The sequence below is a fragment of the Carcharodon carcharias genome, chromosome 8, assembly GCF_017639515.1.
Source record: "Carcharodon carcharias isolate sCarCar2 chromosome 8, sCarCar2.pri, whole genome shotgun sequence".
Lineage (NCBI taxonomy): Eukaryota > Metazoa > Chordata > Chondrichthyes > Lamniformes > Lamnidae > Carcharodon > Carcharodon carcharias.
In genome coordinates this window covers 155,005,265-155,510,485 of record NC_054474.1, presented here as the reverse complement: position 1 = coordinate 155,510,485, position 505,221 = coordinate 155,005,265, and the positions used below count along the sequence as shown (strand labels likewise).

General features: G+C 43.9%; 1 protein-coding gene across 1 annotated transcript; it reads left to right on the top strand.

Annotated features, from left to right (window-relative positions):
• Positions 1–58,289: 58,289 nt before the first annotated feature.
• Positions 58,290–446,440, top strand: kcnt1b (potassium sodium-activated channel subfamily T member 1b). The gene is made up of 29 exons (XM_041193666.1): positions 58,290–58,399; positions 267,912–267,991; positions 271,508–271,607; positions 284,612–284,668; positions 289,469–289,517; positions 292,026–292,085; positions 295,436–295,510; positions 303,753–303,836; positions 305,350–305,444; positions 338,542–338,722; positions 342,523–342,687; positions 349,171–349,307; positions 354,607–354,670; positions 358,189–358,297; positions 358,863–358,971; positions 361,812–361,961; positions 365,558–365,796; positions 391,004–391,220; positions 407,151–407,256; positions 410,907–411,079; positions 414,301–414,372; positions 416,913–417,047; positions 421,416–421,527; positions 422,803–422,904; positions 423,701–423,784; positions 427,799–427,926; positions 428,781–429,094; positions 443,467–443,551; positions 446,323–446,440. Exons 1-29 carry the CDS (start codon positions 58,305–58,307, stop codon positions 446,438–446,440), a joined length of 3,495 nt encoding a protein of 1,164 aa, XP_041049600.1. The 5' UTR covers positions 58,290–58,304.
• The last annotated feature ends 58,781 nt before the right edge of the window (positions 446,441–505,221 follow it).

The window sequence follows — 505,221 nt, the reverse complement described above, 5'->3', positions numbered from 1 at the left end:
GGTCACTAGCAGCCATCAATACAAGATGGTCATTAACTAGCGGCCATCAATACAAGATGGTCACTAACTAGTGGCCATCAATACAAGATGGTCACCAACTAGCGGCCATCAATACAAGATGGTCACTAACTAGTGACCATCAATATAGGATGGTCACAAACTAGTGGCCATCAATATAAGATGGTCACTAATGGTCACTAACTTCTGGTCATCAATACAAGATGGTCCCTAATGATCACTAATTATTCATCAATACAAGATGATCACTAATGGTCACTAACTAGTGGTCATCAATATAAGATGGTCGCTAATAATTCAATACGGAGACGCAATGGCGTGGTGGTATTGTTGCTGGGCTAATAATCCAAAGACCCAGGGTAACATTCTGGGGACCTGGGTTCAAATCCTACCACAGCAGATGGTGGAATTTGAGTTCAACAAAAATCTGGAATTAAAAGTCTAATGATGACCAAGAAACCATTGTGAATGTTGTAAAAACCCATCTGGTTCACTAATGCCCCTTAGGGAAGGCAGCCTGTGGTCCTGCCTACATTTGACTCCAGATCCACAGCAATGTGGTTGACTCTTAAATGGCCTCAGTTATAATAAACCGCTACAAAGACACAAAAAAGGAACGAAACTGGATGGACCACCGGCATCGACCTAGGCACTAGAAACAAAACGACAACGGCAATCGCAGCCCTGTCAACCCTGTGAAGTCCTCCTTACTAACATCCGGGGGCTAGTGCCAAAATTTGGAGAAGTGTCTCACAGACTAGTCAAGCAACAGCCTGACATAGTCATCCTCATGAAATCATACCTTACAGACTCCAGTATGGCCTGTCCCACTGGCAGAGGTGGAGGCACAGTGGTATACAGTCGGGAGGGAGTTGCCCTGGGAGTTCTCAACATTGACTCCAGACCCCATGAAGTCACATGGCATCAGGTCACACATGGGCAAAGAAACCTCCCGCTGATTACCATGTGCTGGCCTCAGCCGATGAATCCTCCATGTTGAACATCACTTGGAGGAAGCACTGTGGGTGGCAGGGGTGCAGAAAGTACTCTGGGTGGGGGTCTTCAATGTCCATCACCAAGAGTGGCTCGGTAGCACCACTGCTGGGTGAGTCCTAAATGACAATGCTACTAGACTGGGTCTGCAGCAGATAGTGAGGGAACCAACAAGAGGGAAGAACATACTTGACCTCATCCTCACCAAACTGCTTGCCGCAGATGCTTCTGTCCATGACAGCATCGGTGAGAGTGACCACCGCACAGTCATTGTGGAGATGAAATCCCGCTTCACGTTGAGGATACCCTCCATCATGTTGTGTGGCACTACCACCATGCTAAATGGGATAGATTTTGAACAGATCTAGCAACTCAAGACTAGGCAACTATGAAATGCTGTGGACCATCAGCAGCAGCAGAATTGTACTCAAACACAATCATGGCCTGGCATATTCCCCACTCTACTATTAGCGCCAAGCCAGGGAATCAACCCTGATTCAATGAAAAATGCAGGAGGGCATGCCAGGAGCAGCACCAGGCATACCTAAAAATCAGGTGTCAACCTGGTGAAAATATAACACAGGACTACGTGCGTGCTAAACAGCATAAGCAGCAAGTGATAGACAGCGCTAAGCGATCCCAACGGATCAGATCTAAGCTCTGCAGTCCTGCCACATCCAGTTGTGAATGGTGGTGGACAATTAAACAACTCACTGAAGGAGGAGGCTTCACAAATATCCCCATCCTCAATGATGGAGGAGCGCAGCACATCAGTGCCAAAGATAAGGCTGAAGGACTGGCAACGATCTTCAGCCAGAACCACCGAGTGGATGATCCATCTCGGCCTCTTCAGGAGGTCCCCAGCATCACAGATGCCAGTGTTCAGCCAATTCGATTCATTCCACGTGGTATCAAGAAACAGCTGAAGGCACTGGAGACTTCAAAGGCTATGGTCCCTGTCAATATTCCAGCAATAGTACTGAGGCTTGTGCTCCGGAACTTGCCGCACCCCTGACCAAGCTGTTCTAGTACAGCTACAACACTGGCATCTACCCGGCTATGTGGAGAATTGCCCAGATATGTCCTGTACACAAAAAGCAGGACAAATCCAACCTGGCCAATTACCGCCCTATCACTCTACTCTCCATCATCAGTAAAGTAATGGAAGGAGCCATCAACAGTGCTATCAAGCGGCTCTTGCTTAGCAATAACCTGCTCATTGATGCCCAGTTTGGGTTCCGCCAGGGCTTCTCAGCTCCTGACGTCATTACAGCCTTGGTTCAAACATGGACAAAAGAGCTGAATTCCCGAGGTGAGGTGAGAGTTGACATCAAGGCTGCATTTGACCGAGTGTGGCATCAAGGAGCCCTCGCAAAACTGAAGTCAATGGAAATCAGGGGGTAAAGTCTGGCTGGTTGGAGTCATACCTAGCACAAATGAAAATGGTTGTGATTGTTAGAGATCAGTCATCTCAGCTCCAGGAAATCACTGCAGGAGTTCCTCAGGGTAGTGTCCTCGGCCCAACCAACTTCAGCTGCTTCATCAATGACCTTGCCTAAATCATAAGGTCAGAAGTGGGGATGTTCACCGATGATAGCACAATGTCCAGCACCATTCGCGACTCCTCAGATACTGAAGCAGTCCATGTCCAAATGCAGCAAGACCTGGACAATATCCAGGCTTGGGCTGACAAGTGAGAAATAACATTTGCACCAGACAAGTGTCAGACAATGACCATCTCCAACAAGAGAGAAACCAACCATCGCCCCTTGATGTTCAGTGACATTACCATCACTGAATCCCCCACTGTCAACATCCTGGGGGTTACCATTGACCAGAAACTGAACTGGACTAGCCATATAAATACTGTGGCTACAAGAGCAGGTCAGAGGCAAGGAATCCTGTGACGAGTAACTCGCCTCCTGACTCCCCAAAGCCTGTCCACTATCTAAAAGGCACAAGTCACGAGTGTGATGCAATACTCCCCACTTGCCTGGATGAGTGCAACCCCCACAACACTCAAGAAGCTCAACACCATCCAGGACAAAGCAGCCCACTTGATTGGCATCCCATCCACAAACATTCACTCCCTCCACCACCGAGGCACAGTGGCAGCAGTGTGTACCATCTACAAGATGCACTGCAGGAATTCACCAAGGCTCCTTTGACAGCACCTTCCAAGCCAACGACCACTACCACCTAGAAGGACAAGGGCAGCAGATAGATGAGAACACCACCACCTGGAAGTTCCCCTCCAAGTCACTCACCATCCTGACTTGGAAATATTTTGCCGTTCCTTCACTGTCGCTGGGTCAAAATTCTGGAACACCCTCCCTAACAGCACTGTGGGTGTACCTACACCACATGGACTGCAGCGGTTCAAGAAGACAGCTCACCACCACCTTCTCAAGGGAAAATAGGGATGGGCAATAAATGCTGGCCCAGCCAGCGAAGCCCACATCCCATGAATGAATAAAAAAACAGGAAATTCATTAGCCAGAAAGTAACTAGAATGTGGAACCTGTTAGCACAATGAATCATGGAGGCAAATGTCATAGTGAAATTTAAAGGGCAGGTCGATAAGCATGTAAAGAAATAGGATGAAGGAAGGAGGCCGGGATGGAACATAAATACTAGCATGAGCTGGTTGTGTGGAATGGCCTATTTCTCTGCTGTTAATTCGATGCCGCATTTGTAACTCTAGAGCCAGGGCAGCAATCTGATTGGAGCATCAAAGCAGCAGAAAGGGCAAAGCTTCCTGCAGGCTGTTCTACTCACTTGGGCTGTGCACCAGACACAGTATAACTCTGGTCTGCTGAGAAGCCACATTGCTACCTCAAGGAAATTACACTTCTAATATCTGGAGACAGAGGAAACCTTTTGCTACAACTTCATAGTTTTCTTTAAAAAAAGTCACTTGGAAGCGCAGCTAGCGGTGTAACTTAGATCTGTCCACTGTCCACCATCTGAGGTGGCTACTTGTTCCTCTAGGATCGGCCTTTAATAGCACTCTGAGTCAAATGTCATTGGTTCACACTGAGATGTAAGCACGTCATCTTGACCAACGCTTCTGTACAGTACTGAGTGAGTGCCTCATGGTCAGAGATGCCCTTTTCCTCAGGGGTCTGCCTGTTCTACACATGGCACAATTCCTAGAGGGAGTGGTGGGTTTTCCTGGTACCTTGGGCAACATTCGCTCCCAGCCAATACCATCAAAACAGATTAATTGGTCATTTAATAAGAACAAAATGCCGGAAATACTCAGCAGGTCTGGCAGCATCTGTGGAGAGAGAAACAGAGTTAAAGGTTCGAGTTGAGTGTGAGCCTTCTTCAGAACTTAACTCTGCTTTTATTTAATTGGTCATTTGCCTGATTTGCCGTGTTTGGGATCATACTGTGTGCAAGTTGTGCTGTGTTTTTCGGTGTAAGTGTTATTTCAAAAAGCAAGTCCTAAAAGCATTATATCTCTGCAGGGTAAGCTTCAATGCTAACTCACAATATTTATTTCTGCATTACCGTTTTTGGACCAGCAGATGGTGGTGATGTGTAGAGCAAAACACAATTGTGCAGGGCGACCCTTCCATCTGCTGTTGGACATGGGTATTACGGAAACAAAGCAGCAAATATTGGAGGTGAAGATCAGTGCTCGCGACACCAGAAGAAAAATGAAGAGGGTTGGGCACATCATTGAGGGTTGTTGGAATGCCCGATCACCAACAGAAGTGGGAGCAACATCCATAATCATTTTGAAAAGGGCAATGGGTGGGGAAATAAGAAAGAAACAATTAAAAGGGTTTGGGGACCAGGGTGACATGGATAGCAGGAACAGATGTGATGGGCCGAATGACCTCTTTTCCTGTGCTGTAAAATTCTAGGCCTGATCAGAGACATCACGGAGGAAGGATTGGGGGAGGCCGTCTGAGGGGTCAGTGCGAAGGTTTAGGGTTTTGATTTGTTAAGAACAATTCTGAGAGTTCACTGGTGGGTAGAGAATGTTCTTATCTTTATGATTTCTGCTCTATATTATAATTGCCTTCACTACGTTTACTGCCTGACAGCTTGCTGAATGTTTCTGACAGCCTTGATGGATCCTCCTCTGTTAAGTGATTTTGTTAACTTCCGTAACATCTCCTCCTTCACTTCACACTGTGCATTTACTAATCTATCTGAGTTACAGATTTCATGGTACAAAAAGCCATTTTTCAGGGGGCTATAATTTTGAAATTCCTAAACAGATAGTCATTTATCTTTGTAAAACTGAATCTCAGAGGTTTTCATTCAGAGTGAAAACTGGAATATATTCCAGAGTTTGCCTTGAGGAGTTCTTCCATTTTGAGTCATTGGCTAATCTCTTGCTCATTACAAGACCTATCACTTTTAATCTTTCTCTGTTTAACTTTACAGGGATATCTTACAAGGCCCCGCACCAACTTACCCTCTAGCAGGGAAGGAGGGGTGATGAGGGAGGAAGAGGTGAGGCAGGAAGGGAGAGGGAGCAAGGCAGGAGGGGTAGCGAAGGAGAGGGAGGAGAGAGGAAAGTGACAGAAAAAGGATGGGAGAAGGAAAGGGAGAACAGAGGGAGAGAAGGGGAGAGGGAGATGATGAAGAGAGAGGAAGGGAGGGGCAGAGGAGAGGAGAGGGGGAGAGAGGAGAAGGAGAAAGACGATGGGGGAGGGGAGAGGGAGGGAGGGAAGAGGGGAGAACAGGGGAGGGCGAGATGGGAGGGAGAACAAGGAGAGAGACGATGGGGAGGGGAGAGGGAGGGAGAGAGGAGGGGAGAGCAGGGGAGGGCAAGTTGGGAAGGGAGGACAGGAGAGGAGGGAGGGAAAGGTGGGAGGGGAAGAAAGAGGAGGGGCAGGGTGGGTAATGGAGAGTATGAAGGAGTAGGAGGAGAGCATGGTGAAGAAGGGTAGGCAAGAAAGGAGAGAGGGAGAGAGAGATAGAGGAGGTGGTTGTAGGGGAGAGAAGAGTGAGGAGCAGGGGTGAGGGTGGAGAGGAAGAGAGTAGGGTTGAGGGGATGAACATAAAGGGAGGGAAAGAGGCTGGGGAGAGAAGGAAGGAAGGGCTAAGTTCTCAGGATATGAATGATGTTGGCAGAGCCTCACTTTTAGTCCATTGTTGTGATTCCTGTGGGGAAACCGAAACTAAAATAACCAAATTTACCAAACAAACCCCTTCCCCACCCCTAAAATGAAGAGGTTATCACCAAAATTTAATTTTTTTCTTTCCTTTAACACGAGTCGATGTAAGTTAAACATGGGGAGAATTTTCCCCCTGTTGGGGGGTGAGGTGTGTGGGGGCAGGCAGGGATGGACCTGATTGGGTCTGTGCTGCCATTTTATGTGGGCGGGCCAATTGAGGCCCACCCAGCGTGATGCTCGCCTGGAAGCGCTGAGTGTTCCCTGTGCAGCGTGGGGGGGGGGAGGAGATTGGTGAGTCGGGGCCTGCGCTCTCTCACGTGCACAGAAATCCCCTGAGGCACAGAGCTACCTCAGGGAGACTAGTTTAAGGTCCAAAAATGTTAATAAAGAAAGGAAAAAATTTTAAGACATGTCCCCTCATGTGCCAGTGTCTCGTGAGCTGGGACATATCCATGAACATTAATGAAAAAACTTATTGAATTAATAAACCCTTCATGAAAACTCACCCCGCCCGTGGATGAGGTTCCATGAAAAATGCAAAGGCCGCTTGGGCTCTTCACCTGCCCCCCGCCAACCTTAAGGCTGGACGGGCAGCTCAGTTTAGGGCAAAAAATAAAAAATATAAAGTACCTGGAAAATCTCAGCAGGTCTGGCAGCATTGGCGGAGAAGAGCACAGTTGACGTTTCGAGTCCTCATGACCCTTCAACAGAACTAAGTAGAAATAGGAAAGGGGTGAAATATAAGCTGGTTTAAGGGGGTGGGGGTGGGGGACTGGAAAGAAGGGAGGCGTGGTTGTAGGGACAAGCAAGCAGTGATAGGTGGAGGTAAACAAAAGATGTCACAGACAAAAGAACAAAGAGGTGTTGAAGATGGTGATATTATCTAAAAGAATGTGCTAATTAAGAATGGATAGCAGGACACACAAGGTACAGATAGCTCTAGTGGGGGTGGGGTGAAATAAGACTAAAAAGGCATAAGAGGTATAGATAAATGATCAGTGGAATACATTAAAAATAATGGATATAGGTGGGAAAAGAAAAATCTTTATAAATTATTGGAACAAACAAAAGGAAGGGGGAAGAAACGGAAAGAGGGTGGGGATGGAGGAGGGAGTTCAAGATCTAAAATTGTTGAACTCAATATTCAGTCCGAAGGCTGTAAAGTGCCTAGTCGGAAGATGAGGTGCTGTTCCTCCAGTTTGTGTTGAGCTTCACTGGAACAATGCAACAGGTCAAGGACAGACATGTGGGCATGAGAGCAGGGTGGTGTGTTAAACTGGCAAGCGACAGGGAGGTCTGGGTGATGCTTGTGGAAAGACCGAAGGTGTTCTGCAAAGCGGTCACCCAGTTTACGTTTGGTCTTTCCAATGTAGAGGAAACCGCATTGGGAGCAACGAACGCAGTAGACTAAGTTGGAGGAAATGCAAGTGAAATGCTGCTTCACTTGAAAGGAATATTTGGGCCCTTGGATGGTGAGGAGAGGGGAAGTGAAGGGGCAGGTGTTGCATATTTTGCATTTGCATGGGGAGGTGCCGTAGGAGGGGGTTGAGGTGTAGTGGGTGATGGAGGAGTGGACCAGGGTGTCCCGGAGGGAACAATCCCTACGGAATGCCGCCGGGGGCGTGAAGGGAAGATGTGTTTGGTGGTGGCATCATGCTGGAGTTGGCGGAAATGGCGGAGGATGATCCTTTGAATGCGGAGGCTGGTGGGGTGATAAGTGAGGACAAGGGGGACCCTATCATGTTTCTGGGAGGGAGGAGAAGGCGTGAGGGCGGAGGCGCAGGAGATGGGCTGGACACGGTTGAGGGCCCTGTCAACAACCGTGGGTGGAAAACCTCGGTTAAGGAAGAAGGAAGACATTTCAGAGGGACTGTTTTTGAAAGTTGTATCATCAGAACAGGTGTGATGGAGGTGAAGGAACTGAGAGAATGGGATGGAGTCCTTACAGGAAGCGGGGTGTGAGGAGCTGTAGTCAAGGTAGCTGTGGGAGTTGGTAGGCTTGTAATGGATATTGGTGGACAGTCTATCACCAGAAATTGAGACCGAGATCAAGGAAGGGAAGTGTCAGAGATGGACCACGTGAAAATGATGGAGGGGTGGAAATTGGAAGCAAAATTAATAAATTTTTCCAAGTCCAGACGAGAGCATGAAGCAGCACCGAAGTAATCATCGATGTACCAGAGAAAGAGTTGTAGGAGGGGGCCGGAGTAGGACTGGAACAAGGAATGTTCCACATACCCCATAAAGAGACAGGCATAGCTGGGGCCCATGTGGGTACCCATAGCCACACCTTTTATTTGGAGGAATTGAGAGGAGTTAAAGGAGAAATTGTTCAGTGTGAGAACAAGTTCAGCCAGACAGAGGAGAGTAGTGGTGGATGGGGATTGTTCAGGCCTCTGTTCGAGGAAGAAGCTGAGAGACCTCTGACCATCCCGGTGGGGGATGGAGGTGTAGAGGGATTGGACGTCCATGGTGAAGAGGAGGTGGTTGGGACCAGGGAACTGGAAATTGTTGATGTGACGTAAGGTGTCAGATGAATTACGGATGTGGGTGAGAAGGGACTGGACAAGGGGAGAGAGAATGGAGTCAAGATAGCGAGAAATGAGTTCCGTGGGGCAGGAACAGGCTGACACGATTGGTCTGCTGGGAGAGTCCTGTTGTGGATTTTGGGTAGGAGGTAGAAGCGGGTCATCTGAGGTTGGGAGACTATGAAGTTGGAAGCTGTGGAGGGAAGATCTCCAGAGGAGATGAGGTCAGTGACAGTCCTGAAAACAATGGCTTGATGTTCAGTGGTGGGGTCATGGTCCAGGGAGAGGTAGGAGGAAGTGTCTGCGAGTTGATGCTCGGTCTCCGCGAGGTAGAGGTCAGTGCACAAGACAACAACAGCACCACCCTTGTCAGCGGGTTCGATGACAATGTTAGGGTTGGACCTGAGAGTGAATGGAGTTCAGTAAGTTCAGAGAGAGAGAGATTAGAATGGATGAGAGGAGCAGAGAAATTGAGACAACTAATGTCGCGCCGACAGTTCTCAATGAAAAGATCAAGAGAAGGTAAGAATCCAGAGGGAGGGGTCCAGATGGAGGGAGAATATTGGAGACGGGTAAAAGGATCCGTTGAACGGGGAGAGAGGACCCCTGTCCAAAGAAGTGAGCCCGGAGACGAAGATGGCGGAAGAAGAGTTCAGCACTGTGCCGAGCCCGAAATTCATTGAGATGAGGGCGTAAGGGTATGAATCTAAGTCCTTTGCTGAGCACTGAACGTTCAGCATCGGAGAGGGGAAGGTCAGGGGGTATAGTGAATACACGGCTGGGGTTGGGATTGGAAGATGGGGTGGGGATGGAGGGACAGGCAGGGGTGGTGGGCCCTAGATGGGTGTTGGTGTCGATGAGTTGTTGGAGCTTGCGTTCCTTAGCACTTGAGATCTTAAACTCACTCCTCCATTCCCACCCCCTTTCCATTTCTTCCCCCTCCCTTTTGTTTTTTTTCAATAATTTATATAGATTTTTCTTTTCCCACCTATTTCCATTATTTTTAATGTATTCCACTGATCATTTATCTATACCTCTTATGCCCTTTTAGTCTTATTTCACCCCATCCCCACTAGAGCTATCTGTACCTTGCTTGTCCTGCTATCCATTCTTAATTAGCACATTCTTTTAGATAATATCACCACCTACAACACCTCTTTGTTCTTTTGTCTGTGACATCTTTTGGTTATCTCCACCTATCACTGCTTGCTTGTCCCTACAACCCACCCCCACCTCTCTCTCCCCCCGTTAAACCAGCTTATATTTCACCCCTCTCCTATTTTTACTTAGTTCTGTTGAAGGGTCATTCGGACTCGAAACATTAACTGTGTTCCTCTCTGCAGATGCTGCCAGACCTGCTGAGTTTTTCCAGGTATTTTTTATTTTTTGTTTTGGATTTCCAGCATCCGCAGTTTCTTGTTTTTTGCTCAGTTTAGGGGTTTAATTGCTATTTAAATGGCCTTAACAGGCCTTTGAAAGTTGGGTGGGTGCGCAGCTGACTTGGCTGTGTACCCGCCGAACTGAAAATCTAAATGTCACGCGGTGATGTTGGGACTCCTGCCTGGTGTCACTGTGCATCGAGCTGAAGATTCAGGTCATGAATTAACAGGCAAATTATGGTCAGTACAAATGATAAATTACACATGGAATAGCAGAAGAAACAGATACTATCACGTGAGGTTACAAGCATTCGCATTGTTCCCCACATAGATGTGGCTTCATGTGCCATCTCACTGTCTTCCAACCTTGACCTCTGCAGTTGTTTGGGGGTGGGTGGGGGTGCACATTGGCATGGGGGGGGGGTGGGGGGGGGGGCATGGGGAGGACCTTTTGAACTTACCTTTTGAAAAGGCTCCCCCCACCCCCCGCCCCACCTCCATGGACCATGGCTCATAACACCCCCTGAGGGGCCGTGAGGTACGACGCTGGAAAGCTGCTCCGACTCCATGAAAATGGTGGTGGGCCAGGACATGCCCTGTCCCCAGAACAGGGCCAGCCGGGTCAGGAGAGCAGGATGTGGGCTTGTGAATCGAACCAGGCAGCACCCTTAAAAGACACGCCCCAAAATTGGAAACCCAGGGAATGTCAGGAATCCCGGAATCTGTTTTTAAATGGCTTCCCAACTCGGTGAAAATCCAGCCTAATGTTTCAGGTTGATGATCTTTAACGTTCTTATCCTCATTTTCAAATCCCTCCATGGTCTCCCTCTTCCCTATCTCTCTAACCTCCTCCAGCCCAACAACCCTTCAAGAACTCTGCGCTCCTCCAGTTGTGGCCTCTTGCACACCCCTGGTTTTTACTTGCTCCACCATTGGTGGCCATGTCTTCGGCTGCCATTGCCCCCAAGCTATGGAATTCCTTCTCTAACCTCCTTCTCTCATCTCCCTCCTTTAAGACGCTCCCTAAAACCTACCTGTTGGACCAAGCTTTTGCCTGCCTGCCTTAATATCTGCCTGTGTGGCTCGGTGTCAAATTTTGTTTGACAATGCTGTAATGAAGCACCTTAGGACATTTTACTATTGTTGAAGGCGCTATATAAATGCAAGTTGTTGCTGTTGAGAGGCTTCGGACCTCACTTGATGCTTTGTGGGTGATACGGGCATAACAGCAACATAACAATGGACAGAGGAGAATTGGGAGAATAAAAGTGTTTGAGACAAAGATCTGTAAGTGGCTTAGTGAGCGAAGGATCTGAAAAGATCTCCCATTGCAGCAACTGCTATTTGTTGCTATTTGTGACTGAATATTAATTGTTTGTTATGAGTAGACACAGCTGACTAGAAACAGAAAGAAGCAGTTCTCTCAATTCAATAGATAATTGCTGATGGATTGGTTACTTTTTTGAGAGGGCAGTGAATAAAGCGCAACAGCTTACCTCGTACCATAAACACAGCAGAATTTCATTTACACACAGGTGTTGCAGGTGTCCCACAGAGAGTAAAAACGATGAGTGTAAAATGCCAAGCGGAAACGTTAAAAATCTGAAAGCCTCCTGTTTACACACCAGTCCGTGCGAGAGAGGGACAGAGAGAAGTAGGGCGAGAAAGAGGGAGACCAGGACAGAGAGAGGGACAGAGAGAGGGACAGGGACACACAGAAAGGGAGAGGGCCAGCACGCTCAAATTGGAATATTGCAACGTACGTGAAACACACGATAACTAATAGGAGGTAACCAGATTTTGCTAGTCCTACAGTTTTCAGTGCATGGAGACCAGTAAAGGAGAGCTACTAACTGTTTGATAAGGTAAGTTGATCTCAACTGTCAGTAACAATTGTGCGTCTTTACCATTCAGCGAAATATCAGAATAATTTGATTGATTCAGAACTTTTCCGAGATATTTTATTGTCCATTTTGATGTGTGAGGAGTTATGCCAGGAGAACAGTAGGAGAAGCTGTTTTGAACATGGCATTGTTTGATACAGATCATGCACATTCTGGAGTCTGCTCATCCTTATTGAGGTTCTTGCAGCTTTCTCCTATCAAATTATGGTCCTGATCTTTCTCCCTCCTGCTGAGGGATATGGTCGCTTGGGTACCTGGTCCCCTCCTCCGAGTGATCTATGTAAACTTAAGTTGGAGTGTCAGTGGGTTCTGCGGTGGCCTTGCCACACTTGCATGTTCCCCAAAGAGAGCGATTGGAGGGGACTATCGAAAAGCGGGATCCTTGGCAATTGTCTTTCTCCTCCCCACTCCCCAAACTTTGGACATTAAAGTCAATGGTAGAGACCCAATTACTAAACCAATCTAGACCAGTTAACTCAGCACAGATCAAGAATCAAACCCCGCTGTGGTCAAAAGCGAAACATCGGCGGGTGCTGAAATTAAAGGGAACAAAAATGCTGGAAAAACTCAGCAGGTCTGGCAGCCTCTGTGGAGAGAGAAACTGCCTTAGTGTGGGCAGAATGGCCGAGTGCCTCACTCAGCAGCCAGAGGAGCTAGAAGTCCCTTAACAAAAATGAATGGAATACCTGCTTCGTTGCCAGCAAGTTATTTCCATAAACGCTGGGAATGTTAGAAGTACCCGCCATTATTTTGTTACAGCACAGTGGTGGAATATTGTATCTGGAGTGAGCGGGTAGCTGCTGGTGATGGTGCCTATGATGGCCTATTGGAGTGAATGACAGACCTTGAGATGTGGCAAGCACCGACCACAGTTTTCAAATATAAGTATTCCTCTGGTGGGTGGGTTGGGGTTTAGGGTTAGGGTTGGCGGTGGGGGGGGGGGGGGGGGGGGGGGGGGGGGTAGTGGGTGGTGGTGGGGGAGAAAGCTTGTGAATTTAGGATTGAAGTTAAATCACTCCTCCCTCTCCTCCTCTCTTCCAGTGGGGAAGAGGTGGCATTAAACCACAGCGAAACATATTGAGAAAGGTGAGATGGGTGGGGAGCCTAGAACACATGGTCACTGCTCAGAATAAGGGCTCACTTAGGATTGGGCTGAGACATTTCTTCACTCTGAAGCTGGTGAATCTTTGGAATTCTCAACCGCAGGGAGCTGTGGGTGCTCAGTTGTTCAGTGTATTCAAAACAGAGATTGCTAGATTTTTGGGTACTAAGGTAATTAACAGACACAGGGATAGTGTAGAATTGAGGTAAAAGATCAGCCATGATCTTGTTGAATGGGGGAGGAAGCTCAAAAGGCCAAATGGTCTAGTCCTGCTCCTCTTCCTTATCTTAGGAGGTCACTCGGGCTTTGAGTGGTGATGTAATGTCGGCAATATCAGAGTAGCCGTCTGTAATACACCCTGACTGATTCTCATGACAAATCAATATCAACCATTTGACAACTAGCCAAAGCCCCACCGGTGAGGAGGAGGCGTATGGACTAAATGGGATTATACTGAAGGATTGCGCCAAGCTTTGTGGGGCTGATGTTACACACATACCAGGCAACCCACCAGCTTCTGTTTAAACTGGTTTATTTTTGTAGCCGGTGGCCTGATCTCAAACCAATAAACCTTTATTCATAACAGGTTGTTGACGGACAGCTGTGTTTGTTGGGATTTTGTACAGATTGGGTGAGTTTCTCGTTGGCTTCCCATCCTTGTATTTATTCGTCCAGCCTTCAGTTCCTTCCCTTTCGGAGCGGAGTGGGTTGGACTTGGTTCTGGATCCAACTTGTTCAAGGAGTACAGGTTTGTTTTATAGCAGTGCTACACCCTGGAACGTCAGAACTGAAAATAATTTTAATGTTAAGACAAACACAATTCCTAAGCTCCAACAGCACAAATTTAGGTGAAGATGAAAGCTTTGAGATGAATCCTGACCCCCTCCTTGCCCCCTGGGGCAATATAACATTTGGCATTGGATATGATGCAAAATTAAAGGGGAAAAAATTACAGGGCAGTGGGATTAATAAGGTAGCTCTGCCAAAGAGCCAGCACAGAGCCAATGGGCCAAATGGTCTCCCTCTGTGCCCTATTATCCTAAGGTGCTGCTTTCCAAAATTAAATTTACTTGTTTGAATGTTCTTACAGACACAATCCACCACTTTTATTACATCTTTGAGTCCAAAGTGCTTCATCCTCACCTGTTGAAGTGCTGTCATTGTTGTTCTGTAGGTAAATGTACACAGTAAGACTGAATAACTCCTTACAGAGGCTTTAATGTACAAAAGCCTCCCAGGATATTTCACAGAGGTGCAAGGGGAAAATGAACAGTGAGCCATACAGAAGGATATAGGAGTGGTGACTAACAGTTTGGCCAAAAATTGGGGATAATAAATGAGATGGAGGGGTTGATCAGCAGAATTCCAGAGTGTGGGGCCTACTCTGGAATTCTGTCCATGAATTTGCGTTTAGATTCAAACATGAGGGATATGCAGTTGTGAATTGGACAGGATGAGAAAAATACAGGGAGTCAGGAGCTGATAGAGAAAACTCTTAGGGGAAAACCACAGGAAATCTGCAGAATAATCAATAGGCCCCTATGGGCTTGTGTCACTTGACTGGAAGGAGCACGATGTAACTATGGTGACCAACATAGTCTGTGCAACGCAGTGTTACACAACGGGAGAGCGTGTTACCCAGCAGGTTCCTCTCAAACAAAGTAGGAGGGTTCACTCTGATAATAAAGCTCCATTATGCCCCATCATCAACATCCTGGGGGTTAGCGTTTTCCAGAAAATGAATTGGACCATCCATATAAATACTGTGGCTACAAGAGCGGGCCAGAGGCTAGGAATCCTGTGGCAAGTAACTCATCTGCCAACCCAAAGCCTGTCCACCATCTACAAAGCACAAGTCAGGAGTGTGTTGGAATACTTACCACTTGCCTGGATGGGTGCATCTCCAACAACACTCAAGAAGCTTGACACCATTCAGGACAAAGCAGCCCACTTGATTGGCACCACATCCACAAACATTCACTCCCTCCACCATCAATGCACAGTAGCAGCAGTGTGTACCATCTACAAGATGCACTGCAGCAACTCACCAAGGCTCGTTAGATGGCACCTTCCAAAGCCATAACTTCTACCATTGAGAAAGACAAGGGCAGCAAATGCATGGGAACACCAGCACCAAATCCCTCCCTAGCACTACTGAGGGTGGACTGTAGCAGTTCATGTAGGCGGCTCACCACCACCTTCTCAAGGGCCATTAAGGATGGGCAATAAATTCTGGCCTAGCTAGTGACACTCATCTTGTGAATGAATTTATAAAAAACCTAATCTCTCCTTATAAGACAGCCCTCTTAACCCATAAAGCTATAGGAGCACAGACACGAAGCAAGTTTTACACAGGAGATCCAAGCAAGATGGTTGCACTGGTTTAAGCACAATTCTCAAATGAAAAGAGCTGGAATACCTTCCATAGTTGGGCACACAGGGAGCAAGAGGCTGAGGAAGAGCAAGGATTTGCTATGTAGACATTGTCCAGAGTGACTTGTTGCAGAGTTATACAAACATATGAATTAGGAACAGGAGTAGGCCATTTGGCCCTTCGAGCCTGCTCTGCTGTCCAATAAGATCATGGATGATCTGATTGGAGCCTCAAATCCACATTCCTGCCTACCCACCGATAACTTTTGACTTTCTTGTTGGTCATGAATCCATCTACCTCTGTCTTAAAAATATTCACTGACGTTGCCTCTACTGCTTTCTGGGGAAGAGAGTTCCAAAGATTCACGACCCTCAGAGAGAAAAAAATTCTCCTCATCTCCGACTTAAATGGGAGGCCCCTTATTTTTAAATTGTGTCGCTTAGTTCTGGGGAAACACCCTTTCAGCATCTGCCCTGTCAAGTCCCCTCAGGATCTTATATGTTTCAATAGAATCATCTCCCATTCTTCTAAACTCAAATTAATAAGGACCAACCTCTTTAACCTTTCCCCATAAGATAAACCCCGCCCCCTTCCCCCACCATCCCAGGTAGCAGTTTAGGGAACCTTCTCCAAATTGCTTCTAACACATTTATATCCATTCTTAAATAAGGAGACCAAAACTGTACATAGTACTCTAGATCTGGTCTTACCAATGCCCTGTATAACTGTAGTAAAACATCCCTAATTTTATATTCCATTCCCCTTGCAATAAAGGATAACTTTCCATTTGCCTTCTTAATCGCTTGCTATACCTTTTCCTGATTCATGGACTAGGACTCCCAGATTCCTCTGTACCTCAGAGTTCCATTTAATTAACATGCTGCTTTTCTATTCTTCCTGCCAAAGTGGGCAAATCTGTATTTTCCCACAATATACTCCCACATTCTATTAGGCGATTGACAGATTGCAGCCTCTGCAGACTGGCAAGATGGAGTAATTCACTCGGGCCTGTAATTGCTGCTGAGCTGAGGGATGGGGCTTTACTGGTAGTCATACGTGTGCAATGTTAATAGTCTAGAGATGGTGCCTGTCGGGTGTTGATGGACTAACATGCTGTGTCAAAGATTGGCAGCACAACCCCTGCCTGAGGGGGGTTTGTCGAGTGGGAATCAGATGGTTTTTCCTGAGTGGATAAGTGAAGGTTGGCGGCTGAGTGTTCTTGTGCTGTCAAATTCTTCATGTAGCAAGTTCAATAGGTCAACTTCTGCAGCAGGTTATCCCCAGTCACAGTATTGTTATTAATAAGGGGAGAAAAATAAGCAATAACAGGGTTGACTGTTGTGTTTTCCAGAAGTCATGTTATTACAGACATTAATACAGTGTCACGAGAGGGACAAATATAAATAATACTTTTAAAAATTGTATTAATGACTTGAATGATGATCAAATCTGCATCATTTCATGATCACCATGAGGTGGCGCCAAATCATTACACTGGGTGTTTATAAAATTCCTTTATCTTTAAATTTTAATAAATTTGTATGTGCACATGAGAGAAGAAAATTGTAAATGGCACATGAAAGCATAAAGGTTATGTATTGTTAATGTTGTTAACATTGTTGTGTCAATGATGCTGAAACTGAAAGTGGCATCAATAGAATAAAGGGTGGACCAATGGAAAATCAGATTTTTTTTATTTACTCAATCACGGGATGTGGGCATCACTGGCCAGGCCGGCACTTATAGTCCATCCCTAATTACCTATGCGAAGGTGGTGGTGAGCTACCTTTTTGAACCACTGCAGTCCATGTGGTGTAGGTACAACCAAAGTGTTGTTAGGGAGCAAGTTGCAGGATTTTGATCCAGCGACAGTGAAGGAACGGCTATATATTTCCAAGTCAGGATGGTGAGTGACTTGGAGAGGAACTTCCAGGCAGTGGTGTTCCCATGTGTCTGCTGCTCTTGTCCTTCTAGATGGTAGTGATCATGGGTTTGGAAGGTGCTGTCAAAGGAGATAAAAACAAAAAAACTGCGGATGCTGGAAATCCAAAACAAAAACAGAATTACCTGGAAAAACTCAGCAGGTCTGGCAGCATCGGCGGAGAAGAAAAGAGTTGACGTTTCAAGTCCTCATGACCCTTCGACAGAACTTGAGTTCGAGTCCAAGAAAGAGTTGAAATATAAGCTGGTTTAAGGTGTGTGTGTGGGGGGCGGAGAGATAGAGAGAGAGAAAGGTGGAGGGGGGGGTGTGGTTGTAGGGACAAACAAGCAGTGATAGAAGCAGATCATCAAAAGATGTCAACGACAATAGTACAATAGAACACATAGGTGTTAAAGTTAAAGTTGGTGATATTATCTAAACGAATGTGCTAATTAAGAATGGATGGTAGGGCACTCAAGGTATAGCTCTAGTGGGGTTTTTTTTTTAATTTTTTTTTTTAAATAATGGAAATAGGTGGGAAAAGGAAAATCTTTATAATTTATTGGAAAAAAAGGAAGGGGGAAACAGAAAGGGGGTGGGGATGGGGGAGGGAGCCCACGACCTAAAGTTGTTGAATTCAATATTCAGTCCGGAAGGCTGTAAAGTGCCTAGTCGGAAGATGAGGTGCTGTTCCTCCAGTTTGCGTTGGGCTTCACTGGAACAATGCAGCAAGCCAAGGACAGACATGTGGGCAAGAGAGCAGGGTGGAGTGTTGAAATGACAAGCGACAGGGAGGTTTGGGTCATTCTTGCGGACAGACCGCAGGTGTTCTGCAAAGCGGTCGCCCAGTTTACGTTTGGTCTCTCCAATGTAGAGGAGACCACATTGGGAGCAACGAATGCAGTAGACTAAGTTGGGGGAAATGCAAGTTGACAGGGCCCTCAACCGTGTCCGGCCCATCTCCCGCGCATCCGCCCTCACGCCTTCTCCTCCCTCCCAGAAACATGATAGGGTCCCCCTTGTCCTCACTTATCACCCCACCAGCCTCCGCATTCAAAGGATCATCGTCCGCCATTTCCGCCAACTCCAGCATGATGCCACCACCAAACACATCTTCCCTTCACCCCCCTTATTGGCATTCCGTAGGGATCGCTCCCTCCGGGACACCCTGGTCCACTCCTCCATCATCCCCTACTCCTCAACCCCCTCCTATGGCACCACCCCATGCCCACGCAAAAGATGCAACACCTGCCCCTTCACTTCCTCTCTCCTCACCGTCCAAGGACCCAAACACTCCTTTCAAGTGAAGCAGCATTTCACTTGCATTTCCCCCAACTTAGTCTACTGCATTCGTTGCTCCCAATGTGGTCTCCTCTACATTGGAGAGACCAAACGTAAACTGGGCGACCGCTTTGCAGAACACCTGCGGTCTGTCCGCAAGAATGACCCAAACCTCCCTGTCGCTTGCCATTTCAACACTCCACCCTGCTCTCTTGCCCACTTGTCTGTCCTTGGCTTGCTGCATTGTTCCAGTGAAGCCCAACGCAAACTGGAGGAACAGCACCTCATCTTCCGACTAGGCACTTTACAGCCTTCCGGACTGAATATTGAATTCAACAACTTTAGGTCTTGAGCTCCCTCCCCCATCCCCACCCCCTTTCTGTTTCCCCCTTCCTTTTTTTTCCAATAAATTATAAAGATTTTCCTTTTCCCACCTATTTCCATTATTTAAAAAAAAATTAAAAAAAAAACCCCACTAGAGCTATACCTTGAGTGCCCTACCATCCATTCTTAATTAGCACATTCGTTTAGATAATATCACCAACTTTAACTTTAACACCTATGTGTTCTATTGTACTATTGTCATTGACATCTTTTGATGATCTGCTTCTATCACTGCTTGTTTGTCCCTACAACCACACCCCCCCCCACCTCTCTCTCTCTCTATCTCTCCGCCCCCCACACACACACCTTAAACCAACTTATATTTCAACTCTTTCTTGGACTCGAACTCAAGTTCTGTCGAAGGGTCATGAGGACTTGAAACGTCAACTCTTTTCTTCTCCGCCGATGCTGCCAGACCTGCTGAGTTTTTCCAGGTAATTCTGTTTTTGCTTTCAAAGGAGACTTGGTGAGTTGCTGCAGTGCACCTTGTAGATGGTACACACTGCTGCTACTCTGCGTCAGTGGTGGAGGGAGTGAATGTTTGTGGATGGGGTGCCAATCAAACAGGTTGCTTTGTCCTGGACAGTGTCCAGCTTCTTGAGCGTTGTGGGAGCTGCATCCAAGCAAGTGGAGACTCCTGACTTGTGCCTTGTAGATGGTGGACAGGCTTTGGGGAGTCAGGAGGTGAGTTACTCTCCACAAAATTCCCAGCCTCTGACCTGCTCTTGTAGCCACAGTATTTATATGCCTAGTCCAGTTCAGTTTCTGGTCAATGGAAACCCCCATGATGTTGATAGTGGGGGATTCAGTGATGGTAATGCCATCGAATGTCAAGGGGTGATGGTTCGATTCTCTCTTGTTGGAAATGGTCATTGCCTGGCACTTAGGTGACACGAATGTTACTTGAGCAATTTATCACAAAAGGTTGCGGCTGAGTTACAGCCTACAAATACAATCTGTACGGCCTTAAAGCTTTATAATGATGCTTCCGTGTGCAGTTTACAATATCCTTCTGTTCTGTGGAGCTGTAAAGTCATTAAAGTTTAAAATTGCACAAGGACTGATAAACACTTTGCATTGTTTAATTCTAAACTTTGACCTTTCCAACCAGGGGTCAGATTGTTTTGGCAATACACTGAAACATTGTCCTCACAGTTTGACGGTATCCAATTGTCTCAGTAGTTCTATTCTACTCATTTCCTTCACCACACAGACACTAGTAGGTATGTTTTGAAAGGTTTTTTGTGTCCAAAAATATTTAAGTTACTGCAAACCAGGCTAGTGTACACCAATGAAGCCATTAAATAGTTCAGTTCAGTTAGTATTTTGTATTAAGTGTCATTTTCATTCATTTTAAATCTGGTCACTGGTTACTTTATTAAAAATCCTTCGATAAGCCTATTTTCAGCTGCATTAATAAAACTCGGCCAGCTCACCGCTCTCACGTACCCTGAGAAATACCTCCCTAGAAATAGGGGACACAGTTTAAAAATAAGTGACGGGACTTCCTGCACCCGCCTCTTCTGGTCCCACTGCAATTCAATGGACTCCTGGCTGGGCGGCGCCACCTCGCTCTCGGTGGGTCCCACCCGCCACTGGGCTGGAAAATCCCGGCCAAGGGGCCTCCCATCTAAGACGGAGATGAGGAGAAATATTTTTTCTTTTGGGAGGTTGTGAATCTGTGGATCTCTCTTCCCCAGAGAGCAGTGGAGGTGGGGTTAACCAATATTTTTTAAGGCAGAGGTAGATAGATTCTTGACTAACAAGGGGGTCAAAGTGGGAGGCAGGGAAGTGGAGCTGAGGCCACATTCAGATCAGCCATGATCTTATTGAATGGCAGAGCAGGCTCGAGGGGCCGAATGGCCCACTCTAGCTCCTAATTCGTATGTTCATATGTATATCTGCTCATATGTTGTGTTTTATTGGAACCCACATCCCTCCACCGATTCCATTCTATGAAGCTGCCTGATCACACTGACTCATGGAAACCATTCAGATGGTTTGTGATTATGCAAATTATATTTTTATCAGTAGCTTGGCCTGTAACCTATTCAGTGGATTTTTGAGTGCATGTTGGGTGCAATTGCACTGAGTGGGGTAATTCAATCCTCTGACCAGCTCAGTCTGATTCCATTTCCCTTTACCAAGTCCTCTTTCACCTGGCAGAGCTGAACGCCTGCACTGGCTGGGACGCCAGTTTTCAAATTCTGATTGGTAAAGTCCAGCGACCAGGATAACTCATCTCGATCTGCACACTGCGTGACAAAATATGACTCAGCAATAATAAAGATTGGAGAAGATGCCTGAGGCTGGACACCCTGCTGTCACCTTCCACTGAGATGCACAACCCTTCAGCAGGAGTCACTGGACAGCACAGCAGTGGGTTCCTTAGCTGATTTACAGGCAAGGACTAAGGATCGTTATAAATCTCCTACCACAGTCCTCTCTAAAATCAACTAATTCAGCACAAACTCAGGATTGGACTTGGGGACTGATGTACACGACTCAGATAGTCATTGAACAAACTTGCTGAGCCTCCAGCACAGCTGCAAATAGCAAGCTTAACCCTATTAACATCGGGACGAGGGTGTAACACCGGGATAAAGGCAAAATACTTCAGATGCTGGAAATCTGCAACACAAACAAAAACATGCTGGAAAAACTCAGCAGGTCTGACAGCATCTGTGGAAAGAAAGACAGAGTTAATGTTTCGAGTCTGTATGACTTTTCTTCAGAGCTAAAGGGAAGTAGAAATGTGGTGAAATATATACTGTTTAAGGTGCGGGGTGGGGGGGGTAGGGGTGGAACAGGTGAAGCTGCAGAGAAGGCCAGCGATAGGTGGAGGCAAAGGAGAGATTGCCAAAGACGTCATAAACAAAAGGTCAAAAGGTTGTTAATAGTGTTGGTGCTGGCTAAAGGAGGTGCTAATGGTAACATTAAGAGTGGAAAGCAAGATGTGATCAAATATATAACACTGGGACAAGTATATAACACTAGGACAGGTATATAACACTGGGACAAGTATATAACACTGGGACAGGTATATAACACTGGGACAGGTATATAACACCGGGACACGTATATAACACTGGGAAAAGTATATGACACTGGGACAGGTATATAACACTGGGACACGTATATAACACTGGGACAATTATATAACACTGGGACAGGTATATAACACTGGGACAGGTATATAACACTGGGACAGGTATATAACACTGGGACAAGTATATAACACTGGGACAAGTAACCTCCTTACAAAAACGTCATTAGAACTGTACTGGGGACATGCAACACATAGTATAAATGTTGTCATGAACACTTTAATCACAGAAAAAGATTCACCTTCAAAGACTAAGAACATTCTGGAAGAACATGTTTTTTAAAAGACACTGCCCCTTAAAGTGTTAATGCAGGACACAGATTGTTATCTTTCAGAGTGGCAGGGGGTGACTGTTGGGGTACTGCAGGGATCAGAGCTTGGGCTCCAGTTATTCACAATATATATCAATGATTTGGATGAGGGAACCAAATGTAATATTTCCAAGTTTTCTGACGACATGAAACTCAGTGGGAATGTGGGCAGTGAGGAGAATGTTAAGAGGCTTCAAGGTGATTTACATTGGTTGAGTGAGTGGGCAAATACATGACAGGTGTAGGATAACATGGAAAAGTGTGAAGTTATCCACTTCAGTAGAAAATACAGAATGACAGAGTATTATTTAAATGGTGATAGATTGGGAAATGTTGATGTACAAAGGGGCCTGGGTGTCCTTGTACAGCAACCACTGAAAGCAAGCATGCAGGCGCAGCAAGCAGTTAAGAAGGCAAATGGTAAACTGGCCTTCATTGTGAGAGGACTTGAGTACAGGAGCAAGGACGTCTTACTGCAGCTGCACAGGGCCTTGGTGAGACCAAACCTGGAATATTGGGCTGAATTTTCCCCCTCCCGTTGGGGGGGAAGTTGATGGGTGGGCGCGTATGAGCGCGCTTCCGATTAGCACCTCCGATCGGAGGCGCGGCGCCATTTTACATGGGCGGGCCAATTAAAGCCCCCCCAGTGTGACATCCACAGGAAAGCGCTATGCGCTCCCTGTGCGGGTGGGGAGGGGAGTCCCAAAATCGAGAGTGCGCTCTTTCACGCATGCGTACGAGAGAGCACACTCATTTCCCTGAGGCTAAGTGCAGCCTCAGGGAGATCGCCTCTACTTTCAAAAATATTAAGAATAGAAAAAAAAAATTCCCTTACGTGTCCCACATGAGTTGGGACATGTCCATAATTTTTACAAAGTCTTTAATAAAATTTTGAAAACCTACACGAAACTTCATCCTGCCCGTGGATGTGGTTTCATGTTTTTTCTAGTTCCCGCCAGGGCTCCCGGCCTGCCCGCTAACCTTAAGATTGGACGGGCAGGTCCTTCAATTACTTAATTGACCCTGTCAATGGCTTCAATTGGCCATTGACAAGTCAGCGGAGCTGAGTTTGCTGTGCTCCCCCCTTCCTGAAAATTTAAATCGGGCGTGGTGATGTCCTTTTACGCGTCGGCGAGCGCGCCCTGCCCCCGCTTGCCAACTCATAAAATTCTGTCCATTGTGTGCAGTTTTGGCCTCCTTACCTAAGAAAGGACATACTTGCCATAGAGGGAGTGAAGTGAAGGTTCACCAGACTGATTCCTGGGATGGCAGGATTGTTGTATGATGAGTGACTGGGCCGACTAGGCCTGTATTCACTGGAGTTTAGAAGAATGAGAGGGGATCTCATTGAAACGTATAAAATTCTGACAGGGCTGGACAGACTGGATGCAGGGACGATGTTTCCTCTGACTGGTTTAGAACAAGGGGTCACAGTCTCAGGATACAGGGTAGGCCAGTTAGAACTGAGATGAGGAGAAACCTATTCACTCAGAAGGTAGTGAACCTGTGGAATTCTCTACCACAGAAGGCTGTGGAGGCCAAGTCACTGAATATATTTAACAAGGAAATAGATAGACTTCCAGACTCTAATTGCATCAAGGGGTATGTGGAGAGAGTGGGAGTATGGGAGATAGAGGATCAGCCATGATCCCATTGAATGGCGGAGCAGGCTCGAAGGGATGAATGACCTACTTCTGCTTTTATTTTTTCTATGTTTCTATGGAAAAAAAATCCTTTTACAAGAAAAGGTAATTAACCAATTTTAAGGAAGCTACAAACCTCTTGACCCTGGTGGGCTGTGTACAAAAGGGACCACATGGTAGTTTATGGCTCTGAAAAAAAACAGGCCTGGAAAAATTTTTAAAAGTTGTTTTGGGCTTTGTTTTGAGAAGAGAAAGAACCAATTGTCTGTGACAGGAAGACAGCAGCCTTTTTGCTGCCCAGAGCCAGTCCACAGCCAGAAGTGAATATAAGCTGCTCCTAAGTTGCTACGTGCTGAAATAGAGTACCTGCAAGTGTTCCCCAAGTTTGTCTCGAAGGAGTCTTTAACTGCTCTGCAGATCAGTGCTGAGAGACCAACCTATAACCTGGACACCATTTCAAGGACTCCACCATCTTTCCTGTTCCCTTGACCATTGACTTTTAACCTTTGGCAGAGTTCCTCTATTTTTATTTAATATTTTTACTGTTTTGTGTGTGTGTGTTTGTGACTTAGGGTATCTCGAAAGAATAATTAGTATACCTTCATATTTCATACTGTATGTTAATAAGTTTTGCCTTTCTATTTGACATGACTGGTTTTATGATAAACTAATAAGTTTGTTGTTTATTAAGAGAAACCTGGCTAAAGTCTCTTTTATTCTGGGTAACAATAGTGAAGGTAAACAAATGGCCATTTTGGAGAGCGAATCAAACATTTAGACTAATATGTGACCTGTGGAGCAGTGGGCCAAGTCAAACTGCGCACTCCTCCCACCCCAGTGGTAACATGTGAACCATAGTCCGCAGTGATCCCACGGCATTGTTTGGAGAGTCTGCATATTAATCTCTGCTGAAGTCAACACACCTCTGTCTTTCCACATACCAAGGTATTAGGAAACGAAATGACAAATTTAATAATGAAATCTCCAGTCAAGTCCTGTGATTGTAACTTCAATCGTTGGAATGCTTAAAATGCAAGTGATTGAATCTTGCATGGGGTGGAGTCTGTTCCATTTACTCATGACTGAATATTTTTAAACCCGTTAAGAAGATCATTGGCAAAGAGGCTGAAGGGAAGCAGAGGAACATGTTTTTTTGTGCAGCGAGTTGTTGTGATCTGGAAGCACTGCAGAAGGGGCAATGGAGGCAGATTCAATAGGGAATTGGATAAATACCTGAAGAGGAAAGAATGTTGCAGGGCTATGGGGGCTGGGGCGTGGGGTGGGCGCGGAGGAGTGGGACTAATTGCATTGCCCTTTCAAAGAGCTGGCACAAGCACGATGGGCTGAAAAATGCTGTTTGATTGTATGATTCTAAATTCAGAAAAATCCTGGTACCTCATCAGTGGGTACATGGGCTTGATACTAGATACTTTGTTCCGAGGGTCTGGCTCTGAAGCCTTTACTTGAAGGATCTCCTTATCCAGAGCTAAGAAGCTCATGGTAGATCACAGGATGAATCTGGAATGGAGGGAGGTACAATGCCACAATTTGGAGGTGCTAGGATAGAATGAGTTAAAAATAGATGGCATAGCAAGCTTCAGTTCCAACACACTTAGGATGTATTAAATATAATCTGTCTTTAGCAATAATACAATGCTGGGCATGAGAGAGAGAAAGTAATTGATGGTCACAGTTGTTCCTGAACCCAGGTTCCAGAAAAGAAAGGACAGTGTCCAAACACAAATCTGCTTCCTACATTCTGAATGTACCAGCGACCTTGCTTGATTGATTTGATCTTTCCCGTTCTTACAACAGACGAGTCAGGCTGATTGTATGACTGCAAACACCATTCAGAAGTTATGGAAGGATTGACACAACAGACTTAGTGTGCAAAGACATGCCCTATTTAACCAAAATTGCACACAAACACCAGCTGTGCTATATCCCAGTAATGTGGTTTTCCCACTTTCACCTCCAAAGCTGGGACCGTTATGACTTTGTTTGCAGGCCTGCCAATTTCACTTGGTTTGAAAAGTGACTCACTTTAATCGCTCATACCGTTTAACAAGGCTCCATGTGTTTAAACGGGTTTGCAATGTGTGTCACTCTCTCAGATCCCAAAGGCCACTCCTCCAGTTTCCCCAATGTTAACAGTTTCTTAGCTGTGAGAAATGACCAATTGTATCATCATACCTCGAGTAACACACAATTACCCCTTCTGACATCAGTAAACAGCAGTAACAAATGATGAACAGCAGGTGGTAAGCACTCCATAAATGCTGAAATGGTGCCTGGACCAATCACAATCATCCTTTGAGTGACAGGTTATGAAGTTGGGCCCATTTGCAAATATCACACAGAGTGGGCACTGTCAAGAGATCGATGTCTCACCATTAGAACGTGCACAATGATGATCAGTGAATGCTGATGTCATTAAAAGGACATAGTTGACCTTGTTAGGGATTAGTGTGCTTAGAGGAGGTGACACTCTTCTAGAAGTGCAAAATTCTCACAGGGCTCGACAGGGTAGATGCAGGAAGGATGTTTTCCCTGGTTTGGGGTGGGGGTGGCAGGGGTGCGGTCTAGAACCTGGAGACACAGTATGCAGAGGGCTGCGAAGGCTCTGACATTGAGCATTTTCAAGACAGAGGCTGATAGATTTCTAGATAGCAAAGGCATCAAGGGGTATGGGGACAATATGGGAAGATGGCACTGAGGGAGAAGATCGGTCATGATCTAGTTAAATGGTAGAATAGGCTCAAAGGGCTGAATGGCCTACTCATGATCCTATGTTCCTAAAACATTGAGAAATTGCAGATTGGTTAAGGAGAACACTTCAGCCAATGGACCAAGAGCTGTTGCTGAGTTTAAATGATTAGCTTCTAAATTCCTAAGAGAGGAACAATGTTAATCATGGGCAGAATCTTCAGCTTGGTGAGTGGGGGTGGGGCCCACTCGCTGAGGTGTAAACTGACGCAGGGTGACATTGGGCGTGGGTCCCGACATCCCCGTGCGTCATTTAGACTTTCCGTTCGGTGGGGGTGCAGCCGACTTGGCTGTGCACCCACCGAACTGTCAAAGGCCTGTTTAAAAAGCAGTTGAGGCAATCAGCTGAGCTGCCCGTCCAACCTTCAGGCTGGTGGGCAGGCGAAGACCCCAGGCGGCCTTCGCATTTTTCATGGAACCTCATCCACGGGAGGGATGAGGTTTCATGAATAATGTAAAATTTTCGGAAAATTTTAAATTAAAATTAATACACATGTGACAGTTTCACATGAGGGGGTGTGTCATAAAATTTTTTTTTCAAAACTTCATTAAACTGTTTGAACTTAAAACTAATCTCGCTGAGGCACCACTGTGCCTCAGGGAGATTTCTGCGCTCATTCACGCACATGCGTGAAAGAACGCACTTCCGACTCAGGCAGCCATCCCCACCCCCACCTCCACCCCCAGCCGCACAGGGAGCGCACAGTGCTTCTGGGCGTATGTCATGCTGGGCGGGCCTTAATTAGCCCGCCCACATAAAATGGCGGCACCCGGCCGACAGGGGGCGCTGATTGGCTGTGTGCCCGCCCGCGCACACCACCGCCCAACCCCCCCCTAACGGGGAGAAAATTCTCCCCCATGTGTTATGACACAGCAGTTGGTAAAGACTGAGTTGTTTAAATCCCAGAGGGAAACTTGAACAACTATCATAACCTATATTTTCAATTGGTTTATTTGAGATGCAGCTTTGAATTCAGGAATCAAACCACCAAACCTCGAGATTTCTTTACATAACCCTAAATTAAACATTTATTAATTTAATAATTTAATAATAAATTAAATCACATCCACATGTCTACAAATTACTACCATAATAACATTTAACCAAATCCCCAAATTAATCGCTCCCGGGTAAATCTCCACCAAGGCAACAATAACCCATAGACTTTAAACAGACATCAGGCAAAGCATATTTGACATATGAATTCAAAATGAGGTTCCTCTGCTGACACACTCCAAGGCTTGAAGGCGGTCTAGATCTTAAATGCCTCTGACTCACACACACAAACTCCTTTCTGTTTATACCGAGCTTTCTGTTTGAATGTAAATTTTCCATTGTATTACTGTGTTTTTAAAAATTTTCCTCCCCTAACAATAATCCTTTTATTCCACCAATTTTATTAGTAATATAAACACATTACTTGGTGTCTCCCAGCTAGGTGCAAGATTTTATCCATTCTTTTGAATGGTTTATTCAACAAATGTAAATTGCACTTTACCTTTTACTCCTTACGTTTATCTAATTAACATCTCAAACTACTATAGATCAAAGCACCCAGACTAGCTGGTTTTAATCCAATTAAGCCACACACAGACACACACACAGACACAGACCCTCCAACAATTCCAATTTAAAAATAATTTCCAATAACGTTCTAGACATTAATCTCTTCATGACATCATGGTATCCAGAGACGAAGCTTCCGCAATTTTAAAAATTATTTCATGGGATGTGGGCATCGCTGGCAAGGCCAACATTTATTGACCATCCCTAATTGTCCTTGAGAAGGTGGTGGTGAGCTGCCTTCTTGCACCAATCCATGTACCAAAAAGATATGAGTTTATTGTTTATCCATCTACAACCCACAATGCTGCATCTCTATCATTTACTTCTGCTGACCAGAACAGTTCATACTAATGTTAAAAATTGAACTAGCCTGAAAGAAATTGTCATCATTTTGACCAGTGATTTGCTGAGGTGCGAACAGACTGAGTCTCCAGGCTTCTGATATGTGTTCTGATTTACAGGCTACGAGCTACAGGGGTGAAGGCAAAGAAAAATGAGATCAGTTGCATTTATACGATGATCTTTGATAGGAGACTCTCTTGTCAGCTCTGGAGGATTAAACAATGCATCAGTGTTTGGGGAATGTGGTCGGGAATCTCAGTTTCAATCAACTGGGGAGAGGATGGGGTTTGAACTCCAGATTTGAGCTATTGGGCAGGAGGTGGGGGGTGGGGGGGTGGGGGGTGGGGGGGGGGGGGGGGGGGGGTGGGGGCGGTGGGGGTGGGGGTAGGGTGGTGTGGTGGAGGGGGTGGGGGGGTGGGGGTGGTGTGGTGTGGTTGGGGGGGTGGAGTGGTGGGGGGGTGGGGTGGGGTGGAGGGGGTGGGGGGGTGGGGTGGGGTGGTGGTGGTGTGGTTGGGGTGGTGGTGGTGGTGTGGTGGGGGGAGGGTGGTGTGGTAGTGGGGGTGGGTTGTGGTGTGGTGGTGGAGGGTGTGGGGGGAGGTGTGGGGGGTGGTGTGTGAGGGGTGTGTGGGGGGGGCGGTGCTGAGTGGGAAATGCCAGCACACCTGGTGCACCTGCCAAGGTGGGGACTATGAGAGTAAAGCTGAGACCAATGACTAGCGACAGAGCTTATCCTTGGTCACAATGTCAAAATGTAAGACTGAAAGTGCCACCATATGGGCAGTGAAAAGAATTGCCTATGTAACATGGTTCTTGTGGCCAGTGGGTGGGACCGTGTCCGGTAGCGATCCATTCTCTACCTTACCTGGAACAGACACTGAGCAAGATCTACAGGAGAGCATGAAGTATATCATTGCCTTGGATTCCGGCACCAGAAACCCAATGAAATGATTATTTCATTTTTGGTGAGATTTGACAGTAAGTTTGGTGCAGGGAGCTGTGTTTACTGCTAGTGACATCTGGTGGCTGAACATCAGAACTTTAATTGTAATGACAAGTTGTCCAATTTGCCTTTGGGCCTTTTTCTGATTTGTAACCAGAATCTGTCTCTCCATTGTGGAGACAATGTCCCACCTTCACATTGAGGATACCCTTCATCGTGTTGTGTGACACTAACCACTGTGCTAAATGGGATAGATTTTGAACAGATCTAGCAACTCAAAATGGGTATCCATGAGGCGCTTTGGGCCATCAGCAGCAGCAGAATTGTACTCAAACACAATGTGTAACCTCATGGCCCAGCATTTCCCCCCACTCTACCATTACCATCAAGCCAAGGGATCAATTCTGGTTCAATGAAGAGTGCAGGAGGGCATGCCAGGAGCAGCAACAGGCATACCTAAAAATGAGGTGTCAACCTGGTGAAGCTATAACACAGGACTACTTGTGTGCCAAACAGCATAAGCAGCAGGTGATGGACAGAGCTAAGCGATCCCACAACCAATGGATCAGATTTAAGCTCTGCAGTCCTGCCACATCCAGTTGTGAATGGTGGTGGACAATTAAACAACTCACTGGAGGAGGAGGCTCCACAAATATCCCCATCCTCAATGATGGAGGAGCCCAGCACAGCAGTGCAAAAGATAAGGCTGAAGCATTCGCAACAATCTTCAGCCAGGAGTGCTGAGTGGATGATCCATCTTGGCCTCCTCCGGAGGTCCCCAGCATCACAGATGCCAGTCTTCAGCCAATTTGATTCACTCCATGTGATATCAAGAAATGGCTGAAGGCACCGGATACTGCAAAGGCTTTGGGGCCTGACAACATTACGGCAATAGTACTGAAAACTTGTGCTCCAGAACTTGCCACGCCCCTATCCAAGCCATTCCAGTACAGCTACAACAGTGGCATCTCCTCGGCTATGTGGAAAATTGCCCAGGTATATCCTGTACTCAAAAAGCAGTACAAATACAACCCAGCCAATTACTGCTCCATCAGTCTACTCTTGATCATCAGTAAAGTAATGGAAGAGGTCATCAACAGTGCTATCAAGCAGCACTTGCTTAGCAATAACCTGTTCACTGATGCCCAGTTTGTGTTCTGCCAGGGCCACTCAGCTCCTGACCTCGTTACAGTCTTGGTTCAAACATGGACAAAAGAGCTGAACTCCTGAGATGAGGTGAAAGTGACTGCCCTTGACATCAAGGCAGCATTTGACCAAGTGTGGAATCAAGGAGCCCTAGCAAAACTGGAGTCAATGGGGATCAGGGTAAAGCTCTCCATTGGTTGGAATCATACCTAGCACATATTTGGAGGTCAGTCATCTCAGCTCCAGAACATCACTTCAAGAGTTCCTCAGTGTAGTGTCCTCGGCCCAACTATCTTCAGCTGCTTCATCAATGACTTTCCTGCCATCATAAGGTCAGAAGTGGGGATGTTCACTGATGATTGCACAATGTTCAGCACCATTTGTGACTCCTCAGATACTGAAGCAGTCCATGTCCAAATATAGCAAGACCTAGACAATATCCAGGCTTGGGCTGACAAGTGGGAAGTAACATTCACACCACACAAGTGCCAGGCAATGACCATCTCCAACAAGAGAGAATCTACACATTGCCCCTTGATGTTCAATGGCATTACCATCACTGAATCCCCCACTATCAATATCCTGGGGTTACCATTGACCAGAAACTGAACTGTACTAGCCATACAAATACTGTGGCTACAAGAGCAGGTCAGAGGCTAGGAATCCTGTGACGAGTGTCTCCTGACTCCCCAAAGCCTGTCCTCTATCTACAAGGCACAAGTCAGGATGTGATGGAATACTTCCCACTTCCCTTGGTAAGGGCAGCTCCCACTACACTCAATAAGCTTGACACCATCCAGGACAAAGCAGTCTGCTTGATTGGCACCACATCCACAAACATTCACTCCCTCCATCACTGCACAGTAGCAGCAGTGTGCACCATCTACAAGTTGCACTGCAGGAATTCACCAAGGCTCCTTCCAAATCCACGACCACTACCACCTAGAAGGACAAGGGCAGGAGATAGGTGGGAACACCACCGCCTGGAAGTTCCCCTCCAAGCCACTCACCATCCTGACTTGGAAATATATCGCTGTTCCTTCACTGTCGCTGGGTCAAAATCCTGGAACTCTCTCCCTAACAGCACTGCGGGTGTACCTACACCACATGGACTGCAGCGGTTCAAGAAGGCAGCTCACCACCACCTTCTCAAGGGCATTTAGGGATGGGCAATAAATGCTGGACTAGCCAGAGAAGCCCACATCCCGTGAATGAATAAAACGAATATTTAGACTACATCAGATGATGTTGATGAGTCAGCCAGATAGATGTATGGATAGACAGACACAGAGAAGATAGACAAGGTAGGTAGGTAGGTAGATGGATAGGCAGACAGATAGAGTGACTGACTGACAGGTGGAAGGATCGATAGACGGATAAGTGGAAAGATGGATGGACGGATAGGTGGAAGGATGGATAGGTGGAAAGATAGGTAGGTGCAATGCGGACTGCGCGGGCCAGACTGTTGGGAATCAATGCATGTTAGTGAATGCTTGTCACCGAGACTTGGTGACAGGCAACCTGCACTGCATCAACACAGCAGGGGACACCCCCCCACCCCCACCACTCCTACCCGTTCACTGTCGCCGGGCATTCCCTCTTGACAGTTTCACCTGTGACTCCCACCCCCCCCCCCTCCCCACCCCCACAACAGGTGAGATACGTGGGGTAATCCCAGAGGCAGTTCTGAATCAACCCGAGCGGTGAGGGATATGAGCAGAGGGATTGACACTGCAGCCCTGGGAAAGAAGAACAGACTCTCGCTCCTTCAGTGACAGGATCACACTGTCACAGAAGCTGGATGTTAATTTGAAACGTGACTGTGGTTTGGGGTGGGGGCGGGGTGGGGGGAGGTGTGGGTGTTGGTGGCGGGAGTGGGAGTGGGAGGGTGAGGGTCAGGATCAGGTGAGACCAAGGGCAGGACAGTGAGTCTTCAATGGGAACAGATGCGGTTGTTCCAGCCCGGGGAATTGGTGAGATACCCGAGAGCGGGACTTTAGCATCGCCCAGGGCGATATCTTCTCTCTCGCCTCCGATGCAGATTTGATGGGGCGATGAGAGCAGAACCCGGGCCGGGGAAGGCACTCGCTCGGCCGGCAGACGGGGCTGTCTGCCTTGGCCACTCTCTGCCCATCTCGGTCCTTCGAGGCGTCGCTCGGTTCCGGCTCCTGTGCCCCGTCACCCAGGCCGGTATCACGGGGACTCTCCAGAAAGGAAGCGGCTCGCTCGCCTCCAAGGTAGCGAGTGCCGAGATGTACAGCGAGTGTTACACCAACAAGTCCTTTGTCTTCGATGAAAGTTCAGCGGATACATACACGTCCAGGTACACCTTCCTTGCTTGTTGTTTTGGCTGGGAGGGTATTTAAGAGAAAGCCCCCCCCCCCCACCCCTTTTTTTTAAAAGAAAAAAACAAATTAAGTTCGGATGTAGAAATTGCCTTTTCCCCGTCCGGCTGCGAGTGGATAAGGCGATGGATTTGAGGTCTGGAGTGGGGGGTGGGGGACCTGATAGAGGGAGACAAAATGATGAGAGGCGTAGACAGGGTAGATAGGAAGAAACTTTTTCCCCTTAGCCGTGGTGTCAGTAACCAGAGGGCATCGGTTTTAAAGGAAGGGACAGGAGGTTTAGAGGGGATTTGAGAGAATTTCTTTTCACCCAGAGGGTGGTGGGAATCTGGAACTCACTGCCTGAGGGGGGGAGTGGGGGGGGGGGGTGGTCGAGGGCGGAACCCTCGCAACATTTAAGAAGTATTTAGACGAGCACTTGAAACACCACAGCATGCAGGGCTATGGGCCAGGTGCTGGAAAATGGGACTAGAATAGATAGGTGCTTGATGGTTGGCACGGACACGATGGGCCGAAGGGCCTCTTTCTGTGCTGTATAACTCGATGACTTTCAGGTGATCTGAGCTTTCAGTCAATGGGGATCCCGATTCGCTTCTGCAACTTCTCATTTGAAACTGACACATTCATTCATTGAGTTGACAAATATATTTTTGAGGGCCTGATGTATCCATCCACCCCCACCCACCACCCCCCCCACCCCCCAGTGTAAAAGGGTAGATTTTGGGAATAATATTCCCCCAAATTACTACAACCCAATAACAACACCTGGCACGGTAGCTCCTGGCCGGAGACGCTTTATTTAACAGTGGGTTCCGCCTGTCCCTTTGTGTCTGCCCCCCTCTCTCTCTCTCTCTGGCTTTAACCTCAGTGAGCAACACCTTGAGGTAGAGTCAGCTCGCTCTCCGTTATAGGCGGGCAGTGGCTCGTGGGGTATTGTATCAGTGCGTTAAATTTTCATTGTTCAAGGGGATTTAAGCCCCCGGTTTTGTTCTGATCTTGCAGCGGTGCAATGTTTGTCGAGGCTAGTTCAGCAGAAGGGGTGTCATGGGGTTGTGACAGGATCCCTGAAAGAGAGAGAGAGAGAGACATGGAGCAGGTTGCGATAATTTGCAGCTAATAGCACAGGGAGCCAGTGCGCAATCGGTACCAAACTCCTGAAAACTGTTACAATGACAGGCCGGCGATTTGTGCGTTTGGTGTTCAGCGGGGCTAACTCGTCTCCTTATGTCCTGATGGGTTTATAGCCCCCGTCATAACACCGCACGGATGGAAACTCTTTAAAAGGCTTCACTTTCGATATATCCGGAGTGAGGGAATTTACTGATAGAAGCCGGTTTTAAAGGACCTTGTTGTAAATGAGTAGCTGTCGGCTTTATTGAAGAGAGATTTCTGGCCATTCTGGTTGGAGGATGTCATCTGCAACCTTCACCTATTTTTTTTTTCTTTTGCATGCTCTCCTGGTCCTCGGCTCCACTTTTTAAAGAAATAATATTTCAGCAGGATTGATAATCCTCTCAGGTTTTTGTTTATAGCTGAGCGAGTCGGATTTGGACAATCTTAACTCGCACGGACATGGCCAGTCGGCACTGGCCAATGATCGATCACAAATTTATATATATATATATATATATATATATACACAAGATTTTTAAAATAAAAGCTGCAATGCTCCAGAAGACTGGGGCTCTAATTCATTGTGCAAACGAGCGCTGAATTTTGGCTCTGCTTCTGTACTCTTCCCTCTCCCCACCCCCTTTCCTCTCTCTTCAGACACACATGCAGGAATACAGGAATAAACTGCCTCAGCTGTAATGGAGCTGCCTCTGAGGAACTGGCAGCATCATTACTGTGAGATTCTAAACTTGAAAAGAGCAGGAACGGGAAGACAAACTCCCACCTAGAAATAAATGCATACCTGACACCAAATTCGCGAAAGCAATAGGAGAAACACTGCGGATTCGGGGGTCTCTGGGTTTAAAGAAATACACTCAGCAGGTCTGGCAGCAGCGACGAAAGGTCACAGATGTGAAATTTTAACTCTGCCCCAGATGCTGCCAGGCTTCTTGAGTATGTGCAGCATTTTCTGTTCTTATATCAGTTTCATTGACCCGTAGGCAGAATGGAGTGGGGGAAGAAGATTCTGGGGTCTTTGGAAATAAGTGTAATGAGTTCTGATTGTAGGGTCATGAGGGCTCAAAGTTGGAGGGTATATATGGATGGCAGAGAGTCCAGAGTCCAGGAGAGACCAAGGGAGAGTTCAGTCAGAGGAATGCTCATTGCAATGGTGATAAAATGAAAAGTCGTGCAGAGGAAATAAAATTCCCTTTGGAGAAAAACGGGATTGGGGTCATGTGAAGGGAGAAGCAATTGTTAGAGTTTACCTGGAAGATTTTCTCGTGATCATTAGCATAACACTGACCAGTGACCAGGAAGAGATTCTCTGGCCAGAGTGCAAGAGGGTGTTGTGCCAGGGAGAGAACATGTAACATTTCCCGTTGGCATCTTCCTAAAAAATCCACATCAATAGTTTATTGTAAAGCAGGGAGCTCATTATTACATTGTGGTTTTCATTGGAGCGGTGTTTCCGGGAAGGGAGACACCCTATTCTGGGAGCAGAGCCCTCTTGGTGTGAAAAAAAGACTTCATTTATCAAACACAGGAAAATGGATTTGAGGAATTATGTTAAAACCTGTGAGATTGTTGATTAATTGTTGGATTGGTGTTGCTGGAGTGGCAGGGTGGAAGGGAGAGACTTCATTGCTACAGCATAATTTATTTGGGAAAATTACAATTTAATGCAGTCAGGTTCTCACAACACAGAGCAGGGAAATTATAATTGCCAAATTTTGCATTGAGAATAACAAATGAGTGGAAATCTCTGATTGTAAATTTCCCCAGTGAGATGCAAAATTATTAATATCACACAAACAACTTTTCAATCTAGAAAAACATGATTACAAATTCTCTTATAGAAATCATAGTTCTTACTTCATGAGATCTGGTCATCTATAATCTTTTAGAAACCAGATTGGAACAATAAACTGTGTTAGACTGTGTGATCCAGGAGAAATCACATATAGCATAGAATATATAGCAAACAAACAATCAGTTAACTGATCTTTGCCAGTGCTTATGTTTCATACAAGCATCTTTGCACCCTTTAATGCATAGGTCACAGATGTGAAATTTTAACACTGTCTCAAATGCTGCTAGGCTTCTTGAGTATTTGCAGTATTTTCTGTTTTTATCATTCACCTCAATGACTCCATGTGGTAGTGTTCCGTATTTTAGTCACTCTCTGGTTTAACAAGTTCCTCCTGAATTTTCTAATGGATTTGTTGATAACTATCTTATACAGATAGTTATGGATGTGCCTCACAAGTGCAAACATCTTCTCTACCTCTACCCTATTAAACTCCTTCATAACTTTAAAGAGCTCCAACGGGTCACCTCCTTAGCCTGCTTCTTTCTAGGGAAAAGAGCCCCGGCCTGTTTGGTCTTTCCTGACAATTTTAACATTTTTATGTTGATGAATGAAGTGCCAGAAACTAAAACAAAAACAGAATTACCTGGAAAAAATCAGCAGGTCTGGCAGCATTGGTGGAGAAGAAAAGAGTTGACGTTTCGAGTCCTCACGACCCTTCAACAGAAGTGGGTGAATCCAAGGAAGGGGTGAAATATAAGCTGGTTTAAGGTGTGTGTGTGGGGGGAAGGGAGTGGGGGGGGGGCGGTGTTGGGTGGGGGTAGAGAAGTGGAGGGGGGTGGTGTGGTTGTAGGGACAAACAAGCAGTGATAGAAGCAAAAAAAAAACAAAAATAAAAACAAAAAAACTGCGGATGCTGGAAATCCAAAACAAAAACAGAATTACCTGGAAAAACTCAGCAGGTCTGGCAGCATCGGCGGAGAAGAAAAGAGTTGACGTTTCGAGTCCTCATGACCCTTCGACAGAACTTGCGTTCGAGTCCAAGAAAGAGTTGAAATATATATTTCAACTCTTTCTTGGACTCGAACGCAAGTTCTGTCGAAGGGTCATGAGGACTCGAAACGTCAACTCTTTTCTTCTCCGCCGATGCTGCCAGACCTGCTGAGTTTTTCCAGGTAATTCTGTTTTTGTGTCAGTGATTGAAGCAGATCATCAAAAGATGTCACAGACAAAAGAACAAAAGAACACATAGGTGTTGAAGTTGGTGATATTATCTAAATGAATGTGCTAATTAAGAATGGATGGTAGGGCACTCAAGGTATAGCTCTAGTGGGGGTGGGGGGAGCATAAAAGATTTAAAAATATTTAAAAATAATGGAAATGGGTGGGAAAAGAAAAATCTATATAATTTATTGGAAAAAACAAAAGGAAGGGGGAAGAAACAGAAAGGGGGTGGGGATGGAGGAGGGAGCTCAAGACCTAAAGTTGTTGAATTCAATATTCAGTCCAGAAGGCTGTAAAGTGCCTAGTCGGAAGATGAGGTATTGTTCCTTCAGTTTGCGTTGGGCTTCACTGGAACAATGCAGCAAGCCAAGGACAGACATGTGGGCGAGAGCACAGGGTGGAGTGTTAAAATGGCAAGCGACAGGGAGGTTTGGGTCATTCTTGCGGACAGACCGCAGGTGTTCTGCAAAGCGGTCGCCCAGTTTACGTTTGGTCTCTCCAATGTAGAGGAGACCGCATTGGGAGCAACGAATGCAGTAGACTAAGTTGGGGGAAATGCAAGTGAAATGCTGCTTCACTTGAAAGGAGTGTTTGGGCTCTTGGACGGTGAGGAGAGAGGAAGTGAAGGGGCAGGTGTTACATCTTTTGCGTGGGCATGGGGAGTTGTCATAGATTGGGGTTGAGGATAAGGGATTGATGGAGGAGTGGACCAGGGTGTCCCGGAGGGAACGATCCCTACAGAATGCCGACGGGGGGGGGTGAAGGGAAGATGTGTTTGGTGGTGGCATCATGCTGGAGTTGGCGGAAATGGCGGAGGATGATCCTTTGAATGCGGAGGCTGGTGGGGTGATAAGTGAGGACAGAAACTAACCTTCCAAAACCACACAAGGGGCAAGATTACCACTTCAATTACATCTACCTACCTAACAATTTTATATGTATAGGGATAGGATAGATTAAGCAGTGAATAAAAAAAAGAGGCAAATAATATAAATCTGGGATAATAATGAAAATGCCGGGGACACACCGCAAACGATTACCATCTGACAGAGAGAGAGAAAGAATGCCTGACTAATGTTTCAGCCATGACCCATTATTAAAGGAAAATTTTAACAAACATTTTAATTATCTCTCATAGATGATTGTGACCACTTGGCTATGCATGACATCTGATTATAATAAATAATCTAGAAGTAGGACGGAGAAATATAAAAGATTTCCATGTGAGAAAAGATACATCTAGTCTACCTCCCTGCTGTCCTAGCAGCTGCAATCAGTGATACATTTTTTGGGGATGGAATTCCAGAGATTAGGGCTCAGGCAGCTGAGGACACAGCCATCAGAGGTGGAATGACAACGATTGGGAATGCACAAGAGGCCAGGATTGGGGGAGTGTAGTAACTGTGGAGTGTTGAATCGTTGTTGCAATTTTCAGAGATTTGGGTAGGGGGTGAAGCCATGCAGGGATTTGAAAATAAGGACAGGGGTCTTAAGAACGAGGCATTGCTGGACTGGGAACTTGAGGCCCAGATAACTGAAGGCACAGTTACCAATAGTGAAATGAATAAAATAATTCAAGTGTATGCCATCAGGCATCCTAAATATTTGGGAAAGAGGTCACTTCTACTGCAGCTTGCATCCCCGTCCAACTGTGCCTTTTTTTTTTAATGATTTTTAAAACAAATTGTGGTCATTTAAGTTGAGCATGTTAACACTGATGAAAAGAGCTGGGAATTAGCTGCAGTGCAGGTAGATGGGCGTGGGAGAGCTTTGGGTGATCAGGTTATTGGTGGACAATTGGTTGGTATTTTTCTACTTTTTGAATGTAAGAATGTGCAGCACTATGAATGGGTGATTTACTCAGAAGGGAAAAATGGCAAAAATATCCACCTGTTTTCAAAGTATGTTGTATAGAAAGGCGTATCCTCTCTTACCCTGATTTTTTTTTAGATTAGATGAGTACCATCTTTCTAAGCATAAGTTCAATGTAATTATGAGGCAACACTGGAACTCACCAAACTATGCACATTGAAAATCTTTATTTGGGGGAAAAAATCTAGCAACAAGCAAGTTATTACACCAAAGGAGTTGACTCTTCTGTCATTACCTCAATCCCTTCATTTTCCAAAAGCACCTATGATTTTCCCAATTCCGATCTCATTGTCTTTTCCTTATTTCTAAAAAGCTTTCTATAATTCTATAAGGCTTTGTGAGAATGAGTCTGACCTGCATTCCCTGCCTCAGTCTTGCAATATCAGTAACCCGTTAATAGCTTATCAAATTCCATTTGGTATTTAACTTGTTTAAAAGGGTTAATGTCATCTCAGATCATGCACAGATAAACTGTATACAAATGCTTTAGTATCAGTTATTGATGTGGCATAGGATGATTTCAATTCACTGCTCCTAGTGCTTCATTCGTGTTGTGAAGTAAAGAAATCTAAGCCTTTTCGTATTTGGTTCAAAGACTGAACTGCATCTGTTCCATGAAAACATGCTGTTAACTACTTGTTAATGGTATGTTAATCATCTCATTAGGATACAGAGGTGAAGGGCATTGTTTAATTAAGTACTTTGAGCACATATAAATAGGGGCCAGCTGGGACACTGGGTGTGTAAGGGAGAGCTGTGAAATTGAACAAAATTAATAAACCCTCTCAGTAAAGAAAAGTTCTGTGTCTAGCTTTTGACTTCACCAACTGTCTAGGATTCTGTTAACACTGCTTTGCATATAACTGACTAAGGAGCATTTCTGATTGGAATTAGGGTCAATAAAGAAAGTAATATCTATGTAGGGAGAAAAAAGCTATAAACTGGAATAAAGTTATGTCAAACAATATTCTTGACACAAAGAAAAAATATAATTTGTACAAAAAACCTGATAATGAATGTTGTTTTTGGGAAAGGCTCCAACAGAAGTGTCGATCCTTTTACGTTTTGCAGTTGTTGGATCTGTTGTGCATTTCCAGCTCTCATTTTTATTTTGGATTTTGCCATATTTACTGTTTTATTTCCTAGAAATTAGATGCTTTATTAGTCAATAGGCCCTTGATAAATTTTCCTTTGAGTAAGATTTTTCTTAATTTTACTTTTTTTTAATAAGTACTCCTTTTTTAACATTGTGGTAGACAATAATCCCTTTCCATATTTTACCATACAGTGGCAGTGTTGTGAAATAATTCAAAGTCTGACAGTATTGATGTAAGCAGGGAGCTTGGAATTTTTATAGGAGTTAATGGTAATCCACTCAAGTGGAATGAAAAAGGGACTGCACGCTTCCTGTTTGTATTCCATGTAGCAATGCTTGTCAAATGGTGTGGAGCTTTTGGTCATGATAACAATGAGACTGTCGGCACTCACTGTCATTATTATGTAAAACTGACAGCAACATTTGGTGCCTGCACATGTGCAATTAAACATGGGCATCTAAAATTTCCTGTCAGTGCTATGCTGCTCCTCCACAGGGTGCATTGTTGCAGTCTTTACAGATGGAATCAATTAGAAGTCACTGATTTATTGTGAACTTCAATTATTTGCATGCTATAAGTGCTGTTAAAATAATGAAAAAGTTAACAGAAAAGCAAAATACTGTGGATGCTGGAAATCTGAAATAAGAACAGAAAGTGCTAGAAATACCCAGCAGGTCTTGCAGTATCTGTGGAGAGAGAAACAAAATTAACATTTCGGGTCAACAAGCTTTCTCTAGATTGAACAAAGCTTAATCTTTTCAATTCATGAGTAACTGAGTGCTTAATAGCACACTAAGGCATGAATACTATTGAACTAACTCTCTGACCATGAAAAAGCTTGTAGGTGTAGAGTTGCATTCCTTCTAAAGAACATTTAAAAAGGCATATTTAAAAAATAAAGTTTGTGTTCTGATATTTATACTTCTCCCTTTAATCCCTTGTGTACAGCCCAATCTCTATTTCACTTGCTGTACAATTATTTAAATATGATTTTACCTTACTTGCTTTCTACTTCCCACTTGTCCATCTGTAAAAATTCTGCAGTCTGGTTATTTGAATAGTCTCCCTGCTACCTGCACTGATGCTAGATGCCACAGATCCCTTACAGATGGCACCAAATCTAAAGTGATGCCCAAATAGGGAAAATCTAGACTCCACTAAAGCTTGGTGAGCAGCTTTTCTTGAGGTTTCTCGCCGTTCTGTCGCCACTGACTGCAAAATCTGTACTATATAGTATGTATGTGTTTTGGTGAGCATTGCTACATAGAATGCCCTGTGAGAAGCTGTGCAATTCCACTTGAGCATTTCACATGCACAAAAAAATCATCCTGTATATCAAATGTAAGCATTATTGCAAATGCAGTTGGTGTTTCAGCAAAATATTGCTTCACATCAGTTCCTCTCCATGACCACGTTGCTGATAGAGAACCAGGTACAAAATGGATCAGTGGGGTGATGGGTGAGACTACCTGGGCTGATTTTGCACCAATATGAGTTGCCCACTTACCTTCCATCACCTTATTTGGCAGTGGTGGTGGGTGCCAAATTCATGATCCTGCACTTGGGGGGATTTAAAACCAATTAATTGTGCGAGTGGGAACTAGGCAAGAAAAATCTGCTTAAAAGTCCAAAGATCTTTACTTGAGGCTGCTGCCACACACTTGTGCTGCCAGGGATTTTCAGGAACTCCGTGCAATGCTAGAAAGGGCATGGAATCCACAGACGTTTTCCTTTTTATAGGTGTGAAAGCCATCTTCCTCACATTTTTGCTGGATCTTAAAATGTCACATCAGCATCTAGGATGAGAGTAATTCCCATTGTTTGAACTAAACTTGTGGAGGAATGAATAAAGCAGCCTTATGTCTCACAGTACAAGTCAATGCACAAATCGAGCTCTTTCATAGTTCATCATGTCAATGGGGTTGCAGGTGGATGGTTTCTGCTGCTATCTTCTGTTATAATTAGTTGATCAGTAAAACTAAGCTGGCAGCTCTTACAAAATGGAAACAACTTTTTAAAACATCCTTTCATGGGATGTGAGCATTGCTGGCAAAGGCCAGCATTTATTGTAATAAAAACAGAAAATGCTCGAAAACCTCAGAAGGTCCCGCAGCATCTGTAAGAGAGAGAAACAGAGTCAACGTTTCGAGTCCGAGTGACCCTTCTTCACAGCTCTGAAGAAGGGTCCTACGGACTCGAAACGTTAAGTCTGTTTCTCTCTCTACAGATGCTGTCAGCCCGTCTGAGTTTTTCCAGCATTTTCTGTTTTTGTTTCAGATTTCCAGCACCCGCAGTATTTTGCTTTCATGCCAGCATTTATTGCCCATCCCTAATTGCCCACGAGAAGGTGGTGGTGAGCCGCCGCCTTGAACCGCTGGTGTAGGTGCACCCACAGGGTTGTCAGGAAGTTGGGCATCTGATGTTTCTCTACCTTACTTGTCATTAGCATGATTGTGTTTTAAGTTGGACATTAATTATTTGCTGGTGACAATGACTTGGGAATGAGAGCTCAAGTTTTGCTGTGGGACAGCAGACTGCATCATGTGTAATGCACAATGAGATGCATTCTTAAAAGGTAGGAAACTGTGGGAGCAGGCTTCAGTTCATGTTGTTCCAGCTTCCCCCACCTCCCTGTAAACTCACTAGCTCTCCTGCTTACCTGCTAGAATTTGCATTGTTTCTCCTCCTGTCTGAGTGCTGTGTGTCTAGAGCTTATCGCACTTACAATGCTGCTGTGTGAGCCCCAGCCACTGCTCAGGAGCTTGTGGTTGGATTGCTTTCCTGCTGAAGAGCTTTGGCATTATTGTGTTGAGTCACAAAAGCAAAATCTAGTTTGAATGGTTGTCAAAATTGATCTGGACGTTGCTTTGGATTCCGCCTTTGAGATTTTTTGGGAAGGTAGGAACATAGGAGCAGGAGCCGGCCATTCGGCCCCTCGAGCCTGCTCCACCATTCAACTGGATCATGGCTGATCTACGATTTTTCTGCAGTATCCCATATACCTTGATGTCTTTACTATCTAGAAATCTATTTATCTGTCCTGAACACAATAGGCAGAAGCATCCCAGATTTGCACAGTGCGGGAGCAGGTGGAAAAAAAAATCTTTTTTACCATTCCCATGTGTTTTCACGCCAAAGTGTCCCAATCCTGCCTCATTAATCATGCATTCTTGGGAAACAAGCCATTTTGATGGGTGGACAGACTGTCATTTGCTCACCACGTCATCACCTCACTGCTTCCTCATGCCGGACACCGTATTTAAAGTGTAGCTGCATGCACACGTCTCAGTGCTTCCAGCCCAGGACTGCTGAACAGAAGACATGGCCCCGAAAGGCTAGAAGGCAGCAGCCCCCTGGTTTAATGACGCATCCCTCAAGCGCCTTTTGGATGCAGTGGAGGCCTGCTGTGATGTCATCTACACCCACTCTGGCTGCAGGCTGGGATAGAGAACTCCAAAGATTTACCACCTTCTGAGCGGAAACTTCCTTCTCACCTCAGTCCTGAATGGCCTACCCCTTATTCTAAGACTCTGTCCCCTGGTTGTAGACCCCCCAACCAGGGGAAATATCCTGCATCTACTCTGTCAAGCCCTGTACGAATTTTGTATGTTTTAATGAGATTGCCTCTCATTCTTCCAAACTCTAGAGAATACAGGCCCAGCCTCTTCATAGGACAATCCCACCATCCCAGGGATTAGTCTGGTGAATCTTTATTGCCCCCCTTCTGTGGCCAATGTAACTTTCCACAGGGAAGGAGACCAGAACTGGGCACAATACTCCAGGTGCGGTCTCACCAAGGCTCTACACAATTGCAGCAAGACTTTTTTACTCCTGTACTCAAATCCTCTTGCAATAAAGTCTAACATACAATTTGCCCTCCTAATTACTTGCTGCACCTGCATGCTGTCTTTCAGTGACTCATGAATAAAGATACCCACGTCCCTTTGGACATCAACGCTTCCCAACCTCTTACCATTTAAAAAATGCCCCGCATTCTGTTTTTCCTACCAAAGTGGATAACTTCACATTCTTTTTCACATTATATTCCAGCTTCCATATTCTTGCCACTCACTTAGCCTGTCTAAACTCCCTTGAAGCCTCTTTGCATCCTCTTCATAATTCACGTTCCCACCTAGTTCTATGTCATCAGCAAACTTGGAAATGTTACTCTTTGGTCCACACATCCAAATCATTGATATGGATTTTGAATGGCTGGGGCCCAAGCACTGATCTTTGCAGTACCCCACTAGTAACAGCCTGCCAACCTGAGAATGACCCGTTTATTCCTACTCCCTGTTTGCTGTCCATTAGCCAATTCTCAATCCATACTATTATACATATCCATTCGTATGTTACTACTGATGCCGTTCAATCTAATTTTGTTTATTAACCTCCTGTGTGGGAGCTTATCAAAAGCCTTCTGAAAATTCAAATACACCACATCTACTGGTTCTCCCTTATCTATTCTGCCAGTCACATCCTCAAAACACTCCAACAGGTTTGTTAAACATGATTACTCTTTCATAAATGTTGTCTCCGCCCAATCCTACCGTTATTTCCTAAGTGTTCAGTCATCACGTACTTTATAATAGGCTCTAGCATTTTCCCTACTGATGTCAGGCTAACTGATCTCTAGTTCCCTGTTTTCACTCTCCCTCCTTTCTTAAATAGTGAGGTTACATTTGCTACTTTCTAATCTGCAGGAACCATTCCAGAATCTATAGAATTTTGGAAAATGACCACCAGTGCATCCACTATCTCCACAGCCACCTCCTTTCAACACTCTGGGATGTAGATCATCAGGTCCAGGGGATTTATCAACTTTCAGTCCCATTAATCTCACCAGTTCTACATTTTTAATAATACTAATTTCTTTCGGTTCCTCATTCCTGCTAATCAATTGGTTCTCTAATATTTCTGGGAGGATTTTTGTACTTTCCTCTGTGAAGACAAACAGAAGGAATTTGTTTAGTTTCTCTGCCATTTCCTTTTTCCTCATTATAAAGTCTCCCTGTAATGGGCCCACATTTGTCTTTGCTAACCTTTTCCTTTAACGTACCTATAGAAGCTTTTACTATCTATTTCTATGTTTCTCGCTAATATACACTCATATTCTATTTTCTCTTTCTCCTTTTCTGAATTCTGAAATGCTCCCAATCCTTAGGCTTACTACTTTTTTTGCTAACTTTATGGGCAGGGTTTTATGTGTCGGCGAATATAAAATGACACGCAGTGACATCGGGCGGAACTCCCGACGTCCCCATGCCCCATTTAAATTTTCAGGTAAGCGGGGGCGCAGCGAAATCAGCTGCGTGCCCGCCGGCCTGTCAATGGCGAATTGAGGCCATTGACGGAGTCAATTAAATAATGAAAGGACCTACCCGTCCAACCTTAAGGTTGGTGGGCAGGCCAGGAGCTCCGGTGCGAATTAGAAAAAACATGAAGCCTCATCTACGGGCAGGATGAGATTTCATTTAGGTTTTAAAAAATTTGAATAAAGTTTTTGTAAAAATTATGGACATGCCCCAACTCATGTGACATTGTCACATGAGGGGGCATTTTAGGGAAATTTTATTTTTCTATTTTTAGGTTTTTAACATTTAGAGCCGATCTCCCTGAAGCTACACTTAGCCTCAGGGAGATAAATGTGCGTTTTCATGCGCATGTACGAAAGAGCGCACCCTTGATTTTGGAACTCCTCCCCCCCACCCCCCCCCCCCACCCACCCCCAGCTCGCATAGGGAGCACATAGTGCTTCTGGGCGGAGGTTACACTGGGCGGGCTGTAATTGGCCCACCCACGTAAAACTGCGCCACGTTCCTGATCGGGAGGCGCCGATCTGAAACGTGCCTATGCTTCAACTCCATCGGGATAATTCAGTCCTATATGTTCTTCTTTTGATCTAATACACTCTTTAACTTTTCTTGTTAGTCACATTTGGATCACTTTTCCTGTTGAGTTTTTGTGTGCAGAAGAATGCATATTTGTTGTAAACCATACAATAATTCCTTAAATGCTATCCACTGCCTGTCTATCATCATACCTTTTAATGTAATTTTCCGGTATTGCCCCTGATAGCTTCATAGTTTCCTTTAAGACCAGTTTTGGATTGGACTACATAATATAATTGAATTTTGCATTCATTTTGAGGGAGAAATGAGTGTCCAAGACTAGTATTTTAAACTTAAATAAGGGCAGTAATGAGGGCATGAAAGCAGAGTGAACTGGCAAATGAGGTTAGGGATATATGAAAACAAGTTCAGTGGCAGACATTTAAATGGGTATTTCAGAATACACAGAATATATACATTCCAATGAGAAAGAAAAATTCCAAGGGGAGGGCCCACCATCCATGGTTAACTAAAAAGTTAAAGACAGTATCAAGCTTAAAGAAAAAACATATAATTACGCAAAGATGGGTAGCAGGTCAGGGAATGGAAAGAATATAAAGAACAGAAAAGGATGACAAAAATATTAATAAGGAGGGAAATTTAGAGTTTGAGAGAAAGCTAGCTAGTAATATAAAGGTAATATAAATAGATATTTAAATAAGAAAAGAGTTAACAAAGTGAACATTGGTCCTATAGAGACTGCATCTGGGGAATTGATAATGCAAAGTAGAGAGACGGCGGACAAATTAACCAGGTATTTTGCTTCAGTCTTCACTATAGAGGACACAAGTAACATCCAGAAAATAACTGCAAATCAGGAAATGGAGGGGAGGGGGGAACTCAGGGAAAATTACAATCACCAGGGAAGTGGTATTGAGCAAATTTTTGGATCTGTGGGCTGACAAATCCCCAGGTCCGAATGGACTTCACCCTAAGGTGTTGAAAGAAGTGACAAGTGAGATAGCTGATACACTGGTTTTAACTTTCAAAATGTTCTAGATTCGGGGAAGGTTCCATTAGACTGGAAAATAGCAAATATAACTCCTTTATTCAAAAAGGGAGGGAGACAGAAAACAGAAAACTATAGGCCAGTTAGCCTAACATCTGTTATAGAAGCTATTATTAAAGTGTTTTTGCAGGACACTTAGAAAAATTCTAGGTAATAAGACAGAGTTAACATGGTTTTGTAAAAGGGAAATCATGTTTAACCAATTTATTGGAGCTCTTTGAAGGAGTCATATGTGCTGTGGATAAAGGGGAACTGGTGGATGTACTGTACCTAAATTTCCAGAAGGCATTTGATAAAGTGCCACATCAAAGTTATTGCAGAAAATAAAAGCTCATGGTGTAGTGGGTACACTTTCCAATGGATAAAAGATTGGCTAGCTAACAGGAAGCAGTGAGTTGGCATAAATGGGTCTTTTTCTGGTTGGCAGGATGTGAAGAGTGGTGTGCCACAGGGATCAGTGCTGGGGCCTCAGCTTTTTACAATTTATGTAAATAACTTGGATGAAGGGACACAAGAAATGGTTGATAAATTTGCTGACGACACAAAGATAGGTAGAAAAGTAAATTGTGAAGAAGATGTAAGGAGGTTACAAAGTAATATAGATAGGTAAGTGAGTGAGTGGACAAAGATCTGGCAAATTGAGTATAATGTAGGCAAATGTGAAATTGTTCACTTTGGGGAGGAAGAATAAAAAAGCTTATTCTCTAAATGGTGAGAGATTGCAGAGTTCTGAGATTTAGAGAGACCTGGGTGACCAAGTACATGAATCACAAAAGGTTAGTACGCAGGTACAGTAGGTAATTAGTAAAACTAATAGATGGTTATCATTTATTGTGAAGGGAATTGAATACAAAAGTAGGGAGCTTATGCTTCAGTTGTATAGGGCATTGGTGAGACCACGTCTGGAGTATTGTGTACAGTACTGGTCTCCTTACTTAAAGAAAGGTGTAAATGCGTTAGGAGCAGTTCAGAGAAGGTTTATTAGACTAATTCCAGGAATGGGCGGGTTGTCTTATGAGGAAAGACTGGACAGATTAGGCTTGTATCCATTGGAATTTAGAAGAGTAAGAGGTGACAATTGAAATGTTTAAGATCCTGAGGGATCTTGACAGGGTGGATGTGGAGAGGATGTTTCCTCTTGTGGGAGAATCTAGAACTAGAGATCACTGTCTAAAATAAGGGGTCGCTCATTTAAGGCAGATGTGAGGAGAAATTTTTTCTCTCAGGGGCTTGTGAGTCTTTGGAATTCTCATCCTCAAAAGGCAGTGGAAGCAGAGTCTTTGAATATTTTTGAGACAGAGCTAGATAGATTCTTGATTAACAAGGGGCTGAAAGGTTATTGAGGGTGGGCACTAATGTGGGGTTGAGGTTACATTCAGATCAGCCATGATCTTATTGAATGGCGGAGCAGGCTTGAGCAGCAGAGTGGCCTACTCCTGCTCCTAATTCATATGTTCGTATGTATTTTAATTTTCAAACTTAATGTAAAATTCCATCCTATTATGGTCACTCTTCCTTAAAGACTCCTTTACAATGAGATTATTAATTATCCCTTTCTCAAAGCACAATACTAGATCTAAAATAGCCCATTCCCTAGTTGGCTCCTCAACAAACTGTGCTAGAAAACCATCTTGTTTATATTCCAGGAATTTGTCCTCCAGGAATTTGTCCTCAACAGGATTAGTTTTTGTTGCAAATTAGAATTAAGAGTTGCAATGAGATGATGTTCAAAAGAAATAGAAAGTCAATTATATACACACACGCTTTAAATTGTAAATATTCAATGCAGTGCTGTGCAAATGTGAGTAATCCTCATTTAAAAATGGATTTGCACCAGTCATTTATCAGTCCACTCATGTATCTACATACATACCCTTCTATTCCCAACACTGGGGCCCCAGCACTGATTATTGGGACACCCCACTCAGTGCATCTCTCCAGACCGATGTCTCTCTCTGTTAGCATCTGCTACTTCCTCTCCTTCAGCCAATTCCTATTGACCACCAGCTTTTACCAAGGACACCCAGCATCTTAAGCTACAAGTCGAGGGTTGGAAATGATCATTTTCTGGTGCCAGCTGACAATTGACCACATTTATTATAACTCATGTTCGCAATGTATCATGGGGCCATTTGAACTTGCGATCTCTGTATTTCTAGTCCAATACCAGAGGATAAAAAACAAATCAAAGGCAAATGGAGGGTAAATGTCATGAGGCAATTCACACAAGTGGTGAATTGAATGACTGGAACAGTCTCTAGAGAGGCTACTGGAATCACTGAAAAAGCAGTTGGATCCTGTTATTATTTCAAGTGTAGTGATCAGAATTGGACACATTACTATATGTGGTGAGAGTAATACAAGTTATTTAGAGTTGTAGTCACGGTTTAATCACTTTTCCTGTTGGGTTTTAGTGCCTCAAAGCAATATATATATTTGTTGTAAACTATGTACTAATTCTTTTAATGCTAGCCAATGTCTGTCTGCCTTCATTCCTTTTAATGTAGTTCCCCAATCTACCACAGCCAGCTTGCCCCTCATAGCTTCATAGTTTCCTTTGTTTAGATTTAAGGCCCTAGTTTTGGATTGAACTACGTCACTTTCAAACTTAATGTAAAATTCCATCCTATTATGGTCACTCTTCCTTAAAGACTCCTTAACAATGAGATTATTAATTAGCCCTTTCTCATTGCACAATACTAGATCTAAAATAATCCGCCCCCTAGTTGGTTCCTCAACAAACTGCTGTAGTTTTAGAGAGTTACTTAAACATCTGGTAATTTATTTATCCTTACAATTGCTTCCAAAATATAAAATACTCAATAGGATAACTAGTGTAGCAAATTAAAATAGGTGATTAATTGTAGGACATGGGCCTGAATTTTCAGCTTGGCGGGTGGGTGCGATTGGCAGGCCTGGGAGCAGTCAGGAAACGGACCGCCAACCGCGATCGGCCCCTGACTGCGATTTCATACTGGCTGGCCAATTAACGGACAGCCAGGGTGAAGCGCGCGCTGAAAAGCTCAGCACTGCTGGGGTGGGGGTGGGAAGAGGGCGGCCGATGACGTCAACGTGGGCACGGGCGAGCGCTGACGGAAAGCTGCCTGAAGGCAGAGAGCTGAAGATCCGAAGCCCAGGAAATTAAGCTTTTAAAAGCAGGTGAATGTCGTGAAGCAATTCACACAAATGGTGAATTGAATGACTGGAACAGTCTCTAGAGAGGCTACTGGAATCACCGAAAAAGCAGTTGGATCCTGTTATTATTTCAAGTGTAGTGATCAGAATTGGACACATTACTATATGTGGTGAGAGTAATACAAGTTATTTAGAGTTGTAGTCACGGTTTAATCACTTTTCCTGTTGGGTTTTAGTGCCTCAAAGCACCTGAACATAGAGATTATAAAAATGCTGTCCACAGATTTCTGGTTTTATTTTATTTAATAACAGAAACCTCATCCTGCCTGTGGATGAGGTTTGATGAAAAATGTAAAGGCCGCCTGGCAGATTCGCCCATCAGCCAACTGTAAGGTTGCATGGGCTACATAAAACGACAGACAATGGCGCTGTTAATGGGCTTAGTTTCCCTCTTAATTGTCGATGGACGCACTTCTGACTTTTGCGCGCACCTGCTGACCTAAATAGCACACGAGCGCAGGATAATGTCGGGCCGCCCGCCCGATCAACGTAAAATTCAGCCCATGGCTACAAGCATTTGAAACACTTGAGCTATTTTTGAGTATTTGAATGAGTAGCCCTTTGCTTCTCAATTCACTACAAAAAATTCTTACATTTTCAATGAATGTAGCTGTTAATTTTATATAGTATCTTTGTTAAAGGGACTTTCAAAAATTGCAGGTTCATGAGTGACATATGATGTGGGAATGACTTCATACAACTTTAAATCAAAATCATTCCATCCAGCACATTGAAGATTAAATGTGTGCGTCACAGACCTACGACAAAATGTCCATACTCCCGTGGAAATCATGCAAAGAACTTTACACCATTCCTCCATCTGTGTGACTTTGTAAAGGTTCCTCTTTGTCATTGACTGTAAAGGTCCTGGGGAAATGAATGTAGACGCATCCAAAAAGCCGGGGGGGTGGGGGGAGGGGGGGGGGGCTGAGTGCCCACCTGACCTGCCCTCCCACCTGGCGTCTCCAGCCGCATTCAACTCCACAACTTGAATATTCAGAATGCAGGCAGCCAGGACAGCCTAACTTCCCTGTGCCGTGTTTAAACTGTCGGCTGGGTTGCTATAGGACCCAGCAGCCGACAGGCACCCACCCCTGCCCGTCCCTCCTGACGATTGGGCAGCGGCGTTTCACTCTTTGTGGGCCTTAATTGAGCATGAAATCGCAGTCCTGGGCCGATCCTGAGCTCATCGATTGTGCCCGCCCGCTGAACTAGAAATTCTGCCCATACACACAGAGAAACTATCCAAACCCAACAGTGAGCTGTTCATGGTAATTAGTCAGATTGGTTATGGGAGACCAATTATAGTTAACACTGCTTTGTTTTATTAAAAGAATGGGAGGGAGATGATCATGTTTATAAAGGAGATTCCAAGAGTGTGTGTGTGCATGTGTTAGTGTCGGGGGAGGGGGGGGGGAATGCTTGAGTGAGACTTGAGGATGCAGACCTGATGCATCCTGAAAAAGGAACAGCACAGCAAATGATTCAGCATCTATCAGGGAAAAATGAATGATTATTTTGGCACTGACTTCTGAAATTTGATGAAGGAGGCCCACCTAACACTTCCCTCTCCTCTTTCAGAAGTTAACTGGCCTCCTATGCATTTGTAGCTTTCCCTGTGTTTATTTCAGTTGTCTAATATTCACTCCTCATTCTACAATGCATCCGGTGTGTTCCTTTCAGCTGAGTTATGACTCACTTTATTGCCTTTTTATGCTCATGAAGAGATTATTTGGACCATTTGTTTCTGATAGACTCTCAAGACAGTGTAATGTCTTTCATTGTTATTGGCTTAATAGTGTGTAGGAGTGTTGTGGGGGGGGGGGGTGATAATGGTGGGAGGAGGAATGATCCTACTTGATATCTTCCCAAATTTTAATTTAAGACTGATAGACTCAAATGTGAATAGCGCAGACACTCAGTGTTATTATTTTAATATTTTGGGGACAGGTAAACGAGGAGTCTGGCAATGAGTTGACGCAATCACTTAGTGGTTTGGTCAAATATCCTTTTGTCTTGATTTTTTTCTGTTCCGAGGATCACTGATGTGGGTTTTTGTGTGGACAGCTTTGTCTGTTGTGACTGTTATGCAGGCAGCAAACAATATAACTGTGGGGCAATAAGATTTCAAAAGTGAAATAATACCACTCATGTTCCAGGCATCTCTAATTCTTCTGAATTTACACAGGAAAACAAAAAAGTTAATAAAATAAGATTGCTGTTTGTTAAATAAAGAGCCATTGAAAGCACTTTTCTGAGTCACATATAGTCTTACAATTCATCACAACCAATGGCTTAAATCTTTACTTAGATTTTCCTCAGTTTTGTAAACATGTGAAAATATTGAGGAATTGGTTTCCACTCACATGCTTACTTCATTCTAACCAAGACAGTTTATTTGAAGATAACATTTATTTCATGGTTTCAATTTGAGAGTTCTGATTTCTTTGGGAACTGCTCAGCTGGTTTCTAGTTAGTAATTGTATCCATTCTGGAGAAGCTTCCTTTCCCTTCCCCATTTGAGCGGCCATATTTATACCATTAAATCGCCATCACAGATATAGGGCAGAATTTCACGCCGGTGAGATTTTACAGTCCCGCCAAAGTCAATGGACTTTTGAACATCTTGCTGCATTTTATAGCCCTGTCCACCCATAGATTGCAACTCCAGCCTCCTGTGACATTAGTTTTTGGCTGACATCAATTTGTTTATCGCTTCCATTTCTTTTCTGCATTTCCAACAATATTTTTGCTCCACTCCACTCAGCTTCATTTCACAGATGAGTACGATAAGCTGAAGTGTGGAGCAGTCCCTGGCTGATGCCAGTTCCACCCTCATCAACCAGCAGTTGCATGTATAGTATAGGCAGTTTTACAATGCCCGTTGTCTCCTCCCAGTAGCCCTCTTCTGAGAATGTACATTTACATTAAGGATCTCCATCTAGTAACCAGCCTAAGTTGGTGGAACTTATTTGTAACCAGCAGGAGCTCTGATCTCAACTGATGGGTAACCCGTAAAATTTGACCAGCACTGTCTTGGTGAGAAGGAAGAACTCCAATGTCCTTACCTTAAAACCTGGTTTAAGTTCTGTGTTAATCCAATTTTGTTCCCTTTGTGTAAAGGATTTCATTGTACGTGTAAGAATCCACACTTTTATAGTAAACGTTGACAGACTATTTAGCCAAGGTAGCATCACATTTAAGTTTGAACATTTTGTCTTCCTATGTCCCCATATGTATATTTCCAGCAGGGGTTGCTGGATATGGAACCCTGGTTGAGTTTTTCTCTTCCAGCCTCAAGTTGGCCTCTCTGAGTTTAGTCACAATAGTCTTACCATTTCTCTGTTTAAATCTGTCTCTGAGGCCAATTATGGGGCCCCAACTGCTAATAGCCAGAAAGTCAGTCAGTGAAGGATAGAACTGGAGCCGAACTTTACACACTTTTATAGGTGTTGATTTACAGAGTTACACATTGCAAGCATGCACCTCCTAACCCAATACCCACAGTTTCAGCCTGCGTCTATTTATAGAGGCTCAAGTGAATCCCAGTTAATGCCTACCATGTGCATACAACTGAACATAATCAACATACAATTAACACATAATGCCATCATGCTTAAGACAATTTCAAGAGCTGACATACATGATGGACCAAACAGCTGCCTTCTGTGCTGTATGATCTTATGGGCAGAAATTTTCACTTGGCGGGCATGTGCCCAACCTGCTCGAGTGTGCAATGAAGCGCATTGACGTCAACCAAGTGTGCCAACGTCAATGCAGTTGCACGATAGTTCAGTCAGTGGGCACGCAATGGAGTTGACAGTGCGCCCGCCGACAAGTAAAAGACCTGTTAAGGCCATTAAGTAATCAATTGACGTAAATTTTTCACTGCCCGTCCAACCTAATGGTTGGTGGGCAGGCGAAAAGGCTAAGCAGCCTTTGCATTTTTTTTGGAAACCTCATCCACGGGTGGGATGAGATTTCCAAAAGCAAATAAAAATAAAATAAAAACTTTAATTTTTCATTAACAACATGTCCCTGCTCATGTGACAGAGGGGACATGTTTTATTACATTTTTATTTTCTTTATTTTTAAAAAATATCTCTTCATCTCCCTGAGGCAGCTCCATGCGTCAGGGAGATTATGCAGTGCTCACTTGCACGCATGTGGGAAGTTCGCACTCGCCCTCCTCCCCCCACTCGCACAGGCAGTGCCCAGTGCTGCTACTTGCGTTTCACGCTGGGGGGGCGGGGCGGCCTTAATTGGCCTGCCAGCATGAAGTCACAGTGCAGTGCTGATCATGGGCAGCAATCTGATCTGAAGAATGATAAATTTACAAAGAATATTGGTCCTGAATCTACCTTAAAAAAAAACAACAGCATGTGAACAACACATATTGCTATTGATGTGCAAATCGACCAGCAACCTGCGACAAGCAAGAGATAAACCCGGAATACAAATCACCACAAGTTGCTGGACAATTTGTGCTGCTCTACCATCAACTTTGTGAAAATAGCACCTTGTCCTTAGCCTCTCCGTGAGCTTCATGAAATTGATGCATTTGCACATTAATTATCCATTTAAATTACTAAGCCTAGTAAATAATTATTTAAGTACCTTTTAACATTATTTAAGTACCTTTTAAGTATTGTTAATGACTGCCAATCAATTCTCTGGCCCAGAAAGTGAACAATTAGATGTGGATTAATTTAGTCAGTGAATTTTTGAACTATTTAATGCTTTCATTATTTTTCCCTTTTCTGTTTCATTTTTTTTGTTTCAATCCAATTTCCCCCTCTTTCTCTTCCTGTATCTAATTTGACATTGAATATACCCTCCTCCTCACCCCTTCCCCTGTTTAATTATCAATATATTAATCTCATTGGTCAATGAGATACATTGTTAATCCTATGGTCACCAAGATCCCAGATGCCCTGTTGCCCTCACTGTATCATCATCAGTTCGCCCCTAGTGCACAAACATTTTGAGCTGATGGGTGCAGTCAAGCAAGCTATGCCTTGAGGTGCCTTGCTGCTCAAAATCTGGGCCATTAAATTAGCTGATTCTAAAATATTGCACTATTGTAGATAACACAATGAGATTACAATAGTCATTTGGAAGTACAGTACTTGAATATTGCTGAAAAAAAGAGACATTTGCTGTCAAAGCTTTTCATTTTGCACTCATCAGGACATCATTTTGTCCTGGTGAGTACAAGATGAAAAGTTTGACTGGATGTCTCTTTTCTTCAGAGATTATAATACATCTGGGTTTTAAAATATAGAAATAAAATAAAAAATAACCTTATCCTCCCAAAGCATTCCATAATCAATAAGTTACCTGCAATTGTAGTCACTGCAAGTAGGGAAAAACCACAGTTAATTTGCATACAATAAAGACCCAAAAATGGTGATGTGATAAACGATAAGATAATTTGTTGCAGTGATGGAAGAGGGATAACTGTTGGCCATGAAACTGAGGAATCCCCTGCTCTATAAATAGTACCACAAGACCTTTCATGTTCACCCATAGGGCCAATAGGGTCTCAGTTTCATATTTCACCTGAGACAGCACCTCAAACAATGCAGCACTCCCTCACATAGACTGACATTGTTCCCCATGGTAAGTGTAATATTCAATCCATCTGTCATCTATAAGGCCTTCGGAAAGTTGAACTTGTAGGGATCTTTTGTATATAATATGCAGAAATATGAATAGTATTAAAAGCCATGGGTTTATCGTAAGCTTCAAGATTAAATTGGCGCCTTCAATCATTGTACCATTGTAACAGAGAACTTATTTTTTAATTGTTGAAGTTCAGAGGTTTATTCTATTCCTAGTGTTGCTGTAATAGTTGGCTGATGTCTCTATACAAGAGCAAGTTTATTTAATGTTCATTGAAAACTCTGGAGCAAATCAAATTCTCCCCTTGCTCTTCCTCCTTCTCTGTCTCCCTCTCTACACACTCTCTCTCTCTCTTTCTCCCCCATCATCTTCACTCTCTCCCTCTTTCTCTCCTCAAACTCCCATCTCTCCTCCCTCCCTCTGTCCTCTTTCCCTCCCTCCCTTTCCACATCCTTCCCCTCCTTTTCCCCTATCCTACTCTCTCCCCTGACCTCCCTCTCCTGCCTCCTCTCTTTTTCCTCCCTTCACCTCCCCTCCCTTTCCTCCTCCGTCTCTCCTCCACATCCCTCTCTCCTGCTAACCGCCCTCACCACCCTTTCCCACTGTCTCTCATCTTCCCTCCCCACCCGCTCTCCTCCCTCTCTCTCTCCTCCTTCCACTCCCTCTCCCATTCTTCTCCTCACTTTCCACTCTCTCCTCACTTTGCTCTCTCACCCCACTCCTCCCCTCCCTCCATTCCATCTCTCCCCTCTTCCACTATCTCTCTATTGTTCTCCTCCCTCTTCCCACTTCCCTCCTGTCCCCCCAGCCCTCCCTTCTCCCTCCCCTATTTCACTCCTTCCCTCTTTCCCCTCACTCCCTCCCTTTCCACTCCTCCCACTTTTTCTTCCCCTCCACCATCTCTCAATCACCTCTCCCTCCTCTCTCTGTCGTCCCTCCCCTCCCTTCCCTTCCCTCCCTTTTACCTCTTCTCTCCGCCCTCTATCCTTCTTCTCTACTCCCTCCCCTCCATCCTTCCCTTCTCCTCACTCTCTCACCCTGCTTCCCTCTCTTCTCCCTCCCCTCCCTCCTCCTTCCCATATCTCCTTCCTTCCCACATTCCTCATTCCCTCTCTCTTCTCTCCCTCTCTTTCCTTCCTCCTTTTTTCCTTCCTGTCTCTCTCCTCCCCCCTTTACATCACCACCCTCCCTCTCCCCTCCCTGTCTACCCCCTCCTCCCTCTCCCCTTCTCCCCCTCCCTCCTCCCCACCCTTCCTCTTCCCCCTCACCACCCTCCCTCTTCCCCCTCCCCACCCTGTCCCCTCCTTATCTCCCACCTACTGTCTCTGTACCCTCCCCTCCTTCTCTCTCCTCCCTCCCTCCCTGCCTGTGCCTCCCTTCTGTCTCCTTACTTCTGTACCTCTCACCCCTCCACACACTCTCTATCCTCCCTCCCTTCCTCGATCTCCCTCCATCCTTCCCCTCCCTTCTCCCTCTCCTCCCATCCCTCTCTCTCCACCCACCCACCCTCCCTCTCCACTCTCCACCTCCTCCCTTCCCTCTCTCTCCTCCCTTCCCTCTCTCTCCACTCTCCCTCTCCTCCCTTCCCTCTCTCTCCTCCCTCCCTCTCCACTCTCCATCTTCCCTCTCCTCCCTTCATCCTCCCTCTCCTCCCATCCCTCTCTCTCCACCCACCCACCCTCCCTCTCCACCCTCCACCCTCCGTCTCCTCCCTTCCCTCTCTCTCCTCCCTTCCCTCTCTCTCCACTCTCCCTCTCCTCCCTTCCCTCTCTCTCTTCCCTCCCTCTTAACCCTCCATCCTCCCTCTCCTCCCTTCCCTCCCTCTCTCCTCTTTCTTTCTCCTCCCTGTCACCCGCTCCCCTCCCTCTCTCCCCCCACCCTCCCCTTTCCCCACCCTCTCTCTCCTCCCCCTTTCTCTCTATCTCTCGCACTCTCCGCTCTTCCCCCTTGCCTGGCCCTGGTTGCAGTGCCGGGAAGGGGGGGTGGGGGGGGTGTGGAACGGGGGGGTGGTGGGGGATGGTGGGGGCGGGAGGAAGGAGGATCTACTGATCTCTGACTCCACTCGCCCAGACTCACCTGGGCTGGGCGCGCTCCCGCCGCTTTACCTGGATGGAGCAGGCGGCCGGGGGGCGCGCCTCGGGCCGGGAGCGGAGCCCGCGTTACCGGTGCCGGTCCCCGCTCTCTCAGCCACCCTCTCGCTGTGTCCACAGACTGTCCCCGGCTGGCGGCCAGAACCGGAGAAACGACGGAGTGATCCTGGACATAGCCTCCCTGAAAATGAACGAGCTGGAAACGGATGTCCCTCCACTGCCGCCCAGGTACCGGTTCCGGGATTTACTCTTGGGGGACCAATCCTTCCAGAACGACGACAGGTAAGCAACTGAACTCCTTATTTACAATAGAGAGAGAAAAAAATTGCTCCATCAATAATATTCTCCTTTCCTGCCCAGTGAAGGTGACTCTCCAGTGTAACTGCCACAGGAGCTGTCCAAGGTGCTGAATGTTGGATGGAAGCCTAATGATATTTTTTTCCAGCATAATCTTTACATTTGACATTTTTAAAAATGTGGTTGGAGATTTTCTTTAGCTGTAGAAGTATAAAAGTTTTTAAGTCAAAAAAGGATGGAATAAGAGGGCAAAAAAAAAATCTGCCTTCACTCAGCGTGCTAGCTTTTTGGAATTATCTGACGTAGAGAAGAAGCAAAGCGAAAAAAGATTTTGGGACATTCTAAGTTGGTTTTATTGGGTGAGTTAGTGTGTCAGAAGTTCAGTTAAATGGTCTTTCAATTCTAACATGCCAATGTTAATAATGAGGATCTCTTTCCTATATGGTGCTGTTCCCCACCCCTTCTTTCTGTTTTGGATTACAATGGTTATATTTTCTGCTGAATACCCACTTTTATTTATATTTTTCTTTTTGTTGTTCTGTTTGAAAATAAGTTGTATTGTTTGTGTAATTTGTAATGCTGACTGAAGTTATTAGTATGGTCTATTATTGTTAATTGTCGCTGCACTCTCCCTGGAATTACATCTCTTCCACATTTTCAGAGTCCAATGTTTGTGCGCAGAAATTAAGTACCACTACATTTCAATTTTTTTAATAGCATGGTGGTTTTGAAGTGTTCACAAAGAATGGAAACTTTGCAGCATTGCGGAATGAATGCGCAAAATGATTCAGACCAAGTGAGCGTAAAGTTAAAATTAGAACTATTTAGGAATGATTTCAGGAAACACTTTTGTACACTTTTGTACCCTACTCCCCAAAGACGTTGAATCAGGTGAAATCTTCAAGACCGAGATTGAAAGATTTGTGTACGGTATCAAGAGATATGGAATAAAAATGGTAAATTGAGTTCAGTCACCATCTAAGTGGCTCAAGGAGCTGAATGACCCACTTTTGTTTTCTATAAATAGTAAATTACTGAAACTATGTAACATTTTTGGGTCAGTGTGTATACTTTTTGTATAAAATCTTATGCAATTGTTGTGCCTGTTAGAATTGTGAGATAGTTTGAGCTTGATGACCATCTTTTTATGATCTGTAGACCAGTTTGTACACTACTGTTGGCACTTTTCTTGACACATCTCAGCTTTTTTGAAATTTTTTAAAAAAAGGACTCTTCAAAACATAGTCATTCCAGCATGGAAACATTTAACAATCCTAAACATCAAGAATTATCATATGGAAACAAACGCCTCAGATAAAATAAATGTTATACCCTTTGAAATGTTTGTAGATGTAGAATTCACCTGCTAATTTGCCAACCACTACTTGCAGTTTAAGTTTGACTATGACTTTCAATGCAAGAATAAGGTAGGTCCACCATTGAGCAACATGTTTGTTTGTTTTTAAATACATCTTTTTAATAATTTTATTATGTGTACTTTCTGAATTTGCTTTGAAAATAATTTCAGTGAATGATCTAAAACTTCCACAATATTGGGGCAATGATGGAGTTAATGGCATTGTGCTGTGTGAAGCTCCCATGACTTAATTACCTGTTGTTCGCTACCGGTTTTACAGATGGTACAAAGCAGTAACTATGTTCAGTTTCAATTTCAACAAATTGTATAGTTTAACTTCCCACTTTGTCTGGGGTTAAGAAATTCCCCTCTTGTTGAAGCTCAGATTTGACTCTGTTCTGGAAGTAAAGTGTCAGTGTCAATGGTTCGGGACTGGCTGTTCCAAGAACTGAAGTTGGTGAAGAATTTTTTTTTGAGTTTTATAGTGGACTAGAATTGTGTACAATATGAGAAAACAATGGTGGATTTAGTATGAAGAATTTTATTATCTTTTAATGCAGAATATAATTAGAAATCCTTTCAACAAATATTTGTAATTAAAATTGTTTGTCTCTCTTCAATTAAACCCATAATTCAGTTTTGCAAAATAAACCAGCTAAAGAAGAAAGCAAAATACTGCGGATGCTGGAAATGTGAAACAAAAACAGAAAATGCTGGAAAACCTCAGCAGGTTTAAAAGCATCTGTGGAGAGAAGACAGGGTTAATGTGTCGAGTCCGTATGACTCTTCTGAAGAGCCTCTATTAACTCTGTTCTTCTTTCCACAGATGCTGTTAGACCTGCTGAGTTTTTCCAGCATTTTCTGTTTTTGTTTCAGCTAAAGATGAATGCTAGTCACTTGGCATGCCAGATTTTTATTTATATATTCAAAAAATGAAGCTCGGTTGGAGGAGAGTGAATAAGCGGATCCAACGTCTGATCTACTTTTGCAAAATTCTCAAACTATGAGGCAAATAAATTAAACTTCCCTGTAGTCAAGCCTTGAATGGTGTAAAGCCTTGTATTAACCTGCTATGGCAAATTTATCTAGTTATTAAATTCTGCTCAACTCTGTTTTGAGCCTTTCAAATAGTGTAATTGGATGAATTACTTGAAAATGTTTGTAGATTTTGTTTGCAGTGGTATTAAAATACATCAGGATCAGGTGACATAGCAGGCTAAGTTCGTTATGCATTGAATCACAGCTTGGTTGGATAATTTACACCTGCATTCACCCTCATGATTTCTTGGCCTTTAGTCACAAGGACGAGGCACCAAGGCCAGTTTCTTCCCACCATGGAGGAACAATTTACAAGCTTTTGTTTACCAATTCAAATTATTTCACTGCAAAGCCATACAAGCAGTATGGGAGGGTAAGGATAATATAATAGTATAATAATTCTTTAGGAAAAGATTTATTTCCACTAAAGATAATTGTAATATTTAGTGTGCATTGGCAATTAATTTCAAAATGCACAATTTTTATTTACGATAATAGATCATGTCTATGTGAATTAACAAAGATGGAAGCATTGCATATGTTTTAGTTGAATGGTTCTGTAGGATGTCAGCAACTGATGTGTTTCACTGTTGTGAATTTTCTGAGCTTGTGCTTGCAATCACACCATGTATCTTCTGACCTTGACTATTGCCATTTTTCCAGACTATGTTGTAAATAAAACATCCTACGTTGCCTCTGAATGGCCTTTTATGGAAAACACATTTTCAGGCTTTATATCTTTGTCAATTCTGCTTGTGGCAGATGAGGGCTAAAGTCAAATTTGTGAACAATGTTACTTATTTTAATGACGCTGAGCAGCAATATTCCATTTTGACATCAATTGTAACAGAATCGCTTTGTGGTTCAGTGCCGTGCACCCTCTGGTCTGCCTTACTTAAATTGACTCTGTGCCTGCTGGCGTTGGGTGTGTTCGGTGGCATGAGTGAACAATATGGCGTGATCGGTTCCACAGCGGCGTGAAACCAGTTCACGATCATCTGCTCAGCCCGCCGATGGTGAGCCGTGTTCTCCGCCATTGGACCTTGGGGGCCTCATTGTAATACAGCAGCATATCATTATTAGGCCCGCCCACCAGAATTGTGTCCCCCCCCGCGCCCCCCCCTCCACCCCTGGATTGTCGGCCCACATCGGCGAGAAAACACGCTGGTATGGAACACTTCTTGACAAGTATGATGTGCAGAAGTTGGGACTTACTCATCAGAACTTTGCTCACATCTTGGGCATCCGAGGAGCAGAAGATGCTGGAGTCCGACAACAATGGCACACCGGAGGAACATCCATGGCACGCTGGGTGGATTCTCATGGACATGGCTCCACTATGAAGCAGCGCACGGAAGTTGGAAAGTCACCGTTAATGCTCACAACAGATGATAGTCAAGGGGGCGGGAGAGGAAGGTCTAGGATTGGCTGGGAGAGCGAGAGGTGTCTGGGGCGTGAGGTTGGGAGGGTTTAATGAAGGTGTTGCAGGGGGTAAGGTTGAGAGGAGGGAATGAAGGTGTCGATGGAGTGAGGTTGGGAGGTGGAGAGAGAGAATGGGGTGGGGGGTGGAGAAGGTAACAGGGAAGAAGATGGAAACTAGGGAGGTAGGTGGAAGTGGGGTGGAAGGTGTAAAGGAAAGAGTGCAGAGAGGGGAAGGAGTCTGGAGACGGGAGGGTGTCCAGGGGAAGGAAGGGGTGCAAAGGGGGGAAGGGGTCCTAATGGGCGAAGGGGTGTGGAGGTGGGGGATGTGCAGGTGAACGTACATGGGAGGGGCCGGATAGGCCCATGTCTGCCTCCTGGGGAGCCACATGAGGGTGGGCATGTTATAGAGGAAGGGCAAGAATGACTGAGGGCAGAGTGAGGTGGTAGAGTGGGAGGGTCAGGGTTCGACAGTAGCGGTAGAAGGAACAGCGAGGGTGGTTGGTGGGGGACCCGGAGCAGACACGGACTCTGGGGGTGAGAAGGAGGAGTTCAGGGAGGTGAATGTGGATAGGGGTGGGATTTTCAGGAAGGAAGGGAACATGTACGTTTATCTGGACATCCCTGAAGGAAAATGGAGGGGAGGTGGAAGATGATGTTGGGTGTGTCAAAGCAGTGAAACAAGACCATACTGGCTAAATTGAAAGTGAAACGAGAGTTGTGGTGGGTGAGATCAGGTGCTGCATGAGATTGTGATCATTGGGTGGGCGGAGATGCTGGTCAGCTCAGATGGACAACTGAAAGCGAACCCCAGCAGGCAGCATTCAAAATGCTCAGGACATTGAGGTGAGTGTGATACATGATACATGTTTGGGAGAGTGCTTGCACCTGGCTCTGAAAAGTCCTGCCACACACACGCCTCTCCCTCCAGAATCACTCATTGGCCAGCTGCTCCCTCTGCAGAGGATGAGGTTGAGGGGCTTACAGGCAAAGGGGACTCGGAGGAAGAGGACAGCCTCTGGGATTCCTCAGTGGATGACCCAGGGGCATCCAGCTGCCTCTCCTCCTCCCTGTGGGTGCCTGAGGGCCCAGGCCTGACTCATTTGAGGGGAAGGAGCAGCTGGAGAGACGTTGAGGTGCCCCGTTTCTCTCTCACGTTGCCAATGCAGGATCTCATCCATGGCTACCATGATGGAGTGCAGGTCTGCGTGTGTCTCTACATTCTGCTGGACCAGGGTCTCTATGGCGTCCACCATACCACTCTGTTGAGGGCCTCCAACAGCTCTGCATGATGCTCCCCTGCCTTCTGCTAACCCTTCACGATGAGTTGGAAGGCCAAACCCAAAGGTTCATCAACTGACTCAGACCTCACAGATGCCTCCTGCCCAGCAGTCCTCTGAGTGCATGGGGAGCTCAGTTGAACCTACCTCCTCCAGCTGTGGACAGGTGTCTGTATGGTGACCACCAGATTGTGAGCCTGGGCCTGCTCTAGGTCTAGGTCCCACTGAGGTCTGTGTCTCTGCCCTGGTAGAGGGTGTGGGTAAATGATGTGATGGGTCTTCCAGGCAGCTTATTTCCACCTCTTCACTGGAGGAGGTGTCCTTTTGACTGCAGATGAGGATATGGATGGAGCTGAGGGACTGAATTGCTGAGGATGTCGGTCCTTTACAGAGATTCCTGTGAACCAAAGTAGAGATCATTAGTGCATGGCAGCACAGTCAAAAGCAGGAGAGAGAGAGCGAGAGAGCACTCACATTTACCTTGAGGGAGAGATGATGTGGTGCAGGATCCTCGGGTGGGTATTTGCCACTGACCTCACCGTTGCCGCAGGCAGGGTTCACATCCTCACTAGTCAGTGCGATGGCACACTCCTCAAAGCGAGTGAGGATCCTAATGCGAGCACTCCATCCCCGGTCTGGGACTTCTCCCTGCTGATGGAAGCAGGCTTCTCCTGCATGGAAATAGATGGAGAGAGTGTGAGCAGGACACATGGCACTGTGTGGAATGTTTGTGTGGTGAGCGGAGCCATGGACAGAAATGAGGATGTAAGCTCGAGAGGATATGAGCCTGATGGAGATGTGAGGGTGTGTGTGAGAGTTAGTGGTATTGCCCCTTGAGGTGTGAGATCCCTGTGGATGTCTGATGGGTTTGTGAGTGTGTGAATTGAGTGATGAGAAGAGTGAGTTACCCTGGCGGAACGGATGAGACCAGTCATCCTGTAGTGACACTAGGTGGCTGTCCTCTTTTGTATGGCATTGGCGCTGACCACCGCTGTCACTGCATGTCATGCTGGATTGGTGATGCTGCTGCCCATCCTGCGGCCAGAGCAGGGGTAGAGGGCATCCCAGCGGGACTCCACGATGTACAAATGGCATTCCAGTGATGTGCCATTAAACCTGAGGGCTGCAGTCTTTTTGCCTTTTGTGGATATCTTCCCTGCAGTAGTCGTAGGCTAGAAGCACTGAGATGTGTGTGCATGGCTGGACTTTAAATATGGCGTCCGGCATGACGAAGCGGCAAGGTGATGGCATGGTGGGCGAAATAGAGACTGCCTGCCATGGAAATGGCATGTTTCCCGGTAACGCATATGTAATGTGGTGGGTTTGGGACGATACGGTGTGAAAACTCACCATTTTACGTCGTTTTGCCTGCCTGCTACCACACTTGGGCAGGATCATCCCAGATTTGCACTCTGAGCTTTAATCCATACCATTCAGAACACTTTCAAAGTTTTCCGAGTTGCAGGTAACTTGACTATGTAACTTGGACTGAGACTACCATTTGCCAACTATAAATGGTGTATACACAGCTCAGAAAAAAAAATGGTTGTAAGGGTCAGGGCAGTAACTGAATTGGGGTTGTATAACTGACTAAACAGGAAGAAAATGCCTAGATTCATCTGTTACCTGGAATCTCTTTGTCAGACATCTATTATGTTGTGTATGCAAATCCAATAGGAAATGACTTTTCTAGTTTTTTGGTGAATGTAAAAATGTACCCACTGTTCCATTAGGAATTAAACTATACAAATAATCAATTAGATTTAACCCAACATAGCCTGTACACTTCCCTGTAGACTTCCATCACTTACTGGAGCCTAAATTGGGTCCGGAACATACTTCCACTTAGCTTTCATGGAGATTTTCTTATTCTCACATCTTCTGGCTCGCTAGTTTTATTACAATTTTTCTTCATCAAGATGAGGGATTTTGGCACTGAGATGGAATGTCATCTTCAGTTTCGGTATTCCACATTAACGTCAAAAATTGCTAGACAGGCAATGCACAAATTGGACACAATAGTTGCTGCCTCTGCTCTGCCCTATCAATGTCACCTAATTCCAACCTCAGAATCCTATCACGGTGTGATACTTTTTCTTTACCTCCTGACTCTAGCTATGCTTGCGCCATTCTTAGTGACTTTGCAAATTCAGTGGCCTCAAAATCAGCTCTGTCTTTTGGTTTGAGGCTACCCAAATTCATTTTGCATTGCACCCTTACAGCTAGCTGAGAGACTTTCATTCTATCATTATCTGGATGCACCAGAAGTAGAAAGATGCTGTGCTAAGTGATAATGCCATTTAGTCCACTGCGTTGGGTGTAGGGTTACCACAGCTTATACCTGAGTGGTCTCCATCTGTTTTCAGCTCTGTAACAAATCGCTGAATTGAGCTTTTTTAGAAATATATCCACAGGATGCGGGCATTGCTGGCAAGGCCAGCATTTATGGCCGATCCCTAATTGTCCTTGAAAAGGTGGTTGTGAGCCACCGTCTTGAATACAGTGGTTTGCTAGGCCATATCATAAGACCATAAGACATAGGAGCAGAAATAAGGCCATTCGGCCCATTGAGTCTGCTCCGCCATTCAATCATGGCTGATAAGTTTCTCAACCCCATTCTCCCACCTTCTCCCCGTAATCTTTGATCCCCTTACCAATCAAGAACCTATCTATCTCAGTCTTAAATACACTCAATGACCTGGCCTCCACAGCCCTCTGTGGCAATGAATTCCATAGATTCACCACTCTCTAGCTAAAGAAGTTTCTCCTCATCTCTGTTCTAAAAGGTCTTCCCTTTACTCTGAGGCTGTGCCCTCGGGTCCTAGTCTCTCCTACTAATGGAAACATCTTCCCCATGTCCACTCTATCCAGGCCTTTCAGTATTCTGTAAGTTTCAATCAGATCCCTCCTCATCCTTCTAAACTCCATTGAGTATAGACCCAGAGTCCTCAAATGTTCCTCATATGTTAAGCCTTTCATTCCTGGGATCATTCTCGTGAACCTCCTCTGGACCCTCTCCAAGGCCAGCACGTCCTTCCTGAGATACGGGGCCCAAAATTGCTCACAATATTCTAAATGTGGTATGACCAGAACCTTATAAAGCCTCAGCAGCACATCCCTGCTTTTATATTCTAGTCCTCTCGAAATAAATGCCAACATTGCATTTGCCTTCCTAACTACCGACTCAACCTGCAAGTTAACCTTAAGAGAATTCTGGACTAGGACTCCCAAGTCCCTTTGCACTCCAGATTTCTGTATTATCTCCCCATTTAGAAAATAGGCTATGCCTCTATTCTTCCTACCAAAGTGCATGACCTCACACTTCCCCACATTGTATTCCATCTGCCACTTCTTTGCCCATTCTCCTAATCTGTCTAAATCCTTCTGCAGCCTCCCCGCCTCCTCAATACTACCTGTCCCTCCACCAATCTTTGTATCATCTGCAAACTTAGCCAGGATGCCCTCAGTTCCTTCACCTAGATCATTAATGTATAAATTGAAAAGTTATGGTCCCAACACTGACCCCTGCGGAACTCCACTATTCATCGGCCGCCATCCTGAGAAGGACCCCCTTATCCCCACTCTCTGCCTCCTGCCAGACAGCCAATCTTCTATCCATGCTGGTACCTTGCCTCTAACACCATGGGCTCTTATCTCACTGAGCAGCCTCCTGTGCGGCACCTTGTCTAAGGCCTTCTGGAAGTCTAAGTAGATAACATCCATTGGCTCTCCTTTGTCTAACCTACTCGTTACCTCCTCAAAGAATTCTAACAGATTTGTCAGGCATGACCTCCCCTTGGTGAAACCATGCTGACTTTGCCTGATTTTGCCATGCAATTCCAAGTATTCTGAAATCTCATTCTTAATAATAGACTCTAAAATCTTACCAATGGCTGAGGTCAGGCTAATCGGCCTGCAATTTCTCATCTTTTGCCTCTCTCCCTTCTTAAACAGGGGGGTTATATTAGTGATTTTCCAGTCCTCTGGGACCCTCCCTGACTCCAGTGATTCCTAAAAGATGCCCACTAATGCCTCCACTATCTCTTCAGCTATCTCCTTCAGAACTCTGGGGTGTAATCCATCTGGTCCAGACCTTTCAGTTTTCCTAGCATCTTCTCCTTGGCACTGCCCACCATACTCACCTCTGCCCCCTGACTCTCTTGAACTTTGGGGATGTCACTCATGTCTTCCACTGTGAAGACTGACGCAAAGTATCTATTCAGTTCCTCCGCCATTTCTTTGTTCCCCACTACCACTACTCCAGCGTCATTTTCCAGTGGCTCAATGTCCACTTTTGCCTCTCTCTTACTCTTTAGAAAATCTAAAAAAACTCTTGCAATCTTCTTTTATATTACTGGCTAGTTTACCCTCATACTTAATCTTCTCCCTCTTTATTTTTTTAGTTGTCCTCTGTTGGTCTTTGTAGGCTTCCCAATCCCCTGGTTTCCCACTGCTCTTCAATGCATTGTATGCTTTCTCTTTAGCTTTTATGCTGTCCCTGACTTCCCTTGTCAGCCATGGTTGCCTCATCCTCCCTTTAGTATGCTTCTTCTTCCTAGGGATGAATTTTTGCTGTGTCTCCCTATTTACTCCCAGAAACTCCTGCCATTGCTGTTCCACTGGCTTTCCTGCTAGGCTCATCTCCCAGTCAATTCTGGCCAGTTCCTCCCTCATGCCTCTGTAGTTGCCTTTATTCAACTGTAATACCGTTACATCTGATTCCAACTTTTTCCTCTCAAATTGCAGGGTAAATTCTATCATATTATGGTCACTTCTTCCTAAGGGTTCCTTCACCTTAAGCTCCCTTATCAAATCTGCCTCATTACACATCATTAAATCTAGAATTGCCTGTTCCCTAGTGGGCTCCACCACAAGCTGCTCCAAAAAGCCATCTCGTAGACATTCCACAAATTCCTTTTCTTGGGATCCACTACCAACCTGATTTTCCCAGTCTACCTGCATATTGAAATCCCCCATGATCACTGTAACCTTGCCTTTCTTACTCGCCTTTTCTAGCTCCTGGTGTATCTTGTGCCACACATCCTGACTACTGTTTGGAGGCCTGTACATACTCCCATTATGGTTTTTTACCTTTGCGGTTGCTCAACTCTACCCACACAGATTCTACATCATCTGACCCTACATCATTTCTTGCTATCGATTTAATTTTATTTCTTACTAACAAAGCAACCCCACCCCCTCTGCCAACCTGCCTATCTTTTCGTTAGGATATATATCCTTGGATATTTAGCTCCTAGTCCTGATCCCCTTGCAGCCATGTCTCTGTGATGCTGTTAAGATGCAACCACACTGCTGTTGGTCTGGATTCACATGTAGGCCAGACCGGGTAAGATTTTCTTCTCCAAAAGACATTTGGGACCCTGATGGGTCTTTATGACAATCCAATATCTTCACGACTATCATGGCTGAAACTTAAATCAAGATTTATTTAATTAACTGAATTTAAATTCCCCATCTGCCTTGGTGAAATTTGAACTCATGTCTGCGGATTATTAGTCCAGGCCTCTGGGTTACTGGTCCAGTAACATAACCACATTGTGTCTAAAGTGCAAAGGTGTTTATTTTGCTGATGTGCGTTGCTGGCTGGCAAGAGCAGCATTTATTGCCCATTTCTAAACTCTTGAGAAGGTGATGATGAATTGCATTCTTGTACTGCGTCTAAGTGATGTGCATAGGGCCACAGGGGTGTTAGGCAGGGAGCTCCAGGATTTTTACCAAGGGGAGGCAGTGACATAGTGGTATTGTCACTGGACTGGTATTCCAGAGACTCCGGGGTAATGCTCTGGGGGCTCAGGCTCAAATCCCACCACGGCAGATGGTGAAATTTGTATTCAATAAAAATCTGGAATTAAAAGTCTGATGATGACCATGAAACCATTACCGATTGTCATAAAAACCCATCTGGTTCACTAATGCCCTTTTAGGGAAGGAAATCTCCCTACATGTAACTCACAGCAATGTGGTTGGCTCTTAAATGCCCTCTGAACAAAGGCAATTATGGATGGGCAATAAATGCTAGTAATGCCTACATCCATGGATGAATAAATTAAAATGAAGGAATAGCAGGATTGGAGGGGAATTTACCGGTGGCTTTGTTCCTATGTGTCTGCCGCCCTTGCTCTTCTAGGGGTAGAGGTTGCAGGCCTTGGCAGGTGCTATCAGAGAAGTCTTTACATCTTGTATATAATGCATGCTGCAGTCACAATAGTGATGTAGAGAGTCAATATTGAAGGTGGTGGATGGGGTACCAATCAAGTGGGCTGTTTGTCATTGGTGCTTTCGAGCTTCTTGATTGTTGTTTGAGCTGTACTCATCTGGGAAAATGGGGTATATTCCATCATACACCTTACTTGCACCTTGTAGATGGCAGACAGGCTTTGACAAGTCAGGAGTTGAGTTACTCACCATAGAATACACAGCCTCTGGCCTGCTGTTAAGGCACAGGGCAATATTTATGTGGCTAGTCCAGTTGTTACTGATCAGTGGAACCCCCAGAAGATGTTGGTAGTGGGGGATTCAGCAATGATGATACTGCTGATTGTCAAAGGAAGGTGATTAGGAGATGGTCATCGCCAGGTGTTTATGTGACAAAAATCTACTTAGCGGCCCACATCTGATTGTTGTCTAGGTCTTGCTACACGTGGGCATGGACTGCATCATTATTGGAAGAGTTGTGAATGGAACTGAACATAGTGCAATCATCAGTGGACAAGTCCACCTCTGACCTTCCATTGGAGGGTAGATCATTGATGAAGCAGCTGAAGATTTATGACGTTGACCTGAGGAACTCCTGCAACAATGTCCTGTGGCTGAAATGATTGGTTCCCAACTACTATCACCAGCTTCCTTTGTGCTAGCTATGAGTTCAGCCAGTGGCGAGTTTCTCCAGATTCCCATTAACTTAACGGGCTCCTTAATGTCACACTCAGTCAAATTCTGCCTTCATGTCAAGGGCTGTTACTCTCACCTGACATGGGATTCAGGCCTCCAAACTATCTGCTTATGTGAAAACTGCAAGGACTCAGCTGCATTTCAATAACTCTTTCATTCTTTTCTCTCACAATCTTATGAATAAGAGCCTTCTGCAAGCAAATGTTCAACGTCCAAGACAATGCCTTATTCATTACATTACTGTTCAATCAATCAAACGCTTATCTCGCAGTCTGATTTCTAACCTATATGCTGAACTAATGTTTAACTTCCAACTGCCTGTTTACTAAGCTAATTTTGTAAACTTCCTAGCTAAATCTCTACTTATTCTATCCCATGTTCCAATAAATTCAGGTGTGAGATTTCCATAAAAATAATTTTTGTGAATCCTGCCTTTTGGGTGAGATCAAATTCAATTTCTAAAAAATAGTGACTCGTTTTAAATGCATTTTTACATTCTGTCTGGTTTGGAGCATGAAGGATGCATACCAGAAGCAAGTCATTTCAGCACATTTAGTTCTAAAATTTCAAAAAATATTGCATTTGTAAGTTTTAAAGTTTTTTCATCTGGCAATGAATTCCATTCTCTAAAATACCAAAGGTAAGTGTTAAACTTCTGAAAACCAGATTGTTAAGTAGGAAACCAGACACCATTTTTTTTTACTTAATACTAGATTTATTTATAGGACGCAACATTACAAATTGTCTACCCCTTCCCTGACCATCAACCAGTTTCCCAAAAGTCTTTTTCTATGTGCTCAAGGTACTTACCATACATTTCAGTGGATAAGTCAGCTTTTGAAGCCTCAAAGTCCCTCCAAAAACTGGGGTTGACGTATATGCTGAGTATAAATGTGAATCACAGGCGTGGGTGTGGGTGGTCACCATTTTGAAATGTCACCAGCACCTGGTGCAAAGAATGAGCATGTCTTGAACTCCTGTGCATCTTCATAACACAGCCCATATGGCCTGCTTGATCACTTGTGCCCGGTTATAAGGCACCCATAAGTATAACATGCACTTTTGGGGTAAAAATTTGAGGCTGACTACTTATGCGAGTACAGAATGTCACAGCGGAAAAGGTGGTGGGGGCGCGGGGGGCGGTCAACTTATATGTCGAGCGCATGTATAAATGTGATTTTTGAGGCTGGAAAAATGGGGTCGTATTATACTCAGTAATTTATGGGTAATCAATCAATGCCCTTCCCCTTAACATTAATAATACAACTAACGCACAATTAATAGTAAGATACACTTTCTGGAGCAACTGGGAAATGTAAGCAAAGTATTGGCTTGAATGAAACATTGGGCTGGATTTTACCAGCCCATTGGTGATGGGCTAGGAGGTGGGAGGACTCATAAAATGGCAGCAGAGGGCATCAGGAGGGATATTCCCAGAAGCAAGAATGGCAGTGGTGTGGCCACTTGCCAGCCAAGTTGGGCAGACAATTAATTCAATTAACTGGCCAACTAATGGGCATTTTACCACGACACTGGGATTTTACGCACCCAATTGTGGGGAGAGTCCCAGGTAAACTGTGGTGACCTCCCAGCAGCTTCGTGTGTGGGGTGCTCGATTCTAACTGCTCCGTGGCCCATTGAGGTATCCCAGTGGCTATGGGCACCACGTGGGCCTGTGCCATCATTGGAGTGTTCACCCCTTCAATTGCTGAGCCTACCTTCCTGGTCCTGGCACATCGAATAAATTTCCTACCCATCCTTCGAGGGTCCCTCCATACAGAGGTGCCCTCTTGCTCTCGCTGCAGCCTCAGCAGTGGCCACCTCTATCAGTGGCACTGCAAAGTTGCTGAGCTTCCAGCCCTCTGATTGGTGTAGCAGCTCTGAGAGGCAGGCTACTCTCCTCAATTAGGCAGTGGTCCTGACAGTGGACTCTTACTTGTCCGCTGCCAGGAAAATCAACCCCTGTTCTGCTGTCCACTTGCTCGGGCTCAGGACCAACTTTTGGCCCTAGCTATAGGAACTTCTTCTTGAAGGTAAAATTCAGCCCGTTATTTAACAAATCGTGGCTGAAATAAGAATTCTTGTTTTTGCAGAAAAAAATCTTTCCTTTTAGCTTACTTTCTGACTTCAAAACTACAAGAATTAGATTTATTTAATCAAGTATGGACCATTATCAAAGATAAATTGATAGATTATTGAACTGGTTACTGAGCCAGATACAGAACAACCTTCATCTGAAAAAAGCAAATGTTTGTTCATAGCATCTTCTATATTTGCTGCGTTATAACAGTGACTACATTTCATAAATCATTTCATTGGCTGTATAGCGCTTTGGGTTGCCATGAGATGTGAAAAGTGTTCAGTTTCCATTATTACTGCCCAGGGTGTTGGCCAACTGAAGAATGATGCAAAACAGTCAGAGCTATCTACAGGAGTCAAAATAAATTATGGTTACAAAAAAAAGCGGTACTTGATTAGACCAGCAATATTTTATCAAGAACCTAAACTAAATTTTCCCCACTGGTGAACCTCTCACACATTTTTAGTTGGTGTGTCTATAGAGAATCCTCTTCATCTGTTTTTTGAAAGAGAGCAAACTTGTATTTAGATAATACTTTCTTGCATTCCAAAGTGCTCAGCACCTTTAGAAATGCAGAGTTAGGTTATGTAGTTAGATATGTTATGACACAGCCGATAGTAAATGCTGAGCTGCTCAAATCCCAGAGCAAAATTTGAAACAACTGTCACAACTAATTTTCAATTTGTATAAATTTTGAAATGTGTGCCTTGAGTTCAGTAGTAATAAGACCATCAAGTCTTATACGGTTTTATAAAACTAGATTAAACATTTATCTCCCTGATAATAAAACCCTCTCATAGCACTAAGTTTTACCAGTAATCTTTGGGAAAAATAAACACACTGTTTCTAAACTTCACCTGGCTAGGTGATGCATTTCACCCCTCCTTTGAAAACAATCTAGTCTTGTTGATTTCAAAATCCAAATGTTCCCTTAACACCTATGTTTCTAAACTTCCCCATGTTTACGTAATTTACATCAAAGCCTTCAGACCATCTGCCTTTAATCCAATTAAGTCTCACGCACACGCACATGCACACGCACACACGCACACATGCACCTATAGACACATCCTACTATTACTCTATGGGGAGAATTTTCCCCATGTCAGGTGGGCTGGTCGGGAGTGGGCGTGGACCCAATCGCCGCCTGTGATTGCATCTGCGCCGCCATTGTATGTGGGTGGGCCAATTAAGGCCCGCCCAGCATACTTCATGACTCCGGTGCATAGTGGGAGTAGGTAGGCGGTGGTGGGCGCGCTCAGCCCACTGGGCCCAATGGCCACCGGGCGGCCTGTATAAAGGAAGGCCTGGCAGCCTTGGAAAGGCTGGGCAAAGGGCTCTGCAGAGGTGCAATGTTGGTGATGCAAGTCTGGAGGGTAGTCATTGGGCGGGCCAGGCCGGAGGGTAGGCCATCGGGGCAGTGTGCCGCTCGTTTTTTGGACGGTGCCTAGCTGCCCTCCTAGAGGAGGTGGCAGCACAGTGGGAGTCCCTTCATCTGAGGGACGGGAGGTGGAGTCCTCCCCACCTGACCAAATGTGCCTGGGAGGAGGTGGCTGAGAGTGTGAGCTCCCATGATGTGGTGTGGCGCACATGGCTCCAGTGCCGCAAAAGGTTTAATGATCTCCTGCGCTCGGGAAGGGTGAGTACGGTGTTGCCAGAAGTCACTTCATGCAGCTGCGGGGTGACGAAGAACTGGAGTCCTGCAATGTCCCACTCTGGCTGGGTTGGCAGGGATATGATGGGAATTTAGGTGCAGGCTGGACTAATCAATGCTCCTCTCTCCTTTTCAGGAAAGGACTGCGCACAATGCATCAAAATGAATGCAGACTGGTGGAGGGCAGGCCCAGTTGGCCATTCTTATGGCCTTCGAGCAGCAGGCCATGGACCTTGAGAGGCGCCATGTCCCCAGGTCCACCGCTGGTGGTGAGGCTGAGGTGCCATGGGGAGGTATGTTTGGCGAGTACTCCGGTCACCATGTGTGTCACAGAAGCCATGGCACTGCTGAATGATCCGTGATCAACATGGGCTTACCCTTAATTATGGAAGGGTAAGTGTTTAATGACCTGGGGGGAGCAGCATGCAAGTTGACATTGTCTGTGCTGTAACTAATCAAATGTCCTTTTTCTTCCTTTCAGCATCACCGGAGCAGGGCCGGGAGGAGGAGGCCGAGGGCCAACCTCTCACCCCTGAAGTCCCTGAGCAAATGCACTCTCCAGCGTCACATCATCTCTGCCAGGCAGGCACCAGCGCAGATACTAGCACCTCGGTGGGAATTAGATCTTCAGCTAGTGTCCCAGGGCACAGCAGTGAGGGCACTTCACACTCATTTGAGGTGTGGGCAGAGACAGAGTGCCCAGGGCGCTGGTGGTCGGAGGACTGGGACCAGGTATTTTCTCGGTCGGTGGCTGATGATGTGCCTTTGGAGTAATCCATGAACGCTGGAAGTGCAGCAGGGTATGCGGGATGATCTGGCGGAGATACATGAGACTATGCGTGGCACGGTGCCCGTGCTGGAGGAGTCCACGCAGAGCATCACTGATGCAATGAGCCTCATGGCTAAGCACCATGCTTCCTCCATGGAGAGAGTGACGACTCTTGTGGAGAGGCACCTCTAGGAGAACAATCAGGGCCTCCTGGGGTTGCGCTCGGACCTGCAAGCTCTCACAGCAGCATTGGCCACAGCTGGTCAGTGCCAGTGTGGGAGATGGCCTGGGTACCAAGTATTCCAGCTGAGTGCCCATCCATCTACGGTGAGCAGGGAGGTCCGAAGCGACCTCACGTTGGTGCAGCAGCTGCCTGTCATCTCTGCGGGCTCCTCTCAGGGTGCTCCAGATGGGGGCAGCAGCTCCTTTGCCACTCTGCCAGTGACCCTGGCATCCAATGTGGCTGCGGTGACTGGGGAGAAGCCAGCTGTGGAACTGGCCACTCCCTCCCAGGCAGGGCCATCAAATGCCCCACGGGCCAGAGGACGCCCGCCAAGGTCATCAAGGCCAACAGGACAGCACAGTGAGCAGGCTGTCTCAGGTGCCAGTGCCGGTGAGGGGACAGCACCCAGGCGTAGCACCCATAAGCGTAAATTTAAAGCACCTTAGGCACACCATGGGTTTCTCACTGGTGCTTTTTATGTTGGCCCACAGTACTTAGTTGAAGACTTGGTGTGATGCCCAACACCGTTTTTGTTTTGCTTTATAAATTTACGTTTGTTTAGTCAATAAATTTGGACATGTTGCCATGTCTCAGGGTGATTCCTTACTTCTGCATGTGTACAGGACGCCATGATGTTATGAGTGAGTTGTTTGACATTGAACTTTATTGACAAGGGCCTTAGTTAATATTATTATCCAGGCTGATTCAGCACTCAGGTATCGAATGTGGAGCTTGCAGCCCTGGTGCTTTGGAGGTCCATCTGTGGTGTGCTTGCTGAAGGTTCACTGGGTTAAAGCCTCCCAGGTGTTCCTGCCTCCCTGGAGTATGCCCAGGTCAGCGTCAGCCCCCTCAGAGTTCCCCTGTGCATGCTCATCCTCGGAATCACTGCTGGACTCATCGTGAGCAGCTGGACCAACTGTGTCCTTGTCTCCCTCATCCACTGCGTCCCCCCCTTTCCAGCGGCAGGTTGTGGAAAGCACAATATGCAACCACTATCAGTGACACACGCAGTGATCTGGGGGGTACTGGAGTTTGCCCCCTGAGCAGTCCAGGCATCAGAAGCGCATCTTGAGAAGACTGATGGTTCTCTCCACCACAGCCCTTGTGGAGGCGTGGCTCCTATCGTACCGCTGCTCAGCTTCTGTTCTTGGATGGCGGAGAGGCATCATGAGCCACCTTCTGAGGGGATAGCCCTTGTCACCCAGCAGCTATCCATCCAGCCAGGCTGGAGCATTGAAGAGCCCCATCACCTCGGAGTGCCTGAGGGTGTAGGCGTCATGGGAGCTGCCTGGGTACCTTGCACAGACTTGTAGAATCAGCATTCTGTGGTCACACACTATCTGCACGTTCATGGAGTGGAAGCCTTTCCTGTTGACGAAGGCACCGGGCTCACCAGCTGGCGCCTTGATGTCCACATGTGTACAGTCTATTGCACCCTGGACATGGGGGAAGCCAGCAATGGGCGCAAAGCCTCTGGCTTGCTCTGTCTGACTGGCATCGTCCCAGCGGTAGTGGATGAAAATCAATGCACGCCTGAACAGAGCATCTGTCATCTGCTTGACTCAAGTGTGGACAGCTGATTGGGAGACACCGCAGAGATCACCCACTGACTCCTGGAAAGAGCCGGAGGCATAGAAGTTGAGGGCAGCTGTGACCTTTAGAGCCACTGGCATGGGGTGTCCACCCACACAGTTAGCGGAGATCTCAGGGCCTATCATCTGACAGATGGAGGTGACGGACCCTTGAGAGACAGAGTCTCCTTCGGCACTGCACCTCAGACATATTGAGGTAGCTGCTTCGCCGCTTATAAAACCCAGACAGCAGGATAATGGCATCTTCTGCGGCCCCTTCTGCCTTGGACTTCCTGTTGGCCCTGCACCCCTTGTGCTTGCGCCTCTCCTCCCAAAAGTGGCTCCCCTGGAGGCTGAATGTGGACTCCTGGCCTCCTCTCCTTTTTGGACCTCCCTTCCTCCTTGGAGGAGGTGCCTCCAGTGGAGAGCACAACACCCATTCCCAGGCTAAGGGAAGACTTCCCGAAAGCCGCAGGCCCCAGAAATGACTTCTATTGTGGAGTCCTGACCAAGGCTTTTACTCCTGTCCTGGCAGCTGATTTGAGATTTTAAGTCTTCCTGCTCAATCAGGCAAGTAAAAGTTACTTTCACACTTAAATCCCTCAAATATCACATTCACGGCCCCACTCATCTCTCTTATCCCGCTCGTGGATGAGGTTTGGACAAATGTCTCCTACCTGTCTGCCTGTTGCGTCTGTTTTCCAAGACCTGAAGATCGCACAGACTGTGAAAAATCAATCAATTGCTGCCTCAAGGGCCTTAATTGGCCCGTTAATTGATGGGGGGTGCACATCCGAACTTATAGCGCCCGCCTTCCCAAATATCGCGATGTCGCGTGGTGATGTTGGGACACTTGCCCGATGTCACCGCGGGTCATTTTAGAGTGTGGGTCCTGTCCCCTCACGTCAATGGAAAAATTCTGGCCTATTTTACAATAAATTCCAGTAAGATTATGAGAATTATTATATCTTCTTGACAGATATGGCAGCCAATTTGTGCACAGCAAGATTTCACAAAGGAGCTGAGATGGATGATCAGGTAATCTGCTTTTTGGCTGTAGGAAGAATATTAACGGGGAGAATTTCCCTGGGATATTTTAAGGTGCTCCAGTTCAACACATCATCTGAAAAATTGTACCTCCAACAATGCACTGAAGTGCCAGTTTGGTTAAAGTGTTCAAACCAAAGACTGAGATTTGAAACTAGAACCTTTTGATTCTGGGGTGAAAGTGGTTCCAACTGATAGTCAAACAGAAAGTGTTACATACAATTTAAACACAAGGATGGCACAAAGGTTATAAAACAAGGTTATTTTATTCCACTGGCATCAAAGTGGTATCAAACATCAAGGGGAAGCGTAACTCCAAGAAAATAAACCATTTACAGAGACTATTCACTGCTGATGCTCCAGATCTCTGTCCTGTTCCTCAACACGGTCATTCACCAGGCTTGTTTTGCTACCCAGCTCCTGGCTGCAGTCCTGTTCTCTCACTCTCTCATTCATGAAGCTTCTCAGATTCAGGGCTGCTGCTTGTCGATTTGACTAGGTTTCCAATCCCCTTCCTAGCTTCTTCGCCACCTTTAGGGTTTTCAAGCTGCCTTAAACTCCTGCCACACTGCCACTCACAAGCCCTCGATTAGTACTTGCTGCTTTCTCTCTCACCTCATGTCACCTGGCTCCGTCCCTTCAGCTTGACAAAGACGCTGCTCCCTGCAGGGAGGGGCCTACCAAAGGCCCACCAGTTCCCCTGCTTGGTGCTGTCCCTCATCTGCAGATGGACGCCTGCTATGATAGGAATAGGAATTTGAAAGACACTGCCACCAATGGATTTTTATGCAGTGGCGATGGACTGATTGGAAAATTGTAAGTGTCTTTGGCTTCAGTTTTTCCATTCATCACAAAAAGAGACTGAAAAGAGCGGAGACTTTTAGAAAGGGAGAGAGGCAGAAGAAATGGATGGTGGAGGGGTGGAGGGCAGAGGAAAATTCACAAGCTCATATGGACACCACAGTGAAAAAGCTATGAGAAAGTGAATAAAGTTAGAAAAGAGAAGCATTAAAAAATACTAATTGGAAAAAAAAACGAGGTGAAGTGCAGGAGAGAATTTTTGCTAGTGGATTTTCTGTGTTTATTAATGCATAACTCTGTGTGTTGACAATTTGCTAGTGAGGAAAAGATTATCCAAAAAGGATGAAATTGACTGAGTACCTGAATGGATGGTTGACCAATCAGCAATTAACATAGACAAATATAAGACAATAATTGGTCCTGAGAGAATTGAGTATTGTCAAATATATCGCCATAGCGTTGGCTTTGCAAGCAGGAAATGAACCTAAGTATAATAACAAACCATACTAAATACATTAACAAGATTGATTTTATTTCACCAGGGCTGCGACCATCCATTCAACTATTTCCCCTCTCCCTTCCTCGCCAAGCCAAATATCTTCCCTCTCTTGCCCTTGCCCTGAACATGTGACTCTCTCTAGTTTCTTTCATAACTCATCTCATAGCCTCTTCCAACTTCCTACTATCTGCTATTTGTGGATGGAAGAATGGGAACAAATATTGTCTAATCTTCTGTTAATTGCAGATTGTTCACTCCAGACTGTCTGCTTCGAGAAAACCTTTCACTGAAAAGGTTTTCAGCCTTCAATGAGCTGTATTTCTCTTTTATTCCCATTAGGTTTTGCAACTTTTTAGTTCCACTTTATCACTGCAATTTATCACTGCTCATCCTGTCTTCAACAACTTACTATGTCCTAATTTTTTGCTTGACTGGGTTTTATTGTATTCACATTATCCTGCCTTATTGTACCAATTATGCAGATAAGTGCAAAAGATGCTGGGATTAATTTTACAGTTTTAACCCCGAACCACTTTGTTTGAATAAGGTGAAGATAAAATAACGTATTGCAAATCTATATTTCTATGTGGGAAAAGTGGGAGAGAAAATTAGGACTGTTTAAGAGTAGTTGCACCTGGCTGTCATTAATATGTAAATTGACCAGCATATTCAGGGTATTAAGTGAAATGCCATGATTTGCAAATCTCCAGGTCAATTTATGCTGCTTTCACAGTTGCTTCGCACAAAGGTCATTCCTTACTTATTGTGAAGAATTTGCTGAATTTTCATGTTAATTGCCCATTAAACTCCCCAGAAAGCTTTCATTTTTAAGAATGTGATCATTATTAATGTAGTGCCAGTCAAACTTTCTTACCTCAAATTTGAAGAATTTAACTGTGGAGTCTTCAGGTGGTTAACTGTTTCTCAAAGGTTCTAACTAGATCAAATTTTAAAATTTTACAGTTTTTTTGCTTTGGCCTCTTTTTTTTACTGTCTTGTTTAATGCAATTTTCTTTCCCTCCTTGAGTCTTTCTGTACCTGATTTGACTTTAATTTACCCTCTCTAATTTATCCTCATTTTAAGTCTTTTCTCTGTTTATTTTCTTAGTCCTTAAATCTCTTTGGATAAGGAGATGCATTATTGTCATAGCACTCACTGATGTCCCATTGCTCTCAACTTGCCCTGTCAGCTTGCACTCACTGCAAGTTTTGGTGTAAAAAATACTTTGAACAAAAGTGCAGGAAGAAAAAGTCTAACAGGGCATGCCACACAATGTCCTACTCCATTGTATACATGTGGGATAGCAATGCCAAAACAATCTCCATGGACATTTCTTTCTCATTTCAGCGTTCTCCTGTAGACTGCTGGAGTCCAATCGGATGGGAAAAGAGATCCGTTATTCTGTGCGTCTTCCAATTGGCTTCTAATGGACAACAGTGCTATTGTGGGAATATGTACAGGCACTTATCCTCTCTTTGCTAAATTTTAGCAAAGCATAATTTAGAGGCTGAAAGTTTTCTTCTATAATTTAATAGCAAAAAGGGTCTGTAGATCTGGAGCAAACTCTGTGTCGTGGTGCATTTTTACATCACAGCGCTAACAAGCTGATACTGTGGTTGGAACACAAGATTCATGACAATCATAGGTCTGTGTTGTTGCTGGGTCTTGGTGTATCAACCATACCTTTTAAAATGCTGTTGGGGTGTGAAAGGTCTGCATAACAGTTGATAATACAGTACTCAAGTAACGTAACATCTTTTGAAAGTTATGAATTTTTGAAATATTCACTGCTTTTGATAGCGCCAGAATGTTACATGTCAACAGCCCCTTCAGATTTCATTTGCCTCAGAGTAGTAGCACAGAGTTTGGGAACTCCAGTGAAGAAGACTCGAGGTTGACACCTACTCTGTAGTTCCATCTCTTGGTTTCCCAGATGCTCTGTGAGCTACATGTTGGTCGCCAGCTATTCTTCTCTGTGAGGCTGCAAGTTAGTTCCCTATTGAGCTGTTCTGTGGAGTTGGGTGTTGGTGCAGCCAGGATGAACATCTGTTGTTTACTGAATTTTAACTTTTCTCCCAGTCACTTTATTAATTTTCTTTCCCTTACTGCCAGAAGCACTGACTATTTTTGCAACAGCTGGCATCAACCTTAAAGAGTAGGTAGACATGGAGCTAGTAAAGAGGCCAGAACAATAATGTGGTTAAACACTTTTTAAATAATAAATGTTCAAATCAGTAGTTCAGACAAAGACAGGAAATTAAATTGACTTTGTATTGATTGTGATTAGGTGATGCAACTCCTTTTTAACCTTGCTTGGAAGGCGTAGGACATGTAGATGCTGCTAAACTGTGACCCAGGGAGGGTTTGTTTCATTTTACCACGGGTAGATTCACCATGGAATGTGTGAGCAGATTGATGTCCAGTAATTAAGAGAATGTGAGAAGGCCATTGTCTAATTACAAGGAGCTGTGCCAGAGACACTTGATTGAATCTGAGCTAAAGCCAACACAGTGTAATACTGCAGACGATTTCCATCGTAAACCAAACCAGAGGATGCTGGAATTGCTCAGCATCTGATGAAGTGTTATGCCTGAAACATCAGCAATTTTTTTCCTTTCTTTACAAATGTCACCTGATTTGTGGAATGCTTCCATTCGTCAACTCAATGGTATTCCTATCTTAATGCACGCAACCTAACCAATCCTGCATTTTGTAATAATTGGGTTCAAAAGTGATATTTGGTCAGTTTTGCCACTAATTGTGTCACTTCATGACTTTAGCAAGTGGCTGCCCTTATTTCCACAATGGCACAGGCTATACTGATATCTGGTTTGGGATAAATTATGTACTCCTGGGTTTTCATTTTCAAATTTTTCTCATATTTCTGAATTCAGCATAAAAATCTTAGTGTAGATGAATCTATTTTTAGAGTGAGGTTACCAAATTGTGTTCTGCTTGCTTCATTAGTCTGCCTTTAGTAAGGTAGCCTAAACTGCAGTGGACTGCACTGGCTCCATTATAACGAGCGTCAGCACAGTTTCCTCGAGAGTCAGAAATCACATGTCATATCATGTACTGTAAAACTAGCTTATCTGTTTCCTGGAGTGAATTTCAACCCTCTTCCTTCCTTTAGGTTGCTTTGCTTGCACAAGTGGGTAGAATTAAATTTCTACAGCCTTATGAAAAAGGCGATTTCCGCCCATTTGCACATACACAATTTCCCCAGTTTCCTGTAAATTTTACAGTTGTTATTGTTATTTCCACTTACGTAATAGTCCTTCAGGACTTCGGGGAAACCAAAAGGTCACCGACTGCAGGTAGAGAGTGAAGCAGCATTGTTCCCAGTACCCTCTTACATCAGTCAAGTGAGTGGGTAAAAACTTGGCAGGTGGAATATAATGTGGGAAAATGTGAGGTTATGCACTTTGGCAGGAAGAATAGAGGAATTAATATTATTAAAATGGAGAAAGACTAAAGAAAGCTGCAGCACAAAGGGATTTGGGGGTCCTCGTGCATGAATCCCAAAAAGCTAGCATACAAGTTCAAAAGGTAATAGGGAAGGCCTCTATTTCAAAGGGAATGCAATATAAAAATAGGAAAATTTTGCTAAAACCATACAAGGCACTAGTTAGACCACACCTAGAGTACTGTGAACAATTTTGGTCCCCTTATCTAAGGAAAGATATACTGGCATTGGAGGCAGTCCAGAGAAGGTTCACTAGGTTGATCCTGGGTATGGAGGGATTTTCTTATGAGGAGAGGTTGATTTAGGTTGGACCTGTAACTCATTTGAATTTAGAAGAACGAGAGGCAACCTTATTGAAACGTATAAGATTCTTAGGGGGCTTGACAGGGTAGATGCTGAGAATTTGTCTCCCCTTGTGGGTGAGTCTAGAACCAGAGGGCATAATCTCAGAGTAAGGGGTCACCCATTTAAAACAGAGATGAGGAGGAATTTCTTCTCTCAGAGGGTAGTTAATCTGTGGAATCCTTTACCGCAGAGGGCTGTAGAGGCTGGGTTGTTAAGTACATTCAAGGCTGAGATAGACAGATTTTTAATCAGTAAGGGAATCAAAGGTTATGGGGAAAAGGCAGGAAAGTGGAGTTGAGGATTATCAGATCATTGAATGGCGGAGCAGACTTGATGGGCTGAATGGCCTATTTCTGCTCCTACGTCTCATAGTTGCTTTAATATAATGATTGCAACAATCAATCTAGCTGTAATGTTGCAGCTACCCGATGGCCTGGAATTTAATTCTCTTAGGAACATCAGCTGAAGATGCATGTGAAGACTGTTCTATTTTTTTCCCACTGTATTTCCAAGAAATGGAGTATTACTGTTAAGTCCTGTGTTTCCACACTGTCACTTTCTCGAGGGCAATCAGGGTTTGGCTAGCTTTGACTTCACCACCCACATACCATGAACAATTTTTAAAAATTCATATACACGCACACTAAGAGACGTCATAGAAGTGGATTACAGTAGAAAATGATTCATGTGATTAAAACCAATATTTTTTTTATGAACTTGAACATTTCTGATATTAGGGTAGTTCAATTTTTGTATATCCCCATTGATATAGTCATCGACCCACTAGGAAAGTGACAGTGTGGAAATTGTTTGCTTCTATTTGAATTCCTGTTCTGATTTTTTTTTCATTTCTTTTTTCCAAATGAAAAACCATGATTAGTTGGTTCTCCCAGAAAATCCTGAAGACAATAGTATTGAATCTGCAGAGGTTTCAACACTAACGTTGCAGCTGTCTGACTGCCTGGAATGTAACTGTCTTATGAATATCAGCTGATGACGCAAGTGAAGATTGTTTTTTTTTACTGTATTTCCAAGAAATTCAATATTAATTTTAAGCCCTGTGTTTACCATCACTTTCTCAAGGGCACTTAGGGGTTGGCTGGCCTTGACTTCACCACCCACATACTATGAACATTTCTTTAAAAAAAAGTGTTTGATTATTTTGGCAAGGATTATTACATTTGATTTCTACAATGTTTGTCAAACTAATACCCCAGGCAATGTGTTTGTTAAATGTGTATTAACTCAGGACAATGAGAGCTTGATTATATTTTTCATTCTTTATTTCTTTCACCCTATGTTCCTGAGCTTAGACTATAGGTATTCTACGGCACACCTTGTTCAGTTTTATACAAAAAGCATGTTACTATGAAGGAAGAGATTGTGATTTTTTTAAACCAATATTCTCCCTTTATCCTCTCCTGATGAATTGAGTCCTCCAGCACCTAGCACAATTGACCACATGTGAGCCCCAGTGGTGAAAGTTAGCAGACTATTTGACCATGGATACACAAGTTACTTTAGATATTTAAAAAAATGAAGAAAGATTTGCATTTATATGGGCCTTTCACACCTGTAGGACATCCCAATATGGTTTATGAAATGAAATATTTGTGGCTGACACAATAGTGACTACATTACAATGTATGCACTGCAAGCTCTCACAAATAGCAATGAAATATTGACCAATCTATTTTAGTGACATTGCTTTGTCCAAATTTTAAGCAAATGGAACAACCTGTCTCCAAATCACGCCAGTGGGGTGAATGTATTAAAGATGAATGTTGTTTCCCTACTCTCTACTTACTAAAGATGCTGTTTGTTCAAGTATAGCCTGACTACTAAAATAAAAGCAAAATACTGTGGATGCTGGAGATCTGAAATAGAAACAGAAAATGCTAGTAAACCTCAGCAGGTCTGGCAGCATCTATGGAGAGAGAAAAATGGTTGTATGACTCTTCTTCGAAGATTTTTCTTTGGAGTTTCCTAAAGACACCTCATATTATATTCACGTGAATAGATGTTCCCCAGCATAATAGCTGTGAAGGTTTGGTAGGCCCATCATCTCGGAGATGAGACAATGCTTAATAATCTGGTTGTTGTGGAAGCCTTTTCAATGCCTGGCTCACCAGCACCTCAAATCCTTCCTGCAGAAGTCTTCCTCACCACCACCTTCTCAAGGGCAACTAGGGATGGGCAGTAAATGCTGACCTAGCCACCAAAGCCCACATCCATTGAATGTATATAAAAAAAGTGTCTCAATGGCTTGAGCCTGAACCCTTTTAAACCTGTATGAATTCACTTTGTTCTAAATTGCAGCACTGAAACACAACTCATTCTTAAATTCTTTCAACGGGGGGAAAAATAACCAGGTATCCTAAAATTAATTGCTCATGAAATGCTCATTTCCATTCTAGAGAACCTACATTTTTTGATAAAAAGAGCTTAAATAATGCTGGGCGGTATTTTGGTGTGAAGATATTGAAGTTTCAAAGCAGGGAGTTCAATGTCACATGACTCCATGTGACTGCCCGCTGCCCTTTCCTCGAGTTCAGGCTTTGTGTTGCCAGCAAATATGTGCACATCACAGAAGTCAGTGCTGATAGAAGTCGATGGCACAAGTCGCAAGAAGCCTTGGCCTGCTGCAATGTTTCAGTGAAGCTCAACTCAAATTGGAGGAACAGCACCTCCTCTTCCAATTAGGCACTTTACAGCCTTCCGGACTTAACATTGAGCTCGACAACTTCAGGCCATGACCTCTCTCCTCCATCTTCACCCCTTTCTTAATCCCTTTTTAAAATTTTGTTTTTATTTACTTTATTTTTATTCATTGGTTTATTCCCTTTTTCTCCAACCACCGCACCCTTGCCCCAACCCACCCCCAAAAGGGCCATCTGTTACTTGCTCCATGTTGTTCTTTCACAGAGCGTTGACCTTTGGTCTGCTATTCACACACTCTGCTTTCTTACCTTTATGCCACCATCCTTACCTTCTTTAATTTTAACACGACCATCAACACTCCCTTTGTCTTGTGTCCATGACATTTTGTCAACCTCTCCTTAGCCCCCAGCTATAGCTGACCTTCTATCCAGCTTCACCTGCTCCACCCCCTTAAATGTATAAATTTCATCACGTTTCTACTCCTCTTTAGCTCTGAAGAAGAGTCATGGGGACTCAAAACTCTGTTTCTCTCTCCACAGATGCTGCCAGATCTGCTGAGTGTATCCATCATTTCCTGTTTTTATAACCAGAAGCCTATCTTTCTGAAGTGCTCTCTGCTGCAGGGAGAAGGAGAAATGCTTTGTGCAATTTATTTCCTTAGTTTTTTTTCCTTTTTCCATGGTGGGGACAGGAATGGGTATGTTGCAACTCAAAATGTATCCTGTTTTTATGGCTTGGTGTTTGCTTGGATGAACAAATAGTGATGGAGTTGAAAATTAGCTTGTTGCAACAGCTCTGTTATTAAGGTAGCTGAAATCTTTGCTGATTGAAGGTGCCCGGGAGTTGCATTTTACTGGGATCTAATTACTCGATATTTCTAGATTCATAGAGATGAGCAGGGGTATTAACTGTGTTTTATTCCTAGAGCAACACAATAACATCACGTTGAATCAAATTACACAGCATTTACTAGAAGAATCTGACCTTTTTCTGTTGAACGTACTCATTAAGTCTGTAAACTAGGTCTTTATTTCAGAAATATCATTGCACATACTTATGTTAAAGTTCATCTTTCATTTTCATTGAACCACAAACATCTGCCCATGGGTTTGCAAATGTATTCCTATTTGTTTTGACTGTTTCAAACTGAAACTAATTTGATCTTTTTTCCTATCTAGTCACAACCTATTCAATTACTGCTTTAAAAAAGGGGTTTTTTTCAGTGTAGAAAAATGTTACATAACATTTGGGGGAGCTGGTGGCTTAGTGTTATTGTCACTGGACTAGTATTCCAGAGACCCTGGGATCAGGGTTCGAGTCCCACCACAGCAGATGGTGAAACATGAATTCAATAAAAAAAATGTAATTATAAGTCCAACGATGACCATGAAACCATTGTCGATTGCCATAAAAACCCATCTGGTTCACTAATGTGCTTTAGGGAAGGAAATCTGCCGTCCTTACCTGGTCTGGCCTACATGTGACTCCAGACCCACAGCAATATGGTTGACTCTTAAATGCCTTCTGAACAAGGGCAATTAGGGATGGGCAATAAATTCTGGCCCAGCCAGTGATGTCCACATCCCATGAACGAATGCGGGAGAAGAAAAAGCCATCAGAGCTGGTAAAGCTTTGGTATTTCAATCCTTGTGAATATAGTTAGGTAGCTGCTTAGAAGCTTTGGTGCTGGGGGGAGCAACTAACTGAGTTGTAAAGGCCTGAAACTCCGTGGTTTGATTGTCCATTTGTCTTGTGTTGCTGATCCCCAAACAGTAAGGGTGCTGCAGTTGATTCACACTGATCCGGCTGAAGTCAATGGACTTTTACAGCCCCCGCCGCCACAGGGCCATAAAATTCAGCCAAATAAGGGAGCACTGCACAGCTGGAGATGTTGCCTTTCCCCTTTACAGAGTAGTTTATTTGATTTTGGCTTACTCAAAAGAGTATAAAGAGGGAGTGCTGGGACACTGGGTTGGTTGGTAGGTGGGTGGCAGAAATACGTAATGCTGCATTCTGTGAATAAACCTATTATCAAGGAAAGGATCTGTGTCTAGTTTCATACTTCACAATCTGGCTTGGATCCTTTGAACACTGACTGCTGTTCAACCGTCTCTGTTGAAAGTGCAAATGCATGAATTTTGGATGTGCACAAGATTCTCTGCTTCCAAAGGGGCATTGGGGGCTTTGCTCCAGAATTTGCCACACCCATAGCCAAGCTATTCCATTATAGCTACAATGCTGGCATCTACCTGGCTATGCGGAAAATTTCCCAGGTATATCCTGTACACAAAAAGCAGGACAAATCCAACCCGGCCAATTATCGCCCCATCAGTCTACTCTCGACCATCAGTAAAGTAATGAAGGGGTCATCAACAGTGCTATCAAGTGGCACTTGCTTAGCAATGACTTGCTCATTGACACCCAGTTTGGGTTCCGCCAGGGCCACTCAGCTCCTGACCTCGTTACAGTCTTGGTTCAAACATGGACAAAAAAGCTGAACTCCCGAGATGAGGTGAGAATGACTGCCCTTGACATCAAGGCAGCATTTGATCAAATGTGGCATCGAGGAGCCCTAGAGAAACTGGAGCCAATGGGAATTGGGGGGGGGGGATCGGAAACCACCATCCCTCGTTTGCTGGTCCCCCAGATCAGCAGGAACAGGTAGCAAAATCAATCAGGTTGCTGGGCAGTAATAAAGTGGTAAAGGGCCATTGAGTTTACTATATGACTTGTATAATTTATTTTTAGCTGATTGCAGATATGTGATACAATGCCAAACTATTGCAAATTTGCAAACTCTATCATCAAAGAAAAATATATTTACTCCACGATCAATGTAGCATTGGATACACAGCTAATTGAAGCGGAATTTTGAACCTTGAAGCGTTTGATGTGCTTGTATAATATTCTCTCCTCTGATATTTTCTTGGATATGTTAATCAGGCCAACGCATCTGCTAAAATACTGGATACTTAATATAGGAACTTAATACTAACATGCAAACACAGTTTATTCTCAAGGCTTTGATCGTTTAATTAAAACTGACACTGGTATGTTTAACCAGCTGGTAAGAATTGTCCCTCTTTTTAATGCAAATTTTACTCCATCATGCAGAGAGAATCCCCGGAAATTGAAATACGCTGGTATTAATGTCAATTTTTACCAACAGGCAGACATTAAAATTTGTACACTGATGGATGGAATATGTTTTAATTATCATTTCCTGTACTCTCTGCCACTGCATTTCAAGGTGGCCATTGGCAGTGTTACAACAATTGTTCTGATGTGACCTCTTTCTACATTAATGAATACAAATTCCATTTTTGATTTGCCATTGAGTGTGAGTTCCTTGCCTTCATGTCCAGAGTACATGAAAAAGATATACGAGGAATTTCAAGTCACAACTTCGAAATATTGTTATGGTGGAAATTACAGTGGACTCAGGGCAGTTGCTTTTTATGTTCCTTGCTTCATTTATTTCCTTTAATAACAACAGTGCAGCTTTCGATGTTGCCTGCAGGTAATTATAAGCTGATGGGCTATTTTCTTATCGCTAATTGCCTTGCCATCGTATTTTATACAGTTGTCCTTGATGCTTGCATATGATTATAGAATCTCTAAATTAATTTAAGAACAAGATCGTGTGTAGCCTGGTCTGTGGATGCCAATATTGTGGTGGCATGGAGTCTGTGAGCTACTTTGATTTGCACATGGGGTGGGGGGACCTCTCGATTTCCAGACCGCCACCCCCTGCAAATGGACTGGACCTCCCATTTGGGCAATGGAGTGACATCTTCTGCAACTGAATTTCACTCAGTGGGGTCGGCAAAGTTGGTTTTGATTGGCTAAGAAACGATTGTAGCGACTTATGAACAATAACTATTTATTGGATGAACGTAACTGTTTATAGAGATACAAGGCTATAGGTGTTACTCAGTTTAAGCCATGAGCTTTCTGCTGCTAGACTCCGAGTCATATGACTTTCTTACATCATCATGTGGGTGGTATTATTTCTCCAGTCCCCCACATAAACCCTTTCAGCCCTGAATACCCTGATACTGCAGTGATTATCCATCCCCTAGTCTGGGTGAGTTGCTAACTTCCTTTATCCACTGCTAAACAGCCAGGAACAGGCTGGAAAAATGTGGTGATTAATGTTCCACTGCGTTCCATGTTGGACGTTCTCCTTGTGACATAAATAAATGAAATAAATTGAAGGAGCAATATTAAACAGTATAAATAAGTAAGGCTAAAGTAAATACAAGTGGAATTCTTAGTGTTGTACCCACAGCATGGATTTCAAAAGCATGGTGGAAGATTTTGAAATTGTACAAGATCTTTGAGCACAGTTGGAGTACCGTGAGCAGCTTCATATAGAAAGGATGCAAAACTAATGGATAAACTGCAGTGTAGATTATTTAGGGTGCAGTTGTGTTCAATGCTGACGCTGAAAAAAAAATTGCACATGTCGAGTATCTTTGCTTTACACTTGCCTGCAGGCAATAATAATGTCAAAGCTGTGCCTCTGTGTTTTTTAACACAATGGGCCTGTTTTAGCGTTAGACTTTGATGGGTGTCATAGCTGCCCGTGAAGTGCTGAAACCTCTAACAAATGCAAAGCTTGCCTATTATTGCTGAATTAGCATAGGCAAGTGATCTTTGAATAAGCAGTGCAAGAGGTATTTTAGCAACTGTTTATATAAGGTGCATATTACACAGGAATACATTGGACTGGGAACATAACATAAGAACATAAGAAATAGGAGCAGGAGTAGGCTATTCGGCCCTTCAAGCCTGCCCTGCCATTCAATCAGATCATGGCTAATGTGCCCCAGTCCTCAACTCCTCTTTTGTGCCAGCTCCCCATAGCCCTCAACTCCCCGATATTTCAAAAATCTATCTATCTCTTCTTTAAACACTTTCAATGATCTAGTCTCCACAACTGTCTGGGGTAGAGAATTCCATACACTCACTACCCTCTGAGAGAAGAAATTCCTTTGCATCTCAGTTTTAAATGAGTGTCCCCTTATTCTGTAATTATGTCCCCTAGTTCGAGATTTCCCCACTCGTGGAAACATCTTCTCAATATCTACCCAGTCAAAACCCCTCAGAATCTTGTACGTTTCAATAAGATCACCTCTCATTCTTCTAAACTCTAATGAATAAAGGCCTGACCTGTTTAGCCATTCTTGATAAGTCAACCCCTTCATCCCAGGAATCAGTCTAGTGAATCTCTTTTAAACTGCCTCCAAAGCCAGTATACCCTTTCTTAAATATGGGGACCAAAACTCTACACAGTACCGCAGATGCGGCCTCACCAACACCCTGTACAGTTGTAACAAGGAGATGGAGACGGCAGGGCAGGACTGGGAAGAGCCTGTGGAGGGGTGGGGGCACTGTTCACATGGGCCTGTAAAGTTCACACCCCAACTTGGGTCCCAGCTTTGCCTGGTGGGCTGGACACTTGAGAGAGGATTTTCCCCCCCATTTGGGGGCAAGTTGAAATGCAGGCATATGGAGGCACACCTCCAATTGGGGGCGGGCTGCCATTTTTCGTGGGCAGGCCAATTAAGGTCCACCCAGCGTGACGTCCACATAGAAGCGCTATGCGCTCCTTATGCGGGCGGGAGGGGATTCCTTAAACCCGAGAGCGCACTCATCTCCCTGCAGCTAAGTGCTGCCTCAGGGAGATCGTCTCTAATGTACAAATTATCAAAAATAAGAAAGAAAATCCCTGACATGTCCCCTCATGAGACATGTCCATAACTTATTAAAAAATTCTAATTAAATTTTTAAAAACCTACATGAAACCTCATCCTGTCCTTGGATGAGGCTTCATGCTTTTTCTAATGCCCGCCAGGGCTCCCGGCCTGCCCGCTAACTTTAATGGCTTCAGTTGGCCATTGACAGGTCGGCAGGCGCACAGCTGATTTTGCTGAGCCCCCGCCTACCTGAAAATTTAAACGGGGCGGGGTGATGTCGGGACTTCCGCCCAATGTCACCGCGTGTCATTTTACGCATTGACGAGCAGGCCCCGCCCCACCCCCACTCGCCGACTGGGAAAATTCTGCCCTTGGGGGCTTGGCCTCCTGCTGCCTTGGGTAAACTCCAAGTGGTGGCGGGAGGAGGCCCTTTAGTGGCCATTAATTGACCATTTAACGGCCTCAATTGACCCACAGGAAAACTGCCTGACGTCTCCACGCCGCTAGTAAAATTGCGACAGGGGCACGCTTGTGCAGGTAGATGCCAGGCATGGTGCCCAATGTAACGGCCCCATGGCCCATCTGCCAACCCAGCCCCAGAGGCTGTAAAATCCAGGCTGTTCTCCCCCACCCATCCAAATCTCAAATATACATTGTCCGGGATTTTGCTTCCAGTGGCAAAGTGAGGGCGTTTGCCGTTGACCTTTGAAGAAAGTTTCCCCGCAAAGGCCAATCAAACTTTATGCTGTGGATTCCGCCTTCCCCAGTGTTCATTTGAATCTGATGCCAAACTTGAGCAAAATTCCTGGGGCTGGATTTTCCCTCTGGGGGGCATGGGGTGGAAGATGAGTCAGGACTGTTTCCCAGTGCCTATCTTCCCAGGCTCCCACAGACGAAACAGTCACTCACTGGAATTTTCGAGGGTCTGACCCCTTAAAATGCCTGGAGGTGGGTTTCCTGGCCTTTTAAGGACGTGGGCGGGCTCTCAAAGCTGGAGACCAATCAGAGGCCTTCCAGCTTGAAAGGCCCAGCAGGCTACAGTACAGGGTAAGAAAGAGAGAGAGAGAGAGAGGGTGGGCATTTCCATATGGGGCCACTTTCTCTCCAAATTTTAAAAGCCTTTAATTAAAAGATATATTTAAGAGCCAGGCCAGCATTGTGAGTGGGTCGGGGATGGGGGGTGGCGTGGTACTCCACAGGGTGACCCGTGGCTGCTTCCTGCATTCAGTGCGGGCCTCTAGGCCTGCCTGGAGTATTGGCCACCCACACTCCACCTCCTCCCCATCAACTGTTGAGCTCCCACCTTCATGCACCTAAACTGTCACCCCCTCCCACCCCCCAAACATCCAACTGCCTGCACGAAATTTCCAGTTGGCCTCCTTTATTTGGCCTCAATTAGACTCTTACCGAGCCCACTTGGCTACCTGCTGTGTGTGGGTAGGTAGCCCTATGGGTTCCTGATCCCACCTTCACAAAAATGGCCTGCCCGTGGTACCCCAGCCTCACCGATACTGGTGGACCTGGGCGCATGGCGCCTCTCCAAATCTCGGGCCTCCTGCTCGAAGTGGCTGAGAATCGCCAACAAGTGTTACAGTGAGACCCGCATTACTGTTTCGGGGGCAACCTGGTGGACCTGCATCTAGGTGCAGTGCTGGAACTCCAGGACATGTCAAAGTCAGGGTGATGACATGCTGGGAGAGGCGCCATGTGCCCAGGTCCACCAGTATTGGTGAGGCTGGGGTACCATGGGCAGGTATGTTTGCCCAGCACTGAAGTCACCATTGTTCTCCCAACAGCCACAGTTGCTGGAGGAACTGGCAGAGACAGAGAGTGCCCATGGCGCCAGCAGTCAGAGGAGTGCAGGGGACCAGGCACATGCTCAGTTGGTGGCTGATGATGTGCCTCTGGGGTTGTCTGCGATGCAGCAAATGCAGGAGATGCGGCCAGGCGTGCAGGAGCATCTGGGGGAGATACATGAGGCTATGCTTGGCTTGGTATCTGTGGTGGAGGAATCTAAGCGGACTATCGCCAATGCAATGAGCCCCATGAGAGTGGCAACTCTCATGGAGAGGCTCCTCCAGGAGACCAATCAGGGCTTCCTGGGATGCGCTTGGACCAGCAAGCCTCCACATCAGCATTGATCTCAGCTGGTCAGCGCCAGTGTGGGAGATGGTCTGGGCACCAAGTTTCCCAGATCGGTGCCCATCCATCCACTGTGAGCAGGGAGGTCCAAAGCAATCTCACTGTGCAGCAGCTGCCTATTGTCTCTGTGGGCACCTCTCAGGGTGCTCCAGATGAGGGCAGCAGCTCCTCTGCCCCTCTGCCAGTGTCCGTTGCATCCGGTGAGGCTGCGGTGACTGGGGAAATGCCAGCTGTGGAACTGGCCGCTCCCTCCCAGGCAGGGCTAGCACAGGCTCCCGGGCCAGAGGACGACCGCCAAGGTTATCGAGGCCAACAGGACAGCAGAGTCAGCAGGCTGGCTCAGGTGCCAGTCCCAGCGATGGGGCAGCACCAAGATGTAACACCCGGAAACATAAATATAAGGCACCTTAGGCACACCACATGTTTATCACTGGTGCTTTTGTGTTGGCCCAAGATGAGGTCTTTATGAGTTGGTGTGATTTTTAACACCTTTGTCATTTTGTTTTCTTAAGTTTCTTTGCTTGTGATATTAATTTCAGACATGTCACCATGGCTGAGGGTGCCTCTTTTCTTCTGCAGGTGGATGGTTTCCAATAATGTTATGAGTGATTTGTGGGAGATTCAACTTTATTAACAAGGCCCTTAGTTAATGTTCCTATCCAGGCAGATTTTACACTTAAGTATCTAGTATGGTGCCTGCAGCCCAGGTTTGTCCTGGAGGTCCATATGTGGTGTGCTTGCTGAAGGTTCATTGGATTAAAGCCTCCCGGGTGTCCCTGCCTCCCTGGAGTATGCCTGGGTCAGTGTCTGCCCCATCAGCATTTCCCTGTGCGTGCTCATCCTCGGACTCACTGCTGGACCCATCATGTGCAGCCGCAGTCACTGCGTCTACATCTTCTTCATCCAGAGCGTTCCCCCTTTGCTGTGGCAAGTTGTGGAGAGTGCAACATGCAACCACTATCAGCGACACATGATCTCGGGGTACTGGAGTGCGTCCAGGCAATGGAAGCGCATCTTGAGAAGACCGATGGTTCTCTCCACCATAGCCCTTGTGGAGGCGTGTCTCCTACTGTACTGCTGCTCAGCTTCTGTTCTTGGATGGCAGAGAGACATCATGAGCCACCTTCTGAGGGGATAGCCCTTGTCACCCAGCAGCCAACCATCCAGCCAGGCTGGAGCACTGAAGAGCCTCGGCACCTGAGAATGTCTCAGGCGTCGTGGGAACTGCCTGGGTACCTTGCACAGACTTGTACAATCAGCATCCTGTGATCACACACTATCTGCACATTCATGGAGTGGAAGCCCTTCCTGTTGATGAAGGCACGGGGCTCACCTCCTGGTGCCTTGATGGCCACATGTGTACAGTCTATTGCACCCTGGACACAGGGGAAGCCAGCAATGGCCGCAAAGCCCCTGGTTCGCTGTGTTTAACATGCCTGGTCGCAGCAGAAGTGGATGAAGGTCAATGCACGCCTGAATAGAGTGTCTGTAGCCTGCTTGATACAAGTGTGGACAGCTGATTGGCAGACACCACAAAGATCACCCACCAAGCCCTGGAAAGAGCCAGAGGCATAGAAGTTGTGACTTTTAGAGCCACTGGCATGGGGTGCCCCCCTACAGAGTTGGCGCAGATCTCAGGGCCTATCATCTGACAGATATAGTTGACTGTCTCCCTTGAGAGACGGAGCCTCCTTTGGCACTGCACCTCAGACAAATGAAGGTAGCTGCTTTGCCACCTTTATGCTCTGGCAGCAGGATAATGGCATCTTCTGCGGCACTTCCGCCTTGGACTTCCTCTTGGTCCTGCACCCCTTATGCCTGCACCTGTCCTCCGAAAGATGACTCCCGTGGAGGCTGAATGTGAACTCCTGGCCTCCTCCCCCTTCTAGCCCTCCCTTCCTCCTCAGAGGAGCAGCCTCCAGTGGAGAGTTCAGTTCCCATTCCCAGACTAGGGGAAGGCTTCCTGAAACCTGCAGGCCCAAAAAAGATTCCTGACTGTAGAGTGCTGACTTGAAAGTTGAATCCAGACCAAGCAGCTGGTACGCGTTTTGAACTACTGCAGATCACACAGGCAAGTATCAGAAACTTTGAAAAATCAATATTTGACTGTGCACACTCGCCACCCCACTGAGCCCTCTTGTCCTGCCCGTGGATGAGGTTTATACAAATGTGTCCTACCCGCCTGCCCATTGCGCCGACCCGAAGATCGCACGGGCGCCAAAAAATCGCTGTCGTTGGCGCCTCAAGGGCCTTAAATGGCCTGTTAATTAATGGCGGGCGTGCATCGGATTTTATCACTCGCCCACCCAGTGAAATATCGCGATGGCGCGCGGTGACGTCAGGACACTCACCCGACGTCATTGTACATCATTTTACACGCGGGCGAGCAGGGCCCATCCCCACACACACCAATGGGAAAACTCTGGCCCGTGTGTGTAACAGGTGCTGATTGCCCTGTGATAGGAACAGAAGCTATGGGGATGGAAGCTGGCCGTTTTGCCATCTTGCAACAGCAAGATCCGGGCCATTGTCCCACTTCTGGCAAATGGATCTGACTCTGTCAAAACCGGAAATTATTAGTTGGGTATAAGGGAGAATTTACCACTTGAGTTATATTGCCTAGAGGAAAGCATTTGGTGCAGTTTGTCAATTCATCAGCAGACAGACTGAAAATAATACGTGTCGGGTTGTTGCTTTGGGCGATGGAATAGAAGTCTGAATGTAAGAACTGATTAGGCATTTTGGAAGATGGCTGCTTGAATTCCTTGCATGATTCATAGCCCTTAAATCACCCTTCAAGTGGAAACATGTCCATGTCAATGCCTACAACAGTCTGTGCACCATTTTAATAATACTCAAAATTAAAGTGGAAACTTTCATCATGTGCAGCTTCCCTCAGCTCGGTAATGCCAGTGGCCTGTCTCTGTTGAAGAATCAAATCAATCAATTCGGAAGAGTTGTTCATATCTCTTATACAAATTAACTGCAGTTCGGGGTAGCAGGATATTTTCTAAAACCTTCAAAAGTGGCTGAACACTATAATCCGTGAAGTGGAAGGCAGAGGGCATCTTCAAGTTTGTTTCTGTAATTCAAAAAGGAATTGGCTGTCTATTGATGGGGAGGAAATTGCAGGACTATGGGCAAACTGCAGCAATGGGGGTAATGGGCCTAATTGAATGGCTTCTTCAAAGAGCAGACACACTGACCCAAATGACCACCTCACACACTGTGAGATTCTACAATTCTACGAATAGTTTAATTTAAGTTTATAGCTTGAAAATAGAAACAAATATTTTCTTTTCTTTTTAAGACAACAGAAATATTCTCTGATTTGTTCCCCGCATCAGTTTTGTTAACATCTCCTTGTCAAAGTTATGACTCCTTGCTGGCAACAGATGTCCTCAGTTCTGAGTGTGTGGCTAAAATTACAATTTTCAGACTGTTTTCATGGGGAATGATTGGGGTCAAAGTATTCCTGAAATTTGGACCACATGACTCTCCAATCATGTGATGTCTGCAATTGTTATTGCATGTACTTTTCTTATAAAGGTTGGGTGCCCTGTGATTAAGTAACTTAGTTTACGCTTTATTAGCAACTGTTCTGTGAGAAGGTTAAATCAGGAGGCCATCCATGAACAGATAGAGAAGGAAAACAGGGCAGAGAAGAGGGGAAACCAAATTTGAGGGTGAGATTTACACAAGTAACTCACTGAAATTGCACTGATAGTAAATTGGTAACACTTTTATGTATCCCTCATAAGCAATGGTTATCCAATAGCTAAAAGCAAAAGCCTGTAAGGACTCCATCCCATTCTCCCAGTTTGCCTCTGTTGCATCTATTCTGATGATACCTTCAAAAATGATGCTTCTGACATGTCTTCCTTCATCCTTAACTGAGGGCTTCCCCCTACTGTGGTTGACAGGGCCCTCAACCATGCCTGACCCATCTCCCGCACCTCTGCCCTCACCCCTTCCCCTTCCTCCCAGAAACATGATAGGGTCCCCTTGTCCTCACTTTTCACCCCACTCGCCTTGGAATTCAAAGAATAATCCTCTGCCATTTCCGCGAACTCCAGCATGATGCTACCACCAAACACATCTTCTCCTCATCCCCCCCTTGTCAGCATTCCGTAGGGACCATTCCCTCTGGGACACCCTGGTCCACTCCTCCATCACCCCCCAATTCCTCATCCCCTTCCCACAGCACCTTCCCATGCAATTGCAGAAGGTGCAACATCTGCTCGTTTATCATCTCCCTCCTCATGTCCAAGGGCCCAAACACTCCTTTCAAGTGAAGCAGTGCAGCATGTGTGGCAACATGGAGTCCTACCAAAACTAAAGTCAATGGAAGTAGTGGGGGGTGGGGAAATCTCCTGATTGGAGTCATATCTAGCACAAGGGAAGATGGTTGTGGTTGTTGGAGGTCAATCATGTTGGTTCCGGCACATCACCGTAGGAATTATTCAGGGCAGTGTTCTAGGCCTAACCATCTTCAGCTGCTTCATCAATGACCTTCCTTCCTTCAGAAAGTCAGAAATAGGGATGTTCACTCATTGGTGACTCCTCAGATACCGAGGCAGTCTATGTCTATATGCAGCAAAACCTGGACAACATTCAGGCTTGGCTGGTAAGTAGCAAATAACATTTGTGCCACGAGTGGCAGGTGATGACCATCTCCAACAAGAGAATCTAACCATCTCCCCTTGACATTCAATGGCATTACCATAGCTGAATCCCGCACTATCAACATCCTGGGGGCACCGTTAACCAGAAACTGAACTGGACTATCCATATAAATACTGTAGCTAAAAGAGCAGGTCAAAGGCTGGAAATTCTGTAGCAAGTAACTCGTCTCCTGTCTTCCAAAAACCAGCACACCATCTACAAGGCACAAGTCAGGAGTGTGATGGAATACTCTCCACTTGCCTGGATGAGTGTAGCTCCAACAACACTCAAGGTGCTTGACACCATCCAGGACAAAGCAGCCCACTTGACTGGCACCACCTCCACAAATATTCACTCCCTCCACCGATGCACAGTGGCAGCAGTGTGTACCATCCACAAGATGCACTGCAGGAACTCACCAAGGCTTCTTAGGAAGCACCTTCCAAACTCACGATCTCTATCACTTACCTAGAAGGTCAACGGTCAAAGTCCTGGGAGTCCCTAACAGCAATGTGGGTGCACCAATACCACATGGACTGGAGCAGCTCAAGAGGGCGGCTCACCACCACCTTCTCAAGGGCAATTAGGCATGAGCAATGCCCACAACCAATGAAAGAATTAATTTTTAAAATATTTCTCACCATTGCAAACAATCTATAATCTGCTTACTCGCAATGACATCCCCCAGGTTTGACTCAATACTTTAATGCTGGCTCCTTTTCTCAGTGTTGCCCCCACTCAGCATGTTGTTGCTGCTGCTCCAAGTTCTGCCCTAAGGGCTGTGTCTCACATCTACCCCATTCCCCAGGGTCCCTCTCTCTCTTCCTGAAATTTCAATCCCCAGGCTCGCTCTCTTTCGCAGATGGAAGAGGAGGTCGGGGTGGGTGGGGGGGATGGTGGTGGTGGGGGTGTGGGGGGGGGGGGCGGTGGCAGGGGGGATGCTGTATTTAAGTGCCACCTTCCCCTGGGTTGCTGACATCAGTGCCCAGGAGATTCATGGTCTATTTTGGGTGACGTTTAGGTGATAAATGGCAATGAATAACACAAATCACTGCAGCGTGGTAGAATTCTATCTGATATAACGAGTAATCTTGGCTTTAAAAATGAAAAATTCTCGACATGCTATGGAAATGAGTCGCCTTGTAAAGACTTTGAAGGCAAGTAAGTGGTAGATTACAATTATTTGACTGAAGTTGGCGATAGCAAGCAGAAATTACTTTAGGATAATTTTTCAGTTGATGTGAGATTATGCCTACTGACTGAAGAGAGCTTGTCTGCTTGAGTGCACTTCTCAATGTTTGACTGGAGTTCTGAGACTGACTTGAAAATTGCACTGATGATTTAAAAATGATTGGAGCAAGAGTCAAAATGAGATATATGGACTATTAAAGCTTCGTAATTTCATATAGTGGTGTTATAAAACCATCTTTTATATTGAAAATGATTTTATTTATTGAGCGGTCTGAAACTCCGCGATAAGTTTAAAAAGACTGGCGACAGCAGTGACCTAAATAGCAGTTCTTAAGATGGCTGAACATTTATACAACTTCAACTTGCAAATTACAAAGCCATCGGAAAGGAGCTGGGCTGCCTGGAAGTAGCTCATCAGAGACAATCACCGAGTGTAAGTGACTCATCCCCTGAAACATTCGCGGATATCCAGACATAATCTGAAACAAAAATAAAAATAGCTGGCATAACTGTTGTTCAGGTGGGTGTGGAACAAGCCTTTAGACTTAATCACTTTGGACAATTATGGATCCCGGCTGAGAAGGGAACTCCACCCGCCATCTAATCTGATCACTTTAAACATTGGACCTGGACTGGTTCCCCAGCTTACTGTGACTGTACTTGGTAACTGGTCGGTTTATGAATGAAGGTCATGTGATAGCAATTTAACCCTTCGTGTTTGAAGAAGCTGCTTTTCCAGGGTCTGTCAAGGCAAGAAAGACCATGAGTCGGTAACAGTGAGGAGAGAACTCGCTGTCTACCCCTACCTTCCCCCCACTCTCTCTCCCTCTCCAGCTGTTCTGTATGTGTCCTGCCTGTATCTGACCAGCGTCTTCAGTGTAAACCAAGCAGCTGCTGACTTCAGAGGAAAAGACAGAGATGGTCCATCAAGTCTTTAAATCATCTCAACATAGAATCTGGTAAAACAAAAATACCTAACACGGCCTGAAACCATCCAATGCATCAATCTACAGGATCCGCATATGATTAACTTTCGATTAATTTTTTTTTTGTCACTCTTAAACTGTTGAACATACACTCCAAAACAAAAACAAAAATACCTGGAAAAACTCAGCAGGTCTGGCAGCATCAGCGGAGAGGAACACAGTTAACGTTTCGAGTCCGTATGACCCTTCAATAGAACTAAGTAAAAATAGAAAAGAGGTGAAATGTAAGCTGGTTTAATGGGGGGTGGGACAAGTAGAGCTGGATAGAGGGCCAGTGATAGGTGGAGATAACCAAAAGATGTCACAGACAAAAGGACAAAGAGGTGTTGAAGGTGGTGATATTATCTAAAGGAATGTGCTAATTAAGGGTAGAAAGCAGGATGAGCAAGGTACAGATAGCTCTAGTGGGGATTGGGTGGGGGGAAGGGATCGAAATAGGCTAAAAGGTAGAGATAAAACAATGGATGGAAATACATTTAAAAATAATGGAAATAGGTGGGAAAAGAAAAATCTATATAAATTATTGGAAAAAAGGGCGCGGGGGGAATTGGAAAGGGGGTGGGGATGGAGGAGAGAGTTCATGATCTAAAATTGTTGAACACAATATTCAGTCTGGAAGGCTGTAAAGTGCCTAGTCTGAAGATGAGGTGCTGTTCTTCCAATTTGCGTTGAGCTTCACTGGAACAATGCAGCAAGCCAAGGATGGACATGTGGGCATGAGAGCAGGGTGGAGTGTTGAAATGGCAAGTGACAGGGAGGTCTGGGTAATGCTTGCGGACAGACTGAAGGTGTTCTGCAAAGCAGTCACCCAGTCTGTGTTTGGTCTCTCCAGTGTAAAGGAAACCGCATTGGGAGCAACGAATGCAGTAGGCTAAGTTGAGGGAAGTGCATGTGAAATGCTGCTTCACTTGAAAGGTGTGTTTGGGCCCTTGGACGGTGAGGAGAGGGGAAGTGAAGGGGCAGGTGTTATGCCTTCTGTGGTTGCATGGGAAGGTGCTGTGGGAGGGGGTTGAGGTGTAGGGGGTGATGGATGAGTGGATCAGGGTGTCCCAGAGGGAACGATCCCTGTGGAATGCTGCCAGGGGCGTTAAAGGGAAGATGTGTTTGGTGGTGGCATCATGCTGGAGTTGGCGGAAATGGCGGAGGATGATCCTTTGATTGCGGAGGCTGGTGGGGTGATAAGTGAGGACAATGGGGACCCTATCATGTTTCTGGGAGGGAGAGGGAGGTGTGAGGGTGGATGCGTGGGAGATGGGCCGGACACAGTTGAGGGCCCTGTCAATGACCGTGGGTAGAAAACCTCAGTTAAGGAAGAAGGAGGACATGTCAGAGGAACTGTTTTTGAAAGTGGCATCATCAGAACAGATGCGACGGAGGCGAAGGAACTGAGAGAATGGGATGGAGTCCTTACAGGAAGTGGGTTTGAGGAGCTGTAGTCGAGGTAGCTGTGGGAGTTGGTGGAAAATGAGACAGAGAGGTCAAGGGAGGGAAGGGAAGTATCAGAGATGGACCATGTGAAAATGATGGAGGGGTGGAAATTGGAAGCAAAATTAAAAAATTAATTAATTTTTTCAGGTCCAGACGAGAGCATGAAGCAGCACCGAAGTAATCATCGATGTACCGGAGAAAGAGTTGTGGAAGGGGGCCGGAGTAGGACTGGAACAAGGAATGTTCCCCATACCCCATAAAGAGACAGGCATAGCTGGGGCCCATGCGGGTATCCATAGCCACACCTTTTATTTGGAGGAAGTGGGAGCCGTTTAAGGAGAAATTGTTCAGTGTGAGAATAAGTTCAGCCAGACGGAGGAGAGTAGTGGTGGATGGGGATTGTTTGGGCCTTTGTTTAAGGAAGAAGCGGAGAGCCATCAGACCATCCCAGTGGGGGATGGAGGTGTAGAGGGATTGGATGTCCATGATGAAGAGGAGGCAGTTGGGGCCAGGGAACTGGAAATTGTTGATATGATGTAGGGTGTCAGAGGAATCACAGATGTAGGTGGGAAGGGACTGGACAAGGGGAGAGAGAATGGAGTCAAGATAGCAAGAAATGAGTTCTGTGGGGCAGGAACAGGCTGACACGATCGGTCTGTCGGGACAGTCCTGTTTGTGGATTTTGGGTAGGAGGTAGAAGCGGGCCGTCCGAGGTTGGGAGACTATGAAGTTGGAAGCTGTGGAAGGAAGATCTCCAGAGGAGATGAGGTCAGTAACAGTCCTGGAAACAATGGCTTGATGTTCAGTGGTGGGGTCATACACTCCATTCTTGTAACTTACCTCAGAGAGCCTGTGGTGCGTGTGTATCTCTCTCTATCTCTTGGATGCATGTGTGAGTTGGAGCATTTTATTGTTATATTGGTATTAAGTACATTTCCTTTTCTTTACAACTTGCACAAAAACCTGTCTGTCTGAATCTTTTACCATTACAGCATTTAAAGCATTAAACACTCACTGAATTGGTAAGCAAATTCTTTTAAAAACACCTGTTGTAGTTAACCAAGAGGTGGAAAGAGAGTGAAGCCTTTCTACCATTCCTCACCTGGCTGTGACAGTGGCCTGTGAATAGCTATTTAAATTTTCTTGCAACCCTGCATGTTCCACTAACAGTAATATTGCTCTTATGGCAGTATTTACTACTGCTTCACCTGGAAGTTGCCACTAGTGACCTAGTGAGGATGTTCCCCTGTAGATCTGCGATTCCTGGCTGCATCTTCAAACAGAACTCATTTGTCATGCTTTAGTCTTTCTGCATCTACAGTATAATCAAGGAAACGTCTAGCAGCCAGATTTGGGGAAAGGAAAGGTCACTATGGCACTTTGTAAGTGACACCTATATCCTAGTCAGTACCAGGTTGTCTGTTTGTTGCTAAAGTTGCACAGGGAGCCCTTTTCCAACAATAAGTTATGACCTCGTCAAACATGAATTCCTTCCCTTTACTCAGATTTCAAAGCTTTCCCAACCCCAATGTAAATTGAAGTAGATGTATTAACATCTCTGGAACTTTCAATGTTCTTTGACAAATATGAACCCAGTTCCTGTTAAAAGATATCAACTGACCCAGGATTATATGGAGCAGAATTTTATGTCCCGCGGGCGGGCACATGCTCAATGCCATTGGGCATAAAATTGTGTGCAATGACATTGGGTGAGCGTCCCGATGTTATCGCGCACTTGCATGATATTTAGCTTGGGGGGCGCGAGCGGGTACTGGAGCAACGCCTGCCATTAATTAAGCGGCCACTTAAGGCAATTGAACAGTTCAATTGATGGCAAATTTCCTTGCCTGTGCGATTTTCTGCTTGCCGCATGGGCAAAACGGGTAGGCGGCCAGCTGGCATTTTCACAAACCTCATCCAAGCATGGGATACAAAGGGTCAGCAGCATCGCCAGTGTGAGTAGTGAGGGGTTTTGCAGATAGTTTGCTGCTGGTTGCTTCTAGGTACTTGGCAGCTTCATCTCTGTCTGGGGCTTCATTCTTAGCATTTCCAGGCTTCATTTCAGGACTCATTGGCGTCTGCCAGGCCCCCGGAGGATACAGACCGTGTATCTGACAGCCTTCCCTTAACCTGGTAATGGGGATTGTGGTCTCCGCTGGTGGCACCTGGTCTGAGGAGGAAGGAAAGGATAGAAGGGAGTGGAGGCCGTGTCCCAATGCAACTTCCAGGGGAGGGACCGGTGGGAGGAGAGGAGCAGGCACAAGGGGCACAGGGCCAGCAGGTAGTCCAAGTTGGAAGGGGCCGCAGAAGATGCCACTATCCTACTGCCGGGGTTTAGAGGCAGCGATGCAGCTCCCTCAATATGTCAGAGGTACAACACCGAAGGAGGCTGCGCCTCTCGAGGGACATTGTGGCCTCCATTTGTCAGATGATTGGGCCTGAGATCAGCTCTGACTGTGTGGGTGGACAACCCATGCCTGTGGCCCTAAAGATCACAGTGGCCCTCAACTTCTATGCCTCCGGCTCTTTGCAGGGCTCAGTGGGGGATCTGTGTGGAGTCTCCCAATCAGCTGTCCACAGTCGTGTCAAGCTGATGAAGAAGCTCTGTTCAGACGGGTAACGACTTTTATTCTTTACCATATGGACGAGGCCAGCCAGGCTGAGTGAGCCAGAGGCTTTGCAGCGATTACTGGATTCCCCCGCATCCAGGGCGCCATTAACTGCACATGTGGCCATCAAGGCACCAGTGAGTCAGCCGGGCGCCTTCGTCAACAGGAATGGCTTCCACTCCATGAACGTGCAGGTAATGTGTGATCACAGGATGCAGCTAATGCAATTCTGTGCAAGGTACCCTGGCAGCTCCCACGACACCTACATCCTGAGACACTCACAGGTGCCGAGGCTCTTCAGTGCTCCAGGCCGACTGGATGGATGGCTGCTGGGAAACAAGGGCTATCCGCTGAAAAGGTGGTTCATGATGCCTCTCCACCACCCAAGAAGAGAGTCAGAGAAGCATTACAATAGGAGTCATGTCTTCACAAGGGCAGTGGTAGGGAGGACCATAGGTCTTCCCAGATGTGCTCCCGATGCCTGGACCGTTCAGGGGCAGCACTACAATACCTCCCAGAGTGGCTGTCACTGTTAGTGGTTGCATGCTGCGTTCTCCACAATCTGGCACTGGCAAGTGGGGACCCACTGGTGGAAGAGGACCTTGACGCCGCTGCACAGGCCACAGATGATGAGTCCAGTAGTGAGTTCAAAGATCAGCACAGTGAGGAGAATGCTGAGGGCATGCAGCCAGACCTCGGTAACCTCCAGATTGGCAGGGGCACCGGGGATGCCTTGATCCAATGCTCCTTCAGTTAGGCTGCCAATGATCAGCTTCAACCACATGCCAAGGCTGCTGCCTCCATCCCAGAAGTCTGAAAGGACCCTTTCAGTTGAACACAAAGAACCTCAGTGCCTGTACAATAAAATTCAGAGGCACCTACTTCCAACATTACATACAGGTGTTCCCCACACCAATGAAAATAAGGGTGAAGCATACTCAGGCCATTATGACAAAAACACAATTGAACTCATTCTGACAGTTCAATAATATTGACAAAAATGTTTCTGGTATTCAACATCAGACCAGTATGCATAAAGTAAACAAAAATTAATATAAAATCACCTGTGAACTGTCCCTCTTGTGCTCATGGTACCTTTAACTTATGTTTGCGAGTGCTACGTCTTGGTGCCCACCCCTTGCTGGCACCAACATTGGAGACAGTCTGCTGACACTGGTGTCTTGTTGGCCTTGATGACCTTGGCAGTCGTCCTCTGGCCAGTGGAGCCTGTGCTGGTCCCACTTGGGAGGGAGCAGCCAATGCCATTGCTGGCATCTCCCCAGTCGCCAAAGCCTCCTCAGATGCCATGGTCAATGGCAAAGGGGCAGAGGAGCTGCTGCCATCATCTGGTGCGCCCTGAGAGGAGCCCCCAGAGATGATGGGCAGCTCGTGCGCCAACATGAGGTTGCTCTGGACCTCCCTGCTCACCATTGATGGACGGGCACCTAGCTGAGATACTGGGTGCCTCATCCATCTCTCACATTGGCTCTGACTACCTGAGGTCATTGCCAGTGTGAGGGCATGCAGGTCTGAGCGCAACCCCAGGAATCCCTTGTTCTTTCCCTGGAGCCACCTCTCCATGAGAGTCGCCACTCTCTCAATGGAGGAGGCAGTGCACTCAGCCATGATGGTCAACGCAGTGCTCACACTCCGCTTGGACTCCTCCACAACAGAGACCATGGCATGCATACCCACATGGATCTCTGCCAGGTCCTCCCACACATCCTGCTCGACATGCAGCATCTGCTGCCTAATGGACGACTCCAGAGGCTCATCATCTGCTTTCGACTCAACATCGTCCTGGCCATCAGCAGTCTTCCGACGGCTGGCATCCTGGGCACTATCTGCCTCCACCTGCACCTTAAGCGATTGTGAAGTGCCTTCACCAATATGCAGCAGCATTCTAGCCACCGATCTAATGCCCACCGAGGGGCTTGTATCTGCTCTGGTGCCTGGTTCAGAGAGCGGGTTTGACGCAGGTGCAACAGAAGCTTGGTGGCCCTTCGGGGTCTGCAGAGCGAACGCCTGCTGGCAAACCTGAAAGGAAAAAGAAGGACATGTCATTAAAGTCACCACACTGTCTCTGTGTATGCCAGGCATCCTACTGAGACAATGGACATCTGCATCATGGTGCCATCATCTTCCAATGATCAATGGGGACTCCAGGTTCATGGCTCACATCAATGACTGCACTCTTACCTTCGTCTGGCACCCCTGCCTCTCCACACCCAGTTGCATGTGGGGTGTGCTGGCTCTCAAGCTCCAGGGCATCTTCCTTGTACCTGGAGAGGATCAGTAGGCTAGCGGGAACTTCACCAGCCCGCAACATTTCTATATTGCTGTGGGCCGTCTTCTCCTGAAACAACAGAGGAGCATTGATTAGCCCATTCTGTACCCGCAGCGCCATTGCAGCCTGGCCAACCCCAGCTGTGGAGCACCTGGCAGGGCATTTCCGAGTCGTGGCCCTTGAGCCACAAGGCACTCAGTCCAAGCAGCCAGGGCTCATCCTCTTGAACAGCTCCGGCGTAATTAACAGTTGGCACTCAGACTCTAGTACGCCTGAGGTCCACAGTGAGATGACCAGACCTTAACACATCTGCACACTGACCCACGCCAACACGGTACTCACGCTTCCTGAACGCAGCAGGCCATTGAAACCCTTCCAGCATTGGACCCAGGTTTTTGCAGCACCATGTCATGGCTGCTCACCACTGCTGCCATCTCCTCCCGAGCCCTCTTTGTGAGGTGTGGTGGTGGCCTCCTCCCATCTCTGGGGACAAGGGTGTCCCTCCTGGCAGCCTCCTCCTCCAGGAGGACCGCAAGGCTCTCATCAGAAAAGCAGAGGGTGGGGGGCAAGTTCCCACCCCTCCTGCCGTGTCCAGTCACACCCGAGTCCATAGCGAATGTTCGAGGGGCGTCCTTCATGGCAGACTTCTAGGGGCTGCCTGAGCAGCTTTTAAACCGGTCCCTGGGTCACCATTGGCTGACAGGTCCCTGCCCTCACTCAGCCCTTCCCGGCCAGTGCGGAGCTGTGTTTCACGGTGGGTGGCCAGTGTGAAATCGCAATCGCGGCCTGTTCATGGGCGATGGTCCATTTTGCAGCTGCTCCCAGGCTTTGCACCCACCCAACGACCTCAAAATCCTGCCCATGGCGTTATATGCCACACATGCTAACGTTGTTAATAAGAGTGCGTCAGTGGAATTTTTCACCAGTCAAAATGTAAAGGGTGAGAGCTGGTGGTGAATGATCAGTCTGTATGACAGTTGACTGGTTCTGCATTGGCTCCTGGTCCAGCAACACCTCAAGTTTAAAATTCTCATCCTTGTTTTCAAATTCCTCAATTGAATCGGACCGTGAGGCATGGTTGTGAGAGGGTAATTGGCTGAAGGTGAGCGTTAGTGTTGGCTGGTGTTCAGGTGGGGATGTGAGAAGGGAGAGGAACATAGGACTTAGGTGCAGCGGGTGGACATTCAGCCCTTCAAGCCTGCTCTGCCATTCGATAAGGTCTTGGCTGATCTGGTTGCGTCTCAACTCCACTTTGCTGCCTGACCCCCATAACCCTTGACTCCGATGTCTATCAAAAATCTGGCTAACTCAGCCTTGAATAAATTCAATGACCCAGCCTCCACTGTTCTCTGGGCAAGAGCATTTCACAGACTAAGGACCCGCTGAGAGAAAATAAATTCTTCTCATCTCCATCTTTACAGGAGACCTCTTATTCTTAAACTGTGTCCCCCAGATCTAGTTTCCCCTACAAGTGGAAATATCCTTCCAGTATCCACCTTAGGAAGTCCCCTTAGAATCTACTATGTTTCCATAAGATCACCCCTCATTCTTCTAAACTCCAATGGGTATAAGCCCAACCTGTTCAACTTTTCTTCTTAGGTTCTTCACCCCAGGAATGAGTCAAGTTTTTTTTTTCTTTATTCTTTCCTGGGATGCGGGCTTCACCAGCAAGGCCAGCATTTGTTGCCCATCCCGAATCGCTTTGAACTGAGTGGCTTGCTATACCAGTTCAGAGGGCCATTACCAGTCAACCACATTGCTGTGGGTCTGGAGTCACGTGTAGGCCAGACCAGGTAAGGACAGCAGATTTCCTTCCCTAAAGGCCATTAGTGAACCAGATAGGTTTTTATGACAATCAGCAATGGTTTTGTGATCACCATTACTGAGACTAGCTTTTCATTCCAGATTTATTAATCGAGTTTAAATCCCACCAGCTGCTATCTCTCCAGAACATTAGCCTGGGCCTCTGGATTATTCGACCACTGAGGTTACCACTATGCCACCAACCATCCTTGTACCTTCTCTGAACTGCTTCTAATGCAATTATATTCTTTTTCAAACAAGGAGACCAAAACTGTACACAGTATTCCAGATGTGGTCTCACCAAGGCTCTGGACAGTTGCAATGGAACTTCCCTACTTTTATATTCCATTCCCCTTACAGTTCTAATTGCTTTCCCAATCACTTGCAGTACCTGCATGCTAACTTTTTGTGATTCACGTACCAGAACACCCAGATCAGTTTATGCCTCTGAGTTCTGCAATCTCTGTCCATTTCAAATATTTCTATTCTTTCTGCCAAAGTGGACAAGTTCACATTTTCCAACATTATACTTCATCTGTCAAATTTTTGCCCAGTCACTTAACCTATCGATACTCCTTTGTAGACTCTCTACCTTCTTTTGGCATGGTGCAGTAAGGTGAACTCTCCCGTCGATGGGAGGAAGAGGACAATCTCTCCAACCAAGCAGTCGTACTTTCTTACTTTCCTAACTATCTTGGTGTCATTGGCAAATTTAGCTACTGCATATTGGTCTTTACATTCAAGTCATTGATATAGATTGTAAATAGTTCAGTCCCCAGCACTGATCTCTTTGGCACCCTACTAGTTATGGCTTGCCAACTCAAAAAAAGACCCATTTATCCCTATTCTTCCTGTTACCTAAATAATCCTTTATCCATGCTAATGTGTTATCCCCTGCACCATGTACTCTTGTGCAGTAAGCTTTGGTGTGGCACTTTATCAAATGCCTTTTGGAAATCCAAGTATACCACATCTACAGGTTCCCCTTTATCCATCTTGCTTGTTACTTCTTCAAAAAACTCTAATAAATTACTTAAACACCATTTCCCTTTCACAAAACCATGTTGACTCTGTCTGATCACATTATGATTTCCAAAGTATCCTGTTATAATATCCTTAATAATGGATTTTTGCAGATGTTAGGCCACCTGGCCTATGGCTTCCTGCTTTCTGTCTCTCTCCCCTTTCTTGACTAAAGGTGTCACATTTGTTATTTTCCAAACCGCTGGGATCCTTTCAGAATGTCAAAGAAGTTTGGAAGATTATAACAATGCATCCATTATCTCTGCAGCTACTTCTTTTAAGACCCTAGGATGCAAGCCACCTGGCTGTGGACACCTGTCAGCCTGTAGGTCTAATAGTTTTTCCAGCACTTTTTCCCTGGTGATTGTGATTGTTTTAAATTCCTCCCTCCATTTTAACCTGCTGATTTTCAAGTATCTTTGGGAAATTTTCTAAGTCTTCTACAGTGTAGATAGGCACAAAGTACCTGTTCAATGCCTCTGCCTTTTCCTTGTTTTCTAGGAATGAGTGGGGCTGCAAAGTGTGTTAACCTGTGGCGTGCTGGGCTGCTCAGAGAGCAGAGCTTGGCATCCAAAAGTGCAACACCACTCACGCATAATGCCCTCCTGGATACTCTTGGTGCACTTTCTTCAAGTTGGAGGGACCACGCTCCTGCTGCTGACTTCCTCGGGCCACTCCCATCTACTACTGCTTGGTTGGAGAGGTTGTCCCGTTCCTCCCATCCATGGGAGAGTTCACCTTACTGCAGTTCCTCAGATCCCTCAGTTGGTTTCGCCCCAGCCCACCCCAGGCAAGAGTGAGAGACCCATGAGAGGCATTTGGGGCAGCCTTCCCAGGTCTCCACTCCATTCCTATGGCTACTGGAGCCTCAAAAATACAATTGCCAGTGCGTGAGTTTTTCTGGAACAAATAGGAATCCTTTGAGGGAATGGATTTGTCATCCCCCCCACCCCCATCCCCTATTGTTCGGAGAGCACAGAGGTGAGCTCGTAACTGGTTTGCTCTGGTAACGAAAAACCACAAACCCAGCACATTGAAGACCTGGGTCATAACCCCGAAAATGGTCCCGCCGTTGGACCAGGGACTAAGGCAGTAAGATTCAGCTCTATGACCCTGTAGTTCTAGACCCTCCAGCCGGGGGAAATGGCCTCTCAGTATTTATTCTGTCAAGCCTTCTATACAATTCAATGGTCATCTCTCATCCATCTAAACTGCAGAAAGTGTAAGCCCCTATTATTTCCCCCTACCCTTTCATTTGGCCGCGACAATCTTGTTAGTATATGTTTAGATTTAATTTCCTGCCTGTGTTGAATTACTTGATCTGAGCTTGGGGTAACGTTGGGTGCGCTGCAATTGGCAGGCATAACAAAAGCTGTCAAAATAATATCTTTACTTTGAAAGCACACTACAAATGTAAAATATACTTTGGCTGCCAGTACCTTTCCCTGTAAGGCTCACGCTAATCAATCATTTGACTGATTGGGTCAGAATCACTTGCGGAGATAATCTGTCATATCACGCTACCTGACAACAAAGGACAAATATACTTAGCTGTACCTGGGGTTCATCAGTGCTGAGCCAGCTCTGTTTACATTTTCACAGGGAATCGAGATGCATTTTCAGTTGAATTTGTACTTCCAGCCCATTAAAAGCTTTTCAGTGTCTATAATTTAAAAGCACTGCAAATCCCAGTTATAATTAAAGCAATTATTCCTGAGTTCTTTATAATAGAGAAATGGCTAATTGCCGCTTTGCGCATCACCTCTGAAGATCTGATTTGAGGTGCTGTATTTTAGCTAAACTGAGTGTTACACAGTATTTTTATGTTAAATAAATCACCAATGCGTATGAAACCCCTCTCATGGTTCATACATTTCAGTGTCCGTGCATGTAAAAGTACAACCAGCTCCCCAGAGGATGACTGCATGCTCCAAAGAGACCTAAAACAAGAAACCTCGTGCCTGATTCCAACATCAATTATGATTCAGGTAATTGGTTAGCACCCCTGGGCTAGGGAGAAGAAAGATCAGTCAGGGTTCCAACTCCTGTTTATTTTTCAGTGTCAAATTTTGTCTGATAATGCTCCAGTGAAACTCCTTGTGACATTTTGCTACTTTAAAGGCGCTATGTCAATGCAAGTTGTGCCAAAATGTATGCCTTGTTGTGTTACACTTCACTCAGGGAGTCTGAATTGCTGTGCTAGCACACACTTTCACATGCATGTTTTAGTCTGGAGCTAGGGATAGTGGCTCCAATTTTCTTTCCATCACATAGCTGTCTAGGGAATCTCTCCTGTTCTTACTGCCTGTGTGTGTGTGTGTTGGAAGGGTTTGCAGGTTGATATTCAACCTTTTTGGCTGCATTATGAGTGCACCTTCCTTGGCCATCAGGCCCTAGGGTGGGACTTGAACTGAGAGCTTCTGGCTCAGAGACAGGGATGCTACCCTTGTGCTACAAGGCCTCCAGTTTGTATCTTGACGCTATCAAAATGATGGGCGATATAGTTCTGCAGACGCTAAGACCTGGGCATTTTTTTCTAACCTTCCCATGCTGATTTTTCAGAAGAAATAGGACACATGATGGTGAAAAACAACTTGTGCGGGAGTGCTATTGTCTCCTGCCACCCTTCTGCTTTTCCCTGGCCAGCCTGGTGGAGGAGACTGTGCCCACCCAAATGATAAATGCGCAAAGCATTAGTCGTACACATGTCCCCACCAGGAAAGCATGAAATTTTAAGATCAACATTTTTGATTTAATCTTGCTGCTGCTTTCTCCCATTGCACATCATTGCCTCTGGACTGGAGAGACTCCCAGTGGCTGGGAAGCCCAGCTCCCTCTGCTAATGACCATAAAGGCTGGGAAATATAGTCAGGATCAGGGTGTCTCTGGGATGGGAGAAATTCCAAATTGCCTCACACTTGCTGTGCAACAGCTGAACAAAAAAAAAAATGGCTAAGCGTTTTTTAAAATTCATTCACGGGATGTGGGCTTCGCTGGCTGGGCCAGCATTTATTACCCATCCCTAATTGCCCTTGAGAAGGCGGTGATGAGCTGCCTTCTTGAACAGCTGCAGTCCATATGGTGTAGGTACACCCACTGTGCTGTTAAGGAGGGAGTTTTGACCCAGCAGCAGTGAAAGAACGACGATATATTTCCAAGTCAGGATGGTGAGTGGCTTTGAGGGAACTTCCAGGTGGTGGTGTTCCCATGTGTCTGCTGCCCTTGTCCTTCTAGATGGTAGTGGTCGTGGGTTTGGAAGAATTTGGATTTGAAGCGTATTGTTCTTTCTTAAAAAACATTCAAATGAGTTTTTTAACATTGTTTAGGAGGATGCTTTGGGATAGTTGTTAGGTATCTGTACTCAATTAATTACGGATGCTAAAAACAAAAAACTGCGGATGCTGGAAATCCAAAACAAAAAACAAATACCTGGAAAAACTCAGCAGGTCTGGCAGCATCGGCGGAGAAGAACAAAGTTGACGTTTCGAGTCCTCATGACCCTTCAACAGAAGTTCTTTTCCAGGTATTTCTAATTACGGATGCTCCTTGGCTGCCATACATAACTGAGCCTTCTCTATAATGCTGTCAGATAAACTTAAGTTTTACAAGATAGAAAGAAGCAATATCTTTAGTTCTATTCACATAATCTATCTCTATGTGGAATTCTGCGGCACCTCTGCAAGTTTCACTAAAGGGAAACTGGGCATCGTGCTGTCTCCAAATGGCTTTTGACACTGAGAATTTAACTGACGAGGTTTACCAATTTCTTGTTAGAATATATCCAATGGAAAATACTTAATCTTCACATTTCAGTATAATGTAAAATGTTAAATGGGCTCAAGTAAATAACTAGGATGGAATATTTGAACCCCAGCATTGCCGAGGGGGATAATATTATCATGATTGAAGTGTTAATCACTTTTTTGCTTTCAAATTCATTTCAGAAGCACTTAATTTGCTGTAAAGTGCTTCGGGATGTCTTCAGATTGTGAAAGGCACTATATAAATGCGAGTCTGTCTTTATTGCTGACAGGATAATAATTGCTGCCACTGAGCCTGTTCTGCCCTAACCTGCTACCCGCAAGATGCCAACCTTCCAGCAGAAGTCACTGGATAGCAGGAACAAACGCTCGAACTGATATGTTTATCCTCCAGCCTAGGGCCAGTTCACCTCAATTCCTGCACTTGCTTGAGATTAACTAACTATGCCCAAAACCTGAGGCTTTATTTTCCCCTCCAGCATATTTGAAGATGGGTGATGCTCGTAAAATGCAGCGCATGTCTTGCCCACTGCCTTCCTGCCCACCCTTGACCTATTTCTCATTTTACAGGGGCATGTGGAGGCATTGGTGACCTGCCCATCCTTGGGCCAATTGAGGCCAGTTATGCTCTTAAATGGCCACTTAAGTGCCTCATCCCACCCCTGAAGGTATTTTACCCACAACAGTGGGAGGCCCAGGCCAAGTGGGTAGACTGGCAGCTTTTATTGGGCGAGCTGGTGTTGGGCAAGAGGAGGGGGACCTCCTTTGGGGGGGCTCCCCTGTGCCTGTCAGAGGCACCCCTCCCTAAGGTTTATCACCCCCCCCCTTTTTACCACCCCCCCTCCGGCCCCTAACCCCCTCCTCCCTGGGGCTTGCCATCAAGGCCCCATCAATACCCTGGAATTATCTTCAGCCGTCCATACCCTCCTCTTCTCCTGGGACTGGCTGTAGTCCCAGCAGTGGCTACTGTTTGAAACTTGCACTGCTGGGACCACAGAGCTGCCGGCCAACTGTTCACTAAGGTGGGACTTTCTCTCTAAATGAGGGTGGAAGTCTCGCCCTGAGCCAATTAATGCCCACTAACTGTACAATGGCTGCGAGGCTACTGGCTATATCGTGGGCAGGCTCCCAACCAACCTTTTTAGTTTTGAGGGGGGGAGGGGGAGAGCCAGGAACATGGTGTCCCGTAAAATCCAATGTTTCAGGTCGATGACCCTTCATCCGGAACGACTTTCCTAGATAATAAAGATGGCGGCTCACCACCCCCATCTCAAAGGCAATTAGGAATGGGCAATAAATGCTGGCCTAGCCAGCGATACCCATATCCCATGAATTAATTTACAAAAAACCCACAGCATTTTCTCACTTAGCCATCAAGGAGCTATATTTATTCCTTCAATCAGTTGGAAGTCACCTTGACAATTTCAGTAAGAAAAGTCCAATTTGAAAAAATATCTCAATTAATTTCTTACCTTGTGGTTTATATTTTACTGTGTCTCTCGCTAACTTTTACTTTCCCTCTTGTCTCTTTCTCAGCTCTCTCCCACATCCCCCCTCTCTATGCATGCTTCCCTTCTCCATCTCCTCCCATTTATCTCTCTCTCTTTCTCCCTCCTTCACTGTCCTACTTGTACCCTTAGGGTTCACTTGTGGCCAATTATATTTTGCGTACTGCTGCATCAGAAAGAATTAGATAGGTTGGTGGAGTAGGCGGTAAAGTGGCAAATGGATTTTAACAGAGAAGTGTGAGGTCAAACATTTAGGGAGGTCAAACACTTACAGGGATTGCAAAATAAATTGGAATATACTAAGAGGGGTAGATGAGGTGAGAGATCTTGGCGTACAAGTACACCGACTCCTGAAGGCAGCAGTTCAAGTAGACAAGGTTGTAAAGAAGGCATATGGAATGATCTCCTTCATTGGCAGAGGTATAGAATATAAAAGTAAGGATATAATGTTGGAATTGTATAAAACATTGGTAAGGCCACAACTGGAGTATTGTGTGCAGTTCTGGTCACCACATTACAGGAAGGATTTAATAGCTCTGGAGAGAGTGCAGAGCAAGTTTACAAGAATGTTGCCACAGTTAGAAAAGTGTAGCTACGAGGAGAGTTTGGATAGGTTGGGGTTATTTTCCTTAGAACCAAGAAGACTGAGAAGTGATTGAGGTGTACAAAATTATGAGGGGATTAGATAGAGTGGACAGGATAAAATTGTTTTCCTTGATGGAGAATTCTAGAACCAGGGGACATAGATTCAAGATAAGTGGCAGAATGTGTAGGGGGGACATGAGGAAGAACTTTTTACGCAGAGGATAGTGGGTGTCTGGAATTTGCTGCCCAAGTTGGTGGTAGAGGCAGAAACTTTAAACTCCTTTAAAAAGTATCTGGATCTGCACCTTAACTGCTGTAAGCTGCAGGGCTATGGGCTGGGTGCAGGAAGGTGGGATTAGAAAGGGCACCTGGGTGTCCACGGGCTGGCATGGACAAGATGGACCGAATGGCCTCCTTCTGTGCTGTAACTTTTCTATGGTTCTAATTAGTAAAGATTGAACTTAATACTTGTAGCTCAGTCACAGAATCATTGAGTAGTGAACTCACCCAGTAAATTAATAGGTAGGTGCTGAAAGCTTTAATGGCATTCTTTTATATTTTACATTCACACGCTACCCCGTGTGAAAATGGCTGTTAGCTTGTGCAATGAACGGAATCAGTAGCTTCCGCTCCATTGATTTAAAAGCATCGCGCAGGGTGAAGTCAAATAATCCTTCCCAGTGACACTCCTCTCTGTAAGGAATGGTAATCACATTCATTCTTGCCGTGTGGGGTTGGGATAAGTTTGCATTCGATGGCGTAGAACACCATTTTAATTAGGGGTTCATCTCTTTACAGGATTAATTTGCAAAGTGACACATCTGATCCACATGCCGTCGCTTTGATTGTACCTGGGCTGATTTCACGTCAGTTTTTTTTTAACCTTGATGCACCGAGTGTGGAATCGGGAATAATAAATTTGAAATTAAAATTACCAATCCAAATAGAGTTGCCTGCAGCTGTATCCCATATCTAATAATAGACACTTTTCTTTGCCTTTTAACATATGACAGCATCATTTTTTTTTGGGGGGGGGGGGTGTAACTCCTTGCAATATGGCAAAATAAAGAATGGCAAAGTGGTTAGGAACGAACAATGAAACTTAATGAGGTGGTAGCTTCAATTCTAAAGGCGGAGGTCTAGTGCTTTCTGAATGTCATGAACACCTCTTTCTCTTCCCACCTGCTCCCCCCACCTCCCCTCCAACACAGTGCCATCATTCACTCGTTACCCTGTAGATGGTCCACTTCAAATAAAACAAAGGCTGCTGATTGCAGTTCAAAGTACCGCTGAACTCAGATTACATTGAATGGAGCCTTTGAGAGGTTATTGTGATTCTCAGCGCTCCGGAATAATACCGTTCCTTCTTTCATAGAGGTGCTGGGAGGGGAATTATTTTATAGCTTTAAGCAAAGAACTTGCTAGGTGAATTGCTTCTTCAGAGGGCCAGCACAGACATGACGGGTTGAATGGCCTCCTTCAGTACTGTAACATTCTATAACTTATACAGTAAAACTAGCCCCATATCCAATGAGGTTTGAAAAACTGATTACTCAACTGCAAGGTCCACAATAAGCAGTTTTTGAAGGATTCCCCAGTGCACTGTGGCAAAATGTATTTCCTATCAGCAAGCTTGTCCTGTTGATGTCTTAAAAGGCATTGAGATGTTGCGCCAGCATTTATTGCTTCCAATATCTTCCTCTCATCTTCTACCCCCGTCCATACATCTTCTGTAGTTGAACCTGGGTGGGAATAGGACACGCAAATGATGTGCTTGTAGACCTCTAGCAGCACCATCCTGGAGCTAGGTTGTGTTAAAGTGTGTGGAGGTGATCTGGTGATACACTACCCCAGGTATTTAATTCATGTGGCAGAGATGAAGAAAAGGTGAAGGAATTGTCACTTAGTGCAGCAACACAGAAGTTCTTTATTAATTTGTTATTGGGACATGAGTGACACTGACAGGGCCTTGTTTTATTTTTTATATTCATTCATGGGACTTGGGCCTCGCTGGCTAGACCAGCATTTATTACCCATCTCTAATTACCGTTGAGAAGGTGGTAATGAGCTCCCTTCTTGAACTGCTGCAGCCCATGTGTTGTAGGAGCACCTACAGTGCTGTTGGGGAGGGAGTTCCAGGATTTTGACCAAGCAACAGTGAAGGAACGATGATATATTTCCAAGTCAGGTTGGTGTTTGGCTTGGAGGGGAACTTCCAGGTGATGATGTTCCCTTGCATCTGCTGCCATTATCCTTGTAGATGGTAGAGTTCATGGGTTTGGAAGGTGCTGTTTAAGAAGCCTTGGTGAGTTGCTGCAGTGCATCTTGCAGATGTTGCACCCTGCTGTCACTGCGCGTTGGTGGTGAAGTGAATGTTGAAGGTGGTGGATGTGGTGCAAATCAAGTGGGCTGCTTTGTCCTGGATGATGTAGAGCTTCTTGGGTGTTGGTGGAGCTGTGCTCATTCAGGCAAGTGGGGAGTATTCCATCACACTCCTGACTTGTGCCTTGTAGATGGTGGACAGACTTTGGAGAATCAGGAGGTGAATTACCCACCACAGAATTCCCAGCCTCTGACCTGCTCTTGTAGCCACCGCATTTATATGGCTAGTCCAGTTCAGTTTCTGATCAATGGTAACCCCCAGGGTGTTGACGCATCCTCAGTTGTCCAGCGAAGGTGGGGAGACTTCTCGAGCTGCTCCATGATGGTGTTTAGTAGCAGGATAATGACCCAGTGATGATGAGGGAACATAAATGTTCAAGTCAGGTTGGTGTGTGACTTGGAGGGAAACCTGTTGGTTATGCTAATTGCCACTATTGTCCTTCTTGGTGGTAGATGCCAAGAAGCAGGGAGTTGCTGTCCAGATAAGTTTGATATGCTGCTGCACTGCATCCTGCAGATTGTACATACAGCTGCCACAGTGCAGTGGCAAGATGTTCACCAGGATTTTCTGGCCCTGTAGTGGGTGGGACCCGCCACAGGTGAGGCGGTGCCCCAGCCAGGAGTCCATTGACTTGCGGCAGGACTGGAAGATCCCGCCCATTGAGTCTAGAGGCAGGGGTACCAGTCAAGTGGATTGCTCTGTCCTGAATGCTGTTGAGTCTTTTGGGTGTTGTTGCAAAAAACCAGGTGAGCGGGGTTAGATTAATGGGCCTGGAAAATGCAGAGGGACGGGCACAGAAATCGCACTGATTCAGTTCATAGTGGGAGGGACACTAAAGCTGAGGCACAGTATTTGGGGAGAATGGTTTTACTTTGCATTTAATGCATGCTACACCTGCGCAGGAAATGCATGATGCTGACACTGCCTAAAAAGTAAAAAAAAATCCAATTCTTCTGCTTTAATACCTTTCACTTTGAATACAAAATTCGCTGGGAGAGAGAGTACTTGGATACACGCGTCTAACCTCCAAAGTTATGGACCAGGGCTGGGAAATGGGTGTGGGCTGGTTAGTGAAGGAATGGCGATATATTTCCAAGTCAGGATGGTGAGTGGCTTGGAGGGGAACTTGCTGGTAGTGGTGGTCCTATGCATCTGCTTGTCCTTCTAGGCAGTAGAGGTTATTTGGAAGGTGTTGCTGAAGAAGCCTTGGTGAGTTACTGCAGTGCATCTTGCAGATGTTACAAGTTGCTGCAACTGGCTGGTACAGATGCGATGGGCAAAATGACCTCGTTCTATGCTGTAAATTCCTATAATTTACCATTTTAAACCCAGATTGGGCTGGGAAAAAAGGAAAATATCTGAGTGCCTCCCCTGTAATGCAGAAATTGAGGGGAACTCCTACCTGATATCAGTCCAGCACACCTTGTCCAAATTTGGTGAACAAAGTGGATGTTCATGTAACCTCACTCTCTTTGAGGTGACTGTGCAGATTATTGAAAAATGACTCCCTTCCCTCACTTGAAAAAGACATTACTTGATAAGCTCCCTGAAAGGCATCTAATGTATCATTTTCATCACTTATCATTTGGCACGAAAGAAACTGGCTTTTGGGGCCAGCACTATCATTTATTTAAGTGGTTGGCATTGTTCGTTGTTCATTTAAGGCTGATGTTCCTAGTGGTTGCACATATTTCCAATGCAGAATCTGAAATCTGCAGGGTTAGGAATCACTCTTTTGAGTTGATATTTTAGTAGATTGCTGATTTAAAAACGACAAGAGAGTTTTTTTTTGTTTGTGAAACTGACAGAGGGCATGCCGCTGAAAATTCTAAATAAAACCTGATTACAAATGCTGATTGCGATTTTACGGTACCATTAGAGGGCCCTCAGTTGCTAATAATGTCTTCTTGATTCTTGAATGGTCCATAATATAAAAAACCAGCAAAGTTTGGTTAAAAACAAATCGCTTTCTTTAAGTTACTTTCTCAAATTGCATAAATCTACGAGCAAAATTATAAATAATCATGTTCGCACAGATTTCAAAATAGTAATCTCAACACAAGGTCATCAAACTATCAGATATCCAGTCTCGGGAATATTTTACTGCTAAACAGAACGGCAACCAATTAATTCAAAGTCATTCAAGTCAAAATTAGCCAATATTTCATTTTTTAATTTTAGTGTTAAACTTCTACTTTGTTGTTCCACAATTCTTGTATTTTTCTAAGTGGCTTAATTAAACATTGAAAAACCATGGGGCAGAATTTTTCCGTTGGTGTTCGGGGGGTAGGACCTGCATGCCGATGCGTAAAATGAAGCGCGGTGATGTCAGGCACGCATCCCGACATCACCGCGCGCCATCGCGATATTTCGCTGGGCAGGCACGCGACCATGTCCGTTGTGCGCCCGCCAATCATCACCGGGCCAATTAAGGTGGTTGAGGCTCCAATTGTCGTGGATTTTAAGGTGCCCCCGCGATATTTGATTCGTTATATGGGCACAACGGGCAGGAGGCTATCCAAAACTTTAATGATCCTCATCCACGGGCGGGAAAGAAGGATCATTGTTTCTGCGAATCCCGACATTTAACAGTTAGTGCTCAGAAGTTATTGAAAGTTGTGTGTATGAGGTGGAGAAGTCTCAAACACACAGCAGCTGCTTGGACTCCACTCATAACCTTCAGGTCAGCACTTTTCAGTGAGGATTTGTTTTGGGGCCTGTAGGTTTCAGCAAGCCTCCCTGAGCCTGGTAAAGGGAGGTGATCATTCCACTGGAGGCACCTCGTCTGAGAAGGAAGGGAGAGCTAGAAGGGCGGGGTAGGCCAGGAGTGCACATTCACCTTTGGGAGGAAAGGCGCAGGTACAAGGGGCGCAGGGCCAAGAGGTAGTCCAAGGTGGAAGGGGCCGCAGAAGATGCCACTATCCTGCTGCCAGGGTATTCAGAGCGCGAAGCAGCTACCTCAATATGTCTGAGGTACAGTGCCAAAGGAGGCTCCGTCTGTCAAGGGAGATAGTCAACACTATCTGTCAGATGATTGGTCCAAAAATCTCAGTTAACTGTGTGGGTGGACACCCCATGCCCATGTCTCTAAAGGACACAGCTGCCCTCAACCTCTATGCCTCCGGCTCTTTCCAGGGCTTGATGGGTGATCTTTGTGGTGTCTCCCAATCAGCTGTCCACACTTGTGTCAAACAGGTTACAGATGCTCTGTTCAGACGGGCATTGACCTTCATCCAATTCCGCTGGGACCAGGCCTGCCAGACACAGTGAGCCAGAGGCTTCACGGCCATTGCTGGCTTCCCCCATGTCCAGGATGCTACAGACTGTACACACATGGCCATCAAGGTGCCAGCAGGTGAGCCCGGTGCCTTTGTCAACAGGAAGGGCTTCCATTCCATGAACGTGCAGATAGTGTGTGATCATAGGATGCAGATTCTACAAGTCTGTGCAAGGTACCCAGGCAGCTCCCACGACGCCTACATCCTCAGACACTCCCAGGTGCCGGGGCTCTTCAGTGCTCCAGCCCGGCTGGATGGATGGCTGCTGGGTGACAAGGGCTATCCCCTCAGAAGGTGGCTCATGACGCCTCTCTGCCATCCAAGAACAGAAGCTGAGCAGCGGTACAATAGGAGCCAGGGCACCACAAGGGCTGTGGTGGAGAGAGACATCAGTCTTCTCAAAATTTGCTTCCAATGCTGGACCATTCCAGGGGCAAACTCCAGAACCCCCCCCAGATCGAGTGTCGCTGATAGTGGCTGCATGCTGCGCTCTACACAATCTAGCTCTGCAAAGGATGGATGCTGTGGATGAAGAAGATGTAGATGGAGTGGCTGGGGCTGAGCACAATGAGTCCAGCAGTGAGTCCGAGGATGAGTACGCACAGGGAAATACTGAGGGGGCACAGGCTGACCCGGGCATGTTCCAGGGAGGCAGGGACATCCAGGATGCTCTAATTCAAGGAACCTTTAGCTAGCACAACACATATGGACCTGCAACAGAAGCCTGGCATGCATCTTCCATTCTGGAGACCTCATCTGTCTGGATAGGAAGATTGGCGATGGGCACAGTGAATAAATCTAAAAGACACACAAATCACTCATCAAATCTCAGGTATCCAGGCACCATTCCAAAAAAAGAGGCACCCATAGCCATTTGAGACAACATAAATTTAATATTGTACCCAAAGTCCCTTCACATACCAGAAATAAAATGGTGTCGGACTTCATACAGAGCTCGAAACAATTCATGGTGGTGCGGTGGTGGGGGTGGGGGGGGGGAGGCAACAGAACCCGGGGTGTGCCTAAGGTGCCGTCATCTTTTGTTTGTGAGTGCTACGTCTTTGTGGTGCCCCCTCGCTGGCAGTGGCATCTGAGACAGCCTGCTCTCTCTGATGTCCTGTTGGCCTCGATGACCTTGGCCGACGTCCTCTGGCCTGTTGAGTCTGTGATGGACCCGCCTGGGAGGGATCTTCCAGTTCCGCAGCTGGCACCTCCCCAGTCATCGCAGCCTCATTGGGTGCCCTGGTCACTGGCAGAGGGGCAGAGGAGGAGCTGCTTCCCTCATCTGCAGCACCCTGAGGCGCCCACAGAGATGACAGGCAGCTGCTCCGCCAATGTGAGGTCCATTTGGCCTTCCCTGCTCACAGTAGATGGATGGGCACTGAGGTGGGATACCTGGTAGCCTAACCACGGTCCACACAGGCACATACCAGCTGAGATCAATGCCCCTGTGAGGGATTGCAGGTCTGAGCACAATCCCAGGAACCCCTGATCCTGTCCCTGGAGCTGTCTCTCCACGAGAGTTGCTAATCTCTCCATGGAGGAAGCTTGGTGCTCAGCCTCCAGGTTGCCCCCACCACAGTCATGTGGGTGTCAGTCCACCACATGCTGCGGGTGCAGAACCCATCTCATCACAACCCTCGCATGCTGACGAATGCATAGGCAATCTCTGGTAGCCCATCCAGCTAAGGACACATGCCGTCACTAACACATTGCACTCAGGCCACGCAGACATGGGTGGGGTACCAGTGGGGGGAGAAGGTTGCATGATGGGCTCAGTGAACGATGCCAACACGCTACTCACCCTTCCCGTGTGCAGCAGGTCATTGAAGCGCTTGCAGCACTGGGTCCATGAGCGCCGTGCCACATCGTGGGAGCTCACGACCTCCGCAACCTCCTCCCACGCATGCTTGGTCAAATGGGGTGGCCTCCTCCTCCCATCCTCGGGGACCAGCACATCCCTCTGTGCTGCCACCTCCTTGAGGAGGGCAGCAAGACCCTCATCGGAAAACCGGGGCGCACAGTGACCACCCGCCCTACCCTCCTGCATGGCTGTTTCAGGTGTGCCTTGCCCCCAATGTCTGGCCATGTGCGGCTGCAGCTTGGCCTTTAAACAGGCCACTGCGCCCGCCCACTCCCGCCGTCCCCGGGAGTCGCCAAACATGTTGGGCGGGCCTTAATTGGACCGCCCATGCAAAATGGTGGCGTGGTACCAGTCACCGACGGCGATCAGGACCACGGCTGCCAGCGCCTGCTCCAGCAGGGCGTCCGGTGTGGGGAAAATTCTCCCCCATGAAATGTTATCATATTACTGTGAATTACATTGAAATGACAACTTGGAGACTGGCCGTGCAGCCTAATCAATCCATGCATTTGTTTATCCTTCACACGAACTCCACACGTCTTAATCTCATGTGCTCGTTCTGTTTCCTATCCATTTATTCTCTATTCCTTCAACCACTTTTTCTTAAGTATTGACATGGTCTCTGCTTCAGTCAGTAACTCTGGCAGTGCATCAGCCTCACAAACCTTTATGTAAAGGAATAAGTTGTCTCCTCTTTGATCTAAAATCTATCACAATTAGTCTGACATCTATGTTCAATTGTTCTTGGCCCATCAATCACTGGAAAGTGTCTGTTTCTTCCTACACTGTCCCATCCCTTTATACTTCAAATACCCACATCGAATCACCCTATAACCACCTCTGTTCTGATGAAAGCAACCCTCATAATTCAAGTCTTTCCTCATATCTGTATTTTCATAAATCCACAGTGTACAGTCCCTTCAAAGTCCTTCCTATAATATGGAGACCAAATTGCATATGGTACTCCAACTATAGTTTAACTGACGTTTTACATAGTGTTTCAAATATGAAATTTTATAAGATTGTTATATTTTGGAACTGTCTTTAATTTAGGGAAAAATGAAGGGATCATGTGACATATTCTGAAGTCTGGTGAACAATTCTGGGTGGTGTGGGTGCTAAAGATTGAAGGCAGGTGTGGGTTATCTGGCTGGAAAGAACGTGTAAGATGTTCACACATGGAGACAATGGTAGCAGCATCCGTGTTTATATTGGTTAGGTTGCTGGTCTCCAACATCCCAGGAAGGTGTTGAGAATGTTGTGTTGAAAGCAGTTATGTTTTGTACTGTCCATTTACTTCCAAGAAAAAAGAGAGTTGGGGTCTCAAGAGTAGCTAATCAGTATTTCTGCCTGGATAGAAGGCCCATGTGATTCACATTGCCATGGAGATGGGTTTTGAGAGGGACGGGTTTCTAAGATATCCCTGAAACTCCCAGTCTGTCAGGATCAAGGAGAGAGGGAGCAGCTAGAGGCCTAATGTTTCTATGGTTCAATGCTCAGGAATGCAAGTGGGAGCTCACGTTCAGATTGAAAAGGCCAAATTCATGAGGATTTGAAATGAGGCTGGAAGAATCGCTTAACTTGTGCACGAGTGAGAATTGCCAGGAAAATCTATTACTGTGAAAGACAGTTCTCGGATTAAAAGTTACTGAGCTGAAGAAGGAAAGGAACGGAAATAAACTCTCATGAGCTAAGAATCACTTTTGGACTGGGTTTGGGAAAATTGAATGACTACTTAAGGGACAATGTGAACTATACCTGTGAAGTGGGTTTTCCTATTGTGCTAAGTTCAAGGTGAAATCCTGTTCTGTAGCTTAAATTATAAGCTGCCCACGACAATAATCTTTACTCCAACAAGAGAATCCAACCATGTCCCCATGACCTTCAATGTCATTACTGTCACTGAATCTCCCATTATCCTGAGGGTTACCATTGACCAGAGACTGAGCTGGTCCAGCCCTATAAAAACTGTGGCTACAAGAGCAGGTCAGAGACTGGAAATTCTGCAGCAAATAACTCGCCTCCTGACTCCTCAAAGCCTGTCCACCATTTACTAGGCACAAGTCAGGGAGGTGATGGAATATTCTCCGCTTGCCTGGATGAGTGCAGCTCCAACAACACTCAAGAGCTCGACACCATCCAGGACAAAGCAGCCCACCTGATTGGCAGCCCATCCACCATCTTCAACATGCACTCTTTCCACCACTGATGTACAATTGCAGCAGTGTGTACGATCTACAAGATGCAGTGAAGCAACTCACCAAGGCTCCTTAGACAGCACCTTCCAACCTGCAACCTCTACCACTAGAAGGACAAGGGTAGCAGATACATGGGAACACCACCACCTGCAAGTTCCCCCTCCAACCTACAAATCATCCTGACTTGGAAATGTATCGCCGTTCCTTCATTGCTGCTGGGTCAAATTCCTAGAACCCCCTCCCAAATTGCACTGTAGGTGTATCTACACCACATGGGCTGCAGCAGTCCTAGAAGACTGCTCATCATCACCTTCTCAAGGGTAATTAGGGATGGGCAATAAATGCTGACCTAGCCAGCGACACCCACTTAGCCAGTGATGTCCACTTCCCATAAAAGAATAAAAAAAAGGTCAACAGTGCTTTTAGTTGCTGGTAAAATAAAAATCTTGAAACATGTAACATTGTCGTGTGATCCTTTCAGCTATCAACTGGAAGTTCGAATTTCTTTTTAAAAGTTATTGAGTCCACCGATATCGTAACAATAGATTCACCTGGACTTTTTAACTCTATACCACTTGCTGTAACAGGAGACATTCAATTAGCTCTTTATTTGACATTCAATATTTGAATGTTACTTTAAAGAATATCTGAATCCCCAAATCCCTCTTCTCTTCCACTTCACTCAGTTTTCTCACATTCAACATATAGTGATGACTTTTTCTTTGACCAAGTAAGCCACCTCATACTCTCTGACATTGAATTCTAGCTGCCCATCTTACCATTTTATTATTGCTGTTCCCGAATTGTTCACTCTGTTTCTTAAATTAGTAACATCTGCAAACTTGAATGCCACACTCCCTGGTTCTATACCCAAATCATTGACGTCCATATTAAATAGAAGTGATGCTAGAACCCATCTTTATGCATCCTCAGCCTCTCCTTAACACCAGCTCTATTTTTCCTCCTTTTAAACCAGCTTTTAATCCAATTTCTTACCTTCCTAATTCCACAGCTTCTCCATGGTCTCCATGTAAGGAACTTTGGAAGACATTCTTTGAAAGTCTATTTTCTTCACTGTCCTGTGGCACCCCCACTCCTGCTCCCCCTGGACTACCCACCACCCCCCCCCCCCCCACCCCCACCCCCACCCAACCCCTAGCCCACCACATGTGTTAAGTTAAAGAGTTCTATCATGTTTTTGAAAGGAATAATCTTGCATTCCATTCTAAAATCTGTGCTGGTTGCCTTGAATAATTCTCTCATTAACTTATTGTGTTAAAGGCACAATAAATATAAATTGTTATTGTTGAGATGAGCTTCTGACCCCATTTCACACCATCATGTCTTTGTTACCTCTAGATTTGACCACTCCAACGCTCTCCCAGTTGGTCTCCCACATTCTACCCTCCATAAACATGAGTTCATCTAAAACTTTGCCTGTGCCTTAACTCGCACCAAATCCCATTCACCCGTCATTCTCGTCCAAACTGATCAACATTGGTTCCCAATCAAGCAATGCCTTGATTTTGACATTCTCACCCTTGTCTTCTGGTCCGTCGAGCATCCCTGTTTTTAATTGGTCCACCGAGTCTTCAGCTGCCTAGGCCCTAAACTTTGGAATTCCCTCCCTAAACCTCTGCAACTCTCTACCTCACTTTCCTCCTTTAAGACACTCATTAGAACCTACTTATTTGACCAAGCTTTTGGCCATTTGACCTAATATCTCCTTAAGTGGCTCAGTGTCAAACGTTGTTTTTGAAAACTCCTGCAGGCAGATCCCTCAATGGCTACCAGCTACAGAATGCAAAACCACAAACTGAATAAGGGAGGAATTTCCTGTGCCTGTTGGTGGTGGGCGTGTTTGGCAGCGTGAGCAGACAATATGGCGTGAAGGTCAAAAATCAGTTCCATGTGGTGAAACCAGTTTGCAATCGCCGCTCTCCTGTAAATGGCAGGTCACGTTTCCCACCACTGGGAACCTCACTGTGATACACCTACATATCATTGTAAGCCCAGCTCGGTGGAATCATTCCCCCCCCGCCCCGACACTGGATTGTCCAGGTGATGCCAATGTGTTTCACAAGTGAATGTGAGCGATGTGCACTCGGCGAGCTGCACTTTGCTCGGGACTTAGAGGTTTGTTTGTCTACCATGCTTCAGATAGCACTCGCGGGCATCAGTGTCAAGCTTTGCGGGTAGCACCATATCACTTTTAGGGGATTCATGGCCAGGTCTCTACTTACGAGATGAGATCAGCCATAAGGCAGGAATGGATTTTCAATGGCTGCAGGGCTAGGGCTTGCTCGGAAAAGGGGGAGAATTGACTTTAGGCAAGGGAAGAGGCTGCCATGTGATGGGATTGTGAGTGTGTGAATTTAGAGTGATGAGATGGCCACCTTACCCTGGCAGTAAGGATGAGATCATTCATCCATTTTCTCCACTGGATAACCGACCTCTTCTATGCAGCTTTGGCACTGACCACCTCTGCCACCACCTCCCAAGCTGGAGTGGTGGCACTGCTGGACCTCCTGCGGCTGAAGCAGTGGTAGAGGACATCCTGGTGGACTCCAACGGTGTCTAGAAGATGCCCCAGGGATGCATCACTGAGCTGGGGAGCTGCAGTATTCTTGCCTTTCGGGGCCATGTCTTCTGTGAAGGATTGAGAGGTGTGCGCGAGGCTGCATTTTACACATGATGCCCAGTGTGAGGAAACAGCGACATGATGATGTGGCAGGCGAATCAGAGGCCACCCACCAGCAAAATAATGTGTTTCCCAGGAATGCATCGTTAATGAGACGGGATTGGGTTGATATGACGTGAGAAACCACCATTGCAGCTGACGGGTAAAACGTCCTTTTTCCTGCCTGCTACCACACAGTGCAAATCTAGGATCATTTCACCCTAAGATGTAAAACAATAAGATTTAAGAACAGCCCAATGCCATATCTCATCCACACAATGAACAAAAGCTAATTGTTGTAATATGGGTTCTTTAGATGTCTCAATAGTGAGACCTTGAGACCTGTATATGAACTGTTCATTGTTAACCTTTAACTATTTACTCCCAGGTTACTGTCATGCATGATCTTCATGCAGGATGGTTCCAGAGTGTTCTGTGCAGACTGTTCTCTCAATCTATTACCATGTGACTCCATACATCATACGATGGGTGGTGCTATTCTCCAGTCCCACATTAACCCTTGCTCTGCCAAGCACCTTTACATTACAATGGCATGCAGGCACATACAATATCATACAACACTTATGCCTGTTAAATTTTGAACCCTGATAAGGTAAAGACCCTAATCAAATGATCAATATGTTATTCTTATCTGTTCTTCCAATCATTTTTTGTATTTTATAATTTACTTGGAATGAGTGATTTGAAAGCTTCCCTCAATTTGTCCCTTGGCCATGATGGAAAATGTTGATGTTTAAATAAATGAAATGAAATATGAAGTGCCTTGAGGTGTTTCATCACATTAAAGGCACTATGTTATTATGTTGTTGTTGATACTTAAGAGTTTCATTGATCAAAGGTCGTGAATGTAAATATAAAACTCACTCATTTTTAAACAACATTTTATAAATTCTCTCGTTATTGTTCTTTATTTACTTCTGCCTTTAGCATGGAAACATGATTATTTTTAAAAGCTCTTTTATTCAGGACTATTTTACTGGTGATCTTAGTGTAGTTTTGCCTGAGAGGAAACAGTTGATTCCTTTCGTTGTCTGACATATGCTGAGTTCCAGGAACAGTCTAAACAAAACACAATGCCAGTGGGAAATGTTTACACTGCAATAAGTTTCCATTGGTAACACTAACCTTTATGAAACAGTCTTATTTTCATTTGATGGATAGCCTTAATCCCTATACCTCTTTCAATCTCTAGTAAGACTAAATCTTGGAAAATGCGCAACAAAAAAACAATGGATTGGGCTTTAGGCAGCCCACCGTGGTGGGACCCATGGGCCCATTTAGTAGAGGAGAAGCCCAGTGGTGGGAAAACTTCTCCTGATTACGTTGGAGGGCAGAAGGGACTGATAAGACCATAAGACCATAAGACATAGGAGTAGAAATTAGGCCATTTGGCCCATCGAGTCTGTTCCACCATTCAATCATGGCTGATAAGTTTTTCAACCCCATTCTCCCGCCTTCTCCCCGTAACCTTTGATCCCCTTACCAATCAAGGACCTATCTATCTCGGTCTTAAATACATTCAATGTCCTGGCCTCCACAGCCTTCTGTGGCAATGAATTCCATAGATTCACCACTCTCTGGCCAAAGAAATTTCTCCTCATCTCTGTTCTAAATGGTCTTCTCTTTACTCTGAGGCTGTGCCCTCGGGTCCTAGTCTCCCCTACTAATGGAAACATCTTCCCCACGTCCACTCTATCCAGGCCTTTCAGTATTCTGTAAGTTTCAATCAGATCCCCCCTCATCCTTCTAAACTCCATCGAGTATAGACCCAGACTCCTCAAACATTCCTCATATGTTAAGCCTTTCATTCCTGGGATCGTTCTCGTGAACCTCCTCTGGACCCTCTCCAGGGCCAGCACATCCTTCCTGAGATACGGGGCCCAGAATTGCTCACAATATTCTAAATGTGGTCTGACCAGAGCCTTATAAAGCCTCAGCAGCACATCCCTGCTTTTAAATTCTAGTCCTCTCTAAATAAATGCCAAATGACTGATGTTGGATTCCTGGCTACTGGTGGTGGGATGTCAATTAGGCTCATTGAGGAGTTAACTGACACCCATTGTCCCTGAGTCCACCACAATTTAATGGTGGCTCAGGGATTAAATGAGCCTGCATGGGACTCCTGTGCCCTCACAAGACCGCCCAGCAAAACCTGCTGCATTTGCTAGTGGCCTCCTGGTTTGGGGTGGGGAGGGGGAGGAGTTGTCCCTAATTACCAGGCGCTCTGCACCTGATCGAGGAACCCACCATAGGGCAGGGGGGTGGCCATTGAAAGCTATCTCCCTACCCTTGCATCTGACCCTGATCCCTCTCTACCTGCGATCCCCATCCGTGCCCCGTGATCCTTGCCTTCACTCACCTGTGGCCTGGGTCCCTACCAGGTAGATGCAGCACCACCAGCAGCCACCACTGGCTCCCCACTGGCACTGATAGCAATGATGAGCTGCCAGCGCTGCCAGCCACTGATTGGCTGGCAGCTCATGGTGGGCGAGACCTCTGCCACTGGGGACCTCGATTCCAGGAAAAGGCCTGGTGGCAGTCAATTAAGTGCCTGAAAGTCACTTGATGCTGTTGGGCCACCCCATGGAACTGATGGGTGTTCTTTGCTGGCTCCCAAGCCTGTGGGCCAGACCCACCCCTCCTCCCTGTGGATCCAACAAAATCCCAGCCAATGGGAGGGGAACGCTTCAAGAAGGCTGAATAATTCCATGGGACAAATTGTTACCTATAATTTATTGCATATACCGTAACATATTAACAACTCTTTCCCAACCACCAGCACCAACTATGTGTGTTCCAGTGTCCCTGGAATGTAGACTTATATCTGAGTGGTTTTCCCACCATCAAATTCACAGACGTCATGGCTACTATATCTCCTTATGCCTTAAGAGCCCAGTCTGCTAGACAGCAACAACAATAACGTAATAAAATGTCCCATGGTGGTTCACAGGTAAGCAAAATTAGACATAAGGGCAGGATTTTTTGGATGGCGGGGATTCCACCCTGCCACCTGAAGAGTCTGTGGGGAATGCATCCTCACCAATACTGGCTGCCCTGCTGTCATTTAACACTCAGCCAAGCATTAATTGGCTAAGCGTGAGACTTCTGCCCCCATCTGGACAGGAAGTCTCACTGTTGAGTGCGACTGACCATTTGGATTGGTCTGCAGCTCTGTAGTCTCAGCAGTGCCAGGTTCAAGCGGTGGCCACTGCTGGGACTACAGGCAGTTCCCGAAGAAGAGGAGCTGATGGAGGCCAGACTTCAGGTATCGGCAGGGCCTGATTGGCAGGATCCAGCGAGAGGGGGCTGGAAGGCTGGGTTTGAGATGCTGGGGGATGAGGGTTAAAGGGGAGACATGACCATGTTAGGGTATGGAGGGGGGTGGCAGGGGGTGACTTTTGGTGGGCCAGTAGGAGATTCCCCTCCACTCTTGCCCGACACCAGCTCACCGGTGGATAACCTGGCATGGGCCTCCCACTGCCCCGGGTAAAATAGTTGCGGGGGTCAGGCGAGGCATTTAAGTGGCCATTAATTATCCATTTGAGGGCCTGAATAGGCCCAAGAGTAGGCGAGCCATCCGACGCCTCTACTGCCCCCTGTAAAATAGGAGACAGGTCGGGCAGGGTGGGTCGGTGGTGGGTAGGCCACGCATTGCATTTTATGAGTCCTCCCTCCTTCCAAACCCCCAGTGGGGAACTGGAAAATTCCAGCCAAGGAGTTAGTAGGACAGGTGACCAAAAACTTGGCCAAAAAGAGAGATTTTAAGGAGCATTTTAAAAGGAGGAAGAGAGATACAGTGAGAATTCCAGCATTTTAAGGCCAACACAGCTAAAGGCGTGGCCACCAATGATGGAGTGATTCAAATCAGGAATGCTGGAGAGGCCTGAATTCAATGAGCGCAGGTGTCTGAGGGCTGTGAGGTTGGAGGGGTGTTATGATTAGGGCTAATGTATCACCCCCCCTGAAAATTGTGATATCCAAATCTTTAATATTTTGTGCTGATTGACTCATAGAATAGTTTCTCCATTCAATTGACTACTCAAGGCTATGGGCCAAGTGCTGGTAAATGGGATTAGGTAGGTAGGTCAGGTGTTTCTCACATGTCGGTGCAGACACGATGGGCCGAAGGGCCTCTTCTGCACTGTGGTTCTGTGATTCACTCATATGGACTAATTGGCCTGTAAAATATTCATAATACCATGGCAATTTCAGACCCATTGACTTGTGCCAGTGCTACATCAGAACTGTTGATTACTAATCTCGTGACTGGTTTAGTACCCTTTTAAAAATAACTTCTTTGAGTGTGTAAATTTATCGGGTTAGTCACTAGTGGGGAATAACACAGCCAGCTAAGAAAAAATCAGAGTGTACTATTCTCACTGTAAAACTGAGCTGAAGCAGTGGGAAAGTTTGCATGGAGGACGTAAGTGATAGAAACTGTTATGACCCCAGCTAATGTTACGAATGAACAGATCAGATCCCAGGATGGAACATGGCTTGATAGATTCTAACTTTAATTTTTGTTTAGAAACGTGGAGGGTGGCTACTGAACAGTCACAGGAGTCAGCAAATGAACTTGTAGCAAAAGAATAAAATGTATTAAACAAGAGAAGATGAACTATATTACAATACCTCTTCACCCACTACTAGACAGCAGTCCATGTCCAAATGCAGCAAGATCTGGATAATATTGAGGCTTGGACTGACAAGTGGAAAGTAACATTTGTACTACACAAGTGTCAGGCAATGACCATCTCCAACAAGAGAGAACCTAACCATCACCCCTCAACATTCAACGACATTACCATCACTGAAACCCCCACTGTCAACATCTTGGGGGTTACCATTGACCAGAAACTGAATTGGACTAGCCATATAAATACTGTGCCTACAAGAGCAGGTCAGAGGCTAGGAATCCTGAGGCAATTAACTCACCTCCTCACTCCCCAAAACCTGTCCACCATCAACAAGGCGCAAGTCAGGAATGTAATGGAATACTCTCCACTTACCTGGATGAACGTAGCTCCCACAACACTCGAGAAGCTTGACACTGTCAAGGACAAAGCAGCCCGCTTGATTGGCACCTCATTCACAAACGCTCATTCCTTCACAACCGGTGAACAGTAGTAGCAGTGTGTACCCGCTCTACAAGATGCACTGCAGAAATTCACCAAGGCTCCTTAGGCAGCATGTTCCAAACTCAGAACTGCTAAGATCTAGAAGGACAAAGGCAGCAGATAGATGGGAACACCACCACCTGGAAGTTCCCCCCCAAGCCACTCACCATCCTGACTTGGAAATATATCGCCGTTCCTTCACTGTCGCTGGGTCAAAATCCTGGAACTCCCTCCCTAACAGCACTGTGGGTTTACCTACACCACATGGACTGCAGAAGCTCCAGAAGGCAGCTCATCACCACCTTCTCAAGGGCAATTAGGGATGGACAATAAATGCTGGCCCAGCCAGCGAAGCCCACATCCCGTGAATGAATTAAAAAAAAACAATAAAAGGAAGCCAGCTGGAATCTTCCAGTTGATCTACAGGTTCCCATTGGGGGAAGTGCCTGGAGGCAGCTTCCCAGCTGCAGGCCTGGGGGTTTGGTGGGTGCAGCGCTCCAAGCAGACCTAGAGGCCCACTGTGTTTGCCTAGGTGCAAAAACAGCCACAGGCCACCCTATAGAGGGATTCTGGCAACCCCTGCCCCGCCCCACCTTCCCAGTGTAGGCCTAGCTGCAAAACCCATATTTTAGATTTACAAAGGTTGAAGGAAAGAGCGCCTCCATCTTGAAGTGCCCTCTCTTTTGAGCTGGAAGGCCTCTGATTGTCCCTCCAAGCTTTGAGCGCCTGCCTGCCAACCTTAATTTATCATTGGCCACAAATAACTTGGTCCCAGTTGTTTTAAACACGTTTAGGCCCTGTGGTCCTCACCCCTCATGACCCCTTTCCACTCCCATGCCTCCTCATACCCCCATGCCTCCTCCATAGCCACTGATCCAGTAGCCACCAGGGGCCATCCTCAGGACTCATGTAGAGGTCAAAGAAAACCTTCTAACATTCTACTACAGCTCTCACTCATATATACTTGACAGCAAGGGAAAAAACTCCTATTCAAGTACCCTGTTCAAAGCTTTTAATTCTCCTTAAGCAGTTAATCTCCTACAAAAAAAACAAACTTCTGTTCAAACCCCACACCAAAGACAGCTATTCCTTTAATAGCCTCTTTAAATTGTCAATAAAACTGTGAACTCAGATTCCCCTGCTGAGATAATTGTAACTTTTAAAACTCAGCCAAGCATCCATAATGTTATTATACTAGCCCTTGGGTAAATGTTAACAAAGACCTCTATTGAAATTTCATGACTAGGTAATGTTTTTCTAACCTACACCAGATGGACTGTTGATCAAAGAGGTCTAGCAAAGGAGTATTTTTAACTCTCACAGCTTAAGCCTACTTTTTTTTCTCATGTTTAAAGAACAGGGGGCTTAAAAAAAAACTTCAGATCATGACGCTTAGACTGACCTTAATTGCCCTTCAAGAACTTGTACATCTATTCCATCAATTTGTGTGACTCCTATATACTAGGTTAAGGGCTTGCAACAGTGAAAATGGGGGTCCGTTTGAAATCAGCACCAAGCTCAAATGGCCTGGTGAGTTCAAGTTTCCCTCCTTTGAGAATCATACCCTGCCCCCCTCCCTTGCCATCCAAAATTGGATCTGCTGGAAATAGGGGTGGGTCTTCTGCATCTGGATCCCACCCGCTATTTTTAAAGGCCCATAGAGTCTTCCCAACTCCATGAAAATCTGACTTTTTGTTTCAAGGTTCTAATAATTTTGGAATTCTTTTGCTATTTTCTTTGAAGCCTGTGCCTATGGTCCATGAGCAGTTTGAAAATGAGCACATGCAGTTGGCCTGTGGCAGGTCTGTGAGATTAGCTCTTGAGCAAAAAAAAAAATCACTGGCTCTTAACTGAGTGTTAATGAGCGTCCTTGATTAACTCAAATTTAGGAATTTTCAAATTCGAGTTTAGTTTGTTTCAAACTATAGTTTTCTTTGAGAAACCTTGAGTGAATCTAGTTGGCCCAGTACAAAATCATGAGGGGTCTGGGCAGAGTAGATAGGGAGAAACTGTTCCCATTGATGGAAGGACGAAGAGCCAGAGGACACAGACTTAAGGAGATTGGTAAAGGAAGCAATGGTGACATGAGGAAAAATCTTTTTGCACAGTGAGTGATTAAGATCTGGAATGAACTGTCAGACTATGTGATGGAGGCAGATTGGATCTTGGCTTTCAAAAGGGAATTGGACCATTGCCTGAAAAGGAAAACACAAATTGCTGGGCTACAAAGAAAAGGTTCGGGAGTGACACCAGGTGAATTATTCTTGCAGAGAGCAAGCATGGACCTGACAGGCCAACTGGGCCTCCTTCCATGCTGTAACCATTCAATAATTATACAGTCCACATTTTTCGTTAATGAAGAGATTTAGGGTAATTTGGGGGATGGATTCATGCAAAGTTCACTCAAGAGTTGGAGATGTGAGAATTCTTCCCAGGATCATGACAGCAACTAGAGGAATGTGAAGTTTGAATGTTCCTTGGTGAGCTAATGAAAATATTTTAAATCTTCACTTTGAAAACTCAGTCAAAATGTGATGGGAACCCAGGATATAACCTGGAATTTAATCATTTCTTCATTCAATACAGATTTGTCTCAGATTGATATCTGAAGTATAATGTATACTGTAAACAATGGCTCAGTGGAGACCAGTTGAGCAGTAATTAATTTAATGTTTAGTGTGGCCAGATTTGTGACTGCGCAGTGAAAGAAAGCTCTGTTTTATAAGGGAGATAAATAAACCTGAAAGAGCTTTTCAAGAATAGAAAAGAATTTTAAGGCTATGTGGATTTATTGTGCAGAAAAGAATTTAAGGATAGAATTTTTTGACCAACTTTTGAAGTTCAATAGATTAATATATATCATGGACAACAACTACATGGAAACAGTCCATTGACCCAAACCAGCCCAGGTCCATGTTTATTCTCAACACAAGCCTCCTCCTCCTTCCTTATAACTGTATCAACATAACTTCTATTCCTTTCTCCCTCATACGTTTATCTAGCCTCCCCTTAAATGCCATATTCTTACCATTCTCCGGGCAAAGAGGTTTCTTCTGAATTCCCTATTGGATTTCTTGGCGACTGTCTTATATTGACGCTCATTGGTTTTGTTCTTCCGTGCAAGTGAAATATTCTCTTCTCTAGCAAACCCTGTCACCAATTTAAAAACCTCTATTAGATCACCCCTCAACCTTCCCTTTTCTGAAGGAAAGAGACCGAGCCTGTTCATCCTTCACCGATAGTATAATTTTGCATTTCTTGTACGTTCCTTGTAAATTATTTTGCACCATCGCTAGCACCTCTATGTCTTTTTATATCTTTTCTATAATATAGTGAGCAGAACGGTATACACTGTTCCAAGTATGGTCTAATTGAAATCTAACTTTTGAAGTTAGTCATTGGAAAAGGAAAGACTATACTGCATAACAGAATCCTGTTAATGCCTTTAGTGATGTCTTTGCCTTACCAGTCTTTAGCTACAGAAGATAATGTCTGCATAATAACAAAAAAGAATGATCACCATGTTTTAAGTGTCTTTAATATTGAAGAAATCCAATCAAAACCACTTCTCTGAATCAAAAGTTTGTGGGTTCAAGCCCCACTCTGGGGGTGGAATTTAATGGCACAGTAGTGGGGTGGGGGTGGGGGAGGGGCAGGGGCAGGGCGAAGGGGAGGTGGAGGGGGAGGGGGGCCATCCGCTGGCAGGAAAACTGGTGGCAACCCCACAGCAGCCATTTTCAGGAGGCCCAGTGGGCCTCAGGTCCTGATCAGGGACTTAACTTCCTATTCTTGGGATTATGAGGGAGATCTCCTGCTGGAGATCTTAGAGCTGGGCAGATAGTGTGATCTCAGCTGACAGTTGAGTGCAATACTAATGGAGGTGCGTCTTTCAGATAAAGTGTTAAGCTTAGGGCCCATCTGTCCTCTCAGGTGGACGTGAAAGATTCTATGCCACTATTTTGAAGGATAGCAAAAGGATTCCCTGGGTGTGTGTACTAGCCAACAACTATCCCTTGGTCAACACCTTTAGGGCAATTTGATTGGTGACTTATTTCTGTGCGCTTACTGTGCTCAAGTTGGTTGTTGTATTTTCCTGCATATAACAGTGACTACACTTTCAAGATAATTAGTTGGCTGTGAGGTGCTTTGTATGTCCTAAGATCATACCAAATGGCTAAGTGCCAATTCCTCCTTCATTAATGACTATATGGGTACTGTTCACGTTATGAATGTTGTTGCAAAATACAGGTTGCAGAATTTGGCAATGGTTCCTTTCATCACTGAAGGGATGGTCCATTGATGTATTTTGTCATTATAATTGCTCATCAAACTTATTAAACAGGAGGAACTTGATACATTTTAAGGTCGTCAGTTGTCAGAATATTTACTCGTTTTCTCCAGGGTAAGTGCAGGCTAAAATATATAAACCTGCTTTTTCTACAATTCGGGCAGAATATCAAATGAGTGAATAGAATCTCAGCAAGGTTCTGATCATATATATAAGTGCATAGGCTTAAGGTCAGATGAGCTTATTAAAAGAAAAAATGGGAGATTTCTGTTGCCAGGACTGAAAAATTGCAGCAATGAGGAAAGATGGGATAGGCTGGGGTTGTTCTCCTTGGAACAGAGGAGGCTGAGGGGAGGTTTGATTGAGATGTACAAGATTGAAGGGCCTGGGCTGAGTGGATGGGAAGGGCCTATTTACCTTAGCAGAGAGGTCAGTGATTAGGGGGCATCGATTTAAAGTGATTAGAAGAGAGGTTAGAGGAGAGATGAGGAATTTCTTTTTATCCAGAGGGTTGTGAAACTCACTGCCTGAAAGGCAGGAACACTCAACTCATTTAAAAGGTGTCTGGATATGAACCTGAAGTGCTGTAACCTGCAGGGCTACAGACCAAATGCTGGAAAGTGGGATTAGGCTGGGTTGCTCATTTCTCGGCTGGGGCAGACACGATGGGCCAAACATCTCTTTCTGTGCTGTAAACTTCTGTGATTCAATGATTCATCAGTAATTATCGACCCCAGGGATGAAATTGCATTTTCACAAGCTGCACATTTCAAGAGCACACATCTCCTGTGATGTTGTTTGCAGGCCATTAAGTATGGGGATGGCACTAATCCCTTTGACACCGAGGAACTTCAGCCCCAGAAACTGTTCCAGCATAAAACTAAAATATTTGCTTATTTAGTTGCTGTGAAAATTGTGTTCTCAACAAGGTAAGTAGATTTACTTGTACAGCTGAGATTCCAGTGCTGTTAGGTGCTGTTTGTTTGTAGTTATGGGGGTAACCACCACTGATGCACAGTAGCAGCAGTGTGTACCATCTACAAGATGCAGCAAGCCTCCTTAGACAGCAGCTTCCAAACCCACAACCATTGCCACCTAGAAGGACAAGGGCAGCAGATAGATGGGAACACCATCACCTGGAAGTTCCCCTCCAAGCCACTCACCATCCTAACTTGGAAATATATTGCTGTTCCTACACTGTTGCTGGGTCAAAATCCTGGAACTCCCTCCCTAACAGCACTGTGGGTGTACCTACATCGCAGGGACTGCAGCGGTTCAAGAAGGCAGCTCACCACCATCTTCTCAAGGGCAATTAGGGATGAGCAATAAATGTTGGCCCAGCTAGCACAGCCCACATCCCGTGAGTGAATAAAAAAATGTCAATGCTCACTTTGTTCCATTAGTTGTCAATTATCATTTTGAATTTTGAGTGTTTTTTAATGTTAATAGTGAAGGGCAAAGTGAACTTTTGGATCATCAGTACACCTTGCGAGACAACCTGTTATAATCAAGGAAGCCCCTAATGTATCCCCAGTAACACTACAATTGCTTTATAGGCAATCAGAAATGAAGCTGTAACAGATCTTTATCACCAGCTTGTAGGTGAGACTGGCTGAAACAGCAGAGGCCAAGAAGCAGACTCTACATTTCCCATATTTTGTGTCACACTTCCACACTTTATTTAAAAAAAAGACTAAACATTATTGGAACAATGGTTTTAGTTTCTTCCCCATTCGCATCAGTGCTTCCTCCACCAGTAATGCATGCCTCGGTTAATCAATTAAACCCAAACATTATAAAGAGGGAACTATTGACTTAGATTGCTATCTTGTGGAGCAAATAGATTAATGTCATGAAGTGACTGAATAGCAGCTGGTCAATCAACATCACTCGCCATCTTGACTTGGAAATATATCGCCGTTCCTTCACTGTCGCTGGGTCAAAATCCTGGAACTCCCTCCCTAACAGCACTGTGGGTGTACCTACACCACATGGACTGCAGCGGTTCAAGAAGGCAGCTCACCACCACCTTCTCAAGGGCAATTAGGGATGGGCAATAAATGCTGGCCCAGCCAGCGAAGCCCGCGTCACGTGAATGAATAAAAAAAAAATGAACTAATGACAATTACTATTTGTGGAGAGCAACGTGTTGGCATTTGCCCTGTCCCAAATTTGCATACAAGTGTGTTAAGGGTACAGCCCTCCATTACTCATTATTGGGGGGCCATGCCTGGAGATTTCATGCTGTCAAAGTGTCGGATTTAAATGCTTACCAGTATCCGTTGAATTGGAGAATAGAATGTATAGCTTGGAGTGACTTAAGCTGTTTTGGACCTCTGCTACCGCATTCTCACATGAGTTGGGAGAATTTTTAATTCTTTCTTGCTCATTCGCACTTTCCATGTAATCACGACCATTGGGATATCTATTATTCTCATAGTCTTTATATTTACTTATTAATTGCTCATCCTCCCTCTTACTCCCCTGATTATCACCAAAGATGGGCTATGGGAATGGAAACCATTCAGTACTGAAAGGCTTTGATTCGTAAAGAAGGGAAACTCTGATAGATTACCTGAGCCTAGTTTATATCTGTATTCTCTCCCGAGGTGCTTTGGTCAATAGTTTATGATGTGGTGGGGTTCTATTTCAGCTGCTCAAACATGAAGTCCTAGTATAGGAATTTGAACGGAGAGCTTTTAGAAGTCATTATATTACTGGATAATAGAACCACAGGAGAGTGCTGCATTGCTACATACAAGAAGCATTTCCAATCCTAATACTCCACAATCATAGGGCATTGATTGTTACTAAAATCACAACAGATTTATGGTCACTTTTTGTTTTAAAAAATAATTGCACAGTAAGAGCAAATATGCAAATATAAATAATGGGTTTTGGCAGAGAGATTCTAATAACTTAAAAGAGCATTAGTAGAACCATGTTGTGACCAGGTGAATGCACTGAGTTGTCAAACGTTTTAATGGCAGTGGAAAGAATTCAGGTTTTGGATCATTGAACTATGACACTAAACTGATTCTCAATTTCAAGATCACATGGATGCCTTGAAACTTATGCTGTGGGATTTTACCAATACACAAATGAGCTTCAATGAAATCTGTATTTTATCAGAGATATAAAAAGGGTTTTAGGGTGTGTTAATTGTATATTCATTGTGTTTAATTGTATGCAGGCAGTGGTCATTAACTGATGATTCACTTGAATCCCTATAAATGGACACAGCTTGAAAATGGTGCATGCTTGTACTGTGCAACTCTGTAAATAAACAGAAAGGTATGTCAAGATGAGCTCCAGTTCTATCCTCCACCAACTGGCTTTCTGGAATAAAACAGATGGTTGGGCTCTAATTCTGTCATCACTCTCCCCACTCCTCATTTTTCTTTTATTTTTGGACTTCCTGGGTAATCCCATCCTTCGGCCAGGGAAGCCTATCTGTCTAACTTGTTCAACAGGGGCCCCTTGCAAGTGTCAACACACTAACTGAGGGACTCTGCATGTGTCAATATACTCCCTGGATGACCGCCTGCAAGTATCAACACATTTCCTGGAGGACCCCCGGAAATTATCAATACACTCCCCAGAGGACCTCTGGTCAATGTCAACAAAACACACCCTTGGAGGACTTTCTGATTATGTCAATACGCTCCCTGGAGGACCCCCTGCCAGTGTCAATGTGCTCCCTGGAGGATCTCCTGCCAGTGTCGATGCGCTCCCCGGAGGACCCCCAGCCAGTGTCGATGTGCTCCCTGGAGGACTCCCTGCCAGAGTCGACGCACTCCCTGGAGGACCTCCTGCTAATGTCGATGTGCTCCCCAGAGGATCTCCTGCCAGTATCAACAGACAATGAAATCTGTCATACTTATCTGCTCTGGATGATATGTGACTCCAGACCACAGCAATGTGGTTGACTGAAAACTGCCCTCCAAAATGTCCTACTGGCCATTCACTTGGTTCAATGCCACTTTCTCTTGGACAGTTAGGGATGGGCAATATACACTGGGCTTGTCAGCAACGCCCACATCCCATGAATGAATGAAAAAAAATTCAAATTGATTTTCAGATGGGTAAATGATAAGTTTTATCTACATTTTGAGGGATAGTAAAGTATAGTGGATAACATTTGTAGGGCTTGTGTTGAGCCATGATTGCTATTTGTGTCTGAAAGTTTACATCAACTTAAAAATGAGCCCATTGTCTCACAATAAATAAACTCTTGGTTTAAAACTTTCAAAATTCTCAGCTGGTGGACCTTCTGGGAAATACAAACTTACCCAGCTGCCAGAGAGAAACTTTCTAATACCCTTCTTGGACTAGAGAAACTGCAGTTGTTCTGCTTAGCAGAAAAGACCTCTGATAGAGGAGTTAAAAATTGTGAGGGGTTTTGTTACAGTAGGCAGGGAGAGCTAGCAGATGGGTTAGTAGGCACATCGGACCAGGAGTAGGCCAGTTAGCCTCTTGAGTCTGTCCTGCCATTCAATGGTGGATTCATGATGTAACTCCATATACCACAGGACATAGGTTTAAGAACATCAGTAAAGAATCTGAAGGACAAGAAAATATATTTTTAATGCAGGTTCAATGGTAACTTTTAAAAGGGAATTAGCAAGATACTTGAAGGGAAAAAAATAACTTTTTGGAAAGAATGGATGAGTGGGTCTGATTGGATAACTCTTTCAATGAGCTAGACATAGACAAATGGGCCACATGGCCTCCTACTTTGTGCATTATTCTGTGAGAGGGTGGTGTAGTGGTAATGTAATTGGACTAGTAATCCAGTGGGTCAGGCTAATGCTCTGGGGATGTGGGCTTGAAACCCACCATGGCAGCAATGGAATCTAAACTCAATTAATTAGCAACATCTGGAATTGAAAGCTTATCTCAGTAATAATGACCATGAAACTGTCATCGGTTGTTGTTTAAGCCCATCTGTTTCACTAATGTCCTTTAGTGAAGGAAATCTGCCATCCTTACCTGGTCTGGCCCAAAGCATTGTGGTTGACTCTTAACGCTGCAATGGCCTAGCAAGCCACTCAGTTCAAAGGCAATAGGGATGGGCAACAAATGCTGGGTTTGTCAGCGATGCCCACATCCCATTCAAAAGAATAAAAAATGCAATTGTTGAGCTTTCAGAGCCTGAAACTTTATGGCTTTTCAGCCTCTTGGGTTTTCAGTCCTTGTTCAGCTTGCTTTTCTGAAGGATCCATACACACCAATTCTGTGCAGTGATATTATCCAGTTTCTCTTATGTACATCCATCTGTGACAAATTCACTGGTGGCCACAAAGCTTTCAATGCAAAATTTGGTCTGACTTTCAGAAGTTTGGAGATACTTTAGGAACAACTGCTAGGAGTTTATCTTTGCTGGTGCAATCTTGCATTACCAGTGTTGGTGAGTAAAGAATTCTGCAGAAACGACACCTCATTTTTCATTTAATCCATGGACTGTGAAATACACAAGAGCCAGCAGTCTGGTAAACTGGGACTATTCCAACCAATAACAGTGACATGTTGTGGATCAGCTTCAGCAGAAGTCTGAAGAGCAGATAAGAAAGCTGTGCTAATGAGTCAAGATAAATATAATTAAATGTTAATTTCCAATTGCAGTAATACTCATTCTCCTGAATTACTCCTGGTGGAAATGCATCTTTAGCCCCTACTGTTTTACTGACATTTATAAAAAAGCTTTGTACAGCACACTGACACTAACTAATTACCAAAAGTGTTTTCTAGGTCCAATCATTCATTCCCTTAACAGCAACAATGGCCCAGTAGCTATAGCAAACAGAAGTACTTTCAGAAGTATGTACCACTTAATAGAAGTATTCATATTTATTTAAGAGTTTGGTACATGAACAATCAAAAGATTCTTTCCACTGTTGGTGAATTGCTCATGAGGACATGAACTGAGGCATGGTATTGGAACCCTATGGGGGAAGTTGAAAGGACTGTTTTCAAACAAAAAGCTTATGGAAATGCCTAATCATTAAGAGTTATTGAAGTCAAACCACTTGTTGTATATAAGAAATAATGAGATATGCTCTTCAAGGTATTAAACTGGATATCAAAAGATATAAAATGGGGAAGTTGGATTAGACAGTCCTTATACAAGACTAGCCCAGATATCTGAGGCAGCTGGACTTTTGCGCTAAAATTTCTTCGATTTTATGCAAATACTATAATTTTATTGGTTAATTAACCTATACGATAGAACAATTGAATGGGAAATAGGTAGCTCTTCGGGGTGCAGGGAGGAGCTAGTACTGCAGCACTTAAAATTTTCATGATTGTTGAACATGTACTGTCGCATTGGTTTGCCTTTCTTTCCAATGGGCTTTGTGGTATGTGAGGGGTTGTTATTCAGAAGATACCATGTAGATAATCATGAATCGGAGGTTGTGTCCCATAGTCAGAGTTGCAGTAGTTATATACCAAAGGAGCTACACCACTGAGCTACTGCCGTAAAAAGGCCCGATACCAAATTGACGAAACTACCGACGATTCACAAATGGTTACTAGAAATTATTTACATCATGCCATATTTGTCTCCATTATATTAAGGCTTCTGTGGACAAGATTCTGGAGAAATAGGAAGAATATGGGTTGTCTTCAGATTTGTTTAATAAATAACGAGGTTTGCATCTAATATACCATCTGTTGAGCTAGTGGCGCTCTTGAATTGCACGGTGTGTTAGTACTACTTAACTAAAATTACATTTGGAACTTAATGGAGTGCAGTACCAGCGCATTACTGTATAACCCAGTTGGCAAGTCAATCCGCAGCTGTGATCTGTTACTGACTTAGGCTTAGTTATGAGCAGAAAATATAGCAACCCCCGGAAGAAGAAAGAAAACTGAACTGTGTATACAATGTTTTTCAATGTTCTTTATCTTCATAAATGCACAAAAGTACACAAATCTTTACATGTAGGCAGGTGATCTTAGAATTTTACGCTGTGCTCTCAACTGCCATTTCTTTTCCACAGTATTAAACCATTTTCATTGTAACCAAGAGTAAAAGCCTCAATGACAAGAATTGAAACATTAAAGTTGGTTTATATTTTTCCGTTTTTCGAGATTTTAATGTAAGAATGACAAAAGGTTGATTGACTTTCTCTTGTAATTGCAGCCTTATTTTTGGCCTTTGTCCGAGGAAGAGTTGTTTACACTTGCAGCTGTTCTCCAAGGCAGGAACAGCTGCCAAAATCTCTTCTGATAAAACACTGCTGTGCTTTTTTGTATAACTTGTCATGGATGATTGTCTTAAAAGAGAAAATACAATTGATTTACAATAATTAAAATATTTTACTTAATTTAGAATGCAACTAAAGAAATGAAATAATTATTTTGGCAACAATATAAATATATTTTGAGATATAGTTTTTTTTTAATATTTTCATGGTGACATAGGCATCATTGGCAAGGCCAGCTTTTGTTGCCCATCCCTAAGTGCCCTTGAAATGCTAGGCCATTTCAGAGTCAACCACAGTGCTGAGGCTCTTGAGTCACATGTAGGTCAGACCAGGTAAGGACAGCAGATTTCTTCCCTAAAGGGCCCTTGTTTTGACAATTATAAATGATAGTTATCATGGTCACCATTACTGAGACTAGATTTATATTCCAGTTTAATTAAATTTAAATTGTGGTGGGATTTGAACTCATGTCCCCAGGGAATTAGCTAGGATCTCTGGTTTGCTAGTCCAGTGATATTACCACTATGTTACCATCTCCCCATAAAGTTGTTTGTAAAGTTTGTCATATTGAGAGTAATGTGTTCTGTCCATATACCAAAGCATGGGTAATATTCCAATTGTGCTGGGCCAAGATGAATTGTTATGGTTTTTAAAAAGATTTTTTGAAAGGAGTTGATGAATTAGGAATATTATCGATGCATGGCATATTTTTGATGCTTTTGGGTTGTACTGTGCAAGAAGGATTTGGATGCCTGTTGGTAGAGTGACTGTTAAAATCTTAATGGAAAAGAGCAGTAACCAAATATGTCACAGCCAGGGTACTGAGATGGTCAGGTCTTAAGTGCAAGACAGTTAAAAGCTGATGGTCCGAGATACTGAAGTGGATCAAAGCCAGAAGAAGATCCTTTGGAGAAACAAATCTGAAATGTGTTCAGGAAGAGCTGATAGCTTAATTGACAATGAGCCAATGGTTACAGGGGGTGACAAGGCTGATTGCAAAGTCTGATAGTGCCAATTGCTGACCAAATTATGACTGGCTTTCAGTTGCTTTATACCAGATAGTGCCTCAAAATTAAAATATATTGAGCTAGGAGTTTTAAAAAAATACTAGTGGATGTTCCATTGTGTTGCTTGCAGGCTCTTGAGCCTGCTCAGTCACCACTCTAGCTTTTGACCTGCCTCCTTCTGCTTTGATGCTCTAGTCTCTAGCGCATCTGGGTCAGACCCAGAAGCAGAAAACAGTTCAGGCCAGTACTCTTATTTCCCAGTTTTTACTGTTTTTTCCTTCTGATAGAGGCTCCTTGAACCAGGAGCACAGCCAGCGCACTGGGAGAAAGCCACTGTGGCTGGGGCAAAGTAGCGGCTGAGGTCTGGAGTCACTTCGAGAAAACCAGGAATCAAGTGGGAGGCCGACTTGAGAGTCAGCCAGTAGCAGACTCAAGAGCACAGGTGGGCTGAATAGTAAGTTTCAGGAGGGAACTGGTTAAATATCTGAAGGGGAAAATATTTGCAAGGCGATGAGAAAAGAGCAGGGGTGTGGGGTTAATTGGATAGCTCTATTAAAGAGCTGACACAGACACAATGGGCTGAATGGCCTCCATCTGTATTGTTGCATTCTATGAACTCCAGTACCTTTGCAATTCATGCTGAACAGCTACGGCTAGTGCTTTTAAGTAAATAGCTTAACTGTTTAATTACGAGGTTTAGCTGGCATGTATGAAGTAAAAGAGCAAAGCTTAAGTGTACTTATGGATGTTCCTCTGAACTGGGTATGAAATTACAGCTCATGCTTCCTTTATACCAGCTATAATTTTTTTAATGCATATATAGAAATTATATAAAATGAGAAGTAGTGACAGTTTGGGTCCTCCATATTATCAATATTGCTTTGAACGGTTACCAAATCCTTTCCTGTAAATTACACTTCCAGATAATTCACATCGGAGTTATTTTGCACTTCTAATGCAGAGTTATAACTGAACTGCACTCTGAAGAACATTCAGCCTGCGTTTATGTAGCACCTTTGACATCTCAAATGTCTCAATAGGCCCTTAACAAGACTAATATCAAATAAAAAAAATACAATTTTGACGTTGAGCCACGGGAAAGGATCTCAAGATATTGTTTTAAATGAATCTTGAAATTTGTTTGTATTGTGACATTGGTAATATAATTAAATAACGGCTCCTGGGGTATTTGTTATATCGTTACTCCTCTTATCCTGCTGTAATGTGATGGATTAATTTGTCACACTGCTTGGGGTGGCATTATAATGATACTTGCCCAGTCTGGAATTGTGTGTTCTCCTGAAGTAGTAGATTTTTTTATCATTGTAATTTATTTAATAATAATGGTAGAAATCAAGAGATGTTGGTCTTTTTTCATGGTACTGGGCTAATGGGGATTTAATTTCCTCAGTGTGCTGTTTTCAGTAAACTGGTTAATTCCATGCATTAAATTTCTTTGCACACTAGCCCATTTATCTCAGATGTTAAAATAATGACCATGCTGCAATAGCCCAGGTGAGAAAAATAAAATGCATCAAAGTTACCTAGTTCTCCCTTCTGTGTGTCCATCGGCTGAGTGATATAAGTAATTAATTATCCTTGGACAGTTGTACTGCTAATAAATTTTATTTTGTAGTTTATCTAATTTGCTAATTTAATGGCTTGTCTTTTGTATGTTCATATACCATGAGTGTGAAGGTTGCATTAGTGTAAAATTTCAGATAGGTTTCCTATCCAATGTTTTCCTACAAAACAGAATGGGATCTGTGTGGGTCTTTTTCATTCATGGGATGTGGGCTTTGCTGGCTGGGCCAGCATATATTGCCCATTGCTAGTTGCCCTTGAGAAGGTGGTGGTGAGATGCTTTTTTGAACTGCTGCAGCCCATGTGGTGTAAGTACACTCACAGTGCTGTTAGGAAAGGAGCTCCAGGATTTTGACCCAGCGACTGCGATATATTTCCAAGTCAGAATGCTGAGCGACTTGGAGGGAAACTTCCAGGTGGTGGTGTTCCCATCAATCTGCTGCCACTGTCCTTCTAGATATTAGCGGTCATGGGTTTGGAGGGTGCTGTCTAAGGAGGCTTGGTGAATTCCTGCAGTGCATCTTGTAGATGGTACACACTGCTGCTACTGTGCGTCAGTGGTGGAGGTTGCCAGTTTACGTTCATTTGTCCTCTTATAGCCCTAAAAAAAAATTATTGTTTCAATTCCAGTGTGCTGTTGTGCCACTCCAGCCAGTTTATGACATAATGGAAGAGAGTATTGTGCATCTATGCTGCAGGTATGTCTGGATACTGTTCTCCACCCACCCAGGTCTTTAAATGTTGTGTTTGGGAAATTGTCACCCAAGTAACAATTGGGTGGCACAGCAAAGTTGCAACACCTTGAAAGAACAAAAATGACACATTTTTGGAGCAAATTATTTGGCTAGCTGCAAATTTCTACATTTAGCACATGTGGTTTGTTTTGCTACCCAAATGTTGCAACTTTCCAAATAAAGTTTGAACACCAGACAGCGTTTTGCCCTTTAGTGGCACACAGGTGGGGGCAAACATTCACAACATTTGCACTCGTCCATAGAATTTCTATGAAGGTTTGCATTGGAACTTACTGTAATTAGAAATCCATTTTGGCACAGAATACTCTATGGGGATCTAGGACCTGTGTGAACAATTAAAGCATCATTAACGAGCAATGCAGAGACAGAACCAAGAAGTGTCAGCATGTTTACTTCAATGACAGATCAGATATTGAAAACAAAATAGAGAGCGAAAGAAAGGATTAAGAGAAAGAGAGATAAGAGACAAAGAAAATGTTTAAAAACCCTTTTAAAAAATATCCAACAATAATTAAAATCTGAAGGATACCACACTTCTAAAGGTTATCTTCACTACCAGAGAGGTAGTTTGGCATTAATTAAGAATTACCATGCTTGTAATAATGTACTTGAATTGGAACCTAAACCCTAACCTTTCCTGCTGTGTTTAATGGGTAAGTACCAGAACTTCACACCTTTTGGTTTACTCTTTAATAATTGTGAATGCTGTTAGCCTCATTGTTATTCCTACAACAAAATATGGCCCAATGTGAAAAATGTTGACATTTAAACAGATCTGAACACTGTCCCTCAGAGTTGAAATTTCTCCCTTTCTCTTTCTCCTCTTTAAGTAAATGCTGGTAGATAATGTATAGCAATGACTTTCTAGAATTGTGGTTTGAAGTTTAATGCTGTTGGTCTCTTTCTTATTCCTTCAGTTCAAGCTTTGGAAAAAAGATAGCTTGCTTTCACAACCACAGAATATCCCACAATGCTATACAGTGACGTACTTTTGAAATGTAGTTATTGTTGGATTGTAGGAAACATGACAGCCAATTTGCACACAGCAAGCTCCCACAAACCACAATGTAACAATAATCTTTTTTTTAATGAAACAAAAACAGAAAATGCCAGAAAAACTCAGCAGGTCTAACAGCATCTGTGGAGAGAAAGTAGAGTTAATGTTTTGAGTCCATATGACTCTTCTTCAGAGGTTTTTAATGATATTTGATTGTGGAATGACTATTGGCCAGAATACTGGGAATAATGTCCCTGTTCTTCTTTGAAGTTTCCCCATGGGACCTCTTATAGCCACCTAAGAGGACAGATGGGGCCTCAGTTTAACATCTGATCTGAAAGACAGCACCTTTAGTGCAGTAGTGGAGTGTCAGCCTTGATTTTTGTGCTCAAGTTCTGGAGTGGGACTTGATCCCACAACCTTCTGACTCAGGGCAAAATTGCTACCCACTGAGCCACCGTGATACTCAATAGCCAGTCATTATGTGCAAAGCCTTGAAGGAATGTTGGCAGGCATGACAGCCTTGTGCTATTCTCATTGCACCCATTTCCATGTTTATATTGGCAGTAAATTTGTCATTACTCTTCCCCGACTCCCAATCCCAATTATTCCCTGGCCTCAAACCCCACTTCACCTGAAGACTACCTGTGGTCTTCACTCATCATGTGAAAGAGCAGCAATTAACTAATAAGCATTCTGCTTTCAGGAGTACCTGGATAACTATTAGATGTCTTGTTAATAGCTGATTTTCCATTTTTTTTATCTGAGGGAGGCTGAGATTAATTTTAGAGGCCCTGCCTGAACTTTGACAGCAGCTAGCTCAGTAGAGACGAGGGATTAAATCTTAAGACCCCCGCTGATCATTGCCTCAGTCTGTGCACAAACCTGCTCAGTCACTGGAAGAACTGTGCTGCTGTGATTTTGTTATGTATCCCATGCACTTGTCTCCAGGCAATACAGTTTCTGGGTGAATTGAACGGACATTCTTTTAAAAAAAATGTGAGTAATTCCATTTGACTACTGTTGAGCAATGTTAAAGGACTCTCTGCCTCGTTGTTATACTGGCCTATTGGTTTGGCATTTCTGGAACCATTTCTGGGTTCTGTTGTTTTGGTTATTTTTAGCAAAGCTCTGGCATGTTGCTGTATTTGCATAAACCATCTGTGCTGAGAGCATGTCGTGTTTCGTTTCAACTCTAGACATTTTGAGAGTCGGTGGTTACATTTGTCTTTGGGATTGTTTGCCATTTGTAGCAATATCCTCTGATCAAGCTATCGCTGCTTTTCAATTGTTCTTGTTTGGTTCTTGGTGGTTAATGACTTCAATAAAATGAAAAAAAAATGGGTTAAATAAGCACTTTATAATACAGTAACATGATAGTAGGTCTCAGCTTCTAGTGCTAAACATTACCTATTAGACCTAAAAAGAAAGAATAGTGTTTTTCATGAGCTGAGAATGTCCCAAAGTGCTTCCCGGCCAATGAAGTGCAGTCTCTGCTGTAATGTAGGCAACACAGAAGCCAATTTGCACAAAATACAGGCTCCCACAGGCAGCAATATGATAATGACCAGATAAACTTAATGAAAACGAAAGAAACATTTATGTACGGTACCACAATTGCGTTGGATGGAGAAATACTCTGAGCTCTCTATAGAGTGGATTGAATCATTCTCAAAATTTCCAGTCAGCAAATACATTGACTGTTGTGTTTTGTGGTGTTCTGATTGTTGGATTGTTAGAATGATTGAAATGGCATCAGAAAGCAATGGGAATGGTACATATGTACCACAATCGTTGTTAAGTGCTACTCTTTAAAAAAAAGTTTGCCCAGACTCATGTAGTTGATTGCCTGGTGGAATGAGAATTCTTTTGTCCGCATGTGGAACATTTGTGCCCAGCAAGAAGGGTTCTGGGAATTTCAATACCTTTTGTTTCTGATTGGTTTAGAATCTGAATGGTAGTAATCAGAACCAGTGACTGTGTGTTCACTTCCACTATTCCAGTAGGAACACAAGTGTAAGTAGGAGAAGCAGCCTGTTTCTTGTCATTCTTTTTGTCCCTTTCTTTATATCGGAAAAATACCCTCAGCATTCAGAGAGGTCTAGATAGAGTGGATCGGAAGATGCTTTCCACTTTGGTCCAGGGGGTCCATAACCTGGTGGTGGTTGGTGGGGGGGGGCGGTTGGGTGGGGGCGGGTGCCATAGATTTAGGGTAAAAGGTAAGATGTTTAAAGGGGATTCGAGGGGATTTCTTTTTTGACTCACATGGCGGTGGGATCTGGAACTCACTGTCTGAAAGGGTGGTAGAGGCAGAAAACCACATCACATTCAAGGAATACTTGGACATGCACCCCAAGTGCCCTAATTTACAAAGACTCAAACTAGGAGCCGGAAAGGGAGATTAGGCTGGATGGCACGTTATGGGCCAGCATGTCATGATGACCAAATGGTCTCCTTCTGTGCTGTAAAATTTCGATGATTCTATGATACAATATCAAAACAGAAAATGCTGCAAATACTCAGCAGGTTTGGCAGCATCTGTTAAGGGGAACTTTAAGCTGCAAAACGTAGTTGGGTTCATGTGAGAAGGTAAAAAGCTAAAAGTCTGAAACAGGAGCCCACCCCCTTCCAGCATTAATGGAGTCGGGGCAAGGAATGGATGAACATTTTGCTCATCGGAGGCAGTTTGGTCATCCCAATATTTTAATGATGCTGCATGCCTTCATTTTAACAGTGATTCTTTTTTTAACCACTGGTTGGCTGGGATTTTTATTAATATGCATTCATGAGATGCTGGTTAAACCAGCATTTATTGCCCATCCCTGATTGCCCTTGAGAATGTGCTGGTGAGCCTCCCTCTTGAACCACTGGAGCCCTTGACTTCATTAACCTCAAGAAACCTGGCAAGTGCAAAGGGCTGAATTCATAAGGTTTGAGGTTAGCCTTTACAGCACTGCTTGTGGGCCACGAAGAGCAGGAGTGTAGTTTCCTCCTGGCCCAACAACCTACCTGGTAAAACCTCTCCCATGCCCAGTGCCCATGCCCACAATCTCTACAATGCCCCCTGCCACCCCTTCATTTAGAGCTACGCTACTTGATGATGCCCTTGTGCTTCAGCATTTTCCACCTGACTGGAAACCTGCAGAAAAGAACTGGAAATTCAGGAAACCTGTACTTTCATGCTTCCCAATCCCGAAACAGTACCACCTCCCCCTCCTTGCTTCCAAAGCAATTTCCAACCTGTTAATTCCGTTTCTCCACAGATGCTGCTTGACCTGCTGAGCATTTCCAGTGTTTCCTACTTATATTTCAGGTTTCCAGCATCTGCAGCATTTCTTTCTGTTGTTGTTCAACATGTTTGTTTTCTATTACTATTACATACACCTACAAAATGGTTACTGCACTTAAGAAGGAATTAATTTTGTAAAGCTCTTGGAGCTAATCAACGATATGATAATGCACTGTGTAAATTGCTTGCTTTCCTTCAGTTAGTGGATTTCTTTGCTTCATATCTTGCTGCTAATTCTAACCGTTTACTCACTTCAGCAGCAGTGGCAAAACCCACCGAGGCACCATTGCTGAGAAGTGAAAACTCCGACTGGAAGCAGATCTTGTTTAAATGCCGAGTTTTTAAAAAATCGTTGCTGAAACTTACAGCATGTGTGCGAAGCAAATTTGTCACTTAGCAACTGTCAGCACGATTGCAGCCATGTAGACAGTTCATTTTGACACTGGGATTGAAACACCTGAAGTATTAAGGCACACAATTCACTTTTTAAAAACTGACAGCCATCCTAAAAAGCCTGTACCTACAGGTATCTGGAGATCCATTGGGTGAATTGGTGTCCATTGCTTTTGATTGAAAAAGTAATGTCGTGATGGGTGATCAATTTCCAGGCATAATCCTGCAGCCCAGTATTTCCCAGAAATGTAGAGTATGCCACTTTGGAAGGCACTGACATTCAAGGATACAGAGAGACCGGTTGTAACAGACAGTAAGCCCCTTGAACATACTTACCAACAACAACCTGCTTTTATATATCACCTTGGATGTAGTAAGGTGGTAGGTTTAAAGGAGTGCCTTAAATCAGAGACCGAACCCCTGTTAGAACAGCTTAACAAGCAGCTCCTAAAGGGCCAAGTGGAGGCCGCTGAGATAAAGATGAACTTTTGTTTTAAACTTGTGTTACTGTGGAGCCAGGAGGAACTGATTTATCCTTCCCGGTAGTACTGCAGGCTGCTAACAGCTCAGACATAGCCCACTCTGCTTCGACCCCTCCCCCCCTCCCCAATCCCTCCTCCCCAACACCCCCTGCCCCACACACGGACCCATCTGTGGTCCTGATGCACTAACCAGTGACTCAATTGGTATCTGGTTCTGTGCAGATAAGGCCTGAGACCCAATTTCCAGCTCACCTTAGGCTGATGCTTTCAGGCAAACGTTCCCTTCACAACACTCATTTCTTGTACCAGTTCAAATTCTTGTCTCCAGCCTATATTCACTTCTTCAGCATCTTCTTAATCAGCTTTAACCAATACATGAAATTACATAGAATATGCAGCACAGAAACAGGCTGTTTGACCCAACTAGTTTCCGCCAGTGTATACGCTCCACCTAAGCCTCCTTCCACCCTATATCATGTAACCCTGTCAACACATCCTTCTATTCCTTTCTCTCTTGTGTTTATCGAGCTTCCCCTTGAATGCATCTATCCTAATAACTAACCATTCCCTGGGTGAAGAAACTTCTCCTGAATTCACTATTGGATTTATTGGTGACCATCTTGTATTTAGGACCCTTAGTTTTGGTCTCCATGTGAGTGGAAATATCTTCATTTTGTCTATCTTACCAAATCCCTTCAGAACTTTAAAGACCTCTGACAAGATATTCCTCAGAGTTATATTTTCTAGAGAAAGAAGCCCCAATATTTTCAATCTTTTCTGGTAGGGATGACCTCTCAGTTATGGTATCATCCTTAAAATCTTTTTGCACCACCTTCAGTGCTTCTGTACATCCTTTTAATAATATGGGGACCAGAACTGCGCTCAATAATCCAAGTGTGGTCCAACCAATCTTCTATTCAAGTTTACTTCTTTGTGCTTTGTTTGCTTTCCTTTGTGACTTTATTAACCAATGTCACTACAGTTAGTGACTTGTGTGTCTATAACCCTAGATTCCTTTGCTCCTTCAATAAACTTAGCGAATTAATATCTATAATATTGTCTTGTTACAGTCTTCCTTACAGTTTACTTTCATTCATTTATGTGTTTTCTGCCTGAAGGCAGATCCTTGGCCCATGTTCTGCTGATGCTTCAGCCATTTTGTCGGCAGCTTTGGTCAGTGGTGATTTGCCATTAGACCATAAGATGTAGGAGCAGAAGTAGGCCATTCGGCCCATCCATTCCACTCCGCCATTCCATGAGATTATGGCAGGTCTGATCATCCTCAACTCCACTTTCCTGCCATTTCCCCATAATCCTTGATTCCCTTACTGATTAAAAATCTACTTAACTCAATGTTGAATCTATTTAATGACCCAGCATCTACAGCCCTCTGCAGTAAAGAATTCCGCAGATTGACTACCTTCTGAGAAAAGAAATTCCTCCTCAGCTCTGTTTTAAATGGGCGACCCCTTATTCTGAGATTATGCCGTCTGGTCCTAGACTCACCCACAAGGGGAAACAACCTCTCAGCATCTACCCTATTAAGCCTCCTAAGAATCTTACATGTTTCAGTAAGGTCACCTCTCATTCTTCTAAACTCCAATGAATACAAGCCCAACCTGTCAATCTCTCCCCATAAAAAAATCACTCCATACCCAGGATCAACCTAGTGAACCTTCTCTGGACTGCCTCAAATGCCAGTATATCTTTCCATAGATAAGGGAAAATTAGTGCCTTGTATAGTTTTAGCAAGACTTCCCTATCTTTATACTCCATTCCCTTTGATTTACCTTCCACTGTCGAGGACAGGACAAAGAGGTGGGTCCCTAGTCTATCTAAGCTGGACTGGGAATCGAACCTATGCTGTTCGCATAAAGCTGAAGCATAATCTGAGTTAACTGTTCCCCAGTGTTCACTGTACACCGAATTTTGTGTCATCTGCAAATTTTGCAATTGTTATTTAACGTCTGAGTCCAAATTGCGTATGTAAATGACGAATAACTGTTGTCCCAGCATTATTCCTTGTGGAGTATACTTCCCACCTTTGCCAGTCTGAATAACTACCCTTTACCCCTTCTCTCTGTTTTCTGTTTTGTAGCCAGCTTGCTATATGTTATGTTTTAACTATGGGTCGCTTTGCTCATGAATCTATTGCATGCTTATCTGTCGGCGGGTCAGTTGATTACAATATACGCCAGACGCAGAGACCAATATGAAATGAAGCACATACCATTTATTTACACAAACACCAGAGAATTAACATGATGTGGGCTTCTCCAGCCAGACCCTACTCTAGACTAATATTTATATGGTAGCCCACGCTACACAGCTATTGGATCTTACAGTCACGTGGTCAATCTCCTCACAGTCCCTTAAAGGTGTATTACACCTCAGATTGCTACACTATCCATTTTGCAACTTGTCCCCTGGCTCCATGTATTCTGACCTCAGTCATGAATCTTCTGCCTTATTGAAGGCCTTTTGAACATCCAAATATGTTACATTCTGCATTACTCTTGTCTACTCTAAGTTCAAAAAAATCAATAAATTTGATGAAGCATGACCTTCCAGATGCTTTATTGTATTTTTGGTTTCTAGATGTTTTTCTATTACAACTTTGAGTAAAAATGATATCTTTCCCACCACAAAAACTGAGTAATTGTTCCATAGTTCCCTGCACGGGTTCCACCTCCCTTTTGCATTCAGTTCTAATGTATTGTGACAAAAATGTTGTGCTAAGCTAAAACCCTGTATATGTCAATTATTCAAATATTTGTATCAGAGCCTGCTCTTTCATTTGACATATTGAAAATCATTTACAAGAAGACACGTTTGACATAGAAATGAAAACCATGCTGTCGCCTATTGGCGATGTATAGAAATAGACTGACCACATGTTAGCGTTGAGCATTCTGCACCATGAGCCGATTTGTGATCAGTTTGTCATGGGATTATGCAATGAGAGGCTGAGCGATTACAGTAAGACTCTGAGTTAACATGGAACAAGTGAGACAAGGTGAAGCTCTCGAGGGTCAGCAAGTTGCAACCTTTCAGGAGCAAGTAGTGGAACCATGGATCAGTCAATTGCTAAAGGGGGGAGGGAAAGCACGACAATCAAAGTGTATTCCCAGACAGGATTATAGAACGGGAATAAAGACCCTGGGGGAACAGAGGACGCGATGATAGTTGTTGGGAATCCTCCAGTCCACCCAGGCATTTCTGTCCAGCTAGAGATCAAAAGGGTGATGATTTTCTTTGAAATGGTCACTTCAGGGTGAAGTGCTTTTAAAATGTCAGCCTAACAATTGGAATCTTCTTTGCTGGGCATGATATAAAGGGATGGAAAAAACTCGAACTGTTTCTTGGAGAAGTCCCCATTACAGCTTAAACTCCAGGCTAGTCAGATGTATTTTTTTAATAGCTGGGGCTGAATCTTTGGCTCGGTGAGCGTGAAACCAATTTTTGGCCTTCTCACCATACTGTCCACTCACATCTGCCAGGACGCCTGTGCCCAGCATGACACCTGCTGCCAACGGAACTGGACAACTCTGACCTAAGTGTGGTGCAGTGGTATTGTCGCTGGACTGGTAATCCAGAGACCCAGGGTAATGCTCTGGGGACCTTGGTTCGAATCCTGCCACAGCAGATGGTGGAATTTAAATTCGATTAAAAAGTCTGGAATGAAAAATCTATTAAAAACCTATCAATGTCCTTTAGGGAATGAAATCTGCCATCCTGGCCTACATGTAACTCCAGACCCACAGTGATGTGGTTGACTCTTAAGATGCCCTCTGAACAGGGGGCAGTTAGGCAATAAAACTGTTGGCCTAGCCAGTGATACCCACATGAATATCAAAAAACTTACATTACTTCTTGTGAGAACAAGCTACCAGTCGTCCACAATGTGCATTTTGCATGTATCAGTACTTACAGTATTGTTTCGGTTAATGGAATAATTTCCACATAACCAGTGGGGGTTAGGAGAATACCTGCACCTGAGCTGAGAGCACAACCTGCAGTCCAGTGGCCAAAGCTGCCGCCAATTGGTCGAGTGGAGTGGAGGTGGGTGGGGTCTCAGACAGCCATGAAGCGCACTACACACTGGCCATCCAAGTGGTGGCCAGCACTCTCCGGCATGTGTGACAGGGCCTTCAGACTTAACCAAGAGAGGTTCTTAGTACACATATGTTAACCCACAAGTCTCTCTCTTTGATCCTGCTGGAGGAGAACATCTGGATCATGAAGCCTGGTGATTTTGTGGTCTGCCTCATGGCTTACACGGAGCAGAGAAGAAGAAGAGACCGGTGAAGGCATCTGGCTCTGCCAAGGGGGGAGGGGCACCTCCCTCAAGATGAAGGGGCGGCTGTGCACTTTCGCTGAAGATCCACAGAGAGCTGTCACTCGTAGATGCTTCGCTAGATCCAGGGTCTATAAACAGTGCTTGTCATTCCTGCAGAAGACTGAGAACTAGTGTCACCAAAGACTGCACATGTCTAGGGCACTGGTCGGTCACATATGCCACCTGCTGCAGGATTTGGCGCCACGGGGAGATGGAGGGCATCCACTGCCAGTGGCCGTGAAAGTGACTATGGCGCTCAATTTTTACACCAGTGGCTCCTTCCAGGGCTCCACAGGTGACCTGTGCAGGATCTTGCAAGCCTCCGCACACAAGTGCATCCAGGAGGTCACAGATGCCATCTTCACGAAGGCCCAGAAATTTTTGTGCATTCTGCCCTGGATCAGGAAAGCCAGGAAGCAGGAGTGCTGGAATTTGGGCAGATCTCAGGTTTTCCACAGGTGCAGGGTGCCATCGACTACACTCGCGTGGCACTTAGATCTCCATGGCAACAAGCAGTCAAGTGTTTCCACTCGCTGGATGTTCAGCTGGTCTGTGACCACCACAAACGATTCCCAGGGAGTGTCCATGACTCCCATATCCTTAGTAGTTTTCATCTGATATCTTCCAGGGACCACAGAGGCTGCAGGGTTGCCTCCTCGAGGACAAGGGCTACCCACAGAGAATGTGGCTGATGATGCCATGTGGTGGCCTCAGGCTGCAGCAGAGCGATGGTACAACGAGGCTCATGCCGTGACCCGGACGTTGATGGAGCAAACAATAGGCATCTTGAAAATGAGGTTCCGGTGCCTTGTCAGGTCTGGTGGGGCTCTGCAATACAGTCACCAGGGGGCGTTTTGCATCATCGTAGTTTAGTGCGCGCTCCAAAACCTGGCACTGCAACAGGGGGAGGGCCTGGCTGAGGAGGAGATGGAGGAGCTGCATATATCCTCCAGTGAGGAGGACATTGAGGAGGATGACGGTGATGAGGTCCTTGAAGGCAAGGATGCTGGCGATGAGGCCATTGCACTGGCCAGATGAGGTAAGTACGCTCGGGAGGCTCTCATAGCCGCAAGATTCATGGAGGATGATGAAGAGATGCAGTGAGGACAGTCCTGACATCCTCACCTTGCATCTGTGAACATTTGACTCCTGTGTGGCTGATGGCAGCGGACACACCCTCAGTGCTCAGGCTCATGTCATGGAGACCAGGAGGATGATGATGACATGCAGTGAGGACACCACAGATCTTCACATTACCTCTGTGAATGTCTGACTCCTGTCTGGCTGAGGGCACCTCACTTGGGCTCTGTGTTCAGGGTCATATCATGGAGACAGAGTTGTGAAACTTTAAATGCACCTGATCCTTTGTCAGCCTTCAGCACCTGACCCCTTCAGGAGCACAGTGTCACCGGTTGCAGATTCTGAAGAGATGGGGGGCCAGCCCCACCTCAAAGATGCTGAGAGCACCCAGAGAGAATGATGAAACTCTGTGACACCTGCCCACAACATTCTGGCAACAATGACCAGCACCATCGAGGTGCAGGCATCACTAATGTGTCCGGTGAATGTGAAGCTGGACCATCACTTTGGTCTGAAGATTACAAATTGCACATGGAAGAGGCCCTGGACTGAGACACCTGCCTTTATCTTGTTCAGGAACCAAGGTTTCACATCTGAGTGACACGAACACTGCTCATTATAACAAGGAGCCAGAGACAAGGAGACATTCTCGGGAGTTTATTAATAATAGTGAACATTAAGTACAACTGATTAACACCCATGCCCAGGCTGTACAGCTACATCTTCTTAACTTTCCTAAACAAAAACAGAATTACCTGGAAAAACTCAGCAGGTCTGGCAGCATTGGCGGAGAAGAAAAGAGTTGACGCTTCGAGTCCTCATGACCCTTCAGCAGAACTGAGTGAATCTTAGGAAAGGGGTGAAATATGAGCTGGTTTAAGGTGGGGGGGTGGGGAGAAGTTGGGGGGAGGGGGTGATGGGTGTGGTTGTAGAGACAAGCAAGCAGTGATAGGAGCAGATAATCAAAAGATGTCACAGACAGAAGAACAAAAGAACACAGAGGCGTTGAAGGTGGTGATATTATCTAAACGAATGTGCTAATTAAGAATGGATGGTAGGGCACTCAAGGTACAGCTCTAGTGGGGGTGGGGTGGAAAGGCTAGCAGGGCATAAAAGATTTAAAAATAATGGAAATAGGTGGGTAAAGAAAAATCTATATAAATTATTGGAAAAAACAAAAGGAAGGGGGAAGAAATGGAAAGGGGGTTTGGATGGAGGAGGAAGTTCAAGATCTAAAGTTGTTGAATTCAATATTCAGTCCGGAAGGCTGTAAAGTGCCTAGTCGGAAGATGAGGTGTTGTTCCTCCAGTTTGCGTTGGGCTTCACTGGAACAATGCAGCAAACCAAGGACAGACATGTGGGCAAGAGAGCAGGGTGGAGTGTTAAAATGGCAAGCGACAGGGAGGTTTGGGTCATTCTTGCGGACAGACCGCAGGTGTTCTGCAAAGCGGTCGCCCAGTTTACGTTTGGTCTCTCCAACGTAGAGGAGACCACATTGGGAGCAACGAATGCAGTAGACTAAGTTAGGGGAAATGCAAGTGAAATGCTGCTTCCTTGAAAGGAGTGTTTGGGCCCTTGGACGGTGAGGAGAGAGGAAGTGAAGGGGCAGGTGTTGCATCTTTTGCGTGGGCATGGGGAGGTGCCATAGGTGGGATTGAGGAGTAGGGGGTGATGGAGGAGTGGACCAGGGTGTCCTGGAGGGAACGATCGCTACGGAATGCCGCCGGTGGGTGGGGGTGGTGGGGGGGGGGGGGTGAAGGGAAGATGTGTTTGGTGGTGGCATCATGCTGGAATTGGCGGAAATGGCGGAGGATGATCCTTTGAATGCGGAGGCTGGTGGGGTGATAAGTGAGGATAAGGGGGACACTATCATGTTTCTGGGAGGGAGGAGAAGGCGTGTGGGCGGATGCGCGGGAGATGGGCCGGACATGGTTGAGGGCCCTGTCAACGACTGTGGGTGGAAAACCTCGGTTAAGGAAGAAGGAGGACATGTCAGAGGAACTGTTTTTGAAGGTAGCATCATTGGAACAGATGCGACGGAGGCGAAGGAACAGAGAGAATGGGATGGAGTCCTTACAGGAAGCGGGGTGTGAGGAGCTGTAGTCGAGGTAGCTGTGGGAGTCGGTGGGTTTGTAATGGATATTGATGGACAGTCTATCACCAGAGATTGAGACAGAGAGGTCAAGGAAGGGAAGGGAAGTGTCAGAGATGGACCATGTGAAAATGATGGAGGGGTGGAGATTGGAAGCAAAATTAATACATTTTTCCAAGTCCTGACTTTCCTAACCCTGCTGCTAAGTCTTGGTGCTCCCCCGACATCCACAGCAGAGGTGGAGGCAGCCTGCTGACTGCTATGCCCTGGCTGTGAATTCCTTGGCAGGTGCCTTCTGGAAGGCCGGGATCTGGAGGGCCTAGGCCAGCTTTTGGGGTCCTGCTGTGTGGCAGTGGCACCCTCCTGGGCCTGTGGAGCTGGAGCAGCAGGGGTGACAGGAAGAGGGGATTTAGATCAGCCGGACATTCCCAGAGTCACCTGGGTGGATGGCCCCGGGGTGTGGAGCTGCTGATCCTCCTCCCTATGGGTGCCCAACGGACCCTCCCTGACTCCAGAAGGTGTCCCAGGGATACGTCACTCTTTTTGGCTTTCAGGGCCGTGTCTTAACTGGAGCAGTCCTGGGCTGCAAGCATTGAGAACTGTGCGCACAGCTGCGGTTTAAATACGGTGCCCGCTGTGAGAAAGCGGCAAGAAAATGGCGTTGCGGGCCAATTGGAGTCCTGCCACTAGCGATCCAGCATGTTTCCTGTGACTGCATAATTTATGAGGCGGGAAGGGGACGACATGGCGCAAAAACCCGCCATTGCGGCCGGCGCGTAAAGTACCTTTTTCTCATGCCCACTACCGCACTTAGTGCAAATCTGGGATGATTTCACCCATTAAGATTTTGACTAAAGACTTTGTGAAATGCCACAAGGAATATAGGTCGATAAGTAACCGTACCTGATTGTGGAGTACTGGGGCTGCAGAAAGTGCGATGAAAAATCATAAAGGATCAAGCACGGTTTGGCAATCTACCCTTAGCATGTGGAATTGGCCCCAGTGGTTTAACTGACGTGACCTGCTTGGGAATTATCCTACCAGTATTGATCGTGAGTTAAGTCAGGAGGAAGCGCATGTGTTGGACATTCACAGTAGAACCAAATCTGAATGAGTTTGACCAAATTTGGATAAAATGTTGAAAAACTAAGGAGATATGTGCAAGAACAAGCCTTAATATTACACCATACGAACACCAGTTTATTCCAACAGAAACTGAAATTGCCTTTTTCATATTTCCACACCCATTACAGACAGAGCCAGAAAGAGCTTTAACCTAGCATTCAGAAGTCATAGCTACCCGAAGCCAGAGTGAATCACTCTGACATAAAAGCAAAATACTGTGGATGCTGGAAATTTGAAACAAAAACAGAAAATGCTGCAAAAACTCAGCAGGTCTGACAGCATCTGTGGAGAAAAAGACAGAGTTAATATTTTGTGTCAGTGAGACCCTTCCTCAGAGCTGCTCTGAAGAAGAGTTATACGGACTCTAAATGTTACCTCTGTTTCTCTCTCCACAGATGCCGCCAGACCTGCTGAGTTTTTCCAGCATTTTCTGCTCTTGTTGTTGAAGTGCTCTGAAGTTTGATCAAAAACTACTTGTACTCCTGAGGAACCCATGCAGAGCGATTCTAATAAGATCCAGGAAGATACCAATCCCTCAATATCTTCAAAAAAAAGATTCAGGTGTAGTTTCAGGAGGATAAACATTTCATAGGAATTTTGGTATTTGAATCCAGTACAATGAAGATTGGTTAAAATAGAGCTCATATATTCCCTTGACCTTTATGGCAGTGAATTTTTTGAAGTTCACTGATTACAGAATCACAGAATTGTTACAGCACAGAAGGAGGCCATTCAGCCCATCGTGTCTGCACCAGCTCTCCAAATGAGCATTTCACCTAGTGCCATTTTCCTGTCTTTTCCCCATAACCATGCAAATTGTTTCTTTTCAAATATTCATCTAATGCCCTCTTGAATACCTCGATTGAACCTGCCTGCACCACACTCTCAGACATTCAGTGCATTCCAGACCCAAACCAGTCGCTGTGTGTAAAACTTTTTTTCCCATTTTGTTTTTGCTTCTTTTAGCGATTACCTTAAATCTGTTCCCTCTGGTTCTTGATCCTTCCACCAGTGGGAACAGATTCTCCCGATCTACTCTGTCCTGCCCCCTCATGATTTTGAATACTTCTATCAAATCTCCCCTCAGCCTTCTTTTCTCCAAGGAAACAGTCATAACTGAAGTTTTTCATCCCTGGAATCATTCTTGTCAACCTCTTCTGCATTCTCTCCAATGCCTTCATATCCTTCCTAAAATGTGACACCCAGAACCTTAGGCAGTACTCCAACTGAGGTCGAACTAGTGTCTTATAGATCTTCAGCATAACCTTCTTGCTCTTGTACTCTATGCTACCATTAATAAAGCCTAGGATACCGTATGCTTTATTAACTGCTCTCTCAATCTGCCCTACCTTATCTGACATATGCACGTATACACCCAGGTCCCTCTGCTCCTGCACCCACTTTAGAGTGATAGTCTTTATTATTATTGTAATGACTTGATGTACCAGACAGGTTTCTACTTTATTACAGGGAGCTATTCAGAAGCTACATGTTTGAACCAGGTCCTCAACTAGGTAACCATGCCCCCGGATTACCCACACTTGGGGATCATTGGTCGGAGTCTCCAAGAACAATCATGTAATTCCTGATGGGCAGTAGGAAAGACTTTACCTTCAACTACTACAATTATGTAGACAAAATCATTGAGATGTTTTTATGAAGTAGTTTGAGGAAAGAATGTTGACCAGGAAAATCCCCTGGTCATTTTTACATAGTGGTGCCTTGAATGGTGGATTATTGTACTTGAACCACTAGGAGAGAGGCAGGCCTTCAATTGCCTCATCTGGAAGTTTGAAACTCCAACAATGTAGCACTCTCTCAATACTGCACTAGAATGCCAGTCTAGATTGTCAGCCCACGCTCTGGTGTTGATCTTAACCCATGACCTTATAACCTTTTACAACAAGTGGCTCAAGCTGAAAGCCTGAGTGAAAAGAAAGCACAACATGTCACAGTACCCATGCACAAATGTATTTGCCACAAAGGAATTTCTCCACCATTTCACACCTGCCCAATGTTTTCGAAGGTTCATTTCTGGATGTGAAGTCAAAACATATTGAGCATAGTTGCAGCTAAAAATGGTAATATAACATAGCCCATCAGAAACATTCCGAAGAAAACAAGATTAAGCACCACCAAAAATAAGAGGAATTCCAGCTCAGGCACCCATCCATAAATATAATCAATATAATCTGGCTCATAGATGCTGTAGATCCAAACGTTTCCCATTATAAACCAGATGAAGGAGAACAGTCTTGTACAACCTACTTAACAAACTATTTTTTGCAGTCATGTTAGCTTATTTGGCACCATTCAGACTATGATATGGGGAAAACATAGATCTTTCTTCTCATAAATTGTGATCACCTTTTGTCTGCACTGGTTACAAACTCATTACAATCGCTCCTAATATTTTATGCAGCCAACTATAATATATTTTTATCTCCAACTTTCCACTTTATCCTATGCATGGTAATGCCTATTTCCATTTAGTACTAAATTGTTGCTCTTCTACTGTAGACTTAATCTCTTGAGATTTCTTGTGTTTATAGTCTCAGTTTTCCTAGTTCTCTCTCCACATCCAGTTCACATGAGAGAAGTCCAATCACAATGTCACTATTTGAACCTTGTGGGACAATCAGTTCACCTGGTTTGTCACCTGTGGCTTAGTTGGTTGCACTCTTCACAAAGTTCTGGGTTCAAGCCCCACTCCCAGGCTTGATAATCAAGTCTGACACTCGAGTGCAGTACTGAGGGAGTGCTGCACTGCTGGAGGTGCTGTCCTTCAGATAAGATGTTAAACCAAGGACTGGTCTGCTTGCTTGGGCGGCTACAAAATAACCCATGGTGCTATTTTGAATAACAGAGGGCAGTTATCCTTGGTGACCTGGCTAATATTTATCCCTCAAACAACGGCATAAAAATAAGGTTACCTGGTCATTATTGTTTTGCTGTTTGTGGGAGTTTGTTGCGCCGTGTTTCCTACATTCAGCAGTGACTACACATCAAAAGTACTTCATGGGTTGTAAATTTTGAGAAATCCGGTGGTTGTGAAAAGTGTTATATAAATGCAAGTCTTTTTTTTATTCCAAGTTTCTCTCTTTCCACAACCAATTCCCCGTTGGCTAAGCAACACTTTCTCCCTGGGAAACCTTGAGAGCTAACCTGAAAGTAAGCCTTGCTGATAGATTTAGTGATTTCTGTGGCAAGTACTTTAACTCTATTGCAGTGATCCTGCAACTAATTTCGGTGTTTTTTACTGGGGGTTCTCAGTGGGGTGCTGTGGTGATGTCATCAAGCCGTCCAAGCAGCCAGTCACATTAAAGAATTCTCACAGACAGCCAACCAGGAAAGGAAAAACAGTAAAAAAAAATTACATTTTTTTATTTAGAACAAATTAAAAATTGGAACATGCATATAGGCTGGGAGAAACTGAAATATTTTTAAAAAACGTAAAAGTTTAGGTTAAAAAAATCTACTTACAGCACCCCATGTTTATAAAATTACTTTTTCTGCGACAGTTTTGTTCAGCAATAGTTTCTACTCAGGACAACATAAAAAACCTAGTTGCACCTGGTTGAACAAAATGTAACTTTTTATGGGCTTTTTAACAGGCATGTGAAGGTGGAAAAGGGGACATTGTCACTGGTTTCGCTGCTGACTTTTGGGCAGGGGAGTGATGCCACAATGTGCCACTGTGGTGGAGCACTGAGTAACAGAGCCTGCTTTCAAGAACAGCATGCAAATTCTGAAGCTACGATTGTTCTCAGAAGGATATTGATAAATTCGGTTTGCCTTAACAGCCCCACCACCACTGCCTGCACCCCCCCCTCCCCGAAAAACCTGAGTCATGAGGCAGGCTAGATGACCAGTTGGTCTCTTTCTTTCTGACATTCTCTCATATGTGATTCAACTCCGCTTTTCTAGTCACATTTTAAGTGTTGCATATCGTAAATTCCCTTTAAACACAGGGCAAGAACAAGCCAACAACCTCCCTTTCCTCTTTCTCCAGCCATATTGATAAATGGGGCAAAATCTCTCATTTTAATTTTGTATTTTTCAGTTCAAACTTGGCAGAGCCATTTCGGACTAGCGTTTATCAGAAAATGCATGGGAACAGTTAATTCCTTTATTTCAAAGTTTCGTTGCGTAAGCCGGAGCACTTCTGCTAAAGGGATCCGAGCAATTTATCATCCCTTGCGGTTTCTGTTCACTTTACACTAAGGTAAAAGGCTGCCAACAAAGACATGTTGTCAACCTACAGAAATCGCAGCTGCTTATTAATTGTGTGCTGCACAACAAATCCAATCCATCCCAGTGCTGAAGCGATAATTTGCCGTCTTTTCTCACTTTGATGATGTCTTAAATCTTTGACAGCACAATGCGGTGATGTGCTATCATAATTTCATTCGTGCATGTAATTGCTGGAAGCAGACCAAAGGTGCTCCGATCTATCAGTTACTTGTCAGCCATTGTTTACGATGCCAAAATAATGTTCCATTTTGTAAACAATAGCTTATCTGATTTTTTTCAGATTTGCAATTATTCGCGCATTTTACCTAAGGTATTTCGGCAGTCCAAAGTTCCACCGGATTGGAAATACAAATTCCATAGGTTAATCAAAAATTTATAATTCTGACTGAAAGCAGACGTACTGTCCTGTATTCTGCGTACAAAGGCAACAGCCAGTCACCCTGACAGATAGCAAAACAAATACTCAGAGATGGTAAAGCCTGTGTTTATTGCCTATCCCTAGTTGCCCTTGAGAAGGTGGTGATGAGCGACTGCAGTCTGTATGGTGTGGGCGCTCCCACAGTTCCATGATTTAAAACACTCTAACCAGCTCATCAGAAAGCACACAACAGCAACTTGCATTTATAAAGTGTCTTCAACGTCATATAACATCCAAAGACAGTTCATAGAGCACTTACCAAACAAGAATCATTTTTAGGTATACCTGGTTCTGCTCCTCATTGAACCAGGGTTGATCGCTCAGCTTGAAGTTGATGTCGAGTGAGGGATATGCCAGGCTATGAGGTTACAGGTTGTAGCTGAACACAGTTCTGCTGCAGTTGCTGATGGCCCACAGGCCCTCAAGGATGCTCAGTTTTCAGCAGCCAGGTCTGATCTGAATTAATCCCTTTTGGCACAGTGGTCACACAACACAATGGAGGGTATCAATCAATGTTGAGGACTCCCAGAGCCACTCTGATCTGACCGTATAGCACTGTGCTGCCACCTCTGGTGATTCAGTCCTGCTGGTGAAACAGGATATACCCAGGGATGGTGATGGTGGTGTCTGGGATATTGTCTGTAAGGTATGATTCGGTACGTATGACTATGTCAGGCTGCTGACATAAAATCCCAGATGTTAGTGAGGAGGACCTTGTAGGGTTGATTGGGCGAGATGTGCCTTTGCCGTTTCCAGTGCCCAGGTGGATGCCAGGCGGTCTGCCCAATTTAATTTTTATTCAACTTTTCTGTTGTGGTTCGATACAGCTGAGTGGCTTGCTAAGGCATCTCGGAGAGCAGCTAAGAGTGAACCACATTGCTCTGGGCCTGGAGTCACGTGTAGGCCAGATCAGGTGAGGAGGGCAGATTTCCTTCCCTAAAGGACATTAGTGAACCCGATGTTTTTTTTCCAATGATCGATGTTGCAACCATTCTATTACTCTATAATAGAATTATTATTCTATAATAGTTTCCATTACTGAGAAAAGCTTTTTAGCCCAAATTTATTAACAAATTGAATTTAAATTCCACCACTGCCATCCAGGCCCCTGGATTGCTAGTTCAGTAACATAACCACTAACATTACCACTTTGCTATCATTGCCTTATGGGGACTGCGTAAAATAAGGTGATGTTGGATCAGTTGCCCATTAAATTTCAAACAGAATAAATGTCAGGAGAGATCACAAAGGGGCAGCTGATCAGATACCGTTTCCCATAGGTTACAGTTTCCCAAAGTCACAATTGGCCTGATAATGAGCCAATGAGCATCTTCTCTTCCACTATTATTAACACAAAGCTGTGGAAATAACTTAATTCAAAGTAGCTTATCGGATAATTCAATTTATTCCTTAATACAAGGGGTGACTAGTAGCTTGCTTTAAGGGCTTTTGCTCCTAAGAATAGCATTTACATTTAAAAATGCGAGATTATCCCAAATCATCGCAATATTCAACATCTGTAGATCAAAATAAACTTTGCCAGTGAGGAAGGACCAACAGCAACTTAGTATCATAGGAATTAATAGTAGGAATTCTACATGTGGAGCAAAGTGTTTCTTGAAGAAGTGTTCATTTGTACCTTATATATTTAAATAATGTAACTGAAGGGAAATTAAACCTGCCTGATATGAGCTGTAGTATATTTCTCTGAATCTGGGGGCTGGATTTTATGGGGCACTGTATTCCCTGCTCTCCCAATCGAAAAGTGAATTGTCAGACCACCCACTCGAAACCTGGCTGCCCCATGGTGATTTTACTCTGGGGGCGTCCTTAATTGTTTCAGTGTGGGACTTCCGCCCCCATCAGGGGAGGAGGTCCTACCCAGGAGTGCTATCGGCCAACTTAATTGGCCAGCAGTTTCTATAGAAGCAGCAGTGCCATGATTGAGCGGTGGCCACTGTTAGAACTACAGGCAGTCCCCTAGAAGACTGATGGAGCCGGGACTGCAAGATAAGCCTGGGATTCTGGATGGGCTTATTGGGCAGACCCCAGTGAGGGGGGGAAGGTGGGTCCGTGTTTGAGAGGCCGGGGGTTGAGGGTTAAAGGAAGGTCTGATCTTGGGGGTGGTGCCTCCGATGGGCATGAGGGAGCCCCTAAAGGAGGTATCTCCCCGACCTTGCACAAAAGCAGCCTGTGCAGTGAAAGCTACCCGGCTACCCACTTTGCTGCCTGCTTCCTGCTGCACATGAAATAGTGGCGGAGGGGGAATGAGCATAACATGGGAGCTAGGCCGGGGCTGGGCGGAAAAGCGATGGGTTTTACAAGACCCCATCTTCAAATATGCCGGTGGGTGAAGGGTGGCTATAAAATCCAGCCCTTGGTCTCTGGTCAGAATTTTACAACCCCCATTTCCGCCCCCCCTCCGGGATCAAGATGGAAGATGGGAGTGGGGTGGGTGCATAACATCTGGTGGGATGTCAGGGGCTGCCATGCCCATTGCCCACCCACCTCTGCTGGATGTTTACCAGTGTCAAGGGAGATGTCAGACATCAACCCTTCCTCCACCCCCCAACTCATTCCCCCCCCCTCCCTACCCCACTTAATTGCTCGAACCATGTTAAATCCTGACATGGCATCCCAGGTCAGCAGATGGGGAGGGGGGTGGGGGGTGCTTTCCCTGAATTCCTAGCTAGTGGAAGGGGCCATAGCCTCCCCATTAAATCTCAGCCTCTGTCTCTATGCTCCTCCATCTATGTCAGATTGACTTAGTCTTATCTCGGAGTCAGAAGGTTATGGTTTCAAACCACACCAGCCTGTCACTTCCACATTGGGCAAAATCAGCGATCCGAGAACAAATCACACCCAAAATTGTGCTACTTTTGAGAATTTCTGTTTTTTTTTGGTTTTCCTACAAACTCTCATGTCTCCAAACGTAAAATCTGACACGGGTCAGCTTAATCAGGCAACATTTTAGAACGTAATTTGCTTCTAAAAAGTGCTCCCTGATATATTTAAGAGTGGTAACTTGTTGCGGTTTGATTCATACATCTGAAAATGGATTTCTCTCAAAAAAAAGCATTTTTAATCAGAGCGTTTCATCTACCACTTGTGAGTAATCCAATTTTAAAAAAACTATTAATGACGGAAGTGATCTGCCAAGTTTCCTGAACTCAAACTCATTAGCAGCTCAACCAATGGGGAGCCACAGTGTAACCAGATAAAATGCACTTTATCAACTGGCTAATAGAACATTAAACCTAGAATGGGCCCATCTAGATTTCTCCCCCAAACATTGATTTTTTGGGGGTGGAAGTCATTTATTGTCAGGATTACGGTGCTCTTTTATACAATTTTTTTCACAAACGTTGATAATAGATTCATTAACGCTAATTATACAAGACTGCACCAATTTACAGTTCAACACAAAAACAGAAAATGCTGGAAAAACTCAGCAGGTCTGACCTCTTCAGAGCTCTGAAGAAGGGTTATACGGACTCAAAACATTAACTCTGTCTACAGATGCTGTCAGACCTGCTGATTTTTCCTAGCATTTTCTGTTTTTGTTTCAGATTTCCAGCATCTGCAGTCTTTTGCTTTTATCTTAGTACCAAATAATGTTCAATTTGGGAATGATGAGCAAAGTTAAGGTACACCCTGATGAAAGAACACAGGCCTAACATGCCAGTTGATGAAGTGCATTTTTATCTGGTTATACTCATTGGTTGAGCTGCTAATGGGTTTGAGTTCAGGAAACTGGGCAGAGAGAACTGTTAATGGTCTCAGCCTCTCAAGAACCAGTCGTTGACTATTTTCCATGGACTAAGGAGCATTGACTTAAAAGCACTCATTTCCAGCTGAGCGTTGGCAAGAGACCAAGTTCTGCGCAGGACATTAGAGAGAAGAAAATTAGTTGTTACTGGAGGGACAATGAAATAGGAAGTCAACAAAGTTAACTTGTGGATTAATGCCAATACCTTGTCAGTTCTTTCCAGCTGTGTAGTACTGTAGACCACATGTATTATATCACATTTGTACACATGTATAAATGGCATGTATTTATACTTGTTTTGTATTTTCTTTAATGAAAGTACATTGTACTTATTTTGTGTATTGTTGTGATCCCTGTAGAAACCAAAGGCTTTCTTTAAAAAAAAAAGGAATTTCCTAGCAACTGATGAATATAGCTGAAGGACAAGATTTCCCATTTTAAGGCTTTTACTGTAACAAACAAACTAAAATTGACAAAATCAAACATTACTTAACAGGTACCTAATACAACAAACTGAAGAAAAGATACTTTCATATTAACTAACAAACCCAAACAAATATGTCTTATAACCCATTTCACTGTGCTTCTGGCAGATATATGGTGGGAATCTGGGACTCACTGCCTGAAAGGGTAGTAGAGGCAGAAACCCTCATAACATTTAAGAAGTATTTGGACGTGCACTTGCGATGCCATGGCATACAAGGCTATGGGCCTAATGATGGAAAATGGGATTAGAATAGTTAGGTACTTGTTTGACCGGCACAGACTCAATGGGCCGAAGGGCCTTTTTCTATGCTGTGGACCTCTATGACTCTGACTCAATAGGAATCAGGGGAAAAACTCTCCGCTGGTTGGAATCATACCTAATATGGTTGTGGTTGTTGGAGGTCAATCATCTCAGTTCCAAGACATCACTGCAGGAGTTCCTCAGGGTATTGTCCTAGGCCCAACCATTTTCATCTGCTTCATCAATGACCTTCCTTCCATCATAAGGTCAGAACTGGGGATGTTCGATGATGATTACACAATGTTCAACACCATTCGTGACTTTTCAGGTACGAAAGTAATCTGTGCCCAAGTGCAAAAAGACCTGGACAATATCCAAGCTTGGGCTGATGAGTGGCAGGTAACATTTGCACCATGCAAGGAAGTGATGGTGAGCTGTCTTCTTGAACTGCTGCAGTCCATGTGGAGTAGGTGATTTTAGGAAGGCAATAACCATCTTCAAAAAGAGACAATCTAACCATCTCCCCTTGATGTTCAATGGCACTACCATTGCTGAATCCCCCGCTATCAACATCCTGGGGGTTATCATTGACCAGAAACTGAACTGGATCAGCCATATAAATACTGTGGCTACAAGAACAGGTCAGAGGCTAGGAATCCTGCAGAGCGTAACTCACCTCCTGACTCCCCAAAGCCTGACCACCATCTACAAGGCACAAGTCAGGAGTGTGTTGGAATACTCCCCACTTGCCTTGATGGGTGCAGTTCCAACATCACTCAAGAAACTCGACACAATCCAAGATAAAGTAGGTGGCTTGACTTCAAGGGGAGATGGTTAGATTGTCTCTTTTTGAAGATGGTTATTGCCTTCCTAAAATCACCTACTCCACATGGACTGCAGCAGTTCAAGAAGACAGCTCACCATCACTTCCTTGCATGGTGCAAATGTTACTTGCCACTCATCAGCCCAAGACTGGATATTGTCCAGGTCTTTCTGCACTTGGGCACAAATTACTTTCGTACCTGAAAGGTCACGAATGGTGTTGAACAGTGTGTAATCATCATCGAACATCCCCAGTTCTGATAGAAGGAAGGTCATTGATGAAGCAGATTGATTGGCACCCCATCCACCACTTCCAAGGTTCACTCCCTCCAGCACCAACGTACAGTGGCAGCAGTGTATCTACATGATGGATTGCAGCAGCTCACCAACTCAGCACCATACAAACCTGTGACCTCCACCACCTAGAAGTATAAGGGCAGCAGATACATGGGAACACCACCACCTTCCAGTTGCCCTTCAAGCCGTTCAACATCCTGAGTTGGAAATATATTGTCATTCTTTCACTGTTGCTGAGTCAAAATCCTGGAACTCCCATACAGACATACACGCACACACATATACACACACACATACGCAGAAACACATAGGGATGGCAGCACAAAACAATCCTTTTCTGCTCATCGACAACAGTAGCTGCTTTGCATCTTCACATAGTAGTACCTGTTTTCTCTGTATCTCAAAAAGCAGCTGTCCCTTTCCTGTGAGGTATTGTGCGTGGGTGTGAAAAATGTCAATTGATTTTTCAATAGGTCTCTGCTTGAGTTTCCCCCCACGGCTACCTGATCACATGGACCTGTCTCTGAGTGGAGATGTTTAGTGTAACCTCAGCATCCTCCTTTTCAGAACTTTCCGTTTCACCTCAAGTTAAAGGAAACTTTTTAAAACATAGCTGTCTTGTAAAGTCCAATTTCAAAACAGCATATGTCTTACGTCTGTGCAATTTTTCTGTTTATTGAAGCAAGATATATTTTCTCATTGCAATTCCTATATTGTGGAAAAATTAACCTCTGGCGATAATTGTACTGTTACCTCTCATACGACACTCTAGCTTTATATGTCCTGTACCATTCCTATCTTAATTGTATCCCACCTATATCTCAGCACTTCCACTAGCTCAATATGCCTGCCATATAATGATCCTAATTCTTTGAATGAGCAGTTTTATATGTGGACATAAGAAAAGAATAGCGAAGAAGTAATATTAGAATTTAGCAAGAGGTTCAGTCATAAATCTTGTGAAAGAATCCATCCAGTTTTCCTCCATTAATTGAAGTGGAATGTAAGTCAAGAGATAGCAGTCAAACTGTACTGTACTGCAGTCAAACAGCACCTTGAATATTTTGCTTGCTTCTTGTTGCCAAGAAAGGAGAAATATTTGAATGCTGGAGCCATGCAGTAAGGAGGTACTGGGCTGATCTCCAGTCTGAATTCTGGGTTACAACAAAGAAAAGAAAGAAAGACTTGCATTTATATAGTGACTTTCTTAATTACCGAATGTCCCAAAGCACTTTACAGTAATGAAAACTTTTGAAGTGTAACGTAGGAAATACTGGGCCTTTCAGCCTTGAAAGCTGATGATTTGAGAGGTGATCTCATAGCTGTTTAGGTTGGAGAGGGGCTATTGCTTGGCACTTATGTGGTGCAAGGAGCAGGTCAGAGACTGGGAATTCTGCAGAGAGTAAGTCACCTCCTGACTCCCCAAAGCCTATCCACCATCTACAAGGCACAATTCAGGAATGTGCTGGAATACAATCCCCTTGCCTGGATGAGTGCAGCTTCAACAACACTCAAGAAGCTTGACATCATCCAGATCAAAGCAGCCCACTTGAATGACACCCCATTCACCATCTCCCACATCCACTGACACACAGCGGAAGCAGTGTGTACCATCTATAAGATGCACTGCAGCACCTCACCGAGGCTCCTTCAACAGCACCTTCCAAACCTGTGACCTCTACCACCTAGAGGACAAGGACAGCAACTGCATGGGAACATCACCACCTGCAAGTTCCCCTACAAGCTGTACAGCACCTTGACTTGGAAATATATCACCGTTCTTTCACTGCCGCTGGGTCAAAATCCTGGAACTCCCTCCCTAACAGCACTGTGAGTGTACCTACATCACATGGACTGCAGCAGTTCAAGAAGGCAGCTCATCACCACCTTCTCAAGGGGTAATTAGGGATGGGCAATAAATGTTGGCCTAGCCAGTAATGCCCACCCTTTGAAAGAATATTTAAAAAATGTTGGTGCCACTTTTTAATGCAAACCTTGATATTGTCCAGGTCTTGCTGCATGCAGGAATAGGCTGCTTCATTACTACCAATGGAATTGAACATTGTGTAATCATCAATAAACAGCTTAAAGTGATACAGATACACCCCCTAAACAAGGCATCATGCTACAACGCCTGCAACTGTCTGTTAGAGTTCCTGTTTAGAAGACTCTCTCAACTGCTCCTTATCATCCTCCACTCCATTAAGAGTCCCCAGGTGCATGACTCTGAGGTCAAACTTCTAAATTCACCTCTAATATAGAATGAAACTCAGCCCAGAGTTTATGCAGCAGCCTTATTTTGATAAAGGCTTCAGACGGTCTGTTAGACCTCTTAGGCATTTTATAAACCGTGTGCGACTTTTAATGTTATGAGAAAGCAGATGTTTGAAGCTTTGCTGTCCAAGTATTTCCTAATCACAGTTACACACAGAGCTGTCGCCTGATGAGCAGTGTAATTCACAACCTACAGCATAGCACAAGTCTTGTCAAATGGGCGTCACACTCCACAGCTAATGGTCCAAGACCAGTAGCGCAGTACACCTGCAGTCTAATGGTAACTCGTATGAGAAAATTATTTTGGTGAGGTGTTAATAGTCACTTATATTGGAAAGAGAAAGCAAGTCTAAATTTAATTAATTTTAAAAAGACTTGCATGACATAAAGCCTTTCATGACCATCTGGCGTATCAAAGTGCTTTACAGCCAATTAAGTACTTTTGAAGTATAGTCACTGTTGTAATGCAGGAAATACAGCAGCCAATTTTCACCCAGCAAGCTCCCACAAACAGCAATGTGACCAAATATTACGTTTTTGTTAAGTTGCTTGAGGGAATAAATATTGGCTAGGACACCAGGAATAACCCCTCTGCTCTTTTTTGAAATAGTGCCATCTTTTACATCCACCCAAACAGGCGGGTGGGGCCTCGGTTTAACGTCTCATCTGAAAGACCACATCTCCAACAGTGCAGCACCCCCTCAGTACTGCACTGAAGTGTTAGCCTTGATTTTTGTACCATGGGGCTGAATTTTCTGCCTGCCAGGTGGGCGGGCCCAACCCAACCTCCGGCGGGCGGGGAGCCGATCTGCGCCGGAGAAGCGGGCCCCGTCGCCATTTTAAGTGTTGGCCCGCCCGGCATGATGTCCACCGGGAAGCGCTATGCACTTGCTGTGCGAGCGGTGGGGGGGATTCCCCAAACGCGAGAGTGTGCTCTTTCGCGCACGCACACATCTCCCTGAGGCTAAGTGCTGCCTCAGGGAGATCACTGAAAGGTTTTCAAACTTTAAAAATAGAAAAATAAAAAAATCATTAACATGTCCTCTCCATGTGACAATGTCACACGAGATGTGACATGTTAATAAATTGCACAAAAACTTTAATAAAATTTTTTAAAACCAACATGAAACCTCATCCCGCTGGTGGATGAGGTTTCATGTTTTTTCAGAAGCCTGCCCGGGACTCCTGGCCTGCCCACCAACCTTAAGGTTGGACAGGCAGGTCCTTTAATTGTTTTAATTATCCTGTCAATGGCTTCAATTGGCCATTGACAGCTCGGCGGGCAGACAGCTTATAACGCTGTGCCCCCCCCCCACCCCCCCCGCCTTCCTGAAGATTTAAATGGGGCGGGATGACGTCGGGTGTTTCTCCCGATGTCATCCCACATCATTTTCGCCTCAATGAGTGGACCCCGCCCCCTGCTCACCGACAGAAAAATTCAGCCCGTGGAGTGGGACTTGAACCCAGAACCTTATGATTCAACCGAGCTGCAGCTGATACGAAATTTTGTCAATGAAACATCTCCATTGTGTTTTTTGCATCGTTGTGGAAAAAATCTTAATTTTGCATTTAAGCGAATCGGGAATAATTTCTAACACAATAAATACCGCCCCATAAAAACTTCCTGATAGCAGTTATTAATTTACATACAGTGTAGTCATTGCTGCTTGTCTTATAATTGTTTGTTACACAAATAGAATAGAAAAATGTAACAATTTTTCTTAATTTTCCCTGTGTTTGAATGAGGCGAAAATGCTTCTTATTCTTATATATTTATTAAAAAGTACTTTTTATGATTTCACAAAATAATTTTTGCTTCACTGATGTAACTGGACACAAACATAGTTTGAAAGCTGCTGAGGGCATGCAGAACAGGACAGATGCAACTCGGGATGTGAATCAAATGTGTGAATTCGTAAGGATAAGTTAGCTTTTTTTTTAGATATGTGATCAGGTCAAGCCATCCAACTGTAATTATTGCCTTCTTCAAAATCTTTCCCATTGTATTTTTCTGAACAGCTTGAGGCAGACATCAGTTATGCTTCACTGAATAATTTGCCATGCTTCACTGTGATGGATTTGGCAGTTTCTGAGTTTGATTCATGTTCCATAGAATGCACTTGGAACTCTGCTTGTGCTTTGCCTGTAGGCAATCATGTGCCGGGGTTAAAGAAATTAAATCTGCATGTATGTAAAGTGCCACAGTTCCTTCCTTCGGTGTTTTTTTTAAACAGTTCACAGGAAGTAAGGACAGAGTTTGTTTGCTTTTCATGTCGGCGGTTCTTGTGATTTGTTGCCATTTGTTTTGATGCACTGGTACATCTTGTTAAGCATTACTGGCACTTTGATGCATAATTTAGTACTTTCTTGATATTTAGAGGGACTGTGGCTGGAATCAACAGACTGGTTCTCACAGCAGCTTGGTCATCCCAAGCTAGTATAAATCTGTGGCCGTTGTATAACATAGACAGTAAAAGGTGATTTGGAAGTTTGGATAATAAGGTGATTATGAGTTATGTCCGAAACCTTGATCACACTTTCAGTTCTTGCCTTTTTGAAAGGTGATTTTGTGTGTGTTTATTAAAATAAAAGAATTTTAATTACTATCAGCACTTAATTTCTGTCTAAATTCAATATTAATGGTGGGGTTAAACTTTGCCACCTGACAACTGTTAAGAGTTTTACTGGAAGTTAACACTTTATTTCACTGTGTTACTGATCTTAACTCACCTCTTTCTACAAACAAATCTCCATGTGAAAGAGGGGAGTAAATTCCTTTTGTAGAGACCCAGAGTACTTTCCAGTTCAATTTATTCATTTGAAGTACAAGATGGCACATCAACAGCACAAAAACTCCTTGAATCAAACCCAAGCTGATGGATGGAGGTATCCTGTTTATACAATGGCTGTGCACATTCTCAATCCAATTCCCATATGGGCGCACAGTCTAAAACTGCCCATAAATCATCACAGACTCATGTTTAGAGAGACCGACAGGAAAATTGACGTAGGATCCGAATAAAAATAGGTTGGATTTCTATCCTGTTTTGCACTGGATAAACAGCCCTGAAGACAGGGCTTATTTCCTGATCCAACATCTTAATTGTTGAGATGTATAATGTTGTCATTTTGCTAGGTGCATCTTTACATACGTTTATGTACACCTTTGTTACATATTTTGTGCAGTGGTATGTTTGGAAATACAGACCAGTGTGTGCGAGACAGAGAAGGTGATGTATGTTTTGGGGAAAATAGCATCCTAAATCATGGAGCAAAGATGTCAGGATCAGTAAAAGATATAATATAGATTTAAATATATAGAGATCATATCAGTTGGCATATTACACTTCAAATTCATCGCTATTTTCCAATATTATTTGAGCTCTAAGATGTGATATTTATTCTTTCATGGGTAAGGCCAGCATTTGTTGCCCAACCCTAATTGCTCTTGAACTGAGTGACTTGTTAAGCCATTTCAGAGAACAGTTAAATGTCAACCACGTTGCTGTGGGTTTGAAGTTGCATGTAGGCCAACCTGGGTAATGACAGATTTCCTTCCCTAAAGGACACTTTATTTCCTCCCCCAAAACGTACATCACCTTCTCTGTCACACACAGTGGTCTGTATTTCCAACTTGGTGGGAAATCTGTTACGGGTTCAAGTGTCCTTTTAAAGCACAGCTGGTAATACTTCAAAATCTGGTGGTAGGAAGCAACTGGTTTCCCAGCAAAATTAGCACTGGTTCTACCAAGGGACACCAGTAATTATGCTTTGCAATTTGCTTTACAGGAGGGATTTGGGGGAGTTTGAGAGAAATGATGAAACATTCATTAAAGTTCCTTCTTTCATAGTGAATCAAGTGGGCTTTACAACAAAGATTTCATGGTCATGAATCAATTCCAGATTATTATTTAAATTCCACCAGCTGCTGTGGTGAGATTTGAACCCTTGTCCCCAGGACATTAGCCTGGGTCCCTGAATTGCCAGTCCAGTGACATTTCCACTATGCCAACATCTCCCCTGTGATAGATGTGATGTGATGTGTTTCATAATAAGCTGATGGATATTGCACAGCTTTGCCCATGAGAATGAAGTCAGGCTGAGTCTGTGATAGAATTCGATGTGTTAAGACGTTGGTTCGAGTTGTGGTTTTGTGTGAGATGAAACCTTGATTTGAGACGAATAAAAGATAAGAAGCAATCAGAAAATTTGAATGTGATCTTGGAGGCGTGATGATCACAAGAACACATGAAATAGGAGCAGCAGTAGCCTACAAGGCCCATTGAGCCTGCTTCACCATTTAACACCATCATGGCTGATCTTGGGCATCAACTCCATTCTCCCGCCTGATCCCCATATCCCTAGATTCCCTGAAAGGGAAGAATTTTAACCCCCCCACCCACCCCCCCCCACCGCTGACAGATTTGTAGGTGGGAGCTGGGGGGGAGGGGGTGAGTGCAAAATTCCTCGGATGGGCTTCCCGCTGGTCTCCCACCCACCCTGACCTCTTCGCGATTTCACGCCAGTGTGGGCAAGGCCCAGGCCGGCCCACCCACACTTGCCCCAACTGAAGCCCTTAAGTGGACAATTATTGACCACTTAAGGGCCGTTTCCCGCCCAGCCTCGATTTTCAGGCTGGCGGGAGGAGTTCTGAGGTTTGGGAAAATAAACCGGGTTCAGGCAGGAGGGGGTGTGCACTTCTATTGGCAACCCGTTTTTAATACCAATGCCCCTCCCCTTAAGGTCTGCCAACACCCCAATCCTCCTTTGTCCACCCTACTCCCCTCCCCCAGGCCTTCCCTTCCCTCCCTGCCCTGAAACCCCCAAAACTTAACTGTTCCTGAGGCCTGGGACTTAGGCTTTGGGTGCTGTTGCAGTCCCTGTCTTGCCCACTGCAGTTTCTGGTGCTGCAGGTTATAGAGAGCTGCTGGCTAATCAGATTGGCCGGCAGCTCTCTAAGACAGGACTTCCTCCCGCCTCCAGCACCTTCTGCTCCTCAGATATCCACGATGTTAGCAAGGCCCTAATGTTAAGTCCTGCATGTCACTCTTGTTCAGACATGTTCTGAGCCGGCGTGTTTCCCTGCCGGTGTAACAGTAAACCTGGCGGGGGGGAGAAGCTTTCAATTGGACCTTACTTTGCATCCCATTCGCGGGATGCAAAGCAGCATCACGCTGGCCTCCAGTGGGATTGGCATTCCGCCAAGGAGGATACCATCAGATGATCCCCCTGTGCTTTCAAGCCACTTGAAACCGATTTTTGGCCTTCTCGCCATATTGTATCCCCTCCCCACCTGCTCTGACATCGAACACCATCGGGGCCTGAAAACTCTGGGCTCTGGCTTTTCATCTAAGTTATTCATAGAAATTGTAAATAGTTGAGGCCCCAGTTCTGATCCTTGTGGCACTCCACTATTCACTGCCTGTCAACTTGGACAAGCCCCTTTTATGCCCACTCTGTTGTCTATCCTCTATCCATGATAATATATTACCACCAACTACATAAACCCTTATCTTACCCATTAACCTTCTGTGCAGCACCTTATCAAATGCCAGGCATAGTACATCTACTGGTCCCCTTTCACCTACCATACTAGCTGTAGCTTCATAATACTCTAATAAATTTGTCAAGCAGGATTTCCCTTTAGTAAATCCATGTTGACTTGTTCTATGTATTTCTAAGTGCATTGGTAACATTTACTTAATAATTGATTCCAGCATTTTCCCAACAACTGATGTTAGGCTAACTGGCCTATAGTTCACTGCTTTCCCTCTTCCTCCTTTCTTGGAAAGCTGTGTAATATTTACCAACTTCCAATCTAGTTGGACCATTCCCAAATCTAAGGAATTTTGGAAAATCATAGCTAGCACATACACCATCTCTGCAGCTATCTCTTTCAGAGCCCTAGGGTGTAGGCCATCTGGTCCCAGGGATTTGCCAGATTTTAGTCCCTTAAGTTTCTCAAGTACTTTATCTCTGCCGATATTAATTTCTACAATTTCTTCACTTTTTTTTGGCCCCTAGGTTATCGTGTAGTTCTGGTGTGGAACTTGTGTCTTCTACTGTGAAGACAGGCACAAAATACTTGTTCAATGCCACCCCATCTTTCCTCATTCCCCATGATAATTTCTCCTGTCCCTGCTTCTAAGGGACCAACATTTACTTTAGCTACTCTCTTCCTTTTTTATACTTATAAAAGCTCTTAAGATCTGTTTTTATATTTCTGGCTAGTTTACTCTCATATATTCTATTTTTTCCCTTTTTATCAATTTTTCGTGGCCCTCCACTGGTTTCGAAAACACTCCCTGTCCTCAGACTTGCCACTGTTTTTGGCAACATTGTGAGTCTCTTCTTTTAATCTAATATTATCCTTAACTTCCTCAGTGAGCCACAGAGGGGTCCTTTTGCTGAATTTTTGACCTTCAATAATTCCATTGTTGAACATTTTGAATTCTTTCTTTAAATGTTTCCCACTGTTCATTTCCTTCCATACCTTTTAGTCTATTTACCCAATTAGCTTCATCCTATGTGATTGGCTACGTTTAAGTTTAAGATTTTTGATTGTGTTTAGCTGAAAAAAGACATTTTCTCGAAGCTTTTCACCTTGCACTCACCTGGACAATCGCAAGAACACCAATGTCAGGGGAAGCAACAACTTTATGATGCATGAGAAGAGAGTGCTGATTGGTTGGCAGGTGGACACAGATTGGTAGAGGCGTTGCCATGGAGAATGCATCAGTTAATGGTGACTGCCAATTAACTGCCAAGGATTGTTTGAAATTTAAAGCAGGCAGCTTGACTTGATTGGTCAAGGCATTGCCCTACGGAATGAACCAGCGAATGAAAACTGGATACGGCTTGAAAATTTGCCATTGCGGCCAGTGGATAAACTGTTGTTTTACCCGCCTGCTACTGCACCCAGTGCAAATCTGGGACGATTAAGCCCACTATTTCATCTATCTCATTGCAGATGCTTTGTGCATTCAGATAAAGAACCTTACATTTTCTTTTGTTTTACTTCTATTCCCTACAATGACCTTATTCACTGTCGTACATTTTTTGTTAAACTCTCTGTCCCTTCCTGTCCCATTCTGTTTGTGTTTACCCACACCACTATACTGCGAAACCTCGACCTTTCGCTTTGGATTGCTAAGTCTCCCTTCACCTGGACCTCGCCCCTCTTCAGTTACAAAATGGATCACAAAAGTTACTTTGAACATTCAGCATTTATTAGATACACTGGATTGATGTTTACTTACTTCCATTGATGCTGCCACTATGATTGCCTAAACACCACCATTTTTGGTTTTCGGTCTCAAAAATCCACGAGCTTGACTGCGTGTGTCATGATGCACACACCCTTCCCCTCTGTTGTCACCCGCCCTGCCAAACTTTGCAGAGTCAAATGAGATTGGTGCCCCTTTGGCAAATAGGGCTGCTTTAAAACGATTTTAAAGTACAGATCGTTGGGCGGAATTGTAACAATCCGAGCCTGTATCTCCAGAAGCACTGCAGAAACTCACACAGGCTCCTTAGGCAGCATCTTCCAAACCCATGACCACTACCATGTAGAAGACAAGGGCAGCAGACACATGGGAACATTACCACCTGGAAGTTCCCTTCCAAGCCACTCACCATCTTGACTTGGAAATATATTCACTGTCGCTGGGTCAAAACCCAGGAACTCCCTCCCTAACAGCACTGTGGGTGTACCTACATCACATGGACTGCAGTGGTTCAAGAAGACAGCTCACCACCACCTTCTCAAGGGCAATTAGGGATAGACAATAAATGTTGGCCCAGCCAGCGACGCCCACATCCCGTAAATGAATAAAAAAAGACTATACAAGTATAACTATGTTGACTATATATCAGATCTCTCAAAGGAATTGAGGCACCAGGACTCCAATGTTTGGACTCCCCGCCCTTACCCTCTCCCCTCCCGACTCTGTGCTAATGTTCTTGTGCAGGATGGGTAGATGTTCTGTCTGGAATCTTTCGTAAAAGGCTGCACCGAATTTGTCTAGGCTCCAACAGAGACATGCGAGAATATTCCTGCCAGGGGGAAACCATTGGAATGGGCCAAAGATTTCTGGCTGCCTTGAAATTTTTGCTTGGAATTTATGGCTAAAGAGGTTTTTTTTTGAGTAGAGATGCTCCGCTGCTGATGCTATAATAACTTTACATTGTAAACTGCTGCTTTATGAATGTTGCTGTATATTTTTATCCTGGAAAGGGTGCAGAGAGCTAATTAAAACATTGGCAAAGCTGGACATGAGTAAATAGAAATATAGATTTGTGTTTTTGTTTCAGATTTCCAGCATTTGCAGTATTTTGCTTTTACCTTAGATTTGTAATGTTGCTTTTGTGCTGCAGTGGTGAATATTTTCATTAAGCCGTGAAACTAAATCACTAAACTACCCATTGGCATTGTTTATCATTTCTACATGTCCTCCTCATACTTCATCACAAGAAAATGTTTACCACCTGTCACTTGTCAGCTGGGAAATTTGTCAATAACCTGTTTTTACAAGTTATACTTTTGTTTCTTATGTTGCAGTGTGTTACCCAACTAACTATTGACATAAAGATGTGTGCCATTTTAGCTAGTGGTATCAGAATGATATTGCACTGAAAGAGGCCATTGGGCCCAACATGCCTCTGCCAGCTCTTTAAAAGATCTATCCAATTTGATCCACTCACTGTCCTTTCCCCCAAAACCTTGAGACTTCTTCCCCTAAGTATTTATCTGATTCCCTTTTGAAAAATTATTATTGAACCTGCTTCCACCACCCTTTCAGGCAGTGTATTCCAGATTATCAGAACTTGCTGCATACAAATGTTTCTCCTCATCTTGCCTCTGGTTCAGACTTCTAAAACATTGCTATTTCTCAAAGGATTCGAGTCTGGTGGTTTGGGGAATTAAGTCAGCTCATTTCAGATGATTATTTCCCATTGTCCCTTGGCTAACGAGATTGCTTTCCTTCATTTCTGGTGTTCAGGGTGCATGGAAAGCCTTCTAATCACGTTTCACATTCTTGTAAATGCAGTCTAGTATAAAGCATCATCCTATCTATCAACTTTGAACCTAGTGGCTTTCATTCCAATAAGACAGTCACAAGTCTTAGCATCTTTTGCTTCTGCGATTTAATCTTCTTTCTAATGTTACAGTACACGTGTCAGGCAGTGATTTGTGCACATGTAATGGAAGAAGTGACCAGAGCCTTTTAGTGTGGAACCGGAGTTATTCTAGTCCAGATATTTATGCAGATATCAAGTGAGACAACGTACATTCCTTCAATTTTTGCCATGATTATCAGGATGCGGGTAAGTGAGCTTTGCAAGGCTGCTCATCCATTGAGTATTGAGTCAGCAGATGAGGTGTTGCTTCCACTAAGTACAACCTGCTGGTCTCCACATAGAGTTCAACAATTTCAGATGGCTGACGTTGGTGGTGCCGCAATTGCAGAGGACATGCTCCCCGCACATGTAGTTGTAGTGCTTGTGACATCCCAGGCAGCTGCCTGCATCAAGGCTGGTGCAGACCAAACACAGCCGAGAAAAATAACACTTTGGGCTGGATTTTATGGTCACAAGTTAGACATGTATCCCCCACCCCGCAAACCCACCCACCCCGCGCTTATGTAAAATACAACGTGAAGATGTCAGGTCGGCAATTCGACATCATTCCAGCAGTTTCCGGTAATGCGGAAATTGAGCAGGCGCCAAAATCAGAACAAAAACAGAATTACCTGGAAAAACTCAGCAGGTCTGGCAGCATCGGCGGAGAAGAAAGAAGCCCGCCCGCCATTTTGAAACAATCAGTTAGGCTGTTGAACTTGTTACTGAGGCAATTGACCACCATTTTTTGTTGGCCCACTACATTTTTCAGTCATTGCATGGGAGAAGCATTGGGAGTGATTTATGCCAAGCATGAGGAAGTGGCACAAGGGCGGGTGAAAAGACCTGCCGTTAGCAGCAGAGTCTGCTGTTGAAGGTGGCAACATTTGGCTGTTGGTAGACTTTATTTCCTCAGTGTTTATAGGCTGATATTACAACTAAGTAGAGGGCGAGAAGGAAGGAGGCCTGGAGACAGGGCTACCCTTGAGGGTAAGGACTCCAGTAAAGGAACCAGAGATCACAGTCACCATGAGGACTGTACAGTCTGGAAGAAGGTTCAGAGCAGGCCAGCTGTCCAGATAGGCGCACCCAGCAGTCCACGCAGGTGAGGGCCCTGCTACTGCACAAGGGCCACAACAAGATGGACAACAAAAGCAGCCAGGCCATGTTGCAGAAAGCCTATAAGCAAAGGATGCCAAACTCAGCTAGAAAATAATGATACTTTGGGCTGGGTTTTGTGGCCACAAATCAGGTGGGCCTCCCCCTCAGGGTTATGTGAAATATGATGACATGTTGGCAATCTGACATCATCCCACCAGTTTCATCTTTTCAGCTCTGTGAACAACAGCATCTTTGCAGCTCTCGAGGGAGACTGTAACCTCCCTTTGTGAATTATTGGCTGGAGAGTGGGTGATTCTGCTTTTCCATTTGTACTTTATCTAGACTCTTTATTTTGTTCTTTTATGATTTCTTTTTGCTCTCACCATCATCCCTTTTTCATTTAATCTCTCCTCGCCCAATAGCTGACGTTACCATTTATCCTTCCCTCCCCTCCCCTCATTCCCCGCCTGGCTTAAACTCTTTTACCTCTCTCACTATTCCCAGTTCTGATGAAGGGTTACCCAAGCTGGTAACATTAAGGACTGGATTTTACAATTTCTGTAGGGGTGAGGGAGGCGGAAGAGAAAGCGCATGATCTACTCATCCCTACTCGCTCCTGTCCCAGCCCCGCCATTTCAGCACGGTGACTCGACACTTGGCTGGCTGATTAGTGGCCACCTGGCAGGAAGGGCAGCCAATCAGCACTGGGAATGGGAGGTGGTGACATAGTGGTATTGTCACTGGGATAGTAACCCAGAGACCCAGAGTAATGCTCTGGGGACCGGGTTTGAATCCCACCATGGCAGATGGTGAAATTTGAATCCAATAGAAATCTGGAATTAAAAGTCTAATGATGACCACGAAACCATTGCTGATTGTTGTAGAAACCCATCTGGTTCACTAATGTCCTTTAGGGACGGAAATCTGCCATCCTTACCTGGTCTGGCCTACATGTGACTTCTGACCCATAGCAATGTGGTTGACTCTTAAACACCTTCTGTACAAAGGGCAATTAGTGAGGAGCAATAAATGCTGGCCTAGCCAGCGACGCCCACACCCCATGAACGAATAAAAGAAAAATTGGGCACGTAGGGCCTGCCAGAGAGGGGTTAGGCAGTGAACTGGATCATGACCAGCAATTTAAAGGTTCCCTGCCCCCTCTCACTCTCTCCTTATTTGTGACGTCAGCCTAAAAACAGTGAAGAAATAAAGTAAACTAACAGCCAAACATTGGCACCTTCAGCAGCAGACTCGGCCTTTGCAGGCCTTTCCATCCTGCCTCCTCATACTTGGCGTAAATCACCCCCAACATATTTACTGTGCGACCACCAAAAAATGGAGTGAGCCAGCAGAATAATGCAGTCAGTTCAATCTTTAACATGCTCAATGTCCTGCTAATTGTTTTTTCAAAATAGCAGACAGGCTTCTGAATTTGGTGCCTGTTCACTTTCCATATTATTGGAGACTGGCAGGACAAAGTTGGATTGTCCAACTGACATCATCACACTGTATTTAGTGGCAGTGTGCAGGGGGTGGGGGGGGTGGTTTGTGGTTGGGGTGCATGGCAGAAATAGGGGACAATGGTGGCCTGTCCAATTTATGGCCATAAAGTCCAGCTCCAACTCTGTTCACAGTGGCTGCCTGATCTTTCCCCACCTCCCCTTTTTTTGTTCATTCACAGGATGTGGGTGTCGCTGGCAGGGCCAGCATTTATTCCCCGTCCCTAATTGCCCTTGAAACTGAGTAACTTGCTAAGCCATTCAGAGGGGTCATTTAAATGAGACTCGGAAGTTAAAATAAGGCCATGTTGAAAATTGGGCCAGTGCATGCATTTCAAAACTTTCCTCAAATTGCTGCCCTATATTCAAATCATTCCTAAGATCTTTCTTATAGAACATGGCTTTTGTTAGTATAGCATATTGCAAGATATGACTTTTGGTATCACCCTACAGTGTAGAAGCATTCAGATAGGTTTGGGCAAGATGCATCCAAACTGGGCCAAGATTGAGATAATGAACAAACCCAAATCTCTTCAGATTCTAAACTGGGATCAGAGCATAAGTAGTTGGATGATGCTGCAGTTAAAAAAATGTTATGACAAAACTGTAGATCATATTCTTGAATGATCTAGTGCTAAAATGCAAGTTCTTTCATGATCCAGTGAAGAGGAGTGTGAGGAGGCTCATGTGGATCATAAGTGCTGACATTGATCAGTTGGGTCGAATGGTCTGTTTCTGTGCTGCAGAAAGCTACAAGAGTCTTAGTATGAGTGCAGGCAAAGAGCAGCGAGATTGATCCCAAAGGAAAAGGGCATTAAGATAAAATTGGAAATGTTCAAACTCTCCAATCTAGAAAGGAGATGGTTGAGGAGTGAGGTATATAAAATATTAGCTAATATTCATGAGGTAAATCCAGAATATTACTTCAAATTATGCCAGGAGGGTCAAAGAGCTTAAATTTTGGTTAGTAAAACTTCTTATTCCAATAAATGGTAAATGTTGGGAATTATTTGCTGGTTGGGTAGGACATTTAAGGTGAACTGATGCTAGAGTGGAGAGTTTGAGAAGTGGAAGAAAGAGATGCAGGAGTGCTTCTTTCTCATCCTTGACTTTTCTTCTGTTCCTGTATCACTCACTAGTCATGCGACCCAGTAGGATACAATCAGTGTGCTGCTGTTGCACGAATTGCACATCACAAACATGTATTAAAGGCAGCTGCAACAAGTTTAATTACAGCAGTTAACTTGCAATTAGTTCAAATGGTGGTGATCCCAGGTGGACTTTGTACAGAATCAAAAAGTCTCTCAGAAAATTTGGAGAAAATACAGGCAAAAGCATTGCATTTTCTCAGCATGTGCAAAATGATTTTCAGTTTACTCACTAAGCTAATGCTTATAAAGTAACTGATGTTTCTGCCACCTCCAATCTTCGCTATTCCAATAGTCTCCTGGCCAGGTGATTCTCCTCCTCCAGCCACTGTAAACTTCAATGTATCCAAATCTTTGCTGCCCATATTCTCTGCCACACAAGGGTGGGATTTTCAGTCCTATCGTCATGGGTGGGAGGAGAAAATTTGGAGATCAGCCAAAAGTCAACTGATGTAAAAACCCATCTTGTCCACTAAGGGAAGGAAATCTGCCATCCTTACCTGATCTGGCCTACATGTGACTCCAGACCCACATCAATGTGGTTGACTCTTAAATGCCCTCTGGACAAGGGCAGTTAAGGATGGGCAATAAATGCTGGCCTAGCCAGCGATGCCCACATCTCAAGAACAGATATGAAAAAAAGGCCTGCTGACTTTTTCCAGCATTTTCTGTTTTTATTGTCTTACTATTCCCTGCATCTGTGATCTCCTCCAGGACTATGATCTCCATATGAACTCACCATTCTGAGTCCTTGCACATTCTCCCACTCCATTTGATGGCTGCATCTTCAGCCACCTAGGCCCACACTCTGGAATTTCCTCCCTAAACCACTCTACCGGTCAACCTTCCTTTTAAAAAAAAACCTTTAATACTGAGTTCACCAGACTTTTATTCATCTCTTCAAGTATTTTGCTCTTTAGCTTTCCATTCATTTTTTTTCCCTTCTTGTGCTTCTATGAAGAACCTTGAGATGATTCTTTCCCCCTCTTTAGAAGTATTACACATATGGAAGCTGTTCTTGAGAAGAATATGCAGAGCCAAAGTGCCTTATTTTATTCTATGCAAAGTGTAATTATTATAAAAATTATTTTAAAATAAATCTTTGTGAATGTGCTAAAAGACTCACCTGGGTGTTAACAATGTAAAGACCACTAAGGCCATCCAGTCAGAAAGCACCATTGCCATATATGTTTGTTTGACACCCATGACCTGCCTGATTCAATTAAATATGTAAATGAAGCTCCAATGCCATCCATAGAACATCAATTTGATGTACAAATGGGAGGAGACACATGGCTTACAATGCTAGGACCAGTCGTACCAGGCGTTGAATGGCCTAACCAGTGCTCTGTAAAGGAGCTGTTGGAGGCTGATCCAAGAGTTGGGGGGGGTGGAATATGTGTGTCCTCAGGGACCTGAGCATCATCCTCCTCCCACCCCCCCCCCATTCCCTCTCCCACACACCCCAAAAAGAGGTTTGAACTTGTGGCCTTCACTGTGCGGACGTGACCAATTTTGGCATTCCAAGCTCTGGCAGAGCAGCTGCTTTGACAGTCACAGCTTGGCACTTAAAATGATGAGCGAATCTGAAAATGGCTTGTGCCTCCCAACAGAGGCTTTGGGCAGACATCATGGACACACACAGCTGACTTTGGAATGATTGTGGGCTGAATTTAAAAGCTACCTCCGCGGTGTAATTTTATTAAACTTCAATAGATGATGAAGGAAACCCCATCCCTTTTGAGGAGACTGCGCTTCTAAAATGCAGGATAGATTTGAACAAAGGCCACTATTAGGTTTGCACTCTAAGCTGATGGCATTCTGATTAGAAATTTAAGGTTTGTATACTTTATATTCTTAAACTGGACATTTCACTATGTTAAAAGCGTGACAGAAATGTAAGCTGTTCTAATTGGAAAGAAAATATCTGAGACTAAAGGACTAAATATATTCTGCGAAGCTGTAAAGTCGCTGATGTCACTTCCCCCCACTTTCATTGCTACTGTTGCTTATTAATGATTTTTAATTGGTCCCAAGCCAAGATAAGTAGGGAGGGATAGCAGCAGGACAGGCATCTGACTGTAAAACCACAAACCAAATCTAAATGATGGTTGCTATGAATGGAAATGATACCCATGCTAGGGTGTACTCAGCAGGCCCCGAACCCTGTGAGAAGTGGGCAAAGGTTAGCATCTAGTGGACAAGGATGGTCCAAGAAGAAAGTCCAAATGAGAGGTGAAAAGATGGAAAAGAGTGATCATCCAGCAAGCAAATTGGGAGCAGTTGAAAGGAGATGACAACCTAAACCACTTCAAATTACTTTGTAAGTTTATCTCTGAATTTTCCCCACAGAGAAACATGGAGGAAAATAAAAATCCCTGACAAACTGAATATTAAAAATATACTGTAACACCAAAAGATTGGTCAGTTAACCTGTTAGACATCACAAGGATTTGACACAACATGCAAGTTACACAGAGTAAAGCTAATGTATTTGACATGTGTGGAACATTACAACAGCACAACTACAAATCTGATTATTGTCATTGTCAGTTAGAATTTGCAGCCTAGAAACAGACCATTTGACCCACAGGTCAATGCCATGTCTCCTCCTATCTTGCTTCATGTAACCCATGTTAATATATCCTTCTATTGCTTTCTACCTAATGCAGTTACCCAGCTTTGCCTTAATTGAGTCTATGCTAATTTCCCAATTATTCCACTGGTTAGAGTATCCCATGTTCTCACCACTCTATAATAGGATACAGCTTCTATCGTTAGAGTGATCTTCCACTTCCTGGGGTTGTGAGCAGTAACCCCTCTGCACATTCCTCCTCACTGGTAAATCTAGCACATTTATACTACTGCAGCACAACATGCATGATAACAAAGTCAAGTTTGAAGGGCTCCAACAAAGCATGATTAGTTTGGAGTATTGTTCTCAGTCCAGTTTCTCAGTTGGTTTGGATGTGCCTCTCATCTGTTTCCTTTAGGGTTGACAATGTCATGAAACCTCCAGGAACAGATTTAGTCACATGACTTGCTCCCACGCTCAAGGCCAACAAATCAGCCTTTGTGACACGCTGTCTTCCTACACAATTGGAAAGCAAGAAGACTTATTACCTAGTTGGATGATAATTGGCTGCCAGCCAAACAGCCTTTTATTTCCCCCATTTTCAATATTTTTATAACTATTAAAGAGAAATGTTCAAAGAAAATGACAAAAGAAACGTATATTTAGTTTCCCGATGATTTTTTTCCAGGGTTGCTTACAGCAGTACCCTTCAGATTGTTGTTCAATTCCTGGAGACTCCAAGCCAATCCTGGAGGGTTAGCACATATTCTATGTGAGGATAGCACTTAAGCACTCTAACTTTTCCAGCATCTCCTGACAGCAGCGCTTTATTTTATGCACTAATTATACTAGTGCTGTTGTGTATGCAATGCTGACCTGGCTCCTGGTCAAGCAACGTCTTGATATTAAAATTCTCAGCCTTATTGTCAAAGGCTCACTCCTCCCTATCTCAGTAATCTTCTCCAGCCCCCAACCCTCCGGGATATCTCCTCTCCTCTAATTCTGGCCTCCTGGGCATCCCCAATTTTAATAGCTGCACCATTGGTGTTGTGACTTCAGTTGCCTAGGCCCTAGGCTGAAATACCCCCTGTACACCTCTCCGCCTTGCTATCTCACTTACCTACGTTAAGATACTCCTTAATATCTACCTCTTTGACCAAGCTTTTGGTCATCTGACCTAAAATTTCTTTTTGTGACTTAGTGCCATTGTTTGTTTTATAAGAACCTTGTGAAAAGCCTTGGCCCGTTTCATGACATTACTGGCACTATATAAATATAAGTTGTTATTGTTAGTGTGTACACAGAAAATGCATGCATTGCTCTTCGTCTTGAGTTGTGATACTGTTATACTACAGCCGGTATTAATTGATGCGTAAACCAAATCCCAGAGGGAAACTTAGCTTATGGGCCATACCCTTTATTTTTGTATTCTGAAAATGAGAAGAAGATGTACAGCAAGAGGTCCAGTAACACTTTTGGGATTTAAAAAAATATAAAGTAAAAATTTTATTAGCAACAATATAAGAAAACTTGAACACACAAGATTACACTTACACAATTAAGTCTTACAAACATTTCCTCCAAAAAGACTCTCCACTTGGTCAGACCCACAAGTAAACACCTTCCAGGTAACACTCCCTTACAGATGTTTAACTATAAGAAATCCAGTAATAGTACCCAAGGCTGTAGCTTTCATAAAGGCATACCGCATGACCTATAATTTTCTTCCACTCTGCTGTGGAAACCAAACTTCAGAATAAAACTACTTGTCGCAGCCCAAGATTTTTCTGGCGTGACTGGGGGACTGGTTCAAATGGCATCTCCTCCAAGCCCAGAGCTAACAGCTCCCAATTCAGCTCCAGCTGCTACCTCAACCACTCAAAAAATAGCTCCGGCAATAGCTATCCTAAGCTCTCCACAGTAACTCTAAAATACTTTTTCCCCCTCTTCTCTGGTTCCATTGTTCTCACACCTCTTTGAAGCTTAAATCCTTCCAAATATAAAATCTTTCATATCTCTATCTGGTCTTTGCATTTGGATCAATAAAATATAATAACCCCCCCCCTCCTGTTTACCTATGGAACTCCTACAAGCATGTTTCTTGCCTCCCCTGACTCCCCTTTGATATTCAAACAAATTCTCAACTTATCTAAAAATTTGAATGTTAGATCTAACCTATTTACTTGTACCTCAAACAATACACCTCTATCCTTTTCATGTTTTAAACCTCCCAGACAATCTGTCTCCTATTAATCCCTGCCCAGCTTAATTAAATCATACACACACACGCACAGCCTCTTCCACAGAATAACACAATATTCCCCAAAAATATTTAAAAAAACACCCATTTCTCAGAATATTATTAGATTTCTAAAAATATGAAGACAGTAAAATATATCTATAAAGTGTAAGTGTTGTACCTGGTGCATGTACAACATGCAGATAATGCTTATAATTCAATTTACAGAATCATTAAAAAGCACCAGTCAGTTGTGGAATGAAAGCAAGATTTGTGTTTTTATGACCTCAGGAAATGCCAAAGCACTTTACAGCTAATTAAGTATTTTGAAGTGCAGTCACTGCTATAAATGTGGAAAACACATCAGCCAATTTGCATACAGCAAGCTCTCATAAATATCAACGTGATAATGACCAGATAATCTCTTTTAGTCCTACTGGTTGAGGGATAAACATTGGTCATGACAGCGGAGAGAACTCCTTCACTGTTTGAATAGTGCCATGGGATTTTTTTTGTATCTGGGGGGAGAGGAATAATATAGTGGTAAGGACACTGGACTAGTAATCCAGAGACCCAGGGTAATGCTCTGGAGATCTGGGTTTGAATCTAACCATTTGAATTAAGAATAAATATGGAATTAAGAGCCTAATGATGACCATGAAACCATTGTTCATTGCTGTAAAAACCCATCTGGTTCATTAGTGTCCTTTAGGGAAGGAAATCTGGTCTGGCCTACATGTGACTCCAGATCCATTGTAATGTGGTTGATTCTTAAAAATGTCCTCTGAAATGGCACCACCACCTTCTCAGGGGCATTTAGGAATGGGCAATAAATGCCCTTGAGTGATGCCCTCATCCCATGAACGAATGTAAAAAAAAGGTGGAGCCTGGGTTTAACATCTGAACAATGGCAAAGTCTCTGGAGTGGGACTTGACCCACTCAGAGGTGGCTGTGCGATGGCTGATGATGGATAACCTGTATGGCAATGAGGTGAATAAATTCAGACAATTCAATTTGTTGTCCTAAATAACCTATCTGTAAACATTATAGCGCATTGTTGGGCTTGATGCAGAGGTGAGGAAACACTCCTAATGCTTTGTGGTAAATGCAGTGTCTTGTACCAATCCCTCTTCTGCAGCTTCAGTTGTTGCACCGAGCTGAGCATTGAGTCATCGAGCCATCTGCTACTTTCAGCAACATTTTCTCCTTGCTAAGAGAATCCAATCTTATAAAGTACCCTTTTATAATTCTCTGAATAAACATCCATGATGACAGTTAGATTGACGTACTCTTATTTGATCAGATGAAAGAAATTACTGCAATTTGCAATTGTTTTTGACCTCCAAATTTCCTTTCTTCCCTCACCTCTCTAAAGGCAGCATCTTGTGCCATGGTACAGTTACATCACCATTCAGCCTTGTGGCTTCGTTCTTTGGGGGCGAGGAAGGAGAGTGGGGTTGCGGGGAGGAACTGGAGTGAGAATCTGCAAATATTAGTGTCAGCAGGCTATTCATCTCACCCGAACCTGAAGGTTTGACACAAAGGATCCTTTGGTTCAAACCAGCCTCAGGAGAGGTTTGTTGGTTCATGTGAAAACAAGCAAGTCCGTAAATTATGAGGCACTTTTGTGCTTTTCTTCTTCCTTAAAATCATTGCCACAACTATTTAGCGAGCTAGTATGTTCACCCAATTCCTCCTCCTGTCTCCCTGAAGGGAGAAAGAACTTGTTTCCCTCCTGCACTGTTCAGTTTTACTTAGGCTACATGTTTCAAGTTAAAAATAAACCTGCAAAACATCAGGCCCAGGCACTGGTCAGAGTCTGAACCCAGGCGTAGAAGGCTTATTTATCCCTTGGTATTAAATCAGAGTAATGGAACTCCAAGTAGCTGCTCAACGGCCTTCTCCAAACTCAGAAACTATCCTCCTCGTCAGTTATAAAACATCTATAACTGTGAAACAAAACTGTAAAACCAAACCCATCAACATCAAAGCAAAATGGACATTGATTGAAAAATGAAGGGCAGGACTTTCAATCTGGCACTGGGAACTCAACACCAGGATCATTTGCGGGTCCCAACCCCGCACTGATGTGATGCAATGTTTATATGCAAAGGTCCAAATTGGACCAGAGACGGGTTCTGCGCCTATAGTGGTGCCCGGCACTGCCTGAGATTGGGAACTAGCTCTGGAGGGCCATTTAAGGAAGACAGCTGGCATGGCTGACCTTGCTTGGGGAATGGAGCAGGCAGGCGAATAGAGAGCCGGCAGCCTGATGGTCCAAACCAGTGCCCAAATGCTTGCTCAGCAAATACTTAATCCGCTCTGCTCAAGTGATGGCAACAGAATGGAGTCTGTTATTAAGGAAATAGCAGCAGGACATTTAGGGAATCATAGTGCCATCAAGTAGACAGAACATGGTTTTATAAAGGAAAATTGTGTTTGACAAATCTAATAGAGTTCCTTGAGGATGTAATAAACAGGGTGGATAAAGGGGAACCGGTGGATGTAGACTATTTGGTTTTCCAAAAGGCATTTGATAAGGCGCCACATAAAAGGTAATCACACAAGATAAGAGCTCTTGGTGTTGAGGGTGATATACTAACATGGATAGAGGATTGGATAAGTAATAGGAAAGAGAGGATCAACAATTGGCCATTTTCAGGTTGGCAAAGTGTAACAAGTAGAGTGCCACAGGGATCAGTGCTGGGGCCTCAACTATTTACAATCTATATTAAGGACTTAGATGAAATGACAGAATAAATTGTGGCAAAATTTGCTGATGATACAAAGATACATGGGAAAGCAAGCTGTGAGGAGGACATAAAGGGTTGTGTTTTCAGCCTGAAGGTGGTTAGGGGGAATTGGAAAATTCCTGGCTTGGCCCACCTGCCTCAAGAGAAAATGCCAGGAAAGATGGGACTTTAATTGTGGGTGGGCGGGTGCAGACTGCAATCAGGCCAGCTGGCTTGGGAAAGAGGTCAGAGGCAACCACAGGAGCTTCTGGGTGCCAAGGTGCCAAGACAGGTTATTAAAAGGCCCATCTCAGTGTTGTGAGGCTTCATCCCAGTTATAATGAAAAAAGTAAGGCTCTCTAGCCCTCATATCCTTTCACACCTCCCCCCCACAGGCACTCTCCATGCCCCATCCATACCGCCTCATGACCCCCACCAACCCCTATGGTCCCTAATGCTCCCATGCCAAGATATGCCCCGCATCCACTCCCTAATTCCTCTCATGCCCCTGCATGCCAAGCTATGGCATATCCATGCCCATTCACCTGCTATGCATTGTATTGAACCAGTGAACCCAATAGTCTCAATAGGATGTGTAAAAAAATCTTTTAAAAAAGTCATTCATTGATAACTTTCCACTTTCTTAAAAATAAACTCCTTCTTACTATCTGTCAATAAAAGTAGCAATATCCAGACAATTTAAAGCATCAATAGCTGAAACTGCAAATACTTGAAACCTCTTTATTTTGTGTGAATAAACTTTGACTCAGATCTTCCATTCCCCACAAGGCCATTACCCGGAGGTACACTGGAAGATGCACTGAGGGACTCCTTGGAAGTTCCTATGCAAGGACTACATGGAATTGCCTGAGAAGTCACCACTCCCATTTGGCAATTACCCTGCATTTGGATTTGCCCGGAGCTCTGATTTTAATTGGGGACATTGAATGCTTCTCTTAGTGGAATGATTACCAGGAAAAGTTAGAAGGACTAAAACTACTTCTAACTCCTGGATAACAATGGTACTGACACCCCCGACTACAACGCTCCCCCACCCTGCCCCCAACTATCCCTGACCATTTGGCTACCCCCACCCCACCTACCTCCAACTACCACGCCAACCCCCTGACAATCCCCCACCCCGATTATCCCCTTGATCCCTGACAACACCCCTGACCCCATGCCCACTCCCCTATCACTCACCCCCCCCAAACCCTGCTCACATGACCCACCCCAACACCACCCCCTGACCGCCCTATCCCTGACCACCCTATCCCCTCACCCACTTACCTTTCACACTCACCTTCTTCCTTTAGGTTGTCATAGTGACTTTGGGGCATTTAAGCATGCCAAAGTATGGCAGCTAGTGCCATTAAAAAAGGGGTGTGGCTTCATTGCCCCTGATGCTCCTACACTGCACTGAAGGCCTGCAGGAGCAGCTACGTTGTACATTTCTCAGCAGGCCATGGTTGGAAGTCCGAGTGAGAAATTTTGAGCTCCAAAGATAGGAAAATAGGAGTGGAGTGGCAATCTGATGGCGATTGCTACTCCACAGAAGATCTGGCCCATTGTGAGATTGATAGAAGAGATCAGACAACCGGGGCTATCAATCAAGCAATGTTTTCCCAGCAGCTCGGCTGTTTCAACAGCCCGATAGCTTTCTGAGCTCTCAGCCAAGCCTCATTATGCATACTTTCATCTGAGAGTCCCAACTGCATTAGAGCACTAAGCCCTAGGGAAAGCATTGCTTGATTGACAGCCTATCCGATGTAAACCTGCCTTTTCGACTCAGGAGAAAACAATTCCCATCAAACCGTTCATATTCTATGACAATAAACAAGTTAGAAGACCAGACTCTTGGCAACTTTTTTTATTTATATTCCTAGGTCTGTTTTTCACATGTACTTGGCTTTATGTAGCTTTTGCCAGAGTGGGACGCTTCAATTCCATCCAAGCCTTTGGTGAAAGAATAACTAGAAATCTCGTATTTAAAGAAGTACTGTTGCAATATATTAATTTGACCACAAATGTTTCGTAAGTCTCTGCTGGTTGTAATTATTAGTGCCTTTCTGGGTGCCACACCTTAGGAAGGATTTGAAGGCATTAGAAAGGGTTAGGGTCAGGATTCAGATTCACAAGAATGGTTCCAGGGATGCGGAACTTCAGTTTCATAGGAAGATTGGAGAAGTTGGGACTGTTCACCTTGAAGAAGAGAAGATTAAGAGGAGATTTGATTGAGGTATTCAAAATCATGAAGGGTCTGGACTGAGTAGATCAGGAGAAACTGTTCCCATTGGGAGGATTGAGAACCAGCGGGCACAGACTCAAGGTAATTGGCAAAAGAAGCAATGGCAACATGAGGAGAAACTTTTTCACATAGCGAGTGGTTAGGATGTGGATCGCATTGCCTGACAGTATGGTGGAAGCAGGGTCAATCGAGAATTTCGAAAAGGAATTGGATCATTATCTGAAAAGGAAAAATGTGCAATCCTACGGGGAGAAGGCAAGAGAGTGGTACTGGATATACATTGCAGATTCTTCACTGTTGCTGGGTCAAAACCCTGGAACTCCCTCCCTAACAGCACTGCGGGTGTAGCTACACCACATGGACTGCAACAGCTCAAGAAGGCAGCTCACCACCACCACCTTCTCAAGGGCAATTAGGGATGGGCAATAAATGCTGGCCTAGCCAGTGATGCCTATATCCTGTGAAAGAATTTTTTAAAAGGTGAATTTTTCCTTCATGGGGCAGCACAGACATGATGGACCAAATGCCTCCTGTGCTGTAACCATTCTATGATCCTTTGATTCTATCTTTCATCTATGGCCATTGGTTTTGTACTCACCCAAGTGAAAATATTTCTATGTCTACCCTATCAAACACTTACATAATTTTAAAGATCTCTATCAGGCCACCTCCCAGCGTTCTTTTTATATGAAGTAAAGAAACCTGATGAGACATCAATCACAAGATTGACAAAGATTATGAAAGTCCCGTCCATACCAAAATAAAGTTACCACAGATGGATAGTCAGTGTTACGGATTCTGACAGATACTGACTGGGGTTTTCTGCTAGCTTGCAATTCTCTATTCATTAAAGTTAATGGGTAGAAATGGTGAGCTCGAGAGTGCAGAATTCAGAATTCCCAGCCACTGTGTGATAGAGGCATATTTTCAGCTTGCATAAGCTTGTTCAAGGGACATAAATGTATCATTAAAGAGACATCCAATGTTAACTTCCCCAATGGTGGAAAATGTAGTTATTTTCTTCTCATGTCAATAGATTATAATTGACCACAATGCACCCAAATTGAAGCTTTTAAGGAATTTTTTTTGGAATCATAAGACTCAACAGAAACTGTATGATCTGCTGAGTATTTCCAGGATTTTCTATTTTTATTTCTGATTTTTAGCATCTGCAGTAAATTCCTTTTCCTTTCTTGGAATCAGTTGCCCACTGCTCCCACCACCCCCCTCACCCAACCCCCAATTTTTTCTCCTCGTGTACGAATGGTAGTGTTCTTGCCTCTGAGTCAAATGGTTTTGGGTTCAAGGCCCACTTGAGAGCTAAATTCAGGCTGACTCTTCAATCCAATACTGAGGGAATGCTGCACTCTCAGAGATACCATCTTTTGGGTGAGACTTTAAACCAAGACCCCCATCCACCCGTTCAGGAGGGTGTAAATGATCTTGGGGCACTGTTTTGAAGAACAGCAAAGGACTCCCCCTGGTGTCCTGTCCATTGTTTATCTATCAACTGACATTCCTAAAGAATAAACAGGTTATTTGGTCATTATCACATTACTGTTTGTGAGACCTTGCTGTGTGCAAACTAGCTTGATGCTTTTACGACAGACTTCAAAACCACATAATTGGCTGTAAAGCACTTTGGGGCGGCCTGAAGTTGTGACAGTTGCTATATAAATGCAAGGTTCTCTTTCTTTTTAATTCATACTAGGATACGGTTCCACAAATGTCAGTCTTGCAAAATGCAAGTGCCCGTCCTGTAAGATCATCATGGATTGACTTACTTACAAATAATCATTTTACTCATTGAACTAGCATTCGTGTTATAGCCTGTATTAAAATAATAACCTGTATAATTTTAGAAATGCCCTTGTTTGAGGGACTTTTTCGTCGATCTAGACTTTTGAGCTGCAAGGCAAAGTGTTAGAGTCAAAAACTACAAGGCTCAAAATAGTAGCAACGCAGATTGCTTTTATTTATAGTGTGTCATGAGTTTAAGGAAAGTGTGAAAGGAATACTTGCAGAAGGGCACTGTAAAGCAGGAGATGGGATGATCTGATGTATCAGGTCAGCTGGAAAAGAAACAGTGGTATCAGGGAGAGTGGATATCTGCCAACATGTGTGGATTTGGCATGAGTTCCACAGCTGGGCAAATTCTAGCTGAAGCCTAACACTTGCCTCACTTTAGAAACAGGACAGGGTGTAGAAGAGAAGTGAGAAAGAGGGAATGTCATGTGCTATTCTGCCCACTACCCTTATGGTATGATCTATTTGCTATTGTAAATTGCTGCTTAAACACTGTAATCTCTGTGTTGACCTCTGCTGTGTGACAATAAAAGAGAATGAGACTGCAACTTTTAGGTTGTCAAGTCTGAATCCCTTGCACGAAATTAATCTTACAAATCTTCCTATATGAACTTAATATCAGTAGGTTGTTAAACTGCAATGGAGGGGGTGGGTCACCCAATGAACTCTGAATCATTCCTTACCTGTGCACGTGGGCTTGAGCTCAGGTAAGGAATGATTCAGAGTTCATTGGGTGACCACCCCACCCCTTCCATTGCAGTTTAACAACCTACTGATACTCACTGTGTTCATAAAATCATGGATCACTGGATAATATTTGGGAACAGGGGCCCAATTTTTTCTCCTCGTGTACGAATGGTAGCACTTTCCAGTTAGAAGAAGAGCAGAGGCTTATTTTGGTGTCATGGCCAATATTCATCCCCCAATCAACGTCATCAAAAACTGGTCTCTTGGAATTGATTGTGGGACCTTGCTGTGCACAAACAGGCTGTTGCATTTGACTGCATAACAACTATGATTGCACTGTTGGCTGTGAAGGGCTTTGAGGCATCCTGAGGATGTGTAAGTTGCTCTGTAAAGGTAACTTTGCTTTTTCTGATATCAGTCCTCTGAAAACTGATCAGAATGAACAGTTATTGTGTAAGATGGACAATATAATGTTCCTGTTCGAATGAACCCGCTAGTTACCACAAGGCAAACAGAAATGCTTTTTAAACAGTACTGTGAGCACAGAAATTAGATCACTCCCTTAAGCTTGTTTCCTGACTTACTCAGAAGAGCACTAATGGATTGCATAAAAGCTTCATTACATTCTACTTTTCTAAGTCTGACTAATATGCTGCATATTCTGTGTATTTTATATTGAATTGAAGCACAGAAGTGCCTCTTCATCATAGTCATTTCACAATCAACTCTTCCCCTGTATAAACATACATGATAGATGGACTCCTGGAATGATAATACAACAGATAAGGAGGCCATTCAGCCCATCATGCCTGTGCCGGCTCTTTGAAAGGGCTATCCAATTAATCCCACTCTCTGTTCTTCCCCATAGCCCTGCAATTTTTGTTTCCCTTTGAGTATTTATCCAATTTCCTGTTGTAAGTTATGACTGGACCTGTTTCCTTTCACTCAGTGCATTCCAGACCATAACAGCTCACTGCGTAGAAAAAAAATTCCCTCATGTCACTCTGGCTCTTTTGCCAATTGTCTTTGGTTACTGACCATCTGCCACTGGAATCATGTTTTCCTTGTTGACTGTATCAAAACTGTTCATGATATTAAACTCCTCTATCAAATCTCCTCTTAACCTTCTCCGCTGTAGGGTGAGCAGCCTCAGCAGCTCCACGTAACTGAAGTCCATCATCCCAGGTATGTTCTAGTAGATCTCTTCAGCACCCTCTCCAAGGTCTTGACATCATAAGGTTTGGTACCTAGAGCTGAACATAATCCTCTCATAGATTCTGTGTACGTATAACAAAAATTCTCCTGTATATGTTTCTGGAAATTGTTCTGATCAAAAGATCTGCTCTTGCTTGACCAGCCCCTGAACATCTACTCTTGAAATTCACAAAGAAGCCATTTGAATGTGAGCAGGAGTAACTCCTTGCTCTTGTGCCATGTGTTTGTTTAGTTTCTCACCCCTGCCCCCCTCATCCTACCACTCCCCCACCTGCAATGCCTCCACCCCTCCACCCCTGCCTCATTCCCTGAAATAGACAGCCTTGCTGTCTTGGTTGCAATAATTGAGTACTATCAGATTGCAATACAGTCCTGGTTGGCCTCCCACTTTCTGCTCCCTGCAAACTTGAGGTCAACCAAAACCCTGCTGCCCTGCGACCTAACTTGCACCAAGTCCTGTTCACCCATTACCCCTGTGCTCCTTGACCTTCAATTTGCCTCCCAGTTAAACAATGCCTTGATTTTAAAATTCCCATCCTTGTTTTCATCCCTTCCTAGCCTTATCCTTCCCTTTCTCTGAAATTTCCTCCAGCCCCGCAGCTCTCAGATATCTCCACTTCTCCAATCCTGGCCTCTTGTGCATTCCTAATTTTAATCGCTTCACCATCGATGGCTGTGCCTTCAGCTGCTTCCTCCCTAAGTTCCAAAATTTTTGATGACGTTGTTTCAGTAACTTTCTTTCCTCCTTTAAGACAGTGCCTCTTTTTGACTCAAATTACCCAAATTTTGACTGACACCGCTCCTGTGAAGTGCCTTGTCACCTTTTATTATGTTAAAGGTGCTAAATAAATGCTAGTTGCTGTTGTTGAACACATTCTGTCTATGGACCCCCAGTTTTGGAGCTAAACTAATTAAGAGAATGCAAAGTTTGAGATTTTTTGACTTTGACTGGATGACCTTAAGGTATTCCCTTCTACAATGAATAAACTACCAATTCTGTTGTTGTCAGTAGGGTTTCAATGAAGGATATAAGATGAGTATTTGAATTCTTTTTCTATAATATACCCTATTGAACCATCTACCTCTGCTATTTTGTTTTAATTGATTGGATTTTGTCTTTCCCAACTTGGGCTGCGTCTGGAGAGGAATCCTTTGAGCAGAGTTGCCAGCCACAACTCAGTTGGTAACACTCCCGCTTCTAAGTCAGAAGCTTGTGGAGTTCAAGTCCCATTCCAGAGAATTGAATGCAAAATCTAGGCTGACGCTCCAGTACAGTACTGAGGGAGTGCTGTTCTGTCAGGGGTGCCATCTTTCAGAATAAATGTCAAACCCAGGCCCCACCTGCCCTCTCAAATGGTAGCAAATGATTCCAAGGTACTTTTTTGAAGAAGAGCAGAGGAGTTTTCTTGGTCAATATTTATCCTTCAACCAACATCACTAAAGCAGGTTATCTGTTCATTATCATGTGGTTGTTTTTGGGATTTTGCTGTGCATAAGTGGGCTCCTGCATTTTCTGTTTTACAGCAGTGATTATACTTTAGAGGTAATTGCCTATAAAGTGCTTTGGGACGCCTTGAAGCTGGGAGCTGTTCTGTAGAGATATGAATCTTGCTTTAAGTGTAACATAAGTGTTGAACATTGGTGGTGAAAGTTCTGAGACTGATGGTGTTGGCGATAGTGCTTGGAACATTTTACGGTGATGAATTAGAAACAGGATGTATACTGTGAGGAGGAACAGGAAGCACATGGCTGCAGATGAGCAATACATTTCCTTCTATAGATATCTGTTTAACTCTAGTGATGAGACTAAATTCTCCACCTACACTCACAAACCAAGGCATGGTTGACAAAGGAACCCGAATCTTCAATGATAATAACTGTACATCATTTTAAGCAGCATTTCAGGTGCTGTTAGTGCATTTTGTTATGTTAACTGCACTCTTCTGTCCCTGTTGCAGAATGCTTGTGTCTATATAAATGCAGCAGTGAGATTTTGCATCTTTTTTGAAAAATTCTTTGCATCTTGAAGACCATATAAATTCTGGTGGTTAGGACCAGTCCACTTTCAAGCACAGGGAGAGATGTATGAATTTAAGAGCAGGTGGTAGCTGCCTGCAGTGTTTTATGCAGTGCAATAACTGCTGTGGGTTTCAGCAAGCAAATTAATTTGATAGAAGTCTTTGCAGCCTGAATTATGGCAGGAACGAAGCTGAAGCCGTCCTCTTCTGAGCCGGAGGCTGTGATGAAAGCAACCACACAGAACACCAAGGATGCAAATGTAAACAGTTCCCCTAAACCAGCTCGCAGGATGGGATCTTTAGGGAGTGATCATGGACCAAGGTACTGCAATTTTTGTAAAGGAACTAATACATTGCAAAGATAGGGCAGCCACTATACAAATAGTTATAATCTGTTTAGCTGATGACAGTGGTAATGTGATGCCTTCAAGCTGCTTCAGAAGGCAGGCTGCTGCATTTGCATACTCAGGTAGGAGGCAGGGAGAGCAGTGCTTAATTTTTGTGCTTGCATCCATTGAAGAAAATATCTTTAACCTTTTTGGTGGTGAGCAACAATTGATGTTTTAAGAGGCTCTCTGTTTTGTACATTGATAATATCTTTTTATAATCCATTTTTTGATTGAGTCGTGAGTTAAAAGAGAGGGTTGCTGATGCTCAAAGTGGCATATTAGCTATTGGTAGATTTGTAAAATAGGGAATGACTTGTTTTACTGGTTAATCTATACTCACGTGTGGTCACGGCAGCTCACTATTCACTTATTGATTCATTATTGCTGTAATAGTTTGGCATAACAAGAGCAAATGGTCTTTGTGTTTTGACGCTCAATTTACATGTTGTTTTTGTTAATTTAGCAGCTTATTGCAAAAATTATGTAGTTGCGGAGAGGGAGAGGGAGAGGCTCCAAAGCTCTTGGTGCTTCTCCATAATTGTTCCTGCTTTACATCATGTTCATCGATTAGTAGTTTCAGTAACTGTTTACAGGTAGGCATTGTACACAAGTTATTGACTCTTTCTGCTTCTCATCTGGAAAAATAAATGTTAGTAAATTTAATTTTCACCCTTTAACTTTTTTCCCCACTTTTCTTGGATGGAGAACACAAAATGAAGGAAGATATGGTTAGCTGAAGCTGGGTGTCACACATTGTATGTTGACTTGTTCTGTGATGTTTACAATATCTCCCTCCAGTTTAGAGTCATAAAACCATTATGGCACTTTCTTTTGAAATCATTGATCGCCTCCGCTTCCATCACCTTCGTAGGTAGTGAGTTCCAGGTTATTACTACTCACTGTGTAAAAATGTTCCTCCTCACATTCCCCCCTGCGTCGCTGGCCAAAACCTTAAACCTGTGTACCCCTAGTCCTTTGCCCATCAGCTAATGGGCTGAGTTGTTGACCACCCTGAAAGGTGAAGCTGAGATCAAGAACTCCAAGTAGGGACACTGGATCTTGTGGAACAACTTTGTCATAACTTCACTCTCTCTAGGAAGCTGAGAACAACAGATACCTGGGAAAGCTCACATTTAAAGCTTGCGGGAAGGTAGCTAACACACCCTGCACAGCCGAGATCAATGAATTGGAAAGTGGGTAATCATCAGTGTCAACTAGTGTTGTGTTTGGGAAGATCCTCAATGAAGCTTCCAGGCAAACTGCTTGAGATAGTTTACAGGACTGATTCTGGCCTATAACTTACATGCAGCATCACATGACCCCACTTCAAGACAGTTGCATTTGGGTTTTTTTTCTGCTGTTCATTAATAAATAATGTAACATATATACATGTAGAGGTTATATAATGAAGATGCAGAGGCTGCAGCATGTGACTTACAAAAGTGGACTGACTGAAATGTCACGATGAAAATGTCACAGTGGGTGCCTATTATTTTAGCCTTTTTCGATTCCTTCACCCCACCCCACCCCACCCCCACTAGGGCTATCTGTACCTTGCTTGTCCTGCTTTCTACCCTTAATTAGCACATTCCTTAGGTAATATCACCACCTTCAACACCTCTTTGTCCTTTTGTCTATGACATCTTTTGGCTATCTTCACCTATCACTGGCCCTCTATCCAACTCTACCAACCACACCCCCTTCCTTAAACCAGCTTATATTTCACCTCTTTTCTATTTTTACTTAGTTCTGACGAAGAGTCATTCGGACTCGAAATGTTAACTGTGTTCCTCTCTGCAGATGCTGCCAGACCTGCTGAGTTTTTCCAGGTATTTTTATTTTTGTTTTGGATTTCCAGCATCTGCAGTTTTTTGATTTGGTCACAGTGGGTACCCTGATGGTGATTTGAATCCCACCCCCTCTATAACCATAAATTATTTATTTTGGTGAGAAATATGGTGAAGGGCAAGAGTCAAAGTGCAAGGTACTGCCAAGATTGGAAAGAGAAAAAGAGTAAACCAGTGATGCCAAGTGGATTTGAAAGGTGGCGGTGATTGTGTTGCAGTCACTCAGGATTTCTGAGTTCTGTGACAACTTTACATGCATGTTGCAGTCTGGAGCTATGGATAGGGAAGGTGGAGCCTGCAAATCCTTCCAACACATGCCAATGGCAGGTGGTAAGGGGATTTCTGATCAATATGCGATGGAAAGAATGTTGGAGCCTTTTTTAAAAATTCTTTTACAGGGTGTGGACATTGCTGGCATTCCTCAGCTGTCAGGCCTGGGGTGGGACTTGAACAGAGAGCTCCTGACTCACAGGCATGGATGCTACCCACTGCACCATAAGACTTCCCCTTTTAAAAGACAAAGGCAGGAAAATAGGGGGCCCAGAGATCCACAGGTTTTGAGATCCCGATGAAGAATAAGGTCTGTTTGTACCATATCTTAAAAATTAAGCCAGTGAAGAACTCACTGCTGAGTAAGAAGGAATGAAAGATTAGTTTAATGAGTCGCTATATCTTTGGGTTAGTGCGAGGGAAGGTGGAGTTTGATTAAGCAATTGTGCTGTAGTGATTTATGAGTTGAATGTTCATTTTAAAAAAAGAAAAAAAGGAATTCATGCATTTATATTTCACGACCACCAGACATCTCAAAGTGCTTTGGAGTACTTTTGAAGTGTAGTACATTCAGTTTGTGCACAGCAAGCTCCCACTAACATCAATGTGATAATGATCAAATTGTCTCTTTTTGTGATGTTGATTGAGGGATAAATATTGGCCAGGACACCGGGGAGAACTCCCCTGCTCTTCTTCGAAATAGTGCTGTGGGATCTTTTACCTGCACCTGAGAGAGCAGAAGGGGCCTGTGTTTAACATCTCATCCGTGGGAGTCAGGAAATCTCTTGGCTTGGTGTGGCGCCATTTATAATAAAAGCAATAAAACAAAAAGCAGCTCTCAACCCCACCCACTCTATGGCTCCTCATACCCTCCATGCCAACCTATGCCCAACCACAAACCCCACATGGCCCCCCATACCCTATATGACAAACCATGCCCCTCTGCCCATCCCCCATGGCCCCCCATAACTCTCAGGCCAACCTATGGCCTTCCCATGCACATTCATTCAGTATACACCCTGTACAGAACCAATGAACCCTATGGAAACATAGCATGTGTGAAAAAGTTTTTTTTAAAAAATCAGTCATTCGTTCATAAAAATTGCTTTAACTAGAGCCCTTTAAAAGTGTTCAGTCATCCAGACCCTTTAAAGTATTAATAGCAGAAACAATAAGCACTTGAATCCTCTTTATATTGTGTAAATAAGCATTGAGCAATTGGCAGAATAGGTTACAGAGTAAGAGCTGTCAGTCAGTCAATGGCCAGGATTTTCTGGCCCCATCGTGGTGGGAGCTGCCGCTGGAGATTTGGAGGCCCAGCCAAAAGTCCACTGACTTTTGGCTAGATGGGATGATCCTAGATGGTGGTGGGCAGGGCCAGAAAATCCTGCCCAATGTTTGCTCAATCAAACAGTGTTTTCCTTGGGACGTAGTTGTTTTAATAGACTAATGGATGTCTGGGCTTTCAGTTAGGAATACATAATGAGGCATGGCTGAGAGCCCAGACATCCATTAGTCTGTTAAAACAGCTATGTTCCAGGGAAAACATTGTTTGATTGACATCTCTTTCTCTGTGATCCATTCTGTCAATTGCACAATGTTTATTTGCACAAGAGTTTAAAGTGCTTGCAGTTTCTGCTAGTGATGACCTAAAGAGTCTGGTGAATAACACTTTCATTGGGCTGCAGGAAAAGCAATTTTTATGAATGACAGTTTTTGAAAGTTTTTTCACACATGCTATTGTTACTGTAGGGTTCATTGATTCTGTATAGAGTGTATACTGGGTGAATAGGCATGGAAGTGCCATAGGTTGGTATGGAGGTTATGTGGGGCCATAGGGGGTGGGTAGAGGGGCATAGGTTGGCATGGAGGGCTTGGATAAGACCTTTTGAACTTACCTTTCAAAATGTTCCCTCATCCAAACTACGGTTCACGACACCTATTAGGGGCTATGAGCCAAACGTCCTTGAAAAGCTGACAGGACTCCCTGAAAATTGCAGAGGGCTAGGAGATGCCTATCCTCAATGGAGCCAGCCAGGTGAAGTGTGCAGGCTGCAGGCTCACAACCTGCACTAATCCACACCCTTATCCCACCACGCTGGTGGAAACTGGGGGCACTGGGATTGGGGCTGGGTATCCTGGAATTGGGTCCAGGCTGCCATTTTTAAAAGTCCGTGGAATCTCCCTGACTCCACAAGAATCGAGCCTGTTATGTCTTCTTTCTCTGACAAGCTAGAAGTAAGCACACTTTAGACTCAAAAATGCAGGAGCTTCATCGAGTGTATTTCTTGTATCTTTCCATGCAGCTGGTAGACTGATACATTGTTACTTGGCCCATGACTGCAGTACGGCAGTAAAATGTGGCACCCCAGATGTACAATGTCATAACAATTAGTTCCTAGCCTCTCATGAATAATATAACAACACAACAAGAACCTCATAGCTAAAGGGAAAGCACAATTGAAGGGATTTTGAGCTAGCTCTCTCTTGAAACCAATATCAAATAAAATGATTTCCTGTTAAGACTTGTGGTATAGATACCCAGCGAAAGGAATTGAATTAAATAATTGGTTGGTTGAATTGTCAACCCTGTTATGATTTCAGTTGAACACAACGGCTGGGATTTTCTGCTCCCGTTGGCATGGGGCGAGTTTGGTGGCGCAAGTGGACAATATGGTGAGGAGGCCAGAAGTCGGTTTCACGTCATTGTAAAACCAGTTTGCAATCGTCCGCTCTGAGCGTCAATAGCGGGCCGCATTTCCCACCACTGCACAGCGGGAACTAATTTCAATACTTTAGCATCTCATTATAAGCCCTGCTCGCCGGAATCAACACCCCCATGCCGGATCTCCCAGGCACTTTGGCGGGTTTCACAACTGTACATATGCGATGTGCACCTGGCGAGCTGCACTTCGCCTGGTACTTTGAGGTTTGTTTACCTACCTTGCTTCGGGCAGTACTAGTCATCAGTGCCAGGCTTCGCAGACAGTACCACATCACTTTTAGGGAGGCTCACAGCAGGTCTCTACCTACCAGACCAACCTTAAGGCGGGGGTGGCTTTTCAATGGCTGCAGGGCCGAGCTTGTTTGGGGAAGGAGGAGAAGTGGCCTCAGGCGAGAGAAGAGGCTGCAGGGCGAGAGCTGTACTGGGGAAGGGGGGGTATCCCAAGGCGTGTGTGGGGGCTCATATTGTTCTGTGCAAGTGACCTCAAGATGGTGAGGGCTGAGGAGGCAGTCTCCAGAGGAGATGAGGTCAGATGGGGATGTGGGGGTGTGTGTGTGAGAGAGTGAGTGGTGATGTCCCTTGATCTGGCAGTGAGTGAGGTGCCAGTGTATATGTGATGGGCTTGAGTGTGTCAGTTTAGAGTGATGAGATGGTTGCCTTATCCTGGTGGCACAGATAAAATCATTCACCCGCTTTCTGCACTGGATAGCCAACCTCTTCTGTGCAGCGCTGGCACTGACCACCACTGCCACCACCTCCCAAGCTGGAGTGGTGAGATTGCTGGACTTCCTGTGGACAGAGCGGGGGTGGAGGACATCACGCTGGGCCTCCAAAAGGCAATCCAGTGACGGGTCACTGAAACCTGGGCTGTAGGCATTGAGAACTGTGTGGGAGGCTGCAGTTTAGATACGGCACCCGGAGTGAGGGAACGGTCAGGTAATCATGTGGCAGGTGATTCAGAGGCCGCCCGCCAGCGATTCAGCGTATTTCATGTGACTGCATAATTAATGAGGCGGGAAGCGGACGATGTGGCGTGAAAACCCGCCATTGCGGCCAGCGGGTAAAACATCGTTTTTCACACCCACTACCGCACTTCGTGCAATTCTGGGACGATTCCACCTTATGTTGTTGACACTTATTAGCAAGCCAATCTGTTGTACAGTGATCGCTTTAAAAATTCTGTTTATATTTAGTAAACCAATTTATTCACTGACATTAAAAGAGACTGCCAAATTCAGAGATGGTCCAGGGACACAGGTGGCCTAAATACAATCTCATTAGGGTATTAACAACATAGGAAAAGGAAGCAGGAGTCAGCCATTCAGCCTTCGAGCCAGCTCCACCATTCGATAAGATCATGGCTGAAAAGGTTATGGCCTCAACTCCACTTTCCTGCCTGTCCCCCATAGCCCTTGACTCCAATGTCTATCACAAAATCTGTCTTTAACTCTGCCTTGAATAAATTCCATGACCCAGCCTCCATCGCTTTCTGGGGAAGAAAATTCCACAGACTTAACGACCCTTCGAGAAGAAAAAAAAATTCTCCTCATCTCAGTCTTAAAAGGGAGAACCCTTATTCTTAAACTCTGTTCCCTGGTTCTAGCCTCTCCCACAAGTGGAAACATCCTCCCAGTATCTACTCTATCAAGTCCCCTCAGGAGCTTATATGTTTCAATAAGATCACCTCTCATTCTTCTAAACTCCAATGGGTATTGGCCAACCTGTTCAACCTTTCTCCACAGGCTAAGCCCCTCATCCATGGAATGAGTACAGTGAACCTTCTATGTACCGTTTCTAATGCAATTGTATCTTTTTTCAAATAAGGAGACCAAAACTGTACACCGTATTCCAGCTGTTGTCTCACCAAGGCCCTGTATAGCTGCAGTAAAACTTCCCTACTTTAATATTCCATTCCCCTTGCAATAAACCCCAACATCCCATTTGCCTTCCTCATCACTTGCTGTACCCGCACACTAACTTTATGTGATTCATATACCAGGACACCCAGATCCCTTTGTCCCACCAAATTCTGCAATCTCTCTCCATTTAAATAATATACTACTTTTCTATGCTTCCTGCCAAAGTGGACAAGTTCACATTTACCCACATTATACCCCATTTGCCAAATTTTTGCCCACACATTTAACCTGACTATATCCCTTTGCAGAGTCTCTACCTCATCTTGATGTCATACTTTCCTACCTATCTTGGTGTCATCGGCAAATTTAGCTACCATATATTCATCCAAATCATTGATGTAGATTGTAAATAGTTCAGGCCCCAGCACTGATCCCTGTGACACTCCACTAGTTACAGCTTGCCAACCCCCCAAAAATACTCATTTATCCCTACTCTCTGCTTCCTGTTAGCTAACCAATCCTTTATCCATGCTAATATGTTACCCTCTGTACTGTGTTCTCTTATCTTGTGATGCTGGCCAGAACATTGGAGAGCTACTTGTTCTGAAAGAGGACAGAATGGGCTCCGGGCCCTGGAACAGAGTTGTGCTGGTGCTGTGCTTTTGGCTCCTGGGCTTGCTCACATCGGTAGCAGGAGTCCAGCAGTCAATTCTGCATGCATCCTGGCTCTTCATTTCCATGGAATTACCTCCAGCAGTGCTTCCTACACTGCCCTGCTCTTCAATTAGCTTTCATCGCTCGTCCTCCATAACTGTCTCTGATTATTACACACACATTTCTATCCTAATCTTCCATGCCTGTGTTGCCTGAATTTCCCTACGTCTAATCATGTGCATGTTTTGGCTGGCATTCTGGGCCCAAGCCTTTCACTTCAATTTCCCCTTTTTCTCTCCCCTTTTTTCTTCTTTTCTCTTTATCCCTCCTTGACCCCTCTCTTCTGTCACCAAGTCTCCTTTCTCTTCTCCCATCTTGAGCACCCTGTCCTCCCAAATTCCTACCTCCACCCTTTGGTACTCCTCAACCTTCCTTTACTTCATCTTAGATAGGCCGGCAGCTTTCCTCTGTCTCTCTTGACATCCCCTGAAATGGCAAGATGATACTTAACCAGTAAATGTAATCAGATACAATCATCTATTGAAGAATAACATAGGTCTACATCCTGTCACATGCTGCAGAGCCAGCTCTCTCTGAGGGCTGACATGGCAACTCCATGGATAGAGTTTCTGGAGCCACTGACCTTCCTTCGGATCAAGTCTATGCCCTTCAACTAACAAAACTCTTTTCCAGAAAGATAAAGCTTGTATTTATATAGCACCTTTAACATCCCTGGGATGTCACAGAATTACAATCAGTGAATCACTTGAGAATCATGAAATAATGCCACTGTAACAAGAATCCGGGGCAGGTCATTCATTGTGGTTGAGGAATCCTAAATGGCCGACCCCCTATCCTGAGATGATGACCCTATGTTCTAGATTCCTTGACCAATATACTGATGAATAGCTTTTGGAGTACTTTTGTGTTTTGTGTTGCATTTGGTAAATACAAAGCTTGCGCTCAGTTGATGAGGTTATTTAGCCATTTGTTTGTTTGATGATGGCATAAATCCCTCTATCTTCACCCCATTTCTTCTGGGTTTCCCAGAAGAGTGACTCTGTCAGTGCCATGGAGATGGACCATCACTTGAAACTCAGCAAGGCTGAAATCCATAACTGTGTGCAGTGAAAGTCTAACCAAAGCTCCCACTGCTCGGTGCAGTCATGTTATCAGTTCCATTTGTCGATGACCAAAATCCACAGTGGATAAATTGATTTGTTTATTTGGACTTAGTATCTCCCGTGTCTAGAGACACATCAGGTGCAAAGAACTCCATCCTCTCCTGTCCACAGCCAATGTTTTCTCATCACTCCAGCATTTGTTGACCAGCTGGAGATCTCTACTGACAGACTGGTTCCAGTTCATCTTGAGTCAACCTCTTTTTTCATATCCAGAAGGGGCCCACTGCATGACCTAATGGGCATGGACAAGCCATGGATGAAACTGGAGGCAGTTTTGGGGATAAAACTCCACCAGTGTATCCCAGAATTCTTTGAAGGCACCTGGTATCAAAGGCATGCACTTTCCTTTAATTGATTTCCTAAACTGATTCAACTACTTCAAAAACCTCGACCTGAATTTCTACTCCTGAGTCGTGTGCACGGAGTCAGGAAATTTCTCTATCCCCCAGGTCCAACTCGGGAAAAGCCTCCCTGAATGGCTGGATTTTCATTCCAGGAGGATGCATGCATGCTGGAATCAGGATCACCACCCTCAGGAACAGTATGGAGGCAGCCACAGGGGGCTGCTAAGCTGGGCTGTACAAAAGACCCACTTCGGTGCTCTGGGACTTTGTCCCAATTATAGTAGAGGTGGTCAGGCCCCCTAGTCCTAACCCCTTACACCCCTTCAATCCCCTTCACCCCCACACAGACCCCATGCCCCATTCATGCCAATTCATGCCACCTCATGCCCTCCATCCATACCCATGGACCTCATACTCTCCATGCCAACTTATGCTCTGCTAACTACCCCCATAGCCCCTCATACTTTCCATACCAACTTAAGCCCCTCTACCCACCTCCATAGTCCCTCATATTCTTCATGCCAATTTATGTCCCCAGCATTCCCCTTATAGCCCCTATGCCAACTTAGTGCCACCTCATGCCAACCCATGCCACCTATCTACCTCCCTTTGCCATTACACCCTCTGTGCCAACCCACTGGTCATCCATCATGGGTAGACCTTAGAAGCCATCCTGAGATGAAACAAAATAAAGTTCTAAGTATCTATTACAGGTTTCACTAAATAAAAAAAACACTCATTGATAAAAGTCCATTCAACACAGTTAAATTCCCTCAAGTACTTAATCTCTTATAAAATCAAACATTTGTATTCATAGCCCCACTTCAAAGGCAGCTAATCCCTAATAACCTCTTGGAGCAGTCAATCAATAGGTGAATTTACAGTCCCCCCTCACCCCGCCCCATTGTGATAATGATAGGTTGTGGAAGAAGTCAGGCAGTACTAACCCTATAATGATAACCCTCATGCGTATGTCAACAAACAGCTATTAGAAGTGCAAGCACGATTTTTTTTTACAGGCTGTTTTTTTCCCCCAAAATTTAAAGGGCAGGGGGTATAAATGAATTGTCAGCTTGACAGTTCCACAGATCTTATTCACCTTTTACTTACATTAACATCTACTCTTAAAAATTGCAAAAGGTACCTGACTTCTCCAAATAACTCGATAGGTTTAGACCTATTCCTCATATTTATAAATCCCATGAGTTATGTTTCACAAACATGGGTGATGAAAATTGCTTCTGAGTGAAGGCAGCTGCACTTTTAAATGTGCCATTGCTTCTGTGAACCATGCATGCACAAAATACACCCTGCCCCTGTTCCCAAACCTGGCTAAAATGGTGGGTGTCTGATATGGGACAGCACTTCTGGATTCAGGGGTCTGGTGCCATTTTGTCTAAGGTGCAGAGCCCTTCTGTCTCCGTGAAAATTTGGGCCATCATATCCAACAGCCAGGAGCGGTAGCCATTTCTCAGACCCCCACCACCATCTTAATCATAATAACCAATTGGTGAAATGACACTGATGTCTTCCTTCATGTCACTACAGCACATATATGAAGAGCAGCATCACAAGTCTACTTCAGTGTGAGCAGTCACATTTCATGGACGAAGCTGCTTGGAAAGAATGTTAGCTTAGCCTAATTTCGGCTGGCTCTCTCAGCTGAATCAACAAGGTTTGCAACTGCTAATACAGGACTGAACTGCTATAAATTAACATGCTGCAAAGGCATTCTACCTCTGAGCAAGTAATGCAACTGAAACTGAGGGCCTACAAATTTATGAGGTAGTCCTTGTAAATAAAAATAGAAAATGCTGGAAAAACTCAACAGGTCTGGCAGCATCTGTGGAGAGAGAAACAGAGTTAACGTTTCGAGTCCAAATGACTCTTCAGATGAAGAGCCATACAGACTTGAAACGTTAACTCTGTTTCTCTCTCCACAGATGCTGCCAGACCTACTGAGTTTTTCCAGCATTTTCTGTTTTTATTTCAGATTTCCAGTGTCTGCAGTATTTTGCCTTTATTTTAGTTCTTGTAAGTCATTCGCTGTTGGGATTTTCATCTTCAGGTCGAGGGATTTTTCAATGTACAAAAGTAAGGTCTAGTAGCTTACTTTTGGTTTAACAATCAAATTCAATTAGGTGCCCTTTATGTACTGTAATAACTTGCATATAATGGATGTTAATCTAAGTTAGAGGGACAGGAACAGGAAACACTTGACAGAAATCAAATTTAATTAAAAGGAGGGCAGGCCCACATCTGACCAAGTCCATTAACTGTAACTCCATTAATATGAACAAGTGTAAGGCTCCATTGTAACTGAGAATATTGAAACAAGTTGCTGGGAAATGAAATAACACTTATCTGAGCTAAGTACTTACAATTCTTTTGTAGTTCTTTCACCAAAGCTGCCTTTTAAAGAGATGCTCCGAAGTGAGGCCCTGCAAGGGCGTGATGCTCAGCTAATCAGCAACTTATTGCTCTTCTGCTTAGAGCCAACAGCTCCTACATTTTCTCCACTATTTTGTTCCATCCTCTCGAGAAGGTGTTGACTCTTGCTGTGCACAGTTTACTGCCAGTAGCTACCAACCTCATCATGTTTCTGCCACAGAAAGTAATCAGAAAGGCTCAGGTATGGAAAATAATCAAAATGGTTAAAGCAATGCTGGCCTTTATACCTAGGGGACTAGACTCATGCGTCATAGGAAAACGTGGTGGCATAGTGGGATAATATCAATCGGCTACTAAGCCAAAGGCTCAGGCTAATGCTCTGGAGAATGTGCTCAAAGCCCACAATGGCAGCTGCTGGAATTAAATTTCAATTAATAAAATCTGGAATTGAAAGCTCGTCTCAATAATGGTGACCATGGAATTATCATCAGTTGTTGTGAAAACTCAGTTGTGCCCTTTTGGGAAGGAAATCTGCCATCCTTATCCAGTCTGGCCTACATGTGACTCCAGACCCACCCACAGCAACGCGGCTGACTCTTAGCTGCCCTCTGAAATGGGTTAGCAAATCGCTCAGTTCAAGGGCAATTAGGGTTGGGTAACAAATGCTGGCCTTAAAGTGACGCCCACATCCCATGAAAGAATAAATTTTAAAAATGCTTCAGCTATACAAAGTTCCAGTCAGATCACACCTGGTCTTGGCGAGAGTTAAGCTACAATGAGAGATTAAAGAAACTAGGGTTATATTGAATTTAGAAGACTGCCGGGTAATTTGATTGAAGGCTTCAAAATATTAATGGGGAACATCTGGATAGATTGGGAGAATCTAGTTCCGCTGATTGGGAACTATAGATCTAAATTGGGTCTAAAAATGAGCGCCCTATCTTTCAGGAGTGAAATTAGGAAACAATTTTATGCACAAAGGGTGTTAGAAGTTTGGAACTCTATTCAGCAAATGGAAATTGATGCTAGGTCAATTGTTAATTTTGAGACTGATAGATTTTTGGAGGTTGATAGATTCTTGTTAGGCAGGGGGATCAAAGGTTTCAGGGAGTAGATGGGAATGTAGAACTTGAAACACGAACAGATCAGCCATGATCTTATTGAATGGTGGTGCTGCTGTAGGCGAATGGCCTACTTGTGATCTATTTCGTGTGTTTGTATGTATGTTCGCATTTTTCTTAACCAAAGGTATTGAGGCCTATGGAGCAAAGAGGGGTATATGGAGTTAAGTTGCATGTCAGCCATGATCTCATTGAAAGGCTATTCCTGTTCCTACGTATCAACCTAGACTCTGAACTCTAGGATCATCACACTAACTCCATTGATGCTCAATGATGGCAGGTTTAAGCAATGATATGATGCTCTCCTATTGAAGTCAACCATGGGGAATATGTACAATCCCGAAAATCCCTGTTCTCAACCAGCATCCACACCTGCACAGGGAATCACTGATCAACAATCCAGGCCAGGAGAAGCCTGTCTGATTATTTTTTATTTTGGTTTCCACCCCATCGCTGAGTTCAATTGAAGCATTTCAGCAGTCACCTCAGCTGAGATGGACTAATGGCAGGGGACATTCAGCTTTTCGGATCTGCAGGACTCAGGGACACGCTGGCGAAAAAGTCATTCCACAGCACACATCCGATGGCAATGACTGACATTTCTGCTGCAGACCTCTGATCTCAGCATTGTGATGACTTTGGGTTTCAGTGGTCATGTCAACCCATGACTGCTCTTGTGGTAAATTAGTTCTGAATATTTGAAGAAAAAAATGTTGCATGTTGAATATTGATCAGCAGGAAGGAGTGAGTGGGTGGAAATTCCTTGGCCCTATTGAATGTCAGGTTGGGGATACCATTTTCTAAGTATCTCTTGCCCTGAATTTTAGTGTGGAATTTGTTCAAGGCCACTGTTCTGTAATGATTGGATAAGACAAGTTCCAATCTTATTACATGGCATTCCAAGGGCAGGATCTTTAGGTCGGCGAGCGGGGTGGTGGCTCCCGCTTGCCGACATGTAAAATGATGTGGGGTGACACTGGGCAGAACTCTGCCTCGTTTCAATTTTCAGGTCAGCGGGAGCGCAGCCGAATCAGCTGTGTGCCCACCGACCTGTCAACGGCCTATTGAGGCCATTGACAAAGACATTAACCTCATTAATGGACCAGTTAAGGTCCTTAATGTTAGCGGGCAGGCCGGGAGCCCTGGCGGGCTTCAGAAAAAACATGAAACCTCATCCACGGGCGGGATGAGATTTCATGAGGGTTTTTAAAAATTTAATAAATGTTTGGTTTAAAGTGAAGGATATGTCCCAACTCACGTGAGGGGGCATGTCAGGGAAATTTTGTTTTTGTAGCTTTACCATTTTTATATTTGGAGCCGTTCTCCCTGAGGCAGCCCTTAGCCTTATACCAGCTGCTTGGGCAGGAGTCACAACCTTCAGGTCAGAACTCTACAGTGAAGATCCTTTTTGGGGCCTGCAGGTTTGAGGAAGCCTTCCCTTAGCCTGGGAATGGAAGTTGTTCTCTCCACTGGAGGAAGGGAGGGCCAGAAGGGGGAGGAGGCCAGGAGTGCACATTCAGCCTCCCGGGGGACCACCTCAGGCACAAGGGGCACTGGGCCAACGGGAAGTTCAAGGCGGAGGGGGCCGCAGAAGATGCCATTATCCTGCTGCCAGGGTTTACAGGCAGCGAAGCAGCTACCTCAATATATCAGAGGTGCAGTGCCAAAGGAGGCTCCATCTCTCAAGGGAGACAGTCACCTCCATCTGTCAGATGATAGGGCCTGAGATCTCCCCTAACTGTGTGGGTGGGCACCCCATGCCATTGGCTCTAAAAGTCACCGCTGCCCCCAATTTCTATGTCTCTGGCTCTTTCCAGGGCTCGGTGGGTGATCTTTGTGGTGTCTCCCAATCAGCTGTCCACACTTCTGTCAAGCAGGTGACAGACGCTCTGTTCAGGCGTGCATTGACTTTCAACCACTACCGCTGGGACCAGGCTTGCCAGGCACAGTCAGCCAGTGGCTTCGCGGCCATTGCTGGCTTCCACCACACCCAGGGTGCTATAGATTGTACACATGTGGCCATCAAGGCGCCAGGAGGTGAGCCCGGTGCCTTCGGCAAAAGGAAGGGCTTCCACTCCATGAACGTGCAGTGGTCTGTGATCACAGGATGCTGATTCTACAAGTCTGTGTAAGGTACCCAGGCAGCTCCCACGACGCCTACATCCTCAGACATTCCCAGGTGCTGGGGCTCTTCAGTGCTCCAGCCCGGCTGGATGGTTGGCTGCTGGGTGACAAGGGCTATCCCCTCAGAAGGTGGCTCATGATGCCTCTCCGCCATCCAAGAACAGAAGCTGAGCAGCAGTACAATAGGAGCCAGGGCACCACAAGGGCTGTGGTGGAGAGAGCCATCGGTCTTCTCAAGATGCGCTTCAAATGCCTGGATCGCTCAGGGGCACACTCCAGTACCCCCCAGATTGTGTGTTGCTGATAGTGGTTGCATGTTGCCCTCTCCACAATCTTGCACTGGAAAAGGGCGATGCTCTGGATGAAGATGATGTAGAAGCAGTGGCTGTGGCTGTGGCTGCACACGATGGGTCCAGCAGTGAGTCCGAGGATGAGCAGGGACAGGGAAATGCTGAGGGGGTAGACGCTGACCCGGGCATACTCCAGGGAGGCAGGGACACCCGGGAGGCTTTAGTCCAATGAGCCTTCATCTAGAACACCACAGATGGGCCTTACATAAATGCCTGTGCTGCAAGCTCCATACTCAACACCTGAGTGCCAAATCTGCCTGGATAGGAATGTTCCCTAAGGGCCTTGTCAATAAAGCTCAATGTGACAAAACCCACTCATAACATCATGGGTAACCATCCACCTGCAGAGGCAAAGAGTCACCCTCAGTCATGGTCACATGTCTAAAATTTAATGATATAACAAAATGAACTTAAGGGAACAAAATGACAAAGGTGTTAAACACCATACCAACTAATCATGACCTCATTGCGGGGCAACACAAAGCACCAGTGAGAAACCCGTGGTGTGCCTAAGGTGCCTTAAATTTACGCTTTCGGGTGCCAAATCAAGGTGCTGTCCCCTTGCTGGGAGTGGCATCTAAAACAGCCTGCTGACTCTGCTGTCCTGTTGGCCTTGATGACCTTGGCGGCCGTCCTCTGGCCCGTGGAGCCTGTGCTGGCCCTGCCTGGGAAGGAGCTGCCAGTTCCACAGCTGGCATCTCCCCAGTCGTTGCAGCCTCACCAGATGCAACGGACACTGGCAGAGAGGCAGAGGAGTTGCTGCCCTCATCTGGAGCACCCTGAGAAGAACCCGCAGAGACAACAGGCAGCTGCTGCGCCAAGATGAGGTCGCTTCGGACCTTCCTGCTCACCGTAGATGGATGGACCCCGAGCTGGGAAACTTGTTGCCCAGACCATCTCCCACACTGGCACTGACCAGCTGAGGTCAATGCCGACGTGAGGGCTTGCTGGTCCGAGCGCATCCCCAGGAAGCCCTGATGGGTCTCCTGGAGGAGCCTCTCCATGAGAGTCGCCAGTCTCTCCATGGAGGACGCATGGCGCTCGGACATGAGGCTCATTGCATCAGCAATGGTCCACCTGGACTCCTCCACCATGGAGACCAAGCCAAGCATAGCCTCGTGTATCTCCGCCAGATGCTCCCGCACGCTCGGCTGCATCTCCAGTGTTTGCTGCATTGCGGACAACTCCAGAGGCACATCATCAGGCATTGACTGAACATGTGCCTGGTCCCCTGCAGTCTTCCGGCTGCTGGCACTATAGGCACTCTCTGTCTCTGCCAGCTCCACCAGCGACTGTGAAGTGCCCTCATCGCTGTTCCCCAGGACACTAGCCGATGATCTAATTCCCAGCGAGTTGCTAGGATCTGCGCTGGTGCCTGCCTGGCAGAGATGGTGTGACGCTGGTAGGTCAGAGAATTCAGGGCCCTCAGATGTGAGAGGGGGCCCCTGTGCCTCCTCCTCCTGGCCCTGCTCCACTAATGCTGAAAGGAAGAACAAGGACATTTGATCAGTTAACCTGGAGGCAATGTCAATGTGCATCCCTGTCCCCCAGATCATTGTGCACTCATCCTTCCATAAGCAATGGTCAAGCCATGTTGTAAACTTCAATTACTGAACATTCAGCACTGCCATGGCTGCTGGGACACTAATGGTGACCTCAGTGCTGGGCAAACATACTTGTCTCTGGCACCCCTGCTTCACCAACACCGGTGGACCTGGGCGCTTGCCACCTCCCCAAATCCAGGGCCTCCTGCTCGAACCTGGTAATGATGGCCAACTGGGCCGGTTCTCCGCCAGTCCTCACCCACTCAGCGGCATTATGAGCATTCTTCTCCTGAAAAGGAGAGAAGGGCGTTGATTAGTGCTACTTGTATCTGGAATCTCTTCGCTGCCGTCTCACCCCAACCAGACTGGGACATTGCAGGGCTCTAGTGCCAGCTCCGCTGCTGCCAAACACTCACACAAAGATGCCAGGCCTATCCTCCCACCTTGGCCAAATGCAGCCTACATCACATTTGGCACCACCTGGTCTAACATTGCAAAGCAAGGAGGCGCAAGCACTTTGAACGCTAAAGGGAGCAGATGGATTGGTGCCCCACCACCTGGAATCTCCCCTCCCAGCGTGTCAGCACCCTGGCTTTGACAGGTTTTGCAGTTCCAGCTCTGCGCCTAGGTGCAGCTCCTCCAGTTTGCCCCAGAAACAGTCATGTGGGTCTCAGTGTACCACACGCTGCGGGTGTAGAACCCATCTCACCACCACCCTCTCAGGGTGACCTAGGCATGGGCAATATCTGCTGGCCCAGCCAGCGAAGGACAAATGCTGTCAGTGATTCAATGCAGTAACTGCACTCAGAGTTGGGGTGGGTGGGGGGGGGCGGCAGGGTGGGGGTGCGGACAGTGGGGGAAAGCCTACCTGCTGGATTAAGTGACCGATGCCAACATGGTACTCACCCTTCCCAAGTACAACTGGATCCAGGTGCGTCGCACCACTTCATGGGAGCTCACTACCTCCGCCACCTCCTCCCAGGCATGTTTAGTCATGTGGGGAGGGCCTCTTCCTCCCGTCCCTGGGGTATGAGGACCTCTCACTGTGCTGCCACCTCCTCGAGGAGGGCAGCAAGGCAATCGCCTGAGAAGCGAGGGGCACAGTGCCCCCCTGCTCTACCCTCCTGCCTGTCCCGCTCACCAGCAGCGCTCTGGGGAGCCCTTCTGCTGGCCATGTTTGACAGCCCTTGCAAGGCTACAGGAGCTCTTTTAAACAGGCCACCGGGTCGCCATTGGACCCGGCAGTCATAGCAGCCCCGCTGCTGCCCACCCACTCCCGCTGTCCTCAGGAGCTATGTTTCACTCTGGGTGGGCCTTAATTGGCCTGCCCGCATAAAATGGCAGCGTGGACCCAATCGCGGGTGGCAATCGGGTCCACATCTGCCCGCTCCCACACGACCCTCCCGACAGGCAGAATTTTCTGCCCATGGAGCTCAAAGATTTTTAATAAATAATTGTTTTAGGCTTCATGTTCCATGATTCAGAGAATTTTTCCCGAGATCTTGTGAAACGATGGGTCCAAAGCTTTGGGTTCAAGTCCCACTTCAGGACTTGATGGCCTTAGAAGGTGTGTTCATAATGTGGCCAAACAGGTTGATTATCAGCCTGTAAATCCTTCCAGTAACCACTGCAGTACTTTGCCAGGCATCATCATGGACCAATCCAATGGGAGCCCATGTTTGCCAGTGCCCTCATAGGGTTTGGGACCTGAAGGAGGCGGGGAGTATGACTTATGTTGTACTTAATTTTCCCACTCGGCAAATACAACCTGCGTTTAGTTCTGATCTGAATTGTTGAATTTCACAGGAGCGCTATCAGACAAAATTTGAGCCACTTAAACAGAAATTAGGACAGCCGTCCAAAATCTTGGTCAAAGAAGTAGGTTTTAAGGAGCGTCTCAAAGGAGTTAGAGATGTTTATGGAGGGGAGTTCAAAGCTTAGTTCCTGGGCAGCTGAAGGCATGGTTTCCAACAAACCAGAGCTGCTCGAGAAGCCAGAATAGGTGAAATACAGAGTGCTTGGAGCATTCCAGGGCTGCAAGAAGCTACTGATATTGGGAGGAAACCAAACTCAGGCAGGATTTGAAAACAAAGTGGAGAATTTTAAAACTGAGGTGTTGTGGGAATGAGTAATGATCAAATAAATAAGGTAATCAGGATTTAGGTATGAGCTTAATTTTATAACGTTGCATTGGTTTGTAAGAAGCAAGTTCACGTATGTGGAAGTGATCGTGTATACAGAGTTTCAGAGAGCATCTGAATAAAACCTAAAACTTTAGAGAGAGCATTTGTTTGTGGGACTTTACTACATGTGAAGTAACTGCCATATATGCCTGCAAAACAGCAACTCAGTGAATATACTTTCTAACGAATTCAAATCATAATACTGCAGACACTGGGAATCTGAAATTAAAACAGAAGTGCTGGAAACACTCAACAGGTCTGGAAGCATCTGTGGAGAGAGATGAATGTTTCAGCTACCTTTCAATATATCGATTACAAAGCACTTTATAATACTCTGAGGTTATGAAGCACAGTATGTGAACACAAATCTATTCTTGCTTTAAACAGGAGAATTAGAAAAGGTATAATTTCATGGGCAGGATTTTTAGGTTGGCATCCGGGCGTGATTAATGGGCCGGGAGTGAACGGGGACCGGTTAAGAGCCAGCCAGCATGAAGCACGTGCTGAAATGCTCAGCACTGCCGGGGTGGGGGGCGGGAGGAGGGCGAGCACTGGCGTAAGCGTGGGGGAGTGCCGAATGAAAGCTCCCTGAAGGCAGAGAGCTGCCTCAGGGAGCTGGAGGCTTTAAAGCCAATAAATAAAGCTTTTAAAATCCTAGAAAAAAACGTTCACACATCACAATTAGTCACCTGAACGTATGCATGCTAAAAATTCTGTCCCGTGCATTTTTAAAAAAATTTAATATCGGAAACCTCATCCTGTCCTTGGATGACGTTTTAAGAAAAATGCAAGGTCAGCCTGGCTGATTTGCCCATCCGCCAACCGTAAGGTTGGACGGACCATGAAATATCAGAGACAATGACAACTTTAATTGCGTTAATTGGCCTCTTAATTGTCAGCGGGCACGCTTCTGGCTTTTATGCATGCCCGCCGACCGAAATATCGCGAGAGCACAGGGTGACATCGGGATGCTCGCCGGATGTCATCTCGTGCAATTTCAAGTCCGATTGGAATTCTGCCCCACATGTCAAATGCCTTAACTGCCCAGTGTTAACAGGGCCAAATTGTCAACAATTTGGTCATTTATTTCATTCATGAACAGATGATTTTCCTTGGTTATTTTATTTGATTAGGTGATTTAAATTGGTATCTCTGGACAAATGCAGTTTACTCACGATCATTCCTTCATTTTAGCAGTTTAAGTAAAACCAATTATTTGAAATAACGCAAAGTGGAAAATCAGAGTTAATCCTGATGAAGATCCCATTTGGGAGTGTTGCAGCTGAAGTAAAAGCTCACAAGATTTAAGGCAAGGTTGTAACTTCACCCATATTTTACTACCAATGGCATTTAGCAATGATAAAAGTTATAATTTTTGTATTGATAATCTGGGTGAATACAGGAGACCAGTAAGGCTGAAAAGGGGAAAAGAACCAGGTCATTTAGAAATATAATTACAGGGCAACGATGACAATTGGTAATAGGAGTAATTTGCTGTCAATGAGAGGAACAATCAGGGAACTTGTTCTGTTATTCTAAGAAAAAAGCTAATCTTAAAAACTTGGGTCATGACTCCCTAAAATTATGGAGGCAATTTGCGAGAACATTATGAAAAGGTTCTTATGCTCAGTATGTGCTTTTTCTTTTGAAACACTGTTCATTACATGAAACCTATTGTAGCATAATACAGGCACTGCCTTCCTGATGTTGCCAATAGGGTTGCCAACCATCCAGAATTGGCCAGGAATTGAAGATCAATCTCCAGGACACTACTGTGTGCAACCCTGGAGAAAATTCGTATGAAGATTAAAAAAGTGAGATTTTTTTTTGTCATTTTCTTTGAACACCTTATAAAAAATTTAAAAGCGTGGGGAGTAAACAGGCTGTTTGGCTGATGGTCAAGAATCGTCCAATCGCATAATAAGTCTGTTTGCTTTCCATTTGGCGCAGGAAGACAGAACGCCACAAAGATCAGTGTGTTGGCCGACTGATGGCTGGAGTGTGGGGCAAGTCATGTAATGAAACCTTCAGGAATACATTTAACCACAGTGGGCAATGCTAGTTGCCGATGCCCATTGAATAATATCAAAGAAACATTATTGTCCTCTTCCTATCTCCCACATGCTCACTGACCAACATTGGCTCCTGGTCAAGCAATGTCTTCATTTTAACATTCTCATCCCTGTTTTCAAATCCCACCATTTTCTCACTCCTCCGTATCTCTGTAACCTCCTCCAGTCCCACGATCCCCTCAGTTATCTCTACTCCTCTAATTCTGGCCTCTTGTGCATTCCCATATATAATTGCTCCACCCAGGGGTATAGTGCTGCCTGAGAAACCGCTCTGGCACATCTTGAGCACCGACGGATGGTAAATTCTCCTTTGCTGATTGGCCATCGGTTTTGCTGCTCCACATCTGATTGTGATGCCGGCAGTGGCTGGAGGTCCGGCTAGCTCTGTCCAAGCAGTGAAGGGAGCTGGTGCTCCGGGGTCCAGAGGTGGGGGAAGCAGGTCCGTGAGGGCAGCCTGGGACCCCCAGGCTGCACTGGCTGCTGCTGCTCACTCCCCTGGAGCTGGGAGCCGGCCTCTGGCTGTTGCCGCCTGAGCTGTGTGGCCTGAGCCAGCTCGGGAGCTCGGTGCTCAGGTCAAACCAGCTGGCCGGCCTCCCTGCCGAACTGGTCCACCTGCAGGCCCTGTAGGCTCCCCGGTGTACCCGGGAATGAGCTCGGCTCCCTGCCCCACAGCCTGGGCTTCCTGGAGCAGCTCGGCAGCCTGAACGTGAGCACCAACCACCTGAGCCAGCTACCCCGCCCTGGGCCCCGGCCGCTGCCTCCACCTCAGCAACCTGAATGTGTCTGGGCACCGGCTGCAGGCCCTGCCTGGGGGCATCTTCCAGCCTAGGCCTCTCCCTCCTGATCTCCATCATCACCTCCAATAACCTGATCGAGGAGCTACTGCCTGGAGTCAGTCACCAACAGCCCTGAAGGTGGGTGTCAGCTCAATATGGATAGCCTTTAATCATCTTTGAAAGCGACACAGATTATATTTACATATTTAATAACCTTTATATCACATGGCAGCTAAAACTGTGACCTATCCTCTCAACGTGGCCCACAATGCTTCTTCAGAGTTCAATGACTTTAATAACCTTTCTATTGTTTTAGAAATATAAAATAATATATAACCATATATAATATTTAATAACCTTTCCATAATGTGACAACTAAAACCCAAACGCCTCAATGTAGCCTCACAGCGCTTTGTTAGAGTTCTTGATTCTTTTGTGGGATGTGGGCATTGCTGGCAAAGCCAACATTTATTATGAAGAAGTCACTTGGACTCGAAACGTTAATTCTGTTTCTCAGTCCGCAGATGCTGCCAGACCCGCTGAGGTTTTCCTGCACTTTCTGTTTTTACTCCAGCATTTATTGCCCTTGAGAAGGTGGTGGCGACCCGCCCTCTTGGCATCTGAGTGTCAGGGTTAGGGTGAATATCTTGCTTGCCTGGTTCCAAGGGTAGACGTTGGGAGGATGTTTCCTTTCGTGGGACAACATAAAACTAGGGGGCATAGTTTAAAGATCAGGGTTTCCCATTTAAGATGGAGAGAGGAGGAATTTCTTCTCTGAGAGTCTTTGGCGTTTGGAATTCTCTTTCACAAAGAACAGCGTAGACTGGGTCATTCAGTATATTCAAGGCTGAGTGAGACAGGTTTTTGACTGACAAGGGAGTCAAAGATTATGTGGGGTCTGGGGGGGTTGGGGGAGCAGGCAAGAAATTGGGGCTGCATGACTTGTGACGCATAGGCCATCGACATGGAGACCATGTTGAGAGTAATTTCCACCTGTATTATTATGTGGGGCACAAGGGCAAGTTTGGTCATGAGTTCCTGGAGGCTGGACAACACGAGTTGACCGGAGTGTCTGGAGCTTGCGGTGTGGCGGTGAATCTGAAGTCTGGGAAAGTTAAGAGGTGGCGGAGTGAAGGTGACATCCAGGGTCCAGGGCCTCACGTTGTTGCTGTTGAATGTCTCTGAGTCAAAGTACAGCAGCAGCAACAGCAGGAACCCTCCTGTACAGCTCCCTAACTGTAAAGAAAATGCAGACCTTACAACTCCCTGTACACAGCTTTCTCATAAGCAGGCATTTCAGGGTCCTTGAAGCTCAAGGTTCCCAGGATCTAAAGCAGCATCAGTATCCCCAAACACCCTGCTGTGTTTGCCTACTGAACAATAATTCCTTGGCTGTGATGGCCTGAGGATGTGAAATGCAATATGGTGGCAGCTTTATATGGAATTTACAGCACAGAAACAAGCCATTTAGCCCACCTCTTTCATGTTGGTGTTTATGTTCCACATAAGCCTCCTCCCACCCTTCTTGATCACACTATCAGGGTAACCTTCAGCTTCCTTCTTCCTCATGTGTTGATCAAATTCCTTGGATGTACCTATACTGGAACCATAGAATGGTTACAGCACAGAATGAAGACATTCAGCACATTGTCTCTATGTCAGTTCTCTGTAACAGCAACTCAGCTAGTCCCATTCCTTGACCTTTTCCCTGTAGCCCTGTAAAATCTTTTCTCTTCAGGTAATTATCCAGTTACATTTGAATCTGTCTCCACTACACTCTCAGGCAGTGCATTCCAGATCCAAACCACTTGTTGTACAAAGAAGTTTTTTCTCATGCCATCCCTGGTTCCTTTGTTAATCACCTTCTTAGGGTTCTTGATCTTCTGCCAATAGGAACAGTTTCTCTCCATTTATGCTATCCAGACCCCTCAAGAGTTTGAACACATCCAGCAAATCTCCTCTCAATGTTCTCTTCTCCAAGGAGAATGCTCCAGCTTTGCCAATCTAACCACATAAATGAAATCCCTCATCCTCAAAACTATTCTTGTAAATCTTTTCTGCACCCCTTCTAAAACCTTCACATCGTTCTGTTGAGGCTGAACCATGTTTTATGAAGTTTCATAACTTACTTGCTTTTGTACTCTATGCCCCTACTTATAAAACCCAGGATTCAGTATAATTTATTAACTGCTTTCTCAACCTGTGCTGCCACCTTCAATGATTGATGCAAATAAACACCCAGGTCCCTCTGCTCATGCATTTCCTTTAGAACTGTACCCTTTATTTTATGTCACCTCTTCTCGTTCTTCTGAACAAAATGTATCACTTCACACTTTTCTACATTTAATTTCATCTGCCACGTGTCTGCCCATTCCACCAGCCCGTCTATATCTTCTTGAAGTCTATCATTATCCTCCTCACAGTTCACAATACTTCCAAGTCTTGCATCATCTTCAAATTTTGAAATTTTGCCCTGTACACCCAGATCTAAGCTATTGAAATAAATCAAGAAAAACAGTTGTCCCTCCACATACCATCCCCAGTCAGAAATAAGTTAAGATTTCTGTGATTTAAGTGTTGTATAGGCTTGAATTAAATAATTAAACCGTTGCATAATGAAATTCTAGCTATGCCAGACTAATGATTCAAAATACCACATGGTTCAAAATAAAATGCCTATTGGCATTAATATTTTTCACTTGAAAAGCATAGTTTTATTGACATTTGGGCACTCAAATGATAAATACATAGGAAAACAATGTAAGGGTAGATTTAGAAATGATATGGCCAACACATTTTCTTAGAGCTCCAGCACCTCAAAATTTAGCACTATACTCCTGGTTCCACCATTGGAGGCTGTGTGTTCAGTTGCCTATCCCCTCGCTACACCTCTCTGTCTCTCTAGCTCACTGTCCTCCTTTAAGACACTTCTCAAAACCTACCTTTTTGATCAAGCTTTTGGTCATCTGACCTAATATCTCCTTATGTTGCTTGGTGTTGTACTTTGCTTTATAATGCTCCTGTGCAGGGCCTTGGGAAGGTTTCATTACATTAAAGGAGCTATACAAATATAAGTTGTTGCTGTTGTTTCCTATCACCCATTTGCTTTTTGGAATATTCTCATCACAGGAGATTGGGTGCTTTTGTGGAGGATATTTTGTTTGTTTTCCTTAATATCATCCGTTTTCCCCATTGAAAAGTAAATTGCCTGATTGGACAATATCCAATAATTCCATTAAAAGATTTACAGCATGTGGTAATTTTTTTATAAGCTTAAGAATGTCAGCAATATTAGTTTGCTGCTGTTTTTCTTGTCATGATTTATCCTTCAATTCACTTAATAGGGGAAATGATTTGCACTCGTTCGAACGCACAGTTTGCTCTTTCCCTTTCAGAACGTTGCAGAGACAAGTTGTCGTCAGTCCAGCATATCCTCACATTTGCCTTACATTAGCAGTGAAAATTCTCCACAATGCATGCATGCTGTTTTATTTGGCTCAAGCATTTAGAGAAGTACATTTAAAAAAAAAGTTTGCTTCTTTCACACCTTCCTGCACCCGTGCCCACCCATCCCTCCCCCGCTCCACCCACTACCTACAAACAGTTTGGCAAATGTTGCAAGATGAACGTCTGAGGCCCTTTTGTATCTCGTGGAGTTTTATCAACCAGACCCAAATTTATCTCTGGCTCTGTCTATCTGTCTGTTTACCTCGCTTTCCTATGCATAAACTTTTATAGATTCTTGTATGGGTTATTTTTTAGAGGAATACTTCATGTGTTGCACTTCAGCTGAACCTGTAAAAGTCTAGCCACACACATTAAAACTTAGCACACTTGCTTCCTGTGGTCACACTTTTGTCATCATGCTTCTGCTGTTGATTTGATTCAAAGGGAAACAGAAATAATTCAGAACTAAAGGAACGGCTTTGTGCAAATTAAACACAAATGTCGGAACCTTCCAGTCCCACCAGCAGCGAGAAGCATGATGAGCGGGGGGAGCTCAGGCTAAAAATTCGTTTCCCGAAGTTGGGGGTGACCTGTCAGAATTCTGATCTCAGGACTTCAGGCTTCCTGAGGAACAATGTCAAGAAGCTTTTTGCATGTATTAGCATGTCCTGCATGTTCATTAAAAGGTCATCTCGCCAGAATTAACTTCCCCCATCAACTGAGAAACCACTGAGAAATTAGAACGTTTATTTTGACGACTGTATATATGTGGCATGCACCCTGCGACCTTGACTGTTTCCATGACCTTGAGGTCAGTAGAGGCTGCTTTCACCTTCCTGGGGACCGCTCGCAGCTTGACTCATATTGGGTGCTGGTATAGCACAAGCTGCGCAAAGGCTGGAAGGAAGGGAGGGTGGCAGGGTGGAGCGGAGGTTGGACCTGGAAGGCAGACTAAAGGGGAAAATGGAGGGAGGCTGTCAAGGTGCCCTTTAAATATGGCAACCGGACCTTTGCACCCCTGAGGTAATGATGGGGAGGGTGACTTCCTGCCGACCCCCACCACAAGACCCACCGTGCTCCGCACAGACGCATAAGCAGTGAGCTGAACGACGCAGGATTGTGCGTGTTCAGCAGCTCCAGCCCCCAGCGGGAATCGCTCGCGCTTCCACTCCCGCCACCAAACTTAGATCTCAGAGTGGAAGATGCCTTCCAGGAATCTAATTGAGGACAACTGAAAACAATCAATCCCAAATAACAAAATGGAAACTGCAACAAAATGGCGAACAGAAGGGTGGGGGGAAGGAAGAGTGAATGAGTCAAATCAGTCAATGAAAGCATTGTCTTTATTTTGTTGACTATAATTCTAATGTTAAAAACATGGCTTTCAATAAGTTTGTCTCGCAACAACATGAATCAATTTGTCCATTGTTGGTTCTTTAAACATCTTCACTAGAGATTTTAAAGGGCCTCAGGCTTTGTCCAAAGACTTGGGGCAGAGTTTTCCCTGCGGGCTTTGGGACCCCACTGTCAGACTCAAATGGGGGTCAGAAACCTGCAGTATGGGGAACAGTTACTTGCCTGTGATTTTCCCCAAATTGATCAATTAATAGCGAGAGGGCCGACTCGCTATCCAATTAAGGGCAGCGGGCAGGCTCTTGACGCTGGAGGGTCAATAGGAGGCCTTTCAGTTTGGAAGCAGCAACAGAATGCCATAAACTGAGGGTGAGGGCGCCTCACAGTGGAGGCACCCCATCTCCAATGTTTTAAAATCTAAAATTTAGAATAAAAACCTTTGCAGCTGGGTGACCAGTGTGGAGGGGTGGCCTCTCCACAGTGGAACCTGCAGTTGCATCTCAACCCAGGCAGGTCGAGGGGCGGGGGTTGGGAGTCCTTTAAGCCTTCTTGCACCCCTGGCCCCCTAGTCTGCCTCCAGGGAGCTGCACTGCCCCCCGTCACTTACGGGGAACTTGAAGTGAACCGGAAACTCCCAGTCACCCTCTGGCAATTGGTCTCAGTGGGTTTTAAGGGCCTTCGATGACAATCCCCAAGCTGCCCTTGGGAAAATGGCCCAGAGTGGGTCAGAGGCAGGGAACTGGCATGCCAGTGTGGAATTCCACACTTGCCTGCCCCCATGCCTGCCCCCACTAGGGCCTTAGAATTCAGGCCTGATATTGTTGCCCAAGTCTCGGACACTATTGGATGGAGGAAACCTGAATTCTGAGCGTGCACATATCTTAAAGGTGCATCTGGAATATTGAGTGAGCCAATTTATGCTTTTTCTCCCTTCAGACTCTAACAATAACAATTTGGCTGATCGTTCAGTTGCCTGAAGAAAAGCTAGAAGACTAATTTTGAAAACTTTATTCGCCTAAAATTTAAATTGAGTGTCAAACACAACCAATATGTTTTATGAACGACTGTATGCACATATGTTTTGTGACAAGAGAGACAGGGATCCATGTTGAATAAATAAGAGAATAGGGACAGGAGGAGGCCATTTAGCTTCTTTTGCTCCTTTAGCCTCTTCCACCATTCAATGGGATCATGGTTGAGCTGAAGCCTAACTCCATGTTTGTCCCACATTCTTTAATACCCGTGGTTAAATTTATCAATCTCAGATGTAAAATTAACAATTGATGTAGTATCAACTGCCATTTGCAAAAGGGGGTTCAGAACTTTTACAATCCTTTGAGCATTGATGTGTTTCCTGATTTCATCCCTAAAAGGTCTGGCTCTAATATTTAGACTGTGCCCATGACTAGACCTAAATCCCCAACCAGTAGAACTAGTTTCTCTCTATCTACCCTAACTGTTCCCTTTAAAACCTTGAAAACTTTGATTGAAACGCCCCACATTCTTTAAATCCCAGGGAATACAACCTGAGTTTGTGTGATCGCTCCTTGTAATTTCACCCTTGAAATCTGTGAAACAATCTGGTAAAGTTACCCTGCCCTCCCTCCCAGGACAATATGTCCTTGCTAAGGTCTAGTGTCTAGAACTGCTCACAATCCTCCAGGTGTGACTGATCCAGGGCTTTGTATAACTGAAGCCAGGCTTCTATCCCTATCCTTAGTTATTGATTCTAGCAATTTCCCAACAGCTGACATCTGGCTAATTCCCTGGCTTACATCTATCATCTTTCTCAAATAGTGGAATGATATGAACAAATTTCCAATTTGTAGGAATGGTTCCTGAATCAAGAGAATTTTGGAAGATTTTAGTGGGGAATTACTCTGCCTTTGCTACATACTTATCTAATGTCTGCATTTATACAATCTACCACTTCAAAGTTGCTTCCAAGAGGGGGCCTATGCACAGCTCCCATGCCAATCTTAAGTTCATTTCTATTTCTTAATTCTACTCTTAATGTCTCCTTTCTGATTGCTTCTCATTCTAATTTCTCTTACCATTGAAGTGATTTCATCCTTAATCACCTTTCCCCTTTATCAATTCTTTTATCTTACCTTATAATGCATATTTAAGTATTGCTGAAAAAAAGTTAAGCTGTAGAAACTTTTCATCTTGCACTCATCAGGGCAGTTTGCAAGAATACCAGTTGTAAAGGGAGCAACAATTTACACTGCATGAGAAGAGTTTTGTACTACCAAATGGCTAAATATATATTTAATTATGAGTCCTGACTGTCTTGCAATCATATCTCAGCAATAGCTACCATGTCATATTCTCCAAGTTGAATCTGAATCTGTGATTCATTCAATTTGATCCTTATACTCAGTGGGCGGAATCGTTCTAGATTTGCACTAAGTGCGGTAGCTGGTGGGTAAAACGACAACCACAATGGCGGCTTTTCCGCTGTATTGTCCCAAACCAACTGCATTCCCGGGAAACAAGCCATTTGCATGGCTGATGGGCTCTTATTTGCCCGCCACGCCATCACCTCGCTGCTCCATAACACCGGGTGCCACATTTAAATTGTTGCCGCGTGCACACATCTCTGTGCTTCCAGCCCAGGACTGCCGCATGGAAGACAGGATGGCTCTAAAAGGCAGAAAGACTGCAGTCCTCTGCTTCAGTGAATGTCATTCGAGTGCCTTTTGAACGCCGTGGAGGCCAGCTGTGATGTCCTCTATCCCCGCTCTGGCTACAGGAGGGGCAGCGGCATCACCAACCCAGCATGGCAGGCGGTGGCAGCTGTGGTCAGCGCCAGTGTCCTGCAAAGCAGGACAGCCACCCAGTGCGGCTACAGGATGAATGGTCTCATTCGTTCCGCCAGGGTAAGTCACTTTTCTCATCACTCTCAACTCATACACTCACAAACCCATCACACATCCACAGGGATCTCACACCTCAAGGGACCACACCACTAACTCTCACACACACCCTCACACCTCCATCGTGTCCTCACCCTGTCCATGGCTCCGCTCACCACGCAAACGTTCCACACAGTGCCATGTGTCCTTCTCACACTCTCTCCAACTGTTTTCATGCAGGTGAAGTCTGCTCACATCAGCAGTGAGAGGTCCCAGCCGGGGGTGGAGTGGCCCATATTCGGCCCCTCACTCACTTTGAGGAGCGTGCCATTGCGCTGACTAGTGAGGACATGGACTGTGCCTCCGATGATGGTGAGGTCAGCAGTGAACATCCTCGTGAGGACCCTACACCATATCATCCTTCTCTCAATGTTAATGTGAGTGCTCTTTCCTGCTTTTGACTCTGTTGCCATGCACTACTTATCTGTACTTTGGTTCACAGGGAGCTCTGCCTAGCGACCAACACCCTCAGCCAGCCATTCCCTCAGCTCCATCCATGTTCTCACCTCCAGCCCAATGAAGAGCTGGGAATAAGCAGCCTGGAAGACCCATCACAGCGCTTAACCACACCCTGCAGCAGCGCAGAGATACACACCTCGGTGGAACCTAGACCTAGAGCAGACTCAGGTTCACAATCTGGTGGTAACCGCACAGACGCATGTCCGCAGCAGCAGGAGGCAGGTTTGTGCGAGGTCCCCAGCACTCGGAGCACTGCTGGGGATCAGGCATCTGTGAGGTCCGAGTCAGATGACAAGCCTCCAGATTTGCCTTCCAACTCATCCTGGAGAGTCAGCAGAAGGTGGGGGAACATCATGCCCTCAGCAGAGTGGCAGGCAAGTTGGAGTGCGTCCGCCTGCTCTTTGATGAAGTGGTGCCCACATGTGCATGTATGGAGGTCTCCATGGGGAGGATGGCGGGCACCATGGAGACCCTGGTCCAGCTGGACACCCGTGGGTCATCCACTCAGGAATCTCAGAGGCTGCCCTCTCCCTCCGGGTCCCCTTTGCCTGGGAGCCCCTCAGCCTCGTTCTCTATCACTGCAGAGAGAGCAGCTGGCCAACGAGTGATTGTGGAGGGAGAAGTGTGTGTGTGCGGCAGGGCCTTTCAGAGCCTCGTGCAAGCACTCTCCCACACATGGGGATTCTTCACGTTTCACACTCACCTCAATGTCCTGAGCATTTTGGATGCTGCCTGCTGGGGTTCGCTTTCAGTTGTCCATCTGAGCTGACCTGCACCTCCACCCACCCAATGATCGCACTCCCAGGCAGCACCTGATCTCGCCTAACGTGACTGTCGTTTCACTTTCAATTTAGACAGCGTGGCCTGGATTCGCTTTTTCATCAGCTCGCCCGTCTTTTCCCCTCTCCCAGGCACCCATTTCCTTTCTTCTGTCACTGTTCACCCCCCTGGCATCACCTTCCACCTCCCCTCCCGTGACCTACCAGCCATAACTCTTTTCCTTTGGGGATGTCCAGGTGAACGTGCATGTTCCCTTCCTTCCTGAAAATCCCACCCCCATCCACATTAACCTCTTCAACCACCTCCTTCCCACCCCTAGGGTCCGTGTCTGCCTCTGAGTCCCCACCAACCACCCTCACTGTTACTTCTACCACTACTGTTGAACACTTACCCTCCCACCCTACCACCTCCCTCTGCCCTCAGTTATTCTCACTATTCCCATGTTCCACGCCCACCTCCAGTTCACTCCCTGGGAGACATGGACTCAGCAGAGCCCTCCCTTGCATGTTCACCTGGACATCCCTCCCACTGGACCCCCTCCGCCCTTGAAAACCACCCCCCCACCCCCCCCGCCCGGCTGCGTCCCAGTCCTAACACACCACCAGACTCTGCCCCCGCCTAGTCCCTTTCCCTTCTTAACTCCTTCAGGCACTCTTACTTCTTCCTCCCCCCTCAGTCCTTCTCCCTTCCTGACTCCTTCCTTCACCTTCCTCCAGCCTTATTCCGGCCCCTCTCCACACTCCTTCCCCTCTCTGGACTCCTTCCTTTATGCCTTTCACCCCCCCCCCCCCGCCCCCTTACACCTACCTCCCCAGATGCCGTCTTCTCTCCTGTTACCTCCTCCTGCTCCCAGTACTCTGTGCCCCCCTCCTCCAAACCATCCCCCTGACACCTTCATTCCCGCGTCCCTCCCAACCTCACCCCATCCTGACACCCTCAATCCCCCGCTCCCAACCTCACCCCTCCCTCCCCACCGACAGCTCTTCCTCTCCCAGTCGATCCTAGACCTTCCTCTCCCACCCCCACGGCCATCATCCGTTGTGAGCAGACCCTCAACGGTGACTTTCCAACTTCCATGCGCTGCTTCACAGCAGAGCCATGACCCTGAGAATCCATCCAGCGTACCATGGACATTCCTCCAGTGTGCCGTTGGGTGTCAGGCTCCAGCATCTCCTGCTCCTCGGATGTCCGAGATGTGAGCAAGGTCCAGGTGGTAAGGCCTGACTTCTGCACTCACGCCAACGTGGAGGGTTGATCCAGCGGGGGAGGGGGTGATGAGTCCGGCGGGCTGGCCTTATAACGATGTGCAGATGTATTACACTGAGGTTCCCAAGGTCCAATGGCGGAGAATGTGTTCCACCATCGATGGGTTGAGCAGATGATCGTAAACTGGTTTCACCGATTTTTGTCCTTCTCGCCATATTGTCCGCTCACATCGACAAGCATGCCCGATGCCAGAGGGCACAGAAAATTCCGCCCAATGTATTGTTATAAAGAATGTTTATTCTGGCCACAGAATCTCACCAGGTTTTCAGCCTCAGTGGTTTACTCATTTCTCTCTCCTGATTACTTTACACCTTTTAGTTTTGGTGCCATAGCACAATTTCTGACAATTATCCAATCTCCTCTTTCAAACTGTTTTCTAATTGTTATTTACACTGCCTTTTCACCTGAACCCCGCTCACTATTTATTAGTTTAAAGCTGTGACCAGCCTTTCTTCTTCCACTCAGGCCCTGGTCCTGGCGAGGCCTATCCTAATACTGCCACCAGCATCTAATGAGATTATTAAATCCATCGGGTTGGGAGTCCGAGTTGCCGTGGCAACATGCCCTTTTTACCTGCAGGTTGTGGTCTGGAACTATGGGTAGTGATGGTAGAGGCTCCAGCATTCTTCCCATCACATGGCTGACCGCCTGCCGTAGGTGTGCGATGGAAGGATTTGCAGGTTGATACTCAACCTCTTTGGCCGCGTTACGAACACGCCTTCCTTGGCCACCAAACCCCACATGGATATCAAACCTGGAGATTCTGGCTCAGAGTCAGGGATGCAACACCACTGCACCACAAGATCTTCTCTGAATCCCCTACCACCATCAGGGATGCACTACTTCAAACTCTGCCATCTCTCTTCCCCTTGGCCTTTGAACTATTACTTGCTGCTGCTTTACACTCTTGGAGCTGGATTTTCTGCTCGGTGTGCGTGTCCCAAGGTCATTGTGCACCGGCGCAGTATTTCAGTTGGCGGGCGCTTGGGAGTCAGCAGCACGCCCGCCGACAGTTCAGAGGGCTGTTCAGCCCATTCATAAATTATTTGAAGTGTATTTTTCCCTGCCCGTCCAACCTTCCGGTCAGCGGGCGGACGCAAAGGCCAAGCGGCCTTTGGATTTTTGAGGAAACCTCGTCCACGGGCGGGATGAGGTTTCCGATGTTAATTCAAAATAAAATAAACATTTTTAAATCTCGTTTTTAACATGCCCCTGCTCATGTGACAGAGTCACACGAGGGGATATGTTTACCTTAATTTTAAACTCTTTATTTTAAATGTTAGAAATCTTCAGCTCCCTGAGGCAGCTCTGGTGCCTTCAGGGAGCTTTCACTGAGTGCACACCCGCGTGCATGCACTGACTTCCACGCTCGCCCTCCTCCTCCCCCACCCAGGCAGTGCTGAGCGTTTCAGCGTGTGATTCACGCTGGCTGGCTGTTAATCGCGGTCAGGGCCTGATCGTGGGCAGCGGTCAGTTCCACCACCGCTTCCAGGCCCACCCACCGTGCCTGCACTATGAGTTAAAAACCCTGTCCTTGGAGCCACCCTCTCTCTCTCTCTCTCTCTCTCCCTCTTTCTTGCGCTCTCTCTCTCTCTCTCTCTCCTGCTGCTGCTTCATGCTCTTGGCCACACTCTCTCGCCACTGTACACTCTCAGGACTGTGCTTTCCCCACTGTTTTACAGCTGTGTGTTGCTGTATACAACAGGCGGCAGTGATTAATACACCTGTTGTGGTGTTATTCATGCTCAAGTTATAACTGCTCCTATTCTACTCCTGTGGGGGAGAGGGAATCCAGTTCTGACTAAATGCATAATCTCAACTCACTTTGTGCTTTTGAAAGAGATTTCAATACTAACGTCACACAACAGACTCTGTGAGTTCGACAGCCTCTGAAATCCTGAGCAGGAATGCTGTGCATGATTAATCTGCGGCCCTTAATTGTGATGCAGGCAGCACGCCAACTTCATACTTTCCACCTATTTCATTGGTTTCAGGGTCTAACTGTGCTCGTAGTTGGCTCGACGCTTCAGTCGTGAGCCAATATCATGAGTAGTTAGCACAATTTAAAGGTGCATTGTTGCTGGAGCAGGTGCTTGTTGGAAGTGAATCCAACTTGAGAAACATTGAACAATGGCACGACGTGGAGGAGAGTGTCAGGGCTGATGGCTGCAACTGTGGAATGGAGTGATGGTCCATCTTCCTCATCAGGTAATGGAGGAATAGCAAGAAGACAGTGCTGATGGAGATGGACTCTCACTTGGTTTCACACATACAGCCACCAGCTCAGATATTGTCACGGCACATAATTTAGAGGATAGCAGGGAGATGGGATCTGCACATGGTGAGATACTGGGCACAAGTGCCATGAAGCTAAGGCAGGAGGCAAAGATAGAACAGGTGCCAGCTTGCTGAGGGGCAAGGCCGTACTCGGGTTTGGCTGCAGAGGACTCAGCCGAAAACTTTGATGGGGCAGTCGACAGAAGAGGCTGATGGTTATGTACACCAAAATGCTTGGTACGTTGGGAAGCCTGCCAGAATGCCTGTGTTCAATGTCAAGGGGCCTGAAGGAAGTCAACATCAACTTGGCACAGGACTTTGTGCAGAGCGTGGAGCCCATCCTTTCTAGAAGGGAAGTGGTGACCAACTCCATTCACATACCCGTGGACCCACCAGGATGCAGTGTTTGGTGGTCAATGTCCCCAAGTAGCAGCCTTGTGTTGCCTGAGTGCTGCAATGCAATGTCAGCTTGCTGCCGTGCAATCTCACTCTGCTGCCATCATGGATGGATTATAGTGTGCCAAGGAACTTGCAGAATCTCACAGCAGTGTGTCCTCCCAACAGATTACCAGGGTTGCTGATGGACCAACACTAGGGCTGTCAACCTTCCAGGATTGGCATGGAGTCAGGTTGTTTGGGTGACAGTCAACCATTATCCAACTGGGTAATGAGCCCTTCTGTTTTCCAATTGGCGTAGGAAGGCAGTACGTCACATGGATGGATGTGTGGTGACTAATGGCTGGAGTGTGCAGGCAGGTTATGTGATGGAACCTCCAGGAATACATTTAGGCACTGTTGGCAACACTAATCAAGCCGGGGGAGTGGTAGTGGCTCCACGGAGAACAAACCTGCTGTCCTGTTTCAGGATGATAGCATTTGTCCTCCCACCCCTGCCACTCCAACAGTGCCCATGTTGTTGATAGTCAGCAGCCATGCTGCCTCCCCGAACTTGATGGTGCAACCTGAAGCCTGACCTTTTAGGCCTAGAGTTGCTCCAGGCCATTCTGCAAAAGGGGACATTCTCCCCCACCGAGAGTCAGTATCTTCCACCAGCTGTGCTGCAGCCACTGGTGTAGCACTACGCAGGGCCACCAAGCAGGTAAAAACAAACAGAAGACAGGCATCAGGGAAATGCACAAGGGTGATTAGTTGACTTTTGTATGAGAAAATGGCATGATTTCATTTAGAAATTTGGTTTGGTATGTTTATTTTGTGGTGGTTTTTATTTTTGCATTGTGGCTAAGCAGACGCGGTAATGTTTAGTGACAGAGGGAAAATAGGTATGGGACTGTTGGTGAGTGGACAATTCGGGTTGCGCTCAGCATTCCCTCTAATTTCATTTCTTTATGCGTGATCTATTCAATTAAGTGTGCAGGTCTTTTAAATGTTTTTTGCACAGCCACATGTGCCTGTTAACTTGACTTGCAGGAACATCTGGGTTGTTGCACAGCTCCGAGGGACCATTGGCTGCAGTTCCTGATATCGATGAAATGACTTCTTCATTGACAGCTCAATCAGAAAGGGGCTGTCTTGGTTACCTCCTTCCTTCCCATTTCCTCCCCCTCTTGCCCCTCCTGCTTCCCATGCTCCTCACCATTTAGCTGGTGGCAAGGGCCATCTCTTCATATTGGTGAGATGAAGCAGCATGGAGCGGACCACCACAAATCTTGACACCCACCTCTGCCGAATACTGCAGGGCTCCTCGAGAGCAGTCCCCAGATGGTGGGAGTGTTTTTTTCAGCAAGTCAGTGATCTAATTTCCTGTGGCAGCGTTACTTGCATTGTATGCATGCTGTGCATATCGCGTGGGATGTGCACTGGAGTCACCAGCCATGTTGTCAGCTGATAGCCTGTATTGCCTGGTAGCCACTCTGTATTTGCCATGATGGCTCAAATACAAGTCTTTTTTTCTTTTTACACCTCTCTGCCTCACTACATCACTTTCGCCCTTTAAGGCACTGCTTAAAACCTCCCTCTTTGGCCAAGCTTTTGGTCACCTGATCTCCTTATGTGGCTCGGTGTCATATTTTGTTTAATATTGCATCTGTGAAGCACCTTGGATTTTATTATGTTGAAGGTGCTATATAAATAGAAGTTGTTGTTGATTTCCAGCATCCGCAGTTTTTTTTGTTTTTATCTCTGTGTTTAATTGACTGCCACTGCTCTTCAAGAAATGCCTACCTCCTTGAAGAAGTTCTGTTCCTCTCTGCGACAAGATTTCCGTATCTCTCTTTTGCCCTGCTCACCTTCCTTGCTTTCCATTTCCCTCCTGGTGTTTGACAAGGTGTTTACTAAAACCCGCTTTCACAGCCACATCTCCTTTCTCAGTGACTGTCTCCATCTCCGACTTACCCCACGTGGATTTCAACTGAAATTCCACCCCTCATGTTTCGAACCCACCCAGGATTACAGGTATCTCCAGGACATAAAACGTTTCTCGGACTGCTGTTCCCGTCACATTCTGAAATCCACACTCAGTGCCATGCGCCGCCATATGAACACACTCGACCTCTCCCTCCAGCAGCACCGCCGTACCCTTTTTCAAAGCTGCGCGTGCCCCCAGTTTCATTTTATCCTTCGGCTCATCCGACGCCTCAACAAGAAACTTTTTCTTTTTCTCTCAAGTGCTAAGGAACGCAAGCTCCAACAACTCATGGACACCAACGCCCATCTAGGACCCTCCACCCCTGCCTGTCCCTCCGTCCCCACCCCATCTTCCAATCCCAGCCCCGGCCGTATATTCACTATACCCCCTGACCTTCCCCTCTCTGATGCTGAACGTTCAGTGCTCAAGCTTGGACTCGACTCAAGTTCTGTCAAAGGGTCATGAGGACTTGAAACGTCAACTCTTTTCTTTTCCGCCGATGCTGCCAGACCTGCTGAGTTTTTCCAGGTAATTCTGTTTTTGTTTTTGTTGTTGATATATACCACTCAATTCACAGTTTTGAGTAAAACGAACAGAGTTGCGGTATACGATTCTGAAAGCACCAGTAACAATCTTAGAATGCTGTGTAACAGCACCTACACCACATGGACTGCAGCAGTTCAAGAAGGCAGCTCACCACCACCTTCTCAAGGGCAACAAGGGATGAACAATAAATGCTGGCCCAGTCAGTGGAGCCCTCATCCTGTGAATGAATTTTAAAAAATGGAACTTGACTTATTCAGTTGTTGTAAAACTTTGGAGCTGATGTTATGTTTTATGTGGTATTATAATTTCCCTATTGCATCAAACAGCAGGGGTTTGATTTTTAACTCCAGCCAGGGGGTAGTTTTTCTGCTATCACGAGTTCACTCCTTCGATCCACCTGAGTCTGCGGCTGAAGTTATATTAATCAGCTGACTTTAGAAAGCTGGATGTAAACACCCTGCACCCACTTCTGTCAAAATCCTGCCAATGTCCATTCTGCATAAACTTCCCCAGCATAGAATCATGCATAACAGAATAAGACCATTCTGCCCCTTGTGTCTGTGCTAGCTCTTTAAAAGAGCTGAACACTGTGTCCCATAGCCTTGAAAATTTCTCCTTTTCAAGTACATATCCCAGGTCCTTTTTGAAAGTCAATATTTCATCTGCTTCCACCACCCTTTTGTGCAATGCATTCCAGATTACAGCTGATTTTTAAAAATTTATTCATTGGGTGTCACTGGCTAGGCCAGCATTTATTACCCATCCCTCATTGCCCTTGTTCAAAGGGGCATTTAAGAGTCAACCACATTGCTGTGGGTCTGGAGTCACATGTGGGCCAGACCAGATAAGGATGGCAGATTTCCTTCCCTAAAGGACATTAATGAACCAGATGGGTTTTTATGACAATCAACAATGGTTATAATCACTGAGACTAGCTTTTTAATACCAGATTTTTTTTTATTCATTGAATTTAAATTCTACCAGCTGCCTTGGTGAGATTTGAGCCTACATCCCAGAGCATTACCCTGGGCTGCTGGATTACTTGGCTTAGTGACATTACCACTATGCCACCATCTCTCCTAAATTGGCATGAACAAAACAGCCTCACTTTTGCTCGGTACAGGAAACAACCATCATGCCAACAATCCACAGCAGAGTCCTCTAAACGTAGTTTTAAAAGAACAGAAAGTTCTTGAAAGCCAAGTACAGTAGAGCCATTGTTCCCTTGCAGCATAGGTTAGCTATCACACTGTACCATGTGTACTGAACCTTCCATGAATGTAAAACTATTGCTCATGCCTTATTCCAACTAAGTGTTGCCCACCCATAACTCTCGTTCTCACCAATCTCCATCAGCCTCCCAAGTCCTCAATGTGTAGGTATTAAAATCCTCCTCTGATTTATATGTTTTTCATGACCTTCCCCACCAAATTTATGAGATCCATGACCTTCTTTAGTATTCCATTCCATTTTGCACTATTCAGGCTCTGTTCCTCTCCCATTCGCTATCATCGACAGAGTCTTCAGCCACCACATTCCTGCACCTCAGAATTCTCTTTCTAAAGTTTCCACAAAACCTCTTCACCAACTTTCATTCGTCTCTCCAGCTCGCCACTCATTTTCTTTCTCTTTTAAAACGCACCTTGGGGTAGTTGTTCTGCCTGTAGCTGTGACAATGCGTTGCAACCACAGCAGAGCCTAAAAAAAAACACTCAATTTATTGTGTAACTTTGAAAATAATCTCATGAGGCAGCATCGGAAGGAACCATTGTCTTCATATCTTGGGTCGATGGAAACTTACAAAGGTTATTTGACTCATTACTTTGGATAAGGTTCTATTATTGGCTGTTGAACCCCTTAAGGAAGTGTATTGTCTGCTATAGGGCGCTGAATAGATTTTATTCTGATAAACTGCAACAATTTCTCACCATCTTTCTGAGCTGGCCAAAGGTAAACAAAGATTTTATTCATACATCAGGAGTATAACGTGTTGAGTAATGTGGGAAAACATTCACTAAACAATGAAAAAAATATGCAGCTAAACACAGTTAGGCGGAAGTCAATTTGACAGCAATTGCCATTTATTGAAGAACTGTTTTGAAATGACTGAGACCCAATCTGCTTTGGACAAGAGGCAGCACCAAAGCCAGGGCAAAAGTAGGTAAAATGATTAAGTGCTGTGTGGGAATGAGTGGCTGAGATGGATATTTGAAAGATCTCTCCCCTTCCTCAATCAAACAATAAAATGGGGAGGCAATGGCATAGTGGCATTGTTGCTGGGCTAGTAATCCAGAGACCCAGAGTAATGATGTGGGGATTTGAGTTCAATAAAATTCTAGAATTAAAAAAAGTCTAATGATGACCACGAAGCTATTGTCAATTGTTGTAAAAACCCATCTGGTTCAGTAATGTCCTTTAGGGGTATCTGCTGTCTTTACGTGATCTGGCCTACATGTGACTCCAGACCCTCAGCAATGTGATTGACCTCTGAAATGGCCTAGCAAGCCACTCAGGTCTTGAGCAACAAATGCTGGTCTTGTCTGCAACACCCACATCCTATCAAAAGAATAAACTGATATTAATTTAGCTAAAGTAAATCTGAATTAAGTCAGTTATTGGATAGATAATGTTTTATGTTCTTTCTTCTGTCTGAATTGACCTGGATGTAGAGCAAATGTATGAATAGGATTCCTTAAAGAATTTATCCTGCCTTGCCAAACTTTAGGTGAAGTTGCCTTGCAAAGTATCCGTGGGCAGGATTTTTCCCTTGTCAGGCGGGCGCAGAGAGCCAATTAACGGGCACCCAGCGTGAAAGGGGCGCACAGAGCCTCAACGCTGCCGATATGGGGCGGGAGGAGTGTAAGCGCTGAAGTGTGCGCATGCGCAGAGCTGCCTCGGGGAGTTGAAGATTTTTAACGTGAAGAGTAAAGAACTAAAAAATAAGGAAAACGTCCCCTTGTGTGACTATGAGTGGGGACACGCTAAAAATTAGTTTTAAAAGTTTTTTTTTAATTACTGGTCAAAACCTCATCCCGCCTGTGGGTGAGGTTTCGCAAAAAATGTGAAGGCCACTTGGCCTATCCGCCCGGTCGCCAACTGAACAGCGAAAAATTCAATTTGATTAATTGAATAAGGGCTGTAATAGGCCTCTTAATTGTCGGTGGGCGCGCTGCCGCCTCTCGTGCGTGCCCGTCGAGCGAAAAACCGCGAGAGTGTGCGATGGCGTCGGGACGCTCGCCTGACACCATTGTACACTATTTCACTCTCGTCTGAGTCAGGCGCGTGCCTGCCCAACGAGGAAAAAGTCCTGCCCCATATGTGCAATTCTGACCCTTTCTGGAGGGTATTGCTATTTCTGGACTGCCTTAACCTTTAAGTAGAATAACTGATACATTGCTCTGTGGTCACAACAGAGAATAAGAAAATGCTCTTCAATTAGCCCACAGACACACTCACGTTGTGCATCAGACAGTGAGCTTGACTTGGCACAGTTTGACAATATTAGGCAATGCATATTATATTAATGGTTATTTACAAAGGCAAGTCTCTCAAGTACTCTGCTTTTCATCTGTATGTGGCAGCAATTGGTCTTATTGCCACAGAAGGCTGTGGAGGCCAGGTCATTGAGTGTATTTAAGACCGAGATAGATAGGATCAATTGTACATAGCCCAGGACAACTTCATTCCATTCTATTTAGTATTCCCTTCCACCAAGATACAATGGATGGCCAACAACATGAACTGAGTGACCTGGCCTTGCCTCTTAAAGCTGCTTTTTCTTCCCTCTCACCTGTGTATTGCTGACTTGCTCATCCACAGCCTGGGTCCAAACAAAAACAATGCAACAGCAGCCGAAGTGGCTGTATGAGATCCTTCTATCATGGTACAGGCCCTCTGGATATATTTTGGCAAATTCCAAAGCAAAGATCATGGAGGAAACTTCTTCCTCGTTTTGCATCTGCTCTGCATAAACACTTCCCTGTCTCATACCTTGGTGATCTTGTGGTGGTTGTCTGCTAACCGGAACAGAAGTAAAAGGCAGAGAATCTCGGGCAGAGGGATGGTGAGGGAATTGAGTGTTTGTGCATCCGACTTTTAGCATTGCTTTTCCTTGGCCAGGTGGTGTGCTCTGAGGTATCAGAACAATGAAAGAAAACACGGTTTAGTAAGTCAGTCCGAAGAAGTCAGATTCACCTCACTTTAAAAAATGAAATGTTCTCTGGGAGGGATTAAAACCTCTAAAAATAGGTGTGTTTGGGTCAAGTGGGATGTTGAAAAATCTGAATCCCAACTCCAGTCAGCCATTAATAAAGATGGACTGGTGGGGGGGGTGGAGGATGGTGTCAGACAACTAACAAGCTCCCAGGAGGTGAGCTGGCAATTTCATGAGGCCACAGCCTCATTTTTAATCACCGTTTTCAGTTTACCCTCGGCCGGTCGAGTTTTCTGGGCTTGGGGAAACCTGGTGGCTAAAGGAAGGTGAGAGGGTATTTCACTTGCCTGTTGGATCCAGTTGATCTGTTTCACCCTACCCCTATGTTCAGACACCCACCAGACCTTTCTGACCTCCCTTCCACAACTTTTCCACCTGATCTCCTTCGTGAGACCTCAGCCACCACCTCCCCCACCCCCCCACCACCCACCCTGTCCCTGGCCAGTCTTCCCCCAGCTTCCAATCTCCCCTCTGTTCCAGATCCCAATCTCAGCTCCAGCCTCCGATCTGCCACCACTCCCCAGTACGGCCTTTCTGATTCCGCTCTCCGTCTCCACTCTGCCCCTCAGCTGCAGCCTGGTGCCCGTACAGCCTGCCCATCCGAAAACCAGCCTCTCAATCTGACTGGCTGTGACAGGGAGACGGGGATTAAAACATGCTGATCAGTTCCTACCTTCAAATTTGGCAGGACCTCCTTCTTCCAGATTTCTCAACCTCAACGCATTCCACCCCTGCTCCCCCTGCCGCTCCACCACCTCCAATATTTGTGTTTTCCGGGAGAGTTTCAGGGCCACAACTTCTGATGGTTCTGAATGAACAAAGGACAAAGATACAGTGGAAATGACTCTCCAATTAGCTCAGTGGGTAAATAGGCATCAACAGAGATCCAGAAACTCTCACATTTCTTCCTGTGCTGATCTCAACATTGGCAGTGACGGATAAGGAGGCAGAGAGGAAGGGAGGGAAGGAAATCAGTTTGCTCCTGATTTCTATCCAGTGGGACCAGCATGATTCTGGAGAGGACCAATCTGGCTACAGCAACGAGATGCTCAACCAGTGTTGGGCAGCCTGACAGTATTCTCCATGTAGGATAGTCATGAAGACTGAAACCTAGAGGCATATGTGAGACTGCAAAGAGTGTGTGTGCTAACCTAATGCATGAATCAATCCCTTCAGAAAGCTCACAAGGAAACTAGAAAAATCAGCAGCAAAACTACAGCAGGTTCACGGTCAAAGTGTACTAGATGATGTATTGGGGGCGTCAAAGTCACAGTCCGACCCCTAGGTAGTTAATGGAACTTCAGCTGTTAGCAGTGAGAATTTATTCACAATACTTAATGATTGTAAATTAATTGGCATAATTGCATATTTTATTCATATTGATTGTTTTTGTCATAGAATAATTATGTTTATTTGGAATTTTTGTTTTAATAATTTCATCATTTTACATCTCACAACGGAAAAACAATGAATGGAATATGTTAGTTACACTCATCAGAACTCCGTGATGTATTATTGTAAATCACCTCCTGACTCCCCAAAACCTGTCTACCATCTACAAGGCACAAGTCAGGAGTTTGATGGAATACTCTCCATTTACCTGGATGAGTTCAGCTCCAACAACACTCAAGAAGCTCAAAATTTGCAATGAGAGCACGTGGTGTTGGAAGCTCACTCAGGATCAGATAGGATGCCTAGATAGTGAACAGTCCTGCTTAACCTGAGATAGTGACTGCACCATCCAGGACAAAGCAGCTCACTTGATGGGCACCCCATCCTGCACTTTCAACATCTGCTCATTCCATCACTGGCTCACAGTAGCAGCAGTGCGTACTGTTTACAATATGCACTGCAGAAACTCACCAAGGCCCCTCAGACAGCACCTTCCAAACCCCTGCAGCATCTGCCACCTAGAAGGACAAGGGCATCACCACCACCTGAAAGTTCCCCTCCAACACTCACCATCCTGACTTGGAAATATATTGCCATTCCTTCACTGTCACTGGGTCAAAATCCTGGAAATCCCTCTCTAACAGCACTGTGGGTGTACCTACACCACATAGACTGCAGCGGTTCAAAAAGGCAGCTCACCACCACCTTTTCAAGGGCAACTAGGGCTGGGCAATAAAAATGCAAGCCTAGTCAGTAACACCCACATCCTGTGAAAGAATAAAGAAAAAAATATGTTGTGTGAATCATCCTTTAATGTTGTTTCTCTTCAGGGGTTGCTAGGAAGTAAATAGGGGGATTATTTTCCACTTCTCAATAACGTTACATGAGAAAGCAGACACAAGTATGAATGGGGAATTGTGCTATTGTCAGTGTTTTTGCTAAAATTAATGAGTGAAGAAAATTCTATCCTGAAGCTGTCACCTGACCCTTAATATTCACTGTAATCAGTTCCAAATCGGCTCTGTACTAGTTCTCATGTTCCAGTGACTGACTGCCTGTCTATGCAATACAGGTGGGGGCTTATTTGCATCCTTGTTGGCAAAACGAGTGGGATTGCGTCATCAAATTGTTTACCTAAATTTGGAAAAAGAACGATCGCATCTAAATCTGCTTCTGAAAGTGAGAGCCACACTGGGGAAAGTGTACTATCCAGGATGGTGAGGACGTGAAATAGTTTCACAGAGGGGATCATTGCCCTCTTAATGGGAGTGAGTTGCCCCCCCATTGAGGCAATGGCAGTGCCTGTATTAATCTGTGATAATTTAATGCGTTTGATGCAGCAAGTGTTTAGCAATAGGGTGGCATCATTGGGCCACTGGCCATTGTGATTAAAAATGAACCAGCATTACTTCTGGAATTTCCCCCTCCAGATAGAACAAATAGGCTGGATTTTTTGAGGAGAAACTCTTGCGGTGCCATGTGGCTTGACAGGATTGCAGGTTGACTACAGAGGTCAGTGGTCCCAGTATGGCATCTCTTCATCCACAAAGAAATATTGCTGAAAACAGAGACATGTTGATGATATTGCCTCTCATTCTTCTAAATTCTGGAGAAAATAGACCCCAATTTGCTCAGCCTCTCATCTTCGGACAACCCCTCATCCTAGGGACCAATTGAATGAACCTTCACTGTACAGCTCCAATGCTTGTATATTTTTTCTTAAATGTGGAGCCTGAAACTGCACACAGTAATCCAGATGTGGTCTCACCAAATCCCTGTACAATCTAACAAGACTTCTTTATTGCTGCACTCTAATCCCCTTGCAATAAAGGCCAACATGCCATTTGCTTTCCTAATTACTTGCTGCAACTACGTGCTAACTTTTTGCGTTCCATGCACAAGCACACCCAAGTGTCTTTGAACATCAACACTTACAAGTTTCTCACCTTTTAAAAAATATTCAGCTCTTCTATTCTTTCGACCAAAGTGAATAACTTCACACGGCCCTACATTATAATCCATCTACCATCTTGTTTCCCACTCACTTAACTTGCCCATAACTCTTTGTGGCCTCTCTGTTGCCATGGAGTGAGCAACGGAAAACTATAGACTCCCCAAGCTCCTTGGTAATTCAAAAAAGGTGTGAGTCTTGAACATATTCCTTTTGTTTGCATAGAATGAATCCCTGCATGTCATTTCTAGCATGCTTAATTGAGCTATGTTCTGAGCTCAACTGATTATCTTAAATTGGTTGTTAGTGTAGTTATTAGCGCACTCAGGATTGTTCAGCAAGTGCTTCCCAATCACGGAATCACATCAAAGAGTAGACATATTGGGTTTTGTAAGTGCGGGCTGGTTGAGTACGGTTTGCACTCTGCCTGTTATGAGCAGCAGAAGGAATACGCTGTTTGATTTGATCAGCTAATCACTGAGACATATGGCCTATATACAGGCAACACAGTGGCTCTGAAATTTATGCACAATGTTGCTCAATTGTGTGGTAGGCAAAAAGAGATATTTCAACAGGAGTGGACTATTCAGTTCTGCCACTGAAATAGATCATGGGTAATTTATCTTAACCTCATCTCTCTGCCTTGCTTCCATAACCTTTAATGTCCTTGCCCAACAAGAATCTATCAAAGAAGTGTAAAGATATATTTTGCATGGGAATTCCAGAGCATAGAGTCTGGCAGTTAGAGGCACAGCCGCAGTAGGTAGAGTGATTATATTCAGGGATGGACAAGAAGCTGAAATTGGAGCATTGCAGAGATCCTGTGCTTTTGTCTCGACTGCACTACCTACAAAATCCACTCTACCTGTTGCTCACCTATAATATGAGGAAGTCCTCTTTGGTGAAGTCCTAAATTTGCCATTTAAAGATTTGAAACTGTGCCATTTTTGCCTTGCAGCAGCAAGGAAAAAAGTACATTTACAATTCACAACACAATTAACTGAACAAGGTGGATCTGGCAGCTGCCATTGGTTGGTGAAACCTGTATGCACTTAGAACTAAACTGTGGAGCTGGGATGTCTCAGTGGGTCACCCACCATAACTTGGGCAGCAAGATCCACTGCTACCCACATACAGCAAGCCCTAGTGTTGTTTGGGTGATTCCATAATGTCTTTGGGCAGTGGAATCTCTGCCAATCTCTTACAAGGCCAGTGATGTGGAGCAGACACTGCCTAAGTTGTGAGAACCTGCTTTACGACTTTCAGTCAGAACCTGGCTTATGGTTGATGCAATTACAACCAAGTTTACATTGATCAAGAGATGGTTGTAGGCTGAGGCTGGGATCAACTTCCAAATGGCAAAAAAGAAGCAAAGTTGGACTTTTTTGGGGGTTAACCTTTTCACGTGCCATTATTACTTTTCGGGAGAGGGTGGAAGACTTCAAAGAAATGTAGACAAGTTGGTGGAATGGGCAGACAGGTGGCAAATGAAGTTCGATGCAGAGAAGTTTGAGGTGATTCATTTTAGTAGGAAGAACTTGGAGAGACAACATAAAATAAAGGGTACAACTCAAAAAGAGGTGCAGGAGCTGAGGGATCTGGGTATATATGTGCGTAAACCATTGAAGGTGGCAGGAGAGGTTGAGAGAGCAGTTAATATAGCATACTGTACCCTGGACTTTATTAATAGTGCACATGAGAAAGGAGGTTATGTTGAATTTGTATAAGTCACTAGTTCGGCTTCAGCTTTAGTATTGTGTCCAGTTCTGGGCACCACACTTTAGGAAGAATGTCAAGGCATTAGAGAGAGTGCAGGAAAGATTCACGAGAATGATTCCAGGGATGAGGAACTTTACTTATGAAGATAGATTGGAGAAGTTGGGACTGTTTTCCTTAGAGAAGAGAAGGTTGAGAGGAAATTTGATAGAGGAATTCAAAATCATGAGGTGTCTGAACAGAATAGATAGGGGGACATTGTTCCCATTGATGGAAGGATCAAGAGTGAAAGGACACAGATTTAAAGTAATTAGTAAAAGAAACAAAAGTGATATGAGGAGAAACTTTTTAACACAGCGAGTGGTTAGGGCCTGGAATGCTCTGCTTGAGTGGTGGAGACAGGATCAATTGAAGCATTCGAAAGGTAATTGGCCTGTTATCCGAAAAGGAAGAATGCAAAAGAAACAGGGTTACGGGAAGAAGGCGGGAGAAAGAAACTAGATGAGTTGTTTGTTTGGAGAGCCAGTGCAGACACAATAGGCCAAATGGCCTCCTTCTGCGCCATAACAATTCTGTGGAGAGGAGCATTATATGAAATAAATGAGTTAGCTCCGGGTTTAATTACATTTTCCTTGTATACTTATCCCTTTAACAGTTATTTGTTCTCTCTGTTTACTGAACTGAAAGTATCTCCTACCTTACAAAGGAATTTTAAAATGAACTAAGTCACATAAAACTTTGGCTGATTTACTACAAATAACAACAAATATGTGTGAGTTTAAGGTTTTAATTCAATCTTGGTGTTTTTCTGGCATTCATGAGCTGTTTAAGTTTCACATTCCTGGTTTACAACACAGTTAGAAGTGAATTGAATTATTGACCTGAAACTCATTATCAGTTTACCTAAGTTCATTGCCTGTATCTTATCATTCCTGTACCAGTTAGAGGATTAATAGCTGGGTTAAGCCAAAGTGCTCCTCATCATGGGATGAATAGCTTCACACAAATGGCTAAATATCTTGGATGCTCATGTAGTTCTTAACCATGGGCATCTGCACAGGAGGGAAGGGAATTACAGTCTGCCAAATGACCCCTGCCAAATGTGGGAGAGCATTTGACAGTTGGGTAATTCATGCAGGAAAGGGATGTTAATGTTTTTATTCTATACTGCCTCTTCTCCCTCCAAATTATATATTGTGTGTGTGTGTGTGTGTGTGTGTGTGTGTGTGTGTTCATTCTCGGGATGTGGGCTTCGCTGGCTGGGTCAGCATTTATTGCCCACCCCTAGTTGCCCTTGAGAAGGTGGTGGTGAGCTGCCTTCTTGTACCGCTGCAGTCCATGTGGTGTAGGTACACGTATGTGTGTCAATGTGTGTGTGTGTGTGTGTGTGTGTGTGTGTGTGTTGTAGTCTGGAACTATGGATAGTGATGGTAGAGTTTCCAACATTTTTCCATCACATGGCTGATTAGGAATCTCTCCCACTCTTACCACCTGCCGTTGGCATGTGTTTGAACCTGTTTGGTCGTGTTATGAATGCATCTTATAGATATTGTAAATCAAGTCAAACATTCTCCTATTTATAATATGTGCCTTCACGATTTTAGGCAGTGAATTTTAATAAAAATGTTGCTATTTTGGGTGTATAATGTCTGCCTTCATTCTAGAGAAAAGAATTGTGGGGGAAAAAATCTTATAATTGTGGTTTTATTGTTATCAAACCTGATGTTATTTTTTAATCCAAAGTTCAACAAGTTTTATCTTGTTGATAAAAAGCTGTTTCCAGTATTTGTCACGTGTGCTCCGCCTGAAGGCAGGTCTCGAAGCTCATTGTCTGCTCATGCTTCACCATGAGCCATTTTCTTGGCAGCTTTATTGTCTGTAATAGTTTGCCATCGCCTTCCACTCTCTGGGGCAGGGTGACGAGGCAGGACACAAATCTACCTCAGCCGGAATGGGCATCGATCCCCCACCATTGTCATTATTCTAAACCAACTGAGCTAACCGGCCCCTCTTTCCAAAACTTATCCTAGTGCAAAAGAAGCAAACATTGCTTTGTATATTTGAACATCCAGCGACAGAAAGTGAGACTAAAGGGAGTTAAGCATGTGTCAGGATTTAGGGCATATTTGAAACTGCTGTCTGAACGCAAAAAATCTACAGCTCGTGTCATCCGACGTTTCCACTGATGGGCCAGGATTTCATGGCCCTTCCCGCCGGGCGGGATATTACGGTCCTACTGAACTGAATGGAGATTTAAATGGCTCGCCACATCTGCCAGGGGTAAGGGGGACGCACCATGGCAGGGTCATAAAATCCTGGCCATGATGTCAATCTGTGTGGGAGAAAGGGATGCTGGAAATTTTTGTAAAAAATTATTGGAACCTAAATGTCCTGATTAAGCCATTAATCTGTCTATATTATTTTGAGACTTTGGCAGACCTGCTGTGACGCTTCTGTTATTGCCAAATTGTCAGGGACAATTTCTTCCAGAAGGTTCTACATGAAGCGCTGTGCCTGTGAAGTAGCGATGGGATAGTGGCCAACAACATCAGAATGTTGTACTTGGCTCTCTCGTGCCTCAGGGATGATAGATGGTTTGAGCCAACTGTCAAAGAGCAAGTTAAACCTCAACTGGGGCAGTGTTTGTTTATTGTTGGTAACGCTCAGTGGGATTGCCTTAACATCAGTTTGAAAACAGTATTGGAGTTGGAAACTCTTGACTTTCCCTGATTTTATTCCCTTCTCTGTAAATGACAATCAATAAAATTTATTTAGCTCCCATTTTGTAAATATATCTCCTCCTCGGCTCTTTAGCAATTTTCAATCTCTGACATAAATCTCTCTGGTGAGGACACTATACTCTTCTATTCTAAACACATAAGTATGTTATGAAGAGGCTGTAAATAACCATGAGCTTAGAATGGAACCATTCAACCCTATCAAGTACTGTTTTGGGACATGGATTTTTCAATTTTGCCTGTTTGATGTTCAATTGAACAGAGATTTTACAGGTATTAAGGTGCTCCCTAGGTTAGGGACACACTTTCTACTTTTTCCTTAAATACTCTTCTATTACTTGGCAGCAGTTGAGATGATACAATCAATCTTGGAAGCCTCGGCAAGTTTGCATGAATGGGAGAGGGATCTGGTTCACAAAAACAGGATCCAATTTGAGTCTTGTGGCTCACAGAACTGAATAGCCATGCTCACTTGCTGCCGGGTCACAAGTCTTGAAAAATGACTCATGAATTGAGGTATTGATCTTCCTGAGGTGGTATCCTGGTAAGAGTCAAACACACAGCTGAGGAGGGAGGGAAATTGGAAAGAAAAATCAGAAATCTTAATAATAATTAATTACGGAGCTTGTAGTTAGTAAATCAATTGTCAAAGCAAAGTCATTATCTATACTTAGCATTTACTTGCTGGTGCTACTTTAAGTTTCACAATCATGGCTTTTGATACTGAAGTTGATCATTTCAACCCTTAAATTGCCACATTGTCCTACTGTTGAAACAGAAGGAACATTGTATCGATAGCCATTTCTCAATCGGTTTTGTATGTCTATCTGTAAGGTAATATTGCATCAACCATGGCGTGGTAAGTACCTTTCCTGTTTCTGCATTAAAGGGCTGCTAGTTCAAGGTCCACTTGAGAGAATTGAGCAGAAGGTCCAGGGTGACACTCCAATGCAGTCCTGTGGTGTCATTTGCCATCTCAAATCAGACTAATTTTAGTTTCAGAATCTGAGATATTTAGCCCTCATTTTATTCACTTGAGAAAATACAATAATTTTATTACTTTCATCACTGCTTTGTGAGGAAAACAATCCTTTTATTTTCGAAATGTGACCCCCAGTTTAATTTTACACTGCTCCTTATGACACCCTCAAAGTTGTGCAGAATTTTGTAGCACAGAAACAGGACATTTGGCCCCACAAGTCTATGCAGGTATTTATGCACCACACAAGCCTCATCCCACCTTATTACATCTGACCATATCTACATATCCTTTTATTCAACTCCTCCCGTGTGTATTAATCTCCTCAAAGTGAAAAAAATACTTTTATTTTCCCAGCAAGTGTGTGCTTGAAGTCGTTGATTTAAATGTGTGGCCCCGCCTCCCATGACACACAGGGATGGAAATACAGGAGGGAAGAATAGGAAAAAAAATTGTTTTTTGGACAGACAGGTAGGGAACACCTGCAGAAAACAATTCGCAAACCTAATAATCTCTAAGATTGAGAAATCTGTGAAACAGTTATTCAGGGAGGCAGGGAACTCTTGGTTTGGTTTTCTCCTGTTGTTGTTGATTAAATCTCAGGCTACTTAGTTACAGGATTGCCAACTTCTAGCATAGATATGAGAATTTGCTGTGGCTGTTTTATATTCGAGATGGAAGATACTTACAGGTAAATGTTAGTGATCTAGTTTCTGCATCCTTTTATATGTGCTACTTAAATTGAATGATTTCATGCACTGCACTGTATGTGTACACTGAATCATTTTGATGTAAATGTAGGGGGAATGACCAAGAAGCTTGTTGGAGGCAGAAAAATTAGGTGTGTGGTTGATAGTGTGGAGGATTACTGTAGACTGCAGGAAAATATCACTGGGCTGGTCAGGTGGGCAGAAAAGTGACAAATGGAATTCAACCCAGACGAGTGTGAGGTGATGAATTTGGGGAGGTTAACCAGGGCAAAGGATTACACAATAAATGGAAGGCAACAGGACAGGTCGATAAAGTGGTTAAGAAGACATATGAAACCCTTTCGTTTATCAGCCGAGGCATAGAATATAAGAGCAGGGAGATTATGCTGGAACTGTGTAAAATAATGGTTAGGCCACAACTTGAGACTTGTGTTCAGTTCTGGTCACCTTGTTACATAAGAACGTAAGAAATAGGAGCGGGAGTTGGCTATTCAGCCCCTCAAGCCTGCCCCGCCATTCAATAAGATCACGGCTGATCTGCCCTAGGCCTCAACTCCTCTTTTGTGTCAGCTCCTCATAGCCCTCAACTCCCCAATATTTCAAAAATCTATCTATAAGTTCCTGTAACTGTATTAGAGAGTAAACAGAGGAGATTTAAAAGGATGTTGCCATCCTCATAAAACTGCAGCTATGAGGAAAGATGGGATAGACTGGGGTTGCTCTCCTAGGGACAGAGGAGGCTGAGGGGAGATTTGATTGAGATGTACAAGATTGTGAGGGGCCTGGATAGAGTGGATGGGAAGGGCCTATTTACTTTAGCAGAGGTCAGTAACTCGGGGACATAGATTTAAGGTGATTGGTAGAAAGATTAGAGAGGTGTTGAGGAAACCCAGAGGGTTGTGGAGGTCTGGAGCTCACTACCTGAAAGGGTAGTAGAGGCAGAAACACTCAACTCATTTAAAAGGTGTCTGGATATGCACCTGAAGTGCCCTAACCTGCAGGGCTGTGGACCAAATTCTGGAAGGTGGGATTAGGTTGGGTGGATCATTTTTCAGCCAGCACAGACACAATGGGCCAAGTGGCTGCTTTCTGTGCCATCGAATTTCTATGATACTATTTTATGATCTCCTGCTGAGCTGTAGTCCCACGTTGGGTAAACAATGGCACAATGGCCTCTTTACTGTGCGTGACTGACCAGGCTGTGAAGCATATTAAAGTCTTTATGGCCGAGGCCAATTCTGTCCTCTCTTGACAGTGCTATGACTGCTAGACTTTATAAGATGGTTATGCTTCAAACCTCAAGGTCAAATTAAGTAGTTTGGAGAGGGGGATTGCACCTCCTATGGAATCTTTCCCTAGACAAACCTCATACTGAGTCTGCCTGGTGACAAATCCCACGTGACCTGCTTATTATGAAGACAGAAACCCAAATATAAACTCCATCAAAGTAAGGTGCGAGCTTTAACACCTGGACACGAAGGAAGAAGCAGCTGGCCTGACAGCTGTCCAGGAAGGAAAGCCAAAAAGCAGGTGCTGCTATATGAACATACATACAAACATACGAATTAGGAGCAGGAGTAGGCTATTCAGCCCCTCGAGCTTGTTCCACCATTCAATAAGATCATGGCTGATCTGCCCCAGGCCCCAACACCTCTTTTGTGCCAGCTCCTCATAGCCCGATATTTCAAAAATCTATCTACCTCCTCTTTAAATAGAGTGCTGATTGGTTGGAAAGTGGACTCTGACAGTGAATGGCTGTTTCAACTAAACAAAATAAGTGACAGCCATTTTATTGCTCATTCCTCAGGACAATGCCTTGACCACTCAGGGCCAGGGTCAAGCTGCCTAGTTTAAATTTCAAACAATGCTTGGCAGTTAACTGTCAGTCACCATCACTGGTGCATTCTCCATGGCAACACATCTACCAATCAGAGTCCAGTTACCAACCAATCAGCACTATCTTCTCATGCAGTATAAATTGTTGTTTTTCCTTTATATTGTTATTCTTGTGAAGTGTCCTGATGAGTGCAAGTCAGAAAGCTTTGACATATCCCTTTTCAAAGAAATAAAAGTTTTAAAGCATAAAACCTTGTTGTGCGATCCTTTGAGTAGGTCATTGGAAAATTAATACTTTTTATGAGTTATCAGTCTATGGGGGCCATTATAGCAACCACACAAAAGCGGCAGCCCTAGCTGATTTTCTTTCCTTCTCTCCATATCCTCTGTATATGGCCCATGAACATGGAAGCCAACTGTAGGACGTGTGTCTCTGCTCCAAGTGAAATTACTAATACAGTCCAAATCTGGGTGATTTCCAGTTTGCCTAGCTTTGTGCATGTAAAAGCTACAACAGATTGAAAGAAGTAACTTGAATTTATATAGCGCCTTTCATGACTACCAGATAATCCAAGGCATTGAAGTGTTTTGAAGCCAAGAACTTTATATTCTCTGCTGTAATGTTGGAAATGCAACAGCCAATTTGCAAACAGCAAAGATGGACAAATAGAAATGTGATAATAACCAGATCACCTGTTTTTAGTCTTTGTTTTTATTCACTTGTGGGATGTGGACGTTGCTAGCAAGGCCAGTATTTTTTGCCCATCCGGAATTGCCTTTAAGAAGCTGGTGAGGAGCTGCCTTCTTGAGCAGCTGCAGTCCATGTGGTGTAGGTTCACCCAAAGTGCTGTTAGGCAGTTCTAGAATTTTGACTGGAAAAGAACTACAAAGTCAGGATGGTGAGTGACTTAGAGAGGAACTTGTAGGTATTGCCATGCATCTGCTGTTCTTGTTCTTCTCAGTGACAGAGGTCATAGGTTTGGAAGGTGCTGTTGAAGGAACCTTGGTGAGTTGCTGCAGTTCATCTTGTAGATGGTACACACAGCTGGCACCAGTAGTGAAATAAGTAAATGCTTAAGATGGTAAATGGGGTGCCAATCAAGCAGGCTTCTTTGTCCTGGATGGCATTGAGCTTCTTGAATGCTGTTGGAGCTGTGCTCATCCAGGCAAGTGGAGAGTACTCCATCACACCCCTGTCTTGTGTCTTGTAGATGGTGGACAGGCTTTGGAGAGACACCTGGTTTGTTACTCACTGCAGAATTCCCAGCTTCTGACTTGCTCTTGTAGCCACAGTATTTATGTGGCTGGTCCAGTTCAGTTTCTGGTCAATGGTGACCCCCCCAGGAAGTTGATTGTGAGGGATCTGGCGATGGTAATGCCATTGAATTCCATGGTAGAGTCGCTCTTGTTGGAGATGGTCACTGCCTGGCACTTGTGTGGCATGAATGTTACTTGCCAAGCCTGCATAATGTCCAAGTCTTGCTGCATGCAGCCACGGACGCTTCAGTATCTGAAAAGTTGCAAGTGATACTAAATACTGTAGAATCATCATCGAAGATCACTACTTCTGACCTTATGATACTGGAAAGGTCATTGATGAAGAAGCTGAAGATGGTTGGGCCTAGGATACCCTGAGGAACTCCTGGAGTAATAAATTGGGGCTGAGATAATTGGCCTCCAACAATATCAACCATCTCCCTTTGTGCTAGGTATAACTACAGTCATTGGAGAATTTTTCCCGAGAGGAGGTTTACTAGATTGATACCCGGAATGAATGGGTTGTCTTATGAGGAAAGGTTGGGCAGGTTGGGCTTCTTTCCACTGGAGTTTAGAAGCGTGAGAGGTGGCTTGATTGACGTATACAAGACCCTGAACGTTATTGACAAGGTGAACATGGAAAGGATGTTTCCTCTTTTGGGTGAGTCCAGAACTAGGGCGCACAGTTTTAACATTAGGGGTTGCCCTTTTAGGACAGAGATGAAGAGAAATGTTTCCCTCAGAGGGTTGTGTAGCTTTGGGACACTCCGCCTCAGAAAGCAGTGAAAGTGGGGGTCACTGAATATTTTTAAGACAGAGCTAGATAGATTCTTGTTAGGCAAGGGAATCAAAGGTTATCGGGGTTAGATGGGAATGTGGACTTAAAACACAAACAGATCAGCCATGTTCTTATTGAATGGAGAAGCAGGTTCGAGGGGCAGAATGGCCTACTGCTGCTCCTATTTCATCTTTTTGTATGTTTCATTGACTCCGGTTTTGCTAGGGCTCCTTGATGCCACACTTGGTCAAATGCTGCCTTGATGTCAAGAGCAATTGCTCTCACCTCACCTCAGGAATTTAGCCATTTTGTCCATATTTGGATCGAGGCTGTAATGTGGTCAGGAGTTGAGTGGCTCTGACAGAAGCTAAACTGAGTGTCAGTGAGCAGGTTATTGGTGAGTAAGTGCTATTTCATAGCACTGTTGATGACACATTCCATCAGTTTTCTGATGATTAGGAGTAGAATGTTGGGGTGATGAATGGCCAGGTTGGATTTGTCCTGCTTTTTGTGATCTGGTCATACCTGGGCAATTTGTCACATTGTTAGGTAGATGAGAGGTTTGTAGTTGTATTGGATCAGCTGGGTTAGGAAAGCAGCTAGTTCTAATGCACAAGTCTTCAACTCTACAGCCAGATGTTGTCATGGCTCATAGCCTTTGCATTATCCAGTGCCTTCAGCATTTCTTGATATCATGTGGAGTGAATTGAATTGGCTGAAGACTGACTGAAGGTGGGGATATCATGACAAGGGTGAAATCGATCATCCGATGGGCACTTCCGGCTGAAGGTGGTTACAAATGCCTTGTCTTTTGCACCGATTTTCTGAGCTCCCCTGTTATTAAGGGATGAGGATGTTTGTGGAGCCTTCTCCTCTAACTGGTTGTTTAATTATCCACCACCATTCAAAAGTGGGTGTGACAGGACTACATGGCTTTGATATGATCTGCTTAGCTCTGTCTATGTGCTTCTGCTTTTTAGCATGAAGGTAGTCTTGTGTTGTAACTTCACCTGATTTGCACTTAATTTTTAGGTACCTCTTGGCTTGATGGTTATGGTCAATTGAGGAATATGCTGGCCCATTTGTTATGGAGTACAATTCTGCTGCTGCTGATGGCCCACAGCACCTCATGGATGCTCAGTTTTGAGCTGCTGGATCTGTTCTGATTTTATTTTTTATCATTCTTTCATGGGATGTGGGTGTCATTGGCTAGGTCAACATTTTTATTGCCTATCCCTAATTGCTCTTCAGAAGGTGCTGGTGAGTTGCCTTCTTGAAAGGCAGCAGTCCATGTGGTGTAGGAATTCATCAAGGCTCCTTAGATAGCACCTTCCAAACCTACGACCGCTACCACTTGGAAGGACAAGAGCAGCAGATAGATGGGAACACCACCTCCACAGGTTCCCCTCCAAGTCATTCACCATCCTGACTTGGAAATATATCGCCATTCCTTCACTGTCGCTGGGTCAAAACCTTGGAACTCCCTTCCTAACAGCATTGTGGGTGTACCTACACCACATGGACTGCAGCGGTTCAAGAAGAAAGCTCACCACCACCTGCTCAAAGGCAACTAAGGATGAGGAATAAACGCTGGCCCAGCCAGCGAAGCCCACATCCTGTGAATGAATTAAAAAAAGGTACACCAGCTGTGCTGTTAAGAAGGGAGTTCCAGGATTTTGACCCAGCAACAGTGAACGAATGGCAATATATTTCCAAGTCAGGATGGTAAGTGACTTGGAGGGGAACTTGCAGGTTGTGGTGTTCCCATGGGTCTGCTGCCCTTGTCCTTCTATTAATCACATTTAGCACAGCGATTGTGCCATGCAAATAAACTCGGGTGACTATAAATCCATTATTGTTCAATAAATAACTGGCAAAGTAATGGAATTGACATTAAGGAACAAGCTTGAAGATTACCAATGTAAAAATAAAATGAACTACCTAACGGCAGTTAACACAGTTTTAGAAGGGGGCGATCAAACCTGATAAACCTCCAGGACTTTTTCAGGAGAATGACAATGGGCATTAGAAAGTCCCATGGTTATGGTATCTCAACCTCAAGAAGGTTCCTTATGAGAGGCAATTACACAAGCATGAGAGTTTTGCAAATAAATTTGACCCTGGGTAAAAGGATTGACTGAAAGAAGGAATGGAAGCATTGAGAGAAGTGGTTCAGAGATTAAAATTGGAGCCTTTTGTTTGACCAACCTGAGTTTGAGGATCAGACCATCCCCATGTTCGTGCTAATGCAGCAGCGGGTTCCTTACCTCCTCCTGCAGCCTCCCCTGGGCGCCTCGCCTGACAGGAAGCCAAGCTGAAGGTGTTGGCCTCGGAAACTACCCTGAGAAACTCCTGGAGTAACGCACTGTGGCTGAGATGATTGGCCTTCAATAATCACAACCATCTTCCTCCTGATTCCCATTGGCTTCAATTTTGCTAAGGCTCCTTGATGCCACACTTGGTCAAATGCTGTCTTGATGTCAAGGGTAGTCACTCACAGCTCTTTTTTTCCTGTTTGGACCAAGGCTGTCATGCTATCAGGAGTCAAGTCTCCCTGACTGAAGGGCTGGGCTGACTTCTGAGCGGGGATCCCATAGAACAGAATTCCAGGTTTCTCGACCAAAGCTCTCCCCCACCCACCCTTCTTCCTCTTTCCTCTACTCTCCTGCCCTCAGTTTACTTCTGTCAATATCAGGACCATTGTTTTCTTTGGAAGAATGAACTGAACAGTCTCCCTCATCTGTATATGTCCTTTGTGAAAAAGATTGAAATAAAGGACAGAATTAAAGTTATAAGCATCTGATTTTTTTTTTAAATTGCGGTACCCTCACTTGAATTTCCTGACGTTGCACTTTCCAAGTTACAGAATGCGCCAGAATATAGAACTAATTGAAATCAGCTGTTTTACAGCTTGATAAGGTTTCTGCAAAATTAAATATTTTTTCCTTCTACTATCAATTGCGACAAACCCACAGACTGCCCTTGCCATAAGTTTTTTCTAGACCTCTGTAGGTCCACTTGGCAGAATCATACACAGATTCAAGATTAATTTGTTTATTTTCTGTGTACATACTGCAGCAGATCAAATAACTCAGTCTCTGGGGACATCTTTATAGAGGCCCACTGCTGTATCAATCAAATTAGTCGAAATGCAGGTTGCCAGCATTTGAATACAATTAAAGTTTCCCAAGTGATTGCTGCTAAAGTGCATTGCTGTAGCGCAGAGCTGAATTGCTTTATGATTGGCTTAGCAATGCAGCAGAGGCAAATGGGGAACTGGTGTAAATTCAGGGAAAGATAATGTAGTCTGATATGTGCAGAAAGTCTGAGATAGCAATTTAATCAATTAATGCTGACAACACCATTAACTTCAATTCTCCAAGGTGTCACCTTATACTCTTGCCTGCTCACAATGATGACCATGTTATCAGCCAGACATTCTGAATCCTCAGCTTTCCTTTCAAACCCACTGGAACTGTTTCAATTTTCTTTCCCCTTGTGGGCTTTTGCCCTACCATTGGCCAAATGCCTGAATATCTTTCTTGGCATTGGCGTTGCTATTGTCATTGGTTTTCTCTCGTTGGAGTTTGACACTGTAACCTGAAGAACATTATCTGACTTCAGAGGTTGATAGGATCACAGGATGATGCAGCCAATCAGCCCATCTAGCCTTTGCTGGCTCTTCAGAGGAGCTATCCAATTAGCTCTGCCCCCCTTTCTATTTCTGTGTAGACCTGCAAATTTTATCTTCTTTGAGCTTTCATCCAACTCCTTTTTGAAAATTATCTGCTTCCACTCTCCTTTCAGACGGCGTATTCCAGTTCATAATTTGCTGTGTTTTAAAAAACAGCTTTTCTAATGTCACCACTGTTTCTTGAACAGCAGTAGGAATTTTCTGCCTGTGTAAAATGACACTCGAGCAATGCTCATTTTGGGCCTTCGCTTTAACTTTAGACCATTTACTTGCTAAATGAAAAGAAATGATTTGGAATTGTCTCCATGGCAGGTAGTTTCCTTCAGTTTACTGCTGGTGACATTAGCCCTATCTTTGTTGTCAATTCTGTTTCTGTTGCAATGACTTTGAATTGAATTTGATGAACAATCCATGACAACAATGAGACAAAAGCTCAAGAGTGTTATCAATAGCAGAAGAGCCTCAAGAAAATTACTAGTTTAAACTCTCTGCCAAATGATTATTTATAAAGGAGAAAGAATGCACAAAATTATCTCTATTGTTAGTCTTATCAGCCTGACTCATTTGCTAACACTCCTGCCTCTGAGCCACCAGATTGTGGGTTCAGGTTCCGATCTGGTCTAGCGCTGACACCTCAGTGCAGTACTATAGGAACGGATGATTGTCAGGCATGCCCTTTTTCAGGTGAACTGTTCAACTGAGGTTGTGTCTGTCTGTTTGAGTGGATGTCAATGGTCTAACGGCAGGGCTCGAGGGGGAATAGATGGTTCTTCAAATATTCTGCCAATATTGTTCCTTGCACAAACGCCAAAAGAAAAGCAGATTATTCATTCCCCATTCCTGCCTGTGGGAGCTTGATGCTGATAAGAAAATGTCTGTTGTGTTTGCCTGCATGACAATGACTACACTCATAATCATAGAATGTCATAGAATGACACTGTGCACAATCACCAGTTGGAGCCGTTTACATGAGAAGTGTTTGTCTTGTTACACTTAAGGAGCAATTATAAACCTTTCATCCACCCTCACCCCTAGGGTAACCAGGTGGGTGAGCATTTAAAACAGGACAATGACTTTACTGTAACAAAAACAGAATTACCTGGAAAAACTCAGCAGGTCTGGCAGCATCGGCGGAGAAGAAAAGAGTTGACGTTTCAAGTCCTCATGACCCTTCGACAGAACTTGAGTTCTGTCGAAGGGTCATGAGGACTCGAAACGTCAACTCTTTTCTTCTCTGCCGATGCTGCCAGACCTGCTGAGTTTTTCCAGGTAATTCTGTTTTTGTTTTGGATTTCCAGCATCCGCAGTTTTTTTGTTTTTAATGACTTTACTGTGGCATTCAGGCTTGACCCCGCCACTTTCCATTTTAACTGGATGTTCTTGGGTGGCACCTGAAACTGGTGGGTCCTTCCTTAAACCTGCAGAACTGGCCATTCTTTCCACCAGGTGGCTGACCAAGAATCTCTCCCACTCTTACCACCTGCCCTTGGATTTGCAGGTTGATAATCGACCTGTTTGGTCACATTATGGACACACTTTCCTTAGCCATCATGTCTTGGGATAGGATGTCATTGGGCCCCGACTACAGTTTTGACTTTATCCTGAGCGTGGAAGCAATTGTGACTTTCTCTCCAGGTGAGGACAGCAGGAAGAGGCCAGAAGATACCCAATCAGGAAGGTTTTTTTCCACTTTTCCAGCAGAGCCAGTAGAAGCAGGAGTGCCACACAACAAAAGTGTAGGTCTCCAATGCCCCAGGCTTTATGCCTCCTAACCCCCAACTCCTCTGTTACAGCACTCCACAACATGAGTAAAAAATTCCACTCTCCCTTGCCTGCCATCAGCTGCTCCGACATGAAGATTTAAAATTTCACTGCCAAAGTTGGGGGGGGGGGAGGGGCAGGTGCAGCAGTTTGGTGGTTGCTTTAATTCTGCCCACCCAATTACCCCGAATGATTAAAATTGGAGCTTTTACCTCATTTAATAGCCTACTAGGTGGATCTTCTCCAGGGTTACTCCTGTTAATCTGGATAATGTAATGTTACACCATAAAATGCACATTCCAAAATTCCGGTGCGAACAGGTGTTGAAGCACTGTTTTGGTGCCACATTCTCCAATCCCTAAGTGAGCAGGTCAATTAATTCAATTGTTTGGTGAGGGAACTGTGTAGTTTAGAAGACACTTGCAACTTTTAGGCTGCAGGTCAGAATCACGCCATCCCCCTGCCACCACACCACACCACCATTGAGTGAATAGTGATATGGCACGGCGGATGTTAAATACTGAGCTGCCCAAATCCCAGAGGGAAACTTGAAGCAGCTGCCAAGACAGGTTTTGCAATTTGTATAGAATGAGAAGAGGTTCTGAAATCAGAAAATGATGTCCCTGACTGCTTGTGATGATTTTATAGTAAATGTTTATTAAAAGAATAAAGCAAAAAAGACACAATTGCACTTAAACATAAGAATGACTTCACACAGTAAACAGAACTTTAAAACAGTTCCACAAAACCTTATCTTAACTACTCTCGGAGCTAACCGTCCCTTTCTCTGTTCAACTATTCTTAAAGATTTCAAAATCTATAGAATTCCAGTAATTTTTACCACACAGTGCCTTTTTCTCTTGCGGTGTTCCCTGAGGCTGACAGCAACTGGTTCTTCAGGTCTGGCCTTGTTCACACTGTCTTCTGGGAGTTCTGACCATCCATCCTGCTTCTTCTGGGAAATCTAAGCAGCTACCCCCCACATAGGCTTCAGTATTTCCTTAGACGCATTCCTTCCCTTTGATCTCCCTATTGTCTCAACCTGTCTCTCCAGAAATGCTTTCTTCTTCCTTGAATTGATTAGATGCTTCTTTACTTTAGCTCTTAGGCTTTAAAAAAAGTAAACTTACCCTATTTTTACCTTATTTACTTACATATTTTTTACAACCCGAGATAGATAGGTTCTTGATTGGTAAGGGGATCGAAGGTTACGGGGAGAAGGCGGGAGAATGGGGTTCAGAAACTTATCAGCCATGATTGAATGGCGGAGCAGACTCGATGGGCCGAATGGCCTAATTTCTGCTCCTATGTCTTATCGTCTTATAACCCCCTTTGAACTAAAACAACTCAATTCAAAATTACGCCTGTTATTGTTTTATGTAAAACTCTGATTAAAGTTCCTCTTGGTTCATTAACATATCAAAACCACTTCTTACTGTTGGTTTGAGAAACTTGCAGTCACTCTGGCTCTTACTCCAATTACCATGGGCAGAATTTTCCAGTCGGCGTGCCGATGCGTAAAATGATGCACGATGACATCGGGCATGCATCCCAACGTCATTGGGATATTTCGTTCAGCGGCTGCGTGCCAGTGTAAGCTGCGCCCCTGCCGAAATGTAAACAGCCTATTAAGGCCATTAAGAAATCAGTTGAACCACTTGAGAATGCTGCTCATCCAACCTTAAGGTTGACAGGCAGCTGGAAAGCCCAAGCGGCCTTCACGTTTTTCAGGACACCTCATCCACAAGCGGGATGAGGTTTCCTGAAGCTTTTATTAAATAAATAAATACATTTTCATAAATATAAAACCATGGTCCCCATTCATGTGATACAGTATGCATGAAAGAGCATTGGCCCCGACTCTCCCTCCTCCCTCCGCCTGCACAGGTAGCGCTGAGCTCAATCGGCCGTGCATTACACTGGGTGGGCCTTAATTGGCCCATTCACGTAAAATGGCGGCTCTGCACCTGCCCCGCCCCCGCCTACACCCACGCCCACTCCTGCCCAGCCCACCCGCCATAGGAAAAATCCTGGCCCGTATTTACAAACCCCAACAGCCTGTCTTCCAGCACATATGACATATGACAGTGATATTACTGGACAGAAAATATTACAATTTCTCGTTTTCCTTTGTTTAGCATCTGCCTGAGATATATCATTTTATAAATAAACCTGGTATCCTGGTGTGTTACAGTCCATTGAGGGAGAACGAGTTGCTGTGGCAACATGCACTTTTTACATGCATGTTGTAGTCTGGAGCTATAGATAGTGATGGCAGAGACTCCAACATTCTTTCCATCCCATGGCTGACCAGGAATCTCTCCTGCTCTTACCATGTGCCATCAACATGTGTTGGAAGGATTTGCAGGTTGATACTCAATCTGTTTGGCTGCGTCACAAACACACCTTCCGTGGCCATCAAGTCATGGGGTGGGACTTGAACCTGGAGCTTCTGACTCAGAGGCAGGGATGTTACCCATTGTGCCACACGACCTCTCAATTGTAGTAGGTCATTCTTATTAAACAAAAGCATTTTCCCTCACAACTAGCTGGTGAGGAGAGTTAATATGATAAAGGCCAGGAAGGATTCTGAAATTACACCTTGGGATAGGAACATATCAGCATCTCATACATTTACCTTCATGGCCCTCTGCCGCTCTAACTGGGTGTAAGGAACATATATTTTTATTTCTGTTGGACTGTTGTAAAGAACATATATTTTTATTTTCTGTTGGACTGTGGATTAAAATTACAATAGCTGCAGTTTGAATGACATGTCCACTGGAACAGGATGAGAGATATAAACAATGTTACAGCCCTGGAACAGAGTGTGCCACGAAAGACAGGATGGTGCCAGAAAGGAGTCCTGGACCAAGGGCGTTACCTGACAACATTTTAATTGGCTCCTGACCAGGTGACCAAGTGTGAGGGCAGTGCAGCAGAATAGCTCCTAGCCTGAAAGGAACAAGACCAAAAACTTCTTTCCCTTGTGTGGAAGATTCCAGTAATTCCACAATAATAACTAGCTGTCTTTTTCTCCTCATATCTCTATAATCTGCTCTGTCTCTGGAAACCCCTCTCAAGAGGCAATGGGGAAAATCACTGTTAGAGACATTGAAAGGCAAGTGCTCAACCAGTGAACTAAATACTGAAAGTGCTGGAAGACCATCTCGTATCATCAACAAGAACTGAAAGGAATTTGTAGGACATTGATGAGAATCGTGTACCCCGGATTGGTGCTATTGAACTGTTTTATCCCACCCTTAAAATCCATGCTTTTATGTGTCTTGTTTGTGTGTGTATAGGGATTTAAGAATGGGCAGAGTTTAAGTTATAGCGTTAAAAATTAGAAGTTCATATTTCTTTCTTCTGCCACTGGTTAATGACAGTTTGCTCAATAAACAGTTATTTACTTATTAAGTTTACAAACCTGGTGCTTGTATTCTGTTGACCTAAATTAAACAGGTAGGTAGAATTGGAGCAATCTGATGGTTTGGTCAAACTTTTCACATTTGTTGGGGCTCAGGGAACAGTGGGGTTTGATATTACAACGCGCTATCCCCAGTGAGTCGTGACAAGAGGAATTAACTTAGGGCAGAATTTTCTCCCCGTTAGGGGGGAGGTTGAAGAGCAGGCCCAGCGTGAGGTCTGCACGGACGTGCTATGTGATCCCTATGTGGGCGGGGGAATCCCTAAACCCGAAAGTGCGCTATTTTGTGAATGCGCACGGAAGAGCGCACTCATCTTCCTGAGGCTAAGTGCTGCCTCGGGGAGATCGTCTCTACTGTAAAAAAATATTAAAAATAGAAAAAAACAAATTCCCTGACATGTCCCCTCAAGTGACACTGAGGTGGGACATGCCCATCACTTTACAAGCCACTTTAGATTTTTTCAAACCTACATGAAACCTCATCCTGCCCATGGACGAGGTTTCATGCTTTTTCTAATGCTTGCCAGGGCTCCCAGCCTGCCCACTTGCCTTAAGGTTGGATGGGCAGGTCCATTAATTACTTAAATGACATTGTCTATGGCCTCAATTGGCCTTTGCCAGGTCGGCGGCCGCACAGCTGATTTTGCTGAGCCCCTGCTGACCTGAAAATTTAAATGGGGCGCGGTGATGTCGGGAGTTCCACCCAAAGTCACCGTGCGTCATTTTACTTGCTCGCCGACGGGAAAATCCTGCCCTTAGTTAAGATAAATGGGACATTGAGATGAACATGTTAAACTTTTGGTGGCTAGTAATTCATAACACCATTTCTGGGCAACAGTGAAACATTCGTTACATCTTGGGGTCTCACAGTGTATGAGAAATTACCCACCTGGTTGCACTGTAAAGCCACAGGCATAAATGGGTTATGATGCCCATAGGGGGCTTTCTTCCATAAACCATTAAGTCTGCAGTTTGTATTATTTTTAGGTCATAAACTGTTTTAAGCATTTTTCAAAGCCTTGCTGCTGTCTGGGTGCACTTACTGTTTGTGGTGATCCACGATTGATGTTTGTGTCCAGTTTCTGGCTCATTGGAGTTCTTGTGACACTCGTGAACCATACAGCACAAAACTTCTGATGGCCCCTCTAGGGAAATATGAAGAAGGAATGTAAAGCACTGACCTGGAAATCAAAGATTACCAAGTGCAGCAAGATCATAATGGGCTCCCGTTAACTAACCTGAGAATATTTTATAAAGACATTCTAAAAGAACTAGAAATATGGAGCAGAGGAAGCCCTCTGACTGCATTTACAATCGTGTTACACACAAGCAGAATGTTTCTCAGCCGTGCATCATGACGCACAATAATGTTAGTGGTGAAGTGGAATGTTTAAGTACATGCTTGTCATGTGATACTTTAGGATTGCATTGTTTTACTGATAAACATTATACAGCACACACATTACAGATGCTCACTTTCTTAATTCAACCTGTTGCATGCTTTGTGCATTTACTTCCACTGCTGGCCACATTTCCAACAAGATTGTAATAATGGATTCATGAGGCTCCCATCTGACTTGGCCGCACAGCTGTGCTGCTGAGTGAACCTCAGGGGGAAATGACTGTGCAGCACTGGCCAGTGTGTTGACTACCTCGATCTCTACCCCACTGTTTATACCAGCTGAGGGGAGTTAAAATCGTGTGTATATGTGTGTGTGTGTGTGTGTGTCTGCCAGTCTTAACTGAGCCTGGGTGGTGTTATGTATGAACACTACAAATAATAATATGAAGACTGAAAATCAGCTATCAAGACCATCATTTATGTTACAAGATTTACTTTCTGTTCCTCCAGGGTGCAGGTAGAATTCTATGTGAATGAAAACACCTTCAAGGAACGACTCAAGCTCTTCTTCATTAAAAACCAAAGATCAAGTAAGTGAAATGGCCAGGATGGTTGCAGAAATAAATCCCCAACAACACTGTTTCACACTTGTAACGAAAAACTGTATCGTAATCCACAGAGCAGTCAAACACAGAATTAATAAAACAACACTTGCATTTATGTAGTGTCTTAACACATCTCTCAGAAACATCTTGAAGGACTTGGCATGCAACTAAATATTTTGGTGGAGTGCCTGAAAAATGCCACAGCCACTTTGCGCATAGTAAAATCCCCAGACAGTAATATGAGTGGCAACGCCATGTAGCCACTATGAGCGATAACATTGTTAACTTGCATAAATTAAAATAATTTGTGAAGTCTTAAGTCATTGTGTAATTTCCTATGCATTTGCTCTGTCTGCATGCTATGCCCATTTAGATGGAAAGAAGAGGGAATATGTGTTTATATACGTCAGGCTGCATTAAACCTATTAATTTGTCAGACCAGGGAAGAATTCGGTCACATCCTTCCCAGGGAAATACAAAATAAAAATGCTGAACTTGTCAGGTAAACAGCGGCTATTCAAGCAAGAAGAAAAGGTGAGGAAAGGCAATTGAATTTGGGAGTGGGGAAGAGATACAGGTAGAAAATTCTGGGAAATGCTGATCCTTAATGAGCCATCTCAGCCCACTCACTCAATTTAGTGGCATTGTTATTAAAATGAGATACAGGTTGGACATGATGTGACACTACGTGACAGCCAAAATTAACATTGCAAAGAAGAATCACTGAAACCAGCTAAAACGAAATAAAGTGCAGCCAAGGCTTGTCGTTACAAATGACATTTCATTAGATACTTTTTGATTTATTTATTCACAGGATGTGGGTGTTGCTGGCAAGGTCAGCACTTGTTGCCCATTCCTAATTGAGGAGGCAGTGGTGAGCTGTCTTGTTGGACTGCTGCAATTTCCATATGAATTATAGTCTTTTTGGGAACAGCTTTGATGCAGCTGAGCGACTTGCTGGACCATTTCAGAGACCATTAAGAGTCAGCTGTATTGTTCTGGGTCTTGAGTCATTTGTAGCCCAAGGGGTTTTCCCGAAAAGACATTAATGCACCCAGCTGGATTTTTACCATAATGTGGTAGTTTTGTGGTCACCATATTTTTTATTCATTCATGGGATGTGGGAGTCGCTGGCTCGCCAGCATTTAGTGCCCATCCCTAATTGCCCTTGTTCAGAGGGCATTTTTAAGAGTCAACCACGTTGCTGTGGGTCTCGAGTCATAAATGGGCCAGACCAGGTAAGGATGGCAGATTTCACAGAACCGCAGAATCTCCTTCCCTAAAGGACATTAGTGAACCAAATGGGTTTTTACAACAATGGTTTCATGGTCATTATCAGATTTTTATTTGTTATTGGTTTCAAATTCTACCAACTACCGTGGTGAGGTTCAAGCCCTGGTCCCTAGAGCATTACCCTGGGCCTCTGGATTACTAGTCCAGTGACAATACCACAACACCACCGCCACCATTAGTGACACTGATAGGTTTTTATTTCAGCTTTATTTAAGTACATTCAACCTGATGGTGTTTGAACTTGCATCTCTGTACTTTTAGCCCAAGCTTCTGGATTATTAGTCCAGTAACATACCCACTATGCTACTGTACCTGTGTCACATGATGAATGGCAGTTTAAATGATGCTTTTAAGTCTTGCATATGTAACTGTTGTATTTAAAGTATAGTGTGAAGGCAGAGAAGAGGTCTCGTGGTGCAGTGGGCAGCGTCCCTACCTCTGAGCCAGAAGCTCTGGGTTTGAGTCCCACCCCAGGGCTTAGTGGCCAAGGAAGGTGTGTTCATAATGCAGCCAATCAGGTTGAGTATTGAGCTGCTGAGACCTGAAGTTCCTGAATTTCTCAGTAACAGAATGGTTAAAGCACAGAAGGAGGCCACTTGGCCTGTTCTGTCTGTGCTGACACTCTGAAGGAACAATTCACCCAGTACCACTCACCCTGCATATTCTTCCTTCTCAGATAATAGTCCGGTTCCCTCTTGGATGCCTCAATTGAACCTGTCTCCACCACAATCTCAGGCAGTGCATTCCAGATCCTAACCACTTACGAACATACAAACATGTGAATTAGGAGCAGGAGTAGGCCACTCAGCCCCTTGAGCCTGCTCCTTCCGCCACTCAATAAGATCATGGCTGATCTGAATGTAACTTCACCTTGCTGTGTGAGAAAGTTTTTCCTCATGTCATCATTGCTTCTTTTGCCCCTTGTTCTCGGTCCTTCCAAAAATGGGAACAATTTCCCCCTAAAGTATCCTATGTTCCTTTACAACACTTCTTAAGACCTACCTCTTTCATCAAGCTTTGGCAATCTAACCTAATATCTGCTTCTGTGGCTTGGTGTTAAATTTTGTCTGCAAGCACCCCTGTGTCATTTCACCATGTTAAAGGTGGTATATAAATGCAAGTCATTGCTAAACAGCTTTTAAGTGTTTTCCTGATGTTTGAAGAATACAGGTTTGCTGAGCTCAGATAGAAGCAGCTTTCTTCAATATGACTTATTTGCTCAAACAAATGTGAAAAAAAATGTCAGAGAACCACGGCTTAAGGAGACATCATCGATGGCAAAGCTCGTTGAGATTGACACACTCAGAATTAAGCTTGAAACCAGGATTCCCAGGGAAGTTTCAATTTTGCAGCATCGCAGGAAAATAATACATTTGTCAATTGGGTCAGCCTAAAAGAATAAAACCCCTCAAAGAGATGAGCTGTCGCAGTCTAATTCTTTCTGACATGTGGCATGAAATTGGTTGCTGAAGTTGGATTTGTAATTTGCACATTTCTCCCTCTAGTGGCTGACATACCTCTCAACTACACGTGTACCTGATTCGTTGTACACTGGAACCTCTCCTGTTCGAAATGCTTGGGACCAAGTAATTTGTGGATTTTGGAATTTTCTGGATTGTAGAATGAGGTTAGAATGCCTAAACACAAGTGTGAGGACCAGTAAGCACTCTAGATCCAAATATCCACCAGGAGCATAAAACAGTGATAAAACACAAGTGATAAGAATTGTTTGAGTTTTTCCAAATCCTGTGCCCTCCATGTTTCCGCTGCCAAAATAGTGTACTAAAATGATGCCAGGAGCTGCTTGACTCTGCTCAAAATATTTCTGGACAATGGGTGTTTCTGAACAATAGATTTTCAGTCAGGAGAGGTTACAGTATACCATTTTTATTCTGTCAGGGAAGCACCATTTCACCAACGCATGCCATGATTGTTTTCTTCAAATATTGTATTTATTGCATGTTTTGAACTTTTCAAAACTTTTCCAAAAGTGACTTTGTTTAACATCTCATGCAAACTTCAGCTCTCATGACCTTGCAACCATCCCTCAGTATTCCACTAAAGTCTCAGTTAAGATTGCCTACAGCTTCCCCGACTCGGTGGCAAAGGTGATATCAACTGAGCCAGACTTGACACTCCTTTAATTCATTGATTCTTTCATTTCAAATGATCCTAAATCAAGGGTGCTTTGGCTTTCTGTCATTACAGGTTTAAGAATACGACTCTTTAACTTCTCCCTGAAGGTGCTCACCTGCATTCTGTACATATTCCGGGTTTTACTGGATGATCCCACGCAAGGAATTGGATGGTAAAGCATTGTTTTTTTTTCAATTAAAGCTACTGGAATCACAATGCACATACTCCCATTATTAATCTACTCTGACAAAGCCAGCAGTGATTCATTCTGCCAATTATATCTCGGTGTGGTTCCAGATTCAATGGTGTTGACATCAGCATGTGCAATTTAACTAAGCAAATATTGTGACTGTTAAAAAAAAGAAATTCTTTTGCATTACCAGTGCCACATCCATGATTTTGATCTGTTCAATGTTGAGGGAACGGTGGCTGTTTCCTATCCTTCCTGGATTTTGACATAATTTTTTGGGGAGCTGCTTGGTACAGCTAACCTCTGTCGAAATGGTGGCTTGCTTAGGGCACCAATTGTCTGGTCCTTCAGATTTGAAAAGAATAACGTTCATGGAAATTACATATCTTTACATAGAATTTATGGGCAGGATTTCCCACACTCACCCGCCCGCTGGGATCTTCCGGTCCCACCGCAAGTCAATGGACTCCTGGCTGGGACACCGCCTCCCCCGCGGCGGGTCCCACCCACGACAGGGCTGGAAAATCCCGGCCTATAGCTTAGAAACAGGCCTTTAGGCCCAGGTTTATGCCTAAGTTTAGGCACCACACGAGCTTCCTCCCACCTTATTTCATCTCGCTCTATGAAAATATCAATATAATCTCTTCAAAAGCTTCTATCTATGTGCAGTCCCTGTCTAAAGAAGCCTCATTTATCATTGTCATTTTATTCATTATGCGTTATCTTCAAAATGGGAAATAAGTTATGTCCACACATCCTGGTTCAATTACTCATTGCTCTCTAGGGTTGCTTATTCTAAAGGCTAGACTTAGCATTGGCCCCTGGGTGCACAAGATCACAGAAAGTCAACCAGTGAGTAACTATAAAAGAAAATCTATAATTTGTATCTCTTTTAGGTAGACCAGCAGGTTATATTATGAATAGACTTCAGTGTTTACACCAGCATTTACACTAGAATGCCAGTTAGATGCAATATTTCCTTGCACTATGCGACCTTTTGTGTCTGCAGGACTCAACATGACCCACTGATCTGACAGCCAGCATTTTCCACCAATGCAGCACTCCCTCAGTAGAATGCTGAATGGCCAGCCCAGGTTCTGTGTTCAAGTCCTATAGTGGAGGGCTTGGACCCAAGATGAACAATTCAGTGAACGGTTGAAGCAAAAAGCGATTTTCCCTGTTGTGAAATGTGCTGCAAAGCAATGTGCATGGAATAATTTAACACACATTGATTCCATTTTTAAGATTTAATGTCAAGGTTATTTACAATATTTTGCATAAATTTCAATAGAGACAAAAGCAGAGATTGCTAGACCCATATGGTATGTATGTAAGAGAAGAAATAGGTTAACCTTCTGGATCAGACACTTTGTTCTGTGACTGAAAGGCCACAGTTGAAATATGAATGGGTCTCACCCTCCCAGACGCTCACTAGAGGAATATTTCATGAAACAGCTTCAGGTTTTGTTTTGCATCTCCAGGGGGATGAAGTAACTGGATGAATTGTGTATGCAGCTGAACTATCTCTAGATGAAGTCACCTTGACAGTTCAGATGGCCTCCCTTGTCCATTTTATCCCCATAGGTTCACCCTGCCGTCTGACTCCAGCACTTTGTGTTTTTATTTCTTATTTCTAACTTGCTAGAGCACCTCTTCATGACAGCTTGTGAAATTACTGAGGCAAAATGCTGCTTCTCATACACTTGTGTCAAGACATTGGACCTTGCTGAATCTGCCTTTCTCTTGGTTGAAAAACTAAGGTTCAGTAGGATCCTAGAAACTTACAGCAAGGAAGGATGACCTTCATCCCCCTGCGTCTGTGCAACTGACAAATTTCAGCTGCTAATTTTTCACTCTTGATATTGACCAGAGGTGCTTTGACTACCAAATTAGCAGCTCAGGGCATCCAAATGTGCAGGACGGCTGCCTGAAGCAGGCATTAGGAGGCATGAGTGTACACTGCAGGAATTCACCAAGGCTCCTTCGATCACAGCTTCCAAACTCACAACCACTGCCATCTAGACGGACAACGGCAGCAGACACATGGGAACACCACCACCTGGAAGTTCCCCTCCAAGCCGCTCACCATCCTGATTTGGAAATATATCACCCATTCCTTCACTGTCGCTGGGTCAAAATCCTGGAACTACCCCCCTAACAGCACTGTGGATGTACCTACACCACATGGACTGCAGCGGTTCAAGAAGGCAGCTCACCATCACCTTCTCAAGGGCAATTAGGGATGGGCAATAAATGCTGGCCTAGCCAGCGAAGCCCACGTCCCGTGAATGTATTTTAAAAAAAACAAACTGGGGCTCTAACATCAGCTTACGATCCCGATGCAAAAGTGGTAATCAGCTAAGTGGAGGTTGTGCTGTACCTGCTCCTTTCAGTTGTTCTGGCTCTTCGGCAGCCTGACTGTCAGTCTTTCTTTCAATGTGTCACTGGAGGCTGCCCACGAAAAGACGAGTAACTTTTTTTCACAGTTCCATTTCTGTGCAGCCGGAAGGAACAGGATTGCACCTCCTGGCTCCACAAGAAGGACTGGGGGCTGCTGCAGACCCAGCCTTGCCTTTCAGTGAAGTAGCCAGATTTAAACACTCACAACCAATTTAAGATAATCAGTGGCTCATTTACACTTGCTAGAGGCGACATTTTTTCATACGCAGGGACCTGTTTTCTGCAATTAAAAGGACTATGTTCAAGCCTTTCCCTTTTTTTGAATTACCCAGGAGCTTGGGGGAGCCTATAATTCCGTGCTGCTTTCTGCATAGTAATGGCTCGGCCAATCAGAGTCAACTTGTCAGCCAATCAGGACCCTTTTCTCCTGCAGTATCAATTGTTGTGATCGTTTGAAATTTGGCATTCTTGAGTTGGTCCTGATGAGTGCAAGATGAAAAACTTCAGCAACATCTCTCTCTTTTCAACAATAGGCAGATTTACTTATAAGCCCCGAAATGATGTTGTGGGATATGAATATCAGCACTTAAAGGCTGATCTTATTTTATTTCCATGTTAATGGATGGAAAATTAGGGATTCAATCTCAATGAAATTCCTCCCAACTGTACCTGTGGTGACCCAATTATTTTAAAGGGCCTCTGTAAAGACACAGAGAGAAGGGTTCCAGGGGTATGCATTGAATGTTTGTACATTATCTCCTCAAGGTAGATTTTGAGGCCCGAGTGTATGTTGAGGAGATAAAAACAAAAAACTGCGGACGCTGGAAATCCAAAACAAAAACAGAAATACCTGGAAAAACTCAGCAGGCCTGGCAGCATCGGCAGAGAAGAACAAAGTTGACGTTTCGAGTCCTCATGACCCTTCGACAGAACTGCTGAGTTTTTCCAGGTATTTCTGTTTTTGTTTTGTATGTTGAGGAGACTTTTCAAGAAAGCAAGAGTTCTGCTGAATGTGGATTACTATTAGTTCTGTGCTGCAAAATGAGAAAATGGAAAGGGTTTAACAGCCAAGACATAAATGATAGACCACAGGGAAATCAGGATGCATGGCTTGTTTTATCTAGCCCATTCATCAAGAAGACATGACTGCAGTAGACTGAATCCCATTATTACCTCTTAGATGTGTTTTTTTTTAATCATCAGTGTAGTCCATCCACTATATCTGATCCAAGCACTGAATTCTAATGTACTAAAGCACTTGATGTTCACTCCCATTATATAGAAATCTAGTGCACAGGCATTAAAGATTTTTTCTCTTTGCGGGCCATATAACAGTCTTGGGGGCCACATCTGAAGACTAACCCATGGTTCGTGTTCATTTGAATAGGTCTCAAGTGGCTGGTGCTAACTGGAGTTCTGCCTTAGTATTCATGCATAAAAAAGGAAACAACACCACATCCAGCCTCGAAGCCCATGAAATTCAAACAAAACAAACCAGTGGTCAAGAAACATAAGTTGAATTGAGATGGTATGAACTGGGCTTTAGGGGTCTGGACGGCCAAGGTTTGAGGGAGTCACATATAGCCCATCAGCCACAATAAGGAGACTGCTGTTCTAATTGCTTCTCATCCACCCCCATTGTAGATAATTCCAATGGGCCAAATCATTTCCCATTCTCACCTTTTGTACAAAACTTTAGTGGATGAACGTTCTTTACTATCCTTCACGTTAAAAGGAATTCTATTGGAGCAAATCATTCACATTCACTTTGGATTCTATATTATGACCCAGTTGATGGTAAAGGCTGAGTTGTTCAAATCCCAGGGGGAAGCTTCAAACAACTGTCATATCCATTTTTGCAATTTGTAATCTCGAGATGCAGCCTTTGAATTCAATAGGAATAAGACCACCATAGTTTTTATATAAAACTAAATTAAACATTTATTAATTTAACAACAAATTGAACAAATACACATGACTATAAATCACTACTATAATAACTTTTTAAATACCCAAATTAATCACCCCCAGGAAAATCTCCACTAAGGCAACAGTAACCCATAAACTTTAAATAGACACCAGGAAAGCACATTTGACCTTATGAATTCCAAATGAAGTTCCTTTGCAAGTTGGTTGGAGGCGTACAGGCTGGTTAGGTCTTAAATGCCTCTGCCTTACACACACAAATTCCTGTCTTTATTGACCTAGCTTTCCCTTTGAATGTAAATTTTCCATTGTATCACTAGGCAAAGAATTTTCCCCCCGTCGAGGAGGGTGTGCAGAAGTGGGTGTGGGCAGGCGCGCCTCCGATCGGCGCCCCTGATTGGGGGCGTGTCGCCATTTTATATGGGCGGGTCAATTACGGCCCACCCAGCATGACGTCCGCCAGGAAGCGCTATGCGCTCCCTGTGCAGGTGGGGGGGGGGGGATTCCCTCAGCTAAGAGTGCACTCTTTTGTGTATGCGCGTGAAATAGCACATTGATTTCCCTGAGGCTAAGTGCTGCTTCAGGGAGATCGACTCCAAATTTTAAAATGTTACAGAGACAAATACAAAATTTCCCTGACATGTCCCCTCATGTGACAGTGTCACATGAGTTGGGACATGTCCATCACTTTCAGTGAAACCTTTATTAAAAATTTAAAAACCCTCATGAAACCTCATCCTACCCATGGATGAGGTTTCATGCTTTTTCTTAAGCCCGCCAGGGCTCCCAGCCTGCCCGCCAACATTAAGGTTGGGCGGGCAGGTCCATTAATTTCGTTAAGTACTTTGTCAATGGCCTCAATTGGCCATTGACAGGTCGGCGGACACACAGCTGACTTGGCTGCGGCCCTGCTGACCTGAAAATTGAAATGATGCGGGGTGACGTCAGGAGTTCCACCCGACATCATCCTGTGTCATTTTACACGCCGGTGAGCAGGCTCCGCCCCCACTCGCCAACCTAAAGATCTTGCACTAGGTCTTTTGACCTTCAGCTCTTCTAACAATAAAACCCCTTTCATAGCACCAACTTTATTAGTAAGCTGAAAAATTAAACACATCGTTTGGCTTCTTCCAGCTAGGTGTAAGATTTTACCCACAGCCTTGAATTGTTTATTCAACAAATGCAAATGAACACATTACCTTACTGTTCTCCTTATTGTTCACCCAATTAACATCTCAAAACTACTACACATCAGAGTACCTAGACTAGCTGTCTTTAATCCAATTAAGACACACACAGACACATAGCTAGACACAGATCCCTCCCACTAGAATTCTATTTTAAAAAATAATTTCCAACAACATTGTTCACATTAATATCTCATCATGACATCTACATGACCAAATCATAGTAGTCTTAGTGGTCAGGGTCCTGAACTAACAGAGTCAGCCCAATCCCCAACATGCCATGTTGCGAAATTAAACTCAATGAATCTAATAATGGGTGAATTAACACCAGTCAAAAATCATTGAAGGAATTCCGAAGAGGAATCATTTTGGATTGGAAACGTTAAATCTGTTTCCCTCTCCAGAGATGCTGCCAGACTGGCTGAGTTTTTCCAGTACTTTCTGTTTTTTTTATTTCAGATCCCCACAGTATTTTGCTTTTATTAAAAGCTCATAAACTGTGGTTAAAAAAAAAAACTAGGTCACAAGATCACAAAGAGGACTTGGAACCTTTCCTAGGTAACGTCAGATCCACGATGTGTGCTTGATTTTTAATGCCTACTGAGGTGGTCCCTTCAACGGGGGTGATCCTAATGTAATCTGTCCATTGGGAAACCCACTTGCTGTGAGCACACTTTGGAATTAGCTGATCGCTGACCTAACACCAATGATGTCAAGTGAACGGTTGCTGCTCGCAATTGATGTTGTTTCTACAGTTGCAAGCAAATAAACATTCACAACTGATGTAGGTTCAGGTCAGTTCCTTCACTTGATTACTTTAAGATATCAAATGATAATTTAAAAATTCACTTTCGAACACAGTTTTCACAATTGAGTGCAAGTTAACACTGTTGGGCGCAGAATTTTGTCAAAGCTTTCAGGTAGGGTCCTGCCCGATATTAGTCTTTCTTCACTTCAATGAAGAGTAAAACCAGCATTGCATGCAGTGCTGTTAGTTTCCTGAAGGGTGAGTTCAGTTAAAATTGCCCCTAATGTTTCAGTGAGTGAGTGGTCAATCCATGGAATGGGTTCCCTAGGGAGATGGTGGCAATGGTTTGCATTGATTCATTCAAATGCAAATTAAATATGTAGATTTCATTCAGAAAATAATATTTTAGAATGCAGTGTATGAGTAATTAGAAACATGACATAAGGCACATGTAGGATGGCTCAGGAATGGTTCGCAAAGCTCTCAACCACTGCGGTCTTCCTCACCTCATGTCTTCTCCTGTTGTAGACTATTTTTTTATTTGTTCATGGGATGTGGCCAACATTTATTGTCCATCCGTAGCTGCCCTTGTTCAGAGGGCGTTTAAGAGTCAGCCACATTGCTGCAGGCCTGGAATCACATGTAGGCCAGACCAGGTAAGGACGGCAGATTTCCTTACCTGGAGGACATTAGTGAACCAGGTGGGTTTTTCTGACAATCAGCAATGGTTTCGTAGTCATCATCAGGCTTTTAATTCCCGAATTTTATTGAATTCAAATTTCACCATCTGTTATGATGTGATTCGAACCCAGGTCCCCAGAACATTACCCTGAGTCTCCAGAATACTAGTCCAGTGATGATAGAGATTGATTGACAGGATTAATCAACACCTCTGGGGGAAATGCAGGCGCAGTGATAATGCCACTGAGTAAGTCATCCAGAGGCCTAAGCTAATGCCCGAGGGACATGGGTTCAAGTTCCACGATGGCAGCTGATTGGGGATGCCACTGAAATCTTCCCAGCTGTGGACAGCCTTCCATTGACAAGAAAGCCAGGAATACCTCCTATACTTACCCCCCACCACCCCCCCCCCCCCCCCCCACCCCTTCTCCCCACTGGAGTCGCAGACAGCTGGGCCATAGCTGCAGCTGCCACCCATCCCATGGAGTGGTTTCGTCTTGAGATGCCCTCGTGTTCTCCTGCCTGCCGCAGCAGCGCTCGCCTTCCCAGTTGGGCTCCTGGCAGGGCACCTCTGTACCAAGCAAATCGGACGCATGTCCTGCCTGCCACCCTTAATTTGGATGGCATCACCAGAAGCTGCCTCTTGTAAAACCCCACAGGCGGGCTGCCAGGCATCGCCTGCGGTGTTGGGACCTGGTTTGGATCCCGACCTCTGAAAATCTGTAAAAGCGGTAAGATTCTTCCCTAAATGTCATCAAACCAGATTTCAAATGTTACTGAGAGATTGTGTTGCAGCTAAGATGTCTTATGTACCACCAGCTCCTGATGATAGGTCTCATATTGTCATGGTAAACTTGCGGGATTTGCTATGGGCATGGTAGATCCTATATTTACTGAATCTCCCTGACCACTGACCCTACCAATTGTCAACAAAAGAAACATAAAAATTTCATAAAATGCTTTGTTTAGATCGAATTGGAACGAGTCGTCTAGACACTTTTCAGGCAAAGCATATAAGGAAGAAGGGAACAGAGATTATGCCAATAAAGTTAACTGGGGAAGAATTGGAAGGGACTCAAGTGGAGCATAAATGCCAGCATGGACTGATTGGGCCGAATGGCCTGTTTCAGTGCTTTCTATTCTATGTGGACTTACATTGCTGAATTTTCACACTTAACTTAAAGCTGCCATTAGTGCAGCTGAAAAGAAGTAAGATTAACTGTAAAGTGCTTCCCTTTACTACCCTCGATGGTTTTTATTGATTTGTGAATGTGTTTGAGCAGGGAATTTAGCGGTTAAATTTCTGATACTGCCATGTGTGCGAGTTGAATTAATATACTTTCAAATAATATCTTTAACATTTCCCTCATGATCCACATTGCTTCAGAGGCAGACATTAAACGTTAGTTTCTGTATCATGGTGTACAGTTTGAGACGTTACTAAACTTTAAGTGCTTGAGGCAGTAATAGACTTCCAGCTGTTATCTATGATTTGCATTTATAATGACAATCTTTAGCAGCGTCTAGGTATTAAGTTTCAATTCTCTTCTGTGTGTTAAGGGGAAGAACAAAGGTTCAATAGCAGCACTTTCCATGATTCTGATTGGAGCGAGCACACCACCAACTTTAGTGGACTGATAGAGAATCCTTGATCACCATAAGCCACAGAAGTATTATGTGCTATCTCTATGGAAGTCTGAAACAGAGATATTCCACTTTTTAAAAAGATGTAAGATGAGTCTTCCATATATACCCCAATGACCTTTGGCTTTACCTCAAAGCCATTAACTTTGTCCACCACCTGCCCCACTGTCACCCACTGTCCCACTATTATCCATCAGGGGAGACAGTGGTCTAGTGGTAATATCACTGGCCTAGTAATCCAGAGGCCCAGGCTAATCCCCTGGGGGCATGGGTTCAAATCCCACCATGATAGCTGGTGAAGTTAAAAGCTAGTCGTAGTAATAGTGACCATTGACGTAAAAACCCACCTGGTTCACTGAGGAAGAAAATCTGCCATCCTAAGCCTTCATGTGACTCCAGACCCACAGCAAGCCACTCAGTTGTATCAAACAGCTACAAAGTAACTTCCTTCATAACAGCACGGTGGCTGTACCTATGTCACATGGACTGCAGCAGTTCACCTTTTCATGGGCAGTAAATGCTGGCCTAGCCAGCAATGTCCACATCCTGTGAAAGAATAAATAAAAGAAAGTCACCCACTTTCCATCCGCCAACAGTTGCCTGTTCTTCCACTGACTGTCACCATTCTCCCACTGTTGGCTTTGCTCTCATTCTGTCCCTTTATCCTTTCACGGTTCTACTGCTGTGCTGTTGCCCCAGCGTCTAACTCTCATCAGACTGTTACAGTACTGTCCCGTTGGCCAGTGTGTCACCTTCTTTCACTGCAGATTTGCCCCACTGTCACCACATCACCAAACTGTCACTGCGCTGTCTCACTGTTGTGCTATCACTGTGGTATAGTGTGGCCACCACATATTCTGCTGTCCATTGCTTACTGCACTGCTCTTCTGTCACTATATTGTCTGATCATTGTCAACGTGTTGTCTGTATGCTAGCCAGCCATCAATCTCTGGTTTAGTTACAATTTTCTTCAGTTCAACACTACCACGGTGGATACCATCCTGTTGGCCATACCCCAAAAATGTTGCACCTCATTGATTGATCCCATCTCCTTTCCCAGCTGGTTGTCTATCATTAAGTTGAGCCTCAACTGGTCTTGACTGTACAGCCCATAACACTTGCGTCAGGTAGTGGGAACTGTGCAATATGGAAACCAATGTTTAAAGTCTGCTTCTGAAGCAGTTTTAATTATAAGGATAACGTCCCTTTGCAACCTGAGGTGCGCTTCAAATTATAAAACTGATTCAGTGAAAAGATTGTTTCCTCTGGAATGTTGCAGCCACTACGCCATTCAAAGAAAAAGAACATGCATTTCGATAGCGCCTGTCATGACTTTCAGGGTGTCTCAAAGTGATTAGCAGCTAATGGAGTGCTTTTGGAGGCGTAGCCATTGTTGTAATGAAGAAAATGTGGCAGCCAATTTGCACACAACAAGGTTCCAATAAAAGCAATGTGATAATGACCAGATAATCTGTTTTAGTGATGCTGGTTTTAGGGGATAAATATTGGCCAAGACAATTGGAGAACTGACTCCCAGGAATGACAGGTAATACCTTACAGTTTTGAATTATAACAATCCTGCAATAAACAATGCTTAGATCTTGCAGGAAATTATAACAGAAAATAACCTGAGTATTGCTGAAAAGAGAGACATGCTGTCAAAGCTTTTCATCTTGCACTCATCAGGACAGACTCCAGAATGCCAAATTTCAAAGGAAGCAACAGTTTATACTGCATGAGGTAAGGGTACTGATTGCTTGGCCAGTCAGTTGGCATCACCTATCACACAGATCAGTGATGTGGTAGGTGAATGTCAGTGCTGGTACAATGCCAGGTATGTAGGCTGTACATCCCAATGACTGGCGATCGTATCAAACAGCCCATCCCTTCAGCTGTTCACAATAAGCAGGGCATTGATGGTACTCAACCAAACGGTGCTTGCAAAACTCAAAACATAATAGCCGGGATTTTCCAGCCCTGCCATGGCGGGACCCATCACGGGAGGTTTGGCAGCCCAACCAAAAGCCCATTGACTTTTGGGGGAAACCAGACTATCCAGGCGGCAGGCGGGGGACGGAAATCCCGCCCAACGTCAAACATTTGGTGTGATTCTTGATCGGGCAGCACTTGTTGAACAATCCCAAATGTGCTAAGAATTACACCGACAGCCAATTTAAGATTATCAATCAGGCTTGCAGTGTAGCTCACTTATGCTTGCTAGAAGCTACATGTGTTCATACATCCTCTGCAAGCAGAAAGAGCATGTCCAGGCATTACACCTTTTTTAATTAAACAAAAGCACGGGGAGCAATATCTCCCAGGTGCATTCCCCATGGCAACGCCTTGACCAATCAGAGCTGACTGGCCAACCGATAAGCACCCTTTTCTCATACAGTGTAATTTGTTGCTACCTTTGAAATTTAGCATTCTTGCATCTGTCCTGATGAGCGCAAGACAAAATGCTTCAACAGTATGGCTTTCTTTTCAGCAATACTCAAGTCCTGTGCTACCAAACAATTATAAAAGAATTTCATACTCTCCTTGTTGTATCAATATCACTTGGATAATTTAAAACTGACTTAACAAAGAATGTGATTAGAATTCCCTCATTGCCATTGTGAAGATCATAGACATCACCTCAAGGTCTAATTTGCCCTGTAAAGTTCTTTTTCAGCTTTCCATCCCCACCCTACAGAAACTGCCAGCTCATTCCTAGTTCTGATGAAAGTTCATCGGCCTGAAATGTGAAATCTGTTTCTCTCTCTACACCTGATACACCTGAGCTTTCCAGCACTTTCTGTTTTTATTTCATCCAGTAAGCTGTTGCTTATCTCATTCAGAGTCCTGTACACTGGTGTCCATGAACTCCCATTCCCCCAGAGCATGAACTTCAAAATCCTTTCCCTCATTTTCAAATCCCCCCTTGGCCTTATTATGCCACACTGCCTCAAATCTTCTACAAGCCTGTGCCCTACAATGCACCCTCCACCCTCCCAGATCCACCCCAATGCTGGTGACAGAGGGCAGAATCGTCCCAGATTTGCACAAAGTACAGTAGTGGGTGGGAAAATCGTCATTTTACCTGCCAGCTGCAATGGCGGGCTTTCACGCCATGTCATCCCATTGATCTCCCTGAAGCTAAGTGCTGCCTCAGGGAGATCGGCGCCAAATTCAAAAATGTTAAGCAAATGATATTAACATTTCCCTGACATGTCCCCTCATGTGACACTGTCACATAAGTTGGGACATGTCCATCACTTTTACTGAAACTTTTATTAAATATTTACAAACCATCATGAAACTTCATCCTGCCCGTGGTTGAGGTTTCATGCTTTATCATAAGCCCGCCAGGGTTCCCGGCCTGCATGTCAACCTGAAACTTGGATGGGCAGGTCTATTAATGACCTTAATTACTTTTTAAATGGCCTCAATAGGCCATTGACAGATCGGCGGGCGCCCAGCTGACTTGGCTGTGCCCCCGCTGACCTGAAAATGGAAATGACGCGGGGTGACGTCGGGAGTTCCACCCAATGTCATCCTGCTTCATTTTACGTGTCGGCAAGCAGGCCCCCCACCTAACCCCCCCCCCCCCCCCCAGCGCTCGCCGACCAGAAGATCACTTCCTTAAAACCTTTATAAGTCATCGGTTGGGCCTCAGCTGGCGTATTATGTCAATTTCTGGGCACCATACTTTTGTGAGGGTGTCAGGGCCTTGGTGAAGGTGTAGAGAGGTTTTTCCAGAATGATATGTGGAATGAGGGATTTCAGTTACGCGGAGAGACTAGAGAAGACAGGATTGTTCTCCTTTGGGCAGAAAAGGTTATGGGAAGTCTAATAAAGGTGAAAAAAATCGTCCACTCTATCAAAACCCCCTGTAAAGGGAAACTGTTTTCACTGGCCAGAGACCAGAGAGATGAGATTTTAGAAAATTGGACAAAGAACCAGAAAAAGATAACAAGAGTTTTTTATTCAACGAGTTGTTGAGGTCTGAAGCACACTGCCCGAAAGGGCGATGGAACTAAATTCAGTGGTAAATTTCAAATGGGAATTGGATATATGCTTGAAAAAGAAAAAAATGAAAGGTTAGGGGGAGAAAGGCTGGTGAGTGGATCTAATTCGGCTGTTCTTTCGAAGACAGGCACAATGGGCTGAATGGCCTCCTTCAGTGCTGTTTGATTCTCTGATAAACCTCGTCACCTTAGCATTTATCATCTCACCTTCAAAAGCTTCCTGAACATCCATCTCTCTAGCTACACATTAAGTTGTCTCCTTTTAACTTGTCTGTACTACTTGTTCCTTGTATAGTGCCTTGGGACATTTCATTGTGTGGAATGGCTTGTCCAAGTACCTTTGTGTTTTACTGATGTTACCTTTTTGTCTATTTATGGATTTTCTCTTAGCTGGGGATGTATAAAGAGGAATTATTCTAACCCATTACCCGATGATGAAATAGATTGGTAAGTGACTCTCTGGAGAGGTATGTGCTTGAGCTAGCTTTCTTTTGGGGTGTTGGGAGAGAAAATTGAATCTTAAAGTCTAATGGCATATTTCTGATTTGTAAAGGCTAGAAGGGTAAATCTTTAGTGACACATATTCACAGAAAACTGACCATTTTTTATCTTCAATTCCACATTCCTCATTTTGAGAAAACGAATGGGGTATGATTTCCTCCATTTCCTGTTTTTAAGCAACGAAAAGCCAAGAATATAGAGCAGGGGACATCATTTTATATTTAAGTTACTTTTTTCACAAAAAAAAATAGAAAACAGGAGAAACTATAACTCAGGCCGTGCAGTTCTGCGCCTACTATTACCACTATGGTTAGTGTGGTTACGTCCAGTCACTGTTGGAATTTACACTCACAACTGGAACGAAGAATGAGCTTCTTATTTGCTATGTAGCTCACTATCTTATTAGAGGAAACCAGCATTCTCTCATTGTAAAGGGGCAAATCAAAAACCAAAAACACCTTTCTATTTACAGAAGGGTAGTAAGGGGAGGAATCAGGCCTGTTTTAAATTAAACCCCCCTTATGTCTGTAATACAACCAATAACTATTACTGACTGCCTTATACTGAAATGAAAAGACTTGAGAAGAGTCATGCACACTCTAACCACAGAAAATGACTCATCTTCAAGGATTAAGGACACTCTGGAAGAATTTGTATTTTATAAAACGCTGGGCAGAATTTTGCCCTGGGCGTGCAGGATCAGTGGGGGAGGGTGCTCTGCGATTTTACGCGGGCGGGCCAGTTAAGGCCCACCCAGCGTGATACGCGAGCGGCGGTGCTGAGCGCTGGAGGAGGGCGAGCAGGCCTAGCGCAAACTTCACGCACACGCGTGAAAGAGCGGCGAATAATCTCCCTGAGGCATGGAGCTGTCTCAGGGAGGTGAAGAATATATTGGAAAAATTTTTAAACAGCACAAGAACGTAATAAAACATGTCACATGAGCAGGGACATGTTTTTAAGTAAAAATTAAAGATCTTATTTCATTTGTATTTGATCTTGGATACCTCATCCCGCCCGTGGATAGGCAGGAGGCCACTTGGCCTTTTCGCCTGCCCGTCAGCCGTTAGGTTGAACGGGCAGTGAAAAATTCAGCACAGTTGATAACTTAATGGCCTTAGTAGGTCTTTTCATTGTCGGCGGGTGCGCTGCCAACTGAACTAGCGCGCGACTGCCCATTGACATTGGCACGCTCGGCCGATGTCATCACGCATCATTTCACACTCAGTCGGCTCGGGCGCGTGCCCACCTGCCATGCTAAAAGTCCTGCCCACTGTCTCTTAAAGGGTTAATGCAGGACTCTGATTGCTATTCCTGTAAAAAGCATCCTTTTACAAGTAAAGGTAATTAAGCCGTTGAAAAAACACTGGAAACCTCTTGAATAAATAATATTTATTCTCTGAAGAAGAGCCATATGGACTCAAAACGTTAACTCTGTTTTTCTCTCTCCACAAATACTGTCAGGCCTGCTGAGTTTTTCCAGCGTTTTCTGTTTATATTTCAGATTTCCAGTATCCACAGTATTTTGCTTTTATGTTATAGAAACCTATTGACCCTGGTGAGCTGTGCACAAAGGGGCTCACGTGGTTTTTATGGCTCTGAAAAAAAGCCATGCCTGGAAGCGTTTTAAAAGCGGGTTTTGGTTTTGCTTTTGAGAAGAGAAGGACCAACTGCTTGAGAAGGAGGACAGCAGCCTTTTTGCAGCCCAGAGCCAGTCCACAGCCAGAAGTGAAAGAAGCTGCTCCTAAGTTGCTATGTGCTTGGATAGAGTACCTGCAAGAGGTCCTGGGTTCAAATTCTGGATAAGCCCCCAATCTATGTTACAACTGAAATGGGAGGAGTGCGCCATTGATTTAGCCTCACTACACCACAGGTTGTAGCATTAGTTTAAAGTTTAATTTACGCACCAAAAGAGTGTTTGCCTTCACTGCTGGTACCCAGAATAAAAGAGAGTTTAACCAGGCTTTTTTCAATAAACAACAAACCTATTGGTTTATTATAAAACCAATCTTGTCAAATAGAAGGGCAAAGCTTATCAACATATGATATGGAATATGAAATTATACTAATTACTGTTTCGAGATATCCTAAGTCACTCTCTGTCGCATACACATACACGCACCTAAACACACACACACTCACACACACTCACACATACACACACTCTCACGCACACACATTCTCTCGCACACACACTCACACACTCTGTCACACATTCACACACATACAAACACTCACACGTGCACATACTCACACACATACAATAAATTAAATAAAAATAGAAGTGGAGGAACTCTGCTAAAGGTCAAAAGTCAATGGTTCAAAGGCAAAGGATAGATGGTGGAGTCCTTGAAATGGTGTCTGGGTCATACAATTGGTCTCTCAGCACTGACCATGAAACAGTCAATGGCTCTGGCACTGCTTTTCAGATGAGCTCGAGAATTACTCACAGGTATGTCATCCCAGTCTTAACATAGATTGGGGGCTTGTCCAAGATTTGAATCTGCAACCTCTGGCAGGTACTCTACTGCATGTAGCAACTTAGCAGCAGCTTCTATTCACTTTGGCTGTAAGCCGGCTCTGGACTGCAAAAAGGGTGTTGTCTTCCTTATCAAGTAGTTGATCCTTCTCTTCTCAAAAGCAAAACCAAAACCCACTTTTAAAACGCTGGCCTGAATTTTTCCTGTGATGGGCAGGCTCGGCGGGAGAGGTCGCAGAGTCGACCACCGCCCGCGATCGGCTCCGCACCACCATTTTACGCGGGCGGACCAATTAATGCCCACCCAGCTTAATACGCGAGCGGTAGCACTGAGCGCTATCTGTGCAAGCGGGGGGAGGAGAGAGAGTCGGGTCCAGTGCTCTTTCGAGTGTGCACATGAGAGAACGCTTCAATTTCCCTGAGGCGCCGGATTAAAGTGCCTTTGAAATAAATAAACGCAATAAAAATGTAATGAAACATGACCCCCCATGTGACTGTGTCACATGAGATGGGACATGTTTTTATTTTTCAGAAAAAGCTTTTATTTAATCCATAAAAGCTTTAGGAAACCTCGCCCTGGTCTTGGATGAGGTTTCCTAAAAAACGTAAAGGCCGCTTGGCCTTCTTGCCTGCGCCGTGTAAACTTGACATTAATTACTTCGTTAATGGCCTTATTAGGCCTTTCGATTATCGGCGGGTGCACAGCCAACTCCGGCATGCGCCCGCCAAATGAAATATCGTGAGACAGTGCGATGACATTGGGACACACTCTTGACATCATCGCGCATCATTTTACATTCCGGCCTGTCGGGCCCAGTTCCCCCACATACTGAATGTAAAATACTGGCCACGGTCTACCCGGCAAGGTTTTTTCTCAGAGCCATAAAAACCGTGTGATCCCCCTTCGTACGCAGTTCACCCGGGTCAAGAAGTTTCCAGCCTTTTGTCAACTGCTTAATTACCTTTTCTTGTAAAAGGATGTTTTTTTTTTCCCCAGAGCCCTGCATTAACCCTTCAAGGGGTTTTAAAACACAAATTCTTCCACAATGTCCTTAATCCTTGAAGATGAACCATTTTCTTTTATTAGTGTTCACGACAAGAAGGAGACTGTTCTCACCCCCATTCCAGCCTTTGCCCATCAAGCGTCCAATCTTCAGCCTTGCAGCCTAACTCTAGACCCCTTTGACTCTTGAAAGCACCACCTGCCCTCGGATTTACCCACCCCATGACCCCTGCCGATGCTTATTAACTAAGGAGAATCCCATAGGTTAGTTTAGTGCATCAGTGCAACATCAAGCTGTGCACTGGTGCTGCTGCTGCAAACAAAGTTTTAGAATGCTTATGGCATAGCAGTGGCAAAGGATGCATTCTGCTAACATAAAGAATTGCTCAGTGTAGGAATGAGTAGAGATCTTAAGAAAAAAAATGATCAATTCTGTGATTTGGAAGGTCTTGTTCTGCGCAACTGAAACATGAACCTTGAGAACAATCAACATCCAAAGTCTAGAACATTGTGAATTGTGGTTCTGGAGAAGGATGGAGAGTGTCAGTTCGAGAGAACAGAGCCGTGAAGAAACTCTGAGGGTGGTGGAGCAGGAAAGATTGTTAATGAATATCAAGGAAAGGCAGCAAAGTTGGATTTGTCATATTCTAAGGCATGAGGTCTTACTGAAGGAGGTGGTTGAAGGAAGATTAGGGGGACATGGGTCAAGAGGGAAAAAGAGAATGAAGAAATTTGACAAGATGAAATTGCAAATGGGAGGCCACTACGAACAACAGAAGAGGAAAATGCAAGACTTCGAGATGTGCGGAAATAAACAGAGGACCTGTCCTTTAACAGATCACAACTACTACTTATTGGCAGAGATAGCTCAGGTGGCAACAGATTTGCAGATGGAATTATTGTCATTTTCTTTTTTCGCTGTCCATACCCTCAGAAGATGAGGCTTCAGATTTATATCTGATCATGAATGTCGTCAGTTTTGCAGTTTCTTTAGCCTCCTGGAACTCCCTCTCTATCAACACTGTGGGTGCACCTACATCACATGGACTGCAGCAGTTAAAGAAGGCAGTTCACCACCATCTTCTCAAGGGCAATTAGGGATGGGCAACAAATGCTGCCCTTGCCAGTGACGCCCATCTCCCAAGAAAAAATAAGATTTATAATGCCACTCAGAAGTGAAATGTAATGTTTCTGAATGAATGGCTGGGTAGAACGCAGATTTTGAAAGGTACATTCAACTGTGCTTTGCTTCTTTTGTTATTTACAGGGGATCTATACTTTGGGTGAACAGACCTCTGCCACTGTGGGGAATTCAGGTGGGTGATAAAATGCAATAAAAGAAAAATGAAAACTGTAATCATCAAATTGGGCAAGATTTTCTCCATTTTCTAGTTGTACTAAAATACAGATGCATTCTTTGTGTGAACATTTGCCCAAGCCTGTATGTTTAAATGTGGTTGTTTATTCTCTTCGTCTTAAATGCATCATTTTTTGGGGTAGCGTACATTGCTGGAATCAGCAACTTCCAAGTTCTGCATTCATCATCAAGAGCTTATTAACCATCACATTTGCATGTACTGGAAGCTACATATATTACTGTGCAAGGCCCTGTTTGCAGATAGAAAGAACATATACACACATTGTGCCTGTTTCAGCTAAACAAAATAAGTGACAGCCAATCACTAACTCATTCCTCAGGGCAATGCCTTGACTAATCAGGGTCAAGCTCTGTGGTTTAAGTTTCAAACAATGCTTGGCAGTTAACTGTCATTCACTATCAGTGGTGCATTATCCATGGCAACCCCATTTGCCAACTAATCAGCACTCTCTTCACCTTCAGTATAAGTTGTTATATTGATATTCTTGTGAAGTGTCCTGATGAGTGCAAGATGAAAAGCTTAGACATGTCTCAATTATTAACCATCCTTAAACTTGATCTGAGGTTATGTTTAGGACAAATGATTGGCAAGATATGATCAAGCCCATGAATTTCTGCACTTATTGTACATATACAGTTTGCTACCCAGGACTTCAGTGCTTCATCAAAAGTCTCAGAGGCATTGAATTATGCCAGTTCTCAGAGAGGTTGTTTGCAAGTAATTATGACTGAATATACTGTAAAGGAAATATCATTTTTTCTTAATATTACTGCAGGATGCTGTGAAGCAGGCTTGTGGGGGCTGTGTGTGTGTGTGTGACTAATTTAATTAAACTGAAGACAGTCAGACTGCAAGGTTTAAATCATCAAGGGGATGGGGTAGAAACAGGCATTCTGAAATGGAGATGGATGAGCTAATATGGGGTCCCAGTAGATACAATATGAATGGGAATTTGCATCAGGAGATAAGTGAGAAGTGAATTGTTAGCTGTTTGAATTTCAAAGGGGCATGACTGGATGTTTTATAACTGGCAAAATTGTAGATCAATAAGGCAAAGTTATTAACTTTATTTTTCCCATAAGTGTTAGCCATAAGGACAACATGAAAGATTTTTATATTCTGGGAAAAGTAACTTCCAAAACAAGGTTGAAACAATTAATTTACAGAACAGAAAGGAGAAAATATACTTAAGGAATGATTGAAAACTGTATGGTGTGAGTGGTCATGTGAGATCTTGAAAGGTGGGCTGTGTAAAACAGACTTGTGAAAAAGCAGCCTCTAGCCACCCCAGAGAAGTGTTCACTTGTTTTAGAAAGCAAGATTTTGTTAAAAGCCTTAGAGTTGCATCATCGAGCAAGAGGGAAAGAGAAACTATGAAATACCTCCCTTACAGAAACAGTGGGTGCCTTGCGGTAATATTACTGGATGTTTTTATATATTAAGAATCTTTTAGGACTACTGCCTGGAAAAGGGTGTTTATTTGGGAGTCTAGCTAAGTAGTAATCCTTTGGGAAATGTAAGATTAAATTTAACTGTGTAACTGTAATCTTGTGTGTTTAAGTTTTTTTTGTTAATAAATGTTTTAGTTTAATATTTAAAATCTTCAAAGGTGGTAGTGGACTCTTTACTTCTGACTTCAGTGCACATACCTTCTCGTAATAAATACAAACTGCAGAATCGCTGTGGTAGCTTGGCTAAGTTTCCCTTGGGATTTGGTCAGCCTGGCAAACACAACCTGCCATATCATAACAACGCCATTAGAAATTCACTTGTAGCTGAATGCAACAGGCCTAACTTTTTCTGGTGTGTTTAGTGGGTAACTAATGGATAAGTATCGCAACTTCACACCTTTAGATTGATTCCAGTGCCACGTTGAGGTTCTGTTGCAGCACAATCTATGGAGGAGCAGGGTCACTCAGACCACAACTTCCAGATTTCTGTGTTTAACTGCACAAGTGTCTACTCCGGAGGTTGCTGTCCAAATTTCTCAGCAACAACAGTGATTGCTGTTATGCTCACTGTTATTCATGATGTAAAATCCGAGCCATTATAAGGAAATTGTTAGCCATTCAGTATCTTTGTCACCTCTTTACCTGACAAAAGTACATGCTGTACAATCTTGTATGTTTGAACAAACCCCATTGTAATTTTTTTAATGTTCTGCCCTTGCAATGTGTGAGAAAATCTGGAGAATGCTTTCAGGAACAATGTTCACACAAAGAATGCAATTGTGTTTCCGTGTGAATAGAGAATGGGGAGAATCTGCTCCAATATTCTCGAATGCACTAGTCCTTATTTTCATGAGGGTGAAATTCCTTCTGCTAATTTTAGTGTAAAAGTTGATGTGGATGCAAAGTGGATTTTTTTCGTTTGGCTTTGTGTAATTAGGAAAAACGAAATAATTCTTAAAGATGACATTTGCATTCACATTTTATTTTTCTGTAGGTTACAGTGGCCTTAATTAGTTTCCTGGAGAGTATGCTCCTCACCTATTTAAGCTACAAGGTAAGAATCGACATTACTAATGATTATCTATGAAAGATAAACTATTCTAAGCCAAATTCTGATGTAGTAATTATGGTCTTTTTTTTTAACCTATTGATTCTTAATGGTGCATCATTAAAGGTTTGACTGCATGCTCACCTTTTTGGCAGATTTAGTAGCTCATAATGCATTTTTCTACCCTCAGGATTTAAGGTTCAGACCATCAGGACCTCTTTTATGACAAAAATAAATAAACATTTATTTCTGCTATTTGTCTGGTGTTAGATAAGCCCTCTTTATGCACTTTTTCCAGTGCGATGTTGTCCCTGTGTAATATAGTGACCAGGACTGCACCTATTCCTCCTATGAAGGCTGAGCGAGATGACTATGCAGTGTTTTCCTTGGAGCAGCTTGTGCTGCACTGAATTGAGATGATGAACTTTAATTTTATTAGCATTAAAAGAGGTGACTTTCATTTTATCTGCCCTGGCAGGATTTGAAACCACAAACCCAGGAAAATTGGCAGATATCCAATAAGTAGCACCAAAGTGCATTCTCTTATTTTATCACTTAATCTTAAATTTAGAGATGCGGAACTTTGTTTATGAGAAGTAGGAAGGACAACTTGAAGCATGTAAATGAAGGTCATGACTGAATATAGGAGAAATTGCTAATGGGATTAGATGGTGAGATGATGTACATGTGCATAAGTGAAACCAACTGAACTGTTCTCTTAGTAACGGTGAGTTTTAAGTGGCCTCACACTTGTCACATCTCCGGCTAATTGTATATTGTTCACAGAATATGTCCAATGTTTTAAAGAGTATTTTATTCAATTTGATGAGAATTGTGAGGATTAATAGTTCATTAGTACTGTACAACTGTGTTTCACCCTTACATAGGCCCTTAAAAGGGGGAGGGGGGGGTCGATGTTTGGATGCCTTGCAAAACTGTCCATTTGGCCCAACAGGGATATACAAGTGTTTATGGTCCACATGAGTCACCTTGTACCCTCCTTCACCTAACCCTGTCAAAATACCATCCTATTTCTAGGAACATCGGACTTAGGAGCAGGATTAGGCCATTCAGCCCTTCGAACCTGCTCTGCCATTCAATAAGACCATGGCTGATCTGGTTATGGTCTCAACTCACTTTCTTGTCTGCCCCTATAACTCTTGATTTCCTTGCCTGTCGAAAATTTATCTTACTCAGCTGTGAATAACTTCAATGACCCAGCCTCCCCTGCTTTTTGGGTAAGAGAATTCCACGTACCAACGACCCTCTGAGAGAAATAAATTGTCACTTCAGTCTAAGCAGTAGACCTCTTATTTTTAAACTGTGTCCCCTTGTTCTGATCTTTCTCACAAGTGGAAACATCCTTCCATTATCTACCCTATCAAGTCCCCTCGGGATCTTACATGTTTCAATTAGATCACCTCTCATTCTTTTAAATTCCAATTTTCTCCCTCATGTTCTTTATCTAGCTTCCCCTGAAATGTATCATCTTGTTGATTATCTAAAGAACAAATTGATACAAATAGCCAATTACTTAACTTGTCCTTTGTGTTATTTGATTAGAGGTACTTAGATATCAATGCACAGTTTAACTTTAAATAACTGTTAATTAGAAAAAATCTAATAAAGGGATATAAGAGATAGCAATTCAAATCTAATCTACTCTTAGAATCACAGAATTGTTATGGTGCAGAAGGAGGCCATTTGGCCCATTGTGTCTGTACCGGCTCTCCAAATAAGCATTTTGACTTAGTTGAATATTATGCTTTGAAACCACTTTGAATTGCTTTCCCAAAATCTATATTGGAAACAAGGGGAAGTAGTTTTGGCCACAATATTATCCCTCTTTATACATTTTGCAATACACTGGAGTCCGATAATTTCAACCAACCCCCCAATAAACTAATCTCAGCTCCTGTTGCATAGACAACTGTGAAAGCTCGGTATCAAGAGATGTGCAGCGTCCTGGTGGTAGAATTAAAACAGTCCAATAAATAACTGAAAAAATAAATCAATTGTATGGCACAGTTCCTGCCCTAAGGCACAGAGCAGATGGTGGTATAGTGGAAATGTCACTCTATTAGTAATTCAGAGGCCCAGGCTAAAGCTCTGGAAGTGTGGGTTCAAATTCCACCATGGTAGTTGGTAGAATTTGTAGTTAATTAATAAATCAAAAATTGAAAGCTAGTCATGGTGACCATGAAGCTATTGTTGATTGACGTAAAAACCCATCTGGTTCACTAATATCCTTTAAGGAAGGAAATCTGCCATCCTTAACCTGGTCTGGCCTACATGTGTCTCCAAACCCACAGCAATGTGATTGACTGTTAACTGCTGCCTGAATTCTCCGAGCAGTCCAAGGGCAATTAGGTGCAGGCAACAAATGCTGGCCTTGCCAGTGATGCCCACGTCCCATGAAAGAATTTTTAAAAATTAATCAACTCCATGGGCTGGGTTTTACTGTTGGTGAGCAAGGGGCAGGGCCCACTTGCTGACACATAAAATGATGCCCGGTGACATTGGGCGGAACTGCCGACGTCACCGCGCCCCATTTAAATTTTCCGGTAGGCGGGGGCGCAGCAAAATTAGCTGCGTCCCCGCCGACCTGTCAACAGCCAATTGAGGCCATTGACAGAGTCATTAAACTAATTAGTGGACCGGCCCGTCCAACCTTAAGGTTGGCCGGCAGTCCAGGAGCCCTGGTGCGAATTAGAAAAACCATGATGCCTCATCTACGGGCAGGATGAAGTTTCATGTAGGTTTTAAAAAATTTTAATAAAGTTTTTGTAAAAATTATGGACATGTCTCAACTCATGCGACAATGTCACATGAAGGGACATGTTAGGGAAATTTTATTTTTCTATTTTTAGCTTTTTGACATTTAGAGCTGACCTCCCTGAGGCTGCACTTAGCCTCAGGAAGATGAGTGCGCTCTTTCGTGTGCATGCGCGAAAGAGCACACTGTCGGCTCAGGGACTCCCCCCTCTGCCCTCACAGGGAGCGCATAGCACTTCCGTGCAGATGTCACGCTGGGCGGGCCTTAATTGGCCCGGCCACATAAAATGGCGCTGCACCACCAATCGGGGGCACCAATCGGAAGTGCGCCTCTGTGCGCCTGCCCTTCAACTTCACCCCCAACGGGGGGAAGATCCTGCCCCATGCTCCCAGGGGGAGCTGCATTTGGATGGAGAACAGGTTTGAAACCAGCATTGTGTAATCATATCAGTGAATTTACCTTTATACAGACATACAATTTAGCATTATTGGATACTGAATTTCAAAGGTTGGAAAAGCTAAACAGAAATTGCGAAATTTCATGTAAAAAATGTCAATTGATGCTATTTTGATCTTTACAGGGGAATATCTGGGAGCAAATTTTCCGAGTATCATTTATCCTTGAAATGATCAACACAGTTCCTTTCATTATCACAGTAAGTCATTGCTGTGCTTTTTACCTGTGCTTTTTTCAAAGCCGTGCACGACTTGTGACTCCGCTGCTGTAATGTTTGAGGGTGGCAGCTCTTAGGGCAACAACATAATTACGATTAATTTGGGGTTTATTCTGTATGGGGCCCTAATGTGAGATACATCTGAGCATTCTATAATCCAACCCTCGGTGAACATGGATAAACAGCACACAAAACCTCCCCAATTCAATAATAATTTGCATTAAATTGGAAGTCTCATTCAAGGCCAAAAGAATGACTGGTGTGGGAAATGGATACATGTCACTCTGTTGCAATAGGAGGCAGGTGGGGTGGAATGGTGTAGATCAATCATATGCTTGATCTGAGGTGTCATTTTAACACCGAGTACTCAAAATGGAAAATGGTTCATTGCTCAAGACGAACATCCCTTCTTAATGGCAAAAGCTGTTAAGAATGGCAGAGGGCATGGTGAGATAGAAGCGAGGGAAAAAGCTTTTCATTCGTTCGTGGGATGCGAGTGTCGCTGGTGGGCCAGTATTTATTGCCCATTCCTAATTGCCCCTTGAGGAGATGGTGGTGAGCTTCCTTCTTGAACCAGTCCAAATACAAATAATAATTAAAAAAACATGGGGCAGGATTTTATGCCCCCGGGCGGGCGGGCGCCTGACCCGATCGGGTGTAAAATCGCGGGCAAGCGTCCCAATGTTGCTCACTCGTGCGATATTTCAGTCGGCAACAATTAAGAGGCCCACTGAGGCCCTTAATCGAATAATTGAATGTTATTTGTCGCTGCCTTTCCAAACTTACAGGTGGCATGGGGGGGCTGGCGAATCGGCCAGGCGGCCTTTGGATTTTTAATGAAACCTTATCCACTGGTGGGATGAGGTTTCCAGCAGTAACTAAAGAAAAATGTTTCAACATTTTTAACAAGTCCCTCTTCATGTGACTGAGTCACATGTGGGGACATGTTTATTTCATTGGTAAAATCTTTATTGGTCAGCAGCTCTGTGCCCTCAGGGAGTTGTCAGCGCATGCTACCCTGCCCATGTGCAGACTTCCACACTCACCCTTTCCTGCCTCCACCCCAGCAGCGCTGAGCTCTTCAGTGCGCCTTTCATGCTGTACCCGACAAAGGGAAAATCCTCCCCATGTTTTACACTAATCAGACTAATTTTTCATTTGAAGTTTATTTTATGGAAAAGTGGGATCCTCGTCTTGATCTTCCAAATAAAAAGCTATTATAGCGGCAGTATTGAGTTTGAATGTCGCTCCCTCTTCCTGCCCATGTCCCAGTGCCATAGGGACAGTGTCACCATGATGCCATCACCGTGAGTGTTGACTGTAGCTCAGTTGGTAGCTCTCTTGTCCAAGGTTCCAGGCTCAAGTCCCCTTCCTGAGCTTGAGCACAAAAATTACAGCTGGCACTCTGGAGCAGTACAGAGGGAGTGCTGGACGGTCAGAGGTGCAATCTTTCGAGGAGGCCTTAAAGCAAGGGCCTGTCCAACCTCGCAGGTGGATGTAAAAGATCCATTCATACTATTTTGAAGAACAGGGGAGGCATATCCGATGGCTTAAACAAAATTTATCATTATTACTTTGCTGTTTGTGGGAGATTGCTGTGAGCAAATTGGCTGTTGTGTTACATTACAACAGTAACTATACTTCAAAAAGTACTTCATTGACTGTGAAGAACACTATATGAATGTGAATCTTTGTTGATTTTTAATGAGTGTTCACATCAAAGCTCAGATCAGGAAAGGTAATGTGTGTTTGAGGATTTATGTTCCTACTAATGTTACTCCTCAAGTGTATGATATATATTATTTTCAATAATTAAATATGCACCTAACATCACCACCTACAAGTTTTTACAGACATTAACAGCTGAACTGTCAACAGATTAAGCCTCATCAAATTCTGAGGTTTCCCTTGCGGCAGTAACTGTTTCAAGGTGCATAAGAACACCGGAAATAGGAACAGGAGTGGGCCATTCAGCCTCTCAAGCCTGCTCCACCATTCAATAAGATCAGGGCTGATTTGATTGTGGCTTTAACTCTACTTTCTGCCTGGCCACCCCCCTCCTCCCAACCCTTGACTGCCTTGCCTGTGAAAAATCGGCCTAACAATGTTTTGTATCATTTTTCCACCCAACCTTGCATTGGCTTAGAATCACTTAATGTTCCTTTCATTGTCCCGCTGTCAATGACTTACGCATCCTGATTGATCGGTCAATCAAACCCTTAGGATGAAACCAGTCATAGAAACTATCAAAGGTCTTCTAACCTCATGTGCACATGTAACCTTCCCATCCCCTGAGGCTGCACCCCTTTGACAGATAACTTCTTCCAGTGTTCACTTCCCAAACAACCGTTCATGTGTTAATACAACTACCTTCAAGTTTACAGACCCCGAACCACTATAAAATTGTTACAACTCTAATGGGCCCCTAGGAAGTCAAAAGACAAATTATTTACAGAAGGTGCTCTGTCTATATATTCAGTTTCACCTTTTATTGACCCTATTAATCACACTTTGGTATAATGTTTGCAAGTTTCCTTTAAGTTTTGTTTTTGCTTTTGCAGTTTCCCTTAAAGGGGCTGCATTTTACTTTGTCGCTAATTTTGTTAATTTGGTTCATTTAGTTGACTCAAAAGAGTTACAACCTCTCAAAACCTTGTCACAGAGTCTGTCCATATCAAAGTGATAAACTGCTGGTGAAATAATTTTCCATTTAAACATTTACTGAACACAATTCAGTTAATATATAGGGATATAATTAGCAATCCCATGTGATTGATCCTTTGCAATACCTTCTGAAAATTTCTGGCACACTAGATTTTTGTACTTTCTGCAAATGGTGCTGTTTCTCCTGCAGGCCGATGTTTTTCCATATTCCTAGCTTCAAGTTTATTAATACTGAGATTAAAAGCTATAAATTTAGTAGCACTGGATGTGGTGGGTGCCTTATTAGAATCATCACGCACTTCACTGTCTAGCTGTAATAGTGTTTTGAAAGGCACTTTACTATGGCAACAGACCCCATGAAGTCTGCGCTGCAAAATGTTTTTCGAGGATCCAGTACCATGGGTGAACTTGGGCACCTCAGTGTATGTGAATCTGCTGTGTGCATCAGGCAGATGTAAAGGTCACCCATTCAGTATCCCAAGCCAATCATTATCCATGTAGCAACTTGAATCTTCGCCATTCTAATTAGGAGTTTTTGTGTCCAGACAATCACAGTAATTTCACAAAATGCCAGCCATTGTAAATTGAGGCTACTTTTTTCTTTAGCATTTGTCAACAGGAGGTGGGCATTGCTGGCAAGGCCAGGGGTAGGATTTTACATCCCGCAGGCAGGCAGATGGGCACGCGCCCGACCCAATCGGGCGTAAAATAGTGCGCGGTGACGTGGGGCAAGCGTCCCGATGTCATCGCGCACTCACGCGATATTTCGGTAGGCGGGCATGGGCGAGAGTCAGCAGCCCGCCCACCGACAATTAAGAGGCCTATTGAGGCCCCTAATCAATCAGTTGAAAGCTATTTTTCGCTGCCCGTCCAACCTTACGCGGGGCAGGCGGCCTTTTGACTTTTTCGCAAACCTCATCCACAGTCGGGATGAGGCTTCTACAATTAAATAAAAAATAAATATAAACTTTTGAGCAGAATTTCTGAGCCTTCAGGGAGCTGTCAGTGCGCGCTCCCCACCCCCGGCGCATGAGGAGACTTTTGCACTCGCCCTCCTCCCACCCCCCCCACCCCTTTCAGCGCACCTTTCATGCTGGCTGCCCGTTAATTGGCCAGAGAGCGTGAAATCGTGGGTTGGGGGCCGATCGCGGGCAGCGGGTCCATCTCCCAGCCACTTCCAGGCCTGCCCGTCGTGTCCATCATGGCCTTTGAGAAGGTTTTTGTGAGCTGCCTCCTTGAGCCGCTGCAGCCCATGTGTGCAGGTACACCCACAATGCTGTTCGGGAGGGCGTTCCTATGTTAAAGAAGAAACGGCGATATTTTTCCAAAACAGGACGATGCATGGAGGGGAATTTACTGGTGGTGAAGTTTCTATGTGCTTGCTGCCCTTGTTCTTCTAGGCGGTGGAGATCACAGGTTTGGAAAATGGCGTTGAAGAATCCCCAGGGAGTTGTTGTAGTACACACTGTAGCCACAATGCATTTATTTTGGAGGGAGTGATTGGTGAAGGTGGTGGATGGGGTGCTAATCAAGCAGACTGCTTTGTCCTGGATTGTGTCCAGCTTCTTGAGTGTTGTTGAAGCTGCACTCATCCAGGCAACGGGGGAGTATTCCACCAGATCCCTGACTTGTAGATAGTGGACAGGCTTTGGGGAATCAGGAGATGAATTAATTGCCGCAGAATTCCCAGCCTCTGACCTGCTGTTGTAACCACAGGGAAGAATTTTCCCACCGTTGGGGGGGAGGTTCAGAAGCTCACGCCCCCGACGGGAGGCGTGCCGCTATTTTACGTGGGCGAGCCAATTAAGGCCCGCCTTAATTGAGCCAATTAAGGCCCAGAATGACGTCCGCCAGGGAGCGCTATGCACTCCCTGTGCAGGCTGAGTGGAGGGGAGATCCCTCAGCCGAGACTGCACCCTTTCATGCAAAAGAGCACACTGATCTCCCTGAGGCTAAGTGCTGCCTCAGGGAGATCGGCGCCAAATTCAAAAATGTGAAATATAGAAAAATAAAATTTGCCTGACATGTCCCCTCATGTGACACTGTCACATGAGTTGGGACATGTCCCTCGCTTTTAGTTAAACTTTCATTAAATTTTTAAAACCCTACATGAAACCTCATCCTACCTGTGGTTGAGGTTTCATGCTTTTTCTGAAGCCCGCCAGGTCTCCTGGCCTGTCCACCAACCTTAAGGTTGCACAGGCAGGTCCTTCAACGACTTCAATTAGTTTTTAACTGGCCTCAATTAGCCTTTGACAGGTCGGTGGGCACATAGCTAATTCGGCTGCGCCCCCGCCGACCTGAAAATTGAAATGACACAGGATGACGGGCGGGATGAGGTTTCCTAAAGCATATAAATGTCAGGTAAAAATGTTATTTTTGAATTAAAAACATGTCCGAGCTCATGTGACAGAGTCACATGAGGGGACATGTTGTATGACAATCTTATTCCTTTACTTTGTTTTAAACAGCACTTCATCTCCTTGAGGCAGCTCCGTGCCTCAGGGAGATTGAAACGCTCTTTCACGTGCATGCGCGAAGATCACGCTAGGCCCGCTCACCCTCTTCCCCCACCCCACATACAGCCAGCACCGCTGCCGCTTGCGTTCCACACTGACCGGGCCTTAATTGGCCTGCCAGCATGAAATCGTGGTGTGGAGACAATCGTGGACGGCTGGTCAGCTTCCTGACTGCCCCGCCCATCCTTGCCAAACACCCCCGCCAAGAGCAAAATCCTGCCCACTGTATCCAATACTGGCCAGACAGAAAACTACCCACTTACCTGGATATGTTTGAAAAAGCTAAATCTCCGATACACAATGCAGAGGAACTCCCTCAGCACAGGAATCCACACAGAGAACTGTCAAGTGACTGTTTTACGGTACTAGATGCCTTAATGTTGATTTAAATGCCCAGTGTGAACTTTAATGAATGGGCGGATGTATGAATGAGTGAATGGGTAGGGTAGGTAGGTGGATGAGGTATGTGGGTAAGTGGGTAGAGTGGGTAAGGTAAGTGAGTAGGGTGGCAGATGGGTGAGGTGGTAGAGTTGTAGGTGGGTTAGGTGGTAGGATGGCAGGTGGATGAGGTGAGTAGATGGATGAGTGGGTAGGTGTGTCAGGGGGTAGCTGGGTCGGGTGAGGTTGTCAGGTTGGAGGCTAGTTTGGTCAGGTTGGGAGGGTAATCGGATCAGTTCAGAGGAGTAGTTGGGTTGGGTGAGGGGGGTACTTGGGGGTTCAAGTGGGGCGTCACTGGGGGTGGGCAGTGTGAGTGATTGGAGGGTCAGTTATATAGTTATCCTGGAGTTAGACTAGGATTTTTCTGTCTAACATTTCCTGGGTAGCTATCCAGGTAAGGAAGTCGGAACTCTCCAAAGTTTCCAACTCTAACTCAGCGTCCAAGACATTTTTGGAGGGCGCCAAGAGACAGAGGAATTTCCCATTGGAAGTTCAAACTTCTTTGGCAATTCCCACAGAGTAAGCACACTGGGAATCCCACGGGGTCCCAACGTGCATCTTGGGTCATACGTCTAGTCTCCAATGGTCCAGGGACCAGAAGATCTGGACCATAATGTCTACTACTGCTGCCTTGTTCCATCCAAGTGTGAAGTGTAAGAAAAGTAAGTCGACAGCATTTGGAATAAATTTATCAATAAGCCATTTCACTACTGCTCTTTTTATATAGAGTGCAAAAAGTTATAGGTTATTTTAATACCCTTTTTTTAAAGTACAATACAAATAATTAACTGTGCTGCTTTCTTTGGAGAAACTCTTCCTTGAAAGAGCTACTGAGCCCAATAGATCTAGAGAGCAAACCTCACAATCAGTATCAAGGCACTTTTAAACCCTGGGGATTTCTCAGGTTTTTACTGAGAATTTTAGTTCAGATTCTGTTTCAAGTTGGGACTGCTAATTCCTATCATATCCAACATGTCACATTGAAAGGATTCATGATCTACAAGCTGATACAAATATATTGGTAGCCACAGAGCAATGATTCTCCCCATCATGTTTCAATGCCTATGAAGCCAAAGAACTTTCATTTCAAAAAACCTTAAAATTATCTGTCAATAACCAGTTTTCATGATATTAGTGTTAATTGTATTATATTGGTGTTTAACTTTATGCAGCTGGTGGGCATTAATGGCGGTTTCAGTTGAGCACATGTAAAGAGACACTTATTGAAACTGTGCTGTGGTTGATTTAGGAGGTGTATGCTTGTAATGTTTCATTTTGTAAATAAAGATACAGCTAAGTAAAGATTAGCTCCATACACTTCATCAACTGGCATTCCAAAATAGGACAGTTAGATTTGTTTTTTTGGGGGAAAACTTATATTTTATGTTGGGGTGATGGTCCCTTTAAGAAATAGGATTCACTAGGAGATGATTTCTGGTAAAGCACCTTGCTGCTGGCAACTGATCATGTGACCAAGTTGCCTGCAAGATAAGCAATAGGAAAAGAGTCAACAAGAAGTTAGTTATAGGGGGTTAGAATGTGGGTATGGCTGTGATCTCAAGTAGGGTTTTATTTTTAGTTGAGAACAGGCTTGCTGCAGGAAACATCTCTTTCAAGCAGAGTTTAGTTGAAATTCTGTATACCGGCTAAAAGGGTGTAGAAAACTTGATAGCTGAAGGACTCGACCAACAGTGGGTTTAACTTCTAGGATAGCCAAGCTGAGAAGAGGAAGAGAGAGAAAGAGAGAGTTTTAGATGCCAGGCTCCAAAGTTAAAGAACATTAGAACCAGGGGAGTTCTGATCTGAGGTGGCTACGCTTAAGATGCCTGTGTGTGAACTGGGAGTCTACAACTGTGGGTCAATTGGAGGAAATTTGAAGGGACAACTTTGCCAGAGGCAAGTGGAACATGCAAGAAATCTCGGCCCTTTTACAAATCTTTGAAACAGCACTCAGATCAAATCTTCCAATTCCTGAGTTATTGGGGGCTATAATTCAAATGGGTGCAGAAGGAAAGTTGAGTTAAGAAGGTTGGTTTAAAGTATAAGTATCTGTGTTAATTGTACTTTAATATAACTGACTATTTAAGATAGGCAGAATTTTGCTCTTGGCGGGTGGGCTCGGCAGGGAGGGCGAGGGTGGTCGGGAAGCCAACCACCACCCACGATTGGCACCGCTTCGCGATTTCTCGCTGACAGGCCAATTAAGGCCCGGCCAGCACAGAGCTGCCTCAGGGAGGTGAAGAGATATAACAAAAAAATAATAAAATAAAAATGTAATGAAACATGTCCCCTCATGTGACTCTGTCACATAAGCAGGGACATGTTATTAATTCAGTTGCAAAACTTCTATGTTATTTTTGTTTGCTTTTGGAAACCCCATCCCAGCCCTGGATGGGGTGCCAATCAAGCGGGCTGCTTTGTCCTAGATGGTGTCCAGTTTCTTGAGTGTTGTTGGAGCTGCACAGCTTTGCTTGTTTTCCATTTGTGAAGCACCTTGAGATGTTGTTTCTATGTTAAAAACACGAGTTAAATTGAACTTCTTTTGTTAATATTATCTTGTATTTTCCTTCTGAGTGAAGCTGTTCTCTTTCCTTCCGTTACAGATTTTCTGGCCGCCCCTGAGGAACCTCTTCATCCCAGTGTTTCTAAACTGCTGGCTGGCCAAGCATGCACTGGAGAACATGATTGTAAGTGACAATGAGTCAATTTTGATCCTACTTCCTGTAGGCACTTCCAAGAAATTCATTTATGTTTCTGAATCCAAAAACAAACCAAGATTAGATTTTTGAAAGATGTTCTATCAAATTGATGCAAATTGACCTGTGTCATTAAATACTTCAAACATGTAAACACAAAACGTTGGGAATACACAATATCTAAATAGTAGGAAGACTGATTAACAGTTTGGGAGTAGACATTTCATCAGAATCCATCTTCTTTCCGGAATTTGCAGTTCTTCTTTCCGCATAAATATCTAGTTATTGGAAAGACACACAACTTGAAAGAATAGGCATTACTCAAGGGTTCAGAATGTCGTTATTTGGGGTGGGGGAGCTGTGGTTGTGGGAGGTGACTGAGCAAGCGATCAACATTCACAGGTCAGAGAAAGCTAATTTATAACCTGTGTTACATTGTGCATATTTCTGTAATAAAAGCCCTCCTCGATTAGCCACATAACAGCAGGGGAGATAAATGCAGCTCAATAACTAGGCAACATCCATCCTTAACTAACGGAGTGAAACTGAGCTGAATTAGCTGTTCTGGCTATTATATTCATTCTGTTCATCTGTTGATTTCTTAATTCTCAGGCTGTGCTTAAAACTGTAGTTTGCTAGCAGCTCCTCTTCACGAATTTCTGAATTACAATATAGCGGAGATGAGCAGAGTTTTAAATTTTTCTAATTTATCAATTAGCTTCAAAATGCCCACTGGTTGACTTACCGCGGGACTGGACTTTTGCACACCTCTTAGTCAAAAGGTTATCATTTCAAATGATGCTTCTGAGGGAGGGGAGGGGAGGATTGGGGTTCCACAAAATTTTGCAATATAATCGCTGGTTCAAAATCCTGGAACTCCCTCCCTAACAGCACTGTGGGTGTATCTACACCACATGGACTGCAGCAGTTCAAGAAGACGGCTCACCACCACCTTCTCAAGGACAATTAGGGATGGGCAGTAAATGCTGGCCTAGCCAGCGATGTCCACATCCTGTAAACAAATAAAAAATAATTATAGGATTCTTTAACTGAAATTGAAAACCACAGGGCCAGAGACTCGAACACATAATCCAGTTTGGCACTTCACTGCAGCACTGAGAGAATGCAGCGCAGTTGGAGATACCCCATAATCTGGAACGCTCTCCATTGGCACAATGTCAAAGGCTGTTACACCTGGTGCCACCATCACTCCAAGCCTGGATCCCTAATGTTTCCTGATAGGGGTGACAAGTGCAACGAGACCATAATGACACCAACTGCTGCACATGATTGCGATGCAGGAGCACCACAGGGGTGAGCAGTAGAGATTGTGCCACTCTAAGAACCTACATTGTCAACTCAAGCTGATTTGTTAAGGAGAGAAATTAATCTTTACATGTTGAAAAATACAGCTCCTTGGTGCAGACGAAAACGTATTTGGACAGACTTGTCTGGTAGTTTGTATTTGTATTTGGATCTCCAACAGAAGTTTCTTTCTCTCCAGAATGATTTGCATAGAGCCATTCAGAGGACACAATCCGCCATGTCTAATCAAGTTTCAATACTGATTTGTACTCTGCTCTGCCTTGTCTTCACTGGGTGAGTTTTTTAAAATTTAATTATTGGATACATTTTTGTATATATTAACTTCTTGAGAATGCCTGCTGTTGGGGTTTAGTAATACTTTTAGGAAATGAAAACAGGAATTGCTGGAAGAACTCAGCAGGTCTGACAGCGTCTGTGGAGAGAGGAACAGAGTTAATGTTTTGAGTCCATATGACTCTTCTTCAGAGCCTTTTGTGACATTGGTAATACCTGGAGGTGTTGCTAAAGTCTTAGCAGAATGCTTCTTTATATCATTTTTAAAGACTACATACTGTAATTCCTAATATGCATTGTTGGCACCACTGTTGGCACTTTGAGAGCAGTTGCACAGATCTGCTTGCAATTTTCTCCAGCTACAATAAGCTCAGCTCAAAGAGATACAGATTTTCTGACCAGCCATGAGCAATGCCATGGGAGATTCAGTAGTGTGAGTACACGTGTATATGTATATATATATATATATACATATATATATATATGTATATATATATATATAAGCTATGGACCTTTGAAACTGGTTGCAGGTAATAAAACCTCTAGGGGTTCTTATTTAATAAATGGCAGAGGATTTTATTCCTGTGAAGAAGTAATTTGATTCTGGATGCAGTCATAGATAACCACTCAATTCCAGTTCTGTGGTTAATAGAATTATTTCAGCTCTGGAAAGTTAACTATTTGCTATCTCCATTGAAGAGTTTTTTTTTGCTGATTTCACCTTTTTCGAAAGCAGATAGTACAATGTGAAATGTCTCTGAATATATTGGCATTGTCAGTCTGATCACACAGTGAACAATTGCATTGTCAGCTGAGGCACTGAGCAACAGAAGTCTCGGGTTTTACTCCTTGTCCGTGCTGAGTTAGCTGTGCAGCAGTGGTAGTGTTTGGTTGCCTGGTTGTTTTGAGTTAAAGAAGCAGAGAGAAAAGCCATCATTTCTGCTCCTGATTTGATGACCGCTCCACTTCTCTCCACTCCTGTATGGACATCAGGTGAAGATGACATTAGAATAAAAACAGAAAATGCTGCAGATATTCAGCGTCTCTGGAAGCATAGAGCCGCAGAACGATTAGGGCACAGAAGGAGGCCGTTCAGCCCATCGAGTCCAAGCCAGCTCTCTGTAGAGTAGTCCAGTCAGCCTCGTTCCCCTGCTCTATCCCCATAGCCCTGCAAAGTCTATTTCCCGCAAGAACTCATCCCATTTGAAATTATTCATTCTTTCTGCATCCACCATCCACAGCCCTCCTAGGCAAAGATATTCAGGTCATTACCACTCACTCCGTAAAAAATGTTCTTATTCACACCCCTGCCCCCACCACCACCCCACCGTTTCTCTTGCCCAAAATCTTAAATCCGTGTCCCCTAGTCCTTGTATGATCATCTAATGGGAGCAGCTTTTCTTTATCGACTTTATCTAAAATTGTCATAACCATGTACACCTCCATCAAGGAGAACAATCCCAGCTTCTCCAACCTCACATTTTAGCTGTAATTCCTCATCCTTGGAACCATTCTGGTAAACCTTCAGTGCACCATCTCGAGGGCCTGCACATCCTTCCTAAAGTGCGGTGACCAGAACTGGACGCAATGCTTTAGCTGTGGCCCAATCAGCATCTGTGGAGAGAGAACGGAGGCCTGTATTTTCTGGTCCCGTCCGCTGGAAATTCCCACCCAAAGTCGACTGGTCCATCAAATTTTCTGTCCCCCACGTGGTGATTCCCGCAACAGACAGGACCAGAAAATCCTGGCCAGAATTAACAATTCAGGACAATGAATGCTCGTTGGAGGTCTTCTGATGAAAGGTCAATGACCTAAAACGTTAACTCTATTTCTCTCTCCACAGATGCTGCCTCACCTTGCTGAGTGTTACTAGCATTTTCTGTTTTTATTTCAGATTTCCAGCATCTGCAGTATTTTTGCTTTTATGAAGATACAGCTGAGTTTGGCTGTGATACCTTTCAAGGTCAAGTTGCTTACGAGCACCTAATGTCTAGGTACAAACCATAGGAATGATTATATTGCTTTCCTGAATAGTCAAACTGAAGGCTATAATTTACTAAATTACTCTAACAATTAGAAAAGGCTGATCAATGTTTAAGTAGGACAACTCTGACTATTCACTAGATTTATAATGAGTACACTGTTTGTGCCTATGTCTTATAAAATATTATTAACCATGTCTTACTATGGTTCTGTACCTCATTAGTGGTGGTCAAAATTCCACAAAAACATTAAACTTGAAGACAATGCAAGTCTCTCAACCCAGTGTGCATTAGGTAAATTAGATTCATGTATTTCTTTACAGTGCTAGCGTTATTCTCAGTGTGTCATTCAGAGCAAAGCAGCACAACACCAACAACAGATAATAAATATTTATAACCTGGCTGTGAGTCAGGAAAGCTTTGAATGTTACAAGAAGGAGCAGTGCAGATTAATTCTATTGGCAGAAAATTTGTGTTACAGAACCAACGTACAACCGGAAAAGCACAGCAGCTTTTAGAACACAATGTGTAGGGTCTCTTGGTTTAATGCAGTGAAGTATCTTAGGTGAATGCAGTCCCATTGTAATTATGCCATGCTGGCTTCAAGCTTAAAGCAAATGCTTCAAAACAACCATCTTATTAGTGACAGAATCTCAGTTCTTTCAATTCTGCCTCTTGTCAGCATTTAGCAGGATGAGCATGAAAATATGATAGGCAGTTCTTCAGGGCTGATGGAGAACCCTGTGCAGCTTCTCTTCCCTGTAGTGACCTGAGCCGCTGGGCACGAGTCACGCTGTAGTGCAGCAAGGTTGTTCCTCCCTGCTGACACAGCACAAATGGAAGTCAATTTGCACTTGGTCTTGTAATGAAGAGGATGTATGGCCCTGCACAGGTTACAGGACAGGAGAGAGCCCTTACATCTGCTTGTTTAGTGTTGAGAAACTGGGAGCTAGAAATAAAACTGGAAAACAACAACAACTCATATTAAAATAGCGCCTTTAACGTAATAAGATGCCCCACGGCGCTTTGAGCGTGCATTATAAAACAAAATATGATACCAAGCCATCGAAGGAGATTTTAGGTCTGATGGCCAGAATCTTGGTCAAAGGGGCAGGTTTTAAGGAATGGCCAAAGGAAGTAAATGAAATAGAGAAGTGGAGGGGTGTAGGGAGAGTACTTAGGAGTGTAGGGCCAAGGCAACTGAAGACAGGGCCACCAATGGCAGTGCAATTAAAATCAGGGATGCTCAAGGAGCCAGAATTAGAGGAGTGCAGATTTCTCTGAGGGTTGTGTTGCTGGAGGAGAATACAGAGATAGGGAGGGGCGACGCCAAGGGGGGATCTGAAAACATGGATGAGAATTTTAAAATCAAGAGATTGCTTGACCAGGAGACAATGTAGATCAGCAAACACAGAGGCGATTGGTGAATGGGACTTGCTGGAAGTTAAGACACAAGCAGCAGGATTTTGAACGACCTCAAGTTTACGAGTGTAGAATGTGGGAGACCAGCTAAGAGAACGTTGGAATTAGTTGAGTCTAGAGGTAACGAAAATGCTGGAAATATTTAGAAGGACAGGCAGCATCCATGGGGAGTTAATGGGCTAGACTTCCCCATCAGCTTCAGGACCCTGAACAAATGGGAGATCCAGATCCCTAGCTTATGGCAGCGAAACTGGCTCAACGTTCTCCTGGGAGGCGGCTTCCTCATTGGCCATCCAAGCTTGCCATCCAGTCAAATCCAACGGGAAAGGTAGACCATGATGTTTTTCTGATTAGAAGTACAGGGTGCAAAATTGAGCTTTGCATTGTTTTAGCGCTATGGGTGCCTAATGGGGACCTAAAACCGCAACTTACCATTGGCCAGAAACTCAACTTGACCAGGCTATAACAGCAGCTCAGAGATTGGGAATTCTGTAGTGAGTAAACCACCTTACAGGGAGAAGTGGGTGCCGTTGAGGGCGCCTCAATATGGAGGACCCATCAGAGGCAGGGATTCAAGTCAAAAACTGCCAGGGCTGAGGCCAGTAGGCCCCTTGGAGTGGAGGGGAAACCCCTCTGGCGGAATCCTTTAGGTTGCAAGATGTCGCCTTTCATTCGTGAGATGTGAGCATTGTTGGCTGGCACTTGCTGCCCATCCCTAATTGCCCTTGAGGAGGTGGAGGTGAGCTGGTTTCTTGAACCGCTGCTGCCCATGGGATGTAGGTAGACCCACTCTGCTAGAGGGAGTTACAGGATTTTGAAGCAGTGACAGTGAAGGAACAGCGACATAAAACAAAGTCAGGATGATGTGTGACTTGGAGGGAAACTTGCAGGTGGTGGTGTTCCCAAGCATCTGCTGTCCTTATCCTTCTAGCTGGTAGAGGTCATGGGTTTGGAAGGTCCTGTCAAAGACGTGCATCTTGTAGAGGGTACAAATGGCTGCCAATGTGTGTTGGTGATGGAGGGAATTAACGTTTAAGGTGGAAGATATGGTGCTGATCGAGTGCACCCGTTTCTCCTGGATGGTGTCAAGCTTCTCGAGTGTTATTGGAGCTGCACTCATCTGGGCAAGCGGGGAGTATTCCATCACACTCCTGACTTGTCTCTTGTAGATGGTGGACAGGTTTTGGGGAGTCAGGAGGTGAGTTACTCGCTGCAGAATTCCCAGCCTCTGACCTGCTCTCGTAGCCACACTATTTATATAGCTGGTCCAGTACAGTTTCTGATCAATGGTAACAACCAGGATGTTGATGGTGGGGATTTGGTTCACAAACGGCACCCAAAGCACCCAAAGAATGGGCAATATCAACCCAATTTTTCACCCTGTATTTCCAACCGGCAAAAAACATAGCGAGCTTTTCAAATTGGGTTTGCTGAAGCACAGTGGGATGCTCTGATGCTTGTTGGGAAAGTCACTGTGGCAGAAGTTGGTCTGGGGTTGTAGTGTCCCTGCCGTCTGTTACACACCACTCCTGATATTCAGTTTCATTGATGTCACTGGAACCAAATATTGAGCTCGATGTATCATGGGCAACCAATTAGACATGGGGCAGCATCTTCCGAGTGGGGGCGGGGCCCGCTGGCCGACGCATAACATAATGCGGGGTGTGCGTCCTGAAGTCACCCCGTGTCATTTAGATTTGCAGTTCGGCAGGAACGGCCTATTGAGGCCATTAAAAAACTAATTAAGATGATTAATGGACCTGCCCGTTCAACCTTAAGGTTGGCGGGCAGACCGGGAGCCCTGGCGGGCTTCAGAAAAAACATGAAACCTCATCCAGTGTCACATGAGCGGACCTGGCAGGGATTTTTTTTATCACCTTTATTTAAAGTTTTCAATCGGAGCCGATCTCCCTGAGGCAGCACTTAGCCTGAGGGAATTCCCCCACCCCAGCCTGCACAGGGAGCACTTAGCTGCCTCACTGAGTCAGGCAAGCAACCTTTTTTCTTCATGTATACTTGATGACGCTGTAAATGCCATGTGTATTTGTGGAGCTCTTTCTCTCTCTGCAGTAGCAAGGACTCTCCATTAAGCGTTAAAGTACATATTAAGCTGCAGTACTTTATTTTTGATGACTCACACTGCAGTGGTGTGAACTTGAATACCAGGGGTATGCCATATGATGTTCACATCATAAAGTTGGAACTCAGCACGGAGCAGGAGGAGCAGGTGAGGATGTAACCCATATCCCTCGCTTGTGCTTTAGATAGGGTTTATCACTTCTGTCCCCAGAGGTGGGTGAGTTATTGCCGGGGGGTGGGTCAGCTTGTGACTTGACCTTTAATTGCTGCTCTCCAACTTTTCAATTCCTGCTGCTGCCACTGAGCAGGGAATGGAAATCAGTAAGCCAGCCCCCGCTCCAGCCGTTGGCACATACGAGGTTTCTCCAACCACTCGCGTCATCATGTGTCCTGTTTTGACCAAGTGAGAAGGGGTGAACTGGGCTCCCTGGTTGGTCACAGCAAAGATTTAAGTTTCTTTTTCATGAGGATAAGCCTTTTCCAGATCAGAATGTATTTAACTATTTAAGCTGTGAGCAATCAGGAGCCAATCAAACAAGGTTTTCTTGAGTTAAGAAAGAACAGATTTATTAACTACTAAGCCCAAGAAAAATAATAATAATGCAACGCCAAGCATTCAGCCCTCATGTAATCATTCGGACACACACACACACACGCGCATATACACAAGCACACACACTATACACAAGCACACACGCACACACAAACACACACACACACACACACACACATATGCATATACACAAGCACACACACACCATGCACAAACACACAGACACACACAAACACACAGACACACACATGGACACTGACACACACATGCACACACACACACGCATATACACAAGCACACACACTATACACAAGCACACACGCGCACACCAACACATAGACACACACACACACATACAAACACAGACACACACAAACACTCAGACACACACGTGCACATGCACACACACACACACACATGCATATACATAAGCACACACACTATACACAAACACACAGACACACTCAAACACACTGACACACACATATACACAAGCACACACACTATACACAAGCACACATGCGCACACAAACACATAGTCACACACACACAAACACAGACACACACAAACACTCAGACACACACGTGCACATGCACACACACACACACACACACACACATGCATATACATAAGCACACACACTATACACAAACACACATACACACAGACACACACAAACACACGCGCACACAAACACATAGACACACACACACACACACAAACACAGACACACACAAACACTCAGACACACACGTGCACATGCACACACACATACACACACACACACACACACACACACATGCATATACATAAGCACACACACACCATACACAAACACACAGACACACACAAACACACAGACACACAAACACACAGACACACACATGGACACTGACACACACATGCACACACACACACGCATATACACAATCACACACACTATACACAAACACACAGACACTCAAACACACAGACACACTCAAACACACAGACACACATATGCACACTGACACACACATGCACACACACACACATATACACAAGCACACACACTATACACAAGCACACATGCGCACACAAACACATAGTCACACACACACACAAACACAGACACACAAACATTCAGACACACACGTGCACATACGCACACACACACACACACACACACATGCATATACATAAGCACACACACTATACACAAACACACAGATACACACAGACACACACAAACACACGCGCACACAAACAAATAGACACACACACACACACACACACACACACAAACACAAACACTCAGACACACACGTGCACATGCACACACAAACACACAGACACACACAAACACACACATACACACAGACACATATGTATCAGAAATAAAGAGTTAGAGTCCAATAAAAAAGATAAAAGAATATATGGTTGTGTCCTTTGATTATCCTTAAGGTGTAGATTTTAAACGCTGTGACCGATTTAGGTTAGCTGGTTTCTTGGATGTAGAAGATGTTACAATTATTATGAGATCTTGGTTTGCTGGTAGATTTCTGGTAGAATTGACTTCTCGAAATGGTCGACATGCTTATTACAAAACCTTCAGCTTGTTTCCTCTGCTGAAGACTTTCTGGACACCGCCTGTGTCACTTGCAATCTCTCTCCAGTGGCTGGACAACATTGCTTTGAAATACTTCACCCATTGTGTATTTCCAAGAGGTTCAGGGGGGGTCTGTCTGTGGCAACCATTCATTCAATATTCAGTACTTTGCATTTTTTAATGTCTCTTCCTTAGACAGTTATGAGTTTCAATGGGTGTCTAGATTATAAGAAATTGCTCTCTCTTCACTCTCCCCTGAAGGTGATTTGTTTGTTGCTCAACTCCATCTTGGAATGTGGCCTTGCATTTTTAAGCAGCTTGCTCTGTCTCATTTCAAATTGCAAAATTTCCAGTCAGTTGAAAGTTGAAAAATCATATTTTCAAAAATAAAGGGGCATAGCCTCATGACAGTCCCAAAACCTTGGCTTCCGCCTGCTGCCCGCTCCCTTTCCTGCTTCTCCTTACATCACTTCTGTGGGGGAGCATGGTGTGGTAGGATGGATGCAGTGAGGGGAGCACAGGGAAGCAGAGTGCGAGGCATGGAAGGGACCAGAGAAGGGGAAGCAGTGCGGAGAAGCAAGAGGGAACAGGGGGAAGTGAAGAGAAGAGGCAAAGGGAGCGTCAAGGGGCCACAGGGTGAACATGAGGGGAAGTAGCAAAGTGCTCTGGGGGGGTGGGGGGAGAGTGTGATGATGCAAAGGAATGTGAGGGCCTTGGGGGTGAAAACAAGGGAACAGCAAGAGGCCATGGGCAGGAGCCACGGGAGGAGAAACTAGAACGGCGTTGGGTTTTCTTTGTTCATTTTACTGCAGGCGGCTGCATTGAATATCGCTGTCAGTGACATCACAGGCACTGACACTGCATCTACGTGTGCAGGAAATGCTCTCCCTAGTCTTGCAACAGTAATAAACACAGCCTTTAACTGATTCCTTCCAACCCCAGCATCACACAATGTAGAGCTAAACTGGGGAGGGGGCATGGGTTGGTGGGGAGAGCAATCGCATTTTAGAAAATCAAACTTTGTTGTTAGTTGTTATGTTCGAGTACACTCCAGAAGAAAGGGATATGTCTAATAAATAATGCTTGGCACATTCAAACTTAAAGAAATACATGTCAGTGAAATATTTTAAACCATAATTCGTATCTTGGATCCATAAAACAATTGGTATCATGGAAGGCTTCAAGTGAACAGTGGGATGCGATGCAGTCGTACTCCGCTGGAAAATTAGGTGTCATTGAGAAATTTCCAGACATTTTAAAAAGAGAAAGGCACATTCCAGCCCTCATCTAGGCAAGTTTTAAAAATTCTGTCATGAGATGTGGGCATCACTGGCAAGGACAGCATTTGTTGCCCATCCCTAATTGCCCTTGAACTGAGTGGCTTGCTAGGCCATTTCAGAGGGCAGTTAAGAGTCAACCACATTGCTGTGGGTCTGGAGTCACGTGTAGGCCGGACTGGGTAAAGATGACAGATTTCCTTCCCTGAAGGACAGTAGGACAAGTGGGAACTCTCATTACGGCTTTGGGGCACACTCCCAAGAGCTGTGTAATTTATAAATTGATAAAATAACTTTTCAAGTAACAGTTAGGCCTAGGACACTACCCTGAGGAACTCCTGCAGTGATGTCCTGGGGCTAAGGTGATTGACCTCCAACAACCACAGCCATCTTCCTTTGTGTTAGATATTACTCCATCTAGTGAAGGGTTTGCCCCCTCATTCCTATTGACTCTAGTTTTGCTAGGGCTTCTTGAAGCCACACTCGGTCAAATGCAGCTTCAATGTCAAGGGCACTGCTGCCACCACACAGTGGCAGCAGTGTGTACCATCTACAAGATGCATTGCAACAACTCAACCAAGGCTCCTTCGACAGCACCTTCCAAACCCGCCACCTCTACCACCTTGAAGGACAAGGGCATCAGGTGCATGGGAACACCACCACCTGTGAGTTCTCCTCCAAGCCACACACTATCCTGACTTGGAACTATATCGCCATTCCTTCACTGTTGCTGGGTCAAAATCCTGGAACTCCCTTCCTAATGGCACTGTGGGTGTACCTACACCACATGGACTGCAGCGATTCAAGAACGTGGCTCATCACCACCTTCCCAAGTGTTATGATCCCAGTTGATGTTACTACTGGACAAGTCAGATCCCTGGGTGGAAACTGGCATGATAGATCCTAAATTTTATATTTAGTTTAGAAACATGGAGGGCGGCTACTGAACAGAGTCAGAGTCAGCTGATGAACTTTTAACAAAAGAATAAAATATTTATTGAACAAGAAAAGGATGAACTATATCACACTAATCCTTCACCCGCAACCTTACCTTTACAGATATTTACAGATTTGTAAGGCTAACGCAAGTTACAAAATCTTTCTTATACTCTAATGTTCACAGTAAGGACACAATCCAAGTAAACCAATAGGCGACCTGTGGTCAGACATACCACACTCAAAGATCAAGTGACAGAGCCACCCAAATCAGATGCTATGCATCTGTTGTCAACTCCCCCCAGACACGCGTCACACTGTGAGCCAACTGATCCTAATGGAAACTCCATCTTTCACACAAGGGTTTCCAAGTTCCACTCTAGAATAACTCACCTTGGAATCTTCTCCCAAACAACTCTTTCTCTCGGACGTCTTCAACAAGGATCCACCTCCGGGGTTTCAAACACTCCTTCTGATGTTCTCCTCTCCTGGATTGCCACATGCGTTCAAGCTTCACCTTCTACGCACTCTCTCAGATACTCAGACACACAACCAGAACACCACTGCTTCACAGGCCCGTAGTAAGGAGTCACCCACCTTTGGCTGTCTACTCGGATCTTCTGGCTTCTTGCAAGCCCACTTAGTTTCAAGTCTGCTTCCCAAAGATCTGTCTTTTAACTTGGAGCATTTTCCATCTGCTCCTCATTCTTAACTCCACTTAACAGAACCTTTTTCAGATTCCTGTTCTTTTCCATTGACTAGAGAGTCTTCTTGGGACCCCCTTTCTGTCCCACTCCCTGGTTTTGGGACCTTTCTTCTTTGCTCTGAGATCTTTCTGTCTTCATCCTCTGAGGCATCCACATACCAACTGAACTAAAACTGCTTTCTGTTTCTCCCTGTCTCTCTGTGAGTCTCTCCCTCTGGACCCCTGTTGCTAGGCAATATCACTGTTTTTTTTCTACCTTGTATTTGTTTTAACACCCCTAAACTGCTAACCCCCTTGGTGACAGCTCTTCGCTTCAAGAGTTGTAAAATCTCATTAAAAATGAAAGTATACAAACGGGGTCTCAGACTTGTCAGCTCCATCTCACAGAGAAAAGACTTTAAATAAAACTGGACGCAGGTTTCACCTTTTTAACACACAAAAATAAAACTTAAAGCTATAGCTTATTTCTAACACCCACGGGCACAAATATAAATTACTTAAAACTATCTCTAGTTCCTAAATCAAGTGCAATGAGGATTAGGCAATATAAATGCTGGTCTAGCCAGCAACGCCCACATCCATGAAGGAATTTTTAAAAACCATGTCAATCTGACCCCACACTTGTCAAGGGCAGTTTGAAGTTCCTGTCAGAATGAGTGAATACATTTTTGAAAACAGTGTATAGGTAAGAATAGTCGAGTCACTTCAGTGCCAGTTCAGAAGCCCTAATTATTTCCTCCTAATTAACTGTCCTATTTATTATGTAGTAGCAGGATTGTATTTGAGCCTTGAACTATGCTAATTTAAGTCAGAATTGTAGATTTTATTCAGAAACTCCCAAGTCTATTGAACACTTTGACAATTCACTGAACAATTAAAAGAGAAAAAAATTAATGTGCCAGATTTTGCTTGAAAGTGGTGTGCACTGTTAGATTTGTTCCTGTACATTTAGCTTTCAAAATGTTTTGCTCTTACAGTTGCTAGAAGATGCAAGTGGGTAACAGCTTGGCCAGGGCAGCTGACCATCTGGAACCTGATAGAAAAAAACAAGGGATCGCCTTATCAGTGAAACTAAAGGATTGAAAATAAATGGAGGAAGGGCTGACATGGAAGATGAATTAGGGTGAATTCCATGCCAAATCGAAAACGGAAAAGGAAATAAAGGGAGGAAAAGAATGATTGGATTCAGACAGACAGGAAAAGAAAACAGAATAAAACTAAGAATTTTTTTTTTTTAAATCGACATTTTTTAAATCTCCAAAAAAAATCACAACCTGAAGAAATGAGTTTCCAGAATTTGAATTTCTGGGCCAGAGAGGTTCAATGGCCGTCATTAACAACTTCCACATCATTAAAAGGGTACTTGCGCTGTTAATTAATGGACTTAATTTTCTGTGGTGCGTTTAATTGGCAGGTAATATGCAAATACAGCAACTTCATGAAATTTAAGGGCAAGATGCCATTTCTGAGAAGCTAACCATGGAGTTGCACAAATGGCCCAAACATTTCGGAGTATCTCCTCCCCGAGATGCTGGTTAATTTGCATGTTAATGGTGACATGCATCAATCATTTGTTTCAGCAAAATCTGGGCTTTTTTTATTCATTCATGGGACGCGGGTGGCTAGGCCAGCGTTTGTTGCCCATCCCTAATTGCCCTTGTTCAGGGGGCATTTAAGAGTCGAATCACATTGCTGCAGGTCTGGAGTCACATGTAGGCCAGGCCAGGTAAGGACAGTAGATTTCCTACCCTAAAGGGCATTAGAACCAGATGGGTTTTTTACAACAATTGGCAATGGCTTCGTGGTCGTCATCAAACTTTAATTTCCAGATTTTTACTGAATTCAAATTTCGAATCAGGGTCTCTGGAATACTAGTCCAGTGACAATACCACTATGCCATTGCCTCCGGTACTCACTTTTATCATTTAGTCTGTATCACTTCAAATTACACTGTGAACCATCTCATTCCAAAAAAAAGTCTTGCATTTATATAGCACCTTTCACAACCTCAGGATATACCAAAATATTTTGCAGCCCTAAGTTAATTTTGAAGATCTGTTGTAACATAAGGACATGCAGCAACCAGTTTGCACATAGCAAGCTCCCAAAAACAACAATGTGGTGCTCTTCAGATATTATTTTTTCATGATGTTGATTTAAAGATAAATAATGGCCAGAACACTGGGACCTGCTCTACTTTGAAATAGTGCCATGGGATCTTTTACTTCCACCTGAGGGAGCAGACATGGCCTCAGTTTAATGTCTCATCTGAATGACAGCACCTCTGACAGTGTAGCATTCCCTCAATACTGGAGCACCAGCCTAGATTTTTATGCTTAAGCTTTGGAGTGGGACTTGAACTTGCAACTTTGTGACCCAGAGCCAAGAGTGCTACCAATTGAACCATGGCTAACACTAATATTTATCTTTCTGCAGTAACATATCCATTTTACCCAAATTTTATCCTCCATCAATAATATGAATATTACCGGGGGAATTGTGATGGTAATGCTGTTAGGCATCAAGTGAGTGGGTGTACACTTAGAATCTCTCATGGAGATGATTATTGCCTGGCACTTGTGTGGTGCAAATGTTACTTGCCTACTTGCCACTTATGAACCCAAGCCTGAACCTTGTCCAGGTCTTGCTGCAAGTGGGCATGGAGTGCTACAGTATCTGAGGAGTTACAGATAGAAACAGAAACGTAGAAAATAGAAGCACGAGTAGGTCATTCAGCTCTTCGAGCCTGCTCTGCCATTCAATATACGTTCAATATTCAATAGCCATTCAGAGGATCATGGCTGATCCTCTATCTCAACACCATACTCCCGCTTTCTCCCCATAACCCTTGATGCTTTTAGAGTCTAGAAATCTATCTATTTCCTTCTTAAATATATTGAGTGACTTGGCCTCCACAGTCCTCTGTGGTAGAGAATTCCACAGGTTCACCACCCTCTGAGTGAAGAAGTTTCTCCTCATCTCAGTCCTAAATGGTTTACCCCAATTTATGAGACTGTGACCCCTTGTTCCAGACCTCTCAGCCAGAGGAAACATCATCCATGCATCCAGTCTGTCCATCCCTGTCAGAATTTTATATGTTGCAATGATACTGAACATTGTGCAATCATCAGAAAACATTCCCACTTCTGATCTTATGATGGAGGGAAGGTCAGTGGCAGAGCTAAAGATGGTTGGGCCTAGGACACTACCCTGATATCGTGGGATGCAGGTAACAGCCACAACTGTCTTCCTTTGTGTTAGCATGTAGGGTTTTCCCCCTCATTCCTATTGATTTCAATTTCGCTATGACTCCTTGATGTCACACTTGGTCAAATGCTGCCTTGATGTCAACAGCAGCCACTCTTCCCTCACCTCTTTGGCCCATGTTTAGACTAAGACTGTAATGATGTCTGAAGCTGAGTGGTACTGGCGGAACACAAACTGAGCATGAGCGAGCAGATATTGATGAGTAAGTGCTGCTTGATAGCACTGTCGATGACACCTTCCATCATTTTGCTAATATTAACTGTATCTATGTGATTGGTTTTAATCAGTTCTAGGTTTGCCTTGGAATTGGTAGCTGTCATTGTGTGCCTTTGTATGTGATGAAGGATGAAGAACAATGATAATGATGGAGTTTGTTGTTGGGAAACCATAAGATTTTGTTTCTGGTCCAGTCCTTGCCCACATGCAGCTAGACCTGGACAACATTCAGGCTTGGCTGATGTGTGGCAGGAATGTTACTTGCCACTTAAATGCCAGGCAATGACCATCTTCAACAAGAGAGAACCAGCCCGCTCAACATTCAATGGCATTACCATCACTGAATCCCCCATCATCAACATCCTGGGGGTTACCATTGACCAGAAACTGAACTGGATCAGCCACATAAACACTGTGGCTATAAGAACAGGTCAGAGGCTGGGAATTCTGTGGTGAATAACTCACTCCTTACTCCCAAAGCCTGTCTCAGAAGTTGGGGTAAACCATTTAGGACTGAGATGAGGAGAAACCTCTTCACTCAGAGGGTGGTGAACCTGTGGAATTCTCTACCACAGAGGACTGTGGAGGCCAAGTCGCTCAATATGTTTAAGAAGGAAATAGATAGATTTCTAGACTCTAAAAGCATCAAGGGTTATGGGAAGAAAGCGGGAGTATGGTGCTGAGATAGAAGATTAGCCATGATCCTCTGAATGGCTATTGAATATTGAATGTATATTGAATGGCAGAGCAGGCCCAAAGAGCTGAATGACCTACTTCTGTTTCTATTTGCTACATTTCTGTTTCTATCTGTAACTCCTCAGATACTGTAGCACTCCATGCCCACTTGCAGCAAGACTTGGACAAGATTCAGGCTTGGGTTCATTAGTGGCAAGTAACATTTGCGTCACACAAGTGCCAGTCTACAGGGCACAAGTCAGGAGTGTGATGGAATGCTCTCCACTTGCCTGGATGAGTGCAGCTCCCACAATACTCAAGAAGCTCGACACCATCCAGGACAAAGCAGCCCACTTGATTGGCACCACATCCATCATTTTAAGCATTCATTCCCTCCGCCACTGGCGCATGGTGGCAGCAGTATGTGCCACCTACAAGATGCACTGCCGCAATCCGTCAATCTTCCTTCAATATCACCTTCCACACCTGTAACCTCTGCCATCCAGAAGGACAAGGGCAACAGGTATAGGAAAACACCACCCCCTGCAAGTCCCCCTCCAAGCCACACATGATCGTGACTTGGAAATATATCTCTGTTCCTTCACTGTCACTGGGTCACCTCCTTTACAGCACTGTGAGTATGCCCTGCCCTGCATTACATGGACTGCAGCAGTTCAAGAAGGCAGCTCACCACCACTCTCTCAAGAGAAATGAGGATGGGCAATAAATGCTGGCATTGCCAGTGTGCCCACATTCCATGAATAAATAAGAAAAAAAAACCCTATCTATTTAACCATGATGCCATTTGTGGAAAGGGATAAGAAGAATGTCAGCAAAATTGGGATTTGTGCAATATAATTTAGCCCAGGAGGAGCCAATACCTTGCTGATTAACACCTTTGGTCTGTCCGCAAGCATGACCCAGACCTCCCTGTCGCTTGCCATTTCAACACTCCACCCTACTCTCATGCCCACATGTCCGTCCTTGGCTTGCTACATTGTTCCAGTGAAGCTCAGCACAAATTGGAGGAACAGCACCTCATCTTCTGACTAGGCACTTTACAGCCTTCTGGACTTAATATTGAGTTCAACAACTTCAGATCATGAACTCTTTCTTCCATCTCTACCCCCTTTCCAATTCCCCTTTTTCCAATAATTTAGAATTTAAAAAAAATATATTTTTCTTTTCCCACCTATTTTAAAATTTATTTCGATCTATTGTTTTATCTCCACCTTTTAGCCCATTTCGATCCCTTCCCCCCCCCCCCGGCTAGGGCCATCTGTCCCTTGCTTGTCCTGCTTTCTAGCCTTAATGTCACCATTAGCACATTCCTTAGATAATATCACCACCGTTAATACCCCTTTGTCCTTTTGTCTATGACATCTTTGGCAATCTCTTCTTTGCCTCCACCTATCACTGGCCCTCTATCCAGCTCTACCTGTCCCACCCCCCCTTAAATCAGCTGATACTTCACCTCATTTCTCTATTTCCTTAGTTCTGATGAAGAGCCATGCTGACTCGAAACGTCAACTGTGCTGAGTTTTTCCAGCTATTTTTGTTTTTGTTTCAGAATTCCAGCATCCACAGTATTTTGCTTTTACCTTGCTGATTAATGTTAGCTTCTGGAAATAATGTTGTTTAAATAATTAGCCAGTTTAGACTTAACCTCAGTACGACAGCCAATGTGACACATCCCATCATAGGAATCATGACTTGAGGGAATTTGTCAGGAACTTCTCCAAAAAATATCATTTAGTTTAATCAATACTTCTGAATGTAAAAGTTGAGAAAATGTATCTGTTCTTAATGGGGATGTTAACGGATACGGTGTTGCATTAAAGATAGCCTCAATGTATTGTCTGTAAATCTGTCTCGATATGGGACAGTGAAACTTCTTTATCAGAGTCCAGCCAGTCTGTGTCAGTACTTCACAGGGACCTCCTCCCATTCTTCAACTCACCCTATCAGCATATCCTCTATTCCTTTCGTCCTGATGTGTCTATCCAGCTTCGCCTTAATTGCACCTGTGCTATTTGCCTCAACCCACTCGATGTGGTTGTGAGCTCCACAATCTCAGAGCTCTCTGAGTAAGGCCTCCTCCTCCCCCAGGCCCCAAGCCCTAAGAGGGCCTTGGCGACCACGGGCTTCCATTGGATTGGTCCACGACTATGCTTGGCAAAGTGCTGCAGTCGCTTGCCATTGCCCTCTGCAGTATGGTTAACCAGGAAACCGTCCCACTCTTACTGTCTGCCACCAGGTTTTTGGAAGGATTTACAGGCTGATAATCCACCTGTTTGGCCAGGTTTTGAACAAACCCTCCATGGCCATCAAATCCTGGAGAGGGACTTGAGCCTGGAGCTTCTGGCCCAGAGGTAGGGAAGCAACCCACTGTGCCACAAGATCCCCCTTCTAATTAAGGCACTCATATGTTTAAAATAAAACTGCCAGTGAGGGTCCCATGGCTTCACAGGGCCAGCTTAATGTAAGTGCAAAACTGTGAGGAAGCCTTGACCCTCACCCAGGAGCACACTTTGGGAACTATGAGCACATTCTCCAATTAACAGATGGAAAATCATCCACTATTTACTGACATGCACTCCCAATAGGTTAGACTTCCAGCTGGAAGCAAAATAATTGTAAAATTGACTTATTATATGTTTATCAAAAAGCCTAGAGGTATGCCATGTAACTATAGCCGTAAATTAACCCCTTCCTCTGCCCAACATCCTCTGACACTCATCCAGTCATCCAAACAGAATTATCACCTCAAACTGAGAGATTTGCTGGTGGGCTGGGTTAACCACCCACAGGTTACATTATTCATGTCGCATTGTTCATTGCTATATGATTAGGTTTGAGCAGGTAGTATCCCAACAGGACAATTAAAAAGCACATTGCAGTTAATTGGAAGTGAAATGACTTTGTTCATCCAGGGAGGATTATGCTTGCTTTGCACACATTAATTACCAGCATCAATCATGTTCTCTAGCATCTGAGAAAGCACAAAAGAGAAACTGGCGAGGATAGACGCTGAAATTTTCTAGTACATGACTCACAAGAAGTTAGTATGCAGGTACAGCAAGTAATTAAGAAGGCTAATGGAATGCTATCCTTTATTATGAGACATTACATAAAAGTAAGGATGTTATGCTTCAGTTATACAGGGCATTGGTGACACCGCACCTCGAATACTGTGTGCAGTTTTGGTTTCCTTATTTAAGGAAGGATGTAAATGCATCGGAGGCGGTTCAGAGGAGGTTTACTAGATTGATATCTGGAATGAGTGGGCTGTCTTATGAGAAAGGTTGGACAGACTTGGCTTGTTTCCACTGGAGTTTAGAAGAGTGAGAAGTGATTTAATTTAAGTATATAAGATCCTGAACGGCCTCAACAAGGTAGACTTCAAAAGGATGTTTCTGAGTCCAGAACTAAGGGGCACTGTTTTAAAATTAGGGGTTGCCCTTTTAAGACAGAGATGAGGAGAAATTTTTTCTCTGAGGGTTGTGCGACTTTAGAACTCTCTGCCTCAGAAGGTGATGGAGGCAGGGTCATTGAATATTTTTAAGGCAGTGGTAGATGGATTCTTGTTAGGCAAGGGAATCAAAGGTTATCAGGGTTAGATGGGAATGTGGAAATCGAAACACAAGAAGACCAGCCATGGTCTTACAGAATGGTGGAGCAGGCTCGAGGAGCCAAATGGTGTACTCCTATTTCTTATGTTATAATGTTATTTGATACTGGAACTTTTGAGGTTTTGGTCTGTCACGTTGTTCAACTGTGACATTGGAATTCACTCCTAGGTTCAGTGCCGATAGGTCTGTTTCTGTTGACTCTCTTCTCTTCCCTTCCCTTGTTTTCTCTGTCTTCTTCTCTCCTAACACTCTGGTGATCACTTTGTGCCAAGAGAGCTCTTCAAAGCCATAGTTTTTGCACTCTGATGTAAACCCTGTATCTTTATGGGATTTGCTTCTGCCCAGCTTGATCTCCACTGATACTATGATATTTATAGTGGGATCCCAACAGGATTTCTGTCCAGTGTATGTGGGGGAGGGGGGGGGTGCGGGTGGAGGTCACCTCTTGGAATGGTTTGGATATGGTTGTGCTGTTCTTGAGCTCCTTAGCAACAGCAGAAGGGACAGCTACCTTCAGGTTGAAGAGGAAGACTATTTATTTTAAATATTTAAAAAAAAAATTCAGGTGCCTCACAATCAAAATATAATCCCTTTGTAGCATTGGGGGCGGGGGGGGTTGAGTGCTAAGTTGTAAATTATTTTCTTTCATTAGAGTGCCAGTAACCTTGTGATATCCTTGAAGTCGAGTATGGTAGCAAGGAAGGGGAGTAAGATGAAAGCAAAATACTGCAGATGCTGGAAACCTGAAACAAAAACAAAAATACTTGGAAAAACTCACAGGTCTGACAGCATCTGCAGAGAGGAACAGTTAACGTTTCGAGTCCGTAAGACTCTTCATCAGAACTGAGAAAAAATAGAAATGAGGTGAAATCTAAGCTGGTTGAAGGGCGTGGGACAGGTAGAACTGGACAGAGGGCCAGTGATAGTTGGAAGCAAAGGAGGTTGCCAAAGATGACATAGACAAAAGGACAAGGGGGTGCTGATGATGGTGATATTAGCTAAGAAATGTGCTAATGGTGACAATAAGGGTAGAAAACAGGACAAGCAAGTAAAAAATGGTCTTCGTGGGGGTGGGGTGGGGGGAAGGGAATGAAATAGACTAAAAGGTGGAGATGAAACAATGGATGGAAATACATTTAAAAATAATGGAAATAGGTGGGAAAAGAAAAATATTTAAAAAATATAAATTATTGGAAAAGGGGGAGCGGAAAGGGGGTGGGGATGGAGGAGAGAGTTCATGATCTAAAATTGTTGAACTTAATATTCAATCTGAAAGGCTGTAAAGTGCCTAGTCGGAAGATGAGGTGCTGTTCCTCCAGTTTGCGTTGAGCTTCACTGGAACAATGCAGCAAGCCAAGGACGGACATGTGGGCATGAGAGTAGGGTGGAGTGTTGAAATGGCAGGCGACAGGGAGGTCTGGGTCATGCTTGCGGACAGACCGAAGGTGTTCTGTGGGGTCATGGCTCCGTCACATGAGCAGGGACATGTTTTTAATTCAAGTTTGAAATTTTCATTTTTTTTTTTGCTTTAGGAAATCTCATCCCGCCTGTGGATGAGGTTTTCTAAAAAATGCAAAAGCCGCTTGGCCTTTTAGCCTGCCCGCCAACCTTTAGGTTGGACGGGCAGAATAAATTTGAAATAAATTACCTTTTTAATGGCCTTAATAGGCCTTTTAATTGTCAGCGGTCGCGCTGCAAACTCTGGTGCGCACCGGCTGAACCTAATATCACGGGACTAAGCGATGACATCATGACGCTCGCCCAACATCATCGCGTTTCATTTTGCACTCGGGCCGGGTGGGGCGCGTGTCTGCCCACTGAGCTTAATATTCTGCCCCTAAACTTCTAAACTAAAAACCGAATGCACATACCTGCATTAAATAAATAAAACTGACCTCTTGGCGCTCATAGACTGAAGATACTCAAACCCTGCAGTCGAGGCTGAGCTGGTTTTTCTAAATTCTCAAGCATTTGTTCTCATTAAGATGAGGGACATTTGTGCTGAGAAACAGAATATTTTCCCATGTATGTCACAGTGAGCAAAGCTATTTTAGATGTAGCAAAATCATCCAATGATTCATTATTAACAGGTTCATATTTTTGCAGTTGCCAATGCTGTGACCACCCACATACAGTCATAGTCACTGGGCACTTCTGCAAAGCAGACCTCACAATCCTAAAACCATCCACTATTTTTAAAAAAATGATAGGACCTTGTTTTGTAAACCGTTTACTGAAGTATTGTGTGTGTATTGTTATTTGAGCTAACAATTGTTGTCTTGCGAGATGCAGATTGAAAAGCGTTCTCTTGAGACACGGCGTGGTGGCAAAGAAATTGCTTTTACACGAGTGAGCAGAGCACATTTTGTGTAACTGTATCAATCAACTTTCATAAAAGCAAAAAACTGCGGAGGCTGGAAATCCGAAACAAAAACAAAAATACCTGGAAAAGCTCAGCAGGTCTGACAGTATCTGCGGAGAGGAGCACAGTTAACGTTTCGAGTCTGTCTGACTCTTCACATTCTTGTTTCCTGAGCCCATAAAAATTAAACTTTACTGACATCACAGATATAGATTCACCTTCAAGCTAAGCGGTCCCAAAGCGAGTTGGTTTCTGGCACAGGCTGCTCATGCCTGTTCACCCACACTCCTGTCAGAGGAGAGAAAGAGAGAGAGAAAGCAAGGAGCAACACATAAAGACTGTGTGGTCCAGCATTTGTCTCTCTGAGCTGTCAATCACTTGCAGCTCTGGATCCACCCACCCTTGGAAGTGTGGTCAAACAATGTAGCTCCATTGTTCAGTTGGCCAACAGCTGTACATCAACATTGAATTTGGAGCCAAGATATAATGGCAGGAATGTGAGCACAAAAACTGCATTCATAAATTACTGATTGACACAAAATGTTAAAGGAATAAATGTAGGCAGAGTTAATGTAGAATTAAACTTTTTAAATCAATAAAAGTCTATCATTTTGCTGTAAATCAAACCAGTTAGAACTCTGAACCAACTGCGGGTCACTTATTCTAATGGAAGAGCATAGCTGTATTAATACATTGGACCGTATTTGTTCAAGCTCTACTCACTGCAGAAATTACATTTGTAAAAGTGTATTTAATGAATTTTGCAACAAAAGATAATAGTGAGTACCATCTCCTGTAGTTAAGACCCCCATAGAGACTGAAATCTTTTAAAAAGAAATTCAATTTCCCAGCCACCAACTTAAAGGAATTGCACAACAAGATTTCAGGTTTTAAGACTTTTACAGTAACAAACAAACTAAAAGTAATGTGAATTAAACACTAAGAAAAAAGGAAAATACTGCGGATGCTGGAAATCTAGAACAAAAACAAAAATACCTGGAAAAACTCAGCAGGTCTGACAGCATCTGCAGAGAGGAATACAGTTAACTTTTTGAGTCCGAATGACTCTTCATCAGAACTAAGGAAAAATAGAAAAGAGGTGAAATATAAGCTGGTTTAAGGGAGGGGGTGGGACAGGTAGAGAGCTGCATAGAGGACCAGTGATAGGTGGAGATTGCCAAAAGATGTCATAGACAAAAGGACAAAGAGGTGTTGAAGGTGGTGATATTAGCTAAGAAATGTGCTAATGGAGACATTAAGGGTGGAAAGCAGGACGAGCGAGGGACAAATAGCCCAACTGGGTTTTTGGTGGGGGTGGGGGGAAGGTATCGAAATAGGCTATGCTGCATTGTTCCAGTGAAGCTCAACGCAAACTGGAGTAACAGCACCTCATCTTCCAACTAGGCATTTTACAGCCTTCCGGACTGAATACTGAGTTCAATAACTTTCGATCATGAACTCGCTCCTCCATCCCCACCCCCATTCTGATCCCCCTTTTTTCCAATAATTTATATATATTTTTCTTTTCCCACCTATTTCCATTATTTTTAAATGTATTTCCATCCATTGTTTTATCTCTACCCTTTAACCTATTTCGATCCCTTCCCCCCCACCCCACCCCACCCCCACTAGGGCTATCTGTACCTTGCTCGTCCTGCTTTCTACCCTTAATGTCTCCATTAGCACATTTCTTAGCTAATATCACCACCGTCAACACCTCTTTGTCCTTTTGTCTATGACATCTTTTGGCAATCTCCACCTATCACTGGCCCTCTGTCCAGCTCTACTTGTCCCACCTCCCCCTAAACCAGTTTATATTTCACCTCTTTTCTATTTTTCCTTTGTTCTGATGAAGAGTCATTCGGATTCAAAACGTTAACTGTATCCCTCTCCACAGATGCTGAGTTTTTCCAGGTATTTTTGTTTTTGTTAATTAAACACTATTTCGTAGGCAACTTATACTCTAAACTACAGAGAAATTCCCTTGTTTATTCTCTACTGTGACCAATCACCTCCCTCCACAGTTATACCCTACTCTGTCCCTTAAGTGGACACTCTTGGAACCAGTCAGAATGATCCTTAGTTTCCTTTCCTACTTAGCTAAAGCCATGTGAATCTCCCATCTTTGTTAAAACTCTCACAACCTCGGTCTCTTCAATCCCGTCAATTTTAAAGGGGTATTTAATTTAAATTCAGATCCAGTTTAATTTAATTGCATGCACCTAATTACTCAGTTCCAAATCAACCCTTTAAACTGTTTTAGATTCGAGAGATACTCAACCATGAGGCAAAGACAAAACTCTGAAATAGCAAATAATACCAAAGTTTATTTTAGAAAAAGGGGTAAAAGGTAAGAGTATATTTATCACGTTATATGACTGACTTTTACACCTTCTATTTGGGCAATCACCCCAGGTTTTAATATAAATGTTCCTCAGGTTCCCTTGCTAACAACGATTTCTCACATACCCTACCCAGGGAGCGTCTAGTACCTCCATGACTATAGTTGGACTTGCAAGCAACAAGATGGTTCTTGAAACCAACTTTTACCCTTGAAATAGCATTACCTCATCTTGAATCAGTTCCATTGTAATTATCCGATTGGTCATTGCTGTTACTGGGTTAATATTATTGGACATTTACACACATTGTTCCGTGGAGAAGAACAATGGGAGATTTCATGGGGCAGAATCCTGCCTTTGGCGGGCTGGCGTGGTGAGGGTAGTCAGGAAGCTGCCTGCTGCCTGCAGTCAGGCTGGTAGCTGATTCCATAATCTCCCTTAGACACAGAGCTGCCTCAGAGGGATAAAGAGTTATGAAAAAGAAACAAAATTAAAAATGTAATAAAACATGTCGCCTTTATGTTACTCTGTCACATGAGCAGGGACACGTTATTAATCAAGTTTTAAAATTTTTATTTTATTTTTATTTGCTTTAGGAAACCTCATCCCGCCTGTGGATGAGGTTTCCTAAAAAGCGCAAAGGCCACTTGGCCTTTTCGCCCGCCCGCCAACCGTAAGGTTGGACGGGCAGCGAAAAATGTAACTTAATTGACAATTTAATAGCCTTAACAGGCCTTTTAATTGTCGGTAGACATGTGCCCGTTGGCCAAAACATTGCGCGACTGTGCGTTGACATTGGGACGCTCGCCCAGCATCAGCGCACGTCATTTCACGCTCGACGGGTCAGCCGCATGCCCACCCACCAAGTTAAACATTTTGTCCATGATTCTTCTTTCATCTGAGTTTGGAAAAATCTCCATTCAGTCTCTTATACCTGCCTCAGATGGTCAAAGACAGTAACACCAAGGGCACTCTTTTCCCACAGATGGTGCTTGCAGCAGCAAATTAATACTTTAAACTTCAAACGTTAGCACATTATCCAGCCTTTAATAACTGCTTGATTAATTACTTTTCCATCAATCCTGCAGGCTCAGTACTTATTCAATCATCTGTTGCTGACTGGTTACTGTCAAACAGTAATTAATTCATACATGTAAATGACTATGAAGTACAGAATACAAAATGATTTCTTTGGCTCAATGTTAGTGTCTTGACCATGTTAACTTATTAGTGAATATGAATTAAAAAATTTCCTGGAAATGGTCAAGTTAAACTAAAATCTACTATCCAGGTGTACATATACCCCAAAAGAATCCAAAGTGATTATTGGCTCCTGCGGGCTTACTTCATTTATTTTCTTTTTTCAACTGAATAACTTCTAATCCCCAAACTGGCTTTCATGATGTGGGTTATCCTTCCCTGTAGACAAATCTAGATGAATTTCCCAGCTTCATTTAAACCCTCACAACCTTGGTCTCTTCAATCCAAGTGTGAGTTTTCACCCGCATTCTGGGTGGAGACTTGCTACCTCTATCCCTCTGGTCTCTCTGTCTCTCGGATTCTTGCAGATTGACCATATCTATGAGGTCCAGGGACATTTTTAGGAAAACTGGTAAACTGATCCTACAATGGCTTCCTACAGATTCTTCCCCTCTCAAAGCCCTCTCCATAGTAATGTAAATCACATGGGCCTTGTATCCAGGTAGAAATGATAATTAACTATCATTTAGAGCCTGAACTCTATTCTATCTTGAAATTAAATAAACAGTTTAAGCTATAACTATTTATGAAATCTGACATTCCTAAAACCTCCCTGGGACATGGAGACTAACAGTTTATTCACCGACAGCATAGCTGCCCTCATCATTAATTGCACCTTCTTCCCAGTAAAACAACCTGGGCCCTCTTTTAAACTTTAACAACAAAGCCACCCATGTTGTTGGCTAGAATTCAGAACAGGTCACATGACCCCCTTCAGTGCTCCATTTTTCCCGAAATTATACAGACAATCCTGAAATACAACAGTCTTATAAAACTTCACATTTGTAAACTGTACAGGTTGGGCTTGGAGACACAGGGGGAGGATCTTCCAGTCGGCGAGTGGGGGCGGGGCCTGCTTGCCAATGCATAAAATGATGCGGGATGACATTGGGTGGAACTCATGATGTCACCCAGCGTCATTTCCATTTTCAGGTCAGCGGGGGGCGCAGCCGAGTCAGCTGTGCACCCGCCAACCTGCCAACAGCCTATTGAGGACATTTAAAAACTAATTGAGGTCATTAATGGATCTGCCCGTTCAACCTTAATGTTAGCGGGCAGGCCAGGAGCCCTGGCAGGCTTCGGAAAAAGCATGAAACCTCATCCGTGGGCGGGATGAGGTTTCATGAGGGTATTAAAATTTTCAAGAAAGGTTTCAATAAAACGTATGGACATGTCCCAACTCATGTGACAGTGTCACATGAGGGGACATGGCAGGGAAAATTTTTAAACATGTTTAATAAAAGTTTTAAATCAGAGCAGATCTCCCTGAGGCAGCACTTAGCTTCAGGGAGATCTGTACGCTCTTTTGCGAGCGCACTCCCAGCTGAGGGAATCTGCTCCGCCCGCACAGGGAGCACAGAGCGATTCCTGATGGACGTCACACTGGGCGGGCCTTAATTGGCCCACCCACATAAAATAGCGGCGTGCCCCCAATAGAGACGTGCCTGCCTGCGCCCACTCCCACACTTCCCCCCCACCTCCTGAAGGAAATTTTTCCTATGAGTTCCTTTGTATTCTGCAGAATTACTTTGGGGACTGCAATACCAGGATTCTATACCACAAGGTCTCTTGTATAAATTTTGTTCTTCAATCTCAAATTTTGGCTCCACGTATTGAAGTGATATGACAATGGAATTCATCTGAAAGAAAATTCATCTGAAGCCTTGTTGCTGGCATTCTCTGTGTCTTAATGGTAAAGTGACAAGGCAGCTGTGGAACCTCTTGGGTTTCTTACTTAAGTGCTCCAGTGAGCCTTAATTTTGTAGAGGGTGAAACATTAGTCACATCTTTTCAATTATGATAGTCTTGGCATGGAGTGGGAGGCCAAAGATCATTGACTGCATTGATCAACATGCCTTTGAATGTGCATTGCAAGAGATCCATTTTCTTTAAAGTCTGCCCAATGATATTTTATCATCGATGTCTGTCAATTTCATTGACCTTGGAGGCATATAGAACTGAGCTTTCATCTATATGCTGTTGGAGTCATCTAGACCAAAAGACTGACTATACTTCTGGGAAGATTTTTTAAAAAATTCTTTTTCATAGGATGTGGGCATCACTGGCTAGGTCAGCATTTTTATTGCCCATCCCTAATTGCCCTTGAGAAGATGGTGGTAAGCTGCCTTCTTGAACTGCTGCAGTCCATGTGGTGTAGGCACACCCACAGTGCTGTTAGGAAGGGAGTTCCAGGATTTTGACCCAGCGACAGTGAAGGAACAGCGATATATATCCAAGTCAGGATGGTGTGTGGCTTGGAGGAGAACTAGTAGATGGCGGTATTCCCATGCATCTGCTGCCCTTGTTCTTCTAGGCAGCAGAGGTCACAGGTTTAGAAGGTCACACCGAAGGAGCCTTGGTGCTGCAGTGCATTTTGTAGATGGTACACACTGCTGCCACTGTGCATCGGTAGTGGAGGGCGTGAATGTTTGTGGATGTGGTGCCAATCAAGTGGGCTGCTTTGTCCTGGATGGTCTCAAGCTTCTTGAGAGTTGTTGGAGCTGCACTCATCCAGGCAAATGGGGAGTATCCCATCGCACTCCTGACTTGTGCCTTGTAGATGGTGGACAGGCTTTCAGGAGTCAGGAAGTGAGTCAAACTCTGCTGTCTTCCAGCCTCTGACCTGCTCTTGTATTCACAGTATTTATATGGCTAGTCCAGTTAAGTTTATGGTCAATGGTAACCCCCAGGATGTTCATGTTGGGTGGTTTAAGCAATGGTAATGCCATTGATCATCAAGTGGCGATGGTTAAATTCTCTCTTATTGGAGATGGTTATTGCCTGGAACTTGTGTGGCATTAATGTTACTTGCCACTTGTTAGCCCAAGCCTGGATATTGTCCAGGTTTTTCTGCATTTGGACATGGACTGCTTCAGTATCTGAGGAGCTACAAATGGTGCTGAACATTGTGCAACCTTCCATGAACTCCCCACTTCTGACCTTAGGATGGAAGGAAGGTCATTGCTGAAGCAGGTGAAGTTGTTTGGGCCTAGGAAACTACGCTGAGGAACTCCTGCAGTGATGTCCCAGGACTGAAATGATTGACCTCCAACAACCACAACCATCTTCCTTTGTGCTAGGTATGACTCCAGCCAGTGGAGAGTTTCCCACCTGATTCCCAATGACTTCATTTTTGCTAGGGCTCCTTGATGCCACACTCAGTCAAATGCTGCCTTGATGTCAAGGGCAGTCACTCTCACCTCACCTCTGGAGTTCAGTTCTTTTGTCCATGTTTGAACCAAGGCTGTAATGAGGTCAGGAGCTGAGTGGCCCTGGCAGAATTAATAGGTTAGTTGATATCTGATTCACTGTTTTTGATAGGCAGACTAAAAAATGGAGAATTTGAAACATATTTTCCTCTTGAAACCGTCTTTCCTTCCTCTTATAATTCACAGATCACTGGCTCCATTATTCTCTTCTTTACTAAATTTTCTCTCTTTCACCATTGACAGTGCCTTGGACTCTAGCCATGGCATTTAGCCTCACTTTCTCAGTCATTAAAAGATGTTAGCTTAGCTCAAATGGTAGCACGTTTGCCTTCAGGTTAATAGATATTGAAATCACACTATCTAATTAAAGCTGAGACTCCAGTGCAGTATGGAGGGTTTTGATGTATTGTTGCGAGCTGCTTTCCTTTCGGATGAGATGTTAACTCAGGGTTTATTTTGCCTATTAAACTCGCTCTGTTAAAGATCTGACGGTACTATTCTTCAAATCGCGCTAACCAACATTCCTCTCTCAACCAACAACAGCAAAAGAAAGGATTAGTCACATTGCTGTGATGTGACTGACACAGAATGGTTGCTGTGTTTACCTGTAAACACTGTAAAGCTCTTGGAGACATAGGGACATTTTGATGAAGTACTATGCAAATACAAATAGAAAGATTTACCTTGAGTCGAACCATCTGTCAGTTTCCAACTAATGTGCATCATTTCAGTTTCTGAGAAAGCTTTTATAGAACAGAATGTTGCTAATTACTGTGAGATTGCCGGGGATCTGTGTGTTTTTTTAACATGGCACTATAACATCACAGGAAATTTGTAGGTGTTGGTAATTGTATGGTTGCTACTCATTTCAGAATCTTTAATGTATTTTTATATTGTTCTAAATGGTTTGCCTTGGCTATAAATTTTCCATAATTGTCATAATACTGATTCTGAGAGCCCCTAATTGGGCTTTCAACTTTCTATATTTACAAATGTGGTTATAGGATGGCAGACCTATTATTGGTCAATCAAAGGGCACTCTTACAAAGTTATAATAAGTGTACTCAATAGAACACTTTCACTTCAATCTCACATTATGAACCGTGAGTTTAGGAGCAGGAAGTGCTTTATTGTTAAGATTGTAGGGAATCTCCATGGCAAGAAGTGTATTGCTAGAAGCTAACAATGTAATTAATAAATTGTTACACCGAGGTAAAATTCTTGCAAGAAAAACTGTAGATGCAAAAATGAAGTGATAAAATATTTTCTTCAAAATGAGTTAAGATGCAAATGTTACCCTTAATTTATTCATCGGAAATAATGAACTTACAGTCAAAAAAGTACAGAAGATTGCCAAGGTGGAAAAGTGCATGATGGGATAATCATACTTAGGACTGGTTAGAGTGACTCATTGCCTTTCCTTGCTTCAACCTTTGATCTTAAGTCCATCATAGTTTCATTATAAATAGTTATTGGAAAAGCAGAGCATAACAGCTAGGTAGAATGGAGTGGCACACCACAAACCATGCTAAGATAAAAGCAAAACACTGCGGATGTTGGAAATCTAGAACAAAAACAAAAATACCTGGAAAAACTCAGCAGGTCCGACAGCATCTGCGGAGAGGGACACAGTTGACGTTTCGAGTCCGGATGACCCTTCATCAGAACTAAGACATATAGAAATGAGATGAAATATAAGCTGGTAGAAGGGGGTGGGACAGGAGAGCTCGATAGGTGGCCAGTGATAGGTGGAGGTCAAGAAGAGATTGCCACAGATATCATAGACAAAAGGACAAAGGGGTGTTGGCGGTGGTGATATTTTCTAAAGGATGTGCTAATGGGGACGTTAATGGAAGCAAGCTAGTGGCAGATGGCCCTAGTGTGGATGGGGTGGGGGGAAGGGATCGAAATGGACAAAAAGGTGGAGATGAAACAATAGATTGAAATCAATTTCAAAATAGGAGGGAAAAGAAAAAAATATAGTTGTAAAAAAATTATAAATTATTGGAAAAAGGGGGATCGGAAAGGGGGTGGGGATGGAGGAGAGAGTTCATGATCTAAAATTATTGAACTAAATATTCAGTCCGGAAGGCTGTAAAGTGCCTAGTCGGAAGATGAGGTGCTGTTCCTCCAGTTTGCATTGAGCTTCACTGGAACAATGCAGCAAGCCAAGGACGGACATGTGGGCATGAGAGCAGGGTGGAGTGTTGAAATGGTAAGTGACAGGGAGGTCTGGGTAATGCTGGCGGACAGACCGAAGGTGTACCGCAAAGCAGTCACCCAGTCTCTGCTCTACATTGGAGAGACCAAACACAGACTGGGTGACCACTTTGCAGAACACCTTCAGTCTGTCCGCAAGCATGACCCAGACCTCCCTGTCGCTTGCCATTTCAACACTCCACCCTGCGCTCATGCCCACATGTCCGTCCTTGACCTACTGCATTGTTCCAGTGAAGCTCAACGCAAACTGGAGGAACAGCACCTCATCTTCCAACTAGTAACTTTATAGCCTTCCGGACTGAATATTTAGTTCAATAATTTTAGATCATGAACTCTCTCCTCCATCCCCACCCCCTTTCCGATCCCCCTTTTTCCAATAATTTATAATTTTTTTACAACTATATTTTTTTCTTTTCCCTCCTATTTTGAAATTGATTTCAATCTATTGTTTCATCTCCACCTTTTTGTCCATTTCGATCCCTTCCCCCCCACCCCATCCACACTAGGGCCATCTGCCACTAGCTTGCTTCCATTAACGTCCCCATTAGCACATCCTTTAGAAAATATCACCACCGCCAACACCCCTTTGTCCTTTTGTCTATGATATCTGTGGCAATCTCTTCTTGACCTCCACCTATCACTGGCCACCTATCGAGCTCTCCTGTCCCACCCCCTTCTACCAGCTTATATTTCATCTCATTTCTATATGTCTTAGTTCTGATGAAGGGTCATCTGGACTCGAAACGTCAACTGTGTCCCTCTCCGCAGATGCTGTCGGACCTGCTGAGTTTTTCCAGGTATTTTTGTTTTTGTTCTATAAACCATGCTGCTGGTTTGTTAGTCATTCAACCTCTCATGTAGGTTACCCACTTAGAGAACACCCGGAGAAGTGTATCAATAGAGTCGGTAGTCTAGTGATTAAGAAATTTATAACCACAAGCTCAGGACCATCCTTTACAGCCAATGAAATACTCTTGAAGTGTAGTCACTGTTGTAATTTAGGAAAGGCGGCAGCAAATTTGTGCACAGCAAGCTCCCATAAACAGGAATATGATAATGATGAAATAATTAGTTTTTTTTTCCAATGATGTTCCCTGATAATTGGCACAATGAATTGACTGGCTGAATGTGCCGTTTTTGTACGATGGGATTAGCAAAAAGAAAATTGCCTTACATCTATAGCATAGCCAACAATATTAGCCATACTTGATTGGTTAGTGGAGCTAAGCATTCAGCCCCAGAGTGTCCAAATTCAGAAAGATGAAATACACTTTTACCTTCAGGGGTGCTAACTCTCATGCCAATCTTATGTTTGAAGTAGTCAATAGTTGTATTGTTACAGCTATCTGCGCACTATATGGGCATGGTAGCATAGTGTTACTGGACAAGTGATCCAGGGGTATGAGTTCAAATCCCAGCATGGCAACTGGGGAACTTAAATTCAAGCAAATTTGGAAAGAAAAAGCTAGTATCAGTAATAGTGACAATAAAGCCACCAGATTGTTGTCAATATTCACCAATGTTCTGTAGAGGAGAAATCTGCCATGTTTAGCTGGTCTGGCCTATGTGTAACTCCCGATCTGCTCTGTAATGACTGAGCAAGCCATTCAAATAATGTGGATGCTGGCAATTTGAAATAAGAACGGAAACTGCTGGAAATACTCAGCAGGTCTGGCAGCATCAGTGGATAGAGTAACAGAGTTATTGTTTCAGATATAACTCTTCTTCAGAACTGGTCCAGAACTTCAAAGCCAGTTAGTCATAGAACTCAGAATGTTGGGCGGAGTCTTCTGTTTTTGGAGGTTTTCTCAGGTGCAGCCTGAGAAAGTGGCGAGGCACCTGCACCGACACTAAGGAGGAAGGCCTGCTGTATCTTCTGCCCGTTGGTCACTTAAGAGGACTGTGGCGGGTCTTCCCCTCGACAGAGGACCCCAGGATATGACATCCCGCCAGCCTAGAGCTGCCGGCCCTGGCTGATTCCGCAGTGGATCCGCATGAAAACCAACAACCAGATCAGGTACAGCTCCAAGTGGAGACACTGGAGAAGGACCAAGCTCGGCCTGTAAAGGGACTCACCAGCACTGGCACACTACCAGTGATAGACGTCTCTCCCAATCTCTCTCTCTCCCCTGCAGAGAAGGGTAATGGAAGAGCAGATCTGAGCAAAAGCTGGCTGGAGAAAAATATGATTTTGTTTTTGTTTCAAGTATTGTGAAAAATAAAAAGTAGAGCTGCCAGCCAACCAGAGGGTGGCAGCTCTTGCACTTGGGGTCACCACGGAGGAGGCCGGGGCTGCCACTGGTACAATACCCATGAAGCACCAGGGTCATGAAGCGACCCGGGAGAAAGGTAAGTGTCGTTGTGTGGGGGGTTTGGTGGTCTGGTGAGGTGGGGTGGGGATCGCAGGGAGAGGGAGGCCATGGGGCTCAGCAGCAAGGGCAGGGGGCCTTGTCCATCAGTCGCCATCCCCCTACCCCATGTCCATGTCCTTGATCATGCACAGATTAGAGCAGATCAAGGGGCACTCCCCCCGGCTGACATACAGCCCGCACAGTTTTGCCAGCCGTGCAGGCCACACGTTGGCAAGCCCATCTGGTGCTGCTCAGATTGCAATGGAGGTGGGTCAAGGCCCTTAAGTGGCCATTAATTGGCCACTTAAGGGTGTCAAGTAGAGGCGGGGCAGGAAGGTCAACCCTGGGCCTTCCTGCTCAGAGCTTACTGCCGGTGGAAGCAGGAGGGCGTCGGGTATTGGTCCCAAAGCCAACCCACCTAATTTTCAGGTCCTCCCACCTCCTTCCTCACCGTCTGCGGGGGCAGAAGATTCTGCCCGTTAACTCAGTCTGTCTCTCCTCAGATCTGCCAGACCTGCTGAGTATTTCAAGCACTTTCTGTTTTAGCAACCCGTTCAGTTTCCTCAAGGGCATTTGGGGATGGGCAATAAACATTAGCCTTGTTAGCAACACCCATATCCCATGAATGAATTTTTAAAAAAGACTAGCTTGTTAATTTAGTGGGGCAATAAAGGACTTATACAAAACAAAAACCCAGGTTTGATGGCTGACCAGATACACTAACTAATTTTAGCCAGAGTGCTGTTGATGGTCTAAATGCCCCTGGAAAATCCAAATGCAGATTTTGGGTCAGGACAAGATTGGTTTTTGAACATGATGAGGCAGCGTGAGAGCTCCCTATCTAATCTTGCACATCATGAATGGCCAGTCGGGTGATGCCTTCAGGCCTCTGTACAACTGCTTACAGAACAGCTGGAGTAAAAATGACAGAAAGCTTTAACATGGACTCAGAAGCTTCGAGGTTAATAATAATGTATTGTTGAAGTTCTAACCTTTAACTGTTCCATTCAACATTACAGAACATGTGGAATTCAGCACTTGGAGAGAGCAGGAGACAAGCTCACCCTTTTCAACTCTCTCTACTTCTGCATTGTTACCTTCTCTACAGTTGGATTTGGTGATGTGACTCCACAGATCTGGCCTTCACAACTCCTTGTTGTCATAATGATCTTTGTTGCTTTAGTGGTATTGCCTCTCCAGGTAAGTTACAAGACAGGCCAATGGGACATTTGTAAGCTTGCTGTTTATTTATTTGCTGACTTTATCAGCACAGGAGTTCCCTGTAAGACAATAACTTGCCCCATGCTATGAACCTCAACCAAGAGAATGGACTAGTTGCCTGCTTCCAGGACTCTGCTAATGCTGTTCAATAACTGGTCATGAGGAGGTAGCCAATACAAACTGGGGTTGATATTCAACTTTGGTTGGGTCAAAGTATTTCTGGTTGTCCCCCCTCTTGCTCTTCTATTCCCCTTGCCACTGAAGTCAATCGGATGGGGAATATAATGACTGAACTGATTTGTACCCCCTGCTCAAGCTGTATTTTATCTCTATTGAGGCTTCCAAGGCAATTTCTTCCCCACTCCTCCTCCCTTCAGATAAAGGATGCACCTGACTACAATTAACCAGGCAGATTAGAACTCAACATGTAGGAAATTAACAGTGATGTTGTCTCACATATTATGGTTCAGCTGATGGTAAAGGCTGAGTTGTTCAAATCCCAGAGGGAAACTTGAAACAACTGTCATAACCCACTTTTGCAATTTGTATGTTTCGAGATGCAGGCTTTGAATTCAGTAGTAATAAGACCACCAAGTCTCAAGAGGATTTTTATAAAACAAAGTTAAACACTCATTAATACAAGGAAGATTGTAAATGCAGACATGCATCTACAAAATTACTACTATATTAAGTACAAAAATCCCCTAATTAACCTGACTCTCAGTTACACCCCCGTTAAGGCAACAATATATCTCATAGATTTAAACAGACACCTGGTATAGCACAACCTGAACAGTCACATTCAAAATGAGTTTCTTTCAGCTCCAGGTCCTAGCAGACAGCCGCTTGAGGCTTCTCACACTTGTTGGATCTTAAAATGCCCCTGCTGCCTTACCCATAACTCCTTTCTCCTTTATACATATCTTTCTCTTTGAATGTAAATTTTCCATTGTATCACTAGGCTTTTAACTTTACCTCTTCTAACAATAACATCCTTTCATTCCACCAATTTTATTAGTAAGCTAAAGAAAAACACCTTGCTTGATGTCTTCTAGCTAGGTACAAGATTTCACCTGCAGTCTTGAATGATTTATTCAACAAATGCAAATGTACACTTTGCCTTTTAACTTCCTTACTGTTTCCCCAATTAACATCTGAAAGCTACTCTACTTCAAAGCACTCAGACTAGCTGGCTTTAATCCAATTAAGACACACACACCACTAAATTCTATTTTAAAAAATAATTTCCAGTAACATTCTAGATTATAGATTAATCTCTTCATGACACACACTACAAGTTCTTGTGGAGGGGCCATGCTGTATATCAAAATAACATACACATCTCATTCAAACGCCTTGTTCTGACTTGTGCTTGTAAAGGGTTAACATCAGGAGCACCCGGTGCTGATGTAACTGTGATGTAATGTCACATGGCTAAGACCTGGTGGGAAGCAAAAGTACAACCTCGTGTAACGCACTGAGATGTACATAGACCTGTAAATGAACAAGAATGGTTTTTATGAATAACGGTCTGTTAGGGTAACAGGAAATCCCTAAAGAAACTTCATCTAGACCCCCAACCCAAGACGAAGCAGCACCATGTGCTGTTACATCTAGAAACTTAATGGCGTAGAAATTTCATGGCACCATGCTCATTTCTCACGTGTAAAATGAGTGGCTGAGCATCCAGTGTGGTGGGGAAGGGTGCGCACTGTCATTACATGTTGGAGGTGCAGCACCCGCATATTGGTAAAGGCAGAAAAGAAGTATCCGGAGTCCTTGACTAAACCTTAAGGTTGGCAGGCAGGCTGGGAGACCTGGCGGGCTTTTGAAAAAGCATGAGACCTCAGCCATGGGCCGGATGAGGCTTCATGAGGGATTTAAAAATCTAAGAATATTTCAAAATAAAAGTTATGGACATGTCCCAACTTATGTGACAGTGTCACATGAGGGGACATGACAGCGAAATTTTTTCCTCAGCTTTATTTAACATCTGAACATCTGAGTTTAACATCTGAGCCGATCTCCCTGAGGCAGCACTTTGCATCAGGGAGATCTGTGCACTTTTAGCGCACTTGCGGCTGAGGGAATCCAAACCCCCCCCAACCACCACCCCCACCGCCCTCACCACCCCCCCCCCCCCCCCCCCCCACCCCCCGCAACCGCCTGGACAGGGAGCAGATAGGATTGGGGGGAAATTGTTACCCAATGAGTGAGGCATTAGGGAACAAAAGGTAAGGCTGCAAAACATAGAAATTGTAGTTAATTGCTGCTGACACTGAGTTTTCTCAGATTGACTCAGGGAAAAATTTTCCCCCCGTTGTGGGGGCGTGGGGAGAAGAGCAGGAGCGGGTGCTAGCGGGCAGGTCTAAGTGCTGCCTCAGGGAGTTCGGCTCAGATGTTAAACTTTAAATAAAGTTGAGAAAAAAATTCCGCTGCCATGTCCCCTCATGTGACACTGTCGCATGAGTTGGGACATGTCCATAACTTTTATTGCAACGTTTTGTTAAAATTTAAAAACCCTCATGAAACCCCATCCCGCCCGTGGATGAGGTTTCATGCTTTTTCTAATGCCCGCCAGGGTTCCCAGCCTGCCCACCATCCTTAAGGTTGGACAGGCAGGTCCATTAATGAGCTGAATTGGTTTCCTAATGCCCTTAATGGGCCATCGACAGGTCGGCGGGAGCACAGCCAACTCAGCAGCGCCCCCGCTGACCGGAAAATGTAAATGACGCAGGGTGACATCAGAAGTTCCACCCGACGTCACTCCGCGTCATTTTACGCGTCAGCGTGCAGGTCCTGCCCCCCCCCCCCCCCCCCCCACACGCCTACAGAAAAACACTGCCCTTAATTTTTAAAAATATGTAAATTAGCATCGCACAAGTAGTGATGTGAAAAGAAATATCACCTTTCATCTCCCTTGAGTTTGAAGTTGATCGTACTTTAGCATCAGTGTTTTTTTGCCACTGTGAGCTAATTCTTCTGCAGCTGTTTGATACAACTTGCTAGGCCAGAAGAAAAAAACTGGTCTAAACTGGAGTTCCATTTTAAGGTATACAAGGCCAGTTTGGACCAGTACCAGTCATTTCCTGGTACTGGTTCCAACTGGAATTTTCCTGTTTTTTTATCCTTCGGAGAGGCCATTTCAGAGGGCAGTTACAGATCAGTTACATCATTCTAGGTCTGGTGTAGCCAGACTAAGGATGGCAAATTGCCTTCCCTAAAGACCCATCAGTGAACCAAGTGGGTTTTTACGACAATTTCATGGTCACTGCTTAGTGATACTCGTTTTTCCTTTCAACTCCAGCTTTTCAAAGTTAATTTTAATTTGGATTCCCCAGCTGCCTTGGCAGGATTTGAACCCATTGTCTCTGGATCATTAGTCTAGGCCTCTGAGTTGCCAGTCCAGTAACATAATCAGTATACCACCGTACCCCATACCGCAGCTTCACAAGGGGATGAGCAATAAATTATCGGCGATGTCCACATCCTGTGAATAAATGAAAAAACTATTGTATAAGCTTATTATAAAATTAAAAATTCCTGTGACAAAAACCTGCACCAATGACTGATTTTCAAGATTTTGAAATTCCCCTTAATTTACCACACCCTCATTTTGTATAATAAGAGCAAAGTCCTTTAAAATCTTATTTATAACAGAAACGGGTATAAGGTTATTTAAAGGAAAATGCTAGAGCGCACCCTGACCGTTTAGACAGCACCAGCCTCCCCCTTTCAGTTTGTGTCAGTGAAACTTACCACAGTCTTTTATCCTCCAGTTTGAAGAACTCGTTTATCTGTGGATGGAGAGACAGAAATCTGGTGGTAATTACAGCCGACACCGAGCTCAGACAGAGAAACACGTTGTACTGTGTGTCAGCTCATTAAAAATTGACCTGCTGATGGATTTCCTCAATGAATTCTACGCTCATCCCAGGCTTCAGGTAACAATTGATGGATCTGTCTTTGTATCCTGCATGACCTTTGGTTTTGCTTGGGATTTATGTATGGATGGTCACAAGACTGCTGGAAGTGAAGCCAGCACATGCCCTGAGTTATTATACAGCTTTCGTTCTTCCCTAATTATAACAATCGGCTATTACTCTATACAGAACAAAGGTTGTGCACCGTGATCTGTTCATACAAATGTTTACTGTGCTTGTATTGAATTTCTGTCTCTGTTATTTAACTGAGATGTTATTCTGTATTAAACCAATGGCTTAGTGCCATCATTAAAATAAGAGGATTTGGATACAGACATTAAATTGTTTGAATGATAAATCAAAGGGAATAATTTCTATCTTTATTAACAGGGCTTATTTTAATGCCTCGTTATTAATAATGCACAATGGATACATGTTCCTCTGTTTAGAGCTGCCTTCTTTTGGATGAGAAGGTAAACCAAGGCCTCACTCAGGCAGATGTCAAAGATCCCCTGGCAGTATTTTTTAGGAGAAGGGGAGTTATCCCCAATGTCCTGGCCAATATTTACACCTCAATCGACATCACAAAGCAGATGATTTGGTTTTTATCACATTGCTCTTTGTGGGAGTTTGCTGTGGGCAAATTGGCTGCCACATTTCCTACATTACAGCAGCAACTACGCTTCAAAATTGGCTGTAAAGCACTTTGGATTGTCCAGAGGACTTGAAAGGTGCTATATAAATGCAAATGTGCCCATTGTTGTTCACCAATGTTAGTGAGAAGATCCGTCAGTGTAAGGCGAATTTCCGCACGTCAAATACAAACATTGACTTCTTCATGAATATTAAAGGTGTGGATTTTAAAGCGTGATGTATATGTGAATAAAGGCTCACATCTCGATAAGCCATTAGGCTATACGTAGCCAAATATATGTTTATTCATGCCTAGAAGTCAGCTCTGCAGATGGCATCTTGATAAAGCAACTGTAGGGAGGTCAAAACATTTTAATATAAAAGCAAAATACTGCGGATGCTGGAAATCTGAAACAAAAATAGAAAATGCTGGAAAACTCAGTAGATCTGGCAGTATCTTTGGAGTGGGAAAGGGAGTTAACATTTTGAGTCCGTATGATTCTTCAGGGCTAAAGAGAAGTAGAAATGTGATGGATTCTATACCCTTTCAGAGGGAGTGGAGCAGGTGGAACGGGATAGAAGGTCAGGGATAGGTGACAGCTAAGGACAGATTGACAAAGATGTCATGGACACAAGACAAAGGGAGTGTTAATGGTAGTGTTAAAGATTAAAGAAGGTGCTGATAGTAGCATAAAGGTAAGATAGCAGAAGGTGTTAATAGCAGAACAAGGGTCAGCGCTGTGTGAAAGAACAACCTCAAAACAAGTGACAGATGACCCTGTGGGGGGAGGAGTGTTTGGGGGAAAAGGATTTAAAAATGAATAAATAAATATAAGAATAAAATAGCAATTTTTAAAAGTAAATAAATAAATATTGGATTTTAAAAGGGGTGAAGAGAGAGGCGAGAGTTCATGGTCTGAAGTTGTTGAACTCAATGTTAAGTCCAGCAGGCTGTAAAGTGCCTAATTGGAAGTTGAGGTGCTGTTCCTCCAGTTTGCGTTGGACCTCACTGGAACAATGCAGCAAGCCAAGGATGGACATGTGGACATGAGGGCAGGGTGGAGTGTTGAAATGGCAAGCGACAAAGAGGTCTGGGTAATGCTTGCGGACAGACCCATGGTGTTCCGCAAAGCGGTCACCCAGTCTGCGTTTGGTCTCTCCAATGTAGAGGAGACCACATTGGGAGCAGCGAATGCAGTAGACTAAATTGAAGGAGGTGCAAGTGAAGTGCTTCAGACAACAACTTCAGACCAAACTCTCTCCTCCCTCTCGATCCCCCTTTTAATCCAATTTTTATTTATTTAACAATTTATTATTTATTTATTTATTTAAATTTTATATTATCTTTTTATTTATTTGTTCATTTTTTAAACCTTTTTCCCCAACCCCTCCTCCACCCACAAGGCCACTTGTCACTTGTTTTGATGCTGTGCTTTCACAGAGCACTGACCCTTGTTCTGCTATTGATACATTCTGCTATCTTACCCTTTGTCACTATCAGCACCTTCTTTACTCTTTACCACTACCTTTAACACTCTCTTTGTTTTGTATCCATGATATCTTTGTCAATCTCTCCTTAGCTGTCACCTATCTCTGACCTTCTGTCTCGTTCCACCTGCTCCGCCCCCTCTTAAAAATCCATCATACCAAAACATTTTAATCCTTTTTTGTGAATGTCATAAGTCATCTCAGAGCATATTGACTGCCATTGACTCTATGGACAAGAGCAAGAGGAGGAATCGGCCTGATAAAATGAATGCTACATAATTATGAAAATAACTTAGGGTATTGCTGTCACTGTTCTTCAAATACCATGGTTTGCCTGTAGTTTCACCTACCCAAACTCAGACTTGCGCCTGAACAGCAGCCTGAATATATTTCCCATTGTCTGTAAAGTCTTTTACTAAAGAATCGTAAACTAACAGGGAGGAAATGTGATAGGATAAGGGCTTGTCTCCATACACTGTGGAAGAGCTTGACAAAGAGCAGCACTGGATGATTAACTTGTCCTGTTGCCTAGAGAAGGATCTGTAGGCCTGTAGAGACCACCCTGGGCTGCAATTTAATTCCTGCTTATAAACTACCTCTAGCATCTGAGCCTGCTGAATGGTTCCCAACCTCGCAATCACTCTCAGGTATCCAGAGGTCTCTGTGTGAGACCCTGAAAATCCCTTCTGATTTTCACACAGCAGTTAACTCTGAAATCTGTCAAGTCCCTAAAGTAGTCCCACTGTCAGCACTCTGTGTAGTAATAGATCTCAAAAGAATGAAATTGACAGTGAAATGTATTTTCTCCATGTATAATCATGGAGATATGAGATTTGAGTACTGTCTGATGCTCCCAGTGCAGGGACGGAAAGGGAGGGAAAACTTAAAGTTTGCTTTCAAAGAAAGAAACCTGTGAGCCGTCCAGAAAACAAGCAAGTGGCTGTTCAGATAATCACAATCATTGTAATTGTTTAATTTTTGAGAAGAATCCTGAGGGTGAGACTCCAAGTTTAATCACATGGGGAGTAGATTAGAATTTCGCTATCACGAGAAACGAGCTCTGATCTCCACAAGAAGGTCGGAATAAGACAAAGTCCACCCTTTTCTCCTCTGCCCTCTAGCCCTACATTAAGGATCTGCACAGATTAATTTCGGCTTTCCCCTGCCTTGGTGCCGAGCCTAATGTTACTCTGTGTCCTTGTTCAGTTGGTTAGCAGTCACTACGGCTGGGAAGGTGATGCATTCTGGTAACTACATGTCGACATCTTGCACTGTTGTAGCTCCTTCATTGTAGTAAAATATTCCAATGGCACTTCACATCAGCAATCATCAAAGGTTTGACACCAAGCTGCAGAAGGAGATATTGGTTGGAATTTTACACTCCTGGGGGCAGACTGGCAGATGGGAAGGGTGTAAAATTGGCTGGCTTGGTGGTCTGTCCTACCCACCGCTGCTGGTATTTTACCAGAGGTTGAGGAATCATGGGCAGCTTGCCTGCTCTTGGACCAATTACAGAATCACAGAATCACAGAATGGTTACAATGCAGAAGAAGGCCATTCAACCCATTGTGTCTGCACCAGGTCTCCGCATGAGCATTATGACTCAGTGCCATTCTCATATGAACATATGAAATGGGAGCAGGAGTAGGCCATTCGGCCCCTCGAGCCTGCTCCGCCATTCAATAAGATCGTGGCTGATCTTCTTGTGTTTCGATTTACACATTCTCATCTACCCCCATTAACCTTTGATTCCCTTGCCTAACAAAAATCTATCTACTTCTGTCTTAAAAATATTCAGTGACCCCCACCCCCAACACTTTCTGTGGCAGAGTTCCAACCCTCTGAGAGAAAAAAATTCTCCTCCTCTCTGTCCTAAAAGGGCGACCCCTAATTTTAAAACAGTGGCCCCTAGTTCTGGACTCACCTACAAGAGGAAAGATCCTTTCCACACCCACCTTGTCAATACCATCCAGGATCTTAGAGATTTCAATCAAATCACCCCTCATTCTTCTAAACTCCAGTGGAAACAAGCCCAGTCTGTCCAACCTTTCTTAATAAGACAACCCGCTCATTCCAGGTTTCAATCTAGTAAACCTCCTTTGAACTGCCTCTGATGCATTTACATCCTTCCTTAAATAAGGAGAGCAAAACTGCATATAATATTCAAGATGTGGTCTCACCAATGCCCTGTATAACTGAAGTATAGCATCCTTACTATTATGTTCAACTCCTCTCGTGATAAAGGATACCATTCCATAAGCCTTCTTGACTACATGCCGTATCTGCATACTAATGTTTCGTGACTCATGCACAAGAACACCTAGACCCCTCTGCGGGTCAGAATTCTGCAGTTATTGTCCGTTTAAATAATATTCTGTTTTTTTATTCTTCCCACCCAAGTGAATAACTTCACATTTTCCCCACATTATACTCCACCTGCCAGATTTTTGCCCACTCTCTCAACTTATCTATATCCGTCTGCAAACTCCTCATGTTATCTTCACGACATACTTTCCTAGCTATCTTTGTGTCATCTGCGAATTTAGCTACCATGCTTTCACTCCCCTCACCTAAGAAGCTCATATAAATTGCAAAAAGTCGAGGCTCCAGCACAGACCCCTGTGGGACTCCACTAGTCACATCCTGCCAATCAGACAGAGACCCATTTATGCATACGCTCTGTTTTCTGCCAGCCAATCCTCTATCCAGACTAATATGCTACCCCCTACACCATGAGCTTTTATTTTCTGCAATAGCCTTTAATGTGGCACTTTATCAAATCAAATGCCTCCTGCCTTTTCCCCATAACTCTGCACATTGTCTCCACTTCAATATTCATCCAATGCCCTCTTAAATGCCTCGATTGAACCTGCCTCCACCACACTTCCAGGCAGTGCATTCCAGACCCCAACCACTCGCTGTGTGAAAAAAATTTTCTCATATCGCATTTGCTTATCTTGCAAATCACTTAAAATCTGTGACCTCTTGTTCTTGATCCTTTTATGAGGGGGAACAGTTTCTCCCTATCTACTCTGTCCAGCCCCCTCATGATTTTGAACGCCTCTATCAAATCTCCTCATAGCCTACACCTCTCCAAGAGAACAGCCCCAACTTCTCCAATCTATCTTCATAACTGAAATAATTGAGGCCATTAAGTTGCCAATTAATGTCTACTCAAGGGCCTCCTCCCACTGCCACTGGTATTTAACCAGTGGTGAGGGTGGAGGGGTGGAGATGTTGCCCAGACCACATGGCAAGGCTGCGAGTAACCTCCTGATCGTGCACCCTATGCCCAAAGGAACACTCTCCAGGTTAATTCTTCACCTCCACTGCGGTTTCCCCCAAATCTCCACCTTCATGAACCCCACCTTGCTGAAGCTTGGCGAAAACTCCGACTTACTCTTGTATCCTGCTTATGGTACCTTGGAGCTGGGGACCAGCTGCAGTCCCAGGGGTGGCCACCGCTCCCGGTGGCGTTGCTGGGACTCGAGACTGTAGTCCATTTGATTGGTCAGCAGCTCTCAGAGGTGGGAATTCCTTCCAGATGGGGGTAGAAGTCCTGTTCTGAGTCAATTATCAACCCGTCAGCTGTTAAATTGGCTGTGGGTGGCTTGGGTGAGCTGAGGTATTTCTCATCCCTGACTTTTATGCCGGTGGGGGTGGGCCGCTGGCTCAGCATAAATTCCAGTTCATTAGGATTCGTGACCAATACCTTTATCAAAGAGATAGTTTTTTAAGGACATCATTTAGGAGGAGAGAGAGGTAGAGTCATATAGGGAGGGAATTCCATAGAGCTTGCAGCACAAGCGTTTGAAGGCAGAGTCACCAATGGTAGCACTGGGGATACGCTAGAGGGCAGAATTGGAAGAATCAAGAGAAGATCCTGGAGGGTGGTGGGGCTGGAGGAGAGTACAGAGATAGGGAGAGATTTGAAAACAAGGATGTGAATTTTAAAATTGAGGGCCCAAATGTAGGTCAGCGAGCACAGGCGAGAGGAACGGCTTTAAAGTGCACAGTAGTTGCTCCTTAATTTACCTTCAGCTGCCGAAACAGTTAACTTTGTGCTTGTTTAGATCACCACCTGGAGCTGAGAGCAAGAATGCACCGTATGGCCTGATTTTTACTCAGAATATTTTTAATCCTCTTCCAAATTTGATGGTATCAAGTAAGACAATCTGCCCCTGAGGCTGTAGTGAGCATTTTTGTGACAACAATCTCTGCAAATAAGGCCAAGAGCTTTTGATATTTACATTTGTAAGGACAGGAGATTATTCTAATTTAAAGTCATGTTGTGCCTGTCCTGAGTGAATGGTTAATTTGTACATATCCTTTTCTAACCTTGTCATCTGAACAACCTGCTGTTTTATCTCCTCCATGTTGCAGGATTACTATGTTGTCATCCTGTGCCCCACAGAGATGGATCTTCAGGTGCGCAGAGTGTTACAGATTCCACTCTGGTCACAGCGAGTCATTTATCTGCAGGGGTCAGCTCTGAAAGACCAGGATCTCATGAGAGCCAAGTGAGCCATGTTTTCAGTATCAATGTGGTGAGCTTTTGTATTTGAAGCAAAGAAGAGAGAGAGAGAGAGGGCCCATGTGATCCTTTGGGTTCAATGACTTGGTGATTATACATTACATTTGGCGCCCCAGTAGATTAACCAATTTATCCTGACAGCAGCTGAGTTACACAGGTCAAATTCAACCCCTTGCTCTTTGCAGAGTGAACTAGTCTTGGCCAAAGTAACGCAACGATCCTCCTGAGCGAATGTGGAACATAAATATCAACCAGGGCCCTGGCCCTAGACCACTGTGTCCAACTGCTTGCGCTTATCTAGCGCCTTTAATATATAAACTGCCCATTCCAAGGTGCTCCAGAGGAGTGTCGTCAAGCAAAATTTGACATTAAGTCACGTCAGGCTAGATTGGACAGGTGACTCAAAGCTTGGTCAAAGAGGTAGGTTCTAAGGAATGTCTTAAAGGAGGCAGCAAAGATGAGGGAGGGAACTCCAGAGCTCAGGATCTAAACAACTGAAAGCACGGCTGCCATTAGTGGAGTGATGAAAATCAGGGAGGCACAAGAGGCCAGAATTGGAGCAGCGCAGAGATCTGGGAGGGCTCATTGTGCATGCAGGGTCCATGCTGGAAGTGTGCAGACCTTGAGTTTTGCTGCGATGAATTCTATCTCTCCACAATAAAGCCACTGGTTGCCCTCACTGTCATGATGAATAATGACAACTTAAATGAATTGTTCGGAGGGTGACTACCACCCATGAAGCCATTCCACAATCTCTTCAGTACCAGGTTTGAAGAAAATTGCTGGTGTGAAAAGAAACAAGTTTTCTTTCTGGCTCTGCTACTGTAGGATTATCTAACCTCTTTTTTTTTGTTGCCACTATTAATTTATTTACCCCCTAAATGTAGGAAGCTGCTGTGTGAGAGAATGATAACGTAAGAGCATAAGAATTAAGAGCCGGAGTAGACCATTCAGCCCCTCGATGCTGCTCTGCCATTCAATAAGATCATGGCTGACCTCCAACCTCCAACTCCACTTTCCCGCCTGGTCCTCATATCACTTAATTCCCTGACAGACCAAAAATATATTGTTCTGAACCTTAAATTATTCAACAGTGAAGCATCCACAACCCTTTGGGGTGGAGAATCCCAAAAAATCACATCCCTCTGAGTGAAGAAATTTCTCCTATCTCAGTCCTAAATGATCGGCCCCTTATCCTGACACTCTGGCCCCCCTGTTCTAGGTTCCCCAGCCAGGAGAAACAACCTCTGTGTCTACCCTGTTCAGCCCCTTCAGAATCTTCTATGTTTCAGTAAGATTGTTTCATATACTGGGTTAATAGAATAGTTACGGTAATGTAGTAATGTAGGCCATGATATAACAGTGACATCAGCAGTCATGTGCTCGACACTCGGGATAGTTACCTGAGTAAGACCAGTCTCTCCAGATAAGATAGGCTGGTCGAGAGGCTGGTCTTACTCAGGTAGTTGCTTCAAGCTGGTTTATTAACACTATGTGTAAGATTGGTTACAGAGTAGGTATGTCTCTCATGAGTACCGATTGTTCCATCCTCTCCCGAGTGTCGAGCACATGACTGCTGATGTCACTGTTACATCATGGCCTACATTACAACATTACCATAACTATTCTATTAGCCCATTATACTACAGAGATCATCTCTCATTCTTTTAAACTCCAGAAAGTAGAGGCCCAATTACTCAGCCTCTCATCATAGGACAACTCTCTCGTTCCAAGAACCAAGCTAATGAACCTTCACTGTACAGCCTCCAACGCTCTAAATACGGAGACCAAAACTGCACACAGTATTCCAGGTGTGGTCTCACTAAAGCCTGTACAGCTGTAGCAAGACTTCCTTATTCTTGTACTCCAATCCCCTTGCAGTAGAGGCCAACCTGCCATTTGCCTTCCTGATTGCTTGCTGTAACCTCCGTGCCAACTTTCTGTGTTCCTTGTACCAGTGCATCCAAGTCCCTCTGAACATCAACATTTAAAGGTTTCACAATTTTATAAAAATATTCTGCTTTTCTATTCTTGCTACCAAAGTAAATAACCTCGCACTCGTCTACTTTACATTCCATCTGCCAACTTGTCCACTCACACTTAGCCTGCCGAGATCTTCGAAGGTGCAACAACTCTACCATCCATGCAGCATTCAGTTATGGAGCCCATGCTTGGATCTTTAAATTAATTTGTGTTCTTAACCAAGCTGAGTTGAAGCTTTGCGATTTCAGGGCCTGTGTATTCTTCAATCCATTGAACAAGTAATTTTATAAGCAATGCTTTATGCCAAACCGAATCTTCAATTGCAATTATTATCACAGAATCTTTACAGTGCAGAAGGAGTTTATTCGGCCCATCCAGTCTGCACTGGCTCTCTGAAAAAGCATTCTACCCAGTCCCACTCCCCTGCCTTATCCCTGTGACCTTGCACATTCTCTCTTTTCAGGAGGCAACTTGATTCCCTTTTGAATACCTCGATTGAACCTGCCTCCACTGCTCTCTCAGGAAGTTCGTTCCAGATTCCAACCACCCTCTGGTTGAAAAAAATTTCCTCACATCGCTTTTACTCCTTTTGCCAATTATTTTGAATATATACCCTCTAGCTATAGAGTCATAGAGGGCTACAGCACAGAAAAAGGCCCTTCGGCCCATCGAGTCTGCACCGGTCAAACAAGTACCTAACTATTCTATTCCCATTTTCCAGCATTAGGCCCATAGCCTTGTATGCCATGGCATCATAAGTGCACATCCAAATATTTTTAAATGTTATGAGGGTTTCTGCCTCTACCACCCTTTCAGGCAGTGAGTTCCAGATTCCCACCACCCTCTGGGTGAAAAAATTCTTCCTCACATCCCCTCTAAACCTCTTGCCCCTTAACTTAAATCTATGCCCCCTGGTTATAGATCCCTCCACCAAGGGGAAAAGTTCCTTCCTGTCTACCCTATCTATGCCTCTCATAATTTTATACACCTCAATCATGTCCCCTCTCAATCTCCTCTGCTCCAGGGAAAATAATCCCTTTCTTTCCAATCTCTCCTCATAACTAAAACTCTCCAGCCCAGGCAACATCCTGGTAAATCTCTTCTGCACTCTCTCTAGTGCAATCACATCCTTCCTATAATGCGGATTCCAGAATTGCACACAATACTCTAGCTGTGGCCTAACAAGCGTATTATACAGTTCCAGCATAACCTCCCTGCTCTTATATTCTATACAGTGGCTAATAAAGGCAAGTATCTCATATGCCTTCTTAGTTCTTGCTGCTGTTTTGAGTGGGAACAGTTTCTCACTATTTATCCTGCTCATACCCCTCAGAATCTTGAATACCTCTCAGCCTTCTTTTCTCCAAGGAAAACAGTCCCAAATTCTTCAATCTATCTTCATAGTTACAGTTCTTTATCCCTGGAATCATTCTTGTGAATCTCGTTTGTACTCTGTCCAATGCCTTCACACCCTTCCTCAAGTATGGCACCCAAAACTGGACGCAGTACTCCAGATGAGGCCTAACTAGTTCAGCATTACCTCCTTAGTTCTGTTGAAGAGTCATATGGACTCGAAACGTTAGCTGTGTTCCTCTCCACAGATGCTGTCAGACCTGCTGAGTTTTCCAGCTATTTTTGTTTTTGGTTCATGACCTCCTTACTCTTGTACTCAATGCCTCTATTAATAAAACCTAAGATACCACATGCTTTATTAACTGCTATCTCAACACGCCCTGCCATCTTCAATGACTTATGCACATGTACACCAAGGTCTCTCTGTTCCTGCACCTCCTTTAGACTTTCTCCTTTTATTAAAAACTGTCTCTCTCTATTCTTCCTGCTAAAATGAATCAAGATTCTTGATTACCCAGCAGAAGTAATTGTGATTTTCAATTACTTTTTTGTTTCTTGAGAAAATACTTGTAACAATAATACCTTTTGAGGCCTTTTTCACCACCAGTAGGTTTCACACAGTTAGATAAGGAATGCAGCCCCAGACATAAGCAGCTTTGAACCTCCTCCTCCAAGAGGATCCCTTATCAATCTGCTGTAAACTTGGTTCAGGAACTGCACCCAGAGTTATACTGTTACATTTGTGTTGTCGTGAAATGAAAATTGTAGTGTAAATGTGCGTTTAATTAAAATAAAACCATTTTTGCAATTTCTCTCCCTAATTCTGGCCAGAGAAGTCAATTCTTTCAAGCTCTCTATAGGCCAGAGCGAGATTAGCTACCTCAGCACAAGCTATAGCTCTGTGTCAGCTGTAACTCAGTTCCCTCTGCATCAGGAGGTTGTGGGTTCAAGGACTCGAGCACAAAAATTAAGCCTGAGACTTCAGCGCAGTACTGAGGGAGTGCTGCACTGTTGCAAGTGCCATATTTTAGGTGAAAGGTTAAACCAAGTCCCCATTTGCCTCGTCAGGTGGACATAAAAGATCCCATGGCACTGTTTCAAAGAAGAGCAGGCAAGATCCCCCTGCTCACCTGCATAACAATTATCCGTCAAACCACATCACAAAAACAGCTTATCTGGTCATTCTCACATTGCTGTTTGTGGGAGCTTGCTGTGTGCAAATTGGATGCCCCATTTTCCTACATTGAAACACTTCAAAAGTATTTCATTGGGTGTCAAATGCTTTGGGAAACGCTGGGTTGTGAAAAGTGCTACGTAAATGCATGTCCGCCTGCTTTTCTTTGTGAGGTTGTGAGCTTCAACTTTTACCCAAAACAGATACGAGGTTGGCAGAGCAGCCTGTACTTGGCAGCTGAAGCCTCAGCCGTTTTGAAGCCTAAAACCAATAAACTACAGCCATAAATTCATTATTGCTATCATCAAATGTGCCTATCAAACTTGATTGTAATGTTACTATAGCTTGGTGTAGGAGAAAGAAGTGTGGGTGTCAATTGTGCGGCAGCTGCTGTGACATCTGTGCCCAATAAATATGGTTCAGGAGGGTAAACCTTGGGGAATTGTTTCATGAGCCTAATGCAGGCTTACACAATAGTCATTTGGTAGTAAGGAACTGAAAAAAAGAGACATGTCTAAGCTTTTCATCTGCACTCATGAGGGCACTCTCAAGAATACCAATATAAAGGGGAAAACAACAATTTATACTAAATGTGTGCTGATTGGTTGGCAAGTGGCATTGCCATGGAGAATGCACTGATAGTGACTGACAGTTAACTGCCAAGCATTGTTTGAAATTTAAACCAGACAGCTTGACCCTGATTGGACTAGGCATGTCTCTTCTTTTCAACTTACACAATAATTAGGAAGCTAACGTCTCTATTTCTTTACCTCAGGATGGATGTTGCAGAAGCCTGTTTCATTCTTAGCAGCCGCAACGAAGTGGATCGCACAGCAGCGGTACGGTAAACCTGAGCAGAGGACAGTCTTAAACTCGAACTGGGCGGGGGTGTGGGTGTTTTACACCATGCATTCCTGTTGTTGGCAGGAAGCCATTTAACGACAACAGGTCATAATTCCATTGGCCAGTCCATCTATAACCAGGGCTTATTATTTTTATTTGTTCATGGGATGTGGGGGTCACTGGCAAAGACATCATTTACTGCCCATCCCTAATTGCCCTTGAGAAGGTGGTGGTGAACTGCCTTCTTGAACCGCTGTAGTCCATGCTGTTAGGGAGGGGGTTCCAGGATTTTGACCCAGGAACAGTATAGGAACAGTGGGCGATATAGTTCCAAATCAGGATGGTGTGTGACTTGGTGGGGTACGTTGGAGACATGTGAGATTAAATAATTTACAACAAGCCGGCCGCTGGCCAGGCTATGATAGTCCCTGCACGGGCTCTAAACTTGCAGAATAGGGTTTCCAACTCTGGCTGGTTATGTTCCTAGAGGTCTCGTCACAGGACCTCCCACCTCCAGTGCCCCGCTCGGACAAACAGCTTCTTTTTCATATCTCCTGTATCTTTACAGTTAGAACGAGATTTTTTTCCAAAGAAAATGAAAACAAACGCAATTTTTTATGCCTGTATAATCTTTCTCTTGGGTTGCTCACCAGGACAATTAACCTTGGATTTCTAGAGCCTCCAGGTCAATCCTGGAGGGTTGGCAACCCTAGCTGGTGGTGCTTTATGCTAGCACCCTATGCACTGTCTACTCCTACTCGTATATGGCAGCTAATTGTTACTTTTATAAACTCAGCACTTATTGTTTTGTGTTACCCAACAGGCAAATACCAACTAAGATTATTTTAGAATGGCCTAGCATTCAACCAACTTGCTTTCATTTTTTGACTGACAAGGGAGGTTTTTTTTATTCTTTCCTGAGACATGGGTGTCGCTGGCTAAAGACCAGCATTTATTGCCCGCCCCTAGTTGCCCTTGAGGAGGTGGTGGTGAGCTGCCTTCTTGACCCGCTGCAGTCCATGTGGTGTAGGCACACCCACAGTGCTGTTAGGGAGGGAGTTCCAGGATTTTGACCCAGCGACAGTGAATGGTCAAGGGAACAGGCTGGAGAGCGGAGCTGAAGCCACATCAGATTGACTGCAAGCTCGAGGGGCCTTTCTCTCTCATATGTTCTTATTTGCACTGGCATGTCAGGGGCTGCAGTATTTTCCATGAAGGAGCAGAGGTTTTCTGCGTCTGCTCTTGCCAGTCTATAATTTTCTGTAGAAGTGGAAAAAGCCTCATCCATGACGTCCAGGACTTGCACTTAAGAGAGCAGCTAATTATTGCACACAGCTCTCTGAGGGGCTCTGCTGGCATAAAGGTAGTACTGCAACACTAATACCAGGCCAACCTGTAAAATTGTGGGCACAATTGAACAAATCCAAAACAAAACCCATATAATTCAATTCAATAGTAGCTTTATTGAATGGAATGATCTTGATGCTATTTTAATCAGATGATTGGAGCTCCATTTAAGTTATCGATTTATTTGGGGCTTTTAAAGTTGGGTTGGGTGCAGTGGGAGCTGAATCAGGATTTAGTTGCATCGTAAAGCTTAGGAGGAGCTGTATTCACCAAACAATTTACAAACAGTGGGCTTTCAATTTTTTCACAAGTCATATTATGCTGCATCACATTGAAGCGTAAAGTTAAGTAACAAGATCAGTCGGAGTGTCTTTCCTTAACCCATCACTAATGGAACTGATCCCAGCATTCAGACTTTATTTTCCATGTTAACTTTAGCTTCGGAATGAACTAATAGCCAACAAAGAGAGACATGCACAAGCAGATCCATATAAACAGTTTTCACTGAACTTCAAAGTGTCAGCCATGTCTCAGCTATTATGAACCCGTGTAAAAAACACTGGATCTGTCTCAACTGGAGCATTGTGTCCAGTGCTGGGCACCGCACTTTAGGGTGGAGGTGAAGGCGTCAGAGAGAGCACAGAGAAGAATTATGAGAATAGTTCCAGAGGGGAAGGACTTCAGATAGATTGGATAAGCTGGGGTTGATCTTCTTCAAGAAGGGAAGGCTGTGAGAAGATTTGATAAAGGCGTTCAATATCAGGAGGGGTCTGGACAGAATGATTGGGGAGGAACTGTTCCCGTTGGTGGAAGGGTCGAGAACCAGGCAACACTGGTTTGAGATGATTGGCAAAAGGATCAACGCTGACATGATGAAAATCTTTTTTTACGCATTGAGTGGTTAAGATCTGGTATGCACCACCCAAGAGCGTGGGGGATGCCGATTCCATCGGGGCTTTCAAAAAGGAATCGGATAAGCACCTGAAGAAAAGAAGTTTGCAGAACTATAGGGAAAGGACAGGGGTGGGGGGGGGGGGACTCGCTAAATCGCTCCTGCAGACAGCCAGCACTGACATAACAGACCAAGTTGCCCCCTCCTGTGCTGTAACCATTCTATGATTCTAGCTAGTAGCAATATTGCTTCTGAGTCAGAAGGTTGTGGACTCGAGTCCAACTTCGGAGACATTCAAGCGCAGCACTGAGGGAGTGCTGCACAGTTGGAGGAGCTGTATTTCAAATGGGACCTTAACTGGAGACACCACTTGTCCTCTCAGTTGGACCTAAAAGGGTCCCACACACTGACTGGGACCTTCCGGCCCTGCTGCCGGCAGGCATCGTCACAGGCAGGACAGGAAAATTTGACTTTTAGCGCCTCTCCACATTTTCCCATCCCACCTGTGACAATGCCACTGGTGTGGGGGCTAGAAACTCCTGCCCAATATTTCAAAACACAGGGGCATTCCCCGCTGTCCCAGCCAGTATTTACCCCTCAATCAACATCACTAAAACAGATAATCTGGTCATTGTCACATTGCTGGGAGCTTGCTGTGTGCAAACTGGGTGTCACATTCTATACATTACAGCAGCGACCAGCCATCAAAAGAACCTCATTGGTTGTAAAATGCTTTGGGATGTCCTGAGGTCATGCAAGTTATTATATAAATGCAAGCCTTTCTTTCATTTCAAAGCTACAGCACTATCAAGTGCTGGACCAGAATTTATATGATTCCTGATTTAAAGCCAACACGTTTTTTTTTTTAGCTCTATTGAAGAACCCAGGAAAAGGCTCATGGCATAGAACACCAAAAAGTTTGGAAATAATAAGAAGGGAAATGGTGCACATCAGAAAATAGTGATTAAGCCATCCCAAGCTGGGAATTTACAAACCCAATGGCTCAGGAGGGGAAACAGCGGGAGAGAGAGAGGTAAAACACTAAGGCAGACACACTCAGTGTTGCAGTGCGACATTACTGGACTTACCAAGGACGTAATAATTCACCCAATAAAGGGCTAACTCTTTCACAAAACAGTTTACAAAGAGTGTGGGTTTGTCATTTTATTACACACAGTTGATAGAAAAATTGAATCTCCTGCTTTGGCTTATCAGTGGAGAGTTTCTTTTCACTGTTCCATACCTGACTGACAATGGGTGTTTTACCTATTGAAGGATCATCAGACCATCTTGAGAGCTTGGGCTGTGAAGGACTTTGCCCCAAATTGCCCCCTCTATGTTCAGATCCTGAAGCCGGAAAATAAGTTTCACGTCAAGTTTGCAGGTGAGATTTTGCTTTTTCCCCTGCATGCTCTCAAGCCTTGATCTGCATTTGGTTTCCATTTGGCTTTGCCTAAATTTAAGCATTTTCTAAATGGTCAAGTGGCAGATCATTGGCTCCATTGCACTTGATTTTGCTTTTTTTTTAAATAAAGGTTTCATCCCACAGTGAAAGAGCAGAAGATTACTGTGGAAATCAGTTGTTATGATTGTAATTCAGACATCTGTTTGTGCAGTCTTTTGCAAAACCAGTTCTCCTTAAGGATATTATAGGCTGACATGTTGAATGAAATTATGTACAACAGCCTGGGGCAAGTGAAAATTGACCTTGAAGAAGCTGTTTCTCTTCTTGCTTGCTGTACCTCTTGCTGTGCGATTTCTAACTGTAAATGTTTTAAAATGTGAAACCTTGACATGCCATTCTTTCAGCTATTAAACGGAAGTTCAAATTTCTTTTTAAAAGTTATCAGTCTCTGACTTTCTCAGGTAAAAAAGTCAACATTGAAAATCATCCTTCAGAAATTCCTCCTTGACTGATTGTGTTTCTTTGTATTTCCACTTTCTCGCAGATCATGTCGTTTGTGAAGAGGAGTTTAAATATGCCATGTTAGCCTTGAATTGCATCTGTCCCTCCACCTCCACGCTCATCACCCTATTGGTTCATACCTCTAGGGGACAGTAAGTCAAATTTTTACGGTGTTTAAATTCTCCTTCACAAGCATTCGCTCTATCTGTACAAATGGAGCATTGTGAAAGGTATTTGAACCCATAACACAGTCAGGCGCATGCGGGTCCATGTTGAATTACAATCAGGCACATGCGGGTTCATGTTGAATTACAGTCAGGCGCATGCGGGTTCATGCTGAATTACAGTCAGGCGCATGCGGGTTCATGTTGAATTACAGTCAGGCGCATGTGGGTTCATGCTGAATTACAGTCAGGCGCGTGTGGGTTCATGCTGAATTACAGTCAGGAGCATGTGGGTTCATGCTGAATTACAGTCAGGCGCATGTGGGTTCATGCTGAATTACAGTCAGGCGCATGCGGGTTCATGCTGAATTACTTATTGGAATTAATGATTCAATGGAGCCCAACCGTACAAATTACAGTCTTCGGTTGACAATACAAATTGGTAAATTAAGCTGAAGTCTTAGCCCTTTATTCAGTTGACTTTCCTTAGATCTGTTTTGTTACCCTCTGTGCTTTTGGAATGCGCTGTTTCAATCTTTTGGATTTTTGGCATTTACTTTAGAGCCAAGGTTCCTTCATCCAAATTATGTATTTTCCCTATCGAGACCTATATTGTCCTTCATCAAAAGCAATGTTAGTCAGCACTTAAGCGACATGTGATGATAATCTATACATGAAAATCCTTAATAGCTTCTATGTAGTGTTTTCCTTGATGTAGGCTTGCTTGTGCGAAGGCTCAGATCACGGTATGTTGTGGAATCGGATGTAGTATGATTCTGAATTTCATTGGCAATTTGAAAAAAATTAAAACATGCATTTATCTAGCTCCTTCCAGGGCCTCAGGGCTCCTCAAAGTGCTTTACAGCTGATTAAGTACTTCTAAAGTGTAGTCACTGTTGTAATGTCCAAATTCAGCAGCCAATCTGCTCACAGCAAGCTCCCATGTACAGCATTGTGAGAATGACTACATCACCTTTTTAGTCATGTTGGTTGAGGGAGAAATATTGGCCAGGGCACCAGGAGAACGCCCCTGCTCTCCTTTGAAATGGTTCCAAGGAGTCTTCTACATCCGCCTGAGAGGGCAAATCTGGTCCTGGTTTTAACATCTCATCCAAAAGGCGGTACCTCTGACAGTGCAGCACTCCCTCAGTACTGCACTCGGAGTGTCAGCCTTGATTTCCGTGCTCAAGTCCTGCTGTAGGATTTGAAAGCACTGGGTTCTGACTAAAGTGCTGTGACAAAAAAAAAAGAAACATTTTTATTTGTGGTGTTATCATGTTCTTGGTTTATTTTTTTCCGCAATGATGCATCTGGAATTAAAAACCGGGTCCCTTCAAAGGAAAAGCCCAGCTTGTATTGAGACGTGAAGTAGGCGTTTCCAGTTGTCAATTCAGGAGTCAAACTGACATTGCAGGTCAGAGGACTCACTAGTCATGTTTCCCGTCGGGAATGAAAATCAGTTTGATTCTGCAAGGGCCCAGTTTTACATCACTGAGGAAATTGATATCGTTTTCCCATCACCATCCCGAGGGATATCAGCTCACGGTAATGGAAAAGAGCCGGCTTTATGAATTTGCGCTCCTAGGGAATATCGACATGGGCTCTCGGGAGGCGATGCTCCCTGGCCGGGGGTACACGTTTGTTAAAAAGAGGTCTTTTCGAACAACATGGAGAGCCAGAGTTAGTATAGTAGTGGATGGTTAGGAAAAGGAGAGCACCTGGGGATTGAAGCTAATTCGGCAGCACCCTCCAACTGCAAGGCAGGAGCTCAACTCATGGAGAATCGGCATGCTGTGTTGTTCATGTCACGATAATCCATGGGACACTGCAAGCTTTTATTTCGCTGGCTGATTGAAATGTTATTCACTATTTTAAAGGGCGGATATTTAATATGGCAGATGCAGCAAAATTTTTTAAAAACTGCTCGCAATAGGGATTTTTGTTAGTTGATGTGCACAAATGTTGTATTTATATCCTTGCTACTTGGCCTCTAGATAAATTAGCTTTTCAAACCACATTGAATTCACATCACTCATTCCATGCAACAGTGAAGAAAGAACCCACAAACTGCTGAATATGGTTTATGTTCCCAAAATGTGGTGTAATGTGTGCAATGATGCAGCAATGCTGAGAGCTGCTTATTCCCAGTCTCAAAAACTCCTGTGGCTGGAGAATGAACACTTTTGAAGAGCGGGCATGTCCTTGGCTTCCATTTGGGCTCAGCACTTTAAGGTGGGTGTGAAGGCATTGGAGAGAGTGCAGAAAAGATTCATGAGAATGGTTCCAGGGATGAGGAGCTTGAGCTATGAAGATAGATTGGAGAAGTTAGGACTGTTTTCCTTAGAGGAGAGAAGGCTGAGAGGAGATTTGATGGAGGTCTTCAAAATCATGAGGGGCCTGGACAAAGTAGCTAGGGCGAAACTGTCCCCGCTCGTGAAAGGATCAAGAACGAGAGGGCACAGATTTATAGAAATTGGCAAAAGGAGCAAAAATAATATGAGAAAAGCTTTATCACGCAGCAGGTTGGTTAAGGTCTGGAATGCACTGCCTGAGATTGTGGTGGAGGCAGGTTCAGTCGAAGCATTCAGAAGGGAATTGGATTGTTTACTGAAAAGGAAGAAGATGCAGAGTTATGGTGCTAAGTGAGCTGCTCATTCCGAGAGCCAGTACAGACATGATGGACTGAATGGCTGTCGCCTATGCTGGAACAGTCCTGTGATTCTGTGACCTTGTTCTGTTTACTTAGGCCTCACGGCACCCCTTGACCCATCCACCTTGCACTGTGAAGAATTTAAACTAATACTAGGTTTGTGTCTCCATGGTTACAGGGAAGGACAACAGTCCCCTGAACAGTGGCAAAGGATGTATGGCCGGTGTTCAGGGAACGAGGTTTATCACATCAAACTCGGTGACAGCAAGTTCTTTGGAGAGTACGAGGGGAAGAGTTTCACCTATGCTTCCTTCCATGCCCACAAGAAGTAAGTGTTCAGATTAATAATTCTTTATGGGGACTGAGTGGCACCAGGGGTCAGACACAGAATGTTCACCACTGGGACCTGGGGTCCAATTTATCCAAGGTTATGACTCTGTAGCGATTTTGTTGCTGGACTAGTAATCCAGAAAACATGAGTTCAAATCCCACCATGGCACTTTGAGAATTTGAATTCGGTCTGTTTATAGAAAGAAAAAGTTTGTAAGTTTCTTTTCAAAAAGTGGGTTTCTGTAAGATTGACTGTGAGGCTGTTTTAATTTCAGATTTCCAGTATCCCCAGCACTTTGCTTTTGTTAACCATGAGATGTTCGATTGTCACAAAACCAGCTGGTTGACTAATGCCCTTTAGGGATGAAAATGCTGCCCTTATTCGGTCAGGTTTATATGTGATTCCAGTCCCATACTGATTTAGTTGACTCTTACCAGCCCCGTAACATGGTCCAGGAAGCCATTCAGCTGCAGCAAACCATTAGTTTTTTAAAAATTTATTCATTGTCAGGATGTGGGTGTCACTGGCTGGGCCAGCATTTATTGCCCATCCCTAATTGCCCTTGAGGTGGTGGTGATGAGCTGCCTTCTTGAGCCGCTGCAGTCCATGTGGTGCAGCTGCACCGACAGTGATGTTAGGGAGGGAGTTCCAGGATTTTGACCCAGCGACAGTGAAGGAACAGCGATATAATTCCAAGTCGGGATGGTGTGTAGCTTAGAAGGGAACTTGCAGGTGGTGGTCTTCCCATATGTTTGCTGCCCTTGTCCTTCTAGGTGGTAGAGGTCATGGGTTTAGAAGGTGCTGTCGAAGGAGCCTTGGTGAATTCCTGCAGTGCATCTTGTAGATGTTAAACACGGCTGATAATGTGCGTCAGTGGTGGAGAGAGTGAATGTTTAAGGTGGTGGATGTGGTGCCAATCAAATGGGCTGCTTTGTCCTGGATGGTGTCGAGCTTCTTGAGTGTTGTTGGAGATGCACTCACCCAGGCAAGTGGCGAGTTCAAGAAGGAAAATCACCACTTTCTCGGTGCCGCTAACTTTGGGCTGATCTCACCGGGAGATGATCACATCCTGAAAATGATTTACTTTTCAAACCGGGATCAAAGGTTCTTCTGTCTGTTCGTTGTAAATGTACAATTTGAGCAGATAGGCTCCCATTTCCAGTGAGTATGCTACCACCACCACCCCCCCTCCCCTCTCAACCGCCTCCCCACCACCACCACACGCAGGAAACAAAAAAGTTCCTAATTTAGAAGCAATTTGCAATCTAACTTTGAGCTATCTTGTGCAACAGATGAGAAATACCACTTTGAAGCAGCCACCTTGGGCATGGAACTGGAGCTAATCTTTACACACTTTTATAAGCATTTATTTACAGAGTGACACATCACAAGCATACATCTCCTAACCCAACAACCACAATTTCAATCTGTGTCTTCTTAGAGGGGCACAAGTGAATCCCCGGTTAATGCCCACCATCCGCATAAAATTAAACACGGTTAATATACAATGAACTCTTGATGTTGAAATTGGGTGCCTGAGATGGAAAATGTTCTATTCTGGGTGCAGATTGAGGAAAAAAGTCCATAAAAATTTCATAAAAGCCTGATGCCATTGTGAGCACTAAGTGGTCACCTTACCCTCTTCCCACTTGGGAATGCAATACAAAATGGTGTTCACGGTTACCAACACTGCTAAAAAACCCTCCATTTGTCTTCTAATATCATCTTTGCTAAGCGCTGTGAATAATAACCTCTGCCATTTGGAGCTGTAAATAATAAACTATCAAACCTGGGATACAGAAGATGCAAATCTTTGGTCAAAGTGGATACTAACTATTAAATTCACTTACAAAGTCACCTCTGGCTAGGTGTGGATGCCAGTTAAGTCACAGTTTATGTTGATGGTGAACACCACATCTTTAAGATTAATACCAATTTCATGCCATTGTTTTGTGAGGAAGCTCATGTATAAGTTTTTAATTCCTCTCATTGATTAAGCTGCAATTAGAAACATGTACAAAAGAGAACATTGTTGTTGGAAATCTGACAGAAAATTCTAATCAATGAGCATCTGAGGGAGAAGGATCACTCTGTGTTGCTCTTTGAGTGCAACTCTACTTTAGAAATGTTCTGACAGATAGTAATAGCCAAAATGCTCATGCATTTCACTGTTTCACCTGTCCATTTCCAGTCCCATTTCATCGCCAACTTTTCCCCTATCTCAGCCCGTCTTCTGCTGAAACCTTCATTCATGCCTTTGTTATCTCTAGACTTAACTATTTCATTGCACTCCTGGCTGGTCTTCCACATTCTACCCAGCATAAACCTTAAGGTTATCCAAAACTCTGCTGCCTGTGTCCTAACTCACAGCAAGTCCCATTCTCCGATTACTGCTGCGCTCACTGACTTACATGGGTTTCCAATCAAGCCTTGATTTTAAAATTCTCATCCTTATTTTCAAATCCCTCCATAGCTTCACCCCCTCCACAATCCTCTGAGATATCTACACTCATCTAATTGTGGTCTCTTGACCATCCTAATTTTAATCACCCCTCTATTGGTGGTTGCGTTTTCAGATGCCTAGGCCCAAAACTCTGGACTTCCCTCCCTACACCTATCCGCCTCTCTACCTCATTTTCCTCCTGTTAAGACGCTCCCTAAAACCTGTCTCTTTGACTAAACTTGGTACATCTGTCCTAATATCACCTTATGTGGCTCGGTGTCATATTTTGTTTCATAAAGCTCCTGTGAGCTCCTTGGGACATTTATTGTGTTAAAGGCGTGATATAATTACAAGTAGTTACAGAGTATGTCTGACATGAAAGAGCTTTTTGGCCAAATTAATATGGGATCTTTATGAAGAGGAACTGGTGAGCTTTTCGAATGGAACAAAGGGCCTACGAACATACGAATTAGAAGCAGGAGTAGGCCACTCAGCCCCTCGAGCCTGCTCCGCCATTCAATAAGATCATGGCTGATCTCTACCCCACATTCTCCCAATAAACTTTCACCCCCTTGTTAATCAAGAATCTATCTAGCTCTGTCTTAAAAATAGTCAAAGACTGCTTTCTCCGCCTTTTCAGGAAGAGAGTTCCAAAGACTCACGACCCTCTGAGAGAAAAAAATTCTCCTCATCTCTGTCTTAAATGGGCGACCCCTTATTTTAAACAGTGACCCCAAGTTCTAGATTCTCCCACAAGAGGAAACAGCCTCTCCACATCCACCCTGTCAAGACCCCTCAGGATCTTAAAGGTTTCAATTAAGTCACTTCTTACTCTTCTAAACACCGGTGGGTACAAGCCTAACCTGTCCAGTCTTTCCTCATAAGACAACCCGCCCATTCTTGGTATTAGTCTAGTAAACCTTCTCTGAACTGCTTCTAACACATTTACATCTTCCTTTAAGTGAGGAGACCAGTACTGCACACAATATTCCAGATGTGGTCTCACCAATGCCCTGTACAAGTGAAGCATAACCTCCCCACTTTTGTAATCAATTCCCCTCAGAATAAACGATAACATTCTATTTCCTAAATTACTGCAATAACATTCAAAGTTGGCTGAGTGTTTCCTGGTTTTCTTCCTGTTCTTCAGGTATGGGGTGTGCCTGATTGGTGCAAAGAGAGAAGATAACAAGAGCATTTTGCTCAACCCTGGGCCCCGGTACATTATGGTTAACTCGGACACCTGCTTCTACATTAACATCACGAAGGAAGAAAACTCAGCATTCATCTTCAAAGAGGAAGAGAAGCAGAAGAGGAAAGGCCTAAGCTCAGAAGGTATCTTCAGTGGTGCTTCCAGGCTACCTGTCCACAGCATTATTGCAAGTATGGGTGAGTGATTAACCATCAAGATTAATTACCCTAAAATCTCAGCACTCTATTTTCTACGTTGAAAAACTCCAGTGAAAGGTCAAGGCCCCTATTGCAGGGCAGCATCAGGATTGAAGGAAAGGAAGATCAAGAAGCTGCAGCTGACTGATGTCAAGCCTCAGGGTTCAAAGGTCAGATTTTGCAATGGATAATATCTGAACCTAAAGCATTCAAAAGTGCAAAGAGTCTTTTAAAAAAACAGCACTGCCGATGCTGGAAATCTGAAACAGAAATGCTAGGAACACTTTACAGCAGGAAACATCTGTGGAGAGAGAAACAGGGTTTAGGTTCCATATTGATGAACCTTTGTCAGAACTGACAAAAATTAGAGATGTAACAGGTTTTAACCAAGTGCAGAGGGAGGGGAAGAGGGGGAAGACAGGAATGATTAAATGACAAGAGGGATGATGGTGCAAGGCAAAAGGGTTTGTATTGCGGCAAATAAAGAAACAAAAGATGGGTGTAGAATCCATGGCCAGGATTTTGCAGCCGCATAATGGCGGGACCCGCCAGGGAAGGTTAGGCAGCCCAGCCCAAATTGTATTGACTTTCGGCAGGACCGGATGATCCCAGCCGCGGGCAGGGCTGGAAAAATCCTGCCCTAAAAGTATGACTCCCAAACCAAATATTTCATCCAAAGGTTTGACTCCATCAATGTAGGGTTGTTCACTCTGTTATCAGGTCCAGGTCTTGTATCCCTCCCCACAGTTTCCCATGGCCAGTAATGTGTTATTATCTGCAAATTTCAATATCATTCTACTTGTGTCTACATCCAAATGGAAACTGAAAGATATCCTAGCAAAATCCTTACAGCAGATTACTTACCTACATCCTGCTAACATTTTTCTCAACGCCCTCTGTGTTCACTTTTATAACTAATCTCTTACATGTCACTTATCAGGTGCATTTTGCAACATTCCTATCCATAATGAGAGTGGGGAAAGTGAAGAAATATTAAGTGGAAGAGAGAGAGTACGGGTCAAAAAGAGAAGGGAATTCTAAAGACGCATTTATGTGAAAGTTAAAATAGAAGCCAAGGGAACATGATTAAAATCTAAATAATTCTCCAAGTAATCAAACCACCAGATAGTCAGATAGACACTGGAGAAGGTGCAAAAGAAATTTACTCAGATGATACCAGATCTGAGATGACCTGTCAGGAAAGATTAACAGGCTTGGACTCAGAAGATAGGGCAGTGACCTGATAGAAGTCTTTAAAATTATGAAAGGATTTAGTTGGATAGACCTATCCACTTGCAGATCCTTCCACTTACAGAGACAACAAGAGTGAGGGGCCATAAATCACTAGTAAATGTGATAGGAAATTCAGGAGGAACATCTTTACCTTGAGAGCGGTCAGAATATGGAGCTCGCTATGAGTAGTTGAGGCAGCTGACATAGATGCATTTAGGAGAAACTAGATAAACGCATGAAAGAAAATATCAAGTCAGAGACTTGGGGGGAGATGTAGTATAAAGGGTTAAAGTTGAATATGTAAATATATGGTCAACATCATCAGTGACATAAGACCATATGAGAACATAACATGGAGGTAGAGAGAGTTCTATGTAAAGCATTGTGTAGAGACAGCCTTGTAAGTTGTTAGTGTAATGTTAAATAAAAGAGAGGGTTTGTTAACACTATCAATTCCAGCCTTATCTGTAAGTCCAGGACCATAACTACCACATACCAGACCAAAACCAACAATAACAGATATGTCAATGGGGTTAGATGAAGAGGTGTGAGAGGAAGCTTACGTGGAGAATAAACACCAGCATGGGCCTGTTGGGCTGAATAACCTGGTTCTGTGCTGGAAATACTACATAATACTGTGTGGCCAGTGCAAGAATTGATGATTCAATTAAATGGGAACTGGACAAATTCCTGGTGAAGCAGGAAGTTTGGGCTAGGGTTGGTGTTGTCATTTCTTTGTCAAGTCCAGAACAGGACAACTATGGCTTCAGTTCTAAGATTTGGTTTTGTTGTTGGTCACGATTCACTTGGAAACTCCCTTGATGATTCAGTGAGTTTATTCTTCGAGTAGGTGAGCTAAAAAGAGCAGAAAGGCCACAGGTTTAATTCGGTGGCTTCTAAGTTACTCAATCTCAATCATAATATTTAAAGAGATATTGCTGCTCAAAGCCTAGGCTGGTCAATGTAAATGATGCTAGGTGTAGGATAGATATCAAAAATTATTAGGGCCAGTCTTGAAAGAGAACTTAACGGTTGCACAAACTCAACAGACTGCTAGCCCGACCTTCGCATCCCTCTATTTATTTTGATCTTACAGCTTGTTTAAAATGGCTGCATACTCACTAAACTTAGGAGGCAACTGGAAGTTAGCAATCATTTCAGAGGGCCTATTTTGCCCTTGGTGGGCGAACTCGGTGGATGGGAGTGGTCGGGAAGCCGACCGCTGCCCGCAATTGGCACTGCACCGCAATTTCACGCTGGCGGGCCAATTAAAGCCCGCCCAGCCAAAAACGTGAGCGGTGCCTGTGCAGGAGTGTGGGGGGAGGAGGGCAACAGGGCTGAGCACGGAGCTGCCTCAGGGAGATGGAGAGACATATAAAAAAAAATTTTTAAATAAAAATAGAATAAAAGATGTCCCATCATGTGACTCTGTCACATGAGCAGGAACATATTATTAATGAAAAACTAAAGTTTTTATTTTGTTTTGATTTGCTTTTGGAAAACTCATCCCGCCTGTGGATGAGGTATCCAAAAAAATGCAAAGGCCGCTTGGCCTTTTCACCTACCCGCCAACCGTTAGGTTGGACGGGAAGCGAAAACTTTACATTAATTGATAACTTAATGGCCTTAACAGGCCTTTTAATTGTCGTCGGGCGCGCTGCTGTCTCCGGCGCACATCCGCTGACCGAACTATCGCGTGACTCCGCGCTGATGTCGGCACACTCGGACAACATCAGCGCGCATCATTTTACGCTCGAGCGGATCAGGCGTGAGCCCGCCTACTGAACAAAAACTTCTGCCCATAGAATCAGAGAATGATACAGGACAAAGTGGCACTTTGGTAAAGCTAGCCAATTTATCTGACTCTCCTCTTTCCCTGCAACCTTGTAATTTTTTTTCCCCTTCAAGTATTTATCCAATTCGCTTTCTTTTGTAAGGTACTATTTGCTTCCAACACATCTTCAGGTGCATTTGAGTTCATAAATACTCGCTATATTGGGAGTTGTCTCTGGTTCTTTTGGCAGTCCACCTTAACTCTTGTCCTCTGGTTGCCAATCCTTCTGTCACTAGAAACAGTTTCTCCTATTTATCCTATCAAAACCATTGATTATCTTGAAACATAGATTAATAGAAAATAGGAACAGGAGTAGGTCATTCAGCCCTTCGAGCCTGCTCCGCCAATCATTATGATCAAGGCTGACCATCTTTCTCAGCGCCAACACCTCTACCTGGCCTTCCGTGCTCTAAGGAGAATAGCACCAGCTTCTCCAGTCTCTCCACTTAACTGAGGTCCCTCATCCCCGGTACCATTCTGGGAAATCTCTTCTGTGCCATCTCCAAGGCCTTGACATCCTCCCTAAAATATGGTACCCAGAATTGAACATAGTGCTCCCAGTTGAGGCCTAACCAATGTTTTAAACAAGTTTCTTAAGGTCGAAGGAAACAAACTGAGCTTTTATTTGCAAATCTCCCACTAAATAGTCCAAATCATCGTTGGGTTTACATAACCCCATTTTCGAACTTCTTAATTTTTAGGTCAATGTCAGATTTGGTGAAGATGTAACTGTCATGTCCCAGTGTTGAGATTTAGATATGTTTGTGTTCCACACACACAACCTAATTTAGAGCCACTTTTGAAATAATTTAGTTCCATGCTCACAAATAAGCAGTTACACAAAAGTAATTACTTTGTAGTCAATAAACGAACAACATTATAAATGTGACATCTTTAAATCGTGTGTAATCGGGTGTATGAACTTCTCTGCAGGTTCTGTTATTGAACTTGTTACAAAAAATGCTGATAATATTTTAAGAACACAGTCAACTGGGACCCTGCTTGAGAATAAAATAAATCTTCTCATTAGAGTAAAAGTGTGAATATCCTTACACCGGAGGGATATTTTGCTTTATGCATAAAATGAAAGGAAAACACTTTCATTAAATTGAGCAAAGATCTATAACAATTTAGTAAATTGATGGGAGTTACCATTGACCAGAAACCGAACTCGACCAACCATATAAACACTGTGGCTATAAGAGCAGGTCAGAGACAGGGAATTCTGTTGTGAGTGACTCACCTCCTGACTCCCCAAAGCCTGTCCACCATCTACAAGGCACAAGTCAGGTGTGTGATGGAATATTCTCCACTTGCCTGGATGAGTGCAGCTCCCACAACACTCAAGAAGCTTGACACCATTCAGGACAAAGCTGCCTGCTTGATTGGCTCCCCATCCACCACCTTAAACATTCACTCCCTCCACCACTGACACCCAGTAGCAGCAGTGTGTACCATCTACAAGATGCACTGCAGCAATACAACAAGAGTCCTTCAACAGCACCTTCCAAACCTGCAACCTCTACCACCGAGAAGGACAAGGGCAGCTGATGTATGAGAACACCACCATTTGCCAGTTCCCCTCCAAGCCATACACCACCCTGACTTGGAAATTATCAGCTGTTCCTTCACTGTTGCTGGGTCAAAATTTTGGAACTCCCCTCCTAACAGTACTGTGGATATACCTACACCACACGGACTGCAGCAGTTCATCCCCAACTGACCTTCTCAAGAGCAATTATAGATAAGCAATAAATGCTTGCCTAGTCAGCGATGTCCATATCCTGTGAACGAATAAATAAGAAAAACCTTTTGACAATACACATAGATCAAATGTTATTCACAAGCTCTTATTCACCAGGGAAAGGTATTCCAAATTCCTAAGAATCAGGAAGACTATGCATGAACTGAAAGAGGCAAACAGACCAAGGTGATTTGGTGTGAGAGAGAAGCATTTGCGCATGGGTAAGAGTGCGAGAATGAATGTTCATAGTATTGAGCAGGGTATGGGACAGTCTCTGATAACAGGAGAGAGGGAGAGCTGTTCTCCAAGGAGTGCTGGTTAAATATGAGACACTTGTTTTTGTTTCCTGGCTCCTACTCACATTTTTTCTATTTCAGACATGAAGATTGTATTTTGATAAATCAATGGCTGTATGGCCGTGATTTTTCTGATCCAATGTTTTTATTTTATCTTTGTAATAGGTAATGTCAAGTCAGAAATAGAAATCGATTTTTTTTTTAACTTTGTTGCTGCACGCAGACATGACGAGTGCTGAACCAACCAGATAAATACTGGCCAGAAGATTATCGCCTACAATGTATATTTCTCATGAATCAATAATTTGCTCGATTTTGCAAGATTCTTTTTTTTTCAAACTGGGAGTTGGGGGTAAATGACAGAATCTGGCCTTTGGCAAGTTCAGTTCTTCTCAAGCGAGGTGCTGTACTGTAAAATACAAAATACTTTATCCTAATATCAAATTACCTCATCAATTATACTTCATTTCTCGAGGGAGGCGGAGGTGTAGTGGTATTGTTGCTGGACTAGTAATCCAGAGACCCAGGGTAATGCTCAGGGGACCCGGGTTTGAATCCTGCCATAGCAGATGGTGAAATTTGAATTCAGTAAACATCTGGAATTTAAAAAGTCTAATGATGATCATGAAACCATTGCCGATTGTTGCAAAAACCCATCTGGTTCACTAATGTCCTTTAGGGAAGGAAATCTGTTGTCCTTACCTGGTCTGGCCTACATGTGACTCCAGATCCACAGCAATGTGGCTGACTCTTAAATGCCCTCTGAACAAGGGCAATAAATCGACACCCATATCCCATGAATGAATAAGTTGGAATTCTGTGTACCTACAGGCATTGGCAGATCTCTACTCTTTTCCTTCTGCATCTCCTGCCTTTGCCCCACAAAGGCACACACTCTATCCCCAGTTTTAACCCAACCCAGATTCAATCCCTGTACCAGCTGTGGTAGTTTCTGGAGACCTGCCTCCTTGCCTTCCCCATGCTTGATGTGGAGTAGGTTCCCCTCTAGCTATATAACCACTTGTCTCTCTTTCTGGGTGGATGCCTATGATCCCTGGTTGCTATGGCTGATTACCTTATCTAATGCAAGCATAGATGTCCACACCCTGTTCACTGAAGTCAGGGCTAGGTTAAAATTGGGCCTGTGCTCTTTCTCTACATTTCTGTCTATAGCTGTGTGTCTCTCTATCTCTCTCTCTCTCTGTCTGAGTCTGTGTTTCTCTGTCTCCCTCTCTTTATCTCCTCACTTTCTCTGTGTGTTCCGATGTCTCTATGTCTCCGTGTATTTCTTTCTCGCTGGGCTGGATTTTCCCTCTTGGGGGCGGAAATCAGAGGTCGAAACTGTTTCCAGATCCCTGCCCCCACAGACAAAAAGTCACTCAATGCAATTTTCACAGAGGTGTCCCCTTGATTGGCCTGGAGTCAGGTCCCCTGTCCAATTAAGGGTGGCGGGTGGGCTCTCAAAGCTGGAGGGCCAATCAGAGATCTTCCAGGTTGAGAGCAGCAGCAGACGGTGATGGCAAGTTAATGGGTCTGGACAGGGTAGATAGGGTGTAGCTATTCCCATTGGTGGAAAGATCAAGAACAGGAGGGCTCAGATATGATTGGCCAACAAAGCAATGCCAACATGAGTGTGGTGGAGACAGGGTCAATCATAGCTTTCAAAAAGAAATTGGATCATTAACTGAAAAGATAAAAATTGCAGGGCTACAGGGATAAGGCAGAGGAGCGGGACTAGGTGAGTTGCTCTTGTAGAAAGCCAGCACAAACACAATGGGCCGAATGGTCTCCTGTGCTGTAACCGTTCTATGATTCAATAAACCTATAACCGAGAGGGCACATCAACATGCAAATGCCCTTTCACCAACGTTTTTTTACATCTTTAATTTAAAAAACTGTTCCTGCAAGCAAGCCACTATTATAGCATTGGGGGGAGGCACTGGAGGGCTGAGGAGGTAGTGGTTGTCCCTCTGCAGGATAGCCCTAGGTTACCCTTGCACTCAGCAGGCAGGATGGGTTTCTAGGCCTGCCTGCAATACCTCCCACTTTCCCTGTCCCCCCAAACCTCCGGTCTTCCAATGGCTACTAGCCTCCGGGTACCTACAGCCTCCCTTGCTGGTGTATGAAAAGTTCCAGTCAGCCTCCTTTTATTGCACTTAACAAGACTCTTAACAAGACAATTGGCTACCTGTCACTTGGGGCTAGGTACCCCTGCGGGTTCCAATCCCACCACTGCTAAAATGGGAAACTGGCACACCAGCCAACACCAGTATTTTTGGGCCCTGTTCACACTGTTCCTGCCTCCAGCTGGGCCCAAAAATTTAGCCCTTTCCCTTCTGTGTGTATGTGTCTCTCTCTCTCACCTTCTCCCTGTCTTCTCAAAATGTACATATTTGCCGAGCCTCTGTATTCTTTGCATGGACAGGAGGGGGTTTAATTTGAATGGCCCTGATTTCTCCTCTCACCATTTGTCTGTAAACAGAAAGGTGTTTTGATTTTGATTTCCCCTTTTGTAAGTGGTGGCACATTTCCCAAACCCTCAATTTTGCTGGGATCCAGTTTTTATTAATAACCTCACAACAAACTTGAGATAAGAAGAGTGGAATCGTCCCAGATTTGCACTAAGTGCGGTAGTGGGCGGGACAAAGGATGTTTTACCCAATGGCCACAATGGTGGCTTGTCACACTGTATTGTCCCAATACCGACTCATTAATTATGCAGCCACGGGAAATGTGCTGCCTCGCTGGCTGACAGCCTCTGAATTGCCCACCACACTGTTACCTCACTGTTCCCTCACTCCAGGTGCCATATCCAAACTGCAGCCGCACGCACAGTTCTCAGTGCTTACAGCCCAGGATGGCTCCAGTGAGGACATGGCCCTGAAAGCCAAGAAGAGTTCAGTGACCCGTCACTGGAATGCCTTTCGAAGGCCCACCATGATGTCCTCTACCCCCGCTGTGGCCGCAAGCAGTCCAGCAATCTCACCACTCTGGCTTGGGAGGCAGTTGCCATGGTGGTCAGGGCCAGCGCTGCACAGAAGAGGGTTGACCTCATCCGTGCCACCTGGATAAGGCAACCACCTCATCACCCTAAACTCACCCACTCAAGCCCATCACACATTCACTGGGATCTCACTCACTGCCAGCTCAAGGTACATCACCGCTCTCTGTCACACACACACCCACGCATCTCCATCTGGCCTCATATCCTCTGGAGACTGACTCCTCAGCCCTCACCATCTTGAGGCCACTTGCATAGATCAACTTGTGCCCCCACACACACCCTGGGATACCCCCCTCCCCCAGTACAGCCCTTATCCTCCAGCCTCTTCCCTTGCCTGAGGCCACTTCTCCCCCTTCCACAAACAAGCCCTAGCCCTGCAGCCATTGAAAAGCCACCCCCGCCTTATGGCTGATCTGGTGGGTAGAGACCTGCCCATGAGCCTCCTTAAAAGTGATGTGGTTCTGCCTGTGAAGCCTGGCACTGATGACTGTGAGTGCTGCCTGAAGCAAGGTAGGCAAACAAACCTCGAAGTCCGGAGCGAAATGCAGCTCACCAGATGCACGTCGCTTATGTACAGTAATGAAACACGTTGGTGTGCAATCACACTCGTGCTCGGATGATCCAGTGTGGAGGGGATGATTCCGGCGAGCTGGGCTTATAATGATATGCAGATGTATTACAATGAAGTCCCTGACATCCGATGACAGGAAACGCAGCCCGCCATTGACAGGTAGAGTAGATGATTGCAAACAGGTTTCACAACAGCGTGAAACCAATCTTTGGCCTTCCCACCATATTGCCTGCTTACACCCACCATGACACCCGACTCCAGCGGGCATGGAAAATTCCGCCCAAGGTAAAGACAGAGGGTTAGTTCATTTGCACACACGCAAAATGCAGGAGGCAGGTGTCACTATATAGCCCCTAGTGCATTCATATAATAAAAGAGGGATAGAGAAAGAGTTCCAGGGTAAAGACCACAGAGAAAAGGCTTATTGTTTCACGTGAGTCCAGAATCCAGAATCAAAGTCCAATTGTGTATTCTTTCAGAGGCCGGCAGATTGAAGGCTGATGCTGGATAATTCACTTTTCCAGTAGCAATGACTTGCACAATGGGATATGCATGTAAAGATGAATTAGTCTTGTAGGTGATGACATAGAAAGTCAGAAGTTCCAGTAGAAACAGTGTAGATGGGGCCAGGCATTTAGACCTGGACAGAGCTCTGGTGGTTCTGAGCTCCTGCTTGCTAGATGGAAGATGGCAGACTGATTGGCAGTACAGTGAGATAGGAGGGAGTCATGTGATATGACTCCCACTTCTCCACTTTGGCTTTGACAAAGGATGTATATTCCTTTGTCTGAATTTTTGAGATTGTTAATGTTCAACCATTAAGAATTTAAAAGGAAAGGTGCAAGGGTCCTTTGCCCTAGCAGACCGGTTGCTTCATTGCCCAGGCCTGGCTTAGGAAATGTAGATGGCTTTTGTATAATTTCCTTTGAATTTGATCTCTTCAGCCATGGGAGTTATTAGCATCTCTTCAGAGATAACGAGGTGACAGCTTCTCTGATATTGCCAGAAAGTTCCCTTTTGTTTGAAAGTCACAGCTAGCTATAGCTTTAGTCATTTTAAAGCCTTTACCCTGTACTTTAAAATGTTATAAATAAGCAATGGTGAAAGATATATATTTCGTAAAAAATATAGTGTGACGTTTTAGCTCTGTTACAAATATTTAAATCAACCGCAGTGTTCAGTTGTTCTGTGCTTGATTGTGTGAGTCTGCTCACTAATGATGCTCACCATGCTTGATTGGTTAAGCTGGGGTGTTGACTCAGAAATAAATAAACAGACACAGAAGCTACAGGAAACTGAGCTAAAAGCTTAGGGGTAGACATTTTTAAATATGTAGGGCACTCTAAAAGTTCCTGCACACTCAGAAACCAGTGTCATCTCTGCATTGCTTTGAGGCAAATCAAATCAAATATATGAAATCAGGTCAGATGTTGATTGCAGAGCTGGACTGCAAAGCGTCACTGTAAAGTGGAAGCTGTTCAAATATTAAGATTGCATATAAATTAGTGCCAATATCATCGACATTTAAATCACCTTCCTCAACACAGACATGTAGTTATATAGTTCTTTATTACGTTACGTGCAATTAACTTAGTTTTGGAATGTGATAGTCATTATGTAGGAAAACATGACAACAGGCTTGTGTATTGTTGGCTGCTACAGAGAGATGAATTATATCAAGGGATCCTTAACATTCACCTGAATTATTAGTACAGGTAGATGTGGCTCAGCTGGTAGCACTTTTCTCTGTTAATTAGTGAGTTCAAGCCAAAAATCAAGGCTGACCCTAGAGGAATTGCTGCAGTCTTGCAGATGAGTCTTTAAACTGAGGCCCAGACTGCCTCTCTTGCAAGACCTCATGCCACTACTTGGAAGAAGGGCAGGGGAATTATCTGGGGTGTCCTGGCAAATATTTATCTCTCAATCACTGTCACAAAAAATGTAGATTATCATATTGCTATTTGTGGAAGCTTGCTGCGCCTGAATTAACTGCCATGTTTCCTACGTTATAACTGTGGCTACACTTCATAAGTGTTGCGTTGGCTGTAAAGCACTTTGGGATGCCTGGTGGTCGTGACACAAATACAAGATTATTTTTTTAGTTCTTTTTTAAGGTGGCCTTTTTTAACATCTAAGCAGAAGAATGGCACCTCTGATAATGCAGCACTTCTTCACCAGTGATGAAAATTGCAGACATCCAGAAGCACCCTGATGATAGCATAAAATATACCTGCTGCTTAAAACCTCTGCTATATATTTACCACCTCCAAATGTGACTATTTAAATACTGTCCTGGCCATACTCCCATCTGTCAACCTCTGTAAACATCAGCTCATCCAAACCTCTGCTGCCCATAGTCTATCCTGCAATGTTCCACCCGCCCATCACCCTTGTCCTCACTGACTAATGTTAGCTCCTGATTTCCGAATGCCTCATAGCTAAAATTCTCATCACATTTAAATGTATTTCGTGGGCTCCAATCTCTGTAACCTCCTCTTTAATTTCGCAGTTTACCCCAAACTATCCTTTCCTCTGACCCCAGCCTCTGCACCCCCTCTCTTAGCCCCACAATTGGCGGCTGTGCAGATGAGTCATATGTAATTATTAATTTCCATATGTATTATGCTCCCATTGGGGAATAGTGAAGGGATCTTAAGCAAATAGATTGGTATCATGCAGAGTCTTAGTGTCGAGCCTTAGCTCCAGAATTCCCTCTCTAAACCTTTCAACCCCCCTCTCCTCTTTTAAGAACCTCCTTAAAACCCACCTCTTTGACCAAGATCCTCCTTAAACCCAATCTCTTTGACCCATCTTTTGGTCACCTCTCCTAATATCTCCTTTGGTTTTGCATTTTTTTTTTAAATTATGCTTCTGTGAAAATGCCTTGGGAGATTTTTATTTGTTTAAGCAGCTGATGCTTAAGTGCAAGTTGTTGTTGTAGTAAGAGCATTTGTCCATCATTGGGGCAGGGGATTTGGTGGCATGCAAAATTCGGCGAGTTTCTACACAAAGCATGAGCTTTCCTAGTTGCTGGAGGAGGTTAAAGGGCCAATGCCTGCAAAATGCCAATCTGTTTGCTGAAGATCCCTTCACTATTCCCAATTTGACCCTCGATGTGAGTAGAATACGTATGGAAATTAATAATTATGTATAACTCATCTGCCTCCAGATATGACTTTTAACAAGTGTCAGAACAAATGCTTATCAAGAAATGCACTCTTCAGACACCATAAAAAGACAGCAGAGTCTTTGTGACAAATAGCATATGATTGCAAATTATTCTGGTTCCAAATTCATTGTGAACTGATATCTTGACAAATGATCCAATCTATCAAGAATGTATTGAGTTTGACACTTCACACTTTAGCCTGCTGATTCTTTCTGTAAGATATTAGATAATAAACTCATTAGTATATGTATACACAACAAGGTGTATGGAAAAACATTGATGGATTCATCAGCCCTGTTCCAAATGTTGTCAGGAGGAATCAGGGTGCTCAATGAACCCACCCACTTGTCATGTAGTCTCCTGAAAGAGACAAAAAAGATCAGGAAAACCGGTGGAGTAATTATGGTTTTATTAAATGTGTAATGTACCTTTAAGAATAATACTTGTTAAGGAAGATCACATGATCTGTAGTAACCAATAGGAGAGTTGCATGGGCTACCCCAGCAGTCAGTGTAGAGTTAGAGTTGGACTTGAAAGCACACGTGTAGTTGCTGCTGAGTATGTTGTAAATAAACTTAATATTTCCACCCAAGAAGTGTCTGCAGATCAACTCTATCACTAATAGTACAACTCGGCCACCCAACAACACCAGTTTGCTTTTTTTATATTCATTCTTGGGATGTGTGCGTCGTTGGCTAGGCCAGCATTTATTGCCCATTCTGAATTGCCCTTAAGGTGGTGGTGAGGCGCCTTCTTAAAATGCTGCAGTCCATGTGGTGTAGGTACAAATACAATGCTGTTAGAGAGGGAGTTCCAGGATTTTGACCCAGTGACAGTGAAGGAATGGTGATACATTTCCAAGTCAGGACAGTGAGTGGCTTGGAGGGGAACTTCCAGGTGATGGTGTTCCCATGTGCTGCTGCCCTTATCCTTCTAGGTGGTAGCAATTGTGAGTTTGGAAGATGCTGCCTAAGGAGTCTTGGTGAGTTTCTGCAGTGCATCTTGTAGATGGTATACACTGCTACGACTGTGCATTGGTGTGGAGGGAGTGAAAATTTGTGGATAGGGCTGCTTTATCCTGGATAGTGTCAAGCTTCTTGAGTGTTGTGGGAGTTGTACTTATCCAGGCAAACAGGGAGTATTCCATCACACTCCTGATTTATGCCTTGCAGATGGTGAACAGGCTTTGGGGAATCAGGAGGTGAGTTACTCGCTGCAGGAATCCTAGCCCCTGACCTGCTCTTGTAGCCACAGTATTTTTATGGCTAGTCCAATTCAGCTTCTGGTCAATGCTAACCCCCAGGATGTTGATAGTGAGGGATTCAGTGATGGTAATGCCATTGAATGTCAAGGGTTGATGGTTAAATTCTCTCTTGTTGGAGATGGTCATTGCCTGGAAATTGTGTTGTGCGAATGTTACTTGCCACTTGTCAGCCCAAGCCTAGATATTGTCCAGGTCTTGCTGCATTTGGACATGGACTGCTTCAGTATCTGAGGAGTTGTGAATGGTGCTGAATGGTGCAATCATGAGCGAACTTACCCACTTCTGACCTTATAATGGAAGGAAGATGAAGCAGCTGAAGATGGTTGGGCCTAGGACACTACCCTGAGGAACTCCCGCAGTGTTGGCCTGGAACTGAGATGTATGACCTCCAATAACCACAACCATCTTCCTTTATGCTAGGTATGACTCCAACCAGTGGAGAGTTTTCCCCGATTCCCATTGACTCCAGTTTTGCTAGGGCTCCATGATGCCACATTCGGTCAAACGCTGCCTTGATGTCAAGGGCAGTCACTCTCGCCTCACCAAGAAATTCTTCTCAGGCTCCTGGAGGGAATTGAAATCCTGGAGATTATGGTGACCTTGAAGTACCTGCCCAATATCCAACCCATTGTACACTGATATTTGTCACAAAAGAAATGACTTATATTGGGTGAACTTTGTGGGTATGGGCCAAGTGCTGGAAAATGGTATAAGTGCAGTCAGATCTTTGTTGACCGGTGTGGACACGATGGGCTGAATGTCCTTCAGTGCTGTAAACATCTATGAGTCTCTGAGCTTCCAAAATTGAACAAAATACGTTTTAGGTTCTGGCCCTGGGATGGTTTTATTACTGTGATTTATACAGGGTAATGTGTGTTAAGGGATTGACATGATACTGTAAACTAAAGGAATGAAGCTCAAATAATTGAACAAGATTATTTCATCCCTGAGACATGCTATTTAATAAACAAACTTCAAAGGTGAAAGATGTGCTTCCCAAATTGCTATGTGTGCTAGTCAGTTACGAATAGTTGTTTCAAAGTATGCTATACAAAAATCAGGACAGAATATGTGACTTTAAAATGGGGTCTGAATCTACAGGCCTTGGTCCAATTTCCTCCACATATTCTAACCATACTTAGCCTGAAGACCATACGAGATCTTGACTTTCCATGTACAAACTCACATAATAATTTTAAAAATCAAAGTTACATGAACAAGGATATTTGACTTTAATATTATGTTTGCATTCCCTATTGGATCTCTACAATTAAACAGATTTCTACATATAAATACGAAACTTTTAAGCTTGCTATCTTTCTTTTTCTTCATTTTCCCTTTTGTTCATTTTACTTTTTATCTTTGTTCAGTGAATGAAACCCGCCCTTGTGTTTCCATAAAATTGTTTTTAAACTTAGAAGTAAATTGTTAACGCACATTCACTTAACTGTAATGGAAGCGGAAGATGCTGGAAAAACTCAGCAGCATCTCTGGAGAGAGAAACAGAGTTGACGTTTCGGGCCCCGTATGAGTCATATCGGACACGAAACATTGGCCGGGATTTTCCAGTCCATCTCGTGGCGATTCCCACCACAGGATGGACAGAATGTTGATGGACTAGCCGAAGATCCCTTGACACACATTACCTTGTATAAGTCACACTAATAAAACCATCCCAGGGCTTGAACCAAAAATGTATTTTGTTCAATTTTCTAAAACGAAAGCTCACCTAACCCACCTGTGGCGAGCAGGACTGGAAAATCTCAACCATTAACTCTGTTTCTCTCTCCACAGATGCTGCCAGACCTGCTGAGTTTTTCCAGCACTTTCTGTTGTTATTTCAGATTTCCAGCATCCAGAGTACTTTGCTTTTATTTTACTTAACTGTACCTCTACTCCCTGGATTTTAATCTCCCTTTAGGAGTTACCTCATGATCGTTGGCCTCTGAATGGCTGCAAACTAACTGGTTGTTTTCCAACCAGCCAAGGCTTGGAGGTCTGAAAATTGCCAGATACAACTAAGTTGGTGTTTAATGTGATTTTCCAGTTTCAAACTTAGGACAGGACGACTCGATGAGATGTTATCTTGTTGGCAGAGTTCTGTGTTGACTATTACCTTTTCTTTTACTGTTTTCTTCCCCTTTGTGTGTGGGACGTGAAGTTAACCAGTCCACAGCTTATGGTAAGTAACGCATGAACTTCCCACCACTCAACATAAACTCACCCGAAAGGGCTTTCCGAGTTCTGTCTGATTATTTTTTCTCCGTAAATGTCATTGCAACTTGAATTTGTGGTTGCCCGGTGCATAAATAGGGTTATCATTTGTTTCCCAGAAGGAAAAAACAGTTCGGACCAGTACTCTTATTTTTTTACTTATATTCCATATTAAGGTATACAAGACATGTTCAGACCAGTATTCTTATCTCCCAGTTTTTACTGTTTTTTTCCTTCTGGGCTGGATTATGCAATTCCAATTGCATTGCATGTAATGTTATTGGATGGATGTGCATAATTAGATGGATGCTGTACACCCAACAAAATGGCAGAAAATCAGTTTAGTAGTATATTCTAATAACAGTAATCACTGAACGGTGGAAGTGCCCAGCAGGCTATTCGCCATCTTAAAGAAAAATAAATAAGGTAGCATTTGGGTAAAATCCTTCATTAAAACTTGCTGAGCTGAGCTATGAAGTCTGTTTTTTTTTAATGAGCTGACTGGCCTGCTGGGCATTTTCTGTTTCAATTCAGATTTCATTTGTATGTCAGAGGTATGATTCATTTGCATTAAATACATGTTTCCACATTCTTTGCCCTCATCCATTCCCCCCTCTCTTGAATTAATTTGGTTGGGCTTGTTTTGAGACTCCGGATTGGGGTAACGGAGATGATGAGCACACTATTTTCTTTATTCGTTAATGGGACGTGGGTGTCGCTGGTTATGCCAATGTTTATTCTATGGTGGCTCTTGAACTGCTGCAGTACTACTGAGTGGTTTGCTAGGCCATTTCACAGGGCAGTTAAGAGTCAATCACATTGCTGTGGGTCTAGAGTCACATGTAGGCCAGACTCAGATGGAAGATTTCATTCCCTAAAGGGAGTATGTTAGTGAACCAGATGGGTTTTTATGACAATCGACAATGGTTTCATGGTCATCACTAGACTTTTAATTCCAGATATTTTATTGACTTCAAATTCCACCCTTTGCCATGGTGGGATTTGAAGCTGGGTCCTCCTGGGTCTCTGGCTAGTGACAATACCACTATGCCATCACCTCCCAATATATATGGCCTCACTAGGCCTTGGTAATGTGAGCCACCAAGCTTGCATTAAGCATTGGTGCATCCTGACCCACAGCCCAGGACAGAACCTTTGCCATTCTTTAACTTTCCGGTTTCCAAAATCTAGACTGCCTTTCTCGTGACCCTCCCTCCATGTCTTAACCCTAATTCACACAGATAGAGATGAAAGAATTGTCATACCCAATAGGTGAAGTGTTAATCTGATTCATTCATTAGTTTAGCCTCTTGGAGGTGAGGAGGGTGGGGAGGTAAGGAAACAACTTCCAATTCATATATTAACCCCTGCCCCCCTCAATCTCCCCACTTTTCTGAGAGCACCTTCCATTTTGACACTGAGAGTTGTATTTATTCACGGAGGCAGAAGAAACTCAAGACCTATGTCCATTTACTAATGGTATTTTGGCTCCCTTGTACTCTTGGATTGTGTAGCATACCCATCCCTTGGAGCAAGGAAGATTCTCCCTGGTTCCTGTGCCCTAGCAAAATTGTGCACACAGATGAAAGATGTAATATATAATATAAAAGCAGAAAGTACTGGAAATACTTAGCAGATCTGGCAGCATCTGTGGGGAGTGAAACAGAGTTAACGTTTCAGTTTAATTACCTTCCATCAGAAAGATCTCACGTGGCAGCTAGTAAAATTATAAGAGATCAGGTTTATAATTTTGCTAGCACTCAAGATTGGAGGACCCTTTCCCCAAAATGTCACCTTAGAAACCAAGATATTTATTATCAAGGCCAAAAAAATGACATGGAAAACATATGTTATATTTAGTTATAATTCCCTGTAACTTTTGCCTGGGGGATTATAGCTATGGTTGGCAATAGGTGTTCTTTTAACACATTCCTCATCCTGTTATTTTAGGAGATGTCTTCTAAGCACCACGACAGGGATTTCTAGCTCCAGCATGGTGGGGCCTGCCAGGGTGGATGTAGCGGACCAGCCAAAAGTCCATTGACTTTGGTGGGGGTGGTAAATCCTGGCCTATGTAACACTGCATTACACTGTTACCTGTTAAAGGACAGTTACACATCTATGAAGGATTCATCCACTAATATTGCCAACAGTAAAGAAAGAAAAAACTTGCATTTGTATTGCACATTCTCCACCCTCAGGGCATCCTTATATACTTATGAGCTAACAACTTACTTTTGAAGTGTGATCATGGTTGCTTTTTAGCAATATCTGTCCTATTTTTGAAAATTAATTGAGGAAACGGCCTCATAATTCCCTGGAGCTTTTTGATTGAAAGAACATACTTATGTGATGATCATTTTTGAGATGCCCTGAAAACAAAACTGATGGCTGAACTATTTGCATACTGTAACTTGATACAAGTTAAGAAAGAATATTGTTCCCATGGTGTTAATTAGACTAAAATTAAATGTCCACTTCAGATGACCATTAAAGAATTGTTGTCCCCCCTCCATTGTTATAAGGTGCTGGGGTTGGAAATATTGCAGTTTATTATCAACCAACTGTTCCTACTGTGGCTTTCCCTGTTTGTGCCAATATGATAAAAGAGAATAGCAACAACCTGATTTCTGATGCCAAGTTATTGTCCTGTACACCATTGCATTTTCATTCCCTGTCTTTGGCACACTTACATGCATTTTCATGCATCCTGAAAACTCAAACAAACCATTTGCAAAACTTTTATCCCAATTCTAAGCCTAGAATGAAACCAATGTTGTCAGCAGCAGAGAGTTCTTTGGAGCAGAACAATAGACTCTTGGGACATTTGATGATACCCCAAGGACTAATTGAGTATTCTTGCGGCAACCCTACACTTCAGTTTACAAACATTTTTAGTAATTTTTTGCTTCAACATGCAAAACTGCTCGAAATTGGAAAGTCCTGATTCTAGAAGATCAATCGCTTAGATATAAACTCTGCTGCTGAGAAGGTTGCCAAGCACATTGCCTCCAGCGCTCATTGTATTGGCTATAATGCAACTTCCCATGTCCTTGGCCAGTATTTCTGCAGGAATGCAGTTGAGCATGCTTTCTTCCTTTATACACTGTTGTACAATTCTAGATAAAATCTACTAATTAACATTAAGATGAGTGCACTGGTGCATTGTTGGAATGCATGACTTAAGTTGCCTTGGAGACTGTTTTGAAAATTTTCATTGGCAGGAATGGATGGCCATTATTTTGCCCTTGCCAATCTAGACATTGTTCAAGATGGATGAATAGTATGGCTTGTAGACCACGGGCTGAATTTTGCCGTCGGCGAGCAGGGGGCAGGGCCCGCTCTCCGATGCGTAAAATGATGCGGGATGATGTCGGGTGGAACCCCCAATGCCATCCCGCGTCATTTAAATTTTCAGGAAGGCGGGGGCGCAGCCAAATCAGCTGCGGGCCCACCAACCTGTCAACGGCCAATTGAGGCCATTGAAACAATTAAAGGACCTGCCCGTCCAACCTTAAGGTCGGCAGGCAGGCCAGGAGCCCCGGTGGGGAATAGAAAAAACATGAAACCTCATCCACTGGCGGGATGAGGTTTCATGTAGGGATTTAAACAGTTTAATAAAGTTTTAGTGTAATTTATGAACATGTCCCATCTCTTGTGACATTTTAAAGGATTTTTTTGTTCTATTTTTAATGTTTTCAAAAGTGTCAGCGATCTCCCTGAGGCTGCACTTAGCCTCAGGGAGATGTGCACTCTTTTGTGCGCATGTGCAAAAGAGCACACTCTCGCTTTTGGGGAATCCCCCCCCCCCGACCCCACCGCCTGCACAGGAAGTGCATTGCGCTTCCCGCCGGACGTCAAGCTGGGCGGGCCTAAAGTGGCTTGTCCACGTAAAATGGCGGCGGGGCCCGCTTCTCTGGTGGGGATCAGCTCCCCGCCCACCAGAGAAAATTCTGCCCCACATGTCTTTCTTGAAGTGGTATACTCAATGTTGCTGCTTGGGGCATCCTTTCAAAGGGCATGGTTAAAAATGGAACAGAATGTTCTAAGGATACATAATTATAGAGAATGCTACACGGAAATATAAGAATGTAAGAAATGGTCCCTTGGCACTGGGACTAAATACCAAGAAAGGCAACCAGTCAAAATTTACATGCTCTTGAATTTATTTGATCTACTTTTAGAGAACAGGAGATGTTCAACAGAATCTTTGCTATGATGGGAACAATTGTGGAAGGAACAATCTTAATGTGACAAATAGCCTTTACTCCATCTATTTATACGCTTATCCTGTGCAGACAGGGATAGTTTCCATTCTATATCTGGAACACAAGAGTTCTGTGCATTAACAAAACTTTCTTGGGCCTGATCCTTGCTGCTGAAACATTTATCTTATTCAACTTTACAGCCAACCCCTCAGCTTTGCCAACTCACACTCTATTGTCTGCTCCTATCATCTCAAACACAGAAAAGGCCATCTCTGATCACTTCCTTGAATTCCTCTCCACTCACACCCCCTCTCAGTTCCAAACCCACTTCCTCCTGTGCTGGCTCCTGGTAAAAACCTCTCTGACAAGTCATTTACCATGGCCCTTTCCAATTCCCAGCTGACTAGCTTTAGACCTTCCGTTCGCCATGTCATTTCTGCAGCTACTGACCTATTCCATTGCACGTTCACCTCCACCTTTGTCGTCCTTGTCCCAGGTATTTACACTTTGCTGATACAAGGACAATAAAATATTTTGAAGTGTTAACTCAAGGTCACCAGTAAATTAGCCTTGCTCAGCACGAAGAGCTTTGCCTCCAGGCAGTGACTTTACACAATTATACTGCAGAATATTTAGCATGAAAGCAACACGGTGAGGCTGCTAGCTTCCGCATTTACCCCACTAACTTTACAGATTGGATTCTGAGCACTGGCAACAACAATGAAGCAAATATGAAGTTGCTCAAAGTCATGACACTTATGTTCCTGGTTGTAGGCCTTCCTTGGTGTCAGAGGACAGTTAATACTAGCTCGTATCGTGAAGGCTGCACTACTGGCCTTTATGGATGGGTTGAGCCCATTACTGGATGGCCAGAGTTATTGGACAGTCTTACAACACAAGCTTGCCTTCGGAGCAAAACACCCTAGGATCTTATGGCCCCACTGCAGCGTTTCTCTCTCTGGCAGATGCAGCAGGCCATTTAAATCCCCATTCCGTTCGACCAGGCCGTAAAATCCTGGCCTAGGGTATAAATGCCCTTGCAGTGCCCCTGCCCAGATACCTCACCTCCAACACAGAGTCCAGAGAAGAACAAATACAGCAACAACAACTTTATATTTATATAGCACCTTTGGTGTAATAAAACATCCCAACGTGCTTCACGGGAGTATTATAAAACAAAATATGACACCAAGCAATATAAGGAAATGTTAGGTCAGATTACCAATATCTTGGTCAAAGAGGTAGGTTTTAAGGAGTGTCGTAAAGGGGGAAAGTGAGGTAGGGAGAAGGAGAGGTATAGTGTGGGAATTCTATTGCTTAGGACCCTGGCAACTAACTGCGAGGCCACTAATGGTGGAGCAATTAAAACTTGGGATGCTTGAGAGAATTTACATGGGTGCAGGTATCTCAGAGGGTTGTGGGACTGGAGGAGATTACAGAGATAGGGGGTACCGAGGCCATGGAGGGACTCATAAACGAGGATGAGAATTTTAAAGTCAAGACATTGTTTGACCTGGGGCCAATGCAGGTCAGCAAGCACGTGGGTGATAGGGGAACAGGACTTGGTGCAAGTTAAGACACCAGCAGCAGAGTTTCGGATGACCTCAAATTTAGGGAGGCTAGAATGTGGGAGACCAGCCTGCAGAGGTAGAGATGGCATGAATGAGGTTTCCATCAGCAGATGAACTGAGACAGGGGCTTTTGGGCTGAAATGCAATCATGTACAAAAGGTCCAACTTGGGCTTGCCGTAGTCAGGTGACCTCTGCCATGAGGCACTGACTGGAAGTATCCATGTTATATTCATTCCTAATAAAGATAGATTACAAGAAGCACTGTACTCATTCAGCTCATAACATGGTGTCAGAAGTGGAGCTGAGACTGAGTTTGCAGAGCTGTATAGAAGCTCAGCTACTAAAAGAGAAAGACAGACATATTCAGAGCCACTGAAAAGGAAAAGCAAACAAAAGAAGCTATGATTGGATCATTGGGTGAGCCACAATGGATATGAACTTTGCTCTCCCAGCTCGTGTCAAAATTAAAGGCAATTTTTTTTTATTCATTCAAGAGATGTGAGGCTTCGCTGGCTAGGCCAACATTTATTGCCCATCCCTAGTTTCCCTTGAGAAGGTGGTGGTGAGCTGCCTTCATGAACTGCTGCAGCCCATGTGGTGTAGGTACACCCACAGTGCTGTTAGGGAGGGAGTCCCAGGAGTTTGACCCAGCAACAGTGAATATACGGCCGAACTGGCAGTTTTTTCCACTTGCACTGGCAAAACAATGAGATTGCGACTGATTTAATTAACGAGCCAGGGCAAATATCAGTAGCAACACTTTTAACACTGTTAGGGAGAGACTGCTACAAATTATATTCCACCCTAAATCTCTCCGAAGAAGAGAAAGCAGACTGCAGAAATTTTAAAAGCCTCGAAAATGGCAAAAGTTTTGCTAGCTAGGTCAGGAATCCAACAAGTCTTTGCGCTGCTTTCACATCTGTCATCGCTGCATCACTGCTACAGCTCTCACCTTGTCAGGGTCTGGGTGAAGACCTATATACTTGACTTTAGGCATGTTCAGTTGCAATTTTTTCTTGCTCAGCTTCAGGTTCATCTGGTGAGCTCTCTCTAGCAGTCGTATTAAATTCAGATCATGGTCAGCAATGGCTTCTCCCATTGTGCTTCCACATCCATAGACTAGTAGATCATCCATTACGGCTTCCACTCCGGGAAGGTCACTGGCTATCTCATGCTGTCTGCGTTGATACTCTTCTGGAACCATGGAAGTGCCAAAAGGCATGTGAAACCACCTATATCTCCCAAACACCATCCAGAATGTTGTTAGAAAGCTGTTGCTTTCATCCAGCTTCACTTGCCAGTAACCATCCTTCACACCTAGGGCACTAAAGATCTTTGCCTTAGCAATTTGCAGCAAAATTCCTTCAATGGTTGGCATGGGGTAGTGAGATCTCTTCAGCGCTTTATTTAGATCCTTTGGGTCTAAGCATACTCACATCTTTCCAGGCTGTTTCACTGCTAACATGCTGCTAATCCCGTCTGTAGGAGTTGTCACTTTTGTGATTACTCCCCTCTTTTCCAGCTCTTCTATCTTGTCTTTTAAGCTTGACTTGAGGTCAGCTAGAACTCTTCTTGGCAGATACTGAATCAGTCTTACACTTTCATCTACTTCTAGATGATATTCATCTTGTAGACTTCCCAACCTCGTAAACACATATTTGTACCGTCAATGGTTTTGTGTGCTGTGACACGTTGACACATTTAGGGTTATCAGTCCAAGCTTTAGACTTGGCAGCATCGGTGGAGAAGAAAAGAGTTGACGTTTTGAGTCCTCATGACCCTTCCACAGAGGACTCGAAACGTCAACTCTTTTCTTCTCCGCCGATGCTGCCAGACCTGCTGAGTTTTTCCAGGTAATTCTGTTTTTGTTTTGGATTTCCAGCATCCGCAGTTTTTTGTTTTTATCAAGCTTTAGACTTGTTCAGCTGAAATGAGTGGCCGTTTTGTCCCATCTATAATCTGGAACTCTAGATCCCCCTTCTTGCCATTACATTGGGTTGACAGACTCATTTGTCCTCTTTGCATGGGTATCATGCCATCATATAGCCTCAATCTTACTTTCAGGGGTTTCATTTTTGGATCACCATGTTGAGCTACTTCACAAAGGTCAAGATGGTCATGATGTTGCACAAAACACCCGTGTTTATCTGACACTTCTTGTTTGCTTGATACGCTTCTTCTGGGGTCATCATTGTAATAGTTACAAACCATTTGTCTCCTATACACTTGACGGAACCAACCTGTTATATAGTTCTTGATCAAACTCGTCTGCTGATAACTCTGCAGTGGCCATCTGTATCAGCTTGTTTTACTTTTTCCTGGCCAAGCACTTGTGGGCGAAATGACTTTGCTTCTTGCAGTTAAAATGCTGCTTTCCCCGTGCTGGGAAATTCTTCTTCTCCTGTGCAATGCACCCTCCACACCCTGCCCTTTAATTGCAGAGTGCCTCATGGCAGAGTCACATAACTATGGCAAGCCAGTTAGTCAGTACAGCATTGCGTTTCCAACAATTACCAGCTCCTAATGTCTGAGAAAATGGGAGCAGTAATTATCTCAAGCCCTTGAACTCAGTGTTGAGACCAGATGACTGTGAAGTGCCCAATCGAAAGATGGCTGCTGCTCCTCAAGTTAGTGTTGAACTTTGCTTTTAATTAGACAAGATTAAGAAAGCAGATAAAATGAGATTGAGTGGAGCAGCGATGATTTTAAAAGATAAGGTAACTTCTTTGCTGATTCTACTCAGTTTTATGTAGCTGATTAGCATTTCCCACAGCATTTATTGCATTTTATTAAAACGATTATAGAGTAGGAAATGTGTATTTTTCTTCCGTACATTTTTCATGCAGTAAGTACCCCAAAGGCAGTGCAAAGTTGATGTTGGTTGAAGAAAACGTTTGCTAGGGCAGAGCCTATGAAGCAGCTGTCTTGGTCTAAACTTCGTGCACAAGCAGATAAGCATTCAGTTAACTACAAGGCCAGGATTTTACAGCCTCATCGCGGCATGCAGCGAGCCACTTAAATCTCCATTCAGTTCGGCAAGACAGTAATACCCCACCAGGCGGCAGAGGCCGTAAAATCCTGGCCCAGGAGTTTTTCAAGCTAACAGGAAAATGGGTCTCATAGCAAAGGAAATGGAAACCATTTAAATAATTGGGTTTTCCCAAAATGAGCGCCACTCGTTTCAGAGCTTAAGATGGTGCATCAATTTAATTACTTCCCTGCTTTGTGGAGAATATAGATGAACATATGGAGGAATGTGACCAAGGGCTGCCAAAATGTAGGGCAAAGCTCAGATGCTAATCTGTAACTCCTGCCCTATGTGAAACAGCGCTTGAGTAAATGATCCCTTGACCTGAACATTAACTCTGAACTGGGTGTATTTCTTTAAAAAATGGCGTCCTTGCTGGTTCTCTTCAAGAGCAAGTCAGCTGGTCTCACCTCCCTATCTTTTCCCTGTAGCCCTGCAAATCTTTTCTCTTTAGATAATTGTCCAATTTTATTTCAAAAGCCCCAAATGAACCTGCCTGCATTATACCCTCAGGCAGTGCATTCCAGTCCCTAACCCCTTGCTGAGTGAAAATGTTTTTCCTCCTATTGCCCCTTATTCATTTGCCAATCACTTTAAATTGGTTCTCGACCCTGTGCAATGGGAACAGTTGCTCCCTATCTACCCTGTCCAGACCTTATGAACCCATGAAACTTAAATGAACAGCATTTCATCTCTATGATAAAAGCAAAATACTGCAGATGCTGGAGATCTGAAATAAAAACACAGAGTGTTGGATGAGCTCAGCAGGTCTGGCAGTATCAGTGAAGAGAGAAACAGAATTAACGTTTTGAGCCTAATTGACACCTTACAAAAATAATATTGAACTCAAAATGTTAACTCTGTTTATCTCTCCACAGATGCTGCCAGACCTGCTGAGTTTCTCCTGGACTTTCTGTTTTTAATATAGCATTCCCTCTCTGCTGAGAGGAACTGACTTCTGCTTACCTTCTGAGTTAAAGGCAGTAGCTTGTGCCCGTTATTATCCTCAGTGCTTAACTGGCTATGGCTGCACTAATGTTTTGGTCATCTTTTCTCCTTTCTCTTCTTAGGTACAGTCGCTATGGATCTTCAGAATACCGAGTGCCACCCATCCAGTGGTGCCACCTTGAGCTTGCCTACGGAAAATGGAGCGGGAAATAGAAGGCCCAGCATCGGACCTGTCCTTGAGATTGCCGATACTGCTGCCATTTTACCATGTGACCTCTTAAGCGACCAATCAGAGGACGAGGCGAATCCATCTGATGATGACAGCCTACCTGCCCCTGAGTGAGTAACTACCTCAATGATGATTTTCAACAAAAACCTCATTCTTTTGTGTGATGTGGGTGTTGCTGGCAAGGCCAGCATTTGTTGTCCATCCCTAATTGCCCATGAACTCTAGGCCATTTCAAAGGGCAGTTAAGAGTTAACCACATTGCTAATAGTGTTAACTGATGATAAGTTGGTCAGCCTGATGGCATTTCCATTTACACTTTGATATAAACTATTTTGACTTCTGAGGTACTGGAGGAGCGAGGTGGATGGCAGGCAATTTTATAAAACTATTGATTCCTTCTGGTGTGTTGAACCCCCTCATCTGCCTTAAGCATTTAGATAACATGAATAAAACTGCTCTCGGGCACCTGATGTCAGAGCGTTTTCAGTATTCTTCTCGAATAACAATTCATTTCCCCAAGCATGCCTCTTTTATAAGCATCTCCTGAAGCCACGGCCAACATAAGATGGATGAAGATGACCCTTTGGCTCCTTTGTTTTCATCCTCTCGGAATATCACTCTTATCATGCTCTCATTGTAGCATCGAGCTGTATTTTAAATGAGGGATTCAGCTAAAAGGGGAAATGTGCTTGTGTCAGTGTGAACATATATAAAGTGCTTGTGTCAGTATGAACATATATAAAGTGCTTGTGTCAGTATGAACATATATAAAGCGCAAAAAAAAACTGCGGATGCTGGAAATCCAAAACAAAAACAGAATTACCTGGAAAAACTCAGCAGGTCTGGCAGCGTCGGCGGAGAAGAAAAGAGTTAAGGTTTCGAGTCCTCATGACCCTTCAACAGACCCTGTCGAAGGGTCATGAGGACTCGAAACGTCAACTCTTTTCTTCTCCGCCGACGCTGCCAGACCTGCTGAGTTTTTCCAGGTAATTCTGTTTTTGTGTTATATAAAGTGCACGTGTATTTGATCACAAAGCAGCTTTAATGTTTGAAGGTTCTGCTTATCTGTTGTGTGAATGGCTGATTTAACCACATTGATTGTGGTAAGTTATTCATCCCTTTTTCATGCCTCTTCCATTCTATGGCATTGTCTATATTTCGCTTCCAAAATAATTTAATCTTGTGAACACGATTGCTGGGGTTCACATGCGATGGGCATAAAATCACAAAACAATATCAGGGGTCAGCCTGAGCTGAAAAAAAGCAAATTTGCATAAAAGCACCTATTGTCAAGCAGCACTGACCCCTGAACAATGGTATTATGACCAAGCGATAGCTCTCCAAGGATCTTCCATGATGGCATTCATTTGAGCTTCAAATTATCCTACAATGTTGCGGATGTAATCATCCTGTCACCGGTGCTAGAGGAATGCAATATGAGGATCATGTTGAAAAGTGCATGACTAATGTGCTGACTTGAGTTTTTTTTATTAAACTAAAATACTCTAAAAATGATTACCTTATCGAATACCTTCAAGGTGAGAAAAACATATCTTATGTTGGCTAAAATGCACAGAACTGAGCAAAGAATTTCGGACCTAAGTTGCAGCCAAGTAAAACAGTACACTACCCTAACTCGCTGTGACAAGTGTTGGGAAATTGAGGGCACACTGTTCATAGCATTAATGAATGGAAACCTGTGAGCAGCACACTCATGGTTTCCTAATATGTAAAACCTGTCCGTGGTGTGAATTCTGAAAATTGCTGTCTGTAATCAGCTAGTGAGAAGCTGTTCACTTCAATTCCTCACAATGGAACCTCACCAATTTAAAAGAAAATTCTGCCTGATGGACCTTCTGTGATATTGCTAATCAACTTACAAACTGAGAAATTTAATCGTGATTTACACTTTCTTTTTCCATCAAACTCCGATGCGTACGCGTTGATATGTGATGCAGTTTGGCAGGCATGTCGGTACAATTTCCTAGATGCTGAATATTGCAAAGGTTAGCAATGAGATTTCTTTAGCACTGTAGCATCCCTAAACCTAAATGCGGTTGGTTTCATTTCAATAAAAATCCATTCTCGTATGATAAGAATGCCTGATGCATAAGGTAAAGTGTTTGCCCAAGTCCCAGTTGAAATGAGAGTTCAATCTACAGATTCTTGCAGCAGGGCCTTACTTTTCTCCCTTTGTTGTGAATAACAATTGATTTCCCCTAGCCCGTCTTTATAAATGCCTGCTGACCCCATGGTCAATGTAAGATGGATGAATTTGTGCTTTTGGCCCATTTGATTTCATCCTTCTGAAATATCAATCTGACTGTATTCTCATTGCAACACCTAGCTGTGTTTTAAGTGAGGGCTTAAGCTAGGAGCTGAATAATATTGATGCCAGTGTGAAAGGGCTTAACTATGCACGTATTTAACATGCAGGTTTAAAGTTTGAAGATGCTGCTTATTTTCTGCATGAATGACCACTGTAACCACACTGGTTTGTAGTAGGTTACTCATCCTTACACCATGTCTTGGAATTGTGTTTCCCTCTCACCAACCTGCACCCTTCCATTCCAACCCGACTGATTCCTGAGATGAAAGGTTCGGCACATTAGGAGCGATTCAGAAGAATGGATCTAATTCTCTGGAGTTTAGAAGAATGAGAAGTGATCTCATTGAAATATAAAAACATTCTTAAAAGGCTTGGCAGGGTAGTTTCTTGAAGACTTGTGTCCCCTGGCTAGAACTAAGGATCAGAGTCTGAGGCTGAGGGATTAGGACTCAGAGTGGAAATACCTCTTCACTCAGATAGAGATGCAAGAGCTTTGAAATTTGCTGATGGTACCAAATTAGGAAGCCCAGTAAACTGTGAGGTACTGCAGAGAATTATAGAGATAGGCCAGACTGTGGAATGATCGTGAGCTGGCAAACTTCTCTCAGGTTTTAAATCCACTGATGCATTTTAAGTCACATACCTGCCAGTTTACATATTTGTTTTGACAAAGATGCAAAAGGCAACACGGTCAAAAACAAAAAGAAGAGAAAGCAGGCAGCATTTTAAAATCTGATATGGGCAAAACGACAAAACAAATAAAAGAACATAAACCAGAAACTAAGGTGCTAATTAACAATTTTATTTAAGCCTCTAGCAAGAGTTAAGTTAAAAAGCTTATAGGTAGCATGTTCATTGCAGAGGAAACTAAAGTTGTAAATTTTGGAGAAAACAACAGTAAAACACGACCATGTAGTTGCAAGAACAGAGACCTTGGGGAGCACAGATATTTAAATTGGGAATGTAGGTATAAACTTCTAAAGAAGACAATGGGATTCTTGAATTCAATCACGGAGAATTCAAATATAAACTTTAGGAATTAATGCAGAATTTTTATGAGATGCTGGTTAGGTCATAGGTAGAAATATCAAATGAAGTTCTGGCAACCCTATTAAAAGAAGGCTATTCAAAGCAGTTAGGGAAATGTACAACAGAAGGTTCACTAGAATTATACCCAGAGCGAAGGATTTGAGCAAGGCTTGAGAAATGTTTTTATTTGTTCATGGGATGTGGGCATTGCTGGCTAGGCTAGCATTTATTGCCCATCCCTAATTGCCTTTGAGAAGATGATGGTGAGTTGCCTTTTTGAACCCCTGCAATCCACGTGGTGTAGGTACACCCACAGTGCTGTTAGGGAGGGAGTTCCAGGATTTTGACTCAGTGACCGTGAAGGAATGGCGATATATTTCCAAGTCTGGATGATGAATGGCTTGGAGGGGAACTTCCAGGTGGTGGTGTTCCCATCTATCTGCTGCCCTTGTCCTTCTAGATGGTAGCAGTCGTGGGTTTGGAAGGTCCTGCCTAAGGAGCCTTGATGAATTCCTGCAGTGCATCCTGTAGATGGTACACACTGCTGCTACTGTGCGTCCGTGGTGGAAGGAGTGAATTTTTGTGGGTGGGGTGCCAATCAAGTGGGCTGCTTTGTCCTGTATGATGTCAAACTTGTTGAGTGTTGTTAGAGCTGCACTCATTCAGACAAGTGGAGAGTATTCCATCACACTCCTGACTTGTGCCTTGTAGATGGTGAACAGGCTTTGGGGAGTCAGGAGGTGAGTTACTCGCTGCCAGATTCCAACCTCTGACCTGCATGGCAGTATTTATATGGCTAGTCCAGTTCAGTTTCTGATCAATGGTAACCCCCAGGATGTTATAGTGGGGGATTCAGCGGTGGTAATGCCATTGAATGTCACGGGGCAATGGTTAGATTCTCTCTTGACGAAGATGATTATTGCCTGGCACTTGTGTGGCGCGAATGTTACTTGCCACTTGACAGCTCAAGCCTGGATATTGTCCAGGTCTTGCTGCATTTGGACATAGATTGCTACAGTATCTGGGGAGTCGCGAATAATGCAGAACATTGGGCAATCATCAGGAAGGTCATGGATGAAGCAACTGAAGATGGTTGGGCCTAGGACACTCCCCTGAGGAACTCCTGCAGTGATGTCCTGGAACTGAGGTGATTGACCTCCTACAACCACAACCATCTTCTTTTGTGCTAGGTATGACTCCAACCAGCGGAAGGCTTTCCCCCCTGATTCCCATTGACTCCAGTTTTGCTAGGGGACTTTTTTTCTGGAACAGAGAGGCTTAAAAGGGAATCTAAAGAGGCCTTCAAAATGATGAAATGATGATTGATTTACTGGCTTGTAAATCAATAACTAGAGGGTACAGGCTCAATATTATGGCAAGGGGAATGAAAAAGGATGTTGGAGGATTTTCTTTTCACAAGAGAGGGTTATCAACACAATTGACCATTCCAATTGGCATTATTTTAAAACTGGCATTAATCCAACTGAAAATCTGGACCAGAGAATTAAAAAGGAATTGAATAAGAATTGGAAAAGGGTGAATATAAAATGATATGGGGAAAGGGGGTGGAAATTAGATAGCTCCAGTTGAAAAGCTAGTACACATCTGATGGGTGGATTGGTCTCTTGGGCTTTAATATCTGTGATTTCTGTACATAGCACAATGAGGAATCTCCCTCCAGTTTTTTTTCCCATTTTCTGTTTGCGTTTCAATCTATTTCTGTGGGGGTTCTCAGTGAACAAAAATTAATTTAATTTGCACACAAGTATCACAATTGAATGCCAAGGTGTGTGGAGTTTCTCACGACCCGTGGGAGACGTTGTTGGATGTAATTGACTGTATGTGCAACATGAATCATGTATTTCCTTGCAATTTACAGCTTAATTGTGTTCATTTTCATCATAAAGCAATCTGTCGGTCAGAATTACTTCAATATGCTTCTGCCCCAACACATAGAGTTTAATTAATCCATGATGTGTTGTCAGACAGAGAGCTTTGATGCTGGTTTGAAGAAAGGAAATTTATTGACTTTTCTTTTGGTTTTGCCAAGACTGAATTGCAACCGGCGTCATTTATAGACCTCTATTATAAGGAATTATAAGCAGACACGATTGCAGTCGAAGATTAATAGACTGTACAGTCTTGAGAAACTGAGACCGTGAGAGTAAAGCTGAGACAAATGCAGCCTCATGATTTTTTTCTCTTTCCATCTGCTTTGCAAATAATATTATGTTCATTCCCTAAGAAAAAATGAAATGGCAAGCTCATGTCAGCGCTCTCTTCGCCCACTGAAAATAATAATAGTACAAGTAGGCATGGCGAGAACTCACAGTGGCCTAGACAATCCCATTGTGAATTTCACTGCCAGACAACAGAGGAAGCCACAGTCAAACCGTACAGTGTCCTGCTCAGGCCACACTTCTCTAGTTCAGAAGAAAGTTCTGGTACTGGAAATAGGCCAGAGAAGAGACTAACTGTCTGGGTATGGTAAAAACTGGAGAAAATCTGGGCTTTTCAGTAGGGTTTCCAAACCTCTCGAAATGGCCGGGAGTCTCCAGCATTAATCTCTGAAAGAAAGCCTTCCAGGAGATTTTAAACTGCATCATCAGTGGCAAAGGGAGCAGGTGCACAGACTGGACTTGCCACCTTGTGTTTATTTGTTTTAATGGGATGAGGGCATCACTGGCTAGGCCAGCATTCATTGCCCATCCCTAATTGCTCGTGTTCAAAGGGCATTTAAGATCAATCGCATTGTTATGGATCTGGGGCACATGTAGGCCAGACCGCATAAGGACCGCAGATTTCCTTCCCTAAAGGACATTAGTGAACCAGATAGGTTTTTACAACAATTGGCAATGGTTTCATGGTCATCATCAGATATTTAATTCCCAGATTTTCACTGAGTTCAAATTTTACCATTTGCCGTGTTGGGATTCAAACCTGGGTCCCCAGAGCATTGCCCTGGGTCTCTGGATTACTAGTCCAGCGACAGTACCACTTTGCCACCACCTCCCCATGCGCCATCTTTAATGCAGGCAGCTGACACTGCATGAGCGCATGTGTTGGGCCTGTGGCTGTGCCCTCAGTGCATGTGAAACGTTCAGACACTTGCTGCTGATTGGACGCAGCCACTTCGCTTCCGAAGGTGCGACATTGTAGCGCCGCGGCTCCAATTGTTTACAGCAGCTCTCCGGTCCGGGACTTCTCAATGATCCAAGAGCAGCGGGAGCTGGGATTTTACAGGTCGGATCCTCCTTCACCCAGGACAGCCCAAAGCCAAGGCGTATCATCACAATCATGTGCACTCCTCATTTTAGCATCTTGAGGCAGGGAGATATTTTGGACAGAGATGGTCCCCTGGGAATGACAAAGGTGGCTTTCATTGATCAAGGGTAGGTGATTACGGCTATTTCTTTAGATGGGCTTCCACTATTTCTGTTGCATTACAAAGTGACTGACCGCCCACCATGTGATCTGAGAAGCTGTGGTCAATCCCCTGTTATTTTAATTTTGTCCAGTCAACGTTGGCAACCCTACTTGTCAGCCTCCGAGAGAGGCACCCAAGAGGTGATCTTGGAAGGGTATATAAGACAGTCAATAGCATGGTAAAGGTAATTCTCAAATATTACTTTAAATGAAACTACAATCGTTTTCAACTAGTAAAAGACAGATTTAGGAAAAAGACCAGTAAGTTCTTCTCCAGCTAAAGAATGATTTTGGAATGGGTTTAAGGATAAATAATAACGTAGAGGAAAACCCTGGAGTCAATTGAGGAATAAGTGACTGCTGCAATGGAAAGATTTTAGGGGTTTTCTGGATGCCTGAAGTAAGAGGGGCCAAATAGCCTTTCGTACCCTGTAATTTTGAACCTGCCACTAGGAGAAGGGACAGTGTAAAGGCTGGATTTTCCTGTGGGCTTCGGAATCCTGGCACTGGGCCCAAGTGTTGGTCCAGAACCCACGCTTGCTGGATGCCAGACCAGGGGAGCTATTCTCCCAGAGGCGACCTTAATTGATTGCCACTGAGCTCGCCACCTAATGAAGGACAGTGGGCATTGCTCCTGGTACTGTTAGCCCAATCAGAGACGAGAGAGAGTTGGGTGCTGCTGATCGAAGCAAGGTTCAAGGGTGCCCCTAAACGTGGAGGCTCCCTCGGGGTGAGGAGCGGAGGGGGGGAGGGTAAATTTAAAATTAAATCTCAGGCAGTGTGAACTGGTTGGCCCCTTGGATTAAAGGGGAAACCCCTCCAGTGGTGGCATTTGAGTCACAATGCTGTTGAAGCACTCCCTCAGTTACTTACCCTTCACTGCCGCCCATTGCTTCTCTCAAACCGAAAGGCCTCTGACTGGCCCTCCAGCTTTGGGATCCCTTTTTTGCTGCCTTTGCTTAGACAGGGAACCTGTCTCCATGTTAAAATCCCAACAAGTGACTGTGTTCCCTCGGGAGGGCATTGTTCAGACCTTGGAAACAGACCCGAATCCTGTTTCCAGCTCCCCCAAAGAAAAATTCAGCCACAGGGTAACATTGAATACTGGGTGTAACATAGCTCTAGTATTCAATTTGGGTTCATGCTTTGATTGCAATTTCTTCAAACTGCCAATAAATTCAAAGATTTGTACAGTCTCATTAATTCACTTTTCATTCAGTGATTCAACCTACGCAGGAACATCGAGGCATAAACAAGACATTAGTTCAATGTTCTCAGTGCCTGTCATGTAGTGTAATGACCCTGGTTCAGAATCTTGGTTTTAAAATGATAATCATACCCTTCACTAACTGTTGCATAGTAGGAGTGTGTCCCTTACTCCCCAAATTCTACAGATTACACGGAATCTACTTTATTGATGTAAATCAGGTTTTAAGAAATGAATTGTATCCCATATCGAGATAGGACTGATCATTTATTTATTCTTAATCTGTGATAGAGAAATAAATGTATAAATCATAAAATCATATAGCCCAAGAGGAGGCCATTTGGTCCATCATGCCTGTGCTGGCTCTCTCAATCCCACTATTAGCCTATTAATCCCACTCCCCTATTTTTAAGTGTGATTCCAATTCACTGTTGAAAAAATCCCGATTAGAGGTCTATAAATAATATGAACTGAACTTGAAAATTGCTGAATCTAGTCAAAACGTTAAACTGCAGTGAATTTCAGTGTGTTGTGGTAGGTCCATTTTTGACCCTCATTCATTTTATTTCAAATTTTAGCGTTTCGCTTGTCTCCATTGATAGTTCAATGATTCAATGCATGGAGCGAAGCGGCACTGGGTCACGCAGATCAGAAAAGCCTCATGTTCTATCCTCACTCCATGCTGATCTCACTTGGGAAAGTAGTCGAGTCACAGGACCTCTTGGTTACCCAGGGAGATAAAAGTCAGCCAGAGTTCCAGTCATCCCTATTGCAAAGTGCGCACATTGGGATCATTCAGTATGGATTGAATCATGCATGGCTGGCCACTCTTACATGATGAAGGGCAACTCAGTTAATATACTAAGCTATATCCACGTATACAAACTTCATCTCCCCAATTCTCAGTTGGCATTACAGTTGTTCATTTTGTTTTTAATCAATACAAATGAGTTAGATTTTGGGTTGGAACATGCTGTTTGAGAAATTCCTTGAATGCAACAAACTGTCACAGATCCAGTTGAACTGACAACTTGAGTTACTCATCAATTGCTTTCCTGCTCTGCCCCCCACCCTCCCCGCCCCCCCACCCACCCCCGACAACAACACACCCTCTGCAAAGTATGGTCCTCTGTAAGATATAACTAATTGGGACAATGTTCGCGTAAGGAGTTTATTTTGGATGACATATCACACTATTGCAGAAGAGGCTGCACATTTTGCTTGCTCATAAAATAAAAGGACTAAACCTGCTGCTTCCTGTAATGAAGATGTTGTCTTATGAGGAAAGGTTGGACTTGTACTCATTGATGTTTAGAAGAATGAGAGGTGATCTTATTGAGATTCTGAGAGGACTTGACAGGATGGATGCTGAGAGGATGTAGGCTCTGCAGAATCCTCCTCTTGGAGAGCACCGACCTCCTCAGACAGATTTCTGCTTTTGGTCCGCAGTTTTTTTTCCTTTTCTCCTCTCTTTTTCTTTCCCTTCTTGGTACTTTGGGGGATGGTTGCTGGCTGCTCTTACTTGAAAGAATGAAGCTCGTTCAGCTCCTGTGAAGATTTGTACAGCTATAGTGGGCCTACAAACTTCTCCTGCTGCAAAGGGTGATTTATGAAGCAATGCCTCATCCATGTATGAATCAGATGGATGAAGAGAAGGACGAAGAATATTCTAAATCAAAAGTAATGATTGTCCTGCTAATACTGTAGGAATTTATTTTTCTGTAGGCAGTGGTTCACCTTGCACACTCTCTTCAGAGTGAGTTTGCTCCTCAGCTGGCCTGAACATCTCTGAAACTTCATCAGAATGTACACTGTCTTCAAAAAGTAAAGCAAGGTTCAGGATCACCTTCTGCGATGAATCATCAACATCAGTTGCATGTTGGTTATCGTCCTCTTCCACTCTTTCCCAAAAGAGCAAATTAGGGTCTAGAATGTCGTCTTGTGGCTAGTCATCTTCATCCTTGGTGCACCTGTCTCCCACTGCATCTAGCCTCACTTCAAAGAGAAATAAAAGATCTACAATGTCCTCCATGGTCATAGGGTTGGAGTTTTGGTTATGAAGACTGATTCGCAGCATTTTCCCAAGCTGAGTTTCTCTAATGGAGGTTCCCTCAACAGATTTCGCCTCCTGTCTGGTAAATACAGATTTCCTGGAATGGCAGATCACTTTGAAATGTCCTAACTTGCCACACCCATGACACTGCGCAATTCGGGTGGCGCATTCCTCTACCTGTGGACATTCTTCCCGTCACAGAGGGGACATCAGAAAATGGGGGTTGGCGCCCTTTCAGGGTGTTTCCTGGTTCCTGTACTTTCAGGTTTACAACCCACAAACTGAACAACTTCATCGGGCTGTTCTTGGGAAATTTCCCTCTCGCATCTCTGACAAAAGCCTTATTCTGCCTCTGCTCTTCAGCCTGTCTGGCCAGTTGTACAGGTTCGCTTAAATTTAAATCCTCCCTAAGTTGTAAGAAGTCAGAAAGATTCTCATCTAAAACACCAATGACTGTTCTTCTCTGACCAGGTCATCTTTTAGCATTCCATACTCTCAATTTTCGGTGAGCTGCTAGAATTCATTGATGAATGAGTCCATCCCCACCCTGTTTGTCACTGTGGCAGTTAAATTTCGCCCCCTCTATGACAATATTTTTATAAAGACTGGAGTATAAATCCAAGATTCCAATGACATCCTCTTCCTTCGTCCTCTGTCTGGCCTGCACATTGTCTGCTATGCTCCCAACAGTGTATAACAAAGTGTTGAATTGATGTTTGTTCTCTTTACTCACAAGACCTGAGCGTCATGGTAGCGGGGTAAAACATCTTCACCAATTTTTCCATTGCCCATAATTTGAAAGGAAAGGGGAAAAGTCGTAGTCATTTCTCACCCTAGGTTTGAGTTCTCTTTCCCATGCTGGTTGTCTTGCCAGTCGCTGGGCTGCCCTTGTTGTTTTGTTATCTCCAACATGGTTGCAGGATTGGCTTTGAAGTCCTTCACCCACTGCTCTGGTCCTGGGTTTCTCTTTGGGCTTCTCCTGCCATTTTCAATGATTTCTCTGCAGATGTAGTCACTGCTGCCACCATCTGTTATCATGGGTTCGTCTTGGGTTTCATTTGCTTTTTACTCTGGAGGCAATGGTCTTTTGTTCAAAAACATTTATTTGCATGCTAACTATTTACAAAGGTGAAATAAGACCAAGACATAACTCAAGCTACGCTCTAAGATGCTTCTCTGTCATCTTCTCTCAGTGAGTGACATCACTGTGACATAGCTCCTTATGCATATGCTCAGTAGCTACCCTTCACCGTGGGAGAGTCTAGAACTGGGGACACAGTTTCAAAGTAAGGGGTCTCCCAATTAAGACTGAGATAAGGGGAATTTTTTTCTCTCAGAGGGTTGTAAGCCTGTGGCCTTCTCTTCCACAGAAAGTAGTGGAGGCCGGGTCATTGAATATATCCACAGCTGGGTCAGACAGATTTTTGATTGACAAGGGAATTGAGGATTATAGTGGGGGAGGCAGGAAAGTGGAGTTGAGACCACAATCGTATCAGCCATGATCTTACTGAATGGCGGAGCAGTCTAAGGGACTGAGTGGCCTACTCCTGCTCCAATTTCTTGTGTGTTCTTGTGACTCCACCACGAGGTCCCAGTTCTTTGAAATATTTTATGCATGGGTGGGTGAGCTAATATCCATATTCTCTTAATTTACTACCAGTGGTCTCCTTATTTAAGGAAGGGTATAAAGGCATTAGAAGCAGTTCAGAGAAGGTTTACTAGATTAAACCAGGAATGGGCAAGTTGTCTTATGAGGAAAGGTTGGACAGGTTAGGCTTGTATCCCATGGGGTTTAGCAGCAGGCAACTTGATTGAAACCTTTAAGATCCTGAGGGGCCTTGACAGGGTGGTTATGGAAAGGATGTTTCCTCTTGTGGGAGAATCTAGAACCAGGGGTCACTGTTTAAAAATAAGGAGTCACTCATTTAAGGCAGAGATGAGGAGAATTTTTTTTCTCTCAGAGGGTTGTGAGTCTTTGGAACTCTCTTCCTCAAATGGCGGTGGAAACAGAGTCTATGAATAATTTTAAGGCAGAGCTAGATAGATTCTTGATAAGCAAAGGAGGTGAAAGGTTATCGGGGATAGGCAGGAGCGTAGGGTTGAGGTTACAATCAGATCAGCCATGATCATATTGAATGGAGGAACAGGCTCGAGGGGCTGAGTGGCCTACTCCTGCTCCTAATTTGTATGTTCATATGGATTAAAAGGCTGCATTTTGCCTGTGATAAATCTTGAACTGATGTTAGTGCGCTGTGATGCTGAAATTGTCCATTTTTGACTTCCAATGTGTTGTGTCTTACTCAAAAACAGAAATCTACCAATCATCCCCCAATTTTCCTTTACAATAAATTGTATTGAAGCCTCTGAGCAGAAGCATGAAAGACAGTAAAGAAGTACAATGAGAGCCAATTAAGTCTACTCCACGTGTGTCCACTCCAGTGCCCCGACAGCACAGCATCTGCCTATCTGAAACTGTGTAGGATAGCAGCAGGCATTACTCTTCAATACCTTGAGGTGGTAAGCTATGGAGTTTCCCACTTAAGCAGCGACAAAACCCATCACACTTGTTAAGATCACTGATGGACATAAATCGCATCTGATACCACGACTTGAACACAAATGCCGAGATTGTTCTCAACCTTTCAATCGGAAACTCACCAAAGCTTCTTCAAGAGCACCTTCCAAACCCGCGATCTCTATTGCCCAGAAGGACAAGGGCAGCAGATGCATGGGAACACCACTACCTGGAAGTTCCCCTCCAAGCCACTCACTTGGAAATATATCGCCGTTCCTTCATTGTCGCTGGGTCAAAATCCTGGGATTCCCTCCCTAACAGCACTATGGATGTACCTACACCATATGGACTGCAGTGGTTCAAGAAGGCAGCTCACCACCACCTTCTCAAGGGCAATTAGGGATGGGCAAGAAATGCTGGCCTAGCTAGTGACGCCCACATCCCATGAATGAATTTTTAAAAATGGAGGACTTCTGTTTTGGAGCCAATATAGTTAAAATGGTGAAGGCACCCATCCACTAATTTAACCAGGCCTTGCAGAACGCGATGTTATCTTCCCAGTTGACTTAAGACTCTGGGTGTTTCTAATTGATAGAGTCAGTGTCTTATCATGACCCAGTGAATGCCAACCACTTTTTTACAGACAACTTAGAACTCATATGTTCATAGAAGACTCATAGAATCTTGCAACACCAGAAGGTGACATTTGACCCATCATCCCTGTGCTGGCTCTTTGAAAGAGCTATCCAATTAGTCACACACCCCTGCACTTGCCCCACAGCCCTGCAAGTCTTTCCTTAGAGCAGAGGAGACCAGAAGGGAGATTTAATTGAGGTGCCCAAAACCATGAAGGGATTTGATAGGATAAATAATGAGAAACTGTCTCCAGTGGCAGACAGGTCGGAAACTAGACACAGATAAAGCAAATGGCAAAAGAGCCAGAGGTGAGATGAGGAGAAAATATTTAGGTGTTGTGGTTGTTATGATCTCAAATGCACTCCCTGAAAGGGCGGAAGAGGATTCAGTAAGAACTTTCAGGCAATGTATTCCAGATCATGAGAACTTACAGATGAATATTTCAAGAAGTAACATGCATTTGGTGCCCTCGTAACCTGGGAAGTTCTATGCATGGTTGTTTGCGCAATAGTAGTCAATGGATTATATATTTAAGGAACCTGAAAAATTAGCTTGTGACACTGAACTGCTCAAATATTTTTCTTCACCATTCCTTGTCAGTCTAAATGCATGCAACTGTTCAATTTCTGGCTTCCTTTTAGTCCCATGCTCCAGATCTTTGGCCACCTGGTGTGGACAGATCAGGAGACCTTCCTGTGGGACTGCTCCCTGCGCCTGACCAAGACTGTGATCAACAGGTGTCGGCAGTGGGCAGTCGAGAGGGTTATTCAGCCTGACTGCTTGCCCCTCTTCTGCAGCTATGCCGGCACCTGATTGTCCCAGGAGAAGGAGGTGTCCACCGGCACACTTCAGGCCTTCTGAAACCGGTGGACACCTGAGGACTGGAGCACATCGACATCCACGGGAATATTTATTTAATCTGATCAACTAAGTTCCCTTTAAAATTTTTATTTTTTTGTTACAGTAAATCTGTGGTGACTGGATCAGAAGGGGAACTTAGTGCTTTATTACTTGCAACATTCTGATTGGATCAAAATAGTGGGAAAAAGTCCTGTGAAAGGGAAAGAACTGCTGATATTTATTGCACTGTTGATTGTAAATATCTCGACTCATCGGGTCAGCTGTGCAACATTACAAATTCTCTCTTTATCCCATGGCTATTCTAACTCTACCCAATTACAGCATACATGTTTCGAGTCAATTAAACACTAAGATAAAAGCAAAAAACTGCGGATGCTGGAAATTGAAAACAAAAACAAAAATACCTGGAAAAACTCAGCAGGTCTGGCAGCATCTGTGAAAGGGAGCACCATTAACATTTCGAGTCAATTAAACACTAAGATAAAAGCAAAAAACTGCGGATGCTGGAAATCGAAAACAAAAACAAAGACACCTGGAAAAGCTCTAAATTGTTCAATGGTGCCATCTTGTGGTTGTATGAGCCTATCTTTTTGAGAGAAGCTCACTTGTCTCTGTAGCTGTTCAACATATAAAGAAAAGCTTGGTTTTATATATTGTCTTATGTGACTTCAGGATATCCCAAAGCATTTTACAATCAGCAAAGTACTTTTTGAAGCCTAGTCACTGTAGGAAGTGTGGCACAAAATATAGAAAATGTGGCAGCCAATTTGTGCACAGCAAGCTCCTGGAATGTGATAATGGGCAGCTAATTTGTTTCTTGTGATGATGGTTGAGGGATAAGTATTGACCAGGATACATGGGTGAAATCCTTTGCCTGTCTTTGACATCTGCACTTCACTGTGGCACAGCTATGTCTTAGTTGGTAGAACACTTGCCTCTGTGTCACAAGGTTCTGAGTTCAAGTCCCATTCCAGGGCTTGAGGGCAAAAATCTACATTCTGAGAGAGCGCTGCACTGTTGAAGATGCTATCTTTCAGATGAGACATTAATCTGAGGCCCTGCCTGCTTTCTTGGGTGGATGTAAAAGATCCACTATTTTGAAGAGAGCGGGGGAGTTTTCCCTGGTGTCTTGGCCAATACTTATCCCTCAGTCAACACCACAAAACAAAGTGGATTATCTAGTCATAATTAAGTTGCTATTTGTGGGAGCTTGCTGTGTACAAGTTAGCTGCCACATTTCCTATGTTACAGCAATGTCTACATTTCAAAAGTACTTCATTGGCTGTAAAGCGCTTTGAGACCTCCAGTGGGTGCCATAGAAATGCAAGCCTAACTTTTTTTTTGAGAGGGTAGATGGGGCCTTGCTCTGATGTCTCATGGGAAAGGCAGCACCTTTAAGATCACAACACTTGCCCAGTACCACAGTGAAGTATCAGTTTAGTTATATGCTCAAAGCTGTGGACTGAGATTCGTATCCACAACCCTTTTGACTCCGACAAATGCTACCAACTGAGCATATTCAAGTATTTTGGCTGGAATCAGCGAGGACGCTGAATATTAATATTGCCAGCAAAAGTCATGAATGTTCCAGTTTAAATGCAAAAGCCTATTTGATAAATCATTGCAAAGTGAAGTTACTTCAAGCCCCTGTTGTAAGTTACAGAAATGCACAATAATTAAATCTTAAGTCTCCTTGGTGTGTTATTTTTTAAAAAATTGCAATCATGTCGTTTGCAAAGAAAGGGCAAAACTTCCAACTTTGCTGAAGGCATAAAACAGATGGTGGTGGATCGTGTCTGCCAATCATAAACAGAGTCCAATTTTCCTTCTAGTTGTCAGCTGGGCTACTGACCATTTTACACCCCTGCCAAGGTTTACAATTCTGGGAAAAATAATAGTGGAACATATCAAGGAAAGTTACTGACTAATCCGGATTACATTACTATGACCATAGACTGACCCTTTTTTTTCTGTTTATATCCAGGTATGTGAAAGGATACCCTCCCAACTCTCCCTATATTGGAAGTTCTCCAACTCTCTGCCACCTTCTACCTGTGAAGGCTCCATTCTGCTGTCTCAGGTTAGACAAGGTAAGAAACTCACAGCCTCACTATGCACTTGGCAGACGGTGGTGTAGTGGTATTATCACTGGACCAGTAATCTGGAAACCCAGGGGTAATGCTCTGGGAACCTGGGTTCAAGTCCCACCATGGCAGATGATGGAATTTGAATCCAATAAAAAAACTGGAATTAAAAATCTAATGATGACTGTGAAACCATTGCTGATTGTTGTAAAAACCCATCTGGTTCACTCATGTCCTTTAGGGAAGAAAATCTGCTGTCCTGACCCTATATGTGGCTCACAGCAATATGGTTGACTCTTAAATGCCCTCTGAACAAAGGGCAATTGGGGATGGACAATAAATGCTGGCCCAGCCAGTGACACCCACATCCTGTGAATGAATATAAAAAAAAGATAGCAGGGCACAAAAGACAGAAATTGCTGCAGAATAATTAGAGGATAGGAGTTTACTGTGGTGATGTTATCATAGGCACATTGTCCAGGATTATGGTGGCACTTAACTTTTTGGGGTGTTTCCTCTTTCTCGATCCAGGCCTAACAGACAGATAAACAGCCACTTCTCCGTCTGAAAATTGTAGGTCTGTTGGTCTCTGTGACGAACCCAAACACAATAATAGCCAATAATTTGATGTACCATAAAATGATTTGGATGGAAATGGGTCATATAACCCAAATGGTCTCTGACTGTGTTTATGTTGCACACAGGCCTCCTCACACCTTACTCATTTAATCTCAACATATGCTTCTATTGTCTTCTCTCTCGTGTACTCATTCAGCTTCCATTTCAATGCACCCAGAGGAACAGAATAATAAGCAAGGAGGTCATATTGAATTAGTACTGAATTAGTTAGGCCACGCTTGGGGTAATGTTCAACCCTCAATTATAGGAAGGATATTAAAGCAATGGAAAAAGTATAGATTGATTCAGTCAGCATTAGCAGGGGTGGGTACTTTGATTTTCCCTTGGGGCTGTAGTTGGGAGGGTGGGGAGTCTGGTGGTCAGGGGATGTGGTCAGTCGGGGGGAAGAAGGGACGACAGTCAGGGTGTCTTGTGGGGAGCTGTTGGGGGATGGTGGGCAGGTAGTTGGGAGGTTCAGGGGAGTGGAGGGAACCCCGTGTGGGGCAGAGGGGGCTGTAAGGTGCTGGGGAATTAGGTGGTCAGTAGGGGTGAGGGGTGGTCAATGGGAGAGTCAGTGGTTGAGGGGGTGGTCAGTGTGAGGGGAGGGAGGGCAGTCCAGGGCGTCGCATGGGGGATGGAGGAGTAGTTGGGGGGTTCCTGTGGGGGGGTTGGGCAAGTGGAGGTAATCCCATGGGGTGTAGTTAAGATTGTTGGAGGGAGTCCTGTGGGAGGTCGGGGGCAGTCTGGAGAGGGTGCGGGGTTATTGGGGGTGTGGGGTTTAGTCAGTGGGTCCAGTGTGAGATTGTGGGGGATTGGAAGGAGTTCCATGGTGGGGGCTGGGTTTGTGCGAGGGGTAGGGGATAGTCACGGGGTGGGGTGGGGGTGGGGGGACGGTGGTAGGGGTGTTGGGGGAAGGTGTTCCATGGGGGGCCGGGGAATGTCAGTAATATAGTTACCCAGAAGTCAGAAATGGTTTTAATTCTTCTAACCTTTTCTGGGTAACTATTACTGTAAGACAGTAGGAACCATCTGAAGTTTGCAAATTACATCTTACTTTTGGATGGTTTCCACTGCAGGGCACTTGCCTGACCGAAGTTTGAACTTCCTGTATAATTGCCATGCAATCCTTATCTGGGGCCTTCTGGTGTAGTGGAGGGGGTGTTGGGTTTCCCAGTGCATCTTTGGGGTACCCGCCCTCCCCACTAGTTGTGACCCCCCAGGGCTCGGAGGTTATGGGCCATTACCTTTGTCAATCCCCTACCATCAATACCAGAATTGACCAGAAACTGAACTGGACTAGCCATATAAATACTGTGGCTACAAGAGCAGGTCAGAGGCTAGGAATCCTGCAGCAAGTAACTCACCTCCTGACTCCCCAAAGCCTGTCCACCATCTACAAGGCACAAGTCAGGAGTGTGATGGAATACTCCCCACTCGCCTGGATGAGTGCAGCTCCCACAACACTCAAGAAGCTGGACACCATCCAAGACAAAGCAGCCTGCTTGATTGGCACTACATCCACAAACATTCACTCCCTCCACCACCGACGCACAGTAGCAGCAGTGTGTACCATCTACAAGATGCACTGCAGAAACTCACCACGCCTCCTTAGGCAGCACCTTCCAAACCCATAATCTCTACCACCTAGAAGGACAAGGGCAGCAGACAGATGGGAACACCACCACCTGGAAGTTCCCCTCTAAGTCACTCACCATCCTGACTTGGAAATATATCGCCGTTCCTTCACTGTCACTGGGTCAAAATCCTGGAACTCCCTTCCTAACAGCACTGTGGGTGTACCTACACCACATGGACTGCAGCGGTTCAAGAAGGCAGCTCACCACCACCTTCTCAAGGGAAGCCATGGGTGGGCAATAAATGCTGGCCCAGCCAGCGAAGCCCACATCCCATGAACGAATAGGAAAAGAAAATGACAAGATGCTAAGAATGCCCAGAATTGTGGATTTTCCTTTCTTGCTATTTTGCTTTTCCTTCATTAAATGGCAATAATTTTTTTTGAGGCAATTAAAGAGACACTGCAGCCTGAGAGTGAAGAGTTAAATATGATTGAAAGTAACCCAAGAGAGTCCAAAACTCCCTTCACTCCATCTGGCAAAAGCAGCAAACCTTTACCCATTACCCTGCATTAGATTTATATCAGCTATGTCTCTCCTTGAGAACAAGTGAATAGTTATTCAACCAAAGTTATGTCCCATGTACACTTGTTTGAAATTTTTCTTGGAAACCATTCAATAGAATCAGAGGTGTCATGAAGAACAGTTCTTGGAAATCGTGAACAGTCAAGACACATGAATGAGTAATCTTTAGTGAGGAATTGTGTGACAACTGTCACATTTCCAGATGGCGAGACTCTCTGCCCTGTCGCAGCATGATTAGGTTGTGGGGGAGATGTCTCTGATAGTCACAGAGTGCTGCTGCAGTAGACACTACAGAAAAAAGCACATAGACTGTGAATGCAAACTTAATTGTGCAAGATATATTTTTCCGATTTAAAGCAAGAACTTGCATTTAGTTAACACCTTTCAGATCACGCCAAAGTGCTTTATAACCAAGATAAAAGCAAAGTACTGCAGATGCTGGAAATCTGAAATAAAAACAGAAACTGCTGGTAAAGCCCAGTAGGTCAGGCAGCCTCCATGGAGAGAGAAACAGGGTTAGCGTTTCAGGTCCTATATGACTCTCAGAGCTTAAGAGTCTCTTTAGCTCTGAAGTAGTCATATTGGACTCGAAGCGTTAACTCTGTTTCTCTCTTCACAGATGCTGCCAGACCTGCTGAGTTTTACCAGCATTTTCTGTTATAATTTCTTTATAGCCAATGCCCCTGAAAATGGACCTGAGATCTTTTACATCCACCTGAAGGCAGAGGGGCCTTAGTTTAACATTTCATCTGAAACCTGTTTATCCTATATTTTCCATTTTATTGGTTCTGTCGTGTAAGTGAACCATGCAGACTTATTAAAGGCCCTGTGATGGATTGTGCTTGGTACCTGCCTCATTTGTTTTATTTTTCTGTTAAGGGCTGTAGACACAACAGCTTTGAAGACGCAAAGGCCTATGGCTTCAAGAATAAACTGATCATTGTGTCCGTGGAGACAGCGGGCAATGGGCTGTACAATTTCATTGTTCCACTTCGGGCATACTACAGGCCCAGAAAAGAATTGAACCCCATTGTGCTGCTGCTCGATAACCCGTGAGTGCACTTTCATTGATTTATTTTCAGCCTAGCACATGTAATTGAGGTCTTCTTCCCTTCAACGTACACATACCAATCACACGCAAGGATTGATGAAATAATAATGTGGATTCTTTATTTGAAGTTAAGACTATATACAAATAGAGTTAACTGGGAGACTAAGTATGGTACATCTGATCTCTATTATTGCTACTTGCAGACTGACTGCACTTCATGGAACTAATACATCACATTCTGTGTCGAGGTAGCAACGATTGACAATAGTTTGACATATGTTCCCTTAAAGGTGTATGCACATCATATCACATCAGTGCTGCTGTTATATAACCCGTGTGTGCAATTCCAATGATTTATTTTGAGCCTCACACATGTAACATGTTTGCCAACTTGATGGGGTGTCATCACAAAGACTTTGGGTATTTGCATATGCACCATCCTTGCAGCAGTGCCAAATCGCCCGATCAGAACCATACACAATCAATGCATTGATTAGCAGCTAGTTAACAATAATAGTATATTTCCAACAGTATATTTTCTGTTCTCATTGTTGTGGGTCATAGCTTCAGTTGTCCTTGGGTAGAATTGATAGACACTGCTGGAGGCAAGGTAAATTTTAACTTTTATTAAACATTCTTCTCACTATATGCTGTACAAGGCTTAGCACAAGGCTTCACATAGAACTATCTCTCAGCATACCATCATGTGATCTACTAAATTGATAATGTAGACTGCCTATTTACATATTTAACATTAACTCTTTACACTAAATACTTAGATCATGATTGTTAGCAATGCTATTGGATCTGATAATATTGCTGACTACTTGTCACAACATCCAGACACAATGAATGTTACCAATTATTATTTGGAGAAAGGTGTGTGATTCATTTCATTTTTTTGGCAATAGTTGACATCAAGCAAGCTATCTTAAAAAAAGAATCTTGCCCTGTAAACAGACAGATGGACAAGTTGAAAGCAAATTATCAGCAATTAACTCCCATTTAACCTCCACTGAGGATGATACCATTCTACCAGAAACTATCCTTCATTAAGAAAGCATTGGCATTACCAGAATCTCTGCATATCATGGAGATGCACACAACATTTGTTTTAATGGTTTTGAACTAGATAATGCATCTATTAATAATCAGAATCACTCAGCTCTTACTTCCATTCCCTCTTTCAAGAACAAGAAATGTTGTCACATTTTGATGAGCTGTCTAGTTTAAAAGTTGTGCATGCCTTATTTTTAGAAGTCTAGTTGCTTGTTTTGTTTTGTAAAAGGTATGTGGTTAACTTACCTCAATTTTAAAAAAAAATTATTAATTCGTGGGATATGGGCTTCGCTGGCTGGGCCAGCATTTATTGCCCATCCCTAATTGCCCTTGAGAAGGTGTTGATGAGCGGCCTTCTTGACCTGCTGCAGTCCAAGTGGTGTAGGTACACCCACAGTGCTGTTAGGGAGGGAGTTCTCAATTGAAGGGAGGGAGGTATTATACTACTTCAAACTGGAAGGAAAACTGAGAGGTTTCCCCGGAACAATTCCCTAGTTGTCATTATATGACTTCTAAGATTCAAACACCATTCCTACAAGTAAATAATTAGTGGGGAGAATTCTATGGGCCTCTGCTGGTGGGTTTGCAGGCAGAGAGGCCCATAAAATTTCCCAGTGACCTTCCCACCGCCTGCCCTTGACCTACCAACAATTTTACAGGGGGTCGGATGAGGCCTCAGGCAGCCTGCCCACTCCCCAATCGAGGCCCTCAAGTGGCCAATGAATGGCTAGTTAAGGGCCACTTCCCGCCGGGCCTCAATGTTGAGGCCGGCAAGTGGAGGTCAGAGACAGGGGCAAGCCTGGCAGGTCACTCTGCATGTGCCTCAGGCAGGAAAGGTAGAGGGGGGGTGGCACCTCCATCACTGGTCCCTTTCCACATCAGAAGCCCCCCCCCCCCCCCCCCCACTTAGGTCTGCCCCCCCCAACCCCCAACTCCCTTCGCTGGGTGCTCTTTCACCACCTGGCTTTACCATCAGGAAGCCCACCGCACTCGCTTGCCCACCCTTTCCCTTGCCCCCATCCCCCTCCCCGGGTGCTCTTTCCCTGCCTGTCTTTACCATCAGGAAGCCCACCACCCCTCTTGCCCACCCTTCTCCTAGCCTTCCCTTCCATCCCTGCCACAAGACCTGGGACTTCAGCGCTGCCAACCAATCAGTTTGGCTGGCAGCTCTCTGAGGCAGACTTCCTCCCGAGCGATGGCCAAATGTCCCACCTCCAGCAAATCAACGCCCCACCGAGTGTTAAATGGCTGTGGGGCAGCCAACACTCTTTGGGTGGTAGGATCAGAAACCCTGGCACCCACTAAATTCTGCCCATTGTATATAAAATTGCACATGAGGTGCGTCGTTGCTGAAACTAGAGTGGACCAATTTTCAAAAGTAAAGGCAGTGTCATCCACATTTGTGTATTTCAAAACCTGGAACAAGAGATGATCATCCCAGCTTCTTGCATTTTGGGTCTTTCTGCCATTCTTCCTCTCCACGTTTTTTTGCCTCTCTTAGATCACTCTCCTCAGTAATTCTCACCTGCCTATATTCTCGAGCACATTTTCGCATGCCCTGATATCTAGATAAGCTTTCAGTAACGTGCCCAGGGCAACAAACAGAAAACTCAATTTTTCATTTATTTTTAAGCAATTGGAGCTATCCTATGCCCTCTCTTCAGTTTTTAGCGAGTGACAAAGGATGACATTGTTAAGCTGTTACTTAGAAATTCTATGACACAGGAAGACTGAGTGTACACTTGGGTTAGTACTTTATTGCCCTGTCACATTTAGGACTGAGCTTTGAACAAAGAAGATTAATAGTACAGACAACACAACTCGGAACTGTCCCCTTCCTGCTCTCCTCAACCCTCCCTCCAACCCCCAACAGACCCAAACCCAGCAACTAAACATGAAGGAGCAAAGTTGTTGCAGGTCAAACCCTAATCCTTCAAGGTTCACCCTGAAAAAAACAGTTTCTGTCACTATGGTTTTCCTATTTAACCACATCCCCAACTATCACCAGCTTTGTCTTCGAGAATGAAGTATGTTGATCTTGACTCAGAATTATGATAGTTTATATTCCTACATGCAGATACTCAATAACGTTTTAATTTGATGAATAGACTGTTTTTATGCAATGTAATACTTGCTTTATATAAGTTGCGATGTGTTTTACAGGCCAGATAACCATTTTCTAGAGGCAATCAGCTGTTTTCCAATGGTTTATTTCATGGTGGGAAGCATTGACAAGTAAGTATCAATGCATTGTACCAATCAAAAGCCAGAATTCAACTGTGTGATTAAACTTGCACTGATTTGGATACACCCTCCAAGCATGAAGGCAGCAGAGCCCCCTATATGCTCTGCCATGTTATAGTTGGCTGCAAGTTTAATTTTGGACCCTCCCTTGACTAATTCTCTTATCTCAGCATGTTTGACACCAGAACATTAGGAAATCAGATGGTTTTTCTGACCATTCCAGCAGTTTCATGATGGCCATGGACACTAGTTTTTACACTTGGCTTATTCAACTAATTGAATTAAATTTCCACAATGGTCGTGGTAGGATTTGAACTCATGTCTCCAGGTCATTAGCCCAGACCTCTGGACTACTGGTCCAAGCAATGTCAACCGGATTTCTATTAGAAAGTGAGTCAGTTTTGCACATCATCCATCAAGCTTCTGAGTGACTTTGGGTAATTCCTGGAACAAGGTCAGCAGCTGGCCATGTGTTTGGAGATGGTCCATGGAACAAGAAAAGTGAGAAGATACCATAAGAGGAAAACTTCCCCCAATGGGTATATTTCCCTTCTATATATTAGTTGTAGTTGTTATATTTGATAATCTGAATTAACAACTTGACTTTTATTGCGCTGACAACCAATTTAAGATTGTCAGCTGTGCTCTCAGTGTGGTGCATTTGTGTGTACTGGAAACTACATATATTAATACACAGAGTCCTGTTCTTTGCAGACAGCAAGAACATGTACACACATTGTGCCTGTTTCAGCTAAACAAAATAAGTGACAGCCACCTGCTGACTCATTCCTCAGGGCATTGCCTTGACCAATCAGGGTCAAGCTGCCATGTTTAAATTTAAAACAATGCATGGCAGTTAACTGTCATTCACCATCAGTGGTGCATTCTCCATGGCAATGCCACTTGCCAACCAATTGGCACTCTCTGCGCATGGAGTATAAGTTATTGTCTTTCTCTTTACATTGGCATTCTTGTTAGTGCCCTGATGAGTGCAAGATGAAAAGCTCAGACATGTCTCTTTTTTCAGCAATACTTTTATTAGAAGAATCCATCTCCAAATTACTTGGCGCTATTGGTTGGACCACTGTTTGTTTAACCTCTGGGATCTGAGTTCACTTCTAACACATATCAATATCAGGAAGGTTTCTTCCTTTCCCAGCTGGTTGGGCCTATATTAAAATGAGCTTGGACATTCACAGCCCAGCTGCTAATGAATGCAAAACTCAAACCTAATTGGCATTTATGTGGCAGTGCCACACAGAGACCATAAGAATGCCTATTGTGGGTAATAAAAGATTCACGCTAATGCTGTATGGAATTAGGTCCCAGATCATCCAAAATCCCATGACTGGAGGGATAGTCTCAAGTGGCTAGGTGAGCTACTCCAGTTCCTATGCTGAGCTTTATGTTGTATGAAACCCATGTTATACCTGGGCTGCGATACAATGGAGTGAACTAATATCCCATTTCCATTCCACAGTATTGATTCTGGAAGTCTGAATATAACATAAAACGCATTTGAAATCATCCTCACTTCATTTTGTATCCACCAGTTTTTCAATGCTATCGGAGGTTGGATTTCCCCTGCCATTTTTAAGCAAATCAAGTCGAAGGAGCAAGTCATTCAAAAAACTAGAGCATTTAGTGAAGGGAATGTATCACTTTTCTGCCACTTCCACTGACAGGAAATGTTTTCTGACCATTAATAGGTGGCAGACCCTAACTAAAATCAAAAGGAAAGCACATTGCCTCCTGAAGTGTGTACAAAGGCAATGCTATGAAATTTATGTTTCCACAGATTCCAAGTTAATTGTAGAATTAATCCAGACAAATAATTGAGTCGCATAATAAAAGGAACTTGCATCATCCCTGCGCTCACTGACCTACAACGGCTCCCGGCTAAGCAACATCTTGATTTTAGAATTCTCATCCTTGTTTTCAAATCCCTCCAAAGGCCTTGCCCCTCTCTATCTCTGTAACCTCCTCCTGCCCTACAGCACTTTGAGATACTTGCACTCCTCTAATTCTGGTCTCTTGAGCAACCCTGATTTTAACCGCTCCACCATTGGTGGCCATACCTTCAGTTGGCTAGGCCTCAAGCACTGGAATACCCTCCTTCTCCAACTCTCTGCCTCACTTTCCTCCTTTAAGACACTCCGTAAAACCCAGCTCCTTGGCCTAGCTTTTGGTCATCTCACCTAATATGTGGCTTGTGTCATATTTTGTTTTGTAAGGCTCCTGTGAAGCGCCTTGGGAGTTTTTAATTATGTTAAAGGCGCTAAATAAATATAAGCAGTTGCTGTTGCATTAGAGTTAGAAAGACTTTGAAAGACCAGAACTCGCAATGAAAATGATGAATGGGCAGTCAGTCAGCACCTGAGGAGGAAAGAAAGGTGAATACGTTGGGTCGGACCCTGCAACAGAACTGTCAGTCAACCTGGGAGAAGCTTTTTATGCTGCCTGTGTGTATGAAATTAGCACATTTTAACTCTCGATCTCTACCTTTTTGTTTCCTTGGGCATATCCCTCAGTCTGGATAATCTACTGCAGTGTGGGATTATTTATGCTGACAACCTGGTGGTTGTGGACAAAGAGAGCACGATGAGTGCCGAGGAAGATTACATGGCTGATGCCAAGACAATTGTTAATGTCCAAACAATGTTCAGGTAAGGGTATTTCTGCAGAACAAGCCCAAGTAACATAACTGCAAATGAGCTGCTGGCTGACTCTCAACTAAATTGCCTTCTTTCTGGGTGTGAATAAATATAGGGCGGGATTTTATGGCCCCTTCACCGGCGGGATTTTCCAGTCCCACCGAGATCAACGGGTTTTGGAGCGGCTCGCAGCATTTTCCAGCCCCGCCCACACCACGATGGGGCCGTAAAATTCCACCCATAGATTTGCATTTATATAACGCCATCTCCAGATGTCTCAAAAGCACTTTATAACCAAGGAGGTACTTTTGAAAGTGTAAGTTGTAATATATAGTAAAATTTTTATTATCCAGCATGCTTAGGCAATGGGTGGTGCCGGTTAACGGAGAGTCCCATTTACCTATGGAATACAGGACAATACCTGTAGTATGAACTAATATGCAAGTACTCGGGACGTAAAGAATAGTATTCCTTTTACTTCTAATCTTCAACAGTACATTAAAAAAAATTGAAGTGTAAAATAATACAGTATGCAGGTACGGGGTCTGGATAACTTTGTAATTGCTTCCGATTGAAGAGACGGTTCGTATTAAGAGGACATCAGAAATTCCAGTTAGTAGAGAATTCCAGTCGGAGTGCCAGATAACACAAAGTTTACTGTAGTAACATAATACAGCGCTGGTGTAAAATTGGTGGTAACTAATTGGTGGACAGCAAGATTCCACAATTGGCAGTGTGATACTGACTAGATCATCAGCTTTTAGTGATGTTGATTGAGAGATAAATATTAACCAGGACAACAGGGAGAACTCCTTCAGATTAATGCCATTGGATATTTTACATCCATCTGAGAGGGCAGACAAGGTCTCAGTTTATGAGCGCCTCTGACAGTACAGCACCTGCCCAGTACTGCACTGGAGTGCTAGTCTAGCATTTTGTGCTTACATTTCTTTCATGGGATGTGGGCGTTTCTGATAAGGCCAGCATTTGTTGCCCATTGACCTATAGCTGCCCTCTGAAATGGCCTATTCAACCATTTCAGAGGGCAGTTAAAAGTCAGTCTCATTGCTGTGGGTCTGGAGTCACACGTGGGTCAGACCAGCAGATTTCCTTCCCTAAAGGACATTAGTGAACCAGAAAGGTTTTTACAACAATCAATGATAGTTTCATGGTTACCATTACTGAGGCTAGTTTTATATTCCAGATTTATTCATTGAATTCAAATTCCACCAGCTGCTGTGGTGGGATTTGAACTTATGTCCCAAATCACTCACCTAAACCTCTGGATTACTAATTCCCACAGAGTGATAATCCAGTAACATTACCACTATGCCACCATCTTCACTGGGACTTGATTCACTAGCCCTGTGGACTCAGAGGCAAGAGTGAGCCATGGCTGACATAGAAACAAAAATGAAGCAGGGATTTCCTCCTCCTCTTTCCTACCCAGTGAGCCATACAGTGAAATGTATATTTGGTGTAGACAGGACCTGGCTCCGCAATGAATTCAAAACTGTCCAGATTCACATAGGAAGAATGTGAGTAACCCTTGAGTGACATTAGTGGAATGGGACAGAGAATTGAGATTGTGTTGCCCCATTACCAGATAGTGCTTTGTAAAAGGGTGATTATCAGAAAGACAATAAACAGAATAGCTGTCAATTTTCATCAGATGTCTTCCCAGTGATACCCTTAACTTTTATACTTTCCATATGAGGAGATACTTCCCCGATATCTACTTATTGTTTCCCTAGTGTGAGGGACCCTCATTTTACGAAGGCAAATAAAACTACAAAATGCTAGGATTATGAAATGAATCACAAGATATTGGAAAGACATAGCAGGGCAGCACGTACTCAAAAAGAAAAGGATAAAACAGGTTAATATCCCAGCTCTGGTGAAGGGGCTTTATCTCAGATGCTGCCAGACTAGTTTGGGAACTTCTGGAATGTTCTGTTTTATTCTTGAAGTATAGTGTCATTGGTTCTGGGTAGTAAAATCAAAAGAGTGCAATAGATTGATGGTGGAATACAAATGTTACTGTCTGGGAAAGAAGTAAGAAATGTATTAAACGTTATAAGGTCTAACTGCGTATTGGACTGAGTGTATTAATTATGTAATAACGCAAGCAGCAATGGGCTCCATGGTAATGGATATTCAGCTTCTGTTCGGTTGTTAGTGATCCTTCATTTTTGTGCCAATAGTTCTCATGTCGTCATGCAAGATGTCTTGAAAATTATTGTTGTTAGGTAAAAGAATCAAGGGACATGGAGAAAAGGCAGGTAAATGGAGTTGAGGTGCAAATCCGCCATGGTCTGGTTGAATGGTGGAGCAGATTTGAGGTGTTGGATTGCTTCCTCTTCCTCATGTTTCTATCAGTTGAGTGTTCTCGAAAGTGTAATTGGATTCTGGTGGAAGAAAGTCGCTGCTGTGGAAAAATAGCAATAAGATATCCAGTACAATTCTCCGCCATAATAGAGTATTGTGCACAGTTTTAGTCCCCTTATCTAAGGAAGGATATACTTGCCAAAGAGGGAGTGGAACAGAGGTTCACCCGACTAATCCCTGGGATGGCAGAATTGTGTTATGTCGAGAGATTGAGGAAACTGGGCCTGTACTCTCTCAAGTTTTGAAGAATGAGAGATGATCTCATTGAAACTTGCAAAGTTCTTGCAGGGCGTGATAGGGTGGATAGAGATAAGATATTTCCCCTGGCTGGTGAGTCTAAAACCAAGGGACACAATCTCAGAATAATAGGGAAGCCATTTAAGACTGAGATGAGGTAGAATTTCTTCACTCAGATGGTGGTGAATCTTTGGAATTCTCTACCCCAAAGGGCTGTGGAAGCTCAATCATTGAGCATGTTCAAGACAGAAATTGATAGATTTCTGGATACTAATGACATCAGGGGATATGGAGATAGCACAGGAAAGTGGTGTTGAGGTGGATGATCAGCCATGATCTAATTGAATGGTGGAGCAGACTCGACAGACTGAAAGGCCTACTCCTATTCCTATGTTCCTATGACTCTTAACATTTACAACTGAGCACCAGTCAGTTTGAAGAATGCATCTGGTGGTGTGTCACACTTCACTCGGGGAGTCCAAGTTGCTGTGGCAACATGCACTTTCACATGCATGTTGTAGCCTGGAGCTATGGATAGTGACGGTAGAGGCTCCAACATTCTTTCTATCATGTTGCTAATCTCTCCCAATCTTAACCGCCTGCCATTGTCATGTGTTGGAAGGATTTGCAGGCCAACATTCAACCTGTTTGGCTTGAACACATCTTCCTTGATCATCAAGTCCTGGAACGTAACTCGAATCCAGAGCTTCTGGTTCAGGGGCAAGGACACGACCCCATGTGCCACAAGACCTCCATGAAGAATGTATTTACAGGACTATAAATATACAATAGTCACTGTAAATCCAATGGGAATTCAGTAGAAACTTGTTTAGTCAGATAGTGATTATAATATCGAATTCACTGTCACAAGGAGTAGTCGAGATGAATAGCATAGATATATTTAAGAGGCAGCTAGATATACACTTAGAGAATGGCATAGAAGGTTATGCTAATAGAATTAAACAAAGAGGACTAGGAGGAGGCTTATATGAAACATAAAAAAGCAGCATAGACCAGTTGAACCAAATGACCTGTTACTGCACTGTAAATACTACATAATTACCTCAGAACAAACAAAACGAAGCCAAAAATTCCACCCTTTTTCAATGCAGCAGCCACTCACAGAATTCTGTTTGATGGTGGAAAAGCTTACTCATATGGTGTTTAAATTTGATTTTAAAAATGGATTTCAAAGCTTCTGAGCTTGAGAAAATTAATTCTGGGGAAGTTGACGTGAAGCAGCTCCTCATGTTGTTTTAGCTTCACTGTTCACATTTTTCTCAGGACCGACCAAGGACGAGAGAATCATGGAGATGTGTTATTGTGTTCAATATCCCACATTATCTTCCCGCAAAGGAATCATTTTTGTTCACCATATTCCTTCAGCTGAGATTTGATGTCATGTCTTTTGGCTTCTATAGTTAGATAATTACCTGTAGCCAGTTCTTGCTTCCACTTGACAAGAAAGCACATTTCGTCAATTTGCTAATATTCCTCTTTACATGAATGAACCCAATGCTATCCACTATCCATAAAAAGCTCAGTTGCCCTGGAGTTTCCTATCATTTTTAATCACCAGCAACACCTTAGCATACAGTGTGGTAGTCATGGCTGAACAATTTTAATGAAGTTGCTTGGACCACAAGCGTTTTGGGGTCTTAAAACAGGCAAGGTGTGAGAAAACCATGAATGATTAATTTTTCCTTGCAATAGTTAACTATATTCAGACATCATTTGTTGTGCTCCATGTTTCAGGTTGTTCCCCAGTCTCAGCATTATCACAGAATTGACTCACCCGTCAAATATGAGGTTCATGCAGTTCCGAGCCAAGGACTGTTATTCGCTTGCACTGTCGAAATTAGAAAAGGTAACTCCACATTTAATTTGTCAAATTAAAATTACAGTGCATTGTGTCTTAATGATCCCTCCCCGTGATAGTAAGATTAATCAATTTTCTCTTGGTAAGATAAAAGCAAAATACTGTGGATGCTGGAAACCTGAAGCAAAAACAGAAAATGCTGGAAAAACTCAGCAGGTCTAACAGCATCTGTGCAGAGAAAAAAGACAGAGTTAACATTTCGAATCCTTATGACTCTTCAGAGCAGAAAAAGAAGTCATAAGGACTCAAAACGTTAACTCTTTTTTTTTCTCTCCACAGATGCTGTTAAGACCTGCTGACTTTTTCCAGCATTTTCTGTTTTTATCCCCTTGGTAAGATCTATTTTAGCAGGATGCATAAAGAAATTCAAGGGCTTTAAAAGATTCCCTGGTTTAGCTCCAGTCAGTGTTCTTCATTGCTGTCCTTGAGTAGGAGTCATGAGCACAAGAGCACAATTAGTTTTCCATTGATGCCTGGTTGCCATAGCTGCATTCATCCTAAAGCATAACCTTGAAGGGAAAAGTAATTGTGATGAACTAGTACTGTTCATATGGACTACAAAGAGTGCTGTCCTTGGGCCCATGCTCAATAACCAGTTCAACTTGGTATTAAGAGGTTTTTGTTCAAATTGAATGGAGCCTTTCGCACATTTAGCACTCCTCTGAAGTCACAATCTCTTTTCATGTGGAAAATTGAGAACACTTCCAGAAACCCTCTTAAAAATACTGGCATACTTGCAGAACTTCCTGTACCAAGTTTTTAAAGGAAACCCATACTATGATATTTTGTTCATACACAGCAACAGGAATAACTTGGGAGTAAATGAGCGAACACAGGAGAATACACCAAATTCCTGAGGTGCTGATCTGATGACTTTGAGGGTCCTCCTGGGTCACAGAGCCCAGTTTGAGGCCCTTTCTCTTATAGGCCTGTCGCCCATATTCCACACCGGAGGATGCAGCAATGGCTGAAGGGTGGGGATGGGGTAGTTCGAGACAGAAGCACTGCCCCTGTAATTACCCATTGATTAGTTTCAGTGGGTTGGACATTGTGGTTATGTTTTCGCGATGGATGTTTTCTGCCCATGGGTAGCAACTATTCATGAAAGGGGCGCTTCTGCTGTACAGAAACCACTTGCAGTAGCTTTAAAGTATCCATTGTAGTTATTTTGGGCTTTCTGGCTGATGAATGGATGTTACTTGAACTGTCTTCAATACTTACCAACAATTACATTTATTTTTTATTTCTCTTGTTGCCTGACAGAAGGAACGTGAGAAAGGCTCAAACTTGGCATTCATGTTCCGTCTCCCTTTCGCTGCTGGAAGGGTGTTCAGTATCAGTATGTTGGACACACTACTTTATCAGGTCTGTAGCGTAGGGCATGCTCATTAAATGTCATTACCTTTTACATGTGGAACCTGTTAGCTGGTGACATGTGCAATCAAAAACGAACAAGCATGCCTGCACATGAGCTACAGCAGGAGTTCACTGTTGTACAGAAATTGAATATCGATGAGGGTTGTAATGCACAGAGTGGTGTACTCATACTGTCTCCCAGGTTTCAGTTATATGGGGTGAAACGAGAAGCTGGGATTGTTCTCTTCAGAGCTGAAAAAGTGAAAGAGACATTTAATCGAGTTATTCAAAGTTTTGAACAGTTTTGATGGAGTGCTGCCAGCAAGGTCAGTAACCAGAGGACAAAGATTTCAAGATAATCGGGCAAAGGAACTGGGGGGAAGACGAGAATTTTGTTTGCTCAGCAAGGAGTTGTGTTCTGAAATGCATTGCCTGTAAGGGCAGTGGAAGCAGATTCAATAACTTTCTTTAGAGACTTAAATATATACTTGAAAAGGAAAAAGTTACAGGGTTATGGTGAAAGATCAGGTGAATGAGATTAACTTTCAAAGAGCCAGCACAGGTGAGATGGACTGAATGGCCTCCTGTTGCGCTGGATGATTTTATGAAGAATTCCTTATCTTGGACATTTCTTTGGTGGGGTAGTATTGGCAGAGAATGGAAGTTGGGTGGATTGGGAACACATTGGGTGGGCAGTACCAAAGTGACCTTGCCTATTTCTACCTGAGGCAGGTATTGCCACACTTAAGCTGGTGAAACTATTACATGTCATAATTGTTCCAATCTTTCTTATTTTCCTTGCTAGTCCTTTGTTAAAGATTACATGATCCCAATTGCACGGCTGTTGCTGGGACTTGACACCGCTCCAGGCTCTGGTTATCTTTGTGCTGTAAGTAGTTGAAAGACACATGCATATCTGATGACAATTAAAGTTTGGTGCTGATTTATGTATGTTGTTTTATTAAATTACAAATTCCAAATATGTAAGGACTAAGATATAATGAAATATTAGTCACTCCCAATGTGTTATTGCTGGCAAGTTCAGTGATGCTATTCCCGTAATTGCCTATTGATATACTGTTAAATTTCCCTCTCTGTCTTTGTCTATTTCCATCCATTCAGCCAGTGGTGTCTCTTGCTGAAACCTGTAGCATTTCAGTTGTGCTACTTATCTTCGATTGCTCATTTACTTAACAAGAGGATTTTTCAGATCAGGGAAAGGCCCAGTAACCCAACAAACTCGTTTCTTTTCGAACAATCCCACCAAGCCACCTTTTCAGTACATTTTCCATTTTTTATTTTTGTCTCCAGGTACACTAATTGTCCCTTGAACCTATTTGTTACTCCCCATTTGAATAGCCCTCCCTCGAAATTCGGGATAGCTTTCTTTAAAAATTAAAGAACTTTAAAGAAACATACTGAGTGTGAAAAATATGTTAGAACTTGCCTCTAAACTCTTGCTCTTCAAAGAGGAGGTTTGATAAAGGTGTTCAAAATCATGAGGGGTCTAGACAGAGTACATAGAGAGAAACTGGTCCCTTTGGTGGAAGGTTTGAAAACAGGAGGACACAGACTTACAGGCCTGGATTTTCATCCTTGAGTCAGGAAAATTCCCAGCTTGGCTCGCCTGCCTCCAGAGAAAGTGCCCACCAGAGTGCAGTTTTCATTCCGGGGTGCGAGCTGGTGTTGGTCCAGCCGACTGGGGAAGAAGTGCTGAGGCAGCCATAGAGGCTGCTGCTGCAGAGGCAGGTTGCTTAAAAGGCCCACCTCGGTGTTGTGGGACTGCATCCCAGTTAAAATAAAAACACAAAAGCCACCTATCCCTCAACGCTCACACCTTTTTCACCCTCCAAACACTCCCCATGCCACATCCATGCCAGCTGATGTCCCCACCCACCCCTCATGCTCCTATGCCAAGCTCTGCCCTTCCACTCACCCCATGCACCCTCATGCTTCTTATTTGAAGCTCTGGCACTTCCATGCACAAGCATACATAATAAGGCCTGGCTGGGAGCTGAGACAGCTATTAGATTAACAGAATATCTGTTCCCAAGAGGAAACATTGTTTGATTGTCATCTCAGGCTCTCTGATCTCTGCTGTCAATTTCACAGTGTTTTTTAACATAAGTAAGTGGTTTTAAGTGTTTGTGGTTTGTGAATTTTGAAACTTCAAAGGGCCTGAATGATTGACATTTTATTAGCTTGCCATCCAAACCTTTTTTTCATAGGAGTAAGTGATCAATGGATTACATATTTTCAGAGCTTTTTTCAAGACATCCCACTTTAGGCTGTGCTGTTCATTGATTGGAGAAAGTTTACAGTGGGTCAATGGGCATGGAAGTACCAGAGCCTGGCATAAGGGGCATGAGGAGACATATGGGGTGGGTGGAAGGGCAGAGCTTGGTGTAGGGGCTGAGGGTATGGGTGGGGAGCATACCTTGGCTTAGGGAGTAAGAGGGGGTCCTTTTGCACATACCTTTTAAAAAAGGTCCCCTCATGTGTACTATGCCCCTCTAAGGGGCCATGAACTATGGCTCTTTAAAAACCTGGCCCGACTCCATGAAAATTTCAGAGGTGTAGGAGATACCTATCTCCGCAATGGAGCCAGCCAGGTCAGGAGTGCTGGAAGCGGGCTTCTGATGGGAAGTAGCCCGCATCCTTTAAAGGTACTCCCAAAAATCTCTCAGCCTGGGAATGGGATCAGGAATCCCGGAATCAGGACATGCCTGCCATTTTTAAAGGGCGACCCAAGTCAACCCAACTCAGTGAAAATCAAGGCCAAAATGTTTGGCAAAAGAATCAAAGGCAACATGAGAAAGAGCTTTTTTACCGCAGCAAGTGGTTGGAACTGGAATGCACAGCTTGATTGGATTGCCAACCCTCCAGAATTGACTTGGAGTCTCCAGGAATTGAAGATCAATCTCCAGGACACTGCTGCGTGCAACCCTGTAGAAAAATCATATGGACACTAAAAAAGTGGGTGGGTTTGTCATTTTCTTTGAAAGTTTCTCTTTACCATATATAAAAACATTGAAGATGGGGCGGGGGAGAAAGGCTGTTTGGCTAACAGTCAAGTACCATCCAATTGGGTAATGAGCTTTCCAATTGGCACAGGAAGGTAGCATTACAAGAACAGATGTGTTGGCCAACTAATGGCAAGAGCGTGGGGATAAGTCATATGATGAAATCTCCAGGAATACATTTGTTCACAGCTGGCAACGCTACGCATGAAAGGGTGCTGGAGCTAATTTAGTCATGGCTTTGAAAGAGGAATGAATAAAGCACCTAACGTGGAAAAACTTGTAAGGCTATAAGGTAGGGTGAGGGAGTGGGACTGGCTAGATTGCTCTTGCAGAGAGCCGGCAATGACACGAAGGGCCGAATGACCATTTTTTTTTTCATTTATGGGATGTGGGCATTGCTGGCTATGCCAGCATTTATTGCCCATCCCTAGTTGCTCTTGAGAAAGTGCTGGTGAGCTGCCTTCTTGAACCGCTGCAGTCCATGTGGTGTAGGTACACCCACAGTGCTGTTAGGAAGGGAATTCCAGGACTTTGACCCAGCGACAGTGAAGGATGGTGATATATTTCCAAGTCAGGATGGTGAGTGACTTGGAGGGGAACTTCCAGGTGATGGTGTTCCCATGTGCCTGCTGACCTTGTCCTTCTAGATGGTAGCAGTCGTGGGTTTAGAAGGTGCTGTCTATTGTGCTATAACCATTTTATGCTCTGAATCTCATTACTGAACAATCTATTCCTTGCAACCTTCTAAGCTTTGTCATTGGAAGAATTATTTCAGGTGGCATCCTCCTACACACATTGACACATTGTGTTGTTACAAACAGCAATGAGTTGTGAATGTATGAAGGCCTAAAAATGTTTTAGAATGGCTTTGTTACGCGTGGGTTTGAAACCATGAGGATGTTGACACGTCAGAGAACTTCCAAAGGAGAGAGGATAATTTTCCCTTTGCAAGTAAACAATGCCTGTGTGCTAATGCTTGAAAAGTTCCAAACAGCTAAATAGTGGAACAAAGCAAAACCTGAATGCAATATTTTAGAAAAGGAATTGAATAATGAGGTTTTTGTATTTAGGGCCTTCATCTGCTTCACATTCATACATACTGTACTTCCAGAAATAATTCTATTTGCTTATGCATTTGTGTACAATGTTATACATGCATAAATCGTACTTTTCTAAATGAAACCTTCAGGAAACAAGCCCATTCCTTTTGGAATTATTGAAACTGCTCCCTCACCATATTCATCCATCTCTCATCTCTCCAACACAGAAGCAAAATACTGCCAATGTTGGAAATCCGAAATAAAAACAGGGAATGCTCAGCAGGTCAGGCAGCATCCATGGAGAGAGAAGCGCAGTCAATGTTTCAAGTTGATGGCCTTTAATTAGAATTGTCTATCCAATTGCCCCTTGAACCCATTCATATTATCCTCTAAAGTGGCCGGCCTAGCACACTTATTCCAATTAAAAAATATATCCTAACTTTCCATCTGATCCCTAACTGTTTCATTCACAACTTGGCTTCCCCGATAATTGAACCCTTAGCCACAAATGAACTATTTCGCTGGATCAGTTGTTGTGAGTTTCCTTCATGGCATTGAAAAATGCAATTAGAACAACACAAGAGTTTTCCCAAAGAAAGCCAAGACTAACTTCTTACTAACCTGTGATATAATGCACACTCTGACACAATATTTGTCCCTCTAACCCATTGCCCAACATAATGTTCACACATGGAAGCTATTACTTTTCGATCTATTAACTAAAGAGATCACTAGGATTCAATAGTCTATCTGCAAGGAGCTATGGTCTATGTTGTCTTCTATCATCTACAGATATACTTCACCACCAAGCGTGTAATATTGTTTGCCTTTGTTTCATAGATGAAAATCACAGAAGATGACTTGTGGATCCGAACATACGGCAGACTCTTTCAGAAGCTGTGCTCTTCAAGCGCTGAAATTCCAATTGGGATTTACAGAACCGAGTCACACATGTTTTCCACATCCGAGGTGGGGCATTTTCTCATTTTGTGCTTCTTTCCTACTCTTGGCGTCCTGGCCCATTTTTAATCCCTCGACCAACGTCACTGAAGCTGATAACCTGGTGGTTATCACATTGCTGTTTGTGGGAGCTTGCTGTGTTTCCCACAACACTGACTGTACTTCAAAAGTATTTCATTGGCTATGATGTGGTTTGGAATGTTTTGCGGTCGTGAAAGGCAGAGTATAAATGCATTTCCTTGCCTGTCCTCTCCTCTCCTCTCCTTCCACCTCTCTCCTCTTTTCTCTATCCTCTCTCTCCTCTTTCTGAATTAATATGCCATCCTTGCCCGAGATTATGAGCTAGAAGCTTAGTCCAGACCTGTTCAAACAATACTGCTTAATTGGTTGCCATAAGGTGATTAGGAAGACATGGTGTTCCAATTCTTGTGCAGCGATGCAGGCTGATGGTTGGCAGCCCTGACTGATTGCACTGCTAGGATGGGGAGCTCACTGCGCACACACAGATTTACAACTTGTCACTCAATGTCGTAGTGCAATGTTGTTCCAATCTACTAAGCTACATGCTCTTGTACTAATGTATATTTTTAATGTTGGCTTAGTATAGAAGAGAAAAAGATAGACCTCAGCAGCTTTGATTTTTTTATATCTGTACTTGATTAATAATGGACTATTGTGGAAGGCTTACAGAAGGTTCAGCTGACTGAACTTTCTCCATGAATGTTTCCAAGCATTTATTGTGCTCTTTTGCAACTGTAGGACTAAAGTTTATTTTTTTTTGCACAGTTAACTTGGCTGTTTTGAGATTTGTGCAATTGTCTGACAGATGAGGGAGTTACCTGTGTTTTTTCTTTCTCTATGCACCTCATTTATCTCAGTCTCAGATCTCAATCAATGTCGAGGACTGTGAAGACACCAAAGACATGAAAGACCCTTGGGGGGGAAAGTGTCATCGGAACTCAACTTCAAGCGATCAATCAGAGCACCCATTGCTGAGACGCAAGAGCCGGCAGTGGGCCCGCAAACTGAGCAGGAGAGGAAACAGGCAGACTAGTAAAACAGATGAAAAGATAGACCAACAGAGACAGGACCTGTATCATCGATCAGAAAGGCAAGAGTTGTCAGAACTGGTGAAAAACAGAATGAAGCACTTGGGTTTGCCCACTACGGGATATGGTGGGTGTTGTCTTCCTTTTATAAAAAATGTTAAAACGTCAAGGCTTTGGCATGCAAAAGTATTTCAATATTATATCAATTTAGCATAAATGCACAATTCAAAATATGTAATCATGCCTGCTTAATATAATAAATAATAATTTAGTCCAATAGAAATTACAGAGGGACCTTAACAGCAGTGATTATTCAAAAGTAGTCCCCATTTAGTGGAAGTCGTGGCAATTTGTAAATGTTGGGAGAGATATTGCTAACTTTTTTAATGATATTTTTAAACTCCATATTACTGTATTGTTATTTTAATGTATCTGATTTCTACAAATCATTCACACAGGATGGTGGTGTTCTGCTCATGATGAAGGACTACAGTAGCAGAATGTTTCTTAACCACATTTTAGGCAGTAGTTAAAGTGTAATGGTTTATTTTCATTCTGTTCTATTTAGAGCTGCTGTGGAAAATGTTGCTCTATTGTAAAGCTTGATAAAGAATTTAAAGATATTTGAATTTATGTTTCATATTTTTAGCCATTGGGTTAAAGCCTGCGATGCCCAGAAAATGAATGCAAATAGAAAAACCACTGAGATTCTTAGTTAAAACCTACGTTTGCACACTGATGTTTTGAGCATAAGCTCCCAGCTCATGGTAGAGCCTTGTCTACCAAGAAGACATATTGAGAAATCGCAGGCCAACTCCTCGATATTCTCCATCTCTTTAATGTCCACTCCGTGCAAGGAAGGCTCACCTCCGTGAATCACATTCATATTCTAACATGTAAGAAGAACCTTTTTACACTAATGGTTCATAGGTTTGCTTAACACCTACTAGAAAAGGCCATTGATGCAAAGAATACAAATGGGTTTAAGATGCAATTTGCCTATCCCTTCCCATCTCTCTTTCACCCTTCCTCTCTTTACCTTTCTTTGACATTCCTCGCACATAATGGACAAAGCCAGAAGTCCTCACTGCAGAATGAATGAACTATTCTTTCAGAAGAGCCATGAGATTATACATGAGATTACCCTGGCCAGGGTTGGGTGGATGTGTGGAACAATTCCTCTGGTTTCTCCTCCTTGTTGTTAGCCCAGCAAAAACAGCGAGAGATCTGCCTTCCTGGGGCACCTACTAAAGGGTTCAACAGAAGCCTGATCTGGAAATTGCCAGTCAAACCATTATCAAGTCGGCTCCTCCAAAATTGGAGTTAAGAACAAAGGAAAAGATGCTGGAAATGCTGAGCAGGCCTGACAGCATCAATGGAGAGAGGGACAGTTAACATTTCAGTCCAGTGTCTTTTCATCAGAACAGGCAATGGTTTGTGTACTGAATGGGGGTGGCTCCACGAAGCCTCCAAAGATGGTTTCATTCTTTGGCTGTCACGCCACTTTTTATCCCTGAGGTATATGAGAGCAATTTTGGTCAAAAGTAAAAGAATACACTGGCATCTCGGAGCTCTCAGGAACGATACACTGAGCCTTAATAAGTAACCTATTTGCCAAATGAAATTCTTCCGATCTACAAAAGTAACCTTCAGAACTTTGGGGAAGGCACACTTCATCTTTTTTTTTTCATCCAATGTATTGTGTTAGGAGAAGGTTACTGCATTAACTATCATTTTGATAACTTAATTAAGGTAACAAGATTAAACCTGAACTAATAGGTTGAACAATTACATGTTGACCCAATCTAGTTGATTACTAGTATAAATACATCTTAATTGGGATCATTGGCAATATCAGTCACACCTTTTTTGGTAAGAGTCAGTTGACTCTGCCTTCCCTGGCAACTTGTAACTCTATCTTAAAATTAAAGGAGCATTTGTGAGCACAGATAGTTCTTGGCACATCTCCACTAATGTCCAACAATTGGGAGCCTTTGTTGAATCATGAGTCATGCATAAGTACTGCCTAAAATCAAGCCATCACATTTGCCCCAGCTATATGAAAGAGCTATCCATTTTCCTAACCTCACTTGTTTTAAAGTTAAAGCAAGCCTCTTTGTGATATGACGACATCAATTAATTGCATGAGCTGTTGACGATGAGGCTGTTAACTACATGACGATATTTCTTTACCTGGCTCTGAAGTGGAAGGTAATAAAATCATTTTACTGTTCAAGGTAAATGCAGAATCCCCATCACTGTAACCTCACTGGGGCCAACAGGATAGTCTTAAGCGAGGCTGGTAAATTTCAATTGCACAAATGAAATAGTTCTGTAATTGAATCATTAATATATTATTGGGGCTGCTATTTCTGATCATCATGTCGGTTGAAAACTCACCTCTACTGTCAGTTTATTTCTCTTACTGTTACTTACCTCGAGACATGACTGTTCCAGCACACTCCTGACTGAACTCCCACGTTCTACCCTTTGTAAACTTCAGGTCATCCGAAACTCTGCCGTCTGTGTTCTTACTCAACCACGTCCCATTCACACACCATCCCTGTGCTCGTTAAGCTACACTGGTTCTCATCTGGCTAAGCGGTGCCTCAGTTTAAAAAATTCTCACAGTTGTTTTTAAATCCCTGTATAGCTTTGTCGCTCTCTATCTCTGTAGTCTCTTCCAGCCCCACAGCCTTCCAATATATCATCTAATTCTGGCCTCTCGAGCATCCTCAATTATAATTGTTCCGCTGTTGATGCCTTCAGCTGTCTAGGCCCTAAGCTCTTGAATTCTGTCCCCAAATCTTTCCTCTTCTCTAACTCTCTTTCCTCTTTAAGACACTCCTTAAAACTTTGAACAAGTTTTTGACCATTTGTCCTAATTTCCCCTTAACGTGACTTTGGGTGGAATCGTCCCAGATTTGCACTAAGTCCGGTAGCGGGCGGGAAAAAGAACATTTTATCCACCAGCCGCAATGGCAGCTTTTCACGTCGTATCATCCAATCCAACCTCTTTCCCAGGAAACACCCCGTTTCGCTGGCAGGTGGCCTCTGATTCACCCACCACGCTGTCACCTCGCCACTTCCTCACGCTGGGCGCCATATGTAAAGCGCAGCCGCGCATGCACCCCTCAGTGTCTCCAGCCCAGGACTCCTACACAGAAGATATGGCCCCGAAAGGCAAGATGACTGCAGCCTCCCGATTCTGTAATGCATCCCAGGGATGCCTTCTGGACACTGGAGGCCGCTGCAATGTCCTTTATTCCGCTCTGGCTGCAGGAAGCCCATCAGTGTCACCGCTCCAGCATGGGAGGTGGTGGCAGAGGTGGTCAGTGCCAACATTGCACAGAAGAGGTTGGTCATCCAGTGGAGAAAATGGATGAATGATCTCATCCGTGTTGCCAGGGTAAGGCAACCATCTCATCACTCTAAACTCACCCACTCAAGCCCATCACACATTCACTGGCACCTCACTCACTGCCAGCTCAAGGTACATCACTGCTCTCTCTCACACACACCCTCACATCTCCACCTGGCCTCATCTCCTCTGGAGACTGCCTCCTCAGCCCTCACCATCTTGAGGCCACTTGCACAGATCAACGTGCCCCCACACACACCCTGGGATACCCCCCTTTCCCAGTACAGCCCTCGTCCTGCAGCCCCTTCCCTTGCCTGAGGCCACTTCAGCCCCTTCCCCAAACAAGCCCTTGCCCTGCAGCCATTGAAATGCCACCCCTGCCTTATAGCTGGTCTGGTAGGTAAAGACCTGCCCGTGAGCCCCCCTAAAAATGATGTGGCACTGGCTGATGGCCACAAGTGATGCCCGAAGCAAGGTAGGCAAACAAACCTTAAATTTCCAAGCATAGTGCAGCTCGCCAAGTGCATGTGGCTTATGTAGAGTTGTGAAACACATTGGCGTGCAATCACACTGACGTGCTTGGATGATCCAGCATGGTGGGGGGGGGGGGTGCTGATTTTGGTGAGCTGGGCTTATAATGATATGCAGATTTATTACAATGAAGTTCCCAACATCCAGTGATGGAACCCACAGCCCGCCATTGACAGGCAGAGCGGACGATTGCAAACTGGATTCACGATGGCCTGAAACCAATTGTTGGGCCTTCCTGCCATGAAACCAATGCCAGCAGGCACGGAAAATTATGCCCTTGGTAACAAATTTTGCTTTATAATGCTCCTATGAAGTGCCTTGGGAGGTTTTGTTACGTTAAAGATGTTATAGAAAAAAAGTTGTTGCTCCTTGCTGTATGTAGCCTATGTAATCTGAACAATTTGGGGAAAAGTGTATTTATGAAAGGAGATGCCATAGAAATACTTAACAGAGCTGGTGGTATATTCCTTTAACATATCAGTGTTTATAATCTAAGAAGCATATTGTATAGAAATATTTTCCACAGCAGTTTCTTCCTCCTCTGATTCTGGCTCCCTCTCTCTTTCTCAGATTACCCTTCTTTCTACAGCATATAAACTATTCCTGAGCTCAAACACTATTACAATCTCGTTCTCTCTTTCTGTATCTGTGTGTGTGTGTTCTGTAGAGGATGTAGCAAATTTAACGGCCAGTGATGTGATGAATCGTGTAAACCTTGGATATTTGCAAGGTAAATTCTCTCCCTGGTAACAGTGACCCTCCACAGACATTGTTTAAGATAGGAGATGCCAACTTTAAAAGCAGTTTACCAAATAGTACCCACTGTATATTTCACAATGTGCCAGGGAATGTTTGTACCCTAAGGATTTCTCAGACACTTGCTACACCAGTACATTCTCATTTCCCATAATTAGACCAAACAATTGCTTTGTTGTAGAAACATCAAATCTTTCTTTGTCTCATAACATTCCCTGCACTGCTTTAGGATTCCTGTAGCAGGAGTTGTGCATTCTGCATCCTCAAAGGTACGAAACTGATGGGGGAAATGCTGGTATAGTGATAATGTCACTGGGCTGGTAATAAGAGGCCTAGACTAATGCTCTGGGCACGTGGGTTCAAATCCCACCATGGCAACTGGCGGAATTTAAAATCAATTAATAAAAATCTGGAATTGAAAGCTAGTCTAATGGTGACCATGAAACCATTGTTGATTGTCATGAAAACCCATCTGGTTCACTGAGGAAATCTGCTGCCCTTACTCAGTCTGGCCTAAATGTGACTCCAGACCCACAGCAATGTAGTTGACTCTGAAATGGCCTGGCAAGCCGCAGTTTGAGTACAATTAGGGATGGGCAACAAATGCTGGCCTTGCCAGCATTGCCCACATCCCATGAAAGAATAAAGGAAACTAGCCTGAGACTTTTTGTACCTATAGGCTAAGAATACAAATCACAACCCTACTGCTTAAACAGAACCAGCGTAACGAAAACAGAAATTTCAATTTTGTAACGCATGTAATATGTGTGCAATGCCTCAGGGTAGGTCTACAGTCTATCACTGATAAATCTGTAGGTGTAAGGGTATCATGCATTATACACGGAGGACATTATACTGGTGTTGCCAGTTGGCTGCCAGTTATAGAAGCCATATGATTTTAATTGCCATTGATTTCTGGCAGCCGGCAGATCTACCTGGATGACAAATTGAAAATCTATCCCATAAAAGAGTAAAATTATATCTCTTCTGCCATTAATCTTTCCAGCTGCACTAAACATGCATGCACACCTACACAAACACACCCACATACACTCAACTGTATATGAACGCACCTATTTACTTAAATCTACGTACCCACATTCAGAACACACCACAATGTTGTGGGCTACTTCGATCAGGTAGGAGTACAAATGATTTGCGAAGTGCGAGGGAGTGTGAATTCAGCTTCTAATTTATTCATGCCAATGAGGACTTTCCCTCCTCTCTCACTTTCCCCGCCTGCCCCAAAAAGACAATTTGTAGGTTATCTGTTATAAATGTTGGCATCTCTTTCATACAGTGTGCTTTATTTGTTGCTTGAAGAGCCCAAATAAGGTTTCATGGAAGTTTCACCCAACTACACTATCCAGCATATTGAATCACATTGATGTTTATATCTGCCTACCACACATCCCAAGCTATACCAGTGGCCAGCAAGAAATGATGAGCTGCCTGAAAGATGGTTAACATCAATCTAAAAAAAGGATTAAACTTGACTCCCATTTTGCTTCTGAAAGAGAAGATGAACCTTCATTATTTGTTATTTATTTTGAGAAGGTGCCTGGTGGTTTTGCTTCCTTTGTAACTCACAATCATAAGATGTTCCATGCCAGAATTGGCTAAATGAGGGCAGCTGTCAGTTAAGGCAAGGATTTAAAACTATTAAAGTACTAAACTAGTGTTTAACATAAACTATTAAAACAATTGCCTATTAAGGTTAATAATCCAGGCCCTTATGGAATTTGAATGCCAGAAAATGATGAAGAGAGAGATAATCTACGTTCTGACATCTGAAGAAATTGCCAACGTATTAGGTTTGGACTCTATCGGGATGCAATTCTAATAATCAAAAGTTTTATTCATTAGAGCCTATCCTAGCTGACTAGAATGTGAACTGCCTGCTTTGGTTTTCCTGTTTCTCATTTTTCTTTTCCTGCCCTGATGTTTTTCTCTTTGTTATTTTTATTCTCTACCTTGCTGTTATTTTGTGTCCGACCTTCTATTGCTTGTACATGCTAATTTCGCTTTTGATGTTTTACTTTTAAAACCAGGTGCTTTACGTCCTGGGCCACAATGGCCTTGATCTGAGTTTACCAGTGACAGATAGATAAGCCTTTGTAATTGTTTGATTATTAAGAGAAACCCAGACAGTGAGTAACGCCATGTCCAAACTCCATTTGCAGACTGTTTATTCGGAAATTGTAGATGACCTCTTTCTCCTGACTTATTTGACATCTGAATTACGTAGCAGGGAAAAGAGACATGTTTTCATACACATTGCTGAAGTGTGCAGAGCTACGCATGATCTTAACCACCACCGCGGAAACAATCTCCTAAATTATAACAAAATTACAATGGATTGGCAATGAACTGTTAATTTAACGTCCTACTGTTTGACACCTGAATCTGTTAGCCACATTCTGAATAAATCAATCTCAACCATGCTTGGAAACAAACTTGGTCTGGATTGTATTGCCTGAAAGCAGAAGTAGATACAATAGCAACTTTCAAAGAGGAGTAACTTGATAAGGAAAGAAATTGCAGGACAATTGGGAAAGAACAGGGGAATAGGACTAAATGGATTTCCTCCTTCTATGCTGCACAATTCAATGATAAGTAAAAAGATAATTCTGTTGCTGGTAAGGCCACCATGAGTATCTTCTCTATTGTTAGACCAGTGCTCATTAAGTGCCTCTCCAATGCTATTCCCCTCCTTTTACTGGAAGTTGAACATGTGGTGATAATAGTCTATGTGGGAGAAATGACTTTATAACAAAGTTAAATAGCAGGATCAATGAGGGTCACCAATTTAGGATTCATTCATTTTACATTTAGAGCAGTAGGTTTTTAGATAACTCCATAGTGACTTTGAAGTAGAAGTTACTGTTGTCAATGTTATTTAACGCTCACTTGCATCGGCCACCAGTCAAAGCTACTTTAATTAAGGCATGAGTCCATTTATTTTAATATCCTTGTTAAAATGCAGAGAGAGGGGGATGTTATGCACAGAATCAGAGAATTGTTGCAGCCAGAAGGAGGTCATTCAGCCCATCGTGTTGGCACTGACTCTCCAAATGAGCAATTCACCTAGTGCCATTCCTGTGCCTTCTCCCCGTAACCCTGCACGTTCTTCCCTTTCAGATAACAGTCTAATCCCCTTTTGAAATGCCTTATTTGAATCTGCATCCAGCACAATCAATTGTTCATAAGAGCGGCTGAAGCAAATTTTAAAATTGTGTAGTACCCACATTAAGCAGTCACACAATGACTAATAGTATTTTTTTTTTACCATTTTGATACAAGACCGATCACATCTGTTCACACGAAACCCTGAATCTAAGTGCCCCATTACTAATAATTGGCTCTGTCCAATATGCTCTGCACTGTGGTAAAAATGGCAATTCACCATTCTGGCAAGCACAAATTACTGCAGGTGCTGGAAATCTGAAATAAAAACAGAAAATCCTGGAAATACTCAGCAAATGTTCGGAGAGAACTCGGTTCTGACAAAGGTCATTGACTTCAGATCTTAACTCTGTTTCTCATCCTATTCCCCTCTATATCGGAAGCCATGGTGCTCAGTTCACCAAAGGAGCAATGGACCAAAATCAATTGGATTTGGACCCAATTGTCAATCTAAACTGAACTAAATTAAATAATATTTTTCATAGATGATATTTAAAAAAATTCAGTATCTTGATCTAAACATTTTTCAACAGGTACTTAAATCCATCTATTTTTGGATTATATATGATTATTCTTGGAGTTCCATCTTGTAAAAAAAAGATGAAAAGCTGAGTAATGTTGAAACATAGCACAGTGAAGGGCAACAGTAGGTCACTGTGGTCCATCTAGTGGTTCCCAATATTTAGAAACTATCCTATCAATGATATTTCTTAAACACAGGAACATAATAGTTATAGCTGCTTTTCTTAGCGACTAGAAACAATTATTTTGATCATTGTCAAAACTTTAGCTCCTTCCAAAATGAAACATAAGGAATACCTGGGATGAGTGGTAGAGTTGGAATTTCAAATTGCTCTGATTTGAATTTTACCTGTGTTTTCTTGAAAATAATTTGTTCTGCTTCCTCTTGCTCTAAAGGCGATAATACCTAAAGGCCACACACTGGGACTGTGGTAGCATTCCCATTCACTGCATGTTGCCAGGGGTTTGGGCTTCCTTCCATGGAGCAGTGTTACCGTCATGAACCAGTGGGTCTCATTCACATTTCAGTAAACCAGTAGCATTGTGTGTCTATCTGTGCTGGTGGAGGCAGCAGGATGCTCAGCAAGTGGCACTTCCATTTCTCTCATTAGGCAATTATTGTTGTCTGCTGAGCTGTTAATCATTTGATTTTAAAACTGACTGGTGTTCTGGGAGAACTGTTGGAAAGATCTACCACTTGATGTTGTGTTAATAGTAAAAGGGGTTGATTTTCACACTTGTCCCCAATCCATTGACTTCAATGGAACTGAAAATTGAGAGGGTGCTTACCGACAGTTGATACAATATGGCACCTTCTACACTAGACAAAATTTAAACTCCCCATCCCCGCACCCCTCAGTTGAATACAGGGATCTCCAGTGGCCATTTCTCCCACATGCCAGGTTCCTGTTAGTGCCAGTACAGCCAACCTGATACATGGAGACTAGTCTCACAAAGTGGCGAGTTCAATTACCATCCTCTTCCTTCCAAGGCAGCACCTCCTAGTGGTTGGAGGAAAGAGTTGATCACCCCACCCCCTTGTCATCTGAAAGGAACTCGGAGTTGGGCATATTATGGAGAAATAAAAATGAAAAATATAATTATATAAATACTAAAACTGTAGAAAGTTGAGTCATAAATTGAAGTGATTTGTCCTTTTACATTTAACCAATTGCCAAGTACAAATACATGACTGAAGGCTCATATCTTAGTGCAGAAATTCTTCATCCACAATTCTCAGTAAATCTTAGCTTGAGTACTATAAGCAGGAACTCGAGCCCAAAGTACCATCTACTCACACCAGGTGTTGAGTGCAGAGTAGTTTCCATATACATGGGCCTGGATTTTCTATCCTTGACGCTGGTAGCAGGTGTCGGGAAAGTTCCCAGCTCAGCCCACCCGCCTCAGGAGAAAGTGCCAGCAGAGGTGAGATCTTCACTGCCAGGGGGCAGGTGCAGGCTGGAATTGACCCAGGAAGAAGAATGGAGGCAGGCACGGGTCCTGCTGGGTGCGAAGGGGGGCTGTTCAAAAGGCCCACCTTGGTGTTGTGGGGCTTTGTCCCAATTAAAACAAAAACCCACCAGCCCTCACCCCTCACATCCTCCTCACCCTCCTAACACTCCCCATAGCCCATCCGTGACACCTCATGACCCCCACCCACCCCCTAAAGTCCCTCATGCCCCCTATGCCGAGACCTGTCCTTCCACCCACTCTTAAGGCCCCTCATGGCCTGCCATGCCAAGCTATGGCACTTCCTAACAGCACTGTAGGTGTACCTACACCACATGGACTGCAGCAGTTCAAGAAGGCAGCTCACCACCAACTTCTCAAGGGCAATTAGGGAGGGGCAATAAATACTGGCCTAGCCAGCAATGCCCAAGCCCCGTAAATGATTAAAAAAAGAACATTGACTCACTGTACATTGTCTAGAACCAATGAGCCCTGTAATGACAGTAAGATGTATAAAAAAAGCTTTGAAAAAAGGTAATCCATTCATAACTTTCTCCTCTGTTGAAAAAAGCCATTACACTACAAGCTAATAAAATTGTCAATCATCCAGATCCTATAAAATATCAATAACAAAAACCTCAAGCCTTTGAAACCACTTAATGTTGTGTAAACAAATATTGTGAAATTAACAGCAAAGATCAGAGAGCCTGAGCTGTCAATCAAACATGTCTTATCTGGGCCACAGGTGTTTCAGCAAGTCTAATGGTTGTCTGGGCTCTCAGCTAGGCGTACATAATGAGGCTTCATCCTGACTTGGTCAAAATCTAGGCCATTGTACCTTATGGCCAGGATATTGATGTCAGGGGCGGAGTCTGCTCGCCAATGTGTAAAATGACACGGGATGACATCAGGCGGAACTCCCAACATCACCCCACGTCATTTCAATTTTCAGGTCAGCGGGGGCCCTGCCGAATCAGCTGTGCATCTGTCCGACCTGAGAACGGCCAATTGAGACCATTTAAAAAGTAATTGGGCTAGTTAATGGACTTTAAGGTTGGCAGTCAGGCCAGGAGCCCTGGTGGGCTTCAGAAAAAGCCTGAAACCTCATCCATGGGTGGGATGAGGTTTCATGCAGGATTTTTAAAATTTAATAAAAGTTTGAATGAAAGTGATGAACATGTCCCAACTCATGTGACAGTGTTTTAATTTTGTGCATTGACTATTTTTGAATTTGGCGCCGATCTCCCTGAGACAGCACTTAACACGAAAGAGCACACTCCCAGCTGAGGTAATTCCCCCCCCAACCCCGCTCGCACAGGGAGCGCATGGCACTTCCTGGCAGATGTCATGATGGGCGGGCCTTAATTGGCCCACCCATGTAAAATGGCAGCACGCCCCCAATCAGGGGCACCGATTGGAGGCACGGCTGCTCCTGCACTTCCCCCCAGTGGTGGGGGGGCGGGGGGGAGGGGTGGGGGGTGGAATTCTTCCCTATGTGTTATAAAGAAGCTACAATTTCTAGCATTAGTTGGTGAGAGAGGTCAACAAGAAGCATTTCATTGAGAACAAATGCTTGGATTTTTCCACGTTTGAGCTCATCGACCTGCGATTTTTCAACTATTAGAGTGAATTAAGGAGAAAATTTTGTATGGCACCATTCATGATCTCAAGCACTTTCCATCCAATGAATTGCTTTGGCAGTGTAGTCCGTTTTGGAATGTAATGATTGGCAGAAAGCTCTCAGACAGTGAGTGAATACTGAGGATCTCCAGTTCATGTGTGTTCCAAAAACCAAGTGGGACTTCTCAATGGAGTGGGGAATGAATGTCCCTAATGTGGAGAAGAATGAGAAATGAGCCCCCGATGTAAGAATTCCACATGATAATAAAGGTTTGAAAATCCTATTAAAATTAATATAAATACAAAAATGTGTCTTGCATGGCTGGTCTTCAAAAACAAGTTCAGTTGAAAAGATCCAATTAATTAATGATACTCATTTTTCTTTTCCTTTACATCCCTGGAGGGAACTTTACAAATTGAGTTTCATTTAGAACTACTCATTACTAGAGCCTGTATGATTTCTTAAATGTAACCTTGGGATATTTTGTTTTTGATGAGCTGTCACATTACAGACAGCAGGGCATAGCAAAATGTTCCTTTGTTTTAAAATTAATTAATGCATCTTTTTAGGCTTAAGTTTTAAGTAGATATTATAAAGAATGCTAGCAAAGAGCACCCAGCAAGAATTGAAGCAAATTAAGTCTAGAAGACAATATTGGCCCGTGGAAAATTTTCATTAACATTTTGCGTCTAAAGCACCAAAATCCTGCACAGACTAATGTCACCCCATAAGTTAATTTGTGTTACTAAATTGAGAACCCTAGCTCCTTTTTTCCTCAGATACCACTTTTCTGCTGAAGAAAAAGCATTTAGCTTGTCGCATTATTTTCTGAAGCCCACAAGGTCCACAGAATAAGTTGTATCTCCAGAGCACTTCACAGCACCCTGCTCTCAGTGAAAAAAAAAAGTGCAAAAAGAACAGGCAAAAGACATGCCCCGGGAGCTGTGATGCTCATGTGACTCAACATCGTATATCATAATGATTTCTGTCCAGAATTAGCAAATAAAACAGCATAGAAATTGTCAAAATACACAGCCATTGACACCAGCCTGATACAAATCCAGGTGTCAGTGGCTCAGTTTGTGGCCTTTATTATATTTATTGTGGAACAACTGTAGAAAAATCACAGAGCTGGGCTTCACACAGCTTACACTTGAAATGGCAGTCTGAATAGCAACATACAGGCTGGACAAGTAGTTTTTTTTCAGATGAGATACCTGATTGTTCAAACACTTGGGGCACATATGTGGAAAACCAGCCTTCTGTCATGTTGCAATCAAATTTGTTGGTCTGTATTCACTATTGTTTTTCCTTTTGCAAAATAAACTAATCAATGCCTCGTTTATGCTTTTATGCATCAGAGAAATGGCAAGTCCCTTCTGGGATACCTATCTTAGTTCCATCAGTTACGCCAATGTTTCAGAGAAAGCGAAGAGTTGAAACATAATTTCCATCTCTCCATACAGAACACAGAAAAAGCATAAAATCTTATTGCTTCTTATCTGTCTGCATGAGTGACCACCATGAACTGTGAGGGTCAGTCTAAGTGAGATTAGTATCCTTGTGTTCACATCATGCTATTGCACAATCTAAAACTTTGGGGTCAGCAGTATGGTTCCAAAGTGGTTTTGTTGTGTGATAACTTCTTTTTATAACACACCTGTCAAGCTCGTATCTCTTCGATTTTGATTCTGAAAGGGGGAACTTACATTATTGATCCTTGATCAGTGCCATAAATGGGATGAAGTCCTTTAAGAGCTGCAATTATTAGGTAGATAGTATTATATAAAGTCTGTTATGCATCTGAACCTGTTATCAATAGTGAGGGGGGGGGGGGGGGAATAACAGTGCATGAGGTGTGTTATAAAATATCTTTACTGTTCACAATTGTGTTAATGATCATCTCTTTGAAGTGTTTATTCAATGATGTGTACTGTAACAAAATGTATCTTGTACTGCAGTTGAACTCTCATAAACATACAAGTACCATCCCATTAGGTTTTGGACTTAATCAGGATTCATAAAAATTCTGGCTGATTTGGACAATATAGTTCCAGAACTGTTTCCACAACTGCAGATCATTACGATGAGAACTGTAAATGTATAGTGTGCCACTGTTACTAGGTTAAATAAACCAACAGTGCTCAAAGGAAAATGTTATACTGGAACTAAAACTTGTGTACAAGGGTGGTGGCTGGGATCTGATTAGTGCGTGGGTCAAGTATGTTTTTAAACCATGAGTCAACTGTAGTCATTTTGTAAAGCACAAAGTCAAAGCACAGTGTACCCTAAAGAGTTTTGACCAATTTGTGTCGGTGTTTGTATATGGGGTTTGTGCATTTTCCCCTCATTTCCTGTATTGAGTAAATGGCATTTTCACCTGTTGATCAGGGGGCTTCTCTGCATGGAGGGTTTAGAATGAAGAGTTATGAACACAGGGTTGGAGCCAGTCCTGGTGCAAACTAAGCTTCACTGGAATTAAATGAGTCGGTCTACAATATAGTATGTATTATAAAAACAAAAGCTCACTGTTCTTCTGTTAGCACATGCATCATGTGGAAACGTTTCAATTTGGATTTTATTATCATTTATTATTCCTCTCGACCGGCGCCTGTAACCATTTCAGACTCTCTGAACCGAACGTGTTTTACCCCGGTCTAAGAAGTGTCCATAATCGGACAAAGATTTTCATGGTGACAGGAACATGTGTTTGATCACTTTTGTTTAATTTAATGTATTTTCTTTTGAAATGAAGCATGCAATTGTTTTTCAAGCTGGACGGGAGGGATTTTCTTGTGTGTCAGTGGCGGCAGGTGGGGAGGAAGGGAAACACCACAGCTCCCGCCAAAGCAACTTCAAACAGGCTGCTACACACAACCTTTGAACAGCCAAGAGGGGACTGACTCAATTATTCCTAATCTCTCCATGGGGAGACGTAACGGACCCTGAGCACAGGTCTAGAGTGGGTTCTTAGGATATTCCGCACATACCTGAATTGTTGTAAAGAATAATGTTTTTTTTCTACTAACTGCAAATGGTTTTCTGATCTGATTCTAATTTCGCTTTTCTTCAGACGAGATGAACGACCATCAGAATACATTATCCTACATTCTGATTAACCCTCCTCCTGACATTCGACTGGAGCTGAACGATATCGTGTATGTACCTAAAAACTCTGACCAATTTAGCAGACGCAGCGTTATTAACACTTAGAGGTCATTGGCAAAGGAAAAGGTTCTTCTGTAATGAACTCTTTTTTGGCATAACCCCCCAGACCAACCACCCCCCTCCCCATAAAGATCCGAAAGGATCTGTAACTCGTCACACCATAACATTGGAGTGCTTCATTGTTGATTGCTTTCAAGCTGTTACAAATGTTTGTCAAATAATTTTGATAAAGTCTCAAAATATTTGAATTCGAATATCCCTCCGCCAACACCTTCGATATAAATTCCCAGTCCCCATTAAAGTATCCCCTCCCCCCACCAAATTTGTGGCTTACGTTCCACCAAATGTTGTTGCCATTTCACAAATATTAAGAAAGAACTTGCATTTATATAGCACCTTTCACTTCTCCAGGACATCCCAAAGGTGCTTTGCAAGCACTTTTGAAGCTGCAGTCATTGCTCCAATGTAGACACACATGGCAGCTCATTTATAAACAGCAATGAGATTAATGACCAGATAATTTGTTTAAGTATTGTTGGATGAAGGATAAATATTGGCCAAGACACAGGGGAAACTCCCCTGCTCCTCCTCAAATGCTGCCTTGCGATTTGTTTTAATGCCCACCTAATAGGGCATGTAAGAACTTGGTTTAGTGTCTCATCTGAAAGACAGCACCCTCCACAGTGCAGCACCCCCTCAGCACTGCATTGAAGTGCCTGACTAGATTATGTGCTCCAGTCTCTGGAGGGGGGCTTGAGTGAATGAATGGAGAAGTGGGATTGTTGCTACTGAGCGATGGCTGACACTACAAGGCTAAATGTGAACTGTCTGTCCATAATATATTTAAAGATGTAAAATTTTGATTTCTGTTGTCATTTTTTTGTCATGTTGTTGTATCTCTTCCGCTATTATAAATGCCCATGCCCAAATATATATAATTGAAACTGCCTATGTAAACTTGTCAAGCTGTAATTACATCCTCCTGCCAGTGATGGCACTGTAGTTTGTCAGTTTTGCACCTCCCATCTCAGTCTGTAGTGCAGAGAAACGCCTATGTTCCAACTTAAGACTGCTTTTCTGCCTCCCAAATTCCAGCATGTTTTGCTATTTAACAATAAATAAAGGTATAAAAATCAAAAGAATTATATTAAAATAGGACAGAAAATTATGATAATGCAGTGGCGTTGTGGTTGAGTGAATCAGCTGTCAAAATAATTTGCAATTGTTATTTAAACAAATAAAATGTGACCTAAAATGTTGCGATATAAATGTTCACAAGGGGACAAGGGAAAGTTTGAGAGCGATGCAACTAAGATGCTGAGGCTTGGAGAAGGAGGGAAGGAGGCCAAGAAATGCACAAAAGCAGTCAGTCAGATGAGTAAATCATTTCCAACAGGCTTATGATCCTGGCTTCCCTTTTCTTTGAGTCATTGGATATGTCACTGGTTTAAGCCATGTCATTGAAACATTCCTACATGAGTTACTTTTGAAATGTAGGTATTGTCATTATGTAGACAAATACAACAGCTAATCTATACACAGCAAGTCCCAGAAACAGCAAATGACCAGTCAATCCAGTTTTGTTGGAGTTAGTTGAAGGATGAATACTGACTAGCACATTTCCCTTTTGCTCTTCTTCAAATGAGGGGAACAGATAGAGTGGACAGGATAAAATTGTTTCCCTTGATGGAGAATTCTAGAACCAGGGGACATAGACTCAAGATAAATAGCAGAAGGTATAGGGGGGACATGGGGAAGAACTTTTTTACGCAGAGGGTAGTGGGTGTCTGGAATTCGTTGCCCAAGTTGGTGGTAGAGGCAGAAACTTTAAACTCTTTTAAAAAGTACCTGGATCTGCACCTAAAGTGCTGTAAGCTGCAGGGCTATGGGCCGGGTGCAGGAAGGTGGGATTAGAAAGGCCACTTGGGTGTCCTCGGGCTGGCACGGACAAGATGGGCCGAATAGCCTCCTTCTGTGCTGTAACTTTTCTATGGTTCTATAATTCTAAGTAGTGATGTGGGATCTCTGGCGTCTGCCTGAACAAGCAGACAGGTCCTTCGGTTAATATCCCATTCAAATGAGGGCACCTCCAACAATGCTGCACTCTGTTTAAGCTGACACCTCAGTTCGGCACTGTCCATGGGCTCAATTGCTGGTATTGGGACTTGAGCTCAAAATCTTCAGACTCAGATTGCATTCAACAGAACCAAACTGAAATTGATTGACAAACTGTTTGCTGCGGTACAGGATTCAAATATGGGGGACACAAATTAAAATGAATAATTTTAGAAGTAAGCTAGAGACTAGAGTAACATTTTTTGCACAATGGTAATAGGTTGATGGAAAGTTACCAATGAAGGCCATTGAAGGAAATAGTATCTAATTTGCAATTTGTTTTATCAATGGATAGATGAGATTGAGGAATATAATTAGAAAACAAATAATGAGAGACATCTATTAGAAATGGGCAGGCTGGTTGGGATAATGATCTTTTCCTGCTCCTATAAATTCTGATTAGTTCAATAATGGTTATGTAAATGAGGCCATTTTAAAGTTTCAAGGCTCATTGCTTGCCTGAGACTGGAGTAAGCTAACAACTTATCATAGTTGATAAGGTATTATGCAAATTGCCTAAAGCCAAGCCCTGACACTTTCTACATCACATTAAATGCCAACTAGCTTGACGGAAGATACAGGAGGTTTCAATGCCTTGTATTAAGCATTTTACTGTTACTAACTGGATTGTTGTACATTCATTTAGGTACCTGATACGCTCAGACCCGTTGGCCAATGTTCAAAATGGTTCCCATAGCCAGAAAAGCAGCTCAGATAGGTTCTTCCCTTCTAATGAAGAGACAAAGAATGAAACACAGTTATGAACGTTGGGCCTGTGAGGATGAAGACCCACTCTTTGTGTCCACAAGGTCACTCAACATCTCCAAGCACTGGGGCACGTGGCTTAGTATTTTGAAACAAAGATGCTCTGAAAGGGACCTGAAGTTTTCGGAAGCCAAACATGACAAGTTTACAAATTGAAACAGACCCTCATTCTCTGATCAGACCTTGAAACGCAACTGGGCTTAATGGAACTGCACCACCTGAATAATGACTGACTGACTCAAACAGGAGCAGCAGATAAAGGAGAGGGTCAGGTCCAGACAGTGGGCCTGTTTTATATATTTTTATATCATGTAGAGTGGGATTTGTGCAGTTTAACATACACAGCAGATGTTTTATTTATTGACACGCTGCACACTGAAGACAATTTTAACTGTGGGTGAACAGTCATCATTGCTGCTTTCTACTGATTGCACCTGTGGCACTGATGCATGTGCAGACACAGCACCAAGCCTTCCAATGTTCACGTGCCGAAGTTGCTGTCAACTCACTTCGTAAAGAACCTTTGGTGCCAAAGGGACAAGACGCTTACAAGGTCGTTGTTTTTAAATGTGTTTGTACACTTATCATAACGCAAGGTGCAGGAGGAATTGCCATCCCAGATGCATTTTGTGCAGTCAAGACGTTTTTCTAACCCGTGTGTTGAGCGTTAATGTGTTGCTTTCAATTCAACCGAACACAGAACTAGGTTCCAATTGCCAGTATGAAGTGATGCAGCACAGATGAAGATCTGGAGTAGACAAATCAGAAGGTGGCACCTGGGAGCCAGCGAACTGTGCACTTCGTCAGTCCGTATACAATTTGCACATACAATAGAGGAGGGGTGGGGTTTATCAATTAAATTGCAGACTGTTAAGGCATTTCCCAATCCATCTGAACTTATTTTTTTATCTACTCTGTAATCATATCTCACCTACCACAGAGGTGCTGCAATCATGTCAGTATGTGGCTGCACAATATTTTGAAGGTATCTGCACGTTGTTCTTTTTGTGTAGTCGTAAAGGGAAACTCCACAGGTACTGGAAGCCCGATATTAAAAACAGAAAATACTGGAAATACAGAGCAGGTGCAACAACATCCAAAAGATAAGTTTTTTGGGTGTAACCCAAAATATAGCCTGCCCAGTTTTTTCTCACCTGTCTTCTCCCACCCACCCACTCATGTGACAGTTCCAAAGAAATGCTGGAGTTTGTGGTGTTTATTGAAAGTACATTAACTGATTGTAAGAATAGTCAGAATTACATGGATACGTTTATTTTTCCAGTGAACGAATAGAGAGAACATGCAAGCCAATGTGTATTAGAGTCCAGTTACCAAAATACATAAACTCCCCTCCCCCCCATACCATTCTCACAAGTTGTACCTTATGCATTGAGGCTTCGATGCAAGGGAGATATGTTCTACAATGCCACCTTCTCTGTGCCATTTAATTATCACAATTCCTACCCCTCCCCCCACCCCCAAAACTCTGCAAGCCACTTCACATGAACAGGCCTGCACCTGCAGGTTATGCATACATTGTACATGAGCAGTGACATATCTGGGTTTCAGAGGAAACTGGGGTGCCTTCTGCAGCCATTCTCACCTCAGCTACAGTGAGAAAGTTAGATGGAAAACCATGTGCGGCTTGCATGCAATCCAATCATGGTACATGCTATTGAACCTGTACCTATTTATCATTGCTGCACCTGTCTTTGGTGGCAACATAGCATCAAACCAAGAACTACCACATTTTTAAAGTAAGCACAGAGCCTTCACAATGACCTCACAGACCAGAAGGATGTTTGAATTGTAATTGTACACATTTACTTAGACTTGCCTTTCGTTGGTTCAATGAAGTAGAACAAGAGATTCAATGGAAGGAGTCAGAAGTATTAATAGAACACTGCCAAATTCAAACTGAGCATTGTGTATATAAGCAGTGAGAAGTGCCAGTGTACATATCTAAAACCAAAGGGCAAATTGTCAATTAAAGAAGCTGTACGACTTTAGCATGCATTGGTTGGCTGCCATACCTAACCACAAATTACACTAATGATTTGTTTCACAACTGAACAATGGGAAACCATTAAAGATGCTCCAAGACCTCAGTCAGACCCATCAGCTTGGCTTGGCTATAGTACAAGGAGCTTCAGTTGCCCCAAACCCCAAGCTTGTTCTCCTCCCCTACTCTGAATTAATATATTGCAATGGGACAGATTCAATTGAAGAAGCTGGTGAGATAGACTCGATTAGGAGCATGCAATCCAATCCTTTCAAAATACAGAATACCAGTTGGGGATTTTTTTAAAAAAACAGTTTTTAAAAACAAATATTGTGGCATGCCACTCTAACATGAAACTTTCATAACCTGTTAACTCATCAAATTAATGTCTTTTTGATAATTTATGATTTAAAAAACTGCTGAAAATGAAACCTATTGCCTGTGAGCTCTCAGTGCACTTCCCAGTTTTCTCCAGTTGTAATGGGACAATATTAAAGGATCATTGGCAAAAGAATCAGAGGCAACATGCAGCAGGCGGTTAGGGTTTGGAATGCGCTGCCTGATAGGAGTCAACAGAAGCCTTTGATAGGGAATTGGCCAAATATTTGGATGAGACTAAAATTGCGGGGATATGGGGAAAGAGCTGGGGAGTGGGATTAATTGGATTGCTCTTCGAAAGAGCTGGCACAGACTCGGTGGGCTGAATGGCCTCCTGTGCTGCATTATTTTATGATTCAATGAAGATTCTGTTCATCTTCCTCTTGTATCTTGTTTTCTGAACTATACAGTATTGCTTTGAAGCAAGAATGTCATGATTTTATACAGTTCTTAAAATAAAGTGTCTATGCTTCACGTGGATGTAAAATAAATTAAATAAATAAATAGCTGCATGCAGCATTGGATTGACTCTTAATAAAGTGTCTGGTCAATGTGACATTGATGGATTTTGTGACAACTATCCCAAATCCTATTGCATAGATCTATAAATTCTCTCCATCCAATATAAAATAATTTCCCTAGGAGCACACTGTCTCTCATTACAAGATCAAGAAGTAATGTTGGCAAAGATGCTTTTATTGCCCATTCCTAATTGCCTGGATTTGGTTTAATTGTTGGCTTTTCTCATTACACTGCTTAAACCTTTGTGTCAGGGAGGGAATTCCAGGATTTCATACCCAGCAACAATAAAGGAGAAGTTATTATTTGGCCATGTCAGGATGACATGTGACTCAGAGAGGAACTTAGAGTTGTTGGAACCTGGGTACTCCAGGCTTTCTTCGTTGTTGGGGTCACAGGGAAGGTGGCTATTCCTCTTGGGCAGGCAAGTGAGAAGGGTACAGTGTGGTCTGTAATGCTCCCCTTATCAGTTATTTAATGTCACAACAAAAAATGCGGACTTTGGGAATGCTAAATGGAGGAGTAGGCTCAGGTAAAGCAATCGCTTGCAGGTGATCTAAAGTTTCCCATGAACAAGGAACAGACTGACAGGTTTGCAAGATCCTGATGATTACGGTTTTTAATATACATATATGATGAGTGACCAGGGTCTCAGAAACAGGTGGGTTCAATCTGGTAATGTGTTGCCTGATTAGGAGCAAGAATAAGTCATTCAGGCCATTGAGTCTGTTCCGCTGTTCAATAAGATCATGGCTGATCTGATTGTGGCCTTATTTCCACTTTCCAGCCTGCAACCCACCCCCATAACCTTGAACTCTCTTAGATCAAAAATCCATCTAACTCCGGCCTTGAATTTATTCAATGACCCAGCCTCCACTGCAATCTGTGGAAGAGAATTCCAAAGACAAACAACCCTGAGAGAAGAAATTCATCCTCATCTCCATCTTAAATGGGAGACCTCCTTATTTTTAAACTGTGCCTTCTTGTTCTGGATTCCCTCATGATAGGAAACATATTTTCAGCATCTACCCTCCCAAGCCCCCTCAGAATTTTATATATTTCAATAAATTTGACTTGTATTCCATTCATTGCCATATTTTCAAAAACCCATCCATGTGCTTGGCTTCATACCTAGCACAAAAGAAGATGGTTGTGGTTGGTGGAGGTCAATCTTCTCAGTTCCAGGACATCACTGCAGGAGCTCCTCAGGGTAGTGCCCTAGGCCCAACCATCGTCAGCTGATTTATCAATGACCTTCTTTCCATCATGAGGTTAAAAGTGGGGGTGTTTTCCGATGATTGCACCATTCAGCACCATTCATGATTCCTCAGATACTGAAGCAGCCCATGTCCAAATGCAGCAAGACCTGGACAATATCCAGACTTGGGCTGACAAGTGCTAAGTAAATTCATGCCAGGCAAGTGTCAAACAATGACCATCTCCAGCAAGAGAGATTCCAACCATTGCTCCTTGACAGTCAATGGCATTAGCATCACTGAATCCCTCACTGTCGAAATCCTGAGAGATATCATTGACCAGAAACTGAACTGGGCTGGTTATACAAATACTGTGGCTACAAGAGCAGGTCAGAGGCTAGGAATCCTGCGGCGAGTAACTCAATTCCTGACTCCCCAAAGTCTGTCCAACATCTACAAGGTGCAAGTCAGAAGTGTGATGGAATACTCCCCACTAGCCTGGATGAGTGCAACTCCAACAACACTCAAGAAGCTTGGCACCATCCAGGACAAAGCAGCCCGCTTGATTGACACTCCTTCCACAAACATTTACTCCCTCCACCATTGATGCACATGGCAGCAGTGTGTACCACCTACAAGTTGCATTGTAGGAACTCACCAAGGCTCCTTAGACAGCACCTTCCAAACCCACAACTCCAACCATCTAGAAGGACAAGGGCAGCAGACACATAGGAACACCAACACCTGGAAGTTCCTCTCCAAGCCACTTGCCATCCTGGTTTGGAACTATATCATTATTCCTTCACTGTCGCTGTGTCAAAATCATGGAACTCCCTCCCTAACAGTATGGCAGGTGTACCTACACCATGTGGACTGCAGTGGTTCAAGATGGCAGCTCACCACCACCTTCTCAAGGACAATTATGGATAAGCAATAAATGCTGCCTCGTCAGCAACGCCCACGTCCTATGAATGAATGAAAGAAAAATGTTTTTTTTATTTAGACTATTACTTAACAACCTTGAGAGACAACTAAGATTAAGTAAGAATTAAATTCAATTAACAAATCTGAAATTAAAAGCAATATCAATAATGGTGACCAGGAAACTATTGTTGATTGTTTTAAAACCCCATCTGGTTCACTAATGTCCTGTAGGGAAGAAAATCTGCCATCTTTACCTGGTCTGGCCTACGTGTGACTCCAGGCCCACAGCAATGTGGTTGACTCTTAACTGCCTCCTGAAATGGCCCAGTGAGCCAGCAGTTCAAGGGGAATTAGGGATGGACAACAAATGCTGGTCTTGCTACCGAGGCCCATATCCCATAAAAGAATAAAAAAAACATTTGATCCAGCTTTTATTGTCTTCGTTAAAAAGTAATAGTCAAACTAAATCTTTTTAATTGGTTGATACTTTTTAAAAACAAAAATAGGATATTTGTGTAAAACCAAAATATAAATAATACAAGATGACTTGGAATGTTGGCGAGGAAAGAAGATAAAGTCAAACTATTAGAAAAGGGCAAGGAAATATGGAGAGATAGAGAATGGGAGATGGGCAAAAACAGAAAACTAATATTTTTACCAATGAATTTTTATCCATTAACATACATCAGGATTGGAGCCATTCCCCTTTCCCCCTCACCCAACCTTTCTCTTCCCCCACACTTTCCATGTGCCCCCACCACTTTCCAGTTTCCTCTGTCCCCTCCTTTTCTCCATTTTCCTTTGTCTCATTAGCCCTTTTCTTCTTTCCCTTTCCCATATCCTTTTCCATTCATCCCTTCCCTCTGCACAAACTTTCTCCTTCAACCCCCCTTCCCTCCACCTCCACCCTTACCCTTCTTCATTGCCCTCACCTATACCCCACCCATTTCCCCTTTCCTTTCCCCATTCCATTTGTCCCTTGCCTCTTCTTTTCTCTGTTTCTGTCATCTGTTCCCTGACCAACTCCTTTGTAGCACTTGCCAATGTTCAAGGAGGAGGTGATGGTGTAGTGGTATTGTTGCTGGACTAGGAATCCAGTGACCCAGTTTCAAATCCTGCTATAGCAGATGGTGAAATTTGAATTCAACAAAAATCTGGCTAAGTGTTGTAAAAGCTAATCCGTCACCTGGTCTGGCCTATGTGTGATGCCAGACTCACAGCAATGTGGTCAGCTCTTAAATGGCCTAGCTTAACAAAAAAGGATTGAAACTGGGTGGACCACCTGGCACCAGGGATAACAACAGCACTCTCAGCCCTGTTGACCCTGTGAAGTCCTCCTTATTAATATCTGGGGGGCTAGTGCCAAAATTGGGAAAGCTGTCTCACAGACTAGTCAAACAACAGCCTGACATAGTCATCCTCACAGAATCATACCTTATAGATAATGTCCCAGACACTACCACCATCATCATTCCTAGGTATGTCCTGTGCCACTGACCCAGGAGAGGTGGCAGTACAGTCAGAAGGGAGTTGCCCTCAAGATTGACTCTGGACCCCATGAAGTCTCATATCATCAGGCCAAATGTGGGCAAGGAAACCTCCTGCTGGCTGATTCCTAAATGACATAGCTGCTAGACTGGGCCTGTGGAAAAACATGTTTGACATCATCCTCACCAAGATGCCAGCCACAGATGCATCTGTCCATGACAGTATTGGTAGGAGTGACCACTGCACAATCATTGCTGAGACAAAGTCCCAACTCCACATTGAGGATACCCTCCATTGTGTTGGGTGGCACTACCACTATGCTAAATAGGACAGATTTTGAACAGATCTAGCCACTCAAGACTGGGCATCCATGTGGCACTGTGGTCCCTTCAGCAGCTGCAGAATTGTACTCAAACGCAATCTGTAGCCTCATATCACCCACTCTAACATTAGCATCAAGCCAGGGGTTCAACCCTGGTTCAATGAAGAGTGCAGGAAGGCATGCCAGGAGCAGCACCAGGCATTCCTAAAAATGAGGTGCCAACCTGGTGAAGCTCAGCACCATCCAGGACAAAGCAGCCCACTTGATTGGCACTCCTTCCACAAACATTTATTCCCTCCACCACTGATGCACAGTGGCAGCAGTGTGTACCATCTACAAGTTGCACTGCAGGAATTCACCAAGTCTCCTTAGACAACACCTTCTAAATCCACAACTCCAACCATCTAGAAGGGCAAGGGCAGCAGACACTTAGGAACACCATGGGACTGCTTGTGTGCCAAATCACAAGTCATAGTCAGGGCTAAGCGATCCCACAACCAACGGATCAGATCTAAGCTCTGCAGTCCTGCTACACCCAGCCGTGAATGATGGTGGACAATTAAGCAACTCGTTGGAGGAGGAGGCTCCACAAATACTGTCATGGACAGATGCATCTGTGGCTGGCATCTTGGTGAGGATGATGTCAATGTCCTCAATGATGGAGGAGCCCAGCACATCAGTGCAAAGATAAGGCATTTGCTACAATCTTCAGCCAGAAGTGCATAATGGATGACTCACCTTTGCCTCCTCCAGAGGTCCCCAGCATCACAGATGCCAGTCTTCAGCCAATTTGATTCACTCCACGTGATATCAAGAAACGAGTGGATACTGCCAAGGCAACTGACAACATTCCGGCAATATTACTTAAGACATGTGCTCCAGAACTTGCCATGCAACCCCACCCCCACCCCCAACACCCCCTCTCCCCCCCTCCCCCCACGCACCCCAGCCAAGCTGTTCCAGTACAGCTACAACACTGGCATCTACCTGGCTAAGTGGAAAATTGCCCAGGTATGTCCTGTACACTAAAAGCCCGACAAATCCAACCCGGCCAATTACCGCCCCTATCTGTCTATTCTTGATCATCAGTAAAGTAATGGAAGGGGTCATCAACATTGCTATCAAGCGGCACCTGCTCAGCAATAACCTGCTCACTGAGGGCAGTGTCCTAGGCCCAACCATCTTCAAATGCTTCATCAATGACCTTCCTTCCATTACAAGGTCAGAAGTGGGGATGTTCACTGATGATTGCACAATGTTCAGCACCATTCGTGACTCCTCAAATGCTGAAGCAGTCCATGTCCAAATGCAGCAAGACCTGGACAATATCCAGACTTGGAATGATAAGTGGCAAGTAACACTCATGCCACACAAGTGCCAGGCAATGACCATCTCCAACAACAGAGAATCCAATCATCACCCCAAATGTTCAGTAATGAAGGGGGTTGAAGGAGAAAGTTTGTGCAGGAGGAAGGGATGAATGGGAAAGGATGTGGGAAAGAGAAAGAAGAAAAGGGGAAAATGGGGCAAAGGAAAATGGAGAAAGGGAGGAGACAGAGGAAACTGGAAAGTGGTGGGGGCATTACCATCACTGAATCACCCACTATCAACACCCTGGGGGTTACTATTGACCAGAAACTGAACTGGACAAGCCATATAAATACTGTGGCTACAAGAGCAGGTTAGAGGCCAGGAATCCTGTGATGAATAACTCACCTCCTTGACTCCCCAAAGCCTGTCCACTATCTACCAGGCACAAATCAGGAGTGTGATGGAATACTCCCCACTTGCCTGGATGAGTGCAGCTCCCATAACATTCCAGAAGCTTGACACCATCCAGAACAAAGCAGCCCACTTAATTGGCACCGCATCCACAAGCATTCACTCCCTCTACCACCAACGCACAGTAGCAGCAGTGTGTACCATCTACAAGATGCATTGCAGGAATTTACCAAGGCTTCTTAGACAGCATTTTCATAACCCCTGACCACTACCATCCAGAAGGACAAAGGCAGCAGATAGATGGGAACACCACCACCTGGAAGTTCCCCTCCAAGTCACTCACCATCCTGACTTGGAAATATATTGCCGTTCCTTCAATTCTCCCTTCCTAACAGCACTGTGGGTGTACCTACACCACATGGGCTGCAGCGGTTCAAGAAGGCAGTTCACCAACACCTTCTCAAGGGCAACTAGGGATGGGCAATAAATGCTGGCCCAGCCAGTGAAGCCCACATACCGTGAATGAATTTAAAAGGTGCCAGAATTTCCTGACTGGGCACAAGCACTGAAATGATTTGTAATATATTATTAGACTAGATACATGTTTTGGATAACTTGGCTTTAGAACTGCAAAATAATTTCCTTATCACACCGTCCAGTGAACCATATGACATTATTCTGCTTTTCACAACTGGTATTAATTCAGTTCTCCTGTTTAACTTTAATTAGTTCTCTTCGTTTTTTTTTAATTACAGCAAGTATTGTAAGAAAGGAAAAAACATGCACTTGCATCACTCAGGTTGTCACAAGTGCTTCACAAAAAGCAGACTCTAAATGCTGGAAAACTGAAGGAAAAATAAAAATTGATACTCAGCAGAGTTAGTTCCTGAAACGTTTTGGCAGTTCTCACTGCACATGCTTCCTAATCTGCTAAGTGCTTCCAAAATTTTGAAGGAGAAGGTAATCCAGTTTTGGTGGTGTTGTTTGTTGTGTTTCTATGTCTACTTTGCACAAACTCACCAATCTCACACACAGGACTTGGTAAACAATGCATAGCTTCAGTTTATTTGAAGGTACAATACAGGATGGCTCAGCAAACAGATCTACTCTATGGATTCTGCAACCATTACTCACAGGGACAGGACAGCTACAATTCCTATATATGCTACTAACTGCTGGTCACATGCTGCTTTACATCCTGGTTACTTGTTCATTTTCATACTCCTTTAAAATGATATTGCAGCATCCCCCTTTTTTTCCAAAATAACATTATATACGTTCAGGGTAAAAATACATGCACAGTAGGGGGTTGTAAAAATGATCTGCTCTAAAGATAGATCTCTATTTAAGCGTTTAAGAGACTGTATAACATATAGATGGCTTACTGATCCTTCCCGATCTCATGGTGGTATGACATCCCTGAGATCTAGACTTATTACTTAGGTGTTCTTGATTTGTAGGTGAGTTGGCATCCTGTGCGTTATTGGAGTGCTGATTGTTTTCATAGTGCTCTTCCACAATTTCACTTTCCATATTCATCTTGTAATTGGAACGCTGGGTGTTGTACAAATCCCTTGGGTGGCTTCTGTTTCTCCTTAACATCGCCCCATTTGGTGTTGCAACCTCATAGGATCTAGGCTCACTGCACACTTTGGATACTTCTGCAGGTGACCAGGTAATCTGGGTAGGATATATGAACCTAAAATTTTTGCCTACATGCAAACTAGGCAGCTCCACACTGGCCGTGTGCTGTCTTCATTCTCCTTTGTTTTTTGTGAAGTTTCTCCTGTATTTCTGAGATATGGTACAGATGGTGGCTTGGCAAAGTTATCCTAAACAAGTTTCCGAACATGATTTCAGCTGGTAACAGTAAGCCCATATCTAAAGGTGTTGTTCTTAAGTGTAACATGGCAAGACGGACATCTTCATGATTAATGCCCCCCTCCACTTCGCACAGCAAGACTGTTGGACCTGGGATAGTGTCACATGGTTTATGCCCCATTTAGCACACAGGTCCCTAAAAGGTCTGCCAGTATATCATGGCCTGTTGTCTGATATGCTCTCTTCAGGCATACTGAACAAGCTGGAAATTGCACTCATTGTGTGCACCACTGACGCACTTGAGGTATCCTTCAATTGTCTTATGCTTGGAAATTTGGGAAAGTAATCAGTGACTAGGAGAAAGCTGTTGCCACGAATAGTAAATAAATCTGTTGGAATTTTAGACCAAGGGTATGGTGGGACCTTGTGAGGGTGTAATGGTTCTTTGTTGATGCGGTTGGTAACTCAGGCATGCTTCACACATCCCCACTACCTTCTCGATATCATTGTTGATCCCTGGCCAATACACAGTTTCTCGTGCCAGGGACAAATACAGAAAATGCTGGAAAAACACAGCAGGTCTGGCAGCATCTGTGGAGAGAAACAGAGTTAATGTTTCGAGCCTGTGTGACTCTTCTTCAGAGCTAAAGAGGAGAAGAAATGTGATGGAATTTATATTGTTTAAGGGGGCTGGAGCAGGTGAAGCAAGATAGAAGGTCAACGTTAGGTGGGGGCTAAGGAGAGAATGACAAATGTGGACACAAGACAAAGGGAGTGTTAATGGTAGTGGTGAAGACTAAAGAAGGTGCTGATAGTGGCATAAAGGTAAGAAAGCAGGTATCCCTCATGTTTTGAATCCACCCAGCATTACAGGTATCTTTGAGACATACAATGTTCCTCAGATATTGTTTGTGCTATTCTATCCTGAGATCCATACTCAGTGCCATGCGCCGCTATATGAACACACTCAGCCCCTCTCTCCAGCTGCACCGACTCACCCTATCTCAAAGCTGCCCTTGTCACAGAGTTTCATTTTATTCTTCATCTCATCTGATGCCTTAACAAGAAACTTTTTCTCTTCCTTTCAGATACTAAGGAACGCAGGCTCCAACAGCTTAGTGATACCAATACCCATCAAGGACCCTCCACCCCTTCCTGTCCCTCTGACCCCATCCCTTTTTCTAATCCCAGCACTTGCTGTGTATTCACTACACCCTCTGACCTTCCCCTCTCTGATGCTGAACGTTCAGTACTCAGCAAAGGAGTCAGTTTCATACCCTTACGCCCTCATCTCAATGAGTTCCAGGCTCAGCACGACGCTAAACTCTTCTTCCGTCGCCTTCGCCTCCATGCTCACTTCTTTGGGCAGGAGTCCTCCCCCCATTCAATGGACCCTTTCATTCACCTCCAATATTCTCTCTCCACCTGGAACCTCGCTCTGGCTTCTTACCTGATCTTGACGTTTTCACTGAGAACTGTCGGCGTGACATTGGCCGGCTCAATTTCTCTGCTCCTCTCACCCACTCCAACCTGTCTCTCTCTGAACTCGCCACGCTCCGTTCTCTCAGGTCCAACCCTGACTTTGTTATCAAATCTGCCGATAAGGGTGGTGCTGTTGTTGTTGTCTGGCGCACTGACCTCTATCTCGCAGAGGCTGAGCGCCAACTCTCAGACACTTCCTTCTACCTTCCCCAGACCATGAGCCCATCACCAAACATCAAGCCATTGTTTCTAGGACTGTCACTGACCTCATCCCCTCTGGAGATCTTCCCTCCATAGCTTCCAACCTCGAACTCACCCAACCCCTCACAGCCCGCTTCTACCTCCTTCCCAAAATCCACAAACAGGACTGTCCCGGTAGGCCCATCATGTCAGCTTGTTCCTGCCCCATGGAACTCATTTATTCCCATCCTGACTACATTCTCTCTCTCCTTGTCCAGTCTCTTCCATCTACATCCACGATTTCTCTGATGCCCTACGCCTTATCAACAATTTCCAGTTCCCTGGCCCTAACCGCCTCCTCTTCACCATGCACATCCAATCGTTGTACACCTCCATCCCCCCCAAATTGGTCTGAGGGCTCTCCACTTCTTCCTTGAACAGGGGCCCGAACAATCCCCATCCACCACCACTCTCCTCTGTCTGGATGAACTTGTTCTCTCATTGAACAATTGCTCCTTTAACTTGTCTGACTTCCTCCAAATAAAAGGTATGGCTATGGGTACCCACATGGGCCCCAGTTATGCTTGTCTCTTTGTGTTTGCGTGGAACATTCCTTGTTCCAGTCCTACTCAGGCCCCTTGCCACACTTCTTCTTTCAGTACGTTGATGACAGTATCACTGCCGCTTCATGTTCTCATCTGGACATGGAAAGAGTTATCAATTTTGCTTCTAATTTTCACCCCTCTATCACCTTCACATTGTACATCTCTGACCCTTCCCTTCCTTGACCACTCTGTCTCAATTTCTGGTGATCGACTGTCCATCAACATTCATTACAAGCCCATTGACTCCAACAGCTACCTTGACTACAACTCCTCATGCCCTGCTTCCTGTAAGAACTCCATCCCATTCTCTCAGTTCCTTCGCCTCCATTGCATCTGTTCTGATGTTGCCACCTTCTAAAATGGTGCTTCTAACATGTCTTCCTTCTTCCTTAACTGAGGATTCCCACACCCCCCAACTGTGGTTGACAGGGCCCTCAGCCGTGTCCGATCCATCTCCCACACCTCTGCCCTCACCCCTTCCCCTCCCTCTCAGAACCATGACAGGTTCCCCCTTGTCCTCACTTTTCATCCCACCAGCCTCCACATTCAAAGGGTCACCCTCTACCATTACCGCCAACTCCAGCATGATGCCACCACCAAACAAATCTTCCCCTCATCCCGCCTGTCAGCATTCCAAAGAGACTGTTCCCTCCGGGACACCCTGGTCCACTCTTCCATCACCCCAACACGTCATCCCCTTCCCACAGCACCTTCCCATGCAATTGCAGAAGGTGCACCACCTGCCCCTTTACCTTTTCCCTCCAAATAGTCCAAGGGCCCAAACACTCCTTTCAGGTGAAGTAGAATTTCACTTGTCACCTCCTTCAATTTAGTCTACTGCATTCGCTGCTCCCAATGCAGTCTCCCCTACATCAGGGAGACCAAACGCAGACTGGGTGACCACTTTACAGAACACCTTTGGTCTGTCCACAAGCATGACCCAGACCTCCCTGTCACTTGCCATTTCAACACTCCACCCTGCTCTCATGCCCACATGTCCGTCCTTGGTCTGCTGCATTGTTCCAGTGAAGCTCAATGCAAACTGGAGGAACAGCACCTCATCTTCAGACTAGGCACTTTACAGCCTTCCGGACTGAATATTGAATTCAACAACTTCAGACCACGAACTCTCTCTTCCACCTTCACCCCTTTTTAAATCTTTTTTTCAAATGTAGTTTTTTTAATTATTTACTTATTTTTATTAATTTATTTATATATTTTTCATCCTTTATCCCCAATCACCTCTACCCTCTCCCCTGCCCCTCCCACCCCCCACACAAGGCCATCTGTCATTTGTTTCCATGTTGTTTTTCCGCAGAGTGCTGAGCCTTGTTCAGCCATTAACACATTCTGCTTCCTTGCCTCTATGCCACTATCAGCACCTTCTTTAGGCTTCGCCACTACCATTCACACTCCATTTGTCTTGTGTCCATGACATCTTTGTCAATCTCTCCTTAGCCCCTCACATATTACTGACCTTCTATCTTGCTTCACCTGCTCCACCCACCCTTACACAGTATAAACTCCTTCATTTTCCTACTTCTGTTTAGCTCCGAAGGAGAGTCTTCAGGCTTCAAAATGTTAACTCTGTTTCTCTCTCTACAGAGGCTTCCAGACCTGCTGAGTTCTCCCAGCATTTTCTGTACTTGGGCAGAAATTTTCATTCAGTGGGTGGGTGCATGCCCAACCCGTTTGAGCATGAAGTGAAGCGTGTTGACGTCAGTGAAGCGTACCAACGTCAATGCGCAGTAGCGCGATTGTTCGGTCAGTGGGCGCACGCCAGAGCCGGCAGCAGCCCGCCAACATTTAAAAGGCCTGTTAAGGCCACTAAGTTATCAATTAACATAAATCTTTCGCTGTTCATCCAACCTAACAGTCGGAGGGCAGGCAAGAAGACCATGCGGCCTTCGCATTTTTTGGAAACCTCATCCACGGGCGGGATGAGGTTTCCAAAAGCAAATAAAAATAAAATAAAAACTTTAATTTTTCATTAATAACATGTCCCTGCTCATGTGACAGAGTCACACGAGGGGACATGTTTCATTACATTTTTGTTTTTTTTTTAATATCTCTTCATCTCCCTGAGGCAGCTCTGCTTCCTTACCTTTATGCCACTATCAGCACCCCCCACCCTCCCATTCCCCCACCACCCCCCACTCCTCCATCCCACCCCACTCCCCCATGCCCCCCTACTCCCCTCCCACCCCCGCCACGCACTCCTCCCCCCAACACCCCTCCCCTCATCCCCACACAGGCAGCGCTCTGCACTACCATTCGCATTTCACACAGTGGGGGGGGGGGGGGGGTGGGGAGCCAGCCTGAAATTGCAGGGCAGTGCCGATCACGGGTGGCGGTCAGCTTCCTGATCGTCCCTGCCAACCCCCGCCAAGCCCACTCACCAACGGCAAAATTCTGCCTTTTATTTCTGATTTCCAGCATCCTCAGAATTTTGCTTTTTTCTTGTCAGGAGCCTTGTTTGCTCTATATCCATATGCCCCTAGTGTAACTGTGACAATATGTCTTGGTAAAGGGCTTCAGATACAAGCATGCGCTTTCCTTTGAAAATCACGCCTTTTGAAATACCCAGTTCATCCCTATATGGTCAAAAACACCTGAGGGTGTCTGGCACCTCGTCTATCATTTCAGGCCGGCTTCTTCAATGACTCTCCATAACACCTTCAGTTGTGGATCTTTTGCTGTTGCTTCCTGAAGTTGGTTGCATTTTTGTTGACCAGAACTCATCAAATCAGCATTGAATACAGCTCCTACTTCAATGCTGACACCATCTCCTAGTAGATCTCGCAAAATATCTGCAGTCTTTTTTGGATTTTGTCACCCGCTCAGTAAGTCTGAAGTAACTATTTTGCTATCTAGTTTGTGACAGACATCAAAGTCATAACCCTGTATTTTAATCAGAAGTCGTTGTAGTCTGGGTGGTGCACTTGTCAGTCATTTGCGCCAAATAATTTCTAATAGTTTGCAATCAGTTTCCATAATGAATCATTTACCAGAATCTTGTGTGGAATCTTGTGATACCAAATACCAGAGCGAGTGTTTCACGCTCTTGCTACGCACAGAAATAGGATGAGTGCAGTTAATTCTAGACCCACTTCTCTACAGATCATAACAATAGTTTAAATATTTAATTCACCCACAAAACTGGCCAATTGTTATCCTTTGATACTGTTATTCCCAGCATAAAAAGACTATAACCAGGTTTCTTTCAGTAAACCGAAAAAATATTGATTTATTATAAAACAAACTGCTTTTTAAAAAACAAGTTAATAAACTTGTTAACATACAAGTTGTAGTTTAGAAGCGCAACAATTTTCCCCTTTTCTAAAATAAAATATTTGAACCTCCATACACACACACAAACACAAAGGACAAAACATAGTCCCCTGCAGAGGCTGGAGTATGGGAATGTTTCTTTAAAAGGATTAAATTCAAAGAGATCTTGTCGCTGTTGATCTAACAAAATTCTGGTCACAATAGATCTGGAAGTCCCTTCAGGTGGATTTTTTTGGTGAAACTGACCTTGATGACTCTTATTTATCACAACTTTGCAGCTTTCAAAATAAAACAGATAAGTTATTCTAATGAGATGCTTTTGGGGAAAGTTTAACACAAATGTGGGGCAGAGAGAGAGAGAAAGAAAGTCTTCTTGCAGCTTGCTTCTGAGGCACACCCGCACACACTGCCTTGGAGTTTTAAAGGCTAACATGTTCATAGGCCAGGTGTTTTAACCAATCAGCAAGAGTCTTTGGCCTGACAACAGCAGTTCTTTGTTAATTTAGATATACAAAATATCTCTCCAGGTGTTCCTTGCTGGACATCTATCTTGACCCATGATTTATTAAAGAATGACATATTCACAGCCCTGAATTAACATGGCAAACTTTTAAAAATAATTCAGGAAGGATAATGTCCAAAATACAATGTCCTTCAATTTTTCCAAAAACGGGTTCCCCACACCCTATGTTCGAATAATTGGATTGTGCTTGTGATAGACTTTTGGAGCCAAATGCAATTGGTTTTGCATCCTGCATAATGCATGCTCCTAACCCTTTTTTAGATGCATCGAACTCTAAGACTGTCAGAACACATCTCTTCTGACAATGGCTGTTGAAGTGACTCTAACACATGTTGATGGCCCTCGTGCATTACATATGGAACATTCTTCCTTAAGAGCTCTCTTAGTGACGATGCTTCATCAGCAAAGTTGGGTTTGTGTGGTGCTAAGAAGTTAAAAAATCTGAGGCATCTCTGCAAGTCCTCTTTGTCCTGGGGAGTAGGCATGTGCCATGCCTCTTCCAGTTTGCCTGGGTCAGGTCGGATCCGGGAACTGGATTAAATAGACCAGCCACTGCCATTAGAAAGCGTGGATTTTGGTCATGATCTCTTTTGGTTCCGCCCGTCAACACAATATCATCAGCGATGCACACACACCCAGGGATACTTTCTGTAATTCCGTCCATATGCTGCATTAACAGATCCTGACTGATGCATAAACCAAAAGGTAATTTCTGGAAGCAGTATCTTTCCAATGGCATCCTGAAAGTAGTGAATTCCTGAGGTCCCTCTGCCAAATGAACCGACCAATATCCATGTTTGGCAACTAACTTGGAGAAAAACTTTGCTCCTGTGAATTGTGCATTCAATTCCTCTAATGTTGGGATCTTGTGTGGGCATCCCTTTAGAACAAGGTTTAGACATCCTGGGTCCAAGCATACCTGGATTGTGCTATCTTTACTCAGTAACCACGTGATAGAAGTGCACCAGTCAATGTGAGGATGCACAGGACAGATAATGCTGCTTTGCTCCATGTCATCCAACTCATTCTTAAGCTTCTCCTCTGTGCGCATGATCCCTGTTGTTGCCACCAGCATGTTGCATGTACTTTTTGTTTGGTTGTGTCTTATTGTAACCTCTGGTCACACCTCTGGAACCAAATTTCCTGCATAGGTGAGCCCAATGTCCTTATATATCACATGCCATGCAATGAATGCAGGGCAGCTCCATGGTGGGTGCAGCAGACTGCACTCCGCACATGCCTTGCCTGCATTCTGCATCCTGGCTACTTGCCAATACTGGTAGCTGTATCTAATGCTTGCAGACGTTGTTGTCCAGCCACAATGGCCGCAGATTTTCTGCTATCTTTTAGCATTGTGTCGATACTGTGACCTTTCTTTTTCTCCAGAAGGTCTTTTTGGAAGGATTCAATTGGCGTTGGAGCTATAACTATCTCCATTATCTGTTCAGGCAGCTGAGCTCCTGAAAAATTGGGGCCTTTCCCCTTAACTCAGCGCCTGCCGATGAACTGACCAATCGAATCTTGTGGCTGCTGTCTGTAAACCATTAGCTCCAAACTGTGAATTCTCAATTTCTCTTTTACACAAAGCCGATCCACAGCTTAACAGGATCCTCGGACAGACACAAAGTGTCAGCTCACTGCAACTCCTTGTTGGCTACCTTTATTTTCACTACTTGTTCCGTGACGGATAAATTTAAATAGCATCGTTCCATCCTCTGCCTGAAAAGCCTAAATTCAGATAGGACATATATGCCCTTACAAATCATGCCGGGGAATTTGGTGGTCACCTTTCTAATGTTCCCTGTCTTTTACAGGTGCTCCTGATGTACAGGGGTTTGTAACCTCCCTAGTCTGTGGACAGATTCGCCCATGCAGCTACTCTATTTCTTTCATTTGTTCTCTTCCCTCTTTTTCTTGTGGCTGCAGTTCAGGTTTTTTTTCCCGTTTCACACACTTTTGTCTTTTGCATGGGAATGGTATCCAGGGACTTCGCAATGGCCCTGCAGCTTTTACTGCCTGATTTCAATCTGACTTGTTGCTCCCATGAACCCCCGATCCTACTATTCCACAAATCAGGTACTCACTGTTCTACAAAGCACTGTCTGTCATGGGTTTCAATGCACACAGAGCCTATGTATGTGTGCAAAATCTTGTCTGTGGCTACTCCTGTGGTCTTCAAACTCACATCGCTGCCATCATGTTATGTTGTCTACTTTACACAGACTCGCAAATCCCACACATAAGATTTGTCAACCATACATAGGTTTCGTTTATTTGAAGGTACAATACAGAATGGCTGAGCAGACAGATCTACTTAATGGATTCAGCACCCATTACTCACAGGGACAGCACAGCTACATTTCCTGCACGCGCTACCAGCTGCGGGTCACATGCTGCTTTAATCCTGGTTACTTGCTCATTTGCATATTCCCTTAAAGTGATATCACAACGTTGGTTAATGGAGGAATGCTGACCGACACAACCCCCAAAGATTGCATCTCTCTCAGTACTGCATGGAAGTGCCAGCTCAAGCTTTAAGAGTGGGAGCTTGATCCCACAATTTCTTGACTGACAGGGAACAGAGATACCGACTAAGCTACGTTAATACTTAAGAAATAAACCATGAAGATGTTGTTTCGTGCCTTGAGGATTCAGGTAATGTGCATAAATACCAGAGCTTTGGTCTTATGGTTAGTATGATAATCTAGACCAAAGGGTAACTCAGCTCTATGACTGCCAAGCAACTGTAATGCTATAAATATTGTTGTGATAATGCAGTGTTCAAATCACTTAGTCAGTCACACTTGCGTAGCGATGCAAGTCTTGTAGAGTGAATCTAGAGTTCAAAAATCAATCGCAGTCTTGAATATACTCAATGGGTTGGGCTAGTAAATTCTAAAAATCCACAATGCTTTGAGTGAAGAGGGGTAATGGGATTGATTAGATTGGTTAATAGAAAGCTGACATGGACTCAATGGGCCAAATGGTCTCCTCCTGTGCTATAATTACTCTGTGACTCTAATAGATTTTCATTTCTGCTTACTTGGGGAACCCTTAGTTTTTCTGTTTGTAATCAAATGTCAGCAGTTACAAAATATGAATCATTTTACATTAAAATTGATGGCTTGTACACTAAATTGTCAGGTCATGTGACTTTTATTCAAAATCCAATGTTTTCTTCAGATTGTGAAGCATGTTAATAAGCATTAATTCATCATCTGTTAGAAGTTCTTCTCTGGTAGGCGGGTTCCACTGCACCAACCCTATGGGTACGTGGGCATCCCCTCGGTCTCTGACATCCGCAGGTGCCTCATTCTTGGCCCATGTCTGATTGTGAGCTGAGCCACTGTTGGTCTTTTCACACTGAGCATTTGGCAATGTGTTTAAATCATCTCCTTCAGATACTGCGGCTGGAATCTGTTCTGCAAACCTGTTGCCAAATGCACTCCTGCAAAACCACCGACTGTACACTGAGCTTGGGTAATCCATTTCCAGTGCAGAGCCCGAAGATTCAAATTTCTGGAGACCTTTAACATTTCTGTTTGGTGAAAGGGGAATCAAAATATTTTCCATTTGAAGTTTAGCCTTAGTTGCCTGAACACTGAGAGCTGTGCTATTTTGCAACAATTTATGCTGAACTTTATCTAATGGGACTGAATGTTGCATTGCATCGATTATTTGAAAGACGGATTTGTAGATATTTTTGGAATAGTTTTGTCTGTGACCACAATGTCCGATATTCAGTATCTCTGCATCTCTATGACCAGAGAACTTTTCCGAGCATGCCCTAACCGGAGATTGAATGGGTCTCTCCTGCTCCAAGTTGGATTCCCTGTTTATTGATGCACCACTTCTGGAAGAGAGATTTTGGAAGGATGTTGTTGCAGATCGACTGACATGGTCTTCCACATCCAGGTAATTCTCCCTGTGTACCATGCTGGTACCCCATTGCCCGGGTTTATCATCCTTTGAAGTGACCTTGTGTGAGAGGTTTCCCTCACTGTGTTCTGACGCTGGAGCAGACTCGAGTGTTGTGATGCTTTGGCTCCAATGCTCTTGACTTTGCAAACTCCAAGCATATGGCCAGCTGAAGGAAGTACTGGTTGTTCCAGCTTGGCTTATTTCATCTTCAGTACTTACACTGTCTGCAATTCCACCATCTGCAGGTACTGCAGAACTCCCTACCAACTGGTCAGTTTCTTTAGTGACAGCATGACTCAATACAAATTTATTTCCATTGGACTGATGGATTTCATCCACAAAAGCAAAATTTTTGCAAACGGATGCTTCATTAAGCACATGTTCTGAAATATCTGTTGCGGATTTTTGCATGTCAGGAGTAACATGCTCTTGCTTTTTGCATTCATCGTGACCAAATTCTACAATGACCGGTGGACTGATATTTGCTCTGAGCATGTCTAATAAAGTATTCTCTTTGCCATCAATTATATCAAAGGCATTGAATTCTACAGAAGCTACCAGCTTTTGTCCCCTTGTGAATTGACAGGTTTCATCATGATGTCTACTGTCTTTCTGCAAAGTGCTCTCATAAGACTGGATGATTCTTGGTTGCTCAAAGCAATGAGCAGAGAGGGTGAAGTGACTGGCCTGTTGGTGTGAAGTTTCAGATAGTGCAACTTGACTAACATGTGAACAGTTGGAAGTCTGTAACCCAATGCTTGAACTTAGCTGAAAGTTTCCAGATGATGTCTGTTGCCACTCATAGTATTTATTATCCAAGTCTCCATTTACCTCCAATAATTGTAACATATTATTTTCCTTATGTTTATTTTGAGACTTTGGACATTTAAAAATGGTTTCTTCTTCCTTCAGTTGGTTGACACTGCATGGAAGATCTTCCTGGATCAGGTTTTCAACTTCACATTTAAGTTTGCTTTGTGAAGCATGTTCTAATTCCACATGAGTTTGAACATCACCAGAAAGGAGATGTCCAAATTTCTCACTAACTATCTCCTTGTTCATGTTGGTCCATTCTTCCATGGATGCTGAGATGGTATTAGGTGCAGGTTTAGCATTTACCAGGGTTAGGGTTCTTGAACAACTCCGACTGTCTCGAAATCTTTTCTTTGTATGATGTCTAATCCCAGAGATGAAAGTCTTCATATTTGGTAGGCTGATACTGTTCTCGTTTATTAGCTTAAGCTTCTGTTTTCCAAATGAATTGCTGCTTGGGGAAAGTATTGGTGTGGTACAGGTTCGATCTGTGAAAATTTAGTAGGAATAATGTTTTTATAATAAACAGTTTACTATTTTACTGACCCAAGTTTGAATACAATAATTCAATAATTTCTTAAGGCAAGTCTTATAAGGTATGTCTCCCTCCACTTCAAAGATCTATTTGACATCTTTGCTTAAGAGAGTGGTCAGATAACCCAACCAAGGACGCAACTAATCCCATCCTTAAATTATCTAATGTGGTAGCATAGGGGTTATGTTTTGCATTAGAAATATAGGTCCTGTGGATTCAAGATCCTACCTTAAGTTGTGAAATGGACTAGATGGTAATTTGGGAGCTCTAACCAGCATTGAGTGGCCATTATTATTAAAATTGATGGCATGTGGAAACCAAGTTTTATTAGCCCAGGGACAAACAAGATTTCACAGAATTGTTACAGCAAAGAAGGTGTTCATTCAGCATGTCATGTCTGCACCAGTTCTCCAAATGAGCAATTCACCTAATGTCATTTACCACCCACCTTCTCCCCGTAACCCTCCACATTCTTCCTTTTCTGATAATAATCCAATTCCCTCTTGAACGCCTCAATTGAACCTGGCTCCACCACACTCTCAGGCAGTGCATTCCAGATCCCAACTACTCACTTTGTGAAGTTCCCCCTCGTGTCTCCATTGCTTCTTTTGCCAGTTGAATTAAATCTGTGCCCTCTGGTTCTTGAAACTTCCACCAATAAGAACAGTTCTTCCTATCTACTCTGTCCAGTTGCCCCATGATTTTGAATTCTTCAATCAAATCGCTTCTCAATTTATTCTCCAAGGAAAACCATCCCAAATTCCCTAGTCTATCTATGTAACTGAAGTTCCTCATTCCTGGAACCATTCTTGTGAATCTAATTTGTGACAATGTTAAAAATGCAGGTCCCTTTAAGAGTAAACCTGGACAAGCTTCAGAATGAATTGAGGGGAGGTGATGCTTATTGAAGCCTGTAATTAAGAGCTGGGTTTTTCGCCAGTAGTTTGTGAGCTTCTGCACAGGGAAAGGATCCAGAAAGGAAGAGTGAAAATTGGTATTTATCCTGAAATACAGTTTACAAATGAAACAGTTGTGATTCACAATGTCTTCTGCTGCCTGATTTGGTAAATGGATATTAGCCTATTGAACAATCTGTACAGAATGACCTAATCCTAAAGGGAAAAGGTATTAATCAGAGCTCCAGTGGTCTTTGCTGGAAAGTGTGTGCATAGGGATGGTGGATGTGGATTGGATGATTCACCACGAGGTTCAATTCTGGTGCTCCCTATATCAAATTACCTACCACCGACTTGCTATCTAGGGTCGTAGGAAGAATGACTACTTGAGCCAAGGTCTGGAGTACAGATTTGGTACCACGAAAGGCTGAGGCAACACTTACAGGGTGAAACCCAATTTTATTACATTATTTAATGCCATTTTTATCCTTGAATTTGAACTATTAAACTTGGTGCCTCAACCCAGTTGCATGGTTCCACTAACTTGGTGTGAGACCATTCAATTTCACTAGACATTCAATGAAATACAACCTCTGTAATTTAATCTCTTAAAATATATAACCTTGCGTTCAATTGAATAACATTTGTTGATTTTTCTGTCAGTTTGTTTCCAAAAACAGTCAGTGGATAAAGTTCTCCAAGTCCAATATGCTGAACTTTTGATTTCTACTTTTCATGCACAATGTGCCCTGCAGCCAACCTACCCCCATCTCCTTTTTCTGCCTCTGTACAGTTTCCCATTCAGCCCATTATAGTTTTTAAGGAGCTCCTCCTCAAGGGGGGGTCTAGAATTAGAGTTGTTAGTTGTGTCTGCAGTGTTTATAGTAACACTCTATTCTCAATCCATGTGATATCTGTCAACAGTAGGAATTGCACCTCGATATTCTTCCCCCCAGCCCATCCTTCCCCAACCTAGCAAACTTGAGTCCAAGATATTTTGACTAATTTCTTTGATGCGATGCGATATATTTATCCTACTGTCCTCTGGTGGATTTATTTCACTTCTATCAAATGTATTTGTATCTTATACGTTGTGTTGAAGACCTTTTCACCAACATTTCCTAATATATATGAATAGTTTACCACAAGTTCTTGAGTACCTTCTACATCTGGAAGTTGGGTATCTTCATCTCCATTGAACAAAGTTGAATTTTGCAGTTTCCATCCCATAGAAATTGCGGTTACATTTGAGTATCTGTCAGTTGCTGTTCTGTGAATACTTGCTTTGGGTCCAATGCGATTAGTTGGATCCCACAGTATTTTTCCACTCATTCCCCCAGTACAGACATCCACAGCTGATAAGCTTTCTTTCAACTGAGTCACTTTTAGAGGATTGCATGCTTCCCCCACCATCTCATTCCGGTCTTTGTAGAATGCTTTAGGTTCACTTCTCTCCAAGTTCTCAGTATTGAGGTCCTGTGATTCCATAGTCCCAATTTTCTCTAGGTCCCCAGTTTTGAATTCCAACTGGGAGCTTCTAGCCTCGCTGTAGAGAATGGAGCGGGAGCCATTCATATTGGGCAAGTCTTTGTCTTCAGTTTGCATACTACGAGCTTCACTGGAGCCATTTCTCAGAGACCGTTTGGTGTTAGTTGAAACACTAAGCGAGTTTCCTGTTGGATTATTGGCATCTGTCAGCTGCATCTCGGGAAAATTAATCTTATTGTTTAGATATTGACTTTCCTCCTGACTGCACAGATGATGCTGTGACTTGTATAGATTTTTCGAACAACTCCTGCTTTGGACTATTTGTTCTATTTCACAGTGCTTCAGCGTGACTGAAACAGAAAAACAATCCCTTTAAATAATGAATGGTTCAATCTTCAAAAACTTAATATTTTGTACCATCTCATGTCTTCAAAATTGCATTTTAATTTCATAAAAAGATACCAAATAAAAATGGAAGAAAAGTTATATGTCCTTGCTCTCCAAACTATTAAACATCAGAAAGATGTCTTTATTTTGTATCAAAATTGTAATATTTTTTCTTTGAATACTACATATTATTTACAAATTATGTGTTTCCAGTAGAAGCTTTTATATATTGTAATAGAATATTTATATAGCACCTCATCCTTCATTTGGGACTTCCAAAAGTATTTCACAATGAATGAATTGCTTTTCAAGTGCAGTCATTGGGCTCAATTTTCTTGTGAGCTTTGGGGCTTTGACATCAGAACCTAATAAGGGACCTAAGCCTGCACTTGCCAACACCAGGACTGGCTTAGACACTTTACCACGGGCGGCCTCCTAATTGGCTGCCTACGGACCCACTGTCCAATTAAGGGCAGGCGGGCTCCTGATGCTGCCGGCCAATCCGAGGGTCATCGGCTCTGAAGCCTCAGCAGCGCCACTTGGGGAGGTGGGCACTGCTGAGTCAGGTAGGCGATCTCGGCGCAAGTACAAATTAAAATCCACAACGGCCAAAGAGCAAGTGCCCTGCCTACCTCCAGGCAAACCCCTTCAGGTGGCGGGGGGGGGGGATATCTGGGACCACAGGTGCTGCCTTTCCTGCCCGCAGCCCCTTCAGGCTCCGGTGACTCCCCCCACCCCCTGGACTGCTGCAGGGCAGCCGCTTCCCTGAGACTGGTGGCCTCCCCTCACAGCGGAGGGCCGGCCCACCATCGGCAAAATACCTGCGGCCCTGTAAAATGGGCCTTGATATGACTGTCAATTATGCAAGTTGGAGGCCTTCCCTGCGGAGCCTGCCACTGGGAAACTTCCCTGGAGGCAGAACAGTGATGGGGAGCAGCCCCGAGGCAGCTCCCTGCTACTTTACCAGCTCATTATCATCATATGCACAAACATAGCAGCCAGTCTGCACACAGCAAAGTCCCACAAACAAATGCTCAGTTGATTATGGTTTTGGTGCCACTGGTTGAAGAACTGTAGTCAGGACAAAGCCTTTGTATGTGGACCTGGGCAGACACATCAGAGAAACAACACCTCGGACCAGGCTAGTACTGATCAAAGGGAAGTGGATATATAACTGAAAAAGAGAAATAATAAAGAGAGTGGGAGAGTGGGAGTGAGTACACAGCAGTTTCAAGAGCTGGCGCATGTACAATAGGCCAAATGGTCCCTTTCCATGCTGTAAAATGTCTATAATGTCTCTGTGCTCAAGTTCTGTAATAGGACTTGAATCCTTAAGTTTCTATCTGAAGCTTGACTGTGCTGCTGTGAAGGCTTGATAAAGACTAAAGCAAGATCAGTCTTATCTAAGTTCAAACAAGTTTCTATAAAACTTACACTTTGAACTTTAGAATTGTGCCAAAATTAATTACAGATTAAGGTAATTCTATTTTTTTTTGCAGGGATCCATAGCACGTTCAGAAACCTCACTGTGTTAAAACCACAATGAACATCTGACATGAACAACAACATCTTGCATTAATCTAGCCCCTTTACTTAATTTAAAAAAAAACATCCCAAGGTGCTTCACAGGAGCATTGGAGAAAAATTTACACTGAGCTGTTGAAGGGCAGGTGACCAGAAGCTTGGTCAAAGAGGCAGATGTGATGTGAGGAAAAACTTTTTCATACAGCAGGTTTTTAGGGCCTGGAATGCGCAGCCTGAGAGTGTAGTGGAGGCTGATTCAATCGGGGCATTCAAAAGAGAATCCAACTGTTATCTAAACAGGAAGAATGTGCAGGGTTACTGGGAGAAGGCGGGAGAATGGAAATAGGCGAGTTGCTCATTCAGAGAGCCAGTGCTGACACAATGGGACAAATGGCCTCCTTCAGCACCGTAATAGGTCTGTGATTTAAAGGAGCGGCTAAAAGGAGGACTGGCAGAAAAGCTCTGAAATCCCCTCTCGGAGGTATTGTTTCTCAGATGTGTCTGCCCAGGTCCATGCGAAGGAGTCCATGGCACATACAAAGGAGTTGGTCATTGTCCTGACCACGGTTCCTCAACTAACAGCACCAAAACCATAACCCTGTCTAAACATAAGGCTGAGCAGGGGAAAAGAGACACTCATCTGAAATGCTGCCTTTCCCATCTGGGTCGCGAGTTTTAGTTCTTTAGAATTTGAGTAAGGAGTGGAAAATGTTTTAAAGAAATTAAACATCAGGGCAGTGTGGAGTGGGGGCATAGGGTTCAGCCTCCACAGACCGCTGATAAATTACTTAGCACATTGTTACAGGGAGAGCAAAGTACTTTGCAACCCAACATCAAAGTATGGGAAAGAGAGGGGACGGTGCCTTTGGAGTGCCTCCATTGGCCAGTTCAAGAAGTTCTGACTGGCCTGCAGGAGATGGATCATCTCGAGAAACCAGAAGGGAAAATGCAGGTAAACTTAGAAGCTAACATACCCCAGTATCGATTACCTGTTTCAGTATTCACTGCCTTTCCATGTTCTACATCCCTGTCAATTCCTTTATTCTGTAGACGTGGAACATCAGCAGCATGAAGGAAATTGGGCGTCATCTTACAAGGTCCCATTGCCTCACTTTCAACAGCTTGTTTTCCATTCTCTCTTATCCCATTTCTCTGTGATTCTGAGGAAATTTTTATATGTTCCTCTCTTTGCCTTTTACAGTTATCTTTAATGTTCTGTACCTCGTCGACAATCAGATGTGAAGCAATCACAGAGACAACCTCCAATTTGCTGTTATCTAATTCCACCGGTAATTCACTATGTCCTTTTGCTCCTTCCCTCCTCTTTGTCTCATTGTTGTGTATAGTGTGGTTCCTTAGCATTCTCTTTACCCAATATTTCCAACAACAGTTAATCAGACAGATAGCTACTGCCAGTAATAATCCACCTGGAGAGGTAAGGTTATGAAATCCAGGATTAGCTTGCAATAATAAAAAAATTACATAGTTTCAAACTAAACTCTATCCAACACATTATCACTCACAAACTATAGCTCAGAAAGACTCCAATCCAGGTTATATTCAGATTGCAACTTTGTCCTGTCTGAGTTCTGTGGGCTTTGAGGTTTAGAAAGGTCTGTGCTCTCTATGAAAATCAGATTGATCAGTGTCCAAACATTGCCAAAGCATGCTATCGATCTTCACGTTAGCATTGCAGCCAGAGAGTTAATGTGGAGGAAAGTGAAAACTGAATTTTATATTTTCGCATGGACAAACACATTTTGGAAATTCAAAGGACAGAATTATATACACCCAGGTCAAGTGATGGCCAATACCTAGATAATGCGCTTGGACAGGACCTTCCAAACCCGCAACCTCTATCATCTAGAAAAACAAGGGCAGCTGATGCAGAGAACACCATCACAGAATTACAGTGCAGAAGGAGGCTATTCATCATGTCTGCACCGGCTCTCTGAATGAGCAATTCACTCAGTGTCATTCCCCGGCCTTCTCCACATAACACTGCACATTCTTTAATTTTCAGATAACAGCCTAATTCCCTTTTGCGTGCCTCAATTGAACCTGCCTCCACCACACTCTCAGGCAGTGCATTCCCAATCTTAAGCACTGTGTGAAAAAAAAGTTTTTCCTCATGTCACTTTAGCTAATTTTGCCAATTACTTTAAATCTGTGCCCTCGTGATCACCTGCAAGTGCCCCTCTAAGCCACATTTTTTTTATTCACTCACAGGATGTGGGCTTCTCTGGCTGGGCCAGCATTTATTGCCCATCCTTAGTTGCCCTTGAGAAGGTGGTGGTGAGCTGCCTTCTTGAACTACTGCAGCCCATGTGGTGTAGGTACACACACAGTGCTGTTTGGGAGGGAGTTCCAGGATTTTGACCCAGCGACAGTGAAGGGACGGTGATACATTTCCAAGTCAGGATGGTGGGTGGCTTAGAGGGGAACTTCCAGATGGTGGTGTTCCCATGTATCTGTTGCCCTTGTCCTTCTAGTAGTCATGGGTTTGGAAGGTGCTGTCTAAGGAGCCTTGGTGAATTCCTGCAGTGCATCTTGTAGATGGTACACACTGCTGCTACTGTGCGTCGGTGGTGGAGGGAGTGAATGTTTGTGGATGTGGTGCCAATCAAGCATACTGCCCTGTCTTGCATGGTATCAAGTTTCTCGAGTGTTGTGGGGGCTGCGCTCATCCAGGCAGGTGGGGAGTATTCCAACCCATTCCTGACTTGTGCCTTGTAGATCATCCTGACTTGAAACTCCATTGCCATTCTTTCACTGTCGCTGGGTCAAAATTCTGAAACTCTCTACACCACATTGACTGCAGTGGTTCTAGGAGGCACTTCACTGTCACCTTCTCAAGGGCAATTAGGTATGGGCAATAAATGCCAGCAACACCCACATCCACAGTTTTAAGTTAACCCATCCACCCCGGCACAGGCACAATGGGCTGAATGGCGTCTTACTTTATTGTACAGCTCATTATTCTTTCACTTGTATATTGAGATCAGCAGCTAAGGGATGGCACTTGCTGCTACCCTTGAAGAAATCTGACCACAAAGAATTAGTGGGCTCTGTGGCAGGACAAATTTAAGCCTTGTTGAATGAGGTGTAACTGAATTTTTTTACAATGTGCTTAGTCATAATTACGTAGGAACGCCCTCTCTGTCCCTAAAAAAACTGATTTTACAAATTTGGAGAGTGATTCCCTCCATTGAATGATGATGAATCTATAGAATAAATGAAAAAGATTGGATATTTGAGCTTCTACCTTAATCCTATCAATATGTCTCAATCTTTATTTTGCTCTCTCAAAATGATTAAAAACGGAATGTTTTTTACTTCCTAGTTTGCTGTCTGTGGCAATTCGTGATGCGATTGGTTGCTCAGCCTGCTTGATGACCTCACTGGTCCTGGGTACTAGAGATCCCGTATAGGTAGTGCCAGAATGAAGTTGACATTTTAATAGAAAATAAACCTTTTTTAAAATATATTCTCACCTATAAATCCATAAACCACTGCTCGAGCACTATGGGTAGGAATGAGTTGCAAGGTGGGAGCTGTAGCAGGGAGTGAAGTTGTTACAGGGAGCCAAGTTGTGGATGAGCAGTAACTAGGACCGAGATTCAAGATGAGCTTTCCTTTGACATTCTCCGGGCTTTGGCAGAACAGGCTTCCTGGATCCTTTATAGCCTCACTTCGTGATTCCAACAATAGCACCAAGTGACAGCTGCACTCCCATGGGTTACTGTTCAGGTGTAGATTCTGCACAGACCCAGGGACCTTGGCTAACATCACAAGATGGTTATTGTTCAGAAACAGATGGCTCAATCTCTGCAAAGGTCCGAAAGCATCTTTGTCAATGAAAAGGAGCTCATTGTTGGATAAATCTAGCTTGCTCAGGGAGCTCAAGCCATAGAACGTGTCTGTGGATATATATTGGATAAGATTTGAGGCTAGATCAAGTTGATTCAACTGGGTCAGTGCAATGAATATTCGTGGAGGAAGATAAGAAAGCTTATTGAATTCAATGTGTAATTTATTAAGTGAAGTCAGGTCTGAAAACCATGAGGGCTTAAGCACATCGAGTGAATTTTTATTCAGGTTCAGTTCAGTTAGATTTTGAAGACCTGTGAATGCTAAGCTTTCAACACTGCAGCTCTCCAGCCTGTTGTTGGAAAGGTCCAGGAGTTGAAGGCTGCTCGTCTCGTTTGTTGACGTGGTAAACACATGGCTTAAAAGCGACATTTTGAAATCAGTAATTGACAGGAACCACAAGTTGGAGAAGTTCTGGAATGCTCTGGGTTTAATCATCGTGATTGATCCTCCCTGAAGCAGGATCATTCCTATTGACTTTGGCAAATCTGTCAAAACTTATACACAAAACAGGTTAAAAAATACACAGAATCACAAAGAACATCCAGCATAGAAACAGATCATTTGGTCCACCTTTTCTATGCCTGTGTTTATTCTCTACACCCGCCTATCCCATTTCATCTTTCAGAATATCCTTCTGTTCCTTCCTCCCTCATGCACTTATCCAGCTTCCCTTGAATGTATCAATGTCATTGGCCTCAACCATTCCATGTGATAGTGATCCCCACTTCCTGATCCCTTGCTGAGTAAAGAAGTTTCTCCTGAATAATATTTTTGATTTCACAGAATCATAAAGAACAGCTGCAACACAGAGGAGGCTATTTGGTCCATCATGTCTGTGTTGGCTCCCAGCAAGAGCAATTCACCTTGTGCCACTTCTCCATCTTTTCAAATTTTTCCTATTCTGATGACTTTTCTGTTTTTTGCTTTGGTTGTACTGACATCACAGACTAATATCCGTACGCTGCCAACATTCATGAATGTTGCCAACGGCAGCTGAAGTAGACATGACCCGCTGTTATGGGTAGTCATGATAATAGAAAACTTATAAATGTAGATGATAAAGCTGGGTCTTGAAGTAACTATCTTATGGTTAGGAACCTGTTCCGGATTCCCTCCCACAAGTGAAACCATCCTTTCTTTGTCCACTCTTTCAAACCCCTTTATAATTTTTATGACCTCTATTATGTCAGCTATAACAAATTCCAAAAAGAATTCCATACAACAAATTCAGAATTTTTCTGGGCTATAACATTCTTTGATTCCAAATCCATTTCTTTTAGATATTGCAGCCTTTTTAAATGAGTTCCTAGAAGTTTCACCCCTCCACTGTGTAATGAAGCTAAGCTCTGAGTAACTGCACCCCTGATCTATTAGTATTGGTGTTAACTCTTGCTGACGTTCAGTTTTACATGTCCCAGCCACCACCTCATCTTTCATGTGTTAAACACAACAGGGCTGAGCCCAGAACCATCCCCATTCCACATCCACACACATGTATATCTAGCAGGCGTCAATGGGATAGTGGTCGTGAGCAGGTCACTCTCTCTTTCCAGTCCAGGGCATCAGAGGTAGTTGTCACATCCCACTGGCTAAACCTGATTGAGATCAGCAAACTCACCATGAACCATAGATTGAACCTGGATGTGGGATGAGGACAGGGCTGGGCTCCCACGTGTTCAACAAATAAAGGATGGCCATGTTGGTGAGGTACCTTGTCTAAAGGACTCAGTACCACAAGACAGGGCATTTACCAAGAGTCATCTGGTGAAATTTAAAAAACTATATAGAGCTTAATTAATATCTAACAGATTACTAATGGAGAATAATATTAATAAATAACAGTGATTGAAGGACAGTGCACATTATGGCATAACAACCAGGAACTATGAGAAAGTAGAAAGCAATGTTAAAAAGTGAGCATGTCTGGCTGATGAAAGATCCAATGATGACTTTAATGATGGCAGCCAGATTCACACAGAGGTTCATAGTAACCGCAGTGATGCAATAAGCTGTTCCCATTAGCACAAAGAGCCCGTTTGTACATAGTGTCATAATATAAATTGCTGCCATAATACACTGAGGGGCTGGAACTTGTGTAAAACCCCTCAGGCTGTATGCACCAGAGAATGACATGAAAGGTGTATTGTAAATATGACCTGAAATTCAGTGCTTCCCAAACTATTCTCCAGTGTGACCTCATTTTAACACCTGAAAATTAATGTGATGGCAGATACCAGCAAAAACAAAATAGCAATGAAACAGCACAGTAATATTCAGTATATAAAATTCACGTTTTGTGGATCAGCATAGAATACATCATATAAATATGAAAACCTGTTTTTAAAGCACTTTGTAAAAATGTTTTTTGTGAACCCTCTCCCCCCCCATCTCCTGCAGACACATTGTAATCAGCCCCTCTTCCCCCACCACACAGATGCACATGCCCCTCTTCTCAACCCTTACGCCCCCCCACTCACTCACTCAGTAGCCCAGCTTACCAAACCCCTTCCCCCACTCATTCACTCAGCAAGCCCCTCTTCCCAACTGCATTTCCTCCACTCGCTGCCCCCAACACACACACACACACACTCACAGTCCCTCTCCCCTTCTGGTCTAGTTGCTGATGTTTGTGAAGCAGAGTCACTATGCTGGGGTCAAGAACCTGTACAACAAGCAAATAGGAGCAGAAACACAATAACGTTTGAAGCCACTGCTCACCTCCACAGCTCAGCTGCGTGACCTCCCAGCTCCTCCCGCACTCAGTCAGTGACCAATTTACACTTGCGGGCCTCTGGCTGTGCCAAGCATGCACACAAACATCCTAGGCCCACTTAAACACGCCATGAGAAGTGGTTTCTGAAGTGAAAGTGCACTTGGGGCTCACAATCCATCCTGCTGTTCAGCAGAATTGATCCAATAGATCCAGTGCCTCTGGACTGGGCCACCTGCTCTCCACAGTCGCCATTGCTACCCGGAGGAGGTGGAGCTTGGAAGCCCAAATGTGACCTCTGTGACCCCACTGGGGGTCGCGACTCAATTGGTCAAGTACAAGGGTCTGGCATAGAAAGGCTTAGCATGGGACTGGGTACACAGTGTGCTGTAAAGGAACATATGGTCGGAGTCTAGAGGACAGTTTTGTACTTGATAGAGACGTGTGTAGAGGCAAGCATGGAGACAGCTCTTAGCTTAGACCTTATACTGTATATATGTACATAGCTACAAGTAGCTAATAAACACTTACTGTTAAACTATACAAGACTTAGAACCTCTTCATGAGACCTACCAAACTACACACAACATCTTACAACAATTGGGAATGCTTGCCGTAATTGTAAAATGTAGTGAGGTACTCAAAGTGTCACCTACTATATTGAAAGAAATTGAACTGCCCTACACTTTATGTAATGTCTAATTTAAACATATTTAGCACACTTTTACAAATGTCATGGATTAAGTGTGTTTTTGAAAAAAATAATGGAAAGGGTGAAGTTGTCAAGGTAAAATGAGAAATCCTAGCTGAAGACTCAAGGCCCATAAAGTTAGCCATTGGCAAAGTCTAAGAGAGTCAGAGAGCAGGGAAAGCTTGGTTTAGTAATTAGGTGATACAAAGTTCAGGGCTTAAAACCCTTTAAGTTGAAGGAATGAGGTAAGAAGTTCCATCTTTCTCAGAGCCTGGGAAAGATTGAGTTAGAGTGAGAGGCAAATGATTTGCCTTTAGGAGTCAGCTTCTGAGGTTCTTTGTGTGGACCCTCACTCGCAACGAGTGTGGATGGAAAATTCAGGGTTATATTCCCATCTCCTCTATTGCATTGACCAGTGATTAAGCTTCACTCAGGAGCGAATCCCTTACATAACTACCTCCATTACTTCCACATGGTGAGGACAGAGGAAGAGTGAGGCGGAGGATGTAGTGATAGCTAAGGAGGACCAATAGAGGAAGTTTACAGGAAAATGATCTTTGCAGTAATGGTTTTCCTCTGGTTTGGCAGATGTGTAGTCAAGCAACACTGCATTGAAAATTATGCACTTGAGCTGCTTCCATCTCCTGCTGGAATAGTACTCACCCTCCTGCAGCGAAGACACAAGCTTACAATTGGCCAGTTCTCCAGCACAGGTACAGTGGCTGGAACAGGACTGTGCAGCAGCGGACAGCAGAGCTGCCACTAGACACGTTAAGAAGAAACAATCTGTTGAGAGATGCAGAATTTTTTTTAGTGAACATAAGAATAGAAGGAGGCCATTCAGCCCCTCATGCATGTCACACCATTCAATTGCATTGAAACTGATCTTCATCTTCATTCAATTTACCTGCCCTGGTTATCCAACCCTTTAATACCCTTAATAACCTAACAAGGTTCTATCAATCTCAGTTTTGAAATTTTCAATTGACCCCCCCAGCCCAACAGCTTTTTGGAAGAGTTTCTTCCACATTTGTACTACCCTGTGTGTTAAGAAGTGACTCCTGACATCATCCCTGAACAGGCTAGTTCTAATTTTGAAGTCATGGCTCCTTTTGGGTGGACTCACCCACCAAAGGAAATATCTTAATGGGCTACTAAATCTGGTTCTTTGGCAGCCATGCTCATATCACGACATCTGTCAACCTTCTGCCTGTTCTTCTTGTGCCTTAAAAGGCAAAGCGTACAGAATGATGCATTAAACAGCATTAAAAGCCTGCTGCAAAATGCATAGCAAAGCTACTGAAAATCTTGTCCATTGAGATGAAGGTTTTGAATGAGGCTCTGATGCAGATCCTGTGAAAATCCTAATTAAAAGAGTTGACCAGTTTTTGATAGAGAACCAGTAGATTAGAGCACAGGTATACAAAGAGCAAACACAGTGAGCGAGGACAGGGATAGTACCCTGTCAAAGATTAAAAACCAATGGCTGAGATAGGTTCTGAATTTTGCTTTGCTGATGCTGAAAATTCATTGGAAATCAGTAATAAATGTCTTAATTAAAAACAGTATGCAAAGAGTCGAGAAAACTAAAATAAAAACAGAAAATGCTGGAAGCATGCAGCATATGGGGAGAGAACCGATGGATTGACATTTTGGCTGGGGTCCCTTTTTCATATATCACAAGTCACACAATTACTAGGGATATCAGACTTCTGTCTTAAAATCCCAGCCTGTCGATGTCTGGTTTACAGTAAGTTCCAGATATCCGAATCTAGGCACGTGAATTGTTAATCTCTTTCCTCTCTCCAGGTGCTGACTTTCCTGCTGTGTCTTTTCATCTTTCACTGTCTTAACTATGACTTGAGGAATTTGAAGTCATTAATCTCTGATTGCAATCACTCAACCTCAATCTCTTATACAAGTTTAACTACAGTGTGTACGTGAGTATTTTTCTCAAACTGTCAAATCACAAATCTCTCTCTCTCTCTCTCTCTCCTTGCTCTCGTTTATGTTGGGTAGGATTGTTCTCTCCATAGCTGCATGCTGACACTCCATTTTCCACCTCTGGGCTGCACCAGCACCAGAAACTAATCAGCAGCAATGTTCACTGTGCAGGTGGAAAGGGGATACATTGGGAAATGTGTCCTTTGCAGAACAGGTCTGATTGATTATAAATAATTAAAAACAGAAAATGATGGAAGAACTCAGCGGGTCTGGCAGCATCTGTGGAGAGAGAAATTGAGTTAACATTTCAAGTCCGTATGACTCTTCTTCAGAGCTGAGGTCAGGTCTGATTGATTCTTTGGGTTAGCTGCTGATGTTAACTAGGGACTGCACTTTGGTGTAGTCGAAAGGCTAATGTGCTGTAATGACTGAGAGGTGACTGTGCAGGTGGCTGTATAACTTCTGACAGGACCACAGAAGTTGGATAGGTTGTAAAGTGCACTGGTCTTTCTAATGCTTTTGGTCACTTAAGGCCTGTCCTTGAAAAGAAAGACAACTGAGTTGCAGTCATGCACAGCCTTTCCTGACCTCTGCAGTTCCCAAAATGTTTGTAGTCAATGAAATATTTCAGAAGTGTCACTGTTGCAATGTTGGAAGTGCAACAGCTAATTTGTGCACAGCAAGCTCCCATAAACAGCAAAGTTATAACGACCAGATAATCTGTTTTAGTGATGTTAGTGATGAGGGATAAATATCAGTCAGGACGCCAGGAAACAACTTGCCTACTCTTCTTTGAAATTGTGACATGGGATCTTGTATGTCCACTTGAGAAAAGGCAGTCGGGACCTCAATTTTATGTATCCTGAGAGGCAACACCTTTAACAGTGCAGCACTCCCTCAGTACGACATTGGAGCACCAGCCTGGGTTATGTACTCAAGTCTCCGGAGTGGGTCTTCAGCCCATGACCTTCACAGTCAGAGGCAGTCGTGATCCACCGTCGACACTGGCGCGGAAATGCTTTTTATTACAGGCACAACCCAGAGACAAGTCTTTCACAAATTTCCACATAAAGATCAACCGTGGAGAGTTGCGGTGGACTGGATGTAAGGCATGATGATCCTTTGATCGGAATTAAATGTCTTCTCTGGCCCGACAGCAAAGGAAGAAATTATTGTCCCATGTGTCACCAGGTACAGGAGATTCTAACTAACTAACTATATCAGATTGGAAGGCAGTGGTTCGCCCCACCCGCCCTCCCCCAAAACACGCCCAAGCATTTCATCTGAGTTTTCATTAAAAAGTAGTTTAATTGCAGTCAATCGTTATTGAAGTGTATGTGAAAAACTTGTCCAGACTGAAAAACAATAATATTATAATCGGCCATAGCAAAGTTATAGCTGAATATAGTTGCCTGAATCTTACAATGCAACAATTCATCTTTAAGTGTTTAAACCTCAGCTAGGACAATGGGAGATATCAGATTCTTAGCTCCCGTGTAGCTAAGAGGTAGGGAGGAAGCAGCTAGGAATCATAATCCTCATTGTTCAAGTGATTCCTGACGGAAAATGCCTGGTCCTCAGGCAAAGATTGGGTAAGAGACAGCTATGCCCCGAATAGCTGGTTGAGAGTTCCCACTCAGCCTCACACTAAAAAGATCCAACTTGGAATCTCTTCACGAGAGGAAACCAGAGGGCGAATTTTAAACAAAAAGTATAAAATATTTAAATGTTAAAAAATGCATTATACTTACTTTTCATCCTGTTCCGTGTAAATTTAACGATTTTACAGAATACAAAGACCTGCAAAACAATTCATGACTTTTCGGCTTTTTTTTGCCATCCGCTTCTTGACTTGTTGATTGAAGTTTGACGGTAGATTCCCAGACTTTCAGTAACCAGCAGAGCCTCTAGTTCATTGCAGATGTTAGTGAGCCGTGTGAAAAGAGATAAACATTAACAGGAGATGACAAGTCCCCACAACACCGGACAAGTGAGCAAATTGGAAGTTGCATGTACGGGTCAGCAAATGTCTCGATATTCTTAATCTTTTTAGTTAATGAGATTATTAACTGATCAAAGCTATGAGGCAACTGTAACTTGATTCTAAAAACTGCTGTGTCGATCTAGCTCTCCCATGGCAACATTTACCATTATTGGGATCAGAAGCACAGCTGTGTTACTTAATTGCTAACCTGGACTGTTCCTCTAAAGAGATCAACTAATCTACACAGAAATCCAAGGTAGATGTCTGCAAAATGCTCTAATAAAAGATTGGTAACCTGCTGGCAAATTTCAGGTCGATGAGAGGCATTCCTTCCTTTAATATAAAGGTTGTTTTGCATCTGAAACAAATTGTGGCAATAGGAACAAGACTAAGCCATTCAACCCTTCAAGCCTGCTCCACCACTTTTATCAGTTCTTTCTTTTAAATTCCAGTTCTTTGCCTCTTCTTCATGTCCCTTAATACTCTTACCCCATAGGCAAATTTATCTCTTCCTTTTAAACATTTCAATTCAATTTGCATCTATGGCATATTGGGAGAGTGCATACCTCATTTTCACAAGTTTTGAAAAAGCTTTGCCTGGGTTTGCTTTTTTTAAAAAAAGTCAGCTTAGCTCACATTCTAAGACTATGCCCTTTTGTTCTAGACTTGTCTCCTAGAACAGAAAGTGATTCTTTAAATACCCTTTCCATTCTTTTGAACCCCATAACCACTTGCATTTATATAGTGTCTTACAGCCAATGAAGTTAATTGAAGCATTGTCACAGTGTGGGAAATGTGGCAGCCAGTTTTCGTACAACAACCTCCCATATACCTCAACTGGTCTTCTGTTAGGCTACAAGACCATCTCCAATTCCACACATCTCGAGTTTAAACATCATTCTTGTGTAAAACTTCTTTCGAATGTTCTCTGAAAACCTGCGGGTATGACATTCACTGATTCACCCACCAATTCCAGTTCAGGGACAATCAAAAATTCGCAAAGCTAAAGCTTTCCAATTAGTTTATATATCTCCAAATATTTATTCAGATCCATGGTGATGGAGTCCAGCAATTGCCGACTAGTGATGAGAAACTCACTGATTTTCAGTTATTTGTTTTTTTTTCCTTTGTTGGGTTCGTCCAACATGAAAAAGAAACCCAACCTTGTATACATTTAAAAATATTATCCTTATTACTATTTCTTATTTTCAAACTGAACTTCCCTGCTGAACATAGACAATCAAGATGGTTGACCCCCCCGTCTGGAAATTATCCCCAGCAGTTTCCGGAAAAAAAGAATCCTCCCTCTCCATTTTGGGAATGTTGCACCTCATTATGCCTAAGGAGATTCTAACAGACCACCTGGGACTGTACAGACCAATTTCAAAAGGAGACACAGGAATTCTATTTGCATTTGTTAAGCCAGTCTTGCTGGTAGAGTCCATGTGTCCTCCCAAACAAGACAGCCTCAACATGAATGGCACCCCTTTCAACCCATAATGGCTGAGACATTATCAGTCCTGAAAACAAAGCCAAATTCCAGATGCTGGATAAACATCCTTTGTTGAAGTCACCGTAGGGAAGGAAGGTCACATATCCCAAGACACTGACCTTTTGAGCAGTTTAATATTACCTTTCTGAGCTGTGCAGCCAGTCTGCTGTTTAACATCCAACTGGCAGACCACACAGAAGCAAGCTGTATCCAGCTTGGACTCTACTGGAAGATCTTGTACCATTGCCTACAAAACTGACGCAGGCTCTGGATGCCTTCTTCATCTTGTGGCATCAATGCCACCTGAAAAAGATAATCTTACAACAGTGGTCTCCAGCCAGCTGACCATCAAATGTCTACATGAAAGGCTTCCTCATTGGATTCCTACTTTTGGAGCTTTGGAACTCTCATGAATCAATAATAATTTTCCTGTTGGTCCTTGTGCAATAAAACCTCCTTTCCTCTATCCCTCCCTTTACCGTGTGAATGCGGAGTGGAAAGTTGCAAACACTTTTTTGTTGTTTCGCTAAACTGCTGAGTTAATCCTAACTCAAGTTTTCTGCGGGATTATTAGTAACATTGGATCACACAAAAACCTGAGGGGTTGGGAAAATGCATGAAAAAAAAAAACAAAACACCTTCTGTTTAAGGACAAGTGGTAAGAGGAAAGCAGTGCTGTCTGAACTGAACCCCTCCTGTCCGTAACACATTCCTTCTTTTTACCCCCCAATAAAGGCATAATGGTTGCAGCCTTCCCATCCCCTGATACTACTCCAAATCTAGCAAGCTGGGAGAGATTGTACCTAGATCTTTCTTACCTGGCAGAAACCAGGCAGTTACAATGGAGTTGAACTTTTTTTTTCATTCTTTGATGGCAAGGCCAGCATTTGTTGCCAATCCTTAATTGCCCTTGAGCTGAGTGGCTTGCTAGGCCATTTCAGGGGGCAGTTAAGGGTCAACCACATTGTTGTGCATCTGAAGTCACATGTAGGTCAGACCGGGTAAGGACAGCAGATTTCCTTCCCTAAAAGACATTAGTGAATCAAATGGGATTTTTAATGACAATCGAGGATAATTTCACATTCACCATTATGGAGGATGGCTTTCCATTCCAGATTTTTTGTTAATTGAATTTGAATTCTGCCAGCTGCCATGGTGGGGTTTGAACCCATGTCCCCAGTAGGGTTGCCAACTGTGATTAAATGTATTCTGGGAGGCTTCATCACATGACTTGCCCCCCACAGCCTTGCCATTAGTCAGTCAATATATCCTTCCTACCTCAATTGGAAAGCAAAAAGACCCATTACCAAACTGGATGATACTTGACTATCAGCTAAACAGACATATTTGCCCATGTTTAACATTTTTATATCTGGTAAAGAGAAACGCTCAAAGTGAATGAGAAAAACACACAAACTTTAATGCCCTGAAGACTTTTCTCCAGGGTTGCGCACATTCTGCGGATTGATCTTCAATCCCTGGAGGGTTGGCAACCCTAGTCCCCAGAACATTAACCTGAGTTTTTGGATTACTGGCCCAGTGACATCATCACTATGCCACCTTCTCTCTCTCTCTTGCCCACCTCGATCAGACCAGACTGCAATATTAAATTGCAGGCAGCAAGGATGTCCTCTTCATGTGTATTCAGACTGGGCTCACATGATATCATCAGGGTCCAATCCGAGATTTTAAGTTGAGGCTTGAGTGGAGGAGCAGTGGTTGCTTTCCTGCCCCAGAGCTAACCAGCTGAGATACCAGTCAAGGCCCTGAAAGGTATGGTTTTATTAATTTGTTGTCTCTTTCTTTGTAAGGCCAGGAAGAATTGGTGTGCTCCACCGAACCCCACATAGAAACTTCTGGTCTCCTATGCTTTGAGTTTCTCCCATACCACCCCACTTCCTGACCGGGATTCTTCTCCCTTCGGCTTATCTGATTGGAGGAGACCATTCCTTTTGGTGGAGTACACTACCTGACAGGCTGGTGGATACAGATTCAATTGTTGGTTTCAAAAGGGAATTGGATAAATACTTGAAGAACAAGAAAATTGCAGGGACATGGGAAAAAGCCAGGAAGTGGGACTAACTGGATTGCTCTTCCAGAGCAGGTATAGTATGAGCCTTAGTGATGATCCAACTGTAAGGTCCAACCATCTGGTTTGACACCCCCCACCACCATCTCAGAAAATCATTCACTCATTGTAAACTTTAATTTTCCCACGCTTGGCATCATGATCATCTCTCTGAGTGACAAAACCAATCTGTGAAATTTTGTGTTACGAATTCACCGAGACACTTGCTTTCTGAAAGTTCTGTGTAACCAGTAGAGAGAGATGTTTTTGTACCAGGTTGGTATGGATTCTGTCTCAATTACCATACATTCATGGGCACTGTGCAATCCATTCCCCAGAAACCATTAGTTTGGTTTTTAACGCAGCCTTTTACAGAGGCAAGTGCCCACCAGGGGACATAAGAGGAGAAACCTAGGTCAAACTAGTGAAAAGTACAAGATATTTTGAATAACACAATTAATTTATTCAGATATATACAGGTACAGCTAAGGCTAATGCAAAAGAGTAGTATTAAATAGCATGACAGAGCAATTGATTGGCTGATAGGGAATCACAAAACAAAATCAATTGATTAATTGCTACTTAATGTTCCAACAAATACAGTCATTGAATTCAAGCAAATATCATATTTTAAAATCCATATTTTTACTATTTATTACACATTTACTCAGCAAACATGATCTTCCACTGCAAAAACAGAATTGCCTGGAAAAACTCAGCAGATCTGGCAGCATCGGCGGAGAAGAGTTGACGTTTCGAGTCCGCAGTTCTGTCGAAGGGTCATGAGGACTCGAAACATCAACTCTTTTCTTCTCCGCCGATGCTGCCAGACCTGCTGAGTTTTTCCAGTTAATTCTGTTTTTGTTTTGGATTTCCAGCATCCGCAGTTTTTTGTTATGATCTTCCACTATTAATGTTGTGATAAAGATCTCTCAATTCACAGACACGCCCCCAATGATCTACGTCCTCCGTTTAGACAATTGCGTCTTTATTTGATTCCTCATAGGTCTAAAGTGAGTGACGGTTTACATCTACAAGCCAATCACCAACTAGTCACTGTGAAATGCTGCAAGGTACATATCTTGTAATTACCTGTGAAGAGCTGAAGACTTCCAGCTGAGCAAAGGATTTGGACGTTCCAAATAGCCACGGTGACCCCGGGTTTGATGCAGAAAGAAAATCACCGGGTGGGGTCCCACTCCTCATTACTGCTTAGTGATCCTCTGCTGGAAGGTGTTATAATGTGCATGGATTCTGACTTGAGCACAGTCTAATTTGCCTGTGATACCGCACAGTGAAATAGCTGCTAATATTATTAGCTGCTAATATTCACTGTCTGAATCCACTGGTCAACAGGCTGTGTTTACTGTTTTGCTCCATGATGTCATTGCGATGCCACAGTGAACTTAATCGAAATTGTTGACATAGCTACAAAATGTTTTTCTTAGAAACGTGTTGGCAAAGCTAGTTAAGAGGATAATTTGAATCATCACATCTGCCACATCCCTGGGACACTTGAATTAAGAAGGTTTGATGTTTTCGATTTAATTTTGAATGACTTTGCCTAGCCGATCACTGCAGAAATGCTAATGAAGAGCCCCCGCGTGATTGCCTCATTTGGATACCATACCTCAGTTCAGTATCCTGAGGATTAGATGAATCTCAATCCTATTTCTCTCCATATCAAAATTTTAATGATGAATTACACACAGCAAAAAAACAAGTTTTTATTCAGGACAAAATGCTGCAATCAGCTCTGCAATTAAGGTCGCACACTGCGGTTAAATAAATCAAAACCATACGCTGGGACATAGCGTAATTGGTTTTCTGCACATGTGCGGACCCGTGCATATGCACAGAAGTGTATCGGTGATCGTCTTGCATTGTCAGGAGGCACAGTGGGTCATGGGAGCGAAGGTGAAGGTTATTTGGCACATCGAATCGTACTCCAGCTGGCATCAACACCGTCAGGGCAGGAGGGAAGAAAACCACAAAGACCTTTTCTCTTTAAAGTTAGTTTCTTAAAAATTTAGAGGAACTACTTTGTCTCCAAGTCATGCTGAAGATTTGGGTTGACGAATGGTAAGAGTCACATCCAATCACAATGACCCAGAATTTGCAGTCAGCTACCAGCAATCAGCCAATCGTATTGAATTATTCTCAGATGGCCAACAAAAGGAAGTCAAAAGCACTTTATCCTTGACTTTTAAATATTCCACTAGGGAAATAAATGACTATGATTGGGTTTAGTCAGAAGTTAAAAATATCGATATATACAAACGTTAAAATGTACGTGTTTATATCATAATGGAGAAATTTGACATCCTCCAAATATAACATGAGCTTTTCAGGGCCAATGAGGCTAGTGAGCAGTAATTATGAAGTTAGTATGCCATTAAAAACCCAGTTACATGTTATTAAACAAGGTGAAACTTTTCAAGGATTTTTACAGAAAGATTACAGGACAAGGGTGGAAGTTCCTGTGCATTCATAGACTTCCCATTTGTTGCTGTTTGGGGTCCCTCCAGAGCACACCCTCCAGAGAAGCATAGAATCACTGACAGCAACTTAGGGATCTCCGTGTTATTGTGTGGATGTGCAGATTACTGAAGTTGTTGTCAGCTTCAAATGGAATAATGATAGCAGACACTGACAGTTTCACTGTCATTACCACCACAAAACCTGAGCCATTCTGACATTTTGAAATATTAATCTATTTATGAGATTGTTCGAGAATAAGGAAACAACTCCGTAGGAACTATTTTCTCCTGTTCGGCCTCCCAATTGGAAACTTCCATAAACTTGAGCTCATCCGAAACTCTGCTGCATGTATCCTAACTCGCACCAAGTATCTGGATATCCAAGATTAAGCATCGTATAACTGGACGCCAATGGGCAAACTCTCCACTTAACTAACACTAGGCTCAGGGCATTGGTGACCATCTCAAGATACTAACCATGTTCTGAAAGGTATTACACTTTGTGTATTATTTGGTATCTGTGGGTTTGCTTCCAGCTTTCTCTGGTGCGACGTCCTTGATTTCCTACAATTTCATGCAAAAGGTTAACATAACCATATTCACTGCTCCAAAGAGGTTCCTTTTTTGCTGGGGAGCTCGTCCCCATTGTTGTTTCACTGTTTGTTGTGGCTGGTATGGCAGAGTCACATCTTGTACCTGGAAAAATCACAGCCTCATAGCCAAGTTGTCCTTTTCTCACCCTTCTGGTTGTTGACATGTCTGCCCTTAACAATGAAGTCGGCTGACTTTCTCCAGAAATGTCTTCACTCTTCAGACTAGTCTCGTCCACCTTCAGCTTTGGTTCTGCTCCTCGGTCACCCATGACACCTCTCTTGATATGTGCAATGTCTCCTTGGCTTCCCTCTTTCTTTTGGGTCACACCCTCCTTGCTGTGTCGTCTTTCAGTTAGACTGTTCATTAAGCTGGTACTTGAATCTTGTACATTGTCAGCTTCATCTTGGTTTAATATTTCTGGCCCTAGTGGATCTCTTGGTATGCCACTAGCCACTGAAGGCAAGTTTTCATCAGAATTCATGTTTGTACAAATGGTGTCATTCTCACATGTCAGTTTGGACAATGGAACGATCATTCCAACCGGTTTGCTATTTCCAGTTCTATCCTGTTTCTTGACATCAGACCTTTCCAGGTTCTGGAAGGGGGGCGTGTCCGATGTTTTTGAATTGTTGGCTAATTTGGAATGCAGAGCCATTGTCGACAATTCCTCAAAGGCTGTTAGCAATGGCTCAGGCCTTTCTTGCAGTGGAATGCTGTCATTTTTTTCCATTTCCTGGTTACTTTGTGCATTTGGGATTCTCTTATTTGTTGCACCCTCCCAGTCCTCAGAAAGTGACGAACATATTGATATGTTTGTGGTGTTTGGGATCTCTTGATCGCACTTTATTAATTTAGCTGGTGGTTTAAGAGCAAGCTCATCCTCCTGTCGAATCCCTGATGTAGTCGTTAGTATAAACTTTGCTGTTTTTTGTTTTTTGTGCACAGCAACACCCAACATAGAATTGATTGCTACTTCCTCAGCATTGGACCTCAACTGGTCTTTTGGTAGATTCTCTTTTGTAGCTTCCGGTTGAGGGTCCTTTTCCTCTTTATTAGTTTCTTGTCTGACTGGTGTTACCTGATCCTTCACCTGTTTCCTTTTCACCAGCAGAAAAACCAACAGCAGGAGCAAAAAGAATAACCCTACAAAGAAACACAGTTACACTCAAATGATGAGCAAAGTGAAGGTGAACAGCTCAGAGTTGACTGGTGGGTTTAAAAGCCCAAACTTCATCTTGGCAGAAAAGGAAAAGAAACCTAACCCCAGAAAAGAAAATTACAAAGTAAAATCTGAAAGTAATTCAGGTGTATCGTTCCCCTCCAACACATGGGTGTGACATTTGGAGCAGCGCTTCCCATTCCTGTATTTTGGTGTCACTGGATTATCGCCATATGGGGATTGCAGAGAAAGCAGTCTGGGTCTATGATAAGCCGCTCACCTCGTCCCATCCGTGTTCAGTCACTGAGTATAATTAAGGCTGTGATTGATAGGTTTTTGGACTCTGGGTAATCAACGGTATAGGGATCCAGCACGAAGGTGGAGCTCAGTCAAAGATCAGCCATGATCTTATGGAGCTGCCAAGCAGGCTCAAGGGGCCATATGATCTACACCAAATCTGACTTACTCCTACTTCTTATGCTCTGTGCTGTTACTGTCTGATTTCCCTACCACTCGCTGTGCCCAACCGATCTAATAGGTGCAAAAGCTGGAAATTTGAACAAAAATCAAATCTCTGCCGGTTGTGTGAATCTTAAGTGAATGAGATTGTGGGTGATATCAACCCACCTCATGTTGATACAAAATCTCACTCTCTTTCAGACAATGACTGAAATGGGAAATGGAGAATTCACACTGATGAAGCAGGGTGGAGCTATGTGGCTGGGGGATTAATATTCATTTGATCTACTTTGCACTATACCAATTCCAGATGCACTCAGAATTAACGCTGGGTATCAAAAAGGGTTCCTCACCAATTTATCTTTCTTGCTGAAGGTGCTGAATCATGGCAAGTGAAGTATCCGAGTGATAACGCTACATGTTTGAGCCTTGAGAGTGAATGCTGGTTGTAATCCTGATCCAGCCCAGCCTCTTCATTTGCAAGGGAGGGTGATTAGGAGTAGGAATGTTGGCTTGTTTAGTTCCTCCCTACCAAGCTCAAAAGCACTGACACCGATTGTAACAAGACAACTGTGGCCTTGGTTCAAATCAGCTATCATTGACTGGAGATTGAATTGGTAACATCCTCTTCCCAGAATCACAGAGTGCAGAAGAGGCCCTTCGGCCCATCGAGTCTGCACCGACACGTGAGAAACACCTGACTTACCTACCTAATCCTATCTACCAGCACTTGGCCCATATCCTTGAATGTTATGATGTGCCAAGTGCTCATCCAGGTACTTTTTAAAGGAAGTGAGGCAACCCACCTCCACCACCCTGCCAGGCACTGCATTCCAGACCGTCACCACCCTCTGGGTAAAAAAGTTTTTCCTCACATCCCCCCTAAACTTTCTGCTGCTCACCTTGAACTTATGTCCCCTTGTGATTGACCCTTCAACTAAGGGGAACAGCTGCTCCCTATCCATTCTGTCCCTGCCCCTCATAATCTTGTACACCTCCATCAGGTCGCCCCTCAGTTTTCTCTGCTGCAATGAAAACAACCCAAGTCTATCTAATCTCTCTTCATAACTTAAATGTTTCATCCCAGGCAACATCCTGGTGAATCTCCTCTGCACCCCCTGCAGTAAGTATGGTTCAGAACTGCCCGAGGTGCATTATCTGCATTGGGAAAACTGTTGGAAAATTATTGTCTTCACAAAAACCAACACCATCCTTCATATTAACATAAAACCAAATGAGTTTCACATAATATATGTTAAAAAACACACTTGTACAATAAAACTCTGCTGTAACATACCCAGCAGCCCCAGTAATGTTGGGAGTAGTATCTGAGATGCTGTGTGTTGTTCAGGCCAGGTTGTGCTAGTAGTTATCGAGCAGTTAAAATCAGATATGTTCCAGACAGGAATTCCCTTCAAGTTGGGTGGATCATTGCAAGTAACAGAATACCCATTCTCCAACACAGATTTATTCATGAGATCTGGAAATATTAATTGCAGAATTATTTAGGTAGACCCCAGCTTGACATTTGACTCAATACAGGGTTTTTATAAAGTCTTTGTGCAACTTAAACTTTAATAACTTTGGATGAGTGCATGATAGAAATGAACGGTGAATGGCATTTAAAAGCATAATTCATAAAGTTTTAACACAATACAGTTCAAATTTCTGGTCTTCAGTAGGATGACCAGTTTTCATGATACATATTTCAATCTGATTTTTCAACTCATTTGTAACATGCTGAAAATCTCCAATTCTCCAATGAATATGAATACAACATTAACAATAAAAAACTTGACGAATTATGCTTTCATATACCTTGAATTCTGGAAGTGAGGACTAAGGTCCTTAGTGCAGGCTTGAGAAACAACAGGAAGGTTGATAGGTCAGTCAAACTGATGTTTGAAAAATATCTAGACTGGGAGAGAAAGAAACACTATGAGGGTTGAGGGCGGAGGAAGACAAATTAGCTGCTTAGGAAGAGAAGGTCTAATGAAGGTTTAATCATGTATTATTCATTAAGTCAATCACATAATGGCATGTCATTGTTACTCAACCAGAGAAATCACAAGTCATTTTCAGGATATAAAATTAAATATGAAAACATTCCCAATTCCTTCCAGTTAGCACATTCATCTACTCAGCAAGAGTCAGTGCAACCTAGTTAATTAAAACAAGTTACCTCTCAGAAAGGATCTCAAATCTGTAAGTCCACAGAAGCAGCTCCAAGGATTGGAATAAAGGCTGATCTTCTGGGGCTTTGGTCCTGCAAAAGCTTCTGCCCTCAGGAAAGCCAATTTATTGTTGGAAAGATTGAGGATAGACAGCTTCAAATTTCCCTTGAAACTATGGTCAGCTATTGTGCTAATCATATTTTGAGAGAGGTCAAGTTCAACTAGATTGGAGAAGTGGGACAGGGCATTGACTTCAATTGCCCGAATTCGGTTTCTGGTCAAGGAAAGGCTGACAAGGCTTGCAGGGTTGGAAAACCAAGAAGCATTGATTGTTGTAAGTTGATTAACATCTAGATTCAGGACCAGCAGACTTGGGAAAAAATTGAAAGCTCCTTGCTCAATGCTTGTAATATCACTGTTGGCTATTGTCAGATTGGTAACAGAGAACAGGTTTGAATTGTTGAACACTGTCTTGCTGATAGTCCCAATCCCACTCTCCACTTTGAAAAGGAGGAGTTTTAATTTGGGGGGATAAAATGAAGCTGAAAGACAAAAGATTTCAGAAGTAACTTAGTTTGTAATTTGTGCACAGAAGAGATTAATATTGATGGTATGTACTTTAAAAAAAGCCAAAAAATTTCTAAAAGTGGAATTTGCACTTAACCATATTACACTTCAAATTTCTAATCTTCAATAGAATGACTAGCTTTCATGATATATATTTCAGTCCGATGTTTTAACTCAATTGTAACACTCCATCGTTGCAATCTCCATTGAATTTTAATGCAACATTACTGAATTTTGTAAAATTAGAGCTCAGACTTTGAAAAATGAAGTTATTTTGTAAATCAATTTATTATGGGTACAGTTCACTTTCAGAAAATAATTTTATTTGCCACAATTGTACTTACCATCTGGTATAATGGTGCAGAAAAATACATTGTGTAATGCTTTTGTACATGGGTCACTGGCCTCACACCTTGATGAATGCAGTAAACTCCAAAAATAAAGCACTAACAGTAATACTGAAAAGGAAACAACACACAAGTCAACGGCACAAATCATCACAAGGAGCCCAGTGAGATAAGCTAAACGGCCACATCTGGTACTGATTAAAGAATCTAAGGAACGTTATTAGGATGATACAGAAAGATGTGTTTTGTGCATCATTGGAGAGGGGAGAGTCAGTTCTTGTTTTTCTCTCATTTCATCTATTTAGTATCGCCCTTAACAACATATTACATAAAGCCTACAGCACATTATATGTAGGCCACTCAACAAGTCTATGCTGATGTATCTACTCCACACTAGCATCCTCCCACTCTAATGACCTCATCCCACTCTGTCCCCCTACTCCAATACTCTCTTCTCCCTAAAGGATAAACGAGGCAGGGTGGCAAGCTTGTTCCTCTACAAGTCTTGTGTAATCTGAACATTTAGGATGTGGACATGTCAGTGTATCGATGGTATATAATATATACTAAGAATCTTTTGCACAGCAAATTCTAGATCCTGGGCATGTGCCTACCAGAAGTGAGTGCTTTGCCCACTGAGCTGAGTGAAAATGGTGGAGCAAGTCTCCTTCCTCCACACTCATACACCTGCTGGGTCTTTGTTACAGAGCCGGTGCCTCACCTTCCTGCTCAGAGTTGGGTGTGCTGTATGGTTAGGGTGGAACTCTAGGTCAGGGGTAAAACATTTCTAACAAGTATTTTAGTAGATGTAAACGCAGCATGACAAGCTAATCAAATCAAATCTCAAACATCACAAAGTGATTTGAAGCCCAAGTATAATTTAGAAGTCTAAACATTTGGGAGGGAGGGGGGATATAATGAAGCTGAAAGACAAAAGATTTCAGAAGTAACAACTTGTAGTTGGCGCGTAGAAGAAGTTAGCATTTGATGCATTAAATTTTAGTATGTGTAAGCAATTTCTAACCTCGGCATCCCCATGGATTTACTTACATTTCATGTTTCCCGTTTCTTATACTGTCTGTAACATCCGGAGGAAGCTGGGTTCTGCTGTTTCACAGCTGGCACATGAAGATGGCATCTGAGAATTTGAAGACTCTCTGCAAACTCTGAAGGGCTGAGTAATCTGTCCTGTGGTTTCAACTATTGGAAGACATGTTTCAACAGGTGCATGTTTATCCGGTATCTGTATCTATGGATACCGGACTTTACTCTGTTCCTCTGCATGAGCAGCAGTGTGTGGTACTTCTATCTACAGGGGACATAGAGCCTGAACTGTTTCCCTGGGGTAAGCCCACACACTGAAATAATGCCACTGTCTTACCGATTGATGGGAAAGGTGGTCATGCCTTGGTATACATTTAACGGCATTTGTCCTGTGTCTTTGTTCACGATTGGTTGATGAATCAGTCCTTATTATAGTCTAACCTTGCATCTCAACTTGCAAATACCCACTCACATTGAATTGTACATTTTCTTCCAAAATAAAAATCACGACAAATCTTAACTGCAGCTGAGCAACTGCCACACCTAGAGAAGTTAGATAGCGTGACATAACGGCGTAAAGAGACCACAGTATACAAGAGAGCTGGATCTGACCTGAGTGAAGGAATTACAATGGGAGTGACAAATTGATCCACTACACATCCGGGCTTGGGAATGATTTGTTCCATTAAATAGGATCCTCATAAAGTGAGGTATTGTTTGATCGTCATGGTTGCTTGAGTGAGCAGAAGGTGTTAAATTCAGGAAAAATAGATCAGTAACCAAAGAGACATCGCCTTCTGTGATATACAAACAAATAGTTCCATAATCAACGAGTTTCCATGAAAAGATGCTCCCCCTAGCAATTAACGTAGATCGATTCTTACACTCCTGACAATTAACCTAATTCTATGCTTACAAACAATACACTCATGTCCCGTCGTCCACCCTAACCTATTGTAAATCAAACATCCCTATTGTCATGATCATACGACATGAAGGGAAGTATATATATCTACATCACCCTGGCTACTTTAGAAAATTATTTTTTCTCTATTAAAATGGACAAATGGCTGGAGTGATAAAACGGCTGCCGCTGACTACATGATGGTAGCTCTGGAAGTTTCTGAGTAGTTTAAAAATGGACAAAGTCTAACACATCAAACCCCTAGAATGTAACATCCTTGCATTGTATAAACATTCCAACCAAGCCAACTTGGGCTGACAAGTGGCAAGTAACATTCCCACCACACAAGTGTCAGGCAATGACCATCTCCAATAAGAGAGAATCTAACCATCGCCCCTTGACATTCAATGGCATTATCATCACTGAACGCCCCACTATCATCATCCTGGGGTTATCATTGACTAGAAATTGAACTGGACTAGCCATATAAATATTGTGGCTACAAGAGCCAGTCAGAGGCTAGCAATCCTGTGGTGAGTAACTCACCTCCTGACTCCCCAAAGCCTGTCCACCATCTGCAAGGCATAGGTCAGGAGTGTGATGGAATACTCTCCACTTACCTGGATGAGTGCAGCTCCAACAACACTCTAAAAACTTGACACCATCCAGGTCAAAGCAGCCCACTTGAGTAGCACCTCACCCACAAACATTCAGTCCCTCCACGACTGAGGCACAGTAACAGCAGTGTGTACCAGCTACAAGATGCACTGCAGGAATTCACCAAGCCTCCTTAGACAGCACTTTTCTAACCCATATAAAAACAGAAAATGCTGGAAAAACTCAGCAGGTCTAACAACATCTGTGCAGAGGAAAACAGAGTTAATGTTTTGAGTCTGTATGACTTCTTCAGAGCACATGGACTTGAAATGTCAATTCTGTTTTTCTCTCCACAGACGCTGTTAGACATGCTGAGTTTTTCCAGTATTTTCTGTTTTTGTTTCAGATTTCCAGCATCCTCAGTATTTTGCTTTTACCTTCCAAACCCACAATCGCTACCATCTAGGAGGACAAGGGCAGTGGATACATGGGGACACCACCACCTGGAAGTTCCCCTCCAAGCCACTCACCATCCTGACTTGGAAATTTATCGCTGTTCCTTCACTATCGCTGGGTCAAAATCCTGGATCTCCCTCCCTAACAGCACTGTGGGTGTACCTACACCACATGGACTATAGCAGTTTAAGAAGACAGCTCACCACCACCTTTTCAAGGGTAATTAAGTATGGGCAATAAATGCTGGCCTTGCCAGTGACGTCCACATCCCATGAATGAAAAAAAACAAAGGATAGTAGATGAGATGTCTGCACCAGCCAGCTATGGATGAAGGCAGAGCTATTTGTGACTCCTCATCTCCAATCTTGTGCTAATGGTTCCATAGTTACCAGCTCAAAACCCAATGGGTTTTAACAAGAGTTGGTTGAACAAGTTAGTTGAATAGCTCGACCCAAAACCACCCTGTCACAAGATTGAGACTTGAGTGTCATATTCTTCAAAAAATTCAATTGGGTTTGTGAGGCATGGCTTTCTTTTCCAGAAGTAATGTTAACAGCCTCAAATAATGTCAGCTGTGCTCAGTCAGTAGCCAGTTCATCTCAGGGTCAAAAGGTGTGGGTTTGATCGTTTTGAAAACTCTCCATTTTTCTTCTTTCTAAGATGATCAGGGTTACATTTTTCCCAGTTTCATTAAATTTTCCACCACTGGTCCCTACACATTATCTAATGATTGCACCAATGGAGGGCTAGGTGCCAGCTTGGCTCAATGGTAACACCCTCACCTCTGGGTCATGTTATCCCAGTATAAATATAAAAATGTAGTCAGAATTGAAAGTATTATCAGATATTAACTGCACATGAGGCACTTGAGTGGATGCAACAAATCATTAACCTGCTGCTGGCCGCTCACTGCTCACCTCCCCTTAACCCCCAAGGGTTACTTGGTCTACCGTGCTGTTGTCTCTCAAAGTTCTCATAGCAACTTCTGCATTTGACTTCAAATCATTCTCGATCATTTTGAAGAACTTGTTTGAACTGGAAATTTCTTAGTCCCCTGCTGAGCTAGGAGTCACACTGGCTACACAGGGAGTGTGTTTGGGGCCATTTATTTCAATACAGTACTTTATTAAAAAATTAGAAATTTAACTAAGTATATTTATATAAACCTTTAAGATGCATTAAACCTTTTTGAAATAGCAAAAAATTGCTGGCAAAAAGCAGTCAGCACATGGAAACAGAGACAGATTAGCAGCATGGGCAGGATCCTTTATCGGAAAATATCCTCTGTGAGACATGCCCCAAACATTCACCTATCCCTATTTGGCAATGCTAATGGGACTGACGTGCATTACCAGCATTTCCTGCCCTTATTTCAGAAATTCCTCACTCCTAGTGCTTGTTTTTTACTTCCATCAGCATTGGTGGCAGGGCTAACAAGTGTAAACATTTATCAAATTTTTGCATCGTTAATTAATGATGAAGTGTGGTTGCCATGGGTCAGACTCAGAGTGAAGCTCTGAACACGTGAAGTCATCCTCACCCCCAGGTGCACCACCACCATTTCCATTTAATTTTCTTTCCCACATCATCCACCCTCAAGTCAGGTTACTAAATTAGATCCACTTGGCAGTAGCACTGGATTATGGACATTTTTGTGCTGTGGATCAAAAGTCACCAGAAACAGATTTGAGAGTGTCAATTGCGTGAAGTCTTTACAGAATCAAACAAATAATGAATTATAGAAGCAGCGATACCACAAAACGAGACGACCAAGGAACCAAGGAGGGTTAGCTGTGGCGCAGTTAGCAGTGCCCCCACCTCCCAGGCACAGGGTTATGAATTCTGGTCTCACTCCAGTGACTTGAGCACAAAGTCATGACTGTAACTCCAGTGCCGACGTTAGACCAAGGCCCCATCTGCCCTCTCAGGTGGATGAAGAATACACCAAGGCACTAATTAATTTGTCATGTATCCCTTCACTTTGCAAGCATTTTTGTCTTCCTGTATTTTGGGGCAGTTCTCAACATTATTAGCTATATCCCAAAGTTAGCACTGTCTGCAAATTGTAACACCATACCTTTAATTTTGGAGTCCAAATCATTTATGAACCTGGTGAACAACATGGTCCCAGCATGGATCTACGTCCCACTTTTTGCCAGTCGGAGAAACTTCCCTTAATGCCTGTCCTCTATTAATCCCCTCTGACACATACTCTGACTTTTGTCATAAGTCTCTTATGTGGTACTTTATCAAATGCTTTCTGGAAGGCCATGTACAACAACTGCAATGTTCTTATCAATCGTACTGAAACTGGTTCAAAGAATTCAATAAGGTTGGTGAAACATGACCTTTTAGAAATCCACGTGGACTCTTTTTAATACATTCTATCTCCAGATGTTTGCTTCTCTGATCTTTTGAGAAAGGTCCTAGTATCCTTCCTTCTACTGGTGTTAAGCTAGCAGGTCTATAGATCCCTGGTTTAACACCACCAGTAATAATCTTTTATACATACTAAGTTTATTTTAACAATCCTTCATATTCTTGAAATGTTGATGGGCAAATCTTTAAGTTCCAATTATGTTCATTGAGGGCACAGGAGAGAAAATTGTAAACCATGTTGGACTGATTAATTTAAGAACAGTGCAGGCAAGACAGATATATCAGGAAAAGCATATTTTTCTATTATAATGCTCCTGTATCATGGGTCTGTTAATCCCACTTGAATATTACAGAAACAAATATTTTTGGCATATATATTTGTTTTAAAATTACCCAATAATTAGTTACAATTTTATACTTGCTTAAAGTAGCTTGCAATAGTGCCATTGCAATAAATCTATAAATGAGACTGTCACAATCTGATGACATGGAATGCAATCATTCCATTGCTGGTATGTTCATTAACTCCCTGCTCTAAGAATTCAACCAATCCCTGAATTGTGTGAAAAAAAGAAAATGGCAGTTACAGCATCTGAAAAAGCAAGTAATTATAAATAAAAGATAGTTACAAGATGTGGAAGGCCTTTCAGCTCACTTTAATTAACATCTCTTGCAATGAAATGGATTCCAACAGTTGCTTCTTAAATGACCGAATGGCTTTTTGTCTCCATTACTCCTATCCGTAAGTCACAAAATGATCACCCTTTATTTGAAGAATTTCCTGATAGCCTGAAAATTAATTTATCTTAGTTTGGACCCACGTCCCCAATTTTTATTCCTGCAGTTTAATTTCTAGTAATAGTCAGGGTTAACCTTTCCATACCCACTTTGTAATTTTATATACCTCTAAGCAATCACCTCCTCCAGATGAAGAATCCAACTTACTCCACAGTTTGTTTATTTAGGGAATGCAAATCCCCAAAGCTAAGCATTAGCTTCCTCATTCCCTAAGTTTAAGGTGATTAGTCCACCTCTTAGTCCGTAGAGGGGGCGCTCCTTGGTATTGTGCAGCATTGTTTGTGTGTCTTTTCACAAGTGCACAAGGGGTTTGTACTGAGGGCCCAGCAATGGGGCTTGACTGCACAGGGGCCCTGGCCTGTCCTGAACCTATTGAGCAAGGACCACCGTCACCATTGCAGTTCACAGCCTACCATTTGACAGCTGGGATTTGTCACAAGGAACTTGTTAGTGACTCCCAGTGTTTCCCTTTACTTGTTCCAAAGGATATCTGCTGGTAGATTTTGCTCAGGGAGGGTGCTCAACGTGGGGCACTGAGATGGAAGGCGAGCAGTAGGTGGGTTGAACAGGTCATCATGAAGTGGTAAGTACCATTGATCACTCTCTCTGGTTTTTCCTCATAACTCAGACCCCTGGCATTGACCTTTGCTGCACCGCCTCGTACTTCTTGGTCACTGGTATTGAATGCTGCATTCAAGGTGATGCCTAGCCAAAGCACTTTAAGGTTTGAACACATTACCTTCTCTAACCTGCACTCTACTGTTTTTATTCTTCATTTCTGATTAGGAGTGAACCAGGAATATTGGCCCTGATTTTGTGACCGTAATGACAGTGAAACTGTTGGCATTTGCCACCATCATGCCACTGAAACTGACAGCAATTTCACAAGCCTGCACAAGCGCAGGATAACGCAGAAATCCAGGAGTCTCTATACTTTTCCAGAGGTGCGCTGTTGAGGCACCTCCTGCCCCCCTGCCAAACTGCAATTTATGGAAATCAAATGAGTTAATGAGAACCTCCACTCTCGCAGTTAGTCTCACTGTAAAAACCCTTGGAAAAGTTGCACCTTGTTGAATATAGCATAACTGGATTTTTAATCTGTGTGATAGCTTCATAATTTCTGCTAAACACCTTCACAGGCCCTGAAAAGCTTATTTTATTGTTGTGAAACATTAAATTTCTCCATAATGAAATCCACAATATTTTAAAAATTATTTTTTATAAATGTTTGTCTATTTTTATTTTAACTTCTATCTTAATCCAATCATCTATTTCATTCACTGAAAAGGTAAATTCAAAGTGAAGGGTATGAAGTGTCTTTAATTGCTTGTGAATACTTGAAGTGATTGCCTGCTTACTGACATTACCGCTGCTACACGCCAAGAAGCTCCCTTGAGTTTCCACTGGAAAGGGGAAAACCACGATACTGAGATCGCTAGATCTTTAAGATCACCTTTTGAGATCAGTGGCAAGGGTCGTTACAAAAATCCAAGCCATCAACTTTAACCTCCTCATCGAAGCCATCAACTTTATCCCTCTCATGGTGCAAGGACTATGGGACAATGATATCAAAAGCAACAGGGTGTAGTGAGAGAGCTTTTTTCTTTTCAACACAGCCAATGGTAATTACCTGCATCTCACTGCCCACCACAGTGGCAGAAGAGGAAAATGGATAGGCACTTGAGGGAAATAAACTTACATGGCTATAGGGGTAGAGAGAAGAATGGGGTTGACTGGATTGCTCCATAGAGACTTGGCATGGGCTTAATGGGCCAAGTGGCCTCCTCCTGTCCCATTATGACCGACTCGTGAGAGTGCTATATGTTTTCTATTTCATTTTCTTACCATTCATCCATTTTCCTTTATACACTTAATAGTACAAGGTATACTGGGTGCACAATTTCACCTGCTGTAAGTTTTTCAATAATCTACATCGTATTTGGCCCATCGTCACTAATCCTTCACCATGAATGTCGGATGTCGATTTAAGACGTGGTTAGCAAACAGTTAAGGTGATGCCTGCTGGACAAATGGGAGCAATAAGCTCCAAACCTACTGCAGCTGATGATGTATTCATATCTTTGTAAATAGACCCTTGCTCAGAGTGAGCTTGAAAATTGAAAAAAAAAAAACTCAAAGTTTAACAGATGAAAAAAGTAACAGACGTCCTGGAGGGAAATCCAGACTATAACACTATCTTTTGGGTTTGATGGCTATTAGAAATATTTAAAGTTCATTCTCTTGGGTGCATGCAGTCATTTAGACCCTCTTGGATTATTGACTGTATATTTTTGAGGGCTTCTTTTTGGATTTTCAGCAGTGCTTGAGGTTACTGATTGCCAACAGCTCTATAAATATAAATAGCAGTGCAGACATATAATGAGTAACTAATTCAACAGCAGGGCAGAAGATTTGATTAAGCCCTTAAACAATAGCTCCATTACCTCTGTCATTGCATCTGCATTATCCCGAGTGTTTCTGCATTGTCTCAGATCTCTTATTGATCCTGCTTATTCTTGTTGAAGTTCGACTAGGATGGCACATTCTTGCAAAACAAATGATATTTCAAAAATAAAACCTGAGAGTTATTGTTACGCATGAAGAATTTAGGGAAATATTTGTGCTCTTTGCAAGTTTGAACCCGTGCCCTCTTGTCCTGCTTTCACAGTTAATGAAGCTATGTTTTGGATTTACCCCTTGCGTACTGTATTGCTGTATATCTTGATATGGTTTCCCCTTGGTTGCTGCTGTTGGAGATAACTAGCTCAGTTTGTCGCCTGTCTTTTCTCCTAATTTAATATCCAGATGCTAGAGGTGAAGCATGTATCCTTGATCTGCACCAGTTCTAGGGTTTGAATATCTCCCTTCCTTGGCCCTGTGACCAAAAGTGAACCAGGTTTAGAAATGAAGGGCCCTTAGGATGAGACATTAATTAGCGGCCCCCTCTGCTGTCTCAGGTGGATGTAAAAGATCCCGTGGGACTATTTCAAAGAAGAGCAGGGGAGTTATCCCTGGTGTCCTGATCATATTTATCCCCGAATCTACATCACAAAAACAGATGATGTGATCATTATCAATGTTGTTTGTGGAGGTTTGTGTGCAAATTGACTGCAGCATTTCTCGCATGACAACAGTGACTACACTTCAAAAATACTTCACCGATTGGAATTTATTTATTTAAATGTCTTTTTGTGGACTGCACATCGGTGGAGCTACAGCGACCTCTATTGGGAAATATTAGGATAGCAATAAAAACAAAAAAACTGCGGATGCTGGAAATCCAAAACAAAAACAGAATTACCTGGAAAAACTCAGCAGGTCTGGCAGCATCGGCAGAGAAGAAAAGAGTTGACGTTGAGTCCTCATGACACTTCGACCGAACTGAGTGAATCCAAGAAAGGGGTGAAATATAAGCTGCTTTAAGGTGTGTGTTTGTGTGTGTGTGTGTGTGTGTGTGTGTGTGTGTGTGTGTGGGGGGGGGGGGGGGGGGGGGGGGAAGTTGGGTTGGGGGAGAGAAGTGGAGGGGGGTGGTGTGGTTGTAGGGACGAACAAGCAGTGATAGTGATAGAAGCAGATCATCAAAAGATGTCACAGACAACAGAACAAAAGAACACATAGGTGTTAAAGTTGGTGATATTATCTAAATGAATGTGCTAATTAAGAATGGATAGTAGGGCACTCAAGGTATAGCTCTAGTGGGGGTGGGGGGAGCATAAAAGATTTAAAAATATTTAAAAATAATGGAAATGGGTGGGAAAAGAAAAATCTATATCATTTATTGGAAAAAACAAAAGGAAGGGGGAAGAAACAGAAAGGGGGTGGGGATGGAGGAGGGAGCTCAAGACCTAAAGTTGTTGAATTCAATATTCAGTCCGAAAGGCTGTAAAGTGCCTAATCGGAAGATGAGGTGTTGTTCCTCCAGTTTGCGTTGGGCTTCACTGGAACAATGCAGCAAGCCAAGGACAGACATGTGGGCAAGAGAGCAGGATGGAGTGTTAAAATGGCAAGCGACAGGGAGGTTTGGGTCATTCTTGCGGACAGAC

What these genes read in the sequence shown, in the direction of transcription:
- kcnt1b (XM_041193666.1), top strand. Translation starts at nt 58,305, where the DNA reads ATGAACGAGCTGGAAACGGATGTCCCTCCACTGCCGCCCAGGTACCGG. An exon ending in CATTAAAAACCAAAGATCAA is followed by an intron (nt 267,992 to 271,507) that starts GTAAGTGAAATG and finishes CTGTCATTACAG; the next exon opens with GTTTAAGAATACGACTCTTT. An exon ending in CCCGATGATGAAATAGATTG is followed by an intron (nt 284,669 to 289,468) that starts GTAAGTGACTCT and finishes TGTTATTTACAG; the next exon opens with GGGATCTATACTTTGGGTGA.